The sequence below is a fragment of the Microcaecilia unicolor genome, chromosome 10 (genome assembly GCF_901765095.1).
Source record: "Microcaecilia unicolor chromosome 10, aMicUni1.1, whole genome shotgun sequence".
Lineage (NCBI taxonomy): Eukaryota > Metazoa > Chordata > Amphibia > Gymnophiona > Siphonopidae > Microcaecilia > Microcaecilia unicolor.
Genome location: NC_044040.1, coordinates 165,731,662 through 166,308,377, shown reverse-complemented (window position 1 = coordinate 166,308,377; position 576,716 = coordinate 165,731,662). Strand labels below are relative to the sequence as shown.

At 44.6% G+C, this 576,716-nt stretch overlaps 4 protein-coding genes across 4 annotated transcripts; all 4 read right to left on the bottom strand.

The window, feature by feature from the left end:
* Nucleotides 1-50,930: 50,930 nt before the first annotated feature.
* KCNE4 (potassium voltage-gated channel subfamily E regulatory subunit 4) lies at nucleotides 50,931-53,321 on the bottom strand. The gene is given in 3 exon segments (XM_030216615.1): nucleotides 50,931-52,249; nucleotides 52,252-52,382; nucleotides 53,127-53,321. Coding segments are annotated over 3 exon segments (591 nt in total). The 5' UTR covers nucleotides 53,207-53,321; the 3' UTR covers nucleotides 50,931-51,869.
* Nucleotides 53,322-141,378: 88,057 nt separating this feature from the next.
* Nucleotides 141,379-417,594, bottom strand: ACSL3 (acyl-CoA synthetase long chain family member 3). The gene is made up of 15 exons (XM_030216043.1): nucleotides 417,473-417,594; nucleotides 312,019-312,437; nucleotides 262,541-262,718; nucleotides 224,871-224,980; nucleotides 217,996-218,131; nucleotides 212,365-212,515; nucleotides 197,280-197,403; nucleotides 194,646-194,717; nucleotides 190,139-190,278; nucleotides 189,709-189,881; nucleotides 187,602-187,676; nucleotides 152,727-152,918; nucleotides 146,835-146,949; nucleotides 146,148-146,305; nucleotides 141,379-141,636 (listed from the first exon to the last, which is right to left on the bottom strand). Exons 2-15 carry the CDS (start codon nucleotides 312,367-312,369, stop codon nucleotides 141,479-141,481), a joined length of 2,133 nt encoding a protein of 710 aa, XP_030071903.1. The 5' UTR covers nucleotides 312,370-312,437; nucleotides 417,473-417,594; the 3' UTR covers nucleotides 141,379-141,478.
* Nucleotides 417,595-430,955: 13,361 nt separating this feature from the next.
* LOC115478347 (diacylglycerol O-acyltransferase 2-like) lies at nucleotides 430,956-525,611 on the bottom strand. Its single transcript, XM_030215652.1, has 9 exons — nucleotides 525,419-525,611; nucleotides 524,861-524,913; nucleotides 513,692-513,782; nucleotides 500,770-500,877; nucleotides 493,479-493,549; nucleotides 450,346-450,550; nucleotides 440,392-440,566; nucleotides 433,589-433,791; nucleotides 430,956-431,196 (listed from the first exon to the last, which is right to left on the bottom strand). The coding sequence occupies exons 1-9, from the start codon at nucleotides 525,609-525,611 to the stop codon at nucleotides 431,042-431,044; spliced, it is 1,254 nt and encodes a 417-aa protein (XP_030071512.1). The 3' UTR covers nucleotides 430,956-431,041.
* Nucleotides 525,612-534,071: 8,460 nt separating this feature from the next.
* Nucleotides 534,072-570,754, bottom strand: MOGAT1 (monoacylglycerol O-acyltransferase 1). The gene is made up of 6 exons (XM_030216913.1): nucleotides 570,437-570,754; nucleotides 561,076-561,254; nucleotides 555,891-556,095; nucleotides 548,892-549,066; nucleotides 538,927-539,126; nucleotides 534,072-534,870 (listed from the first exon to the last, which is right to left on the bottom strand). The coding sequence occupies exons 1-6, from the start codon at nucleotides 570,528-570,530 to the stop codon at nucleotides 534,716-534,718; spliced, it is 1,008 nt and encodes a 335-aa protein (XP_030072773.1). The 5' UTR covers nucleotides 570,531-570,754; the 3' UTR covers nucleotides 534,072-534,715.
* Nucleotides 570,755-576,716: the final 5,962 nt, after the last annotated feature.

The window sequence follows — 576,716 nt, the reverse complement described above, 5'->3', positions numbered from 1 at the left end:
AATTCAGCAAATCAAAAAAACATATAAAGTATAAGGGTCCAGGCAAAGTTTTGTGTGCACTAACAACAAAAAAATGTAGGCTACTGTTAAGTTGGGTTATTTTATCACAGGGTCCCATTTTATGCAATAAGACCCTATGCTAAAATAAATATATAAGGGGGGGCGTTACAAGATGGCCGCATGAGTACTGCTAGAGGAAACGAGTGGTAGCTGAAAACTTTTCCTCTCAACAACATGCCACATACCAAGAGAAAAGGGGCGACGAAAAGCGTGATGCCGAAGGCTATGGCGTCGACCCCAGTGCAGCGGTCGCTCGATAGACTCTGGCAGAATGTTCCACCAGTGACCGGCATGGCGAGCCCGCTGTTGAGCCCCGGCGTTCCTGGGCTGCGAGGTTTCTCTCACGCCGCTGGAGTTGGTCCCGCCTCCTTGCCCTGCTTCGACTCGAGGGCCGGAAACCCCGCTGGATGCGGAAGGCGCTGCTGGTGGGATTTCGGTCGGCAAGGCACCTCGAGGATCGGACGGGGAGGACTTAGGGTCCCAGGAAGAACTGGGAGAGATTACCCTGATGGCGGTCTGGAAGGCAGTACAGGCATTGACGTTAGCTGTTTCAAACTCAACAAAAGAGTTTGCTGCAATAGTGAGTAAAATTGAAAAATTTGATCAATCTTTGGAGAAAATTAAGAATGATGTGGATGCCCAAACACAAAAGACACATGAGGAAATGACTGGTTTAAAATCCTCAGTGACGGCTTTAATCAAGGATAAACAAATAATTCATAGGAAAATCGAGTCAATGGAGAATTATAATAGACGTTTGAATTTGAGACTTTTGAACTTTCCCATTTCTCCTTTATTGAAAGCAAATGAGCTATTTTCAATGTATTTGAAGGATATCCTGCAGTTGCCAGATTCAACCTTACCTCCTTATACAAAAATATATTATTTACCTCAAAAGAAAGTTTCATCTGTGGATTCTGCAGGATTGTCACAAGGGGAGGCTCAGAAACCTCAAAATTTAACTGCATTTCTTGAGGACTCAAACTTTGAGATTACAGACCGAGGAACATTGTTAGTTCAGTTTGTATTTGAGAAAGATTTGAATCATGTGTTTAAGTTATATTTCAAGAATTCTGTTAAATTGTTTTATGGACAAAAAATCTGGATGTACCCTGATGTTGCGAAGGCAACTCAGGAGAGAAGGAGACAATTCTTGGATTTAAGAAAGAATGTAAAAGCTTTGGGAGCTTCGTTCTTGTTAGCTTATCCCTGTAAGTGTAGAGTTAACTTCCAGGGAAATAAGTATGTTTTTTCTGAACCATTACAGCTAAACGTTTTTGTGGAAGCTAAGAGGATTCAGACCCCCACGGTGTAATAACATCAGACCAATTAAGATAGTTTGTGGAATAAAGGTTAGCCGATTTATTTAATTAATAGTTATGTTTAAAAAAACTTCTCCTCAACGTTTCTTAACGCCCCCCTCCCACATTTGAGGTCTAAGGAAGAATAAAAATTGTCATATTTTAGACAAGGAAGTGTATTGTAATTGATTCTTGAAATTATTGCCTTCTGTGTTTCCTATGCAAGTTTGTTGTACTTGTGAAATTGAAAATTAATAAAGAATTAAAAAAAAATAATAATAAAAATAAATAAATATATAAGTGTTGCCATACTGGGACAGACCAAAGGTTCATCAAGCCTAAATCCTGTTTCCAGCAGTGGCCAATCCAGGTTACAAGTACCAGGCAAGATCCCAAAACAGTGCAATACATTTTATACTGCTTATCCTAGAAATAAACAATGGATTTTCCCCAAGTCCATTTTAATAATGGCCTATGGACTTTTTTCAAACCTTTTTTAAACCCTGCTAAGCTAACAGCTTTTATTACATTCTCTGGCAACAAATTCCAGAGTTTAATGACGTGTTGAGTGAAGAAATATTTTCTTGAATTTGTTTTAAATTTACTACTTTGTAGCTTCATTGTGTGCCCCCTAGTACTAGTATTTTTGGAAAGAGTAAACAAACAATTTACATCTATGCATTCCACTCCACTCATTATTTCATAGGCCTCTATCATATCTCTCCTCAGCCGGCTTTTCTCCAAGCTGAAGACCCCTAGCTGCTGTAACCTTTCCTCATAGGGAAGTCGTCCCATCCCCTTTATTATTTTCATTGCCCTTCTCTATATCTTTTCTAATTCCACTATATCTTTTTTTGAGATGTGGTGATCAGAATTGCACACAGTATTCAAGGTGCAGTTGCACCATGGAGCAATACAAAGGCATTATAGCATCCTCATTTTTGTTTTCCATTCCCGCTGTGGTAAAATAACCCAGCTTAACAGTAGCCCACATTGATAACTTCCCTCATTAATACTTAAAAACATGATTTCTTGAGGAGGGGGAGGAGTGTGGTAGCCGTGTTAGTCCACTCTTAAGGTTATCAATAGAAACCAGTGACTTCACAGTGAGAATCCTGAAAGGTAACTTTAAAACCATACAAGAACGTAAGACCTTTGAAGTCAGAATGATTGAATATTTTAACACCCAACAGAAAGGACTTAACAAGGATCTGGGGTTCCTAGCCCATTATAAACCATAAAGCTGTATGTCTCTGTTGATCACCCTCCCCTCACCTATCCACACCCATCCTGTTAGAATATCAATGATATGCTTTGATGTCCCCATGCATACTTCCTACCCACCCCCCTCCTCCCACCCTGTCAGACTGTCATAGTAATGCTTGAATGTTTTCACTTATATACACTGTCAGCTAGCACATTTGCTTATTTCTGATCTGAGGAAGAAGGGCAACCTTCGAAAGCTAATCAAGAAATGTATTAAGTTATGTCCAATAAAAAAGGTACCATCTTATTTTCTTTTCCATGTTTTATTTTGTTTGATTTCTATCGATAACCTTGAGGAGGGGGCAAATTACGGCACTGAAACTTTATTGAGGGGGGGGGGGCATAAGGCTGAAAGTTCACCTAAAACATTCAATACCTGTGTACCAGCCCTGTCTCCATGACTGTTATTTACAATTTCTCTTTCAGAAAGATTATCTGGTTCAAGACAATATATTTCCCAGCATTTCCCTCAGTATTACATTTTACAGCTAGTCATTCGACCTGAGTTATATAAATCAGAAACTTCAGCTTTCCATTCTGTGCCTTTTAGCAGCAAAAAGTAATTACACCACTCAAAACGATTTCCCACAAAAAAGCAGGCAAAAGATTTCTGTTACATTCCAATTCCCATCAACAAAAGTGCGGAAGAAAACTATATACATTTTAATTAGAATCACAGCAATTAGTAGTTTGAGAATTAACAGAAAGTTGGGTAATTTTATTGCAAACTACTTAGAAAACTTGAAAGTCTTTCATGATAAATGAGTCTGAGGACAGACCTCCTTGAACTGGGAAGTCACCCTCCTTCTTGCAGAGAAATGTGATGTGCTATGATTCATGCTCTAACTGCTCTCTCTTCATGTTAGAGGCCAAAGGCCAACTTTAGCAAGAGTTTTCCCGTAGGCACAGAATGAGAGGAAACTTTGTAAATCAAGTGCTGCGTGGCTAGCAAACCATTCTACGTGTTATTCTTGTGCTTTTGCTTAGTGGTTCTTATTATGTCTGAACCTGAATGCAATTTCATAATGGCAGGGAGAACCAGAAATCCCAGTGAGATGTTTTTCTTCAGAATAAGAGAACCTGGCTTTCTATTTCTGACTACGTTAGAGCATACTACTACTCAGTGCGCTTTTACCAGTAAAAAAGGTGCCGGTACTCAAATGTCTGGCCACCCGTCAGGGGTGAGGTGATCACTGAGGGACCCACCCCACAATAGCCAGGCCCCCTGCAAGCAGCCACAGAATCTATGACAAGGCAGAATTGGTGTGTAGAGCCTGAGCTCTTTCATTAAAACTTGTGGCCCATGAGTCAATTTTAGCAGACAATGGAAAAGGTGCCAGTACTCAGTACCCCAAGTACCCCCTCAAAAAAAGCCCTGCTACTACTACTACTACTACTACTAGCATTTATATAGCGCTACCAGACGCACGCAGCACTGAACAATACAACTAAAGTTTCTTCTGAGAAGTAGATGAAAAGCAAGAATATAAAGGGCCCTGTTTACTAAGCCAGGCTAGAGTTAGCGGTTATGGTGCATGCTAACCGTGTAGACGCCAATAATATTCCAATGGGCACCTACACAGTTAGCACACGCTAATTTTTAGCACACGCTAAAAACGCTAGCGCACCTTAGTAAACAGGGCCCATAGAGTATCAGGTTAGCACTGGCCCTTGTGGCAATCTGACATAGATTCAGTAACTTTCTAATTGAGAAATTATTAGGCAATCATTCCAGATCGTCTCTTATTCATCAACCTCTGACACTTTGATACTTTCTGTAACAGTTTTACATCTGCTGTATTTGCCAAGGTGCTGTTAGACATCCTTATATAGAGATAATTACTAAACAGTGATGTGTTTCTCCCATGCTGTAAAATGCATTCCCACATGAAACACTGTGTTGTATAATAAATAACCCTGCAGAATCCATGTAATAGTTTATCAGTTTTTCATACCAAATAAACAACAACAATAATACAGGTCTGGAATACTATAGGGTTTTTTTTAAATCTATACATGTCTGTAATCTATAGTACTACTACTCTTAAACATTTTGCATTACATACCTGTGATAGAGTGGCTGGAGTAAACCTGGTTCTCCTTAAGCATACTCCCTCACAAGGCAAACTTAACAGAGGCATTGGTAGACTGCTTAGTCAGGAGGGTGGGGGCCTGTTAGAGGGCGTTAAAACCCTAGAGAAGAAACAGGAAGGAAAGGCCCAGATCAGGAAGACAGGGTCCTCCAGGAGAGTTTCCAAGCCTGTGGATGCAGTGTCTGAAGACAGGTCAAGGTAAGAAGATTATACTGTGCTAGTTGGAAGTTGGGCCTGCAAGAAGTGCTGGTCACCATTGGTGTGTGCAAGTCATTTTAACTGGAGTTGAGCACTGGGGAACCTGACAGAGTATAGTTCCTTTTATTGTGTAAAACTGAGCTTGCATTTGATTGCTGCCTATGTTTGATCACAAGAACAGCTCTTTGCTATATTTTGTTTGATAATAAAGAGTTTTGCTTTGATTTACATTGCCTGCATCTGTGAAGGCTCCTTATCTTGCTGCCGCTCACACTATCACCATAGCTTTACAAGATATACGAAGTGATGTAGAGATGAGATAGTCCCTTCTCCAAGAGCTGACCTAGATGATAGACATTGAGAACAGATGAACATGGCAGATAGACAGTGAGGACTGGCTACTTTAAAGGATCTGGGATCTTTTCTTTGTGGAAGGAAATTGTAAAACAGGGCACCTAATATGACATCTTGTTCACATCTCACTGTGGATTCTTGTGATCATGGGAAAGTCATTTAACCCTTCATTGCCTCAGGTACAAATTCTAACAATTGGCACATCAGTCCAGGCACCACAATGCCCTGTATTTAGTGCCAATTCTATAACAGCATCTTGGTGCCAAGATTCCATTATAGAATACTAGTGTAAGTCGGCATTGACGAGCCCATATTTAGGCATACCCTCTTACGCCATGTCAATGGCAGGTATAAGTTGGTGTACATAGGTGCACCAACTGACACAAGTAGTTAAATTATAAGTTGAATTTTTAGCTGAAAAGTTTTGCGCCTAAATTTGGCTGAAAATAGGGAGCAAATTTAGGAGAGTAACTTGGGAGCATACATTTAGAAGCTCAGCATTTTCTGAATATTGGGCCCTACGTTTGTAATGCTATCCTTTCAAACTTAATTTAAAGAAACCAAAACTATGCCTTTGCCCTCTCTATTCCACTGACATGACTAAATCTGAACAAGTAACTTAGAGGTGATCATTTTTCTGAGTCACCCATGTCCCACCATCTATTAACTACTTATAGTTACAAGCTTTTTGCGGAACCCATTACTCTAGCTTTCTTGTTAAATCCCTGTGCTATCTCTTCCTCTCTCCATCCCATTACTATGAAATCAAGATTCACACCCCACCTCCTGGTGAATGAGTATGGGAAATGAAACCAAAGGAGCCTATAGCTGTGTGGTCTTTTAACCGGTCATTTGGGAGCTGACCTTTGAATCTGAATATTCCCAGAAATTTTCTTCAATCATAACAACCCAGAATAAACACAAGTGAAAGAAATACAAAGATAAAGTCAAGCTCCGCATATCTATCTATCTATCTATCTATCTATCTATCTATCTATCTATCTATCTATCTATCTATCTATCTATCTATCTATCCTATTGCAGTTTAAATTATTTTTGCTGACAAGCTGGCTACAACACCAAGTATGATTATATAAGTTTTGAGTACTTTGACTCTAATATATGTATATATAAAATTAATATAAACTAGTACATTTTCAGACAGGCCAATTTATGAGCATAAGTCTCAAAGTTAGGCTCATAAATCCGATGAATACTGGACCTATAAAATAGGATCATCCAGTGGCGTAGCTACGTGGGGCCTTGGGGGCCTGGGCCCCTGTAGATTTAGCCCTGGACCCCCTGCTGATGACCCTCTCGACCCCCCTCCCACCGCCAACCCTGCCCCACCGCCGCCTACCTTTGCTAGCAGGGGACCCCAACCCCCGCCAGCAGAGTTCCTCTTCTTCCGGCGCAAGGCTTCGTTCTGTTTCTGTGAGTCTGATGTCCTGCACGTACAACATGCAGGACGTCAGACTCAAAGAAACAGAATGAAGCCTTGCGCCGGAAGACGAGGACCTCGGCTGGCGGGGGTTGGGGTCCCCCGCCAGCAAAGGTAGGCGGCGGGGGAGGGTTGGTGGTGGGAGGGGGTCGAGAGGGTCGTTGGCAGGGGGGGCAAAGTTGTTGCTGTTGGTGGTGGTGGTGGCGGGGGGGGTCAGCAATGGCAGGGGGGGGTTCGGCGGCGCCGGGGGGGGCTAAAATGTGCCCCCTCACCTCGGGCTCTGGACCCCCTCCCGCCAAAGTCTGGCTATGCCCCTGGGATCATCATACATGTAAGTGAGCTCACCTACATGTAAGTGCTTAGATGCCAACTTACCCTAGTGTTCTATAATGGAATCTAGGCACCAGATGCCAGTGCTCAGCAGCACACTGCATCTAGGGCACCTAACTTATGGGACAATTCTATAACTAAGAGCCACAATATGTCAGCATATAAATTTGAGTTGAGTAAGTGGAAGATGAAGTCATCAGGGCCAGCCCAAGGCAAGATGTCGCCTGAGGTGGAGCTTGCATGCTGCCCCCCCCCCCCCCCTTCCCAGGTGATTTACCTCATCACAGTGATGTTTCAAACCTGGCAGCAGTAGCAATTCCAATACTCTGCCCTGCCGCCGCCAGCACCCGCCTCTTCCCTTTACTGCGGCTGCCTGAGTGAAACAGGAAGTTACGTCAGGCGGCCACAGTAAAGGGAAGAGGCGGGTGCCGGAGGCAGCAGGGAAACATATGGGAATCGCTGCAGCTGCCAGGTTTGGAACATCACCATGATGAGGTAAAATGCCATGAAGCCCCCCCCCCCCCCCCGAGATGCCCCTCCCAAGGAGTGACGCTTGAGGCCCTCCCCTCAGGTGACCTAATGGTCAGGCCACCCCTGAGAGTCATAGCCCTCTTGTCTCCTTTCCAGTAGTGTTGGGCCCTATGGATAAACATGTGATTGTTAATGTTAGTAGGAGTCTTGACACAGTGGTAGCTTCACCTGAGGGGTGTCATTAAGTTTCTTATGGAAGAAAGAGTTTATAAACAGCTTGAGGAGCTGAAGGTAGACAAAACTATGGGGCCGGACAGGATACATCCCAGGATACTGAGATAGCTCAGAAAGGTCCTGGTGGGACCTCTTAAAGATTTATTCAACAGATCTTTAGAGACAGGAGAGGTTCCGCGGGATTAGAGATGAGCGGATGTGATCCCTCTTCACAAAAGTGGAGACAGGGAAGAAGTGGGAAACTACAGAGTGGTAAGTCTAACGTCAGTGGTAGGAAAAATAATGGAGTCGTTGCTGAAAGAAAGGATAGTTAACTTTCTAGAAGCCAACGGGTTACAGGACCTGAGGCAACATGGCTTTACCAAAGGAAAATCCTGCCAAATGAATCTTATTGACTTCTTTGACTGGGTGACCAAAGAACTGGATGAAGGACTTGCACTAGATGTAATCTACTTGGATTTCAGCAAAGCCTTTGATACAGTCCTCCACAGAAGACTCATGAATAAACTGAAAGGGTTGAACTTAGGACTGAAAGTGGTGAACTGGATAGGAAACTGGCTGACCGACAGGTGGCAGAGAGTGGTGGTAAATGGAATCCGCTCAGAGGAAAGGAAGGTGAGCAGTGGAGTTCCTCAGGGGTCGGTGCTAGGGCCTATTCTGTTTAATATATTTGTGGGAGATATTGCTGAAGGGTTGAAGGGAAAGATTTGCCTTTTTGCGGATGACACTAAAATAGCCAATTGAGTGGATACCCTGGAGGGAGTAGAGACAATGAGAAGGGATCGCCAAACATTAGAAGAATGGTCGAGGGTCTGGCAGTTAATGCCAAGAACTGTAGAGTGATGCACTTGGGGTGCAGAAACCCAAAAGAGAGATACCAGATAGGAGGGGAGAGATTAGTAAGCTTGACTAAGGAGAAAGACCTTAGGGTGTTCGTGTCCGAGGACCCAAAGGTGAAGAAACAATGCGATAAGGCGATGGCCATGGCCAGAAGGATGCTAGGGTGCATAGAGAGGGGTATAACCAGCAGAAGAAAGGAGGTGTTGATGCCCCTCTACAAGTCATTGGTGAGGCCCCTCTTGGAGTATTGTGTTCAGTTTTGGAGGCCGTATCTTATAAGTACATAAGTACATAAGTAGTGCCATACTGGGAAAGACCAAAGGTCCATCTAGCCCAGCATCCTGTCACCGACAGTGGCCAATCCAGGTCAAGGCCAATCCAGGTCAAGGGCACCTGGCACGCTCCCCAAACGTAAAAACATTCCAGACAAGTTATACCTAAAAATGCGGAATTTTTCCAAGTCCATTTAATAGCGGTCTATGGACTTGTCCTTTAGGAATCTATCTAACCCCTTTTTAAACTCCGTCAAGCTAACCGCCCATACCACGTTCTCCGGCAACGAATTCCAGAGTCTAATTACACGTTGGGTGAAGAAAAATTTTCTCCGATTCGTTTTAAATTTACCACACTGTAGCTTCAACTCATGCCCTCTAGTCCTAGTATTTTTGGATAGCGTGAACAGTCGCTTCACATCCACCCGATCCATTCCACTCATTATTTTATACACTTCTATCATATCTCCCCTCAGCCGTCTCTTCTCCAAGCTGAAAAGCCCTAGCCTTCTCAGCCTCTCTTCGTAGGAAAGTCGTCCCATCCCCACTATCATTTTCGTCGCCCTTCGCTGTACCTTTTCCAATTCTACTATATCTTTTTTGAGATACGGAGACCAGTACTGAACACAATACTCCAGGTGCGGTCGCACCATGGAGCGATACAACGGCATTATAACATCCGCACACCTGGACTCCATACCCTTCCTAATAACACCCAACATTCTATTCGCTTTCCTAGCCGCAGCAGCACACTGAGCAGAAGGTTTCAGCGTATCATCGACGACGACACCCAGATCCCTTTCTTGATCCGTAACGCCTAACGCGGAACCTTGCAAGACGTAGCTATAATTCGGGTTCCTCTTACCCACATGCATCACTTTGCACTTGTCAACATTGAACTTCATCTGCCACTTGCACGCCCATTCTCCCAGTCTCGCAAGGTCCTCCTGAAATCGTTCACATTCCTCCTGCGACTTGACGACCCTGAATAATTTTGTGTCATCGGCGAATTTAATTACCTCACTAGTTATTCCCATCTCTAGGTCATTTATAAATACATTAAAAAGCAACGGACCCAGCACAGACCCCTGCGGGACCCCACTAACTACCCTCCTCCACTGAGAATACTGGCCACGCAATCCTACTCTCTGCTTCCTATCTTTCAACCAGTTCTTAATCCATAATAATACCCTACCTCCGATTCCATGACTCTGCAATTTCTTCAGGAGTCTTTCGTGCGGCACTTTGTCAAACGCCTTCTGAAAATCCAGATATACAATATCAACCGGCTCCCCATTGTCCACATGTTTGCTTACCCCCTCAAAAAAATGCATTAGATTGGTGAGGCAAGACTTCCCTTCACTAAATCCGTGCTAAAGATGTAGAAAGACTAGAAGCGGTGCAAAGAAAAGCTTGCCAACCTGAACATGTATACCTTGGAGGAAAGGAGAAACAGGGGTGACATGATACAGACGTTCAAATATTTGAAAGGTATTAATCTGCAAACAATTCTTTTCCGGAGACAGGTAGGCGGTAGAACTAGAGGACATGAATTGAGGTTGAAGGGGGGCAGACTCAGGATTAATGTCAGGAAGTATTTTTTCATGGAGAGGGTGGTGGATATGTGGAATGCCCTCCCGCGGGAGGTGGTGGAGATGAAAACAGTAATGGAATTCAAACATGTGTGGGATAAACACAAAGGAATCCTGTTTAGAAGGAATGGATCCACAGAAGTGGAGATTGGGTGACAACGCTGGTAACTGGGAAGCAAAACCGGTGCTGGACAGACTTCTGTGGTCTACGCCCTGATATTGACTGAATAGATATGGATGGGCTTGAGTGTACAGTGGTGTGCTGGTAAATGTTTAACAACAGGCTCTCTCCCCGGTTCACCTCTGCGTGCCCCCCCCAAATTGCAGAGCTGGCTATAGCTGGGAAGAGAGCCTTGGGGGGGCAATGCATTACTCTCTCCAGCACACCACTGAGCATATGGATGTACACAGAAGAAGTATTGGTTTCATCGATTAGAGTACTAATTTGTTCTACATTTTAAATCAGTGTCATTTGGAGGGGCTGGTTATAGGGACGCCCCCTGTATTCATGCAGAGATATTAGTAAAGGGCAACCAGGTGACCAAAACAGACATCAGATGCAGATGTGATTCCATGTGCCCCAATGGAAAGAGAGTTTAATTGTATTTCCATTTAATTTCAATATATTCCATCTTTATAACACTAGGCTTCCCAAAAGCCATCTAAAGCTCAACATGACCAAAACTGAACTTCTCATTTTTCCCCCTAAACCCACCTCCCCTCTTCCCCTTTCTCTGTCTCTGTTAATGGCTCTCACATCCTCCCTGTCTCCTCGGCTCGTAACCTTGGAGTCATCTTTGATTCCTCTCTCTCCTTCTCTGCCCATATTCAATAGATCGCCAAAACCTGTCGCTTCTTTATCTACAATATTAGCAAAATTCGCCCCTTCCTTTCTGAATAAGCTGCCAGAACCCTTATCCACACCCTTGTCGCCTCTCGCTTGGACTATTGCAATTTACTTCTCACTGGTCTTCCGCTCAGCCATCTCACTCCTCTTCAATCTGTCCAAAATTCTGCGGCATGACTTGTTTTCCGCCAGAATCGTTATACCCACACTAGCCCGCTCCTCAAGTCACTTCACTGACTCCCTGTCCGCTTCCGCATTTAGTTTAAACTTCTCGTACTGACCTTTAAATGCATCCACTCTGCAGCCCCCCATTACCTCTCCGCTCTCATCTCTCCCTGCATTCCTCCCCGTGAACTCCGCTCACTGGACAAATCTCTCTTGTCGTCCTCCTTCTCCTCCACTGCTAACTCCAGGCTTCGCTCCTTTTCTCTCGCGGCACCTTATGCCTGGAATAGACTTCCTGGACCTATACGTCTAGCTCCATCTCTACCTGTTTTCAAATCTATGCTGAAAACCCACCTTTTCACTGCTGCTTTTAGCTCCTAGTCACAATTGCCCTCCCCTTGTCCTTTCCTCCCTTCTCACCCATTACTTCCCTCACCCGTAACTGTCTTGTCTGTCTGTATTATTTAGATTGTAAGCTCTTTTGAGCAGGGACTGTCTCTCTTTGTATCAGGTGTTCAGCGCTGCGTGCGTCTGGTAGTGCTATACAAATGCTAATAATAATAATAATTACAGAAACAGATGAACAGTTAAGATCAAGATCAAGAAACAGGATATTCTCACTGAAATTTCTACATCTGTATTGTTTAGAACAGTGCAGTAAAATGAGTACAAAATACAGAGATAACTGCTTATTTCTACCAGCTTCCCATGTCTAGATTTAAATATCATGAAATAAAAATTGAACATCAGTAAAAGCTGTTTTAGTGATGTTCAATTTTTATTTCATGGTATTTAAATCTAGATATGGGAAGCTTTCAAATAAATTAAAAAGCTGTCAAATAAGTAAAATAGAAAATCGTTTGTCTTCCACCTTTGAAGGCACTGTCTAATACTGGCATAGCTTTAAACCTTTTACAGTAGGACCACACATTTATTTTAATAATCTTTTGCTACTGCTTTAGCACACACACAGCACGCGCCGCGGAACGGTCCCTGGACCCTTCTTACCTTACCCCCTACAGCCAAGCCAGCCATTAAAGAAGAAAGAAGAACAGCTCAGAGCTCACATCCATCAGCCTCACACAGCCAAGGCCAAGCGCCACCCCTGGCCTGGGCCCCGCGCGCCCCCACATTGCTGCCTGCACTGCTTGAAGCCAGGAGCAGGAGAAGAATGTTGTTGAGCCAGCTCACAACAGCGCTGCAGTTTCGGCTGAGCAGGACTTTCTCCTTCTCCTGGCTTCAAGCAGTTCTGCAGGCAGCACAGTGTGGGGACAGGAGATGGGGAGTGTGCGGACACTGGACGGCTCACAGCAGCAGGCGACGATGACCGGACGACCGACGATCCTGTTCCTGCGTGCAAGCAGGAAGTTGTTGGCACATGCGCATAGGCGGGAAGGTGAGACGCTGCCTTGCATGCGCGCCGCATAGGCTTCGTCTTTTTGAAAAATTGATTTAGGGGAACGATCGCTCCCCCTGCGCCCCACCGAGCTACACCCCTGTTTTAACAACCAGCTCGCAAAAGTTTGGAAAAGATAACAACCGGCTCTTGCGAGCCAGCTCCAGCACACCACTAGTTGTAAGGGGCTTTGACATTAGCTTCAGAGCTTTTAGTACAAGAAGAGTGCTGGGCAGACTTCTACGGTCTGTGCCCTGAGAATGGCAAGGACAAATCAAACTCAAGTATACATATAAAGTTTCACATACCATGTAAAATGAGTTTATCTTGTTGGGCAGACTGGAATGACCATACAGGTCTTTATCTGCCGTCATTTACTATGTTAGGGATTAGGCCTCCTCACCAATCCTTCCTTAGTCTCTTTAAATTCTCCTGTTGACTCAATTGGAGCCTCATCAGGTGCACTGGGGGCTCCCATATGGGTCTTACAAGAGTCATCGGTGTCACAATTGTGTCTCTACCAATGCCTGGTCTTATTTCTTTGCTTCAATTGTCCAAAGCAATTAATAGACACTCTGATCAGAATGTTAATATTTTTTTAGTGAAACGAACAGAAGAAATGCTTCATAGCAGGAGCATAGCGACCATTGAGTGAGCATAGCAAAAAGCTCCCACCCCAAGTCTCTCCTCCACTTCCTTGCTTCCCAGCCCATGATCTGGCATCTCTCTGTTTCTCTTAAACTCCACTCCCCTGCATATGTCTTCAAATTAATCAATGTCACTGGCAGCAGCAGGGCTTCAAACTTGCTTTTCCTATGACAGGTCCTGCATACACAGAAACAGGATCACGTTCCCCCTATATCTGCCTGTTTAATGACAATAGTCTTGTCATTTTCCAACGACTTTCTAATTCTTAGTACCGTGTGCTCAAATGTCTGGATCATTGGATTGACAGCACCAGGGGGGTTCAATGAGCTGTACGTTTTTACCACTAAAAATATCAATACATGGTACGTTCTGATTTGAAAAATAATCTAAGATTTTAAATTTGCGTGCTAATTTGAATAAATCAACTCTATTATTAAGAGCGTTATACTTATGTGTCAGTATAAAGAGCGTGCCCTTTTCTGTTACAGACATCTCCATTGCATTAAGATGTGGTAAAAGGGAGCCTGCTGATGCCCCCTTTTACCACAGTGGGTAAAAGGCTGTCACTTTTTTTCTAAGAAATGGCCATGCAATAAGTGAACCACTTGCCGCACGGCCATTTCTGGGGGAGCATATACTGCCACCCATTGAGGTGGCAGTAAGGACTCCTGCGCTAACATGGCGGTAACCAGGCAGCATGCGGCACTGCCCGATTACAGCCAGGTAAACACCGGTGCTACAAAAATAAAAAATATTTTTGTAGCGCCGGAAATGGTGCACTCTGGGGGTGGGAACTACTGCCAGGCTGCTGCGGTAGTCCAGCAGTAGTTCCAAATTAGTGAGTGGTAAACCTGTGTTGGGCTTATCGTCGCTTAGTAAAAGATTCCCCTTAATTCACTGTCTGAGTGATTGAATACTCTTTGCAAAACAGTGTTACTCTGGGTAACCTACAATATCTATCTTGATCTTCTGCATGTTCATGAATTGATGATTTGTGCCAATATTCAGCACTTAACCAGCCAGGTTAACCACATAAATAGAACCTCATAAAAGTCAGTCCTATCTATATGCCGTAACCCATACCCGGTTAACTGCTGAATATTGCAAATTAACCAGCTATATGTTAGCCAGTTCTGGAAGCCCAGAAATTCAATGCCGGCACCCGGACATGGCCTATCATTGAGGGGCCCTTTTACTAAGCAGTAGTAGGGCAAATGTGTGGGTAGCGCACGCCAAATCAGCACTACTGCAGAGGTAGCGCGGGCACCCTGCGGTAGTTTCAAAGTTGGTGCATGCTGTTTCCCACAGTAGAAAATAATTTTCTACCACGAGGGGGGGGGGCATTCCCAGTAGCAATCGGCAGCATGCCCACATTGGAGCACACTGCCTGATTACCGCATGAGTAGCGCATGAGCCCTTCCCACTAGGTCAATGGGTAGCGGTAAGAGCTCAGGCAGTAAATAACCATGTACTGGAGGAGTAACCTAGTGGTTAGTGCAGTGGACTTTGAGCCTGGGGAACTGAGTTTGATTCCCACTGCAGCTCCTTGTGACTCTGGGCAAGTCACTTAACCCTCCATTGCCCCTGGTACAAAATAAGTACCAGAATATATGTAAACCGCTTTGAATGTAGTTGCAAAAACCTCAGAAAGGCAGTATATCAAGTTCCGTTTCCCTTTAATTTTAGCGCCCTCTATTTACTGCCCCATTGAAAAATGCCTTATTGCCCAACTGGGGTACAAAATGGCCCAGCACACGTCAAAAACACACGCTCACACTACCACAGGCCACTTTTTACCGCGACCTAGTAAAAGTACCCCTGAATTTCTGAGTTTAATGCTGGTGGGGGTCAGCAAAATGGGGGTCAGCTGAATATCGGGACCTAAGTGTGCAAATAGGGCTTACATTTAGAGCCCTGTTTACTAAGCCACGTTATAGGCACATGTCTTTAACGCGCGTTAACCATGTATATGTCTACAATATCCATGTAGGCCCCTACATAGTGCACGCACTAATTGTAGGCACATTAAAAACGCTAATGCACCTTAGTAAACAGGGCCCTTAGGTGTTAAAGTTATAGAATAAGGGGGTAACGCACCACAGGACCCTTTTACTAAGTTGCAGTAGGCACTAGCGTGTGCCTACCACATGGTAAAGAGCACTGCCACGGGATGCGCTGAAGACACCCTGCGGTAGTGTGCCCATCAGTGCATGCTAATCTCCTGCTGAAAAATATTTTTTATTTTTCAGCACAGGAGGCGTCACTATGGGTAGTGCAGGCACATTACATGCGCTGCCCGATTACCATGAGGTTAGCACGGAGCCCTTAACACCTACAAAATAGGTATCAGAAGGGATCCAGTGGTAATGGCCATGCGCTAATTGGGAAATTAGTGTGTGGCCATTAAAAAAAACTATAGAAATGCTGCCATTTTACCTCTACGCTGCAGCATGCGGGAAACCCACACGCTGACAACAGTGCCGGCCACTTTTTAGCACAGCTTAGTAAAAGGGCCCCTACATAAGATGTTCCAGAGGCCATTAGAGGGGTGGGGAAGATAGAGGCTTACAAAATCATGAGGGGGTAGTACAGATATATAGGGAATGGTTATTTTTGTCTGTGAGCTGTACTAGGACTAGGGGACACTCCATGAAAATTAGCAGGTAGCAGATTCAAAACATATTGTAGAAAGGATTTTTTTTTAACCCAACAAGTTATCAGGCTATGGAATTTGTTGCCAGAAAATGTGGTTAAAGCACCCAACATTTTTTGGGTATATATCTATTTCCAAGACTTTTTCTCAAGTGATATTGGAGGAACACTCAAAACTAGTTTCAATTCTGCAAAATCTTTGAACTAAACAAAATGTCCAACTCTAAGGGGCCCTTTTACTAAGCCATAGTAGGAACTAGCGTGTGCCTACCATGTACCAAAATAACACTGCCGCAGGACATGCTGAGGTGTGCCACAGTAGCGAGTCGATCAGTGTACACTAATCCTGCGCTAAAAAATAGTTTTTATTTTTGGCGAGGGAGGTGTTGCTATGAGCAGAGAGTAGGCATGCCCAGGTAACGTGGGTACATTGCCGTCTGCTGCCCAATTAGTGTGGGTGTGGTGCCAGAGTTCTTATAGCTGGCAGTAAGGGCTCCTGCTGTAATGGCCATGCACTAATTGGGAAATCAGTATGTGGCCATTACAGGAAATTGGACAAATGTGGCTATTTAACCACCACACTCAAAGTGGCCGCAGTGAGCGGAAAACCTGTGTACTACAAACAGTGCCAGCCACTTTTGAGCGTAGCTTAGTAAAAATGCCCCTGAGGCACTGCATCTTTACTCATTCTGCTGGAAAGTTGTTTCTAACTGGCTCAGGAGATATTTGTTTCTATCCCACAGAGATGTATTCCTAAGCTAACTTAATTGCATACCTGCCATTTTCACAACATCACAGCCACAGCTACTTATGCATGTGTTGGTATCACTGATAACATTTCCATTCTGTCTACAAATTATCTCTGCAGTCTGGTGTTTTTTCAACTAATCTGCTAAAAACTAGCCTATCTTGCTTTTCACTTGATCTGACTTCAGTTACAAAAATTACATATTTTATCATTGCTTGTACAGCAACGCTCTTGTTCTGTGTTCACTGATTCCTACCCACAATATAATCTCTTTTAAAGAATTACTCCTTTTGCAAATAATGGTATTTCATTGCTCCCCAATGTGTTTAAATCTGATTGCTCTAAATGGACCACTTAACATTAATACCTAACCTTAGCTCAGCATATTTCACATCCTTCTTTCACAGTTCAGCATCATCACATTCAACATTGCGTGGGAGAAAAGATACAGAACTCTCTAAATATTTTCTGCTAAGCATTTATTCCAAAAGACAAATTGTACACATCAGTACTATGGGCATGACCAAATTTTATGAACATTTTAGACTCCGTATTTCTCCAGAAGCATTCTGTCCAAATCTAAACCACATGCGTGGTGGATGCTTGGAATGCCCTTCTGCGGGAGGTGGTGGAGATGAAAACGGTAACGGAATTCAAACATGCGTGGGATAAACATAAAGGAATCCTGTTCAGAAGGAATGGATCCTCAGGAGCTTAACCGAGATTGGATAGCAGAGCTGGTAGTGGGAGGCGGGGCTGGAGGTTGGGAGGCGGGATAGTGCAGGGCAGACTTATACGGTCTGTGCCAGAGCCAGTGGTGGGAGGCGGGACTGGAGGTTGGGAGGCAGGGATAGTGCTGGGCAGACTTATACGGTCTGTGCCAGAGCCGGTGGTGGGAGGCGGGGATAGTGCTGGGCAGACTTATACGGTCTGTGCCAGAGCCGGTGGTTGGGAGGCGGGGCTGGTGGTTGGGAGGCGGGGATAGTGCTGGGCAGACTTATACGGTCTGTGTCCTGAAGAGCATAGGTACAAATCAAAGTAGGGTATACACAAAAAGTAGCACACATGAGTTGTCTTGTTGGGCAGACTGGATGGACCGTGCAGGTCTTTTTCTGCCATCATCTACTATGTTACTATGCGAGTACAAATATCCTCCTGCCTGCATCCCCACCAACAGTTTCTAGAGAAACTGAAAGAAAACTTGGAAAATATGGGACATTGATAAATATGATTAATTAATTTGATCATGGTTTCTGCATCAAGTTTAACTGCAGTTCTATCTCCACTGCTCAGTCACAGCCACCTGAGGTCCCTGAGCGCATTGAAATGAAGATATAGAAACATAGAAAACAGAGAAACAGAGAAAATGACAGCAGATAAATACCATATGGACTCTATAGTAGAGAATGACACGGAGATGGGATCTGCAGTAACAGCAGTGATGGGGACGGGGACAGAGCCTGGGGGATGGGGTGGGATGGGGGCAGGTCCCATGGGGAAGGGACAGGGATGGGGACAGAGTCCATGGGGACAGGGACAAACTGTCCCCATGTCATTTTCTACTTTGAAGCCTGTTAATAACTGGACTGTTATTTATATTTGAGTGATGCAGCCAACGATATTTTGATTTTTTGGAAAAACAAGCAAACATGCTGGCCACAACTAGCAAAATTTGCATGGGAGATCCTGAACATCTATTACAGGAAGGACTGTGGAAGACAGGAGAGCTAGACTGAATCCTGAGATTGTTGATGACTTCTTATTCATCCACAGATTAAAAAATCATAACAGTGCTTCATAGGGCATATTTCTCCCCTCTAGGGCATACAGAATGGGTTGTATTTTGTACCCCTGGACATTTTAACAGGGTGGATAAGGATTCCTTGGGGTAGTAGAAATCAGCTATTGTTGGAGTTAGAAGGGTAGAGGGTGGTGGTGAGGAGGGTTATTATAGATGCTCGCAGTTATTATTGTTTTCTATTTGTAATTTATACACAATAGTTGCACAGCATAATGTTCCTTTTTATACTTTAATAAAAAGATTTAAATATAAAATCATAATTGTTTAAGGCTTCCACGGATGAGGGCAGAGCCTATGGGGATGGGCTGGGGATGGGGACAGAATCTGCGGGGACAGGGTGGAGACAGAACCCACAGGGATGGGGCGGGGACGTAGGGTTACCATATGGCTCTAGAAAAGGAGGACATTGATCCAGTCCAGGTTTTGCTTCCATTGAAAGCAATGGAAGTAAAACCCAGACTGCCTCAATCTGTCCTCCTTTTTCTGGAGTCATATGGTAACCCTAGGGGACGGGGACAAACTTTCTCCCTGTGTCATTCTCTACTCTATAGCATGCCTCTCTGTACTATTACTCTCTACTATCCCTTCCTCTTCCTTAGAGATTCTCTGTGCTTCCTCCATGCTTTCTTGAATTCAGATACAGTCCATGTCTCAGAACTAATTCAACAACAGAAGGTGATCTATAATCCCCATTCAGTCAACTTCATGTATAACTATCAACCTGAAATACATTTGAAAAGAATCACCAAGCAGCTCAATCTTTCACATTAGTATTATGCTAACATTGTATTATTTTTCTGGTATTTGAATTCCAGTGCTGTTAAATGTGTTTCAAGGTACTTCTATTATTAGGTTTCAATTTACTGTTTTCAAGTTTATCTCATTTAGTTTATTCTTGGTTATTTTACTATTGTTATGCTGTTAACAAAGTTGAAAGTTTTATGTTAAGCTGTACCTGCTGTATACCACCTTGGGTGAATCTTTTCATAAAGGCAGTTCATAAATCCCAATAAATAAATAAATGTTCTTGGTCGTTCATTGGCTGACAACTTCCAGAAAAATCTAAGTTCCCTGATCCACTAAACTTGAATTCTAGGAGCAAACATACTGATAGATATTGAATCATTATTTTTCCTGATGACAGTAAGTGGAGAGTATGTTCCTAGAAATTTCAAAATGACCACAAAGATTGTTTTATATCTTTAGTGTAAGGATGTGGTTACTAAAAGAGAGAAATTCATTCCCTACTTGATACTTCTCCATGAAAAGCTACAGTTGAGAACTTTTTGATCTCAGCTATGCAGCTGCTTCATAGGAGATTTATTATAGCCTGTGGGTTTACAAAGTTTACCGAATAGTGGCTGCTTGAATTTACAGTAATTTGTTAAGTAAAGGAATTACAATCCAGAAACCATAGCTTAATTTTGTCCCGATCAAGGGTATCATAAGCAAAAGGCGTAGGTTTAATGGTGTAAGAAGAAATCCGTCCAAAGACGGAGAACTCAGAACGCCACACGGAGAATTACGGGCTGCAAAAAAGGCTTCTTTTAGCTGCTGCAGAGTGGGGGAGGAACAGGAAATGGCTAGTGCACTGGCAGAATATTGTTTTTGTTTTGCTTTTATTGTAGGAGGGTGGGGGGTGTTTTTGTTTGCTTTTGCTGCTTTTTTTTTTTTTTTTTTGCTAGAACACAATGAACAGGCAGGGAGAAGATATGAGCACAGAAGAGGACAGTCCTGTGTTGAAAACAATGAAAACAAAAGTCAGGTTTTGAGCTAGAAAGTTGGGAGATAGATTGAGAGAGACAGGAAATGTAAATACGGAGTGAAATTATTGATTTGTTTTGAATTCTGTGTGATTTTGAGCATGTTATTTATTTATTGTGGACTGTTGTCCTGGGGAAGCTGAAAGGCTGGTGCCTGAAAAAGTAACCTAAAGTAGAGAAAAAAAAAGATTTTATTCCAAGAAGATTGTTGATTAACAACTATGCCTGTGTGGTAACAGTTTCTAAAGTTCTGCTTTTAAAAGTGTAGAAGTGTAATTCTGGTCTGAAAGGAAAGAAAGGGTTTCAAATGGTTTTTTTTTCTGGAATTGGTGAGAGTATGCAGAATCATAGTTACCTGATGCTAGGGTCCACCTTGGGGGTCAGCACTCAAGAAAAAGATCTAGGTGTCGAAGTAGATAATACACAGAAATCTTCTGCTCAGTGTGTAATAGCAACCAAAAAAGCAAACAGGATGCTAGGAATTATTAGGAAAGGGATGGTGAATAAGACCGAAAATACTATAATGCCTCTCTATCGCTCCATGGTGCGACTGCACCTTGAGTATTGCGTTCATTTCTGGTCACTGTATCTCAAAACAGATATAGTGGAATTAAAAAAGGTTCAAAGAAGAGCTACCAAAATCATAAAGGGGATGGAACTCCTCTCGTATGAGGAAAGGCTAAAGAGGTTAGGGCTCCTCAGCTTGGAAAAGGGACAGCTGAGGGGAGATATGATTGAGGTCTACAAAATCCCGAGTGGTGCAGAAAGAGTAGAAGTAAATCGATTTTTTATTTGTTCCAAAAGTATAAAGACCAGGGGATACTTGAGGAAGTTACATGGAAATACTTTTAAAACAAATAAGAGGAAATATTTTTTCACTCAATGAATAGTTAAGCTCTGGAACTCTTTGTTGGAGGATGTGGTAACAGTGGTTAGCGTATCTGGGTTTAAAAAAGGTTTGGACATTGAAACTCGAGTTAAACAATTAGAAGACACTGTTGTGGTTGCGGAGTCAGAAAGGAAGGACGTGATTTGTAAGACTAAATTTATATCTGAGAAACTTGAGAAAGTTCAAGATTTGCAAATACTCACTATTAAAGATGTAACAAATATGAGAAGAAAGATTGAAAACTTGGAGAATGCTCAGAGATCTAACAATTTAAGATTTTTAAATTTTCCGAGAACCATAACAATTACTTCAAGAGAAATGCTAAATAGATATTTAAAAGAAATATTAGGATTCTCAGATAATACTTTACCTCCTATTGTACAATCTTACTACTTACCGACTAAAATGGTAGATATTTCTTTACAACAACCTGAGCAACCTCATGATGTCTCTGCACTGTTAGAAACCCCAACAGAGGACTTAGTAACTGCTTCAACCCTGTTAGTTAATTTAGCTCTCTCTTTGGATAAAGCTTTAATAATGAAAAAATGTTTCAGAAGCAGAGACATTGAATTCCTGGATTTCAAAGTACGAATATTCCCGGATGTGTCTAAAGATACCCAAAAAAGACGCAGACAATTTCTTCTGTTAAAACCAGAGGTTCTCCATATGGGAGCCACTTTTCTTTTACGATATCCTTGCAAATGTATTGTAAATTATCAGTCAGCTAAATATGTTTTTTTTTATTCCTTGCAGCTGTCCGAATTTATAGTAGCCAGAAGTTCTCAACGGTAAAGCTTTGAATGTATATGAGAACCATAAAAACCGATTTATAATTTCTTGTAAAAAAATTCTTGTTAATTCTCCTTAACTGTTAATCTTGGATCCCATTTGTGGACTGGAAGTACTAACTCAATTAATATTAATCTGTTTAAATTTTTTTCTTAGTAACCTTTTTGAGGAATGTACTTTTTCTTTTTCAAATATGGTGTTTATGATATTTGAAATTAATAAATATATTTAAAATGAAAAAAAAAAAGGTTTGGACAAGGTCCTGGAGGAAAAGTCCTTAGTTTGCTATTGAGACAGACATGGAGAGGCAGCTGCTTGCTCCGGGATTGGTAGCATGGAATGTTGCTAATAAATGGGTTTCTGCCAGGTACTTGTGACCTGGCTTGGCCACTGTTTGGAAATGGGATGCTGGGCTAGATGGACCATTGGTCTGATTGAGTAGGGCTACTCTTATGTTCCTATTTTCTTATGTATTATCTGTGAAAGTTTATTTAGGTAGGTAGTTATCAAGGTTGTGCTTTTACTACACCTTGATTTACCACAGGAGTCACCAATATGCAGTATCTCAATACCACATCTGATTCCTGCATTAAAGGAACCTTTTACTAAGCTATGGTAAAAAGTGGCTTTAGTGCATACTTATGTGGGCCATTCTCACATGCTATGGCCATTTTTTTCTGCATTGGTAGAATGGTTGATTTTTCTATTTCCAGCATTAATGGTGACATGCTAAGTTTCCCATTAGCACATAAGCACTTACTGACCCCTATTTTATTTATTTAGATTTTGCTTGCACCTTTTTCAGTAGTAGCTCAAGGTGACTTACATTCAGGTAGATTGGATATTTCTGTGTCCAGGAGGGCTCACAATCTAAGTTTGTACCTGAGGCAATGGAGGGTTAAGTGACTTGCCCAAGATCACAAGGAGCAGCAGTAGAATTTGAACTTGCCACCTCTGGATTGCAGGACTGGTGCTCTAGCCACTAGGCCACTCCTCCATGCCACATATTTTGTAGACAGTAAGGGCTCACATGCTAACCACGTGCTAATCGATCAGTGCGTGGCAATGTAGCTGCACTAACCGATTAGCACAAGCACAGAACACCCCTTACAGCTTGAGTAGCCTAATGGTTAGTGCAGTGGGCTTTGAGCCTGACAGCCTGGGTTCAATTCCCACTGCAGTTCCTTGTGACCTTGGGCAAGTCACTTAACCCTCCATTGCCCCAGGTACAAAAACATAGATTGTGAGCCCTCTAGGGACAAAGTACCTACATGTAAAAGTGTACAGCACTGCATTTGTCTAGTAGCACTATAGAAATGATTAATAGTAATGCAAACTACATAGACCACAACTTATACAGAACACAGCTATTAAACTTATCACAGGTCAAAAGAAATACAACCATGTCATGCTCCTCTTGGAAAATGCACATTGGTTACCTATTCTCTTCATATCAAATTGAAATTACTTTCTTTGGTCTATAAGATTCATGCTATTGAAAAGCCAGCGTTTCTTCATTCATTTCTTCTCCCATACAGGCCTCAGTGTCCCTTATGCTCTTCTCAGAAAGATCTTTTAATTGTTCCACACCCACATTCTATCTCTTCAGTATGAGCCTGTCACTCTCTCTTCTTAATGCAAGCTCCACAGCAATTGAATTTGCTACCTGAGAACCTGAAGGCTTTGATTTCATTCTCTCAATTCAAAACCAAGCTAAAAACCTATTTTTTTGGCGAGGCCTATAGGCACAAACTCCTTGATTGGCTGCTCCTTCAACTACCTACTGTACTTCCCATTCCCCCTCTCTCTCTGTTCTATCGATCATTGTAGTTCCTCCCTTGTTCATCCTGTGTCAATATGTCTGTAACTTACTATGTTTTTACTTGTAACATCTGTTTTCTCCCCAACCCCCTTTTTATAGATTGTTAGCCACCAAGGCACAAGATTGATGGGCGGGATAGTAAGTCTTTCAATACATTTGTAACTTGAAATACCTACTCTCTGCCAGGGGCGTAGCCAGACAACAGATTTTGGGTGGGCGTAGGCAAAAAGTGGGTGGGCACCAAATGTTCTCTCCCTTCCCCCCCCCCCCCCCCCCCCCCCCACCACCAAAAGATATCTCAGCTGGCAGGAAAATGCTTCTTTCCACCTTGGCAGTCTGCAACAGGCATGAGCTGAAAACTGAACATGCGCAGGTGCCAGTATCTTGGAAAGTAGCGTTTTCATTACCATCAGGGGGAAGTCTTCAGCTGGTAGAACTTGGGATCTCCACCAGCTACCGCTAAACATGTGCTACTGTTGGGTGGGCCTGAGCCCTAAGTGGATGGGCCCTGGCCCATCTGTGGCTACGCCACTGCTCTCTGCCCCAACCTATCCCAGTGCTAAAAAAGACATTTTATTTTTTAGCATATGGGTAGCTCATGCACATGTAAAAATTGCCACAGGATGCCTGAGCACACCCTGCAGTAAGCCCTTTATTGCTGCGGTAAACATATTAGTGCTTATCATAGCTTAGTAAAAGGACCCCTAAATTTATAACGCTGCCGGTGAGCCACCTCACAAGCAGCATTAATTCACCATCCTGGAAGCATCAAAACACATGTTAGAGTGGATGGCCATATTTCATACTAGCTGCTTTCAGGAGATGGATATGAGAGCACCCCCATCTCATATCCACCTCCTGAAAGGCTCTCCCAGTCATGTGCCCCCAAAACAAGGCATCCCCAAACAAGACCCCTCAAAGCAAGAACACCCCTTTCAAACAGCCCCCCCCCCACCTACCCTCTCTACCCCTTACCTACCCTCTCTACCCCTTACCTCTCTACCCTCATCTCCCCTTATGTCCCTACCCGTAACCTCCGCTCTCAAGACAAATCTCTCCTTTCAGTACCCTTCACCACCGCCAACTCCAGGCTCCGCCCTTTCTGCCTCACCTCACCCCATGCCTGGAATAAACTCCCTGAGCCCATACGCCAGGCCCCCTCCCTGCCCATCTTCAAAGCCTTGCTCAAAGCCCAACTCTTCAATGTCACCTTCGGCACCTAACCACCATACCTCTATTCAGGAAATCTAGACTGCCCCCACTTGACACTTGGACATTTCGCCTATTAGATTGTAAGCTCTTTTGAGCAGGGACCGTCCTTTTGTTAAACTGTACAGCGCTGCGTAACCCTAGTAGCGCTCTAAAAATGTTAAGTAGTAGTAGTACTTAGTACTGAATTAGGTTGCATGCTGCAACCTATCAAAGATGTGTGATTGAAATGTCGACAAACATCTTTATTCCAGCTCTGTTTCTTCCAACCTAATTTCCTCCTGTCCTTGGCTTTCCCCACTATGTAGTTTATAGACTGCCCCAACTTGACATTTCATCCTTTAGATTGTAAGCTCCTTTGAGCAGGGACTGTCCTTCTTTGCGAAACTGTACAGCGCTGCGTAACCCTAGTAGCGCTTTAGAAATGTTTAGTAGTAGTAGTACCCAAAGGTCCCCTCAAGACTACCTTACGTTGCCCCTGGGGTCTAGTGGAGGGGGGTTGGGTAGAAGTGATCCCCAGTCGCTCCTATCCTTGCTAGTGCTGGGTTCAAAATGACACCTGCAAAATTCAATTCAGTTTTGCATTTTCCCTTCAACACTTTCTTACTCTTCCTCAAGGGAGAATCTTGTTGCTTGTCAATAGCAACAGCATAGAATAGTTTGAAGAAGGTTGATTTTTTGTAGCCACTGCTCTGGCTTTTGAAGAGACACCCGAGGTAAATTTAAAGCTTGGCCGGTACCTGAGTAAAGTGTGAGGTATTCTCATTTAACTCCAGGTATTGCAGGGTCTTATATTATTTATTTACTTATTTATTGCATTTGTATCCCACATTATCCTACCTTTTTGCGGGCTCAATGTGGCTTACAATTCATCGTGGATATGGGAAATAGAGGGGAACATACATTTATTATAACAGAGAGTTTTGGATTAAATGATAGTAATAAAGCAAAAGATAGTATAAAACATTTCTGGATAAGTCAGAGGTTATACAGTTACATGTGTTGCTCTTTGTTGTATATCTTGTCGAAGAGATAGGTTTTCAATTGTTTGCGGAAGTTTGTCATTTCATACACAGTTCTCAAGTTGTGTGGCAACGCATTCCAGAGCTGCGTGCTCATATAGGAGAAGGTAGATGCATGCATTAATTTGTATTTCAGGCCTTTGCAATTTGGTGGGTGAAGGTTCAGGAAAGTGCGAGAAGATTTTTTTGCGTTCCTGGGTGGAAGTTCTATTAAGTCTGACATGTAGGCTGGGGCGTCACCATGGATGATTTTATGGACTAAAGTACAGAGTTTAATCGTGATGCGTTCTTTGAGTGGGAGCCAGTGTAGTTTTTCTCATAAGGGTTTTGCACTTTCGTATTTTGATTTGCCGAATATTAGTCTGGCTGCCGTGTTTTGAGCTGTCTGGAGTTTTTTGAGTATTTGCTCTTTACAGCCGGCGTAGAGTGAATTACAGTAGTCCAAGTGACTGAGTACCAATGATTGTACCAGGTTGCGGAAGATGTTCCTTGGAAAAAATGGTCTTATTCTTTTTAGTTTCCACATTGAATGGAACATCTTTTTGGTTATGTTGTTCGCATGATTCTCAAGCGTTAGGTGTCGGTCAATGGTAACTCCAAGAATTGTTAGGGTATCCGAAACTGGTAGACTTAGTTTGGGTGTGTTGATGGTGGTAAATGTATTCTTATTGTATTGCGAGGTGAGTATTAGGCATTGGGTTTTTTCTGCATTTAGTTTCAGCTGGAATGCATCTGCCCATGAATTCATGATGTGTAGGCTTTGGTTGATTTCATTAGAGATTTCCCTTAGGTTTTGTTTGAATGGGATAAAGATCGTTACATCATCAGCATATATGTAAGGGTTTAGATTCTGATTCGATAGTAGTTTGGCCAATGGTGTCATCATTAGGTTGAATATGGTCGGTGAGAGGGGGGATCCCTGTGGGAATCCGCATTCAGGTGTCCATGTAGCTGATGTAGTCGAATTTGATGTCACTTGATATGAGCGTTTAGTTAGGAACCCCCTAAACCATTTTATCAAAGTCAGTCCCCTCACCTTACCATCCCAGCAGGCAGAGAGCACTAACGTTAATACCGGGTATTGTTTTTGTCAAATGAAATTGGATACAGCCCTGTTTAAGGTAGAAAATGTATTCTGTTTTAGAGTATGCATATTGACTGGGGCTCAATGCTCATCTTAAGGATGTTAATTCTGCCTGCCCAGGAAATACAACTATAATTCCATATCTGCAAATCAGCTTGAATTCTAGCAATCACAGGGGTGTACTTAAATTTGCACAAGTAATAAATGTAGTGAGCCATATTTCTGATAATTAGTTTTACATTCCACTTCCCTACTGTAGCCCATCAACACCTCTAGCAGACAAGAAGCAGAGGACCTCATGCTAGTCACATACTTGTGGAAGGGAGACTAACTGAGTTTTTTACATCATTATTCATAGGAATGTTTCACTGTGAGTGGAAGAATAGTTAGTGAACAGAGAAAAAGGGAAGCTGCAGTTCACATCCCACTGACACGCAATTGTCTAGCTGTATAGCCGCAATCAAGAGATTGAAGAGCTACAATATCTTGAACGTGGTTATAGCACTAGACAATTTGAGGCGACCCTAGCAAGTACCCCTTGTTAGACCAAAACGCCAGGAATAATAAGATTGGTGTTGGGTGTTTCAGTGTGTTCCAGCACTGTGACTGCAAGTGCATATAAGTGGTTGCCTTGTCTTGTTTTGCTTTACACATAATTTTGTGTTTTTTATATGCAAATTTTTTAAATGTGTGTCATTGGGTAAAAATACATGTTATTGAGTACAAACTTTTTTGAAGTGAATAAAGTTTATAGACACCTATTAATAATATACGTTATTCTCAGATTATAAAACTAGAATAGAAGGAAAAGGACCTCAGTGGCTCTCATGGTTCCATAATAACATACATATATACATAGTAGATGACGGCAGAAAAAAACCTGCATGGTCCATCCAGTCTGCCCAACAAGATAACTCATATGTGCTACTTTTTGTGTATACCTTACCTTGATTTGTATCTGTCATTTTCAGGGCACAGACCGTGTAATAAGGAAACCATGGAAGAACCTTACATTCATACCACCATCACCGGTCAAAAAACCTTCTTATTTTTTACATATATTCTACTAGTACGGTGAATAACACCTGTACTGTCAATACTGATGTAGATAATAAATCATTTTCCCATGTGCTCACTCACAAATAGTTTAGCATGGTTCAGTTTCAACATAAACCTCACTGATAGATCACTCAAGCAGTAATGTAAAAAGATAAGGTTTATGTTTAATGAAACTGAACCACGCTAAACTATTTGTTTGTAAGTGAGCACATGGGAAAATGATTTATTATCTACATTTTAATGGTCAAAGAAGACAAACATACAGAAAAGACAATCATACTCATAGAAAATTGCTACAAATTACTGAATACGAATCTTATCGGGTAAAGGTTATGTGCCACCAGATGACCTATACACTATATTAATGAAATAAATGGCGTCCACCGTGATGTGCTATTTATAAGGAACGCCGACCTTTCAACCTGGAAAAAAATTAGAGAAAAGCATACCATTCAATCTGAGTATTCAAACCCTGAAGTTCAATGGTTTGTAACCTATTTATCTATCGCTGTTCTAGTTGATGTAAAATACACCCCCTGTTCCTGCCCTTTATATCTGACTGTTTTAGTGATTTGAAATGTTTTGTTATTGACCAAGTTAAGGCAAGTTAAGGCTGGAAGAGAGGTGGGAGAGAGGGGATATGGTAGAGATGTTTAAATATCTCAGGGGCGTTAATGTATAGGTAAGCCTTTTTCAAATGAATGAAAACTCTGGAATAAGAGGACATAGGATGAAGTTAAGTGGAAATAGGCTTAGGAGGAATCTAAGGAAATACTCTTTTATGTAAAAGGTGATGGATGCATGGAATGGCCTCCCAGTGGAGGTTGTAGAGACAAGGACTGTGTCAGAATTTAAGAAAGCGTGGGACAGGCACGTGGGATCCCTTAGGAAAAGGAGGAGTTAGTGGTTACTGAGGAGAGGCAGACTGGATGGGCCATTTGGCCCTTATCTGCCATTATGTTTCTATATTTCTATGAGTTTAACTTACATAGCACATGGACAGATCATGGGTGAGGATCCCACTTAAACGTGTAACATACAGAATATTGCAAGTTATGTGTGTATCTCTGACATTTAGGTGCACGCAGTTATACCAGCTCTAAGTGTTCACGCCTAAGCACATAGGAACATATGCCCAGTTAGGCTAGTACTCTATAAAAGAAAGCAGGTATTTATGCTTCTTTATGAGATAGGCACCTTCCAGGCACCCTGTTATAGAATTGCTTCCACATGTTCATTTAAGATATTAATTTGGCAGGTCACACTCAGAAATCAGTTTGATAACCTTTACTGAAGTGGGAATGCTTGCTTGCTGCTTTGCTTTCTTCGGGTTCTGTGTGGTCTCATAACATTTGGAGCATTTTTTAACAAGTCCATTAAAAAGGAAAGAGAGAGATTCATAAATAAAAGAACTGTAATTACCAAGTGCTACAATAACATATACAGATTCATGAAAAAAATTTGTGGGTCTTATTTCCAGACTGTTTTGGTAACGTATTTCTCAAGATTAATAGTGGCATATCTGAAGTGCTCTGATGCAATGCCTGAAGCTTTACAGCCCTCTTAACTGTACTTAGGATGAGCGTGAGGCAAATATGCTACTGTTACGTGAGGGATTTGTTGTCATGTACATATGAAAAAACAAACGTGCATCTGGCCGAGTTGGGATCCAGGCTCACACATTGACAAGAATATAAGCTTGTTAAAGAGGTAATGGGCAAAAGCTAATTAAATCACCCCCAACTAACTAACACCTAGAGTTACTAATGTGGCTACTGCCTTAGCGTGTGTGAACATCATTAACATACACTATTTATTTATTTTATTTATTTATTTATTTATTTGTAGCATTTGTATCCCACATTTTCCCACCAATTTGCAGGCTCACTGTGGCTTACATTTGCCGTAATGGCGGTTGCCATTTAACATAGTAACATAGTAGATGACGGCAGAAAAAGACCTGCATGGTCCATCCAGTCTGCCCAACAAGATAAACTCATATGTGTATACCTTACATTTCCGGGTAACAGAATTACAAATGGTGTTGCATTAAGATGTGTATACATACATAGTAACATAGATGGAACATAACATACATGGAACTGGTTTACTGCAGCCCCAACATGTTACAAATAGTCAGTGCATTTTTTGTAGCAAAAAAGGTGCCGGTATTCAAATGCTAGGCCACCCTTCAGGGCTGGGGTGATCACTGAGGGACCCACCCCACAATAGCCAGGACCCCTGCAATCAGTGACAGGATCTATGGCAAGGCAGAATTGGTGTGTAGAGCCTGAGCTCTTTCATTAAAACTTGGGGAACATGGATCAATTTTAGCAGACAATGGAAAAGGTGCCGGTACTCAGTACCCCCAAGTACTCCCTCAAAAAAAGCCCTGCAAATAGTCCACCTTCATGATATTAGTACACTAACTCAGGGGCTCTGAACCCAGTCCTCGGGACACACCTAACCAGTCAGGTTTCCAGGATACCCACAATGAATATACATGAGATAAATTTGCATGCACTACCTCCATTGTATGCAAATCTATTTCATGCATATTCAATGTGGGTATTCTGAAAACCTGACTGGCTAGGTGTGTCCGAGGACTGGGTTGAGAGCCTTTGCTGTAGCTCAAGTGCACCTGTTAGTAACTCTAGCTGTAAGTTAGTGATGAAAAACATAAATGTAGGATGGGGCAGTCCAGAAACGGAGTCAGGGTAAAGCTGGCAGTACCTGGATAGATAACCTGGGAGAGGAAAAAGGCTTTTCTAAGTTTACCAGGTAGCTACCGGTTACTGCCACTAAATATCCACAGTACCCTGCAGGGGCAGATTGACAGTGATCTGGGCTCCTGGGCAGTAAGCATCATGGGAACCTAACATCTTATCAAAAATTATTAAAATAGAGGGAAGCTAGGGGAGAGTGAGCCCCCTACTGCTGTGGGTCTTCAGGTACTGTCCAATTGTCTCAATGGTCAATCCACCCCTGGTACCCAGGTAACACCCAGTGGCTGCCCCTGACCTGAATATTCAATGCCAGTACCTATTTAGACACTGCTACTGAATATCCAGGTCTAACTCAGCCGCTGCCAGCCAGTGTTTACAGAAACGCTGACTACAGCCAGCTAGCTGTATCTTGACCACATAGTTTATAATAATATCATGACAAAAGAGTAGAAGGGTAACAAATTTCAATGATCAACTGATGTCGAATAAAGCCATCATTACCAGCTGCAAGAAAACTCCAAATCAATAAATATAGATTAACTATAAGAAAGCTTTGGATAGCATTCTGTCCTCTTAAATATTAAACTGCCTTGAAATGTACAGCGTGAACTATGGAATGATTGATTATATAAAATGTGTCAGACTACTCTCCATCTGAATTATGAGAAGGACAACTCTCAGTCCTTGCCCAAATATATGTTGAGGTCAGCCCAATTGAATAGGCTGGTCATAGCACCTAAATCACAGTTCAGACTAGAGGCTACTTTAAGGTTTCTAACTTCTACATTGTGGAACTCTCTTCCCACCGAAGTAAATCTTGAAAACTTATCACGAAGGTTTTAAAAAAGGTAGTAAAAGATTGGATACTTCATAAAGCCTTCCCCACCGTTTAGTGTAAATGCATTCTTGATAAGTGCAGCTCGGGTATCTACGTATCCTGCTCCCTTTCCTATTGAAGTTATGTTATATGTATATTGTTGTGGTTACCCCCCACCCCTATCATGTTATGTCCTGTTCCATAATGAACTTTTGTGTTGTTTTTCAGACTTTCTGGCTAATGTATGCATTGATCTCACTTTCAATTTTATTGTTTGAATGTTGATATTCCAAATCTTGAATGGATAGATCAGGTAAGAAATATTTTGGGTGATTCCCTGTCACCGTTCTTGTTTTCCCTGGCACTACATCCACTTAGTACTCTTATTATAACATTGGTCTACAAATTTACCTTTAATCCCAGAGGTGCTAATGGCCCCCAAATAATATCATGCCTGCATGTAAGGAGATCCACTGATATGCATTATAGACAGGTGCCTTTCCCAGTTAAGGGCACTGGTCATTTTCATGGAGTGTAACTACCAAAACATTAGCTGAATATCTTTCAGATGTTTTCCATTTGGAGAGTGTCATTTCCATTTTCTATCAAATATGCAAGGAACATCTTTCAATATAAATATTTATATCATAAGGAGCAATACTGGATTCTTGCATAGCTTCTAGTATTTTCTGATGGTTTAAATCAGGATGTAAAGTGGCAAGCATTTCTAGGTAAAATCTTTTGCACCCTTTAAATGTTATCAATATATTCCCTTTTTCCGTACAGTCTGTCTCATTTCTGATGGGTCACAGTGAATTAACAAATCTACTGATTCTATAATGACATCTGGACACCTAGATTCCATTATAGAATACTAGCCTAAACTGTTCCCTCTAAGCTGAGTGGGTGTCCTCCAACTGCATTGCTACCAGTAGGGGGGTAGTACTTCAATATTATGTTTTTAATCTCTAGGGACAGGCAGGTTTCAAGGAGGTTTAATGATGGGAGATGGCATGAGCCTCTCTGGCCCTTTATGTGAGCTGAAGCCAGTAGGTGGAGCTTGTCATGCTATCAATTACATTGTTTGAGTGTACCCAAATGGCAGCAGCTGCATTTGGGAGAATTAAAACTTCCTTGGGTGGAGTGCTGCTTCAGCCTTGTGACATCATGCCATCTCCTGTCATTAAACCTCTTTGACAGGTTCCCTGGAGTCCAACTTAACTGTCCCTCACTATTGAAAATATGTGAAACAGCACCCCTGCTTCCATTGTCAGGACTGTAGATGGAGGACTCCCACTCAGCTTAGAGGAAACAGTGAATTAACCCGGCAGTGTTTGAATATTGCCACTGACCAAATAATATATCACTCTACCCAGGCTCTGCTCCAAACTATCCCAGCCCTATCCAGATAGCTCTGGGGTGGTTTGCAACGATTTTCAGTGGCATTATCCAGATGATGATGATGAAAATCACTGACTGGCTCTGGTCAACAGCATTTAACCAGGTAGCATGTGCAGCTACCTGAATATATGCGTTTAAATATCGAGGCCATGGTGCATTTTAATTGGCAGTTTTTGTGCAAGCTGTTTTGTTTGGGATATTCACCAGAAAATCTGAATGTGGCTTTGTAATCAGTGCTACTTATGTGATGTCAATGTGCACATGTGCAGCAAGTTGTTTGATTTGTATTTAGTGGTGCTATTAGGAGCCGTTTTACTAAGCTGCAGCAGAGCTACCGCGCAGGTAGCGTACACCAAATCGCCCGGGCACCCGGCGGTAATTCTGAAGTTGGCGTGCGCAGTTTCCTAGCGTAGAAAATAATTTTCTACTGCGGGGGCATTCCTGGCGGTAATCAGCAGCGCGGCCACATTGCCGTGTGCTGCCTGATTACCACACGAGTAGCGTGTGAGCCCAAAAGTAAATAGGTGGCATTAAGGGCTCAGGCAGTAAAAAGCCACGTGCTACTTTTAATATTAGTGCACGGCCATTTACTGCCCCATTTTTTTAAAAGGCCTCTTTACCCGCCGTGATAAAAAAAATAGCCCAGCGTGTGCCAATTTCACGCACCCACTCTAGCGCAGGCCACTTTTAACCGCAGCTTAGCAAAAGGGTCCCTTAGTGCTAGCAGTAGATGATATTGGTGAGTCATGCTTGCTAATGTGGTTTATCTGAAAGCTCATGATATCCCCCCCCCCCCATCTTAAGAATATGCAGTTGCACAGAAGCACACTGTCTTTAAATATACAGTATGACATGTGACTGTGAGTTTGAGAGTGAAAGAGGAAAGCTGTGAATGTAAGGAAAAGAGGTTGAGAGGATGTACGTGTTGTAGATAAGAATCTAGCCATTAGTATGTAGCCACGCAGTTCTCCGTGGAGAAATGCGTCAGTGTTGGGTCATTTAAAAACGGAGCCTGCCTGTGAAAATGTAGTCAATTGTTAAAATACAGATGGGTGTGTTACAATTTTCTGCGTCAGGCTAGGCAACATAAAAAAAAATAAAGAAACAGTTTTCTTGCAGCTGGTTTTCTTATTTTCCAACAAGCAAAACTAAGTTTTACATTTGTAGAAATCACTCCCATAAGGTGTAATAAAAGATATGTGAATGAGGCAGCTTGAACCAGGTGTAAATGTATTAAAAATCTAAGGTCTCAAGGAGGCACATAAAACTCTTACAGTTTAGGTGAAAATGTGTCATAGTGATTTGTCCATCTGCTTACCCTGAATATCTATTCTCAAACCATGACAAATATCTTGTGCTGAACATCTGGTGAATATCTCTTCAATAAATACCAAAAGTTGCCATTTGTCAACATTTCCTGCCCTCCAAAGGCCACAGTGAGTTTACATGAATCAAGTCTGTAGTGTTTATGCAGTCTCTTAAACAACCAGAGCTCCCAAAGCATAAAAGCCTCCATTGTAATTGCAGTACTGAAAATGCATGTAAGAATTATTGAGTTTTAGAATATATAGCTCAGTGGCTCAGCAGCAAGTACTCTGCGCTGCCATGCAGAAAACTATGCTTCCATTCCTGGAGTTGATTTTCATTCCTCAGATCAGCCAGCAGTAGAGATGCTGCAGTGGCAATGTTCATGTTGGCACCCCAACATAATAGCCTGGACAAAATAGCCCGGATAAAATAGCCTTGTAACAAAATAGCCCATAACCCTGCACAAAAATAAGAAGTATAGTAAAATCTCTGACTCCCTCCCTCTGAGGGTCTTCTTCCCCTCTATCCTCATCTCCATGCATAGTCCAACATGTCTCCCTCTTCCTCCTGCCTATCCTCCGCAGTCCGGTGTCTCTCCTGCCCTTCCCCTCCCCCCGGCAATCCTCCAACGTTCTTGTGGTCCACCAGCAGCATCAGCAAGCTGCTTCGGCTGGCCCTGGAACCATTCTCTCTGTTACGTCCTGCCTATGTGGATATAGGAAGTTGCATCAGATGAGGTGGGACACAACAGAGGGAATGCTTCCAGGGCAAAGGGGAGACATACGTCGACTCAAAGCAGAAGGGGTACTCAGAAAAACACAGTCGCAGCAGCAAGAGCAGTTAAAATACTCGGGAGTAGGGTTACCATATGGCTCCAGAAAAAGGAGGACGGATTGGCTGGCTCAATCTGTCCTCCTTTTTCTGGAGCCATATGGTAACCCTACTCGGGAGTGGGCCCTTTTGTCAAGGGGCTCATTTTTCAGAGGCCAAATTGTGGGCAGGCCCTTTTGTCAGCGGCTAGAGCTATTTTGTCTGGGCTATTTTGACCAGGTAACTTCATAACATCTAGGAAGAAAAAGTATCAGCCATTGCTCAATTGTGACACCTATTGGCTGGAATTCAGGTTCACAGATATCTTTCTAGGGAAAAATCACCAGACCAAAGCCTACCAATGGGATAGCTGAGTTAGGAATAGCATAGGTTACAAAATAAAATACCCCAAAATACCCTATGCATTGTGAATGAAGGCTCATAGTAGCCCAAAAAGAGCAGGAGAAAATTTCTCAGTCAAAAATAGAATTTTAAGAATTACACCAAAATATAGTTGAAGCATAGGCTCGAAAGGGGTATACTCAGGACTAGAGGAAGTGAGAAACAAGGCCAACATGGATATCTATTATCACCTACAATTGAAGAAACAAAGTGGGAATGCTAGGTAATAATAGGAACTATGACAATGTAGTAAACCATAAACAGCAGATAACATGTATGGAGATGAAGACCAATTGGTGTGTCCACCTAGTAGTTTCAGTACATACTGTTAACAGATATGTCCCAGGTACCAGCTAAAGAAGCTCTATCACTTGTAAAACATCAGATCTTATCCAAGTCAGGTTTTGGCCTTTCTAGTATCACTTAAGTACAGCTTCAACTTCTAGAGCCTGACCACATATATAATCAGAAATGGAACTTTGCTTTAATACACAGTAGGGAGGTGCCTGATCTGTCTGCCTTTGTCATTGAGAAATGTTGATATTTCTATATGGGACCAGATAATGGTATATTTAACTCCAAATTAAACTTTAAACCACATGTCATTTGGGAAAGTATGGGTGTACTAGGGGGAAGAATTTGACAGGGGGACTTCTTATCAGGCCTGGAGGGACTAGTGGGTGGGGGAGGAACTAGGGTATTATTTCCCACCCTGTCTTTACATAATATGGTAAAGTTGATCTCATGGAATGGGGAGGTCTCAAGGACGTACATAAAACTAGGATGCTAGGAATTATTAGGAAAGGGATGGTGAATAAGGCCGAAAATACTATAATGCATTTGAATCGTTGCATGGTGCATCCACACCTTGATTATTGCGTTCAGTTCTGATCGCTGTATCTCAAAAAAGATATGGCGGAATTAGAAAAGATGCAAAGAAGAGCGACCAAAATGATAAAGGGGATGGAACTCCTCTCGTATGAGGAAAGGCTAATGAGGTTAGGGCTCTTCAGCTTGGAAAAGAGATGGATGAGGGGAGATGTGATTGTCTACAAAATCCTGAGTGGTGTAGTAGAAGTAAATTGATTTTTTACTCATTCCAAAAGTACAAAGGACACTCGAGGAAGTTACATGGAAATACTTTTAAAACAAATAGGAGGAAATATTTTTTCACTCAACAAATAGTTAAGCTCTGGAACTCTTTGCTGGAGGATGTGGTAACAGCGGTTAGCGTATCTGGGTTTAAAAAAGGTTTGGACAATTTCCTGGAGGAAAAGTCCACAGTCTGCTATTGAGACAGACATGGGAAGCAACTGCTTGCCCTGAGATTTGTAGTATGGAGTGTTGCCATGATTTGGGTTTCTGCAAGGTACTTGTGACCTGGCTTGGCCACTGTTTGGAAAATAAGATACTAAGCTAGATAGACCATTGGTCTGACCCAGTATGTCTACTCTTATGTTCTTATGTCTCCGACTGCACTCTAAAATTCTTCAAGAATTGAAGAGGCAAGGGATGGGCATTGCTATGCTCCAAGAAACACACCTTAATTCAGTAAGGCATACTAAACTACAGCATTGGTGGGTTACTTAGAAACATTTATTTATTTATTTTAGAGCATTTCTATCCCACATTTTCCCACAAGCGCAGGCACAATGTGGCATACAGTAGCTCAAGAAAAGTTACAATAAATGAAAGGTAGAAACATAGGATGACAGAGTTAGGCGGAAATCACAGAAAAGGCATGGGAAGGAAAAACTGTCCAACAAGAGCAATTAGGTTACAGTTCCACTTCAAACTACAACGGGAGAGTCAAATGGTGGGGTTCGTTAAGGAATAGGCTTTCATAAATAGGAATGTCTTTAAGAACTTCTTAAATAATTGATTGTCTAATATCCCTTTTAATTGCTTCGGCAGTTCGTTCCAAGTCTTAGCACTGGTAAATGGGAAAGACGAAGCCAACATATGTTTGTATCTGACTTTCCTACTGCTGGTATAGTGAAGACAGAAAGTTGCGCGATGCTGACAAAGCATTTCTTGGGGGCAGGTCAATTAGGCCGAGCACGTATTCAGGGGCCTCTCCGTAAACGATCTTGTGCAGATAAGGGCCAAATGACCCATCCTCAGTAACTACTAACTCCTCCTTTTGCTAAGAGATCCCACTTGCCTGTTCCACTCTTTCTTAAATTCTGACAGAGTCCTTGTCTCCACGACCTCCACCAGGAGGCCATTCCACGCATCCTCCACCCTTTCCTTGAAAAAGTATTTTCTTAGATTACTCCTAAGCCTATTTCCTCTTAACATCACCCTATGCCCTCTCATTCCAGAGTTTTCTTTCATTTGAAAAAGGCTCACCTCCTGTACATTACTGCCACTGAAGTATTTAAACGTCTCTATCATATTCCCTCTTTCCCGCCTCTCTTCCCGTGTATACATGTTGAGGTTCATAAGCCTGTCTCTAGATCTTTTATGACAGAGACTGCTGACCAATTTTGTAGTCGCCCTCTGGACCGACTTCATCCTGTTTATCTTTTTTGCAGGTGTGGTCTCCAGAATTGCACACAGTATTCTAAAAGGGGACTCACCAGAGACTTATACAAGGACACTATCACCTCTTTTTTTTTTTTCTGCTGGTCATCCCTCTCCTTATGCATCTAAGCATCCTTCTGGCTTTGACCGTCGCCTTTTCTACCTGTTTGGCCACCTTAAGATCATCAGAAAAAATCACCCCCAAGTCCCGCTCTTCTTTCATACACAGAAGCACTTCACTCCCTATATTGTACTGTTCCCTTGGATTATTGTGTCCCAAGTGCATGACCCTGCATTTTTTAGCACTAAATCTTGGTTACCAATTATATGACCATTCTTCTATCTTCGTGAGATCCTTTCTCATGCTATTCACACCCTCTGGAGTTTCCACTCTGTTACAGAGTTTGGTATCATCTACAAAGAGACAAACCTTACCAGACAGTTCTTTTGCAATGCAATGTCACTCACAAAGATGTTAAAAAGAGCCCTGCGGTACACCACTGATAACATCCTTTTCCTCTGAACAGGGCACTCAGTTTATTTATCAGATGCCTGTGTGGGACCACATCAAAGGCTTTGCTAAAATCCAAGTACACCACATCTAGCGCCCCTCCCACATCAAATTATTTGGTCACCCAGTCAAAGAAATCAAGCAAATTTGTCTGGCAAGACCTGCCTTAGGTCCTGCAGTCCATTTGATTCAAGAAACCTCATAATCCTCTGCTTTAGAAGCATTTCTTATTTTTACTCACCACTGAGATCAGACTGACAGGTCTGTAATTCCCAACCTCCTCCTTACTTCCGCTCTTGTGCAGAGGGACCACATCCGCCCTTCTCCAGTCCTCCAGGACCACTCCAGACTCTAAGGAAGCATTGAAGAGCTCAGACAGTGAAGCCGCCAGAACTTCTCCGAGTTCCTTGAGTACCCTCAGATGTATCCCAGCAAGCCCCATTACTTTGTCTACTTTTAGTTTAGCTAGCTCCTCACGAACACAGTCTTCTGAGAATCGGTCCTGGTCTACCATACATCCATCCCCATCAGCATTTGTTTTCTGCAGTCCTACCCCCGGCCTTTCATCAGTGAACACAGAACAAAAATAATTGTTAAGCAGTTCAGCTTTATCCTTATCAGCTTTTACATATTCCTCCCACTCAGCTTTGAGCCTTTTGAGGGGTGAAGATTGTGTAGGCTCCCCTGCCCAGGGCAAGAAGGTGGTAGTGGTCATTGAATTCTGTAAGGCAGGGGTTTTCAACCCAGTCTTCGGGATACACCTAATCAGTAAGGTTCTTCAGGATATCCACAATGAATATGCATGAAATAGATCGGCTTGCACTGCTTCCATTGTATGCAAATCTATCTCATGCATATTCATTGTGGATATTCTAAAAACCTGACTGGCTAGGTGTGTGCCAAGGAATGGGTTGAGAACCCCTGCTATAAGGGATTAGATCACATCATTTCATTACATTGGATTTTTAGACCGCCTGACCCGTAAGTTTCTAGGCATTTTACAATGAATAAAAGCTGGGACAGGCCTTGGGAATTACAGTTATACCATGAAATTAGAAAGGAAAAAATTAAATAACAAATCTTTTAAAAAGAGTAGTGTTCAGATATTTCTGGCAACCATTGTAGCTATTCAAATCCTATAATTTTAGAGCAAGTGAGTTCCAAATATTAGGAGCCTGAATCATCAATTGCTTAAAAAAGCCAATTTGTTTTATACCTTTAGGGGAGGGAACTGCAAAAGGAGAAGAACAGAATGATCTGTTATTCTTCATAGAATCTTTAAGCTTCACTTGCTCAATCAAATAACTTGGATAATCTCCAGTTAAGAGTTTAACTTGAGTAAATCTCCAGTTAAGATTTTAAACAGAATACATGTAAATTTGAAAAAGATTCTGGCTTCTATCGGCAGTCAGTGCAATTGTATGTAAAACTGAGTAATATGATCATATTTTCTTAAAGAGAAAATTAATCTCACTGCTGTATTTTGTACAGATTGCAATCTACGTAACTGACATTTGGGAGCACCCGACAACAGAAGATTGCAATAATCCAGCTTGGATAAAGCTAAAGCCTCCACTAGCAGTCTATATTGGGAAATGTCAAAAAAATCTCCCAATGTGTCTCAATTTCCATAATAAACAAAAAGAACTCTTTATTAAAAATGAAATTTGAAAGTCCAGCGTCAAAGCCTGATCAATATAGAAACCTAATAATTTAGTAACCTTCTGTAGAGGATATGAAATACCTCCAACCATCACATGGGTCTCCATAGGATCAGGTTTATAATTCAGTAGTAAAAATGCATGACAAACAAGGGTGCTATTTGATCTTTTATGTCACGTTAGGTAGACAGTGCCTTTTGCTTAGCACTGTTTACGAGCCCAACCAATATTATAGAAACTTCTTTAGGAACTACATGAGGGCCATATCTGAGTTTGATGATTGGCCATTGGTCATAAGGGAGAATTTTAACTTAGCATGTTATCCTCAGTGGGAAAGATCCAGTAAACACCAGTTGGAACGATTAAATCTAAGAATCTGTCTATGCTTTTCAAGACCCTAGATCTTTTAGCTATTTGTAGGATGCTCCATCCTCAGGAACGAGACTACAACCACTTTTTGTGGGCCTACTCTACCCAAGCACATATTGACTACATCCTTGTCTCCAGTAGGATGTTTTCACAGGTGGCAGGAGTGGAGATTGGTCCTTATACTATTTCTGATCGTGCTCTGACCTGAGTGTAGTGCATCCTAATGATTGCAGTGAGACTTCCTCCCCCATTGGAAATTCCCATTGGATCTCTACAAGAGGGGGGGGGGGGGGAGAAACAGGGTGGCTGCCCTGGGCCCCACAGTTCAGGCATCTCTTCTCCTTCTCCCCACCATAGTCCGTCTCCTCTTCTCTTCCTTTCTCAGAGGGGCCCCAGTGTAGCAGCAATCCTCACAAGATGCCTGTGGCTGCTCTGAAGTTTTTCCTTTTCCGCGGTCTGTCCCCCTCTGATGCAACTTCCTGTGTCCACCTGGGCAGATCGCGGCAGAGGGAAACTTTCATGGCAGCTGCATGCAGTTTGTGAGGATGGCTGCTGCACCAGGGCCTATCTGAGAAAGAAAATACATTTTAAAGAAGACTGGGACGACGAGGGGAAAAGAAGGAAATGGATTGTGGTGTGGAGAAGAGTAAGAGATGCCCAGACTGTGTGGTAGCAATGGCAGGTGGGGAGCTTGGGGGAAGGGGGTCAGGGGCCCCTCCTTAATTTCTGCCCTGGGTTCCAGCATGTCTAAAACCAACCCTGATGACAACACTGTGGTAGCTCTACCACAGCATTGTAAAAGATCCCCTAAGTGACTTGCCCAGAGTCACAAGGAGCTGCAGTGGGAATCAAACCTCGTTCTCATGCCACTGCACTAACCATTAGGCTACTCCTCCACTAGAGGAGTATGGATTATAACTATGTTTGTATGTTTTGATTTATTGTAAATATTTTAGGTTATAAGTATTTTAATGGGTGGGAGATAAGTGTTAAGAGGTAAATAAATAAGGTGACTCTGTTGACGGGGGGGAGATTGAAGGGGGGCAGACTCAAGAAAAATGTAAGGAAGTATTTTTTCACGGAGAGAGTAGTGGATGCTTGGAATGCCCTCCCGTGGGAGGTGGTGGAAATGAAAACGGTAACGGAATTCAAACATGCGTGGGATAAGCATAAAGGAATCCTGTGCCGAAGGAATGGATCCTCAGGAGCTTAGTCAAGATCGGGAGGCGGGGCTGGTGGTTGGGAGGCGGGGATAGTGCTGGACAGACTTGTACGGTCTGTGCCAGAGCCGGTGGTTGGGAGGCAGGGCTAGTGGTTGAGAGGTGAGGATAGTGCTGGGCGGACTTATACGGTCTGTGCCCTGAAGAGCACAGGTACAAATCAAAGTAGGGTATACACAAAAAGCAGCAAATATGAGTTATCTTGTTGGGCAGACTGGATGGACCGTGCAGGTCTTTTTCTGCCGTCATCTACTATGTTACTATGTTACTATGTTTGTTGACGTATAGTGTTGCACTTTGGCACATACATAATAAATATCAAAAAAGTAAATAATATGGGCATGTGAACCAGTCTTCCTCTATGATACAGGTGATATTGCCTCGGTAATACACATCTGTTACTAACAGGGTCACCGAGAGACCGAACCAGGCCTGGGGCAGGACTGCCACTGCCCTCCCCCACTCGGGCTGTAGCACAGCTGTTCCCCCCCCCTCCCCCCACCACACTTGGGCCACCTCCCGCACTCAGGCCACAGCTGCCCACCCCTTGCCTTCCTGCATCTGCTCCTCCCTCAGTCTGCCACTCTCCTGCTCCTGCAAAGCTGCCACCGCCCTCCCCCACTTGGGCTGCAGCACCGCTGTTCCCCTCCACTCGGGCAACCTCCCACACTTGGGCTACAGCCGCCCCTGCTCCCTTACCTTCCTGCGCCTGCTTCTCCCTCAATATGTCACTCTCCTGCTCCTGTGTGCCAGACCCAGGGAATCTTGCCTCCCCTGCCCCTCCCCCCCTCGGCGGCCCTAGTTGCTAAACTTGCCTATGTTGTGAATACAGTTTTCTTTTTTTTTCATGCTCACATGCTACAAATCTTCCATTGTAATATATTCTCAAGTCCACATAATAATTTTAGTATGATCACTGCTGCAGGATCTCTGTGAAAGCAATAACATTTATCACTGCTTGGGCGATAATTTCTTCCATTGAAGCAAGCACAGAGAATGTGTTATTTGAAGAAGGGGATGACAGATAGAATACATAAAATGCAGAGCAGAAACGAGTATTCCAGAGAGCTCATCAATAACAGCATCGCTGGACACAAAAGTGCGGTGACTTGTCACAGAAGTGCAGACATAAGCTTAGTATAACATGCAGGTTACTCATAAGCTTTTCTAGCCACATAGGTCCTTTTTCAGATGTGCGTCATTCTCTTCAGATAATTCCTGTACAAGTCCAAGAATAGGTGCCACAGACAGACTACAAAGAATCCATCTGTCTCCAGGACTGACGTAGCTTCCAGACCTCTGCAAACATCAATTGTTTGAAACTCATCCCCTAAATAAGCTTCGATCAATCTACTGTGAGCAGCCATTTTGCATGTTTCAGACAGTAATTCTGAAACAAGACAGCCCACCCTGAAGAGCATTTTCTTTCCTGGCATGGATTTCTTTTTTTTTGGGGGGGGGGGGGGGGGGGGGTTTAGGATGGAAGACAGCTGCTTTGATCATTTTTGTGGTGGAAAGGGTTAAAGGGTTTGGATTAAGGCTTTTTCTCTTGCAGGAAAAGTTTAGCAAAGTATATTTATAACATTTTATCATGACCTAGAAATTTGCTGGCTTACACATTGGGCTTAAGTTTATAACAGTGGCATAGCTACACGGGGGCCTGGGCCCCCCAAAATTTGCTCTGGGTCCCTGATTTGGCTGGCAGGGGTCCCCAACCCCCGCCAGCTGAAGCCTTCATCCAGCGCCGGTCTCCAGTGCCACCACATTGCCTGCCCTGCTGTCTCTTCCCCTCACATCCAGTGGCGGTGCTGTAGCTGGCAGGGGTTGGGGACCATGATGTACAGTGTCGGCAGTGGGTGGGGAGCGGCAGGGCAGTGAGGTGGCATGGGGGCGGTGGGGCGGCAGAAGGGGCGGTGGTGGGGCAGCAGACCGAAAGGTGTCCCCCCCACCTTGAGCTCTGGCCCCCTCCCACCTCAAGGTCTGGCTACGCCCCTGGTTTAAATCAGGTTCCCTAGGTTAAGTGATCAAAAAGGTGACAATTTTGCCACTATTTTATAAAAAGACATAGGCGTTCAATAAAAGCCAGAACTGATTTTAAAATACACATATTTATCTTCAAAATATTGTGTACCCTGGCGCCATAATATACGCGGCATTTAGTAGAATTTCCTCTACAGAATTTGACCCCAGGGGCCAGAGATTACCTGCTCCTTCACTTCCCAGCTACAAGAAAGTAGTCTATAAATCAGTTCTTACAGCAGGGTTTACTTACAAGGGTATCAAGATATGAAAGTCCCTTCCGAAACAAATCAGACATGAGAACAACTACTTGAATTTCCATAAATTACTCAAAATCTTCCTTTTCAGAAAATATCTACTAATAGAAAGCGAGCAATAAGTTAATACACATTGGGCATAGGAATGAATAGCAACACGAATAACATTTATCCTAAACTACATTTACCAACTATGAAATTATAATCTTGAACTTGCTATGATGTATTTCTCTTTCATTATACTTCCCTTATACATCTGTAAAACTAGTTTTCATTTCAATGCTTTATTAATAGAATTGTAAGCCACATTGAACATTTTAGGTGCAAAAATGGTTTATAAAATCACCCTTTTTAGGGGAGCGTTGCTACTTTTGCCCACATCTCTTACTTTGAAAGGAATACAATATGTTTATTAGGCATGTAAAAATCTGTTGTAGACCTACCAGAAGAACAGTATTAGATTTACAGCTATCTAAAGCCAGTGACAAATTCAGTTACTGGAAACCAGTAGCAGGTTTTTTACTTGACAATAGTCCTAGGAATTATAAACAATACACTGAGGGGCAATTATGTTTATTGTATTCATTAGTTTTATTAAATAACATAGCATTCATATATTGAAACAATAGCTAGCTGATGTCATAAACCAAAAAGAATGCTCAAAGTGGCAGAACTGCCGACATGAGAGGACAATGGTGGCCTTGGAGATGCCAGCAAATGAGAATCTCCATGACAACTCTTGTCTCTGACAACATTCTAGGTCACTTGAGTGTCCTTTTATTGTTACTGTATCAAAGAATTATAATAGCAACATTACTTTCTGGATTAGACCTCTTCCAGAGCTAGTGATATTGTGTGTGTGTGTGTTTTGGGGAGGGGAGAGAGGTGCTCTATGCTTTGTCTTGAGCACTCATCTCCTGCTCTTCACTCCCCCTTTCTTCCCTGCCCCTAGTTACTATCCCCCGGATTCTATGAATGATGCTTTAATATGTGCGCACAATGTAATTGAATGAGCCAATTAGTGTCGATCATTGAGCCCAATCAATTATCTGTGCTAATTGGTATTAATCAAAATCCTACATGCAGCTCCATAAAAGGGCCACGGCCATGGGAAGGCCATGGGAGGATCAGGGGCATTCTTGAAATTTATGCGCATTGTTATAGACTAAGGGGGATCCGTACTTAACTTTGAGCACCGTTTATAAGTGCTATTTTTTTTTTTTTGCACCAAAATTTAGAGAATTTACCCCTCTGTCTTTCTATACAAATGGCCATATTTTCTTAACTGTTCATGTTCAAGGCCATATTTTAGGCATATTTCACTTGAGCAATAGGGATGATATGTCCATTTCTCTTCATGTGAGTCTGCTTGCCCAACCATTCAAATACTTGTATTTGATAAAGCTAAAAACAGGAGTCAGGAGCAGGAAGAAGTGGGGTGGTGGGAAGGCCAGGCCCAACTAACTCAAAAATGATCACCAGCTGCAGTGATATAAAAGTCAATGCAGCAATGATCCCGACCATCGTTCCTGCTAAACAGCATTGGCTAACATTCCTATTAGTGGGGGAATGTGTTAGGAAGGTTGTGCTTTCAATTGAAAGAGAAGTCAAATATCTTCTGAACAGTTTATTCTCCTTTTAAGACCGATACAGTCTGCATTTTGGCTGTTATGCATTCAACAGGGGCCACAACTCGGAACATGTGATCATAGTAACTAGAAAAGAATACTTCATCAGGAGTGTAATGAAAAACATAATTCTTGAGCGCAATGAGATGTATGTAGTATCACAGCAGTCTATGATGACTTAAAGGAGCCAATCAGGCTAAAGAAAGTGAGGGGAAACTGGCGGGAGGAGTGGGAAAAAAGCAGAGGAAGTAGGAGTGAGTTCAAGTGAGGGGAATAGGAGTGACTGCAAGAGAGGATAAGAGGGAGGGGGAGATAGTGAGGCGATCTTATTCCAGATTAGAATCTAGCGAATGTGTTGCCTTTTTTCTTTTTGACTCCTACATTCTGGAACTCTTTGCTGATCCCCCTCCAGGAAGAGACTTCTCTGAAAACATGCAAAATAACCCGCCCCCTTTTTTTTTTAAATTAGCCTTTAGTACTCCAGAGAGGACACATGCCAGGTGAGTGGTAAGTTGAAGTTGGAGTGGGGGTCTGTCTGCCCATGGCCTGTTTTCTCTTCTACTGTCCTGTATTACTCTTGTACTATTTCATTGTAATTCTCTTCCATTCGCTTATAATTTCATTGTGAACCATTTCTGATATTTACTGAAAGGAATTATAGCAAGTACAATAAAGATAAATAAGAAAGGGAGTGAATACACGGGGCAGTGGTGTAGCTAAAGGGGGCCACGAGGGCCTAGGCCCCACAAATTGGATCTGGGGCCCCTGGTTTGGCAGATGGGGGTCCTCAAGCCCCATCAGCTGAAGCATTTGTGCAACCCTGGTCTCTGGCTCTCCGCTGCATTGCCTGCCCTGCTCTTCCCCTCATGTCACATGCATGTTCATTTTAGTGAAACTGAGCATGCATGAAGTGTCACACATGCTCAATGCAGATTGATATCAGGTCTCATTCCATGTTGGAAAAGGAATAATCACCAATTATTTACAAACTAGCCTTTAAGCCCGTTAAAACGGGCGAGATTTGTGTTTTGCAAAATGTAAGAATTCTCACCTCCATCCATCCATGTGCAGCAAACCTCCTCTCTCCCCTGCCCTCCCCTCCCCATGTCCAGCAACCCTGCTCTCTCCTCTGCCCTCCCCCCCATGTCCAGCAGCCGTCCTGTATTCCCTGGCCTCCCCCCCCCCCCCCCGTCCACAACCATCCTCTCTCCCCTGCCTTCCCCCCATGTCCAGCAGCCCTCCTCTCTCCCCTGGCCTCACCCTGTCCACCGATCCCTCCCCCCCTCATATCCAGCAACCCTCCTCTTTCCCTTGGCCTCCCCCCCGTCCACCAACCCTGCCCTCCCCCCATGTCCAGCAACCCTCCTCTCTGCCCTGCTCTCACCCCATGTCCAGCAACCATGCCCTCTCCCCCCTGTCCTCCCCCCATATCCAGCTACCCACCTCGCTGCCACTCCCTCCCCCCTCCGTGCCAGGTCCCCTGCACTGACCTGACAGCACCTCTCACCTCCATGTGAAAGCGCTACAGGCAGCAGCATCTGCTGCTGCCTGCAGCGCTTCCACACGGAGGTGAGAGGTGCTGACAGGTCAGTGCAGAGGGCCCGGCACTGAGGGGAGCAGGAGCAGCGGCGGGGATGGGGAAAGGGTGGACGTTGGTGCGTGCGATGTTCATTTCCAGGCTCCAGCGGCAGCGTCCGACAGTCCGACTCCTTTTCCCTCTCTGTTCCGCCCTCTGACGTCATCACGTCTTGACGCGAGGGCAAGACAGAGAGGGAAGTCTCTACTGCGCATTTGCAGGTGAGTCGGTCACTTGCCATTTATATGCTTGATATATTTTTCCAATAAATTCAGAATGGATATGTGTATTGAAAGCCAAAAACAAGACAATAATTTTGTGAACTTGCCACCTGGTTAGGTATTTGAAATACTGACGTGAATACAGTACTATTTACTTTACAAAAAAAATGTGTTTATTTAAATTAAAAGAAACTGTGAACAAATAACTTTAAATACATCTGATCAGTTGAACAATTATATACATATGTACGTAGAGTATTTACACCAATTTTCTAAACACAGTAACACTACAATTAAAACACTGTTACAGCGAATGGAAAATGTGATAGACTTTCATGTCAGTCTCAGCTGGAAAAGTTTAAGTATTCAAGTGCCTCCAGGCAAAGTGCCAAAATGAGCTTGGCTGCATTTGCAAACAGTCCCTTCAGAATAGATCTTCCAGAAAAAAATATACCTTTTAAAGATAAAAGCAAACGTTGGTGCCACTCATAACTCCCTAAAATACACAGATTTGACAGAAATGTAGAGTGATGCATTCTCGTATTACATACACAATAATAGCATTCCTTCATATCCTATCTCACTTACAGTAGAAATGACCGGACTTGATTTCCTTAGTGCCTTCCCTAAAATAGACATATTTTTATATTTTTACCTCTTTTTCAGGCTTTAGTAAAGTAATTTTAGAAAGCATTGTCAAACGTGAAATGCAGTTTTATATGCTTATAAAATGAGCTCATGCCTGATAGTATGACTGGTGCAAGTCAGCGTCTACTCATAAAGTGAGTGTGTTAACAGGAGGAGTTTGAAGTAAAGGTGGAGTCACACTTTACACGCATATTTTATAAAGTATACACATATTTTGTGTGCTTACATTTAGAAAATCCGGTAATGGGTGGCGGTAAGGGCTCCCCCGAAATGGCCGCGCGGCAAGTGCTTTACTTGCCGCCCGGCCATTTCCTGCAGGAAAGTGAGACCTTCCCCTTTACTAGCTGTGGTCAAAGGGGACCTCGGCGCATGGGTAAAACATGCGCCTATGCCAGCGCTGGCCCCCTTTTGATGCAGCTTGGTAAAAAGGGCCCACTATTTGCAAAGCGTGTACAGTATTCATGAGCAATGCACACTCATTCTGAAGAGTGCTCACTGTCTGAGAAGAATACGTACTCTCCATAAAGAGTGAGTGCTCTTTGTGAACAGACTGCACTAGATACAGAGAGTACGCACTGTTCATAATACAGGGGGGGGGAAAAAGCTCCTAAATTTCTAGTTCCTTCCATCATTTTGGTGTAAAAATGACATGGAGAAAGGTCATGACTTTTCCCATATTGTTTCCAATGAATGCACATCATACTAGGCACTTATGTGTGTTTATAAAATAGGAAAAAGTGGCTCCTTCTTGCCCTACTAACCTATGAGACCTTTTATAAAATTACCTTCCAAGGTCTTGTATGTGTAAATGGCCTCTATAGAATGCCAACTGGCGTCAAAGTGCATGCTTTGACGTGAAGGCATATACTTTGTCAGTAGGCGTGTACAAGGGAGGGGCTTGGTAAGCACATGGGCAGAGTTAGCAAGAACGAATGTTCATTATAAATATGCAAATTCAAGAATGTGCTTGAATAATCTAGGCACAGACATTGACACCTGCTTTTGAGGAAGTGTAAAATGTATTCGCCTGCAAGGTAGATGTAATTACTGCTACTTATGCTAATAGTCTGTAAAGCCACATAGGAAACTACTTTCCCCCTTAAACTAGGCAGCATCTTATAAAATTGCCCTCATAGAGGGTAATTTTATGAAGTTGTGCCTAGTCAACAGCAGTTTTCATATTTCTATGGAACTCTCTGCCTCCTGCTCTGCAATTAGAATCCTCATACCCTGTCTTTAAGTCTGCTCTAAAGACTCATTGATTACGTTGGCGTACAGAGTTGAGGCATGAGATTCTCCATCGGCACAGACTCTCCTGTTTCTTCCTTTAATTCTCTTCTGTAATCTATCTGTTATCCCTGTCCTGTTAATTTTTGGTATTCCTTTCCTATCAAACTCTATGGGGTTTTTTTTACCCAAAAGAAAGGCCTCAGACCTTACCACCAACCATTGACTTAGCAGTAAGGTCTCACGTGTTAACCAGGCAGTAATCATCAGCGCGCATACAATGCCGATTACTGTCCGGTTAGCGCCGCATGCCAGAAAATAAAATATTTTCAAGCGTGTGTGTAGTGGACGCATGTAAAAAATGAAATTACCGCCAGGGCCACGTGGTAGCCAGGCAGTAGTTCTGAACTGGCACGCGTTGGCTGCACTTAGGTGCCTACGTGGCTTAGTAAAAGGTCCCCTAAAACTTACAGCAACCGAGGGCTGGTGTAAATGTTAGCATATACTTTCCACAAATGCATTTTATAATCTACACCTGTAAGTGTACGCTCCTGGGTACACCCACAATAAAAGTACACATCATGAGAATTAGGTGCATACTTTCACAATATTTTTTAAATGGCCACTTACATGTCTCATTGGCTAAAATACTGGCTTTATGCATGTGCCAACATCTAAAACTAAAAGTGTCTTATTACAAAATTACTCCTTTATAGGCTATTTTATGAAGGGGCATCAATTTGGAGCCCATTCTGTAAAGAATAAGTGCTCACTTTTCTTTATAGAATACTATGTAATAGGTGGGAATTGTGCCTATATTTTATGCATGGTCACTTTTATTAGCCATGGAAGTTGTGTAAATGCTCACTTCACGATTGTTAAAGAATGTGCATACATTATCATATTTTATAATATATAAATGTAAGCCCTGCCTATGCTCTGCCCAAACTCCACCCATGTGAATGCCCACCTGCAAGGTATGTACCATGGAATATCAGCAGATACTTACAGAATCAAGCATAGCCAGAACATGATCATATGTATCAACAGGCATTCACGTTTGTTCTTGCCACCCAAATCTAGACAGCTCCTTCTAAAATTACCCCCTGAAAGATATGTCTTCCTGAACTGATTTCAAGGGAGCTTTAAAATATACAGAGATCTTTGAAAACTTGAAGGAATACATCTAAATAAACATTTCAACACAATAAAATGTAAAAAGTACTGCATGTTCAAATTAATCCAACCCAAGAGTGAAACATGAGGGTTTGTTTATTTGAATGCTGCAGCATTCTTCAAGCTGTAATTTGGTAATGAGAGTACAGGACTTTTATAGTCCATGGTGTCGTATGTTTATTTCGTTTACCAGCTTGTGTTTCATGGTAGTGTTTTTAGAATCATTTCCTTAACCAACAGTTGACACATGATACAACACGGACTTTCAAGCTGATGGAAATATAAACCATCACACCCTATATCAGGTGATGGTATATGTTTCATTCAGCTTAAAGGTTCTATATTGTATCAAGTGTTAACTATTTTTCAACTTACATAAGTATAGACATAGATATTTAGCAGGACAGATTTCAATATATGACCAAGGTTTCTTTTCACCATTTTTTGGTCTGCACTGAAAAATATTCATTAGTATCACAAGCAAACCACATTTTTTGGTACCAAATTTGCTAGTCTCCTTGGTCTCTCCAACTCTATGGAAACTTGCATTAGACTGATTTGTTAGTGCAGAAACATGATACCACAGACAGTTCTTGGATGTGGCACTTGAGAAATGAACACATCTTTTATTCAAGATAACCAAACTAGTTACTCATGAGTTAGCTGTCTCTTAAATGTTCACTGAGCATGTGAACAAGTTTGAAATATGCTTGTCTTTAAAACGTCAGTAACTGTAAGAGAATGTTTACTCTACAGCACCAGTAAGCCTTACTGTAGAAATAAAACACTCAACTGTAATATGGAAGTTATACTTCTCAAATCTCTTGAGGAGCTCATGTATTCCCCCATTTCCTTCTGCTGGAAACTTCCAAATTGGTGCTATCCTTCAAAGGACAGATGCCAGCAGGGAATTCTTCTGACCACTGCAATAGAGCAGGAAGCAGAACCTGAAGCTCATCTTAGTTAGACCCACTCAGGACAATACTATTTTTTTTTTTTTAGCAAGATATGAATGTGCTAGGAGGTCAAGTTGATATTTGCAGAGGTGTCTTCACAGCTTTCACTAAGGAGACCTTTTGATCCATCTTCCAATTTGTCATCAGGATCTTCCTCTTGGATGGTGAAATGAACATCTGGCGAAGAAGAATCAGAGCTCACGCTGCTGCCTTCCATGGAGCAGATGGCACATGACAGAGCTGGCCCCATTCTTTCCTGTAAAACATTTAACATCATGGGCATCTGGATAGACCTCCGACCGAACACAGTTGGCAGAGATTTCATGCTTTCACCCCATTCCCCCTCTTCATCCTTATAAAAGAGGAGGAGATTGGTGTTCTTTTCTTTCCTCTTGGATTTCATATAACCCAGCATGATTCCCATGAGAAAGATTCCATAAACGACATGACAATTAAAATGTACAAATATTCGTTGTTGTCATGGGTGCTGTTTCCAGGATTCTGTTCAGGATTCAAGTTTGTGATGAGAGTAGGTGCTGCTATGTTTGTTTGATTCATCTTTGACAGTGAAATACTTAAAAGGAAAACATAAGTACATTAAGCACTGACTGTTAAGAGCAAATATGAAGGCAAAATTAAATTTAAAAAAAATAAATAAATAAATTCACTTATAGGAAGTTGCAGATGATATATTAACTGGGTGCCAAAGGAGATTATAGTTCCCCAAAACAGTAGAAGTATTATGACTAAGTCAGTGTTTCCTAGCCCCTCTCCTGGAAGCAAACCTAATCAGTCTGGTTTTCAGGTTACATTTGTTCAGGATACATTTGAAAGCATTGGAAATCTGTGTAACACATATTAATTATGGCTATCCTGTAAATTTGACTTGGAAAATACTGGTATACAGTAAATTATCAGAATATTGTATAAGCAGATGTAATATGGGATGGTCAGGTGTAGTAGCAGGTTTCTCCCTTTTTTTATATGACTATCGGAAAAATGCATAATGTTTCTAGCAGTGTGCTATTATATAATTATTAAAATTATCTCATTTCTGTCCTATCAATGCCAATGTGAGAAAACAACTATGACGCCATTCTCCCACACCATTAATGCTCTGTACCGTCATAATATAAAGTCATAGAAATCACCATAATTAATACTACCAGAACTTGCGGCAATTAATTATATTTACATATATATATATATTTTTTTTGCCAATGCCTTACTACAAAATTTAAAATAAAAGGTCTTAAAATATGAATTATTCCTTTATAACATACCATTATCTGTTAAGAAAGAAATATTGAAAACTTACTTCAGAAAGTGCTCGGAAATTTTCTTTTGAAGTCTTTGCTTGTTGATTGTGCCTCTGTGCTCAGTTTTGCTCTCCAGCATGCTCGATGCTCTGAGCTTTTTCTGTTGCAACTAGAATAAATACTTGCTTATGAAGCATACCATCACGTGTCCTAGAGGGAAAGTTTACATTAGACTTTTAAGCTGCAGTTAATGGGTGAACTCCAAAGCAGTTTAGACTGCTGAACTCTTGGCAGCTGGAAGAAGTAAAAGGAAACAGAGGGGGGTTGGAAAAGGAACTTTATTAACCCTCCCAGCTCCACAGGAAATTTATAGGGTCATAGTATTGTCTGGAAAATCTCAAAACCCATGCCATTCATATTTTCTAGACTGATATCATACTCAGAATCTATAAAAAGTAAGTTTGCTCTTGATTATTCTATCTACTCTGTGTATTGATCACTCCTGTTGCATTTTCTACTTTTTGCAAAAAGCTAAGGAGTCAGTATTCAAAGGCACTTATCCAGGTGGGGGACTTCTACCCAGCTCAGTGCCAGTGAGAGGGATTTTCAGCAGCACTAACCAGATAGTGCCACTGAATATTTCCTCTGACTGCCTCAGCACTATCCAGATAGTGCCAGAATGGGTGGAGCCATATTCATACTATTAGCTATCCAGATAAAGTTACAGTGGGGAAAAAAAAAGGCAGTCATAACTTTATCTGGATAGCTATCCAGTTAGCTGTCTGGACATCCCTGCTAACCAGATAGAACAACTGGTCAGTGCTGAATCCAGATATTCAGTGACAGTCAGCAGCACATAACCAGATAGTGCTGAAATGTCCAATTAGTGCTCAAGCCAAAACCAGCTATTTTGGGGACGTTCCAGGGTCAGACTTGGCATTTAACTGGTTAAATAACCACATAAAACATAATCCTATCTTTATGCGGTTCTTCATAGCCAGTTAAGTGCCAAACATTGCACTTAACTGGCTATGTTTTAGCCAGCCCCCTATACCGGTAAATTTGATGCTGGAGCCTGGATACAGCCTGGCACTGTGTTTAACGCCGGCAGCAATCAGCGAAACTCTGATCGCTGCCAGCTGAATATTGGGCCCCAGATTTTTTTTTATATACCCCTGGCAGTCAGTGTTTAAGACAACTGAGGGAAAGGTACTTACCTGTAACAGCTGCTCTCTGTGCATGCTAACGCTAGCGTTTTTAGCGCACGCTAATGCTAGAGACATTAATAATAAGAGTCTCTAGCATTAGCATGCGCTAAAAACGATAGCATGCCTAAAGCGAAGCTTAGTAAACACGGCCCTTAATCAGGCACAAAAGTGGGTGATGGCATCCAAAAATGCTGGTGCCATCAGATGACACCACCCATATGTGTTCCTGATTCAATTCTTCTTGTTAACAAAGTTATGGATTCTCTTGATGGACTGTAGTTTTATGGGGAAAATAGTGCTTGATAGATTCTTTTCTGTCATGGTCCCTATTTGCTACATATAGGTAGGCCGGCGAGGGGCATGCCGAGCAGCCGCACATAACATGGCGGATTCTGCCCGGCAGCTCCTGCGTCAGAGCGACCCTTCCTTTCCGGCTTCCCCATCGGCGATTGAGATGACGTGGCAGGAGACCCCCCTTGCCATTGGTTGGGAAGCCGGAAGGGGCAGGGCTACAGGGGAAAGCATAAAAGCTGCCAACGAGGGCTAGGGAGCCTCTTGTTTGCAGCGAGCGGCGTGGGAGTTTCAATCGCGGTATTAGCCGGCTATCAGATCAGCTGATTTCCCTACCTTTTTTAAAATTTTCTCAGTTTCTCACAAAAGCCGGCCATTTCCCTTTCCTTGTTCGTGATTGCGGTGTAGCGGTGTCGTGCCTTTTTTAAAAATTTTGCTTTTTCCACAGAGCCGGCCATCTTGCAATCAACATGGGCAAAGAGCGGCGCGGGAGTTTCCAACGTGGTTCCCCACACGGTAAAACCTGCTTTTTTTGTCCCTATTTGCTACATATTTGGGGAATATGTTAATTGAATACCGCTTTACATTCACAGGTGAATAGTCAGCCACTACACGTATAAGTCCTCTATCTATGGATTTTCAGCAGCACTATCTGGCTACAGCCACTGAAAATCCATCTAACCACTGAAGGATGGTGCCAGGGTGGAGCGAGGACAATTCAACAATTCTAGCTATTATAGCAAGGAGGTGTAATTTAAGCCTCAAAAAAGTAGACCTAAATTAAACTGATTAGCTATATGTATAGTGGCTGGATATTTCCTCTATACATACAGGACTGGATTCAATAAATGGCGCTCAAGATTCAGCAGTGTAAAAAAATTGATGTTAAGCCCAATTCTATAAAGGGCGAATGCCCTTTATAGAACTGCGCTTAGTGTAGATTCCTTATGCCTGCTGAATCCAGGTGTGAATGCTGGTGACTGAGTAAGGTACACTGAGGCTATCTTTTATACATGCATAACTTTCCAGAACACCCCTGACATGCCCATGGCCTCCTTTGAGTTACACGCTAGTAGGGTCAGGCACCATGCCTTTTAGAATAGTGCACAGCCAGATGTGCACAAATATTAATGAGGGCCAATTAGCAATAATTGATTGTTAGCAACCAATTATTGATAGTTAAGGGCTCATTATTCAGCGGACCTTTTACGAACTGGCAGTAAGCCCAATGCAGTAAGCTTACAACTCACGAAAAGGGAAGTACTGCTGGGCTACCACAGCAGCCTGGAGGTAGATCCCTCCCCAGACACATGCCAATTCTGGCACTGCAAAAATATTTCGATTTTTGTAGTGTTGTGCACTGCCCAGTTACCGCTGGGTTAGCGCAGGAGCACTTACTGCCACTTCAATGGGTGGCTGTAAGTGCCCACCTCCAAAATGGCTGTGTGGCAAGTGATCCACTTGCCACATGGCCATTTCTTTAAGAAAAGGGAAACCTGCCTTTTACCCACTGCGGTAAAAGGGGGCCTCGGCTTGCAAACACGTGTCAACACCAGCACAGGTTCCATTTTGCTGCAGCTTCATAAAAGGACCCCTCAATTAATTTGCACGTACAACTTGGGTGCACAACTAGGTACCATATATAGAATGGCAGTCTCCACCTGCCTACCCTCAGCTCCCTCAACAGCCCCCTTCTGTCCACGAGCCCCCTGCATTTAAAAAAAATCTCTGAATCAGCAGCGCTAGCGAACAGCGCCTCGTGTCTGTGTGAAAGCGGCAGCGCGTCGGGCCTTCCCTCGCTGTGTCCCGCCCTCGTCTGATGTAACTTCCTATTTCCACAAGGGCGGGGCACAGTGAGGGAAGGCCCGACGCGATCTGCCGCTTTCACACAGACACGAGGCGCTGTTCACTAGTACTGCACTGCTTCTTATATAGATTTTTTTTAATGCAGGGGGCCCGGTGGACAGAAGGGGGCTGTCAAGGGAGCTGAGGGTAGGCAGGTGGAGACTGGGGACTGTGGCGCCGGCGGCCTGGGAGCAGGAGAGGAAGGCGACAGCAGTAGCGATTGGGGTGGGGCGGGGTGGCGGCGATTTTTGGGGGGCCCAGGGGGCCCGGCCCAGTGTCTCGGCGGCCCTGCACATGGGGCAGAGTATGGGTAGGCTGTGGGCATATCACAGCATCTGCAACTTATAGAACACTATTAGATGCGTACATTGTGCCATCTTACACCTCCCCCATTGGGCTGCATTTTGCTACACCAATGCATCTTTGCACTAGTATTCTATAACAGCTTAGGCACATGAGTGCCATTAAGAACCGCGCTAAGCGCAGCCCCATATGGCACCTACTTCTTGGTACCAACTTGCTTCTCACAGGTCTCCCACTTAGCCATCTTTTTCCTCTTCAATCTGTTCAAAATTCTGCTGCACAACTAATATTCCGCCAGTGTCGTTATGCTCATATTAGCCCTCTCCTCAAGTCATTTCACTGGCTTACTATCCATTTCCGCATACAATTCAAACTTCTCTTATTGACTTACAAGTGCATTCACTCTGCAGCTCCTCAGTACCTCTCCACTCTCATCTCTCCCTACCAGGGGCGTAGCCAGACACCCAAGTTTGGGTGGGCCTGGACCCAAGGTGGGTGGGCAGACCTCCGCCTTGTCCTACAAGTAATTTGGTTTCTCCCTCTCTCGCCTGCATGCCATATGGTCTTTCAAACATCCCCTGTCCCCTATATACATTTTAAATAGCAGATTTTCACCAGCAGCAAACAGTTGTTGGGAGTTTTTGGCTGGTGGGGCTTGGGGTCCCTGCCAGCCACATTATAGATGTGCTGCTACTTGGTGGGCCTGAACCTAAAGTGGGTGGGCCTGGGCCCACCCCAGCCCACCCTTGGCTACGCCACTGCTCCTTACACTCCTCCCCGGGAACTCCGTTCACTGGGTAAATCTCTCTTATCTGCAACCTTCTCCTCCACCGCTAACTCCAGACTCCGTTCCTTTTATCTTGCTGCACCATATGCCTGGAATAGACTTCCTGAGCCGGTATGTCAAGCTCCATCTCTGGCCGTCTTCAAATCTAAGCTAAAAGCCCAACTTTCTGATGCTGCTTTTAACTCCTAGCCCTTATTCACTTGTTCAGAACCCTTATTTTATCAGCCTCACTTTAATATTCCCTTATCTCTTATTTGTCCCGTTTGTCTGTCCTAATTACATTGTAAGCTCTATCGTCAAGTATACAGCGCTGCGTATGTCTAGTAGAGCTATAGAAATGATAAGTAGTAGCAGTAAGTTTTAGAATTGTTCCCATAATGTTGCAATCCCCACAGACCAATAACAAAGTAAGAAACTCCATGTACTGCAATTCAAGAAATAAAATAGTTCTTTATAGCATTCTTTAGGCAAAAGTAAACATTTCTTAATGAAGGTAAAAGACTGCTGTTAGTTGGGGTGGGATGGTGGGTCTATGGAACAATTGAGATTCTCAGTGTCTGGAGCAGAGGGCCAGGCCTATGGGTTTGGGGGAACAGAAGGTTGTAGAGGCCAGGAGAGGGCTTATATGAATGTTTATTTGCTGTCATTTAATATGTTACTATGGCGCTTATTTTCAAAAGAGAAAAACGTCACTAAATGTAAGGAAAGTAAATAAAAGCAAGAGAAAAAGGAAACCGCTATGGTTCTCCAAGAAAGTGGCTGAGAAAATAAAGGCTAAAGAGTTCGTATTCCAGAAATACAAAAAAAACTCAAGACGAGGAACACGGGGTGGAATACGAGGCGAAACTAAAAGAAGCCAAGAGAGGGTACGTCTGGCGAAAGCGCAAGCAGAAGAACAAATGGCTAGAAAGGTAGGAGGGGTGACAAAAATTTCTTCAGGTATATTAGTGAAAGGAGAATGACTAAAAAGGGAATTGTGGAGACTAAAAGATACTGCAAACCGCTATGTAGATAATGATGAAGAAAGGCAAATTTGCTAAATAGATACTTTTGTTCTGTTTTTACTGAAGAGAATCCGGGAAAAGGACCACGATGGACTGGCAAAAGTTCATTTGAGAATGGAGTGGATATAGCACCGTTCACGGAAGAGAGTGTGTATCAACAACTAGAAAAACTAAAGGTGGACAAAGCCATGGGACCGGATGGGATCCAAGCCAGGATATTGAGGGAGCTCAGAGAGGTTCTGGCGGGTCCTCTTAAAGATTTGTTTAATAAATCCTTAGAAATGGGAGAGGTTCCGAGGGATTGGAGAACGGCGGAGGTGGTCCCTCTTCACAAAAGTGGTGATAGGGAAGATGCTGGAAACTACAGGCCGGTAAGCCTCACTTCGATTATTGGAAAAATAATGGAAGCGATGCTGAAGGAAAGGATAGTGAATTTCCTGGAAGAAAATGAGTTGCAAGATCCGAGACAACGTGGTTTTACCAAAGGGAAATCGTGCCAAACAAATCTCATTGAATTCTTTGATTGGGTGACCGGAGAATTGAACCGTGGACGTGCTATAGACGTAATCTACTTAGATTTCAGCAAGGCTTTTGACACGGGTTCCCCACAGGAGGCTCTTAAATAAACTGGATGGGCTGAAGATAGGACCCAAAGTGGTGAACTGGATTAGGAACTGGTTGACGGACAGGTGCCAGAGGGTGGTGGTGAATGGAGTTCGCTTGGAGGAGGGAAAGGTGAGTAGTGGAGTGCCTCAGGGATCGGTGCTGGGGCCGATTCTGTTCAATATATTTGTGAGTGACATTGCCGAAGGGTTAGAAGGTAAAGTTTGCCTATTTGCGGATGATACTAAGATTTGTAACACAGTGGACACCCCGGAGGGAGTGGAAAACATGAAAAAGGATCTGAAAAAGCTAGAAGAATGGTCTAAGGGTTTGGCAATTAAAAATTCAATGCGAAGAAATGCAAAGTGATGCACTTAGGGAGTAGAAATCCAAGAGAGGCGTATGTGTTAGGCAGTGAGAGTCTGCTAGGTACGGATGGGGAGAGGGATCTGGGGTGATAGTATCTGAGGATCTGAAGGCGATGAAACAGTGTGACAAGGTGGTGGCCGTAGCTAGAAGGTTACTAGGCTGTATAGAGAGAGGTGTGACCAGCAGAAGAAAAGAGGTGTTGATGCCCCTGTACAAGTCGTTGGTGAGGCCCCACCTGGAGTATTGTGTTCAGTTTTTGGAGGCCGTATCTTGCTAGGAGTAAAAAGAATTGAAGCGGTGCAAAGAAAAGCTACGAGGATGGTATGGATTGCATTACAGACGTATGAGAGAGACTTGCGGACCTGAACATGTATACCCTGGAGGAAAGGAGAACAGGGGTGTATGATCAGACGTTCAAATATTGAAAGGTATTAATCCTCAAACAAACCTTTTCCAGAGATGGGAAGGCGGTAGAACGAGAGGACATGAAATGATTTTGAAGGGGGGCAGACTCAAAAAAGATGTCAGAAGTATTTTTCACGGAGAGGGTGGTGGATGCTTGGAATGCCCTCCCGCGGGAGGTGGTGGAGATGAAAACAGTAACGGAATTCAAACATCGTGGGATAAACATAAAGGAATCCTGTGCAGAAGAAAGGGATCCTCAGGAGCTTAGCTAGAATGGGTGGCAGAGCTGGTGGTTGGGAGGCGGGGCTAGTGTGGGCAGACATATACGGTCTGTGCTGGGGCTGGTGGTTGGGAGGCGGACTAGTGCTGGGCAGACTTATACGGTCTGTGCCGGGGCTGGTGGTTGGGAGGCGGGGATAGTGCTGGGGCAGACTTATAAGGTCTGTGCCAGAGCCGGTGGTGGGTGGGCAGGATAGTGCTTGGGCAGACTTATACAGTCTGTGCCGGGGCTGGTGGTTGGGAGGCGGGGATAGTGCTGGGCAGACTTATATGGTCTGGCCAGACTTATACGGTCTGTGCACTGAGAGGACAGTACAAATAAAAAAGTAGCACATATGAATTTATCTTCTTGGGCAGACTGGATGGACCGTGCAGGTCTTTTTCTGCCGTCATCTACTATGTTACTATGTAAATGCAAGATGCACATTTTTCCTTGCAAAAAGGGAAGGGGTGGAGAAAGGGGGATGGGACTTGATATACTGCCTTTCTGTGGTTTTTGCAACTACATTCAAAGTGGTTTACATAGTATATGCAGGTACTTATTTGTAGTTGGGGCAATGGAGGATTAAGTGACTTACCCAAAGTCACAAGAAGCTGCAGTAGCAGTCAAACCCAGTTCCCCAGGATCAAAGTCCTCTGCACTAGCCACTAAGCTACTCCTCCACTCTAAGTCGTGATTTTCAAAAATCAGAATTGAGACATTTTACTCCGCAGTTCATCTAAATCTCAAGGGGGTATGTTGGAGGCATGTTGTGGGCAGGACTTGGGTGGGGCTTAAAATCTGGATTTTTTTTTTTTTTTTAGTAATATTGGAACAGAAAAAAGGTCCAGGGCAAAAAAAGAAGTACATTTTTATTTTGACGTGTTTCAGTCACAACTAAGTCAGAAAAGGGTGCCCTAACTGACCGGGATGAAAGCATGACCTCCCTCTTATCCCACAGTGGAAGGGGGGAATTGATGTTTGGATTGTGGGGATGGTGGAGTAGAGGGCAGAGGGGCTATGAGGGGGTGGGGTATAGAGAAAAGCAGGGGTGATGCTGGTCTATGAGGGGAAGGGGGCGGGATATGGAAGGGCAGGGGTGATGCCAGCCTATGATGAGGAGTGGGGGTATGGAAGGGAAGGAGAGATGCCAGGATTTATATGAAGGGGTTGGGGAGGGGTTATGGAAGAGCAAGGGAGATGCTTGGCTATGGGACAATTTCTGTATATTCCTGCTACCATTTTATTTTACATATTGAATGTGTGTTCCTGTTTAGGGCTCTGAAGAACACAGCCTATGCTGCTGGGTGCTCTATTTAAGGACTGAGTAAAAGCCAGATCTCCTGGATCTGCCTGATCCAGTCTATAACACTTTGAAGCTGGAGGACCTGGCTTTTTCCCAGTCCTCTGCTCAGCCATATCCTTGGATCCTCTGCCGTTATGGCCCATTTTGCACTTGCTTTTTCTGCTCAGAAAAATAAGCATTTTGATTTCTTCACAATAAAGTTGGATCCAGAGGTCTCCTGCTTGGGGCTGCCTCTGAACATCCCAGGCATCTGGAGGACACCTTGATATCCATCTTTAATGTGAAAAGAAAAATGCCAAGGTTCTTGAGCATGATAAGTGGACGCACAGAAGATCCAGAGATGTGGCTGACTGGGTAAAAGCCTGATCTTTATTAACACCAGATTTAAGGGTGTATAGACTGTATCTGACAGATCTGGGGTATCCAGATTTATCTCTGTCTCTATATTCATATTTCATTAGTGTTAGGGCTAAGGGAAGGGGGGGGGGGGTAATATTGATCAGCACTGTTGTGTTCCCTCACCCTTCCCTGATTTACTCAAATTCATATTGATGGATCTGGTTGGACAAGAGGTATTTTATGGGCAAGAGGTATTTTATTTTTCTTACAGGCCTAAATTTTTGGAATATTAGCATATAGATTCATATGTGTCCACTTACCCGCGTATATACTAGTATGTTGTCTAACTGCTATTTGGCAACTACCCGCTTAACTTACATGGCATGTCTTTGTGGAACATATTTAAATTATTTTGCTGGAGAGACTGTGTCCCACAAGTGTTTTGACATTTCGCGGGTACCCAGATAATTTATTTGTGGATTTTATTTTGGGTAGAAAATGTTCTTGCATTTTGCTTCCTACAGTAGACAATGCCTTTTTATTTTTATTTCTCCTGTGCTGTATTGCTTATAGAGATTGTGATTTCTCAGTGTTTCCTGTTCTAACTTTTGGTCCTTTATTCTGTAATTGGTGAGGGTTGGTCTGTGTTCTATGAGTGACCAAGGTGAGAGATTCTGCTGGTACAGTAATTATTTTCGAGGATACTGTGATGTGAGTTGAGAGGCTGATCAGAATCAAGTCTACTATAATGGCAAGGTTTAAGTTATGGGATAATGCAACATTATTTAAAAATGTCAGTGTTGCCAAAGTTTCCATAAGTATGTATGTGGTTTATATTGATACAGACTGTTTACTTAGAAATCCATTATCAAGAACAGTCTAAGGCATTATTTAGGAGTATACCAAGCACTACTCAGCTTGTATGCCTAGTGCCCTCGCATATTAACTCTGGGCCCCCCCCCCCCCCAAAAAAAAATGTCAAGTCTACCTATGTCCCTGCTCCAGATATCATGGCCATTCCTAAGAAAGCAGCAAGTGGATGGAGTAGCCTAGTGGTCAGTACAGTAGTGAACAGTGGGACCCAGGTTCAATTCCTACTTTAACTCTTTCATTTCAGTACAAATATGTGAGCCCTTCTGGAACATAGAAATACCTCTTGCACTGAAATATATAAATGACCTACAAGCCTGAGAGTTATTGTAATGGTGGACCTTTAGGTACAGTAGGTTTTTTTCTATTCCTTGAGGGCTCACAATACATTATTAAGGGGTTTAGGTGGGATTTGTACCTAGGTCCCTTTATGTGAAGTTTACTGCACTGACCACTAGACTGCTCCTCTATATTGCTGGGATGTCTGTGGCCAGTTTTCTAGGAATGCTGCCAGACAGATGCCCCTATGATTTGTTTTATTTCATTTTTTCCTGGGACTTTTTTTTCTGAAAATGGTACTTACATATGGATATGTTGAGCATGAAAACCTCTAGCTCAAAGTCATAATCAAGCCATAAATGTAGACGTTTTTCTGATTTGATTATGGCTGTGAGCTAGAATTTCTTTTGAGACGTTTTCAGTGAAACATTTCAATTTGGACTTAGACATCATATCAAAAATGCTTCTCCACATGTATAGAACATGGGGGAGTTAGGTATGAGAAATTACAGGACCATGGGGGGGGGGGGGGGGGGGGAGAAACAGTGAGGAAGGAGAGCTAGTACATTATTTGGTGTGTGGCTGGTAAGGATGGGAAATTAGACTGTTTGCTTCTATTTTGTTGGGAGAAATTGTGTGGTTATAAACAAGCAAAATAAAAATAACGTGGGGAAAAAAAAAGAAATTCTACGCTAAGGGTCCTTTTTCTAAGCTGTGGTAAGCGCTAGCATGTCCTTTCTGCAGCTTAAAAGGGTTTACCACAGGACATGCTCTGGTAAATATCTAATCTGCGCTCAATAGCCCCCTGGATAAAGCAACGTTCTCTTGGTTTACCCAAGAATGAGCTGAAGGAACACCTATCTCCGGAAAAATAATCAGGAGTCAAGAAGAAAAACTAAAAATGGAACTGGACCACCAGCATGGGCTACAAGCAGAGGAAAAGGAATTTAAAGCAATTAAGGGTTGGCTTACCCAATTTAAAAAGAGGCATGACACCCGGAAAGTTGCAATTTCCGGAGAAGTTTGATTAGCCAACACTCAGGCAGCTGATGATTATCCACCAAAGTTAAAAGCTATCATAGAAGGAGGTTATGTTCCAGAGCAAATTTGCAATTGCAACAAGACAGGACTTTGCTATTGCATGCTTCCTGATCAGACACTGGCCAATAAATCCGATGAACAAAAGGCAAAGGGTTTCAAACTGATGAAAGACAAAGGTTGGGGCTCATTTTCAAAGCACTTAGACATACAAAGTTCCATAAGTCACTGTGCAATTTTGTAAGTCTACTTGCTTTGAAAATACGCCTCAGAAAAACATTGTTGTTTTGGGTCAATAAGACTAGCATACACAAAGTAAAACCACTGTGCATAGGGAAGTCAAGGTCCCCACAGTGTTTTCACCACAAAAACTTGCAAATGCTGGAATTTTCTTACCATCACAGTAAAAACATATGGATGACTGCTGACATTTTTTCAGGGTGGTTTCACAAACTTTTTGTGCCATCTATGTGTGCACATTTAAGGAAGAAAAACTTGGAACTTAAAGCACTTCTGCTTCTGGACAACTGCCCTGCCCATCCCTCAGAAGAAAACCTTATCAGCCATGATAGGAAAATTAAGGTCAGTTATTTGCCAAAAAACACTACCTTTAAAATCCAACCTTTGGACCAAGGTGTTATTTCAACATTCAAGGTGCACTACCAAAAGAAAATGTAATCAAACTGATCATTGATGAGGAACTAACCATCACAGAATGTCTAAAAAGCTTACACTTACCACTGTTTTTAATCTAGCAGGGAGAGCGTGGGATGAACTAACACCATCTACAATTGAAAATTGCTGGGAGATAGGGCTACATGAAGCATTTGCATCTGATACAGGGGTGCTGGAAGGTGAGTCAGACTCCAACGAAGACAAGGCAGAAGCTTTATATCAAGAACGGTTTGTATGGTGTGGTATTGAGGACACCATGGAATGGATTCATATTCATGATGAGTATCCTACATATGATCGTCTAAGTGACCAGACAATTGCAGCGAATGTTTTAAGTCTTCAAACCAAAACTGAAAACCGAACTCAGGACAGTCATGGATACTATTCTTCAGTGGAAATGATTCATATTCTTCATTTGAAATCGATTACTGAGATTGCAAAATGAAAGAAATTGAGAGGCAACAAAATAGTCGACTCTGGACTCATTTACTAAAGCAGGATGTTAATTTTAGCCTGTGTTTTTCTATGCTGTGACCAAATTCATTTTTTATGTGTGGATACAATGTTTAATAAAATTCATGTAATTTATCAATAACATGTGCAGCATTTTACTAAACTACTTTACTGGAGTGTGGGGCTTGGCCAGCAAAGGTATGTTTTGATGAGGAAGGAGTGCAGGTGCCAGTGCAGGCAGGACCGCCAAGAGACTGAGCTGGGCCCAGGGCAGGGCCGCCGCTGATGGCCCCCCCCCCACCCCCACCAGGACCAACACTTCCAGGCCCCCTCCAGACCGCTGTGTAACCAGACCAAAAAGATTGGGGGGGCCGGAGCCCAAAGTTGGGGGAGGCATATTTTGCCCCACCTCCATGCCCCCCTGCTGCAACTCCACATACCTTGGCTGGCGGGGGTCCCCATGCCTGACCAGCAGAAGCCTTCCTCCAGTGCTATTCTCTACCGCATTGCCTGCCCTGTGGCTGCTTTTCCTCTCACATCGCGCATGCTCAAAGTGATCACCTGGGTCCCATCAGGAGCAGGAGAGAAACAGACCCCAGCATCGGGCAACCCCTTGGAGGCCAGGCCCGGGGGAATCTTGCCCCCATCCCCCCACCTACAGCCCTGAATGCAGGTACTATAGACCTGATATAGCACAAACTCACGATAAGGCATAAAGGTTTGGACCCCATCTTCCACGTTATATCAAGTCTATGATGTAGTGCCAATTAGCGCTTGTTGATGCCAATTATTGGTACTTCATAGAGACTTGCATGGGAACAGGGTTCGCGGGGATTCCCGTGGGGACGGAAGCAGTTCTGCGGGGATCCCGTGGGGACGGAAGCAGTTCCTGTGGGATTCCCTTGGGTATGGAAGCAGTTCCTGTGGGGTTCCCTTGGGGATGGAAGCAGTTCCTGTGGGGTTCCCGTGGAAGTGTATGCTGCACTTGTGCCAGCCTCTCACCTACCGAGCACCAAGTTCTTTGAGGGCTGTTTCCTCCTCCTCCTTGCTTTAACAGCACAGATATGGAAAGCCTCCATTAAGGAGGTGGTAGAGATACAAATGGTGACGAAATTCAAAAAGGCATGGGATGAACACAGAGGATCTCTATTTAGAAAATGGACATTATAAAAAAAACCTAAACTTAAATGGCTGCATGTATGTGAATGTGTCGTGTGACACTTACATGGTGACTCTGGCTGTGATGAACTAGGGCCGATACCGGGAGACCTGTACGGTCTGTGTCTCATATAGGCAATCTGGTTTTGGATGGGCTGGAAAGGGTTTAGACAGCAACTTTAGTGGCTGGAACATGAGAACAGTGCTGGACAGACGTTTATGGTCTGTGTCCCGCAAATGAGAAAATGAATAGTCTGGAGTGCACTTTGAGGGCAACTCCAGCATTTCGAACATAAGGATAGGGCCAGGCAGACTTCTATGGTCTATGTCCCAGAAGTGCCACAGAAAGACCATAATCAAGTATATAATATCACATTCATTGTTGATTTAATCATGAATTGATAATGATTGTGACTATTGGGTAGACTGGATGGACCGATCTGGTTTTTATCTGCTGTCATTTACTATTACTATTAATCCTCTCTGCTTCCGGGCTGATGCGTAGACCTCAGCTCTGACATAGGCATGAGCATCAGATGTCACCTGACCTACTGGCACGTGCATGTGGTGATCTCTTAGCACACAGTGGCAGTGAATCAGAGAAGTCTTATATGTGCGCACCAGAGTGTTCCAACTTCCGTTCCTTCCTTGCCTGCAGTGCTGCGGCTCAAACCCAGAGACAGAGAACCGACAGGAATTTTTTTTAATGTACCATTAAATTCTTGTGGGTGAGGACAGGTTAAATTCTTTCGGGGACGGGTAAGATTCCCCATGGGGATGAGTTGGATTCCAGTGGAGATAGGCGGGGACAGGTTGGATTTCTGTCCCCATGCAACTCTCTAGTACTTAATGCCAATTTAGTGTTAATTAGATATTTTATTTACATGCATAAATGACCTTTGTGTGCCCAATTTTTAGCATCCTTTATAAAACTTTGGGAAAATGTTTGTTTATGCTTGTTCATTCTTGCTGTGCCACTGTTATGCTGTACAAATTTAAGAGTAGTCTTGTGAAAAGGGTCCACTGCTTCCCAGCAAGGTGGAGCCGTCCACCAGCCATTTTCCAGATTGTACCACAATTGCAGACAGTGGCTAGATCAAATGATTTTTATTATCAAGCCAATAACAGCTGTCACAAACTTTAGTACATAGGTTATCCCCAAACAAACAGGTTCCAACCACATAGGTTTCCAATAAAGCAGGTAAATAAAGGCTTCCAAATAAAGCAGGCTTCCAATAAAGCAGGCTTCCAAATAAGTCAGGCTTCCAATAAAGCAGGTTTCCAAATACATCTTTTTTTTCTATAAAGCAGGTTTCTCTCACCTCCAACACCCTTCCAAACCCTCAGGAGCTGGCCATCCCTGCCTTGGAACTCTCCCACTCCATAGAGGCTTCTCCCCCCTCCTGGGATTCCTCCCCCCTCTGATCTACCCCTCCTTCCATATAATCCATCCAATCATCTTCTTCTCTCTCTATGGGCCCCTCTCTATTCCAGCTGGGCCGCATGGTATATTGATTGTGTATCCAGGGGAACTGAGCTTTTTTCCTCCGCCTCCCCCTAGTGGGGGACGAAATTATAGGCTCAGCCTGGCTATCCCCCTGGCTCCCTCTGCTGGAGCTGGGAATCCATTCCCCTGTTTCCAGATTACTCTCTGCCTCCCTCCTTGCAATGGCTTCAGGTACTTGTATTTCAGGGTCTAAATGCTTCATCCTGGCCACCCTGGCAGTAGCCTTGTCACAGTCTACAAAACTAAATAAAGAAAATAGGAAAAGAACACCAACAATCAAAAAAATGAAAGGTAAATTGACTTGCAAAGAGTTCTTCATCAGCCTCAAAAGAAATTGGATACAAATCTGAAGTAGTCAGTGAAGCTTGGGGGAAAAAAAAGTTTCTCCAACTGGAAGGAAGTAATTATGGTAAAGGCACTCCAGGAAAAAGGAGGAGGAAGCTGTAGAAGTCATTGAGTTGGTAAGATCTGTGGTATCACTTATTGAGAGGTTATAGAGTAGTGAATAGGTAGTAACAGGTAATGAACTGGATATTGAAAAGGATTTATGTAGCAAGACGTCAGCAGATTGAAGTGTGTTAATATCTACTGTTTCTTGAGAGGTCCCCGAGTGCTTGTTTATAATTTTTAATGGCTCTTTCAAAGAACAAGTGGTGATCCTATGGGAAAAGTAGGGTTTTGTTTTGTTTTTTATTCTTCCAAATCAGAGGAATACTTCCTAAGCCTTTCCTTTTATAGCTGATAGTTTATTTTTCTGTCACAGGCTTTCAACACATTGATTCTGTCACTTTAAGAGGGCCAATCCATGGTGGTACCATGTAGGTCTTTGGTTACCATAAGAAACACATTTTTGAAGTGGTAGCACTTCATCGAAAGCCTGGGAAAGAGTGGAATCCCAAGCAGACGTCTGCACATAGACTGGCAATGAGGAAAAGCCTTCTGGGAATTGACATTGTGCAGCAAAGAGGTCTGCTTTGAAATCTTTAAGATTCCTAAGCCAGCATGTCCTTTATTTGATGACAGGCTATTACCCAAAAAAACTCTTTAGGACTATGGTCACTAAAAAATGGTCAGATCAAGGCAGAGGCTGTTTCTTCATATCTAGTGTGGAAGACAAAAGCTGTTCAGATTAGAGAAATGCACGGTGACGGGGTCCCACAGTAGCTGCAGGGATGGGGACGGGGACAGAGCTTGCAGCAATGGGGCGGGACAGATCCCACAGGGACGAGGTAGTGATGGGACCAGAGTCCATGAGGACAGGGACAAACTTTGTCCCTGTGTCATTTTCTACTTTGGTGCCTGTTAATGAACTGAACTATTAATTATGTTTGAGTGATGCAGACAACGATATTTTGATTACAAAAATCATAACAGTGCTTCATAGGGCATATTTCTCCCCTCTAGGGCATACAGAATAGGTTGTATTTTGTACCCCTGGACATTTTAACAGGATGGATTAGGATTCCTTGGGTTAGTATAAATTAACTGTTGTTGGGGTTGGAAGGGTAGAGGGTGGTGGTGAGGAGGGTTATTATAGCTACTCACTGTTATTATTGTTTTCTATTTGTAATTTCTACACAACAGTTGCAAAGCATATTGTTCCTTTTTATGCTTTAATAAAAAGATTTAAATATAAAATCATAATTGTTCGAGGCTTCTGCAGATGAGGACAGAGCCCATGGGGACGGAGCGGGGACGGGGCGGAGATGGGGACAGAACCTGCAAGGACGGGGCGGGGACTGAGACAGGGCCTGCAGGGACAGGGAAGGGATGGAGACAGAACCTGCGGAGACAGGGTGGGGATGGAGACACAACCCATGAGGATAGGGCGGGGATGGGGACGGGGACAAACTTTGTCCCCATGTCATTCTCTAGTTCAGATGTGAAGAAAGGATCTAAAGAATGCCCTCCAGTATGAGTGAAATCTGAAACTTAAAAAATTCTAAGGGGTCCTTTTACTAAGTTGTGGTAACAAATGGCCTTAGCGTACCCTTACGTGGGTCATATCCCATGTGCTAAGGCTATTTTTACCATGACTGTAAAAAAAACCCCAATTTTCTATTTATTTTATTAATGGCCATGCATTAATGATGCCATTAGCACGTGGCCTTTTTTAAAAAAATTACTGCGGGAGAACTTACCATAACCTATTTTGTAGGCAGTGAGGGCTCCCACTTTGTCCATGCATTTAACCAGTCAGTTCATAGTAATTTAGGTGCACTAATGCCTTAGGACAGAAATATTCACTCTCCGCCTCTGACATGCCCCCTCAAAATTTTTTAGAACACAAAAAAATTAGCATGCAATTAGCACATGCACATCCTACGCCAGGCTTTTTTTTTTTTTTTGCTGTGTTAGATGCGCATTAGAGCCTAACTCAGCTTACTAAAACTGTTTATACAGAATAAGAAATTTCTAGCTTTTAGTGATGTGAGATCATCATAATGGATGTTAAAATCCCTTGGTTTGGGGTATTGAGAATCAAACAATCAACTGGATAATGGCTTCCTGGCAGGCATGTCAAAGAGGAGGGCAAAATAGAAGTAAAATGTACGAAGAATCACAAGCACAGATTTTTATAAAGAAGCATTTCTGAAAAATCAAGTATAATTTCCTTGAGTAAAAGGGCTTATAATCCCTTCATTTAGGCACATCCGGATAGATGTTACAAAAGACTCCATCTTTATCATAACAGCTCTAGTTCTGTGGAATATGCCCCTACACTTAAGAACAAAATCATCATTTAATGAGTCTAATTTTTTTTACTTCTGATAATTGTTTTAACTCAATTAATTGCATCATGATACTCTTAATCTACCACTGTCCTCTTCCCTCCCCGGTGCTCCTGCAGCTTGTTCTCCTCCTAACCTGCCACTGTACACTGGCAGCCTTTTCTCTCCTGCCACCCCGCTCTCTGGCATCTCATCCCACCCCACCCGCCCGCCACCCTCCGAATTTGCCTTTACACACAACAGCATTAAGCACGCGCTGCTCCATTCCTCTCTATAACCGGAGCCCTCCCTCTCTAGCGTCCCACCTTCTCTGATGAAACTTCCTGTTTCCTGCTGCAGGAGTCGGACGCTAGAGAGAAGAGAAGAAATGGTGCCCACGGGGTGGGAGGAGAGACCGGAAGAGATGGTGCCCATGGAGGGGAGGGGAGAAGAGACAGGAGAGAGGAGATGGTGCCCATGGGGGAAGGGGAAGGGAAGGGAAAGAAACAAGATAGTAACATAGTAGATGATGACAGATAAAGACCTGTACAGTCCATCCAGTCTGCCCAACAAGATAAACTCGTACGTGCTACGAGATATAAGGAGGAAGAAAAATGGCAGAAAGTTGAATGTGAAAGATGTTATAGGGGAAGAAGTGAGGAAGAGAGGAGGAGAGAAAAGAAATAGTGAGAAAAGAGGAGACCCTGAAAACAGAGTTCAGAGCACAGACAAAGGAACAGAACCAGAGACAGGGAATAAGATGATTAGAAAAATAAAATCACCAGACAACAAAGGCAAGAAAAATTATTTTATTTTCAGTTTATTAACTGAAGTATAATATGTCAGTTTTGAGAATTGACATCTGCAGTCTATATTTTGCACTATACAGGTGAAAATGTGAGGGGGGACAAAAATTTTAATTGCGATTAATCATGCGATTAAACATTTTACGTGGAGGGGCATAATCGAACGAAAACGTCTATTTCCATGTGCGTTTATCTCCGAGAACGGGTCCGTGAAGGGGCGGACCGAACCGTATTTTCGAAAAAAATAGACGTCAATGTTTTATTCGACAATTTGTGAGCTAGGCGTTTTTGTTTTTCAGTGATAATGGAAAATGAAAGCGCCCAGCTCAAAACGAATAAATGCAAGGCATTTGTTCGTGGGAGGGGCCAGGAGTCGTAGTGCACTGGTCCCCCTCACATGCCAGGACACCAACCGGGCACCCTAGGGGGCACTTTTACAAAAACAAAAAAAAAGGTAAAAGAGCTCCCAGGTGCATAGCACCCTTCCCTTGTGTGTTGAGCCCCCCAAATCCCCCTCAAAACCCACTGCCCAGAAGTCTACACCATTACTATAGCCCTAAGGGGTGAAGGGGGGCACCTACATGTGGGTACAGTGGGTTTGGGGGGGTTGGATGACTTAGCATTAAGCAGCACAATTGTAACGGATAGGGGGGGATGGGCCTGGGTCCACCTGCCTGAAGTCCACTGCACCCCCTAACAACTGCTCCAGGGACCTGCATACTGCTGCCAGGGAGGTGGGTATGACATTTGAGGGTGAAAATAAAAAGTTGTGAAACAGCATTTTTTGTGGTGGGAGGGGGTTAGTGACCACTGGGGGAGTCAGGGAAGGTCATCCCCGATTCCCTCCGATGGTCATCTGGTCATTTAGAGCACTTTTTTGGGACCTGTTCGTGTGAAAAAAGGGTCCAACAAAAGTGTCCTAAATGTTCGCTAAAAACGCCTTTATTTTTTCGATTATCGCCCTAACGCGTACAGCTCTCCTCGGCCAATAACCACGCCCCAGTTCCACCTTCGCCACACCTCTGACATGCCCCCATCAACTTTGTCCGCATCTGCGATGGAGTGCAGTTGAAAACGTCCAAAATCGGCTTTCGATTATACCAATTTATTCGTTTTTGTGAGATAAACGTCTATCTCCCGATTTGGGTCGAAATCTAGGCGTTTTTCTCTTTCGATTATAAGGTGGATAGTAACATAGTAGATGACGGCAGATAAAGACCTGTACGGTCCATCCAGTCTGCCCAACAAGATAAACTCATTTTACATGGTATGTGTTACTTTATATGTATACCAGAGTTTGATTTGTCCTTGCCTTTCTCAGGTCACAGACCGTAGAAGTCTGCCCAGTACTGTTCTTGTACTAAGTTAAGAAGCTAACAACTCAGACAGGTAGGAAGTTTCTCCTTCCTTCAGCTAAGTTTCTGTCAGGAAGAGGAAGGAATTATCTGTATCAATAAATATCAAACATTATATAACCATAGCACCTATAATAACTTTTAATTTCTCATTTGATTCAGTGTTACTATGGGGTCCTTTTTCTAAGCTGCAGTAAAAAGTGGCCTTAGCATGCCCTTATACAGGTCTTTCCCACATACTAAGGCTTTTATCTCTGCATCTATCATTATCATTAATTAATATTTGATGAAAATGGCTCTTTTGCAATGTAAACCAAGGTGATGTACAATAAAAATAAAACAAGAAGAAAAGAACTCCATTAAAATTACAGGAAAGTAAATCATCCATACAGTAAAAACATTCAACTACCATGATGCTGGCTGCAGGTTTCTTCAAAATGATGTGCCTGTATAGAGCGTACTGTCCGGACTTTATGTCCTACAAACCATCAAAAGCCAATTAAGGGGCCCTTTTACTAAAGCGCACCGAAAAATGACCTGCGCTAGTGTAGGTGTGTGTGTTGGATGCACGCAGGTCCATTTTTCAGTGCGCTTTAGTAAAAGGGCCCCTTAATTGGCTTTCGATGGTTTGTAGGACATAAAGTCCGGACAGTACACTCTATACAGGCACATCATTTTGAAGAAACCTGCAGCCAGCTTCATGGTAGTTGAATGTTTTACTGTATGGATGATTTACTTTCCTGTAATTTTAATGGAGTTCTTTTCTTTGCACCTGCAAAAAAGGCCATTATTTGCCGAAAATGGACACGAGCCAAAATAAAAATCAGTGCACGTCCATTTTGGGCCCGAGATTACTGCCACCCATTGACTAAGTGTTAAGGTCTCACATGTTAACCAGGCGGTAATCGTCAGCGTGCAAACACTGACGATTACCGCCAGTTAGCACCACATGGTAGAAATTCTTTTTAAAAACATTCCATGTGTTTTAGACACACATCAAAATTAGAATTACCACCCGCGGCACACGGTAATCATACACAGGCAGTCTTACAGACTGTTAACCCCAACTAAGTACACCTGTTCATACCCAATTCAAGAAATCAGGATGACTTTTATTCTCTGCAGTAATTGTGGTACTTTAGTTTCAAGGCCAATCATCTGGAGACTTAAAGCTTGCCCTGTCTTCAACTATCTAGTTTTAAACAAGAGCTCAGTAAAGTAATGCAAGAATTGGATACAATTAAACCAGCTTCTAGGACTGCACAGAGAAATAGCTTCTCACCACTCCCTCAAAGAATAAAACCACACAAGAACAGATGGTTCACAGTAGGCTCAGGCAGACTTCATCATGTGACACAGAAGCATCCACCCGCACAAGTGTTGCCACTAAAGAATTCTTTTGCTCCATTACAGCACTGTAATGCTCCTGAAAATAGAACTGAAGCAGAGGAAAAAGCAATAAAGTTGGAACAAAAAGACATGAAGGTACCCAAAGTGAAAAGACACCCCCAAATCACTAATGTTAAAACACATACCAAGTAATATAGGTGGAAAGCAATGGCCACAAATGCTCGTAGTCTAAGCAATAAAGTTCATGACCTTCAAGCCTTGATGGTGGAAGCAGACTTAGATGTTGTTGCAATCACAGAGACGTGGCTCAACAGTTCCCACGAATGGGATGCAAGCATACCAGGCTATAATCTATTTAAGACAGATAGAGAGGGTCGTAAAGGTGGAGGAGTAGCTCTGTATGTGAGGAATGATATCATGGCGACTGAAATGACAGGGACCTGGGGAAAAGAAGAAGCGATATGGATCACCTTAAAAAGAGAGAATAGAACTTCTGTCCACGTGGGTGTTGTCTACAGACCCCCCACACAATTAGAGGAACTAGATAAAGATCTGATTGCAGATATTCAAAAATTAGGAAAGAAAAAAGAGGTTCTGTTGATGGGAGATTTCAATCTGCCGGATGTAGATTGGAAGGTTCCGTCTGCCAAATTGGAAAGAAGTAGAGAGATCGTAGATGCTTTCCAAAGTGCTCTGCTCAGACAGATGGTGACGGAACCCACGAGGGAGGGAGCGCTGGGAGGACGAACAGGAAGTGGAAGGGCAGTGGTCCAGGCTGAAAGAAGCAATAAATAGGGCCACAAACCTTTATGTAAGGAGAGTAAATAAAAGCAAGAGGAAAAGGAAACCGATATGGTTCTCCAAGCAAGTGGCTGAGAAAATAAAGGCTAAAGAGTTGGCGTTCCAGAAATATAGAAAATCTCAAGAAGAGGAACACGGGGAGGAATACCGGATGAAACTGAAAGAAGCCAAGAGAGAGGTACGTCTGGCGAAGGCGCAAGCGGAAGAACAAATGGCTAGAAATGTAAGGAGGGGCGACAAAAATTTCTTCAGGTATATTAGTGAAAGAAGGAGGACTAAAAATGGAATTGTGAGACTAAAAGATACAGCGAACCGCTATGTAGATAATGATGAAGAAAAAGCCAATTTACTAAATAGATACTTTTGTTCGGTTTCACTGAAGAAAATCCTGGAGAAGGACCGCGAGGGACTGGCAAAAGTACACCTGAGAATGGAATGGATATAGCACCGTTCACGGAAGAGAGTGTGTATCAACAACTTGGAAAGCTAAAGGTGGACAAAGCCATGGGACCGGACGGGATCCACCCCAGAATATTGAGGGAGCTCAGAGAGGTCCTGGCGGGTCATCTTAAAGATTTGTTTAATAAATCCTTGGAGACGGGAGAGGTTCCGAGGGACTGGAGAACGGCGGAGGTGGTACCTCTTCACAAAAGTGGTGATAGGGAAGAAGCTGGAAACTACAGGCCGGTAAGCCTCACTTTGGTTATTGGAAAAGTAATGGAAGCCATGCTGAGGAAAGGATAGTGAATTTCCTAGAAGCCAACAAGCTGCAAGATCCGAGACAACATGGTTTTACCAGAGGGAAATCGTGCCAAACAAATCTCATTGAATTCTTTGATTGGGTAACTGGAGAATTGAATCATCGACGTGCTATAGACGTAATCTACTTAGATTTTAGCAAAGCTTTTGACACGGTTCCTCACAGGAGGCTCTTAAATAAACTAGATGGGCTGAAGATAGGTCCCGAAGTGGTGAACTGGATTAGGAACTGGTTGACGGACAGACGACAGAGGGTGGTGGTAAATGGAGTTCGCTCGGAGGAGGGAAAGGTGAGTAGCGGAGTGCCTCAGGGATCGGTACTGGGGCCGATTCTGTTCAATATATTTGTGAGTGACATTGCCGAAGGGTTAGAAGGTAAAGTTTGCCTATTTGCGGATGATACTAAGATTTGCACAGAGTGGACGCCCGGGAGGGCGTGGAAAGCATGAAAAGGGATCTGAGGATGCTAGAAGAATGGTCTGAGGTTTGGCAATTAAAATTCAATGCGAAGAAATGCAAAGTGATGCATTTAGGGAGTAGAAACCCACGAGAGACGTATGTGTTAGGCGGGGAGAGTCTGATAGGTACTGAGGGGGAGAGGGATCTTGGGGTGATAGTATCCGAGGATCTGAAGGCGACGAAACAGTGTGACAGGGCGGTGGCCGTAGCGAGAAGGTTGCTAGGCTGTATAGAGAGAGGGTGTGATCAGCAGAAGAAAGGAAGTGTTGATGCCCCTGTACAAGTCGTTGGTGAGGCCCCACCTGGAGTATTGTGTTCAGTTTTGGAGGCCGTACCTTGCGAAGGATGTTAAAAAAATGGAAGCGGTGCAAAGAAAAGCTACGAGAATGGTATGGGATTTGCGTTCCAAGACGTATGACCAAAGACTTACTGACCTGAACATGTATACCCTGGAGGAAAGGAGGAACAGGGGTAATATGATACAGACGTTCAAATACTTGAAAGGTATTAATCCGCAAAAAAATCTTTTCTGGAGATGGGAAGGCGGTAGAACGAGAGGACATGAAATGAGATTGAAGGGGGGCAGACTCAAAAAAGATGTCAGGAAGTATTTTTTCACGGAGAGGGTGGTGGATGCTTGGAATGCCCTCCCGCGGAAGTGGTGGAGATGAAAACGGTAACGGAATTCAAACATGCGTGGGATATGCATAAAGGAATCCTGTGCAGCAGGAATGGATCCTCAGAAGCTTAGCTGAAATTGGGTGGCAGAGCAGGTGGGGGGAAGAGAGGTTGGTGGTTGGGAGGCTAGGATAGGGGAGGGCAGACTTATACGGTCTGTACCAGAGCCGGTGATGGGAGATGGGACTGGTGGTTGGAAGCGGGAAATACTGCTGGGCAGACTTATACGGTCTGTGCCCTGAAAAGACAGGTACAAATTCAAGATATGAGTTTAACTTGGGCAGACTAGATGGACCATGCAGGTCTTTTTCTGCCGTCATCTACTATGTTACATTGTACGCACATAGGTGCCTATCAGGCTTATTTTCGAAAGAGAAGTGCGGCCATATTCCGACCCAAATCGGGAGATGGCCACCCTTCTCCCGTGGGCGCTCAAATCGGTATAATCGAAAGCTGATTTTGGGTGCCCCCAACTGCAGTCTGTCACGGAGACGAACCAAGTTCCCGGGGGCTTGTCAGAAGGGTAGTGAAGGCGGGACAGGGGCGTGCCAGGCATGCTTAAGAGATGGCCGCCCTCGGCCAATAATCGAAAAAAGAAGGGTGGCCGTAGCGAAAATTGGTCCGCTCTTTTTTTACCCTTTTTTTCACAACCAAGTCCCAAAAAAGTGCCCAAACTGCCCAGATGACCACCGGAGGGAATCGGGGATGACCTCCCCTGACTCCCCCAGTGGTCACCAACCCCCTTCCACCAAAAAAAAAAACAACTTTAAAAACTTTTTTTTGCCAGCCTGTATGCCAGCCTCAAATGTCATACCCAGCTCCATCACAGCAGTATGCAGGTCCCTGGAGCAGTTTTTAGTGGGTGCAGTGCACTTCAGGCAGGTGGACCCAGGCCCAACCCCCCCCCCCCCCACCTGTTACACTTGTGGTGGTAAATGGGAGCCCTCCAACCCCCCCCCCCAAAACCCACTGTACCCCGTCTAGGTGCCCCCCTTCACCCATAAGTGCTATGGTAATGGTGTAGAGTTGTGGGGAGTGGGTTTTGGGAGGATTTGGGGGGACTCAGCACCCAAGGTAAGGGAGCTATGCACCTGGGAGTATTTTAATGTTTTGTTTTTATTTTTAAAAGTGCCCCGGCATGTGAGGGGGACCAGTGAACTACGAATCCTGGCCTCATCCCATGACCAAATATGCCTTGGATGTGTTCGTTTTTGAGATGGGCCGCCTTCGGTTTCCATTATCGCCGAAAACAGAGGCCGGCCATCTCAAATCCACCTAAATCCAAGGCATTTGGCCGGCCCCAACCGTATTATCGAAAGAAAAGATGGCCGCCCATCTTTTCGATAATACGGTTAGGAACGCCCCTTCTCGTAGCCATTCCCATAGATAGGCGCTCTTAGAGATGGGCGGCCCCTTTCGATTATGCCCTCTATGCGTCTTAGTGAAAGGGCCCCTAAGCTTTAAGCTTGTCTTGAACTTTGAAATAAGGTTCTGAGCAGAGAGAGGGTCAAGGGTCATGGATTTGATATACCACCTTTCTGTGGGTACAACCAAAGCAGTTTACATATGCTATATGCAGGTACTGTTTCTGCCCCTAGTGGCTCACAATCTAAATTTGCACCTGGGACAATGGAGAGTTGAGAGGGTCTTTTACTAAGGTGCGCTCACGTTTTGGTGCGCGCTAAAATTGTAGGCGCGCTAAACAATTAGAGATGCCAATGCATTCCTATGGGCATCTCTAATGTTTAGCGCACCCACAATTTTACTGCGCGCCAAAACATGAGTGTACCTTAGTAAAAGACGCCCTGAGTGACTTGCCCAGGGTCACAAGGAGCTGCAGTGGAAATCAAACCCAGTTTCCCAGATTCTCCACCCACTGTATTAACCATTAGGCTACTCCTCCACTCAGGGGCACGCTATTCCAAAAAAAATGGTGCTAAGAAATAAAATGCACTTTTCCTGGTCGATTCCCAATAAGCTTGTGATGGATTAGGGAGAACTAGTCAATGGTCATTCAAAGATCAAAGGTGTCGAATGGAAACACGGGGAGTTGTTAGTGTAGACAGTTAATCTGGAATGCTAATGTGAAAGGCTTTATGAGTAATTGTGAGAATTTAAATTGAGTTCTGTATTCAATTGGTAGCCAGTGCATTTATTAAAGCAGCGAGTATCCCTGCAAAATGTTGTGTGAAATACCAGGGTAACAAATATGTTTTTTCTTGACCCGAGCCATTTGAAATCATTTATAGAAGCTAAGAAAATTAATAAATAGACTGCATATTAAAGACAGAGTTTAAAATAGTCAGTTTAAGGTCAGGCCATTTGCTAAGTTTTGGTATATGTTTCTAAATATACTCCTATTAAGTGTTCTTCGCCCCCTGTAACGCATTGTGGTCTGAGAAGGCTTAAGTAAGCTTAGTGCTTTTTTCCTTTTCTTGTAAAACTAATATGTAAATGTAATACCTGCCGCTTTTCAGTTTTATAAGTGTAACTTGTAAATGATAAAAATTTAAATAAATAAATAAATAAAAAAAATAAAAAAAAAAAGCAGTGGGGAAATATGGTCTCTCCAATTAGCATAACAAAGAATCCACACTGCTGTGTTCTGTAGTGTTTACAATCTTTTTATTTCTGTTTCAGAAATGCCAGTGTAAAATACATTGCAATAATCAAGATGAGAACCAACAAAAATGTGGAATAAGAGTGTGTAGTGTGTTTTTCTACTTTTTGCATTGAGGACAATGCACTAATGTTGCCATTGGCATGCAGCCATTTTGAAAAATTACCATATGTGCACTTAAGGCCAACCATTTTGTAGGTGGTAAGGGCTCACACAGTATCCATGCACTATACAGTTAGTGCTCACTCTCCTCCACCCTGACACACCCCTCAAAAACTTTTTAGCACACAGATTTCGCAGTTAACATAGCATGTTGCACCATTTTAAACTGTGTTAGGTGTGCATTAGCATTTAATGGAGCTTAGTAAAAGTGCCCCTTAGTCTTACTTGGGCTTAATTTTCATTTATGTTACCCTAACCTAGTTTTCCCCAGGTCAGGAGCTGTATTTGTTTAAAGCTGGATGTCATCAACAAAAAGAATCGTTAAAATAGCTTTCATCTTTTCTCCCAGAAAGGATGTTAGGCTGACAGTTTGCTGCCTGGTCTGATTTAGGCCACATTTGTTTTTATTGTGGGGACAGCATGTTCTTGTCACCAGTTCTGAGAAACTTGGCATTTAATTTGCTTCCTTAAAGGGCACTTTAAGTCTAGATAGGCTTCACAGTTCTTTCAGGAATCTTACAGGTCAATTTTCAATGACTGCAGTAATAGGGTTTTTTTTAAAAAAAAACAACCTCCTGTCTCAGTGTATTCTGCAAGTTACGCCTGTAAATGTGGGACCTGCCCATGCCTTGCTCATATATATGCCCCCCTGCATTTTCACACTACACAAGTTATACACTGTGAGGAATATGAGGGTGAGAGGGAGAATGAAGGCACATGGAGGAACGAGGAGGCTCGAGAGGGAGGGAGACTGGGTAGAGAAAGGAAGGAGTATTTTCCCCTGGGGGATTGGAGAAAAGGAGAGGACTACAATTCCCAGCAGCCCCTGAGTAGGTCCCATAGTAGAAACAGGGACTCCAATCCCCAACAGCCCCCAGAGAAGGGCAAGAGAAGGGAGTTGGAAAAACCTATCCCAGAGAGCCAGGATGAGGGAAGGAGTTCTGAACCTGCCCAATCAAATGGAGAGCAGCTGAGCAATGGGTGTGGGGAGGAACCTATGGACTGGCAAAGGGAAGAAAAGGGGGAGAAACTAGAGCAAGGGGGGGGGGGGCGATGGAGATTGCTGCTCTGACTAAACTGGAAGGAAAGGAGGTGAAACAGGAGAGGGCTGCTCGGGAGGAGAGCCTGGTAGAAGAAGGGAAAAGATGGCTATCCCACGAGGGGAGCTGAGAGAACAGGTTTACCAAGGAAGGGTCATGCGGGTGGTGGTCAGGGTATAATTTATTTTTATTGATTTATTTGTTGCATTTCTATCTCACATTTCCCACCTTATTGCAGGCTCAATGTGGCTTACATAGTACCGGGTGTTGGCAATCGCCAATTCCGGTATGAGAAATATAGTGTGGCATTACGTTAGAGTTCATGAGTGACAGAGTAGATTGGTAATCAAAGAGGAAGAGTTAAGTTATGTCCAGTTATGGTCTAGTTCTTTGTGTTGCAATGTTCAGGGGTTTAAGTTGGATCGTTATGGTAGCCTTTTGAACAAGTTGGTTTTTAATGATTTCCGGAAGTTTGTTAGGTCATGCATTGTTTCAAGACGTTTGGTAGTGCATTCCATAGTTGTATGCTTATGTAGGAGAAGCTGGATGCATAGGTTGATTTATATTTTAGTCCTTTGCAGCTTGGAAGTGTAGATTTAGGTACGGCGTGTTGACCTTTTTGTGTTCTGATTGGTAAGTCTATGAGGTCTGCCATGTATAACGGGGCCTCACCGTGAATAATTTTAAGAACCAGGGTACAGATTTTGAACGCAATTTGTTCTTTGATTGGGAGCCAATGCAGTTTTTCTCATAAGGGTTTGGCGCTTTCAAATTTTGTTTTTCCAAATATGAGTCTGGCTGCGGTGTTTTGGACCGTTTGGAGTTTTCTTATGATTTGTTCTCTGCATCCGGCATAGATTGAGTTGCAGTAATCTAGGTGACTTAGAACCATTGATTGTACCAGGCTACGGAATATTTCCCTTGGGAAGAAAGGTTTTACTTGTTTGAGTTTCCACATTGATTGGAACATTTTCTTTGTTGTATTTTTCGCTTGGCTTTCTAACATGAGGTTGCAGTCAATTGTAACTCCAAGAATTTTCAGGCTGTCTGAAACAGGAAGGGTGTAATCTGGGGTGATTATACTGGTGGGTTTATTCGTGTTGTATTGGGATGAGAGGATGAGACAGTGTGTTTTCTCTGCGTTTTTTAGTTGAAATGCATCCGCCCATGAGTTCATGATTTGCAGGCTGAGTTTGATTTCGTTTGTGATTTCTGTTAGATCGTGTTTGAATGCTGGCCTGGTTGGGGAGGGACCCTTGCGACTCTCCCTAGGTTGATTCTTTTGAAAGGGAGAGAGGAGGAGTGGTGGTTTTGGGCATAACTGCTATACATGAACTGCTGGGAGTTTGAACTCACTCAGAACTGCTGTGTTTGGGGAATTGTTTTGCATAACTGCTTACAAGAACTGCTGGGAGTTTGAACCCTTTCAGAACTGCTGTGGTTGGGGAATTGTTTTGCCTAACTGTTGATATGAACTGCTGGGGAGGGTTTGAACCCTTTCTGGAGCTACTGTGTTTGGAGAATTATTTTGCATACCTGCTATACATGAACTGCTGGGAGTTTGAGCCCTTTCTGAGCTACTTTGGTTGAAGAATTGCTTTGCATAACTGCTTTATATGAACTGCTGAGATTTTGGAACCATTTGTTTTTTTTTTTGTTTTGTTTTGAATACTATGCTGTTGAACTGCTATGCCTCTTGAGAAATGCTGTGGTGGGAACTACCTTTGGAGGAGCAGTTGACACAAAGGGAATATAATAAAGTATAATGATCTGACCTTGTGGATTGCCATGTGCTCTTTAGAAGTGGATTACAGCACACAGCTCAGCTAAAGGGCTGAGGGACTCAAGAGTCTCCCAGTGCAGGAGACTTTTCCAGGAGTCTCCCAGTGGTGGAAACCTTACAACACCTATGCTATAGAATACCGCTAAGTGCGCGGGTAGCTTTAACAATATAAAGGTTATGCTCTTAAATTTATGCTCCTAAATTTAGGAGCATAATTTATGTTCCTAAATTACAAGCATACTCTATGCTCCAAAATAGATTATGCTCATAAATTAGGTGCATAAATTTTAGAAGCATAAATTTAGGAGAATAACTTTTATAGCATAAGGCCCTAAGCATATTCTATAAAGCAATACGCGTAAATCAGATCATGCTGATCTCACAAGGGGCATGGCCATGGGAGGGGCATGGGTAGGTCATGAACATTCCTAAATTTAACGCACAGTGTTATAGAATATGCCCGATCCAAGTTTTAGTTGGTGTAAATGGCTGCCATTAAATTTAGTCGCTTTGCATAGTCCATAAACTGCACCTAACATTAGGCGAGGTTTACAGAATAGAACTAAGTGTATTTTTTTCAGCACTGATTTTTTAGGTGTCATATATAGAATCTAGTCCTAAGTATATGTTCCACCCAAACTGTACCCGGGGCAATGCCATCGAAGATTCCACTTACTTACCAGAGGCGTAGCCAGACCTCGGCGGGAGGGGGGGCCAGAGCCCAAGGTGGGGGGGCACTGTTTAGCCACCTCCCCCTGCCGCCACTTTGGACCCCCGCTGCCGCAACTGCAACTCCCCCCGCCCCCGCCACCACAACCGCAAAAACTCTTTCCTGTCGCCGCCAGGTACCTTGTTTGCTGGCGGGGGTCCCCAACCCCCACCAGCCGAAGAGTTTTCTTCAGCGCCGGTCGACTCTGGCGCCTTCGCTGTGTGGTGATCTGCTTCGAACTCCTGATGTCCTGCACGTCCTGTATGTAGCCCCATGCAGGACATAAGGTGCCAGAAACAGATTATCACACAACGAAAGCACCGGAGTCAACCAGCGCTGAAGAAGACTCTTCGGCTGGTGGGGGTTGGGGACCCCCGCCAGCAAACAAGGTACCTGATGCAGCGGCGGCGGGGTGGAGGCAGTGGCGGGGGGGGGGTCAATTGTAGAGGGGGCCAGGGCTTAATCTGTGGGGGCCTATGCCCCCATGTAGCTACGCTCCTGGTACTTACAGAATAGTGTGTAACAGGGATTATTGTCACTATTGCGAATATGTGTTCATATACACGCAAAAGTGACAAGAATACCAGCATTTATGCATGCATTTACCACCTGAATTCAGGAGGCTTCTTATAGAATTAGCCCCTTACCATATGGTAACTGCAAAACTATCGCACTTTCATAAAAGGGAAAAGAAGGGGATGGGATTTGATACACTGCCTTTCTGTGGTTATAATCAAAGCTGTTTACATATTATATTCAGAATTTATTTGTAAAAGGGCTCCTTATGTTGCTGTAATTTTGCTTTCTTAGACTGAAAAGTCATTTTTACAACCTAGTTTACTTTCTTTAAGTAGCCAACTCAACACAATGTAACGAAGGGGCATAGGAGAGAAGAGTATGGACTGTGAATACTCACATGGCAGATTTTGATGTACAAAGAAGCATATTTTCAAAGCACTTTGGGAGGCTAAGTTCCATAGGTTTCTATGGAACTTTGGGAGGCTAAGTGCTTTGAAAATAAGCCTCATAGTGATACATCCCTTATAGGTGCTTTCTATAACAAAATGGAAGTTTTTTGTATATGAAACCTATACATAAAAGGATGCTTGGCAATATTCAGCATTTAACTGCCTAAGTTTAGCAGTCATATCAAACCGCATAAAAGTCAGTCCTATTTTTATGCAGTGTTGCTCTTGCTTTTAGGTTCTGAAATATTGCACTTAGCCGCATAAGGGAAAGCCAGCTGCATAAACCCAGATATTCAATGGCAGAGCCCAGACATGGCTCACCATTGAATATCTGGAATAAAGCCGGAAATGGAGAAAAAAAAATCTCATTGCCGCCACCTAAGTATCGACCCCTGTAAGTTTAGAGAAAGCGGCACTGAGTTTGCTGCTGAAGAAGCAGTCAGTCAGTTCCTGTTCCCAGGGTCAGTCAGGCATGGAACAAGGGGAGCCTCTACAGGTTGACTAGGCCTAACTAGGAAAACAGAGTGAGAAGAAGCCCACGCTAGCAATGACTGGAGATTTTTGTGCAAGAAATTTAAAGACCTAGACCCGGTGCATCTCAAGCAGGGACATAGACAGCCCTCCAATTCTAGGGGTGTCTAGGAGGATCAACACATTCCTCCCTTCCTCCATCCTCCTCTCCTACCCCCCCCCCCCCATGCTAAACATACCTTTGCTGGCAGGGATGCTCCAGGACTCTGCAAGCATTCTCAGTTCTTGCATGAACTGAGCATGAATGAGAAGTCCCATCGTCGGCCGCTGGCGGCAAACCATCGACTTCTGCATTAAAGAAGCAGCGCAAGGAGGATGGGAGCAGCTTGGGAACTGGCAGTTCTGGAGGGAGCCTGAGCCCAAAGTGAGAGACCCAGGCCCCCAAGGTCCCATAGCTATGCCACAGATCCCAAGGACTTAAATGGGTGTTTTTCATGAGGACTCTGTTGGGACCTAACCCAGTTGCCTCTTCTGGACTACCTAAGAACATTTCCATTCAAGACTTGTGGGACCTAACATTAATCCCCCTTGACGTGGAAGAGAATTATGAAGTCTCTGAAAATTTTTGTGCCTTCCTCTGGGCGCAGTACTGAGTGTGGTGAGGAGCTTTTTTTATTTTATTTTGTACTCTGATGCAAAAGACATTTTAGCAGGCAAGACACCTAGGATCACTTCCCCAATGTGGGCAGAAAGTTGTTGCCCACAGATAAATCAAATGCCACCTTTGGTGTATTTTGCAATTTTGAGTGTTTTACAGAAAGAAGCAACCAACTAGTACCCACCCAAGAGCCCTCGAGAGTCCATGTGAGGAGTCTATATCTTCAAAGAGAAAGAAGAGATGACTTGGAGAGTGCAAACCTTTCTCATGTGAGACTGGGAAAGACCAGGAAGCCATCCTGTTTAATACCAAGAAAGAGGGAAGAAACAAAATAGTTATGCAATAGTTATGTAACTGAGGGTGATGACTTTTATATTAGATTTTTTTTATCTATCCTTCTATTATTTCCCCCCCCCCCCCCCCTACTGTTTAAATACCGTTTATGAGAATTTGCCTCTAACTACTGGGATATCACACAGTAATACTGCAGGCTGGTTCAAACAAAACTCCTCCCTGGGAATGGAGTAGCCTAATGATTAGAGCAATGATATGAGAGCCAGGGAAGCCAGGGTTCAAATCCCACTGATGTCCTTGTGATCTTGGAAAGTCACTTAACCCTCCTTTGTCTCAGGTACAAAAACTAGGTTGTAAGCCTTCCAGACAGTGACAGAGAAATAGGCACTGTATAGTACTTGAATGCATCTAACCCACCTTAAGCTACTACTAGAAAAGTGAGAGCTGACTCCAAATCCCCAGCCCCTCATTACACCTTTAATACTGCTAACATTTATTTGAGAGCAAAAGAGCAATACACAGACACAAACATTGAAGTCATCAGCTTTGTAGAAGATTTTTTCACTCTGAGGGCAAGACAGCTCAACTTTAAGTCATTCCAAAGAATGCATACCAAAGTAGTATTTAATTTATTTAGTACTTTAGCAGTGTGGGGCAGAAGGAGCTACTGGCCAGACTTTTTTCAATTGTCAATATGCCAACTATAACAGAAAGAACTGGTTCTTTTAAAGCTGTATACCAATATTAAATTACCACATCACAGTGAAAGCAGAGTGCAGCACCACTGTAATGGAAAATTTGACTTGTTTAGAACTAGTACCAGACAGACTATGTGACTCAGCTGATGTTACACCTAGGACAGTTGCTTATGCTCCTTGTGAACGTAACACGTCTTTCAAATGCATGTCAGCTTCTTTATTTCCCAATCCTATTGTATTGTCTGCTTTAGATCTTTGCTTCCCAAAATCCCTCTGACATGCAAGCCAAGAAAAACAAATGTTTAGTTTTAGAAGGAGGGCTCTCAAGTTCCTTCCCAGAGTTTGGAGAACAGGGACAAGAACTTTGCCTCTAACCTTAGGCTCAAAGCTGTAGCCAGTAGGTGACTCACATGAGCACCGCCATGCTGGGAAAAGACCCAAGGTCTATCAAGCCCAGCACTCCGTCTCTGACAACGGCCAATACAGGCCCCAAGAACCTGGCAAAAGCCCAAAATTTAATAACGATCAATGGACTTTTCCTTCAGGAATCTATCCAGACCCCCTTTAAACTCAGCAAGGCCAGCTGCCGTCACTACCTTCTCCGGCAATGAGTTCCAGAGTCTAACTACGCGTTGAGTAAAGAAAAACTTTCTCAGATTCGTTTTAAACCTACCACATTCTAATTTCATCTTGTGTCCCCTGGTTCTATTATTGTTAGAAAGTGTAAACAAACACTTCACATCTGTCCGCTCTACCCCACTCATTATCATGTAAACCTCTATCATATCACCCCTCAGCTGCCTTTTCTCAAGGCTAAAGAGTTCTAGCCGTCTTAACCTCTCCTCATAGGGTAGTCGTCCCATCCCTTTTATCGCCCTTCTCTGCACCTTCTCCAATTCATTTATATCTTTTTTTGAGATGTGGCGACCAGAACTGAACACAATACTCCAGTTGTGGTCGCACCATGGAAATGGCATTATAACATCCTCATGTTTGATTTCCATCCCTTTTCTAATAATACTCAACATTCTGTTTGCCTTCTTAGCCGCCACAGCACATTGAGCTGAAGATTTCAACGTCCTATCCACAATGACTCCCAGATCCCTTTCTTAGTCCTTAACTCCTAAAGTGGAACCTTGCATAACATAGCTGTAATTCGGGTTCCTCCTTCCCACATCTCTGGCAGAAGCTGTAAAAATGGAAGTGGGGGGGGGGGGGGGGGAGACAGAATAACAGATTTGCTTGTTCTAAGGCAGGGGTTCTCAAAACAGTCCTCAGGACAGACCCAGCAAGTTAGGTTTTCAGGATATCTACAGTGAATATGCATGAGATAGATTTGCATACAATTGAGGCAGTACATAGGTTTATCTCATGCATATTTATTGTTTACATAAACATGAAAAAAAGCTACAAACTATTCAATTGTCATCAAATATCCATAAAGGTAACCCTATAATTTGTGAAGACTCTCAATGTTAATTTCAAATATTTATTACACATAAAAATACATTAATATCAAAATTATATCAATGATTCACATATAATCATTCTCATCCATCCACACATTATTAAAAATACCCCTACTTATCTCATAAGTAGTGGAGGAGTGGCCTAGTGGTTAGGGTGGTGGACTTTGGTCCTGGGGAACTGAGGAACTGAGTTCGATTCCCACTTCAGGCACAGGCAGCTCCTTGTGACTCTGGGCAAGTCACTTAACCCTCCATTGTCCCATGTAAGCCGCATTGAGCCTGCCATGAGTGGGAAAACGCGGGGTACAAATGTAACAAAAAAAAAAAATAAGTCCACTATGTAAGAATCCCCCAGGTCTGTTCCCATTAACCAACAGTCTTCTTCAGCAACAACTGCTACCTCACACTTATGCAAACTGTTCTTCTAATAATCCAACTATGTTCTCTCATATCAGCTTCCAATGATGCAAAAGACCTTTTTAATTTGTATCTGTCACACAATCCTTAATGCTGTCAGTTGGGATCTCCACCTCAATGTATCACCTCTCTCCACAATTTCACAGGACTCTGTGATGTCACATACAGTGTTCCAAACAAGCTTAATGCTAATGACTCACAGCTTCTTGTCAATACAATCTTTTATGCCACTGCGGTCCCAACATTGGCCATGTTTCGCTTAACACTTCCTCAGAAGACCACTCTACAAGAATAACAATGTAATTTCAACCTAACATTTAATATCACCCAAACTTCCAAAAAAAGCTAAATATTAAAACACCATCATATCAATAGCTTTTACCTGCTCGAGGCTCTCACTGTTTCCATTATGGCTTCCGTTGCCAGAAGACGCTGACACATGCATGGTTTAATGTTTCTTAAATACAGAAAGGAATCTGATAACATGTCCTTAATACTTAATAGCAGACTCCAATCTATTAGATAAGTGGGGGTATTTTTAATAATGTGTGGATGGATAAGAATGATTATATATGAAATATTATTGATACAATGTTGATATTAAATTATTTTTGTGTGTGATAAATATTTGAAATTAACATTGAGTCTTCAAAATTTATAGAGATGCATATTTATTGTGGATATCCTGAAAACCTGACTGGCTGGGTGTGTCCCAAGGACTGGGGGGCCCTTTTACTAAGCCATATAGGTGCCTACACACGCCCAACGCACGTCTATTCGGAGTTACCACCTGGCTACCACGTGGCACGGGCGGTAATTTCATTTTTCACACACATCCACTATGTGCACTGGAAAATAATTTTTATTTTCCGGCGCACAACAGAAACCGGGCGGTAATTGTCATTCTGTTTGCATAGACCATTATTTCCCAGTTAACATGTGAGACATGGGTTGCAATAAGGTCTCAGGCCCAAAGTGGATGCATGCCAAATTTTATTTTGTCACATGTCCATTTTCAGTCAAAAAGGCCTTTTTTGCAGGTGTACTGAAAAATGGACGTGCGCGCGTCCAATACACACATTTATTTATTTATAGCATTTATATCCCACAACTTCCCACCCACGGGCAGGCTCAATGTGGCTTACAACAGTCTGTAAAAACATACATCAAGTCAGCAACAAACAATTTCTTAGAAGTGTAAGAGAGAAAGGATAAAAGCAAAGAAGGGAAAAAGAGAAAGAGTTGTGGTGATCAATATGACGTCGTGACAGAGACAGGTCAGAAGTTAGAGATGCTAGGCGGGATTTGAGCGTAAGCTTTTTCACAACAATAATATGTAAATAAATTGAGATGAAAAACAGATGAGACACCCACCTACACAGTGATCCTTTATTGTTAATGTTTAGTAGATGTATGTATTGATGAGAAACAACTGAAAAATGTAAATAGCAATCAAAAACCAAATAAAGATAATTATGTAATAAATCTAAGAGAAAATATAATAATGATAAGAATAAAATGAAAATAGACTCACGTGTACAGGAGACTGAAATCATAGATTTTCTAAAATATATGGTAAAAAAAACAAACCAAATAATCATAAAAAGTGATGACCTAAATCAAAAATATGAATAGGAGTTATGAAAACTAAAAATAACAATACAAACACAAAGAAAAAAAATTAATGAATGCTGCAGAAAATAGTAGAAATAATAAAAAATGATAAAAAAATAAATCTACAATGTTCTTAAGATGTTAAAGGTAATTTTTAAAAAATATATATATATAATTATATATGTAGTAGTCAATGTTATTGATTCTCAAACTTTTATTACCATATATAATTTAAATTATATATATATATATATATATATATATATATATATATATATATATATATATATATATGTAATGGTGTTGCTTGGTCTAAATAACTGTGGATAGAGTCTGTTTAACAGAAATGTTCGTTATATGTCAATCACTGGCAAGACCAAGTACTCTATAGTGACTATTTTGGCTAAGTGCTGTTTTCGGTATTAGAGTGTTTGTCTTCTTCATAAACTAACACTGTGATGAAATAAAGTTCAGGTTCATGGCCAAAGGTTTAACAGAAAAAAAGATCAATAATAAAAGAACACACTGACTTATGTGAGACCCGTCAAACACCCTCGCAACTCTGTAAAGGCTGAAAAAAACGCTGTGACCGACAAGGGGAGTTAAATACGGAAGTTGAAGGTCATAGGGCAAGATGAATTTGGTATTTATAAACCGCATTGCTGAGCTAATTTGTAGATATGAATTAAAATGAAAAAAGCAAATCTAGTTTTTTTCAGCCTTTACAGAGTTGCGAGGGTGTTTAACGGGTCTCACGTAAGTCAGTGTGTTCTTTTATTATTTGTCTTGTAGCCCCTGACACAGCCCTGCTGGGTGAAGCATGGCCTGTGTCTGGCTGATTTGAATACTTGGTTTTCATTTAATAAATTTATGTATATCTTCTACTGATCAGCTTTGTTGTTTTTCCATCTTGGAGCTTGCAGATCGTCTGCCTTGTTGTTTTCTTGAACCAGAGCTTATCCATTTAGGAAGAGATTCTATATAAGGCGCCAAAAAATCTGGCACTGAAATCGGTGCCGACTAAGTATATTCTATAATCAGTGTCTAGAATTAGGCACCAATTGTAGAATAAGCTAAGCTGATATTTCAGCGCCTATATCTATGCGCATCCATTTACACCAATGAAAACGTGGTGTAAATCCCGGCACATAAATTTAAGCGCACTGGGTCATATTCTATAAGTAGGCATGAAAATTTTGTAACGCTCATGAAATGCCCATTTCCCCACCCATAACCACACCCCTCTTTGCCTGTGCACATTAGAAGTTTGACGCATATCGGTACAGACTATGCTTAGCAAGTTGTGCGCCTAAATTCTAATCAGTGCCTATTAGTGCTCATTATTACTTGTTAAGTGCTGTTATCAGCGCTCATTAGTTAGTTTATTAGTTTAGATCTACCAACAAGAAACAGTCGGTTCTGCTAGATCATACCTAAACCTACACTACCCAAATTGCAAAGGCTTGAAATACAAAACAACTTACGCATCCGGCTTCTCCTACATTAAATACACAACTATGGAATGGCCTCCCAAAAGCTGTGAAAACAATCCATGACCACTTTAACTTCCGGAAATCACTAAAGACCATTTTATTCCAAAAGGCTTACCCCACTGACCCAACTTAAGTGCCTCAATCCAGCAACACAACGAAACCAAATCCCGTAACGAACACTATATAACTCTTCTTTTCAATGACTCTCTCCTACTGTATCTATAACACATGAACCTCTTTGATAATAACATCACGTTGTATATGTTTTCCATTGAAGGCAAGTAACACCTCACGGTACTATGTAAGCCACATTGAGCCTGCAAATAGGTGGGAAAATGTGGGGTACAAATGCAATAAATAAATAAATAAATATTAAGCCAATTAAGTTGTGCACATTGTTATAGAATCTGTGCCGATTGTGGCACAGATCTCTAGGTGTGCTATATAGAATCCGGGGATTATATTTAGACTGCTAACCGTATCACAAACTGGATGAAGTTAGGACAGGAAAAAGGCTCTCCTATCTTGATCTGGTTAGTGGTCTGAATATCATCGCTAACTAGACAGCACTTTTGGGTTGGCACTGAAGCCAGAATATCCGGGTTTCATTTTAACCATGCTGCAGACTTTTTACTTAACCGCTGTGAAGGCCATGCTTAAATATCAGTTCACTGTATCAGGAAAAGGGAGCAACATGCATTAAATAATAATTTTAAAAAAGATAAGATAATTGCTTTTAAAAAGCAAGTGTTTCCCAAACATTAGCAGGGAAACAAGAGGCATAACTGATCTTTTCACAGTAGCACCCAGCTGACCTTCAACTTCTAAATAAACTGAACATAAGCTGAAATTGTATTTCCTTTCTTCATATCACTGTTGAAACCTGTTTAGACTCTTCCCAGAGCATCTGCAGGTTAATAGTCATTACTCATACAACAGCACGAATATTCTCTAGATAAAAGGAGATTCTACATTGTGTGTAAAAGTGATATGTCACTTTTATGAGTGGTTGCCACACTTTGCCTATTTATATTTTTTTAATGTATGTTGTGATTCAGTGATTCTCAACCAAGTCCAATGGACACACCCAGCCCAGGGATGGACTGACCGTGTGGGCAACCAGGCCATGCCCAAGGGTTCAGAGGCTCTAGGGGGCCCAGATGCTGTTGTCTGGTTGCTGCCACTGAAGCACATTACAGCCCTCCCCAGTCCTACCTTGAAGAGCCCTGCTGGTCTAATGGCCTCTGCAAGGGCAGGAAAGAATCCCATTCTTTCCTGCCTACTGCTGCTACTCTGCAGGGTGGGGTTCTTTCCTGCCCCCAAAGAAGCCACTAGAGTGCCCTTCAAGGTAGGACCAGGGAAGGTGGCAGCAACTGTGGCAGTGTGGGAGGGGTGATGGTGCAGCAGGGGGGGCAGCGGCATAGCTGGGGTGGTGGCCAGAGGCAGGGGGGCCACAATGACCTTTACTGTCCAAGGCCCCGACCACTGTCAGTCCACATCTGACCCAGCCAATTAAGATATTAGGATATCCACAATGAATATGTACGTGCTACTAATCAAGGTTTACACTCTATAATTGGTCATACTCTAATACATAATAGCACACCTACAACCGTTGAGAATACAAAAAATCCTTTAATTTTATTTATTTATAAGAAATTAACTCAATGTCATTAGAAAATTTTTTTTCCCATACACTATCATTCACTCACATCCATACAACCACTAACACACCAGATATTTAAATCATACACTAATTTACCCAATACAAATGAGCTCTGGCTATTACTAAACAGTGCCTCATATATCACATAAACATTGATTAAGCATAAACATTAATTAATCATGTCAATACACCAGTCCTTTCATTAAATTCACAGTGCACAAGTCCTGGCAAAACAACTCTAGGCTGGATTCCTCACTGCGTTACATTCCTTAGGACTTCACTGTAAATAATCGTTCTTAAGATGAATATCCTTGAGCCAATAAGCTCAACCCACATACATCTGGGTCAACACTGTTAAATAAGTAGCACAGTTGCTCTATTGGTAAATTTTCTTCCTCCTAGGGTTATATCACAAAACACAGTTGATATACCACGGAACCTGGACCCGACATGGTCATGTTTCGCTAAAAATAGCGTCTTCAGGGGACAACGTTTGGCTCCTGCAGGCGTGCAGGCACTATGAATTTAATGAAAGGACTGGTGTATTGACATGATTAATTAATGTTTATGCTTAATCAATGTTTATGTGATATATGAGGCACTTAGTTATAGTGTATGATTTAAATATTTGGTGTGTGAGTGGTTGTATGGATGTGAGTGAATGATAGTGTATGGGAAAAAAAATTCTAATGACTGAGTTAATTTCTTATAAATAAATAAATAAAATTAAAGGATTTTTTGTATTCTCAACGGTTGTAGGTGTGTTACAATGAATATGTACAAGATATATTTGAGTGTGATGGAGGTAGTGCATGCAGATTTATGTATGACGCCGCCGGTGCAGAAGTCTTGATATAAATTCCTTTTATTGAGTGGCACATCTTTACATTCAACTTAGTAAATGCTTTTGGGAGCTTGACTGTATTTTTGAATGGTGATCTTTAAGACACAGTTTGAACAAATACTAGTGGCCATTTGAACTAAGTGCAGGTTCATCTCATGCATATTCACTGTGGATATCCTGAAAACCTGATTGGCTGGGTGTGTGTTGAAGACTGGGCTGAGAACTCTGCTTTAATTGCATCATTACAATGTTAGGTGCTGCAGGAAATGGATGTGGTTAACTCCATTAGTCAGACCCTTCTCTTCCAAGGAAACACTTTTGATTTATGACACAGGCCAGCTTGTCCAAGAAAAATGCAATGTTTGTTATTTACATTTATGGTTTACTATATTTGATATAATATTAACTATCCATGTGATTAACAATCTAATAAAATATGGTGAGACTTGCCCCATGTCAGTAAGAAATGAGGTGCTTAAACATTCCTTCTCCTGGCAGCCTGCCTCAGGGATTGAACAACTGGTCAGAGGCAGTATAGCAACAATGCTGGAGGTAAGAACGGTGCTGACCTTTTCCCAGTGTCTCAGACTGATAGGCTTTACCTGCGAAGTATGGGGGAGCAAGAAGGGGTGTTGTTCTGAACCCGCTGTTGTACCACTGATACCTTCCTTCGCTTCAGACACCCCTCATGCATCAATGTTCCAGATACACACACACACACACACACACACACACACACACACCCTTACTGTGCACCTGACATTACTCCTATCAATTCTTGACAGACAGACAGACAGACACATACACACAATGCCTCAAATACCCCTGCTGTACCACTGCCCCAGATAGCCCAGGCACACACATTCTCATAATGAAACCCCCACTGCACCCCTGACATACACAAGCCACTCCCTCACCTCAAACTCTCACCCACAGCAGATACCACCTACAAAGATCACACATATACCCTCACATATACCTTCCTACTTCAGTCATCTGCTCATACACTAGCCCCCCCCCAAAAAAAAAAAGAATCCATCCACCCATGCTGCATGTTCCAGACACCCCCTCAATATATATATATATATATATATATATATATATATATATATATATATATATATATATATATATATATATATATATATATATTGTAAAGAGTATGTAGGACAGGCCCCAAAGGAACCCTGGGATAGGCCAGAATACCCCCGTTATAGGCAGGCATTCCCCAGGAAAAAACGAGAAATAAAGAACTACAACTCCCAGCATGCCCCAAGGGAGACCGGGGATAAGAGAAACTATGTGCATTCCCAGGAGTCTCCAGAGGAGGGCCGCAGGGGAAGGAATAAGGCTGATTCTCCAACCTGGTGGAAGAGGTGGTGGAACAGGTGGGTGGAGAAAGAAGAGCCACCAGAGAGCTTTAATGAAAGAAAGGTGGAGCAGCTGGGGGAAGGGCGGGGCGAGGAGAATATGGATTGGGCTCCTGAGGAGAGGGAGGCAGAGAGTGAGCCTTGCCCTATGGAGTTGACTGAACCAGAGAACACCCTGGAAGAGCCGATGGACTTTTCAGCTCTGGCTCAGCGAAAGCCAAGGAAGTAGCGGGGCCAAGCCGGGTCAAGCGGGAGGAGGTCAGGTAGGAATATGACTGACCAAGAGGGTGGGACCCTAGGCTTTGAGCCCGCGCAAAGCCATTACTGTGTGTTTTGAAAGCTTGGCTAGAACTGAACTGTGTTTTTGAAAGCCTGGCTAAATTGAGCTGTGTTTTGAAAGCTTGGCTAAATTGAGCGGTGTTTTGGAAAGCTTGGCTAGAACTGAACTGTATTTTTGAAAGCCTGGCTAAATTGAGCTGTGTTTTGGAAAGCTTGGCTAGAACTGAACTGTGTTTTTGAAAGCCTGGCTAAATTGAGCTGTGTTTTGAAAGCTTGGCTAAATTGAGCGGTGTTTTGGAAAGCTGGGCTAGAACTGAACTGTATTTTGAAAGCCTGGCCAAACTGAGCAGTGGGGTAAAGCTTGGCTAAAAGTGAACTATGTTTTGGAAAACCCCGCTACACTGAACAGGGTATTTTTTTCTTTTTCTTTTATTATTTGCTGCGACTCTTCCCCCAGGAGGGAGGGAGAGGAAGCAGCTGTGGAAGCCTGGACTGGGAAACTAACCGGCTTGAGAAAGGTGAACTATAACTGTGCTTTGTTTTGTGTTTTGGTGCCACAACTGAGGGGAGGAGGGAAACCCCTCCTAGGCAATAAAAAGCTTCATTGTTCTGAGGGAAAAAGGAGCAGTACTGGAAGGTGTTCTTCAGGTTGTGGAGAGCTGCAACCGCTGAGAAAAGAGGATCCACTTTACAATTGGTGTCAGAAGTGGGATCGCTTCGCGGACCTGTCGCTCGAGGAGGCCAAGACCAGCAGGACAGAAAAGCCCGACGGAGGGGCCAACGCTGAGAAAGGCGCAGACCCGTCTGGGGTTCCGGTAAGCGGGGCCTAGATTGGGGGAAATAAAGGGATCCTAGTAAAAAGGGAAACAATAGTAGTGAAACCGCACTTGGAGGTGTCCTCTGTTTTTTTTCCCCACCAGGAGTCGCTGTTCCGGAGCAAGGATGAACCCCAAGGAGATCTTCGCTTGGATGACGATGCAGTTCCAGAAACAGCAAGAACTGACGGGGAAGATGGTGGAAGACTCCTTGACGGCGGCACGAGAGCAGCAACAACCGGTGCTGAATATGCTCCAGGACTTTTTTCAGCGAGGGATCGAGGCTCCCAGGGGCGGTGGAGCCGGAGCAACTGGACAGGGGCCAGGAGGAAGCGGTGCGGTAGGACCTTTATCCCTGAACTCCCTTACTTGGGGAAAGTTGTCTGAACAGGATAATGTAGATGATTTCCTGACCGCCTTCGAGAGGGTGGCAGTGGCCGCAGGATGGCCACAAGAGCAGTGGGCCATGCGGTTAGTGCCTTCATTATCTGGGGAGGCTCTAGGAGCCTTTAGAGACTTGGCTCCTGGGGACGCTGCCAACTATGGGAGGTTGAGAGAGGCCATTAAAGACCGGTATGGACTGAGTACCCAGGCTTATAGGCGTAAGTTTCGGTCCACTAAATGGGAAAAGGGGGAAACCCCTAAAGCGCTGGCCACTAGACTGATGGACCTGGTAAAAAAATGGTTGGAACCTGATCGCCACACCACGGGAGAGATTCTTCAAGAATTAGTAGTGGAGCAGTTCCTGCAGGGCCTTCCTAGGGAGATTAGGGCAGGATTGGTCCAAAGGGGCTGTAAGACGGTGGAGGCCGTGACAGGCGGGTTGGAGTGTTATTTGGAAGCCCAACATTGGGGAGAACCCGACCTGGAGGGGGGTAAGCCCCGACGTGTGGGAGGCTGGGGTTCCAAAAGTTCCTTCTTTAAGACAGATCCCCAGGGGGGGAAACCCGATTACGGCTGGGGTGGTAAAAAGCCCGTAGTGCCCTCAGGCCCTGAAAAAAAGGCCCCCTCGTATGAAGGAAAACTCTGTTATAAGTGTGGGAAGACTGGGCACTTCAGGAGGGATTGCCCAGGTCGAGAGGGATGGACCTCGCAGGTTGCCCAAGGGTTTAGACCTCGGTATACTGCTAAGGTGGAGGTTGAGGGTTTACCGATTGTAGCCATGTTAGACTCCGGGGCAGACCAGTCCATGATCTCCAGGAGGTTATGGGAACAAATAAGAAAGAGGAGGACAGGAGGTAAGGATACCTATGAGGGAGCAGTGGCTATTCAATGTATACATGGGGCCAGTACTCGTTATACCCTCCATAGGGTTCACGTGAAGGGGCCTACAGGGGAGATAGAGATAGCCGTTGCCGTTCTGCCAGACTGCCACAGGAGATGATTTTGGGAAGGGACTGGCCCCCCTTTACCGAGTGTATTAGTGAAAAGAGAGTGTTGGTCACTACCCGCTCTCAGGCTCGGCGAGACCCTGAGGCTGAGGAAGAGGGAATAGGAGGTATTTTTCCTTTTCAAGGGGAGGTTTTAGGGGAGCCAGGAAAAGAGAGAAAGGGGAAAGCTTTGAAAAAAAAGGAGCAGAGGGGCAGACGGGAGGCCTTGGAGCAGGCAAGAAAAGAAAGTTATCTGCCAGTGGCCCCGAGAGAATTGAGCGAGCAGTTTCCCCAGTTTCATAGGGAGCAAGCCACGGACCCTACTTTAGAATATGCCTGGGAACGGGCCCGACAGGGGGAGGGCCAGGAAGCCCCGGGGTTCATGATAGAGGGGGACATTCTATATCGCAGGGTACCCAATTGGGAGAACTCTGAAGCGGGGAGACAGCTAGTAGTCCCCCAAGCTTTCCGTCCCCTAGTAGTAAGGCTCGCGCATGATCACCCTTTGGGGGGGCACAAGGGCTCCCAAGCTACCCTGACTCAGATATTGGGCCGGTTTTATTGGCCAGGAGTTTATGGGGAGGTGGAGAGGTATTGCAAGTCCTGCCCCAACTGTCAGAAGGTGACAGACCGGCTACCGCCTAAGGCACCGTTAAAACCCCTTGCTAGAGTGGAACAACCGGGGAGGAGAATAGCCATGGATATTATTGGCCCAGTAACAAAATCTCAGAGAGGCTTCCTCTACGTTTTAGTGGTTATGGATATGGCCACTAGGTACCCCTGGGCCATTCCTTTGAGAAGCATATCAGCGAAGGTCATTGCCAGGGAACTGATAAAAATCTTTTGTGAGGTGGGATTTCCCCAAGAAGTTTTGACCGACAGGGGGTCCAACTTTATGTCATGTACCTTAAGGCAAGTGTGGGAGGCTTTTGGGATACAACATATCCGTACAGCGGCCTACCATCCTCAAACTAATGGGATGGTGGAACGTTTTAATAGAACTTTAAAGGGTATGTTAAAAAAAGCGTTAGGCGAGGATAGGACAGGTTGGGACCAACTGTTACCCTTCGTGCTATATGCCTACAGGGAGAAGGTGCAAGACTCATTAGGAGTTGCGCCTTATGAATTGATGTTTGGACGGAGGCCCAGGGGCATTTTAGATATTTTACAGGAACACTGGGTACCCCCGGACACCTCCGATCAGTCAGTGGTCGAATACCTACAGGATCTGAGGACCCGATTAGATAAGTTACAGGAATATTCCCAGGATAGGTTTGAACAGAGCCAAAATCGTCAAAAGGAATATTATGATAAGGGTACTCGTGAGAGGGAGTTTGTAATAGGAGATAGGGTCCTTATCCTAATCTCGGAGGATCCTCATAAGTTTGCCTCTAGGTGGAAGGGTCCCTGGGTGGTGAGGAGGAGACTTGGGCCTCTTACATATGAGGTGGCGAACGAAAAGGGGCGGGTCCAAACCTTCCACGTGAACCTGATGAAACCCTGGGTAGCAAGGGTAGGCTTTCAGACCCGGGGAGATGAAAAGGAGGGGGAGGAGTTGGGACCGCAAATAAGAGATATTTTCAAGCCCGGTGAACCAGGGGTTAATCCCCGGTTGACACATGTACAAAAGAAAGAGATAGGAAGGCTCTTGAAAGGGTTTGATGATGTGTTGACGGCCTGCCCTGGAAATACTCACCTAGTGGAGCATGACATCATAACGGAAAGGGGTAAAGTAGTTCGGCAAAAGCCATAAAGGCTGTCCCCCATGAAAAGGAGGGAGGTGATAAAACAGGTCCAGGAAATGTTAGACTTCGGGGTGATCGAAGAGTCAAATAGTCCCTGGTCAAGCCCAGTGGTATTAGTACCAAAACCCGAAGGGGAGTGGAGATTCTGCATAGATTTCCGCCAGCTTAATAATATCTCGCAAGCAGATGCATATCCTATGCCCTATATTGAGGAGCTGGTGGACAGGCTAGGATCTGCACAATATCTCACCACCCTGGACTTGACAAAAGGGTACTGGCAGATTCCCCTTACGTCAGGGGCACAAGCTAAGACTGCCTTTAGTACGCCCATAGGCCTGTATCAGTTCAAAAGATTGCCCTTTGGCCTTAATTCAGCAGCTGCAAGCTGCCAGAGGTTGCTGGACAGGGTTCTCCGACCACATCAGGCATATGCCGCCGCCTATATGGATGATGTGGTAATACATAGTGGAGACTGGAACACCCATTTAAACCAGGTAGAGGCAGTGCTGCAGGCTTTTAGGGAGGCAGGTCTCACCCTGAACCCAAAAAAATGTTATTTTGCGCAGTACAGGGTGAAGTATTTAGGGTATAATGTGGGAAGGGGAGAGGTCCGGCCCTTATTGAATAAGGTTAAAAGCATCCAAGAGTTTCCCAGACCAAACACCAAGAAACAATTGCGTAGATTCCTGGGGATGGTAGGGTATTACCGCAGGTTCATCCCTCATTTTTCCGCAATGGCCACTCCCTTAACTGACATGCTGAGAGGGAAGAATCCGGACCACTTGAGGTGGGGAGGGGAGGAGTTGAGGGCATTTGAACAGATGCAGAGGGCCCTGTGCCAGGAACCTGTGCTGAAGGCAGTTGATTTTGAAAAGCCCTTTATCCTTCAAACAGATGCTTCAGGGAGGGGGTTAGGCGCAGTGCTGTCCCAAGAGCATGAAGGGGAGGAACACCCGGTGCTTTATTTAAGCCGGAAGCTCCTGCCTCATGAGGAACATTACTCCACCATAGAAAAGGAGTGTTTAGCCATACGATGGGCAGTGCAGGAGTGTAGTGTTTATTTAGAAGGGAGAAAATTTAAGTTGGTAACGGACCATGCTCCCCTGAAATGGTTGAATGTAATGAAGAATAATAATGGGAGACTAATGCGATGGTACTTAGCATTGCAGCCTTTCCAATATGCTGTGGAGCATCGTCCTGGGCGATGTTTAGGAAATGTTGATGCTCTGTCCCGGGTGGAGGAGGAGGAGGAAAAAGAATGCGGGGGTGGAAATTTAAGGGGGGGGGGGGGTATGTAAAGAGTATGTAGGACAGGCCCCAAAGGAACCCTGGGATAGGCCAGAATACCCCCGTTATAGGCAGGCATTCCCCAGGAAAAAACAAGAAATAAAGAACTACAACTCCCAGCATGCCCCAAGGGAGACCGGGGATAAGAGAAACTATGTGCATTCCCAGGAGTCTCCAGAGGAGGGCCGCAGGGGAAGGAATAAGGCTGATTCTCCAACCTGGTGGAAGAGGTGGTCGAACAGGTGGGTGGAGAAAGAAGAGCCACCAGAGAGCTTTAATGAAGAAAGGTGGAGCAGCTGGGGGAAGGGCGGGGCGAGGAGAATATGGATTGGGCTCCTGAGGAGAGGGAGGCAGAGAGTGAGCCTTGCCCTATGGAGTTGACTGAACCGGAGAACACCCTGGAAGAGCCGATGGACTTTTCAGCTCTGGCTCAGCGAAAGCCAAGGAAGTAGCGGGGCCAAGCCGGGTCAAGCGGGAGGAGGTCAGGTAGGAATATGACTGACCAAGAGGGTGGGACCCTAGGCTTTGAGCCCGCGCAAAGCCATTACTGTGTGTTTGAAAGCTTGGCTAGAACTGAACTGTGTTTTGAAAGCCTGGCTAAATTGAGCTGTGTTTTGAAAGCTTGGCTAAATTGAGCGGTGTTTTGGAAAGCTTGGCTAGAACTGAACTGTATTTTGAAAGCCTGGCTAAATTGAGCAGTGTTTTGGAAAGCTTGGCTAGAACTGAACTGTGTTTTTGAAAGCCTGGCTAAATTGAGCTGTGTTTTGAAAGCTTGGCTAAATTGAGCGGTGTTTTGGAAAGCTGGGCTAGACCTGAACTGTGTTTTTGAAAGCCTGGCTAAACTGAGCTGTATTTTGAAAGCTTGGCTAGAACTGAACTGTGTTTTGAAAGCCTGGCTAATTGAGCTGTGTTTTGGAAAGCTTGGCTAGAACTGAACTGTATTTTGAAAGCCTGGCCAAACTGAGCAGTGGGGTAAAGCTTGGCTAAAAGTGAACTATGTTTTGGAAAACCCCGCTACACTGAACAGGGTATTTTTTTCTTTTTCTTTTATTATTTGCTGCGACTCTTCCCCCAGGAGGGAGGGAGAGGAAGCAGCTGTGGAAGCCTGGACTGGGAAACTAACCGGCTTGAGAAAGGTGAACTATAACTGTGCTTTGTTTTGTGTTTTGGTGCCACAACTGAGGGGAGGAGGGAAACCCCTCCTAGGCAATAAAAAGCTTCATTGTTCTGAGGGAAAAAGGAGCAGTACTGGAAGGTGTTCTTCAGGTTGTGGAGAACTGCAACCGCTGAGAAAAGAGGATCCACTTTATAATATATATATATATATATACATACATATACCCATGCGCTGCTCCCTCCGCTCCATGACTGGCGCTGTGAGGGAAGACCCCGAGTCCCCACTACTTAGTAACAAAGTTCTATAGGGACCCATCTTAAATTTCTTCACAAGAGGTCCACTCAGTCCAAACTACCCCACTGCAACTGGTAGATCTTATAATAGGTTTCACTAATAGAACCAGGGCTTGAAATTTCTGTTCACAAATGTTGATAACAATAGTTCATGGGAAGATGTAGACACAACATTGAGAGAATGACTTTCTAACTCCCTCCTGCAGTTGCTTCCACAGCTAGGGCACTAAACAACATTGGGGAAAGGAACTAGGAGAGACAAGAGTGTGGCAAAGGGTATGCAAGGGCAAATCAAGAGAGAAAACATAAGTGTGAAGCAAGAGTATATGAGATTGACGTAATAAAGAAATAGGGGAAGAGAGAAGCATCAAAGTGGTGAAGGGAAAAGAGCAAAGACAGAAAGGAGTACAGAGAAAGATCTTGGGTGTGCCTGACTACAGACATATTTGAAAACTGTACTTTAACCTTTATAGTTTGCTGGCTGCCCAGCATTTCATTATTTTTATTTGTAGTTTTTATGCTTTTTACATTGAGGCTAGGACAAGATATAGCATCATTGTCAAACTATGAAGAATAAGTACAGACTTACTACACAAAATATATACAGTAAACTTTGTGGTTTGATTTCCATGAGGTTAGTGAACAATGAGCAACATTTTAATGGTGCATGATAGTGCACAAAAAAAAGCTGTTTAGGTGGTGACATACCTTTCCAAAAGCTAGAACCACCAACAATGCAATCAGAAGGAAACAGGAAGAGATACAGGTTGGAAACAAAACATATATATAATGGAAAGCACTAACTTCGGTGTTCTTTCTGCATTCCAATACAATAATACCATGGTGAGCAATATACCATGATGAGTATAATATATTTGGGCTGGTGCATTTGGATTGGAATCTTTATGCCTTTGATCATAACTAGACTATAAATTGTTAATTGCATTCTCATCCGTATGGTCTCAAACTTGTCCTCATGACACTTTATTTCCTGTGTAGTGGTATCTAAACTACTTAAACCACTTCCTCCCCTTTGCCCTCTCTATATTGATTTTATGATTAGATCACTTCTTACTGGCTTCCCAGCATTTCATTATTTTTACTCACAGTTTTTATGCTTGCTCCAGTGAGGCTAGGACAAGATTTGGCATCATTGTCAAACCATGAAGGATTAGTACAGACATATTATATAAAAAGCCTACATATCTAACAAAATGATGGAACCACCAGACACTTACAGTTGAAACAAACATTGCTCCAGGAACCAAAACATGAATTTTGAGCTGAAGAAACATCCTTCTGAAAGCTTGAGTGGTCCTAAAAACATCAGGGAATAAGGTAATTTGGGGGGGCTACAGAAAGAAATATCTTTTTTGCAAATGTACTTTTAAAATGGCAAGCTTATCAATCTCTACCGCCAGTGGTATCACAAGTGTTGCCCTAGTAGGATCTCATCATGTGAGGATTCCAACAAATTTGTAAAACTAAACTTACACAAGTTTCCACAACTACTTGGACATCAGTTTCCACTGCTACAAGAGCTCAAGAGAGCGCATAATACAAATCTGAAAAGAAATTAAGTAGTAGCAAAAGCTCTCCAAAATATTTCCTTAATTTATACAATAGGAGACAATGAGTCCTGGGAAACTTAGAAACCTCAAGTTTCTTGTTCTCATTACATTCTTCAAAGACTTTACTTGTCAATGTAGGTATAAATTATCTTTAATGTATGAAACCCCATCAGCTTGAATAGCAACCACCTGAGGTTCCATTTTCCAAATATTCCTCTCAGCTTTACTCATTCTAGAATCCTGTTCCTGGAGCTTAACAGTCTGTTTATGAAAACCAAGTTGTTCGTGCCAAAGATCCCTGAAGCACTAAATTTGTACAAGTTACTACCCACCAGATATCCTTTCAAATCACTTCTGATAAAGATGAAACATCTATTGCTGGATGACCCACAACAGAATTAGGCAAGGAAATAGCTCCTATGCCTAAACTTAACTGTATAAGAGAATCTTGTGGAGTAGCCAGAAGAGAGACATCAACTTCTCCCTCAGAACCCTCTAGTTTAGGGGATTAGTATCTTCCACCTGCTCCCTGAAAAGAATGAGATGTCTTTATTATAGGGCTAAGGGGTGCTCCTGACAAGGAGGAAAAAGACAATGGCAGACCTAAGCTTAGGAGATTTAACCACTCACTTCCACTGAGTACAAAGCCTATCCATCGGGCCACTCACTGTCATAGCTGGAGAACTAGGAATTGGTGTCCACCCTGTTTTTATTTTCCCTTGTCCCCCTTTCCCTTTAGTCACACACTTGTGGCCATACTGCAAGGGAGCTTGAATTTTAAAGAACTTGTTATGGGCAGTGACATCACATGGGGGTGTAACTTCTTCCCTGGCATCAAAGTTCACAACTCCCCAGTCACCCCAAGGTTCCCCCAGCTCTCACTCCAAATCTAGGCAGCAAGTTCTGACAGCAAGTACACACTTCTCTCCCTATTACAAATGTTTATATCTGTGAGCTACCCCAATCAATGCTCTTACTAGGCAGGTTATAAATTAGCAAACATTATACTACCTTTTCTGAAAAACTAAGACCTAAAATGGTTGCCATTAATTAAAATACAATGTGATCTAAAACCCATTGCTACACATGCAATGCTACAATTTGTTAGGTCTTATGCCCTTACATGACAAATGGCTACATAGGTGTGTTTTCTGGCAAGGTTTCATATAATTTCACACAATGTCTTGACTAAACAGAATCTCTATTGCTGTAAATGAGATGATAATAATCTTGTTTTGGAAATACTAATGTAAATACTACCTGGAACATCCAACGATGACAGAAGTGCAGATTTTGCTACCTCCATTTCATTTTGTTCTCTGACATTGCAGATCTCAGGAGAAAGATTGGAGAGTCCAACTCCTGATCATTAGGCCAGCTGGAGCAACTATAGAGGTACCAAAGTTAAGCCCCAACTGAGGAAAGCATCACTGCTGATTAGGGATACCTACCAGTCAAATTCAGGGTGTGCATATAGGGCTGGAGTCTATAAATTCCTATCCTGAGATGTGCATGCAACTAACTTGGCTAACGAGCCAATTAGTGCCAATAATTGTGTTAGTTTATTGCTGTTAATTGGTTATCATTTGGACTTGCGCATGCATCTTGCTATGTGCTATTCTATAAAGATCCACATGCAAATCTTATAGCGTGTAACTCAAAAGGGCTTGTGGGCATTGGAGGGGCATGGGTGGGTGAGGAGCGCTCACTAAAGAGCGCATAGTATTACTGAATACAAGGGATCCACACCTAAATTACGCACCAAGATTTATACCAGGTTTCAGTTGGTGTAAACCCTCACACCCAAAGTTGGCCATGAATCCCAGCGCTATATGCTATTCTATAAAGGGCATCGATCCCACAATGCCTGTTGTACAATACCATATAGTGCTAATTTTTTGGGGTGCCAAATTTTGAGCACCATTTACTGAATTCAGCCCATACTGTGTTATGGAAGGAGAGTCAGTGTGTGACCCCCCTAAGGTGAGAATTGTTATTGTAATGAGTAGGCTACATGGGAGAAAAGTCCAATTGTGAATGAAGATTTAAGGCAACATTAGAGGCAAATCTGTACTATGTTAGAAGTATGCAGGAATAGGAAGAAACTACCTGGTCAAAACCCCACCCAAATTCACATTCCTTCTCTTGCAAAAATGTACCGTAATTTTAAATTTTGTTTTCTTTATGCAACAGGACCTTGATCTAATGCGGTTTTCAACCCTGTTCTTCGGACATGCCTAGCCACTCAAGTTTTTAGGATATCACAATGAAAATATAGGAGGTAAATTTGCGTGCACAACCTCCATTGTATACAAATTATCTCATGCATATTCATTGTAGAAATCCTGATTGGCTGGGTGTGTACCGAGTATTGGGTTGAGAACCATTGTGCTAAATGAAGACACACAGATCTGCATTTTTAAGAAATATAGTTCCATTATTAGTTGCATGTGTTACAGAAGACTGAGTTTCAGCACCTTTGTAGACGTGAAACTCTCTTTTCTTAAACATATGTAATCACTGTACATATACATATCACATACATCCACAATTACTTAAAAAGGGACTAGAGACCTCTTGGAGATTAGAAACATTTCTTCTAATACATGTGCTTGTCAAAGCCTACAGCAAGTAATTTAAAAAAATAAACAAAAAACTTCTCCACTAGGTAACACATGGTTGAGCCAGCTAAAGTGTTTCAAAATTGCAAGCAATTTACCTCCGACTTCTAAAAACATCTTCACTTACGTCTGTAATCTGCAGGACATGATGTCCTGGGTCCCCATGAAGTATTTCACAATCTCTCTACCTGATTATTATGACAACGGTGGCTGCTAAGTCCAAGGGGTGAAGTCAAACTGGTAATATGCATCTGAAGCACCAGAGGCCACATGGCACAAATCTAGCTTTGAACTTCCTATGATACTGAGCACATGAGTAGCTTCTCCATGTTACTCAAAAACAAGTTTCAAATAGCAGGGTCATATTTGGTACCAAGTTCTGTTAAAACTAAAGTCTTTAAAGGTGTCATTTTTGATACCTGTAACTTTGTCCATTAAACACTGGCCCTTGGCCTCTTCTACCAGTGTGTCACCATTCTTCAGTATAGTGGTAAATCACATCAAATTCAAGCTCTTGGTTAACATTAAATCTAATGTATCTGCCACTGGTGGAAGTCTGTGTACAAAACTGCAAGTGACCTTTAAAAGACAGTAAACATTGCATAGTAGCCTTTTGAAAAATATTGGTCTAAAGATTCAAGTCAACTTTAACTTTATACAGTACCTCCTTAGAAGATGATTGATATGAAGTACTTGTGGTCTTTGTAAATAATTTATCATCTTCTTTCCCATGAGAGGTTCTCCGTTCTCTCTTACTCCTTTTTTTCCCCTTGGGAAGGATACTATGGTGCTCATTTTCGAAGTACATAGACTTAGAAAATTACACAGTAACCTATGTAATTTTGTAAATCTAGGTGCTCTGAAAATAAGCCTCTATGTTTTCCTACCCACAGCTGGCTTGGCTCCTTATGAGTATCACCATTCAGATGTGGTTCCAACACTAAAGCTGGCAACAGGAGTTTATCCTGGGGGAAAAGCCCCCCCCACCCGTTGACACCCGGGGCGGACCGCCCGCCCTTGCTACGCCACTGAGTAGGTGAGGCCCTTTGGGCAAAAATCAGGCTTTGAGAAATTTTCTCTCAGGGACACAACCATACAAGGTGGAGGATGTGGCTTAATGAATGCTGTTGTCCTTTCCTACTAGCAGTTGCTAAAGGAGCTCCATTTCTCCATTCCAGCTGAATGGTAAATTGAAATGTACACAAATAGAGGGGCAGAAAGTTTAAAACAAAATCATAGTTAACAAAAAAAAATCCAATATAACAAAAGGCAAAGGAAACCAATGCTGGCTTCTAGATCAGGTTCAAGGTTATGGAAGCCAAGATATAAGAGACATTTAAGACTAGATTCTATATCACGCCTAAAAATATCAGCGCTGAAATAAAATACACCTAGGTGTACTTTATAGAACAAGTCTAAATTTCCACGCGGTTTATAGAATATGCGGAGCATTCGTCTATGTGACTATATTTAGTCGTGGGCAGTTATGCCAAGTAAAACTTGGTGTAAATGTCAATGCCTAAGTTAGGCATGGACTGGGTGTATTCTATAACAAGCATAGATTTTAGAAATGCCCATGACCTGCCCATTCCACACCCATGGCCACATCCTCTTTTCAATTATGGGACTTAGAATTTACAGGCATCACATTATAGAATATGCTTAAGACAGTTCTGCATGTAAACTCTAATGCCAATTAGTCAATAATTGCTTGTTAAATGGCAATTTTCGGCGCTGATTGGCTTGTTAAATAAGTTGCGTGTGCAAATCCAAAATACAACTGGATTTGCAAGTGCAACTTAAGTTGTGCTATATAGAATCCAGGAGTTAGTGCTACATGTTGCTTTCTATGTTCAAGCTGGCTTATGAAACTAGTACTTGCCTGATGTATCAAGACTTTAAGCAACAGCCCAATAGGTTAGCGCAGGAGTTCTCAACCCAGTCGGGACACACCTGGCCAGTCAGGATACCCACACTGAAGATGCATGAGATGGATTTGCATGGAATAGAGGTAGCACATGCAGGGGAGGCCCGACCACTAGGCCACCTGAGGCAGGGGCCTCGGGCGGCCCTCTTCAGAAGCTGCATCTCCCCAGCGTTACCCAGCAGCAGCGACATCTCCCTGACATCACCTGGCAGCAATTTTCATACATTATCATGCCACCGGCACCCAACATCTCCCCTTTGCAGCACTATCCAGTAGAGGCAGTGATTCCCATAAGCTGCCAAGCCACCAGCACCCACCTCTTCCCTTTACTGCAACCGCCTATCTGATGTAACTTCCTGTTTCGTCAGAGGCTCAGGCAGCCACAGTAAAGGGAAGAGGCGGGTACTGGTGGCAGTGCAACACCACATACGGGCTGGAAGTAGGAAGGGGGCAGCATCTCGGCCGGTGGGGGGGGGGGGGGGGGAAGCATCCTAGCTCCAACTCAGGCGGCGGCAGCATCTTGCCTTGGGCCGACCCTGAAAACATGCAAATTTATTTCATGTATATTCATTGTGGGCATCCTGAAAACCTGAATGGCTAGGTGTGTCCTGAGGACTGGGTTGAGAATCCTTGGGTTATAGTACTGTCAACATACTCAGGGCCAGATGCACTAAACTTAACGAGCCATTAACGAGCAAGTAGTAAACCCTGGCAGGCACTAAAGACTTCTCCGAGCCATGTTCCGACGATGGTAGCAGCTAACGAAAACGGAATGCAGATGAGCAAATTGGGTAGAAACCCTATTGTAATGAGATGCACTAACCTTTTCCGATTGCCTTAACGCTGGAAAATCTAACAAGAGGTCTGTACCTGTCATTGGGGCTGCACGGGATTGAAAAACATCTATAAATGTTAAAAAAAAATCAGGGAAAAAAGTGCTCATCAGGGACGTCCTTTATGGGCGTGCTTCACTCAGCTGAGAGACCTGGAAGTCTCTCACAGCGTGTTTAGCTCAGCCCTCCCCCGAGGTCGCCCCCCCCCCCGGGGTCACCGCCGCCACTCCCCCCTCCCCCCTCGCATTGAAATGACAGCTTCCCGTAGCCCTGGCTTCCCCGCTATCCTACGTACCCCCGTGGCCCCGCCCCTGCCACTCCCCCCTCCACCCACCCCCCCTCCGTCTGCCACCGGGCTGGGCCCTCACAGCGCCTCTCACCTCCATGTGAAGGTGCTGCAGCAAGCAACAGCTGATCGCTTCCCTTCGGACTTCCCTCCTTTCCTCTCTGGCCCGCCCTCGTCTGACGTAAGTGAAGGACGTCCATAGGTACAGCTCGTCTTTTTTTATATATAGTGAAGGACGTCCATAAAGGACGTCCTTGGCATGCGCAGAGCAGCCAACATAATGCTTGGTTGCTCTGCGCATGCTCGACTGGCCGACTGTTTAGCAATGGAATAGAGAATGCAAGTGAGCTACGACAAGCAGCTCGTTTGCATTCTCTTTCCTTGATGCATTCCCGTTGCTTACCGATTCGCTAAGCAATGGGCATTAATGATTGTTTTAGTGCATCTTGGCCTCAGTCCTCTTTCCTGCCAAGGTCATGTGAATTGGGAGGATTTCACATTCACAGATCGTTGTTCACAGTTCTGGTTGTGAGCTTTGTCACTAATGTGATCCAAAAGCACAGTGTCTTCAGTCAGGCAGAGGTGCTTCACTTATACTGCTCTACCCCCATATACATGAGGCAGGCTGCATGTTGTTTGTATCAGGGGCATAGCCAGATTTCCGTGGGAGGGGGGGGGGGTCCAGAGCTCGAGGGGAGGGGGCACATTTACCCCCCCTGGTGCCGCCCCCCCCCCATCGCCAACCCTCCCCTGCCGCCTACCGTCGGTTTTGCTGGCGGGGGACACCAATCCCCACCAGCCGACGTCCTCTCCAACCATTCTGCTGCAGTCAGACTCAGAAAAGTCTTCTTCCTTCAACAGTTGCATGCTGATGTCCTGCACGTTGTACGTCAGCATGCAACTGTTGAAGGAAGAAGACTTTTCTGAGTCTGACTGCAGCAGAACGGTCGGAGAGGACGTCGGCTGGTGGGGATTGGGGTCCCCCGCCAGCAAAACCAAAGGTAGGTGGCAGCGGGGGCGGGTTCGCCAGGAGGGGGGGTCCCGACTGAAATCTATGGGGGCCTGGTAGCTACGCCACTGGTTTGTATACTCAGTGCTAGTACCTGTAAGAGATGAAATTGTGCCGTTGGACTACAGATCTGGGTAATTTTGTAGTTTTCTCTGATGGGCTCCTTCAGAGCACATGCTCAGCTCCCTGTGGTTTATGGAAGGCTTCCTATTGGTTGCTTGCCTTCTAGCATGTTGGGCTTTTACTTTCTCCCCCCCCCCCCCCCCCCCCCCCCCAACCTTCCATTCAGAGCAAGGTGGAAGCAGCCCTTTGATTTTAACAAACAGTGCATGCCTCCAACAGTTAGGTTGACAACTAGATCCAGATTCGGCTGACAGGGTGGATCTAGTCCTGGGCTTACCCCATTGAATTCAGGGACTCGTGGTTGATGTCCCCATTTGATTCCCTAAGAAAAGCAAGGCTACAAGTCCCTGCCATCTGGATACAGTTGACAGCCCTATCCAAAAGTCACTGTAATTGCATCATCTTTTTACCACTTCTACTGTTCTGTACAACATTATCTCTAAGCATGTGCCAAAATCACTCTCCCAGTTCCCGAGTCTGGGGCGCATTGGTTTTGAGTGGACTCTGGTAGCAAAGGCTACATACTTTTCAAACAAAGTTATTTTCTCCTTGTTAAAGTTATTACATTAAAGAAAATTTGTTTAAGCATTGAGACTATCTTGATGATGTATGCTTACAGTATTGGGTTTAAACTGCATGCTAATCATTCTTGCCTGAAACAACACATATACACAAGGCAGAGCTGGAAAGTACTAGGACAGAAGGCTTGTTTCAGAACAGCACACTAAGTTCAAGATGCAGATAAAACTAATTAAAGCAGCATAGTTAGAAATTTAATAGCAGAATTTTCTTATGGGCAAAAATCACATGCTTTCATGGTTGACTAGGTCAGTTTTATGGGTTTTGTCAGACAGTGGGAAATTGTCAGAGTTCAGTGGTTGGAGCATCTAGCTAGAGGGAATCACAGACTGATTGAATCCACAGGTGGCAATGCACTGAAAAAGTCTATAATTGCATCTGTTCAGTGATACCAGATGGCACCAGGCTTAATCAACACCTCCCTCATTAGCAGCTAAAAGGCTACAGTTGGAATTCCATAAGTGTTAACGGAAGCCTTCAGAAGTGACAGCCACAACTTTCTAAAATGGGTATTCTTGTAGTGGATGGTAGATCACTATTATGAAAGGAATTTCGTCAACTTTTTCATCAAGTTGTATTCTATTGTAATTCTAAGTGTGTAATATTGAAAATTCTGTGCTAATTTGCATAGTCCTTGTACTGTAGACCCTTATGTCTTCCAAAGGACAAGCTGCTTTGTATGCCTTTCTTTGCAGGTCAATTATTTTGTGAAATCTAAAACCACAGCCTTTCCAGTATTAGAACCTGACCTCTGGGATTCATAGCAAAGGAGAAATTATTTTGTATTTCAGAAGAAAGTGAAAGGAATGGCTTTTCTTGTATATTTTTTATAGGGGGGGGGGGGGGGGGTAGAGAAATACTATATTTATAAAGAGTGGGAAATATTGGGTATTAAATTGACCCTACAACCTACTACAGAATTTTTTAATCATAGTAGTTTGAAAGCTAAAATTTTTAAAGAGGATGGGGTTACTATAGGACTAATAGCTATACATTATGATAGCTGGTTTATTTTTATTAGGTACCTGCTTAGTTATTGACTATCTGTTTTGCTGCACATAGTTTCTGTGTAAATGAGTTTTATGGATATTATACATCCAGTGTATTGTTATGTTTAATCTTTTTTATTGAATAAAGAAAACATTGTAAATACAAAAACATGGTGACCAAAAACTTATTTCTTTTAATGCTCCCCCCCAACTTCCCTCTTCCCTCCCATCCCCCCTTTCCCCCTTCCCCCCCCCTGAAAGAACTCCCCCCCTCCCCCCTTCAATCCCCTCCTCCCTTCTAGACATTCTGAGTCCAGCTGTGTAAGTCCCATTAGAAGTTCAGCAATCTGCTCCTAGCATGCGGGGACAGTGTATTAAGAAATGGGCTCCAAATGTTCTGGAATTGTAATCCTGTTTTGGATTTGAAGTCCACAACTGCCATCCTTTCAACTCTCACCAGTGTGATCATGCGGGCTCTCCATCGGGAACATGTAGGGTAATGTCGGGAAAGCCACTCAGAGAGGATCACCTGTTTGGCCACTATAATAGATTTATTCACAAAAGCTGTTAGTCCCGACGGGATAGGGTGGATTAATATCGGGTGTCCCAATAGTAGACCTGAATCATATTTCCACCCTGATGCCCACAATTTTGAAACGTACTGTATTATATCCTTCCAGTATTGAATTATACCTCTGCAGGTCCACAACATATGTCCCAAGGTGGCCCCCGGTTCCCGACACTTAGGGCATTCCCCCCAGGGAGAGAGCCCCATGTGGAAGGCCCTTCGAGGAGAAATATACAGCCGGAGCGCCACTTTGTATTGAGTCTCCCAGTGTGAGATCATAGCTGTCTGTTTTCGCATTGTAATAATATGTGATTTGAACTGAGATAGAGTAAGAGTCATTGGTATGTCTTGTTGCCACATAATTAGCAGTTTCATATAGTCCAGCTCCTCTGCCGTATCCCGAATGTGCCTGTGATGAAATTTGAGAGGCACCCTCTGCTGTGCTGTCAATGAGAAGGCTGAGGCCAATTCCTCTTGGACATCCTCAGCCAAGTCTTCCCACGGTAAAGATTGTATATAATGTCTCAACTGAAAGTAATGAAACTTGTCCGAAGGAAGCATTGCAAACTCAGTCTGTAACTCCTGGAAAGGTTTTATCTTCCCCTCTTGCGTGATTGCTTGCATCAAATACACCATCCCATTCCGTTTCCAGCGGGTAAATGCTGGGTATAGGAGCCCTGGTTCAAAAGCAGGGTTTCCACATATCGACAGGTATGGAGTAACTCTAGCCGAAAACCTGTGGAGTTTACAAATCCATTTCCACACTGCCTTCGCTGACCCCATTATTCCCGTTTTCTGCAGGATATATGGCAGCGAGGGCCCCTTTGTATGGAGGTAATTACTGAAATGTAGTCCGGGATATAATTGTAACTCCATTGAAGTATTTGTATAGTCTTGTGTACCTCTGAACCAATCATTCAGATGTCGCATTCCACTGGCAACAGTCATATATTTTACATTTAACAATCCCAGTCCTCCATATTCCGTCGGGACACATATGGTGGAAAATGGGAGGCGTGGTTTTTTTTCCCTTTCCATAAAAAGGATTGCACTATCTTAGTCAATTTATATTCATCAGTCTTTTTTAGGAAAAGCGGTAGCGTTTGAAAAGTGTATAGCCATTTAGGGGCAATGACCATATTAAACAGAGCAATCCTCCCCATCAGGGAGAGTGGTAGTGGGCCCCAAGCTTGCAATTGTTTATTCGTGTCTTGCATCAATCGCTGCACGTTCTGTTCATAAAGTGTGGCCAAGTTCATGGGGATATTCACTCCCAGATATCTCAAGGTAGTTTGTGCCCATTGTAGGGGAAATGTCCCAGGCCACCCCGTGCGCACTTCCGGGAAAGCCGGTAGTGCTACTGATTTGTACAGATTTAAACGGAAGCCTGAATAACTCCCATATTCCTCTAGTATCTGTATTAGTTTTCCCAGGGTTTCAGTAGGCTCTCTCAGGATTATTAGTAGGTCATCTGCATATGCTAAGATTTTTATTTCCTGACCCGCCAACGTGACCCCCCGGATATCCGGAGCTGAGGAGACTTTCCTTATTAAAGGTTCCAGAGATAGCAAAAATAACAATGGCGACAGGGGACAACCCTGTCTTGTACCTCGATATATCTGGAATTCTGGTTCTTTAACACCATTTATTAACACCCCTGCTCTGGGTCCTCTATACAATGCCTGTACTGCATGCATAAACCAGCCCTCCATACCCATCATTGACAAAGTTTGAAACATGAAGTCCCACCCAACCCGATCAAAGGCCTTTTCAGCGTCTAAACTCAAGATCAGGGTGGGCTTTCCAATTTGTTGACTTGCTGCTAGGGCCATCAGGGTTTTTCTAACGTTATGAACCGATTGACGACCTCGTACGAATCCCACCTGTTCCGCCCCAATCAGAGATGGCAGACATTGCGCTAGTCGTTCCGCCATCATCTTTGCCAGTATTTTCGTATCAACATTAAGCAGGGATATCGGTCTATAGGATTCCACTTTATCAAGAGGTTTCCCTGGCTTCGGTATCAATGTGATCAATGCTGAGTTGGCATACCTCGGGAAGCCTTTTTTCTCCACTACTTCCCGATGATATTCCAACAACGCTGCTAAAGCTTCCCCCGGTAGCATTTTATAATACTCCCCGGATAACCCGTCCGGGCCTGGCGCTGACCATAATTTTAACGTTTTAATCACCCACTGTAATTCTTGCATTGTTAATGGTTTATTTAAACTTTCCAATTGTTCTTCTGAAAATTTGGGGAGACCTATCTGTTGTAAGTATTGTCGTGTTGCCTGCTCTGTTGGAGGTGATCCCGCCTGGTACAAAGTAGTGAAGTAATCTGTAAATGCCCGTCCTATTTCCCTATTATCTGTAAGAAGGTTTCCCTTGGAGTCTTTAATTGTTGTTACAGTCCTTGGGACTCCCGCACTTTTAATTAAACGTCCTAACATTTTGCCCGCCCTGTTACCAAATCTCTGTAATTTAAATTTATAAAACAATGCTGATTTAAGTTCTTTTTCATGCAATAAACTATTTAATGCCACCTGAGTAGCTTTTAAGGTTTCTAGAGTGACATCTGAGGGGTGATGTAGATGGATTCTCTTAGCCCTTTGCAATTGTCGTTCCAATCTTAAAATGCCTATGGCCCTTTTCTTGTTTTTAATGTGACAGTATGCTATGATGGCACCTCGCAATACTGCTTTAGAGGCGGACCAAAACAACTCTGGTTGAGATTCAAGGTGTACTTGGTTATGTTCTATATATTGGGCCCAATTCTTTTGTATATGTGCTCGTAAGTGTTGGTCCTGATATAAATGTGCAGGGTATCTCCACCCCCTCCCCCCCCTATCATCCGTCGTGAATGCAAAATCTACCCACACTAATGAGTGATCTGTTATCTCTTCAGGTCCAATAGTTGCCGTTCTCACCGAGTAAAATAATGAGCGAGCTACCATAATATAGTCAATCCGGGCGGATGTACCATGGGCTCTTGATCTGTGTGTATAATCTTTATCCCCAGGATGGTGAATTCTCCATGGATCCACCAGGTCAAGAGTCTTGTTGAATCCTTGGAACTCTCTAGCTCGTGTCCCCCGGTAGTGAGAGGCTAGTGTGTTTGAACAATCCTGACGTGGGTCAATCACTGCGTTAAAATCTCCCACAACTATCAGGTCTCCTCTCCCATTGTGCAGGCATTTCCCAGCTAAGGATTTAAAGAATGTGGCTTCATAGTTATTGGGCCCATATAGGACTAGTAGCATAAATTCTTTCCCTGGGAGCCACACATTTAATAAGATATAATCTCCTTTGACCCCTCTGTCCAATATAGTTGCTTTATATGGGAGCCCCTTTCTAAATAGGACCACGACTCCTCCTTTCCTACTCTGCGACGAGGCCGCAAATACCTCACTAACCCACAGTTTTTGCAGTTTGGAGTGTTCCTTATCTGTTAAGCGTGTCTCTTGTAAACACGCTATGTCTGCTTTGTGTCTTAACGCTGTAAGGATCTTAGCCCTCTTAACCGGGGAACTAATACCCCCTACATTCCACGTTATTATCCTAGTAGTTCCAGTGTATTGTTATGTGCTGTGGTTTTATAATGCACTATTTACCTACCGAGTCTTAACTGGTTCCTTTTGTATGGCACCATGGGAAATTGCTGTAAAGTTGACTAGGCAATCCATTAATTAGATTAATTTTACTGGCCTCTTTGTGTACATGAGAGGAGGATTTGGTGGTAGGTGAAGGGCTTGGAGTGGGAGAGTGCATCCTGGAGCAAGGGTGGGGCAAAGAGAGCTTGGAAGTAGAGAATGACATGGGGACAAAGTCTGTCCCCATCCCCGCCCCATCCACACAGGCCCTCTCTCTATCCCCGCCCTGTCCCCGCAGGTTCTGTCCCAGTCCCATCTCCGTGGGCTCTGTCCTCATCTACAGAAGCCTTGAACTCTTATGATTTTATATTTAAATCTTTTTGTTAAAGTATAAAAAGAAACAATATGCTGTGCAACTGTTGTGTATAAATTAAATAGAAAACAATAACAATTAGCAGCTATAATAACCCTCCTTCTCACCACCACCCTTTGCCCTTCCAACTAGAAAATGACACGGGGACAAAGTTTGTCCCCGTCCCCGTGGGCTCTGTCCCCATCCCCGCCCTCATGGGATCTGTCCCCATCCCCGTGTTATGCTCTACTTGGAAGTCTTGGAAAGGAGAGATGGGAGTGACTAGAGAATTTGAACACCACCTTTAAGAGGATGAGAACAATTGAATATTAAGGCACAAAAGAACAAGGAGGAGGGAGAAAAAGATGACACAAAGAGAATGACAGAGGAAGGGGCAAAGAGTGGCTGAATGGGCTCCAAAACAAAAGCAAAGAGAAGGATGTAAAGGACTTACAAACAAAAAATCCCAGACCAAGTAATCAAAATGAAGGCAACAGAAGGAATCTAATAGGATTCCTTTTTTTTTTTCCAGTATGCTAATGTATAGCCTTAAACATTGCTTATTAGATAACCTTGACAAAAGTGTTAACAGTGAGCTAAATCCAAAATAAAATACACAACTTAATTTTTCTTTTGTGCTTTTGGGTTCCTGAGTCAATTGAGAACAATCTCCATTGGGCTAGATACTATCAGCCTATGTTCACATCTATAGTTTATAGTTTATTACATTTGCTATATAAATTTACATAATACAAATATCAAAGCAGTTTACAATAAGTCAAAATATATAATAAAATTAGATGAAATAGAACTACAATAATGATAGTACAAGTCCATTCATATCAGACCAATCATGCCTATCAGCAGTCAATTCCAACACTGTTAAATAATAAACAGTAATACTTAACCCCACAAGTTCAAACCAGAAAATGCCAAGGCAAAAAAATGAACTTTCAAGAGATGCTCGAAATGTGATAAACACCTCTCTCCCTGTAAAGTATCCAGTAACATATTCCAGAGATCTGGGACTACAACATAAAACTCCTACCTCCTCATTCCTGATAAGTGTGCGTTTTACTCCTGGTATTTCTAATCACAATGCATCTAAAGAACGTAAATTTTGCTAGGAACATAATGTTTTACCTTTAATTTTCCTCCCAACTAGTTTTTTATATTCCCTTTCCAGCCCAGCCATTACATCAGCAGTTCTTAGCTAGGGACCAGATGGCTCCCTCTACAATCTGATCATGTGCACCCTATGTGTGGACCAAGCCAAGACTTTCTCCGTACTTCCTGCCCCTGGCTAAGAAGTGGTGAATGAGCTAATATGTTCTTGGGTTCAAAGACTGGAATGGTGTGAGCCTATTCTAGTCATAAAATCAAAATCACCTACATCTCTTAAAACTGTGCACAGTGAATACAATTCAGAATGAGAGTGTATCAATGAAAAGATTTTTTTTTTTTTTAAATAACTGAAGACCTAGAAATAGAGACATAATTCTGAAGAACTCAAGGCCTAAAAATAGTTCTGTGTGAATTGAGGCAGTTGCGGCAAAACATTGGCCAGCACTGAAATATGAAGGCATTTTCTGGTGTTTAGCAGAAGAAACTGCTTTGGAAAGCTCCACTAATGATCCAAGCTAAACTGAGATGTATTTTGGGACATTTAGAATTAAGAGCTATTGTCAGGGAAGTTATTTTTAACAATTACATACTGTGCAGATGTAAAGTTCTATGATTTATTAGGCATAACTGAAATCTTTTTTTCTCCTCCTTTAAGATGTTTCATTGATATCTTAAAACTGAGGAAATAGAATAACTGAACTTCAGAAAGTGAGTGGTTTTGATTTAATACACAGATGTGAAAATTTATCATGCTTTGTTCTCTTCTGCTGTTTGGTGGTCCTATACATAATCTTTCTAACCTGAAACAGAAATGTTCAATGCAAGCAGCAAGCCTGCCAGATCAACCAGTATTGGCATCCAGAACTATTACCTGGCCTATGAGAAGGCAATAACTCAAAACACGCAACATTCCCTGGAATACAAATACACCTTTTTAATGTCACTGGAAATGAAAAACAGAAGATTCCGAGAGCATGCGGACTTTGGTTAGTATTGCCAGTGCATGTTTGTCACCTTGTAGCAAGCACCATCATGGACAGATTCTGGGAGGGCCTCTCTGAGGTCAGCAGCAGCTTTACTAGCCCTTAACCTCCATGGATGTGTGGCTGCAGGCATGCACCCGAAGGGGCACCCCAGGCCCCTTTGTAGCACCTTAGGAGCAGGAGTATGGAATTATTCTTTTATTCTTTTTGCAAAGATGGGGAAGAGGAAAGCTAAGAGAACCTTGACAGTTCAGTCTACTCTGATTTCTGTAAGAGGCCCCATGGACCATCATTTGATACTTTATTTATTTATTTACAAGCCATTAAGCCCATTAAAATGGGCAAGATTTTTTATTTCTGAAATGTAAAGAGTGAGTGTGTGAGTGACAGAGAAAGTGTGTGTGTGCGTCTGTGTAAAAGAGTGTGAGAGTGAGTTGAGAGAGTGTGTATATGTGTGTGTGTGTGAGAGAGAGAGACAGAGAAAGTGTATGTGTGTGCATCTGTGTGAAAGAGAGAGTGTGTTGTGATATCAGTACTGTAATTAATAGGTCTTGTTGCCAATTTCTATGTGAGTGCGGAGAGGGAGCCCAGTATTGCATGTATAAGGAGTCCCGGGTCCCTGGCCCCAGGAGCTGAGCCGCAACTCCCTGCTAATCACTCACCGTTGTGACTGACATTGCCCCACAGATGTGTCATCCTCTGTCTGCCTAGGTCCCAGTGAACGTGTGGCCCCGGCTCGCTGGTCCGGCGTCACTGTCCCGCTGTGTGTGTGTGTGAGAGAGAGAGAGAGAGTGTGAGTGTGAGAGAGAGAGAGAGTGTGTGTGTGTGTCTGTGTGAAAGAGAGAGTGTTAGAGAGTTCAGAGAGAGAGAGAAAGTGAGTGAGTGTGTGTATGTGAAAGGGCAATGTTTGTATTTATGAAATGTAATTGACAGTGAGTTCGGGGACTCGGCAGCTGGACTCTTCCTGGTCTGTGGAAAGCTCGAAGCGGTGATAAGCCGGAGGCTGCCCCATCGCTCCTCAGCCAACATGCTGCCCCCACACCACTCACTATTGTTTATAATTTTTAAAATATATATTTATATTGAATAATTCTCCACCAGTTGCCGATTAAAGCAACAAGAGTCACAATTGCCACGAATTAAATATATATTGGATTACATTAACCTGCATTATCAGGTTTAAAGAACAAGAACACTATACATTTAGATTCAAAAGGTTTATTTTAAGTTACAATTATAATACAATTGCAGCGATTAATGTGGCAGCAAGAGGTAAGGGTCTTACAGAGAATCTGCACTTAAAGCCAGGTAGCAGGTCTAGATCAAAAGTTGTTACTTACAAGTCCTGGTTACAAAGTATGAGCAGCTTGAGGTAAGCACATGGTTAGAAGAGGTCCTCATAGCAGGGAGGTGAGCTGCAGGGTCACAGGAGGGGTCCTCATGGCAGGGAGCTGGGCTTCTGCAGAGATGGATCTGAGTTGCAGTTGAAGGGAAGAATCTCCTTGTGTCTGGAACAGCTTCTATCTTTTATATCTTGCAAGCTGCAGGAAGACATGCCATGTGAATCTGTGTATTGGCTTCCTGGTTTGCACACGACCCCTGGGCATTTGCAAAGCATTGTGGTATCTTGGTCTCATGTCTTATGACATCACGACTTCCTGTCTGGATTTTGCTGACAAATGGTCTTTTGATGTGAAAAGGCTTCCTGCTCAGTGTCTGTAGCAGATACACATTATACTTTCTTTTTGTCAATAGGTATGTGGATTCCCACCTTTCTGTCTCCTTGCCTCTTTGATCTTTGTTGTGTTGACCAGCCAGGCTTTTTGATCAGAGGAAGAGAGTAAATTTAAAACTTTGAAGCAGTCTCTTACTTGAGGATAGTCTTTTGTTAAAGGGGGAGGAAGGGGAGCACTGAGTCCTCTGTGGCAGTGGTTCATGGCTTCCTGTTTATTCTTTCATTATGAGTCAATAGCTGGAGTTACACCTTCCCAGACCCTCTGACTGCAGTTCTGCAGAAGTCTTGATGAGCCTTCCAGTCAGGTTTTGTTATGAGTCCTTGTTAGGTGGGAGGAGAAGGAAGCTATATCCCAGTACCTTGTGTCTCTGTTAAGTGTTTGTAATTGACTAGCCCTATCATCAAAAGTTTCCCAGGAAAAAGGGAGGGGGAGATGAGCTTGGAGTGAAAGCCAGTTTCTGCTGCAGTTTCAATATGTTTTTAAAGCTGTACAAATATATTGGTATATATATATGTATCTGATCCAACACAACATCATGCTACATATATTTCAATAATCCTGACAATTAAACTGATACCATTACACTAGTATGCCGGGCTTAGTCCTCCTCCTCCGGCGAGCAAGACACGGGTGCACCGAAGATGCCCAGAGGCCACTGGTGGAGCCCGGAGAAGGTGCACCTCCTCCTATCCCAGATCGGCAGCTCGGGGGGGGGGGTGTCCTGCTCCTCATGGCCTCCACCAGCCGGCCCAATGAAGCGCTGTGGCGGGACATTTGCGGCGAGCTGGCTGCCCGGGGCTACCCGCACAATGTGGCCTAGTGCTGGGCCAAGTGGAAGAAGATGAAGCAGGCCTTGTACTCGGAGAGGGAGGCCCGGTGGCAGGGCCAGGGGTGGCTGCAGGGTCTCTGCTCCCCCCGCTAGTACGGGCTCCTCCACCACCTCTGGAAGCAGGCGGGCCGGCCCATGTTTGGCGAGCAACGGCTCCCGGCCGATTTGAACGGCATGTATAGAGAGACCTGTGACGTGCCACTGGTCCTGCCTCTAACAATGTCGGGAGAGACGTGTTCTGCGCATGCGCGGCACGTCGGTCACTCTTCATTTATATAGTAGGATTTGTTGCACTTGTACCCCACATTTTCCCACCTATTTGCAGGCTCAATGTGGTTTACATCATACCGTAAAGGCGATTGTCAAGACCGGTATGGAAACAAATACAATTTGATATTAGGGTCGGGTAGGTTAGTATATTTAGGTGCCTAGGGATCGAAGATAGGAAGTAATATATAATGTCCAATACAGTCTATGGTTTTCCTGTGTTGCAGAGTTGGGCATCTAGGTTAGGTTGGTGGGGAATGCTTTTCTGAATAGGTAGGTCTTTAATGATCTCCTGAAGTTTAGATGGTCGTAAATTGATTTCACAGTCTTTGGCAGTGCATTCCACAATTGTGTGCCTATGTAGAAGTTGGATGCATAGGTTAATTTGTATCAGAGTCCTTTACAGCATGGGTAGTGGAGATTCAAGAACGCACGTGATGCTCTGGTTCTGTTTCTGGTTGGGAGATCGATCAGGTCGACCATATATCCTGGGACTTCACCATAGATAATCTTGTGGACCAAGGTGCAGATTTTGAAGGTGATACATTCCTTGATTGGGAGCCAGTGCAGATTTTCTCGAAGGGGGTTGGCACTTTCGAAATGTGATTTACCGAATATCAGCCTGGCTGCTGTGTTTTGGGCTGTCTGGAGTTTCTTTGTGAGTTCTTTACATCCCGCATATATTCCATTGCAGTAATCTGTGTGGCCCATTACCATTGATTGTATCAGGTTGCGGAAAATTTCCCTTGGGAAGAAAAACGTAAGTTTCCACATTGAATGAAACATTTTCTTTATAGTGGAGTTTACTTGGCTGTCAAGTGTAAGATTGCGATCAATTGTAACGCTAGTATTTTGAGGCTATCTGAGATAGGGAAGGTGTGATCTGGGGTGTTTAAGGTTGTGGGTTTATAATTATTATGTTGGGATGAGAGGATAAGGCAGTGTGTTTTTTTAGTGTTTAGTTTCAGTTGGAATGAATTTGCCGATGAGTCCATGATATCCAAACTGCACTTGGTTTCATCGGTGATTTCTGTTAGATCGCGTTTGAAAGGGATATAAATTGTGATGTCATCTGCATATATGAATGGGTGAAGGTTTTGGTTAGATAGGGATTTGGCCAGGGGGGATCATCATTATATTGATGAGTAGTGGTGAGAGTGGAGATCCTTGAGGTACTCCGCAATCTGCTTTCCGTGGTGGTGATATGTTTGTTTTTAACTTGGTATGCTCTGGTGCTTAGAAAACCCTTGATCCAATTAAGTGTATTTCCTCCAATCCTGAAATGGTCTAGGAGGCATAGAAGTATGTTGTGGTTTACCATGTCAAATGCACTCGACATGTCAAATTGGAGGAGGAGTATGCTTTTACCTGTGGCAATTTCATGCTTGAATTTGGCCAGGAGAGTGACTAGTACAGTTTCTGTGCTGTGAGAGGGGCGGAATCCTGATTGTGGTTCATGCAATAATGAGAACTTGTCCAGGTATTCCATAAGCTGTTTTGTCACCATACTCTCCATCAATTTGACTACTAGTGGGATAGATGCGACTGGGCGTTAATTGGTAAGGTCGTTCGTTTTTTTTCTTTGTGTCTTTCAGTAGTGGAGTGAGTAGTATGTTGCCATGTTCCTTTGGGAAGAGACCTTGTTGGAGCATGCAGTTTAGGTAGGATGTAAGGTCTTCAATGAAGTGATTGGGTGCTGATTTAAGTAGGTAACTGGGGCAGGTGTCCAGTTTACAATGAGTACTGGAGAATCTGTGAATCGCTTGGGTAACCGATTCGACGGCGAGATGAGCAAATTTTGACCAGATGGGGGTCTGAGGGGTATTCTTCATAATTTGAGTCCGGTAGATTGAAGAATTGTTCAATATCGGTGTTCTGTTGGGGGTGTTCTGTATTGCATAGTTTTATTATTTTTTCCTTGAAGTAGTTGGCAAGATCATCTGCAGATGGGGTATCAGTGTTGGTTGTAGTGGTAGGAGTGGTATCTAGGAGCATGTTTACGAGTTGGAATAATTTCTTCAGGTCTTTGTAGTCTGGTCCTATTTTAGTTTTGTAGTAGGATCTTTTGGTTTGTCTTATTGCATATTTGTATTTTCTTTGTGTTTGTTTCCATGCATTAAGTGTGTGCTCATCTTTCAGTTTTTTCCATGCTCGTTTGAGTTTTTTTAGTTCGTCATTGAACCATGGGGGTCACATTCTATCTTCGTGATATTCTTGTTCTTAAGGGTGCTATTTCGTCTTGCATCTTTCATCCCAGTCAGAGAGGTAATGTGTGGAATATTTTCGAGCGTTCCATTCATTATCATGTATCTGTTGCCAAAATTCTGTTGGGTCAATTTGGCCTCTTGTGCTGTAGGTTGTGTGTTCTTGTGTTTGGTATGATCCCTTTTTTCGCCAATTTAGTGATAGGTACAGTTTGTAGTGATCGGACCAAGGTATGTCTGACCATTTAATATCTGTTACTGATATGTTGTGGTTTGTGGATAGTTTGTAGGAGAGGAGGTATAGTGTGTGCCCTTTAATGTGGGTAGCTTGCATTTGTGGAAATTTGAGATCCCATGAGTGGAGGAAATCCTTAAAGTCTCGTGAATTGGTAGAGTTAATGTCTTCAAGGTGGAGATTTATGACACCTAGTACGAGTGTGTTAGGGTTGGATACACAGCTGTTCGAGATAAAGTCCATAAGGTTAAGCTGGCAATTGTTCCAGTTACCAGGAGGTCTATAGAATAAGACGCAGTTTAGGTGATCAGCCAGGGATTTGTTGTATATTCTGATTGAGACAATTTCTAATTGGGTTGTTATGGACTCAGCGGTAGTTTCGGTGATGAAATGTGAGCAACTTCCTCAAGAATGCTATCTCCTGCTAATGCTTTGGGGGTAAGAAACCCCCCCCCCCCTCTCTACTTTTTGATTTGTCTTCCAATGAGATTCCTCTAATTGAAGAGCAGTTCCAAGAGCTCAGGCCATCTATAGAGGGAGAAGTTCCTGCCAACGTGTTGGGGGCAAGTTGGAACAATTGATAGCAATGCCCTCAGTTGTGCATTTTCCAAATGATTTGCATCCTATTGACCACTTTTCTGTGACTTTCCAAGGCTCTGAAATAACTATTATCTGGACAGTACTAGTGAGATGAGACAACGGTTTTGAAGTAAACTTTGAAACAATTGTGGTTTTTCTGAAGAAATAATTAAGAAATTCAAATGATCAGAATAAAATGTTACAAACTGATCTCATGTCCCTAAAGCATAATCTCATCTAGGGACTTTGCACACTGTAGCTGCTATCAGCTGTTAAATTTTCCTAAGACACATCAATCTAGCTCCTTTGGAATTGCTAAAAAAATATCTAAAAGAATTGCTACAAAAATATCTAAAAGAAGTTTTATTGTATCCACAAATAGATAATTTTGCTGTGGATAATTTTTTTAATATTCCTAAAGGGACTAGACAAGCTCATATTGGTGAAGGAACTATGGGTACTATTATTGCATCTGCTTTGGATATATCAGTTTCTTGAGCTTTCTCAGGATATAACATTGGAACTCATGCAACTTTATTGGTTACTTTTCAAACAGCATTGCAAAACGTTATTTTCAAATAGTATTTTGCTAAGGTGAATACTCTTTTTTCGGACAGAATATTAATATTTGCCCTGATGTGACTACTCAATTGCATGGAAAAGCTTTCTTAACTTTAAAACCAAGGACCCTGTTTACTAAGCCACACTATAGGCACGCAAATGTTTTAGCACGCACTGATAGACACCCATAGGAATATAATGGGTGTCTCCTATCATTAGCGTGCCGTAATTTTAGGGCACACTAAAAAGTTAGCAAGACTACAGTGCGGCTTAGTAAACAGGGTTCCTAGAGTTTTGGCATTTGGAGTTACATTTTTTCTAAAATTTCCCTGCAAATGTCTAGTCACAGAGAATAAGTGCATTACGTGTTGATCCTGTTCATTTGGAAATGTTTTGGCCAAGAGAGCAGTTAGTGAATGATACATACCTGTAGCAGGTGTTCTCCGAGGACAGCAGGCTGATTGTTCTCACGACTGGGTGACGTCCGCGGCAGCCCCCACCAACCGGAAAAAAGCTTTGCGGGACGGTCGGCACGCAGGGCACGCCCACCGCGCATGCGCGGCCGTCTTCCCGCCCGTGCGCGACCGCTCCCGCCAGTTGAATGACTAGCAAAAGATGAAACACACAACTCCAAAGGGGAGGAGGGAGGGTAGGTGAGAACAATCAGCCTGCTGTCCTCGGAGAACACCTGCTACAGGTATGTATCATTCACTTTCTCCGAGGACAAGCAGGCTGCTTGTTCTCACGACTGGGGTATCCCTAGCTTTCAGGCTCACTCAAAACAAGAACCCAGGTCAATTGAACCTCGCAACGGCGAGGGTACAACAGAAATTGACCTACGAAGAACAACTAACTGAGAGTGCAGCCTGACCAGAATAAATTCAGGTCCTGGAGGGTGGAGTTGGATTTACACCCCAAACAGATTCTGCAGCACCGACTGCCCGAACCGACTGTCGCGTCGGGTATCCTGCTGGAGGCAGTAATGTGATGTGAATGTGTGGACAGATGACCACGTCGCAGCCTTGCAAATCTCTTCAATAGTGGCTGACTTCAAGTGGGCCACTGACGCTGCCATGGCTCTAACACTATGAGCCGTGACATGACCCTCAAGAGTCAGCCCAGCCTGGGCGTAAGTGAAGGAAATGCAATCTGCTAGCCAATTGGAGATGGTGCGTTTCCCGACAGCGACCCCTAGCCTGTTAGGGTCGAAAGAAACAAACAATTGGGCGGACTGTCTGTGGGGCTGTGTCCGCTCCAAGTAGAAGGCCAATGCTCTCTTGCAGTCCAATGTGTGCAACTGACGTTCAGCAGGGCGGCTATGCGGCCTGGGGAAGAATGTTGGCAAGACAATTGACTGGTTAAGATGGAACTCCGACACCACCTTCGGCAGGAACTTTGGGTGGGTGCGGAGCACTACTCTGTTGTGATGAAATTTGGTATATGGAGCATGAGCTACTAGGGCTTGAAGCTCACTGACCCTACGAGCTGAAGTAACTGCCACCAAGAAAATGACCTTCCAGGTCAAGTACTTCAGATGGCAGGTATTCAGTGGCTCAAAAGGAGGTTTCATCAGCTGGGTGAGGACGACGTTGAGATCCCATGACACTGTAGGAGGCTTGATAGGGGGCTTTGACAACAGCAAGCCTCTCATGAATCGAACGACTAAAGGCTCTCCAGAGATGGCTTTACCTTCCACACGATAATGGTAAGCACTAATCGCACTAAGGTGATTCCTTACTGAGTTGGTCTTGAGGCCAGACTCTGATAAGTGTAGAAGGTATTCAAGCAGGTTCTGTGCAGGGCAAGAACGAGGTTCTAGGGCCTTGCTCTCACACCAAACGACAAACCTCCTCCACTTGAAAAAGTAACTCTTTTTAGTGGAATCCTTCCTGGAGGCAAGCAGGACCCGGGAGACACCCTCCGACAGACCCAACGCAGCGAAGTCTACGCCCTCAACATCCAGGCCGTGAGAGCCAGAGACTGAAGGTTGGGGTGCAGTAACGCTCCGTCGTTCTGCGAAATGAGAGTCGGAAAACACTCCAATCTCCACGGTTCTTCTGAGGACAACTCCAGAAGAAGAGGGAACCAGATCTGCCGGGGCCAAAAGGGCGCTATCAGAATCATGGTGCCGCGGTCGTGCTTGAGCTTCAGTAAGGTCTTCCCCACCAAAGGTATGGGAGGATAAGCATACAGGAGGCCGGTCCCCCAATGGAGGAGAAAGGCGTCCGACGCTAGCCTGCCGTGTGCCTGAAGTCTGGAACAGAACAGAGGCAGCTTGTGGTTGGTCTGAGAGGCGAAAAGGTCCACCGAGGGGGTGCCCCACTCTCGGAAGATCTTGCGTACCACTCTGGAATGGAGCGACCACTCGTGCGGTTGCATGACTCTGCTCAGTCTGTCGGCCAGACTGTTGTTTACCGCCTGCCAGGTATGTGGCTTGGAGGAGCATGCCAAACTGGCACGCCCAGCGCCACAGCCCGACGGCTTCCTGACACAGGGGGCGAGATCCGGTGCCCCCTGCTTGTTGACGTAATACATTGCAACCTGATTGTCTGTCCGAATTTGGATAATTTGGCAGGACAGCCGATCTCTGAAAGCCTTCAGCGCGTTCCAGATCGCTCGGAGCTCCAGGAGGTTGATCTGCAGATCCTTTTCCTGGAGGGACCACAGACCCTGGGTGTGAAGCCCATCGACATGAGCTCCCCAACCCAGGCGAGATGCATCCGTCAGCACCTTCGTGGGCTGCGGAATTTGGAATGGACGTCCCAGGGTCAAATTGGTCCGGATGGTCCACCAGAGCAGGGAAGTGCGGCAACTGGTGGAGAGGCGGATGACATCTTCTAGATTCCCGGTGGCTTGGAACCACTGGGAAGCTAGGGTCCATTGAGCAGATCTCATGTGAAGACGAGCCATGGGAGTCACATGAACTGTGGAGGCCATATGACCCAGAAGTCTCAACATCTGCCGAGCTGTGACCTGCTGAGACGCTCTGGTCTGCGAAGCGAGGGACAGGAGGTTGTTGGCCCTCGCTTCGGAAGGAAGGCCTGAGCCGTCTGGGTATTCAGCAGAGCTCCTATGAATTCCAGAGACTGGGTTGGCTGGAGATGGGACTTTGGGGTAATTTATCACAAACCCCAGCAGCTCCAGGAGTTGAATAGTGCACTGCATGGACCGGAGGGCTCCTGCCTCCGAGGTGTTCTTGACCAGCCAATCGTCGAGATATGGGAACACGTGCACTCCCAGCCTGCGTAGGTACGCCGCCACCACCACGAGGCACTTTGTAACACTCGTGGGGCGGAGGCGAGCCCAAAGGGCAGCACACAATACTGAAAGTGCCGTGCACCCAGGCGGAATCTGAGATACTGTCTGTGAGCTGGCAGTATCGGGATGTGAGTATATGCATCCTTTAAATCCAGGGAACATAGCCAATCGTTTTTTCTGAATCATTGGCAGAAGGGTGCCCAAGGAAAGCATCCTGAACTTTTCTTTGACCAGGAATTTGTTCAGGCCTCTCAGGTCTAGGATGGGACGCATCCCCCCTGTTTTCTTTTCCACAAGGAAGTACCTGGAATAGAATCCCTGCCCTTCCTGCCCGGGTGGTACGGGCTCGACCGCATTGGCGCTGAGAAGGGCGGAGAGTTCCTCTGCAAGTACCTGCTTGTGATGGGAGCTGAAGGACTGAGCTCCCGGAGGACAATCTGGAGGCAGGGAGGCCAAATTCAGGGCGTATCCGCACCGCACTATTTGGAGAACCCACTGGTCGGAGGTTATGAGAGGCCACCTTTGGTGAAAAAATTTTAACCTCCCCCCGACCGGCAGATCGTCCGGTACGGACACTTTGAGGGCGGCTATGTTCCCGTGGATCCAGTCAAAAGCCCGTCCCTGGCTTTTGCTGTGGAGGCGCAGGGGGCTGCTTAGGCGCACGCTGTTGACGGGAACGAGCGCGCTGGGGCTGTCCCTGTGCCTGACGAGGCCTTCGGGCCGGCTGGTTGTACCTACGCTTTGCAAAAGAATAGGGTGCAGCCTGCCGGGCCCGGGAAAAACGTCCACCTGCTGAGATGGATGCTGAAGGCGCCCGGTGGGAGAGCTTGTCGAGAGCGGTTTCCCGCTGATGCAGTTGGTCCACCATCTGCTCGACCTTCTCACCAAAAATGTTATCCCCCCGGCAAGGGACGTCGGCCAGTCTCTGCTGGGTGCGGTTGTCCAGGTCAGAGGCACGCAGCCATGAGAGCCTGCGCATCACTATACCTTGGGCCGCAGCACGAGATGCCACGTCACAGGTGTCATAGATACCCCTGGACAGGAACTTTCTGCACGCCTTCAGCTGCCTGACCACCTCCTGATAAGGCCTGGACTGCTCCGGCGGGAGCTTCTCGACCAGGTCCGCCAGTTGTTGCACATAGGTCCGCATGTGAATGCTCATATAGAGCAGGTATGACTGGATGCGGGTCACGAGCATGGAGGATTGGTAGGCCTTCCTCCCAAACGAGTCCAGAGTGCGAGACTCCCGCCCCGGGGGCGCCGAGGCGGTATCCCTCGAACTCCGTGCCCTCTTGAGAGCAGAATCCACGACCGCCGAGTCATGGGGCAATTGGGGGCCGCATTAACTCTGGGTCGGAGTGGATCCTGTACTGGGACTCTGCTTTCTTGGGAATGGTGGGGTTAGTTAACGGTCGCACCCAGTTCCGAAGCAGTGTCTCCTTGAGGACATTGTGCAGCGGCACCGTGGAGGACTCTCTAGGTGGCGATGGATAGTCGAGGACCTCGAGCATCTCGGCCCTTGGCTCTTCCACAGAGACCACGGGGAAGGGAATGCTGATAGACATATCCCGCACAAAGGAGGCAAAGGAGAGGCTCTCGGGGGGTGAGAGCTTCCTCTCCGGTGAAGGCGTGGGGTCCGAGGGAAGGCCCGTAGACTCCTCTGAGGAGAAATATCTAGGGTCCTCCTCTTCCCCCCACGAGTCCTCATCCTCGGTATCGGACATAAGCTCATGTAGCTGAGTCCTGAACCGGGCCCGGCTCGACGTTGAGGCACCGAGGTCTCGGTGTCGTCGAGCGGTGGACTCCCGCGCCGGCGGGGACGGAGCTCCCTCCATCGACGTCGACGGGGACTCCACCTGCGTGGCGGTCGAGACCGGCGGCGGCGGTGTCGACGGCCCCGGCGCCGGGCTAGAGCTCACCGGCGCCACAGACATCGGCGCCGGGGGTGCGGCACAGCCTGGCGCATCAGCCCTTCCAGGATCCCCGGAAGGATGGCTCTGAGGCACTCGTCCAGGCCCGCTGCCGGGAAAGGCGGTGGGGCCGGTAGGGGTGTCGGTGCCAGAAGCTGATGGGGGCCAGGAGACGGCACCGAGGTGCCGGAACCCTGACGCGTCGGTACCTCCACGACCGACGGGGACCTCTCCTCTCGACGATGACGCTTCGGCGCCGCCTCCTCTCCGATGTCCGGATGCACCGAGGGCGACCGGTGACGACGCTTCTTGTCTTTCTTCCGATGCGCGTCACCGGTGCCGGGAGGTATGGAGGAGGAGGACGATCCCCCTCGGTCCCGGGGAGCCGGGTCAGACAGGGTTCGGTCCCGAGGGCCACGGGCTGAGGGAGTGACCGGGGCCGACTGCCCACGCGGCCGCTCACCTCTACCCTCGCCAGCGGACCGGCGGGCCGACGGGACCTGTTCTCCTGGGGTCGATGCCATCGGTGCCGATGTCTCGGGCATCGATACCGGTACCGAAGGACCGGGCGTCGATACCGATGCCGTCGAGGTCGACGTCGAGGGGCCGGCGCAAGTTCCAAAAAGACGGTCCCGCAGAACTTGCCTCGCAACCTGAGTCCGTTTCCGGAGACCGAGACACAGGGAACATGACTTGATATTGTGCTCCGGCCCGAGGCACTGGAGGCACCAAGCGTGGGTGTCGGTCTGCGAGATCGGCCGGCCGCAGCGACCACACTTTTTAAATCCACTCGGGACCCTTGAGGACACCGACGGAAAAATCGCGTCGGCGAAGTCAAAGTCGTCAATGGTGGCTGAAATCACACCACGAAAAGGAAAACGACCGTGCGGCCACTAGGCCGCAATGCGGCGTCCCCGCTGGAAGCGAGGGAAAAAGGGAGCGCGTGCTCCACACGCGCAGGGTTTCTTTTTTTTTTTTTTAAAAGAAACCGGACGGTAACTAAACAAAGTTAAACAAAGAAAAAGCACGATCCGCGTAAACGCGATCGAAATCCGGCGGCTGAATCAGAGAGAGCGGCGAGGCACGACTCTCTCCAGACGCGGAAAAAAAGGAACTGGCGGGAGCGGTCGCGCACGGGCGGGAAGACGGCTGCGCATGCGCGGTGGGCGTGCCCTGCGTGCCGACCGTCCCGCGAAGCTTTTTTCCGGTTGGTGGGGGCTGCCGCGGACGTCACCCAGTCGTGAGAACAAGCAGCCTGCTTGTCCTCGGAGAATCAGCATAACATTCACAGTCAGGTGTATGATTGGAGCTAGTTTTAATTTTCTTTACTTTTTCTTTCTTCTCTCTCCCCCCTCCCCCCCCCCCCCCCCCCCCCCCCCCACTACGTTACTGGTAGATGTCTAAGTCAGTGTGTATCATCTCTAATGATGTGAACTTCAGAATTAGCAATGTGAAAAATATTTTGTTTCTTTGTATCTTTTTCATTTCATTTTAAATGCAATAAAAAGACCAGAAGATTCCTGAATATCAATTACCAAAATGATAAACAGCTCACTTCCTAAAATTCTTAAAGACCAGAAAATGTAGCATTTTTTCTATTTTTATTTTATTTTTGAAACAAAATGTTCAGTTACAAATAAATAATTCATACAAGATAACCCAGAGATGATACAATTTTTTCTTCAAGCAGTAGAGAGCAAAAACCAAGAACACTTAAAAAAGAAATGAATACAAAGGGACTTTCCCATTAAATAATCAAGTAAAATTAATAGATAACTGTTCATTCAATCACATTTTCAGCAATCTGGAAAAGAATGGCTAAAGTAGGATCTCTTATAAAACACAGATATGCATATTTCTAAAGTCCAGAAGAAACACAAATTCACACTCCCCTTCTCAAAAGGATTTTTCTGCATCAGAGGTTAAGTGGTGGCTCTTGTACAAACAATTGTAATCCTGTGAATTTTGGTAGTAGAAATACAAAAGGTTATTGCCAAGGAATACTCACCTTTTCTGTCGAACACTTAACTGAGCATTACAAGTGATCCTTATGTGAAGTAGTAATCTCACATCATGAGACTCTCTCAGAACAGATACACTCGGTTACTTTTACCAAAAAGTTACCATAATCTTCCTTACAATACACAAACTCGCTAGAGAAGGCAGCATTTGCTGCAACAGTGAACCTGAAGTTTTTTCTGGCAATTCATTATCTATGTCCAATAAGACAAAAACACGTATACACAACTTAAATAATACACTTTGGGAGATTCAGGCGCAAATCACTTAGGATTTCTTTTACAAAGCCACTCTAGCAATTCCTGAATAGCAAATGAGAGGAAGCCCATTCAATTCCTATGGGTTTCCTCTCATTTCCCACGTGGGAATCGCTAGCACGGCTTTGTAAAAGAGGCCCTTAATCCCCCATTGCCTCAGGTGAACAATTTGGATTGTAAGCCATCTAGGGCACAGAAATACCTTCTGTACCTGTATTTAACTTGCCTCAAGCCTGGATGTGGATTTGGAAAAGAAATAATGAAATCTGAAATCTAGATCCATAAAGAAATGATGCAAGGCTCGTACTGAAGTATTTACATCATTGCTTCCCAAATCTGTTCCGATGACCCTACAGCCAGTACAGTTTTCAGGACATCCACAATGAATATGTATAAGATCAATTCGAATAGTGAGTCTCACGCATATTCAACTTGGACAAAATTCCAACTGTGTGGTCATTAGAACAAGCATGAGAAGCCCTCACTTATGTATTTCATTATTGATCACAGTAAAAGCTTCAGCTATTCAGAATGTCACATTCTCGGCAGCTATCAGCTATTTTACAGGTCTATATTTATTTGGTGTAACCTGACAAAGCATAGAGGTTTTATACATTGGAAATGCCCAAATAATCCACTAAGAGGGGTGGAGATCATTTCAGGCATAAAAACAACTCTGGTGCATGGGAAGCATTTATTTGTATCATGTATGTGTTCTGAACTTTCATTCTATTAATTTCAGCTGCACTGCTCTTATATCCAGCAGTTCAGTGTTCCTCTACTTTTTTTTTGTGTTATTCCTTTCAATAAGCATCACAAAATTTTTTCATCAATGAAAGTCACTTGCAATGAAAGCAAGATTCCTTTAAATAAAAAAATTTTAAAAAATGCTGGTTTGGTTTCCATAGTATTTATTTGAGCATTTGTTATACCACCAAATGATCTGGTTATCAAGGCAGTTTACAAAAAGGGAATACATAAATTGGTTAGGCCATAGTACTAAAACGATAAACAAAGTGGAGCTTAGACATGTAAAAAGGGAGGTGATATAGCATAACAATAGCTGCCTGTTATAATTTAAAAAAACAAAACGGTGAACACAATAGGATGCAAGGGGAAGAAGAGGTGGGAGAGAAAGGGGGACAACAAATCCATGCATTATATAATAAAGGACGTGAAGGTCTGTCTGAAAAGCCAAGTTTTCAAAGCTGTCTTGAAATTTTAGTCGAGAAGGTAATAGAATGCAAACCTGGGCGGGTGGGGGGATTATTCCACAGTGAAAGGGCACAGCAAGAGAAAGCTGTCTCGCGTGAGGTTACAAGACATACATGCACTATAGCAGGCGCTACTGAGTGGTTACTCCCAGAAGATCTGAGTGAGAAGGCCTGTATGGAGTTAGAAGAGAAGCCAGACAGACAAGGTAGCATCATGGAGAAATAAGTGGTGTGGGCCAGCAGAAGTATCTTATAATAAATCCTGTAATTAACAGGTTGACAGTGCTGTTCAAATAGAGGAGAAAATCATATGTTTTAGCAGTATTTTGAACAAGCTGCAATCGATGAATGTTGTAAGAAGGGAGATTGACTAACACGGAGTTAGTCTAAATTATTGAGGAAAAGGACCTCAGACACCTTCAGTGGAACCTTGTATCAGCAGTAGCAGTGTACCTACCTTATATGGCAAACAGGGTGGAGTGCGTACCCCCCCCCCAAGTGGAGCACACCACCTCCTCCAAGCATGGGAGTGCGTGCAACAGGCGTGTAGTTGTTGGCTCTGACGATCCCCTACCCTGAAACAGGAAGTTGACATCAGAGGGGGCAGGGGACCGACGGAGCTGACAGCCACACACCTCTCTGTGCACCCCCCCTTGCTGCTAGCACCTAGGACAGGCCATCCCGCTTTAGGTACGCTAGAGCTTTGCACAATAGTTTCTGAAAGGGTTCGCACTGGTCAAGAAAAACCTCCAATTTGAATTATAACATGCTTCCTTGAATATTTGGAATGCCCCTATTGCTATCTTGTTTTAATTAAAATTACAATTTGAACTCTTTAGGAAACTAGTATATAAGTTCCACTGTGGGTGTCGAGGTCCTTTTTTTCCATAATTAAACTGGAGTACTGTTTTAAAAATTGAATTTAAGATTTAAGAATGAAAAGGTCAATTAAAATTCAAAATTTGATGTGAACACTGTTTAACCCATTCATTTTTAAATATATTTTGTAAAATTAAACTGTTCTTTTGTACTGGTTGTTACCCCCAGTAAACTTACTGTGAAATGCGTTTAGACTGCGCACAGTTCTGGTTTTTTTTTTCACTCAGTGTAATAGTAATAGGTCATACACAGACTCCACAGTTCCTTCTCAATCTTCAATACTGAAAGCTACAAACTTGATTGTGAAATGCAGATCTACATAGACACATCCAGAAGTGTTCTAGAAATAAGCAGTTATACATCATTATATGGTATTTCTAGTATTCTGAAATGTGAAGGCTGTTTTGTGTGAAAAGTTTTCAATTGGCCTTAAAACAATGTATTTATATTTTGCTCACACCTTTTCAATAGTAGCTCAAGTTGAGTTACATTCAGGTACACCGAAGCTCACTTTCAGAAGAGGAAAGTGTCCAAAAAAACATAAGGTGGCATGACATTTTTCTCTCAAAAACATTCAAACTGCTATTTGACAACCCGATTTTAGACAGCTTACTTCACAGTTCATCCAAATTTTAAGGGGCAATGTTTTGGACGGGACATAGGCAGCACCAAGAGAGACTTTTCTGCAATAATGGAACAAAATGAAAGTGTCTACAGCCAAAATTAGGATGTTTTTGGCTAGACATGTTTCAATCATGACTAATTAACCAAAAGGTGCCCTAAACGACCACTGGAGGGATTAAAGCATAAACACCCTCCCACCCCCAAAGCTGTGAAAGAAACATACCAGCCTCTATGGCAACTTCAGTTGTTATGGCCAGTTCTGTTACAGCAGCAAGCAGGTCCCTGGAGTAGCCTAGTGGTCGATGCAGTGGACTGTAAGGAAAGGGACCCAGGCCCATATCTCACTCTAACTGGTACACTTGTGATGGAAAGTGTGAGCCCTCCAAAACTCACTAAAAACCAATTGTATCTACGTAGAGGTCACACCTGTAGGCAAAGGGCTATTGTAGTGGTGTACAGTAGGGTTTTGGAGGGCTCATCATACAATATAAGGGGATAACAGTGAGTTGAATACCTGGGACCTTTTATGTGAAGTCCACTGCAGTGCCCCATAGGGTGCCCCAGTGCTCTGCTGGGATGTCTGTGTGGCCAGTCTACTAAGAATGCTGCCCCCCCCCCCCCTATATCCTAATGGCTTGTTTTTGTGCGTTTTTTCCTTGGACTTCCCCCCCCCCCCCCCAAATGGTCCTAAACGATGGATACACCGAGCACAAAAATGTCTAGGAAATGACCATTTTCGAAACAAAAAAATTGAACATTTTTCTGGTTTGAAAATGGCTATGTTTGCTACTGGACTTTTGGCCATTTTTCGCAAAACATTCAAAATCAAATTTAGACATCATATCTAAAATGCCCCTTCATGTGTCCTAACGTGCTAAGTGACTAATATAGGAATAAGTACATGCTAACAGTACAGAATAGGACAGGAAGGTGCCTTACAATTAACACAGAGGGAGTCACCACATGTCAACTGTTCTACATTATCTGCCACATTAGCACCACCTCAACAGAAGGGGTCCTTTTACGAAGGTGTGCTAACAGATTTAGCGCGTGCTAGTCATTAACTCACCTTCGTAAAAGGACCCCTAAATTAGCTGCATGCTGCTCTCTGCAGTAAATTAATATGCAGAATATTTATTGTCTATTCATTTTATGAGACAATGCTAGCAGAGGTTTTATAGTTAACAAATGTTAATTTTGTTTAACACATGACTGCAAAACCTCACTCTATTTTAGTAAATAAGGTCCTATATTTTACTAAAGCCGCGGTAGTGTTTTCAGCTCGTGGTAGAGATCAGCTGGCGGGAGATGCCCACAGGAATATCATGGCCATCTCGGCATTTACCACCCAACTGATTTCTACTGTGAGCTAAAAATGCTACCCCCAGGTAAAGATTTTACACATTTTAGAAGACAATTCTACAACTGTGCACACCCTTTTAGTCACCAAAATGCTGCACATGGAATGCCTATTCTATTATAATATACTAGCATAAACTCATACTTGCGTGCCTGAGTGTAGATGCACCCATTTATACCAGGTCAATGGCAGGTGTAAAAGGCCACACAAGTATGCCATGCAATGAGTATAACTTACAAGCTGCACACACAAGTAGCAGCTCCACCCATCCTCCACCTATGTGTACACCCTCTTGCAGTTGTCTATAGCACTTATGGATGTCCTTATAGAATAACGCATAGCGCACTTACATGTAATTGCACACGCTCGTAGATAGAACTGCCTTTTAATAAAAACTCTATGCACGTATGTTATCCATGAATAAATATTTTGCTTAAAAAGATCTCAAATTTCTAAGGTGCCCATTTTACTTCTCAGTAAAAGTGGAGGAAATAAAGCGCCAGAATGCAAGACATTGGGAAATGCACAAAGAATCCTTCATTGCAGGGAAATATAAGTAAAGCTCAGGAGACTGGGCAAACTAGATAGGCAATTGTGGTCAAGCTCTATGGTCCACTTCTTTTGTGATGTAACTAATAGTTAAAACACCTCATACTGATTAAAAACTGATTAAGTAGATGAACTACCAGTGATGCTACACTGAAGCTCTAGAATGGTGCTTAATATTCTAATGAAGAAAATTTAATAGCTGTGCAAATGGATTTTATACATTGGCAACTGAGTGCCAATATGCACGGCATATATAAAAATAAATACTATGCCCTGAAAAGGCCAGAGGAAAAAATAAACTTTACAAACATCCTTGTTCAATGCCTCCATTTTCTAGCAGAAGAAAACTTTATATTTTAACACAAAACCTTATTGCCAGGGAAGATCTTGCAATTACATTTCTGCACCTCTACTAGGACAAAGCTTGTAGTAACACAGCTTATATATATTTTATCATCCTGATAAGTACAATTACTTAAAAAAAATCCTATAAACTATAAAATCACTTAAAAATACAAATCTAAGAACAAAGTTGTTGTATAAATTTGTGTTCCAGCAGCAATCAATTTTCAGAAAGAGACTTTCATTCATAATCATCCCGGCCAATAATCAGTAGCAAATAACTTGACAATCCTTGTTAAAACAAAAAAGGAGTTCCAACTGTTTTTCCTTTAAACCTCTGATGTTTAAAAATTACTAGATAGACTCAATAGGATTGGGTCTAAAATCCTTCATGCATTCAAACTGAGCTACTGATCTATTTTGAAACATGAAAAACAGGGAATGGACACCTGAATTTGAATCTCAGGATTTTTAGATAACTATTCAGAACTGGTGTAAAAATGAATTTAACACTTGTTTTAATTCAACCCCCTTGCGTCTGTTGTGCATTTAATATATTCATACATTGCTTTTTAGTATTTTTGAGCAAGATGGAAATGGCTTTGAGTTATGATAGCTATAACCTCCAGCCATTCAAGCTTCTCCAGATTATATATACCCCAATTGCTTCATGTATCCAAGATTTGTCATGTGCTACAGTCGAAGGACAGTATATGTAAGCAATTAGCCCAACCTGGGTAGACAAGGATAGTTCTATTCATACTTTATCTGAGACACACAAAAGCAAAAGCTGAAAACCCTATAAAGAAATGATAGCTGTGGTAAAGCTGACTTTGGCGTATACCCAAGAGCAATTTATTAAGTGTACATAATGGATAGTATTGGGGATGGGGTGGGGGGTATTTTACAACCAACAGAGCAAAGAACTCAAAATTACTTGACTTTTGTGGACAGTTCTATCCAATCACAGCATTCCATCACATTTTTCACACCAAAATTGCCTTTTGAGTATATTATGATATTATGTTCTCTAACATTCTGCATTAAAAAAAATTCTAATAAACATTTTGAAAGGCAGGAGTCTGCAAGACAGCAGTTTTTACTTAGGCTGTGCATCCCCACAATAGGGAAAGGGCAAGAGGATGGGAATTGATAAACTGCCTTTCTGTGGTTACAATCAGTTTACATATTATACACAGGTACTTATTTTGTACCTAGGACAATGGATGGTTAAGTGACTTGCCCAAAGTCATAAGGGGCTGTAGTGGGAATTGAATCCAGTTCCCCAGGTTTTCGAGCTGCTGCACTAACCACTAGGCTACTCCTCACTGTTCTATGGGCATATGAAATACTATAAGTATATCTAACTGCTTACACAGCAAATACGAGAGAAGGAAATACGCAACATAGTCATTTTAGGAAGGGGGACGCTTTAGACAATGCAAGCAGCAGAACATCTTACATGTGGCGGGGAATTTTCGATATGACATCTAAGTCCGACTTTGGACATTTTGCACAAAACATCCAAAATCTGAATAGGAAAGGAGGTCATTTTTGAAAAAGAAAAAAGTCTATCTTTTTTCAAACAAGGTTTTGTGCTTTGGATGTTTTTCTTTTTCTAAAATGGACCAAAAAAAACAACGTGAATAAGTGCAAAATGTAGAAAATCAAGCCACTGGGACATAGGAGGAGCCAGCATTTTTATCAGACTGGTCTCCCAGACATCCCAGGATAGCAATGGGGCACCCTAGGGGGCACTTCTGGGCATAAAAATGCTCCCAGGTATATTATCTCATCTTTGCTCCCTTATCTTGTCCCCTTCCAAAACCTACTCCCCCCCTCCAACTGTACACTACTACAATAACTATTATGGATGAAGGGGCACCTATATGTGGGTACAGTAGGGCTTTGGTGACTTTGGGAGGGGTCACAGTTTCCACCACAAATGTGACAGGTAGGGAGGGATAGGGACCAGAATCCCCCACTCCTTAGTGCACTGTACCAAACACTACACTACTCCAGGGACCTACAAGCTGCTCTAATAGACCTGGCTAATAGACCTAGTTATAACATCTGAGGCTGTCATAGAGGCTGGTAAGTCATATTTTTACTTACTTTTTTGTGGGGTGGGAGGGGGGTCAGTGACCACTGTGGGGTATTAGGGAGTCATCCCCGATTCGCTCCAGTGGTCATCTGGTCATTTAGGGCACCTTTTTGTGCCTTGTTATAAAAACAGGTGTAGCTTAAAAACTTCTTAGTTTTTGTTTTGATCCATTATGGCTGAAAAACAGCTAAGTCTTAGCAACACCCAAATCCTGCCCTTAACACGCCCCCGTCACACTCTATTGAGATTTAGACACACTGCAGACAAACAGCATAGAAAACCATCTGAAAAATAGGTTTTGAAAATACTGATTTGGACGTTTTTGTGAGAAAAACATCCAAATGCTGCTTTATGTCACGTCACTTTTTAAGATGTTTTTCTCTTTCAAAAATGAGCCCCTTAGTGTATCAGATCTCCACAACATATTGCTTTTTGATAAGTCTGGATAGGTTCTAGGGCTGGACTTCCCAAACTGTGGATCACAACTTCAAATAGGGTCATGCACACTGCGTTTGGTGTCATGACCCAGCCTAAAGTACATAGGTGTGGCGGGGTCACCAGCATCGCTGAGGCCATGACCATGGGATTGCGGCCAAAAAAGTTTGGATTCTACTCTAGGAGACGAGTCAGAAAAAGAAAGCCTCTTAAAATTTGTGCTGCAGGTCTAATACAAAGTCTCTGCAACTCACAATTTCAATAGTACGAACTGTACAAAATGATTAACATGTTTTTATGATCAGCTAAAATGTGATTACTCAGTTGTTTCAGTCATTGTGTTAAAATAATCTCACTTGCACAGATGAGTATTCCCTCCACCAGGCCACGTCTAACAGGTTAACATATGTAAATGACTATAAAAAGTGCCAGAAAAGTCAAGACTTCCAGTCACCACAAGGCTGAGGGACACCGAAGCAGCCCTGCAACCATTACACATTCTAAAGTTGATCAAGGAGGGGAGGGGAGGGGACCCTTGTAACATTTCAGAACCTCAGCAAAACTGTTTGGAAGCAGGAAATGACTGCCAGCATATTATAGGGGGTTTGTACATGCTGAACGCATGGAAATTTATTACTCAAATACATTTAAGCTGTCAATTCTGCATTTCTCATCACTACTTGCTCCTCAGTATGGCTCTAAGCATATGTCCATTACCATCTCTTTTCAGATTCTTACAGAGTTACTACAAATTCTGAGTCTTTAATAGTGATTGAGCCACTCTTGTTTGTGGCATTGCAGGAATCTGAAAAACTGCTGTGAAAAGGAGAGTATTCTGTTGCACACAAGAAAGGGAAATTGGCAGAAAAATGAAATCTGTTAAACTGGAGTTTAAACATAGTACGCATACATATATACAGTACATATACATACATATATTTATACTTTGCACATTCCCAGAGTGTGGTGGTATATCTGTCACCAAAGCCCCCAGTGTTGCATTCTACATACATAATAAACATAGTGTGATGCCACCACCAGCAGACTTTAAGAGCAAATATTTCAATCTGGACCATATACAATATTTCAGGTACTGTCATCTGCATTTTCCTTTCTTCTCAGACTGCTACAATACTATATATAAATTACACAGCAGCAAATACCTCCAACATTGATTTGATCTATAAACAGCTTTTCAATTTACATAATTTCACATCAGTGCCCCTTTTGTGTTAAATACAAGAAAATGGCCCTTAAATTACCCATTATGTACAGAAATCCTTTCCCTCTATACACTGCCCTTTACAAAGCTCCAGACAGAATAATAAGAGGATTTAGAGAACAATTTTAAAAATGTGAGCCATTTAAAACTATAGTCTCTTTAACCATTCTTAACTGAGGAAAAGCCACACCATGTTTTGTACAATGGTGGCAGCCTTTTGTGTGTTTGTGGGGGGTGGGGGTGGGAAGACAGATGGACAAAGGAACAGAAGTGGGGGAAAAAAGGATGGATATTTTACTAATTCTGTCAGTTGAAGATGATGTATACTGCACACAGAAAATGAGAAACTGTACTCTTGGCTATTTATTTTTCTTTTTGGTCTCAAATGTTGAGAGATCACAGTTCAAGTAATTTCCTATTTGATCTGAGCTCACTGCCATGGAGAGGCCTAGGGATATGAAAGAGGGTGCATCATTTCCTGCCATACATTCGTTCAATGTCAGCCTGGTAATGTGTTTTAAGCTCTTTCCGCTTCAGCTTGAAAGCGTCTGTGACAAGACCAGTCTCGGGGGTCCAAGGCTCAGGGCTCAAGCGAATTTTTAGTGGAATTTCAAATTTTTCCAGGGTAGCTACAAAAATGAAAAAAACAAAAACAAACAAAAAGATAATCAGTCAAAGGTCTGGCAAGCTGATTTCTATCTGTAATATTGCTAACAAAGGAAAGCATGCCAGGAAGAGGCACGGCATGTCTTGGAGGGGAAAGAAAGAGAGTCATTTTAATAAATTCTACCATTATTCAGATACAAAGTACTGCTGAAAATAGATTTGGGGAATAAGGAATAGCAAAATAATCCTTAATTACATGAATGACTACTACACACCCTTTCATGCTGATAAAAATACTTCAGGTAAGGTCCTTTAGCATAACATTTAAAACCACAACCATAGACACAATTTTCAGAATTGTGTCAGCAGTACAAAGTCCATGGATACGTTTACCCAATGAATCTACTCAGTTCAAGTACACACACATGTTCTCCCTCCAAAAAAAGTCCAGGAAAAAAAATACCTGGATCGATTTGCATTTTTTCTGAAGGCTACATTTTTGGTGAAAAACAGTTTTAAAAATGCAAAAACTATGCAGCTATGGCCTCCGAATCGTCTCTTACCAACACTGTTGACCCCTGCATGTACTTTTATTTGGAGAAAGGTAGAGCCATTTTCAGACAGCCTATTTACACTGGTTAACAACTTCTGAAAGTTGTCAACGTCCTTCCTTTCTCATCAGCTAATAGGGTCGTCTTCGACTCCTCTATCTTTCTCTGCACATATCCAACAGACTGCTAAAATCTATAATTTCTCTCTCTATATCACCACCAAAATTTGACCTGTCCTTTCCTTTCGGAGCACACTACCAAAACTCTTATCCACACTCCATCATCACCTCATGCTTTTCCCAGGACACACACTAAGCCATCTCTCTCCCTTTCAATCTTTTCAAAATTCTGTTGCACAACTTATATTCCGCCAGTGTTGCTACACTCACATTAGCCCTCTCCTCAAGTAACTTCATTGGCTCCCTGATTCCGCATACAGTTCAAACTCCTCTTATTGACTTACAAGTGCGTTCACTCTTCAGCTCCTCAGTACCTCTCCACTCTTATCTCTCCCTACACTTCTCCCCGGGAACTCCTTTCATTAGGTAAATTTTCTCTTATCTGTACCCTTCTACTCTACTGCCAACTCCAGACCCCGTTCCTTTTATCTTGCTGCACCATATGCTTGGAATAGATTTCCTGAGTTAGTACGTCAAGCTCAGTTTCTGGCTACATTCAAAAATATGCTATAAAGCCCATCTTTTTGAGGCTGCTTTTAATTCCTAACTCCTATTCACTTGTTCAATAGCCATATCTGTTTTTATCATTCCCACCATAAGTAATTCCCCTAATCCAGAAGTTTTCAACCCAGTCCTTGGGGCACACCTAGCCAGTCAGGGTTTTCATGATATCCTCATTGACTGGCTGGTTGTACCCTGAGGACTGGGTTGAAAACCTCTGCCCTAATCCCTCATTTGTTCTTTTTGTCTATTTGTCTTGATTAAATTGTAGGCTCCATCGAGCAGGGACTGTCTCTTACATGTTAGTGTACAGAACTGTGTACATCTAGAAGCGCTATAGAAATGATAAGTAGTAGTAGTTACTTGAACTGCAGCTATACTTTCCTGGAGCCAAAGACTCATCCCTTGCTTTGACTGAGGAGCTGGCTGGGACTTCTGTGGATGGGACAGGCAAGGCCAAAAAAGCTGGGTCTGGGGCTGCTGGGCAGAGTGAGAAGGCGGTGGAAACCTATGCTTTTGAGAGATGCAGGGTAGCCACCGAGGCCCTCTCAAAAACCTCCTAGAAGAGGAGGCTGCACATGGAGGTTGCCGAGACAGGAACTGGATAGTATTCACATGTTTCTTTATGATGTCAACCTCCTCCATCTTGTCCCCAAAAAAGATTGTCTCCTTGGGAAGGTACATCCACCAACCTCTCCTGAACTGCTGGTTCAAGGTCAGACACACACAGCTATAAAAGTCTGTGCATCCCCACATCTATGGTGGAAAGTCTGGATGCAATATCAAAAAGAATCTTAAGTGCCCCTGGTCAGATACTTTCTGCACTCCAGCTTGCTTACTGGCTAACTGGTGAAGCTCTGTGGTCTGCTCCTGAGGAGGAGAATCCGCAAGATTAAGTGTACTGCATAGCAAGGATTTCAAGTAAAGGCTAGTGTAGAGCTGGTAGGACTGGATGCGAGCAATAAGCATCGAGGCCTAATAAACTTTCCTCCCAAACAATTCTAGTGTCTGAGCGTCTCTACCTGAGGGAACAGAAGCATAGGTCCTGGAGCTCCTAGCTTGTTTGATGGCAGATTCGACAACCAGAGAGTGGTAAGGCAGTTGTGCCTTCTCGAATCTGAGAGCCTTTTGGATATGATACTGTGTATCCACCCTTCTTAGATGCAACCTGCACAGAGGGGAGATTCTCAATTCTTCATCAGTGCATCTTTAAGGATAGGGTGCAATGGTACTGTGATCCCCTTCCTTAGGAAGTGACTCAGTTCAGAACAGATAACATCTCTGCCCTGGGCTTCTCCTTTGTCTCTAAATTAAATGGAATGGCCAAAGCCATCTCCTTCACAAAACCAGTCAAAGAGAGACCTTCAGGTGGAAATTTACATCTCTCTTGAGGTGGGGAGGGATAAGAAGGAACCCCAATGAGACTCCTCCTCTGAAAAGTAATGAAGGTCTTCTTCCAAGTCCGATGAGTGGTCCCAGTCAGACTCCTCACTACTCAGACTGTATTGAGTCTGTGTCTGCCCCAGCTCAGCGGAACCAGGTCCACATCCTAAAGAGCACTGAGGTACAGTCCTACTCTTGAGTCTAGGGAAGCTTCCTCCCCTAACGTCAAGAGCAGTTTTGCATGGGTCAATGTTGTTGTCGACATCCTAGGAGGTGCAGGTGCCAAGGATCTCTCCACAGGCAAGGTAGGAGCCTCAGGAAGAATCTGGAGCTGATTTACAGTTGGCAAAAGCGCCCTCAATGCCTTAGCAGAGTGCAACCTATCTTGCCAGCTCCTCTCCGAGCATGGCTCGGTACAGCTCATTGAAGGGAAGCATCGGCATAGGTGGGGGAGCCAGGACAGAGGCGGCCTGAGGAGTCATCTGTGCCAAACCGGAAGCAGAAACCTGGCTGCTCGGAGACGTGCACTGGCACCTCTATTAAAGAGGGGGAGCACTCCTCCTGGTGCTTCTCTTGTACTGGTGATGCCAATGCCCCAGTGCTCCCAGTGTGTTAAAGTGGACCGATGCTCATGCTTCTTTGGCTTCCTCCGCCGCTCAGCATCGCAGTCCTTTAGTGTGGATGAAGACATTGTAGACACCCTTGGTGTTGGGTCCTATGCTGACTGGTCCCAGCGCCTGATGTTGAGAGAGGTGGAGACCTCCTTGAAGCTGGTGCACTCCCAGTAGTAGTCAAAGCCTGAGCAAATATTGAGGTTGATGCTTCCAGTGCCAATGTTGATGGATCGGCCTTCAAGGAGTGAAAAAGTCTCTACTGATGGACCTGCCGTGCTCTGTGTCCTCAACTGCATTTGCAAACAGAGAGAACAAGAGTTTGGCAGGCTAGTGGTCAGGGCCCAAGGCAACCATAGCACCAAGAGTGCGGGTCTATCAAGGAAATCACCCAATTACACTGGGCACACCTTTTGAAGCCAATGGAGGTCATCTTAGACATCAAAAAAAGAACTGTGACCAAATTAAACTTCTCAATAGTGAGCTGTAAAAAGGGGCAGTGTTGAGATTGGTGCTCCGGCCTAAGCAGGCGTAGCAACGTGCAAAAATGAAAGTAAACTTGAAAACCCAAAAATACTATAAAAAAAAAAAAAAAATTACAGAAAACAAAATAACAAAGATTATAGATAAAAGAATTACAAAAGGGTGAAAAAAATGCCCACAAGGGAAGGCACTTCAATATGAGAGAAAAACACACACTGTGATGAGAACCCAAAGACGTGTCCTCCCTGCTCCATGGAAAAACGAAGACTGGTCGAGCAGGAAAGCATCAGTGCATGCACGGTAGAACGCTGCTAGAAATTTCTACATTAATTTTGCTGGTCAGGTCAGTGTGCACACCGTAAAGACACATCACCCACATGTGAGAATACAACTGTCCTGCTTTTCTTCGGAGAAATATTCCTTCAAGTACTTATGTTAAGGGGTATGTAGACTCATGAAATCAAGATTTTTGGTTTCCTAATTATTGTTTGAATGTTTTTATAACACTGAAAGTATAAAATGACATATAGATCAGTAAAACTCCATTATGCATTTTGAAAAGTATTTTTTTAGACTGCAGAATGTGAATAAATGTAAGAAGTGTAAAACAAGTCAATGTACTTTAGAAACACTTTTCTACAGTTACCTTCTGATGACAGTGAATATTGTTTTAGATGTCAAACTATCTATAGTATGAGATTTCCAATGATCTATTAAAAAGTACAAAGCCCAGAGAAACAAGCTATAGGCACAAAATAGATAAAACAGCAACTGCAATGTCTACTATTACAGAAGACAACTAATCGCAATAATTCATAGGTCTCACCTGAAGCAGAAGACTCCGTCATCACCTTTAGTACCTCATTTTCCATTTCCCGGTTGTTGCAGAGCTCTTCCAAGGTCCCGTTAACTCCTTTCCTTTTTGCTAGTTCCTGTAGCTCCTTTTGATTTGGTACAACAAACCCAATGACATAACTTTGGTCACTGAAAAGTACAAAACTTTGTAAATACTATGCTTGTGATAAGGGACAGATTAAGACAGGAAAAAACTGAAGTTCTCCAGGTATAGCACAGAAAGATGACCTGCTCAATGCCATTATTGTGCATTAACAGCCACCCCCCACCCCCATCCCCAATGGTGCATTTTTTAATTAAGTCTGTAAAAAGCTACAGCAACCAACTTCTATTAAAAAGGACAAGGAATCTGGAATGCCAGGTAACTAACCAGAAAGGTTAACCAATGCATTTTAGCTATTAAAATGGCAAAGAAGAAAGGTTAACCAATGCAATTTAGTTATTAAAATGGCAAAGTAGAAAGAGTTTTACTTTTTATACATTTTGAATATTAAGACTAAACTGAAAAATCGGAAACGTTTAATTTCAAACATGCTGCTGTCACCCAAGACAGAAAACCCCAGGAGATCTTTCCAGCTTTCAGTGCAGACAGAGCCACAGATACTTCAGTTGCACTTTCATTGGATTCTGGAAAGATGACAGCTAGTTACTTTCATACCTGTTTGCATATGCACAGATGTTATCTATTAATGAAATATTCTTCAAAGCAGCCTCCACTTTGCCAAGTGACACGTACTCTCCTGCCTGCAGCTTTACGAGGTCCTTTTTACGATCTATTAAAAAGCAAAAGCAGTTAATTTCCAGAAATGAAATATTACTTGTTAAATATTAGTCACAAAATTTATAATCACTCTTGGTACTAAGTGCACCTATTATACATTTTTGCCTTTTATATCAGTTATCTAGATGGCTATTGGTGTTTTGTTTTGTTTTTTTGTTGCAATCTCTGGTGCCTGCGGGGAGACGTCTGCGGCTTGTGGCAGCACCAGCTTCTTGTTATTATGGGTGGGGTTGGATGAATTGCTGAAAATTCTATATTTCCATGAATCTGCTTCCCTCATTACTGCTCTGTTGCTATAGTTGATAGAGAGGCTCTGTCAAGTGCCAAAGACTGCCAAAAAATAAATAAATATTGCAAACAGAAAACCAAAAGCCCTACTAATTAAACTGTTAATAGATAACGCCAAACAACCAACAGCAATTGGGAATAGCTTTGCCATTACTGATGTTCTACTAGTTAGTGATATAACATGTAACTAGCTCTAAACAGTAGTTAAAATCTATGTCTATGATGGTGTGGTAAGGATGACATTAATATTTTGGTCAATAAAAATGGCTTAATAAAAATGTTAATATGTATGCTACAAACTCATCATAGCTGGTACCTTATAACATGCCTGCGTAAATGTGTCAAGAATTATTATGTCACAGGGCAAAAGCTAAAAACAAAAGAAAACATTCTGTTGAAGAACAAAATGCTTTATTTAATATGCATTGTTTAGGTGGAAGCAGTTATCACAAAACAGACTAGGACTCAAGTTACTAACTTGTATTGTTTATTAATGATCAAGGAATCCATATATTTTGGGTTCATGCTCTACTGTTGCATTTTTCATTTTTAATTCAGGTATTTCTTTCATGCTAGTGATGCGATGAAAATCAAGTAGAAGAAATTGACAGTTTTGTAACCAAAGCTTGTCTGCCCAAGCTCTGATCTGGAATCCCTGATGACAAGAATGCGCCAGCTCTGGTGTTACTGGTCTATCCTTTAAGTTTCTGGATGTTACTGCGAGAAGTGTGCACTTGTGTGGTCAGCAACACAGTATAAAAAGTACTAAGTAATACAGATAGATATCTCAGAACGGACTGCTTAATAGCTGCAGGAAGAAGGAGTCGCAAAGGAGAGGGGGCTGCCGGAGAAGTAAGAAGAGTTGCCAAGCAGAAAAAAGGGAGAAAGATACGGACCATGCCAGGGGAGGGGGCGGGCGGCAATAGCAGAAAGAGAAGAGCAAGAGAGGGAGGAGGAGAAGGGGGGCAATGGCGGGAGAAAGAGGTGAAGAGCAAGCAATGCAGAGGACAGGTGGCAGCAGCAGTGGCGGCAGGAAAAGCGAGAGAAGAGTCAGCTCTCAGTTTCTCCCTGCTCGTTCCTGTCCATCTGCACCAGTATGCTCCAGCCCGCCTGCTAGCTTGTCAGCCACTGACTCACCTGCCTACCTGCTAACTTGTCAGCCATTGACTTCGTTCCTGTCCATCTGCACCAGCTTGCTCCAGCCCGCCTGCAAGTTGCCTGCTTGCTAACTTGTCAGCCACTGACTTACCTGCTCTCCAGTTCATCAATCCCTTCAATCCCGAGCCTCCAACCCAGCTATCCGCTCTATCTGCTTCTCACCTCACTCACTACACATACACCTGTTACACCGCAATCACTACTTATGGCCCCTGTCCACATTCTCTTCCTTGCCCTGTCCCTTCCTAATCTTTTTCCCCTCCCCTTACCGATGTCTACCGCTGGTACTCATTGCCCACCCGTGTTCCCTCCCGTCCTGCTCGCTACGGCATTACCCTATTCACCCCCATCACTCACTACCCCAACATCTCTCCTGGCCCCCTCCTCCTTCCTCGCTCTTAACCTTCAACACCTCCTTCCTGCCATTAACCCATCACCATTCCTCCTCAGTGCACCCCGTCTTCGTCGCCCGACCTCCCCCACCCTCCTCCGCACTCTCTTGCTCCTACTCCTGCTATCCGCGGGAGACATTAATCCTAATCCAGGCCCGCCTCACCTGTCCTCCTCCTATCCATGCAAACGTTTCCGTGATGTCTCCAATATCGTTTCTATTCCCCTTCTCCCCCCCTCCTCCCTCCCCTTCTCATGTGCCTTGTGGAACGCCCACTCGGTCTGCAACAAACTGCCCTTCACCCACGATCTCTTCATCTCTCGTTCCCTTCAACTGCTCGCCCTAACTGAAACCTGGCTCTCCCCTGACGATTCTGCCTCAGTCGCGGCCCTTTGTCATGGAGGTTCTCTCTTCTCCCACGCTCCCCGCCCAGCTGGCCGCGGTGGAGGCGTCGGGCTACTACTCTCGCCCTCCTGTAGTTTCCAACCCCTCCTCCTACCGCAGTCCCACTACTGTTTCTCATCCTTTGAAGCTCACTCCATCCGGCTATTCTACCCATTGCCACTCAGAGTGGCAGTCATTTACCGCCCCCCTAATAAACCCCTCTCTTCCTTCCTCACCGACTTCGATGCCTGGCTTTCCGTTTTTCTTGAACCCTCATCTCCGTCCATCATTCTCGGAGACTTTAACATACACGTTGACGACCAATCCGACCCTCACGCTTCTCAGTTCCTCACTCTAACATCCTCCTTCAACCTCCGGCTATGCTCTACCACCCCTACTCACCGAGACAGCCATTGTCTTGACCCCGTTCTCTCCTCTTCCGGCTCTCCCTCCAATTTCCACGTTTCAGCTCTTCCTCTCTCCGATCACTACCTAATCACCTTCACACTTCTTCACCCCCCCCCCCCTCAGCCCCGTCCAACTTTAACCACTACCTCCAGGAATCTCCAGGCTATTGACCCTCCCACCCTATCCTCTATTATTTCTAATCTCTTCCCCTCCATCTTGTACTCCGAGTCTGTCGACAAGGCTGTCTCCACTTACAATGCCACTCTCTCCTCTGCTCTGGACACCCTCGCATCATCCATCTCCCGTCCCACAAAGCGTACTAATCCCCAGCCCTGGCTGTCCCCTTGCATCTGTTACCTTCGCTCCTGCGCCCGATTTGCTGAACACCTCTGGAGGAAATCTCACACCCATTCAGACTTCCTTCACTACAAATTCATGCTATCCTCCTTCCACTCCTCCCTATTCCTTGCCAAACAGGACTATTACACCCATTTGACCAATTCTCTCAGCTCCAACCCACGTCGTATCTTTTCCACCCTTAACTCCCTCCTCAAAGTGCCCCCCACTCCCACCCCGCTCTCTCCTCAATCACTGGCTGATTACTTCCGCGACAAGGTGCAAAAGATCAACCTTGAGTTCACTACCAAGCCATCTCCTCTTCACCCTTCAACCCTCTCCCTCAACCAACCAACCCAGGCCTTTTTCTCCTTCTTTCCTGTCATCACCAAGGAGGAAACCGCCCGCCTTCTTTCCTCCTCGAAATGCACCACCTGCTCTTCTGATCCCATCCCCAACTTACTTAACATCATCTCTCATACTGTCACCCCCTCCATCTGTCATATCCTCAACCTCTCTCTCTCCACTGCTACTGTCCCTGACACCTTCAAGCATGCCGTAGTCACACCTCTCCTCAAAAAACCATCACTGCCCCTCCAACTACCGCCCCATCTCCCTCCTACCCTTCCTCTCCAAAATACTTGAGTGTGCCGTTCACAGTCGCTGCCTTGATTTTCTCTCCTCTCATGCCATCCTCGATCCACTTCAATCCAGTTTTCGCCCTCTTCACTCAACAGAAACAGCACTCTCTAAAGTCTGTAATGACCTCTTCCTTGCCAAATCCAAAGGCCACTACTCCATCCTCATCCTCCTCGATCTATCCGCCGCTTTTGACACTGTTAATCATGACTTACTTCTTGCCACACTGTCCTCATTTGGATTCCAGGGCTCTGTCCTCTCCTGGTTCTCCTCCTATCTCTCCCACCGCACCTTCAAAGTTCACTCTCATGGATCTTCCTCCACCCCCATCCCCTTATCTATTGGTGTTCCCCAGGGATCTATCCTTGGACCCCTTCTCTTCTTAATCTACACCTCTTCCCTGGGCTCCCTGATCTCATCTCACGGTTTCCAGTATCTCTATGCTGATGACACCCAACTGTATCTCTCCACACTAGACATCACCGCAGAGACCCAGGCAAAGGTATCAGCCTGCTTATCCGACATTGCTGCCTGGATGTCCAACCGCCACCTGAAACTGAACATGTCCAAGACTGAGCTCATCGTCTTTCCACCAAAACCCACTTCTCCTCTTCCTCCACTTTCTATCTCTGTTGATAACACCCTCATCCTCCCCGTCTCATCTGCCCGCAACCTCGGAGTCATCTTCGACTCCTCCCTCTCCTTCTCTGCGCATATCCAGCAGATAGCCAAGACCTGTCGCTTCTTCCTCTTTAACATCAGCAAAATTCGCCCTTTCCTCTCTGAACACACCACCCGAACTTTCGTCCACGCTCTCATTACCTCTCGCTTGGACTACTGCAACTTACTCCTCACCGGCCTCCCACTTAGCCATCTATCCCCCCCCCCCCTTCAATCTGTTCAGAACGCTGCTGCAAGTCTCATATTTCGCCAGAACCGATATACTCATATCACCCCTCTCCTCAGGTCACTTCACTGGCTTCCAATCAGATACCGCATTCAATTCAAGCTTCTCCTTCTTACCTACAAATGCACTCAGTCTGCTGCCCCTCACTACCTTTCTACCCTCATCTCCCCTTACGTTCCCGCCCGTAACCTCCGTTCACAGGACAAATCCCTCCTCTCATTACCCTTCTCCACCACCGCCAACTCCAGGCTCCGCTCATTCTGCCTCGCCTCACCCTATGCTTGGAACAACCTTCCTGAGCCATTACGCCAAGCCCCCTCCCTGCCCATCTTCAAGTCTTTGCTTAAAACCCACCTCTTCAATGCTGCATTCGGCACCTAACCCTTACCATTCAGTGAATCCAGACTGCCCCTATTTTGACTGCCCCTATCGGTCCAACCGTTCACGTGTCTATTAGATTGTAAGCTCTTTGAGCAGGGACTGTGAAATTGTACAGCGCTGCATAACCCTAGTAGCGCTTTAGAAATGTTAAGTAGTAGTAGTAGTAGTAGTAGAGATGCAGAGGAGGGGGCAGGGGCCATGGCAGGAGAAAGAGAAGAGCCAGAGATGCAGGGTAAGGGGGTGCACCATAGAAGTAAGAAGAGGTGCCAGGAGAAAAAAAAAAGAAGAGAAAAAAGAAAGAAAGGCGGGGACGAACAGATGATAGAAAAAGGGGATGGAAGAATCAAAGAAGGAAGATGATACCCATAGAAGAGAGGGGATAAAAAAGAAGGAAAAAAATGGTAATCATGGATGAAGAGAGGAGACAGTGCCAGGGGAGGGGAGGGAAGGCAGGGGAGGAGAGGGAGATGGGAGGAGAGGGCATCAAAGCTATTGGTTGAATGTAAGATCAATTGGAAATAGAAAAGAAAGAAAAAAGTGAACTATGGGGCTCATTTTCAAAGCACTTAGACTTACAAAGTTCTATAGGTTATATGTAACTTTGCAAGTAAGTGCTTTGAAAATACGCCTCCTCATGTACATGCTACAGTTATTTCAACTCTTTTACATTCAGATCACGCGATCAACCATGTGATTAAGAATTTTAATTGTAGTTAATTGTGAGATTGAAACTTCGATGGACAGCCATATTTGTAAGAAATCTGCTCTACAATGGCCAATTACAAAAGTCAAGTCATGAATAAATCTTAATAGCTTCTCCAGAATAATCCAACTACATTAGAAGAGCTGAAATCTTGACACCTCCCAGAAGACTCACCAATAATTTTTAGACATCCATCAGGATGAAACTCTCCAATATCACCCGTGAAAAACCATCGTTGTCCATTCTCATCAACAAGGAAATCCTCTTCTGTTTTTGCTTTATTTTTGTAGTAACCCATTGTCACATTTGATCCTCCAATGACAATCTCACCTCTGGGATTTGGTTTATCAGTGCAGTGATATCCACCTAAAAAATTTACAACATATACCAAAAATAAAAAATGGATCTTTAAAATAATCTCCCCCCCCCCCCCAAAACAAATTAATATAGTGAAAGACCATCCTTGCAGAATAGCTTTTGATCAGAATCTAAAAAGTCCGACTGTAATAATTTGTACAGGTTTCAGTGAAATCACCTTATGATTCCAAAATCTTAATGTAACAGTCCATCATTACTTGGCTGTACTGAAAAAGTAAACTCTGCACTGTACTGGGGCTTCAAGGGAGAGTACACTCCTAACACAGGACTATAGATTACACAGAATTTTCAAGTTTTGGGGGTCCTTAATGTAGTTATTCATATTTAAAACAGCAAAGCCCTTTCTGGTTACAAGTCATATCACATTCTAGTTCTTCTGTCTCAATTATTGTCTCAAAAAGGTGAGGTCATAACCTAAGAATTAAATGTTTTTTGTTAGACACACTTTAAACAGCAGAGCAAAACCTTTTGCTGTGGTGCAATACCAAAAATGTGTTCCTAGCTCTATTTTGAATCCTAGCCCATGGTTTCATATAAGAACCCAGTTCAACGGTCACTAGCTACGAAGAACCTTGCAGAAGATCAGATTATATATCTGACCAGAGCAACTTCGGTCAAGCCCAGAATCCAATTATTGGATACTCAGTTCAAAGTTCTACCCAATATTTACTATTCCTGTTTATTTCTTCCATAGACACAAAATGGGAGACAATTCTATTACCTTTTTTTTTTGCACAAGTACAGATGAAACCCTTGTGTCTTGGTTAATTTCTATTTTCTGCACATACTACTGATGCACAAAATTTGGCTTCAAAGTCCATTGCACAGTGGTTACATCTATGAAGTACTTTTCTATCTCACTGAATAATAGCTATAATAGATATTGTATATCTTTATATTTACTAGAGAGATTCTCTTCACAACAAATTCTGACTATAAGAAAAATTGAGGGGCAACAGTTAAGTTAAATTTTTGAATATTTGCTATACTAGTTCCTGCAACAAGTTTCTTGGCACTGCACTTTGAGAAAGGGAATGTTATGTTCCTTTAACTCAGGGGTGCCAAGTTCATTCCCTGAGATCTGCAAACAGGCAGAGTTTTCAGTTCTCGTTAATGAATATGCATGAGATTGTATGGAAATCTCTCATATGCACATTTGTGAGGGATATCTTGAAAACAACCTCTTTACAACCTTCAAGGATTGCACTTGGGCACTGTTACTATACCTGTACAATACATAGTAACATAGTAGATGACGGCAGAAAAAGACCTGCATGGTCCATCCAGTCTGCCCTATTATCAGTCATCTTCTCTATGCTACTGGTCCAACACCGAGACCAGTGACTGTAATATACCCAATAAAACGTACACTATGATCTCCAAATCAGCTGAGGATGCTAAATAGGTAGCCTTTACAACCACTGGAAGAAGAGGACCCCAGTCACTGCACAATATTGACATCTTGTGGTTGGCCAGATTTATGATCTATTACTGGAGTATACCTGAAACAACCCTGGTGTTATGCCATGGCTGAGGACTATTGATGAGATGACTGGGGACCAGGCGCATTGGGAAGGAAAATCCTGAGTAACATAGTAGATGACAGCAGAAAAAGACCTGCATGGTCCATCCAGTCTGCCCAACAAGATAAACTCACATGTGCCATTTTTTGTGTATACCTTACCTTGATTTGTACCTGTCTTTTTCAGGGCACAGACTGTATAAGTCTGCCCAGCACTATCCCCGCCCCGCCTCCCACCACCGGCTCTGGCACAGACCGTATAAGTCTGCCCCAGCACTATCCCCGCCTCCCACCATCAGCCCCACCTCCCACCACCGGCTCTGGCACAGACCGTATAAGTCTGCCCAGCACGATCCCCACCTCCCAACCACCAGCCCTGCCTGGATGCACCCTTCTCCTCCACTGCTAACTCCAGACTCCGTTCCTTTTTTCTTGCTGCACCAAATGCCTATAATAGACTTCCTGAGCCGGTACATCAAGCTCCATATCTGACTGTCTTCAAATCTAAGCTAAAAGCCCACCTTTTTGATGCTGCTTTTAACTCCTAACCCTAGTTCACTTGTTCAGAATCCTTATTTTATCATCCTCACTTTAATATTCCCTTATCTCTTGTTTGTCCTGTTTGTCTATCCTAATTAGATTGTAAGCTCTGTCGAGCAGGGACTGTCTCTTCATGTTCAAATGTACAGCGCTGCGTACGTCTAGTAGCGCTATAGAAATGATTAGTAGTAGTAATTGTGTAGGAGTAATTGTGAATGAAAGATTATGGAACCAGATCCCAGTTCTTATGCTGAGTAGGAACCCATAAAGATGGGAAATTCCCAGCCTCCAAACCTGCCTAAAATTAAGAAAAAAAAAATATTAACTCTAAACTTTAGTTTAAATGCTATCCTATACAGTAGTAGCTCCCAATTTATGTTATGGCACATTTGATACTTAGTTCATCTTGCCATGGTACACCACCATCTTCCTTCTCCTCTCAAAAACCCCACCATAAGTACAATTTTCCCCCCTCCCAGGCTCGCTGACCATCAGTATCACCTTCATTTTCCTCTTGCTACCCTGAAATGAATATCTTCTTTTCCGCCCTCTATACAGCCTATAACCAAAAAGGAATCCAGCAAGCAGCAGTAGCACCTTTTACCTGCTGCCGTCTCCTCCTCCTTTTCAGCTTCCTTCAGAATCTGGAACCATGTGGAACCTGTAGTTTCACAAGAGCCAGCTGCCACGTGCAGTTTCAGCATAAGGTGACAAGTCTGCAGAGGTGGCAGCAGCAGGTAAGGAGTGGTGTTTATCAAACTCTCTCCCTCCTTCCACAGTGGGATAGAGTAGAGCAGAAGTTCTCAGCCCACTCCTTGGGATATACCTAGCCAGTCAGGTTTTCAGGATACCTACAATGAATATGCATATATCTAGACCTTTTTAAAAAAAAAATTTTGTGGTATCTAAAAACTTTGATTGTGAACCCACTAGGGACAGAGAAAATTATTATTATTATTATTACTATTAGCATTTGTATAGCGCAACCAGACGCACACAGCGCTGAACACCTGACACAGAGACAGTCCCTGCTCAAAAGAGCTTACAATCTAAACAACACAGACAGACAAGACAGTTACGGATGAGGGAAGTACTGGGTGAAAAGGAAGGAAGGAACAAGGGAGGGCAAATGAGGGCTAGGAGCCAAAAGCAGCAGTGAAAAGGTGGGTTTTCAGCATGGATTTGAAAACAGGTAGAGATGGGCTAGACGTATAGGTTTAGGAAGTCGATTCAAGGCATAAGGTGCTGCGAGAGAAAAGGAACGAAGTCTGGAGTTAGCAGTAGGGGGACGACAAGAGAGATTTGTCCAGTGAGTGGAGTTCACGGGAAGGAATGTAGGGAGAGCTGAGAGCTGAGAGGTAATGGGGGGCTGCAGAGTGGATGCACTTAAAGGTCAGTAAGAGAAGTTTAAACTGTATGCGGAAGCGGATAGGGAGCCAGTGAAGTGACTTGAGGGTGGGCTAGTGTGGGTATAACGATTCTGGCGGAAAATAAGTCGTGCCGCAGAATTCTGGACAGATTGGAGAGGAGAGAGATGGCTGAGCGGAAGACCAGTGAGAAGTAAATTGTAATAGTCCAAACGAGAGGTGACAAGGGTGTGAATAAGGGTTTTAGTAGCGTAATCAGAAAGGAAGGGGCGGATTTTGCTAATGTTGTAGGTAAAGAAACGACAGGTTTTGGCGATCTGTTGAATATGTGTAGAGGAGGAGAGAGAGGAATTAAAGATGACTCCAAGGTTACGAGCCGAGGAGACAGGGAGGATGTGAGAGCCATTAAAAGAGATAGAGAAAGGGGGAAGAGGGGAGGTGGGTTTAGGGGGAAAAATGAGAAGTTCAGTTTTGGTCATGTTAAGCTTCAGATGGCATTGAGACATCCAAGCAGCAATGTCGGACAAGCAGGCTGAAATTTTGTCCTGGATTGAGGTTGATATTTCAGGGGTGGAGATGTAGATCTGAGAGTCATCTGCGTAAAGATGATATTGAAAGCCATGGGATGAGATCAGGGTACCAAGGGAAGAGGTATAGATGGAAAAAACGAGGGGTCCAAGAACAGAATCCTGAGGCACACCAACTGAAAGCGGGATGGAAGTTGAAAAGGATCCACCAGAGTGAACACTGAAAGAACGAAGAGAGAGGTAAGAGAAGAACCAGGAAAGAACAGGGCCCTGGAATCCAAGTGAGGACAGCGTATCCAGGAGTAAAGTGTGGTCTACAGTGTCAAAGGCAGCAGATAGGTCAAGAAGGATAAGGATAGAATAGAGACATCTGGATTTAGCCAGTAGCAGGTCATTAGAGACTTTGGTAAGTGAAGTTTCAGTAGAGTGAAGAGGGCGAAAACCAGATTGAAGAGGGTCGAGAATAGGTTGAGAAGAAAGAAAGTGAAGACAGCGGCGGTGAATGACACATTCAAGTAATTTGGAAAGGAAAGGGAGAAGGGAGATGGGGCGATAACTGGAGGGACAGGTAGGGTCAAGTGAGGGTTTTTTTAAGGAGTGGAGTAACAACAGCATGTTTGAAGGCCGTAGGAGCTGTTGCAGTGGAGAGTGAAAGATTAAGGATGTGACAGATGACTGGGATGATAGTGGGAGAGATAGTGTTAAGTAGATAAGTGGTGATGGGGTCAGAGGAACAGGTAGTGCATTTGGAGGAGGAAAGAAGAAGGGCAGTTTCTTCAGTAGAAACTTCTGAGGAGGAAAAAGAAGGAGAAGAAGGAGAGTAGAGGGTGAGGACTAAGGGAGAGAAAGGTGGGGAAGGTTTGGATGAAAATTCAAGGTTAATCTTACGGATTTTATTGTGGAAGTGCTCAACTAGGGTCTGAGAAGAAAGAGATGGGGGAATTGGGGGCGGAGGCACCTTGAGAAGAGAGTTCAGTGTGGCGAAGAGAAGTCGAGGGTTGGGGCCAAGGGAATTTGTCAATTGGGTGAAGTAATCCTGTTTGGCAAGAGAAAGGGCAGACTGGAAGGAGCTAAGCATGAAATTGAAATGAATGAAGTCGGCAAGGGTGCAGGATTTAAGCCAAGAACGTTCAGCAGAGCGGGCACAGGAACAAAAATACCTGCATATAACAAACGTAAGCTGCAGTATATCAAATCCATGACCCATAACTTCACAAAAATGGCTAACTTGAAACTCGCAGCTAAAATTTCCTTTTTCACCAAGCTAATAATCTCTTGTAGGCTTAAATTTAGCTAGATTTAGATTTTTAAAAAAATTCTTCACCCTTCTCAATTAGATTTTAGAAGTTTACATAGTACCGAGGCCTTATTAATTGCCTTAGTGTTTGATATTAGAAGAGCTTTGAGCCATGGCAACCAGATAGTGTTACTGCAGTTTGATATTTCAGCTGCATTTGACACAGTTCATCACTTTCTACTATTAGACAAGTTGAATGAAATAGGTATTTCAGGTACTATTTTTGGCTGGTTTAGGAATTTTTTGATCAATAGAATTTATCATCTGCAGGGAGAACTAGGGCCTATTTTATAAAGATTTTGTGTCTATGGAAAAAATAAACAGGAATAGTAAATAGGGCCCCTAGCCTATTGTTGGGTAGAACTTTGAACTGGGTATCAAGCATTTGAATTCAGGGCTTGACAAGGTTGCTCTGTTCAGATCTGATCTTCTGCAGAGCTTTTCATTGCTAGCGACTGTTGAAAATGTTTCTGAATCAGGTTATTTTACAAAAAGTAAAGATACATATCTATAGCAGGTATTCTCCGAGGACAGCAGGCTGATTGTTCTCACGATTGGGTCGTCGTCCGAGACGGCCCAGGAGACTGGCAAAATTTTGTACAGCAAAAACAAAGAACTCTCCAGAACGCTCCACCGCGCGGGTCGAACACACTGCGCATGCGCGAATGGCTTCCTGCCCGCGACACAAGCGTGCCCTACTCAGTTTTTAAAAAAGCAAATTAGAGAACTGGAACAACTCCAAAGGGGAGGAGGGTGGGTTTGTGAGAACAATCAGCCTGCTGTCCTCACGATTGGGGTATCCCTAGCACCCAGGCTCACTCAAAACAATAAACATTGGTCAATTGGGCCTCGCAACGGTGAGGACATAATAAAGACTGACCTGAAAAGAAACACAACTAAGTGAGAGTGCAGCCTGGAACAGAACAAAAATGGCCTAGGAGGGTAGAGTTGGATTCAAACCCTGAACAGATTCTGCAGCACCGACTGCCCAAACCGACTGTCGCGTCGGGTATCCTGCTGAAGGCAGTAGTGAGATGTGAATATGTGGACTGATGACCACGTTGCAGCCTTGCAAATCTCTTCAATGGAGGCTGCCTAAGTGAGCCACCGACGAAGCCATGGCTCTAACATTATGAGCCGTGACATGGCCCTCCAGAGTCAGCCCAGCTTGGGCATAAGCCTTTTGATTTTCCTGTTAAACCGACCTGAACTTTACAAGAAAATCAAAAGGCTATTTGTCCACTGGCGGAATTACCTTAGATCGACTCCATTGCAGCTTCATCCACCCAGGCAAATTTGAAACACAGAGTGGACCCACACCATTCAACTGATCTTGTAAGATAGAACTATCTAAACTACTAGAACAACAAATAAAGCCTATTTCAGCACAACTTAGAACAAGACTAGTTCAATTGTCCCAAGTATTCAACTACTATGTTTTCCTCAACCCTCCTAATTATCTTCTCATCTATCTTAATCCACACCACGCTCACCGCCACCGAACCAGAGTTTGGCACCATTCCTATTATCACAAACAGCAGAAGATCATTGACTCGCCGCCCAACTCACAGTGCCATTCACTTGGAGCAAACGCACATTCATAATTTGCCTGAACCCTTTCCTGCAAGATCTAGATAACTTATAAATATCTTGTGCGACACGAAGAAGGCCGATCACTTCCATCAATTTCAAGTCAGTTAGTGAACAAGCCTGAACTTATATCGGATTGGATCTTATCTGAGGACCTTGATCTCCTCTTTATTTCAGAAACATGGATCCAGGTGCCGATTGTCTTAGACCTCTGCCCGCCGGGATATAAGTTGGTACACTGGGACAGACAAGGAAAGAAACTTGCACAGATCACATATCCCCTTTCCTTGAAATTGCTGCAATCAAAAATCCATCATTCTACTCTTCGTGACCAATTAGCTTGCGTCTTGTTTTACAGGCCACCTAATAACTGGAATTATAGCCAGACAGAGCTTATGGATTTCATCTCAAACTCATGCATTGCTCATTCTAATATCATAATTCTGGGTGATCTTAATTTCCATCTGGATAACCCATGATCGTTGGATGCAAACCATTTCCTGGATTTCCTCTGTCTTTGGGACCTAAATTGTCCCAGCATTTGTCCATCACACTCAAAAGGTCACTCGCTAGATCTCATCTCCTACAAATTCCTCACCGATGCGAATTTCCAGCTAGATGACATCAGGTGGATTGCAACACCTTGGTCCGATCATCTCAAACTACAATTCACCTTGCACTGGTTAATATCGGGATTATCTCAGCCAAGCGAACCCACCACATATTTCTCAAGAGGAATAATCGATCCGCAGTTATTTTGGAAGTCATTATACAGTAATAACTGGATAGTACAATTGGCCACAATTCACTATCTGCCTGGGAGAAAAGATGCATGTCCTAGATGATATAGCACCCTTGCAATGTAAAACCTCATATAACTGTAACTCCACATCTTGGTTTACTAAGGAGCCAAAAATACTAAAGACACAAACTAGAAAACTTGAAAGAGCATGGCGTAAATTGAGATCCGAAAGTACACTAAACATGTGGAAATCAAGTCGTCAGAAATACTACTATGCTATCAAAACAAGCAAAGCGTCTATACTTTTCAACTAAACTTGCGTATGCTGGCAATGACGCAAAAAAACTTCATCAACTCCTAAATACCTTCCTTGATACAAGCAAGACAGCAAGACAGTTTGTCCCTCTGCTGACAAACTTGCTACATATTTCAATGAGAAAATCCAATTGTTATTACAACCACTATTCAGTAGCACTACTGTCGTCGAGGACTTTCTCATAACACTGGACTCATCTCCAGACCAATGCCCAGCCTACCGTAGCTGGACCACCTTTAGCAGTTTAACATCTGATAATGTGGCAAGAGCGCTATCCAAGTTCTCTAAGAAACATTGTGGTCATGACATATGCCCTAGTCATCTGTTAAAATCAGCTCCAGAATGCTTCATCGTTGATTTTACCACCTACTTAAACTTCATGCTCAAAAAGGGTCTTTTTCCTTATGAGCACAGAAGCATTCTTCTCACACCAATTCCCAAGAACCCAAAAATAAAAGCGGATGTCATTTCTAATTATCTACCAGTAGCATCTATCCCATTATTCATTAAAACAATGGAAAGTATGGTCCATAAGTAACTGACTACTTGAATAATTTCGATATTCTACATTACTCTCAATCAGGGTTCCGTCCACAGTACCGAAACAGTACTGGTTACCCTCCTGTCTAATTTTAAAAGAGAAATATCCACTGGGAAAAAAATATTATTACTCCAATTTGACATGTCCAGCGCGTTCGACATGGTGGATCATGAGATTTTACTCTACCTACTAGACACTTTCGGCGTAAGAGGAGACGTGCTAAACTGGATAAAGGGTTTCCTATCCTCACGTACATACCAAGTCAAGGCTAATTCCATCATTTCTGCACCTTGGAAAACCTATTGTGGGGTACCTCAGGGCTCACCCCTTTCTCCAACCCTTTTCAATATTATGCTGACTCCACAAGCAAAAGCATTATCTAAGCTCGGCCTTAACCCATTCATTTATGCGGACGATGTGACCATCTACATCCCTTTCAAGTCAACAATAGCCAAAATCTCCGATAAAATAGACGCCAGTTTTTCCATCATGGATTCCTGGGCAAAGGCGTTTCTGTTTAAACTTAGCCAAGACAAAACACAATGTCTAATCTTTTCGTCCCAGCACAATAAAGTAGTCCAAAGTCCACTCATCATTAAGGACTTCAAACTTTCGATCTCAAATAGCCTGAGAATACTGGGAGTAGAGTTGGATAACCACATACAACTGGACACTCAAGTGAAAATCATCACAAAAATAATGTTCCATGTAATGTGGAGGCTGAAGCGTATCAGGCATTTTATTACAAGAGAGCTATTCCGTACCCTCGTTCATTGGCTGGTCCTTTCACATATAGACTACTGTAGCGGGATATATGCTGGTTGTCGGGACTACATTCTGCAAAGGCTTCAGACAGCTCAAAACACGGCAGCAAGGCTAATAATAGGCAAATCGCGTTTTGAACATGCTCAGCCGCTACGTTTTAAACTACACTGGCTCCCTGTAAAAGATCGTATTACATTTAAAATCTGCTCACTAACACACAAGATAATATATGGTGAAGCCCCTGAATATATGCTTAATCTAATTGATCTATCATCTAGAAATGCGCTAATAACTGCAAGATCCTACCTCAATCTGCATTATTCCAGCTGCAAGAAGGTTAAATACAAGACCCTTTTTGCTTCATCCTTCCCCTACATTAGTCCAAAATTCTGGAATGTTCTGCCAAAACAACTAAAAGAGCTAGTCGACCACCAACTGTTCAAGAAGACCTTAAAAACATTCTTCTTCGACAAGGCTTATTCCACTGGCAACTCCTATGTTTAACCTCTCTCTCGTTGACTGTACATGGTTATTTGCTGGTTGCTTTGCCCCTAACATTCATCCCGTGTTATCCCATGTTCCATCCTCTCCTGTCACAATCCGTAACTGTGCCTTCTCTGTATTGTAGCCTCATGAATTAATGTAAACCACATTGCGCCTGCTCTTGTGGGAAAATGTGGGGTAAAAATGCACAAAAATAAATAAATAAATAAGTGAAGGAAATGCAATCTGCTAGCCAATTAGAGATTGTGCGTTTTCCGATGGCGACTCCCCTCCTGTTAGGGTCAAAAGAAACAAACAACTGGGCAGACTGTCTATAGGGCTTTGTCCGCTCCACATAAAAGGCCAATGCTCTCTTACAGTCCAAGGTGTGCAACTTGTCCTCACCAGGGCGGGTGTGTGGACGGGGAAAAAATGTTGGCAAGACAATTGACTGGTTCAGATGGAACTCAAGACACCACCTTCAGCAAGAACTTAGGATGCGTGCGGAGGACCGGGGCGTAGCTACGGGTGGGCCTGGGTGGGCCCAGGCCCACCCAATCACAGCTCAGGCCCGCCCAATTTGTCCTGCTCCTCCAATCCGGTGCTGTCTTCTAGGTGCCGGTTAGGCTGCAGTGAGAGTGCTGCACAGCCTTTCAGTTCTGCCCTGTCGTAGGCGGCGTAGCCAGGTGGGGCGCAGGGGGAGCGGTCACTCCCCTAAATGGATTTTTAAACAAAACGGCATCTATGCAATTTTGAATCGGCGGGGCCAGCACTTTTTTTTTTTAAATTTGCAGTTTCTCCTCTCCCTTCCCTTCCCACCCTACGGTTCCACAAAACGCTTCCCTCTCCGAGTCTCCAAGCCCAACACCACTCTCGCTGCAGCAGCAACAACAAACTGCTTGATTGGGCCCGGCAATGGATCCTTCTGCCTTCGTCATGAGTCCCGCCCTCGTGCAAACAGGAAGTGCCCGAGCTGGAGGAGCGTGTCGAGACGTGGTAGAGGGAAGGAACAGAACGAAGCAGGTTTGACGATCCCCGGGGGGGGGGGGGGGGGGGGGGGACGACGACACAGAAAGCGGCGCTGGACTCGGGGAGGGGAATGGAAGGAGAGAGAGAGGGGAACAGCGGTGCTAGACTCGGGGAGGGTGGGCGATGGAAGGAGAGAGGGGAAACAGTGGTGCTGGTCTCGGGGAGGGGGAGAGAGGGGAATCAGAAAACATTGCTGGACTCAGGGAGGGGAGTTGAAGGCAACAAACTAAAGGAGGAGACGCTACTACCCACTTACAAGAGGAGAAGAAATGGAAAGCACAACCTGGGAAAGAATTTGTAAGGCTGACTTATGGAACAAGGGGGAAAAAAAAAAAGACTGGGACCAGCCAAATTCCCAGACAACAAAGGTAGAAAAAAAATATTTGTATTTAATACTTTGCAGGGACTGAGATACTGCTTTGTAAAATGTACATTTTTTCCTATTTTTATTTTGCAAAAATGTACATTAAAAAAATGTTTTATTTTGCATTTCTTTCTCTTTTTTTTACCAGTATTTATTGCACTGTTTATAGAGTCTGGCTTCCTTGGGCAGATTGGGGGAGGGTCTCTATTTCAATTTTTGTTGTTTTGTTGGCTCCGTATTCTGTATTAGATTGGTAGCAAGGAATGTTGTCACAATTTGTGTTTCTGCCAGGTGCTTGTGACCTGGGTTGGCCACTGTTGGAAAAGGAATACTGGGCTAGATGGACTGTTGGTCTGACCCAGTATAGCTACTCTTACGTTATATAGATGAGGGTCTGTCCATGTTCTGCATCTGTGACTGAGGTGAAGGATTCTGCTAGCATGTAGTGTCTGTGTAGGAATGTGTAACAGTGCAGCTTGTTCCAGTTTCCCAACAGTTTCCCAATATTGGTGCTCCAGAGCCTAGTGTAATATATATAGCACTGTTTTTTCATAGGTGGGTTCAGTCTGTTATGGTGTGGTAAGTTTGGTGTTCTAGGGCAGTTCTGGAGTACCCCCTTGCCAGTCAGGTTTTCAGGATATCCACAATAAATATGCGTGACATTGATTTGTATATTCTGCCTCCATTAAATGCAAATCTTTTTCATGCAGATTCATTGCGGATAACCTGAAAACCTGAACGGCAAGGGGGTACTCCAGGACCACCTAGGGAAACACTTCTCTAGGTCCTACTGTAATATTTATATCACCGTCTTTTCATAAGTGGGTTAGGGCTGTTATGATGTGTTAAGTTTTCAGTATAGGTTTTGGGTGTCTTTTTGCAGAGGTTTGTGTTATTTCACAAAGGGGCCTGTTTACTAAGGTGCTGTGTTTTTAGAGCACCTACACTTAGTGCGCTCGCTATAGGGATATTGTAGGCACATACATGGTTAACGCGCATTAAAAATAATAATGCTGTTTAGTAAACAGGGCCCAAAGTGTCTAGCCCTATTTGAGGCTCTGGGGCAAGGGCCACCAAAATAAAAATGTTCAAGACTAGTGTTCTTCACATTCTGTAGAGTCACCACACAAACAAAAGCCCATCTTGATTTAAACAAGGTGTCTAGCAGTGGAAGGACTGGGTGTGCTATTCCTGAGGTGATGGTCACGATTTGAATATTTTTATTTGAAGTTAAGAAGACAGGTTGCCTGCTCTGGCCAGTCCAGGGACCTCTTCTGCGTCCTGCCTACTGATGTAACTTACTGTTTCCTTGTAGGCAGGACACAACAGAGACATCCTGTATTAATCAGTGCCTGCTACAGCCCCTGAGCAACAACACAGACACTACTGTCTAGCTGACACCAACTGGCGCCTATTTTATAAAAGTCTGCTCCCCCTGCGATGAAAACCTGGTTACACCTCTGGCTAGGGGGGATGGAAAAAACGGCGCCTATGCGCATTCATCACCAGTTTAGTTCCTGCAGCGCACGTAGTGCCAGTTGGCTGGATCGGATTCGTGCCTTGCTTTGCTGCGGATGGTTGGTGGCGCCGGCGGCACCTGCTTGCCTCTTTCAGCCCACTCAGCCGCCTGCCCCCTGTGCTGCCGGTGCCTGCACTGCTTGAAGTCAAGAGAAGGAGCAGAACGTCGTCCAGAGAGCTCAGCCGCAGCCATTGTAGTAGTAGTAGTAAAGTAGCTTACCACACAAGGCCGCTGCGGCTGGGATGAGCTCTCTCGACGACGTTCTGCTCCTTCTCTTGGCTTCAAGCAGTGCATGCACCGGCAGCACGGGTGGGGGGGGGGGGGGGTCTGGTGTGTGTTGCAGGCTGCACTCGCTGCTGCAGGCCAGCTGTTCGGCGGCAGCAGCGCTTGACCGTGGTTGGTTGTGGAAAGCAGACTCCTGTGACCTGTTCTTCTTTGACTGCTGGGCTGGCGCCATGGCTGTAGTAGAGGTAAGGTAAGGGACCGTTCCCACAGCACATGTGTGTGCTGTGGGTCGCTGACTTTGTGGGTTGCTGGGTTCCACCTCCGTGGCACTTGCAGGAGCTATCACCCGACCCGTCCCCAACACAACACAGGACAGGACAAGGAGGTTGAAGAAAACAGAAGATGGGGTGTTCCTATCTAGTCCATTATACGGACTTTAGCAAAAGAATTTTCAAAATAAATGTGTAGTCCATCTGTAAAAAGCCTAAAACAGTTCCAGTTGGATAAGCATTAGACAGTGCCTTAAAAGGTGGAGGTGGGATTTTGTTTTCTTTTTTTACTTATTTAACAGCTTTTTAATTTATTTGAAACCTTCCTATACCTAGAGTTAAATATAAAATAAAAATTGAATATCAGTAAAACAGCTTAAAGCGAATGCTACATACCTGTAGAAGGTATTCTCCGAGGACAGCAGGCTGATTGTTCTCACTGATGGGTGACGTCCACGGCAGCCCCTCCAATCGGAAACTTCACTAGCAAAGTCCTTTGCTAGTCCTCGCGCGCCCGCGCGCACCGCGCATGCGCGGCCGTCTTCCCGCCCGAAACCGGCTCGAGCCGGCCAGTCCAGTATGTAGCAAGACAATACACTTCAAGGGAAGACACAACTCCAAAGGGGAGGCGGGCGGGTTTGTGAGAACAATCAGCCTGCTGTCCTCGGAGAATACCTTCTACAGGTATGTAGCATTCGCTTTCTCCGAGGACAAGCAGGCTGCTTGTTCTCACTGATGGGGTATCCCTAGCCCCCAGGCTCACTCAAAACAACAACCATGGTCAATTGGGCCTCGCAACGGCGAGGACATAACTGAGATTGACCTAAAAAATTTACCAACTAACTGAGAGTGTAGCCTGGAACAGAACAAACAGGGCCCTCGGGGGGTGGAGTTGGATCCTAAAGCCCAAACAGGTTCTGAAGAACTGACTGCCCGAACCGACTGTCGCGTCGGGTATCCTGCTGCAGGCAGTAATGAGATGTGAATGTGTGGACAGATGACCACGTCGCAGCTTTGCAAATTTCTTCAATGGAGGCTGACTTCAAGTGGGCTACCGACGCAGCCATGGCTCTAATATTATGAGCCGTGACATGACCCTCAAGAGCCAGCCCCGCCTGGGCGTAAGTGAAGGAAATGCAATCTGCTAGCCAATTGGATATGGTGCGTTTCCCCACAGCCACTCCCCTCCTATTGGGATCAAAAGAAACAAACAATTGGGCGGACTGTCTGTGGGGCTGTGTCCGCTCCAGGTAGAAGGCCAATGCTCTCTTGCAGTCCAATGTGTGCAACTGACGTTCAGCAGGGCAGGAATGAGGACGGGGAAAGAATGTTGGCAAGACAATTGACTGGTTCAGATGGAACTCCGACACGACCTTTGGCAGAAACTTAGGGTGAGTGCGGAGGACTACTCTGTTGTGATGAAATTTGGTGTAAGGAGCCTGGGCTACCAGGGCCTGAAGCTCACTGACTCTACGAGCCGAAGTAACTGCCACCAAGAAAATGACCTTCCAGGTCAAGTACTTCGGATGGCAGGAAATCAGTGGCTCAAAAGGAGGTTTCATCAGCTGGGTGAGAACGACATTGAGATCCCATGACACTGTAGGAGGTTTGACAGGGGGCTTTGACAAAAGCAAACCTCTCATGAAGCGAACAACTAAAGGCTGTCCTGAGATCGGCTTACCTTCCACATGGTAATGGTATGCACTGATTGCACTAAGGTGAACCCTTACGGAGTTGGTCTTAAGACCAGACTCAGACAAGTGCAGAAGGTATTCAAGCAGGGTCTGTGTAGGACAAGAGCGAGGATCTAGGGCCTTGCTGTCACACCAGACGGCAAACCTCCTCCAATGAAAGAAGTAACTTCTCTTAGTGGAGTCTTTCCTGGAAGCAAGCAAGATGCGGGAGACACCCTCTGACAGACCCAAAGAGGCAAAGTCTACGCCCTCAACATCCAGGCCGTGAGAGCCAGAGACTGGAGGTTGGGATGCAGAAGAGCCCCTTCGTCCTGCGTGATGAGGGTCGGAAAACACTCCAATCTCCACGGTTCTTTGGAGGATAACTCCAGAAGAAGAGGAAACCAGATCTGACGCGGCCAAAAAGGAGCAATCAGAATCATGGTGCCTCGGTCTTGCTTGAGTTTCAACAAAGTCTTCCCCACCAGAGGGATGGGAGGATAAGCATACAGCAGGCCCTCCCCCCAATCCAGGAGGAAGGCATCCGAGGCCAGTCTGCCGTGGGCCTGAAGTCTGGAACAGAACTGAGGGACTTTGTGGTTCACTCGAGATGCGAAGAGATCCACCAAGGGGGTGCCCCACGCTTGGAAGATCTGGCGCACCACTCGGGAGTTGAGCGACCACTCGTGAGGTTGCATAATCCTGCTCAACCTGTCGGCCAGACTGTTGTTTACGCATGCCAGATATGTGGCTTGGAGCACCATGCCGTGACGGCGAGCCCAGAGCCACATGCTGACGGCTTCCTGACACAGGGGGCGAGATCCGGTGCCCCCCTGCTTGTTGACATAATACATGGCAACCTGGTTGTCTGTCTGAATTTGGATAATTTGGTGGGACAGCCGATCTCTGAAAGCCTTCAGAGCGTTCCAGATCGCTCGTAACTCCAGGAGATTGATCTGCAGATCGCGTTCCTGGAGGGACCAGCCTCCTTGGGTGTGAAGCCCATCGACATGAGCTCCCCATCCCAGGAGGGACGCATCCGTAGTCAGCACTTTCCGTGGCTGAGGAATTTGGAAGGGACGTCCCAGAGTCAAATTGGAGCAAATGGTCCACCAATACAGGGATTCGAGAAAACTCGTGGACAGGTGGATCACGTCCTCCAGACCCCCAGCGGCCTGATACCACTGGGAGGCTAGGGTCCATTGAGCAGATCTCATGTGAAGGCGGGCCATGGGAGTCACGTGGACTGTGGAGGCCATGTGGCCCAGCAATCTCAACATCTGCCGAGCTGTGATCTGCTGGGACGCTCGCACCCGCGAGACGAGGGACAACAAGTTGTTGGCTCTCGTCTCTGGGAGATAGGCGCGAGCCGTCCGAGAATCCAGCAGAGCTCCTATGAATTCGAGTCTCTGCACTGGAAGAAGGTGGGACTTTGGATAATTTATCACAAACCCCAGTAGCTCCAGTAGGCGAATAGTCATCTGCATGGACTGCAGGGCTCCTGCCTCGGATGTGTTCTTCACCAGCCAATCGTCGAGATATGGGAACACATGCACCCCCAGCCTGCGAAGTGCCGCTGCTACCACAGCTAGGCACTTTGTGAACACCCTGGGCGCAGAGGCGAGCCCAAAGGGTAGCACACAGTACTGGAAGTGGCGTGTGCCCAACTGAAATCGCAGATACTGTCTGTGAGCTGGCAGTATCGGGACGTGTGTGTAGGCATCCTTCAAGTCCAGAGAGCATAGCCAATCGTTTTGCTGAATCATGGGGAGAAGGGTGCCCAGGGAAAGCATCCTGAACTTTTCTTTTTCGAGATACTTGTTCAGGGCCCTTAGGTCTAGGATGGGACGCATCCCCCCTGTTTTCTTTTCCACAAGGAAGTACCTGGAATAGAATCCCAGCCCTTCTTGCCCGGATGGCACGGGCTCGACCGCATTGGCGCTGAGAAGGGCGGAGAGTTCCTCTGCAAGTACCTTTTTGTGCTGGAAGCTGTAAGACTGAGCTCCCGGTGGACAATTTGGAGGTTTTGAGGTCAAATTGAGGGTGTACCCCTGCCGGACTATTTGCAGAACCCACTGATCGGAGGTTATGAGAGGCCACCTTTGGTGAAAAGCTTTCAACCTCCCTCCGACTGGCAGGTCGCCCGGCACGGACACTTGGATGTCGGCTATGCTCTGCTGGAGCCAGTCAAAAGCTCGCCCCTTGCTTTTGCTGGGGAGCCGCGGGGCCTTGCTGAGTCGCACGCTGCTGACGAGAGCGAGCGCGCTGGGGCTTAGCCTGGGCCGCAGGCTGTCGGGAAGGAGGATTGTACCTACGCTTGCCAGAAGAGTAGGGAACAGTCTTCCTTCCCCCGAAAAATCGTCTACCTGTAGAGGTAGAAGCTGAAGGCTGCCGGCGGGCGAATTTGTCGAATGCGGTGTCCCGCTGGTGGAGAGACTCTACCACCTGTTCGACTTTTTCACCAAAAATATTGTCCGCACGGCAAGGCGAGTCCGCAATCCGCTGCTGGATTCTATTCTCCAGGTCGGCGGCACGCAGCCATGAGAGCCTGCGCATCACCACACCTTGAGCAGCGGCCCTGGACGCAACATCAAAAGTGTCATAAACTCCTCTGGCCAGGAATTTTCTGCACGCCTTCAGCTGCCTGACCACCTCCTGAAAAGGCTTGGCTTGCTCAGGGGGAAGAGCATCAACCAAGCCCGCCAACTGCCGCACATTGTTCCGCATGTGTATGCTCGTGTAGAGCTGGTAAGACTGGATCTTGGACACGAGCATAGAGGAATGGTAGGCCTTCCTCCCAAAGGAGTCTAAGGTTCTAGCGTCCTTGCCCGGGGGCGCCGAAGCATGTTCCCTAGAACTCTTAGCCTTCTTTAGGGCCAAATCCACAACTCCAGAGTCATGAGGCAACTGAGTGCGCATCAGCTCTGGGTCCCCATGGATCCGGTACTGGGACTCGATCTTCTTGGGAATGTGGGGATTAGTTAATGGCTTGGTCCAGTTCGCAAGCAATGTCTTTTTCAGGACATGGTGCAAGGGAACAGTGGACGCTTCCTTAGGTGGAGAAGGATAGTCCAGGAGCTCAAACATTTCAGCCCTGGGCTCGTCCTCCACAACCACCGGGAAGGGGATGGCCGTAGACATCTCCCGGACAAAGGAGGCAAAAGACAGACTCTCGGGAGGAGAAAGCTGTCTCTCAGGAGAGGGAGTGGGATCAGACGGAAGACCCTCAGACTCCTCGTCAGAGAAATATCTGGGATCTTCCTCTTCCTCCCACGAGGCCTCACCCTCGGTGTCAGACACAAGTTCACGGACCTGTGTCTGCAACCTCGCCCTGCTCGACTCCGTGGAACCACGTCCACGATGGGGGCGTCGAGAGGTAGACTCCCTGGCCCGCATCGGCGAAGCTCCCTCCGCCGACCTAGTCGGGGAGCCCTCCTGGGAGGTGGCCGCGGTCGGCACCGCACGCGGTACCGACGTCGGGGACCTCAACCTGGGCGATGGGCCAGCCGGCGCCACGCTCGACGGTACCGGAGGCGCAAGCACCGCCGGTACCGAAGGGGTAGGGCGCAACAGCTCTCCCAGAATCTCTGGGAGAACGGCCCGGAGGCTCTCGTTCAGAGTGGCTGCAGAAAAAGGCTGAGAGGTCGATGCAGGCGTCGACGTCAGAACCTGTTCCGGGCGAGGAGGCTGTTCCGGGCTGTCCAGAGTGGAGCTCATCGACACCTCTTGAACAGAGGGTGAGCGGTCCTCTCGGTGCCGATGCCTGCTGGGTGCCGAATCCCTCGGCGACCCAGAGCTCTCGGTGCCGACACGGGGAGGAGACCGGTGTCGATGCTTCTTCGATTTCTTCCGAAGCATGTCGCCGGAGCTCCCCGGCACCGACGAGGAGGACGTAGAATCCATCCGTCGCTTCCTCGGGGCCGAGGCCGAAGGAGGTCGGTCTCGGGGGGGCTGTACCGCAGGAGCCCTCAGGGTAGGAGGAGACCCACCCGAAGGCTCACCGCCACCAGCAGGGGAATGGACAGCCCTCACCTGCACTCCTGACGATGCACCACCGTCCGACGACATCAGCAGACGAGGTCCCGGTACCACCGACGTCGATGCAGCTATCCGATGTCTCGGCGCCGATGCAGAGGCCCGATGCCTCGATGCACTCGATGCAGGGGCGGCCGAGGAAGATGGTCTGGACGCTGACGACGTCGATGCACTCGAAGATCCCGGTGCCGATGCCGACGAAGAGCCCGAGAACAACACGTTCCACTGGGCAAGTCTCGCTACCTGAGTCCGCCTCTGAAGCAGGGAACACAGACTGCAGTTCTGAGGGCGGTGCTCGGCTCCCAGACACTGAAGACACGACGAGTGTCGATCAGTGAGCGAGATAACCCGGGCGCACTGGGTGCACTTCTTGAAGCCGCTGGAAGGCTTCGATGTCATGGGCGGAAAAATCACGCCGGCGAAATCAAAATCCGAAATGACGGAAAAAGAGCACCAAAACTTTAGAGGGAGAAAATCTCGACCGAGGCCGAAAAGAGGCCTACCCCGACGACGAAAGAAAACTTACCGGGGCAAAAAGCTGGAAGTACGGGGAGGATTGACACGAAACCCGGTGGAAGGTTTCCGGAGCACTTCCCGACTTAAGCAAAAGCTTTTCCGAAGAAAAAAACACGCTCAAAACAATTTGGACGCGCGAGGTTGACTTTCCGGGGCTCGACACGGCGAAAATACGACCGTACCGAGTGCGGACAAAAGAAGACTGGCCGGCTCGAGCCGGTTTCGGGCGGGAAGACGGCCGCGCATGCGCGGTGCGCGCGGGCGCGCGAGGACTAGCAAAGGACTTTGCTAGTGAAGTTTCCGATTGGAGGGGCTGCCGTGGACGTCACCCATCAGTGAGAACAAGCAGCCTGCTTGTCCTCGGAGAAAAATATAGCTGGTAGAAATAGCAGTGATAATCTTTGTATTTTGTGCTCATTTATCTACACGTTTCAGTGAGAATATTCTATTTTTTTATCTTAACTGTTCATCTTAATTGTTTCTGTAATCTGCCTTTGGGAAGCCTGGTGTTATAAAGTGACATGGAGGGGCATAATTGAACGAAAACGCCTATCTCCATGGGCGTTTATCTCCGAGAACGGGTCCGTGAAGGGGTGGACCGAACCGTATTTTGGGAAAAAATAGACGCCCATGTTTTATTCAACAATGTGTGAGCTGGGCGTTTTTGTTTTTCAGCGATAATGGAAAATGAAAGCGCCCAGCTCAAAAACGAATAAATCCAAGACATTTATTCGTGGGAGGGGCCAGGATTCGTAGTGCACTGGTCCCCCTCACATGCCAGGACATCAACCGGGCACCCTAGGGGGCACTTTTACAAAAACAAAAAAACAGGTAAAAGAGCTCCCAGGTGCATAGCACCCTTCCCTTGTGTGTTGAGCCCCCCAAATCCCCCTCAAAACCCACTGCCCACAAGTCTACACCATTACTATAGCCCTAAGGGGTGAAGGGGGGCACCTACATGTGGGTACAGTGGGTTTGGGGGGGTTGGACGACTAATAAGCATTAAGCAGCACAATTGTAACAGGTAGGGGGGATGGGCCTGGGTCCACCTGCCTGAAGTCCACTGCACCCCCTAACAACTCCTCCAGTGACCTGCATACTGCTGCCAGGGAGCTGGGTATGACATTTGAGGGTGAAAATAAAAAGTTGTGAAACATCATTTTTTTGTGGTGGGAGGGGGTTAGTGACCACTTGGGGAGTCAGGGGAGGTCATCCCCGATTCCCTCCAGTGGTCATCTGGTCATTTAGGGCACTTTTTGGGGCCTTATTCGTGAAAAAACAGGGTCCAGGAAAAGTGTCTTAAATTCTAGCTAAAAACACATACTTTTTTCCCATTATCGGTGAAATGCGCCCATCTTTGTTCGGCAGATAGCCACGCCCCAGTTCCGCCTTCGCCACACCTCTGACACGCCCCCATCAACTTTGTCCGCATCCGCGACAGAGTGCAGTTGAAAACGTCCAAAAATCGGCTTTCGATTATACCGCTTTATTCATTTTTGTGAGATAAACGTCCATCTCCCGATTTAGGTCGGAACTTGGGCGTTTTTCTCGTTCGATTATAAGCAGGATAGTAAATGATGGCAGATAAAGACCTGTACGGTCCATCCAGTCTGCCCAGCAAGATAAACTCATTTTACATGGTATGTGATACTTTACTTGTATACCCCAGTTTGATTTCTCCCTTTCTTTCTCAGCCCAGCCCAGTACTGCAGGTAATACAATTTGTAAATGCTTTTTTTTTTTAACATCATAATGGTGGGATGAGTAGGAGGTACGACAAGGCTGACACTAGGCTATAGGGAGAGGTGGGAGTAGGGTGGGGCTGATGCCAGGTTATAGGGATAGATGGGGGGTAGTGTAGAGAAAGGAAGGGCTGATGCCAGGCTATGTGGATGGATGGGGGGGGGTAGGAAAGGAACGGTAGGGCTAATGCCAGGTTATAAGAAAGGATGAGGTGAGCAGGGAAGGGTAGGACTGATGTCGGGCTACAGGGAGGAATGGAGGGGTAGAGAAGGACAGAGCTGATGCTGGGCAATTGATGAGGGTTGGTCTGTGTTCTGCATGTGACCAAAGTGATTCTTCTGGCATGTGGTTTGTGTTGGGATCTATATCAGTCTGAGTAGTCTGACTTTTCCAGTGAGAGGCGTAATGCTGTTGTGTATATTCACTGCTGCCTTTTTAAAAGTACTGTTATTAGTATTTGTGTGTTCAGAATTGGTGGTATTAAAGTTTGCTACATAGGCTTTGAGTATGTATGTGGTTTATATTGATACTGGACAGCTGTTGGGCAGACTGTTTATTAGAAATCCTTCATCAAGTGCACTTTAAGGCATTATTTAGGAGTATCTCAAGAAATGCTACTCTCACTTTTATATATATATAGTGCCCACCCATATTAGCTCTGGGCCCACCCAAAATGTCAGGTCTGGCTACGCCACTGCGGAGGACTACTCTGTTATGATGAAACTTGATATAAGGTGCATGCACTACCAAGGCTTGGAGCTCACTAACTCTACGAGCTGAAGTAACAGCCACCAAGAAAATGACCTTCCAGGTCAAGTACTTCAGATGGCAGGAATTCAGTGGCTCAAAAGGAGCTTTCATCAGCTGGGTGAGAACGACATTGAGATCCCATGACACTGGTGGAGGTTTGACAGGGGTTTTTGACAAAAGCAAACCTTTCATGAAGCGAACAACTAAAGGCTGTCCAGAGATAGGTTTACCCTCTACTCAGCGATCATAAGCACTAATCGCACTAAGGTGAACTGTTACGGAGTTGGTCTTGAGACCAGACTCTGATAAGTGTAGAAGGTATTCAAGCAGGGTCCGTGTAGGACAAGAAAAGGGATCTAGGGCCTTGCTGTCACAACAGATGGCAAACCTCCTCCATTTGAAAGAATAACACCTTTTTGTGGAATCTTTCCTGGAAGCAAGCAAGATTTGGGAGACACCTTCCGAAAGATCCAAGGAGGCAACTTCTAAGCTCTCAACATCCAGGCCGTGAGAGCCAGAGACTGGAGGTTGGAATGTAGACGCGATCCCTCGTTCTGGGTGATAAGGGTCGGAAAACAGTCCAATCTCCACGGTTCTTCGGCGGACAACTCCAGAAGAAGAGGGAACCAGCTCAGACGGGACCAAAAGGGCGCAATCAGAATCATGGTTCCACGGTCTTGCTTGAGTTTCAGCAAAGTCTTCCCTACTAGAGGTATGGGAGGATAAGCATACAGAATGCCTGTCCCCCAATGTAGGAGAAAGGCATCTGACGTTAGTCTGCCGTGGGCCTGAAGTCTGGAACAGAATTGAGGGACTTTGTGATTAATCTGAGTGGCAAAAAGATCCACCGAGGGGGTGCCCCACTCTCGGAAGATCTTGTGGACAACTGCCATGTTTAGCGACCACTCGTGAGGTTGCATTATTCTGCTCAACCTGTCGGCCAGACTGTTGTTTACGCCTGCCAGCTACGTGGCTTGGAGAAACATGCCATGATGGTGCGCCCAAAGCCACATCCGGACGGCTTCCTGACACAGAAGGCGAGATCCGGTGCCCCCCTGCTTGTTGGTGTAATACATAGCAACCTGATTGTCTGTCTGAATTACAATGATTTGGTTGGACAGCCGATCTCTGAAAGCCTTGAGAGCGTTTCAGATCGCTCGTAATTCCAGAAGGTTGATCTTAAGATCTTTTTCCTGAAAGGACCAAGCTCCTTGAGTGTGAAACCCATCTACATGAGCTCCCCACCCCAGGAGGGATGCATCTGTTAGCACTTTTTGCGACTGAGGAATTTGGAATGGACGTCCCAAGGTCAAATTGGATCAAATGGTCCACCACTGAAGGGAACTCCAAAAGTCGGTGGAGAGATAGATCACATCCTCTAGATCCCCTGTGGCCTGGCACCACTGGGAAGCTAGGGTCCAATGAGTTGATCTCATATGTAGGCATGCCATGGGAGTGACATGAACTGTAGAAGCCATGTGCCCTAAGAGTCTCAACATCTGCCGAGCTGTGATCTGTTGAGACACTCGAGCCAAGGATACTAAGGCCAGGAGATTGTCTGCCCTTGCCTGTGAAGATAAGCTCGAGACGTCTGTGTGTCCAATAGAGCTCCAATGAATTCCAATTTCTGAACCGGGACAAGGTGGGACTTGGGATAATTGATTACAAACCCCAGTAGCTCTAGCACTCGCATAGTCATCCGCATGGATAGTAGAGCGCCTGCCTCCGAGGTGCTCTTCACCAGCCAATCATCGAGATAAGGGAAGACATGCACTTCCAGTCTGCGTAGCAATGCTGCGACAACTGCCAGGCACTTTGTGAAGACCCTGGGCGCAGACGCAAGGCCAAAGGGCAGTACACATTACTGAAAGTACCGAGTTCCCAAACGAAATTGAAAATACTTCCTGTGAGCATCGAGATGTGGGTATAGGCATCCTTTAAGTCCAGAGAGCATAGCCAATTGTTTTCCTGAATCATGGGAAGAAGGGTGCCCAGGGAAACCATTCTGAACTTTTCTCGGACAAGAAATTTGTTCAAGGCCCTTGGTCTAGGATGGGACGCATCCCCCCTGTTTTCTTTTGCACAAGGAAGTACCTGGAATAGAATCTCAGCCCTTCTTCCCCTGGTGGAATGGGTTCGACCGCATTGGCCTTTAGAAGGGCGGACAGTTCCTCTGCAAGTACCTGCTTGCGCTGGGAGCTGAAGGACTGAGCTCCCGGTGGACAATTTGGAGGCATGGATTCCAGATTGAGAGTGTATCCTAACCGAACTATTTGAAGAACCCTCCTGTCGGAGGTTATAAGAGGCCACCTTTGGTGAAAAAATATCAACCTCACTCCGACCGGCAAGTCATCCAGCACGGACACTTTTACTGAGGCTATGCTGAACTGGAGCCAGTCTAAAGCCTGTCCCTTGCTTTTGCTGGGGAGCCGCAGGGGCCTTTGTTGCACGCCATTGACGGGAACGAGCGTGCTGGAACTGAGCCTGGACAGGCTGCTGGGAAGCAGGAGTGTACCTACGCCTATTGTAGAAATAGGGAGCACTCCTCTTCCCTCCAAAAAACCTCCTAGATGAGGAGGCAGTAGCAGAAGACGCCCGGCGGGAGAGAGAATCCATAGCATCATGGTGCTTCTTGATCTGATCGACCTTGTCCTCTACTTTTTCTCCAAAAAGATTATCACCCCGGCAAGGAACATCCGCCATTCACTGCTGGGTCTTATGATCCAGGTCAGAGACATGCAGCCATGAGAGTCTGCGCATCACTATACCTTGAGCAGCTACTCAGGATGCCACATCAAAAGTGTCATAAGTACCCCTGACCAGGAATTTGCAACATGCCTTCTTCTGCCTGACCACCTGGTGAAAAGGTTCAGCAAGCTCCGGAGGAAGTGCTTCAACCAAACTGGACAGTTGCCTCACCGAGTTCCGCAAGTGGATGCTCGTGTAGAGCTGGTATGTTTGGATCTTGGCTGCAAGCATAGCAGCCTGATACGTCTTTCTCCCAAAAGAATCCAAGGTCCTACACTCTCTGCCTGGGGGTGCCGAGCCATAGTCTCTAGTACTCTTGGCTCTTCTGAGAGCAGAGTCCACCACCATGGAATCGTGAGGTAGTTGGGCCTTCACCATTACTGGTTCTCCATGGACTCTGTACTGGGACTCAGCTTTTTTAGGGACCACTGGATTAGATAGAGGGAACAACATGTTTCCCATAAGAACTTCCCTGTGTGTTATGCAAGGGGGCAGTTGCAACCTCTGTGGGCTGAGAAGGATAGTCCAAGACCTCGAGCATCTCGGCCCCGGGCTCATCCACAACCTCCATAGGGAAGGGAATATCCTTAGACATTTCCCAAACAAAGGAGGAAAAAGAAAGACTCTCAGGGAGAGACATCTTTCTTTCAATAGGCGGAGTAGGATCAGAGGGGACCCCATAAGACTCTTCTTCAGAAAAGTATCTGGGATCTTCCTCATCCTCCCACGAGCACTGATCATTGGTATCGGACAAAAGCTAAGAGCAGCCCGAACCCGAGCCTGTCTCAATGTCGACTCCTGCCTGGACTGCGGCGAACCTTCCTCCGCAAACGTAGAATTGACCTGGGTGATGGCCGACGCCGATAGCGGCACCGAGGACAGGGACCTCACCACAGGTGAAGGCCCAGATACCGCTTCCATGGTCGATGCAGAAGGCGCAAGCACCCCCTGGCACCGAAGCAAACTAGCGCAGCAATCCCTCCAGAAGCTCTGGAAGGGCCCTGATGCGCTCGTCGAGAGCCTCCATCGGAAAAAGCTGCGGGGCCGGTGGCAGAATCTGAGGGGGCTCAAGAGCCGGTACCAAGCTGCCAGAAGACCGATGCATCGGCACCTCCTGTATAAAGGGTGAGCGGTCCTTTCGGCGCCAACACTTCTTGGGTGCCGAATCCCTCAGCTCCCCAGAGCTCTCGGTATCGCGCATGGAAGGAGACTGATGACAGTGCTTCTTAGCCTTCACGCGACGCCCATTATCGAGACTCCTCCTTGAGGTCGGGTCCGAGGGGGGCCTGCATAGCAGTAGGCCTCGAGACAAGTGGAGACCCACTCGATGCCTCGCTGCTCCCAGCGCGATGTGGTCGTTGGGAAGCCATTACCTGCGCTCTCGAAGTCGATGTTTCCGTCGACGACGACCTCGGTACCAATGTCGATGCAGACATTGAAGGACCGGACTGATCAGCAAAAAGTCTTTCACGTTGAGCCTCTCGAGACACTTGGGTCCGCTTTTTCATTGAAGAGCACAGCTTACAAGCTGCTGGCAAGTGTTCAGGCCCAAGGCACTGGAGACACCACGCATGGGGGTCGGTACCCGAGATGGTCCGGTTGCAGCGAATACAACGCTTGAAGCCGCTGGGTGTCCTCGATGACATGGACAGAAAAACGGCGGCTACGAAATTAAAGGACTCGATCGTGCCAAATAAAAGGCACAAAAAAGGAAAAGAAGACCTGGCCGAGCAGCCTAAAAGGCGGCCGTGACGAAAAAACAGAAGGAAACAAAGTAGTGAAGAAAACTAAAAAAAATAGGGGAAAACTTTTTTTTTTTTTGGAAAAACCACTACAATAAGAAGAAAAAAGAAAAAGGGAAGTGGTAAACGCTAAACCAAGTCTCCTGAGCCGAAATTGAGCACAGTCGAAAAAAACGTGTCACTCAAGACGCGAATCAAAAGAAACTGAGTAGGGCACGCTCGCGTCGCGGGTGGGAAGCTGTTCGCGCATGCGTGGTGTGTTCAGCCCGCGTGGCTGAGCGTTCTGGAGAGTTCTTTGTTTTTGCTGTACAAAATTTTGACTGTCTCCTGGGCCGTTGCGGACGACGACCCAATCGTGAGAACAAGCAGCCTGCTTGTCCTCGGAGAACCATAGCTAGGATTCAAAATCCAGTCAGGAACACACTTTGGAACTGCACCACACCAAAAGCTCTTGCTCTGTTTAAGTGTGTCTGACAGAAAATCATTTAATGCTTCGAGTACCATTATTGCCGTAAGTTATTTTGAACAATACTTTACAGAGACAGTGAGATGAATTAGAATGAGATAAATAATTTGTGTGCCGTGCCCTCAGGGTTCTTCATTATCACCTGTTTTAACATCTTTATGAGTTCTCTAGCAGCTGTTTATTTACATCAAGAATATATTCAAATGTAGATAAGTTTGTGCTTGTTCCATTTCTTAGTGACCTAAGTGCTTCCTATGTTAAGATTGCTAATTGTATAGTTAGGAAAAGGAACAGGTCTCTTTCTCATCTGCCGAGACTGAACACCTATAAGATTAAAGTTATTTGGTTTTTATAATACCCAAATTTATCTGCCAGCAAGTAATCCATTGGGATATGGAGACATCTATTCAAACAAGCCTACCCAAAAGACCCAGATTAATCTCATGAACCCATCTACCTTACATATACTGAAGAGAAAACGACATTGACCCAGAATCTATCTCTCACCTTACCCTCCTCTCTGTATCACCTGTCTCTACCTACCTACCCATCCTATTACTACCCATCCATCCTTCTATTATGTTATACTTAATTTCCTACTTTACATAACAAAATTCTGTGTTACCTATTACCCTGCTTTTAGTGGGAAAGTGCAGGATACAAATATAATAAATAAAATAAATAAATTACTTGTTGAGAAACCATCAAAAATTTTAGCAGTGATCTTAGCTTGTCATTAACATCGGATCCACAGATTAATAATCTGTTTACAAAAGTTCATTTTAAACTAAGACAGTTTCGGATGTTGAGATCATATTTTTATGAGGAGCATTACACTTTATTAGCTCAATTCTTGATACGTTCCCAGATAGATTATAGTTATTCAATTCATTGTGGAAATTTCCACTAAATCACAGAAGAAAATTTATTACAAAATACTGCTGCTAAAATATTTAGCTTGAAGAATGATAGAGCAATGCCTTTGTTAAAAAGATTCCACTGGCTTCCAATTCAAGCTCTGGTCACATTTTAAGATATCTGTTCAAGCATCAGTATTTTTGTTAACATTCTAACAAAACATTCTGAGCTTGAGATTGCAGTTTACTGACCTTTCCCTCTGTAAATGGTTTATGCTCTAAACGAGTTCCTTTTTCTTTCAGGCTGTCTACATTTTGAATAGTTTGTCCTTGGGAATTAAACATTAACCCACTTACCTCCTACTTAAGAAGCATTTAAGAACATTTCTCTTTAGGAAATGTTTGAATCATATGTCTGTTAAATTGTTTGATTTTTGTAGCATTTAATTTCTGTAATTTCCCTATGATTATATTTATTTTCTTGACTGAACTGCTCAAGACCTATCGAGGGACTAAGCAACCAACAAAAGCTTGCAATTAGATTAAACAGATTTGCATATAAAGCGAATGCTACATACCTGTAGAAGGTATTCTCCGAGGACAGCAGGCTGATTGTTCTCACTGATGGGTGACGTCCACGGCAGCCCCTCCAATCGGAATCTTCACTAGCAAAGTCCTTTGCTAGTCCTCGCGCGCCCGCGCGCACCGCGCATGCGCGGCCGTCTTCCCGCCCGAAACCGGCTCGAACCGGCCAGTCCAGTATGTAGCAAGACAATACAAGGGAAGACACAACTCCAAAGGGGAGGCGGGCGGGTTTGTGAGAACAATCAGCCTGCTGTCCTCGGAGAATACCTTCTACAGGTATGTAGCATTCGCTTTCTCCGAGGACAAGCAGGCTGCTTGTTCTCACTGATGGGGTATCCCTAGCCCCCAGGCTCACTCAAAACAACAACCATGGTCAATTGGGCCTCGCAACTGCGAGGACATAACTGAGATTGACCTAAAAAATGTACCAACTAACTGAGAGTGCAGCCTGGAACAGAACAAACAGGGCCCTCGGGGGGTGGAGTTGGATCCTAAAGCCCAAACAGGTTCTGAAGAACTGACTGCCCGAACCGACTGTCGCGTCGGGTATCCTGCTGCAGGCAGTAATGAGATGTGAATGTGTGGACAGATGACCACGTAGCAGCTTTGCAAATTTCTTCAATGGAGGCTGACTTCAAGTGGGCTACCGACGCAGCCATGGCTCTAACATTATGAGCCGTGACATGACCCTCAAGAGCCAGCCCCGCCTGGGCGTAAGTGAAGGAAATGCAATCTGCTAGCCAATTGGATATGGTGCGTTTCCCCACAGCCACTCCCCTCCTATTGGGATCAAAAGAAACAAACAATTGGGCGGACTGTCTGTGGGGCTGTGTCCGCTCCAAATAGAAGGCCAATGCTCTCTTGCAGTCCAACGTGTGCAGCTGACGTTCAGCAGGGCAGGAATGAGGACGGGGAAAGAATGTTGGCAAGACAATTGACTGGTTCAGATGGAACTCCGACACGACCTTTGGCAAGAACTTAGGGTGAGTGCGGAGGACTACTCTGTTATGATGAAATTTGGTGTAAGGGGCCTGGGCTACCAGGGCCTGAAGCTCACTGACTCTACGAGCTGAAGTAACTGCCACCAAGAAAATGACCTTCCAGGTCAAGTACTTCAGATGGCAGGAATTCAGTGGCTCAAAAGGAGGTTTCATCAGCTGGGTGAGAACGACATTGAGATCCCATGACACTGTAGGAGGCTTGACAGGGGGCTTTGACAAAAGCAAACCTCTCATGAAGCGAACAACTAAAGGCTGTCCTGAGATCGGCTTACCTTCCACACGGTAATGGTATGCACTGATTGCACTAAGGTGAACCCTTACAGAGTTGGTCTTGAGACCAGACTCAGACAAGTGCAGAAGGTATTCAAGCAGGGTCTGTGTAGGACAAGAGCGAGGATCTAGGGCCTTGCTGTCACACCAGACGGCAAACCTCCTCCATAAAAAGAAGTAACTCCTCTTAGTGGAATCTTTCCTGGAAGCAAGCAAGATGCGGGAGACACCCTCTGACAGACCCAAAGAGGCAAAGTCTACGCTCTCAACATCCAGGCCGTGAGAGCCAGGGACCGGAGGCTGGGATGCAGAAGAGCCCCTTCGTCCTGCGTGATGAGGGTCGGAAAACACTCCAATCTCCACGGTTCTCCGGAGGACAACTCCAGAAGAAGAGGGAACCAGATCTGACGCGGCCAAAAAGGAGCAATCAGAATCATGGTGCCTCGGTCTTGCTTGAGTTTCAACAAAGTCTTCCCTACCAGAGGAATGGGAGGATAAGCATACAGCAGGCCCTCCCCCCAATCCAGGAGGAAGGCATCCGATGCCAGTCTGCCGGGGGCCTGAAGCCTGGAACAGAACTGAGGGACTTTGTGGTTCGCTCGAGATGCGAAGAGATCCACCAAGGGGGTGCCCCACGCTTGGAAGATCTGGCGCACCACTCGGGAGTTGAGCGACCACTCGTGAGGTTGCATAATCCTGCTCAGTCTGTTGGCCAGACTGTTGTTTACGCCTGCCAGATATGTGGCTTGGAGCCCCATGCCGTGACGGCGAGCCCAGAGCCACATGCTGACGGCTTCCTGACACAGGGGGCGAGATCCGGTGCCCCCCTGCTTGTTGACATAGTACATGGCAACCTGGTTGTCTGTCTGAATTTGGATAATTTGGTGGGACAGCCGATCTCTGAAAGCCTTCAGAGCGTACCAGATCGCTCGCAACTCCAGGAGATTGATCTGTAGACCGCGTTCCTGGAGGGACCAGCTTCCTTGGGTGTGAAGCCCATCGACATGAGCTCCCCATCTCAGGAGAGACGCATCCGTGGTCAGCACTTTTTGTGGCTGAGGAATTTGGAAAGGACGTCCCAGAGTCAAATTGGACCAAATCGTCCACCAATACAGGGATTCGAGAAAACTCGTGGACAGGTGGATCACGTCTTCTAGATCCCCAGCAGCCTGAAACCACTGAGAAGCTAGGGTCCATTGAGCAGATCTCATGTGAAGGCGGGCCATGGGAGTCACATGAACTGTGGAGGCCATGTGGCCCAGCAATCTCAACATCTGCCGAGCTGTGATCTGCTGGGACGTTCGCACCCGCGAGACGAGGGACAACAACGAGGGGCTCTCGTCTCTGGGAGATAGGCGCGAGCCGTCCGAGAATCCAGCAGAGCTCCTATGAATTCGAGTCTCTGTGCTGGGAGAAGATGGGACTTTGGGTAATTTATCACAAACCCTAGTAATTCCAGGAGGCGAATAGTCATCTGCATGGACTGCAGGGCTCCTGCCTCGGACGTGTTCTTCACCAGCCAATCGTCGAGATATGGGAAGACGTACACCCCCAGCCTGCGAAGTGCTGCTGCTACTACAGCCAAGCACTTTGTGAACACCCTGGGCGCAGAGGCGAGCCCAAAGGGTAGCACACAGTACTGGAAGTGACGTGTGCCCAGCTGAAATCGCAGATACTGTCTGTGAGCTGGCAGTATCGGAATGTGTGTGTAGGAATTCTTCAAGTCCAGAGAGCATAGCCAATCGTTTTCCTGAATCATGGGAAATAGGGTGCCCAGGGAAAGCATCCTGAACTTTTCTTTTACGAGATATTTGTTCAGGGCCCTTAGGTCTAGGATGGGACGCATCCCCCCTGTTTTCTTTTCTACAAGGAAGTACCTGGAATAGAAATCCCAGCCCTTCTTGCCCGGATGGCACGGGCTCGACCGCATTGGCGCTGAGAAGGGCGGAGAGCTCCTCTGCAAGTACCTGCTTGTGCTGGAAGCTGTAAGACTGAGCTCCCGGTGGACAATTTGGAGGTTTTGAGGCCAAATTGAGGGTGTATCCTTGCCGGACTATTTGCAGAACCCACTGATCGGAGGTTATGAGAGGCCACCTTTGGTGAAAAGCTTTCAACCTCCCTCTGACCGGCAGGTCGCCCGGCACGGACACTTGGATGTCGGCTATGCTCTGCTGGAGCCAGTCAAAAGCTCGCCCCTTGCTTTTGCTGGGGAGCCGCGGGGCCTTGCTGAGGCGCACGCTGCTGACGAGAGCGAGCGCGCTGGGGCTTAGCCTGGGCCGCAGGCTGTCGAGAAGGGGGATTGTACCTACGCTTGCCAGAAGAGTAGGGAACAGTCCTCCTTCCCCCCAAAAATCTTCTACCTGTAGAGGTAGAGGCTGAAGGCTGCCGGCGGGAGAACTTGTCGAATGCGGTGTCCCGCTGGTGGAGATGCTCTACCACCTGCTCGACCTTCTCTCCAAAAATATTGTCCGCACGGCAAGGCGAGTCCGCAATCCGCTGCTGGAGTCTATTCTCCAGGTCGGAGGCACGCAGCCATGAGAGCCTGCGCATCACCACACCTTGAGCAGCGGCCCTGGACGCAACATCAAAGGTGTCATACACCCCTCTGGCCAGGAATTTTCTGCACGCCTTCAGCTGCCTGACCACCTCCTGAAAAGGCTTGGCTTGCTCAGGGGGGAGCGCATCAACCAAGCCCGCCAACTGCCGCACATTGTTCCGCATGTGTATGCTCGTGTAGAGCTGGTAAGACTGGATTTTGGCCACGAGCATAGAGGAATGGTAGGCCTTCCTCCCAAAGGAGTCTAAGGTTCTAGAGTCTTTGCCCGGGGGCGCCGAAGCATGCTCCCTAGAACTCTTAGCCTTCTTTAGGGCCAGATCCACAACTCCAGAGTCGTGAGGCAACTGGGTGCGCATCAGCTCTGGGTCCCCATGGATCCGGTACTGGGACTCGATCTTCTTGGGAATGTGGGGATTACTTAATGGCTTGGTCCAGTTCGCAAGCAATGTCTTTTTCAGGACATGGTGCAAGGGAACAGTGGACGCTTCCTTAGGTGGAGAAGGATAGTCCAGGAGCTCAAACATTTCAGCCCTGGGCTCGTCCTCCACAACCACCGGGAAGGGGATGGCCGTAGACATCTCCCGGACAAAGGAAGCGAAAGACAGACTCTCAGGAGGAGAAAGCTGTCTTTCAGGGGAGGGAGTGGGATCAGAAGGAAGACCCTCAGACTCCTCGTCAGAGAAATATCTGGGGTCTTCCTCTTCTTCCCACGAGGCCTCACCCTCGGTGTCAGACACAAGTTCACGAACCTGTGTCTGCAACCTTGCCCTGCTCGACTCAGTGGAGCCACGTCCACGATGGGGGCGTCGAGAGGTAGACTCCCTCGCCCGCATCGGCGAAGCTCCCTCCGCCGACATAGTCGGGGAGCCTTCCTGGGAGGTGGCCGCAGTCGGCACCGCACGCGGTACCGACATCGGGGACCTCACCCCGGGCGATGGGCCAGCCGGCGCCACGCTCGACGGTACCGGAGGCGCAAGCACCGCCGGTACCGGAGGGGTAGGGCGCAACAGCTCTCCCAGAATCTCTGGGAGAACGGCCCGGAGGCTCTCGTTCAGAGCGGCTGCAGAGAAAGGCATGGAGGTCGATGCAGGCGTCGACGTCAGAACCTGTTCCGGGCGTGGAGGCTGTTCCGGGCTGTCCAGAGTGGAGCGCATCGACACCTCCTGAACAGAGGGTGAGCGGTCCGCTGGGTGCCGACTCCCTCGGCGACCCAGAGCTCTCGGTGCCGACGCGGGGAGGAGACCGGTGTCGATGCTTCTTCGACTTCTTCCGAAGCATGTCACCGGAGCTCCCCGGCACCGACGAGGAGGACGTAGAATCCAGCCGTCGCTTCCTCGGGGCCGAGGTCGAAGGAGGTCGATCTCGGGGGGGCTGTACCGCAGGAGCCCTCAGGGTAGGGGGAGACCCACCCGAAGGCTCACCGCCACCAGCAGGGGAATGGACAGCCCTCACCTGCACTCCTGACGATGCACCACCGTCCGACGACATCAGCAGACGAGGTCCCGGTACCACCGACGTCGATGCAGCTATCCGATGTCTCGGCGCCGATGCAGAGGGCCGATGCCTCGATGCACTCGATGCACTGGCGGCCGAGGATGAAGGTCTGGACGCTGACGACGTCGATGCACTCGATGACCTTGGTGTAGATGCCGACGAAGAGCCCGAGAACAAAACGTTCCACTGGGCCAATCTCGCTACCTGAGTCCACCTTTGTAACAGGGAACACAGACTACAGTTCTGAGGACGGTGCTCGGCCCCCAGACACTGAAGACACGACGAGTGCCTATCAGTGAGCGAGATTACCCGGGCGCACTGGGTGCACTTCTTGAAGCCGCTGGAAGGCTTCGATGTCATGGGCGGAAAAATCACGCCGGCGAAATCAAAATCCGAAATGGCGAATTTGAGCACCAAAAAGTTTTAGGGAGAAAATCTCGACCGAGGCCGAAAGAGGCCTACCCCGACGACGAAAGAAAACTTACCGGGGCAAAGACTGAAAAATACGGGAAGGGACAAACGAAGCCCGGGGGGCTTCCGGAGCACTTCCCAACAATTTTTTAAAGATTTTCCGAAGAAAACACACGTCAACGAAAAAGGACGCGCGAGGTCGACTTTCCGGGGCTCGACACGGCGAAAACACGACCGTACCGAGTGCGGACAAAAGAAGACTGGCCGGCTCGAGCCGGTTTCGGGCGGGAAGACGGCCGCGCGAGGACTAGCAAAGGACTTTGCTAGTGAAGATTCCGATTGGAGGGGCTGCCGTGGACGTCACCCATCAGTGAGAACAAGCAGCCTGCTTGTCCTCGGAGAATAGAGGTAATACATGCAAACTTAACTCATGCATATTCATTGTGGATATCCTGAAAACATGACTGGTTGGGTATGCCCTGAGAACTGGCTTGAGGTGATGGTGGAAGGAAAAGAGGAAGACAGCAAGACCCGACTTCTGTAGCAATGATAATTGAACTGCTGAGTTCTTCCTTGTGAATGTGGTCAAATTTTCACAGCACACTGTTTTGAAATCTCTGCCAAATGTTAGTACCTGTATTACAATTAATTTGTGGTTGAGTAATTCCAAATAAGCATTTTCCCCATACTGTTTAATTAAACAAAATTAGCAGTGCAATTTGCTTACCTTCTTCCCAGTCCTTTAATCTGATTTCACAACAAGCAAGAGGTGCTCCTACCCTGCCTGTACTGTAGTCCGATTCTAAAATTAACACAAAAAAAAATTGGACTCAGACAAACATAACTTGACAAAATGTTCTATAACGGCACCCTTCTTTATGCCCTAGAGGTTTCCAAGTTGGATTACGGTAATGTGGTTATTCTGGCTTCCCATTTGTTGCTCTCAAACTTCAAACTGTACAGAACACTGCTATTCGTTTACTCACTCATGCCAGTTGCTTCGATCATGTGTCCCCTCTGTTGAAGCAACACCATTGGTTTCCCATTCAGTTTTACATTATGCACAAGATCCTTACTTTGTCCTTCATGGTCATACATAAAGGTACCCCGCCCCCCCTTTACCTGGCCTCCTTCATTACTCCCTATAGACCATGGCTCTTAGCTCTTCCACACCCATCAACTCATTAAACCTCCCCCCTCCCCCAATCTTTGATTGCAACCAAACTGGAATCCTCTTGCCATTCTGCTTCTTTTCAGCAGCATCTTTCTGTGGAATTCTCTTCCCCAGCCAATATATGCAGAATTATCTTATATGCATTTTAAGAGCCTTGTGAAAGCCCATCTGTTTTTTCAGGCATTTAGGACTAGATTCTATATATCGTGCCTAATAATTTGGCACCGAAATGAGATTTGCTTAGGTGTGTTCTATAAAGTATGCTTTAATTTAGGCGTACTTTATAGAATAAGCCTAAATTTTTCTGCAGTTTATAGAATACACAGAGCGCTGGTCCACATGACTAAATTTAGTCACGGTCAATTACACCAAATAAAACCTGGTGTAAATCCTGACGTCTAAATTAAGCATGAAGCAGGTGAATTCTATAACAACGCATACAGATTTTAGAAACTACTATGACCCACCCATTCCATGCCAATAACCATGCCCACTTTTCAACTATGCGACTTATATTTACATGCACCACGTTACAAAATATGCTTAGTGAGTAGTGAATATAAATTCTAAATAATGTCAATTAGTGCTGATAATTGGTCGGTAACATCCAGTTATCAGCACTGTTTAGCTTGTTAACTAATTAAGCTATGTGCATTGTTATGGAATATGCTTTGATTTCCGCTTAGAAATCTCAGCGTGATATATAGAATCCCAGGGTTACTGGCCAACATTACTCTCGAACTCCTGGGAGAGGTTTGATCTGGCAGTGATGACTTATGTAGAGGTTGAAGTTCCCTGCCCCCCTTTTCTTTCTCCTCTCCTATCTTACTCTCTTAGCTTCCATTTCTACTGTCCTTTATATTGTCGTAAAGAGTACAGTGTATTTGTAAATTTCTGCACCAAATAGATCCAAAGTATATAGATAACATTGATCCCTACGCTTAAGCGTTACTCTATAAACTGCACCTAACTTTTAGTCTCAGTTTATAGAATACTGTTATCAGGGTTTTTTTCAGCGCTAATTTTTTTAGGTGCCATTTATAGAATTACACCCTTTCAAAACACTACAGTCAATCTATCTATGGGCCAGACGTACCTAGTTCCCTCCTTTCAGACACAAAATTGGAATTATACTTCAGTACATCTGGTTCTCTATATATGTTAGACTACAGGTTTCAATTAAATGAATGCTAAAGGTTTAATTTTAACAACTGTTAAACGCAGTGTTGCCCAAATTACTTTATGAAAGTAATATATTACACTTATTACTTTTATTAAACGAGTAAATAGTAAGTGAAGTTACTGTGAATACTAATATATTAGTATTCACAGTAGCTTACTGTACTAGTTGTTTAATAAAAGCAAATATTAAGTTACTGTGACCACAAAGGTAATTATAGGCTCATTTTCAAAGCACACAGACTTGCAATATATTACTGCCCAACACTGGTTAAATGCATCCAAGTTTTAAGTTAAAATAGGTTGCTCTTTAAAAGAACAATCCCTATGATTAGTTATTATGGTATTAACAGTTGTTGAAATGAAATTTGTCTATCAAGAAATCAAGCACAAGATGGAAAACGCCCAAGAACTGAAAAACCACTCGTGCTGAACATGACAGATTTCGGCTCAGTCATGCCTTTTCACAGCCTGCACTGACCTTGGGTGATTGTTCCAGCACCGCATGTCTCCGTCAGCCCATATCCCTGTCCAACAGAACAGCAGAAACAAATATTCATAAACCGTTGAGTTGCTGGGGAAAGCGGAGCACCTCCACACAGCAAGAGGCGAGTTTTTCCACCTAGCAACATCTTCACCTTTCGGAAAATAACTCTAGAAACAAGAGGAAGAAAAACAAAATACAGAAGTCCAATCTTGTCAACAGCGCTTTAATCCAATAGTCAAATTTTGAAAATGTAAACTCACACTGTACATCTAATTTTTCCAGTGCAATAATTTGTCATTGTTCTCTTGCAGATATGTTTCATTTGCAAGATGGCGGCCTACTTTATACAAGCAGCAAATGTACTTCCCACATTTTTGACATCACCTAGGTGCTTCGGAAAGAAATAGAAATTTTAGCAATATACCTGTCACAAAGTGGGGTGCTATAGCCTTTTGAAATCTGATTCATCTTGTAATTGTAAGCAAGTGCAAACAGAGAACGCTGGAACTTGTTCATGCTGGTCACTTTGGTGATGACCCCTTTATAGATGCGATCCATGATTTCCTATTCACAAAATAAAACACAGTGAAAACCGAGAACTGGTGCCAGGCTGTAAAATGAAGACCGGTGCATTGAAAAGCAAAGGATGCCCACAAACCAGCACACCCATATACCCACATGGCTGACACTATATTCTACATATCCTGGCCTAGGAATGAGGTTCATTCCTGTCATGGTATGCACAAAACTAAGCCTTTTGGAGAAATTGCCCCCCCCCCCCCCCCAAAAACAAAAATCCTGAATACTATTCTTCAATTAAAGCTGAACACTTGAATCATCAACTCAAAATGTGGCTGCCAAGTTGCACTCCAATTCTAAATACAGAGACCACATTATCTCCGTCTTGCATTACCTTCATTAGCTATCAGTTAATTATTGTAAACAATTTAAAATAGTGATACTAGAATTTCAGGATAAAGGGCTGGGTTCTAATGGATCAACAAGTTTGATACGCTCCAATATATTCTCTTGTTATCAGTACATGCGCATCCTAAGAAGATCTAATAGCTGCAGAGGCAGGATTAGTAAGAATTCAAACAAGGTTTTTTTCAGTTCTAGCCCCAGACCTGTGGAATTGGATGCCTAAAGCAATCCAATTTACAGATATGTTAATTAGACACAATATGAAAATATTTCATCAAAACTTTGACTATTAATTTAATTCCAAGAGTTTATAAAAGATTTATAGTGTTCAGGTGTACCGAACACACAGCTATTACATTAAACTTTTAACTGTTACACATATAGCAGGTAAAAATTGAGCCAAGGTGGTCAGCTTTTTTTTTTTTTTTTTTTAAAACGACAGCTGCTGTGGCTAAAAAAAGTTCCAGAGGTTATCTGCATAGTGGCCACTGAATATCTGATAGGGCAGTCAATGTCAGTGATATTAAGCCTGCTATCCAGGCAGCTAACCAGATAAAGTTAAGACAGTTTTGCTGTCTAGAGATGCCCTCACTCTGCCCAAGTACTATCAGTGCCTCTGAACACTCAAGCCAGTGGCACTTGTCAGGCAATCAGACTAATTCTCTACCAATTATAAATGCTTGCTATTTTGATATTTCTACCTACTGAAATGCAACTTTGGTTGGTTTAGTTGTGTGTTTTTAAATCAGATGCTTCATCTGTTTGTTTTAGTCATAGTTGCTCTTATGGTTAGGTTTTGATATTTATAGGGTGAGGCTAGGTTTTTCATATTTTAATTTTATTTTTTTTAGAACATATGAATTTTACACATTGTGCAGTTTATTGAATTTCATTGATTTTTCAAATATAGTTAATACCAGATTCTGAAAAATAATTTGACATATCAAACTAAGCAATAATTAATAAACATGACACATAGGACCCTGTTTATTAAGGTGTGCTAGCGTTTTTGGCACGCGCTAAATGCTAGAGATGCCCATCTCTAGTGTTAGCGTGTGCTAAAAATGCTAGCGCACTTATAGCCCAGCTTAGTAAACAGGGCCCATAGTCTTTACATCCCACCTACCAAAGCAAGGAACAAAATCATCATCTTTGTTGGCATAAGCAAAACCTTTATACCAAAAAACAAATAAACAACAGGAAGAGAGTACCCACCATCAGTTGTATTAGTACACACTTTTTTTTTTTTTTAAAGTATCTAACTCTTACTCATACACCACCATAAATGGAGCATTTCATTAGTACTTTCCAGATACAAACTCGGGGGATTATTAACTAAAGTCCTTCTTCTATTTTGTGTCTCTGGGAATACTGCTTGATAAATAGGGCTCCTAAGGCTAGGTTTACTAAGTGGCGCTATGGGCGGGTTAGCGCTTTTAACGCGTGTAAATGGTTTGCACACATTAAATGCAAACGTGCCCACAGAAATGTATAGGCATGTTAGCGTTTAACGCGCCTTAAATTCACAGGCGTGTTAAAAACGCTAACGCTGGCATACACTTAACTGAAATATATTAATAGGGGGGAAAAAAAAAAGAACATCACAGCAGTTATAAATGCATTCTTCTTTGTAGTTTCACTTGCCTGAAATTTTTTATCTGCTTATAACAGATAATTGGGGGTGGGGGAACACACACACAGAGAAGCTGATGATACGGACTATTTGTTTTTGTCTGGCACTGTCACAGTTAAATAACACCACATCATCAGCAAGCTAACTGTTTAGAATTGCCAATTTGCTTTCTTTATTTTCTTCAGTATGAATTAAGTTTAAGATTAGTGTGTGATTTTATATATCTTTGTAAATATAAGGTGAATAGCATATTTACAAACATTAAGGGAAGGAGGAAGAATGCAGGCACTTAGAGCCAAGTCATAATTTCCACGCAGCTGCTGTCAAGTATCATATATACTCGACTATAAGCTGATTTTTGCCCCCCCCCCCCAAAAAAAATGCCCAAAAATTAGGGTCTTGGCTGATGAAGTCGAGTCAGAATAAATTTCTGTACTTCCCCCTCCCCCACAGTGACCAGCATTTCTCTCTTGCTTCTGACTCCCCCGCATCCCAAAAACATGCTGGCTGACATTTCTTACCACTCTGAGAGGGCAAGAACCAGGAGGCCTTGAGCATGCGCAGAGGCTCCAGGCCACAAATCGGCTCAGCTTACTTTCACTTCCTTGTCAACGGTGACAGCAGCAGCCAAGAGAAAACAGAAAGAAATGGCGGCTAGTACGAGGGGTGGGGTGAGCAAGAGAGAAGTGCCGGTCAGGCAAGGCAGCCACTGGCGGATGGGGTTCAGGGGGAGGAGAAAGGGCAGAAATGCTTCACCAAGGATACAGATCAAGCACTCTGTGGAACTGAAGGAGCCACAAGTAATAATGCACAACTAGTTTCCATAGCGCAAAAAAACTTTCAAATTTGACTAGTGCAAATGATTACAAAGGAGGAGTTTTTAGATAACGAATAGTGAGATGTGGAGCAGACAGTTCAGGTTGGCTTGCAATGAGAAAGGAGTGGTGCAAGGATCCGTTTTGTCTGCTATGCTTGTTATCTTGTATCTGTGGCCTCTTTGTATTGTCGCTATTAATATAGGCTTGTCTTTATGAATGCATCAGATAACAATGGTTTTATCTTTCTTGTGCTACAGATACTATTGCCACATTTCAAGTATTGAGAAATATTATAAAGATTCTTGACAATTGTTTAGTTAGGAGGAGGAGAAAAGAGGCAGTCGCTGGCAAATTGGGGGGGGGGGGGGGGAGGGCAGTTGGAAGAGGGCAAAAATGCTGGGGAAAGGGAGAAATGCAGAACACTGAATGGAAAGAAAAAATTATACTTTTATATAACCCCCTCCCCCCTGCAGTCATTGCCACCCCCTCCCCTTTTTCAGGGGAAACCTTAACTCTGCTTATACTTGGACTAGCCGTTGAGCCCGTAAAAACGGGCTGGTATAGAGGTTTTCCTCCCCCCGCGGTCACCACCGCTCCCCCCCCCCCCCCCCGCGAAGTCGCCACCGCTCCCCCCCCCTCAAAGTCGTCGCCGCCGCCGCCGCCGCCACCCCTCCACCTGGTCCGGGCCCTCTCTTCACTTCTGAACTTACAGATCCATTCGCCGAACGCAGCAACGCACATCAACTGAGCTGCCCCTTCCTTCTCTGCCTGTGTGTGTCCCGCCCTCGCTGACGTTACGTCACAGGAGGGCGGGGCCACAGGCAAAGAAGGAAGGGCTCACTGCAGCTCAGCTGATGTGCGTTGCTGCGTTCGGCGAATGGATCTGTAAGTTCAGAAGGGAAGAGGGCCCGGGCCGGGTGGAGGGGTGGCGGCGGCGACTCCGAGTGGGGGGGAAGCGGTAGCAACGTCGGCGGCGCAGTTTCCCTCACTGTCCCGCCCCCCCCCCCCCCCCGTCATCACGTATTGACGCGGGGGCGGGACAGAGAGGGAAGTCTCTACTGCGCATTTGCAGTGAGTACGGTCACTCGCCGTTTATGTGTTTGATAGGCTTATTTCAAGTATATACAGTACTTTAGATATCTGAAAGCTCCAATTGGCTAATTCATTTTTTTTTCTGGTGAATAAACTGAAGGGTCTGCACTGATTGTATCATGCTGTTACTGCACTTATTATAAGGGGGCGGGAGTAAAAATTACTACTTGGAAGTGATACAAATGTTATGGAATATAGAATCTGCATTTATATATATCATTTCTGCTTGCACAAAACAATGTACAAGTAATTCTGCTGGTTTTTGTTAGACATCCACAATGGTCATCAATTCGAACAGAAAAAAATGTAAATATTTATACACATTTCTTTTTTTCCGTTCTGCACCAGAGAACATTAGGTAAGAGACATCTATGTAACCTTTTATCTTCTCATTTCCAGTAACTATTTTTAAACTGTCACTCTTCTGCGTCATGTACTGATTCTGCATGATGCATAATACTCACTGGTACAGAAGCCATCAAAGTTGGCTGAAGTTCACTTGCATCCCCTTTGCTTCCCTTCTTAATTTTGCTGGACTAAGTAAAACAAAAATAAATTATCACCTGTTAGGCTTCTCATCCATTTTGTGCTTTGCAAGAAAATTCATGCACTAAACAGGATTGATTTTCATGGCCAACAAGTACAACCTTTACTTTTAAAAGTGATTTTGTATATTGAGTAGAACAATCTGATAAACAATCTAGTATTACAAAATCATGTCCACATGGAGTAGAAGAGTTCAGCTATTCCAGAGGCCTTGAAATACACAGCTTTTCTAAAATTACTTGTTCTGGAGAACTACATTCCACATCCTGTAATTTCATAATACTACATTCTGGGGTACGCAATATAGGTCTGGAAAGACCTGAGGCATAGGCAAATCAGGCATGTGTCTAGGGTCCTAACGTTTAGGAGGGACCATTTCAGATGCACTATTTCAATGGCTCCCAAGACAGATGTTTACCTTGGTAAGTTTATTTATTGCACTTGTATCCCACATTTTCCCACCTATTTGCAGGCAGCTGCTACTGGCAGAAAGAAAAGGTTGGGGGGGGGGGGGGGGAAGAAAAGAGCCACTTCTGCCGTCAGGAGTCTGTTGATTCTCCCTAACCCACTGTGCATTGTCCTCCAGCTGCCAAGAGGAGTTGGTGACTTTCCTCATTTCTTACCTACTGCTTCCTCCTCTGCAGTCAATCATGGAAGGGGGCATTTCTAGGACTTTTAATATGTATATATCTTTTCAAGGGGGAAACCTCCAGCTTGCCTATTTGCCTAGAACTCACCAAAGGAATAATCCTGCCCTGGTTGTAATGCAAATAAAACCAACAGAGCAGCATGGGGCGGACATATGACAAGAAGAGTTTTCTAGTACAGAGCCTGTGGTAGTCTTTTGAGTTTGTGGAGAAATGCTTACATTTGAAGACCCAGAATGTTGTTTAATGACACAGAGAAAACGGGGGACATTTTATGAATGTTTTAAGTGTTAAAAAAGTCTTTCTTAAAATTGTATGACTGTTTACACATTATGGGACAGGTTTTTTTGTGTGTGCCATATATAGAATCGGCACTGAAAAAACCATGCTTAGTGGTATTCTATAAACCTTGCCAAAATTTGGTACAGTTTACAGAATATGTGTAATTATGTCTAGACCGTGCAATTTTTCTAGCAAAAAAGGTGCCGGTACTCAAATGCCAGGCCACCCTTCAGGGGTGGGGTGATCACTGCGGGACTCACCCCACAATAGCCAGGCCCCCTGCAACCAGTCACAGAATCTATGACAAGGCAGAATTGGTGTATTGAGCATGAGCTCTTTCATTAAAACTTGTGGTCCATGGGTCAATTTTAATAGACACTGGAAAAGGTGCTGGTACTCAGTACCCCCAAGTAACCCCTCAAAAAAAGCCCTATGTCTAGATGCAGCTTTTAAATGACCACGTCTAACAGTGCACCTAATTTTCAGGAACGCCCACAATCCACCCATGCCCCTCCCATGGCAACGCTCCCTTTTGTGATCTGCGCATTAGAATTTACAAGGACCACTTTACAGAATACGCTTGGAAAGCTGCATGCGTATATTCTAATTAGTGCCAATAATTGCTTGTTATTGGCCAATTATCCGCGCTGATTAACTTGTTAAACTATTAAGTTGCGAACTCAAATCGGCTACACATGAAGATTTGCGAATGCAGCTTTGTATAAACGGTGACTAATCTGGGGGTATATGTATGTGCCAACAAGATAGTGCATATTCATGTGAATCACACACAGGAATTCCTGGGGATGCAGTTTACATGGAGTATTGGTAGCATTTGATGTATGCACACATTTTATAAAATACACACAGGTACAACACAGTTACATTAGCTTTGAAGCATGTGTGGCAGTATTTAGAGGCTCTGGGTGCCTTTTATATATTAAAAAAAAAGGGGGGGAGGGCGCATAGGTGCTTATGTTGCTGTTATAAAACATGCACATAGACATGTATGTCTGCCATTTTAGAAACCTACACATCTTATGTCTCCACAAACTGTCACAGAACCCAGTATGTGCCACCATCACTGGGGGTGGGGAGGGATTAATAGGATGACCTCTCCTATTCTCTCCAGTAGAGTGCTACACAAAAACACTTTTTTAAAATAACCTAGGCTTCCCAGGGAGCAGTTGTAAATCCCAATATGATCTCAGAGGACATACTCGTGCATTATTCTTTGAAATGGGGAACGCACATGTACGTTTTAGCCCTCCTCCCCTAGTCCCACCCAAAACATGGCCAGATCTCATTCCCTTTCAGTTTGCATATATTTGCAATTTTGATACATATATCCTGGTTTTATAAAATCAGGATTTAGACCTGTATGTGATATACAAGTCTGAATACCAGTTTAGGCACATCCAGTCATGAAAGTGCTTCTAAAGCAACCGTCTTTTTGTGCTGCACCTCCTGTGTGATGCCAACCATTCTTTCAGGTCTGGGCGTTACCATTAACAATTTTTATATAACCCTACATTTCAAGTGTCTGTATAAAAACTGAAATTTACTAAAAGCAAATTTTGAAAAAAAACAGCAAATCCACCATAACTTTGAGAAATATTTTACCTGATCCGACAGAGTTTGAGGTGAAGAGTAGCCGATACGGCAACCAACAGACAAACACACAAGTTCAGCACTTAACTCTAGAACATGGGCAAGAGGCAAATAGCCAATGTATGTGTCCCCTTGCCTGAAATACAAAAAAAAAAAAAAAAAAAAGTTACACATGCATTCTGGCTTGTCAGTTTCCTTCTGCTCTTTTGGGTTACAACAACCCAGCATTCCCAACAGTTCAGCTATTCCAGAGGCTAAAGCACACAGCTTCCTCCAGAACCTAAGTTAATGTACTATGTGAATCATGACCAAGACACCCTCGCTCCCTTCCAGAAGCTGCAAATATAATTTCTGCAGCAGCTCTATATGGTCCAAGGAACAGAAGTTGTCTTGAAATCAAACCCAGGTGGTCTATAAGTTAACATACAACATTCACTACTGTGGTAACTCAAAAGTTCAAAATACAATAAAAAAATTCTTATCAAACAAAATACTTTTAAAATTTTTATGTATATATACATATACATACACAAAGGACTGCACACTTATGTTTCTATGGGTTGTCATTTTACATGGGATAGCAGCAACTCTAAGAGAGTTTAGTACTTAGACTTCTATTTTATAGTTTCTACACCTGAATCAACAAAAGGGCCATCAAGCTGACTCAACTTTTTATTCTTTCCAACCCACAGTAGGTGAGAAAAGTTATATACAAGGAGGTGGGGGAACACCTGTTGTCTACAAAATAACTCTGAAATAACTCAAAAGAACATATCTGGCAAGGTGAAACACTGGGTGAACACACACATCAAATTCAAGAATATACCAGATTAGATTTGGGTTCCGGAGATATAAACTCCCTATGATACAGACCAATGTATTTCTGTGAAGAAGGAATTGCTCCTTATAAATTGCTTCTCCACTCTTCTTCACGCTAGAGAGCTGCATGGGAATGGGGACTGCAGGAATCCCATGGAACTCGTGGGAATCCTGTGGGTATGGGATTCCCACAGGAATGGAAGAAGTTGCTGTGGGATTCCTGAGAGACTAGTGATGAACTGGATAGAAAACTGGTTGATCGACAGGTGGCAAAGGGTGGTGGGTAAATGGAATCCACTCGGAGGAAAGGATGGTGAGCAGTGGGGTTTCTCAGTGGTCAGTGCTGGGGCCCATTTTGATTTATTTGTGAGAGATATTGCTGAAGGGTTGGAAGGAAAGGTTTGCCTTTTTGCGGATGACACGAAGATAGCCAACAGAGTGGATACCCTGGAGGGAGTAGAAATGATGAGAAGGGATCTCCGAAAGTTAGAAGAATGGTTGAGGGTCTGGCAGTTAAAATTTAATCAATGCTATATTTAGGGATCTCCTCCATTCAAGCTGGTGTGATAAACTAATAATATCAACAATTTCACCAGTGTTTATTTATATATTGTTGATATTATTAGTTAAAATGTAATGCCAATTAGTGCAGAGTGATGCATTTGGGGTGTAGAAACCCAAGAGAAAGATATTGAATAGGAGGGGAGAGATTAGTAAGCTCAACTCAGGAGAGAGACCTTGGGGTGTTGGTGTCGGAGGATACGAACGTGAAGAAACAATGTGACAAGGCGACGGCCGTGGCCAGAAGGATGCTAGGCTGTATAGAGAGGGGTATAACCAGCAGAAGAAAGGCGATGTTGATGCCCCTCTACAAGTCATTAGTGAGGCCCCACTTGGAGTATTGTGTTCAGTTCTGGAGGCCGTATCTTGCTAAAGATGTAAAAAGACTGGAAGCGGTGCAATGAAAAGCTAGAAAAATGGTACGGGATTTGCGTTACAAACCATATGAGGAAAGACTTGCCGACCTGAACATGTATACCTTGAGAGGAAAGGAGAAACAGGGGTGACATGATACAGACATTCAAATATTTGAAAGGTACTAATCCGCAAACAAACCTTTTCCGGAGAAAGGAAGGTGGCAGAACTAGAGGACATGAATTGAGGTTGAAGGGGGGCAGACTCAGGAATAATGCCAGGAAGTATTTTTTCACAGAGAGGGTGGTAGATACATGGAATGCCCTCTTGCGGGAGGTGGTGGAGATGAAAACGGTAAAGCGAATGCTACATACCTGTAGAAGGTATTCTCCGAGGACAGCAGGCTGATTGTTCTCACTGATGGGTGACGTCCACGGCAGCCCCTCCAATCGGAAACTTCACTAGCAAAGTCCTTTGCTAGTCCTCGCGTGCCCATGCGCACCGCGCATGCGCGGCCGTCTTCCCGCCCGAACCGGCTCGTGTTCGTCAGTCCGATATGTAGCAAGACAAAGACAAGGGAAGACCACTCCAAAGGGGAGGCGGGCGGGTTTGTGAGAACAATCAGCCTGCTGTCCTCGGAGAATACCTTCTACAGGTATGTAGCATTCGCTTTCTTCGAGGACAAGCAGGTTGCTTGTTCTCACTGATGGGGTATCCCTAGCCCCCAGGCTCACTCAAAACAACAAACATGGTCAATTGGGCCTCGCAACGGCGAGGACATAACTGAGATTGACCTAACAATTTATCCAACTAACTGAGAGTGTAGCCTGGAACAGAATAAACATGGGCCTAGGGGGGTGGAGTTGGATTCTAAACCCCGAACAGATTCTGAAGCACTGACTGCCCGAACCGACTGTCGCGTCGGGTATCCTGCTGCAGGCAGTAATGAGATGTGAATGTGTGGACAGATGACCATGTCGCAGCTTTGCAGATCTCTTCAATAGTGGCTGACTTCAAGTGGGCCACTGACGCAACCATGACCCTCAAGAGCCAGCCCAGCCTGGGCGTAAGTGAAGGAAATGCAATCTGCTAGCCAATTGGATATGGTGCGTTTCCCCACAACCACTCCCCTCCTGTTGGGATCAAAAGAAACAAACAATTGGGCGGACTGTCTGTTGGGCTGTGTCTGCTCCAGATAGAAGGCCAATGCTCTTTTGCAGTCCAATGTGTGCAGCTGACGTTCAGCAGGGCAGGAACGAGGACAGGGAAAAAATGTTGGCAAGACAATTGACTGGTTCAGATGGAACTCCGATACTACCTTCGACAAGAACTTAGGGTGAGTGCGGAGGACTACTCTGTTATGATGAAATTTGGTGTAAGGGGCCTGGGCTACCAGGGCCTGAAGCTCACTGACTCTACGAGCTGAAGTAACTGCCACCAAGAAAATGACCTTCCAGGTCAAGTACTTCAGATGGCAGGAATTCAGTGGCTCAAAAGGAGGTTTCATCAGCTGGGTGAGAACGACATTGAGATCCCATGACACTGTAGGAGGTTTGATGGGGGGCTTCGACAAAAGCAAACCTCTCATGAAGCGAACAACTAAAGGCTGTCCTGAGATCGGCTTACCTTCCACACGGTAATGGTATTCACTGATTGCACTAAGGTGAACCCTTACAGAGTTGGTCTTGAGACCAGACTCAGACAAGTGCAGAAGGTAGTCAAGCAGGGTCTGTGTAGGACAAGAGCGAGGATCTAGGGCCTTGCTGTCACACCAGACGGCAAACCTCCTCCATAAAAAGAAGTAACTCCTCTTAGTGGAATCTTTCCTGGAAGCAAGCAAGATACGGGAGACACCCTCTGACAGACCCAAAGAGGCAAAGTCTACGCTCTCAACATCCAGGCCGTGAGAGCCAGAGACCGGAGGTTGGGATGCAGAAGCGCCCCTTCGTCCTGCGTGATGAGGGTCGGAAAACACTCCAATCTCCACGGTTCTTCGGAGGACAACTCCAGAAGAAGAGGGAACCAGATCTGACGCGGCCAAAAGGGAGCAATCAGAATCATGGTGCCTCGGTCTTGCTTGAGTTTCAACAAAGTCTTCCCCACCAGAGGTATGGGAGGATAAGCATACAGCAGACCTTTCCCCCAGTCCAGGAGGAAGGCATCCGATGCCAGTCTGCCGTGGGCCTGAAGTCTGGAACAGAACTGAGGGACTTTGTGGTTGGCACGAGATGCAAAGAGATCTACCAAGGGGGTGCCCCACACCTGGAAGATCTGGCGCACTACTCTGGAGTTGAGCGACCACTCATGAGGTTGCATAATCCTGCTCAACCTGTCGGCCAGACTGTTGTTTACGCCTGCCAGATATGTGGCTTGGAGCACCATGCCGTGACGGCGAGCCCACAGCCACATGCTGACGGCTTCCTGACACAGGGGGCGAGATCCGGTGCCCCCCTGCTTGTTGATGTAATACATGGCAACCTGGTTGTCTGTCTGAATTTGGATAATTTGGTGGGACAGCCGATCTCTGAAAGCCTTCAGAGCGTTCCAGACCGCTCGTAACTCCAGGAGATTGATCTGCAGATCGCGTTCCTGGAGGGTCCAACTTTCCTGGGTGTGAAGCCCATCGACATGAGCTCCCCACCCCAGGAGAGACGCATCCGTAGTCAGCACTTTTTGTGGCTGAGGAATTTGGAAAGGATGTCCCAGAGTCAAATTGGACCAAATCGTCCACCAATACAGGGATTTGAGAAAACTCGTGGACAGGTGGATCACGTCTTCTAGATCCCCAGCAGCCTGAAACCACTGGGAAGCTAGGGTCCATTGAGCAGATCGCATGTGAAGGCGGGCCATGGGAGTCACATGAACTGTGGAGGCCATGTGGCCCAACAATCTCAACATCTGCCGAGCTGTGATCTGCTGGGACGCTTGCACCCGAGAGACGAGGGACAACAAGTTGGTGGCTCTCGTCTCTGGGAGATAGGCACGAGCCGTCCGAGAATCCAGCAGAGCTCCTATGAATTCGAGTCTCTGTACTGGGAGAAGATGGGACTTTGGATAATTTACCACAAACCCCAGTAGCTCCAGGAGGCGAATAGTCATCTGCATGGACTGTAGAGCTCCTGCCTCGGATGTGTTCTTCACCAGCCAATCGTCGAGATAGGGGAACACGTGTACTCCCAGCCTGCGAAGCGCCGCTGCTACTACAGCCAGGCACTTCGTGAACACTCTGGGCGCAGAGGCGAGCCCAAAGGGTAGCACACAGTACTGGAAGTGACGTGTGCCCAGCTGAAATCGCAGATACTGTCTGTGAGCTGGCAGTATCGGGATGTGCGTGTAGGCATCCTTCAAGTCCAGAGAGCATAGTCAATCGTTTTCCTGAATCATGGGGAGGAGGGTGCCCAGGGAAAGCATCCTGAACTTTTCCTTGACCAGATATTTGTTCAGGGTCCTTAGGTCTAGGATGGGACGCATCCCCCCTGTTTTCTTTTCCACAAGGAAGTACCTGGAATAGAATCCCAGCCCTTCTTGCCCGGATGGCACGGGCTCAACCGCATTGGCGCTGAGAAGGGCGGAGAGTTCCTCTGTAAGTACCTGCTTGTGCTGGAAGCTGTAGGATTGAGCTCCCGGTGGGCAACTTGGAGGTTTTGAGGCCAAATTGAGGGTGTATCCTTGCCGGACTATTTGAAGAACCCAACGGTCGGAGGTTATGAGAGGCCACCTTTGGTGAAAAACTTTCAACCTCCCCCCGACCGGCAGGTCGCCCGGCACTGATACGTTGATGTTGGCTATGCTCTGCTGGAGCCAGTCAAAAGCTCGCCCTCTGCTTTTGCTGGGGAGCCGTGGGGCCTTGCTGAGGCGCACGCTGCTGACGAGAGCGAGCGCGCTGGGGCTTAGCCTGGGCCGCAGGCTGTTGAGAAAGAGGATTGTACCTACACTTACCAGAAGAGTAGGGAACAGTCTTCCTTCCCCCATAAAAACGTCTACCTGAGGAGGTAGATGCTGAAGGCTGCCGGCGGGAGAACTTGTCGAAAGCGGTATCCCGCTGGTGGAGCTGCTCTACCACCTGTTCGACTTTCTCTCCAAAAATGTTGGCCGCTCGGCAAGGGGAGTCCGCAATCTGCTGCTGGATCCTATTCTCCAGGTCGGAGGCACGCAGCCATGAGAGTCTGTGCATCACCACACCTTGAGCAGCGGCCCTGGACGCAACATCAAAGGTATCATATACCCCTCTGGCCAGGAATTTTCTGCACGCCTTCAGCTGCCTGACCACCTCCTGAAATGGCTTGGCTTGCTCAGGAGGGAGCTTGTCCACCAAGCCCGCCAACTGCCGCACATTGTTCCGCATATGGATGCTCGTGTAGAGCTGGTAAGACTGAATTTTAGCCACGAGCATAGAAGAATGGTAGGCCTTCCTCCCAAAGGAGTCTAAGGTTCTAGAGTCTTTGCCCGGGGGCGCCGAAGCATGCTCCGTAGAACTCTTAGTTGCCTCATGACTCTGGTGTGGTGGATCTGGCCCTAAAGAAGGCTGAGTGCGCATCAGCTCTGGGTCCCCATGGATCTGGTACTGGGACTCGATCTTCTTGGGAATGTGGGGATTACTTAGAGGCTTGGTCCAGTTCGCCAGCAATGTCTTTTTTAGGACATGATGAATGGGTACTGTGGATGCTTCCTTAGGTGAAGAAGGATAGTCCAAGAGCTCAAACATTTCAGCCCTGGGCTCATCCTCCACGACCACCGGGAAGGGGATGGCCGTAGACATCTCCCGGACAAAGGCCGCAAAGGACAGACTCTCAGGAGGAGAAAGCTGCCTCTCAGGGGAGGGAGTGGGATCAGAAGGAAGGCCATCAGACTCCTCGTCAGAGAAATATCTGATGTCCTCCTCCTCCTCCCACGAGGCCTCACCATCGGTATCAGACACAAGTTCATGAACCTGTGTCTGAAGCCGTGCCCGACTCGACTCCGTGGAACCATGGCCACGGTGAGATCGTCGAGAGGTAGACTCCCTCGCCCACACCGGCGAAGCTCCCTCCGCCGACGGGGAGCCTTCCTGGGAGGTGGCCGCAGTCGATACCGCAAGCGGTACCGATGTCGGAGACCTCACCCTGGGCAAGGGGCCAGCCGGCGCCTCACTCGACGGTACCGGTGGTGCAAGCACTCCCGGTACCGGAGGGGAAGGGCGCAACAGTTCTCCCAGGATCTCTGGGAGAACGGCCCGGAGACTCTCGTGCAGAGCAGCTGTGGAGAAAGACATGGAAGCCGATGCAGGCGTCGAGGTCAGAGTCTGTTCCGGGCTGTCCAAGGTGAAGCGCATCAACACCTCCTGAACAGAGGGTGAGCAGTCCTCTAGGTGCCTATGCCTACTGGGTGCCGACTCCCTCGGCGACCCAGAGCTCTCGGTACCGACGCGGGAAGGGGACCGGTGTCGATGCTTCTTTGATTTTTTCAGACGAAGCATGTCACCGGAGCTTCCCGGTACCGACAAGGAGAACAGCCGTCTCTTCCTCGGGGCTGAGGCCGAAGAAGGTCGGTCTCGGGGGGGGGGGGGGGCTGTACCGCAGGAGCCCTCAGGGTAGGGGGAGACCCACCCGAAGGCTCACCGCCACCAGCAGGGGAATGGACAGCCCTCACCTGCACTCCAGTCGAAGCACCAACGTCCGACGACATCAGCAACAGCGGAGGTCCCGATACCACCGACGCCGATGCAGCCTTCCGATGTCTCGGTACCGACGATGCAGAGGGTCGATACAGTCGATGCCGAGGTCGAAGGTCTTGATGCTGCCGACGTCGATGCACTCGATGACTCTGGTGCTGTTGTCGACGAAGAGCCCGAGAACAACACGTTCCACTGGGCCAATCTCACAACCTGAGTCCTCTTTTGTAAAAGAGCACAAAGACTACAGGCCTGCAGGCGGTGCCCAGCCCCCAGACACTGAAGACATGAAGCGTGCCTATCAGTGAGCGAGATTACCTGGGTGCACTTCTTGAAGCCGCTGGGAGACTTCGATGACATGGGCGGAAAAACCACGCCGGCGAAATCAAAATTCATAATGGCGACGAAGGGCACCAAAAATAAGGGAGAGAGAAAAAACCCGTACCGAGGCCCCAAAAAAGCCTACCCCGAAAGCGAAAGGAAACTTACTTCGGGGGAAACAAACTGGACACACGGGAAGGGACAAGACCGAGATCTTGTTTTTTTTTTTTTTTTTTGAAAAATTGCGAAGACGCGCGAGGGTCAACTATGAGGGGCGCGAAACGGCGCAAAACACGACTGTCCCGAGCGCGGACAAAAGAAGACTGACGAACACAAGTTGGTTCGGGCGGGAAGACGGCCGCGCATGTGCAGTGCGCATGGGCGCGTGAGGACTAGCAAAGGACTTTGCTAGTGAAGTTTCCGATTGGAGGGGCTGCCGTGGACGTCACCCATCAGTGAGAACAAGCAGCCTGCTTGTCCTCGGAGAATGGAATTCAAACATGCATGGGATAAACACAAAGGAATCCTGTTTAGAAGGAATGGATCTACGGAATCTTAACAGAGATTGGGTAGCGACGCCGGTATTGGGAGAGTAAAACCGGTGCAGGGTGGACTTCTACGGTCTGTGCCCTGATCATGACTGAATAGATATGGATAGGCTGAAGTGTAAATTTTAAGGCGCTTCGATGGCTTCAGAACATTTAGTACAGGAACAGTGCTGGGCAGACTTTTACGGTCTGTGCCCTGAGAAAGCCAGGGACAAATCAAACTCGGGTGTACATATAAAGTATCACAAACCATGTAAAATGAGTTTATCTTGTTGGGCAGATTGGATGGACCATTCAAGTCTTTATCTGCTGTCATTTACTATGTTACTATAGTCAAAGTATCTGGTGACTCCAGAATGAGGCTTGGAATGTACTGAAAGAGGCACCTGGAACATCAGAATGATGCTTGGAATGTACAGAGAGAGGCGGTTGGAGCACCAGAATGAGGCTTGGAATGCCTAGAGAGGTAGCTGGAACACCAGACTAAAGCTTGGAAACTCATTGGCTGAATAGTGAATACCATCCAAAACCCATGGGAGGCTGTTGAGATTGTTGGGCTGCGAGCAAGTAAATAATGGCATTAACTCCTGTGGGAATGGGTGGGGATGGAGGAGATAGAATGGATCCTAGCAGGTACAGGTGGGTATGGGTTAAATTCCATTGGGAATGAGCAGGGATGGGTGAAATTTCTGTCCCTGTGCAACTCTCTACTTCACTCCCCCGTCACAAACAAAACATAAAGCCAACATGCCACACAAACACACACACTCACGCACTGCTCTAGTCACTAGGTCAATCCATTTGAAGCATGTGCTGTACAGTCCTCCATGCTCATTCACAACCTACCGCCACCACTGCCTCACCTATTTTATTGTTCAATCCAAACCAACAGAATACTTGGGTATCCCACTCTCCTTTATGTTAAAGAAACATATACGCTTTCCCATTTGTTTTTGTAGCCACTCACTTGATATCCTAAATTCCACTCTGTCCCGACAAAATGGAGTGTTCTTTATTAGAATACACTCCTGAATATCCTTAGTTTTTATTGTCTATTCACAAAATCAGTGATATAGTCCCATAAAGAGAATCTGTTCAGTAATCCATTTGATTCACCTTTTTTTTCTGGGGGTATAACTGCAATTTATTAATAAGTTGTAATCTATTTTTACTGTAACAAAGCAGGAGAGGACGAAGTTATGTGAGCAAACCATACAAAATATTGCAGTATGATCAACTTGCAACCAGAAATGAACAAAAAAAATCTAAGCTTTTTTTCATTATATAACACACCACATTTGTTACTCGCCATTACCATAAAGTTCAAGGCGGTTTATAATAAGATAAAACAGAGAATTTTCACAGATTTAACCATTATATATACTAATCCAGTCAAAACCTTTCATTTAACATATATTGCTAGAACAAAAACATTTTTTAAAGTTTCCTAAATTTTTTATAACTAGCCGTTTCTCTTAAAACTAAAGGCAAGGCATTCCAATGTTTTACTACCAGAAAGACAAAAGAGGAGGAACGTTTTCTTATATCTAACCTTAGTTGCACTAGGATACTGAAGCATTAAAAAATGTTTAGAAGATACTTCATAATTCTTTGCTAAACACATAGCCAGGTATAGCATATATTCTGGAGATTGTCTATATAAAATTGCAAATACAATTATACATAACTTAAATGCCACTATAGCCTCTATAGGCAAACAGTGCAGTTTAATCAATATTGATAAGGCACTGTCAAACTTGGATGCTTTACAGACAAGACACGCAACTGTATTTTGAAAAGTTTGCAGCCTCCGAATCAAATGTAACAGCCTGCATACATCACATTACAATAACCTAAACGAGCTAAAGTTAAGGCCTGCACTATTTGGAAAACCTCAGGGGTGAAACTAGATCATTTAAGTTTTTACAGTGCCCAGATCATTCATCAAGACCAATTTCACTCAAGTCTCAAATGTGTAAAAGTATAAACGCCCAATATTTTAATTCCTTTTCCATTGAGTATGTTATCCCATTTTAGTGAACTTCATCACAGGTATATAATTATAGCTACATAAGAACTAAGAGTAGCCATACTGGGTCAGACCCAAGGTGGACCCTAGCATCAGGTAACTATGATTCATATTGTTCTTTCCAATGTGCATCACCTTGCATTTGTCCACATTAAATTTCATCTGCCATTTGGATGCCCAGTCTTCCAATTTCCTATTGTCGTCCTGCAATATTTCAGTCCACTCATGTTTTAACATCCTTGAATAGTTTTGTTATCATCTGCAAAGTTAATCACCTCGTTTGGTGATTTATTTATAAATATGTTAAATAGCACCGGTCCAAATACAGATCCCTGCGGTACTCCACCGATCACCCTCCTCCATTGAGAGACCCTATCCTCCGTTTTCAGTCCAACAACCAATTCATAATCCACACCAGAACCTTGTCTCCTACCCTGTGACTTTTTTTTTTTTATTTATGAATTTTCATTTTTCATTCATGCATATACATAAATTTGGAAAATAAGAAAGCAATCATATGATTACAATATTGATAAAGAAATAATTATACATTTCTAAGTCCACAACAATTTTTGTCCAAGATCAAGGAAATTAAATAAAATAAAAAAAAGATGGAAATTAAGAAATATCAGAGGCTGAAGGCTTCTTCTTAGAGCGCAGCCGATGCATAGTACAGTATACAGGGACTAATTCACTCTTCCTTACTAGTAACAAATTCAAGAAGTTTCTCAGGTTCAAAGAACACATAATTTTGGGAATTAAAAACTACAAGACATCGACAGGGATACTTAAGCAGAAAAGTTCCTCCTATAGCTAACAATCTAGATTTAAGCTGTAAAAATGCTTTTCTCCTCTTTTACGTATCTCTGGATAAGTCCGGGAAAATTTGTACCTTTGCTCCTAAGAAGTCTTCATTTATATGACGGAAATATAACTTGAACACATTATTTCGGTCCATCTCGAAGGCAAATGTCACTAGCATGGTGGTTCTCTCTGTAATTATCTCAAGGGAATCTTGAAGAAATTCAGTTAAATTAACCTGTGCAGGAGTTCTCCCATCTCTAACACCAGCAATATATTGTATCCTGGTGATAGGTGGGAGATTCTCCTGCGGAATAAGCAATATCTCCTTCAAATATTTTTTAAATATCTCCAAAGGTGAAAATAAAGGTGACTTAGGAAAATTTAATATTCTTAAGTGATTTCTACGAAGCTGATTTTCTAAATACTCGATTTTCCTAAATTGAATCAGTTTTTCTTTGGAAAATAATGAAGAAACATTTTTCAAAGTTTGTACCTCAGTTTCTAAGGCCTCCAGTTTAGTGTCATGAGCTTCGAGCCTAGTTGAAAAAGTTTCTTGAATGACTCTTATCTCCATCATCTCTACATGTGTCATTGTTATCGCTTGTTTCAAGGTAGCGTTTAGGCCCTGTATAGCATCCCACAGATTATCGAGGGTCACAACAGCTGGTTTAAACATATCTCCAGGACCAACTAGAGGCGTCCCCTGCGTGTTGACAAGAAGGGGGAAAGCTTGTTGAATCAACCCCTGCTGGTCCGATGTCTCCGCTGGAGATAAGGTAACGACGGGGCCTCCTACACCAACCACCACGGACAATCCGTCTTCGGACGTCCTATGGCGTTGTTCCTCCGGCGTCCTCGTTCCGCCCCTGGGTCTCGGAGAAGCTGCATGAGAGGGAGGACTCAAAGACACTCCCTCAATACTATGTTCCGGTTCTCTTGCCGGATTCATCGAAGCGCTCGTCGAAGGTCCCGGTGTCCGCAGGATCATTGCGTCAAGAGTCCCCTGGCGCATCGCGGAAGTCTCCGTCCGACTCAAGGAGGTAAGTTTGGAGGGCTTCCCCTTTCTTTTACCCATAATGGGGCCCAGAAAAGTTCCGATACGCCAAGAGGCAGTGGCGTTCAGGAGCTGCAGGAACACACGTCAGCCTCAGGCGCCATCTTGGACTGGTCCACCCTGTGACTTTTTAATTTTCTCAGGAGTCTCTCGTGAAGAACTTTATCAAAAGCTTTCTGAAAATCTAGATACACTACATCAAACGGCTCACCTTTATCCACATGTTTATTCATGCCTTCAAAGAAACGAAGCAAATTGGTGAGGCATAGCTGAACCCATGCTCTGTCCCATTAAACCATATTTGTCTATGTGTTCCATAATTTTACTCTTTATAATAGTTTCCACTATTTTGCCCGGCCCAGATGTCAGGATTACCGATCTGTAATTTCCCTGATCACCTCCTACTGAGCTACTACTCAGTATTATAAATTTGTTTTTTTCCTGATTAAGTTTCAATTTAAATAAATAAAAGTGGCCCAGCATTCTAACATTTCCAAACCTCTCTTGATGTTAGGTATAATTCCTTCAAAAAACCCTGTAAATGGTAAACAGATTGTAATGTCATCAGCATATATAAAAGGATAAAAACCTAATTTATTCAACATGATACCCCATGGAGCCAATAAAACATTAAACAAAATTGGCGGTATTGGTGAGCCCTGGGGAACTCAACATTCCAGGACCCACAGAGCAGAATAAGCTTGTCTCATCCTCACCTCATAATTCCCTAGGAAGCGCATTCTCTCAATAAAGCTGGAGTGAACATATGCTCATTTTTCCTTCAAGAAATATGAGCATAGAAGCTAAGTTTCTCTGTGACTTCTGACTTAAATCCCTTGGCTGCTTAGAAACCTGGCAAGAACCTTGCATCAATGTCTGTACATTAATACAATCTTTCAACCATGATATGCCATTAAGACACTTTAAAATCTCAAATATTTGAAGCTAAGGTCAAAGAATTTGTTCAGAACAAAAAATGATTTTTCAACTCTTTGGCATGAACCTACTTGATAATATGAGGAAAGAGTTTGCATTTGTCCTGCACCATCTTATTCAACTAAGCAGGTGACTCATCTGGTATTTAGACTACTACAGTTTAGTTTTATAATCTTCTGTTCTTAAAGGGCCACTCACTACACGGAGTATCAACCATTAATTCTCACATAATGTTTGGTGGCAGTGCAGTGTACTACCATGCAGAAACTCCCTGGGTCCAACCCGAAGTCAGGTGTTCAATTCCCTGTGCACTATTTTTGGAGAGGGATGGGAAAGGAAAAGTCATGAGCCGCCAGCAATACCCAGTAGCCAGAGGAAGGTCTGTAATTACAGGGCTCCAGACAAAGCCCTGGTACACATCCCCAGGTACAGAATTGTCTTTACGAATGCACCAGATAACATAATGGTTTTATCTTTCCTGCACTACAGATACTAATGCCACATTATAAGTACTGAGAAATATTCCAAAGATTCTTGAAAATTGCTTAGTTAGGAGAGGGAGAGAAGTGGCAGTCACTGGCAGATAGGGAGGGAGTGTTGAAAGAGGGCAAAAATGCTGCACACCAAGGGGGAAGGGAGAAATGCAGGACACTACAGGGGAGAAAGATTTTACTTTTATATAACCCCCCTCCCCCTGGCTTATACTGAGTTAACAGTTTTCCCCCATTTTCAGAGGAAAACATAGCTCAGCTTATACTCAGATAGACTTACATTTGAGTATACATGGTACTTTAAACATCTGAAAACTCCATTTTTTTTCTGGTGAATAAACTGAGGTACATCTGCACTATTTGTATCATGCTGTTACTGCAATTATTGTAAATGGGAAGGAGGGGGTAAAAATTACTACTTGGAAGTGATAGAAATATTATGGAATATAGAATCCGCATTTAAATATATCATTTGCACTTGCACAAAACTAGGTGCAAGTAAGAATTGCCCAGACTAGTGTTCTGCTGGCTTTTGTTCAACATCCCCAATGGTCCATCATTTAAAACAGAAAAAATGTAAATATTTATAAGCATTTTTTCTTTTCCTTTCTGCACCAGAGAAAGGTAAGAGACATCTATGCAACTTTTTATCTACTCATTTCCAGTAACTATTTTTAAACTGGCACTCTTCTGCGTCATGTACTGTTTCTGCAATAGCCAAGCTAGAGAAATTGGACAAGGGAAGAACATGACATAGGGGGGAAATTCCTGGGTAGTTGTGAATGAAGGCTCTCACTCATGATGGTGCCAATGTAAAAAAAAAAAAAAAAAAAAAAGAATTAACCTCATTTATGAAAAATAATCTAAAAGCTTTAGAATCCATTTAATCTGGGTTAACACAGGGGTCCACAAACTACAGAATGCAGGATGGATGCAGTCCTTGAAACAAGTTTTTCTGGAAAAGTCTGGGGAACAATGGTTATTTTCTTGTTCTACAGCTGCAGGACTGGAAGCTGATGCCTTCAGCTCATGAGGCTCTAGGAGGTGAGAAAGAAAGAAAGAAAGAAGAGAAGGGGAGGGGAGGGGAGGGGATTAAGGCAAAAGCAGCAAGGGCAGAGAAAGGGGAAGGGAGAATGGGGGCTAAGTAGGAATGAGGTGGGGTAGTATTATCTACCATACCCCTGGAAACCCTGCCCCCTATCTTCTCCCTTCCGCAGCATTTGCAAGAAAAGAACCAAACATGGTGCCATCAACAAACACTTTTCTGAGGAGGACCCCAACCCTACCTCCATCTGCCAGCAATTTGAAGTGTCCTATGTGGCTTTTCATACACAAAGTCTGGGACCCTGTTGGCAGCCCTTAACTATCAATACACAACAAAGAATACTGTAAACTCTTTAAAATTTCTTGTAAAGCTATTTTAAACTAAGCGTGAAGGGAATACTGTCATTTTATTAATTATAGGAAAAGTCCACCAAATTACTAGGTCTATACATGAAAAGGAGTTTCACCATGTCAGACATTGCTTACCCCAGATGAGGAATTCTCTCACACATCCCAGTAATGCCACCAATAAGATTGTTATGGGAGATCATAACACCTTTTGGAATGCCTGTGGATCCACTTGTATACATGATTACTGCAATGTCGGAAGGTAATGGAGCAACTTGCGGTTTGAACACTACGAAAAAAAACAAGAAAAAAAGTTAATTGAACATTACTTCAGCTTATGGAAGAGGTGTCAAGCTGTTAGAGCTGACTTAAAGGTTGATATCCGAAGTTCTCTCTCAGTTTGGCCAAAAATCTGCATCAGCCAGTCTCATCAGAACCTCAAATAAATGACACCTCTTAGTAATAAGGACAACAAAATTGCTGTAATCTACCCTTGCAAATCATTGCAGTCCTGCTTGGATAAAGGTACAAAATGAACACACACAACATATGAATAATGGCTTTTCGTATCAGATCTGTACCCTGCCTGCAGAATGCAATACCACAGATTAAAAAAGGAAAAATCAAGAATGTGATTTCAGTTAAAGCAAGGATTGGATTAGTAGCTTTTCCTTTCTGGAGGATTAGTTTTCCTTTCCTAGTGTAAAGAATGGGGACAGTCTATGTTGAGTTTCTAGGTTGCCAATATATCTTAAATAGTACCGTTATATTTTTATTGATCTATTTGATGGACCACATTTTATTTTAAACCACCGAGTTACATGCAGTCTAATAATCAACTAGATATAAATGAGATAAAAAGAACTTTTCAAAGAAACAGATGCGAAACAGTTTAAGTTGTATGTGCATTAAATTCAGGGGTCCTTTTACAAAGGAGCACTGAAAAATGGCTTGCGGTAGTGTAGGCGCAGGTTTTGGGCACGCGCAGAACCATTTTTTTGCGCACCTGTAAAAAAGGCCCTTTTTTTGCCTAAAACGGTCATGCGGCAAAATCAAAATTGCTGTGCGTCCATTTTGGGTCTGAGTCAGATTCTTTACCGCGAGCCAAAGACCTAGCGGTAAAGAATCTGGGCAGTAATGACCTACACGCGTCAAATGCCACTTGGAGCGCATCCATTACTCAACCCAGAAAATAAAAAATATTTTTCAGACTCGCATAGCGGACAAACGCCAAAATTGAAATTACTGCAAGGGCCATGCGGTAACTCTAATCTGGCGTGCGTAGGTGCCTAAGCGGTTTAGTAAAAGGGGCCCTCGATGAGCTCTGAAGGGGCCAACATCTGGGTCATGATTCTAAATCTGAGAACTTCATCATGGCAAAAAAGTAAGGTAGTTATGTACAAGACATGAACAATCAGAACAAAACTGGATTTTGCAATGATTATAGCATATTAACATAAATTTCAGGTGCTGCATTTCTGCTTAGTCCAACCTCTGGCTAGACTTGGTTAAAGGAGCTGATAATAAACTGAAGGAACTTTATGTAGGCTCAGCTGTGGGCTAGAGAGCAAAAAGGGAAGGACGTGGAGAGTTTAGTGGAGAGTACACCAAAATTGAGAATGCAAAACTCCTATAATATATATACACATGCACACACACAACTTATCATGCATTTCAATATAAACAACTTACTAACCAGTTACATGGAGACTGAATTTACACAAACTTGATTATTACTTTTTGTACATAAGATTGCAAGATTGTGAATTCTTTTTTTCCTTTTCATAGGTGTGATCATATTCATAAATAAATATGTAGTTGGCATGGACAGATAGACTGGATAGGCTTGTGGTCTTTATCTGCCACCATTTTACTGTATTTCTAAAAACGAATAGTTTCTATGTAATGTTAGGGGGCTTGTTATAAAATATTACTGTATATTTATCTGTGATGTTATTGTTGTACATCACTGAAATATTTTGAAATGTAAATACTTAGGAGGAGTTTAGTGTTAAAGTCCAAACAAGAGTTATGTCTAGAAAAAAAAGTGTAAACGATTTTAATAGGAGCACAAACTGGTAGGGGTATGGAAGAGGGCAAAAGAACAGATCATATTTCCAACATGGACACAAGCAGCACCACCTGGCATGCTGGGAACTGAAACTGCTTTAAATCAGCATTCCCATGCAATCAGTAGCAGATGTACAAGCCAGCATCCTCTCCCTGCATCCAGAACACAGCCACACACACATTCACATGACCCTGCCTCTGGTACTGTGTAACCAAGGAAACTAACAGGAAACAAAATCAACCAAAAGGACAAAACACACTACACATCTTGGTCCCAAGATTTTGGATTTACCATTGGTGACCAGTGTTACAAAATCCTGGCTTATAGTAGCAATGGGTTAAAGAATTCAGGAGAAGAGAGAGCAGGAGGGACGACAAGGGCGGTATGCAGTAGAGCTGTACCAAAGAGCACATTTAACTATTCAGCCAAATACGAATAAAGCAAGGATACATACCTGTAGCAGGTATTCTCCAAGGACAGCAGGCTGATTTGTTAAAAAGTTTTGCCAGAGCCTTCTAGCGCACGAACTGCATGCACCGCGCATTCGTGGACTTCCTGCCCGTCGCGTGAGCATTCCCGCTCAGTTTAATAAAAAAGCAAATAATAAACAAACAACAACTCCAAAGGGGAGGTGTGTGAGAACAATCAGCCTGCTGTCCTCAGAGAATACCTGCTACAGGTATGTATCTTCGCTTTCTCCGAGGAGAAGCAGGCTGCTTGTTCTCACACGTGAGGTATCCCTAGCAACCAGGCTCACTCAAAACAATGAACATTGGTCAATTGGGCTTCGCAATGGCGAGGACATAACATAGATTGACCTGAAACCATAAACAACTGAGAGTGCAGCCTGAACAGAACAAAAATGGGTCTAGGGGGGTGGAGTTGGATTCTAAACCCAGAACAGATTCTGCAGCACCGACTGCCCAAACCGACTGTCGCATTGGACATCCTGCTGGAGGCAGTAGTGAGATGTGAATGTGTGGACTGATGACCACGTTGCAGCCTTGCAAATCTCCTCGATGGAGGCTGACTTTGACGCAGCCATGGCTCTAACATTGTGAGCTGTGACATGGTCCTCCAGAGTCAGCCCAGCTTGGGCATAAGTGAAGGATACGCAATCTGCTAGCCAATTGGAGATTGTGCGTTTTCCAATGGCGAGTCCCCTCCTGTTGGGATCAAAAGAAAAACAACTGGGCGGACTGTCTAAAGGGCTTTGTCCATTCCACGTAAAAGGCCAATGCTCTCTTGTGGTCCAAGGTGTGCAAACTGCTTTCGAAAGGGTGGGTATGAGGACAGGGAAAAAATGTTGGCAAGACAATTGACTGGTTCAGATAGAACTCCAACACCACCGATGGCAGAAACTTAGGGTGCGTGCGGAGGACTACTTTGTTGTGATGGAACTTGATGAAGTAACAGCCACCAAGAAAACCACCTTCCAGGTCAAGTACTTCAGATGGCAGGAATTCAGTGGCTCAAAAGGAGCATTCATCAGCTGGGTGAGAACAACGTTGAGATCCCATGACACTGGTGGAGGTTTGACAGGGGCCTTTGACAAAAGCAAACCTCTCATGAAGCGAACAACTAAAGGCTGTCCAGAGATAGGCTTACCCTCTACATGGCGATGATAAGCACTAATCACACTAAGGTGAACTCTTACGGAGTTGGTCTTGAGACCAGACTCTGACAAATGTAGAAGTTATTCAAGTAGGGTCTGTGTAGGACAAGAAAGAGGATCTAGGGCCTTGATGTCACACCAGACGGCAAACCTCTTCCATTTGAAAGAGTAACACCTCTTCGTGGAATCTTTCCTGGAAGCAAGCAAGACTCGGGAGACACCCTCCGAAAGACCCAAGGAGGCAAATTCTAAGCTCTCAACATCCAGGCTGTGAGAGCCAGAGACTGGAGGTTGGGATGTAGAAGCAACCCCTCGTTCTGAGTGATGAGGGTTGGAAAACAGTCCAATCTCCACGGTTCTTCGGAGGACAACTCCAGAAGAAGAGGGAACCAGATCTGACGCGGCCAGAAGGGTGCAATCAGGATGCCTTTCTCCTACATTGGGGGACAGGCCTTCTGTATGTGTATCCACCCATGCCTCTAGTAAGGAAGACTTTGCTGAAACTCAAGCAAGACTGCAGAACCATGATCCTGATTGCACCCTTCTGGCCGCGTCAGATCTGGTTCCCTCTATGGATCTTTTTGCCACTCAGATCAATCATTAGGTCCCTCAGTTCTGTTCCAGACTTCAGCCATGGTTCCGCAGTCTTGATTGAGTTTCAGCAAAGTCTTCCCTACTAGAGGTATGGGAGGATACACATGCAGAAGGCCTGTCCCCCAATGTAGGAGAAAGGCAGTCTGTCGTGGGCCTGAAGTCTGGAACAGAACTGAGGGACCTAATGATTGATCTGAGTGGCAAAAAGATCCACCGAGGGGTTGACCCATGCTCGGAAGATCTTGAGGACTACACCAGTGTTCAGTGACCACTCGTGAGGTTGCATTATCCTGCTGAACCTGTCGGCCAGACTGTTTACACCTGTCAGATAAGTGGCTTGGAGAAACATGCCGTGACGGCGAGCCCAATGCCACATCTGGACGGCTTCCTGACACAAGAGGGTGAGATCTGGTGCTCCCCTGCTTGTTGGTGTAGTACATGGCAACCTGATTGTCTGTCTGAATTAAGATTACTTGGTTGGACAGCCGATCTCTGAAAGGCTTTAGAGCGTTCCAGATCACTCTTAATTCCAGGAGGTTGATCTGAAGACCTCTTTCCTGAAAGGACCAGGCTCCCTGAATGTGGAACCCGTCTACATGAGCTCCCCCCCCCCCCCCCCCCCAGGAGAGATGCATCCGTCATCAGCACTTTTCGTGGCTGAGGAACTTGGAATGGTCGTCCCATGGTCAAATTGGATCACATCCTCTAGATCCCCTGCAGCTTAAAACCACTGGGAAGCTAGGGTCCATTGAGCTGATCTCATATGTAGATGTGCCATGGGCGTGACATGAACTGTGGAGGTCATATGCCCCTGAAGTCTCTACATCTGCCGAGCCGTGGACCTGCTGAGACGCTCGAACCATGGACAGCAGGGATAGTAGGTTCTCCGCCCTTGTCTCAGGAAGATAGGCTCGAGCTGATTTTGGTCCTAGTGTATTTTGCTTTTCTCTTTTTTCTCTCCAGGGTCTTTTTATGTATTTATGTTTATATACCATTTTCTTGATCAAATAGATTATCCAAAATAACTTAAAAAGTTTTATATACCTACCATCATATCTTTACAGGACAACACTTCCCTGTAAATATATGCATTTCAGAGTAGTAGTTTCCTCCTAAAAGAAAATGGTTGCATAGCAACTGCTACTATGCCAACACAACATTATGGTTGCAATGTATATAAGACCTAAATATCTTGAATGATGACAGAATTGTGAAAGAAGCTATGAATTAAAGTACACTTAGCCTCTAAATAATACGGAATTGTGATTAAAAGGTAACATGCAATGTTCGTTTTACATAAAACTCAGCTTCCATCTTTAACTTATACAGGGAGATTATGCAAATTAATACTAGGTCACTAACTTTGAAATAAGTTTTTAATCAAAATCTAGAGAACAGGGATAGTTTAGGTTGGTAAGGAACGGCTTTCTATAATCAAATACATAAGATATTAGAAATAAAATATTAAAAGGAAAAATGCAGTACATACAGTTTTGAGACTTGGCCCCCATCTCCTGTACTGCAGCCATAGAGCTGACAGTAACTGTTTCAGATAGATTGCACTGTGGCTGTTTCCCATCCACAAGAATGATGTGCTTCAGTTTTGGAATCTCCAGAATGATCCCCTGTGAAAATATACAGGCAGACATCGGATATCTCATTAGCCAGCATTTAGAATGAGGGGGATGGGGAGAAAAGTACATTGCACAAAGGACACCTTTCCCACTGTACAGCTAAGCATCTGCAGGCAGTTAATTGAAGGCAAGCCTTTCCTAAAGCTGAAAATTAAACTCCAAGAGTGCAACAACAAAAAAAAAAAGTACTGAGCTACATTAAAGGCGTGGGTTGAAAAATCATCTGTGGCATGCAAACATCTTAATCTAAGCTCCCAGTACAACTTCACTCCCTCCCTCCAAACACCACCCTACCTCCTCAACCAAACCACATCAAGTTCAAACTACATCACTCGAACTCCTTAACCCTTTGCTACTTTCTCCACCCTACCCACCCATATCCCACCCTCAGAACGCATCAAAAAAGATTACATCATCTACCACTTTATGGCACAAACTAGAACACAGAACTTATAAAATTATTTAAATAGTGAATGAAAAAAATCTTATCTACATGAAAAATGGCAGAGGAGGAGAATGCATGCTGTCTACATATAGCAGGGCTACTCAAACGTTTTGAATGGTGGTCCAGAAATTTTGGCTGTTTGAAACCCATGTGCACATCATAACTTATGGTTTTATAGGGCATCATTGCTCCCAAGGTAGTGGCAACTGGATGGGGGGGGGGGGGGGGGGGGGGGGGGGGAGGGGGGAAGAGATGCACATTTCCCAAAGCTGACATATTACAATTAATAAATTCAGGAAAAAAAACAAAAAACTTTTTTCTTCTATCTCTGTTGTCTGAGCACTGATTTTGGTCCTAGTGTATTTTGCTTTTCTCTTTTTTCTCTCCAGGGTCTTTTTATGTATTTATGTTTATATACCATTTTCTTGATCAAATAGATTATCCAAAATAACTTAAAAAGTATATAAAATTACAGGAAATAAAAGTTACAAAACAGAAATAAAAGAAAAACATTTTTTCTCTTGCTATGTCCTGCATCTCTGTGTTCCTGTTCCCTAGCCTCCCCACATGTTCAGCATTTGTGTCCCTATCCCTCCCTGTGTGTTCTGTATTGCCCCTCTGTGTCTCTGCCCCTAGCCTATTTTCCCTATGTGGCCAGCATCTCTTCTCTATCTCTGTCCCTTCCCATGTTCAGCTTCTTTCTTTTCCCTTCCTCCTGCACCCCGCAAACCTTGACTCCCCCCCCCCCCCTTTATCTGTGGTCCGGCATCTCTCTCACCCTCCTTCTGTTGGTCCAGTGTCTGTCCCTCTCTTCCACTTGGTTCAGTCTCTTTCTAGTTGTTCACCCTCTCCCTCAATATCTCTCCCTCTTTGCGCCAGGTCCCTCACACTCTCCCTTCCCTCCATTCCCCTAATCCTCGTCCAGCAAGTCTCTCCTCCCCTTTGTTCGAGGTCTCTTACTCTCTTCCCTCTGCACCCCCCCCCCCCCCAACCGTTTGGCATCTGTCAACCTCCCCCCCAAGGCTGGCCCTTCACACACTGCAGAAGGTTGCAGCAGAGAGCACTCTGAAGGCTGCCTCTGGCCAACAGAGCCTTTCCTCTGTCATGTCCCAACCGCAGGGAATTGCATCAGAGAGGTGAGATGAAGCAGAGTAAAAGCTCTTCCAGTCAGAAAGGCAACTTGCAACTCTTTGTCGTGACCTGTTGAAGTGTGTGGAGGACCAGAAAGGCTGGGGAAGAGAGGGAGCTAGAGTAATGCTGGGCTCAGGCATAGGGGGAACAAAGTAACTGGAGCGATGCCAAAAAAAACCCGCAGCACCTTGGCAGTCCACACTAGGAGGCTCTGTGGTCCAGACTGCAGACCGTGGGTTTGCCATTTGAGCCCTGACATATGCCGCTCCTCGATAAGAACACTAAGGAGAACGAACATGACAGGGGTGTCCCTTACCCCCTTACTTTTAGCCCTAGAGAAGACCCTTGCTTCGGCAATTAGATCAAATCCGAATGTCAAAGTTGTACAAGTGGGTGACACGGAGTATAAGATAAGTCTGCTTGCTGACGACTGTTACTATCTTTGATGTCTTCTCTCACTTACTTTACCTAACCTGATTTCTGATTTAACAGCATATTCTCAGGTCTCGAGATTTAAAATTAATACAAGTAAGACTGAGGCACTTAATATTAATACAGATGAGCCCACGAGATTGTGGCTGCAATCTTCCTTTGCCTTTCATTGGGTGTCTATTGAACTGAAATATCTTAGGGTTTGGTTGAGAGTGAGTTACTCTCAATTATATGGGGTCATCCCCAATTCCCTCCAGTGCTCATCTGGTCATTTGGGCCACTTTTTTGGGACTTTTTCGTGGGAAAAAAAAGGGTCCATAAAAAGTGACCTAAATTCGCGCTAAATACACATTTCATTTTTTGATTATCGGCCAAAGGCGCCCATCTCTCCTCGGCCGATAAACACACCCCAGTCCCGCCTTCACCACGCCTCCGACACGCTGCCATCAACTTTGTTCGTTCCCGCGGAGTGCAGTTGAAGACGCCCAAAATCAGCTTTCGATTATACCGATTTGGGCGCCTTTGCGAGATTGGCACCTATCTCCCGATTTGGGTCAAAATCTGGGCGCCCATCACTTTCGAAAATAAGGCTGTTAGTGTCCTCTAAAAGATTTAAGCCCTGACAGGCCCTTACACCTTTTGGAGGATGTTTGTGAGGATTTTCAGTCTACTAAATTTTTGGCAGTTACGCTCAATGGTTACCTGAGGGCTCTACGGGGTCCCTGATCCGAATCATAGAGACAAAATGGGAACAAGAGTTAGAAATGACATACAAAGGAGGAGGGGGACTCTATACAACAGTCTTTAGCTAAACTTGTGATTGCTTCTAATGTTAAAGAGAATAATTAGAAGCTATTATATCATTGGTATTTAACTCCAAATCATTTTTGCTGTTGGCTCCCTCAGTCCTCTCCACTGTGTTGGAGGGACTGCAGAGCTAGGGGTACTATGGGCCATATTCGATGGTCCTGTCTGAAGGCGACATAATGATAATATTAGTTGTGTAGTTCCTATAACAGGCTTGGGAAGGCCTGGTCTAAGCATTAAAAAAAACGAATGCAACTATATGCAACAGGTTATCACAAGCCTGGTGTAAACATTAGAAAAAAAACAAATGCAATTATACGCAACAGGTTATCACATAGCTCCATGAGCAGATAGACAAACTGATTAGGCCTCGGCTTGAGCAAGCCTTGGTTTACTCCACTTCATTCACAGAGATTTTGTTCTGATTTCCTATTTCATGCCCCCTCTCCCGTCTCTAAAAGCAGAACTATATTTCATGTATGCAACAGGGTAAAATCAGGACTGGTTTTAGCTTGTTCCATTGGGCATGGAGCTATTTGGTTACCCTATTTATGCAAACTGTTTTTCTTTTTGATTTGGGGGGGGGGGGGGATTAACATGAGGATTAAAAAATAAATAGACAATATGTACAATCAAATCAAAAGCAGAGAAACAAAATGATATACCAGGGCTATGGAGTCGGTACAAAAATCCTTCGTCTCCTACTCCTCAGTTTATGGTACCTCCGACTCCTCAGTTTTTAATATGTATTTTTTTTGCATGTTGACTGAAAGAGTGCAGCATGCAAGGCTGCATGTTGATGTTTGGGTTTAAAATCTATGTCATTGTGACTTTTTATTTTATTTATTAAAGAAACTATAAATATTCATTAATCCTAAAGTTTAAACAAAAAAAAACACACAAAAAAACAAGGTTATGTTTATTGTTTTTTTATCAAGTATAAAGTCATCATAGCATTAGCAAGTATAAAAATCTGGAACAACCACATCCTTTGGAAATTCTAGAACAACATCCTTTGGAAATTAGAACAAAATCAAAGTTAACCTACATAAACCAAAAACATTTGGAAAACCTAAAACAACTTATATATTTATTATTTAAACTTGGCATATATAGCTGTAGAATAGCTGTTAAACATAATCCGAAATTAACTAATATATTGTTCTTAGAAACAGAATTGCTTCTGCCAGATCCTCCTTCATAGAAGCCCTTAAATCTGATTTGATTATTTTCAGTGCTGAAAACAGTCTTTCAACACTGACTTGGGTGGGTGGCATTGCTGTTACGGTTCTAGCTGCATCACTGACAATCTCTGGATAAACAATGATGGCTTCTTTTATAGTCAGTTTTGATGAGTGGTCAAACTTTTCCAATTCTTTTAATCCTTTAAAAAACTCTTGCATGAATTTCTTTATATGGACATTTACAGGTTGCTTTTCCATAATTAACCGACATCGCTTTGCTTTTGAAGCTTCCATTTTGTCCAAATAGGCTTGAAAATTCTCTTCTTCATTTGAAGAGGATGAACCTGAGTTACCATTACCACCAGTATTTATAGCTTTAGCTTCATCCAGTGGTTTATGAGTTTCTGGTAGCAACCCTTTCATGCGAACTGCTATGTCATAGAGTGCCTGTTTTCCTGTAGCAATTTGGTCACTGCTCAACAAAATTCGGCTCATTGGATCAACATAAATAGCAGCTAAGAGAATTTGATTATCCAGCAAGAGCTCCTCTCTTTTCCTCATTGAAGATACAATGCCATCAGCAATTAACCCCCCACTTTTGTTAAGATTATATATCAAGCCATTCCAAGAAGAATTTACCTGGTGTTAAATCTTCATATTGCAGCTTCTTGGTAACAGCAAAAGGGTAAGAAAGTAGCCTAATTCTGTAACTTGAGCCCACTGGTTTTCTTTTAATGAAACATTTACATTGTCCAGTTCTTCAAGAAAGTCTTTTAGTTCAAGCAAACGCTTTATCATCAAGTAAATGCTTCCCCAGTGCGTTGCTTGATCCAAAATGGCTCCTTTTCCAGCATGTCTCTTCAGAATAGCATCTGTTTTAGGGATCCTGGCTGCAACAGCTACTTGCCTGAACTTGCTAATTAGTGTAGCCGCATGACGATCCTTCAATCCATCTCTTATTGCTAGTTGCAGAGTATGAACAGCACAACGCATATGTTGAATGGTAATAAGCTTAGATGCTTCTTCAGCAATATCATCCAAACTTTCACAGCTTTCTTGAATTGCAGAACTGTCATCTTCTGATATTTGTATGCTGCTTTCTTCATCAACTTCCTTCATTTTTTCAATTGTGTTTAACATATTTGAAGCATTATCAGTTACAATACATAGAATGTGTTCCTTTTTAATTTCAAAATCTTCTAAAACACCTTCCACTAACTTCTGCAGATACTCACTGGTATGATGTGTCTGAGTGTCCTTTACTCCTAATGTCCGGGTTATTGTTTTTTTGTTTTCATCAGCAAATCTAACATTAATTGCAAAATAATTGACTCTGTGACGTGTGCATACATCCATTTTAATAAAGACAAAACGTCCCTTCAGACTTTTTCTTAGTTCTTCCTTCTTACATTTGGCCTCTTCAAGTATAAGTTTCCTTATACTTTCTCGTTCCAGAGAAACTCCAAGCTTTTTAGCCATTTCTCCATTTAAGTCTAAAAAGGCTGGTTGTGTAAAAAAAAGATAGTGGTATACTATTCTTTACTGCCATTTCAATGATGTGGTTTTTGAATTTTTCTGGTGTAATTGTTATAGTAACTTTGTCAGCTGTAAAAAATCTTGATAGTTGTGTCTGGCCTCCAGTAGATTTCTGATCTTTTATTGACCTTGAAGTAGATGGAATGTTTTCATTGCTATCTTTCTCATTCACAGCTTCTAACACTTTAGGATGGAAACGCTGCACCTAAAGTGTCTTTTTAAATTTGATGCTCTTGTAGGTGCATTTTTTTCATAACCACTGAAACTGCTAATTTTTGCATCACATGCTTTTTCACCATCATCATCTTCTATAATACGTTGACATACATAATGTTTCCCATCTGTTGATATTGTAAAGTGCTCATAAACAGCAGACTTTGTCATGTTTCCTGACATTCTTTTTGCCATTGTGAATGGTGTGCCACTTCTACTAAAATATAAAGCTCTTCTTGCAGAGAGAGAGGAAGTTGGGTGGAGTCTCTCTGCTGCCTTATCTGTGTGTGCTGAATGATCTTCTCTTGGAGCTTAGGTTCACTATGGGGTCAGAGAGGAGGTGCTCTACAGCTGGTCAGTAAATGCAAAGGGAGACTGAGCAGAGGGAAGCTCTCCAGCAAAATAGTTCAGCTGGACTTCACATTAGTGAAACAACTAGGTACTAAGCTTTATTCACAGCAGAGAAGTACTTTATTCAAATGTATGAGGAGTCGGAGTCGGTACATTTTTGCCGACTCCAACTCCGACGCAATGTACCCAAAATTGCTGCCGACTCCGACTCCGAGACTCCGACTCCACAGCCCTGGTATATACTAAGGGCCTCTTTTATAAAACTGCGCTAGCAATTTCTGCGTGGCAGTGGTGACGAAGCCCATTCAAAGTGAATGGGCTTTGTCACCATTGCTATGCCAGGAACCACTAGTGCGGTTTGGTAAAAGAGGCCCTAAACCTGAAATAAATTTATATTTTAGCTTTATTTTAAGCATTAGAAAAAATGTGATGTTTAAAAAAAAAAAAAAAGGTTTGGTTCTGGTTATCATGCAACTATCTATAACAATTCAGAGCAGAGAAAGATCAAACTGGCAAACAAATTTTCAGAGTTGAGCGGAGGAACCCATAGTCTTCTCACCACTGGTATCCAAATGTGTGTGCACATACAACCATGCTCACCACTACTTAGGGTGAAAAGGACAGAACTTACCTTCAATTTAGTTTGCATAAGCTCTTTACTAGTAATAAGATGCGTCACCTCTGACTCATTTAATCCATGTGCAATTGCTTGACCTCCAAGAGTCGCATACAGTGTCACAACTGAAAAAAAGAGGCAAGGGAACACGTTCTTAAATAACAGATACACCAAAAGATAACCAATGTCATATGCATATGAAAAAACACACTTTTACACCTCTGCTGTCTCAATTCATGGCAGAGGCTGTTCTCTTTTTATATCCTTACAGTACCTTAGCAGAATAGGAAAGTACACGAGCTTGGAGTCTTCCCTTCATATAAGCCATACTGTGTCAGGCCAAAAATCCATGAAGCTCAGCATCCTGTCTCCTAGAGTGGCTAATCCAGGTCACAGGGAAAAACATGGCTGATCCCAGAAAACAGATCTGTTATTTACAGTTCCTGACATAAGAACAGCCATACTGGATCAGACCAATGGTACATCTAGCCCAGTATTCCGCTTCCAACAGTGGCCAATCCAGGTCACAAGTACCTGGCAGAAACCCAAATAGTAACAACATTACATGCTACCAATCCCAGGGCAAGTAGTGGCTTCTCCCATGTCTATCTCAATAGCAGTCTATGGATTTTTCCTCCAGGAATCTGTCAAAATCTTTTTTAAACCCAGATACGCTAACCACTGTTACCACATCCTCCAGCAACAAGTTCCAGAGCTTAACTATTCTTTGAGTGAAAACATTCCCTCCTATTTGTTTTAAAAGTATTTCCATGTAACTTTATTAGTGTCTCCTGGTCTTTGTACTTTTTGAAAGAGTGAAAAATTAAGTCACTTTTACCCATTCTACACAACTCCGGATTTTGTAGACCTGAATCATATCCCCCTTTGCTCTCTTTTCTAAGCTGAAGAGCCCTACCTTCTTTAGCCTTTCTTCATATGAGAGGAGTTCCATCCCCGTTATCATTTTGGGCGTTCTTCTTTGAACCTTTTCTAATTTCGCTATATCTTTTTTCAGATACAGTGACCAGAATTGAATGCAACACTCAAGGTGAGGTTGCACCATGGAACAATACAGAGACATTATAATATTCTTGGACTCATTTACCATCCCTTTCCTACTAATTCCTAGTGTCCTGTTTGCTTTTTTTGGCTGCCACCACACACTGGGTAGAAGATTTCAGTGTATTGTCTACAATGACACCTAGATCTTTTTCTTGGGTGCTAACTCCTAAGGTAAACCCTAGCATCAGGTACCTATGATTTGGATTATTCTTCCCAGTGTGTATCACTTTGCATTTCTCCACATTAAATTTCACCTGCCATTTGGATGCCCAGTCTTTCAGTTTCCTAAGGTCTTCCTGCAATTTTTCAAAGTCTTCATGTGTTTTGACAACTTTGGTGTCCCCTGCAAATTTAATCACTTCACTTGTCATTCCAATATCCAGATCATTTATAAATATGTTAAATAGCACAAGCCCCATTCAAAGATTTACCTGGTTATGTACTTCTTTAGTAATCAGAACAAGCCTTCTTTAGACCGTTAAGTTACATGCCTCAACTACATTCTCTAGCAATAAATACCATAGCTAGATTGTCAATTGGCTGAAAAAAATACTCTCTCCATCTTGTTTTAAATCTACTACCTTTTAGTTTCTTAAATACCCCCTAATCCTCTTACACTTTGAAGGAACGACTAGTGACGACTAGAGATGTACATACATCTGAAACGACATGGGAAATGTCAAATCATTAATGAGATTTCCTATACAATTTCATGTTTTCTCCTGAAATGACAAGAAAACCCCCCAATTTTTTTTCCTGTATCACAAACAGGTTGCCCTACTGCAACACCCTTCCCTCTCCCTCCCACCTCCTGAAACAAAAAAAACAAAATCCCTTTAAGAAACTAAATAAAATTAATTTTTTTTGGCTGATGCATCCCTTTAAATAACCATTCCCCATTCTACCATCTCTCTTTCCAATCTCTTCTCCAAACCAAAGAGTCTTCATCTATTCAGCTGTTTGTAAGAGCATATTCCGTTTCGGTTATGCTTTTCTGCACTTTTTTTTTCAGCAGCACTATATCTTTTTCAGATGGGATGATTAGAATGGCACACACTGAGCTGAGGGTTTCAAGGTATTGTTCACAATGACTCAGATGCTTTTCCTGAGTGATGACTCCTAATATGGAACCTGGCATTGGGAGTAGCCTAGTGGTTAGAGCAACAGGCTGAGAAACAAGAAGTCAGGATCCTTGTGATCTTTGGCAAGTCACTTAATCCTCCATCACTTCAGGAACAAGCTTCAAGTCAGGGCCAGCTCAAGACATGAGCCAGGTCAGGCACTGGGCTCAGGGTGCCAAAGCTCAAGGGCACCAATTCAGCCTTTACAGCAATGAGTGTGCATTTTGCTTTTGCCTCTGCACAGCCACTGGTACTGCCGCAGGTTTAAATACGAGAATAGATACTTCTCGCATTTAAACCAGAGCAACATATTCTCACTGCTGTAAAAGGTAGGGAAGAATCAGGTCGTTGGGGGGGGGGGGGGGGGGGGGGGGACGACACAGAGCAACAGCTGGCTCTGGGAGCCACAACCACTTCAGCCTGTATCGCTGAAAGCCTACTGTACCTTAATATAATTTGCCTTGTGCTACTACTGTGGAGGAAGGAAGGAGTAGCCTAATGATTAGTGCAGTGGACTTTGATCCTGGGGAGCTGGGTTTGATTCCCACTCCAGCTTCTTGTGACTCTGTGCAAGTCACTTAAGCCTCCACTGCCCCAGGTACAAAATAAGTACCTGTATATAATATGTAAACTGTTTTGATTGTAACCACAGAAAGGTGGTCTATCAAATCCTATGCCTCCTTTCTCTGCTAAACCCTAATTCCAAAATTTCATCTGCCATTTCAAAATCCACTTCAATCTCTTTGGGCCTAAAAAGACTCTGAGCCTGAGAAGCCAAATAGAAAACAAATAAACACTCTTGCTCACTAAAGTAAATGTTTTTGTATTTCAAGCAAGTTAAAACTAAACACACTGCAAATACTATTCTGTGTGACCCTCTCCTCAGGCTAATTCCTCAATTCCCAAGGATTCAAATAGAATGGAACATACTTAACTAATTGACAACAGATGCCGACCAATCGACAGTCATCATAAGTAGGATATTCATTTCAATTATCCCAACAATCTGAAAAGAGATTCCATGTCCTTCCTGGGAGACATGCAAGCTACAGGACAGAGAGGATAGTGGAGGGGAGAGTAGGAAATACAGGGAGCTGTAGCCAGCTTGTTTATATAATGAAAAATTCTGATCACTCACAGAAGTTACACATTAGGCCAACTGAAAGGAAACCCCAAATGCCCTTCCTGTATCACATGCAAAAGGCAAAAACCCATCAATTAAGCCAAATTCATACTTTTAGAAATCAGCTGAGCAGTGGAAGAGATAGAATCTGACAGTACTGAGGGGTTTTCTTCTCAGGCTGTAATGAATATGTGCATTTAGTACTTTAAATGTTAATAGTGCATATGAAATGTGGAATTCTATGGTGTTTTATGGCTTTATCACACTGGAAGTATATAAACTTAACAAATCAACCTAGTTGATATTCTGCTTTAAGGGAGTCATTTTAACAATGCTGAAGCAGAGAGAGTTAAGTTTGCTAACACGGTTTTGCATTCATTCACACTGCCTTGGTTCTTTCCCCAGCAATAGGCTTCTGTGGCAACCCTAAAGAGCATAGTGCCACGACAATGCATCATAGGAAAACCACCTCTGGATGTAATGGGGCACCTCTGATACGTTTCTGAAATTGGGTTAGCCAATTAACAAAACCACTGTTGCTCCAAGACAAGAATCCAAAAGCTTTTCATTTCAGTGAGAGGCTATAGCCATTTCCTCCCAGAATTTATGGACCCCTGGGGCAAGTTAAGATTTTACATAGGAACATTTGATAGCAATAAGTATTACATTTTAAATGTTGATAGGATGCACTTACTCCTCAATGTAAATGGATAAAAGAAGACACTTTCATGACCACTTTTCCACTGAACACACTATGACGACTCAAGATTTTGTCCATCATTCCCTTGACAATAGTAGAGAAGTCCTCATCTCACTTGACCTTCGTGCAGCATTTGATTTAGTTGATTATGAAATCCTCCTCTCCCGTCTCAAAGGGATTGGTATTTCCTCTCTCTGGTTTCAACCTCCAAGGCAAAGCATTTAAAGTACTGTGGTCTGATGTCTACTCCTTAATTTACAACCTTTCTTGCAGAGTACCACAAGATTCTGTATTAGGGCTTATTCTTTTCAATAATTTTCTACCACCACTAGCCCTTTTCTACATGAATATCACCTTCTTTATTTATGCTGATGATATACAACTTCTATTCTCCCTTGATAATACTGACTCACCTCTAATCCCGGATATCTCAAATAAATTGACCAGGATTGCCGATTGGTTCTCTTTGCATCAAATAAAATTGAATCCTTCCAAAACCAAGGCTCTGTTCTTTCCATCATTGAGATCTTATCTAACCTTGATCCTCTCTATTTCTGGGGTATCTATACCTATTAAATAGATTAAAATCCTTGGAGTTCTTATTGAAAATCATCTTAGTTGAAAATCCCACAGTTCAATTGTCAAGAAATCTTTTTTTTTTTTTTGCAGTTCGCCAAATACGTCTTGCAAGATCAATCTTTGATAAATCTTCCCTCTGCCTTCTCATTAAATCCCTGGTAATTTCACACCTTGATTACTGTAATGCCCTCCTTCATGGTCTACCATTATACCAATTGCATAGACTACAGTCAGTTCAAAACACAGTGGTTAAATTGAATAGACATGGATGGGCTAGAGTGTAAATTTTAAGGGGCTTTGACATTAGCTTCAGAACTTTTAGTTCCCTGCCTTTCTCTTGCGCTCTGTGGAATGCCCGCTCTGTCTGTAACAAACTGTCCTACATCCATGACCTCTTTCTCTCTCGTACTCTCCATCTGCTTGCCCTAACTGAAACTTGGCTTTATCCTGAAGATTCTGCTTCAGTTGCAGCCCTATGCCATCTTTTCTCCCATACTCCTTGCCCAGTTGGCTGCGGAGGTGGTGTTGGGCTACTACTTTCACCCTCTTGTAAATTTCAACCTCTTCTTCTACCTCAGTCTCACTGTTTTTCTTCCTTTGAAGTCCACTCCATCCGTCTATTTGCTCCTCTGCCTCTCCGAGTAGCAGTCATTTCTCGACCCCCTGATAAGTCCCTTTCTTCCTTTCTCACTGACTTTGATGCTTGGCTTTCCTTCTTTCTTGAACCTTTATCTCCTTCCCTCATTCTTGGGGATTTTAACATTCATGCTAATGATCCCTCTGACTCTTATGCTTCGCAGTTTCTTGCTTTAACATCCTCTTTCAATCTTCAACTGTGCTCCACTGCCCCCACTCACCAGAACGGCCACTGTCTTGATCTTATCCTCTCCACTAACTGCTCACTCTCCAGTTTCTGTGCCTCAACTCTTCCCCTCTCTGACCATCATCTGATAACTTTCACACTTAAACACCCTCCTCCCCAATCCCGTCCAATCTTAACCAATACATTTAGGAATCTTCAGGCTATTGACCCTTCTACTCTGTCCTCCAATGTTTCAAATCTCTTCTCTACCACTATGCTATCCAAGTCTGTCAATGAGGCTGTCTCTTCCTATAATACTATTCTCTCCTCTGCTCTGGATACTCTCGCTCATCTCATTCCCCGTTTTGTAAAACTTACCAAACCCCAACCTTGGCTGACCTCTAGAATCCGCTACCTACGTTCCTGTGCCCGTTCTGCCGAACGCCTTTGGCTGAAATCCCGTGCCCATGCTGACTTCATACATTTCAAATTCTTGCTGACCTCCTTCCAGTCTGCTCTTTTACTTGCCAAACAGGTCTATTACATCCAGTTGACTAATTCTCTTGGCTCAAACCCTCGTCGTCTCTTTGCCTCACTGAACTCTCTCCTCAAAGTGCCTTCACCTCCAACCCCCCCTTCACTTTCCCCCCAGACTCTGGCTGAGTTCTTTCATGATAAGGTTCACAAGATTAAACTTGAATTCTCAACCAGGTCACCTCCACCTCTCCTTCCCTTAGTCCATTCTCTCAACCCTCCAACCCCTGCCTCCTTTTCTTCCTTTTCTGAAATCACTGAAGAGGAAACTACACATCTTCTTTCCTCCTCAAAACTAACTACTTGTTCCTCTGATCCTATTCCCACCCATCTACTTAACACTATCTCTCCTACTGTCATCCCGTTTATCTGTCATATCATCAATCTTTCACTGTCCACTGCGACTGTTCCTGATGCCTTCAAACATGCCGTAGTCACACCACTCCTTAAAAAACCTTCATTGGACCCTACCTGTCCTTCCAACTATCGCTCCATCTCCCTCCTCCCTTTCCTATCCAAGATACTTGAACGTGCTGTTCACAGCCGTTGCCTTGACTTTCTTTCATCTCAAGCTATTCTTGATCCACTTCAATCTGGCTTTTGCCCCCTTCATTCAACTGAAACAACTCTTGCTAAAGTCTCCAATGATCTGTTCCTAGCCAGATCCAAAGGTCTCTATTCTATCTGCTGCTTTTTGACACTGTTGATCACAGCCTGCTCCTTGATATGCCGTCTTCACTTCGATTTCAGGGCTCTGTTCTTTCCTGGTTTTCTTCTTATCTCTCCCAGCGTACCTTTAGTGTATACTCTAGTGGATCCTCTTCTACTTCTATCCCACTGTCAGTTGGAGGCATATTTTCAAAGCACTTAGCCTTCCAAAATTCCATAGGTTTCTATGGAACTTTGGAAGACTAAGTGCTTTGAAAATATGCCTCTTGGTGTACCTCAGGGATCTGTCCTGGGACCTCTTCTCTTCTCCATCTATACTTCTTCCCTTGGTACTCTGATCTCATCCCATGGTTTTCAGTATCATGGTTTTCAGTATCATCTTTACGCTGACTCCCCCCAGATCAACCTCTCCACACCAGAAATCTCAGCTGAAACCCAGGCCAAAGTATCAGCCTGCCTGTCTGACATTGCTGCCTGGATGTCTCAGCGCCATCTGAAACTAAACATGACCAAGACTGAGCTTCTTATCTTTCCCCCTAAACCAACCTCTCCTCCTCCCCCATTCTCTATTTCTGTGGATAACACTCTCATCCTTCCTGTCTCATCAGCTCGTAACCTTGGGGTAATCTTCGACTCCTCCCTCTCCTTCTCTGCACATACTCAACAGACTGCTAAAACCTGTTGTTTCTTTCTCTATCAGCAAAATTTGCCCTTTCCGAGCGCACTACCAGAACCCTCATCCACGCTCTTATCACCTCTCGCTTAGACTATTGCAACTTGCTTCTCACAGCCATCGCGCTCCTCTTCAATCTACTACTACTATTTAGCATTTCTATAGCGCTACAAGGCGTACGCAGCGCTGCACAAACATAGAAGAAAGACAGTCCCTGCTCAAAGAGCTTACAATCTAATAGACAAAAAATAAAGTAAGCAAATCAAATCAATTAATGTGTATAGGAAGGAGGAGAGGAGAGTAGGTGGAGGCGAGTGGTTACGAGTCAAAAGCAATGTCAAAAGAGGTGGGCTTTCAGTCTAGATTTAAAGGTGGCCAAGGATGGGGCAAGACGTAGGGGCTCAGGAAGTTTATTCCAGGCGTAGGGTGCAGCGAGACAGAAGGCGCGAAGTCTGGAGTTGGCAGTAGTGGAGAAGGAAACAGATAAGAAGGATTTATCCATGGAGCGGAGTGCACGGGAAGGGGTGTAGGGAAGGACGAGTGTGGAGAGATACTGGGGAGCAGCAGAGTGAGTACATTTATAGGTTAGTAGAAGACGTTTGAACAGGATACGAAATCGGATAGGGAGCCAGTGCAGCGACTTGAGGAGAGGGGTAGTATGAGTAAAGCGACCCTGGCGGAAGACGAGACGGGCAGCAGAGTTTTGAACCGATTGGAGAGGGGAGAGGTGACTAAGTGGGAGGCCAGCAAGAAGCAGATTGCAGTAGTCTAAAAGCCCATCTTTTTGATGCAGCTTTTAACTCTTAACCCTTATTCACTTGTTCAGAACCCTTATTTTATCATCTTCACCTTAATATTCTCTTATCTCTTGATTGTCCTGTTTTTCTCTCCTAATTAGATTGTAAGCTCTGTCGAGCAGGGACTGTCTCTTCATGTTCAAGTGTACAGCGCTGCGTACGTCTAGTAGCGCTAAAGAAATGATAAGTAGCAGTAGTAGTACAGTCCGTGCCCCGAGAAAGCCAGGGACAAATCAAACTCGGGTGTACATATAAAGTATCACATACCATGTAAAATGAGTTTATCTTGTTGGGCAGACTGGATGGGCTGTTCAGGTCTTTATCTGTCATCATTTACTATGATACATGGTGCCTAAAAGCTTGATCGTGTCTCTCCTCTTCAAGCAGATCACTGGCTGCCCATCCAATACTGGAATCTCTTCAAGATATCACTTTCCAAATTCTTCATTCTGGCCTCCCACTCTTCCTATTCAAACACCTCATAACCTATTCTCAAATACATACTTTACGTTCCTCCCAACAGAAACTTTCGTTTCTTCATGTATGCTCACATCTTACAAGAACAACATCATTCTCAGTGGTTTCACCCACCCTATGGAATATATGTTTGCCCCAATGAACCAAACTCTTGCTTTTAAGTTTTAAAGCTATTCTTAAAGTTCACTTTTTCACTAAAACATTTACCTCTGCTCCTCAATGATTACAACTTTTTGTTTGCCACCTCTCACAGCCAGTTTACCCCCTGCACATCTATGTCCATTGTCTCTTCTTTTCATTCCCTTCCTCACCACATGTCCTTCCCTAGTTTAATTTTAATTAATTACATTATATTCCTCTTTTGGATTATGGGGGAGCAGATGTGTCTAAAAGTAGCTGTAGGTTAACCATAAAAGAGGTAGTGGGTTTTGAAGATTGGATAATGCTTCCCATGCTTGACAAATCTGACAACCTTAATGGCAGAGTGAAGAGGGAAACGACTAGAAATCAAATTCATTCTATAGCAGGAGTGTCAGAGGGTGCTCAGAAGTAGATTGGACCAAGCAGTCCTTTAAGTGAGGCGATCAATTTGCAAGACAACACAAAATTAATCAACATTTTAAAACAGGTGTGGACTGTGAGCAGTTGTAGGAAGACACTGCCAGACTGGTGAACTAGGCATCTAAATGGAGAGGAGCAGCAGCCTACTGGTTAAGAGCACTGGGCTAGGGAAGCCCAGTTCAAATCCAACTGTTGCTCCATGCGACCTTGGGCAAATTACCGTTTCCATTGCCTCAGGTACAGAATTGTAAGCCCTCTGGAAACTGAGAAATGCCTAGTGTACCTGAAAGTAACTCACCTTGAGCTACTACTGAAAAAACGTTATGAGCTAAACTCAAATAAATATAAATAAACAGAAGGTGAAAGTGAAGCACACGGGGCAGTGTTCTCCCCAGAATATTTTGTCAGTTGGTTGGTATGAAGGAATAGCTGGGTGGGGAAGGAGAGTACTGCACAATATTGTAAAAGTTTCTGTTAAGTTAGCCAGGTGGTGCACCCATTCTACTACTACTACTTAACATTTCTAAAGCGCTACTAGGGTTACGCAGCGCTGTACAATTTAACATGAAAGGACAGTCCCTGCTCAAAGAGCTTACAATCTAAATGTCCAGGGGACTACACTGGAATGGTATTAATCTTAACAAGGCAGGGCTCCATGTTAGGAGTCATCACCCAGAAAACGGATACTGTTTAATGTTTAATAAAACTTCCTACACTGGCTACTCTAGGCAAAGAAGGTCTAGGCGGTTTATAATCCTAAAACACAGTAAGCAAAAATAGAAAAGAACTCTTATTACTCATCCAGAAGTGTAACACTTCCTCTCCTTGGCCTGCCTAAAAGGAACCATGCAGCTTCATTTTGTACCAATTGAGCTTCCTGAATCCAATTTTTGGGCAGGCCCAACAATAAAGAACTACAATAGTCAAGTGACGATAAAACAATGGATACCACAACAGTTATAGTCTGGGGAGACAAATAGGGGGTCTTTTACAAAGCGGAACACTAATTCGGGACTATCGCCAGCCCAACATGGTCGCAAGCAGTAGTTCCACCCCGAGCGCGTGCCATTTCTGGGGAAAAAGAAAACCTCCAGAAAAGGCCTGCACAATGGTAACCCGGTGGTAATGGGACGCGCTGTCCAGTTACCACCAGGTTACCATGGAAGCCCTAATCACCACCTCAACGGGTGGCAGTAAGGGCTCCCTGTTGCATGGCCGCACAGTAAGAGTTCTCTTACTGCATGGCCATGGTCTGGGGGCTTTTTACCCATTGCCATAAAAAGGGCCCTGGTGCATGGGAAAAACAGCCCCCGCCGCTAGCGCAGAGCCCTTTTTCCCGCAGTTTGGTAAAAGGACCCAATAATATTTCAATACTCAACCATTTAAGCTTTCCATACTCTGTCTTCACCACTTGCTGCATCTGTGAGAGATAAATCAACTTCCAAAATTTCTCACCTTCTGCTGTTTTAAGGTTATCATAACACCATCCACCACAGGATTGAGAGAATCTGAGTCCCCCTTCCTACTGATTCTAAATAGTTCTGTCTTTGTCTACATTACCGTCAAACCACTGGATCTAAACCAAACTACAATCTTTCTCAGTCCCACGGAAACATTTAACAGACCATACAATTTCCACTGAAATATTGAACTGATCATCATCCGCATAGATACAACATTCCCAACCTAATTCCCTAACAAATTCTTCCAAGGGCTAAAGAAATATATTAAAAAAGGGGGAAAGGGTAGCCTTGTGTTAGCTTTGTCCCCCATGTTTTTCATTTAAATGGAACTCCCATCTCTACTCTGACCTCCCTTCCTTCCAAAAATGAAGCTATCCAATTCAAAACTGTCCTTCCTAAACCTATTTCCCTGCAACGTGACACCAGCCTAAAATGATCACCTAAGTCAAAGGCTGCTGAAAGGTATTCTAACTCTAACATTTCAGTGCCTCTAGACAGGTGACGAGACAGAATTCTTCAGCCACCAAAATAGACTCTGTCCACTTCTGAATCCTGACCGAACAGGACCTAACCGGTCATGATCATCCAAAAAAAGACTGCTATTTGACTCTCCCCAGTTTTATCTATATGCTTTGGTAGCCAAGACTGATTTGCTACAGGTCTGTATTTTAGACATGCTTTTGGAACATTATCTTTTCCCCTTGGAATACGTTTAATCATGGATTTCTTCCAGTTTGCAGACACTACTCCTTCAATTAAGGATGAATTGACCATGTTGTCAGCAATCCCAAACCATGTTCATTCAGATCTCTCACCATAGCCAATGAATAATTGTCCTGGGTTTGATTTTCTTCAGTATAGACTGTATTTGATAAAGTGACACAGGACTAAAATTGGTCATCTGACCTTCCTCCAACCAAGTGACATCCTCTACATCCCCTAACAAATGGCCCTTCTGTAAACCTTCAACTTTTTGAAAAAAATATCCATTTGAGTGATGTATTTCGTGATTATTTCCTGAAGCTAGTATCCCCTTTTTCACCCCCAACAGTTTATTTACCACACCATTAATTCCTTGGTAAGGCTGCTAACTTTCCCTTCTCTGAAAAGAAAGCCCTCTCTCTTCCCTAATACATTTAAAATATTTACGGATGATTATATACCGCACTACCTTCTAACCCCCTCATCCCTTCTTTTTTTCCTTAACTCATCTTCAATTGCCCTTTCTGTTTCGTAAGATCTAATACCTCCTTTACCTTACATTTCTTTAATGGTGCCATCATATACAAATTACATATAAATGCTTGATCCAGCATTTCTATTCTGATAAATAGGCCTACTAAGATAAATATCTTGAGACTGATTCAATTTTGATTGATCAATACCCTATTCTTCCTTACCTTTGTGAATGTTCCTCAATTATTTTTCTAATAGTCAAGTTGAAACTGACAACATGATCAGTTCAGGGCAATGTAATGCTACTAGGCAATCCAAAATATCACAAAACATTCATTGATAAATTGCAAAAAAAAAGTAACTCTCTAGGTAAGCTATACACTCTGTCCCAGGAAGAGAAAGCCTTAGAATTCAAGTAAACACTACTTATATGATTGAATGTTTAAGCAACATCATTGGCAGAAAAAAAGCCTCCTGACAGGATAAGGCTCTCCACACTTTTAGAACATTTAACATTTTAAAACTTCTAATTCCCCTGTTTACTAAGCTGCGCTAGCAGTTGCCGTGCACTAATGCCTACACAGCCCATTTGCTTTGAATGGGCTGTGTTGGCATTACAGTGCAGCAGCCGCTAACGTGGCTGAGTACCTTGCTCAGAAAAATGGTGACGGAACCCACGAGGGAAGGGTCGATGCTGGATCTAGTACTCACGAATGGAGGAAGTGTTTCCAATATCCAGGTGGGTGCCCACCTATGTAATAGCGATCATCACACTATATGGACTGATATAAGGGCAAAGGTGGAGTGAGAACACACAAAACTCAAAGTACTGGATTTCAGACGTACTGATTTTGATAAAATGGGGGAATACCTGAAGGAGCTGTTAGAGCGGGAAGGCATAGGAGATGTGGAAAATCAGTGGTCAAAACTAGACTGCTATAAATATGGCAACTGATCCTTATGCATGGAAAGTAAACAAAAACAAGAGAAGCAGAAAGCCTATATGGTTCTCCAAACAAGTAGCTGAAAAAATAAGAGCAAAAGAGGCTCTGTTCAAGAAATACAAAAGAATGCAACGAGAGGATCAAGGAAAAGATTATCGGATTAAACTCAAAGAAGTGAAGAGGGAAATACGGCTAGTGAAAGTGCGAGCTAAAGAAAAAATTGGCTAAAGATGTAAAGAAAGGTGACAAGACCTTTTTCAGATATATTAGAGAAAGAAGAAAAGATAGGAACGGAATTGAAAGACTGAAAGATAATGAGAGTAGCTATGTGGAGAGTGATGAAGATAAATCTAACGTGCACAATTACTTTTCTTCGGTGTTCACGGAGGAAAATCCTGGAGAACGTCTGCGGTCAGCTACCGAGGGAACATCGGGGAATGAAGTGGATACTGCGCCATTTAGAAAAGAAAGAGTTTATAAAAAGCTTGAGGATCTGAAGGTGGACAAAGCTATGGGACCGGATGGGATACATTCCAGGATACTGAAAGAGCTCAGAGAGGTCCTGGAAGGACCTTTTAAAGATTTAATAGATCTTAACCGCGGGATTGGAGACAAGCAGATGTGGTCCCTCTTCACAAAAATGGAGACAGAAAGAAAGTGGGAAACTACAGACCGGTAAGTCTCACATCGGTGGTAGGAAAAATAATGGAGTCGCTGCTGAGAGAAAGCGAAAGCTACATACCTGTAGAAGGTATTCTCCGAGGACAGCAGGCTGGTTGTTCTCACATATGGGTGACGTCCACGGCAGCCCCTCCGATCGGAGATCTTCACTAGCAAAAGCGTTTGCTAGCCCTCGCGTGCGCATGCGCGACCGTCTTCCCGCCCGACCGCGAGCATGCTCGTCAGTCCAGTAAATAGCTAAGACAAAGACAAGGGAAGACACAACTCCAAAGGGGAGGCGGGCGGGTTGGTGAGAACAATCAGCTTGCTGTCCTCGGAGAATACCTTCTACAGGTATGTAGCTTTCGCTTTCTCCGAGGACAAGCAGGCTGCTTGTTCTCACATATGGGTATCCCTAGCCCCCAGGCTCACTCAAAACAACAAACATGGTCAATTGGGCCTCACAACAGCGAGAACATAACAGATTGACCTAAACTTATCCAACTAACTGAGAGTGCAGCCTGGAACAGAATAAAAATGGGCCTAGGGGGGTGGAGTTGGATTCTAAACCCCAAACAGATTCTGTAGTACCAACTGCCCGAACCGACCTTCGTGTCGGGTATCCTGCTGAAAGCAGTAATGCGATGTGAATATGTGGACAGATGACCACGTCGCAGCCTTGCAAATCTCCTCGATAGTGGCTGACTTCAAGTGGTCCACTGACGCTGCCATGGCTCTAACACTATGAGCAGTGACATGACCCACAAGAGTCAGCCCAGCCTGGGCGTAAGCGAAGGAGATGCAATCTGCTACCCAATTTGAGATGGTGCGTTTCCCGACAGCCACTCCCCTTCTGTTGGGATCAAAAGAAACAAACATTTGGGCGGACTGTCTGTGGAGCTGAGTCTGCTCCAAGTAGAAGGCCAATGCTCGCTTGCAGTCCAATGTGTGCAGCTGACGTTCAGCAGGGCGGGTATGAGGATGGGGAAAGAATGTTGGCAAGACAATTGACTGGTTCAGATGGAACTCCGACACCACCTTCAGCAAGAACTTAGGGTGAGTGCGGAGGACTACTCTGTTATGATGAAATTTGGTATAAGGAGCATGAGCTACCAAGGCTTGAAGCTCACTGACTCTGTGTGTGCAGCTGAAGTTCAGCAGGGCGGGTATGCGGACGGGGAAAGAATGTTAGCAAGACAATTGACTGGTTCAGATGGAACTCCGACACCACCATTGGCAGGAACTTAGGGTGAGTGCAGAGAACTACTGTGTTATGATGAAATTTGGTATAGGGAGCATGGGTTACTAAGGCTTGACGCTCAATGACCCTCCAAGCTGAAGTGACTGCCACCAAGAAAATGACCTTCCAGGTCAAGTACTTCAGATGGCAGGAATCCAGTGGCTCAAAAGGAGGGCAGGAATCCAATGGCTCAAAAGGAGGTTTCATCAGCTGGGTGAGAACGACGTTGAGATCCCATGACACTGTAGGAGGTTTGATGGGGGGCTTTGACAAAAGCAAACCTCTCATGAAGCGAACAACTAAAGGCTGTCCCGAGATCGGCTTACCTTCCACACGGTAATGGTATGCACTAATCGCACTAAGATGAACCCTTACAGAGTTGGTTTTAAGACCAGACTCCAACAAGTGGAGAAGATATTCAAGCAGGTCCTGTGTAGGACAAGAGTGAGGATCTAGGACCTTGCTGTCACACCAGACGGCAAACCTCCGCCATAAAAAGAAGTAACTCTTCTTAGTGGAATCTTTCCTGGAAGCAAGCAAGACTCGGGAGACACCCTCGGAGAGACCCAAGGAGGCAAAATCTACGCTCTCAACATCCAGGCCGTGAAAGCCAGGGACAGGAGGTTGGGGTGCAGAAGCGCCCCCTCGTTCTGAGTAATGATGGTCGGAAACACCCCAATCTCCACGGTTCTTCGGAGGACAACTCCAGAAGAAGAGGGAACCAGATCTGACGTGGCCAAAAGGGAGCAATCAGAATCATGGTGCCTTGATCTTGCTTGAGTTTCAACAAAGTCTTCCCCACCAAAGGTATGGGAGGATAAGCATACAGGAGGCCCTCCCTCCAACCCAGGAGAAAGGCATCCGACTCTAGTCTGCCGTGGGCCTGAAGTCTGGAACAGAACTGAGGGACTTTGTGATTGGCTCGAGTAGCAAAAAGATCCACCAATGGGGTGCCCCACGCATGGAAGATCTGTCGTACCACTCTGGAATTGAGCGACAACTCGTGAGGTTGCATGATCCTGCTCAACCTGTCGGCCAGACTGTTGTTTACGCCTGCCAGATATGTGGCTTGAAGAAACATGCCATACCGGCGAGCCCAAAGCCACATTCTGACAGCCTCCTGACACAGTGGACGAGATCCCAGGAGAGACGCATCCGTGGTCAGCACTTTTTGTGGCTGAAGAATTTGGAAGGGACGTCACAGAGTCAGATTGGACCGAATTTTCCTCCAATGCAGGGATTGAAGAAAACTCGTGGACAGTCGGACTACATCCTCTAGATCCCCAGCAGCCTGATATCACTGGGAAGCTAGGGTCCATTGAGTTGATCTCATGTGAAGGCGAGCCATGGGAGTCACATGCACTGTGGAGGCCATATGGCCGAGCAATCTCAACATCTGCCGAGCTGTGATCTGCTGAGACGCCCGCACCCAGGAAACGAGAGACCGAAGATTGTCGGCCCTCGCTTCTGGAAGGTAGACACGAGCCGTCTGAAAGTTCAGCAGAGCTCCTATGAATTCGAGTTTCTGTACTGGAAGAAGGTGGGACTTTGGATAATTTATCACAAATCCTAGCAGCTCCAGGAGTCGAATAGTCATCTGCATGGACTGTAGAGCTCCTGCCTCGGAGGTGTTCTTCACCAGCCAATCGTCGAGATAAGGGAACAAGTGCACTCCCAGTCTGCGTAGAGACGCCGCTAGAACAGCCAGGCATTTTGTGAACGCCCTGGGCGCGGAGGCAAGACCAAAGGGTAGCACACAGTACTGAAAGTGCGGTGTTCCCAGACGGAATCGAAGATACTGTCTGCGAGCTGGCAGTATCGGGATGTGAGTGTAAGCATCCTTTAAGTCCAGAGAGCATAGCCAATCGTTTGTCTGAATCATGGGAAGAAGGGTGCCCAGGGAAAGCATCCTGAACTTTTCTCGGACCAGATATTTGTTCAGGGCCCTTAGGTCTAGGATGGGACGCATCCCCCGTTTTCTTTTCCACAAGGAAGTACCTGGAATAGAGTCCCACCCCTTCCTGCCCAAGTGGCACAGGCTCGACCGCATTGGTGCTGAGAAGGGCGGAGAGTTCCTCGGCAAGCTGAAGGACTGAGCTCCCGGTGGACAATTTGGAGGTTTTGAAATCAAATTGAGGGAGTATCCCAGCCGGACTATTTGAAGAACCCACTGGTCGGAGGTTATAAGAGGCTACCTTTGGTGAAAAAAGTTTAACCTCCCTCCGACCGGCAGATCGTCCAGCACAGATACTTGGACTTCGGCTATGCTCTGCTGGAGCCAGTCAAAAGCTCGTCCCTTGCTTTTGCTGGGGAGCTGATGAGGCCTGTTGAGGCGCACGCTGCTGACGTGAACGAGCACGCTGGGGTTTAGCCTGAGCAGCAGGCTGGTGGGAGGGAGGATTGTACCTACGCTTACTCGAAGAATAGGGAACAGTCCTTCCTCCCCCATAAAAACGTCTACCAGTTGAGATAGATGCTGAAGGCGCCCGGTGTGAGAATTTGTCTTAGGCAGTGTCCCGCTGGTGGAGTTGTTCTACCACCTGTTCGACCTTTTCTCCAAAAATGTTATCCCCCTGGCAAGGAGCATCCGCAATCCACCACTGGAGCCTATTCTCCAGGTCGGAGGCACACAGCCATGAGAGTCTGCGCATCACCACACCTTGAGCAGCAGCCCTGGACGCGACATCAAAAAAATCGTAAACACCCCTGGCCAGGAATTTACGACACGCCTTCAGCTGCCTGACCACCTGCTGAAAAGGCTTGGCCTGCTCAGAAGGGAGCTTGTCCACCAAGTCCACCAACTGCCGCACATTGTTCCGCATATAAATGCTCGTATAGAGCTGGTATGACTGGATTTTGGAAATGAGCATTGCAGAATGGTAGGCCTTCCGCCCAAAAGAATTCAAGGTTCTAGAGTCACGGCCCGGGGGCGCCGAAGCATACTCCCTAGAACTCTTGACCTTCCTAAGGGCCAGATCCACCACACTAGAGTCATGGGGCAACTGGGTCCTCATTAACTCTCAATCCCCATCGATCCGATACTGGGATTCAATTTTCTTAGGAATGTGGGGATTAGATAAGGGCTTCACCCAGTTCGCCAGCAATGTCTTCTTGAGGACATGATGCATGGGTACAGTGGACGATTCCTTAGGTGGCGAAGGATAGTTCAAAAGTTCAAACATTTCGGCTCTTGGCTCATCCTCCATAACCACAGGGAAGGGAATGGCCGTAGACATATCCCGGACAAAGGCAGCGAAAGACAGACTCTCAGGAGGAGAAAGCTGCCTTTCAGGAGAGGGAGTAGGATCAGAGGGAAGACCACAAGACTCCTCGTCAGAGAAATATCTGGGGTCTTCCTCTGCTTCCCACGAGGCCTCACCCTCGGTGTCTGACACTAGGTTCGTGGACTGCAGTCCGAAGCAAGGCCAGTCTTGACTCCATGGAAACATGGCCACGATGGGCACGTTGAGAGGAAGACTCCCGCATTGGCGGCGATGAAGCTCCCTCCATCGATGTCGTTGGGGAGTCAGCCTGGGAGGCTGCCGATGCAGGTACCGCAAGCGGTACCGGGACTGGAGACCTCACGACGGGGGAGGGGCCAGCCGGAGCCTCACTCAACGATACCGGCGGCACAAGCACCCCCTGTACCGGCGGAGAAGGGCGCAACAGTGGCCCTGAGGCTCTCGTTCAGAGCGGCTGTCGAGGAAGGTAAGGAGTCCGGTACCGGCGATGAGCTCAGAATCTGTCTGGGACGCGGAGGTGGTACCGGGCTGTCCACAGTGGAGCGCATCGACACCTCCTGTATGGAGGGTGAGCGGTCCTCCCGGCATCGATGCTTAGCGGGTGCTGGTGCCACAGGCAACCCAGAGCTCTCGGTACCGCGTCTGGAAGGCGACCGATGACTATGCTTCTTTGCCTTCGCACGGAGCACGTCCCCGGTACCGAAGAGGAGGACGTTGAATCCAAACGTCTCCTGTGGGCCAGGTCCGAAAGAGGTCGATCCCGGGAGGCCTGTAACACAGGAGCCCTCGAGGCAGGCGGAGACCTACTCGAGGGCTCACCGCTACCAGCAGGGGAATGGACAGTCCTCACCTACACTCCGGAAGAGGAAGCACCCTCCGACGACATCGATACCACCGATGACCTCGGTATCGCAGACATTGAAGCACCGGCTGATTACCTGGGTACAGCACATGTCAACACACCGGACGATGTCTTCGGTACCGAAGACATCAAAGCACCGGAGGAGGCCCCGAACAAAAGGTTCCACTGGGCCAATCTCGCCACCTGAGTTCTCTTCTTCAACAGAAGACAGAGCGTACAGGCCTGGGGACGATGCCCGGCCCCCAGACACTGAAGACACGAAACGTGCCCATCAGTAAGCGAGATAGTCCGTCTGCACTGGGTGCACTTTTTGAAGCCGCTGGTAGGCTTCGGTGACATGGGCGGAAAAATCATGCCGGCGAAGTCAAAATTCGCGATGGTGGCAATGGCACCAAAACAAGTTAGAAAAAAACCCGTACGGGTGGCCAAAAAGGCCGCGACTGACAACGAAAGAAAACTTAACGGGAAAACACTTAAAATAAAGGAAATTTTTTTTTTATTGAAAAGATGAAGAACACTTCCGAACTTATTGACTTCTTTGACTTGGATTTCAGCAAAGCCTTTGATACGGTCCCTCACAGAAGATTCATGAATAAGCTGAAAGGGTTGAACTTAGGACTGAAGTGGTGAACTGGATAAGAAACTGGTTGACCGACAAGTGGCAGAGTGTGGTGGTAAATAGAATCTGCCCGGATGAAAGGAAGGTGAGCAGTGGAGTTCCTCAGGGGTTGGTGCTGGGGCCTATTCTGTTTAACATATTTCTAGGAGATATTGCTGAAGGGTTGGAAAGAAAGGTTTACCTTTTTGCGGATGACATGAAAATAGCCAATAGAGTGGATACCCTGGAGGGAGTAGAAAAGATGAGAAGAGATCTCTGAAAGTTAGAAGAATGGTCGAGGGTCTGGCAAATAAATTTAATGCCAAGAAGTGTAGAGTGATGCACCTGGGGTGCAGAAACCCAAAAGAGAGATACTGGATAGGAGGGGAAAGATTAGTAAGCTCGACTCAGGTGAGAGACCTTGGGGTGTTGGTGTCCAAGGATCTGAAGGTGTAGAAACAATGTGACAAGGCGACGGCCGTGGCCAGAAGGATTCGAGGCTGCATAGAGAGGGGTATAACCAGCAGAAGAAAGAAGGTGTTGATGCCCCTCTACAAGTCATTGGTGAGGCCCCATAAGAGTATTTAGATTATCTAGAGGGTTAATTTTTAGTTATCAATGGAGAATTTTTGTGATATTTTGGCTTGTTTTCTCCATTCCTTCTTTTGCTTATACCTGTATTTATACTAGTAGGCAATACAAAAGTATAAGGTCATGTTATTAACATTAAGGGCCATGTTTACTAAGCCGTGCTAGAGGCACACTAGCATTTTTAGCATGCGCTAACCATGTAGATGCCCATAATATTCCTATGGGAGTCTACACGGTTAACAAGTGCTAAAAACGCTAGCACACCTTAGTAAAAAGGGCCCTTAATGTTTTGAACAAAATGATGCTCCTAAATATTTATGGACTTCTAGACTGACAAGGTATCCTCCTAAGCGTATGTTAAGATGTCAGGAGCTTTTATTGAAGGTTCCTATGAATGAAATAAAAGATGAAAGATGAGATTTATATCAAGAATGTTCTCTGCTGTGGCATCAGTATGGTAGAACAGCTTACCTATGGAAATGAGGCAAGAGAACAGTGTTAAAAAAATTTACGAAACTGCTGAAAACTTGGCTATTCACAGTGTATCAGTTTGGTTGTGTACTGTTTTTTTCCTATGGGGCACGTAATCAGGTTGTTTTATTAAAAAAGTGTTAATATTTTTAATTTTAAGTGTATAGTGTTGAATTTTATAGGTGTGATTTTATGTATAAACTGCTTTGAATGGGCTGTATTGTTTGTAAAATAGTACAATAAATATAATGATGACTCAAATTTGTTACAGTTCTGGATACCCCTACCTTAAGATGCAGGAAAACCAAAAAAAGTTACAGAGAAGAGCAACAAAAATGATTAAAGGGTATAAACAACTATTTCATAAAGAGAGGTTAAACAGGTTAATTTATTTGTTGGGGGGGGTGGGGGAGACATTTATAAAATCATACAGAACCTATCAGAGAGGGGCGTGAAGTGCCATTTCACCTGGGCCTCACATAGAAAAAGGGCCTCCATTTGAACCCCCCCCCCCTCCCACATATTTTATATTTTGAAATTAAGTATGGCTACTAGATTTTACCTTAAACAAGTGTGCACTCTTCCAAGGTCCCAAGGCCTTTGTGATTTTCTGAAATCATGAGCATGTAGAACAGTGACAGGGAATGATTTAACCTTCCAACAGCACTAAAGTTGGGGAACACTCCAGACAGCAATATTTAAACAAACTGGAAAACATTTTTTTTCATTCCATGCACAATTAAGCTTTAAAATTTGTTGCCACAGGATGTCATCAAGGCATCCAGCACACTCTGGTATTTCCTAGTGACCTGTGGACACCAGGAGACAAGAGGCTGGGCTCAGACTTTTGATCTGACCTAGAATAGCATATACATTCTCCAGGCTGGACCTGAAGGCAAAGGGAGTCAGAGCGGGATATGGCATAAGGATGGAAATGCTGCATATAGGGGAAAGGGAACATGATAAAATATCTTTTTATAAGAATCTCTCTTCAGTGTTAAGTAGAGTCCATAACCGGTGCAAACAGCCTGAAACTCCCCCCCCCCCCCCAAGCAACTGACAAAGCACACTCATTATACCAAAGAACTTTTACGATTTTGATATATCAAATACTAACATACCATGCCTTTATTTGTGGGCAAGACCACCGAGAGGGGGACAGGGGGGACAAAATCCCCCGGGCTCGGGTCTCCAAGTGGGGCCCGGCGCCACAGTCCCCTCCACCCACCCCCCTCCATCCACCACCGGGCCGGGCCCCCTGAGTTCAAATCATAGCGCTTCACCTCGACCTCGCTCTGTATGAAAGAAGCGCAGCAGCAGTCTGCAGATCGCCTCCCTTCGGGCCTTCCCTCCCTGTCCCCCGCCCTCGTTTGACGTAACTTGCGTGAGGGCGGGACACAGGGAGGGAAAGCCCGAAGGGCGGGGGGAGTTTCACGGAGGGGGTGGCGACAACGACCTCGGGGGGGGGGGGGGGCAGCAGGGGCAGCCTTGCCCCAGGCCCGGCCCAGTCTCTCGGCGGCCCTGTTTGTGGGGAAAAACAGAACAACTTAGAATATATCTATATATAACACAAGAAACAAAACCAATACCACCAGCCCCAAGAAGTGAAATTAATCAAAACAACTTGAATCTAATATCTGTATTTAACTGTTGGCCTGCAACATCCCACTCTCTTACCGTTTATGTTTATTTCAATTTGATATCCCTCTAAACCTGTCACACAGGCCAAAGCAGTGCACAAATACAGAAAAAAAAAAAAAACAAAGGAACCCCAATAATAACAGAAAAGTAATCCATACACAAGATTGGAAACCAGCCGCTGTATGCCTCACTTTCTTTATAGCTTCCCCAGACCATCCTTCCTGTCATCTGAATACATATTCCCTCATATTGACTCCTCAGACCTCCCTACTGTGGTCTCAGTAAATGTGAAAGTGTGGGCCAAAACATTTTCTGATTTCCCCAGACCAGCCCTAGCGTGGCCTGAGTAAATGGTTATGTAATTGCTCTATTTCCCCAAACCACCTTTGAGTATACATAAATTTACGTTGATGAATACCGCAACCAATACTTTTCCTAAGAATGCTGTTCAATTTGAACCCTTCATTCTTTGCTGTGCTAGTCACAATGTCACCGTGGGAGGAGCCAGCGGTGCTCCATACCTCTGGGCACTGCATAATATGCTTCCCCACCCGGGTTAGTACTGTATCTGTCACTCTAAGGTAGTTTTTCCGAAGTCTGTCCTGGAGTACCCACTTGCCAGTCAGATCTCAGGATATCCACAATGAATATGCATGAGGTTGATTTGCATACACTGCCTCCATTGTATGCAAATCTTTCTTGCACATTTATTGTGGATATCCTGAAAACCTGACTGGAAAGGGGGTACTCCAGGACAGACTTGGGAAACACTGTCCTATGGGACCCTTAGTGTCCACCTCAGATTGGGCTATATTTGAAGTCTTCTCCTCCTCGGGTTACCTTCGCCTTCCCCTCCACTAAAATGCCTGCCCTTAGGGACTGGGGGTAGAGACCTACCCAGCGGCAGTGCACATCATTAGTATAGCTAGCAGGGATTCCCAAACCCCACCAGCTGAAAAGTCCTCCCCGGAGCACCTTGAGCTGTCTCAACCCCAGGGCAGTCGATGATGCATTTCCAGCCACCAATGCCAGCAACCCCTGCACATGTGTGCACGATGAGGGGGGAGGGGGAGAATGCCAGTTGAACTGAGCATGCATGGAAGTGCCAGCATCAGCAGCTGGAAACTCACCTCTGACTGACCCAGGGTTGAGACAGCTTGGAGGGCTCCAGAGAGAACTCTCCAGTTGGCAGGGCTTTGGGATCCCTGCCAGCCAAGGTATTAATTTTTTGCTTTGATATACTAAATACAGTTAAGTTTTAAAGCGGTTTACAGTAAAACAGGAACAAGTACAATGAATACCACTTCAGAGGGAGTAGCAGGCAGAGAGGAAATGCATGGGTCATGCACACCCAATAATTGAGGTCTAACTATGCAGCTGGTCCAGAGGCAAGCCAGTGTTCCAATATTTTGAAAAGCCAAAAAGCCTTTAGGTGTACATTGTTTAAACAAACTTTTTCAGAGCAAGAGCAGAAAATCTGTGGACTACCGAGTGCACAAAGATTTCATGACCTGACAGTAACCAGTGTAATTGTCGTTCATGCAGGTTCAGAAGACAGCGTTTATAGAGAAGGTCATAAAGTGCATTTCAGTCTGGTTAGTAATAGGCATTTAAAAACTGTGTCAAAATGTACTTACAGTGGTGGAAATAAGTATTTGATCCCTTGCTGATTTTGTAAGTTTGCCCACTGACAAAGACATGAGCAGCCCATAATTGAAGGGTAGGTTATTGGTAACAGTGAGAGATAGCACATCACAAATTAAATCCGGAAAATCACATTGTGGAAAGTATATGAATTTATTTGCATTCTGCAGAGGGAAATAAGTATTTAATCCCTCTGGCAAACAAGACCTAATACTTGGTGGCAAAACCCTTGTTGGCAAGCACAGCGGTCAGACGTCTTCTGTAGTTGATGATGAGGTTTGCACACATGTCAGGAGGAATTTTGGTCCACTCCTCTTTGCAGATCATCTCTAAATCATTAAGAGTTCTGGGCTGTCGCTTGGCAACTCGCAGCTTCAGCTCCCTCCATAAGTTTTCAATGGGATTAAGGTCTGGTGACTGGCTAGGCCACTCCATGACCCTAATGTGCTTCTTCCTGAGCCACTCCTTTGTTGCCTTGGCTGTATGTTTTGGGTCATTGTCGTGCTGGAAGACCCAGCCACGACCCATTTTTAAGGCCCTGGCGGAGGGAAGGAGGTTGTCACTCAGAATTGTACGGTACATGGCCCCATCCATTCTCCCATTGATGCGGTGAAGTAGTCCTGTGCCCTTAGCAGAGAAACACCCCCAAAACATAACATTTCCACCTCCATGCTTGACAGTGGGGACAGTGTTCTTTGGGTCATAGGCAGCATTTCTCTTCCTCCAAACACGGCGAGTTGAGTTCATGCCAAAGAGCTCAATTTTTGTCTCATCTGACCACAGCACCTTCTCCCAATCACTCTCGGCATCATCCAGGTGTTCACTGGCAAACTTCAGACGGGCCGTCACATGTGCCTTCCGGAGCAGGGGGACCTTGCGGGCACTGCAGGATTGCAATCCGTTATGTCGTAATGTGTTACCAATGGTTTTCGTGGTGACAGTGGTCCCAGCTGCCTTGAGATCATTGACAAGTTCCCCCCTTGTAGTTGTAGGCTGATTTCTAACCTTCCTCATGATCAAGGATACCCCACGAGGTGAGATTTTGCGTGGAGCCCCAGATCTTTGTCGATTGACAGTCATTTTGTACTTCTTCCATTTTCTTACTATGGCACCAACAGTTGTCTCCTTCTCGCCCAGCGTCTTACTGATGGTTTTGTAGCCCACTCCAGCCTTGTGCAGGTGTATGATCTTGTCCCTGACATCCTTAGACAGCTCCTTGCTCTTGGCCATTTTGTAGAGGTTAGAGTCTGACTGATTCACTGAGTCTGTGGACAGGTGTCTTTCATACAGGTGACCATTGCCGACAGCTGTCTGTCATGCAGGTAACGAGTTGATTTGGAGCATCTACCTGGTCTGTAGGGGCCAGATCTCTTACTGGTTGGTGGGGGATCAAATACTTATTTCCCTCTGCAGAATGCAAATAAATTCATATACTTTCCACAATGTGATTTTCCGGATTTAATTTGTGATGTGCTATCTCTCACTGTTACCAATAACCTACCCTTCAATTATGGGCTGCTCATGTCTTTGTCAGTGGGCAAACTTACAAAATCAGCAAGGGATCAAATACTTATTTCCACCACTGTACTTAGGTAGTTTTAATCTCTGCCTGCCAAGCAAAACAACAACATGAGAGCCCTTCTACCCCAAGGACAGCCTGAATATATTGAGCCTGCCATGTGTGAGAAAGCGCGGGGTACAAATGTAATAAATAAATATGGTAGTTCCTTCACAGATGCTCAAAACTTTCATTTAGCTATACAAAAGCCAGAGGTACCACAACTTTCTAAGTTTACCCAGGCAAAATGGATTGGCTGAAAATGCTCTCTCCTGTCTAGCTGAAAAGTATACACCAGCTTTCACACAACACACTTTTAGCTAGTAATAAAATATCAAAAAGGTTCACGTGGCATGTTCAGTTCAGGAGAGTAAAAGCATTAAGGCTAGGATGCTCAGAAGTAAATGTGGGCGCTAGAAGCCATTAGAACCAGACTAGTGCCCATGTTTACCGGCGCACAATGCTGAAAAACTCCTACAGCAGGAAACAATGAGTGTGCCCACCATCAGCGCAAGTAGCATGCTAATGTAGCCAAAAACATGGAAATAGAGGTCCATTTCCTATTCCCATCGATGCTCGTACAACAGCGCTCTCCACAAGGGCGCCTGTACCGTTGCTCGGAGCTGGCATTAGGGTTTTGTGAAGCAGCCCCACATATCAGTGTTATGGTGTTTGAACTGAAGTGCCAAACTACATCGGAAGTGGGTTTGGGGTGTAGTAGTTACTGAGACTGGGATATCAGAGCCAGGTTCAAGACTTCCAGTTTGCTAATGCTGTAACCCATTTTTAATCCTATCATTGCCTTTAAAGTCTGGAGCGATCTGCTTTGGAGTGCCATGCTCTCTAGGGAGAACATGCCATGTGTGAGCTGCTGCCAAAAGTCTAGAGCTGGGCAACCAGCACCTCTTCCTTCTCCTTCCCTCCTCCCCCCTCTAACGTTCTGGGTATGCGCTCAAAAGCTGTGCTTGATGCACAACTCTTGAGCGCATGTGCCACACACCATCCTGCCTCTTAACTTCAAAACAACTCCCTAATGCTCAATGCTAAGAACGAACGCCTATATTTTCATCTCATTAGCGTTGAGCATTAGGGAGTTGTTCTGCTGCGCTGTCCCAGCGCTATTTCTCCAGCGCTGTTCAGTACTTCGCCAGAGTTTTGAGCATTGGGACCGCAGTAAATTACATTTTCAGAAAGCACCCATGCCACTCAGCTGCTTGCACGAAGAAAAGGTGCAAAGTATGTGGGTGATGCCCATGTCTGAACTTCAAAGTCAAAAGAAAACAAAGAAAGTAGTTTCCTTTATGCAGAAACTGAACTCCTTCCCATGTTAATTAACATATACTTAAAGAATTCTATTATTATGTTACATTATAGTTCTTAATATTCTTCTTAATGAATCTAATAATTGTAATTCTGTTAACTATGTAAGCCGCAGTTTAAACACAAGCTACTGAAGCTCCCATCCCTGTAAACAGCACTCCCTTTTCCCTCCAGTAGATACACATGACAAACTTTTGGCCAGCTATTTTGAAATGGGATGCTGAGACATATCATGGTTCATGACTGCTTTGGAAACTAATTATTTAACAAGATACAAAATGGAAAAATATTTTTTTCAGAGAAGTATATAAGGTAAAAAAAAAAAAAAAAAAAGAAGGATTCAATATCAACCTTTTACGTTTTTCTTGTAAAAAATAGTTTCTTGCAGCTTGGGTTGTTGCAGGGTACATGCACGTGCACTGTATTTTCTTTAACTCTGTGGGAGCAGTACAGAAAAGTGCCTGTACTAGTTCCCACAGCTCTCTTCACTTAGTCCAGTGACCCCTGTAACATAAACAACCTTTCAAAAGACTGGCTTGGGGAAAGCCTAAGTTAACATATTAAAGCTGCACAGTATTTTGACAAATGAATAATCTCTTCAGTAATAACATGATTAATTATTCACCTACTGTGTGAGTGAGTGAGAGGGAAGATGGAAGACAGAAGAGTTAAAAGAGTTAGGAGGCAGACAGAGACAGGCCAAGAGGACCCTGGAGTTTACATGATGGTGGACTGACGTCATTGAGAAAAGCAAAAGGGAACAGAGGCAGCTGCAAGCCATTAAACACTAGTTGCAAACTGCAAAGCTACCATTTCTTAGCCAAGACACCTAATGTGTTCTTAGGCATGGTGAAAGCCAAATTACGTATGCAAGCCTCTTTGAACAGTAGGCTTGGTGTGTCCAGAGTGATCCTGAAGGACCTGCATGATGGGCTGTTAATCAGGGTCTTAGTATGCATGTTAGGGTCAAGGTTTGGAATCCTTTGTAACTCCCCTCATGCTGTACAGATGACAAATACTGAATAAATGACAATCAAGTTTTACTCCTGACACTCTTCTAGCAAATATGCAACAAAAACATTTCTTTTAACTTCATGTGATAAAAACCGTATGTCAGCCAATTAAGTGTTATAAAAACAGTTTGCAATAATAAATGCTAGAGACATGCATTTGTTAGCATGCCTTAAAACATTTACAGAGAACATTGTTACTAACATATATTACCACATTAGTACACATTAATCCTATTAACACACACTCCACTGGATTCTATATAATGCGACTCCTGGGAATATACATCGATCAACATTGGACATTTGACTTCCAAATTTCAAAAACAGTCTATCTTCAACTCACTATGGAAGTTAAAAAGAATCAGGCCTTTTCCCCCCCTAGTTCAATGTTCTACATATTGGCCCAATCCTTAATATTTTCCAAGCTCAACTACTGTAATGCCATTTATGCTGGATGCAAGAACCATCAAATTAGAAAACTTCAAACAGCATAGAATACCACTGCCCACCTGGTCTGAGGTGTACCATGCTACTGGAAAGCCTCCCCTTTACTTCTAAAATTACACTGACTTCCATTAAAGGCCAGAATTACCTTTAAGCTGTATTTGTATACCAGATCTTGTATGTACCATGCAAAACCTCATTGAACTGCCTAAATAAAATACTCTTTAACTACTTCTAGAGACTTCTTGTCTCTTCACAATCCTTGCTGTAAGAAAAAGTCATCTACAGATCTATTCATAGAGCAGACTTTTCCTATCAAAGCACTAAGAAATGGAATTCATTACCTAAACATCTCAAGATTCCTAGTAGACTATGAGGCTTATTTTCAAAGCACTTAGCCTCCCAAAGTTCCATAGAAACCTATGGAACTTAGCCTCCCAAAGTGCTTTGAAAATATGCCTCTATGGAACTCATTTTCAAAACAGGAAAACATCCAAAAAGTTGCATAAATCTGCATTTGGATGTTTTTCTCACAAAAACGTCCAAATTGGTATTTTCACAACCAATTTTTCGACATTTTTCGATAAAGTCCATCAGATGTGTGTTCAGATCACAAGGGGAGTGTCAGGGATGTGTTAAGGGTGGGATCTGGGCATTCCTAACACTTGGACGTTTTTCAGCCATAATGGAACAAAACAAAACCGTCCATGACTAAAACGAAGACGTTTTGAGCTAGACTGTTTTTATAACAAATAAGGCACAAAAGGGTGCCCTAAATGACCAGAGGACCACTGGAGGAAGTCAGGGATGACCTCCCCTTACTCTCCCAGTGGTCACTAACCCCCCTCCCACCCCCAAAAAATGTGATTAAAAACATTACTTGCCAGCCTCAGATGCTATACTCAGGTCCATTAGAACAGCTTGCAGGTTCCTGGAGTAGTATAGTGGTGGGTGCAGTGCACTGCAGACAGGTGGACCCAGGCCCACACCTCCCCCTACCAAAACCCACTGTACCCACATATAAGTGCTCCCTTCACCCGTAAGGGCTATGGTAATGGCATACAGTTGGGAGTGGGGGGGGGGAGGGTAGGGTTCAGCAGACAAGATAAAGGAGCAATGATGAGATGTGTACCTGGGAGCATTTTATGAAGTCCACTGCAGTACCCTCTAGGGTGCCCTATTGCTTTCTTGGGATGTCAGGTGAACCAGTCTACTAAAAATACTGGCTCCTCCTTGTGCATTTTGCACTTGGACATTTTTTTTTTTTTTTTTTTTTTTGAAAATGGACCAAAAAACAAAACATCCGAATCACAAAACCTTGTTCAAAACAGTATTTTCAAAAAAAAAAAAAAAAAAGGTAAGGCTTTCTTTTTTAAAAATGAGCTTATTTCCTATTCAGATTTTGGACGTTTTTTGCAAAACACCCAAAAGTCAACTTACACATCATATCGAAAATGCCCCGCCACATGTCCTTCCACAAAATGCTGAAAACATTCTTCATGAGTACTGCTTTTAACAACAAAATATGGTTCAACTCTTAATGATATTATCAGTCTTCAATGCTTTTCTGATAGTAATAATCTGTGTCTTTTGGTGTGATTTAATAATCTATGATTACGGTTAACTTTGTTAGTCAATGCTGCCTATTGCTTGTAACGTGGGGCATATCAAATAAATTAGAATGTAGGCGCATAACTGCCTAAGCATATTCTATAATGTGATGCTCATAAATTCTAAGACGCAGGATCTGAAAAAAGGGGGTGTGGCCATTGGAGGGGCATGGGTTAGTTGTGGACACTACTTGAGTTTAAGCACAATGTTTTAGAATATGCCCGTTCTGTTCGCAATTTAGGTTTTCATTGGTGTAAATGGCTGTGACTAAATACAGTCTCAGAAAATGGGTGCTGGGCGTATTCTATAAGCTATGCCTATATTTAGGTAGTTTATAGAATATGCCTAGGCGTCTTTTTTTTTTTTCGGTGCCAATTTTTTTTAGGCAAAATATACAGAATCTAGCCCAATATGAGTAACTAGGTTCCACTGTATAAAATGGGACCTACAGTAAAATTACATGCCTTAACCATATTAATACACACAAGAGCTGTACTGCACATTAGTAACTAAGAGTAATTGTGTGCAAAAAGTATTTAATGTGTATTAACCTATGAATTAGCACAGGTCCAATCTATTTACATGTATTAAAATATTGCACACATTAGAACTATTAAAATGAATGTATGAAAAGAACTGGAAGAGTAAACTGAAACAGGGAAGGGGGTGGGTAGGCCCAAATTTTACAATAAAGCAAAATGTCTTTACACATCCTTAGTGACTACTTTTCAATAAGTACTAGGAGAAACATGTCAAAAAGCATTATGTTTCTTGAAAAGGGCCTTTTTCCAAGCTGTGCCCTATCCTTTAATAGCCTCCTTCCCTGTGTTCGGAAGAAGTCACCAGGCACAGAATGCTCATCCAGGAATAGGTTAGATACAATAAGACATTCCAATAGTTCTGCACAGACTGCAGAACCCATCTACAATACAATTCAATAGGTTCAAGACTGTTCTCTAATATGTACATGCCAAAATAAAAAGCAATGAAGCAGGAAAAATAAAATGAACAATTTTAGAGAAGGGATTTGCAACATGACAATGAACATAAAGTACTGTCAATTAAGGCAATTAGCAAAGGCTGAGCATTCTTCATCAGTCACACAGGGTCTTATCTGGCATAGCTGAGGGCCCCCGAGAGAAATGAAGTATTTTAAATAGCTGATATATATCTGACATTTAAAAAATACTAATGATGACTTTATTGCTAACATTTTAAAAGGAAAAGATAGATTTTTAAATTTTTTGTTTGAACAAAGATTTTATTTTTCACCTATAATCCCATATATACAAGAACTTCATTTTCCACTAGACTGTCACTGGGACTTATAAATAACACAATTAAGTATTCAAACACAGCAGAAATGTGAGCAGTCTGTGTAACAAATTACACACATACTCTGAGTGTGACCCCACTGTACTCATTTCTGGCTGGAAAGATGAATTTCTTCCATAAATGTGGCTAGAGAGCAATTGAAACATGGGTTGTTGTTTTTTTGGTGGGGGCAGTTTTGTTTTTTTTTGGTTGAAATCAAATCAGCAGAAATTCACCAGTTTGGCAACCTCTTCCCCCAAAACTAAAGTGTGCCCCATTCTGCCACTGCCCCCAAAACCAAAAGTGGACCCCACTTCCAACCCTCTGAACAAAATTAGCCCCCAACCCAGCCTACCTTACAAACCATGGTGGATTAGTGGCCTAGTTGAGGCATAAGCAATCTTCAGTTGCTCCTGCCCACGCCGGCTCTGCAGTCAAAACGGCTGCAGTGACTTTTCACTGTAGCCGTTTTGAGATGAAGCTGCACGGGCATGGGCAAGGCAAAATTCAAATTTTGGGCCAGTTTCAGCACCAAAATTGAACTGAAAATCGGTCAGCCTCTAACGATAGCATTATCCAAACTTTGGACTCAAAATACTTTACAGAGTTTCACATAATCACCAAAGACAGGTTGTTGCTGGTATTGCCTTCAAGTTTCTCCTTCCACTGGCACAACCTCCTGCTTCTCTTGGGCTCTGTTTCTATTAATAGTCTCAGAAGACCTCAGAGACTTAACCATTCATTCCTCACTTGTTATTTTCTGATAGTTCTACATCTTCCTTCTCTAGTGTCCTTACTAACTTCTCTTCTAGAACATTCCAGTTAAGTCATAGTTCTATCCACTAGAGGCCTCTCTAATGGGACTTGACTAGGGTATACCAATATGTTCAATAGCCCCTTAATGTCTGGTAGCCCTTGGTGCTGCTATGATCTAAACCACCCTGCTGGATAAACAAGAGAGAAGACCCAAGATGTTGCCAGGGCTTTTCAGATTCCCCATTTGGCACTGCACTGGCAAGTTCACATTCTTCTCACCACTAACCGTCACGATCATACTATGAACAGATTGTATTTGTTTATGTACATTTTGATCATTAATGTATTTTATTGTGAACCGCCTTGAACAGATATATTTATCAGTATAAGGGGTAAAGAAATTTTTAATAAAGATAAACATCAACAAGACTCAATGAACCATTTCTCATTACAATAAAATCAACATTTAAAACAAAATTTTATAAAAAGAAGTATACACTTTAAAATACTAAAACCCTGCCCCTCCGAAGGGACACCACCTTGTAGTGGTGGAGGGGCTTCTGTGTTTCAATGACTCAGAGGGCTATGCTGAAGGGTTACCCATATCAGACAGGCCTCTGAAGAGAAACTAGACAAAGAGTGTCCCAAAATAGGGAGAGTGGAAAGATGGTGACCTGAAGCTCGTACGCTCAACGGCCCAGCTGTCCTCTGAAGTTCTGTCTTTGTTTACTTGAAATTTCCTCTCTGCATTTGCAGTTACCTTAACTGAGAGGAAGGGGACAATGGGGGGTCAGCCGCCGATGACCAGCGTTTTGTCCCCTGTGCAGCAAGTGTGGGACCGCTGTGTGACAAGCTGCCCACAGATGACTGGGTTGATGAGTCCTTTGATTAGCGCCGGCGAAAGAGCTCTTGGACCTGGAAAACAACTTCATCGCTCCCGAGTCATTTAACCACCATGTCCAAAGGAGTGGAGGAGTGAGTTAGGAGTGTATGCTGAAACGGAAGTCGTTTACAGCTGAACCCGTGTCGGCGGTGCCACTCCTAAACCCGTAAGAGCTATCAGCTTGGAGTTTTTGGCTCCCGTGGAGGTTACATTGAATCATCTGGAAGGCGCTCCAGGACCTAACGGTGGTAGTAAATTATTTTGCTTCAGATATAATCTTATTAGTGAGCCACATGGATAATCGAATCCTTTGAGAATGAAAACTTGATGCAGCAAAGTTCTACAGGAGTAGGAAACAGTTAAGATTTTGAAAATGATAACAGACCAGAAAAATTTGAACAAACTGAATATTACTAAAGATGATTAATATTGAGATTGTTGTTTTCCCAGAGTTCTGGGTATGACTCAAAGTTTTTTCCTCTGAAATGATTCCTCTTAGTATATTAATTCAAAAGAAGTGAAACCTGTGAAACTGGGATTACCTTATTCAGTGGGAATTGGATTAGAGATTCAAGTGTTTGTATTGTTAAATTATTTCTGGTTTTAAAAGAGAAAAAAATGAAATCAGGTGTATTATTTCCACTAATATTGGACAATAAGTATGTTTCCAACGAAAGTAATTGACTATACACCGTCTTGGGTTTGTAGAAGCCAAACAGACGATCAGTGTGGAATAATGATTCAGATAAATAATAACTGGGGATAATCAGGTTAATACCACATTTTCTTTGTTTACTGTTGTTTAATTGATCTCCTTGTCTTGTTTCACTCTCCCTATTTATTTTGTGGTCTAAGAAAGAGAAAGATTGTATATAATCCATTTAACTAGTTGAGATTGTTTTCCGCTAATATTGTATTAATGTACAGTCATCTCTGTATTACTGTTTGCAAGTGACCCTTGCAAAATGAAAAATTATAAATAAATGATTAAAAATAAATAAATAAAATACTAAAACCCTGATATAGAAAATCCTATCTTGAATTCCAACCATAACTCAATTCAAAGAGCCAGGTTGTCAAGGCTTTTCTGAATGACAATTATGTATTTATTTTTATTTATTTACAGGCTCTTGATATACTGCAAGGGCCATTACTGGTTTTGATGTGATTTACAACAATAGCCAAGAAGAAAACTAGAAGGAGGGAGAATAGTGGGGGGGGGGGGGGGGGGGGGGGGACTGATGGTAAGGAAGGCATAGGAGAGAAGGCAAGTTGTAGTCTAGGATACCTTTAAAAATGTTTGAGAAAAGATAGGTCTTCAGAGCGGTTTTGAATTTGGAATAAGAGGCTTCCATGTGCAGCTGAAGGGAAAGGGAGTTTCAGGGTTTTAGACCAGCATAGCTGAGGACAGAGAAGTGGGAGGGAATGTAAGTAGACTAGTATTGGTGGAGCAAAGAGTTCTGGGAAAGATATTGGGAATGAGTAGTCTTAATTTAATCAGTGGCAGAAGGAAGGCAGCTCTTAAAAAGCAGAATTAAAATCTTAAATTTGATACAGAGTTGAGATGGGTAGCCAATGTTCAAGTTGGAGGAGAGGGGTGACATGGTTGAATGGTTCTGAGTTTTAAGAGGCACACAGCTGTAGACTGAATGAGTTGAAGATGTTTCACATATTAAAAAGGGAGACCGGCATAGAGAGTTGCAGTAACTGTATAATCTTTAAAACTTCTAGAACTGTCTTATGTTTTTTTTTTTTTTTGCTTTAACACTATCATGTATTTCGCCACCATGTAACACAAAACCCTCTGTAAATTAATTGTATATTTACTTCTATTTCCAGTATCCATGATGAATTGTAAGCCACATTGAGCCTGCAAAGAGGTGGGATAATGTGGGATACAAATGCAATAAATAAATAAAATAAATAATCAAGATGAGGAACAAGGCTGAAAATGAGAATGGATTGCAGATATAAGGAGAATGGATGTGATGACACGAATACAGTGAAGGTGATGGCACAAATACAGTGAAGGGTAAAGAATGACGTGCGAAGAACTGAATTGGAGGTCTGGCTGGAGTTTGATTGAGTCTCTGAAAGAAAGAAGATGGCCATCAATTTGAGGGGGAGCAGTGGGACAGCAATGTATGGTTTATGAATGTGAATTACTTCACATTTAGAAATGTTAAGGAAGAGAAGATCTTTTAACCAGCTGGATACATTGTTAAGGCAGTGAGTGATTGAATTCTGTGAGATTCAATGGGTCAGTTGAGAGATGGTACAGTATCTGAATGTAATCAGCATAACAAAAAGATTTTTTAAATACCTATGTATCATAAATGCACAAGAGGCAAGTCTCAATTATAAGGAAGCTCTGGAATGAGGGGGTATAGGATGAAGGTGAAAGGGGATAGACTTAGAAGTAAGCTAAGTAAATATTTCACAGAAAGGGTGATAAATTGTGGAAAAGCCTCATGGTGGAGGTGGTGAAGACAAAAAGTGTATATCTGAATTCAAGAAAGCTTAGGACCAGTAAATAGGATCTCTAAGGAAGTGAAAGGGAGAGTAAATGATATGGATGGGAAGACTGGATAGGTTATATGGTCTTTATCTGCCTTCATTTTTCTATGTTTCCACATAACTAGATTGGATCACAGATACTGAATAGGATGGGAGCTGCTCTTCACTCCATGCCTGCCCTGCCCCTGCTTTTTTCTCTTGTCGCGCATGCGCCCAAGGGGAAAAGGTGCCAGAGTTCTCTCTCCTGCTCCTGTCGGGAAAGGGAGAGAGAGAAACCCTGGCGCTGGGCCCTCCATGGAGGCCGGGCCTGGGGAAATTTGCCCATCGTGCCCCCCACCCCCACCCCCTCTTGGCAGCCCTGCCTAGTCAGTCAGGTTTTCAGGATTATCCTAATGATTATGCATTTGTTAAATGTGCACATATTGGAGACATTCATTGGGGCAATCCTGAAAACCTGACTAGCTAGGTGGTCATGATTACACCAGACATGTAATTTTGTTACAAAAACTGGTTAAATTATTTGAATGTTATCTATTTAGATGCTTCTTATTGATTTGCCAATACAATATTTTGTTCACTTAAATGTTGGCATTGCTTATTTACAAGAGCCATAGTTTCCCTGCTGAACTTAATGCAGACTTAATGCAGACTTAGCTGCATTAATTAGCAAAAGAAAAATAATTTAACCTTGGTCTTCAATGTCTACGTGTATCCTGAATGGTAATATGAGCATCTGTTGGCAAACTAGCTAGCCAAGTTCTCTTGAGTTTACACAGAGTTTAAGGCCAGTGGACACAAAGTGATTCACAGAGATATGCTTCATCTCGTTGTTAATTATGTAGAACACCCAATACACCCACACAAAGCAATTTTCTTCAAGACTTTGCAATGCATTCCGATATCAAGTTTCATTTTAAGAGGAGATTTAGGGGCTGTAAGAATTCTCCAAAGATTATGATGGGAAGAAAACAGCTCTTGTAGGATCATGTAATATATCTTTGGATAACTCTCTCTTATGCTGGGCTGATAAAAGGTGTCAGTCTGCAAAGAATTCAGTTAAATATGACAAGGTTTTGTGTTCTTGCCCCTTTCTGGGTTCTACTACCAATATGGAGATACAGTAGAACGATTTTAAAACATTTCAAGGCACTGTCCTGCAAGATGTACCTTAAACAATGCCAAATTACCCATACTGATGCAGTCCAGACAAAAGATTACACGGCAACTGCCTTCCTATGTGTTATTTTTATAGAAAGAAAAGCAGAGTAAGGATGACATCCCCCTCCAAACAATAAAAAAATCCACTACCCCTCTTTCTCTGAAGATGTCTATTTCTAGACTCTCTGAACATAGAGATGTCTTTAAAAAGAGACAATTTTTTTTAATTTCTGAAAAATTCTGCATTACTGATTTGTAATTTTGTGCAGAACAGTGGTTCTCAAACCTACACTGGAGGACCACCAACCAGCTGGGTTTTCAGGATATCCCTAATGAATATGCATATAAGAGATTTCCATACAATGGAGGTGACAGGCATGCAAATCTGACTCATGCATATTCATTAGGGATATACTGAAAATTCAATTAGCTGGTGGACCCCCAGGTCAGGTTTGAGAATGACTAGTGTAGAATTCCCCCATCATAAAACGTTTTGGCTCCTTTATGACCAAAGTTTGACACCATTCCAGCTTTCTCCTTGCTCAAGCTCAATCCCCTCCCCATCCCAGCATTCTCACTCCATGTAGTTTAAACCCATTCCTTGGACTTTATCTCCCTCCTTCCTGCTCACAGCAGATTCACTTCCCAATATTCTTGGTTCCCTTCTACAGGGCAGACTCCCCCCCCCCCCCCCCCCAAGCTTACTTTCTCTCCACGACTCTCCACAAGAGCCCCCCCCCTTCTGTTCTCTCTCCACCCCCTCTCACACTTCCACAGCTGTTTCTGAAAAAACTTCCTCCACCCCCACCCCCTTCAGTACACAGAAACCCACAGCTCTCTCTGAAACACACTACCTCCATTATGACTCCCCAGCAATCTTGCCCTCCTCCCACTCCCCAGCACATACACACCTCTAGTTCTCTACCCTCTTGCAGCACTGACCCCCACCCCCACGACACCTTCCCTTGTAGCTTTTGCTCCTCTCCCACCAGTGCTGATTAGCACAAGTGGGAGGAAGTGGGAAGAGAATAAGGAGAAGTGTGACTGCACACCAGGCTATGTTCTCCTCCTCTGTGACTCTTTACTTTGTATGGCACCCAGGATTGGTATTAAATGTATTTGTCTGGTCATAGGGCTATATTCTTTAAATTATTTTTCTTGAATAAATGAATACTTGCCTTAAAATCAAGTGCCTGAAATTTTCCTCACTCACAGCAATTGAAATTAGAGGTCAGTAAAATGGTAATTTTTTTTTCAGTCCCCTACCTCCACTGCTGATGCTACTATTAACACCATTTTGCTACCAGAAAACAAGATAACCACCAACATTTTATTTGTCTTGGATAAGATAGACACACAATGGTACAGTTTTAGAATGATGCCAAGATTTTGGATTAAGCATTTAAAGGTCACTTCCACTTTCAAATATTAGAGCAATGTAAGCACCACACCCCACCTTCTAACACTAGAAGAGTACGTACGTGGAAAGTTGTACATGAAACAGGCCTGAGCAGTAATCATCCATTCTGCTCTCGTTTCACAGAAGATAGCAATGTTGGACCTTGGTTTCTGCCCCAGTGTGGCAAGGCCACTTCCAAACTCAGTTGCACAAGCATGGGCCTCTTCAAATGACAGCCAGTTGTATCTTCCAAAAATAACCTATAAATAAAGATTGAAGGTTGAATGAACACTATACTTCTGAACATCAAAGAACATCAAACTGCCTTCTAGACATGGTACATAAATTACTACTAACCTTAGAGAGGATAATTCTTTTATTTTGTGCTTAAATGTGGAGCCTATGGGTATTTTTGTCCCTAGATTTTACATTAATTTTCAAAATGGAACATTATTCCATTTGAAACTGAGTGGGTAAGGTATGCACACAAATTTTTCACTTATTTGTGCGAGTACATTTTCCATGTAAACGTATGTGCATGCTTTTGAAATTACATATATGTGCATAAGTGCCAATTCTGCACCAATCCTACCCATAAGAATACCTCTGCTAAATGCACATAAATTCATGTATGTATGTATGTATGTAGGAGCATGCATACAAGGTGGACAATTTGCCAAAAGGCTATTTCCAATTCAATTTTGTGTGTGAAAATGCCTTTGCAAATGTCCACTTAAATGATCTTCTTTACATTAGGAAGCTCCTTGGAAAGCATGTGCAGGAAATACAGCTAGGCTATCTTTCATGGAGCTTTCACTACATGAACCAAAAAACATGGAGTCTGAACAAACATTTCTGGATTATTTAGGCTACAGGCACTGAGCTTGCTGTGAAACAAAAAGTATTCTTCTTTGTAGGACCTCACCAGACACTGATGATCTGAATTGGCCACTGTTACAAATGGGATCCTAGGTCTGATGGACCTTTGGTCTGACCCAGTTTGACATAAAAGAAATACTGGCATTTCTACCTAGCTTCAGGCCCAATGGGGGGGAGGGGGCAAGATTCCCCAGCCCCAGCCTCCAAGAGGGAGTCCAGGCCCGGAGCCAACAAGTTTCTTCTTCCTGCCTGCTTCTGGGTCTGTCCTCCCATGCTCCTGCGTGACGCCCAGGACCCAGATGATTGCATTAGCAAGATATTGCGTTAATGCAATAATCCGGGTCCTGACTCCAGGCATGGAAAGAAGCAGGAGAAGCCAGAACGTGGGAGCAGGCACAAAGGAAGCAGCTTCCTTTGGAGGCAAAGACAGAAGGGAAAGGGGGCAGGAGGGAGCAGCGATGCGAGTGGGCTTGCGGTGGTCTGGTTCTGCCCCAGGTCCGGCTATGTCTCTCAGGACCTGCCTAGCTTTGGCAACCTGAAGGTAAAATTTAGTCATGCATGTTAATTTCCTTTCCTTTAGTCCTGCTGCACCATCTTATGCAATTGGGTTGTAGCCCCCCCCCCCTTTTTTTATGTAAATTAATTATAATACATTAAGCAAAAGAACACTTGTATAGAAATGGAGTCGACAAACAAGGAAATTAATATACAGAGGAAAATACATTCCTAAATTCTCTCAGTCCACTAGTAGACGCTTCCCAAGGTTACTAAAGGAAAAAACGAGGAAATGTAAGCACAAAAGAAAAAAAAAAAAAAAAAAAGACTTAAAAAAGCTTCCACCCTAGAAAACAACCTATTAAATTTCTAACAACATTTTAAGGGCTATTTCCAGACACCGCCCCCCCCCCCCCCCAATCTCTGGTAGCCAAAAAAGCAAGTAATTAAGAAGGGATAAAGAATACAGTGCACTCCATTTAAGTGCACGTCGGATAAGCGCATGCTTTAACTGCATGCTGTACTTCGGTCCCATTTTCGGCATCATCAATTTTTAACTTCGGTTTAGTGCACCACTGGCAAGATTCACTTATATGCATGGTTCAAGACCACTCCTCTGCAGGAAAGACTCCGCATAAGCACGCGCATGGAAAATGGAAGCCAACTGGCGCATGAACCAACAAGATTTCAAATTTACTGCCTCTAACTGCCACAAGCAGAATAAGCAAAAGAATGTTGTTAGGGCATACACCGGGGTCGTCGTTGCGGCGGAACTGTAAGACTAACACTGGCTGAATGAATAAAAATTCTTAAAAAATTATAAAACAAACTAAGTCAAGCATCTATTGCTAAAGAATATGGTGTCAATCCCAGTCAAATTTCACGTGTCTTGAAGCAGAAAGGCCAGCTTCTGGAAGACTGGTAAAACAATACAAATCCATAACAGAAACTAAAACGGGCAGGAAAAGCTGATGAGGTAGAAGATGCTCTTCTTCGGTGGTTTTCTAGAGATCAGGAAAAATCCACATTTTTCTATTGTAAAAGTAACCAGTCCTAATTTGGTAGGTAAAGCGAACATACATACCTGTAGTAGGTGTTCTCCGAGGACAGCAGGCTGATTGTTCTCACACTTGGGGTCGACGTCCACGGCGGCCCCAGGAACGGCAATTTTTCAAAGCAAAAATCAATAAAGTTTTGCCAGACCCATCTTCCTGCCCGTCGCGTGAGTGCTCCCGCTTAGTTATATTCAAAAGCAAGAAACAACAAGTCCTCCTCCTCCAAAGGGGAGGTGGGCGGGTTTGTGAGAACAATCAACCTGCTGTTCTCGGAGAATACCTGCTACAGGTATGTATCTTCGCTTTCTCCGAGGACAAGCAGGCTGCTTGTTCTCACACTTGGGGTATCCCTAGCAACCAGGTTCACTTAAAACAAAGAAAGGTCAATTGGGCTTCGCAACGGTGAGGACAAAACAAAGAAAGGTCAATTGGGCTTCGCAACGGTGAGGACATAACAAGGATTGACCTAAAAACCAGAACATCTGAGAGTGCAGCCTAGAACAGAATAAAAATGGGCCTAGGGGGGTGGAGTTGGATTCTAAACCCCGAACAGATTCTACAGCACCGACTGCCCAAACCGACTGTCGCATCGGGTATCCTGCTGAAGGCAGTACTGAGATGTGAATGTGTGGATTGATGACCACGTCGCAGCCTTGCAAATCTCTTCTATAGTGGCTGACTTCAAGTGAGCCACCGACGCTGCCATGGCTCTAACACTATGAGCCGTGACATGACCCTCAAGAGTCTGCCCAAGCTTGGGCATAAGTGAAGGAAATGCAATCTGCTAGCCAATTGGAAATGGTCCATTTCCCAACTGCGACTCTCCTTCTGTTGGGATCAAAACAAACAAACATTTAGGCAGACTGTCTGAAGGGGCTTGTCCGCTCCACATAAAAGGCCAATGCTCTCTTGCAGTCCAAGGTGTGCAACTGACGTTCAGCAGGGTGGGTATGAGGATGGGGAAAAAATGTTGGCAAGACAATTGACTGATTCAGATGGAACTCCGACACCACCTTCGTCAAGAACTTAGGGTGCATGCAAAGGAATACTCTGTTGTGATGAAACTTGAGATAAGCGAGGATCTAGGGCCTCGATATCATACCAGACGGCAAACTTCCTCCATTTGAAAAAATAACACCACTTCGTGGAATCTTTCCTGGAAGCAAGCAAAACCCGGGAGACACCCTCAGAAAGACCCAAGGAAGCGAATTCTATGCTCTCAACATCCAGCCCGTGAGAGCCAGAGACTGGAGGTTGGTATGCAGAAGCGCCCCCTCGTTCTGAGTAATGAGGGTTGGAAAACACTCCAATCTCCATGGTTCTTTGGAGGATAACTCCAGAAGAAGGAACCAAATCTGACACGGCCAGAAGGGAGCAATCAGAATCATGGTTCCGCGGTCTTGCTTGAGTTTCAGCAAAGTCTTCCCCACCAGAGGTAAGGGAGGATATGCTTACAGAAGGCATCCGGACACTAAGTCTGTCGTGGGCCTGAAGTCTGGAACAGAACTGAGGGACCTTGTGATTGAGCTGAGTGGCAAAAAGATTCACCGAGGGGGTGTCCCACTCTTGGAAGATCTTGCGTACAATGCACTTGTTGAGCGACCACTCGTGAGGTTGCATTATCCTGCTCAACCTGTCGGCCAGACTGTTGTTTACTCCTGCCACATACATGGCTTGGAGAAACATGCCGTGACAGTGAGCCCAAAGCCACATCTGGGTGGCTTCCCGATACAGGGTGCGAGATCCGGTGCCCCCTGCTTGTTGATGTAGTACATCGCAACCTGATTGTCTATCTGAATTAGGATGATTTGATTGGACAACCGATCTCTGAAAGCCTTTAGAAAGTTCCCGACTGCTCGCAACTCCAGGAGATTGATCTGAAGACCTCTTTCCTGGAGGGACCAAACTCCCTGAATGTGAAGCCCATCGACATGAGCTCCCCACCCCAGGGGGGATGCATCCGTTGTCAGCACTTTTTGTGGCTGAGGAATTTGAAAGGGACGCCTGAAGACCAAATTGGGTCGAATTGTCCACCACTGAAGGGAATTGTGAAAATCGGTGGACAGCTGGATTGCATTCTCTAGATCCCCTGCAGCTTGATACCACTGGGAAGCTAGGGTCCATAGAGCCGATCTCATGTGAAGACATGCCATGGGAGTCACATGAACTGTGGAGGTCATATGGCCTAGAAGTCTCAACATCTGCCGAGCTGTGATCTGCTGAGATGCTCTGGCCACGGAAACTAGAGACAGAAGATGGTCTGCTCTCGCCTCGGGAAGATAGGCGCGAGCCATCTTTGAGTCCAGCAGAGCTCCTATAAATTCCAGTTGCTGAACAGGGAAAAGATGGGACTTGGGGTAATTTATAACAAACCCGAGTAGCTCCAGCAGTTGAATAGTCATCTGCATGGACTGTAGAGCCCCTGCCTCTGAGGTGTTCTTCACCAGCCAATCGTTGAGATAAGGGACCACATGTACTCCCAGTCTGCATAGCGACGCTGCAACTACTGCCAGGCATTTTGTGAAGACCCTGGGCGCAGACGCCAGACCAAAGGGCCGCACACAATACTGGAAGTGCTGCGCTCCCAGATGGAATCAAAGATACTTCCTGTGAGCTAGAAGTATCGGGATGTGTGTATAAGCATCAAGTCCAGAGAGCATAGCCAATTGTTTTCCTGAATCATGGGAAGAAGGGTGCCCAGGGAAACCATCCCACTGCCATCTTGACCCATGCCCCAACTACTTAATGAAAGATGCCCCAGAACGCTTTATCGTAGATCTTACGTCCCATCTAAACCTTCTGCTACAGCAAGGTTCATTCCCCACTTAACATGGCAAGATACTGCTTACACCAATACCGAAAAATCCTAAGAAACCAGCGAACGATGTCACCAACTACCACCCCATTGCCTCCATTCCTCTACTAATTAAATTGATGGAAAACAGGGTGACTTCTCAAATCAATGACTACATACAAAAATTCTCCATTCTACATGAGTCACAATCGGGCTTCTGTCCAGCCCACAGCACAGAAACTGTCCTACTCACCCTAATATCCAAATTCAAACAAGAAATTGCATTTGGAAACAACATCCTCCTTCTACAATTAGACTTACCCAGTGCATTTGACATGGTAGATCACAACATACTAGCCAAACTACTGGACAAACTTGGAATTGGCGGTAACATTAACAACTGGATAAAAGGATTCATCACCTCAAGATCCTATCAAATTAAATCACCCACTGATATCTCACCCCTCTGGTCACCAATCTGCGGAGTACCTCAGGGATCCCCTTTATCACCGATACTCTTCAATCTAATGATGATCCCACTAGCCAAAGCCCTATTCAGACATGGTCTAAACCCTTTCATTTATGCTGATGACGTTACTATATTCATTCCCTTTAAATCAAACCTAACAGAAATCTCTGATAGAATATCCATGGGCATGAACATCTTAACCTCCTGGGCCAACACCTTTAGGATGAAACTGAACAAAGAAAAAACACAATGCCTAATCCTTTCATCACAGCACTCCACAATCCCCCCCATCTAATCTCACCACCTCCGGCACTACAATCCCCATTTCTGAAAACCTGAAAATCCTTGGAGTGACACTAGACAGCCACCTCTCTCCCTCGAAAATCACGCCACATCCACCACAAAGAAAATGTTCACAATGATGTGGATATTGAAACGCGTAAAACCATATCTACCTCAGAAAACATTCCAGAATTTAGTGCAATCCATGGTACTTACCCATGCTGATTACTGCAAAAGTATTTTCTTAGGCTGCAAAGCCCACATCCTGAAAAAACTTCAGACTGCCCAGAATACGGCAGCGAGACTCATCTTTGGCAAATCACGTTTTGAGAGTGCAACTCCTCTCCGTGCAAGACTACACTGGCTCCCAATCAAAGAACGTATCAACTTCAAAGCCCAGACTTTAATCCACAAGATAATACACGGAGAATCTCCGGACTATATGATAAATCTGATCGACCTCCCAGCAAGAAACATGTCTGTATCCTCGCAAAAGTACCTCAACCTGCACTACCCAAACTGTAAAGGTCTCAAGTACAAAACGTATTATGGATCCAATTTCTCCTTCCTGGGCAGCCAACTCTGGAATGCTCTCCCTAGACCTATCCAAGCAATCCATGACCACCTACCATTCAGGAAAGCACTAAAAACCCATTTATTCAAGCAAGCCTACCCAAAGGACCCAGATTAATCTTATGAACCCATCTAACTTACATATACCGAAGAGAAAACTACATTGACCCAGACTCTTATCTCCCACCTTACCTTCCTCTCTATCACCTATCTCTACCTACCCATCCATCCTATTACTACCCATCATTACTATGTTATACTTAATTTCCTACTTTACATAACAAAATTCTGTGTTACCTATTACTATGTACGCTGCATTGAGCCTGCTTTTAGTGGGAAAGTGCGGGATACAAATGTAATAAATAAATAAATCCTGAACTTTTCTCGCACTAGGAATTTGTTCAGGGCCCTTAGGTCTAGGAAGGGACTCATCCCCCCTGTTTTCTTTTACCTAACGAAGTACCTGGAATAGAATCCCAGCCCTTCTTGTCCTGGTGGAACGGGCTCGACCGCATTGGCCTTGAGAAGGTCGGAGAGTTCCTCTGCAAGTACCTGCCTGTGCTGGTAGCTGAAAGACTGAGCTCCGGGTCAGCAATTTGGAGGCCTGGGTATCAAATTGAGGGAGTATCCTTATTATAGTTCTCCAAAAAAGCTTTCGCTGCTGCAACATTAATGAGGATTGCCTTCCCATCAACCCAGATCCTCAACTTGGCTGGATATAGCAGGGCAAATCTCACCCCCTTTTTGTAGAGGGCAGAGCATGTAGGCGCCATTGCCTTTCTCACGAGGGCCACTCGCATTGAATAGTCATTAAACAGCAGCCGCCGATTTCCCTCATATACTAACGCCTCTTTTGCCCTCGCGGCTTTTAAGATCCGTTCTTTCGCCTGCCAGTTCATGAAATTAGCAATCGCCGTCCAGGGCCTGTTATTAGCTTCACCTCGTGTTCCAATGCGATGCGCTCTGTCGCAGCAGAAGAGGCCTCCCTGTTCTTCTAGACCCAGTTGTTCCGGGAGTCACTTAACGAAAACTCATACAAGCTCTTGTCCGAAACTGTTTCAGGCAAGCCTATCACACTTAGGTTGTTTCTGCGGGAGTGATTCTCCTGTTCCTTGACCCGCTCCCGCATTTCCTCGATTTCCTTTTGAAGCGTGGCTATCTGCACGGCAGCGCATAGTGCCTCCTCCTCTCTAGCTGAGATCCGCTGTTCCACTTCTGCAAGGCAGGCTGAATGCGAGTCGAATTTTTCATTAATTTCATCTACAGCCGACTGTAGTTTATTTAGCTTGTCTTCTAAGGCTGCTGAGACAGACCAGACCGCGAGATCTCCTGCGCCCATTCTGTAGTCGGGGCTGCTAGGGCGGTCTGTGTAGGTTGCGTCCCCGCCATTTTGTTCAGACTGCTCCTTGGGGGATTTGAAGGTTTTTTTCGGGGCTCGTGAGGGCATACCTTGGAGGGAACTCCCTTTGTCGATTTCCAGGCGGAACCCACTTCCCAGGCAGTGAATCCCCCGCGTTCCCCAGCCTCGTAAACTGGTAATAAAAGCAGAATTGGCAGGTTGAGTGCGGAGCCTCTCTTTCCCGCTGCCTTCTAGGTAGCAGGCATCACGTGACCCCCCCCCAAATTGAGGGAGTATCCTAACCGGACTATTTGACGAACCCACCGATCGGAGGTTATGAGAGGCCACCTTTGGTGAAAAAATGTTAACCTCCCTCCGACCAGTAAGTCGTCCGGCATGGACATTTGAACAGCGGCTATGCTCAGCTGGAGCCAGTCAAAAGCCCGTCCCTTGCTTTTGCTGGGGAGCCACAGGGGCCTGCCTTGGCGCACGCTCTTGACGAGAACAAGCGCGCTGGGGATGAGCCTGAGAAGGCTGTCGAGAAGGAGGATTGTACCTACGCTTGTTATAGGTGTAGGGAGCATTCTTCTTTCCCCAGAAAAATCGTCTGCTAGATGAGGTAGAAGAAGGCGCCCAGCGGGAGAGATTGTGTCACGTCTGTGGCCATGACCACCCTCAGACTTACCTTATTCCTGGGGGTCAGCTTCCTAGCTGGCTCCTGTTTCTTCTGTCTGTCCTTTCTGAGCTAGCCCTGGCTCTCTGTGCTGGCTGCATCCAGCAGCATGACACTAATTGCCTCACTATACTGCACCTGTGGGTGTTGCCTGGGTTAGCTCTCTCTCTCTCTGTGCTGGCTGCTTCCAGCATGACTCTAATTGCTTCACTACACTACACCTGGGTGTGGGAAGCCTCTCTGTGTTTCACTGTGCTTTCTGCCTGCTCTGTGGTTTGTGCCTGAACAGCCTCCGTAGTTGCTTACAGATTGCTGCAGCTGTGCCTTTGGTGTTGAAGGACTTTAAGCAGCACTTAGAGACTGCAGCCTTTGCCTTTGCATTGCCAATGCCTCCGCAGTGCCTTAGGTCCCGAGGTTAGTGTGCTGTTTGCACAGTTAGCTTTCCTTGTCTTTTCTTGTGGGCTTCCAGCCCTTCTGCTTTGCGAGTTACTATCATCTGTGGGCCTTGCCTTCTGGCTCAGGGTATTATTGTTCTGTGGGCTTCCAGCCCTTCTGTGCCCATTGCTCTGTGGGCCTCCAGTCTATCTGTGTATATCCCTTTATCTGTGGGCTTCCAGGCCTTCTGGGTGTATTACTGCGGCCTGGGGGTTTCCAGCCTTTCTGTGGGCTTCTAGCCTTTCTGGGTGTATCTCTCTGACCTGTAGGCTTTTAGCCTTTCTGTGTCTATTATTCTCTGTGGGCTTTTAGCCTGTTATCTCTGTGCAGTGGCTCTGCTCCCCGTCTGAGGTTGGTTAGCAGCTGATGCTGCAGCCATTTCTCTCCTTTCTATCTGTTAGCTACTGTAGCTCCAGTCTAACCCTTCCTCTGGCAAGCGTAGCTGTCATTCCCATTCCCTTGAGCTTAGCTCGTATGTAGCTCCTGTGTCTTCTTCCCTGCCTGTCTGCCTTGCTTTAGCCTAGGTACCTGGGAGCACCGCTGGATCCCGACTCCGGTTGTTCCTGTTGCTGGTTCCAGTTCTGGTTTTCCTGTAAGCCCTACCGGCTGCTCGAACCTGAGGGCTCAACCCTCGGGGAAAGGCAGCTAAGCGTAGGTGAAGCCTACTCCAGTGTGTTCCGGTCCGGTGCGTTCCAGTCCCGAGTGTTCCAGTGCAGGACTCCAGTCCGGGGTTCCAGTCCAGCCTTGTCTTTTCTCTGCTCCGAAGGTGATCTTGCCTGCCACTGCCGCTCCTCGGCCGTGGTCCAAGGACTCACGTACCCAGGGTTCCCGGGGAAGAAGCCTGACAGAATGCCAAGGTCCTCGAGAACACGACAGATTGTCCATAGCGGTTTCCCGCTGTGTGATCTGATCAACCACGCTCGACCTTCTCACCAAAAATGTTATCCCCCCAGCAAAGGACATCTGCAATCCGCTGCTGGACTCGACTGTCCAGGTCAGAGGCACGCAGCCATGAGAGTCTGCGCATCACTATATCTTGGGCAGCGATTCTGGATGCAAAATCAAAAGTATCGTAAGCACCCCTGGACAGAAATTTATGACACGCCTTCTGTTGCCTGACCACCTCCTGAAAAGGCTTGGCCTGCTCCGGAGGGAGCTTATCAACCAAGTCCGCCAGTTGCTTCACCGTGTTCCTCAAGTGAATGCTCGTGTAGAACTGGTAGGATTGAATTTTGGCTGTGAGTATAGAGGCCTGATTCGCCTTCCTCCCAAAAGTCCAGGGTTCTAGATTCTCTTCCCGGGGGCGCCGAGGCAAAGTCTCTAGAACTCCTGGCTCTCTTGAGAGCGGAATCCACAACCATAGAGTCGTGAGGTAACTGCAACTTCATCAACTCAGGTTCTCCATGAATCCGATATTGGGACTCAGCTTTCTTGAGAATGGTGGGATTACTTAATGGTTTCATCCAGTTCCACATAAGTGTGGATGACTCCTTAGGTGGCTAAGGATAGTCCAGGACCTCGAGCATCTCAGTCCTGGGCTCATCTCCAGACACCACTGGGAAGGGAATGGCCACAGCCATTTCCCGGACAAATGAAGAGAAAGAAAGGAAGAAAGACTTCAGGGGAGAAAGCTTTCTTTCTGGTGAAGGAGTAGGATCAGAAGGAAGACCACAAGACTCCTCAGAAGAAAAATACCTGGGATCCTCCCCTTCATCCCACGAGGCATCCTCATCGGTGTCGGACAGGAGTTCCTTAACTGCAGTCCTAAACCGGGCCCATCTCGATGTCGAGAAACCATTGTCCTCGAAGGTGAAAGGTTGACTCCCGTGCCAGCGGCGATGAAGCTCCCTCCATCGATGTCGACGGGGAATCGACCTAGGTGGCAGCCAACGCCGATGCCGCAGGCGGCACCGGCGTCTGGGACCTCACCACAGGTATGGAGCCAGCTACTGCTTCCACCGATGATATTGAGGGCGCAAGCACCCCCAGCACCGGAGCAGACTGACGCAGCAACCCCTCCAGAAGACCTGGAAGAAGGGCTCGGATGCACTCGTCTAGAGTCGCCGTCGAGCAAGGCTGTGGGGTCGGTACAGGAATCTGCGTCAGAATCTGTGGAGGTCGAGGAGGCGGTACCGGGCTGCCCGAACACGACACCTCTTGAATGGAGGGTGAGCGTTCCTCCCGGCGTCGGTGCTTCATGGGTGCCGAATCCTTCGACGCCCCGGAGCTCTTGGTACCGTGCTTGAAAGGAGACCGATGACGATGCTTCTTCGCCTTCGTTCGATGCACGTCATGCAGACTCCTCGGTACCAAAAAAGAGGACGTGGAATCCACACACCTCCTCGGGGTCAGGTCCGAATTTGGTCGGTCCCGTGGGGCCTGTTCAGCAGGAGGCTTCGAGACAAGTGGAGGCCCACTTGACGCCTCACCGCTCCCAGCGTGTGGTGGTCTCCGGACAGCCATTACCTGCACTCCTGAAGTCGATGCCATCCCTGGTGCCAATATCGACGCCACCGAGCTCGGTACTAATGTCGACGCCAAGGAACTGGTCGAAGCTCTGAAAAGTCTGCCTCGAAGAGCTTTTCTCGACACTTGTGTCCGCTTTTTCAGGCTAAGACACAACTTACATGCGTCTGGGCGATGGTCGGGCCCAAGGCACTGAAGACACCATGCGTGGGTATCGGTACCCGAGATCGATCGGCTGCACCGAGTACACTTCTTGAAGCCGCTGGGAATCCTCGATGCCATGGACGGAAAAATAGCGGCGGCGAAATCAAAATCTGCGATTGTGGCTCAAGGAAGCACACAAAAAGGAGAAAACGCGTACGCGTGAGGTGAACGGAAACTTAACCAGAAAACAAAATAAAACTTTGAAAACCGGCGAAGGCTCGTTCCAAGGGCTGAAGAGAGAGACCACTAACGCAGTCGCGCTCTACCATGGAAAAAAGAGAACTAAAAACGGGAGCACTCACGCGACAGGTGGGAAGACGGCCACGCATGCGCGAGCCCCACACACCAGAAGGCTCTGGCAAAACTTTGTTGATTTTTGCTTTGAAAAATTGCCGCTCCTGGGGCCACCGTGGACATCGACCCCAAGTGTGAGAACAAGCAGCCTGCTTGTCCTCGGAGAAAGCTAAGTTGACCATTATTGTGGAGGTCAATATAGTTTCAGACCCAGAGGTCTCCAAATAGTCAGTCAGATTCACAAAATTCAAAACCTACACAGATTTATCTTGCTGTTGAAGATTCTTTACATGACAGATAGTACATTTTAACAAGGTGGCAAATTAGACTCTGGGATCTCCAGAACGTCTATTACATATTTTCAAAATCTTTGTCATGGAGGAGCTGTGAATTTCTGATCTGTCGACACGGCTGTCTCTACCTACAATGAAATTCTCTCCACTGCTCTGGATACCCTAGCACCATCTGTCTCTCGCCCCACTAAGCGCATTAATCCTCAGCCCTGGTTAACCCCATGCATCCATTACCTTCGCTCCTGCACCCGATCTGCTGAACGACTCTGGAGGAAATCTCGCACCCTGTCAGAATTCACCCATTACAAATTCATGCTATCCTCCTTCCAGTCCTCCCTATTCCTTGCCAAACAGGAATATTATTCTCAATTAACCAATTCTCTTGGCTCCAACCCTCGTCGCCTCTTCGCAACCCTCAACTCCCTACTTAAAGTGCCCTCCGCTCCCACCCCCCCTCACTCTCTCCTCAAACATTAGCTGACTACTTCCGCGATAAAGTGCAGAAGATAAACCTTGAATTCACCTCCAAGCCTTCTCCTCCCTGTGACTTCTTAACCCACTCCCTCAACCAACCTAACCTGTCCTCCTTCTCCTCCTTCCCTGAGATCACCGAAGAGGAAACTGCTCGCCTTCTTTCTTCCTCTAAGTGCACCACCTGTTCCTCTGACCCCATTCCCACCAATCTGTTTACCAACATCTCTCCTACAGTTAACCCCTCAATCTGTCACATCCTCAACCTCTCTCTCTCCACTGCTACTGTCCCTGACACCTTCAAGCACGCTGTAGTCACTCAACTTCTTAAAAAACCATCACTTGACCCCACCTGTCCCTCCAATTACCGCCCCATCTCCCTTCTACCCTTCCTCTCCAAATTACTTGAACGCGCTGTCCACAGCCGCTGCCTTGATTTCCTCTCCTCTCAGGCCATCCTTGATCTGCTTCAATCCGGCTTTCGCCCACTACACTCAACAGAAACAGCTCTCTCCAAAGTCTGCAATGACCTGTTCCTTGCCAAATCCAAAGGTCACTACTCCATCCTTATCCTCCTCGACTTATCTGCCGCCTTCGACACCGTCAATCATAATTTACTTCTTGACACACTGTCCTCATTTGGATTCCAGGGCCCTGTCCTCTCCTGGTTCTCCTCGTATCTTTCCCAACGCACCTTCAGAGTATTTTCTAATGGCTCTTCTTCCACCCCCGTCCCGCTCTCTGTTGGGGTTCCCCAAGGATCTGTCCTTGGACCGCTTCTTTTCTCAATATACACCTCTTCCCTGGGCTCACTGATCTCGTCACATGGTTTCCAGTACCATCTCTATGCCGATGACACCCAGCTCTACCTCTCCACTCCCGACATCACAGTCGAAACCCAGGCCAAAGTCTCGGCCTGCCTCTCAGATATCGCCGCCTGGATGTCCAACCGTCATCTGAAACTGAACATGGCAAAGACTGAGCTCCTTGTCTTCCCACCCAAACCCTCCTCTCCTCTTCCCCCACTCTCTGTCTCTGTTGACAACGCCCTCATCCTCCCCGTCTCGTCAGCCCGCAATCTCGGAGTCATTTTCGACTCCTCCCTCTCCTTCTCTGCCCATATCCAGCAGACAGCTAAGACCTGTCGCTTCTTCCTCTATATTATTAGCAAAATCCGCCCATTCCTCTCTGAACAGACCACCCGAACCCTCGTCCACTCACTCGTTACCTCTCGTCTTGACTATTGCAACCTTCTCCTTGCTGGTCTCCCGCTTAGCCACCTATCCCCCCTTCAATCTGTCCAAAATTCCGCTGCACGTCTTATCTACCGCGTGAACCGATACTCTCATATCACACCTCTCCTCAAGTCGCTTCACTGGCTCCCAATTCGCTACCGTATTCAGTTCAAGCTTCTCCTAATGACCTTCAAATGCACTCAATCTGCAGCCCCCCATTACCTCTCTACCCTCCTCTCCCCCTATGTCCCCACCCGTAACCTCCGCTCTCAGGACAAATCACTCCTATCTGTACCCTTCTCCACCACCGCTAACTCCAGACTCCGTCCCTTCTGCCTCGCATCACCTTATGCCTGGAACAGACTCCCCGAGCCCATACGCCATGCGCCCTCCCTGCCCATTTTTAAGTCCTTACTCAAAACCCATCTCTTCTCCCTTGCTTTTGGCGCCTAACCACCTTCCCCATTCATGATACACTGACTACACTGACTACATAGTTTGTTACCTTTAGATTGTAAGCTCTCTTGAGCAGGGACTGTCCTTCCCCATGTTTTAACTTGTACAGCGCTGCGTAACCCTAGTAGCGCTATAGAAATGCTAAGTAGTAGTAGTAGTAGTAGTTAATTCTGGAACAGAGAAAATTCAAAATAAGCAGATTCTCTGCTTTAATCATGTTTTTTAAAAAGTCTGTTTTCTCCCTTATATTAGATCTTTAATTAACGTAGTTTGAACAGTTTTCATATTTTTATCATTTTCTAATGTAACACTTAAGAAGCCAGCTTTTACAATTTGGTTGAGTTGTTTTCAAGTTTATAATTGTACCATAGCCAATTGTGAAACCACGACTTTAGTCATGTCTGCTACAGCCTCCCAGATTACATCAAAGGTAACTACCACGGGGAGCGTAACAGCTATGGAAACTGGGACTTGGTTCCTCCTCCCACAACCAACAAAGGTACCTGTGGAACAGTAAGAGACTCTCTGGCTACCACCAAATCTCTGGCCGCTTCATTAGCAGCAACTGCTGTTGTCTGTGTCGAGTCTCCAAACACCAGGCCCTCCCATCTGGTCTCTACTCTCACCCCTGAACCCACAGCATCTTCCGCCATAGATGCAGGGGCCACTGGGACCAGTGAGCTCTGGAGATTGAAGATCAAGACTAAGAGTAACATCCGGGCTCCCATTCCATGAGGCAATTCTAGCAGGCCACTTCCTGAGCTGTGAATTTCTGATCTGCTAACAAAAGCATCAACTGGGACCGATGAAGTAGAGGTTGTGGGATGAGAGTGCCGTGCCAGCTGACTCCCTATCTACCTACCTCCAAGGGGTAAGCAGTGGCTTTTCCCCATATCTTCCTTCAGAATTTGTCCCAAAAAAATAAAAACTTTGTGATGCTATTTTTACCATATCCTCTGGCAACCAGTACCAAAGTTTAACTACATGCTGAGTAAAAGTATTTTCTCCTATTTGTTTGAAATATACTACTTTTAACTTCATGAGTTTCCGGATATTCACAATGAATATGTACGAGATATATGGTAAAATTATGTATCATACCTGATAATTTTCTTTCCATTAATCATAGCTGATCAATCCATAGACTGGTGGGTTGTGTCCATCTACCAGCAGATGGAGATAGAGAGCAATCCTTTTGCCTCCCTATATGTGGTCATGTGCTGCCGGAAACTCCTCAGTATGTCGATATCAAAGCGCCATCCGCAGGACTCAGCACTTAGAGAATTACACCCACAAAGGGACACTCTGCCCAGCAAACCACTGCCGAAACGGGGGAGGGGAATTAACCCAGCTCATCCCCACACAAGTGGGGGAGGGGAATCCGTCCAGCTCATCCCCGCGGAGCGGGAGAGGGACAGCACCCCGCCGATGCGGGGGGATCTGGCTTATCCTGCAACCGCAACCGCGGGAGGAGCTGACTGATCCTAACACCGCCGAAGCGGGAGGGATACAAAGCTGCCCTACAGCCGCACGAAGCGGGAGGGAGCGCCGGCAGAATTTAGGTCTCAATCCAGCCCCGTAAAACGGAGGGGAGAGGAATGCAGCAGCTCACTGTAACAAAATCGTCTCAACTCCTGAAGAATCCAACTGAAAAAACTTGAACACGAAGTCCTCCTGAACAGGAACTGAAGACTAAACTTGAACCTGAAATGCAACCAGAATAAAAACAGTACAGATATCTGGGAGGGACTATGGATTGATCAGCTATGATTAATGGAAAGAAAATTATCAGGTATAATACATAATTTTACCTTCCATATCATCATGCTGATCAATCCATAGACTGGTGGGATGTACCAAAGCAGTACTCACCCAGGGCGGGACATAGAAATCCCTGACCGCAACACTGAAGCTCCAAACCGGGCCTCCGCCCGAGCAGCCACAGTCAAGCGATAATGCCTGGAGAAGGTATGAGCCGATGCCCAAGTTGCCGCCTTGCAAATCTCTTCCAAGGAGACGGACCCGGCCTCTGCCATCGAGGCCGCCTGAGCTCTAGTGGAGTGAGCCTTCAGCCGGATAGGCGGCACCTTCCCCGCGGCCACATAAGCCGCTGCAATGGCTTCCTTGACCCATGTTGCCACTGTAGGCTTAGCAGCCTGCAAACCCTTACGAGGACCTGCAAACAGGACAAACAGATGATCCGACTTCCGGAAATCAATGGTCACTTCCAAGTATCTGATGATGACTCGTCTCACATCTAGATATTTGAGAGCAGAGTACTCCTCTGGGTAGGCCTCCCTACGAAAGGATGGGAGACAGAGCTGCTGATTCACATGGAAGCGAGAAACAATCTTGGGCAGGAAGGAAGGCACTGTGCGAATAGACACTCCTGCCTCAGTGAACTGCAGAAAGGGCTCTCGACATGATAGCGCCTGGAGCTCGGAAACTCTTCTGGCTGAAGTGATAACCACCAAAAAGACTGCTTTCAACGTCAGGTCTTTCAGAGATGCCCTCGACAAGGGTTCAAAAGGCGGCTTCTGCAAGGCTCTTAGCACCAGATTGAGATTCCACGCAGGTACCACTGAGTGCAGAGGAGGGCGCAGGTGATTAACTCCCTTAAGAAAGCGCACCACATCTGGCTGCGAAGCCAGGGAAGCACCCTTCAGGCGGCCCCTGGAGCAAGCCAGAGCCGCTACCTGGACTTTAAGGGAACTGAGCGACAGGCCTTTCTCCAGACCTTCTTGCAGGAACGCCAACACTGAAGAAATTGGAGCAGTGAAGGGAGAAAGTGAGCCTGCCTCACACCACGATGCAAAGGTACGCCAAACCCTGGCGTAAGCAGTAGAAGTAGAGCACTTCCTCGCTCTCAGCATAGTGGCGATGACCTTGTCTGAGAAGCCCTTCTTCCTCAGACGCTGCCGCTCAATAGCCAGGCCGTAAGACCAAAGGGGGAGGGATCCTCCATCACCACGGGACCCTGATGCAACAGGCCCTGCTCCGCTGGCAGCCGCAGAGGGCCGTCCACTGAGAGCCTGATCAAGTCCGCATACCAGGGACATCTGGGCCAGTCCGGACCCACCAGGATTACCCGGCCGGGATGCTTTGCCACCCGGTCTACCACCTTGCCCAACATGGGCCAGGGCGGGAACATATAGAGAAGCTCCTGTGTCGGCCACTGTTGGAGGAGAGCATCTACTCCCAGAGATCGAGGGTCCCGTCCTCTGCTGAAAAAGCGCGGCACTTGGCAATTGGCCGATGATGCCATCAGATCTAGGCTCGGCTGGCCCTAGCGCTTCGTGATGTCCAAGAACGCCTGAGCCGATAACTGCCACTCTCCGGGATCCAAGGTATGGCGACTGAGAAAGTCCGCCTTGACATTCATGACTCCGCCAATGTGGGCCGCCGACAGCTGTTCCAGGTTCGCTTCCACCCACTGGCATAGATTCATGGCCTCCTTGGCTAGAGGGGCGCTCTTGGTACCTCCCTGGCGATTGACATAGGCCACAGCCGTGGCATTGTCTGACAGGACCCGTACTGGCTTCAACGCCAGTACCGGGATGAACTCCAAAAGCTCACATCTACACCGTGCATGTAGCCCCATGCAGGACGTAAGGCGTCAAAACAGCTGATCGCAGGAACTTCGTTGAATGAAGGCGCTACTCGGGCGCTGAACAAGACTCTCTTCGGCTGCAAAAAAGGTATCTGATGCAGCGGCGGGGCGGACGGCAATGGCGGGGGAGAGTTGGTGGCGGGAGGGGGGGTTCAAGTCTTGAATGGCATGCTGTTAATAAGCAGGGGGGTCCAAAGTGGCGGCGGCAGTGGCGGCGGGTGGGTGAATGGGGAGGCAGCTAAACAGTGCCCCCCCCCACCTCGGGCTCTAGCCCCCCTCCCGGCGAGGTCTGGCTATGCCCCTGGTTTTTTGTAACCCCATTTTTGGTACCTTTTCACTCAGTGGATCACAAATTTTAGAGCTGGGCTATCAGTAGCAATGGCATATCATAATGGCAGAGCCAACAGAGGAAATCTTCAATATGCTCATGGCCTGCACTAACAGGTTGGGCAAATCCTCTGAGCGAAAGATCCGCGCTGCAGAGGGGTCATCCGCTCCATCCGAGCGGGAATCCGTCTCCTCCAAGGAATCCCCAAAGGACTGTTGGGAGAACTCAGATACGCTGCCCTCATCTACATTAGAGGAGACAGAGTCCTCTAGAGCCTGGAAATCCACCCGAGGGCGTTTGCTTCCGGAGGCCTCAACCCCTTTATCAGACAGGGGGGCAGGGGCAGCGTTTTGCATAAGAAAAGCCTGATGCAGCAGCAAAATTAACTCAGGGGAGAATCCCCCCGAACTGTGCACTTCTGCAGCTTGGGCCACGGCCCTAGACGCACCCTCAACCAGCGCTCGCAAGAGCGGGGGAGAAACGTGTTGCGCATCCAAAATGGCGTCCGGCGCGAAACTCCGAGAAGGAGCCGCGCGGGAAGAACGGCGCTTAACTTTGGCCGCTTTCTTACCGTCGCCTGAATCAAGGGCGACCATAGTATTAACGTCTCCCAGCTCGAGGGCGGCCCAAGAAGAAGCCATCCGAGCAGAGTGGCCGGCCAACATGGAGTGGGCAAGCAGCGGGGGATGGGCACTTATGGCGGGAAAAACCGCCGCACTGGAGAAAGAACCGGGATACTGACCGGACTCCAAACTGATGCTCAACAAAGACGATTCAGGCTTTGAAACCCCCGCATCCTCGCTAGACGCACACACGCGGACCGGGGAGTAAATCTTCGTACCATAGGCCACGTGGAGACCGAACGGGGAACCCCCTGCCCGCTATAAAAAGGTAAAATTACCTGCTTCTCGCTCCGAGCTGTAACGAACTGGTGTCCCAGTGAGCAGCTGCAATAAACGCTGAAATAAACGTTGAAATAAACGCCCTTAAAGGACGTCCAAATTTTTTTATTTTTTTTTAAACGGAGCCAGCGGGAGGGGGGAGAAAAGGAGGGACCTGGCACCACCAGGTTTGCACTTGCTCAAGAAGAGCCCTCAACCCCAGGTACTCAACAAAACCTAAAAATTAGGCTTGGAGACCTAGCCAGAGCTGCTGCTGTGTGTGACCACCACCTGCTGAGATAGAGAACATACTGAGGAGTTTCCGGCAGCACATGACCACATTTAGGGAAGCAAAAGAATTGCTCTCTATCTCCACCTGCTGGTAGATGGACACAACCCACCAGTCTATGGATTGATCAGCATGATGATATGGAATTGCATGCACTGCCTTACTATTACTACTACTTATTTCTAAAGCGCTACTAGAAGTACGCAGCGCTGTACACTTGAACATGAAGAGACAGTCCCTGCTAGACAGAGCTTACAATCTAATTAGGACAAAAGAGAAAAGGGAATATTAAAGTGAGGATGATAAAATAAGGGTTCTGAACAAGTGAATAAGGGTTAGGAGTTAAAAGCAGCATCAAAAAGGTGGGCTTTTAGCTTAGATTTGAAGACGGACAGAGATGGAGCTTGACATACCGGCTCAGGAAGTCTATTCCAGGCATATGGTGCAGCAAGATAAAAGGAACGGAGTCTGGAGTTAGCAGTGGAGGAGAAGGGTGCAGATAAGAGAGATTTACCCAGTGAACGGAGTTCCCGGGGAGGAATGTAGGGAGAGATGAGAGTGGAGAGGTACTGAGGAGCTGCAGAGTGAATGCACTTATAGGTCAATAAGAGGAGTTTGACTTTATGCGGAAACGGATAGGAAGCCAGTGAAGTGACTTGAGGTGAGGGATAATATGAGCATAACGACATTGGCGGAATATTAGTCGTGAAGCAGAATTTTGAACAGATTGAAGAGGAGAGAGATGGCTAAGTGGGAGACCTGTGAGAAGCAAGTTGCAATAGTCTAAGCGACAGGTGATAAGAGTGTGGATGAGGGTTCTGGCAGTGTGCTCAGAAAGGAGTATGCAAATTTCTCTCATGCATATTCATAGTGGATATCCTGAAAATTCAACTAGTCAGGTGGTCCCCGAGGACTGTGTTCAAAACCACTGCTCTAATCTTTGTATTTTTTTGAAAGAGTAAACAATTGATTTTCATTTACCTGGTCCACTCTACTCAGGATTTTGCAGTCCTCACATCATGCCTCAGCTGTCTCTTTCCCTAGCTGAAGAGCTTTAAGCTGTGTTTTTAGCATTCAAAGTAAAGTATCCACAAGCATGTACATATTTATGTCTTTCCAGACTGATTCAACATGGGCAGTAGAACCTTTGTGCACAGCATATAATTTTCCAAGCAGGCTAAACAGTCTCAAAGACATAAGCTTTATTTGCACCGGCCCCTCAAAGTCATTCTGAAAACTGCATTTCAACATCAGTTCCTTTGTTTTGAACTGCGAGATAAGCGGAGAGATTAGAGAAGGGAAATCAAATCCTTGTTACTCATTATTTGCTAAAATTTCTAAACAAAATAACAGTGATTACACAGTATGGAAATATATACAACATTGACCTCTAGTGTTTAAAAGAAAAGTATTTTTACACCAGCAGTTTCCTCCTTCTTTGACTTCAAGTTTAATCTGAATTGGCTTCCATTGGGCAATGGTGCCGTGGTCAAAACAGAATTAGAATATTTTAATTAAAAAAGTTTGAAAATAAGCTGATATAATAAAGGGTAGAAATAAAAAATTTCTAAAAGAATTTAAGTAGAAATAAAGAGTTCAATATCACAAGGTTTTTCAGACCTATGATGAACGACATAGCCCCAGCATAAGATGCCGAAGTTGTAGTAAGCGTTTGGGTGTCTTGAGGTCTTTTCCTCGTGTTTTTAATTTTAATTTTTTGAAAAATCACCATATATTTTGTAGTTATTACTGGATTCTTCACCAATTGACATTCAATGAATCATAATTCACAACTAAATATTAAAATTAACTTACCTTAGTCCAGTCACAGCAGTAGCAAAGCCCCCTCTCCTGTCCCCCTCCTCCCCAAGACTTGATATGCAGGCAGCCTATTTCCAACTAGCTGGAGTTATTAAGCAGTGAGATTTCTCCTCCTGCCCCCCTGCGGCCCTGAATGCTACCTCTCCAGTATCCTATTCTAAGCCTCACAAGCAAAGCTAGGCCCATAAACTCGGCTTATTGTCTTCCATGTGGCAGTGAATAAAAATGTTGCTGCATCGCCAAGCCAAACTTAGTACAACTCTCCAGCCTCAATACTCAGTGGCCTAACTAGACTCATAAACTGTACATGTAATTTTCCATAAATATTATACAGTGACAGTAAATAAGAGCAGATAAAAACCAAATGGCTTATCTAGTCTGTCCAGTAGCGATCTGGACAATTTGGGTAGATTAAAGATTTGTACTCTGCCTTTTCATCCACCAGGGTGTACAAAGCAGATCACAATACATAAAGCAAATAGCAATACAAATTTAAAAAATACCAAATACCACATGAAACCTGGAACCCAGCACCCAGACCCACTTCCTCCATGTGCCTCCACTAACCTATTATAGAAAGTAAAAGTGCTCAGTGCAGGTTACCCTTGGCACTATTTTAATGTTCAGATGGTTAAGCACTGCTCAATGCAACTTATACCCTAGTGCTTTCTTTCCATGCACTTGCCACCATACAATCCCACATTATTTTGAATTCCACGGTTTCTGGTCTCTACCACATCTTCTGTGAGGGAATCTGGGAGAGCCATCACTTTCTGAAACATCTTTTCTTACCTTCTTCCAGAGTCTGCTCCCCTCCCCCTTGAACCTTCATACTGTAATCCCCAAGTTCTCAAACTTCCTTTCCAAGGGGAGGTGGAGGGGGGGAGGAAGGACGCTCAGGAAGCAAACCTAACACCTTTTATGTATGTAAATGTCTGTCATCCTGACTCTCTTCTCCTCTAGGACATGAATACATATTAAGATCTACAAGTCTCACCTCTGGACTTGATACAAACCCACATTGTTTTGTTTGCACCCTTTTGGACAGCCTGTAACTTTATTCCTATCCTTTTTGAGATACACCTCCAGGGTATTCTAGATGCAGCCTCAACAATGCACTGTACAAGACCATAAAAGTTTTTCTGCTGGTTATGCCTCTCACTGCTTGAAGCTACCACCCTGCTGTGTTTTGCTACCTTTTAATTATATTTAGCTTTGACATTCTTTTATATTTTAATGTATTTTATGGTAATTTTGATTCAGTATTTTTCCTGTGTTTTACACTGAATACTGCTTTTCTGTATTTTGTCTATAGTATTACTGTAATCCAAATTAATAAACTATGGCTATGAAAGGTGAAAAACATTTTTTTAAAAATCAAGACACTTTTACCTTAAGATATCTTGTTGCATTTCAGTTCCTTTGTCCACCATCCTGCATCATTGTTTTGGATTTCTAGGCCCTAAATGCAACATTCCACACTCACACTTTTTGCATTGCATTTTACAGCTCTGCATGCTCTCTTAGATAATGTCCTTTTTTGTCTCTTCCCTTAGGGTTGTTGCATAAAAGCTAGAACTTTTTTTCTACCCCTCTGTAATAATCACTCATGTAGATACTGAACGAACTGACCCCAAAACTGACCCTGAGAAACTCCCCTAAGCTCTACTCAGAGCAAAGGAAAAATTAAAAAAAATCAGTCTTACCTGTTAATTTTCTTTCCTTGAGTCCAATCAGACCAGTCAAGAACACACGGGTCATGCCCAATAACTAACAGATTAAGACAGACTAAGGAGCTGCAAGCTCTGTGCTACAAAAGGCACCATGCAGTCACAGCTCAACAATATTTCTGTAACAAAGCAAATGTTGACTACCCCGACAAAAAAGCAAAGAGTCATCTATACTAATATTTTGGGAGGAAAGAACACAAGGCTCCAGAATTATAGGCATGGTTACTCAGGAAAAAAAAAATACTGAAATCAGTCCCCAGCTCTTCCCTAAAACCTTCACTAGACAAAAGTAAAAAATCAGAGCAACTAGCAAGGATCTCTTTTTTTGGCTACAGGGCAAAGCCTTTGAACTGGTCTGTTTGGACTCAAAGAAAGAAAATTTCCTTCCTTTTTGTCCTAATCAGCCCAGTCCAAAATGTATGGAATGCAGCAAACGCAATCCTTACTTAAGGTGAGAAGACAGCCTTTCTGCTGCCAAAACCCCAGCTCCAAAAATCGTTTTTTCTCTAGCTTAGTGCATCTAACTTGTAAAATATGGCAAAGGAGTGTAAAGATCAAATAGCAACCTTACAAATGTCTCCCGGACAGTCAGTGAGCTACTGAACAAACCGGCCCTAAAACTAACCATCAAGAACTCCACCCCTTACTCTCTTCTCAAGAGTAAATACGAAAACGTATCTGCTAACTTGCCTGTCTTACCTGTTAATTTTCTTTCCTCTAGTCCAATCAGACCAGTCCAGAATACATGGGTTATGACTGTCAGTCAGTAGATGGAGACTCCAAGCTCAGTCTGAGATATAAAAGGCATTATGCAGCCACAGTTCAACTGTGGTCAGCCCCCACAAAGATTAAAAAAAAAAAAAAAAGTTTGCTATACTAAAATATGGAGAAAAGAATAAAGGGCTTTATAATCCACGAAAGTGACTGATTCTTTATACCTTCTTAATAACCAACATAAGCTACCGCTATGGCATTATCAGAATATTTGAACCATCTTCCCTTGGATTAAAGGTGAAAATAGTAGACCAAGATGCTTTGATGTCCAGCAACCCAGAGCAATCTGCTCTAGGCAGTGTGACCCTCAACTGTGAAGCCTCACATCTGTTGTGACTTCTATTCAACCAGGACCTTTTTGTTCAGAGGAGCCATCGTTCAAGCAAGAACTATTCTGCTGCAATCAGGTCCTGAATATCTGGATGTATCGGGAAGGGCTTAGAAAGACCTCAAACCCCCTCATGATTGACAAAGATGGAACTCCTGATGCCGAAGCAAAAGGCTGCTCAATGGAAAGTGCCGCCAAATGCCTCAGAAATAAGAGAATACGGAGCTCCTCTTTATGAAACAACCTCAGTACTTTTGCATCATCCCTCAGGATGGAGGTCTCCCTCCTCTAAGAGCTCCTTCAATGTTGGCTCCTCTGAACAGACCAAGGCCACATCTGATAAGGAGGGAGAAGCACAGATAGTCTCATCTGCCCATTCCTGGAGGTCTAAATGAGATCTTTAAGGAGCCAGAGTGGCAAGCAAGGTGAGAAACTGAAGCACCTTGCTGCAACTCCGACTGTCCCTGCTTCAACAAATAAGCCTGGTATAAGAGCAATATAAATTTTGGAGAAAAAGCTCCCGATGCAGTTAAATGCTCTGTCGGGCCTTAAGGCTGTAAAATGGCAGCTGTGCTCTTGTGCATGATTAGACAGACTGTTCTTCACTGTCAGTTGCCCCTGACAAAATGGCACCCATTCCCTGCGCTGTCCTGAATCAAACTATGCATCGGCCCTGCCAGGGAGCCCAAAGTCCCCAGCATATTCGGATGCTGTGTCAAATCCAAAGATATTCTGCTACCAACCATTTTGTCTGCATCCCACAAGATTCCTGGCTTCCAAGCACTGCAATGCCCTGACGCAAGCCTGCGAGATCCACAGTGGGAACACTGCTTAACTGCCTCTGTGGGACTTGCCATTCACCCCCGACTGTCACAAGCACAGTACAACACAATCCCAAGCGGTGACTCAGAATCCCTCTCCTGCACAAAGTAGAACTTGCAGCCTTCCACACGGATCTGAGTCAAACTTTAGTCGGACTTACCACTGCCAGCTGAAGGGAAGGAAGATATAAATTGGGGGTGGGTGGGACACCTAAAACAGGAATCTGAAGACCTCCAGATAGACTCTCCAGCCTCAAGCCATCTACAAAACTCAACTGGGGACCAGCTGATCAACTTGACCACGAGCCAATCACTAAGAATCAGACTGAAAAGTGTGTCCATCCACCTGCTGGCGATAGAAAAAACTGAGGAGCTGGACTGGATGACAAGAGATATGTCTCAGCTTAGTTTTCAGTTTTATCACCACCTGATGGTTGATGGACACAACTATCCCACAGCTTCTAGAACAGTGGGAAGCTACGTAATGGAATGATAAGTTTTTAAGATCTCTGGTACCATTGATACCTTCATATCTGAGGGACTCCACCGATGTGATTAATTTCTAAATGAAAGAGTTTGATAACATTGCATTCTTGTCACATTGGATGTGGAGTCCTTATATACGAATATCCCACAAGATGAGGCTCTGAACATTATTCAAGGAACATTGAAGAGTGCACACTTGAGGAAAATACCTGTTGCATTCGTGATGTCCCTTGTTAAGACTGCTATTTTACCAACAAATAAGAGGCACAGTTATGGGGTGCACACCACTGTGCCATCTATTGCTAATTTTAGATGGCAAAGTTTGAGAAAAGATTTTTGTCTACACATAAGTATATGTAGAAGGGGACGGATGACTTCCGTATGAGGAAAGGCTAAAGCGGCTAGGGCTCTTTAGCTTGGAGAAGAGATGGCTGAGGCGAGATATGATAGAAGTATATAAAATACTGAAGTGCAACAGGTAGATGTGAATAGCTTTTTTACTCTTAGCAAAAATAGGGGCACACAAAGAAGCTAATAAGCAGTAAATTTAAAACAAAGAGAAAATGTTTCTTCACTCAATAAGTAAAGTCTGGAATTCATTTCCAGAGAATGTGGTTAAGAGCAGTTAGCTTTGCAGGGTTTAAAAAAGGTTTGGATAATTTCCGAAAAGAAAAGTGCAAAGACCATTAATAAGATGGACTTGGGAAAATCCACTGCATATCAAACATATAAAAGGCGAGTGTCGTACTCACTCGCAAATGCGCAGTAGAGACTGCCCTCTCTGCCCCGCCCCTGCATCAATACGTGATGAGGGGGCGGGACAGAGCGGGAAGTCTCTACTGCGCATGCCGCAGACGTACTCGAAACCACTCCGCCCTCCCCCTCCCGCGAGGTCACTGCTACCGCTCCCCCCACCTGGAGTCGCCGCCACCGCCGCCCCGCCACCCGGCCCGAGCACTGTCTTTCTTATTGAACTTACATCGCACCACGCAGACGCAGCAGGCACACCAGCAAAACTGCCGTCGGGACGGGCTTCCTTCTCTGCCTGTGTACCGCCCTCGCCGCGTTACGTCACACGAGGGTGGGACAGGCAGAGAAGGAAGCCCGTCCCGATGGCAGCTTTGCTGATGTGCCTGCTGCGTCTGCGTGGTGCAATGTAAGTTCAATAACAGACAGTGCTGTGGGGGGGGGTTACCAGCAGCGACTAGAGGGGGGGTGGTGGCGACCTCGGGGGGGGGGGGCTCGGAACCCCCCCCATTCCAAAACTAGCCCGTTTACACGGGTTCAACGGCTACTTCTAGGATAAGCAGCATAAAATCTGTTTTACTGTTCAGGGATCTTGCCAGGTACTGTTGGCGACAAGATACCAGGCTTGATAGACCTTCAGTCTGTTCCAGTATGGCAATGCTTATGTTCTTACATTAAACAACAGTGTCTGGAAAAGATAATGACAATATTTTCATAGTGTGGAAAGATACGGAGAAAGATCTCTTAAGTTTTCATGAATGGGACAACAGTCTGGATAGCCATCTGAAGTTTCAATTGAATTATGGTAGGTATGAGATTGCATTTCTCGATATATTGATCATTAATAGAAATGACAACTACTGACATTTACAGGAAGCCCAAAGACATGAACGAGTTTCTATATTACGAGAGTTGCCACAGCAGAGCTTTAAAAAGGAATTTACCATATAGCCAATTTTTGAGAGTGAAACAAGTTCATTCTGAGAATGTTATATATGAGAAGTGAGCTAGGGACCTTAAATTCAGATTTTTAGAAAGAGGATACCCTGAAAGGTGTATTGATGACTGTTAACGGAAGGCTAAATAAGAAGACAAATGTCTCAAGAAGTCAACACGTAGTAAACAAAATTGAATGCACTTTGGAGTTTAATCATGTCTACCGACATTAAAATTATGAGGAAACATTGGCACCTAATAAGAGAGGTAGAGATCAAAGATATTTTGGTACCTTCTGCATAACATTTGAACTAAGAATAACGGGTCTTCAAGGACATTATCCATGTGGCAGTTCTGTATGCTCTGTTAATGTGGTCACCAAATCTATCAAGTTACTGGCAAAGAATATGTACTTAAACATTTTTCAAATTGCAACACTGAGAAAGTGATCTATGCCTGTTACTGACCATGCAAAAGAAGTATATAGGAAAGACTAAGCATGCACTAAACAAGACATTGATTGATCATCACAGTGCATTTAATAGTAAAATAATTGAGAAGTCGCTGGTTGAACATTCTATTAGGAAGAATCACAGATTTGAAGATTGTACATTTTTTGTATCACATAGACCTGTGTTACCATGGAGAGGAGGAGATATGGACAGTTTGCTGATTAAGACTGAGCAGAGAACGATTTTTAAATTTAAGACTGTTGAACCCTTTGGATTAAATCAGGAGCTGGATCTCGTCATGTCTTTAGACACCATGCCTTTAACATTTTCCACTAACATATATAATTTAAAAAATTACCAGTTGTGTCTTTGTATTTAAATTTTGCTGTGGATTAAGTTGCTGTCTCTGTAATTCTTAATGCCTATGTTTAGTTTTATAGTTTTAAGTTTTCAATGTGTTTTTAACATTTCTGGACAAATCTGTGCAGTTTCTTTTTTTCATCCTCCTTTTTAATGACATTTTATTATTGCAAACACTATTTTTATGGTTTCAGCGATTTTGGAGCATTTCAAGACAATTGATGACTCCATTGGAATACATATGCATTCCAAAAATAACGATTATGATGTCTGTTGCAGGGTTTTAAAACTTATTATTATTTCCTAAGTTTTAGAATACCCTCAGTGTGTTTTTGACTGGTTTTGAACAAATAATTTGAGGGCTATATTGATTTGATGAAGTTTTTTCATTGTTGAGATCAACCTGGAGTGTTATAAACTCCTTCCCATAATGCATAGCTTCTATGTCAATGATGCTGCAAGCACTGGTAAATTTTGGAACCAATTGCTGGGAACTTTCTGCTGTTTTAACTGAAAGATTGAGTTTATCTGAAAACATTTTTAGGAGGTGAACAGTTGATATATTTTTTTTTAAACATAATAGTTTTACGTCTCCAAGTATTTAAAGATATTTTATAATTAAAGAGGTAAATGGATTTACGCCTATGTTTACTAAGTGGTGCTATGTGCGCATCAGCGTTTTTAACGTGCGTAAATGCTGTACGCACATTAAACGCTAATGCGCCCATAGAAATGTATAGGCACATTAGCATTTAATGCGCCTTAAATTTACAGGCACGTTAAAAACGCTAACGCACCATAGTAAACATATCCCTTAGTTTCTATCCGCTTTTAAAAGGAGTAAATAGAATTGTCATTTTGGTTCTGTAAGAAGTGAGTTTGATTTGCCTTTATTCTTTGGAACATTAACATTATAAACAATTGATGTGTGGATTATTTTTCCAAGCAAGATTGAATATGATGGCTTAGTTGCATTGTTAGACTGTTTTCAAAGATGGTTTTAAGTTACTCTGAACACCTTTTGTTTTTCTTTCTTTTTTTTATTTTTTTTAATATGGCTTTGTATGTGTGACTCTTCAATTTGCTTTTTTCAGTATTGCTGAGCATTTCTCCTAGTTAAGCTCGGAGTGTGAGCTTTTAGGCACTCTCACTACTGGGTATGTAGTTACATAAAAGTATTTATGAAACACAAGAAGTGCTTTATTATATATTGCACTATAGACCTGGCACGATTATCACTGTCACACACACTTATTTTTTCATAACATGAAGTTGTTGTTCACATTTAGATGCTGATTTTTAAATTTGTAATCATATCTCACACAGATTTGCCCTTATTCATAATTAGTGAATTGAATTTTAGTATGTTTTTAGTTGTTTATAATTTTGATACAATTGTATGTTCAAGTTTTTAATGGTGTTTTTATGCTACTGTAAGTACACATCTTATTTATTCCGGGTCCCACACATTTTACGTTTGTATTATAATTTGTATAAATTATTCAATTTTTTATTGTTATTTTGGATTTTCTTTTTTAGTATTATATCTCCAAATCAGCCCATGTTTGGTCGAAAAACGGTCTACACCAGGGCTCATAATCTAAGCTTTTATACCTGGGGCAATAGCGAGGTTCTCACGGAGATGGAAGAAGGTTCCCGTGGGATGGAGCAGTTCTTGTGGGGTTCCCGTGGCAACAGAAACAATTCCTGCAGAGTTCCTGTGGAAGTGTACGCTGCATCTGCTCCAGCCTCTCACCTACCGAGTACCAAGTGCTATCTCCTCCTCCTTGCTTTAACAGCACAGATGCAGAAAGTCCTCCATAGTGGAGGAGTGGCCTAGTGGTTAGGGTGGTAGACTTTGGTCCTGGGGAACTGAGGAACTGAGTTCGATTCCCACTTCAGGCACAGGCAGCTCCTTGTGACTCTGGACAAGTCACTTAACCCTCCATTGCCCCATGTAAGCATCATTGAGCCTGCCATGAGTGGGAAAGCGCGGGGTACAAATGTAAAAATAATAAAAAAATAATAATAATAATTAAGAAGGTGGCAGACACACAAATGGTGACGGATTTCAAAAAGGCGAGATATGAACACAGAGGATGTCTAATTAGAAAATGGAAGTTATAAAAAACCTAAACTAAATGGCTGTATGTGTGTGGATGTGTCAAGTGACACTTAGATGGTGACTCCGGGTGTGATGAACTAGGGCAGATACCGGGCAGACTTGTATGGTCTGTGTCTCATATATGGCAATCTGGTTTAGGATGGACGGGAAAGGACTTAGCAACTTCAGTGGCTGGAACATGAGGACTGTGCTCGATAGACCTTCACGGTCTGTGTCCCGCAAATGAGAAGACAAACAGGCTGGAGTGGGCTTTGAAGGCAACTCCAGCAGTTGGAACGTAAGGATAAGGCCAGGCAGCCTTCTATAGTCTATGTCCCAGAAATGCCAAAGAAAGACCATAATCAAGGATATAGTATCACTTTCATTGTTGACTTAATCATGAATTGAAAATGAGTGTGAGTTTTGGGCAGACTAGATGGACCGTTCAGGTCTTTAACTGACATCACTTACTATATTATTATTAATCATTTCTCCTCTTGGGCTGATGTCAGGCACGAGCATCAGATATCACTTGATCTACTGGCACATGCATGTGGTGACCTTTCAGCACAGAGTGCTAGTGAATCAGAGAAAAGTCCTACATGTGTGCACCAGAGTGTTCCAACTTTCAACTTCCATTCCTTCCTTACCTGCAGTGCTGTGGCTCAAACCCAGAGGGGGACCAATAGAGCCAACCGGAATTTTTTTTTTTTTAAACCATTAAATTCTTGCAGGTCTGGGTGGGGATGGGTTAAATTCTTGCAGGGATGGGTAAGATTTCTATCCCCATGCAACCCTCTACTCCCAATACTGTAATTTGCCTGTCTCATCCAAAAGTACAGAACCCCACACATCAAAATCTCAGACTGAATACAGCTAATGTAGACAACAGACATGGCATAATGTGTTGTTCTCCTGCCAACCATGGGAAGACACCATCGTGCAGCCTGGGGGGGGGGGGGGGGGTGGATTTTCAGTGTCATATATTGTACTGGGCCTATTCTAAACAGTTGCTTTTTTTTAGTTTTTAAGAGAGGAATGTCAAACTCATTTCAATACATGCCCGTACTGGAAATAAAGGCACTTTAAGCCAAAGGAAGCATATTTGGAATTTAGCTTGCACCTTTTTGGTAGTACCTCAAAGTGACTTACATTCCAGTACACTAGGAGGCTTATTTTCAAAGCACTTGGCCTTACAAAGTTCCATAGGTTAAGTGTTTTGAAAATGAGCCCCTAGGTATTGCCCCATCTCTAGAGGGCTTAAAATTTAAATTTGTGTATTTACATATTAACATTGTTAAAAAGCAATATAACTTTTTGCTTATATTACATTGCCATGCAAATGTCATAAAGACTATTTAATCTTTTTCTTTGGGGGGGGGGGAGGTGATCAGTACCAGAAAGGGAAAATGGAGAAGGCATTTTAGGAAGAAGGGATAGAGATAATATACAGAAAGGGAGATGGAGGAGCTGGGACCTAGGTCAAGTAGAGGTAAGTCAAATCTACTCACTCTATCACATCTCCAGTCCTCTAATGCACACTCTACTTTTCCCCCAACCCTTCCTCTTTAATCCACTTGCTCACATCGTCAACACATCTGATCCTCACTCTTCCCCCTACCAACACAACCCTCAGCACATCTACTTACTCCCCCTCCCCCATCCAAACACACACACATATCCATCACTTCTTACTTTCTTGCTCCCATCCTTCCCTCTTATTTCTCTTGGCCATCTCACTTTTTTCTTTGAAAGATGACATGGCTGGAGTTGCTACATTACTGCACTGCCACCCAGTGCTGAACCACTCAGGACGCCATAGTGTTGTGCAGCTCTACATATCACACTAGTCCAGCAACAGACACAGCACAAGGCACAGCATTGCTAATATTCTCTCTCTTAACCAGCAGATCTGCATGGGTATATGGGTGAGGAGGAAATGGTCATTATGTTTCCAACAATCATGGATCAACTACAGAAGAGATGCAGCTCCAGGTTTGCACTGACATCATCATCATCTTACCCATATAATAAACACAGGACAGGGAGAACTGCCGACACTTCTCAAAATACTTTTGTTCTCACCTGCAGTCTGTAACCTCATGGTCCAACAACACTGGCCACATGAATATGATAATCGGATACCCTTGTTTTAAAGTTTTACACTCTTAACAAACGTGATCTTCATGCAAAGACAGCAGTCAGGAAAGAATTGTTTAGCAAACTTTTATGCAAGGCTGCCACCTAGTGTAGAAAACTGAGAAAAGTGTTCAGAGTTGAAAAGTACAACACTACACACCCTGAAAATGAAAATCTGAAGCCTGCAGCTCTGTAACAGACTTTGATGGGTGCCTGACAGTTGCCTGAGGGAGAGGAGGGGACATATCAACCTTGGCACATGCCAAGCCCTGATGTAGCAAAAATAGAACTTTTCAAATTTTGTGCTTTATACTACCCAGGGCAATTAGACCAGCAAGGTGCCTTTTAGAAACTAGAATGGCTACAACAGACAGCTGTCTTTACAGTACAGTATCTTCAACTGTTTGAAGTTTTAAGTACTACTAAAAATGCATTCAAATTAAAATAAAAATTGAAAAAAACAGAACAGTGGTGTGCTGGTAAATCTTTAACAACAGGCTCTCTCCCTGGTCTACCTTTGCGCCCCCCCCCCCCCCCCCCCCCCAAATTGCAGAGCTGGCTACACCCAAGGAGAGAGCCAAGGGAGTCACGCATTACTCTCTGGGGAATTTTTTTTTTTTTTTAAATGCTCCCAGGTTCCAATCTAATTCATGTTTAATGTGGGATAAAATGCCATAAATAAGTAAATAAATAGGTAGAAACTCTGAATGTTGAGAACCTGATTCCCGTAACAAGATGTCTGTTTTAGAAGCCCATTACCAGGACAGAAAAAAAATCTTTGCACCAATAACAGGGTTAAATGTCATAAATAAGTAAATAAATAGATAGAAACTCAATGTTGAGCACCTGATCCTTATGACATCTGTTTTAATGGCCCTTTACCAGGAGAAAAAAAGATCTCTGCACAAATATAATACATGCTAGGCTGTCCCTATAACCAGCCCCTCTAAATGACACACTGATTATAATTTATAACAAATTACTACTCTATCTATGAAAAGTTATTCCATTACTATACGTCCTCTGACCTCTGTTTACATCTGTATGCTGCAAAAGCTAGCATGTTTGAAAATGTAAGCGAGATTGAATTAAAATGCTACCAACAATAAAGAACGACAACATGGATGCAGCACCTGATTCTCATAACATGACTAGTAAAACAGGCCCATTTCTGACACAAATCAAACGGATGCTAGCAAGGTTTTCCTCGGAGTGTGTATGTTTTAGAGAGAGAGAGTGTGTGTGTGAGAGAGAAAGTGTGTGAGAGATGGAATGTGTGAGAGAGATGGAGTGCGTGTGTGAGTGAGACAGAATGAGTAAGAAAGAGACAGAGTGTGTGTGTGTTTGTGTGAGACAGAGAGAGAGAGAGAGAGACTGTGTGTGAGAGACAGAGTGTGTGTGGCTCCAAGTTCCATGACCCCCTCCTTCCTTCCTTCCTTCCTTCCCTCCCTCTCCTCCGAGTTCCAGGCCCCCTCCCTCTCCTCCCCAGCGTGTTACATGCCCCCCTTTCCTCAGAGTGTGTATGTTGGAGAGAGAGTGAGAGAGAGAAAGAGTGTGTGTGTGTGTGTGAGAGAGAGTGTGTATGTGAGAGACAGAGAGTGAGTGTGTGTGTGTGGGGCTCTGAGTTATCAAGACGTCTTGTTGTTCTTTCTCCAACCTCCTTGGCTAATACAACTCTGTGATTTGCCACTGTGACCTCGGAAACTGAACTTACCCCGCCCTAGGCCACTTGGATTGTTCGATCTCTTACATGCCTGTAAGTGGTTAACGCGCATACGCCATGATGGGATGCAAGCTTCTTGAGGGTGGAGCTTTTGCTTGTGCGTTGTGACATGCGAGATAGTGAGAGTCGGGCTGTCGCCCGGGTGGTTTGATGCAGAGCAGGAGCTACAGCAATGGCAGCGCCGTGAGCTGTTTGTGGACAGGAGGGTCTCAGGCCCTTCACCATGGTGGTCCACAGGATTACAATGAAGGATGGAGGTTTGGTAAGTGGCTGCGGCGTATCGGGTAACTTTGCTTCTTTGCGTGCAGTGCAGGGAAGGACGTGCCGGGCCGGAAGCTTTTGGAGCGGCGGTAGTGCTCACAGCTGAGTTAGAGGGAGTCGAAACGGAGCTTAAACTCTTTTTGGGGGTGGGGGGGGTGGGACGATATATCTCGGTGCTAAAGCAGGAAATTTCCTGTGGTTGGTCCCTTCTTCTGACGTCACGTTACCATAGGCGGAGCAATTATGAAGCCTACGAACACTACAGGGCTTCACTGCAACGAAGTCAGCTTCAGAACGTTGGAGGTGGGAATTATTATATCAGATATCTGTTTTAGTGGCCCCTTACCAAGAGAAAGAAACCTCTGCACAAATATAACATATGCAAGAGGGTGTCCCTATAACTAGCTCCTCCAAATGATACACCGAGTACAATTTATAAGAAATTACTACTACCTCTATGTACATCCGTATGCTGCACAAACTGGCATGTTTGAAAATATAAGTGAGATTAAATTAAGATGCTACCAACAATAAAGAACGACAACGTAGATGCAGCAGCTCATTAATTTGCTTGATTTTGTTTTGGGTTTAACGGCAAAGGTTGATGGAAGACACATATCTCCTCACAAGATAGGTTTTTTAGGCAAGATTGCATTTTTGTAATGTAGTGATCACTTTTATGGTGGGTTCTGAGATTATTAGTTTGTTGTTTGTAGAACCCCTTCATTTTTGAGCCATGGCTCATTCACTTGGGGATTTGCCTGTTTTTGTATTGAGATGGAAGTTTTTTGGGGTTTTTAATTAGAAAGAAACCCAGTATTCACTAAATATAATAATATAGACTGGGCACTGACAAGCTCCATAATCAGGACTCACTGGGATACAAGAAGATTGTAATAAACTCTCTCACCAACAGCAGTACAGGCAAATTAGGCATTCATCTCTGGATCATGATGGGACAACATTTCACACAGCAGGTGCAGTCTGATCTCTCTCCCCAACCTTCTGGAGTCTTCTGATTCTAATACCCTTCTGACTCCCCTTTTTATACCATTTTGACCCTATTCATTTCAATGGACCCTAGCTTTCTCACCAGAGCTCTTGGCCCTTATCAGTTGATCAGAATGACTTCACATGTTCCCAAACTCTGAAGTGTAAACAAGCTATGTTCCGAGCGCATCTATGAGATGACTTCACAGGTCATTTTGCTCTCTTCAGCTCCCCCCTCCCCTTGGGTATTCTCATCCTACGTACATCTGACCCTCTACTATCTTACATTAGCCAAAACATCTTGCTCATGACTTCTCACAGGTGCCAGTCCCAGGCTTGTTTACAAGAGCAAAGCCCCCCTCCCTTGCCAGCTCTCTGGGAACTCACTTCAGCTTGTGCTGCAGTAAAATGTATTTTGTATCAGAGATGTTTTTTGATTTTAAGAGGCCTAGTTCTTAACCTGAGCCATTGGCCTGTATTTTACTGAGAGCAAGGGCTAGTATATTTCTACACTTGTCTATTTTCAATTTTGCAAGTGCCAAGTATACACATCTGTGAAAGGACTAGGGAATGCAAAAACTTCCATTTGTATTTTTGACATTCATTTGGCCCTTTTTCAACTCCTCAAATAATTGTGTGTCATTCACTGGTCTGCAGTTCTGTTTTTTTTTTCTTTGCCATCCCTCACATTCTTGCACCCAAAGTTAGGGTAAATTAGACCTTACCTGCCAATTTGCTTTCCTTTAGTCCCTCCGGACCAGCCCAGAATGTGACTGATGAGTTGTGTACGCCTTCTAGCAGGTGGAGACTGAGAAAAAAGTTGTGACTCTAGCCAGCCAATAAGAGCCCTTGCCAGCTAAAGAAAGATCCAGTAATAAAGTACCAAAGCAGAAGGAAAGTCATAGAAGAAATACAGAACCTGTGCATCCAAAAACCTGAGCAGCCACCGGCACATTGCCAACAAGAAATAGAGAGTTCAGAGGCCATGAACCCGTTACATGCACCTCCAAACAGAACAAACCAACGATCAGATCGCCGGATGTCATCAGTAGACTTAATATCGTGCTGCAACATCCGTTTGACATCCAAACACTTCAAATGCCGCTGCTCCTCCAATCCGGAAACAGAACCTAAGACAGGCAATAGCACCAGCTGAGAAATATGAAAACAGAGTCACTACCTGAGAAAGAAAGGAAGGGACGGTCCGCAACACTACTCGATCGGAACAGAACTCTAAAAATGAAGAACTGTACGACAGCGCCTGCAACTCTGAAACTCGCCTAGCCGAAGCAACGGCCACCAAAAATTCTGTCTTCAGAGACAAGTCCTTCAAAGTAGAAGACAAAAGCTCGCAGGGCGTCTTAGTAAGAACCGTAAGCACAAAATTGAGATCCCAACGAGGAAAAGAACATTGCGAGGAAGGACGAAGGGTATTAACCCCCATCAAAAAACGGACCACATCCGGATGACTAGCTAGAGACCTCCCTTGGATACGACCACGGAAAAGCGACAAAGCCGCAATCTGCACAAAGGAAGGCCTTTGTCAAAGCCCCGCTGCAAAAGGTCCAAAATTTGTAGAACCAAAGCACTAAAAGGAGATAGGCAAAAACCCTTACACCAGTACTCACCCTTACACCAGTACTCAAATATCTTCCTAGAGCGCATACATCAATGAAGTAGAACACTGACGAGAGCGAAGCATAGACGCAAAGATCTGAGCAGAATAACTGTACTTAACCAGCTTAGCCCTTTCAAGAGACAGGCCCAAGACAGAATTGATCCAAATCCGGATGAACGACAGGACCCTGCGACAAGAGATCTCGCCGGATCGGAAGTCAGAAGGGAAGGTCATCCAGAAGACGTCGAAGATCGGCATGCCCCGTCCATCGAGGCCAGTTCGGTGCCACCGAAATCAGACGTTCCCTGTGCGTCTCTACCTTCTGAAGAAAATGCCCTATCAGAAGCATACATTAAACCGGCTGAGCAGGATTGTAGAAGATCAACCACGCCCTGCGCTATGGGATCCTTGCGACGACTGAAGAACACAGGAAGTTTTGCATCGCCGGCAGAGGCAAACAGATCCATCCTGGGAGACCCCCAACAATCGACTAACAGCCGAAATGCCAGTTCGCTTAGCAACCACTCTCTAGAATCGAGCATGTGATGACTGAGAAAATTTGCTTGAACATTTAGGACCCCTGCTACCTGAGCCGCTGAAAGAGTCATCAGATGGACCGCCTCCCATTGAAGCAGTAGCGCCGCCTCTCGCTCCAACGGCAGACTCCTCGTTCCTCCTTGCTGACTGAAAAATGCGACCGCTGTGGCATTGTGTGACCTTACTGGAACTGCTCGGCCTCTCAGAAGAAGAAAAACACCTCTGGAGTTTCAGAAGAATTACTCTGGTCCCTAACAGATTGAAAATAATGTCTTTTGATGAGACCAGAGACCCTGACAGTGAGCTCCCCAGCCGTGGAGACTGGCATTTGTCGTCACTACAGACCAGCTGGGCTGATCTAGAGGCACACCTTAGGACAAATTGGACTCCCGAATAGGGTTACCATATGGCTCCAGAAAAAGGAGGACGGATTGAGCCAGCCGGGTTTTACTTCCATTGCTTTCAATGGAAGTAATTGAGCCAGCCGTGTTTTACTTCCATTGCTTTCAATGGAAAGCAATGAAAGTAAAACCCGGCTGGCTCAATCCGTCCTCCTTTTTCTGGAGCCATATGGTAACCCTACTCCCGAAGCCACCAACGTAGACTGGTCTTCACTTGGAGTGAAAGAGGCAAAGTTTGATGAAGCGAAACCTGCTGAGATGACCATCTCGACAGCAGCAACCTCTGAAGAGGCCTCATGTGAGTCCAGGCCCAGGATGAAAGACAGATATGCTGGATGGAAGGGGAAAGAGAAAGAGAAGATATAGTGGTCAGAAGAGTGAAAATAAAGAAAGTGTACAGAGGAGAGGATACAGACAAAATGCTGGAAGGGAAAAGCTAGCAAAAAACTGGAGAATAATAAGATGAGGGAGGTGGAAATCTGTAAATAGAAGACAGTGAGGTAGAAAAATAAAATGGAGGAAACCTGAAAGGTAAAATTATGTCTTACCTGATAATTTTCTTTCCTTTAGCGCAGATGAATCCAGGAACAAGCGGGTTAAGTCCGCCTACCAGCAGGTGGAGATAGAGATAAACAAACTAAAGGCAGTGATGTCAGACGGCCAGCTCCTTCCTCAGTTAGTACGTCATTCGTAAGCATTTGCCAAGGCCAAAAATATGAAACCAATAACAACCAGAAACCATCCTCACTATAAAAAACAGAGAACCAAATAAGAACTTCAAAATAACTGCAACTTGATCCAGAAATCGGAATCCTTTCCGTGTTCCCATATCTGGCTGAACTCTGCAACAGAGAACCCGGAAGGAAAAAATAGCCACACCGCAGAAAATGAAAAAAACATTGCCTGAAGTAGGGAGGGATCCTGGATTCATCTGCTGCGTTAAAGAAAAGAAAATTATCAGGCAAGACATAATTTTACCTTCCTTGTCACTTTCAGCAGATGAATCCAGGAACTAGTGGGATGTACCAAAGCATTCCTTAAGTAGGGTGGGAAGCAGACGCTCCCTGCGCCAACACTCCCGCCCCAAAACTCACATCCTCCAGAGCAAACACATCTAGCTTGTAATGCTTTGCAAAAGTATGACGGGACGCCCAAATAGTCGCCCGACAAATCTCTTCCAGAGATAAGGCCAACGCCTCCGCCTGTGCCCGAGTAGAATGCGCCTTCAGGGCCACTAGAGACGCTTGCCCTTGTAGCAGATACGCCGCTCCAATGGCTTCCCTAATCCAGCGAGTAATGGAAGCCTTAGAAACCTCTTTTTGATCCCGACAAGAGCACAAAGAGATGATCTGAGCGTCGAAACTCGTTAGAGATCTGCAAGTACCAAAACAAGGCTCTCCGCATGTCCAGGAAACGTTGAGAGGCAAACTCCCCTGGATAATCCTCTCTTCGAAAAGACGGAAGATAAACCACCTGATTGACAGGGAAAGCCGAAACCACTTTAGGCAGAAACGATGGCACTGTCCGAATCGACACCACTGCTTCAGAAAACTGCAAAAAAAGGATCTCTGGAAGATAAAGCCTGAATTTCAGAAATCCTCCTAGCCGAAGCAATGGCCACCAAAAACACTGTCTTAAATGTTAGATCCTTCTCAGAAATCTTATTCAACAGCTCAAATGGTGGGGCCTGGAAGGCTCGCAGTACCACATTCAAATGCCACGCCGGGCACGGCTGCCACAGAGGAGGCCGAAGCCGACGAGCACCGCGTAGGAAATGGACATCAGAGTGAGCTGCTAAAGAGGAACCGTCCAGTTTGCCCCTAAAACAAGCTAGCGCGACCACCTGCACTCGAAGGGAATTATATGCCAATCCCTTTTGAAGACCATCCTGAAGGAACTCCAGAATAACCGGAATGTCCGCCCGAAAAAGCGATTCAGCACGCAAAGCACACCACGCCGAGAAAGCTTTCAACACTCGCACATACGTTGTTGAAGTAGACTGCTTCCGTGCCCCCAAAAGAGTGGCGATGACTGGTCCTGAAAATCCCTTCTTCCTCAGCTGCCGCCTCTCAATAGCCAGGCCGTAAGACCAAAGCGGGAGGGATTTTCCATCTGAACTGGCCCTTCATGCAGCAGATCGGGAGTCACTGGAAGTCGCAATGGGGGCTCTGAGAGTGCTCGAATGAGATCTGCATACCACGGCCGTCGGGGCCAATCTGGGGCCACTAGAACGACTGGCCCCCGATGTCGCCCTATGCGGCAAAGAACTCTCCCTATCAGAGGCCACAGAGGAAAAACATACAGTAGCTGTTGTCCCTGCCATGGCTGGGGAAGAGCGTCCAATCCTGCGGATCCTGGCTGCCGTTTGCGGCTGAAGAACTGGGGAACTTTGGCATTGCAAGCCATGGCCATGAGATCCATTACTGGTCTTCCCCAACGTTGACAGATCAGCCGAAAAGCAGAGTCCAACGACGTCCATTCCGTGGCATCCAAAAGAGTCCGGCTGAGAAAATCTGCTTGAACAATGTGCGCTGCCGACAGACTCTGAACATGCGCTTCCGCCCATACTAGAAGACGAGACACTTCACTGCAAAGGGAAGACTGTGAGTGCCCCCCTGCCGACTGATGTAGGCCACCGTCATGGTGTTGTCCAAGAATATACAAACCGCCTGCCCCTGCAGACGGTCCTGAAAACTCCGCAGCGCGTTCACGACTGCTCGCAACTCCAGACGATTTATTGGCCAAGTCGCTTCGAGAGGGGTCCATGATCCCTGGGTACTCGATAAAGACAATGGGCTCCCCAGCCCGCAAGGCTGGCATCCGTCACAACTACCACCCAATTGGGAGCCGCCAGAGAAACACCCTTCTGCAAATTGGCTGACCGGAGCCACCACGTGAGACTGTCCTTGGTCCGGCTCGACCAAGGAAGGCGTCATTGATAATCCAGCGACGTCGGCGACCATCTGCTCAAAAGGCAATTCTGAAGAGGCCGCATGTGAGCCCTTGCCCATGGAATGACCTCCAAGGTCACCTCATGGAACCGAGGAGCTGAACGTAGTCCCACACTCGGGGAGCGCGACAACTCAATAAAGGTCCGTACCTGAGAAAGCAATTTGATCCTTCGCCCCTAGGGGAGGAACACCTTCCCCCGCTTCGTATCGAATTGCACTCCAAGATACTCCAGACTGAGTAAGAACCAGATGACTCTTGTCCAAATTGACCACCCAACCTAAGGATTGCAACACCGCACACTCGGTCGGTGACCACTCAACTCTCCTCTGCTGTCGTCGCCCAAATCAGTCAGTCGTCGAGATATGGATGCACTCGAATACCCTCCTTCCACAGGAATGCCACCATCACCACCATAACCTTGGAAAAAGTGCGTGGGGTAGTGGCCATTCCGAAAGAAAGGGCCCGAAACTGGAAGTGCTAACCCAGCAATGCAAATCTGAAAAATCTCTGATGGGGCTGCCAAATGGGAATGTGCAGGTAAGCTTCCCTCAAATCGAGAGCCATCAAAAACTCGCCTGGTTGAACAGCAGCAATAACTGCCCTTAATGTCTCCATGCGGAAGTGACGAACCCGCAAAAACTGGTTTACTTTTCTGAGATCGAGAATAGGCTGAAAAGCCCCTCCCTTCTTTGGAACCACAAAGAAGATGGAGTATCGACCTGTACGCCTTTCGAGAGGAGGAACAGGCATGATAGCCCCTATCCTTAGCAGGTCTCGCAAACACTGCAGAACCGCTGTCCTCTTGGCCTGCGATACACAGCGAGACTCCAGAAAAAAAGTCTGTGATGGGAGAGAAGAATTCTAGCTTGTAACCTTCTCGCACCACATCGAGGACCCACTGGTCTGAAGTAATTCTGGCGCACTCTGGAAGAAACAGAGAAAGCCGACCACCGATCTGCTCTCCTCCCGAGTGGTCAAACAAAAGCAGGGTCCAAATCTCCCACAAAGTGCACAAGCAACCACAAGAAGGGCGGAAGAAACCAAAAGGGCCAGACTGACGACCACAGATAGTAAGAGCACCAAAATAGTTTTATTGGGACCCTATACGGTCCGTGTTTCGGCCAAAAAGGCCTTCCTCAGGGGTCTTCAAATTGACGTATACAGATGTTCCTCCAAGATTACACGGAATAGAAAGAATAAGCGCAAAAACGCTGGTGCTATCTGAAACAAAGCATAGACATTAATGCAGGGTGCTATTTCTATTTCTTTAGTGTTGCACTGCAAGTAGAGTGTGGTTTCTTGAGCTTTAAGTTTAATTTACATATTCATATTTTAAGTTTGTGGCTACCTATTCCATATGTAGCAAGGTTCTATCTGTGTTCAGTGTTTGTGACCAAGGCCAGGTATGTAGAGCTAGTATGTAAAGATTTGTAGTAATTCAGCTTGTTCAGTTTCCCAATAGATGCATTGGTGTTCTAAGTCCCACTGCAATATTTACGTTGCTGCATTTTCCTAGGGTCCATGTTATATTACTTCTGTAAATTAGTGGTTTTATGGCATAGTAGATTAGCTCTAAGTGTCCTGAATGATTTTTGTAAGGTTTTGATTTACAGGTACCTAATAGTAAGCTTGGTTGTGGAGACGGTTTATGTTATTTTTGCTGAGAATACAGCAAAATCAGAACTTTTTTGTATAGTGAGTTCTGGGAAAATACCCTTTTTCTGCTTTGCATCCATTCTTAGAAGAGGGTTTCTGAGAATACAAAATAAATTAACTGCACAACGGTCCAATATACAGTGTCTGGGATTGGTGCATTTTTATTTTAAATTTCCATTTTACATAATTACACTGTTACTATTTTTATTAATTAATCATAACCAATGACTGCAAAGATTTAAATTATATAGCCTGGGAAAAAAAGTTAAATTTCTTTTTCTTAGGGCAACGGCCTGGCTGGCATTCTGAGTGAGGGGTCCTTCTTGCTCTCTGAGGAGGCCCCCCTTTTTAGGTGTTTTGGAGGGAGGCACTATATTTCATCCTTTGTCTCAAACAGCAAATTGCCTTGAACCACCCCTAGAGCAAAAATAATAAATGGGTGTTAATCCTCCCCTGAGCAACCTGCACTCCTCACACAGCTTCAGCTTGCCAACTTGAATGGATTCCCATAGATGTCACTGCAAATATCACGAGACTTGCCCTGCGTGACTCAGGAAGTTGATGTTGTGAGACATTGCGCCTGCTTCCAGCCTGGGAGGGGAGGGGGAAGGAGGCATGGGGAACATAGTATGATGGCCAGTCATAAGAGCACAGGGCTAAATGAGAGAAAGTTAGGGAACAATGAAAGCAGGTGGAAGAGAGGCTCTAGTGTATTATGGAAGAAGGCTGGAACAAGGAGAGAGGGGACCAAGGATGAGTGGGCATGCTATGAAAGGGAGAGAAGGGATTGGGAAGACAAAAAAGGAGGCAGGCGAATGGGGAGAGGGGGCAGTCGGGGAAGGAAAAATGGAAAAGGAGAGAATTGGGGAAAGCTGCAGGAGGAAGAAGACAAGAAGGTAAGGTGAGGAGAACACTGAGGTTGAAGGTAGGAAAAAAAGATGTAAGTGTGTCAAGGAGGGAAGAAGAGATGAAAAGGGTAGAGGTAAAGAAGAGGAGGCAGAATAAAAAAAGATGAAGGGAGAAGGAGGGTGGTGAGAGAAGGAGGGGTAAAAAAGAAAAAAGATGAAAGAAAAGTAAAAGATATATAGAAGAACAGAAAGAAGGCAGTATGTGATGGATGGGAAAGGGTAAGTGCTAGGTGAAAAAGAGGAGAAGGGAATGTGAGAAAGAGGGGAGAGGAGAATGAAAGAGTATGAACAAAAGAAATGTACAAAAGAAGATAGATAACAGCAAGGCACAAAAAACAGCAAGATGGATGACAGAACAGAATGGATAATAGAAAAAGAAAGAAATCAGAAAGAGAGAAAGAAAATAAAATATAAAATACTGAAAGCTGGCAAGATTCTTTATGAATAGAAAACCCTTGAGATGTTTTTATCGTGTATTTTATAGTTTATTTAAAGGTGTGGGAGGAATGATTATAATAACCACTTTGGCCTGCCTCTCCCCATACCTAACTTGCCTCCCTGTTGCCACTTTAAATATTTATCTCAAGAGATGCCACTACTTCTGTTCCAATTCCCTGTACAAAAGAATAGCCATACTGGGTCAGACCAACGGTTCACCTAGCTCAGTATCCTGCTTCTAGCTGTGGCCAAAATCAGGCCACAAGTAAAATCCCAAATAGTAGCAAGATTCATGCTACTGATTCCAGGGACAAGTAGTGGCTTTCTTCATGTCTATCTCAATAGCAGACTATAGACTTTTCCTCCAGGAACTTGTCCAAACCTTTTTTAAACCCAGATACACTAACAGCTGATACCACATAATCTGGCAATGAGTTCCATTAACTATTCACAGAGTGAAAAAAATATTTTCTCTTGTTCGTTTTAAACATAGTACCAAGTAAACTTCCCCGAGTGTCTTAGTCTTTGTATTTTTTTTTTTGAAAGAGTAGAAAAAAAAATTACGTTTACCCGTTCTACTCCACTAAGTATTTTGTAGACTTCTATCATATCCCCCCTCAGCTGTCTCTTTTCCAAGCTCAAGAGTCCTAACCTCTTAAGTCTTTCCTCATTGCCCCTGGTACAAAATAAGTACCTGAATATATGTAATGAATGTAGTTGCAAAAACCTCAGAAAGGCGGTATATCAAGTCCCAATCCCTTTCCCTCATGAGAGGAGCTCCATCCCCTTAATAATTTTGGTTGCCCTTCTTTGAACCTTTTCTAATTCTGCTATATCTTTTTTTAAGATACAGCAACCAGAATTGCACACAATACTCAAGGTGGTCGCACCATGGAGCAATATAGAGCCATTATAATATTCACTGTCTTATTCTCCATCCCTTTCCTAATAATACCTAGCATCTTGTTTGCTTTTTTGGCTCCCGCCACACACTGGGCAGAAGATTTCAGCACACTGTCTAAGACACCTAGGTCTTTTTCTTGGGTGCTGACTCCTATGGTGGATATTAACAACTAACTATGATTTGGATTATTCTTCCCAACGTGCATCACTTTGCATTTGTCCACATTAAATTTCATCTGCAATTTGGATGCCCAATCTTACTTCCTAAGATCATCCTGCAATTTTTCACAATCTGCATACATTCTAGCAACTCTGAATAGTTTTGTATCATCTGCAAATTTAATCACCTCACTCGTCGTTTCCAATACAGATCCTTGGGACACTCCACTATTCACCCTCCTCCACTGAGAGAATTGACTAGATCAATGCACTTAGCAAGACATTTTTTTTCAAACTCAGGCAGCTCCGTTTGATTAGTGCATCACTCCACCCATATAATTTTAGGATCCTGGCCCAGGCAATTTTGTTGCCACTATTGGATTATTCCAATTCCTTATATGGTGGCATCTCAGTTAAATTCGAACATTGGTTACAACTGTTACAAAACACAGCAGTTATACTCATATTTAGTAGAGGTTGCATTGATTCTGTGTCTAGCTTTATGAAAGATCTTCACTGATTACCTATTAAACAATGGATTAGATTTAAGCTAGCTTGCTTTGACCGCCTTTTACTACAGGCGTGCTCAGGTTTTTAGTGCACGCTAAAACTGGGCACGCGCTAAACATTAGAGACGCCCATAGGAATGCATTGGCATCTCTAACTTTTAGTGCGCACGCGTTAAAAATGTGAGCGCACCTTAGTAAAAGACCCCCTTAGTTTTTAAAGTAATTTGCAGCCTGAATTTTGAAGATGTAATAATCTTTTGGTTTTTCCAGCCGTTGGGCAGAGTAACTGTTTCTTACACACTTTACAAACGGGCTATCCCACATCTAAAAACATAAGTTTAAAAAATGGTTTATAAGAATTTTGGGGGTTTTTCAGGCAGTCAAGATTTGGAATGATCTCCCAAGAGACCTTAGATCCATTTCATCATATTTTGCTTTTAGAAAGGCTTTAAAACATTTTTTGTTCGAGTTATAACATAATTGTACTTGATTTGATGTAATTTATAGCTAACAATATATAATTCCCTTTTATGTGAAGGCTTGGTCTGTTTAACTGCTTTGGATCCTTTGGGATAGTTGGCAGTATATAAAACATGAATAGAAACAGAAATTTAACCCCACCCTCTGTTTTCTATCATCAACCAAGTCCTAATCCACAACAGAACATCACCTCCTATCCTATGACTCTAATTTTCTCAGGGCTCTGTCATGAGGGACTTTGTCAAACGCTTTCTGAAAATCTAAGTACACTACATCAACCGGCTCACTTTTATCCACGTTTATTCACACATTCAAAGAAATGAAATAAATTGTGAGGCAAGAATTCTCTTGACTGAATCCATGTTGCTCTCTTCCTTTATGACTATATGGTGACAAATCAAAGCCCTCTAAATCCACTCGATTTAAAATTCTTTTTGCAATACCGTGAACTCTGTGTTAATCTTCGACTTTCCTTACACTTATTTGTAATTAAGGATCCTCTGTGCTTACTGTATGCTTTTGTCTCCACTCCATTCCATGTATCCAATCTTTCTATTAGAAGTTGCTACTGAACCTACTTAGGTTCTAGAGTTCTTTTCCATTGACAGATGTTTACTTCTTTTAAAAAGATCTTGTCACTTAATAATTTTTTCCTCCATTTGTGCCTTTGCTTTATTTGCTTTTCTGATACTTGTTTTGGTTCTCCTTCTAAGTCTCCTGTTGCTTCTGAAGTCAAACCTATTTGGCCATCTTTTGGAACATGCTGGTCTTGAGCCATTGTAAACAAGACATGAAACTTTTAGTAATCCCTAGAGGTCTGAACAACAAAATTGAATAGAATGTTTTATATTAAACTAGTAAAAAAGGCCCATTTCAGAAACAAATGAAACGGATGCTAGCAAGGTTTCCCTCGGAGTGTGTATGTTTGAGAGACTGTGTGTGAGAGTGAATGTCAGGCTCGCCCAGTGGAGATGTGAGCCCTTGTGCCCGATGGAGGATTCCTCATCGGGCTGTCGGCCAACTCCGAATTCCCCCTGTGCCCCCCTCCGTTCCCCAGGGGTTGAGTCCCCAGGTGCGGAAAGCAGACAGCAGAGAGAACTGAGTCCAGAACAAAGTCCACGGGGCACGGCCAAGCAATGGGTAAAAGCAGGACCAGGAGCAAACAGTGGTCCGTGCCAGGCATAAAGCAGTAGCAGATCCAGGAACAGGCAAAGAACAATACCAGGCAGCAAACCGTAGCAAGTCCAGAATCAGGCAGGGGTCAATACCAGGCAGCAAATAGTAGCAAAACCAGAAGCACTGCAACTACCCAGGAAACTGAATAGAAGCCGAAGCGTGGAAGGGCTGGAGGCAGGGCTTTAAATAGGACATGACTTAAGCCCAAACATGCACAGCTGTCTTCAAGATGGCTGCCCCCACCGGAGACGCCCTCAAGCCCAAATATGGGCTTCCTTCCTGAGGCTTCCCAGCTCCAAGATGGCCGCCCATCCTAAGGCGCCTACCTCTGAGATGGCCGCCCTATCCTGGAGATGCCCAAATCCAAGATGGCCATCCTATCCTCAGATGTCCATACCTTGCGTAAACAGGGAACGTGACAGTGACTGTGTGAGAGAGAGAGAGAGAGTGAATGTGCAAGTGTGTGTGTGTGTGTGACAGAGAGAGAGTGAGACTGGGTGCGAGTGTGTCTGTGAGAGAGAGTGTGTGTGATTCTCCTCCCCCCCTCCAGGCACCCAGCGATTCTCCTCTCTCCCCTGCCCCCCCCCCAGCCACCCAGTGATTCTCCTCTCTCCCCTGCTCCCCCCCCCCAGCCACCCAGCGGTTCTCCTCTCTCCCCTGCTCCCCCTCCAGCCACCCAGCGGTTCTCCTCTCTCCCCTGCTCCCCCTCCAGCCACCCAGCGGTTCTCCTCTCTCACCTGCCCCCCCTCTCCAGCCACAGTGAGAGAGAGACAGAGTGTGTGAGACCGACACATTTTTTGTGTGTGTGTGAGAGACACAATCTGTGTGTGTGTTTGAGAGAGAAAGTGTCTGTATGTGAGAGAGAAACAGTCTCTGTAAGAGACAGAGTGTGTGTGTGTTGGTGAGACAGAAAAAGAGTGTGTTTTGTGTGTCAGAGAGAGACAGAAATGATAAAAAAAAAGGCTTAAAAAAATCTCATCCTCTCATGGCTCATGCACCACACAGTCGTTAAATCACTAAACCTTCCTCCTCCACTCCTCTAGTAGCAGCGCAGCTCACTCAGCTGTGCAGGGAAGGGGCGGAGTTTGCTAACACACGGCGTGATTGACAGGTGATAGCGGCCTTCAATTGCTTTGGGCGGGGAGCAAGTGTGCAGCCACCTTGGCCTTTGGCCCTCCCTCTCTCTTCCTCCGCCTTGTGTTGTGTGTTGGCGTGGAAGTGGAAAGTTGGCAGGCCAGGAGAGCTCCAAGGCTGCGGTTCCACCTTTGAATGGTTAGATAGCGCTGTCGCTGGGAAAGGGGGGGGGGGGGGGAAACGCCTTCCTCCTCGAGAGCAACATCTCTGCCCTCTCTTCATTATTGTAGTCGCGCGCTTCCCACCTCCCTGCTAGGTGCAGTAACATCTCCTGACGTCAGGCAAGCAGGGTTCTAGTGCGGGCCAGTGACGTCAGGAGAGGTTACGATCCCAGTGAGACACTTTCGAACGTTGATTGAGCAAATTATTAGATTTCATTAGACCATGTGTTTGCCCCTGCACTGCTCATTCATTTATTGTGCATGTGCTGGCACCTTTCTAGTAGAGGAGGTAGCCATTTTGTTGCCATGTAATTATACTTTGCTAATGTTTTCATAAAAGATATTGTTCATAGATTGTATAGTTAAAAAAAAAACTGTAGCAGTCTCATGTTGTCTTTGTTTAATCTATAGGGTTACTAACACATACACTGCTCACTTGATAAAACCCATGAATAGGGTGAAAATCTCTGGCCACTATTGTAAGTGAATATGGACATAGGATCATGATTGTGCTAATGGAATCACTACATAAAATATATGAACAGCTTTAAAAGATATTTTATTGATGTTTCTTAAATAAGCTTTAACTCATTTTTGAGAAAATAACCTCTTTTGAGTGTGATGATTAATGTAGCCCCCTGCCACAATTAAGCTTTCAGGAATGTTGAACAGTATGATTTTTGAGGGCTGTTTTATGTGAGCACCTATAAGGAGCTTAAATTTATAGAACCGAAATGAGGTATTAATGATTTTTTGAAAAAAGTGTGTAGTCTAGTCTATGATGCATGATATTTTATGTCCTTTTAATTTCCACCATCATTCTGCTCTACCCAGACTCTCCCAAACTGCCAGCAAATGGAGTGGAGTAGCTTAGTAGTTAATGCAGCGGACTTTGATCCTTGCAACTGGGTTTGATTTCCACTGCAGCTCCTTATAATTCTGGGCAAGTCACTTAATTCTCCATTGCCCCAGGTACAAATAAGTACCTGTATATGCTATGTAAACCTCTTTGAATGTACTTGCAAAAATCACAGAAAGTTAGTATGTCGTCCCCATTCCTGAAGTCCAGAAGCCTTATCACTGGGAACCATCCCTTCTTTTGCTCTTATGCAGGGAACCACAGTGTTGGATACTGGTTGACATATTATGACATTAGAAACATTTTCCCCATTTACAAGTCCTGGGTACACTACTTATCTAAGCAGCAAATATCTAAGATTTAAATACTTACCCATACATACTAGATACACAAAAAAAAAATCCACAGAGCTAGAGAACAAAGTACTCTCTCTACCCTTTATAAAAAAAGAAAGAAGAAAATGAAAAGCAACTCACCTTTTTAAAAACTCTTCCATTTGGCTGAATTTCATCTTCTTCACTTAAAACTTCCCGCATTCCCAGGCAGTTCTGATATCTGAACTTTTTTTTTGAATACTCAAAAACTTTGTCAAGTGTATCACATCCAGGGTATAAGGATGAAGCTATGCAGTGCAGACTAGTTACTGAACGGTATGGGCTGCCAGGCTGGTCATTCACAGGCTGCGCTTTTACTCGCTTTGCCTTGTTCAATCTCCATGCTGCCCCAGAGAGAAAGTACCATGGAATAAAAGTCAGAGCGGTATACAGTGATATGAGGAGATGTATGAAGAATAGGACAACAGGATGGAGCTCTTCCTTCAGTTCCATTTCAGCAGTTCGTGAAGCTCCTACCAAGGTTGAAGTCTAGTGACCACGGCTTCAACGGTAGTCTAGACCTGAAACATTACAAAACAAAATAATGGATAATGTCACTTGAAAAACCCACGATTGTTATTTGCTAGACAAGAGTACATAAGAATATAATAGCCATACTGGGTCAGACTAATGGTCCATCTAGCCCAGTATCCTGTTTCCAACAGTGGCCAATCCAGGTCACAAGCATTTTTCTCAGCTAGTGAATAAGGTATGTGTTTGTGTGCATGACTAACTACACAAGGCTACAGCTGACAGAGAAACCACAAGAACATAAAATCTATACAAAAGCATTTGACTTAAACCTGCTATAATGCTTTCTGTATCAGCCCCAAAATGTTATTTTTCACAGGAGGCTTAACATGGTTAAACTGTGTTTTTACTGACCAAGCAATACAGGAAAGGTTTCAGTGCAGATGTTAGCTCACATGAAAATTATTACTGCAGACTACTAAAATACACGGTAATGTGTTCATCATAGGTTTCGCAGTCATGCAATTAAAAAAACAAAAAACAAAACCAGCCTTTTCCTTACACGCTGTGTGTAGGAAACAGGTCCAAGGCTGTGTAGAACAGTTAGTTGAGAGGAGTGTTTGGCAGCATCCCATCTCATACTCCAACCCGCCCACCCAGCCTCGCATTGTTTTCTGCAATGACGCTCCCCCCATGACATTATGAAAAAGTGCCCTAGTGTCTAGTGACCTTCCCTTCCCATGATTTAAAAAAAAAAAAAAAAAAAAGGCCCATAAACCCTTGCCCCCGTATAGTGTCCCCCATCCCTTCCTCAAAATGTATTGGTAGTCTAAAGGCATGACCCCCAACCCCCCCCCCCCCTTTCTCCGATATTAAAAAATCATCCTTGCCCTGGTAATTTAGTGGCCCTCTTTCTCCCTTCTAAAATAGTCCCTAATATCTAGTGGCACCATCCAACCCCAACCAACAACTTGAAAAATCCTCTCCGATGTCTAGTGGCACCCACTCCCCTTCCCCAGGCTCCCCAGACCCCCGTACCTTAAAAATGAGGCAAGAGCAATGTCCATTTCCTTCTGCTTCAGGCACTCAATCTTCAAAATGAGAATTATATGGCAGACTGGCCTCACCTAGTCCATCGCAGGATGCATTGCTATTTTGAAGGTAACGGTGTCTGAGGCAGCACTCCTGCCTCTCTTAAGGTACAGGAGTAGGTGCTCTTAGACACCAGGGATTTTTTTTTTTTGGAAGAGAGAGAGGGGGTGCACTAGACAACTGGGGCAAGCTTTGTTTGTTTTTCTTTTTAAATATCAGGGAAAGGGGTCGGGCCGGGGGGGGGGGGGGGAGCAGCTGACTAGACTACCAGCCAATTTTTAGGGGGGAGGGGATCACTATAGTGAGGCAAGTGTATTCTCTTCCTCTCTCTCTCTCTCTCTCTCTCTCTCTCTCTCTCTCTATATATATATATATATATATATATATATATATATATATATATATATATATATATATATATATATATATATATATATATATATACACACACTAGTAAGGAAGGCCCGTTTCAAATCGCAATGAAACGGGCGCTAGCAAGGCTCCCCTCCGTCCCTTTGTGTCTCCGTGTGTCGCCAGCCCCCCTGCAGCCTCCGTGCGAATGTGTGACCCTGGCCCTTTTGGCACGCCCCCGTGTGCTCCGCCCTCGACGTCATCGCGTTTTGACGCGAGGGCAGAGCAGAGGTACAGTGCATGCAATGTTGGAGCTGAGAATGTGCTCCGCCCTTAACGTCATAACATTTGACGCGAGGGCGGGGTCCACAGACTGTGATTTTCTGTGGCTTCAGAGCTTCGAACTTACGAACCTGGCTTCAGTGACGTCAGTGCAAATAGAACGTTGAGGGTGAGTTTTATATATATATATATATTTTTTTTTTTTAATATATATTTATATATATATATATTTTTTTTTTTTTTTAAATATCAGAAAAGGGGGAGTTCAGTGGGAGGGAGATCAGGGCTGATAACCACTGTCAAAAAAAAAAAAAAATTACGTATCTTCCTGTCAATGCATGAGACAATCGCCGCTCAGGCACAGACAGGAAGGGTGACATTTTGCAATGAGCTGCAGATTACTGCTGTGATTTTAACGCAACAGTAATCTGAATGCTCATTACTTGTAGTATGCTGCTTTAGTTTTTGAGTGAAAGTTTCACAGTAAAGCCGTCTGTTGTGCCGACTCAGTTCTACTGCAAGACTTTCTGCATTGGCCCCTTTGTGGGATGAAGGTTGACTTAGCAGAACAATCCAGCTCACTGGAAAATACTCAGTTTTAAATCACCACCATTTACCACTGAATTATCTATAGGTGTCAGTGTGATTTGAATTTAGGCCCATTAACAACATACTAAACATTACTAGTAAGTATAGAAAAAGGTGAAAGTGTTAAGCAGAATCCCAAAAATGCACCAGAAATTAAAATGCAGCAATCATAAGTGAAGGTCATATACTTTTTCTTTACAAAAAGGAGGATGCAACTCCAAAAGCAATCCTCTTTTGAAACAAAGCACACAGATGATATGGTGCCTAAAATTAGTTTATCATGCATGCATTTAAAAAAAAAAAAAAAAAAAAAAAACACCACAGTTGATTTTCAGGAGAAAGAGTTTGATGAACGTTGGCCTTTACCAGCAGTGCATAAGGACCTTTTCAGCCAGGTACTTTGAAGCAGCTGCTGGGACATTCACCTTTACAAAAAGTAGTGGACCTGTGAATTCATGATTTTGGCGCTTATTCAGTGAACAGTTTGCAGCAGAGTTTGCTTGGCGGAGAGTGCACAGAAAGAGTTGTATTATAAATTCTTGATGCATCTTTATATACATTCTTCCCAAGCTCGAAAGATGGGTTTCCCTACAGATGGGGCCTGTCTCAAGTGTGCCGACAAGATGCTTCCTATATGCATTGTGTCTGGGACTGTGCATCAGTTCGCCAATTTTGGGATGAGGTTTGGACTTTTTTGGGGGTTCCATGTATCACAAGCATTGGACTGACTCCACAAGAATGTGTTTTAAATGATATGCAGGATATTGTGAAAGGTTCCCAAGTGGCCAGTTTTTCTCTTCGAATGGCGTCTGTCAGCTAAGAGATGTATCATGCTACATTGAATTTCAGATACATCCCCCTTTTACTTTGTGGTGAAATCAAATGTTTACTTTGCTGACCATGGAGAGCCTCTCTCTGGACACTTGTGGTCAGAAAGCAAAGAAATTGTTTCTCAAACTGTGGACCCCATATTTGGGCTCATTGGTGAGCCATGTTCATTCTGTTCTGAACACCATCCAATTATAATGGTTCAAAGCAATTCTTGGTTGTAGTGAGTGCCTTTAGGGGTTAGGGAAAGGGAAGGGGAAGGGGGTTAGTAGGTTTAGGGGTTAGGGAAAGGGAAGGGGAAGGGGGTTAGTAGGTTTATTGGGAGGGGTGGCTGTTGGGTAGCTTAGGGATTGAGGATAGTGGTTTTGAGGGGAAAAACCATTGTTCATTGTCACTTGTTCTGTTCTGATTCAAAGATTTGATTGTTTCAATTATGCTTACACTGTGTGTCTTATGCTGGATAATGACAAAGATAATTCACATAAAAAAGCACTACGAGGATGAGAACAAGATTTTGCAAATTAGAATAAATTGATACAAAAACAAATTATTCTCATTGCCAGAAAAAGAAGTTACCTACTTGTACCAGATGTTCTTTGTGGACAGCATCGGTAATGACGTGAACTGTGACCGCACAGGAAAGCTTTTCCAGCTTAGTACGTACCAGAAGCTTTTGAGTCACTTCGTTGTACATATGCTCCACTTCCCACTGTTGCGTGGGACCAACTCAGTCTATTATTCAATTCAGATAGAATACAGCTCCTTGAGCAGGCAGACGGGTATGTAAATATTTTGTATCCTGCTGTCCATGGAGAACATCTGCTAACTTGGTTTTCTCAAGGACAGCGAATGATACATACCTGTAGCAGGTATTCTCTGAGGACAGCAGGCTGATTGTTCTCACGACTGGGTGATATCCACTGGAAAAAATTCTCACGGGAGGTCCCGCGCATGCGTGGCCGTCTTCCCGCCCGTGCGCAACCACCCCCACTCAGTTAAGTAAAAAGCAAAGTAAAAATAGAACAATTCCAAAGGGGAGAAGGGAGGGTAGGTGAGAACAATCAGCCTGCTGTCCTCGGAGAATACCTGCTACAGGTATGTATCATTCGCTTTCTCCGAGGACAAGCAGGCTGCTTGTTCTCACGACTGGGGTAGCACTAGCTCCCAGGGTCACTCAAAACAAAGAGGGTCAATCGGGCCTCGCAACGGTGAGGACATAACAAAAATAGACCTACGAACAACTAACTGAGAGTGCAGCCTGAACAGAATAAAACTGGGCATAGGAGGGTGGAGTTGGATTCTAAACTCCAAACAGATTCTGCAGCACCAACTGCCCAAATCAACTATCACGTCGGGTATCCTGCTGGAGGCAGTAATGAGATGTGAATGTGTGGACTGAAGACCACGTCGCAGCCTTGCAAATCTCTTCAATAGTGGCTGACTTCAAGTGGGCCACTGACGCCGCCATGGCTCTACTATGAGCCATGACATGACCCTCAAGAGTCAGCCCAACTTGGGCGTAAGTGAAGGAAATGCAATCTGCTAGCCAACTGGAGAAGGTGCGTTTCCCGACTGCAACCTCCTTCCTATTGGGGTCAAAAGAAACAAACAATTGGGCGGACTGTCTGTGTGGGCTTGTCCGCTCCAGGTAGAAGGCCAATGCTCTCTTGCAGTCCAGTGTGTGCAGCTGAAGTTCAGCAGGGCGGGTATGCGGACGGGGAAAGAATGTTAGCAAGACAATTGACTGGTTCAGATGGAACTCCGACACCACCATTGGCAGGAACTTAGGGTGAGTGCAGAGAACTACTGTGTTATGATGAAATTTGGTATAGGGAGCATGGGTTACTAAGGCTTGACGCTCAATGACCCTCCAAGCTGAAGTGACTGCCACCAAGAAAATGACCTTCCAAGTCAAGTACTTCAGATGGCAAGAAGCCAGTGGCTCAAAAGGAGGTTTCATCAGCTGGGTGAGGACGACGTTGAGATCCCATGACACTGTAGGAGGCTTGACAGGGGGCTTTGACAAAAGCAAACCTCTCATGAACCGAACGACTAAAGGCTGTCCAGAGATAGGCTTACCATCTACACGATAATGGTAAGCACTAATTGCACTAAGATGATTCCTTACTGAGTTGGTTTTGAGACCAGACTCCGATAAGTGTAGAAGGTATTCAAGCAGGGTCTGTGCAGGACAAGAGCGAGGTTCTAGGGCCTTGCTGTCACACCAAACGACAAACCTCCTCCACTTGAAGTAGTAACTCTTCTTAGTGGAATCTTTCCTGGAAGCAAGACTCGGGAGAGACCCTCAGGCAGACCCAAGGCCGCGAAATCTATGCCCTCAAAATCCAGGCCGTGAGAGCCAGAGACTGGAGGTTGGGACGCAGAAACGCCCCCTCGTTCTGAGTGTTGAGGGTTGGAAAACACTCCAATCTCCACGGTTCATCGGAGGACAACTCCAGAAGAAGAGGGAACCAGATCTGACGGGGCCAAAAGGGTGCAATCAGAATCATGGTGCCACGGTCTCGCTTGAGTTTCAGTAAAAGTCTTCCCCATCAAAGGTATGGGAAGATACGCGTACAGGAGCCCGCTCCCCCAATGCAGGAGAAAGGCATCCGACGCTAGTCTGTTACGGGCCTGAAGCCTGGAAACAGAACCAAGGCAGCTTGTGATTCGTCTGTGTAGCGAAAAGATCCACCGAGGGGCCCACTCCCGGAAGATCTTGCGTACCGCACTCGAATTGAGCGACCTTTCGTGCGGTTGCATGAGTCTGCTCAATCTGTCGGCCAGACGGTTGTTTACGCCTACGAGGTACATGGCTTGGAGAAGCATGCCATGCTGGTGAGCCCAGAGCCACATCCCGACTGCTTCCTGACACAGGGGGCGAGATCCGGTGCCCCCCTGCTTGTTGATGTAGTACATCGCAACCTGGTTGTCTGTCCAAATTTGGATCACTTGAAAGGACAGCCGATCTCTGGTCTGCATATCAACCTCCTGGAGTTGAGAGCGGTCTGGAACGCGCTGAAGGCTTTCAGATTCCTGGAGGGGCCACCGTCCTTGAGTGTGAAGCCCATCGACATGGGCTCCCCATCCTAGGAGAGATGCATCCGTCGTCAGCACTTTTTGTGGCTGAGGAATTTGGAATGGGCGTCCCAAGATCAAATTGGAGCGAATCGTCCACCAGTGAAGTGAAGTGCGAAAATGGTGGGCAGTCGGATTGCATCTTCTAGATTCCCCGTAGCCTGATACCACTGGGAAGCTAGGGTCCATTGAGCTGGTCTCATGTGAAGACGTACCATGGGAGTCACATGGACGGTAGAGGCCATATGGCCCAGGAGTCTCAACATCTGCCGAGTTGTGATCTGCTGGGATGCTCTGGCCCAGGAGGCGAGGGACAGAAGAGTCTGCACCCTCGCCTCAGGGAGATAGGCATGAGCTGTCTGTGAATTCAGCAGGGCTCCAATGAATTCAAGTGACTGGACTGGGCGTAGATGGGACTTTGGGTAGTTTATCATAAACCCCAGTAGCTCCAGAAGTTGAATAGTCCTCTGAATGGACTGTAGAGCTCCTGCCTCAGAGGTACTCTTTACCAGCCAAACATCAAGATAACGGAACACATGCACCCCCAGCTTGCGTAGCGACACCGCCACCACCACTAGGCACTTCGTGAACACCCGTGGAGTGGAGGCGAGCCCAAAGGGCAGCACACAATACTAGAAATGCTGCATCCCCAGACAGAATCGCAGATACTGTCTATGAGCTGGCAGTATCGGGATGTGGGTATAAGCGTCCTTTAAATCCAGGCAGCATAGCCAATCTTCTTTCTGAATTATGGGGAGAAGGGTGCCCAAGGAAAGCATCCTGAACTTTTCTTGGACCAGATATTTGTTCAGGCCTCTCAGGTCTAGGATGGGACGCATCCCCCCTGTTTTCTTCTCCACAAGGAAGTACCTGGAATAGAATCCCAACCCTTCTTGCCCTGGTGGTACGGGCTTGACAGCGTTGGTGCTGAGAAGGGTGGAGATTTCCTCTGCAAGTACCTGCCTGTGGCGGGAGCTGAAGGACTGGGCTCCCGGCGGGCAATTTGGCGGAGTGGAGGTCAAATTGAGGGCGTACCCGCACTGCACTATTTGGAGGTTATGAGAGGCCACCTTTGGTGAAAAAGTTTTAACCGCCCCCCCCGACCAGTAGATCGTCCGGCACGGGCACTTGTATGGCGGCTATGCTCCCTTGGATCCAGTCAAAAGCCCGTCCCCTGCTTTTGCTGGGGAGGCGCAGGGGCCTGCTTGGTCGCACGATGTTGACGCGAACGAGTGTGCTGGGGTTGAGCCTGGGAAGGCTGTCGGGAAGGAGGATTGTACCTACTCTTGGAGTAAGCGTAAGGAGCAGTCTCCTTTCTCCTGAAAAATCGCCTACCTGAAGAGATAGGTGCTGAAGGCGCCCGGTGGGAGAGGTTGTCGAGGGCGGTTTCCCGCTGGTGAAGCTGTTCGACCAACTGCTCGACTTTCTCACCAAAAATATTATCCCCCCAGTAAGGGATATCCGCCAGCCGCTGCTGGGTCCGGTTGTCCAGATCAGAGGCGCGCAACCATGAGAGTCTGCGCATCACTATACCTTGGGCAGCAGCTCTGGATGCAACATCACAAGTGTCATAAATACCCCTGGACAGGAATTTGCGACACGCCTTCAGCTGCTTGACCACCTCCTAAAAAAAGGCCTGACCTGCTCCGGCGGGAGCTTGTCAACCAGGTCCGCCAGCTACCGCACATTATTCCGCATGTGAATGCTCGTGTAGAGCTGGTAAAACTGGATCTTGGTCACGAGCATGGAGGAATGATAGGCCTTCCTGCAAAAAGAGTCCAGAGTGCGAGACTCACGCCCCTGAGGCGCCAAGGCGGTATTCCTCGAACTCTTGGCTCTCTTGAGAGCAGAATCCACGACCGCAGAGTTGTGTGGCAACTGAGTCTCATCAACTCCGGGTCAGTGTGGACTCTATACTGGGACTCCGCTTTCTTCGGGATGGTGGGATTAGATAAAGGCTTCAGCCAGTTCCGCAGCAGTGTCTCCTTCAGGACATTGTGCAGCGGAACCGTGGAAGCCTCTCTAGGTGGTGATGGATAGTCGAGGACCTCGAGCTTCTCAGCCCTCGGCTCATCCACCGTAACCGCAGGAAAGGGAATGCTCACAGACATGTCCCTCGCAAAAGAGGCGAAGGAAAGGCTCTCAGGTGGGGAGAGTTTCCTTTCCGATGAAGGAGTGGGGTCAGAGGGAAGATCACAGGACTCCTCGGACGAGAAATACCTGGGGTCCTCCTCCTCAGCTTCCCACGAGGCCTCCTCCTCGGTGTCGGACATGGAGTTCTCTGACTTCTGTCCGAAACTGGGCCTGTCTTGACTCAGAGGAATCACGTCCTCGATGATGGCATCGAGAGGTGGATTCCTGCGCCGGCGGAGACGAAGTTCCCTCCATCGACTTCGACTCCACCTGAGTGGCGGCAGAGGCCACAAGCGGCACCGGTGTCGACGACTGCATCACAAGGCCAGAGCCAGCCGGTGCCCCCATCACCGGTGCCGAGGGCGCAAGCACCGGTGCAGGAGTCGGTGCTCGAATCTGCATGGGGCCAGGAGACGGTACCGGACTGCCTGACAACCGACACCTCTTGGATGGAGGGGGAGCGGTCCTCCCGGCGTTGATGCTTCTCGGGTGCCAAATCTCTCGGCGCCCCGGATCTCCCAGTACCGTGTGAAGGGGGCGACCGATGACGATGCTTCTTAGCCAACTTCTTTTGATGCCGTCATCGGCGCTCCGCAGTACTGACAAGGACGTGGAATCCACACGCCTCCTCGGGGTTGGGTCCGAAAGCGATCGGTCCCGATGGGCCTGCACAGCAGGAACCGCCGACGCAGGTGGAGGCCCACTCGGCTGCTCACTGCTCCCAGCAAAAGATGGTCGTCGGGCCGGTGGCACCTATACTTCTGAGGTCGATGCCATAACCAGAGCCAAAGTCATCGACGCCGGTGCTAATGCCGCCGAGGTCGCCACCGGTGCCGTTGCTGCCGACGCCGAGGGGCCGGCGCAAGCTCCAAAAATCCGATCCCGTTGAGCTTGCCTCGCTACCTGTGTCTGCTTCTTCAAGCCGAGACAAGTTACATGCTTTGGGATTATGTTCCGGCCCAAGGCTCTGAAGTCACCAAGTATGGGTGTCGGAAAGCGAGATCTGCCAGCCACACCGACCACACTTTTTGAAGCTGCTGGGTATCCTCGATGTCAACGGAAAAATCGCGGCGGCGAGGTCAAAATCGTCGATGGTGGCGGGAAAAGAGGCCAACAAGAGGGGGAAAACGCGAACGTGCGGCCAAGAGGCTGCGACAGTGGAGAAAAGAACACGTTAAAACTTAGAAAAGCAGGAGACTTTTTTTAAAGAAGAAAATGAAGATAAAGAAGGCGCGGACGGCGCCACAAAACAAAGAAAAAAGTGAACAAGGCCGCTAACCGGTTTCCGAGGCTGACAACGGAGAGGGACACAAAGCAGTCTCTCTCCAAGCGCGGAAAATGAAAAACTGAGCGGGAGCGCACAGGTGGGAAGACGGCCGCACATGCGCGGTGGGCGTGCCCCGCGTGTGGGACCTCCCACAATACGTTTTTCCGGTTGGAGGGGCTGCCATGGACGTCACCCAGTTGTGAGAACAAGCAGCCCGCTTGTCCTTGGAGAATGCTTGGATATATACTGTATATACTCATCTGTAAGTGGATCTCGTGAATAAAATGTTTTAAGACTAAAAATGGTCAAAAACTCTGTGACCCATGTCTAACTCAAGGCTGGGTCCCCCACTGCTCCCTCTCTTCTCTCCCCCTCCGCGTCCACCATTGTTCCCTCTCTCTCACCCTCCCCTCCAGCATCTTCCCTGTCTTTCCCACACCCCAACCCATTCCCATAGGTCAGAGCTTCACATTTCAACAGGGTCAGGACGGATTTAAAGCCAGGAGGAAACAGCTATATCATCAGATTTCAGTATATGAAGATTATATTTCTCTTTAAACTTTTATAAGTTTGCTAAAGAAAATGTATTTTCAAAAATCACTCACCCTTCCTACCCAAGGAGTATGTTTTATTCAAGAATCAGTACTTCTCAACACACTCCTGCTTTTCTTTTACCAAAAAAGCAACCAGAATTTCACTAACTCTTTCCACACCATCTCAGCTAAACCTCCTCTTTGAGCCTACCACTTCAGCCATTAGCCAATGAAATGGCTTTCAGTAGTCTCCTGATAATTGTCATGCCAACTTCTCTACAGGCACACACTCCTCTCACTGTACATGCTCAGCACATACTTTCAACTGGCCAGAACATTTTCAGATTTTAAACAATCACTACTATTTATTTTTATCACTCCCAAGTCTCACTTGCACATCTCCTCCAAACTTCCTCTTTTTAAATTAGAGACAGACAGCATGGAAGAACATTTTAAAATTAGAGCACTGTACAAGCTCACCATGATTTAAGAGTTCTACACTAGGGACATAGAACTGGCTGTATCTCCACAAGCAATGTCAGCACAGCCAGAATCTGTTGACTGTACTTCTATGATGCTAGCAATAAGCAAGAGTACTATAGCACTGTTCAGAATGACCCACATACCTTGGTTTACCGATGGGATTTTGAAGTTAAAATTTCAACTTCAAATATATATGATAAGTATGTTTTCCAGATTTCTATTTGTAAATCTTTGAGGACCTCATTGGTTAGAAGTGCCAGAGATGCTTTTAGGATAGAGCGACTCTCAGCTATGAACCTTTATTTTACATAGATTTGCATGTGTTTGTGTTTGATCTTCCAGTAATTCTGCCCCTGATGCAGGGGAGTAGCTACAGGTGGTTCTGGGTGAGATCAGACCCACCCAGTCTGAGCGCACCAATCAGGTGTCTTGTCTTATGGGAAAATTAGGTTTTTACCTTGGTAATTTTCTTTCCTTAAGTCACAGCAGATGAATCCATTACGAATGGGTTGTGTCCACCTACCAGCAGGGGGAGATAGAGAACATTGAAAACCATAGTGCCTCTTAGGACGGCTAGCTCCATCTGCCTCTCAGTATTTTGAAGCTTCCAAAGCAGTGTTACACCGCAAAGTAGAATAACATGAACTTTCCTCACAGCGAACGAAGACCCCAGAACAGGGGCAGTAACTCAAAGGAAGGACGAACTCAACCTCCTGTAGTAGAACAGAACTCCTGAAGACTGTTTTCCAACTTCTCCCAATGGGGGAACATGTCTGCAGGAAAAACTGAACACAAAACAGAGTCAATCAGGGAGGGATCATGGATTCATCTGCTGTGACTAAAGGAAAGAAAATTACGAAGGTAAGAACCTAATTTTCCCTTCCTTGTCATCAGCAGCAGATGAATCCATTACAAATGGGATGTATCAAAGTAATCCCTAGATAGGGCAGGAACAAGCCACACCATGCGCCAGCACTTGTGCTCCAAAACGCGCGTCTCTCATGGCAGCCACATCCAGCCTGTAATGTCGGGCAAAAGAGAGCTTCGAAGCCCAAGTAGCCGCATCATATATCTCATGAAGAAAGTGTGCTCCAGTTTCAGCCCAAGAAGAAGAAATCGCTCTTGTGGAATGTGCCTTAAATGCGTCAGGTGGAAGCCGGCCAGCCAACAGATATGCAGAAAAAATTGCTTCCTTGAGCCAGCAGGCTATAGTGGCTTTAGATGCTGGAGACCCTCTGCGAGAACCTGAAAACAAGACAAAAAGGTGAACCTGAAAACATTACTCATACACAGGTACTGCAACAGAGTCCTGCGCACATCCAAAAGGTGCAACTACCCAAAGGATTCTGGAAACTCCTCCCTAGAAATGGAGGGCAGGAAAATAGGCTGGTTTAGGTGAAACGCTGAAACCACCTTAGGCAGGAAGGAAGGCACAGTACGTACCGCTACTCCGGACTCAGAAAATTGCAGAAATGGGTCTCGACAAGACAGCGCCTACAGCTCAGACACCCGTCTCGCCGATGTGATGGCCAACAAGAAGACTGCCTTTAAAGTCATATCCTTCTCCGAAGTCCACCACAGCGGCTCAAAGGGCGAACCTTGCAGAGCCTTCAATACCACCCCCAGGTTCCAAGTCGGACAAGGTGCCCGCATGGGAGGACGGAGCCGAAGCACCCCTCTAAGAAACCATGCAATGTCTGGATGCGCAGCTAAGGAGAGGCCAGCGACCTTTTCTCGAAAGCATGCCAATGCTGCCACTTGCACCCACAGGGAATTATAGGCCATGCCTTTTTTGTACGCCATCCTGCAAAAAGTCAAGAATCAGCGAGACAGAAGCCCGCATGGGTGTGATCGCCTTTGGAACACACCAAGCCTCAAACAGGCGCCAAATCCGGGTATACGCAACGGAAGTGGACCGCTTGTGGGCCTACAAGAGAGTGGAGATGACCTTGTTAGAATAGCCCTTGTCTCTCAATTGTGCCCTCTCAATAGCCATGCTGTAAGACCAAAGCGGCAGGGATCCTCCATGGTTACCGGGCCCTGCATCAACAGGTTCAGTACCAGAGGCAAAGGAAGAGGAGCCTCCACCAGCATTCGCCGGAGGTCCGCATACCAGGGCCGTCTGGGCCAATCCAGGGCAATGAGAATCACCACTCCCAGGTGCAGCCGAATTCACAGGAGTACTCGCCCTATCAAGGGCCAAGGCGGGAACACATATAGGAGGCCCCGCGGCCAGGGTTGAACCAAGGCATCCAACCCCACCGAGCGAGGATCTCTCTGTTTGCTGTAAAAGTACGAGACTATGGCATTTGTGCTTGACGCCATCAGATCCGCTACGGGCGTTCCCCATTTGGCACAGAGTTGAAGGAACACTTAAGTCTGCCAACTCCCACTCCGCTGGTTCGATGTGGTGTCTGCTTAGATAATCGGCTTGCAGGTTGCTCTGACCTGCAATATGAGCTGCTGACAGAAACTGTAGATGCAGCTCGGCCCAGTGGCAAATCTGAGCGGCCTGCGCAGCCAGTGCTCTGCACTGCGTTCCGCCTTGACGATTTATGTAGGCCACTGCCGTCATATTGTCCGACAGCACTCTGACAGCCAATCCCTCCAAGGAAAGGCCAGCAACGCCTGGAAAATTGCTTTTAACTCCAAGCGAATGATGGACCACTTTGATTCTTCGAGTGTCCACAGACCCTGGGCATAACTCTCCTGGCAATGAGCTCCCCAGCCCTTCAGGCTGGCATCAGTTACCACCAGGCACCAGTCGGGGAGCACTAACGGCATTCCTCGCCGCAGCTTACTGTCTGAGAGCCACCACTCCATGCTGAGTCGGGCCGCAGGGAGCCAACTGAGTCTGCACTGATAATCCTGGGAAATGGGAGACCAACGTTGTAGCAAGGAACACTGCAGCGGTCTCATGTACGCTCTCGCCCAAGGCACCACTTCTAGGGTGGCCGTCATAGACCCCAAGAGCTGGACAATGTCCCAAGCTCGCGGGCGAGGCATCCTCAGGAGCAGACGGACCTGGGTCTGAAGCTTGCACCTCCTTTGCTCGGGTAACAAAACCAACCCCGAGGCCGTGTCGAACCGAACCCCTAAATATTCTAGAGATTAAGAGGGGGGGGGGTCAGGTGACGTTTGGGTATATTGACGACCCAGCCCAGAGACTGCAGTACTGAGACCACTCTGGCTGTTACATGACGACTCTCTTCTGCAGAGTCCGCTCTGATGAGCCAGTCGTCGAGGTACGGGTGAACCCAGACACCCTCTCACCTGAGAAAGGCAGCTACTACCACCATTACCTTGGAAAAGGTTCGGGGAGCTGTGGCGAGGCCAAAAGGCAAGGCCCGAAAATGGAAATGTTTTCCCAACACCGCAAACCGGAGGAACCGTTGGTGCGGGGGCCATATAGGAATGTACAAGTAAGCTTCTTTCAGGTCCAGAGACGTAAGGAACTCCTGGCTGAACCGCTGACGGAGCGCAGGGTTTCCATGTGAAAATGCCGCACTCTTAGTGACTCGTCGACTTTCTTTAAGTCGAGAATGGGCCGATAAGACCCGCCTTTTCGCGGCACCACAAAATAAATGGAGTAACGACTGCAGCCATGTTCGACGGGAGGCACAGGGATCACTGCTCCAAGGTGCAACAAGACTTATAAGGTCTCCTCTACCGCCGCCCGTTTGACGGCAGTGCCGCATCGGGACTCCAAAAACACATCTCTCACCGGGGGAGTGGCCTAGTGGTTAGGGTGGTGGACTTTAGTCCTGGGGAACTGAGAAACTGAGTTCAATTCCCACTTCAGGCACAGGCAGCTCCATGTGACTCTGGGCAAGTCACTTAACCCTCCATTGCCCCAGGTACAACTAAGTACCTGTATACAATATGTAAGCTGCATTGAGCCTGCCATGAGTGGGAAAGCGCGGGGTACAAATGTAACAACAACAATCTGTAGCCATCTCTGATCAGGTCCAAAACCCACTGATCTGAGGTAATCTTGACCCACTCCTCGAGAAAGAGGGAAAGACGTCCTCCAACTGCAGGAATCAAGGAGTGGGCTGGCGCACCATCATTGAGAGGGTCGCCCATGAACTCCAGGCCTTGAACCGGCCACTGTGAAGCGTTTGTCCGAGCGAAAGGTGTTCCTCTGCTGAAAACGGGCACGCGAAGTAAACCCAGCAGAACGCCCCGGGCGGTACCTTCTAGCTTCACAGAAGCGAGGTCTGGAAGAAGAGGGAACTGCCTGACCTTGGAAGAAGGCCGCGGCCTATCCTCAGGTAGCCTCTCGGGTTTAGCATCCCCAGGCCTTTAACAATTTTCTCCAATTCCTCACCAAATAGGAGAAGGCCTTGGAAGGGCAACTTCCTCAATCTTTGCTTAGAGGGCATGTCAGCCGCCCAATGCCGTAGCCATAGAAGGTGGCGAGCGGCCACCGCCACAGACATCTCTTTAGCCGAGGCTCTGACCAGATCATAAAGGGCGTCAGCCAAAAAAGACAAGGCCGACTCCATCCGCGGTGCCACCTCCACAAGGGGCTCTGCTCCATCCCCGGGCTCTTCCACTGCCTGTTGCAACCAAGCGAGGCAGGCTCGAGCAGCATAACAACTGCACACAGACGCCCGTAAGGCTAGGACTGAAATTTCAAAGGACCATTTCATTGCTGATTCCAGCCGTCGGTCCTGCATGTCCTTCAGGGTGACCCCTCCCTCTACTGGGAGGGTAGTCTTCTTCGTCACAGCCGTGACTAGGGCATCTACTTTAGGCACGGCCAAGCGTGCCAAGTGCTCCTCACTAAGAGGGTATAAGTGCCCCATTGCCCTGGCAACCTTCAAAGGCCCCACGGGGTCAGCCCATTGAGCCGAAATAAGCTCTTGGATGGAGTCATGCAAAGGAAAGGCTCGAGCAGGCTTCTTAGTACTTGCCATCCTCGGATTACCAGAGGAGGCCTCGCCAAGCGCAGGATCTTCAATAGAGAGGGCCTGCAAGGCGTCAGAAATAAGCGCTGGCAGCTCTTTGCGGTGGAAAATCCTAACCATGGTGGGATCATCTGGATCCAGTGGCAATCCGGCACCTTCCTCTGGCTCCTCAGACCATGAAGGTCTGCCAGACCCCTCAGAATCTCCACAGCCTGACCACCGGGGGGAAAAGGGGGGTGCGCCACTCTCTGAAGGGGAATGTACCCTTCTACGCTTGTCATGCGGCCAACTGTCTGGGGAAAGAACTCCCGATGGCAATCCCGGGCCGGCCTCCACCGGAGGGGAACCAGGTAGCAACGCAGAGTCAGACACCTGCGGCAGAGCCCTTTTTAACATGAACGCTTTATGTAAAAGCAACACAAACTCAGTGGAGAAAGGCTCACCCTGGTCTCCCGGTTCCAATTCGGGGCAAGCAGCTGCTCTGGTAGCCTCCATCCGAGACTCCCCTCCGGCCTCAGACCCCTCCACTCCTGTGGGGGTCGGGCCATGCGGCGCATCCAAAAAGGCGCCCACTGCCTGCTCCACCGAGCGGGAAGAAACATCGCTCGCCATGCTCGTGCCGGTTCTGACGTCTGAAGAGCACGATTTACAGAGCCCCGCTGCTGATCTGCGCTTGCCACAATGTGAACAGCGCTTAACACCCTCCACAGCCATCGCCGAAAACAGCAGAAAATTTCAAAATGGTGGATTTGCGCCAAAAATGCCCCGATCGCGGGACCTCCCCGGAGGAGCTACAAGACGCTCTTACCTCAACAGACCGAGTCCCAGAGCTTCGGTCACGCTGCACAGATAGAAGATAGCCTCAGAATCGCAGCGCTAACAAGCGTGTCGCGTCTTTTTTTTTTTTTTTTTTTACGCTGTGAGGAAAGTTGGAGGCAACAGCTACAGAGGCACTCTGAAGAGTGGGAAAGGCAGGGAAAGGACAAACCAATGTGCCTGCATCCACATAGAAGAGAGTGGGAAAGGCAGAGACAGGGCAAACCTATATGCCTGCATCCACATATGTGCCTTTAAAGTGTAGCTGCAATAGCCACAACACCACTGCTACAACTGGCAAAAGCACAGGAGCCACCCCAGGCAGATTCCTGAAGAAGCTGAATAAGCTGCGTCCAACCCTGCTGGGAGATAGAGAATACTGAGAGGCAGATGGAGCTAGCCATCCTAAGAGGCACTATGGTTTTCAGTGTTCTCTATCTCCCCCTGCTGGTAGGTGGACACAACCCATTCGTAATGGATTTATCTGCTGCTGATGATGACAAGGAAATATCGGTTACCCCTACGATTTACTTGGTGCTCCTGGCTCCAGCAAGCAGCAACAGCAGCCACTGCCCTCCTACCTTTTGTGCTCCTGTTTGGGCCTACGATCGAGCTTCGGGGGATGCTACTTCGCTGCATCTGCCGCTGCTCTATTGTAAGCAGCTTTTCTGGCTCTGCTCCTCACAGTCTCCTGCCCCCGAACACCGGATACAGCACGGCTCTGCTCTGTTCTATGGCAAAAATTGGCCCTCTGCTGTGGAGTTGGGAGCTCCAGCGCTGCTTTAAAAAAAAAAAAAAAACTTAGCCAGCTGGCCCCTGTCCTGTGCCACTAGAGAAATCTGGACACGCTTCAGCCCCAGACACCAGGAGTCAGCAGCTACTGTACTGCAGTAGCATTTCCCCCTCCCCCTCAGAGTTAAGCCTACTCCCCCCCCCCCCCCCCAATGGCCTTCTCTCCAGCATATTGACTGATCAGGGCCCCATCAGGGGCACTGCAGTAGGCTTCTGACAAGAAGGTCTTATTAAGCCTCCTTGACTTCTGCAGGGAAGTGCTGCCCATGTAAAAAAAAAGTTTTCTATGTTGTTGGATTGCTGGTGGTTTCTGAGTGGGGGTGGGCTCTGCACTGGCCTCGTAAAAAAGTTAATAATTCATGTTGGTGGGCTTCTGGGTGGGGGTGGGCTCTGCAGTGCCCAGGTTTTTAAAATAAACGTTTTATGATTAATGCTGGTGTGCTTCTGGATGGGGGGGTGGTGGCTCTGCAGTGCTATTAAAAATGTTTTTATGTTTAATGCTGGTGTACTTCTGGGTGGAGGTGGGGGATTGGAAAGGGAAGGGCTGATGCCAGACTGAGGAGGAGGTAGGGCAGGGCTGAAGTTGGGCAACAAGGAAGCAGTGAGGGGTAGGGAACAGAAGGGTTGATGCCGGGCTAAAGGAAGGGATGGAAGGTAGGGCAGGGAAGGGAAAGGAAGGGAACCGGGCTACAGGGAGGGATAGGAATGGCTGATGTTGGGCTACAGGACAATTTCATTCTGTAATTGGTGAGGGTTTGTCTGTGTTCTGCATGTGACCCAGGTGAGAGATTATTCTGGCATGTGGTTAGTGTGGGGTTCTATATCAGTGCTTTTCCAACTGGACATATATTGCTGTTGTGTATATTCACTGCTTTCTTTTTAAAAGGTATTGCTATTAGTATTTGTATGTTCAGAATTGGCAGTGTTAAGAATTGCAGCCTAGGCTCTAACATAATAACATAGTAAATGACGGCAGATAAAGACCTGTACGGTCCCATACAGTCTGCCCAACAAGATAAACTCATTTACATGGTATGTGATACTTTATATGTATACCAGAGTTTGATGTCCTTGCCTCTCTCTGGGCACAGACCGTAGAAGTCTGCCCAGCACTGTTCTTGTACTAAGTTCTGAAGCTAACGTCGAAGCCCCTTAAAATTTGCACTCTAGCCCATCCCTATCTATTCAGTCACGATCAGGGCATAGACTATAGGCTCTGAGAAGCTTCTTCACAGGATTTAGTGTTACTCCACAAAGGAGATCTTTTACTAATGAATACAGCATGTTTTCTGCTGCAGGGCTCGTGGAAATAAAATGAGGCCTATGGCTAATAACACAACCTAATTGTTAGTAAGAGACCTCCACAGTATCTTGCTGTGAAGGGATTTTGTGTTGCTATTACTGAGGTGCTACCAGAATTTGAATACATTTTTTCTATAGAAAGCTGCAAGAGGAAACATTCTAGCTATGTTCTATATGCTACAGATTCCACAATAGGTGGAAAAAATCTTGATGCTGACATTGTGACAGTATGTGGTTTATACTGATGCAGGACAGTTGTTGGGAAGATTGTTTACTTAGAAATCCATCATCAAGTGCACTCTAAGGCATTATTTAGTAGTATCCCAAGACATACCCCCTGATATTCAGTGCCATTTAACCAGTCAGCAATGGCTGCTGACTGCTAAAATAGCATTTAACTGGCTAACCACAAATATTCAGCAGCAGGAGATAACCAGTCATCTCTGCTGAATATTTACGGTTAGAACATAGTGGCTAACCAGCTATATTGCACAATATAGCTGGTTAGCACCAATATTCAGCACTGGGTTTAGCAGTTAAATAATACTGCAAAAATAGCAGTCCTGTCGTTAACTGCTAGGAATTTAACCTGTTAGCACTGAATATCGGCTTAACCAGTTAAGTTCTGGTGGCCAAAAATGAAACCGGAAATTCAATGCCGATTGCTGAATACAGCGTGGAATTGAATTTCTGGGTTCAGTGCCAACAGCATGCTGCCCGCTACCAGATGAATATCAGCCCCATAATGCTCACCCATATTAGCTCTAGGCCCACCACCACTGCCCTGATGCAGCCGTTTTTCAGGTGAAACATAAGCCATGTCAGGCACAGATGTTTGAATCTATGGGAGCCTTTGAATAGCAATAAAGAATGTTTGTTTCTGTCTTGCACCTTTGATTTGGTGGACTGCTTGCCTGCTTTCTCACTTCCTGTAGCTGTGTGCATCAGCATGAATAAAAAGGTAGGCGTCTGGAGGGTCACCTGCTTTCTATGACCACAAATTGGGTTGCAACGTCAGAATGTTTGACAAGGACTGGGTTTGAGCACAGCAAACCTAATGACTGTGTTCAGATAAAAGTCACATATTGTGCATCCTAGAAACCCATCTGTTATGATATATAGCTTAACAAAAGGTTTTGAAATTTAAGTTCATTTCTGTGTAAACACACTGAAATGAAAAGGTAACTATGTGGTCTCTAACACCAGCACAGAAAAATAAAGGTGCATTCTTTCCCTGGCGCCCTTCTTACATTTCAACTTTTGCATAAATATTTATATAGTGCCAGTTAAAGATAATCTGCCTGCTCATAATAGACCTGCCCCAAAGAATATACAAACCTGTGTTTAAGAAAGGGAAGGTTTGAGTGCTTGCTCAAGGACACACAAGAAGTGAACAGAGGAATCAACCAAGGCCCTGGTTTTGAAGTTGTGTTGTAACCAAGTATGACATTTGAATATGCCAAGCCTGGATTAAAACCAAGTAGCTACCCTTTTCTTTGTTGGGTCTGTGTGAAAATACAATAAAAACCACTGTTACACCACCATGTATATTGCTGCTGTAGAAAGATCTCTCCTGGATGACTAGTCAAATGGCACAAATTGCTTTGTGTGGGTATTGAAAAAAAATGGTTAAGACTATTGACAAGGTCAGACAAATAGATTAGCTGGTATCTTTGTTACCCTAACAGAAGAAAGTTGCAGTCTTAAAACACCAACCTAGCACACTCAGTTCAGATAATGTCTCCAATGACAATTATTTTTCTCCTTGCAACAGAACCTTACCTGCTGCTATTTACCACAGTCCTGCAAAGGTAATGCATGGATCCTTGCACAAATACCTATAAATTCTTTATAAAGCTGCATTACAATGCATGTATCAGTAAAATCTTAGCACAATCCATGAAAGTATTTGAAAAGGCCTGATGGATCAAAAGCAAAATAACTTGCTGCAAAGGGTTAGCTGAAGACAGGAGCAAAGCTGAACTTATGAACATATTCACTGTAACTGCATCAAGTTACTACTTCCATTATGAAATGGGAGATATATGAATCAAATTAGCTAAGTGGGTTCTAAGTGCATCAACTAAGCAACAGAACATGAGGGCAAGTGGTGAACGTAAGAAACAAGAACGTGCACAGTACAAAAATCTGCAGCTCATTTTTCATTTGTTTACAGGTTCCCACCTCAGCTTTTGGTCTGTGTGTCTTAATAAAATTCTAAAGAATGCTTACTGACCTTAATGGGATCTGGGTAGTGTTTAACGTGGAGAAGTGCCAGGAGAGCACTACTACTACTACTCATTTCTATAGCACTATTAGATGTAAGCAGTGCTGTACACATTATATGCAGGTTCTTTCTCTGTCCCTAGAGGGCTCTCAATCTAAGCTTATGTAGATAGAGCAATGAAGGAGGGTTAATGACCTTAATGAACACGAATTTAAAGGTTACTGTGCATTAAATTTAGTCAATGTCAGAGAGGGAAGGAAGTGACGTCACCGTTAGAGATGGCTGCCTAGCCATCGCACTCCTCCGGGCTTCACTGCTTTTAGCCATAATTAGTATTGTGGTTGGCCGTACTGTGCCTATACCTGTGTAGGGTGTGTGGAGGATTGCACTGAGCAAATGGCAGGTCGCAAGGGAAAACCTGGATTTGAAGATGTTTGCCCATCAACCAGCGGCTGTGCCAGAGCAGCTCCTCAGCAATATGGTGACGAAGCACGTGGAATCGCTTATGTCGGGTTTCCAAGTTAATGAGTTGCTGTCTCAGTACTACTACTACTACTTATTATTTCTATAGCGCTACTAGACACAGCGCTGTACACTGGACATGAAAAGAAAGTCCCTGCTTGACAGAACTTACAAACTAATTAGCTGCTCCTGCTCTCTACATCTATAAGAACTAAGAAAGCTATTACCTCTCATCACCACCTTTAAACCCTCCCAGTTGTGGACTGCAGAACAACAAGTATAATCTTGAGCAGTAGGATGCCAATGTCTTCAAGGATCAAGGAAGTCCCACACAACAAAAAGAGCTCTCAAACGTTTCCATAAATTGAACTACTTTGAAGAAAGGGTGATAGATCACGATGGCGAGTTGGAGGCCATACACACCAGATGCACGACTTTGGAAAGTAAAGAGGAACACTTGTTCAAGATTGAGGATGGGGAAAATAGAGTGCACTGCAATAACTTGCGGGCTCATGGGGTCCCGGAAGCTCGATCAGACAGTGCAGAATAGACACTGATAAGGGCTATTTGTCATCAGTTCCTTTGCAGCCAACTCAGACTGAACTGCCCAAGACTGAATTTGAGTGCGTGCACCACACCCTTGGCTCTAAGATGGGTGAGCGCCAATGAGACCTTGTGGCTTGCTTCTTGCATTTTCCCTGAAGGAACAAATTTTGCAAGCGGTACGTAAAGTGGTCCATATTCTATGGAAGGGCTCCAAAGTGGAATTATTTTCAGATATGTCATCACTGATTTTAAGGAAATGACATGAATTTTGAGACATCACGCGCTGCCTGGCCTCACATGATATGCGTTATCAATGGCATTATCCATTTGGCCTTTCATTTACCTTGAACAATGTGCATGTAAAGTAACTACACCAGAAGCCACCTGCTCTTTGTTGCGGGAAGCCAAATTGTTATCTGCCACACATGAGAACAAGCAGAGTGAACCTCAAGGGCCTCTACATTCTCAGCCTGCTCAGCATTGGAGGCAGGGCCCTCAGAAGGGAAAATGGCTACGGCGTAATTCCGATGTCCCCTCCAATGTTCTGGATTGCCCGGGCTGAGTGACCCTAATGTACTTGAGCTGATTTCCCAAGTGGAAGCAGTGGACAGAGCCCAGGGTGTGGGTCTGACCATACACTGGTCCGCTTGTCACATAGTAGTGAAGCCTTTTCCTATGGTAAGCGATTTTGGTGGTTCCCTGACGGCGTGCTCCTAGATCCTAAAAATGTGGCACATATAGAGAAGGACTTGCGTGAATACCTACAGTTTAAAGCAGGGACAGAAGTTTCTCCTTTTACTTTCTGGGAGGGTTTAAAGGTGGTGATGAGAGGTAATATCATCTTTCTTAGTTCTTATAGACGTAGAGAGCAGAAGCAGGAACAGCTAATTACATTGTAAGCTCTGCCGAGCAGGGACTTTCTCTTCATGTCCAGTGTTGCACAAGTTTAGTAGCGCTATAGAAATAGGTAGTAGTAGAAGCAGTAGCAGCAGCAGCAGCAGTGTAGTACTGAGACAGCAATTCATTAATTTGGAAACCCAACATAAGCGGGGTCAGGGACCAACATCATTGCTGGCTCAAATGCCCTCTGATTTAAATTTGGAGGATATTAATCAGAAACTCCAATCTTTATAACACGAGTACTTTGAAGGTGGTAATCAGGCAAGGAGACTTTTGGCTTATAAGCTTTGGAAGAAATTGCTACATAATAGAATCACACTGATTAGGGACCTCTATGGGAGGGTTGGAAAGATTATCTATCTACAGCATAAGTGTTTACCACTTTTTATCAAAATCTCTATACACCAGATCATGTGATCAGCGAAGATCAGATTCCTTGCTACTTGAGAGGATAGAGCTGCCCAAACTAGCTCCAGGAGAGGTTGAACAATTTTCATCCCTGATTACGGAGGATAAGACCTTGGGCAAGATGCACTAAAGGCTCGTTAAAGTCCTTTCCTTACCGATTCCCTTAGCGAATCGGTAAGGAACGGGCATGCATCAAGGAATAGGAATGCAAATGAGCTGCTCGTTGTAACTCATTTGCGTTCTGTATTCCGTCGTTAAACAGTCGGCCGGTCGAGCATGCGCAGAGCAGCCAAGCTTTATGCTGGCTGCTCCGCGCATGCCAAGGACGTCCGAGATCGCCACCGCTTCCCGTTGCCCCCTGCATTAAAATGGCAGCTTCCCGCCATCCTCCGCAACCCTGAGGCCCCGCCCCCGCCGTCCCATCCAAAAAAAGACGTCAATTTTGGCCATTCCCCCCCCCCCCCCCCCCCCCGCAATAATAAAAACCTCTTTTCTGGTAGTGCTTCACTCAGCTGAGAGACCTGGAAGTCTCTGCGCCAATTACAGCGCATTTAGCCCAGCTAAACGCATTGTGATGGGCTCAGAGACTTCCTGCTCTCTCAGCTGAGAGAAGCACTGCCAAAAGACATTTTTATTATTGCAAGGGGGAATGACGGCCAAAATGGATGCCCTTGCAACAATAAAAACGTCTTTTTTGGCAGTGCTTCACTCAGCTGAGAGACCAGGAAGTCTCTGAACCAATCACAGCATGTTTAGCTAAACGCGCTGTGATTGACTCAGAGACTTCCTGGTCTCTCAGCTGAAGCACTGCCAAAAAAGATGTTTTTATTATTGTGGGGGGAGGGGGGGAATGATGGCCAAAATTGATGCTTTTTTTTTTAAGTGGCGCGCTATATTTTTTTGTTACTTTTGTTGCAGTTTTTCAATCCCGCGCAGCCCCAACGAAAGGTATAGACCTCTCGTTATATTTTCCAGCGTTAAGGCAATCGGAAAAGGTTAGTGCATCTCATTACAATAGGGTTTCTACACAATTTGCTCATCTGCATTCCATTTTCGCAAGCTGCTAGAGTCTTCGTAAAAATGTCTTTAGTGCATGCCAGGGTTTACTACTTGCTCGTTTATGGCTCCTTAAGTTTAGTGCATCTAGGTACTTGTGGGCTATTAAGTTCCTTCCTCTGGATCAGACACCAGGCCTTGATGGCTACATTATCGATTTTATAAATGTTTCAAGCACTTGCTGGTGAACCCTTAACAGAGGCCTTTAATAGTTTGCAAGGGGAGGGGAGGGAATTGCCACTCTCCTGGTATTTGGCAGGAGTTACCCTTATTTTGAAACTGGGTTAAAGACCTAGCTCCCTATTGGGCTCCAACTACAAGATTTTCACTAAGATTCTAGCTCATATATTGCAAGCTGTCACAACTGTGGTTGTGACCTCACTTTCAGTCTCACCTTGTCTTCTGGTGGTCAGCTTCAGAGGTGGCTCCAGTCTGTAATTTCCTTGCATTGCTGCCTCTGCTACCACTTCTTCTGTGGCCTTCAAGCCTCACGCTGGTGTTCTGTGGCCTTCAAGCCTCTTTCCTGTATTTACGACATCAATCAGTGAAGGTCTTCATAAGGAAGGTGAGGACATTCATTCAAGGCCTTTGCAATGCCAAATGTCTCCAGGTTTTCCTGTGTGCTTGTAGCACTTCTGCCTTGTCAGTGTGCTCATATAGCACTTCTGCCTTGTTTCCTAGCCTGTGTGGGCACTTCTGCCTTGTTTCTTTTGTTCACTAGTGTGCCTGTCTGGCACTTCTGCCTTGGTTCTTGTTTGCCTGTGTTCTAGGGTTGGCACTTCTGTTATGTCTCATGTGGCCCAGTTTTCAGTTACTTCTCTGTGTGGACTCCCTTTTTCTTTTGAGTGGCCGTGTGGCCCAGCCTAGTGTTCTGCCTAGTCTACCTTACCATGAGTTCTGCCTAGTCTGCTTCTGCCTTCTGTCGTTGTTCATGGGTTCCAGTTCGGCCTTGCGGCCCGTATGAGGGGGCTCTGGTGTGCACGGGTTCCAGTTCGGCCTTGCGGGCCCGTCTGAGTGCCTTTCTTCTAGCTTTACCTGTGTACCCCGTTCCTGCCTAGCCAAGCTCACCTCCTATATACCCTGTTCCTGCCTAGCCAAGCTCATTTCCTGGGTACCCCATTCCTGCCTAGTCAAGTGCTGTTTCTTAGGATTGTCTGTGTGCTTATTGCACTTCTGGTCTGTTCCTGCCTGTGTGCTTACGCACTTCTGGTCTGTTCCAGTCCTGCCTGTTTAGTCCAGTCCTGGTTGGAAGGTTCACATGCTGCTGCTGTTAGTCGGCAGCAACCCAAGAGCTCACGTTTTCCCTGAGTTTGTGACAGTTTGCATAGGCCCCTCGAGGTCGTGTCCATGACAGTTTGCAAAGGTTCCTGAGTCCATGACACAAGCCTATATGGGTAAATTGGTATGTAACGGTTTATTGTGGGATGACAGACCTTTGATAATATAGGCGAGTACTTCATTTACTTTGGTCTGCTGGTGAGGTCAGTGAACCAGCCTTGCTACTGGGGACTGATGCAGAAAAAGCGTTTGACATGGTGTCCTGGCCTTATCTGCTGGGCACCTTGTCCAGGGCAGGTATAAATGGCCGCTTCTTAGACTAGATACAGTCCATATATAATAAACTGTTAGCTTGTTTACAGATTAATAGGGGATATACAGATCATTTTGAACTACATTGGGGAATTCATCAGGGTTGTACCCTCTTGCTGCTCCTGTTTGACCTTGCTATGGAACCTTTGATTCAAAAGATAAGTCAAAGTAGGAATATCCTGGGTATTAGATGTGGAGAAATCCATACTAAACTTTTGCTCTTTGAAGACGATGTTTTATTAAACCTCACTAACCCACATGAATCCTTCTTGGGTGTGCTCTCAGTTTTTACTAGCTATGGGGAGGTATCAGGTTTTAAGATTAAACACGACCATGTCAGAAATTTTGAATATCTCAGTGGGAACCCGGGAGTATTCTTGGCTGAGAGATTTTCCTTTTTGATGGGCCTTGCGCTATTTCGGGGGTAATCTCCCTGTTCAACAGGGTTATCTGTATGTGTCAGTCTTGCGTTACGGTGGGCGTTCTACGGGGTAGCCTCACCGGCAGACTGCAAATTGTTGAGCACCCAACTATCTGGAAAAGCTGAAAGTAAATGATTAAATTATGTTTTTTGCTCTGTATGTTTGTGTTTAGTTAACATAGTAGATGACAGCAGAAAAAGACCTGCATGGTCCATCCAGTCTGCCCAACAAGACTCATATGTGCTACTTTTGTGTATACCCTACTTTGATTTGTACCTGTGCTCTTCAGGGCACAGACCATATAAGTCTGTATATATTATATAAGTACGTATAAATTATAGTAGGGTATATAATTATTTTGTTAAGATATAAAAGATCCCTGAAGATGGTTTTTGAAAGCGAAACATGGGCAATGTGATAATAATGGGTGACTTCAATTATCAAAATATAGACTGGGTAAATGCAACATCGGGACACACTAGAGAGGTACAATTCCTTGATGAAATCAAGGGCAGCTTTATGGAGCAGCTGGTGCAGGAGCCAACGAGAGAAGGAAAAATTCTAGACTTGGTCCTTAGTGGAGCGCATGATCTGGTGAGGGACGTTATGGTACTGGGGCCGCTTAATAACAGTGATCATAATATGATCAGTTTTAATATCAAACTTGAAGTAACTATACACAGGAAGTCAAATACATTAGCGTTTAACTTTAAAAAAAGGAGACTATGATAAAATTAGAAGAACGGTGGAAAAAAAAAAAAAAAAAAACTTAGGGGGACAACTGAGAGGGTAAAAACTGTACAACAGGCATGGACGCTGTTCAAAAATACCATCCTGGAGGCCCAGGCCAAACATATTCCACTAATTAGAAAAGACAGAACTCCAAAAGACAGCCGTCCTGGTTGAAAAGTGAGGTGAAGGAAGCTATTAGGGCTAAAAGAAATGCCTTCAGAAAATGGAAGAAGGAACCGTCTGAAAATAACAAGCAGCAGCATAAGGAGTGTCAAAGCAAATGCAAGGCGCAGATAAAGAAGGCCAAGAGGGATTACGAAAAAAAAATAGCATTAGAGGCAAAAAAACATAGTAAAAAAGTACATTAAAAGCAGGAAGCCAGCAAAAGAATTGGTTGGGCCACTGGATGACCAAGGGGTAAAAGGGGCGATCAAGGAAGACAAAGACATAGCGGACAGATTGAATGAATTCTTTGCTTCGGTCTTCACCGAGGAAGATTTGGGTGGGATACCGGTGTCGGAAATGATATTTCAAGCGGACGAGTTGGAGAAACTTACTGACTACATGGTAAACCTGGAGGATGTAATGGGGTAGTTCAGCAAACTGAAGAGTAGCAAATCTCCTGGACCAGATGGTATTCATCCTAGAGTACTGATAGAACTAGCTACTGCTAGTGATATGCAAATTATCCTTAAAATCGAGCGTGGTACCGGAAGATTGGAGGGTGGTCAATGTAATGCCCATTTTTAAAAAAAGTTCCAGGGGAGATCCTGGAAATTATAGGCCAGCGAGTCTGATGTCAGTGCCGGGGAAACTTTTAGAGGCTATTATTAAAAACAAAATTACAGAGCACATCCAAGGACATGGATTACTGAGACCGAGTCAGCATGGCTTTTGTGTGGGGAAATCTTGCCTGACCAATTTACTTCAATTCTTTGAAGGAGTAAACGAACATGTGGACAAAGGGGAGCCGGTTGATATCGTGTATCTGGATTTTCAAAAGGCGTTTGACAAGGTACCTCATGAAAGGCTACAGAAGAAATTGGAGGGTCATGGGATAGGAGAAAAATTTCTATTGTGGATTAAAAACTGGTTGAAGGATAGGAAACAGAGAGTGGGGTTAAATGGGCAGTATTCACAATGGAGAAGGGTAGTTAGTGGGGTTCCTAAGGGGTCTGTGCTAGGACCGCTGCTTTTTAATATATTTATAAATGATTTAGAGATGGGAGTAACTAGCGAGTTAATTGAATTTGCTGATGACACAAAGTTATTCAAAGTCGTTAACTCGCGACAGGATTGTGAAAAATTACAGAAGGACTCGCGACAGGATTGTGAAAAATTACAGAAGGACCTTACGAGGCTGGGAGACTGGGCGGCTAGATGGCAGATGACGTTTAATGTGAGCAAGTGCAAGGTGATGCATGTGGGAAAAAAGAACCCGAATTATAGCTACGTCATGCAAGGCTCCACGTTAGGCGTTACGGACCAAGAAAGGGATCTGGGTGTCATCGTCGATAATACACTGAAACCTTCTGCTCAGTGTGCTGCTGCGGCTCGGAAAGCGAATAGAATGTTGGGTATTATTAGGAAAAGTATGGAAAACAGGTGTGAGGATGTTATAATGCCATTGTATCGCTCCATGGTGCGACCGCACCTTGAGTATTGTGTTCAATTCTGGTCGCCGCATCTCAAGAAAGATATAGTGGAACTGGAAAAGGTGCAGTGAAGGGCGACTAAATTGATATCGGGGATGGGATGACTTCCCTATGGAGAAAGGCTAAGGAGGCTAGGGCTTTTCAGCTTGGAGAAGAGACGGCTGAGGGGGAGACATGATAGAGGTATATAAAATAATGAGTGGAGTGGAACAGGTGGATGTGAAGCGTCTGTTCACGCTTTCCAAAAATACTAGGACTAGGGGGCATGCGATGACACTACAGTGTAGTAAATTTAAAACAAATCGGAGAAAATGTTTCTTCACCCAACGCATAATTAAACTCTGGAATTCGTTGCCGGAGAACGTGATGAAAGCGGTTAGCTTGGCAGAGTTTAAAAAGGGGTTAGACAGTTTCCTAAAGGACAAGTCCATAAACCGCTACTAAATGGACTTGGGAAAAATCCACAATTCCAGGAATAAAATGTATAGAATGTACGTTTGGGAAGCTTGCCAGGTGCCCTTGGCCTGGATTGGCCGCTGTCGTGGATAGGATGCTGGGCTCAATGGACCCTTGGTCTTTTCCCAGTGTGGCATTACTTATGTACTTATGATCATGTCGGGTCCTTTTGAGGCCAATTGATTATACATTGGATATTTAATCTGTTTTGGAACTCTCGTGGACTGAGTATTAACAGTTGACATTATCTGGAAAGTGGAGCTTCTAATCTGACGGTGTATCATAGGATTGGTGATTTAAGATACTTTACCAATACAGAACTGCTATTTGAGAGACTTTGAGAAACACGAGATCCAAACCAAGATGCAGTTGCCACTTGGAAGGATTTCAAGCTTTGGAAGAAATATGATTTTCTAATCAAGAAGGACACTATGTGATAGTCATTTACTTGAATACAGTTTATTGTTCAAATTTTACTACCGTTGTTGAAATAAGAATTAGCATATATCCACCAGGATAATAGTCCTGTTATATGAGAATAAGGTTTGAATGAATGGTATGGCTGAGTGAATGTGGATAGAGAACATTAAGCTTCAATAGGTATATATATGTAAGGTATTTCTAAGGAATAAAATAAAATGTAGCGTATTTTTCGGACTATAAGACGCACCTAGGTTTTAGAGGAGGGAAATAGGGGAAAAAAAAAATTTGCTTTTTCCCTCCTCTAAAACCTAGGTGCTCTGGTGCGTCTTGTCCGAATCCCTCCCTCCAAGTTTGGGATCGCCCTCAGGGTTACCTCCTTCCCCCCCCCCCCCTGTCACCACCTCTCCCCTTACTCACGTGATCTTCCCTGGTGGTCTAGTGACGTCGGGGCAGGAAAGAGCCCCCTCTTTCCTGCCCAGCGCGCTGCTCTCCATCCTCCTGTATGCTGCCTGATGGTGTCGGCGAGATTCAAAATGGCCGCCGAGAATTGAAGTCTCGGCGGCCATTTTGAATCTCGCCGACACCGTCAGGCAGCATACAGGAGGATGGAGAGCAGCGCGCTGGGCAGGAAAGAGGGAGCTCTTTCCTGCCCCGACGTCACTAGACCACCAGGGAAGATCGCGTGAGTAAGGGGAGAGGTGGTGACAGGGCCGGGGGAGGGCGATCCCGAACTTGGAGGGAGGGCAATCCCGAACTCGGAGGGAGGGAGGGCGGGCGGCCTGCCAAATCTCTACCTTCAGACTATAAGATGCACCCCCCATTTTCCTCCCAAATTTGGGGGGGAAAAAGTGCGTCTTATAGTCCATAAAATACGGTATATGTTTTGCAATATATACAGTTGTTGTTAGTTTTGCATACTTACCTAAAGGGATTTTCAAAGGGAGGGGGTGGCAGTCCCACACTGAAGACACCAAGCATGGGTGTCTTTGCCAGAGATGGTCATATTGGACCAGGCACAGTGCTTAAAGCCACTGGGAATCTTTGATGATATGAAAGGAAAAACAGCCATGGCTACATCAAATGGCTCGATGGTGACTGAAAAAAGGGACAAGCACCAGAAAAGAGAGGGACAAATGCCTGACCAGAGCTCAGGCCTAAGAGAGCTCACCGAGCATGCCAATAATAAAAGAAAACTTAGAAATGGGGAAAAGCCTAACTAAAACAAACTATAACGGACAGGAGAGGGAATTTTCCAAAGAAAAAGAAAGCCAAAAAAAAAAAAACACCCAGGGAAACCCCTGCAGGGAAGGCACAAAAAGTCCATTCTCTGGATATGACTGCAAGGTTCAATTAAAAAAGAAATCTTGAATCTAGAAAGTGTTATAGAGCAAGAACATAGAAAGTGTTATAGAGCAAGAACAGAACAGAGGTTATCAGGTGGTGCAGAGTGCAGATTAGATTAGCATTAATTGAAAAATTCTGCAGACGCTTAGCCAACTGGAAATACTGCAAGGTTAAAAACTAGAACCAATAGCTTACCTCCTGTGCCAACAAAACAATAGACTGCAATGGAATGCAATGGCACATATAGCTTTTGACCCTGGGCAAAGGGGATGGGAGAGATAAGTACAACCTAAACCATCACATTATATATTCTAAGGAGCCAATGCTCCAGAGAGCATGCAAAACTAATACTGCATTAAAATTGAAAAGTAAGTTAGCTGCTTAGTACTCTGTGCAATGACTGGATCAAGCACTGACTGCAATGTTGACAGCGATGGTGTTTAAAAAAAAAAAAAACCACAACCACTCACAGCAACCCCCGACACCTGTTCCCCACCTCTCCCCCCAAAGCTTCCCCAGAAACAGACCCTCCCCCCAATACTTTTTTGTAGGATGACAGTACCCAGAAGCAACAGCGAGTAGGCATCATGCCTGCCTCCTACAAAAAGGTATGGGGGTGGGTTGGGCACTACCACGGCATTTCTGGACAGGGAGAGAGGCAAGGTTGGGGAGGGGCACTAAATCACTAGGTGTTTTTTGTTTTTTTAAGTTAGGAGAAAGAGGGGGAGTCGGGTCAGCATAGTCAGGTTGGAGGGAGAGAAGGGGTACTGATAGACACCCACTCCTCTCGTCCAAACCTTATGCCAACCCGGACCTGGCATTATTTTCTGGCACTAAATGCACCCAAGAGCCTTTTTTTTGGGGGGGGGGGGGGGGGAGAAGGGGGAATTGGTGTGGGGTACTTAATGACTGCATTAAGACCTGCAAATGATATTTATAAACACAGTTTAACAGCTTCTGTAATTAAAAATCTAGTTTGAAAAAATTTGTTTCCAAGGATAATTTCTGCTTCATTCATTACAATTTGTTTTCCTCCAACTGCTGAGACAGACAGACACCAAATGTGTTCTGTGATTCTGCAGGAATTCTCTTACCTTACTAACATTCAAAATCCCCCCCCCCCCCCCCAATACTTTTGTATTAGGCATCAAGAAATGGTATGTGGGAAAATTAGGTTCTTACCTTGGTAATTTTCTTTCCTTTAGTCATAGCAGATGACCATTACGAATGGGCTGTGTCCACCTACCAGCAGGGGAAGATAGAGAACACTGAAAATCATAGTGCCTCTAGGACGGCTAGCTCCATCTGCCTCTCAGTATTTTGAAGCTTCCAAAGCAGTGTTAAACCGAAAAGTAGCATAACATGAATGCCCCAGAACAGGCGCAATAACACAAAGGGGGGACACACTCAACCTCCTGTAGTAGAACAGAAATCCTGAACACTGTTTTCCAACTTCTCCCAATGAGGGAACATGTCTGCAAGAAATACTGAACACAAAACAGAGTCAATCAGGGAGGGATCATGGATTCATCTGCTGTGACTAAAGGAAAGAAAATTACCAAGGTAAGAACCTAATTTTCCCTTCCTTGTCATCAGCAGCAGATGAATCCATTACGAATGGGATGTATCAAAGCAATCCCTAGATAGGGCGGGAGCAAGCCATACCACTCGCAAGCACTTGTGCTCCAAAAAGCGCGCCCCTCCTGGCAGCCACATCCAGCCTGTAATGACGGGCAAAAGAGAGCTTAGAAGCCCAAGTAGCTGCACTACATATCTCTTGAAGAGAGAGTGCTCCCGTCTCAGCCCATGAGGAAGAAATCGCTCTTGTGGAATGTGCCTTAAAGGCATCAGGCAGAGGCCGGCCAGATAGCAGATATGCAGAAAAAATGGCTTCCTTAAGCCAACGGGCTATAGTGGCTTTAAGCACTGGAGACCCTCAGCGAGGACCTGACAAGACAAAAAAGTGATCTGAGGTCCTGAAAGCATTAGACATCTGCAGATACTGCAACAGAGCCCTGCGCACATCCAGAAGTTGCAACTGCCCAAAAGATTCCGGAAACAGCTCCCTAGTAAAGGAGGGCAGATAAATAGGCTGGTTTAGGTGAAACGCTGAAACCACCTTAGGCAGGAAGGAAGGCACAGTACGTGCCTGTTACTCCAGACTCTGAGAATTGCAGAAATGGGACTCAACAGGACAGCGCCTGAAGCTCAGACACCCGTCTCGCCGATGTAATGGCCACCAAAAAGACTGTCTTTATAGAGTCGCATCCTTCCTCGAAGCTCGCCTCATTGGCTCGAAGGGCGAACACTGAAGAGCCTTTAATACTAGCCCCAGGTTCCAAGTCGGACAAGGGGCCCACATGGGAGGCCGGAGCCAAAGCACCCCTCTAAGAAACCGTGCAATGTCCGGATGCGCAGCCAGAGAGAGGCCAGCGACCTTCCCCCAAAAACATGCCAAGGCTGCCACTTGAACACGCAGGGAATTATAGGCCAAGCCTTTTTGTATACCATCCTGCAAAATGTCAAATATCGGTGAAACAGAAGCCCGCATGGGTGTGATCGCTTTAGAAACACACAAAGCCTCAAACTGGCGCCAGATCCGAGCATAGGCAACGGAAGTGGAACGCTTGCGGGCCTGCAAGAGATTGGAGATCACCTTGTTAGAATAGCTCTTGTCTCTCAATTGCGCCCTCTCAATAGCCATGCCGTAAGACCAAAGCGGCAGGTATCCTCCATGGTCACTGGACCCTGCTTCAACAGGTTCGGTACCAGAGGCAAAGGAAGGGGAGCCTCCACTAGAATCTGCCGGAGGTCCGCATACCACGGCCTCCTGGGCCAATCCGGGGCAATGAGGATCACCACTACTTGATGCAGCCGAATTCGCAGGAAGAGTCGCCCTATTAAGGGCCAAGGAAGGAACACATACAGGAGACCCGGGGGCCAGGGTTGAGCCAAGGCATCCAACCCCGCCGAGCGAGGATCTCTCCGTCTGCTGAAAAAGGACGGGACTTTGACATTTGTGCTTGAGGCCATAAGATCTGCTGCGGGCGTTCCCCATTTGGCACAGATCTGAAGGAACACTGCCTGCCAGTTCCCACTCCGCAGGGTCGATTGATACCTGCTTAGAAAGTCGGCTTGCACATTGCTCTGACCTACTATGAGAGCTACTAACAGAAGCTGCAGATGTAGCTGGGCCCAGTGGCATATCTGAGCAGCCTCTGCGGCCAGTGTTTGACACTGAGTGCCACCTTGTCGATTTATGTAGGCCACTGCTGTCATGTTGTCCAACAGAACTCTGACAGCCAGTCCCTCCAGAGTCATGTGAAAGGCCAGAAGAGCCTGGAATATCGCTCTCAGTTTCAAGTGATTGACGGACCACCCCGTTTCCTCGGGTGTCCACAGACCCTGGGCATAGCTTCCCTGGCAATGTGCTCCCCAGCCCTTCAGGCTGGTATCCATTACCACCAGGCACCAATCGGGAAGCGCTAGCGGCATTCCTCGCCACAACATGCTGTCTGACAGTCACCACTCCATACTGAGTCGGGCCACAGGGAGCCACGTGAGTCTGCACTGATAATCCTGGGACATAGGAGACCATCGTTGAAGCAGGGCAATCTGCAGAGGTGTCATGTGCGCTCTCGCCCATGGCACCATTTCCAAGGTGGCCGTCATCAACCCCAACAGCTGGGCAAAGTCCCAAGCTCGTGGGCGAAGCATCCTCAGGAGCAGGTGGACCTGATTCTGAAGCTTGCACCGCCTTTGGTTGGGTAGAAAGACAAACCCCGAGGCCGTGTCGAACCGGACCCCCAAATATTCTACAGATTGAGAGGGGGTCAGGTGACCTTTGGGTATATTGATGACCCAGCCCAGAGATTGAAGTACTGAGACCACTCTGGCTGTTACATGATGACTCTCTTCTGCAGAGTCCGCTCTGATGAGCCAGTCGTCGAGATGATACCCTCTCGCCTGAGAAAGGCAGCTACTACCACCAATACCTTGGAAAAAGGTTCAGGGAGCTGTGGCGAGGCCAAAAGGCAAGGCCCGAAACTGGAAATGATTTCCCAACACCGCAAACCGGAGGAACCGTTGGTGCGGGGGCCATATAGGAATGTGCAAGTAAGCTTCTTTTAGGTCCAGAGACGTGAGGAATTCTCCTGGCTGTACCGCCGCAATGACGGAGCGCAGGGTTTCCATGTGAAAATGCCGCACTCTTAGTGACTCGTTGACTTTAAGTCGAGAATGGGCAGAAAAGACCCGCCTTTTCACGGCACCACAAAATAAATGAATTAACGACCGCAGCCGTGTTCGGCGGGAGGCACAGGGATCACCGCTCCAAGGTGCAACAAGACTTGTAAGGTCTCCTCTACTGCCGCCCGTTTGACGGCAGTACCGCATCGAGACTCCACAAACACGTCTCTCAGCGGGGCATCGAATTCTAATTGGTAACCTTCTCTGATCAGGTCCAGGACCCACTGATCTGAGGTAATCTTGGTCCACTCCTCGAGAAAGAGGGAAAGGCGTCCTCCTACAGCTGTAAAGGAGGAGTGGACCCGCGTCCCATCATTGTGGAGGACGGCCCTGAACTCCTGGCCTTGAGCCTGCTGCTGCGGAACGTTTGTCTGAGCGAAAGGAGTTTCTCTGCTGAAAGCGGGCACATTGAGTAAACCCAGCAGAGCGCCCCGGGCGATACCTTCTAGCTTCACGGAAGCGAGGTCTGGAGGAGGAGGGAACCACTTGACCCTTGGAAGAAGGCCGCAGCCTATCCTCAGGTAATCGCTGGGGTTTAGCATCCCCCAGGTCTTTATTATTATTATTAGTTACATTTGTATCCCACATTATCCCACCTCTTTGCAGGCTCAATGTGGCTTACAATTCGTCATGGATACTGAAATAGAAGAGAGTATACATTTGGTTTTACAGAGTGTTTTGGGTTACATGAAGATGAAATACATGATAGTGTAAGAGCAAAACGCATTATAAGATAGTGCTGGATGTATTAAGGGTTGTACAGTTACATGTGTTGCTCATTGCTCATTAACAATCTTCTCCAACTCCTCTCCAAATAACAGAAGGCCCCGAAACGGCAACTTCACTAGCCTTTGCTTAGAGGCCATGTCAGTCGCTCAATGCGGTAGCCATAGAAGGCGGCGGGCGGACACCGCCACAGACATCTGTTTAGCCGAAGCTCTGACCAGATCACAGAGAGCGTCAGCTAAAAATGACAAGGCCGACTCCATGCGCGGTGCAACCTCAGTGAGTGACTCTGCACCATCCACGGGCTGTTCCACTGCCTGTTGTAACCAAGAGAGGCAGGCTCGAGCAGCATAAGAACTGCAAACAGATGCCCTTAAGGCTAGGCCCGAAATCTCAAAGGACCGTTTTAGCGCTGATTCCAGACGCCGGTCTTGAATGTCCTTCAGGGCGACCCCTCCCTCTATTGGGAGGGTGGTCTTTTTTCTCACCGCCGTGACTAAGGCATCCACTTTAGGCATCCCAAAAAGGGCCAAGTGCTCCTCACTCAGAGGGTAAAGATGCCCCATCACCCTGGCCACTTTCAAGGGCCCCTCGGGGTCAGCCCATTGAGCAGAAGTAAGCTCTTGGATTGAATCACGCAAAGGAAAGGCACGAGCAGGCTTCTTAGTACTCGCCATCCTCGGATTGCCAGAGGAGTCCTCGCCTTGAACAGGGTCATCAATAGAGAGGGCCCGTAAGGCATCAGAGGTAAGTGCTGGCAGCTCATCGCGGTGGAAAATCCGAACCGCAGTGGGATCATCCAGATCCAGTGACAAACCGGCTCCTTCCTCTGGCTACTCAGACCACGAAGGCCTGCCAGATCTCTCAGAGTCCCCACAGCCCGACCATGGGTGGGAAAAGGGGAGAGTGCCACTCTCCGACGGGGAATTTACCCGTCTATGCTTAGCGTGCATCCAACGCTCAGGGGCACCCACGTCTGGCATCAGCCCCGAGCCATCATCAGTCAGAGGGGAACCAGGTAGCAACGCAGTGTCAGACACCTGTGGCAGAGCTCTTTTCACCATGAAGGCTTTATGTAAAACTAGTAAAAAAGGCCCGTTTCCGAAACCAATGAAACGGGCGCTAGCATGTGGTTTTTGTGTGTGTGTGTGTGTGTGTGTGTGTGTGTGTGTGTATGTGTCACAGAGTTATTTTGTGTGTGTGTGTGTGTGTGTGTGTGAGTGTGTGAGGGTGCGGTGTGTGTGCAGGTTGTTGATGTGTGTCTTTTTTTGTTTTGTTTTTTGCTTGGGGGTTGGGGGATATGCTGTGCTGGCAAAGTGGGTTGGATTGGTGTGTGGCTTTGAGGGTGTGTTTCTGTTGTATTGTGTGTTTGTGGTTTTGTCTGTCAAGGAGGTTTGTGGAGGGGGGTCTTTCTGTTGGTGAAATGTAAATGTGGTTGTAGGGGAGTCAGCCTTTGCTGAGTGTTGTTTTTTTTTGTGTTGTGCTGAGGCAGCAGTGTTGTTTTAGATGGGCGGAAGGTAGAGGAGCACGTTCTTTGTCTGTCGGTATTTTTTGGCAGTTTCAGGGCTGCTGTAGGGGAATGCTGGAAGAGAAATGTGCTGTTGAAAGCTGCGCCATCTTTTTCCATTGGGCTGGGGTTCTGGGCATCCTGGAGGTGGGTGACGGCTTGCCTGAGGACGGGGATGGTTGTTTTAAGTTGGCGGAAGGGAGAAGAGCACGGTCTCGGGCCGTCGGGGGGTGATCCGGTATTTTTGGTCCATTTCAGGCCAGCTGCAGGGGAATGCTGGAACATTTATGCGCTGCAGGAATCAGGGCCGTCTTTTTCCGGGTGCTCGGGGAATCCCCGAGGTGGGAGATAGGTTGCCTGAGGCTGGGGATGGTTGGGCACGTCCTTGGCCGCTTTGGCAAAAGGGGAAGAGGAAGGGGGTGGGGAGTTACCTGCAGCCGCCTGAGAAACCATGTATTCTTTGTTTGTTTTGTATTATTAGTTTGCATTTCTGTTGAAGAAAGAGTGGATGCCTTTCGAATGATGGAGGTGGTGCGTCGGTGTGCGGTTGTTTCGTTAAGTTTGGCAGCCAGTCTCCAGCGATTCCTAGGCAGGGAAGGAGTACTCCTCCCCCTTCCTTGGTCGCTGTTTGCTGCTGGCTGGGTCGCGGGTAATCCTTCCAGCTGGGCCACAGCTTGTCCTGTTCGCCCACGTCCCAGATGGTGACGGGCACGTTGTTTTCCGGCTCCTCCGACTCCATGTCAAGCGATCCCAAATATAGTCTGTGTTATAGGCCCTCTGGCACTCTTCAGTACTGGCATTAGGCATTTAAAAATTTTCTCCCCCCCCCCCCCCCCCCGGTCTATTTTTGCACATACCCACAGCAGGAATATTCTTCTCTCGTTCCAGCGGTGGTTCTGTGCTCTCCGTGCTGCACAGATAATGAGCCATTCTGCTGGGGAATGCTCCTCCCTTATTGTCATGTAGTTTCCTCTGATTGGTCCGTCTTACGTTGCCTAGTGTTGCCTGGGAACGGTGTTGTGATGGTCCTTTGTGTTTCAGAATGTTGAGGGTGTTTTTTCTGATTGGTCCGTCATGCGAGGGCGGGGCAGAGAGACATGGTCAGTGTTCTGGCTTCGCCACCATGAATCCATGAACCCTTCAGGGAGTGACTGAGTAACTTCAGAACGTTGTCTTCAGAACGTTGAGGGTGAGTTTTATTATAGTAGATAAGCACAAACTCTGGGAAGAAAAACTCGCCCTGACCTCCCGTCTCCGAATTAGGAGCCACGGGGAACGGAGCTCCTCTAGTAGCCTCGGCCCAAGGCGCCCCTCTGCTCTCAGACTCCTCCACAACCGCGGGGGTCGAGCCATGCGGCGCTTCCAAGATGGCACCCGCTGCCAGCTCCATCGAGCGGGAAGAATCATCGCTCACCATGCTCATACTGGCTCTACCGTCTAAATAGCACGTTTTACAGAGCCCCGCTGCTGATCTGCACTTGCCACAATGAGAACAGCGCTTAACTCCCTCAGCAGCCATCGTCAAAAAACGGCGGAATAAAATTCAAAATGGTGGCTTCGCGCCAAAATCACCCCGATCGGAACGCCATCCGCGGGCCCTCCCCGGAGGAGCTGAGTACCGCTCTTACCTCAAAAGGACCGAGTCCACGAGCTCCGGTCACGCTGCACACAGTCAGGAAAAGCCTCAGAAATAGCATGTTTTTTTACATGCTGTGAGGAAATTTGGAGGCAAACAGCTACAGAGGCACTCCGGAGGCAGAAGAGGGTGGGAAAGGCAGGGAAAGGGCGAACCCATATGCCTGCATCCACACAGGGGGAAGGGTAAGGCAGGGAAAGGGCGAACCTATGTGCCTTTAAAGTGGGCTCCACTTAGCCACAACACCCCTGCTACAACTGGCAAAAGCACAGGAGCCACCCCAGGCAGAATCTTCAAGGAGCTGAACAAGCTGCGTCCAACCCTGCTGGGAGACAGAGAAATACTGAGAGGCAAATGAAGCTAGCCGTCCTAGAAGCACTATGGTTTTCAGTGTTCTCTATCTCCCCCTGCTGGTAGGTGGTGTCACGGTTGTGCCCATGTTTTGAGCTCTCCTTCTCGCCACCTGGTGGCTGCAATGAACTGTCTGGTTATTGTCACCCGTCCCAGATTTCAGCCCAGTCCTGTCCGGATCTTCCGGGCTGCCAGATTTGCTTGTTTTGTTTGAACCTACACAGCACCCGTAGTTGCCTGGTGATTGCTGCAGCTGAGCCTCAGCTGCTGCTGGGCTTATTAGCCATTTTGAAACTCTCTGCCTTGCCTTTGCATCACCTTAGGCCCTGGTACGTTGGTGCTTGTTGCACTTTTGCTTAGTTTGGGTTCTTGTATGTTCTAGTTAGTCTGTGTGTAGTTTAGATTAGGTTGTTGCTTGTTCGCTAGTCTTCTCTAGCTTGTAGTTTGTGTCTAGTCCTTGTCTGTTTGTGTTTTTAGTGGCTTGCAGCTTTCAGTCCTGTCCTTTAGCTTATCCCTTCCTTGCCCTGCTGTCCCAGTATGTTCCTTTCCCTTCTGTCCCTCAGTCCTGGTTCAGCCTAGTGGGTATCCAGTCCTGCCTTGCCCAGTAAGTCCTGCCGGCCACCTGCAGCCAGGGGCTCAATTCCTGGTGAAAAGCGGCCAAGCGCAGGTGAAGTTTAAGTGTGCCTGCTCTGCTTATTTCTGCTTGTTTGCCTCTGCTGCAACTCCAGTCCGGGGTTCCAGTCCTGTTCTGCCTAGTCTCCGGTGTGGGGTGGTTTTGCCTGCCACTGCCGCTCCTTGGCGGTGGCCCAAGGACTCACAAACCTAGTTCCTGTTGGGAAAGCATGACAGGTGGACACAACCCATTCGTAATGGATTCATCTCTTGCTGATGACAAGGAAGTTAGTTAAAATCAGTTCAGATATAAATAACTATGATGGGAGGGACAGGGATATATCTGGGCGTCAGCTCCATTTCCACGAGTCATTAACTCCAGGAGAAAGATGTACTTAGTTGCGAAGTATCTCCCACAACTCAGTTTTTTCCCTCCTGAAAAAAATAAGTCTTTCATCTCCATCTTTGCTATGTCAGGTCACCTAAGCACAAATTTTCTTTCCACCATGGCCACCAACTCACAAACCTATGTATACTGATGAATGAACAGATCAGCTCTACCCAAGAAACACATCTAAAATATTGATCCAGCTTTATATATTTCTCAATTGGTTTTCATGCATGAAACTCCTATCCTCTGGTCCAGACAGAACAAACAGGTCAGAAAAGATGACTATCCACGATAGAAATTCTGCTCATGTCTAATTTTATGATTGCACTGATCAGCCTTACTCTACTAGGAGAGCTGTACACCAGCATGCATAAGGAGGAAGAAGCTGAGATATAGGAGTGTGTCACGATGACCCGACTACCAGCATAATAAATCATGCTAGACAGGCTGTAAAGATGAAACATGCTTTGGGGGTGGGGTGGGGGGACACATCCAAATCTCCAACCAACCCAACAGTCACCCCCACTGACTGCATCCCCATAAAAATACCATTATACACACACCACTCCTGTCTCACACAACCCTCATCCCCCATGTCACACACATCCAGCCAGATATCTCCAGACACATACCTATACTCCCCCCCCCCACATAAACTTACATACACCATCCCCAGTACACAGATCCTATATAGTTCCCACCAATCACCCACCTCTCTGTTGTCTTTCCCCATCAAATTCTTCACACAGATATACCTGAGCCAACAAATGGATGAAATGGGAACACATCAGAGTAAACCTAAATGTATCATTTTCAACTTGTTAATCTCTCTCTCTTCACCTACATGAGTGAAATAAATCTACAAAAAATTTAGAACTTAAGAAGCAGATATTTTTATCTATAGTACTGGTTTCAAAGTCTCCACACCAAGGACTTTATCAGCAATGCTTTCTTTATGTTAATGTTAAAACAAAATAGTTTGTAGATTCAACATGCAGTCTGTACACTGTAAACACTAACTCAAGGTTATCCTAATTGCCTATGTCTAGCTCCTGCCTGTCTGGAATACATTTGCATTATACACTATTAAGAACACAGGTTCAATTAAAATAGTGGGCCCCACTTTCTTGTATTCTACTTTTTACATTCACATTAAATAATGCTTTCCCAGAAGCAGACTTTCATATGTCTACAAATACTATTAGAAACATCACACCATTTGTTGTCAACAGGTCTGAGCAGATGGGAAGATAACATTTAAAAGTGGATCTGTGGGTTGTTGTAATTAAAAAAAACATGTCATGCTAGATTCCACAAAACAAATTACTGGTCTCCTAGCTCTACTAATTCCTTTAGTCTCATTCCTAGGTCTCCTTTCCTTAATGAAGAAGGTGTACCGTGTAAAAAAAAGAAAAAGGCAAAATCGTGGCTATCTAGTCCCCTTCTATTAAGGCCTAACATTTGCTTCTTCTTGCTATAATTCTTCTGTACACAGACAAGCAGTATTAGAGGGACATATGCAAGGTAAAATTATGTATCATATCTGATAATTTTCTTTCCCTTAATCATAGCCGATCAATCCATAGACTGGTGGGTTGTGTCCATCTACCAGCAGGTGGAGATAGAGAGCAATCTTTTGCCTCCCTATATGTGGTCATGTGCTACCGGAAATTCCTCAGTATGGCGATATCAAAGCTCCATCCGCAGGACTCAGCACTTAAGAGAATTACACCCACAAAGGGACACTCTGCCCAGCTCACCACCGCCGAAGCAGGGGAGGGGAACTATTCCAGCGCACCACCGCCAGGGCGGTGGGCGGGAAACCACACCCGCCGATGCGGGGGGAACTGGCTTATCCTGCTACCGCAACCGCGGCAGGAGCTGGCTTACCCTAACACCGCCGAAGCGGGAGGGAGCGCCGGCATTATTTGGTTATCAATCCAGCCACCGCCGAAACGGGGGGAGAGGAAGCAGCAGCTCACTGTAACACAAAATCGTCTCAACTCGAAGAGACTTCAATTGGAAGAACTTGAACACGAAGTCCTCGTGAACAGGAAATGAAGTCTGAACTTGAACCTGAAATATAACCAGAACACAAACAATACAGATATCTGGGAGGGGCTATGGATTGATCGGCTATGATTAAGGGAAAGAAAATTATCAGGTATGATAAATAATTTTACCTTCCCTATCATCAAGCCGATCAATCCATAGACTGGTGGGATGTACCGAAGCAGTACTCACCCAGGACGGGACATGGAAATCCCTGAACGCAATACTGAAGCCCCAAACTGGACCTCAGCCCGAGCAGCCACATCCAAGCGGTAATGTCGTGAGAAGGTATGAGCCGACGACCAAGTAGCCGCTCTGCAAATCTCTTCCAAGGAGACAGATCTGGACTCCACCATCGAGGCTGCTTGTGCTCTAGTAGAGTGTGCCTTCAGCTGAATATGCGGAATCTTCCCCGCCGCCACATAAGCTGACACGATCGTCTCCTTGACCTAACATGCCACTGTAGGCTTAGATGCCTGCAGACCCTTACGAGGGCCTGCGAACAGCACGAACAGATGATCCGACTTCCGGAAATCATTGGTCACTTCCAAGTATCTGATGATGACCCGTCTAACATCCAGGTATTTGAGCGCAGGGTACTCCTCTGGGTAATCCTCCCTACGAAAGAAGGGTAGGTAAAGCTGCTGATTCACATGGAATCGAGAAACAATCTTGGGCAGGAAGGAAGGCACTGGGCGAATCGATACTCCTGCCTCAGTGAATCGCAGGAACGGTTCTCTACACGAGAGCGCCTGGAGCTCGGAAACTCTTCTGGCTGATGTGATAGCCACCAGGAAGACTGTTTTCAACGTCAGGTCCTTCAGCGATGCCCTTGGCAAGGGCTCGAAGGGCGGCTTCTGCAAGGTCCATAGTACCAGATTGAGATTCCACGTAAGCACTATCGAGTGCAGAGGGGGGCGCATGTGATTAACTCCTTTGAGAAAGCGTACCACATCCGGCTGTGAAGCCAGGGAAGCCCCCTTCAGACGACCCCTGAAGCAAGCTAGAGCCGCCACCTGGACTTTCAGCGAACTGAGCGACAGGCCCTTCTCCAGCCCCTCTTGCAGGAACGCCAACACTGAAGATATTGGAGCAGTGAAGGGCGATATAGAGCCTGCCTCGCACCATGACGCAAAGGTACGCAAAACCCTGGAGTAAGTGGTGGAAGTAGAGCGCTTCCTCGCTCTCAGCATAGTGGCGATGACCTTGTCTGAGAAGCCCTTCTTCTTCAGCCGCTTCCGCTCAATAGCCAGGCCGTAAGACCAAAGGGGGAGGGGATCCTCCATCACCACTGGACCCTGATGTAAGAGGCCCCGCTCCGCTGGCAGCTGCAGAGGGCCGTCCACCGAGAGTCTGACCAAGTCCGCATACCAGGGACGTCTGGGCCAATCCGGACCCACCAGGATCACCCAGCCCGGATGCTTTGCCACCCGGCCTAGCACCCTGCCCATCATGGGCCAGGGCGGGAACACGTAGAGAAGCTCCTGTGCCGGCCAATACTGGAGAAGAGCGTCGACTCCCAGAGATCGAGGGTCCCGTCCTCTGCTGAAAAAACGCGGCACTTGGCAATTGGCCGAGGACGCCATCAGATCCAGGCTCGGCCGGCCCCAGCGTTTCGTGATGTCCAAGAACGCCCGAGCAAACAGTTGCCACTCTCCGGGATCCAAGTTATGGCTCTGAGAAAGTCCGCCTTGACATTCATGACTCCGGCAATGTGGGCTGCCGACAGCTGTTCCAGATTCGCTTCCGCCCACAGGCATAGCTTCATGGCCTCCTTGGCTAGCGGGGCGCTCCTGGTACCTCCCTGGCAATTGACATAGGCCACAGCCGTGGCATTGTCCGACAGGACCCGTACAGGCCTCAGCACCAGTACCGGGAGAAACTCTAGAAGCGCCAACCGAATGGCTCGGAGCTCCAGGAGGTTGATGGACCATTTCGTCTCTGCAGGAGACCAGAGCCCCTGCGCTGTCCGACCCAGGCAGTGGGCTCCCCAGCCCGTCAAGCAGGCGTCCCTCGTGACGACAACCCACTCCGGGGTCATAAGAGGCATTCCTGCGGACAGGTTGCCTGGCCTCAGCCACCAGCTCAGCGCCTTTCGCACCGCTGGATCCAAAGGAAGGCGTACGGTGTAATCCTCCAAGACTGGAGTCCACCGCCACAGAAGAGAGTGCTGTAGTGATCTCATATGAGCCCAGGCCCAGGGCACTACCTCCATCGTGGCCGTCATGGAGCCCAACAGCTGCACATAGTCCCAAGCCCGAAGAGTAGAGGAGGCTAGGAACTGGCCCACCTGGGTCTGAAGCTTGACGCTCCGGTTGTCCAGCAGGAACACTCTGCCCACTTGGGTGTCGAATCGAACTCCCAGATACTCCAGGGACTGAGTCGGGCGCAGCTGGCTTTTCTCCCAGTTGATGATCCATCCCAGGGAGCTCAGAAGAGCAATGACCCTGTCTGTAGCTCTCCCGCACTCCGCAAAGGAAGGGGCTCGGATCAGCCAGTCGTCCAGATAGGGATGGACTTGCACTCCCTTCCTTGCGGAGGAAGGCCGCGATGACCACCATTACTTTGGAGAAGGTCCGCAGGGCCCTAGCCAACCCGAACGAGAGGGCTCTGAACTGGACGTGTCAGCCCAGCACTGCAAAGCGCAGAAAGCGCTGATGAGGCAGCCAGATGGGAATATGTAGGTAAGCTTCCTTGATGTCCAGGGAGGCCAGGAATTCTCCCTTTTTCACCGCAGCTATTACGGAGCGGAGGGTCTCCATCCGGAAGTGCCGAACTTTCAAGGCTTGATTGACTCCCTTGAGGTCGAGAATAGGCCGAGCCGATCCTTCTTTCTTTGGCACCACAAAGTAAATGGAGTAGCGCCCCTTGCCAAGCTGATCTACTGGCACCGGGACCACCGCGCCCAGGCGGATCAGTTTGCTCAAAGTCTGCTGCACGGCAGCTGCTTTGACCTGAGACTTGCAAGGAGAGTTTACAAACCCGTCTCTTAGGGGTCGGCAGAACTCTAGCTTGTAGCCGTCTCTGTTGACTTCCAGAATCCAAGCGTCTGAAGTTACCCTGCTCAACTCGCCCAGAAACGAGGACAACCTTCCTCCTATCTGCACTGGGCCATGGACCAGGTCCCCGTCATTGTGTACGCGACCCTGGGGGCGGGCCGGAGGACAAACCTCCGGGACGGCGGTCCCTACGAAAGGAATGCTGCTTGGGGGAGAAGTTCCGTTTGAAGGAAGCGGAGGCAGAGGAGGCCGACTTGCCCGGGCGATACCGATGGGCTTCCTGGAATCGGCCCTTAGAGGGACCAGGACGGGCACTGCCGGCCCGAGCCCTGACCTCCGGCAACCTCTTGCCCTTGGACGTGCCGAGCTCCATCACGATCTTGTCCAGCTCGTCCCCAAAGAGTAGCTTGCCTTTAAAAGGCAACTTGGCTAGGCGAGATTTAGAGGCATGGTCAGCAGACCAGTGCTTAAGCCAGAGCCACCGCCGCGCAGAAACTGTCTGAGCCATGCCCTTGGCCGAGGCTCTCAAAACATCATACAGCAAGTCTGCCAAGTAGGTCAAACCCGACTCCAGGGTCGGCCATTCCGCCCTCCAGGAAGGGTCCGAGGGGGAAACCCGCTGCAAAACAGTCAGGCACGCCCTAGCCACGTAGGAGCCGCAAACCGAGGCTTGCAAACTCAGAGCGGCCGCCTCAAAGGACAACTAAGCCGCCTCCATTCTCCTGTCGTGGGTGTCCTTCAGGGCAGTGCCACCTTCCACCGGCAGCGCCGTCTTCTTAGTCACGGCAGTGATTAAGGAATCTACCGTGGGCCAGACAAAGGCTTCCCGTTCCCCCACAGGAAAGGGGTACAGATGGGACATAGCCCTGGCTACTTTCAGGCTCGCCTCAGGGGCATCCCATTGCGCTGAAATTAAGGTCTGCATGGCTTCATGAACGTGAAAGGTTCTAGGCAGGCGCTTCGTTCCCAGCATAATGGCGGAGCCAGTAGAGGCTGAGAGAGAGCCTTCCTCCGGAGAGGCAATCTTCAAAATGCTCATGGCCTGCACAAGCAGATTGGGCAAATCCTCTGAGCGAAAAAGCCGCACTGCAGAGGGGTCGTCCGCTCCATCCGAGCGAGGATCAGTCTCTTCCATTGATTCTGCTAAGGATCTCTGGGAGAACTCAGACACGCTGCCGTCATCCACATCAGAGGGGACCGAGTCCCCCGAGGGTGGAAGATCCACCCGAGGGCGCTTAAGCATAGAGGCCTCATCACCCCGATCAGAGGGGTGGGCAGGGGCAGTGTTCTGCATAAGAAAGGCTTGAAGCAGCAGCAAAATGAACTCAGGGGAGAAACTCCCCAGTCTGTGCACCTCTGCAGCCTGTGCCGCGGCCCTAGAGGCGTCCTCCATCTGCTCTCCCAGTAGCGGGGAAGAGGCGTGTTGCGCGTCCAAAATGGCGTCCGGCGCGAAACTCCGAGAAGGTGCCGCGTGGGAAGAAGGGCGTTTTAATTTCGCCGACTTCTTACTGTCGCCCGATTCAAGGGCGACCAAGCTGTTAACGTCTCCCATCTCGAGGGCAGCCCAAGAAGAAGCCGACCGAGCCGCGTGGCCGGTCACGACTGGGAGGGCGGCCAGCAGGGGATGGGCGGCTAAGGCAGGAAAGGCCACCGCGCTGGAGGAAAAAACGGTGAACTCTCCCGGTTCCGAAAGGGCGCCCAAAAAGGGCAACTCTACCTTCGATCCCCCGCTTCCCCGCTAGGCGCATGAACACATTCCGGGGAGCGTCTTTTCGCGCCCTATCTGCGGCCATAGCCACGTGGAGACCGTTCAGGGAACCCCCTGCCCGCTAGTAAAAGGTAAAAATTACCTGCTGCTTGCTCCGAGCAGCGACGACCTGTTCCAGTGAGCAGCTGCAAATGGACGTCCTTTTTGAACGTTTAAAAAAAAAAAAATTTATTTATTTATTTTATTTAACGGAGCCAGCGGGAGGGGGGAGAAAAGGAGGAACCTGGCACCACCAGGTTTGCACTTGCTCACGAAGAGCCCTCAACCCCAGGTACTCAACAAAACCTAAACAATTAGGCTTGGAGACCTAGCCAGAGCTGCTGCTGTGTGACCACACACCTGCTGAGATAGAGAACATACTGAGGAATTTCCGGTAGCACATGACCACATATAGGGAGGCAAAAGATTGCTCTCTATCTCCACCTGCTGGTAGATGGACACAACCCACCAGTCTATGGATTGATCGGCTTGATGATAGGGAATGTATTTTGTATTGTATTGAATTAATGGATTTCTTTTCCGCTTTTAACCAAAAGGCTACAAGGCGGATTACATACAAGAATAACTTCACATCAGAAGGAATTTACAATAAAAATCAATAATAAATTGACTACTTGAACAGTCTAATACAGTAACAATATCATCTCTACTAGTCAAACAGAATTATAATTTCACAATTCAAATTAACGTTTACAATCTTTGCTTCGAAAACATATAGATCTTAAAGAGTCTTTCTAAATAAAATATAAGATTTAATTTGCAAAGCTGAATCGCGATACTGTTCCAGATCTTACACTTTGAAAAACAAAAGAACACTTTCCAAATTGATTTGTAATTTATATTCTTCAGGGAAGGGAAATCCAATGATAACCTCTTCCCACTTCTCAAATAAGATCTATTACCTGAAAATGTTAAAAACTGACCTACTGTTTCAGAATTTAATCCATAAAAAAATTTTTATAAAGCAAACATGCAAGCTTAAAGTGAATACGACTATCTTAAGTCTCTGCTGATCATTCAACAGAGGGGTAACTTCATAATATCTTCTTAAATTAAATATCAATCTGGTGAAGAATTTTGCAACAGTTGAAACTTCTTGCTTAGCTTTAAAGTGAGAGAGCAATAAAACAAGTTGCAATAATCTAAATTTGGTATTAAAATAGCACGTGTAAAAGTTCTAAAACTCATAGGACTCAGAGAAGACCTTATAGATCTTAAATGGCGCAAAGTAAAGAAAAACCATTAATCTGATATTCAAATGTTAACTTAGAACATTTTTCCTCAAATACTGCACTTGAAGGCAAAACATCACCACCTGTAGAAACCCACTGCTGATCTCTGAACAGGAGTAAAGTAATCTTGTGTGTTTAAGAAAATTGGCTTTTGCCCAATTATCTACAGCAACTATAAGATGTTTTACCTTTTGAAGGGTATCATCTAGAGTTCCAAACTCCAGACAAAGAACAAATATATCATCTGCATAAGATAATAAATATTCAACCTAAGTAGCTCCCAGTCTCCAAGCTACTGTGCCGTTTGCTGCTGGAAATCGACACACAGCAGATTAGACTTCCGACGGACTTTTTTTTTCCCAATTTAAAAAAGGCTGCCTCTCCCGAAGCTTCAGTTCTCTTCCTCTGAAGAGACTGCCTGGCCCCTGAAGGCAAGAATCTACTGCTGGGACTCCAGGAGGTATAGAGGGGGAGGGACCCAGTTACCCCCCCCCCCCCCCCCCCCGGGTGTAACACCCCAAGGCTGACTGAGGTGTGCACTGCACCCAGTCACAATAGAGCCTGACTCCAGGGCACAGAGGAAACAGAAATACAGGGTTCAACCAGACCACAAATCCACTTTAAATACTCCACTAAAAAAACCCTATCCAGAAGACAGAAAGAGAGGAGACGAAAGACTCACCTCCTTCCACCTCCTGGATACTGAGTTTACTGAATCTGGGGCTAGTGGCCTAGGGCTCTAATTGGCTCCCGAGATTCACAATTCTCAGTCTCTACCTGCTGGAAGGAGTACACAACCCACGAGTCAGTTGCTGGACCGGTCCAGAGGGACGCTAAGGAATAAATAAATATTCAACCTAAGTAGCTCCCTAAAGGACTCAAAAATATTAGATAAATTGATAAATATACCATATTGTTTCTAATAAATGCCTACGTTATTAGAAGAAACAATGGGTTTTCTGGAGCATAGGGTGGGCTATTAATGGAGGCACCATTTCTCTCCTCCACTGTGTCCCCTGCAGTAACAGATGTTGCTCCCCTCCACCCCCTGTTGGAGAGTCATTACTGATCTCTCTTCTTACCTTTTCTCAATGTTATGACTCTGGGCTAGTGAAGGGCCTTGAGCCGCTGACAAACAATTAGGGTAGTCACAGGCTTTATTCCCCATATTCTTGCAACTAGAGGTGTTCTGAACTTACCTGATTCTACTGCTATATACAAGCAATATTGTGGCACATCATAGCACACATCAATCTGCAACAAGTTTGAACTTTCACATAAATGAAATACAAAACATCAGCCATGTCATTGCCATGAGCATTTGCAGCCAGCCAGCATAGGATTTCACATTGACATGTAATACAAACTCAAATGGTCTTTTAACCTTAGTGAAAATGATAGACTACTACTGAAACTGTACATAAGTACATAAGTATTGCCATACTGGGAGAGACCAAAGGTCCATCAAGCCCAGCATCCTGTTTCCAATAGTGGCCAATTAAAAGGTCACAAATACCTGGCAAGATCCCAAAAAAGTGCAAAACATTTTATACTGCTTATCCCAGAAATAGTGGATTTTACCCAAGTCCAATTTAATAATGGTCTATGTACTTCTTTAGGAAGCCATCCAAACCTTTTTTAAACTCTGCTAAGCTAACCGCCTTTACCACATTCTCTGGCAATGAATTCCAGAGTTTAATTACATGTTCAGTGAAGAAACATTTTCTCCTATTTGTTTTAAATTCACTACTTTGTAGCTTCATTGCATGCCCCCTAGTCCTAGTATTTTTGAAAAGCGTAAACAGAAGCTTCACATCTACCCGTTCCACGCCACTCATTTTATAGACCTCTACAATATCTCCCCTCAGCCGCCTTTTCTCCAAGCTGAAGAGCCCTAGCCGCTTTAGCCTTTCCTCATAGGGAAGTCATCCCACCCCCTTTATCACTTTTGTCGCCCTTCTCTGCACCTTTTCTAATTCCACTATATCTTTGAACACAATATTCGAGGTGCAGTCGCACCATGGAGTGATACAGAGGCATTATAACGCCCTCATTTTTGTTTTCCATTCCTTTCCTAATAATACCCAACATTCTATTTGTTTCTTAGCCGCACCAGCACACTGAGCAGAAGGTTTCAACGTATCATCAACGATGACACCTAGATCCCTTTAAAAAAAAAAAAAAAAAAAAAATCACCAAAACTCTGGTTAATGACATTTTCTGTGTATACTGGGATTCATGAGAGAATAGCAGAAGAAACCCATTGCTAATCAATGAGAGTCACACATTTACAAAAACACACCTGGATGATCCAAGCCTTTTGGAATAATGTTCTATGGATAGACAAGTCAAAAGTGGAATTCTTTAGACAACAAAGGTCGCATTATGACTGGCATAAAGCAAATATAGCATTCCACAATAAGATCACCATATCAAGAGTCAAAACTGGCATAGTATGATGGTGTGGGAATATTTTGCTGTCTCAACACCTGAAAAAACCTGGTCATTTTTGAAGGAACCATGAATTCTATAAAGTTACCTGAAAATTCTTAAGGAAAATATCTGATTGTCTGTCTGTGAGCTGAAGTTGAAGCGTAACTGGATTATGCAGCAAGACAATGTTCCTTGTCATCAAGCAGATGAATCCATTACAAGTGGGTTGTGTCCATCAACCAGCAGGGGGAGATAGAGAGCACTGAAAAACCATAGTGCCTCATGGCCAGCTAGCTCCATCTGCCTCTTCAGTATTCTCTATCTCCCCAGCAGGATGGTCGCAGCTTAGTCAGCTCCTTCAGAAATCTGCCTGGGGTGGCTCCTGTGCTTTTGCCAGTTGTAGCAGGGGTGTTGTGGCTGGTGGTGCCCACTTTAAAGGCACATAGGTTCGCCCTTTCCCTGCCTTACCTGGCCCCCGATATGGATAGCCGTTTCCCTGCCTTACCCGGCCCCCGATGTGGATGTAAACACATAGGTTTGCCCTGTCCCTGTCTTTTCCCACTCTCTCATTTGTGGATGCAGGCACATTGGTTCGTCCTTTCCCTGCCTTTCCCACTCTACTGATCCGCCGGAGTTGGAAATTTGCCTCTATTGCTGTTGCCTCTAACTTTCATCACAGCGTTAAAAAAAAAAAAAAAAAAAAGTCGCATCGCGCTTTGGCGCTGCGATTCCAGAAAAGAGGTTTTCTTCTGATTGTGCAGTGTGACTGGAGCTCTGGGACTCGGTCTGGTGAGGTAAGAGCGTTTTGTAGCTCCTCTGGGGAGGGCCTGCGATCGGGACGTTTTTGGCGCGAATTTTCCACCGTTTTTCGGCGATGGCTGAGGAGGTGTTAAGCGCTGTTCATGTTGTGGCAAGCGCAGATCAGCAGCAGGGCTCTGTAAATCGTGCTCTTCAGACGTCAGAGCCGGCCTGAGCATAGCGAGTGATGTTTCTTCCCGCTCAGTGGAGCTAGCAGCGAGCACCATTTTGAACGCGCAGCATGGCACGACCCCCGTTGAAGCAGATTGGTTTGAATCTGGAGGGGAGCCTCGTGTGGAGGCTAACAGGGGAGCTTCTAGCCCCAGACGGGAACCGGGAGGCCAGGGTGAGCCCTTCTCCCCTGAGTTTGTGTTACTGCTGCATAAAGCATTTGTGTTAAAAAGAGCTCTCTCGCAGGGGTCTCATTCGGCCCTGCTAACTGTTCCCCCTCCAGTGGAGCCCGGCCTCGGATTGCCGTCAGGCGTGTTCTCCCCTGACAGTGGGCCGCAAGACAAGCGCACAAGAGTTAATTCCCCTTCAGAGAGTGGCGCACCCCCCTTCTCGGGATGTGAGGATTCTGAGGGGTCTGGCAGGCCCTCGTGGTCAGAAGAGCCAGAGGAAGGTGCAGGATTGCCACCGGATCCAGATGATCCTTCCACGGTGAGGATTTTCCACCGCGACGAGCTGCCAGCGCTTATTTCTGATGCCCTGCAGGCCCTCTCTATTGAAAATCCTGGGAGTGGCGAGGCCTCCTCTGGTAATTCGAGGATGGCAAGTACTAAGAAGCCTGCTCGAGCCTTTCCTTTGCATGACTCCATCCAAGAGCTTATTTCGGCTCAATGGGCTGACCCCGAGGGGCCTTTGAAAGTCGCCAGGGCTATGGGGCAATTATACCCTCTAAGTGAGGAGCATTTGGCGCACCTAGCAGTGCCTAAAGTGGATGCCCTAGTCACGACTGTGACAAAGAGAACTACCCTCCCAGTGGAAGGAGCAGTTGTCCTGAAGGACATGCAGGACAGACGCCTGGAATCAGCAATGAAACGGTCCTTTGAAATTTCAGGCCTATCCTTACGGGCGTCTGCATGCAGCTGTTATGCTGCCCGAGCCTGCCTCGCTTGGTTACAACAGGCAGTGGAACAGCCTGGAGATGGAGCGGAGCCCCTTGCAGAGGTGGCACTGCAGATGGAGTCGGCCTTCTCTTTCTTGGCTGACGCCCTTTATGATCTGGTCAGAGCTTCGGCTACACAGATGGCTGTGGCGGTGGCGGCTCACCGTCTTCTATGGCTATGGCATTGGATGGCTGACATGGCCTCTAAGCAAAGGTTGGGGAAGTTGCCCTTCCAAGGCCTTCTCCTATTTGGTGAGGAGTTGGAGAAAATTCTTAAAGGCCTAGAGATGCTAAACCCCAGCGCTTACCCGAGGATAGGCCGCGGCCTTCTTCCAAGGGTCAGGTGGTTCCTCCTCTTACAGACTTCGCTTCCGTGAAGCTAGAAGGTGCCACCCGGGGCGTTCTACTGGGTTCACTTCTCGTGCCCGCTTTCAGCAGAGGAACTCCTTTCGTTCGGACAAGCGTTCCGCAGCGACCGGCTCAAGGCCTGGAGTTCAAGGGCGACCCTCTCAATGATGGTGCGCCGGCCCTCTCCTCGATTCCTGCAATAGGAGGACGGCTTTCCCTCTCTCTCGAGAAGTGGGTCAAGATTTCCTCAGATCAGTGGGTTTTGGACCCGATCAGAGATGGCTACAGAATAGAATTCAATGCCCCGGTGAGAGACGTGTTTGTGGAGTCCCGATGCAGTTCGGCCGTCAAACGGGCAGCAGTAGAGGAGACCTTGCAAGGCTTGATTAACCTAGGGGCGGTGTCCCCGGTGCCTCCCGTCGAACACGGCTCAGGCTGTTACTCCATTTACTTTGTGGTGCAGCGAAAAGGAGGGTCTTTTCAGCCCATCCTCGACTTAAAAGAACTCAACAAGTCTCTAAGAGTGCGGCATTTTCACATGGAAACCCTGCTCTCCGTCATTGCGGCGGTACAGCCAGGAGAGTTTCTCACGTCTCTGGACCTGAAAGAAGCTTACTTGCACATTCCTATTTGGCCCCCGCACCAAAGGTTTCTGTGGTTTGCGGTGATGGAAAAACATTTCCAGTTTTGGGCCTTGCCTTTTGGCCTCGCCACAGCTCCCCGAAACTTTTCCAAGGTAATGGTGGTAGTAGCTGCCTTTCTCAGGCGAGAGGGTATTCGGTTTCACCCGCACCTACACGACTGGCTCATCAGAGCGGACTCAACAGAGGAGAATCATCAGGTAACAGCCAGAGCGGTCTCAGTACTTCCATCTCTGGGCTGGGTCGTCAATATAGCCAAACGTCACCTGACCCCCTCTCAATCTCTAGACTATTTGGGGGTCCGGTTCGAAACAGCCTCGGCTTTATCTACCCGAGCAAAGGTGGTGCACGCTTCAGAATCAAGTCCGTCTGCTCCTGAGGATGCCTTGCCCCCGCGCTTAGGACATTGTCCAGCTGTTAGGGTCGATGACGGCCAGCTTGGAAGTGGTGCCCTGGGTGACAGCGCACATGACACCTCTGCAGTGCTCCCTGCTTCAACGATGATCTCCAATTTCTCAGGATTATCAGTGCAGACTCACGTGGCTCCCTGAGGCCTGGCTCAGTATGGAGTGGTGGCTCTCAGACAGCATGCTACGGCGAGGAATGCCGCTAGCACTCCCCGATTGGTGGCTGGGGTGCACATTGCCGGGGAAGCCATGACCAGGGTCTCTGGACACCCGAGGAGTCGGAGTGGTCCACCAATAGCTTGGTGTTGAAAGCGATTTTCCAGGCGCTTCTGGCCTTTCACTCGACCCTGGAAGGTTTGGCTGTCAGAGTTCTGTTGGACAACACGACAGCAGTGGCCTACATAAATCGACAAGGCGGAACTCAATGCAGAGCACTGGCCGTGCAGATTTGCCACTGGGCCGAGCTACACCTGCAGTTTCTGTCAGCAGCTCACATTGCAGGTCAGAGCAACGTGCAAGCCGATTATCTAAGCAGGCATCAAATCGACCAAGCGGAGTGGGAACTGGCAGATGAAGTGTTCCTTCAGATCTGTGCCAAGTGGGGGACGCCCGTAGCGGATCTTATGGCCTCAAGCACAAATGCCAAAGTCCCGTGCTTTTACAGCAGACGGCAAGATCCTCGTTCAGCGGGTTTGGATGCCTTGGCTCAACCCTGGCCTCAGGACCTCCTGTATGTGTTCCCTCCTTGGCCCTTGATAGGGCGAGTACTCCTGCGGATTCGGCTACATCAAGGAGAGGTGGTTCTCATTGCCACGGATTGGCCCAGGAGGCCGTGGTATGCGGACTTTCGGCGGATGCTGGTAGAGACTCCCCTTCCTTTGCCTCTGATACCTAACCTGTTGAAGCAGGGTCCGGTGACCATGGAGGATACCTGCCGCTTTGGTCTTACGGCATGGCTATTGAGAGGGCGCAATTGAGAGACAAGGGCTATTCTAACAAGGTCATCTCCAATCTCTTGCAGGCCCGCAAGCGTTCCACTTCCGTTGCCTATGCTCGGATCTGGCGCCAGTTTGAGGCTTTGTGTGTTTCTAAAGCGATCACACCCATGCAGGCTTGTTTCACCGATATTCGACTTTTTGCAGGATGGTTTACAAAAAGGCCTTGCCTATAATTCTCTGCATTTTCAAGTGGCAGCTTTAGCATGTTTTCAAGGAAAGGCCGCTGGCCTCTGTCTGGCTGCTTATCTGGATGTGACACGGTTTCTTAGAGGGGTGCTTCGGCTCCGTCCTCCCGTGCGGGCTCCGTGTCCGGCTTGGAACCTGGGGTTAGTTTTAAAGGCCCTTCAGTGTTCACCCTTCGAGCCGCTAAGGTGAGCTTCAGAAAAGGATGTGATCTTAAAGACGGTCTTTTTGGTGGCCATTACTTCGGCGAGACGGGTGTCTGAGCTCCAGGCGCTGTCCTGTCGAGACCCATTTCTGCAATTCTCAGAGTCCAGAGTTATGGTACGTACTGTGCCTTTCTTCCTGCCTAAGGTGGTTTCAGCGTTTCACCTAAACCAGCCTATTTTCCTGCCTTCCTTTTCCAGGGAAGAGTTTCCGGAAGCCTTTGGGCAACTGCACCTCCTAGATGTGCGAAGGGCTCTGTTGCAGTATCTGCGCACGTCAAATGCTTTTAGGACCGCTGATCATCTTTTTGTCTTGTTGTCAGGTCCACGCAGAGGGTCTCCAGCGTCTAAAGCCACTATAGCCCGTTGGCTCAAGAAAGATATTTTTTCAGCCTATCTGCTGTCTGGCCGGCCTCCGCCTAAAGCCTTTTAGGCACATTCCACAAGAGCAATTTCCTCTTCTTGAGCTGAAACTGGAGCACTCTCTCTTCAAGAGATATACAGTGCAGCAACATGGGCTTCTAAGCTCTCTTTTGCCCGACATTACAGACTGGATGTGGCTGCCAGGAGGGACGCGCATTTTGGAGCACAAGTGCTGGCGCGTGGTGTGGCTTGTTCCCACTCTATATAGGGATTGCTTTGATACATCCCACTCGTAATGGATTCATCTGCTTGATGACAAGGAAGGGGAAATTAGGTTCTTACCTTGGTAATTTTCTTTCCTTTAGTCACAGCAGATGAATCCATGAGCCCTCCCTCAGTGATTCATTGATGATGTTTTTTATGTTCAGTTTTTCCTGTAGATATGTTCTGTCATTGGGAGAAGTTGGAAAACAGTCTTCAGGATTTCTGTTCTGTTATAGGAGGTTGAGTTCGTCCCTCCTTTGTGTTATTGCTCCTGTTCTGGGGCGTTCATCCGCTGTGAGGAAAGTTCATGTTATGCTACTTTGCGGTGTAATACTGCTTTAGAAGCTTCAAATAATGAAGAGGCAGATGGAGCTAGCTGGCCATAAGGCACTATGGTTTTTCAGTGCTCTCTATCTCCCCCTGCTGGTTGATGGACACAACCCACTCGTAATGGATTCATCTGCTATGACTAAAGGAAAGAAAATTACCAAGGTAAGAACCTAATTTTCCCATCCAAAACACAAAAGAAAGTCTACATCTGAATAGCTGAGAATAAACAAAATTAAGCATAATCAAAGCCATGACTTGAACCCAATAAATATACTGTGGCAAGACTTGAAACAAGCACAAACACCTATGAATGTGTCTGAATTAAAAGTTCTGCAAAGAAGAGTGGGCTAAGATTACTCAATAGCGATGTGAAAGACTGATATTAAATTACAGAAAGCGGTTGAAATTATTGCTACTAAAGGTGGTACAACCAGTTAAGTTTATGGGGTTGTTACTTTTTCACATGGGTGATATTGAGGTTGGTTAAATTTGTTCCTTAAATAAAAAGTAATAATTTAAAAACCTGGGTTGTGTGTTTACTCAAGTTCCCTTTGTCGACTACTACTTTTTTTTTTTTTTATAAAGATCAGAAACCATTTAATGCGATATAAATGTAATAGGGGACATCGGAAGGGGTGAAAAATCTTTGGGAGAATGGCCTTATCCGGCCCCATCACACCCCCACTCAAGATAAGAGTACAAAGGCTCTTCAGCAAACTAAAAAATATAAGCCAAAGAAAAAATTACCAAGCAATCATTGGATCATACGCAACAGGAATACATTTTAGCCCTAACTGAAACTTGGCTTTACCCTGAAGACTCTGCTTCAGTCGCGGCCCTATGCCATAGAGGTTCTCTTTTCTCCCATACTCCTCGCCCGGTAGGCCGCAGAGGTGGTGTCGGGCTACTACTTTCACCCTCTTCTTCCACCTCAGCCTCACTGTTTTTCTTCCTTCAAAGTCCACTTCATCCATCTATTTGCTCCTCTGCCTCTCCGAGTAGTCATTTATCGACCCCCTGATAAGTCCCGTTCTTCCTTTCTCACTGACTTTGATACCTGGCTTTCCTTCTTTCTTGAACCTTCATCTCCTTCCCTCATTCTTGGGGATTTTAACATTCATGCTGTTACAAGAAATATTCACAGTTCTTAATATCCATTAAAGCGAATGCTACATACCTGTAGAAGGTATTCTCCGAGGACAGCAGGCTGATTGTTCTCACTGATGGGTGACGTCCACGGCAGCCCCTCCAATCGGAATCTTCCTAGCAAAGTCCTTTGCTAGCCCTCGCGCGCTCGCGCGCATGCGCAGCCGTCTTCCCGCCCGAAACCGGCTCGAGCCGGCCAGTCTCGTATTGTAGCAAAAGAGAAACAAGGGAAGACTCAACTCCAAAGGGGAGGCGGGCGGGTTTGTGAGAACAATCAGCCTGCTGTCCTCGGAGAATACCTTCTACAGGTATGTAGCATTCGCTTTCTCCGAGGACAAGCAGGCTGCTTGTTCTCACTGATGGGGTATCCCTAGCCCCCAGGCTCACTCAAAACAACAACCATGGTCAATTGGGCCTCGCAACGGCGAGGACATAACTGAGATTGACCTAAAAAATTTACCAACTAACTGAGAGTGCAGCCTGGAACAGAACAAACAGGGCCCTCGGGGGGTGGAGTTGGATCCTAAAGCCCAAACAGGTTCTGAAGAACCGACTGCCCGAACCGACTGTCGCGTCGGGTATCCTGCTGCAGGCAGTAATGAGATGTGAATGTGTGGACAGATGACCACGTCGCAGCTTTGCAAATTTCTTCAATGGAGGCTGACTTCAAGTGGGCTACCGACGCAGCCATGGCTCTAACATTATGAGCCGTGACATGACCCTCAAGAGCCAGCCCCGCCTGGGCGTAAGTGAAGGAAATGCAATCTGCTAGCCAATTGGATATGGTGCGTTTCCCTACAGCCACTCCCCTCCTATTGGGATCAAAAGAAACAAACAATTGGGCGGACTGTCTGTGGGGCTGTGTCCGCTCCAGATAGAAGGCCAATGCTCTCTTGCAGTCCAATGTGTGCAGCTGACGTTCAGCAGGGCAGGAATGAGGACGGGGAAAGAATGTTGGCAAGACAATTGACTGGTTCAGATGGAACTCCGACACGACCTTTGGCAAGAACTTAGGGTGAGTGCGGAGGACTACTCTGTTATGATGAAATTTGGTGTAAGGGGCCTGGGCTACCAGGGCCTGAAGCTCACTGATTCTACGAGCTGAAGTAACTGCCACCAAGAAAATGACCTTCCAGGTCAAGTACTTCAGATGGCAGGAATTCAGTGGCTCAAAAGGAGGTTTCATCAGCTGGGTGAGAACGACATTGAGATCCCATGACACTGTAGGAGGCTTGACAGGGGGCTTTGACAAAAGCAAACCTCTCATGAAGCGAACAACTAAAGGCTGTCCTGAGATCGGCTTACCTTCCACATGGTAATGGTATGCACTGATTGCGCTAAGGTGAACTCTTACAGAGTTGGTCTTGAGACCAGACTCAGACAAGTGCAGAAGGTATTCAAGCAGGGTCTGTGTAGGACAAGAGCGAGGAGCTAGGGCCTTGCTGTCACACCAGACGGCAAACCTCCTCCACAGAAAGTAGTAACTCCTCTTAGTGGAATCTTTCCTGGAAGCAAGACGCGGGAGACACCCTCTGACAGACCCAAAGAGGCAAAGTCTACGCTCTCAACATCCAGGCCGTGAGAGCCAGGGACCGGAGGCTGGGATGCAGAAGAGCCCCTTCGTCCTGCGTGATGAGGGTCGGAAAACACTCCAATCTCCACGGTTCTTCGGAGGATAACTCCAGAAGAAGAGGGAACCAGATCTGATGCGGCCAAAAAGGAGCAATCAGAATCATGGTGCCTCGGTCTTGCTTGAGTTTCAACAAAGTCTTCCCCACCAGAGGAATGGGAGGATAAGCATACAGCAGGCCCTCCCCCCAATCCAGGAGGAAGGCATCCGATGCCAGTCTGCCGGGGGCCTGAAGCCTGAAACAGAACTGAGGGACTTTGTGGTTCACTCGAGATGCGAAGAGATCCACCAAGGGGGTGCCCCATGCTTGGAAGATCTGGCGCACCACTCTGGAGTTGAGCGACCACTCGTGAGGTTGCATAATCCTGCTCAGTCTGTCGGCCAGACTGTTGTTTACGCCTGCCAGATATGTGGCTTGGAGCACCATGCCGAGACGGCGAGCCCAGAGCCACATGCTGACGGCTTCCTGACACAGGGGGCGAGATCCGGTGCCCCCCTGCTTGTTGACATAGTACATGGCAACCTGGTTGTCTGTCTGAATTTGGATAATTTGATGGGACAGCCGATCTCTGAAAGCCTTCAGAGCGTTCCAGATCGCTCGCAACTCCAGGAGATTGATCTGTAGACCGCGTTCCTGGAGGGACCAGCTTCCTTGGGTGTGAAGCCCATCGACATGAGCTCCCCATCCCAGGAGAGACGCATCCGTGGTCAGCACTTTTTGTGGCTGAGGAATTTGGAAAGGACGTCCCAGAGTCAAATTGGACCAGATTGTCCACCAATACAGGGATTCGAGAAAACTCGTGGACAGGTGGATCACGTCTTCTAGACCCCCAGCGGCCTGATACCACTGGGAGGCTAGGGTCCATTGAGCAGATCTCATGTGAAGACGGGCCATGGGAGTCACATGAACTGTGGAGGCCATGTGGCCCAGCAATCTCAACATCTGCCGAGCTGTGATCTGCTGGGACGCTCGCACCCGCGAGACGAGGGACAACAAGTTGTTGGCCCTCGTCTCTGGGAGATAGGCACGAGCCGTCCGAGAATCCAGCAGAGCTCCTATGAATTCGAGTTTCTGCACTGGGAGAAGATGGGACTTTGGATAATTTATCACAAACCCCAGTAGCTCCAGGAGGCGAATAGTCATCTGCATGGACTGCAGGGCTCCTGCCTCGGATGTGTTCTTCACCAGCCAATCGTCGAGATATGGGAACACGTGCACCCCAGCCTGCGAAGTGCCGCTGCTACCACAGCTAGGCACTTTGTGAACACCCTGGGCGCAGAGGCGAGCCCAAAGGGTAGCACACAGTACTGGAAGTGGCGTGTGCCCAACTGAAATCGCAGATACTGTCTGTGAGCTGGCAGTATCGGGATGTGTGTGTAGGCATCCTTCAAGTCCAGAGAGCATAGCCAATCGTTTTGCTGAATCATGGGGAGAAGGGTGCCCAGGGAAAGCATCCTGAACTTTCTTTTACGAGATATTTGTTCAGGGCCCTTAGGTCTAGGATGGGACGCATCCCCCCTGTTTTCTTTTCCACAAGAAAGTACCTGGAATAGAATCCCAGCCCTTCTTGCCCGGATGGCAAAGGCTCGACCGCATTGGCGCTGAGAAGGGCGGAGAGTTCCTCTGCAAGTACCTGCTTGTGCTGGAAGCTGTAGGATTGAGCTCCCGGTGGACAATTTGGAGGTTTTGAGGCCAAATTGAGGGTGTATCCTTGCCGGACTATTTGCAGAACCCACTGATCGGAGGTTATGAGAGGCCACCTTTGGTGAAAAGCTTTCAACCTCCCCCCGACCGGCAGGTCGCCCGGCACTGACACTTGGATGTCGGCTATGCTCTGCTGGAGCCAGTCAAAAGCTCGCCCCTTGCTTTTGCTGGGGAGCCGCGGGGCCTTGCTGAGGCGCACGCTGCTGACGAGAGCGAGCGCGCTGGGGCTTAGCCTGGGCCGCAGGCTGTCGAGAAGGAGGGTTGTACCTACGCTTGCCAGAAGAGTAGGGAACAGTCCTCCTTCCCCCAAAAAATCTTCTACCTGTAGAGGTAGATGCTGAAGGCTGCCGGCGGGAGAACTTGTCGAATGCGGTATCCCGCTGGTGGAGATGCTCTACCACCTGCTCGACTTTCTCTCCAAAAATATTGTCCGCACGGCAAGGCGAGTCCGCAATCCGCTGCTGGAGTCTATTTTCCAGGTCGGAGGCACGCAGCCATGAGAGCCTGCGCATCACCACACCTTGAGCAGCGGCCCTGGACGCAACATCAAAGGTGTCATACACCCCTCTGGCCAGGAATTTTCTGCACGCCTTCAGCTGCCTGACCACCTCCTGAAAAGGCTTGGCTTGCTCAGGGGGGAGAGCATCAACCAAGCCCGCCAACTGCCGCACATTGTTCCGCATGTGTATGCTCGTGTAGAGCTGGTAAGACTGGATTTTGGCCACGAGCATAGAGGAATGGTAGGCCTTCCTCCCAAAGGAGTCTAAGGTTCTAGAGTCTTTGCCCGGGGGCGCCAAAGCATGCTCCCTAGAACTCTTAGCCTTCTTTAGGGCCAGATCCACAACTCCAGAGTCGTGAGGCAACTGAGTGCGCATCAGCTCTGGGTCCCATGGATCCGGTACTGGGACTCGATCTTCTTGGGGATGTGGGGGTTACTTAATGGCTTGGTCCAGTTCGCAAGCAATGTCCTTTTTCAGGACATGGTGCAAGGGAACAGTGGACGCTTCCTTAGGTGGAGAAGGATAGTCCAGGAGCTCAAACATTTCAGCCCTGGGCTCGTCCTCCACAACCACCGGGAAGGGGATGGCCGTAGACATCTCCCGGACAAAGGAAGCAAAGACAGACTCTCGGGAGGAGAAAGCTGTCTTTCAGGAGAGGGAGTGGGATCGGAAGGAAGACCCTCAGACTCCTCGTCAGAGAAATATCTGGGGTCTTCTTTTTCTTCCCACGAGGCCTCACCCTCGGTGTCAGACACAAGTTCACGGACCTGTGTCTGCAACCTCGCCCGGCTCGACTCCGTGGAGCCACGTCCACGATGGGGGCGTCGAGAGGTAGACCTCCCTTGCCCGCATCGGCGAAGCTCCCTCCGCCGACGTAGTCGGGGAGCCCTCCTGGGAGGTGGCCGTAGTCGGCACCGCACGCGGGTACCGACGTCGGGGACCTCACCCCGGGCGATGGCCAGCCGGCGCCACGCTCGACGGTACCGGAGGCGCAAGCACCGCCGTACCGGAGGGGTAGGGCGCAACAGCTCTCCAGAATCTCTGGGAGAACGGCCCGGAGGCTCTCGTTCAGAGCGGCTGCAGAGAAAGGCAGGGAGGTCGATGCAGGCGTCGACGTCAGAACCTGTTCCGGGCGTGGAGGCTGTTCCGGGCTGTCCAGAGTGGAGCGCATCGACACCTCCTGAACAGAGGGTGAGCGGTCCTCTCGGTGCCGATGCCTGCTGGGTGCCGACTCCCTCGGCGACCCAGAGCTCTCGGGTGCCGACGCGGGGAGGAGACCGGTGTCGATGCTTCTTCGACTTCTTCCGAAGCATGTCACCGGAGCTCCCCGGCACCGACGAGGAGGACGTAGAATCCATCCGTCGCTTCCTCAGGGCCGAGGTCGAAGCAGGTCGATCCCGGGGGGGCTGTACCGCAGGAGCCCTCAGGGTAGGGGGAGACCCACCCGAAGGCTCACCGCCACCAGCAGGGGAATGGACAGCCCTCACCTGCACTCCACCCGATGCACCACCGTCCGACGACATCAGGAGACGAGGTCCCAGTACCACCGACGTCGATGCAGCTATCCGATGTCTCGGCGCCGATGCAGAGGGCCGATGCCTCGATGCACTGGCGGCCAAGGATGACCCCGGTGCCGATGCCGACGAAGAGCCCGAGAACAAAACGTTCCACTGGGCCAATCTCGCTACCTGAGTCCGCCTTTGTAACAGGGAACACAGACTACAGTTCTGAGGACGGTGCTCGGCCCCCAGACACTGAAGACACGAAGAGTGCCTATCAGTGAGCGAGATTACCCGGGCGCACTTCTTGAAGCCGCTGGAAGGCTTCGATGTCATGGGCGGAAAAATCATGCCGGCGAAATCAAAATCCGAAATGACGAATTTGGAGCACCAAAACTTTAAGGGAGAAAAATCTCGACCGAGGCCGAAAAAAGGCCTACCCCGACGACGAAAGAAAACTTACCGGGGCGAAAACTGGAAACACGGGAAGGGGCAAACGAAACCCAAGGGGGTTTCCGGAGCACTTCCCGAACAAAGTTATACTTTTCGAAGAAAAAAACACGTCTATTTTAAAACGGACGCGCGAGGGTCGACTCTCCGGGGCTCGACACGACAAAAACACAGCCGTACCGAGTGCGGACGAAAGAAGACTGGCCGGCTCGAGCCGGTTCGGGCGGGAAGACGGCCCGCGCATGCGCGGTGCGCGCGGGCGCGCGAGGGCTAGCAAAGGACTTTGCTAGGAAGATTCGATTGGAGGGGCTGCCGTGGACGTCACCCATCAGTGAGAACAAGCAGCCTGCTTGGCCTCGGAGAAAATGTTTACAAAAATGTTACAGTTCTAATATGATATTTAAGAACAGGGGGAATTACTCAGAGCATGTGGTAATATTTCTATTTTTTAAGAACATGCGCTTTATTTATAAATGTTAATATATATATATATTTTGATTAATTCTCCACCAATTACCTATAAGGTAATAAGATTTACAATTGAGTTACATTAAACTGCACCAAAGTTTAAGAACTTGTGCTCAGAACATAAAGACTATATATTTAGCTTCAAAAGGATTTATTTATAATACAGTTAATGTAATCAATGTTGCAAGCAAGAGGTAATAGCTTTAGAATCTTTACAAGAGAGATATGCTTAAACAAGATAACAGATCTGAATCGAAAGTTAACTTACAAAAATCCTTATTTGTTGTCCAGCTGAGTGATGGAGCAGCCCCAAGAATTCTTACAGCAGTCAGCAGTGGGGGAGGGGGAAGAGGAGAGCAGCAGAGAGAAGAGTCTGTCCAAGAGGAGCATGCTCCTTGCTTTTATAATGTCTTTTTGGAGCACTGAGTTGCAAAGGATCATGGTCCTGGGTGCACTGATCCCTGGGTATTGCAAAGGATCATGGTCTTACACTGAGTCTTGGGTATGTAGTTGCAGAGGAGCATGTCCTGGCCATCTGCTGGCAAATGGTTTACTGTAGTTTGCAGAGAAGCATGGCCTGATAGTTGATGGGGGGAGAGGGGGCAGATACACTTCAGATAAGATTTGTCTGAGGTAGCCAGCTGTATTTATATAGATGATCGGTGTCTTTTGTTTTAGCCCCAGCCTGAATCATTGTTTGTGAATAGGTAGCTGGGCTTTCAGTCAGAGTCCTAGGTGGAGTTTTTTGTTACACAGCAGACTCTGTGTCTGCTATGTATCTTCAAGCTTTTATTGTATTGATCAGCCAAGCTTTTGATCAGTCTTCTAGGTGAAAAGAGAAGAGGAACTTGAAGTCTCTTGGATGCAGTCTCTTATTTGTTTCTGAATAGCCTCTTGTTGAGGTAGTAGATGTGCTGATGGCTTTAGGTAACCACCCAGCCAAGCTTTTGTTATCAGTAGTTACCAAAGGGGGGGAAGGGGGGGATGAAAGCCAGACTAGTTGATCTGCTGCAGCTTATCTGACCTAGCAAAATCAATAATTCTGACAACTAACTCGCATCATGCTACAATGCTAGTGATCCCTCCGACTCTTATGCTTCTCAGTTTCTTGCTTTAATATCCTCTTTCAATCTTCAACTGTGCTCCACTGCCCCCACTCACCAGAATGGCCACTGTCTTGATCTTATCCTCTTCTCAAACTGCTCACTCTCCAGTTTCTGTGCCTCAACTCTTCCCCTCTTTGACCATCATCTGATAACTTTCACACTTAACACCCTCCTCCCTAGTCCCGTCCAATCTTAACAATACATTTAGGAATCCTCAGGCTATTGACCCTTCTTACTCTGTCCTCCAGTGTTTCAAATCTCTTCTCTACCACTATGTTATCCAAATCTGTCAATGAGGCTGTCTCTTCCTATAATACTAGTCTCTCCTCTGGATACTCTCGCTCCTCCCATTCCCCGTTTTGTAAAACGTACCAAACCCCAGCCTTGGCTGACCTCTAGAATCCGCTACCTATGTTCCTGTGCCCCCTCTGCCGAACACCTTTGGCTGAAATCCCGTGCCCATGCTGACTTCATACATTTCAAATTCTTGCTGACCTCCTTCCAGTCTGCTCTTTTACTTGCCGAACAGGACTATTACATCCAGTTGATGAATTCTCTTGACTCAAACCCTCATCGTCTCTTTGCCACACTGAACTCTCTCCTCAAAGTGCCTTCACCTCCAACCCCCCTTCACTTTCCCCCCAGACTCTAGCTGAGTACTTTCATGGTAAGGTTCACAAGATTAAACTTGAATTCTCAACCAGGTCACCACCTCTCCTTCCCTTAGTCTATTCTCTCAACCCTCCAACCCCTGCCTCCTTTTCTGTAATCACTGAAGAGGAAACTACACATCTTATTTCCTCCTCAAAACTAACTACTTGTTCCTCTGATCCTATTCCCACCCATCTACTTAACACTATCTCTCCTACTGTCATCCCGTTTATCTGTCATATCATCAATCTTTCCCTGTCCACTGTGACTGTTCATGATGCCTTCAGAACATGCCGTAGTCACACCACTCCTTAAAAAACCTTCACTGGACCCTACCTGTCCTTCCAACTATCGCCCCATCTCCCTTTCCTATCCAAGATACTTGAACGTGCTGTTCACCGCCGTTGCCTTGACTTTCTTTCATCTCAAGCTATTCTTGATCCACTTCAATCTGGCTTTCGCCCCCTTCATTCAAATGAAACAGCACTTGCTAAAGTCTCCAATGATCTGCTCCTGGCCAGATCCAAAGGTCTCTATTCTATCCTCATCCTTCTCAATCTCTCTGCTGCATTTGACACTGTTGATCACAGTACTGCTTGATACGCTGTCCTCACTTGGATTTCAGGGCTCTGTTCATTCCTGGTTTTCTTCTTATCTCTCCCAGCGTACCTTTAGTGTATACTCTAGTGGATCCTCCTCTACTTCTATCCCACTGTCAGTTGGTGTACCTCAGGGATCTGTCCTGGGACCTCTTCTTTTCTCCATCTATACTTCTTCCCTGTACTCAGATCTCATCCCATGGTTTTCAGTATCATCTTTACACTGATGACTCCCAGATCTACATCTCCACACCAGAAATCTCAGCCAAAATATCAGCCTGCTTGTCTGACATTGCTGCCTGGATGTCTCAGCGCCATCTGAAACTAAACATGACCAAGAATGAGCTTTATTATCTTTCCCCTAAACCAACCTCTCCTCCTCCCCTGTTCTCTATTTCTGTGGATAACACTCTCATCCTTCCTGTCTCATCAGCTCGTAACCTTCGGGTCATCTTCGACTCCTCCCTCTCTGCACATATTCAGCAGACTGCTAAAACCTGTCGTTTCTTTCTCTATATCATCACCAAAATTCGCCCTTTCCTTTCTGAGCACACTACCAGAACCCTCATCCACACTCTATCACCTCTCGCTTATTGCAACTTGCTTCTCACAGGTCCCCCACTTAGCCATCTCTCTCCTCTTCAATCTGTTCAAAATTCTGCTGCACGACAATATTCCACCAGTGTCATTATGCTCATATTAGCCCTCTCCTCAAGTCACTTCACTGGCTTCCTATCCGTTTCCACATACAGTTCAAACTCCTCTTATTGATTTATAAGTGCATTACTCTGTAGCTCCTCAGTACCTCTCCACTCTCATCTCTCCCTACATTCCTCTCCGGGAACTCCATTCACTGAGTAAATCTCTCTTATCTACACCCTCCTCCTCCACTGCTAACTCCAGACTCCTTCCCTTTATCTTGCTGCAACATATGCTTGGAATAGACTTCCTGAGCCGGTACGTCAAACTCCATCTCTGGCCGTCTTCAAATCTAAGCTAAATGCCACCTTTTTGATGCTTTTAACTCTTAACCCTTATTTTATCATCCTCACTTTAATATTCCCTTATCTCTTGTTTGTCCTAATTAGATTTGTAAGCTCTGTCGAGCAGGGGCGGTCTCTTCATGTTCAAGTGTACAGCGCTGGGTACGTCTAGTAGCGCTTTAGAAATGATAAGCAGTAGTAGTAGTAACACACTTCACCTTGGAATGCTAAATTAATCAACAGAACCATGGTCAGAAAAGAAATATTACATATCTGTACACATTAACTACGTATAGGAGACATAAATCTTTAAAATGACAGAAAAGCACTACGGTGCAAGCAAGGAACCAGAAAGCTGAACAAAGATGACTAGCCTTCACTCCATTTCAATCGGGCATGCAGGTCCTGCAACTTCCATCTCTGCAATCAGTCAGGCACTGATGAAAACCATGCTAGGAACGTGATATGAGAATCTCCATGCATGACCAAAGGGGTGACGCCACAGAACAGTTTAACAGGCCCGTGACCAATTCACACAGCTGATGGTATAAGAGATTGCTATAAAGGGCCTAAAACTGCAAAGCCAGGAAATGTGATGCAACCTTATACATACTTGCTCTGTGTTCAGATCACTAACTGGCAACAGATGCATGTGCCTTGCAGTCCACACAAACTCAGCTGATCATCAACACAACGGACCTGCTCACATCAACTTGATATCCAACTAAAAACACATGCACACACTTACACAGTGTTAAGCAATGGCATAAAGTACATATATTAGTGGCCAGCCCACTATATAGGTATAATTTGTAAAGTGAAATGTCATGTGCAATTTAAGAGTACATACATTTTGCTAGCTAACCATGCATCCAGTCTGATAATTCAACCCACTGAAAACATATCTGCCTTGGTAAGTTATCCTCTTCCTGTTTTCAATAGCGTGAAAATAGCTCTGCCAAGTGATCCTTCCATAATTTCAACTATTCTAGAGAAAACAGTCCGAGAATCTAGTTTCGTTGTTGAATTGAGATTTGGAAGAATTTTTGGTTAGCATTTTTTTATTTGGTGACTTCTCCAAGAAGGGTGATAAAGTAAATGTAAAGCCAAACCTTCTCTACTGTCCAAATATGTTTGCTCTTTTGGAATGTTCTGGTTGCCTATAATTTTCCCATTATACCTATTCTGTACATGATATACAACAGATGTCAATGGATTTGTGTGACACAGCATATGTTGAAGTTAATATTTTATTTTTTTATTTTTATTGCATTTGTATCCCACATTTTCCCACCTATTTGCGGGCTCAGTGTGGCTTACAATACATTGTGAATGATGGAAATACAATTTGTCAAAGTACGGTTATGGGTTACAATTGTGAAGAGTTATGGGAAGACAAAGTCAAAGTCAAGATATCATTTGGGAATAGAACAATGGAAAGTAACAATGGGGAAAGACAGGGCGATAGAACAATAGCAAGAGAGCATTAGGGTATAACAATTTTATCTGTGGGTAGAGTTTTAAGTGTGGTGAAAGTATGGGGAACGAATTCAGAAAAGAGTGTATTGATGCAATTCTATTAGTGTGTATGTGTTTCATGTGTTTTGATCCTTGCAGTAAATTTTCTCAAAGAGATGAGTCTTCAATAGTTTGCGGAAGTCGGTTAATTCGTAGATCATTTTCAGGTTGCATGGTAGTGTATTCCATAATTGCGTGCTCATATAGAGAAGGTTGATGCATGCAGTACTTTGTATTTTATGCCTTGCACTTAGGGAAGTGGAGATTGAGGAAAGTTCGAGATGATCTTTTACTGTTTCTGGGTGGCAGGTCTATTAAATCTGACATGTATGTAGGGGCTTCACCGTGAATGATTTTATGAACTAATGTGCATACTTTAAAGGTGATACGTTCCTTGAGTGGGAGCCAGTGTAGTTTCTCACGTAAGGGTTTTGCACTTTCGTATTTTGGTTTCCCGAAGATGAGTCTGGCTGCTGTATTCTGGGCTGTTTGAAGTTTCCTCAATATTTGCTCTTTGCAGCCTGCGTATAGTGAGTTGCAGTAGTCCAGATGACTGAGTACGAGTGATTGCACTAGGCTGCGGAAGACAGATCTCAGGAAGAATGGTCTTATTCTTTTCAGTTTCCACATGGAGTAGAACATCTTTTTGGTTGTATTGTTCATGTGAGTCTCAAGTGTTAGGTGGCGGTCAATAGTGACTCCAAGGATTTTTAAAGTTTCTGAGATTGGCAGATTTAGTTTAGGCGTGTTGATAGCGGTAAATTTATTCGTGTTGTATTGGGAGGCAAGTATGAGGCATTGAGTTTTTTCTGCGTTTAGTTTCAATCGGAATGCATCTGCCCAGGTGTAGGACTTTGGTTGCTTTCGTTGGAGATTTCATTAATGTCTTGTTTGAAAGGAATATATATCGTTACATCATCGGCATATATGTATGGGTTAAGGTTATGGTTTGATAGAAGTTTTGCCAAGGGAATCATCATTAGGTTGAAAACAGTTGGCGAGAGGGGGATCCCTGCGGTACTCCACACTCGGAGTGTCCATTCAGCAGACGTAGTGAATTTGATGTGACCTGAATAGAGCGTAAGTTTAAGAACCCCTTGAACCAGTTTAGGACATTGCCTCCGATGCCAAAATAGGAGACTAGCATGCATTTACCACAACATTTTTGCACTTAACTGCACATTTAATGCAAAATTTAACATGTGGTAATTGCAAAGCCTACTCACTTTTACTAAAAAAGGCCTCTAAATAACAAAATTTTAAAAATAGAAATGAAATTAATGCCAACTATATGGCTTTACAATGTGGCATTAAACTTATTCCAGACTTTGTTTACCATACCTTTAGTTCCAATCTGGTTTTTGAGTATCAAAACTGCCAGGTACTTAAAATGCCAAAAGCATGTCTTTCTGGTCACTATAACTGAAAATAGTGAGATGTTTGGAAGTCAGTTCCAAATTTAGGTTGAATCAAGTTCAATATTACATCACATCTGTATAAATTTGCATACAAAGAATTAGACTGATGAAGTTCAAAAGATTTTAAAAAGTACTTGTTTTAATGAATTTAAAAAAAAAAAAAAGTTTTTTTAAAACTTTTAAATGATATGAAGTAGGAAGCAATACCTACTCTTATCCGAATGCCATCATCAAATATACATGAAAGAATCCAATACGTAAGTATGAGATTAAGAGCTGCCAAAAAGCACTTTAGATTTTAAGGGTCAAAGAGGTAAAAAAAAAAAAAAAAAATACAGGAGATCTTCTAAGCACCAGCAGGATACAATGGTGAGTTCGCTGGAAATCGATCTACTTGGAGGGCGAAGAAGACTAACTCCCTCAAAAACCGGACAACATTGGGAAGACTAGCTAAGGTCTTACCCTTGAATCTGACCCCTGAAACAAGAAAGAGCCACTGTCTGAACCTTCAGAGTAGAGAGAGACAAACCTTTTCCAAACCCCGCTGCACAAAAACCACATCTGCGCTACAGAAGCCCGAAAAGGAGAAATACCAGTCCCTTCACACCAAGCTTCAAATATCCTCCAATGTGCGGGTATAATCTAGAGAGGTGGAGCGGCGATGAGGCCGTAACATGGTAGCAAATTACTGAAGTCGAGAAACCTCTTTAGCTAATCTAGCTCGTTCAAGAGCCAAGCTGTAAGAAAATCGAGCCAGGGTCTGGATGTGGAATTGGCCCTTGAAATAGTAGGAACTTGTGAACCGGAAGACGAAAGAGAAGCCGCCGACAGAAGACGCCTGAAGGTCCACGTACCAAGGACATTGAGGCCAGTCTGGAGCTACCAGAACTACCGGACACCCCCGTGTTCTGCAATCCGCGTAGGAGGCGACCTAAGAGAGGCCACGGAGGAAATGCGTAAAGGAGACCGTAAGGCCTGTCTGTAGACGGCGTCTATTCCCACCGCTTTTGCGTCCCTTTGGCAACTGAAAAATTGAGGAACCTTTGAACTGAAATTGGAAGCAAACAGATCTAGGACGGAGTGCCCCACTGTGCTACTATCAACCGAAACGCTCAAATCGCTGAGAGACCATTCCCCTGGATCGAGAGTGTGCCAACTGAGAAAATTGCCTGAATGTTTTTCTACTCCTGCTACGTGGGAGGCCAAAATGGGCGTAGAGGTGAACTTCTGCCCACTCCATGATCCTGGCAGTCTCTTGACTCAAAAGGGTGACTCTTCGTTCCCCCATGGCGGTTGAGATAAGCCACCGCTGTGGCATTTGTCCGAGAGAACTCGAACTGCCTTCCCCTCCAGGAAGGAACGAAACTCCTGCAGAGCCAGCCGAATAGCTCTGATCTCCAAAAGGTTGATGGATTTGGACGCCTCCAGAGGAGACCAAAGGACCCTGGGTCCACCTGTCCAAGCAATGGGCTCCCCAGCCTCGGAGACTGGCATTTGTCATTAAGGCTACCCACTGAGGAGACTCCAGCGGCATTCCTGAGACAAGATTCTTTGTTCGCAGCCACCAGAAGAGAGAGCTGCGCTCCTGGAATCTGAGAGGTAACCTCATTAGGAGTCCGTCTGAGAGGACCACCGGGACAGTAGAGACAATTGTAGAGATCTCATATGAGCCCTGGCCCAGGGGACTACCTCTATTGTCACTGCCATGGACCCCAGGACCTGAAGATAATCTCGAGCACAAAGGTCACGTCTGTGAAGTAAGTTTAGTACCTGAGACTGCAGTTTGATAATTCTGCCCTGAGGAAGAAAAACTCTCCCCTGAGCCATGTCGAAGGTAACCCCTAAATAGTCCAGAGACTGAGAAGGAACCAGACGACTCTTGGCTGTATTTACCACCCAACCTAAAGACTGCAAAAATTTATACCACTTGATCCGTAACCTGGCGACTCTCTTGATAAGTCTTTGCTCTGATAACCAGTCGTCTAGGTACGGGTGAACTAGGATTCCCTGCTTTCTGAGAGCCGCTGCTACCACAACCATAACTTTGGTAAAGGTGCGCGAAGCTGTGCTAGGCCAAAGGGCAGAGCTCGAACTGGAAATGGCGACCTAGAATCGCAAACCTTAAAAACTTGTGGTGAGCAGCCGAATAGGAATATGTAGATAGCTTCTGTCAGATCTAAGGCCGTTAGAAACTCTCCAGCCTGAACTGCCACTATAACTGATCGAAGAGTCTCCATTCAAAACGTGACTCAGAGCTTGATTGACCACTTTGAGATCTAAAATAGGACGAAAGGATCCCTCCTTCTTGTGTACCATAAAGTAAATGGAATAACAACCCTGTCTGTACTCGGAAGAAGGGACTGGAGAAATAGCCTGAAAATCTAAGAGCCTTTGTAGAGTCTCCCGAACCGCGCCTGCTTTTTGACGAGAACTGCACGGAGACTCCAGAAAGGCGTCTGAAAGAGGCCTTGCGAATTCTAAGGCATAACCGTCACGAATGACATCCAAGACCCACTGATCTGAAGTAATGTGGGCCCACCTCTGATAAAACTGAGAAAACCGAGCTCCTACAGGAACCAGAGGAGAGGCCCCCACACCTTCATTGGGAAGAGCGAAGGGGGTTCAAAACCAGCACCTGAGACTCTACCTCCTCTGCGGAAACCGCGAAAGGACTGAGTCCTACTAACAATCTAGACCTCTGAGCCTGAGCTCCGCACCAGCATAAATCTACGGAAATCTCTCGCCCTACCACGACCAAACAAGAACCCCGACCAGATAGACGAGGCCTATCCTCTGGAAGGTGAGGAACCTTAGAATCTCCCAAAGAATGCACCAACTTATCCAAATCCTCTCCAAATAAAAAAGAGCCCCTAAAAGGAAACTTACTGAGTTTAGACTTGGAAGCCGCAAACGCCGACCAACCTCGTAACCAAAGAGATCGGCAAGCTGCGACACCCAAAGCCAAAGACTTAGAAGAAGCTCTAAGGAGATCACACAAGGTATCTGCTAGTAAAAGCAGATCCCGTCTCACTCTTAGCTACCTCTACCATTAAAAGCCGCGAGATCGTCCATATGTCTATCTAGGACACTTTCCGCCCAGCGAAACAGGCTCTGGCCACCAAAGATCCACAAATAGCCGCCTGCACCGCAAGAGTAAAACATCATAAACTATTCTTAAGCAGAGAATCTAACCTCCTGTCCTGAACATCGCAAAGAGCTGTTCCTCCGTCCACAGGAACAGTGTTACACTTGGTAACCGCCGATACCACCGCATCTACCACCGAAAGTTTAAGAAGAGCTCTGTCTACTTCTGGCACAGGGTAGAGGCTGGACAGGACCTGGCTGGACGAAAAGCAGAATCTGGAACTTCCCATAAGTTTTAATGACGTCCCAAATATCCTGACGCATGGGAAAAGCTTTGCTGTGTAAGATCCTCGAGCCTTTACCTAACAAGTCTACCTTACTAACTCTGGAGTCTGAGGTAGATCCTCGAAATGCAGAGTATGAGACAAGAGATATGAGCTCCTGCAAATCTTCCTTATGAAAAACCCTAGCTACTGAAGGATCTTCCCCTTGGGAAAAGAAACTGTTTCAGAATCAACAGGAGACTGATCCTCCAAAGATCCTCAGCCAAGCCATCCTCTACTTCCAAGAAGGGAATATCTTGATCTTGGTCAGAGAAAAAAAAAAAAATCAGTCTGTGAATCGTATCCTCTAAACCTCTTAGGAGGAAAAGATGGAAAACTCCTTTGAAACTCCTGGCCCTAAACCAGCCTTTCATCAAAAAGGCCTGGTACATCTGGAGGACAAACTCTGGGGGGAAAACCCCCTTCTTGAGACCCTCCAGACTGTACCAGAGTCCCTGGCTCTGCTTGCACTGCTGAAGACCGAGAAACAGAGCCCTCACGAGAAGAAACTGCCAAATTCAAAATGGCGGCCGTTCGCCACCGATTTCGCGGTTCCTGAATCTAGGGCAGAGGAAGGAGCGTCTGAGGAAAATTGAACTGCCTTCGCCGAAGTGGCATGGCGGCACTGACATGCAACTAAACAGCAGTTTCAACTTTTCCGTCCATAGCAGGCTACGCTGAGCTAGACTACGACTAGGGGAACCGTGCTTCTATTTTTTTTTTTTTTTAAACGCCGCTTCTAAAAAAAAAAAAAGGAGTCTCTGCCAAGTAAATACTGCAAAAAGAAGATTTCAAATGCTCGTCTAGACTTTGGGGTAACCAATTCTCAGTTGTCTTTTTTTTTTTTTTTTTAAAGAACAGCTGATGGATGCACTTCCCACAGCAACGGAGCTGCCTGCTCGTTAGCACAGAGGGGAAAGATAGAAATTTAAAGAAACAGTGGCTTCCTCTCCCAAAGGCAGTACACCTTTCAACAGAAAGGGTAGCCCTTCCCCAGAAAGTGACACCTTTCAACAGAAAGGGTAGCCCTTCCCCAGAAAGTGAGGGGAGATGGAGGAAAAGGGAGAGGGACCCGGGACACCCGAGTATAACACCCCATAGGCTGCAAAGAAAATAAATAAATAAGACCTTAGTAGCAAGCCTCTAAACAGAATTTCCCAGGCACAGAAGGTAGCTAGAATAAAATAACTGTGAGTAAGGAACAAGAAAAAAAGAGAGACTAATGGGCTCATGTCCTACCTAATGGGAGACTGAGAAAATACTGAGGCTAGCGTCATATGGCCAGGGCTCTCATTGGCTCTGTAGTCTCAGAACTTTCTCAGTCTCCACCTGCTGGTAGGCATACACAACCCATCAGTCCAATCCTGGTTCAGTCCGGAGGGATGCTAAGGAATCTTTTTTTACATAAAAAGTCTACACGTGATATCTGGAGCAAAGGGAAAAACATGTGATTTTTGAAGTTAGGCCACACTTGGCATCCAAAGACCTACTAAGGTTACCAGAAACTTCTAAAAGAAGGAGCAATTCTAATCTATTCTAGTATTCCCCTAGTATAGGACTAGTGGTAAAACTATAGTAGCAAAATATTTTACAGTACTTGATTGTCGACAAAGGCTTTTATCTACAGACTTTACTATCTACAGTTGGAAGCCTGACATGGAAACAGAAATTAGACACGTCTATTATGAAGCGATTTTCCACAAGTGTCAATAACAATGCTGTTATATATAGTCACAGAGCAAAATTCCACTGTAACAGATATGAGATTTTGTTGGAGAGGGAACTGTTCTTCCTGATCCATGCCACGATCCAGTTTAAAGAGGATAGGTTTGTATTATGTTTTCACCCACCCCCACCCCATCTGAATGTGTCTAGCATTTAACATCAGTATTATAGTGCTTTACTGAATCAACCTAACCAGCATTCAAAATACCTGTAACATTTGCTCTACTGACAGAAAACTAGGGTCCTTCAATTCACTCACATTTGTTAACGTACAAAAATTTCCCATGTAAAGAGATATTGTTGAGAAGGGGAACTCCACACCTAAGCTCTGATTTTGGGGTGGGGAGGGAAAAACGCCCTTTCTGGGGATTGGTTTTTTTTTTTTTTTTAATTTGGCCCTACTTATAATCACATAAAACATGCCGACAATGAGAAATTTTAGTTGGAATTTTTTTAAAAACATATTTCTACACATGTGCTTTATTTGCTAGTTTGGAAATACAGAATTAGTGCACAAGTTTCAAACAAGCAGTTTTTGCTATTCAAGTGGAGTGGCCTAATGGTTACAGCAATGGGCAGAGAACTGGAGAATCCAGTGTTCAAATCCTACAGGCGCCCCTTATGATCTTGGACAAGTCAATTAACCTTTCAGTGCCTAAGTATAAACAGATTTTAAACCCTTAAGACAGGGAAATAACTACGGTACTTGAATGTGATCCCTTGATCTACTAAGAAAAACATGACGTAAATTCAAATCTTAAGCAGAATTGCCAAATTACCTAATTCCAAAAGGAAGATTTTAGACCTTTTTCAGACAACCCTATCCTGATACATCATGGGACCTGCTGCATTAATTTTGATGGGTAAGAATCAAGACTGCAGATACATCAAAGTTCGGGCATGGGAGCTTGCTCCACCCCTTTTCCCGACATCACCCACAGTGCCAATTTAAACCAGGCCTGCTAAAGCTTCTATTACTTCAGCCTGCACTACTTACTCACTCTACCAGAGAGCTTTTTTATTTTGTTCCTGTTGGTATACCAGTTGTGTTGTCATCTACATCAAAGTCCAGGCATGGAGCTTGCTCTGCCCTCTTTCCTGATGTCATCCACAGCACCAATTTAAACCAGGCACCTAGTGGCACATCGCCTAAGGCACAAGCCAAAGATGCGCTCCTTTGCACCATGACTGGAGCAGCGACTCAGTAGTATGGGAGTCTTATGACTTTTTCTATGGGAGATACTATTGAAACTGCATATTTAACTCGCAAGTGTTAGAGAACTTTTGTTTATACCAGTATGAATTTTGTTGTATACGGGAAGTTTTAGCTGGTTTTATTTTTATATGTTGTTATAGTCGGGGGATAATTTTTTTTACCTCCAATATGCAGTAAGGGATATTTGTCTGTTACTTGGGACTCTGGATACTATTTTTTTCAACTGGTTTGGAGAACATCTTGGTTACTTCCACTTGGGGCCAGAGTGGTGGGAGGGGTAGCGCATTTCTGGGTCCCTGAGCTGTGGTGCCATTGCTTTTTTTTTTTTTTTTTTTTACAGAGCCACCTCCTGAAGCATCTTGTCTTAGATGTTATGTACTTTTGTGCACTTTACGCCACAACTGCTTTTAAAGTCCCAGTAGGCTTTTCCTAGTGAGGCTATGACTAGGTACAGGGGTTCATTGTGATTTTTTTTTTATCAATGATCAAAATGAAGTGAATGTGGTGGTGTTTTGGGGTTTTTTTATGGTTATATTAAGGGGAGTGGTAGATGGATTTTAGGATTACTGGATATTTTTGCAGGATACTTTTAATAATTTGAATGTTATATCCCTCTTTTGTCTAACTCCTGGTCATTTTGATAAATTGTCTTGACTATGCGCCAAGATTTATTGAGACGTTGATAGGTAGATATGAAAGGCAATTAACTATGGGGGTCTTTTACAAAGGTGCGGTGGTGTTTTTAGCATGCGCTAAGTGCTAGGGATACCCATAGGAATATATGGGCGTCTTTAGCATTTAGCGCATGCTTATTTTTAGTGCAGGCTAAAAACACTAGCGCACCTTTGTAATAAGAACCCCTAAATTTAGAAAAGCTTATAAGATTCGAAGTACAAATAAGAGACATTTAAGACAGATTGAGCTTAATCACAGACTTCATCCTTTCTTCCAGTTTCATGTTATTTTAATGTGAGGACATGGATGTAGTTTGGTCACTTCATTTGGGGGGGGGGGGGGGGCAAAGGGTGTGGCATGGCTTATTAGCATATTTATTTGCATACATACACATTCATTATGGTTCTTCAAAAAACACACACCCTAGACAAACACTGAATATGAAGCCAGTATATCAAAGCAATGAAGTTTTGGGGTTTTTTTTAAATTTCATTTTAACTGAAATGAGCTAGCACCAAAGGAAATTTCTCTCATTATGCCCCTCACATTCACACAAATTAGCAAGGGAAGAGTGCACTCTCCCTAGGCCTGACAGCACCATTTCTGTTCGCTTTCTCCAAATCCCAGCTCTCTTCTTCTTCCTTATCAGCAACTCTCCATACAATGCCACATAGATAGAAAAAATACCCCCTCCCCAAACCCAATATACCTGCTACTGGGAAACTGGAACAATCTGGACTGTTACCCAGTCCTACACAGACACTACATGCTAGCAGAATCCTTCACTTAAGTTGCACATGCAGAACATGGACAGTCCCTCACATGATACAAAAGAGGGAAAAGAGGGAGAGTAGTGGAAGGATCTTCCAACATAGGACATTGTCATGCAGATAATTGCCAATAAAGCCTCCTGAACAATTATCTGCGTGTTAGTGTCCTATGTTGAAAGACCATTCCGCTGCTCTCCCTCTTTTCCCTTCTAGACTATTCATAGTAGTCATCTATTACTCCACCTCAGTGGTTTTTACCACTATAGAAAATAGGGAACCACAGAAAAACTGAAATAGAGATCTCCCTCAAGAAAGCCAGACTCTGTAAGCAGTGCAAACACTGGTAAAAGAGAAACAGAAATGTATTTTCTCATGCTCCTGACCTCTGCAAAATACAAAAATAGAAAAGATGTACATTTCACAAAGCAGGCACATCTCAGTCCTTAAGAAGTATTAAATAAAAATATTTCTTTTCTACCTTTGTTGTCCAAGCATCTTATGAAAGAATGGACCCCTAGAGATACCAGCGGAGGCTGCCCCTACCTACATAGGCAGGGACAAATTTTGTCTGCAGAGAAGCCTTCTGCAGCGACTACCTGAAGAGTAGCAACTTTGAAGAAACCGAACCTGAGCCCTTGCCCATGGCACTACTTCTATTGCCGGTGCCATGGAACCCAGCCTGAAGCGAATCCCTCGCTCTTGGCCTCGAGGACCGGAACACCAGGAGAATCTGAAACTGCAACTTAAGGCTACAGACCAGGTAATGAAGACCTCAACCCAGCTGAGTATAGAAACACCCCCTAGGCCTGGGACGACAGTATAGGCTGTGTTGCGTGTTTACTACCCAAACTAGGGACTACAAAAGGTGCCAGATTCGGTACATGGCCTGACCACTCTCCTGATATGACTTTGTCCTGATCAGCCAATGGTCCAGGTAAGGATGAAAGAGGATGCCCCCTATTCTGAGAGCCGCCGCCACTACTACCATCACCTTGATAAGCATATGAGAGGCAACGCCGACACTGATAGGGCTTGCCCAACACCGGAAGTCAAGAAAACGCAGACGCGATGTCCGAAAAAAGAACATGAAGAGAGGCCTCTGTCATGACCAGCGCAGACAAAAAACTCTCCGGGCAGACCATTTTACTAAATGCACTAAGCAAGGTGCATGTGAATTGGCACATTCTTATTGTTTCTGCCCGAGCAGGTAGGCTTTTACTGAGGTGACATGATGGCTAGCGCCCGCTAATTCACGTGAATTCCACTTTGAGATTCTGAGAAGGAATTAGACAGGACTTGGACAAAGAAAGAGCATAGACTGCCTATTAGAGTTAACTCACGATAAGTACGGCACGCTAATCCTTTTGCAGGTAGACCGGTTCCCTTAGCACCGCCTCAACAGGTGCTGAATTGCCTCCACACTACTTACAACCAGGAATATGCACACTAGCGCAGTTTTCTGTGTCACAATTGCTGAGAATATGCTGGGCACAGTCCCAAAAAACATCACACAGCCTTTGCATTTAGCGCATTTTCACATCTGTCAAATCTAGATTATCTCTGAGCTCTCTAGACTGGAGTTAGGCACCTGCCTGCATAAATGCATAAAATCACTGAGTGATAACTCTCAAGAAGGAGCAGGGAAGCACATCCTTCTGGAAATTAATAAGACTCCATACAACAAAACTACCAAAAGACCATACGCACAGCACTAAGCTTAAACTTTTTTTTTTTTTTTCCCATATCATTTTATTGATAACATGAACATAGCACATCAAATAATGCAAACAGTACATACAATAATGTCATCAACTTTTTGTATATTCCCTCCCCCCTCCCCCCCCCCCCTCTCCCACCCTCAACTATTCCGCTACAAGTTCTGTTAACAATTCAATATCCTACTTCTCACAACGGGTGTCAAGGTATCCCAAAACGGGAGCCAGGTTTTACAGAACTGGTCTCCCTTCCTTGAGGCTAAGTCTCCCACTTTTTTTTTTCCAACATACAACATTGCATCATAGCACCACGCCATTGTGGTGCTTCGGGTGGGTCTGGTTGTAACCATAGTTGTAATATGGTACGAAAACTTTTTTTTTTTAATCAAACCTTGGAAAGAACAGCCTCAGCCCTCTCTGGCCTGAGCAATGTGGGGTGTGCTCACAAAATTCAGCAAAGAACAGTCTGCATATGAGGGTCTGGAGACTATTCCCAGCACTGCCCTCCCCCCCAAAAAGTAGGCTGTCACCTCTGCTGATTAAATGACAGGGAGTGAACGCTAAATGCCTGACTTTAGTCAGACCCTGTACCAAACAAACCTAACCCCATTACAAGTACCTAAAGGGACACTAAGGTAAAAATTAGGGCAAAGAATAACCTATATAAAGAACAAACTGTAAACTAGATTGCACATACACTCTACCATAGAAAGGAACACAACTACTCTTTTTTTTTTTTTTTAAGATTGCCAGTAAAGCAGACACAGTAAATGCACCTCTATTCGTAGGTACACCTGTAATATCTGTGAGGTACTCATAACTAAAGCAGATGGCAAGAATTTTAAAAACGGCAATTTCAAAAAAACAAAGAGGCCTCCGGGGAAATACGCCCTCTGTACCTTCTCATATTATAACGAATGGAACCTTCAAACATGAAAACTTCTTCCAGGAAGGATCTCCTGGCTTCCCCCTTAAGAAAAACAATCTTGCCGAACACCTATGACCCAAGCTGCTGTGCAGAGTAATTTAAGGAAGAACTGAAAATTTAACAGACAAAAGGAGGGGATTCCCATGAAACCTGACCCAACCAGAAACAGAGCTGACTGGGCAGAAATCTGAGATGTTCAAGCAGAAGGAAAACAATATGAGCCGCCTGCTCAGATTCCACATCCCCCCTGTAGACACTGCCAGCAAAACAGAAGAACCACTTGAAGGGAAAAAAGCGCCATCAAAGCCATGAGCAGGGACGGCGAGGATAACAAAATGGCGACACTGCCGCCAAAACGAAGCTGACTGAAGCGCCCAAGAATGCCGTATCGGACCTCCCCAATACCGGTTCCGCCGACGCAGAGGCTCCTGTCTCTGACTAAACATCCAGCACTGCGCGGCACTTTGCACGGCTTCTCACTCCGAGAACAGCAGTGGAGCTGCTCTACTATGGCGCTGAAACTGGCGCTTTTTTTTTTAACCTGTGCTGCAGACAAAAGCGGCAAAGGGAAGGAAAGGCCAGTCGAAAAGGGGAGAAAGGGCTGCTTTGCTCCCTTGCACTCTCTGAACTGCTGATAGCTTGTTTTTAACATATAGCGGCTGCCTCTCCCTGCCTGCACAGCTCTTCCCCCGAAGAGTCTGAGGCACAATCAAGGACACAAGCATCACACCGATGCTAGGGAAGACATGGGGGGGGGGACCCGGCCATCCAAGTGTGACACCCCCAAGGCTGTAAGAGACCCCCACAGGCCTCAGCCTCCACCAACAGGCAAAACTTCGGATGCACAGCCCGGACCTAATTCCCTACACAGAGGAACCCTCTGATAAGCCTTAAAAACAAACCAAACAGAAAAAACCATGGAAGAGAGACAGCAAGGAATGAGACTGAAGGGCTCACCACCTTCCACCTGCTGGAGACTAAGGCTACTGGATCTTTCTTAAGCTGGCAAAGGCTCTTATTGGCTCTCTCTCTCTAGAGTCACAGTTCTCAGTCTCCACCTGCTGGAAGGCATGCACAACCCATCAGTCACATTCTGGGCCGGTCCGGAGGGACACTAAGGAAACACTCCCTGAAGCCCTTTTTAAAGTGAAAATTATGGATCCGTGGCAAGCCTCCCTTCATTGTTAAAAATTATGGAAGGAGTGGCAACTATCCAGAGCTGAGTATTTGTGGGGTACTTAAGTGGTTGGCTTTATTCCTAATAGGCAGGGAGCCAAGTGTTGGTTTCTAGCTTTCCAGCCTAATCCCAGGATATCTCATCTCATCATTTTCAACCTTTTGTGTGTCCTATTAACAACGTTAGGATCCTACATTTATGCAGAGGACATTCAGATTCTGTCACTTAGAAATATGGTCCAGTGAGATGAAGGACTTTTACAGAGCTATGTCTTAAACTGGATAAAGGGAAACAGGCTAAAAACTAGACAAATTGTTTGATGCTCAGTTTATTGTTCATATTTGTATACTGGCTAACATTTTAGCCATTTGTGTTTTGTTTCATTGATAAAATTAAATATTGGAAATAAAAATTAACAACATTAAAAATAATAATTAAAAAAAAAAACACCCACAGATGTTGTAGGATTGGCTTCTTGAAGAGGTCAAAAATAGACACGAGTCATTTAAAATAAAATGTATTTGCACTTATTACAAGTTGTAAGGAACATACAAGAATATATACATTAAAGGGGTTATTCACTAAAGCTTAGCTCGAGTTATCTGCAGCAGGGCCCAAAGGAATAAAATGGGCCCTGCTGCAGATAACTTGAGCTAAGATTTAGTAAACAATGGGGTAAGAGTTTAATATTTAGCTGCAGTTTCCAAAAGGCCCTCTTTGCCTACATATTCAATTACCATCAAATTAAGATTTAAAAAATGCTCATCTTTCAATGACCCCAGAATTTTCTGTGCTTACATTCTACCTTCCATCTCACCAACAAATTTTACAGTTATACATTTTCCTATGTGCACTATTACTCTACTACCTGTGCAGTATCTTGATATCATCATTTTATTAGATAGATAGATAGATAGACTTAGTTTCTCGGAGACCAGAGTTCCAATAATTTGTTAGATTCTTGATATACCAATCTATCTGTGGTACAACCAAAGTGATTTAGATATTACATACAGGTAGTTTCTTTCTCACAATTTAAGTTTTGTACCTAGGGCAATGGAGGGTTAAGTATGGTCTTGAGATGACTGAAACAGAGAGAGAATACTGTAAACTTTAGACAGGAATATCAACAAAATTGTTGATATGAAAATAAAAGAGTTAATAGGCACAAAATTCAGAGAAAAATTTTTCTTACACAATAGCTAGTAGGTGAGATTATATTATCCTTTATAATGGTGTCATGTAATGATAAAAGCACTCAGTCGTTCACAGTCATAAAATAAATTTCTACATAAATGATTGATTTTGGCTGTACAGTCATGCTTGTTAGTTTTATTTTTTTCTGATCTTATTTGTATTAAATGTATTATTTTTCATGTCATACTATGCCATGGAGCTTTTCTGGGCTGCTTATGCAGGCGTAGTTGCCGAAACATGATCTGGGTCAGTTCCTTGAAACCGTTTTTTTTTTTAATTATTATTATTATTTTTTTTTATACATAATAAAACCAAACTACTAGGACTCTGGTCTCCTCAATCATCCCCTCTGGGTTATCCCCGCTTTTTCCCCCCATCTTGCACTCCAGTATGGCCATCACAATGAAAATGTAACCCAAACATCACACCACCATTGGAGAACATTTAATAATATGTGACCAATTCTGGGATAGGGTGACTAAGTCTCCAGAAATAAAAATAAATAAATAAATAAAGTGTGGTTTTAATGAATTCTGTTAGAGCAAACAATTTGTCCAGGTCCCTACTTTTATATGAAAAAATTCAAACACGTAACTTCACAGACAGCTTATAGATCCTGACATGGTGGGGGGGGGGGGAGCCTCTCAACATTTTTGATCTGCTACTTTAGTCACCTTTTCCCAGAAATGGTCACATATTCATCAATACAGGGATGGCTACCATACTCATTCTCCACAACACCAAAAGACTGCACAATCATTAGCCTCCAATGAAATTAATTTATTCTATTGGCTTATATACTTTGTCTCTGAAAACCACTTTGTTTTGTAAGGTTAAATACAGTTATACCTATGTATAAAACAACATTTATTCATAGAGAGAGAAAGAGAGAGAAAACTGGATGCTGAAATTCACAGCTCCTTTTCAATTACAGCTGCACTGACAAGTGTATGACATTTTAACACTGAAAATGCCACTTCTCACCCTGTTTTGAAGAAGTACACAGTGTCCAGAAAAAAAAAAAGTGAGTCCTCTAAACATTTGCAATATCCACCGCAAACCTGCACCAAATTAATTAAAATGTTACGAGCAAAAAGTGAATATCTTTTTCAAACAATGTTGTGTGGTTTCGTAGAATCCACTTTAACATTACCGATGTATTTAATTACATCTTCCTCTTGAAGTTGTTGACTCAAGTGTATGTGGAAATGGAGTTGACACTCAGATATATCCCTGTCCCTCCCAGTGTACAGTTGTTTAGTTTATATCTAAAATGATTTTAACTGTAACTTTCTGCACTTATGCTTTGGGAGTCCACCTGCTGTCCTCTACTTAGGAGTTACATCCTTCTTTTGTTAGAAGGGCCTGAAAGAGAGGGGGGGTTTTTTTGTTTTCTGTCTAGAGTAATACGTACCCTGCCATTTTTATTCAAGTGACAGAAATTGCTTGAAAGGGAAAGCTGCCTTGTCAGACTAAGCTCACTTGGTTAATCCCAGGATGCACTGCATGGAGGTAAAAAATGGACATTACTCCTGCCTCATGAAGGTACAAAGGGAGTCATGGAGGGTGCCACTAGACATTAGGGATTTTTTTTGGGGGGTGGGGGGGGCTATTGGCATTTCTGCCCTGATGCAAAAGGGTGAACTAACCTTTCTACACTACCCCATACCTGTTGGTAAAATTCTTGTTTAGTGCTTGCCTTTAAAATCTGCTTTGCATGGGGATGGAATAGCCAATAGCCTGTTATTAATATGCTATATGCTGATACCTACTATACAAGTTAATCCCGGTGCTGAACCCATTTACCCACCGCATGGCTGGTAATGCACTGTTCCCATTAACCACATGCCACCTATAGCTTTCTGTATTGGCCCCTGATGTTTAAAAGATTCACCCTTGAAGGGCTGCACGTTTTTGATAGTGTTGGGGGAGGGGTGGATATATGTAGGTAGAAATCAATTTTCATTTGATATTTCACTTTTCATATGATCTTTGAAGACCATAAGTAAAACCTAAACACATTTGAGGCAATTGTATAAACTGGTGCGACTTATGAACATCAAAAGGTGCCATTGACAGGTCTATGTGCACTAGGCATCTACTATAATAAAACGCAGCCTCAACGTTCTGAGGACACTGACGTCACTGAAGTCACTCACACACCAGTTCGTGGTTTCATGGTGGTGAAGCCACCCACAACATCTTCATGCTCCGCCCTCTGCGTCACACGTGATGATGTCGAGGGCGGAACACAAAAACAAATTTACACACGGGGGCAGTAGGGAAATCCACTTCCAAACAAATCCCAGCCGCCGCTGACGTGCACATGAACCCCGCCCCTTTCGCCACATAACCCCACCCACGGGTAGCACACGCTTAACCTCACCAACCCTCCCTCCCTCCCTTGTCACCTCCCCTCCCCTTACGCATGTCTCCCTGATGGGTCTAGAGGTACCTGTTCCGTCGGCCCAGGAAAGAAAGAGCCCCCTCTTTCCTCCCGTAGCAATGGCTTCCTTGCTGCATGGTGTGGGAGTCCGGCTCTCGGCGTTTCAAATGGCCGCCGAGAGTTCAGCTGCCTCGCGAGACTTCAACTCTCGGCGGCCATTTTGAAACGCCGAGAGCCGGACTCCCACACCATGCAGCAAGGAAGCCACCGCTACGGGAGGAAAGAGGGGGCTCTTTCTTTCCTGGGCTGACGGAACAGGTACCGGAAGGGAGTCCCGTGCCCGCTAGCGCCGTTTCATCGGCGCCAGAAACGGGCCATTTTTACTAGTTGTTCTATAAGGTTAAGAAGTTACCAAGTTCCCATCTCGCCTGCATATCTGTAAAACTGGAGTCCCTACCCACCCACTTCTTGACCTGACTTCAGAGCTCCATACTTTCCTTATTCCATCAATATTCCTGGGAACTGCAGTTTTTATGTCCTCTCCCTCTCAATTCTAGGGCTAAATAGAACCATGTAGAAGGAGAGGGTGGCAAAAGGAGGAAATTTAGGTCCTATCTGCTAATTTACTTTCCTTTAGTCCCGCTGGACCAGCCCAGCATGACTGGTGAGTTGTGCACTCCTTCCAGCAGGTGGAGACTGAGAACACCGAAACTTGAGAGCCAATAATAGACCTATAGAATTTTTTTTTAATTCTTCCATTAGGAAAAAAAAGCCATTTCCACAGAAACAAAGACAAGGAACCAAACTCCTGACAATCACATCACAGAAACTGCTGCAAAAAAAAAAAGGAGGGGGGAGAAGAGACAGCAGGGCCGGCCCAGCGGGACTAAAGGAAAGTAAATTAGATGGGAGGACCCAAGTACCAAAAGCAGTCATGCCAACAGAACCCGTCTGGAAAGAGATCTTGAAGACCTGAATAACCATCAGGTTGCAATAATATTAAAATACTGGGCCTGCCTGAAAGATGTGAAGGGTCTGATGTTATACAATTTCTACAAAACTGGCTCATCAAAACACTGCAGCTCTCCTTTGCGTCCCCAATGGAATTCGAGGATGCCATCTTTTTCTCCCTCCAGTCACCATGAGGCCTTGCCCATCACTGCACATCTTCTTAGTTATCAGCATGCAATTCAATTATCCAACTTGCCAAGGCTAAAGCTCTTTAAAAATTGAAGGACAAACAATTCTAATTGTAGCGGATCATCACAAGAACATCATTTCCAGAAGGAAGCAGTTTAAAGAAATTGGTGCTCGCTATGGCCTCTTCTTCCTGCAACTATGAAAGTAACCTTGTACAACCAAACCAAATCCTTTAAGGACCAAGCCATGTTGAAGTTCTAGAACAACAAGGTTTCTCTTTCATGGATGATTCTACTACACCGTCATGAAATGGATCTCAGATTCTCATTCTGTGTTCCATACCTTATCATTGCAGTATATGATAATGCTCATTTATTTTGCATATTCTCCCTTTAGCCAATAAATGTACTGCAATATCTCTGCATGCGGAGGAAAAGCATTTGATATGAGTGGAATGGAGATACTGTTCATTACTTTACAACATTTTAGATTTGGACATATCAAACAAATGATTTAAGTGATGTCAGTGTCCTAAGGCACGTTATCTTATCTTAGTGAACAACAAACTTATCGAGCTATTTCTCTGTTTCCAGAGGTACAAGACAGGATGCCCACTGTCTCCATTATTAATTTAGCCTTTAAACCCCCCAGCAATAGCTTTACATTATAATGCTAATATTAAAAGGAATACTGGTACATAAGTGCAATGTTAAATAGTCGTATGCTGGGTGTTCCTCCAGGAGACGTTTGAGAAGTACTACACTAGTATAACAAATCATACGAGTTATTCATAACGCTCTCTAACAAGAGAAATTCTTCAGTCCTGTAGGGAAACGGTAGATAAGGATTGAGAAGCACCACAGAGCACAGTCAAAGTTGAGCAATTTTTAAGAGATTTTCAGCACGCATTCTCCTATCCCGCCCCTGCCAGCTCCAGACTCTATTCTTCCAACCTGCTGCACCATATACTGGACAAAAGACTTCCTGAATTGGTGCAGACAGACAGAATTTCCCTTGTAGTGACATACAACCCAGAGCTAGAGAAACTGAGGAAAATCATAAGAGACCTACAGCTGCTACTCCAGGAAGATGAATTACTGAAAGAGATATTCCCATCCCCACCAGTGCTGGCCTTCCGACAGCCACCAAACTTAAAACACAAGCTGATCAGAAGTAAACTCCCAACACAGACGGAAAAAGAAAAGGGCACGTTTCCCTGTAACACAGCCAGCTGCAAACTATGCCAAAACATTTCACAAGATCCCACAGTCATTCACAAAGGAAAAATATTCAACAAAGGACTATTTTACATGCTCATCTTCCAATGTGGTATATATCATTCAGTGTAAAAAATGTAACGAAGGATGCTATTTTGGAGAAACAGGCCAGATGCTTAAGACAAGATTCAATCTGCACAGACATCACATGAAAATAGCCGGTGCCAGTCAAGCCCCCACCCCTATGGGCCAACACTTTACAAGACCAGAACACTGCACCAGTGATTTCACAGCAAGAATACTGAAAGGTAATTTTAAAACAATACAGGAACGTAAGACCTTTGAAATAAGAATGATTGAATATTTTGACACCCAACAAACAGGACTTAATAAGGATTGGGTTTCTAACCCATTATAAACCATAAAGCTGTATTTCTCTGTTTATTACCCTCCTCTCACCTACCAACACCCATCTTGTTAGAATATACAATGAAATGCTTTGATGTCCCATGCATACCCCCACCCTCCCACTCTGTCAGACTGTCAAAGTAATGCTTTGATGTTTCTCTTATATATACACTATCTGCTAACACATTTGCTTATTTCCGATCTGACGAAGAAGGGCAACCTTCGAAAGCTAATCAAGAAATGTATTAAGTTATGTCAATAAAAAAGGTATCATCTTATTTTCTTTTGCATGTTTTATTTTGTTCAATTTCTATTGATAACCTTTAAGAGTGGACTAACACGGCTACCACACCTCTCTACTTGAATTGGTGGGACAATGCTCATCTCTGGCCTTATTCAAATCCATTCTAAAAACACACCTTTCCAAGGCTTTTAAATCTTAACTCCTGTCTCCTAACACAGCCTTGTTGCTTTTAACCATAAGTTTATAGTTTATTGATTTCAACATTGTAAGCCACATTGAGCCTGCAAAGAGGTGGGAAAATGTGGGATACAAATGCAATAAATAAATAAATAAATATACCACCTACATAAATATCAAAATGGTTTTAACTAAAATTAAAAAGCAGCACTGACAGGACCACCACGGTAAGAACAAAACCACCTTGGATGAAGGCCATAATATAAATAACAATAAACATGAAGAGAAACAAATAAGTAGTACAAAATGGAGGAGAGAAGCAGACATGGCTAGCCATATTTCAATCACTATTGTCCTCTATGTTTACTTGATTAACTGTTAGCTCTACAAAAGGAGGGCCTATCACATATATGTGTATACATCACATTAGGATTTGTCTTTCTAAAATCAGAGCTCTAGACTGATTTCAATTCAGATACTGTTGGTTCCTTTCCATGTGGCTTACAAACTAAGGGACCCTTTTACAAAGGTGAATTAATAACTATACAATGGGCTGCACTGAATTTAGCCCGCATTATTCATTAGTACACCTTATAAAAATACCCCTAAGAGACCGATTCACTGTTCCACCATAACATGGGTTATTTGCTTCAGTTTCATAATGTTCATTAATGAATGGCCTCTACTTTAGTGCAGTGATGTTCACACCCCATCTGAGATCTGCCAACAGGCACGGTTTTCAGTATATTCCATCATGAAGATTGTCACAATATGATGAAAAATCTGCATACAATAGGACTAGCAGACTCTCATGCATATTTGTTATGGATATCTTTAAAAGTAAAAAAAAAAAAAATACCCCACACATGACCCATTGGCAGCCTTTGAGGGCTTGGAGTGAAGACCAAAGCTTTAGTCCACACTGGTCCAACATTTTCTATTAGGGCCACATTTTACATTTGTAACATTCAGGAGGACCAAAACATGTACTGTCGTATTTTACCACATGATTTTTTGAATAGTGGCAACATACAATGGTGTGTCCATCTCCGCCTTCACCCAGTCTCTCTCATATACCCCCACCCTGCATACTGTATAAATATGTACAGTATGTGATTATTCAAACATTAAATTGTGTGTACAGGGTCTATTAATAGACAAATATGGCCTTCAGTAGGAAAATTATGAGCCGTTTCACTAAACTGTGTTAAGCAGCTAATGTGGGTTTTACTGCACAGTATATATTAGCAGAGGCCCACACTAATGGGTTCTGTGGTTTAAAAAAAAAAAAAAAAAAAATCAGCCAGTGCAGTAAAAACCCCATATTAGAAGCCTAACAAGAGAGTCGGAGGACGGTGGGCTTGACATTGACAGGCAGAGGAGTGGGCGGTTGTGACAGCTAACATGTGTCTGTATCACATACCATCACAACTGATTACAGTGCAGCTGCAGTTACTGTTGCCTCAAGAGGCAGTGGTAAGTGTAGCTGTAATACCAGCAGTACTTTATGCAGCCAAAGACAAAATGGTGGAGGACTGTGCCCCATCCTTGACATCCATCACCGTCCCCATACCCCTCATGACAAACCCAAATGCTTCCAGATCCCATAATACAATAAGCCCACATGCCAAAGTAACTCACCCAACCACCTCAACACCCCTGGGAGACAGGTTTCATGACAACCATTTTGTGTCTGAGAGCCAGGGAGGATGGGAGCAGAAGGAGATTCATTCTCCTTCTCCCCCAATCACCTGCTCTAGGTAATCCCCAGGGGTATTGGGAGGAGGCAGATTACTTGGACAAATGTGGATGGGACTTATCTGGGGAGGGTTTACTGTATTATAGGATCGAGGAGGGTTCAGAGTTGCAATCCAGGAGGGGAAGGTGTGCCAGCACCACAGATAAGAACGTCATTATTTATTTAGTGAATGGCCTCCACTTCAGCTGACAACCTCATGAAAAAAGTGAGAGAGGAGGTGTAAAGGTTGAGAAGCATCCGCAAAAATGAGAAATGCATCAATGAAATGCTTCACGAAGCATCAAAGATTTTCAGCAGTGGGAAAGCAGCTGTTTTTAACGAGGACAACTGGACTCAGATCACGAGACCCTGCAGGATCGATACCATGACTCCACCTGTCCTCAGGCCCAATATGCAGCCCTGATATGTAGGAAGTTAGAGCATCCCAGAGAGAGGAAGAATCGGAGCTCAAATCCCCAGAGTTGATGGATCAGTGACCACTAAGAGGTGAAAGGTAGTGGTGATTAGCGATTCTCTTCTGAGGCAAACAGAGGCATCCATCTGCAGACCAGACACGATGTCCCGGAGGTGTGCTGTCTGCCAGGTGCCAAAATTCAAGAAGAGCTTGCTGAGACTCATCAAGCCTAATGACTAATACGCAATGCTGCTCATCCATGTTGGCACAAATGATACATTAGGAAGAGTACCTAGCAGTATCAAACGCAACTTCATGGATCTGGGAGAAAGGGTGAAGCAGACAGGTGCACAGGTGGTGTTCTCACTGATCCTCTCTGCACAGAAGCTCACATCCTGAAGAGGAATATGTGTCTGCGCTGATGTGTCAAGAGCATTTGGCTTCCTGAATCATGGGATGCTTTTCCAAGGGATGCTGAGCAGGGATGGTGTCTATCTATCAAAGAAAAAGTGTCTTTCAGCAGCAGACTGACTAACCTACTGAAGAGGGCTTTCAACTAGAATCACTGTGGCAGGGTAATCAAAGCCCCCAGGTAAGTACAGCATTAAATACCTCTACATAAATGGGAAAAAGGGGCAACATCTGGAAAGCAGTATATACTAATGCCCATAGTATGGGAATAAGGTTTTAGATCTTGAGGTTTAGATGGAAGAGGCCGACTGGCATGTAGTGATGATCACAGAGAATCATGACTGGGATGTAGTTATATGTCGAGCTATAATCTGTTCAGGAAAGACAGGGTAGAAAGAAAGGGGGGGGGGGGAGGAGTGGCACGACACATTAAAGATAATATTAAAGCCACACAATTGCAAGGAATAGGTGCTGTGGGTCAAACAGGAAAGAGGGAATGAAAAATGTATTTGGCCCCCTTCACAGAAAGTTTTGGTTCAGGCCCACCCAACCAATGAAAACATTCCCTCTCTTCCTTCCCTCCAACCTCGCAAGTCCAGTGCCTCTGACCCCTCCCACAGTTCTAGCACTTCCACCTCTTACCCTCCCCCACCCCAGTGCGGTCAGGGCTTTCCCTCTACTGCATTTCAACCCACTGATGCAACTTCCTGTTTATGCATGTCAGATTTGGCATGTACATCTTGCTAGAGCTGGTGTTAGACATGGCTGGGGCCCAGGGAAGAAATCTGGGAGAGGATCCCAAATCCCATTACCAGGCTGTGCCTTCTTCAGGTTCTGGCAGGCTTGGGGCTCTCTCTGGCTAGACAGCCAAGCACAACTGCCCTAGCTGCACCCCCCCCCCCCCCCCCCCCCAAACACCATCCCTGGCAATTGCTATCTTTATATTTTTCACAGAAGGAAATGCCTTTCTTCCATGTTTCTCTAATGTTGTACTTACTACATGCAAGGTCTGGATTCTTTGGGGTTTCAGTTTAATTTACATTTATAGAGTTTGTGGTCACTTATTCTGTATTTGGCATTTGTGTTCTGTGTGTGTGACCCCAAGGTATTCTGTCACTATGAAGTTCTATGTAGTATTCTGTAAGAATTTGGCTTGTTCAGTTTCTCAAAAGATGTATCAATATTTTAGGGCCCCACTGTAATATTTAGGGCACTACCTTTTCATAGGTAGGATCCTTGTTTTGGAAGTTAGTGCTGGCATAGTAGATTTCTCTAGATTCTGAATGACTTTTTGTTTATAGATTTTTTTAATTTCATTACAAATGGAGAAATTAGATCTTACCTGCTAATTTGCTTTCCTTTAGTCCCTCCGGACCGGACCAGGATTGGACTGATGGGTTGTGCTCGCCTACCAGCAGGTGGAGACTGAGAAAAAACTCTGACTCTAGAGAGCCAATAGGAGCCCTGGCCATGTGACCTTAGCCTCAGTATTTGAATAACAAAGCAGGAAAGAAAGAAAGACCTTCTGTGCCGTATGGAATCCTAGCAGCCACAAAGCACTCGGCAATGCAATGCCAAGTATCAGAGCTCACCAGCAACTCTCACCAGAGAAGTGGTATGGCCCGATATGTATTACAGCTCACCAGCAACTCTCACCAGAGAAGTGGTATGGCTCACTTGTACTATAGCTCACCAGCAACTCTCACCAGAGAAGTGGTATGGCTCACTTGTACTATAGCTCACCAGCAACTCTCACCAGAGAAGCGGTATGGCTCACTTGTACTATAGCTCACCAGCAACTCTCACCAGAGAAGCGATATGGCTCACATGTACTATAGCTCACCAGCAACTCTCACCAGAGAAGCGATATGGCTCACATGTACTATAGCTCACCAGCAACTCTCCCCAGAGAAGTGGTATGGCTCACGTATAATATAGCTCACCCGCAACTCTCACCAGAGAAGTGGTATGGCTCACTTGTCTTATAGCTCACCCGCAACTCTCACCAGAGAAGTGGTATGGCTCACTTGTCTTATAGCTCACCAGCAACTCTCACCAGAGAAGTGGTATGGCCCACTTAAGATTTTATATATATTCCATCACTGAGCTTACCAGCAACTCTCACCAGAAAAGTGGTAAATCATATTTAAGGTTTATAGATATTCCAGCAACTGAGCTCAGCCACAACTCTCACCAGAGAAGTGGTATGGCGTATTTAAGGTTTATAGATAGATTCCAGCAATTGAGCTCACCAGCAACCACCAGAGAAGTGATATAGACCACGTAAAGTTCTGTATATATATAGTATTGTTCCACGAATCGTAAAGGAATGAATACACTTCCTACTGAATACACTTCCTACTTATAAAAGAAGCTAAAGAGTAGAGAGAACATGGAGGGGCCTGGTCCGGTCCGGAGGGACTAAAGGAAAGCAAATTAGCAGGTAAGATCTAATTTCTCCTTCCTTAGCGTCCCTCCGGACCGGACCAGGATTGGACTGATGGGAAGTACCAAAGCAGTAATCTGAAGGGAGGGACCCTATGAAAACTGCAGAGAAATGTTCATGCTGCATAGGCCACCTGGGCGACAACTAACATGTAGTGTGTCCAATGAGCAAAATAAAATGAAACTAGGACTAGTTGCCACTTACCAATGTGCACCGAGAGCACCAAAAATCGCCGTAGTAAGAATAGAGCCCGCTTCTGAAGTTGTGGAATATATTGTAATACGCTGTGGAACTGCCCTCTCAGCGAGAAGAGAAATAGACATTCTCATTTCCTTGATCCTTCGCGATATAGCGGTTAGAAACAATGAAAACTTTTCCGCTACTGGCTAGAAGGACAAAACCAATAAGAAAAAACCGATTGGGAAAGGTGAAAACTTTAAACTACAGCAGACCGAAAAGAAGTTACCAACCGTAGAAGTATTCCACACATAGATCTACTTGCTGCAATGGTTACTAGGAAACACTGCTTGAAGAGGAAAACTTTATAGAAAACGTTATGGCTACTAGAAAACAGAACTTAAGAGTCTGTTCACCTAGTTCACCTAGCTGGTGGACGAAGCGGGGGGTACAGGTGCAGGACTCCTTTAAGAAACCGCTTTGACAGTGGATGCTGCATAAGCGTGCGGTTGTCAACAGTATCATGCATCACTGATAGAGCTGCCAAATGAACTCTAATGGATGAGCAAGCCAGACAAGATTTCGCAAGATGCAGAAGACATTCCAAACATGCAAAATGGATACTGTTTGTGGAATGAAGTGGCGAGAGGAGCACCACAGAGTGAACTGTCGCCACTTTGATTCATAGGACTTTAATGTAGATTTCTGTCTGGAAGACAATTAAAACTTGAAGTACTTCCTGCGAAAATATCAAAGATGTTGCGGACCCAGTAACCACGCCATAAGTTTGAGTGACTGGGGGTCCGGATGTAGAAGGATGCCTTGGTTCTGCGTAAACACCTAGTGAGATACGGAAGAAACGCATAAAGAAGGTTGAAAAACCCCTGCTGGACGTTGGCATCTGTCCCTGTCCTCCGTCAAGACTGCTGCTGAACGGAAGAAGCAAGAAATGTTCGTGAGCCTGAAGGCAAAAAGAGATAGCCCTGAAGTGTCGCAGTGAGGAAGTAAGGCTGAAAAAATGAGAGTCCATTCACCTAAATGCAGGGTGACACAACTAAGAAAAAATGAGTACAAACTCAAGAGTATACTCTTAACTCCTCCTTGGCGGATGACATAACCCATTGCCATGGCAAGGACCAACATAGCTCTCTCCGCCTTGTTTGTCAGTAGGGAAAACAAAATTCACCCGAAGGTAAAACGAATTGCTGAGGTCCCCCAGAAAAAAAATATATACAAACAAGCTTCTGCCAAAAAGTGTACTGCACGAAGCATCCCAATGACAGAACTAAGGTTCTTGAGATAACTAGATGACACTTAAATAGCGCGATTGATGACCCTGAGATTCGCAATAGGATGAAGGAAAATTCCTTCTTGGGCATTAGAAAGTAAAATTGCATTCTGCAGAATAGAGCGAGGAAATGGCCGAAGGCCCAAGGTCACCAAGAAAAATATAAACTGGGATGTTTGCAGAGGAGACAAAAGACTGTGCGCCAACCTGACTAAACAAAGAGAAATCAGAGATATCTGATGAGAGATCAAATGAGAGATCAAATGAGAGGCCTGGCTACAATCACCACCCAACCTAGAGACTGTAAGAAATGCAACACCCCGGTGCGTGACCTGAGAACTCTGCTGATAAGACTTTCTCCAATTAGGCAGTCGTCTAGGTAAGAATGAAATGACCCTAAGAGCGCAATGAACATCCTCTTAGATCTATAAAAGAACGGAAGAGAGAGTACTGCTGAAAATGACCGGTTAATGCATAAGCAAAAAACTAGCCATTCTCTGGATCCTGAGGAGAAGAGGAAGGGTGACCAAGGACACCAGTTAAATAGGGCTACAAACTCCAACCCTATCTCTATGGCGTTCCATAGTTGGGTAAGTTCTGAATATAGAAAGTTCTGAATATAGGAGTCCACCAGCTATGGTAGTACGCTCCGGACAGAAAAAAATTGTCCCAGTATGAACGTCTGATTCACCGGCCTGTAATTTCTTGGATCTCCCTAATCCACATACCACTAATCCACGTACCACGGTCATGCGTCCTCCCTCACTGAGATGTAGATTGTAAGCTCCTTTGAGCAGGGAACGTCCTTCTTTGTTAATTTGTACAGCGCTGCGTAACCCTAGTAGCGCTCTAGAAATGTTAAGTAGTAGTAGTAGTACCAGACTCACACCCAATAGATATGAATGTTGAGCATGTTTTTAAGGTTAAACACCGAACCTAGGCCCAGGGTCCCCAGTGTTCCTAGTGGTGAACAGCCATGGCAAATATTGTATGCGTTAGTTTGCAGAATTACTGCAAAGCCTTGCTTTGGAGCAGAGATTCTGTTCGATACTCTCGTGAGAGGTTTTTTTTTTTTTTTTTTTTTTCCTTTAATGCTGTTCTGGCTGTAGAAAGGTGGACATTTGAGCTTCCCCAGAATGGCAAAACTTATGTACCTATGCCCATTAGATATGAATGCTGGACTTGATGGACTTTAGGCCTTACCCAGCATAACCATACTTATGTACCTATGGCATAAATACACAGGAAGTGAGTGAATCCCCTTCCAATTGAAAGAACACTCTGGAGTGAAGGCGCATAGAATGAAAATGAAAAAGGACAAACTTGGAAATTACCTGTAACGAAAAAAGTGAAGTTGTGCCACAGCCACTTGGTGAAGGCAGTGTAGACAAGACTGTATCTGAATTCAAGAAAGCTTGATGTAACATCAGGTCTCTAAGGAAGAGGAAGAGATAGCAGATGGTATGTATAGGCATACTGGACCAAACCAGGATGTTTATAATCTGCCAATGCTGAACTGATAGAGTAGAGACAAACACGAGTAGATGGTTTGAGGACCGTCCACTATCTTTAAGTGAAAGGATGACTTTATTCTCTAAGTGACCATATGTCCTGTAAAAACCAGAAGAAAGCTAAAATGAAATATGAGAGGCTTCAAGGCAGTTGGAAAAGAAGGGAAGACATGAATAAAGCATGCCTGCTAAGGCAGCTGAGTGATTGGGAGCTTGGTAGACAGGACTGTCCCTCAGAGAATATGAAAGAGCTGATATATCCCTATGGCATCTGAACAATATACTGTATGCCTCTAGAGAAGGCTTCTTAAAGTCGGAAAAAGAAAGCACTGTATAACACTCCAGCCATTGAGAGTGATTGTCTGTTAAGTTCTTAAAACACTATATAACATCATAGGCATGGAATAAAATGCTTGAAAGGAACTAAGATATTATGGTCAGAATTGCAAAGTATCAATCAATTGACTCTTAGACAATGTAGTCCTATTCACCAGGGAATGAGACAGACAGAAACTTACTCTATGCCTATAGAGAAAGTTTCTAAAGTTCTTAAAACACTGTATAATACTACAGCTATTGAGGAAAATGCTTGAAATGAATTATGATATTATGATAAGATGTAGATTTTCCACCAGGCAATGAAAAATGACTGAACACCAGAAAAAACTAGTGTTAAAAGCCCCGTGATACATAGAAATTTAAAAGAAGAAAAGCTTGTTATATATCCATATATGAAAGGAGCCCCCTTTCAACCAAATATTGCCTGCTGATGTGAAGAGCATTTTAGAATACGCAGTTCAGCACATACAAAAGTGTACACATCTTGGAGCCGAACTGCTCTATGAACTGCAGCCTTACCTTCAGCAGAGAGATCCCTGACTGATAAGATGGAGGGAGAAACAAAATGGCCGCCGTTCGCGCCACTGGCCCCGTGGCGATCGTCGACAGCGCGCCCGACACCTCCGAACAAGCGGAGCCCAGTGGAACGGCGAAGAAACAACAGCCGGCGAAAAAGGCCCCGAAAAAACCGGAGGCAGCACCGGACCCAAAGAAACCTTGAAGGGAGAGCAAAATTTACACGTTCCGGCTGCGTGAACTGCGCGACGCTGACTGAATGCAGCTGTTTGAACTTTTAAGCCATATCGGAAAAAACAGGTGGCCGCGCTTACGCGGTTTGCAACTTTCTTTTTTTTTTTTTTTTTTTCATTTGTTTAAACTGCCGCTGCCAAAACGCAAGAAAATGGAGGAAATTAAATCTGACGAGAAAAATCGCTGTTTAAAGTCACAGACACTGAATTATTTTCTTCTGTTTTTTTTTTTTTTATAACCCCTCAATCATAATAAAACACTGGAGCTGCCTGCTCGTTAGAAGTCTGGGGAAAGAAAGGCTGCTTCTTTGAATTTCCTTTTATTTAATTCTTTTAAAGCAGCTGCCTGTTAAAAGTGGCTGCCTCTCCCAAAGACGGTACACCTTTCCAGAGAAAGGGACGGCCCTTCCCTGCTAAGCCAGGGAGATGGGGAGGAAGGGGGGTGGACTCGAGACACCCGAGTTTAACACCCCCGAGGCTGTCAAAGAAAGAAGAGAAAGGAAACCCTGTCAAGCCTCTAAATAAGATTCCAGGCACAGAAGAATTATCACAAATATCTGTAATATCTAAAGAGAAAAGGAGAGAGACTAATGGGCTCACTTCCTACCTGCTGGGAGACTGAGAAAATACTGAGGCTAAGGTCACATGGCCAGGGCTCCTATTGGCTCTCTAGAGTCAGAGTTTTTTCTCAGTCTCCACCTGCTGGTAGGCGAGCACAACCCATCAGTCCAATCCTGGTCCGGTCCGGAGGGACGCTAAGGAAATGTCTATTATTGAGATTACCAAAATTTCTTTGTATGGTGAGTTTTATGGGGAAATGTCCTTGCTCTGCATCCATTGTTGGTGGAAGGCCAGGAGATTCTCTGAATGTGGAATATATTTGGCTTCAATACCATATGTGTATTGGAGGACCATGGCTCAGTGGGGGCTGAAAAAGTGTGCAGTCTCTTGTACTTCCCTTAGCTCTCAATTGGCCACTGAAGCCTACACTGCTACCCTCACTGAAGTAATTGGGAGTGAGGTAGAGGTGGAGCAGGGACAAAGCATGGGTGCATTAGGTGAACTGTATATTTTTTCCCTTTCAAAAAGTTGGTAACTCTAGTGCCCACCCATCAAACCTGTTGGCCCACCCAAAAATTGCCTTCTGGCTACGCTACCTGCCAAAAAGTAAAGAACTCACCCATTTAGTCTACCCATTTATTCCTACCCACTCTGCTAAGGAGACATCCAAACTGCCAGTCACACAGCATAACCATCTGCAGGATATCACTCTAAATAAGGAGTTTTTTGTCATCTTCCTCATTTGCCCATTCCCTCATTTTACTATTGTTATACTGATAACAAAACTAAGTTTTATGTTGAACTGTACATTTTATGTTAAAAGTTGCTATACACTACCTTCAGTGAATCTCTTCGTAAAGCCAGTTAATAAATCCCAATAAATAAGTAAATAACTTTACACTTCACCCTCTTGGAAGGGAAGGAAATTTCGTATGCTCTTTAATACCCCTCCTATCCAATCTCTAGCCACAAAACTTTGCAATAATTTAAAAATCACTTCATATAACCCAAGATCCCTGATTGCCCAAGTAGGCCCATCCACTGACACCAAGAAAAGTATTCCTTGGTGGTCCAAGTAGAATCCCCGGACACCCTGGATTTCCTCGCCCTTCCCTCACAAAATAAAATTTGCATCTTAATTGGTAGGCTGACCCCTAGGGTGGATTGGGACAAACCACTATGGATCAGGCACTGAAAATTCTGCAAGATGGCAGCACCAGAGGCAGGAACAAGTAGGTATCAGTTCTGTCTTCCAATATTTAGAGGTGGGTGGGTGAAAAAGAATTGTTGAGGGTCTACTTTGAAGTCCAGGAAAATGGATGGGGAGAGGGAGAGTAAGAGGACAAGGACTGCGGAATACAGCAGACTCCCCCCCTCCATCTCCCTTCCTGTCAGCGCCTATCATAATATATCTAGATGGGTTACAGTTCTAAGCCAACATCTATTGCATCAAGGCCAATGCACAAACTGCCAGCCTTCTAAACCCCAATGGCCACCACCAACCAGCCACGAGGAACATACAGCTTTAACAGATAGACTTGGCTAAACATCTAGGTTTTCATTATGATGACGAGTTACTACTGTATTTGCAGCATACAACTTTACTTAAATTTTCAATTTCTTTAATATATGAACATAAATAATACAAAACATACAACCCCAAAGTACCCTCAGTACTCCTAAAGATCTCCCCAAACCAATTCCAATCACTCACACACATGCATACTCCGTGTCCCAGCTATTGTTAAATATACACAGATAAATACATTTCATAATCACTTTCTTCGCTGCTTCATATTCCAGAATGCGGAGCTAAAAAGCTCAAATGACTGTCCTTTTAAATGTTCAGCATAATAACCATAACCTTATATCCGGTATGGTACTATGTCAATTAAGGACTTGTTCAATCAAACACCAAATGCTGGCATCACTCCGTGCTGTTAAGGAGCTTCATAATTTAAGCTTCAAAATATATAATCCACTGTGTGATGTGAACGTCAGTGATTAAAGGGTCCGGCTGCTGAGGGCACCTTCAGCGCGTCCTCAATCAAAGCATACTCTCATTCTCGGTTCTCAATGCGAGACCGCATTTCAGTCTTGGCTTCTTCAGGAGAACCACAATCGACAACCTAAAAGGACACACATAACATTCCTATGTACAATAACCCCAACAAACTTTACTACAACTTCATATAAACTCATTTAACCAACATTTATATCCTATAATAATAATTTCTCCTTTGGCAGCTTACCCAGCAGGCTGTTTCCCAAATCTACGTGGTCAGGAAATGACGACGCTCACTTTCCGACCCATGCTGGCGTTCCTAAAGTATCCAAACAGATGATCGCTCACATTGCCTCCACGATCAGACAAAGGAACCTGCACCAGCACCAAACATTTAATATCTTCAATTGTGTGCTTGTGTTCCATCCAGTGAGCGACCAAGGGGGCATCACTCCTCGAAATTCTCACATTGCTTATGTGTTCTGCCAACCTGTTCTTTAATTTCCTCCTGGTGTGGCTGATATAATATTTATTGCACGGACACACTATACAATAAACAATACGCTCACTATTACAGTTAGTTCGTGAACGAAGATAGAAAAATCTATTAGACCCAGGAACTCTTATGGCATCAATATGAATAGCGTGCTTACAAAATACACAATTATTACACGAGGAATGGTGCCCCCCCCCATACCTCGCTACACTAGGTCTTTTCAAAAGTTCCCCTAAATTAGGTTGGCAGAACACGTAAGTAATGTGAGAATTTCGAGGAGTGATGCCCCTTTGGTCGTTCACTTGATGGAACACAAGCACACAATTGAAGATATTAAATATTTGGTGCTGGTGCAGGTTCCTTTGTCTGATCGTGGAGGCAATGTGAGCGATCATCTGTTTGGATACTTTAGGAACGCCAGCATGGGTCGGAAAGTGAGCGTCGTCATTTCCTGACCACGTAGATTTGGGAAACAGCCTGCTGGGTAAGCTGCCAAAGGAGAAATTATTATTATAGGATATAAATGTTGGTTAAATGAGTTTATATGAAGTTATAGTAAAGTTTGTTGGGGTTATTGTACATAAGAATGTTATGTGTGTCCTTTTAGGTTGTCGATTGTAGTTCTCCTGAGGAAGCCAAGACTGAAATGCGGTCTCGCACTGAGAACCGAGAATGAGAGTATGCTTTGATTGAGGACGCACTGAAGGCGCCCTCAGCAGCCGGACCCTTTAATCACTGACGTTCACATCACACAGTGGATTATATATTTTGAAGCTTAAATTATGAAGCTCCTTAACAGCACGGAGTGATGCCAGCATTTGGTGTTTGATTGAACAAGTCCTTAATTGACATAGTACCATACCGGATATAAGGTTATGGTTATTATGCTGAACATTTAAAAGGACAGTCATTTGAGCTTTTTAGCTCCGCATTCTGGAATATGAAGCAGCGAAGAAAGTGATTATGAAATGTATTTATCTGTGTATATTTAACAATAGCTGGGACACGGAGTATGCATGTGTGTGAGTGATTGGAATTGGTTTGAGGAGATCTTTAGGAGTACTGAGGGTACTTTGGGGTTGTATGTTTTGTATTATTTATGTTCATATATTAAGAAATTGAAAATTTAAGTAAAGTTGTATTGATTGAATAACAGGGAGTACGTTAGGGCTTGGTTAAGTGTTTGTACTTTGTTTGAAAGTTTTCCCATTATTAGTTAATATTTGCAGCATACAAGACAGATCCAGCAAACTGGCCACCTGTGTTTCCACTAGTAATTTGAGTCATTTGCAGTACTGTTAATTCTGTCATTGTAAACCTAGCTACTGGGTTGCTCACATTTCACACTGAGGTTTCTCATGTTTCATGTTAACCACTTTGCTCAATAACCAATACTCAGTTTGAGGACAGCACTCAACACATGCTGTTAGGGAACACTTCTATCAATTCAATTATTATTAGTTAGAAAGTACATCCAGTACCAAGCAGACTTACAGTCCAAGCGGAAATGACAAGGATGAATCAAAAGTGGAGGAGTACCCTAGTGGTTAGTGCAGCTGACTTTGATCCTGGGAAACTGGATTCGATTCCCACTGCAGCTCCTTGTGACTCAGGGCAAGTCACTTAACCCTCCATTGCACCAGGTACAAAAAAAAAAAAAGGAGTAGCCATGCTGGGTCAGACCAATGGTCCATCTAGCCCAGTATCCTGTTTTCCAAACAGTGGCCAAGCCAGGTCATAATTACCTGGCAGAAACCCAAGTCGTGGCAACACTCCACACTACAAATTCCCCATGTCTGTCTCAATAGGAAACTATGGACTTTTCCTCCAGGAATTTGTCCAAACCTTTTTTAAAACCAGATATGCTATCTGCTGTTACCACATCCTCTGGCAAAGAGTTCCAGAGCTTAACTATTTGTTGAGTTGAAAAAATGTTTTATCCTACTTGTTTTAAAAGTATTTCCATGTAACTTCCTCAAGTATCCCCTAGTCTTTGTACTTTTGGAACATGTAAAAATAAACAAATAAAATCGATTTACTTCTACTCGTTCTACACCACTCAGGATTTTGTAGACCTCAATCATATCTCCCCTCATCCGTTTCTTTTCCAAACTAAAGAGCCCTAACCTCTTTAGCCTTTCCTCATACGAGGAGTTCCATCCCCTTTATCAGTTTGGTCGCTCTACTATGAACCTTTTCTAATTCCACTATATCTTTTTTAAAAATACAGCGACCAGAACCGAATGCAATACTCAAGGTGCAGATGCACCATGGAGCAATACAAAGGTATTATAATATTTCAGTCTTATGCACCATCCCTTTCCTAATAATTCCTTGCATCCTGTTTGCTTTTTGGGCAACTGCCACACACTGAGCATAAGATTTCAGCGTATTATCTACAATGACACCTAGACCTTTTTCTTGAGTGCTGACCCCCAAGATGAACCCTAGAATCAGGTAACTATAATTTGGATTATTCTTTCCAATGTGCATCACCTTGCATTTGACCACATTAAATTTTGTATGCCTTTGGATGCCCAGTTTTCCTGCAATATTTCACAGTCCGCACATGTTTTAACAACCTTGAATAGTTTTGTATCATCTGCAAATTTGATCACCTCAATCATCCCGATTTCCATATTATTTATAAATATGTTAAATAGCACCAGTCCCAGAACAGATCCCTGCGGCACTCTACTGTTCACCCTCCTCCATTGAGAGAAAATGGCCATTTAACCCTCCCTCTGCTTTCTGTCCAATAACCATTTCCTAATCCACACCAGAACCTTGCCTCCTATCGCATGACTCTTTAATTTTCTCAGAAGTCTCATGAGGAACTTTACCAAAAGCTTTCTGAAAATCTAGATACACTACATCAACCAGCTCACCTTTACCCACGTTTATTCGTGCCTTCAAAGAAATGAAGCAAATTGGTGAGGCAAGACTTCCCTTGGCTGAACCCATGCTGACTCTGTCCCATTAAACCATGTTTGTCTACGTGTTCTGTACCTGTATATCCTATGTAAACCGCTTGGAATGTAGTTCCAAAAAAACACAGAAAGCGGTATATCAAGTCCCATTCCCTTTCCCCTATACCACATTCAAATGATATGTTGTTATGAGAGTGGCTGCTGTATCTCTCAGTGGGGAAGGGAAAGGCATCTTAAAGTGGAACTTAGCAAGTAAAATGTTAATTAGTAATATTATTGGATTGTTGGTTCAATCATGAATTGATCATCCAGTCACATTCAAGATCCATGCAATTCTTTAGCTGCAATCATTTACTATGTTACTACTTCTGCATTTATAAGCATAAATCCAAAACAATTACTGAGAACAGAAGAGTAAACAAGATATATTTTTTATCCATACCAAGAGGAATATGTCTTTATTTTATTATTTATTGCACTTGTATCCCACATTTTCCCACCTATTTGCAGGCTCAATGTGGCTTACAAAGATCTGTTATGGCATCGCCATAACAGGGAAGAAATACAATTGGTATTACAAAGTGATAAGAAGACGACAAGAGGATCAGGTCATGTAGCTATACCATAAGACATTCTGAGTAAAGGAGTGTAAGGGTTGTGGTCTAGTCATTATGGGTTCTTGTGGTAGGCTTTATTAAAGAGATATGTTTACAGAGCTTTGTGGAAGCTATTTAGTTCGTTGATCGTTTCCAAGTGAGTTGGTAGTGCATTCCACTTTAAGACTAGAACAGAAAGATTCTTTAAAAAAAAGAGACCAAATTTTAACACAAAGCTAAAATAAAACATGGTGCGCAGAAGTTGGACCACAACAAACAAAAATGCTGTATATTCGCATAAGCATAAATAATAAGGAAACCCACAGTAGCTAGTACTCATTTCAGTGAAATCCTTTTTTTCTCCTTTAAGAGTTAGCCTTCCCTCCACCCCCTTCTACATTAAAAAAAATTCCCCAATTCCATCACTTCTATAAGATTAATTATTCTGTATTAGCTTTTTTCTTAGTTTCGCTTTTGTCCTTTATATCATTGACATATTTTTATTGATAAATACAGAACGATTTTTTTTCAATCAGGAACGTTGAAGTTTGGCCAGAAACCATCTGTCACTTTCATTCACTAAATCTTTCGCGAGTTACCCATTCTGCCCGTCTTTTCAACTGTTCACCCCTGATTCCCCATCACAGAAGACAAAAACATTAAGCTCTATTCTCTTAATATCGACCGCAGAAGAATGGTGATGTGGCGAGGAGGCACCACGTCAGCTCAACTCTGCCATTCCCAGTCACACCAGAGACAGGAGCCGCAGTGAGAGGAAGAACGAGGAAAACTGGCACATGACAGGAGATGCCGCAGCTCCTTTTCCCTCTCTGTCCCACATCCATTGCGATGAGATAGGGGAATACGGGGCGGGAGACAGGCGGACATGTCCACAATAGCGGGAAGTGCCTGTGGGGTGAGGAGGTGGAAGGCGCTCCTCCGCCTGCACATGCCGCCGCGGCCCACACATAACACAACACGCACATACACATGCGCGCGCTAATCTGTGCCCTGCGTCTGAGTAGCTGTGAGCACTCATACAATGTAAATATACTCACAAAGAAAGGTAAATACAAGGAGAAGCGACTCACCCAACTTCAGTGCCGCACAGACACACACTGAAAGACGGGGAAAAAAAAAGAGTGAGAGATGCGGCACCGTGTAGCACACACCCACTGCTCCACCAAGGCCTCAGCCGCGCACTCTTTCTCCCCCCGCCGACAGGAAGTAAGCACTCCGGTAGCGGTGCTCTTCTACTTCCATATTCATGAGCTGTGCCTTGATTGGTCAGAAAAGAGTGGCGAGCGGGAGGCCTGTTTTGGGACGTCATCAATGTGGAGGGGGTGTGTGTTAGTGTAAGAGACGCAGAGCAGGAGGTTACTAGCGGTCACGAGCGCTTTTGGGCTGCTTTTCTGCAGTGTGCACGGGTTGTGGGGAAGGGCGGTATTTACTACTCAACCAATGAAAGTATCAAGCCTCAGTCTAGTGCTCTAGCCTGCCACAGTGCCCCTCTATGCAGTCCAAGCCTCATTCTGGTGAGTCAATAGCCTTCTCCCGCGCTTGATGATTTGCGACGCGTTTTACGTTGTCGACGACGACGTTCTCCTTTCACAATATTATATTACAAATATGTGTTGTCTGTCTGCAGTTATCCTACTACTTTAAAGGCTTTAAATCCGCTTTAAAGGCCGTTTCTTCTGCGCAAAGAAAATTGGTTCTCTAGAATTGTGCGTTCCGGATGTCCCAAGAAAATTAAGGAAAGCAGGATATTCTTTTTCATATATAGAATTGTTTTGTGTATAGGTTTATTGGATTTAGATTTTTAAAAAGTAGGTACTGGAAAATGCAAGTCTGGACCTTTTGCAAAATGCACACTACAGAAGTGGAAAGGGAAGAGGGTGGGGGCTATAACAGTGGCACTCAGGCTTTGCTTGTGCCTGTTGCTCCTCCAGCAAAAGCTCACACTAGCTTGTTTTCTAGCCTGAAAATAGAGAGACATAGCTGAGGAAAGGATGTTCGAGAGGACTGAGTAAGCCCTTCTTTGCTCCTGGGATGCTGGTTTTTGAGTTGGTTGCGATCTCAGGAGAGTACACACAGTGCCCGCCTCGCATAAAGCATCTTTCTTCTGGGCGTCTGAGACAATTTCTTAAAGGAAAAGGCCTTAAGCCAGCAGTGGACTTGCCCCAGGCCATCTTATTTCAGGCGTAAGCAGTATAATATCTGTTTTATTCATTTGGGATCTTGCCAGATACTTGGACCTGGATTAGCCACTGTTGGAAACAGGATGGACTTGATAGACCTTCAGCCTGTTCCAGTATGGCAATGTTTATAATCATATGAGGTTCCCAGCCATTAAATCTAGGCAGTCACATAGGGCAGCAAAGAGCAGCTAGAATCTATTGCTTTGCTTTGACTACAACAGCCACCGAAACTCAAAGATCCATCTAGAACTAGATTCTATATATTACACCTAAAAATTTGGTGCCAAACTGAAATTCACTTAGCAGGCGTACTTTATAGAATAAGCCAAGCACCGGTCCACATGACTAAATTTAGTCATGGTCAATTATGCTAAGTAAAACTTGGTGTAAATTCCAACACCTAAATTAGGTATGGAGCGGGTGTATTCTATAACAACGCTCATACATTTTAGAAACGCCTATGACCTGGCCATAACCACGTCCACTTTTCAACTATATGACTTACATTTATTTGCATCACTTTACAGAATACACTTAGCAAGTAGTGTGCGTAAATTCAAATTAATGCCAATTAGTGCTAATTGGTTGTTAACATCCAATTAAAAGCACTGATTAGCTTGTTAACTAATTAGGTTATTTGCATTATTGTGGAATATGCTTCGATTTCCAAGCAGAAATCTTGGCACGATATATAGAATTCTGGGGCTAAGGTGTACTTGCTCTATATTCCACCATTGTATTATTATGTTGTTCCTTCCATAAATGTTGTTAGCCACATAGAGCCTGCTATGTTGGGAATATGTGGGATACAAATGTTCTAAAATAAATAAATAGCCCATTTACTTGGGTAAAAAGCTTTTAGAAATTGCCCTTATTTATGTGTGTTTGACATAATGTATATATATATATATATATATACACACACACACCAACATTTTATATTTACTAGCATGTTGTCTTGAGGGAGGGCAGATTAGGGGCCTAAAAATTAATTGTACTGACCCTGGCCCTGAGTGCTGGTGAGAGCTTTGCTGTTTGTCCATTCAGTCTGGGGCAGCAGAACAGCTGCACTGGTGAAGGTTTTTGTCACTTCCCTAATAATATCAGTGATAGGAACTAGCTTAGTTAGAAAATATCAAGATAATGTTTTTGTAGCTTCTTTTTCACTGTTAGCAGAGAAGTCTGTCAGTGTCTGTATGATACTTAAGGTATTAATATGCAAACTAATCTTCTTCAAAGACAGGAAAGCAGTAGAACTAGAGGGGATAGGAGACTTAGGAGCAATGTCGGGAAATACATTTTCACAGAACGGGTGGAATGCTCTCCCACGGGAGGTTGTGAAGACAAAAACAGTAATGGAATTCAAGAATGCTTGGGATAAACACAGATGATCACTATATAGAAAAAGAATGGAATCCAATTAAAATAAAACTTTAAAGGATCTCATTACTGGAGTGAGCTTGGACACCAGCTTCAGAGATTGAGAAGACCAATGCTGGGCAGTCTTCTACAGTCTGGGTTCTTTAAATATAAAAAAAAACAAAACAGATCAGGATCAAGGCTGGAGCAGGCTTAGATGGCAACTCCAGTAGTTGGTAAGTAGTACCAGTTCCAGGCACACTTCTACGGTCTGTACCCCAAAATTGGCAGGGAGAGACCGAGATTAAGTATACCAGTGTTTAATCGTGAAGAAATGAGACATGTGCAAAGTGCCAAATTCAACTCTGGCCACCTTGTTGGACAGATTCAATGGACTGAGCAGGTTTATATCTGCTGACATTTACTATGTTACTATGTATGGAAGGCAGACTACTACAGAAATCACACTAAATCCCCACCTTGCACAGAGATGGAAGAGCTGTTGAGGCAGCAAGAGAACTTACTGAGGCCTCGTAAACCATAGAACCCACATTTGAAAAATATTGAAGTTGCTAAACTCAACAGAAATGATCTACACACACAGGGAAGGAGTACTGGGGGGGGGACGTTGAAGCACTACTGTACCCAAAGAGCTGTCACCCATGCTGAGACACTGATTAAAACACAACAAAACAAAAGCACCTTAGACTACTGTACAGTGGGTGTCCAGCCCCTTAGTTCAGTAGCTCCCAAACCTTTTTTTGTATTGGGACATACCCACATTACCTTCCAAAAAAACCCCAAGTCGTTGTCTTACTAATAGTAATTTGGTTAATCACTTGGCTTCAGATCATAAGTAAAAGTTGAAGCTGTCCTACTTTTTCAACTCTTGGTACAAAATCTACAACACATGTAGAGCTGAAACAGAAGACAGTGGCACTGTCTTGGAGAGATAAATTGCTTAAAACAGAAAAATCAAAGATATACATTTTCCAGAGCTGACAGGGAAAGAAAAATCCTGGCGGAAACAGAAGACACAGTAGCAAAATGTGTAATATCTTGCCTATTCAGGTAGGATCCATCATATTTCATGCTATTTTATGCCTGTTTCCCTGGTACATACTGTCTGTATTGCAGCCACCAATCCTTCCATCAATATCAGGTTGCACAGTACCCACTTTCTTTGGCATAAAGGGCTTTTGGTTATGGATCTTATTTTCAATTATGGTTTGCAGCTGCTTTTTCTTGCAGAAACTTGGCTCAGACTGGGTGAAACTACACCCCTACTTGAATCATTCCCGTCCACCTTCAATTTCTCTTTCTATAATAGATCTTCCAAGTGTGTGTATGGAGGGGAGGGGGTATCCTTTACTTGAACTCCTTTCATGCCTCCGCCTTTCTCTTGTTCCTCTCTCCTATTCTGATGCTTGGATTCTTTGCCTTACTTGCCCTGCCTCTACTTTGTTCATTGCCCTGATTTATCACTTCCTCCCTCTGCCTCTATTGATGAACTTACTACTACTACTAATTTCTATAACGCTACTAGATGTACACAGCGCTATACACATTATATGGAGGTACTTTCTCTGTCCCTAGAGGGCTCACAATCTATCTTTTTGCACCAGAGAATGGCAGGAGAAATGATTGGCATCACAGTAATATAGTAAATGATGACAGATAAAGACCTGTATGGTCCATACAGTCTGCCCAACAAGATAAACTCATTGTACATGGTATGTGATACTTTATACCCAAGTTTGATTTATCTTTGCCATTCTCAGGGCACAGACCGTAGAAGTCTGCCCAGCACTTTTCTTGTACTAAGTTCTGAAGCTAAGGTCAAAACCCCTTAAAATTTACACTCCAGCCCATCCATATCTATTCAGTCACGATCAGGGCGTAGACCGTAGAAGTCTGCCTAGCACTAGTTTCGCTTCCCAATTACCGGTGTCACCACCTAATCTCCACTAAGATTCCGTGGATCCATTCCCGCTAAACAGGATTCCTTTGTGTTTATCCCACACACGTTTGAATTCCATTACCGTTTTCATCTCCACCACCTCCCATGGGAGGGCATTCCACATGTCCACCACCCTCTCTGTGAAAAAATACTTCCTGACATTACTCCTGAGTCTGCCCCCCTTCAACCTCATGTCCTTTTAATTCTAACGCCTTCCCATCTCCCACCCCACTCTTTCTCCGTCATCAGTTTTCTCCAGCTATTTTACCTCTTTTCTGGAGGCCATATTTACCTACGTGCCTGACTACATCCAGAATCCTTATACTGATCAGAAAGATATTACAAGGAAGCTCTTTTAACATAGCTTACTTTCCTAACTAATCTGGACTATTAATTCTTCCAAGGATCCAGGAAACTATTGGTCCGGTGAAGTTCAAAACTTTTTGACATTTCGATCTTTGCATGGGAAGGAGACAATCTACTTTTCTTAGAAACTAGTTTCCTACTGTATGTTCTTGGTCATGAGTTATGCTCAAGTCAGGGTGCATTCTTAGAGGTGCCTGTGGTAAGCAGGTTTAGAAAGTGGAGATTTTGAGCTTCTTTGCTGGCAGCTCCAGAGTTGTGGAATAAGTTATCTGGATAGTTGTAAAAAGAAACCATGTGTCATTCCATAAAGTATTAAAAGCATAGCTGTTTTAGATAAATGGTGTTGTAGGTTTAGTTAGCAGGACCGTTGTTGCTGCTGTTGGGTTGGAGTGGGCCTTAGGGATTTTGTTTATTTATTTTTTATGGATTTTGTATGGGTGGTATAGAAGAATTTTAAATAAATACATAAATACCAAAAGTGTAAGCAGCATCACAAGCTGGACAACCAGGTCTGCAGTGACTGTTGCTTTCCTGGTTCCTGCTATAATGCTCATAGATTAAAGTTGAATCACCTGTATATGTGTTCAGAATCCAGGAGACAGCATTCTGCTGGGTAGCTGCAGGAACCACTGTAATGGTATGTGGTACTGGTGAGTCTCACTGGAGTCTAAATATTTGGAATCCCACTTTCAAGGGTCCTTTTAATTTTTGCAGCGAAAAGTGATCTTAGCACCCTTACACAGCTGTTTCTAGCACACTAAGGCCATTTGTACTGCAGCTGTAACAATGCCTTTTTTTCTATTTTTTGCATTAATAGCCATACGCTAATGTCATTAGTGCGCAGCCATTTAAAAAAATTACTGTGTGAACGCTTCCACTCATTTTGTAGGTGGTAATGGCTCCTGCATTATCCATGCGTGGCAATGTAGATGCACTAACTGGTTAGCACAGGAACACCCCACTCTCCACCCATGACACACCACTTCTAAAAAAAAAAGTAGAAATATTTTTAGCATGTGTTCAACATATGTACATTTAGGAGTTACCACAGGACACCTGAGTGTGTCTTGTGGTACTGCATTTTTAGCTGCATTACTACTACAAATCATTTCTACAGTGCTACCACAATTGAACATGAAGAAAAGACAGTCCCTGCTCAAAAGAGCTTACAATCTAAATCAGGACAGACAGACAGGACAAATAAGGGATAAGGGTAGGACAGACAGATAGGACACATAGGGAAAAGGGACTATTGAAGAGATGAAGACAAGATAAAGGTTACGAGCAGGTGACAAGTTAGGAATTAAAAGCAGCATCAAACAGGTAGGCCTTTAGCCCGGATTTATCGCCTAATGCAGCTTAGTAAAATGACCCTGTGAGACCCCAGGTGCGGGTTATAGGGTGGCCCAATGAATAACTCAGCCAGACAATGTGAAGGTAAATGTTTTATTCACCTGAGCCCTGGGACCTTTTACCTCACAGTCCAGGAACCTCAGATGCACCAGTCTCTCTCTGGTTTAGTAACAGTCCTGAGTAGGCCTCTGGCTAGCTGGCCAAGCAGTATGTGGCAGGTGGGGCTGCCCCAACACAGCCTGTAAGTTCTCAGGTCTTCTGAGACTCGGGTCTTGCTCCAGCCAGACCTCAGCAAGGCATATAAATCTTAACAAGAAGCAATGTTGGCTTACCTCAACCAGGTCATAAATTGTATACAGCAACTACAGCCACATCTGCTACAGGTTCCTAATCTTCCCTCCCTGGGCCTCTTTAACTGCAGCCTGGCCCAGTCTTTTAAACTCCCAGATATTGTCTCCGCCCTTTCCAGCTCACTTCCTCCTGGGGCAGGACCAGTGCTGTTAAGGTGGCCCAGGCTACTTAGAGAGGGACGTTTCTTAAGGGTGAGGGGGACAGTTTTCTATAAACCCCCTCACAGACCCCTTAGAAAACAGCAAAGCAGTTTACATTAAAACTGCCATTAAAAGAAAATAGTCTAAAGGGAGAAGTATACACATATATAAATGTAAAATTTACAATTCCAAGAAGAACTAAAAGACAGCAGATACAAAAGGGAGTACATTGTTTTTTATGTCTTCTGGAAAATTTCAGAGCCCTGGGGCCTGATATGAAAAGGCCATATGGAGTGATGTCTTCATAGTTTCTAGCATTTAATAGAGGGACGGGAAATGCTAATGAACTTGTAAGTCATTAATTCCCCCCCCCCCCCTTTACAAAGCCGTATTAGTGGCTGCTGTTGCGATAATGTATCAGAATTGGCGCGGCTTTGTTAAAAGGGGTGGGGGTAAGGATTGCATAAAAGTGTATGTAAGGATGGTTAGATAGGATATTAAGAGAAGATTGGGATCTATATTTCTATATTTATTATGCACTTTGTATTATCAACGTGTGGGTTTAGGGAAGGGAGTGTGATATTGATTCTATTGTTTTAGTTTTGTTATGTAGTCTGTTCCAGCTCCCTTATGAGATCTGGGAGAAGGTCATAGAAAGGATTTTTTTCTTGCAGTATTTGGTACTTGTGTTATAATGTTTATAGTTTTATGATGATACTATATTTATATGGATATTCTGTCTCTTATGTTATTAACCTATTGTATAGAAGGGGGTAAACCAGTGTTGTTCCAAGCATTGGTCTACCCCTTTCTTCTCTTCTTGTTGGTGTTTGTGCTTTGTTATTAGGGGGCTACTTCTGCTTTTTCTTTTTTTTTTTTTTAATTAAATCTGTTGTAACACATTGTTGGGTGTGGGCTTGTCTACAGAAGGCATGAGTAATATGAAATTACAATCAAGCTGGAAAGAGTGGTGACAGGCAATACGGTACTGCAATAATTCTACAGGTTGCTGCAATTTTATTGCACTTGCATGTTATTCAGGACTGTGAGGGAGTTAGTGATGTAGGGGCAGGAAGCACTCACTCATTGGTGCAGTTCAGCCCCCTTTCGGCAGATGGCGCTAGTCTGCCGAGGCTGATTCAGTTCAGCCACCTTTCGGCAGGTGGCACTAGGCTGAGTCGAAGGAGTGGGGCTCAGGCCAGGAGGAAGCTAAAACTCCTGAAGCTGCACAGTTTAGAAAGGCCCTAATACAGAGGTTTCCAGGAGGGAGCTCCAGGAGAGAAGAGGATTCCATTTTAAGCTAAGCTTCGGTACCTTAGGAGAGGATCAGGGAAACAGTGTGGCTCAAGCTTAACCCTCCATAATATGTGTGAAAACTATCAAGGTAAGAGATAGATAGTATTTGTTTTGATACATGTCCAGAGGGAACCCAGGAAGGGATTAATGGACACTGTGTTGGGCTAGGCTGGGAGCATGCATACTTTTTCATGTATTTCTGTTACTCATGATGTATTGTAAGCCACATTGAGCCTGCAAAGAGGTGGGAAAACGTGAGATACAAATGCAACAAAATAAATAAATAAATAGAGAGAGAGAGAGAGTACTGACAGTGATATCTGAGGAACCAGAGAGAAAACAGAGACTATAATTGTGCTGGACTAAGACCTGTGAAGTAACAGGGGCACATGTGTTGAGTGAAATAATAAAATATTTCCCCTTCTTCTTGCAAACCCTCTGGATCTGACTGATGGGCCAATGATCAGAAGCAAACGCAGGCGCTAGAGGCTATTAGCACCATACTAGTGCAGCTACTGCCCCATGATCAGAGCCCCCGAGCACATGAAACAACGTGCTCTAACCGCAACTAGCATGCAAATGCATGCTAAACGGGGCTCTTAGTACAAGTAGCATGTAAATGCATGCTAAACATATTCCTCCTCAATGATCAGTGAGCAGCGCGCCAAACATTGGTGTGCTGTCCGCGGCAAACCCTACGCCAGTTCGGAGCTGGCGTTAGGGTTAGCAGACCATTGAGGAGGAATAGTGAGCCCTGTCTAGCATGCATTTGCATGCTAGCAGGCCCCCCATTCCCCCCAATGCAGACCCCCGCAGGAGCAGGAACCCCGATCCCCACACCCCAAGCCAGCGACACGGGGGCTGAATGTCCAGTGGATCTCCAGCCCCCTAACCCCCCTTGCATAGGTGGTCGGTGGCCCAACTGTTTGGGGGGGGGGGCTAAAGGGGGCGGGGTTAGGGGTGGGGCCAGGAGTAGAGCTTACATCCATAATTGTATGACAACACACAGAAAAAAAATAAGTAAAAATAAAAGTCACAATTAATACTTTTTATTAAATTTAGATATTAGATATGTATCATATGTCAAAGAATAAAGTGGTTGCTCAAAGCATATACTAACCACAATCGCTCAACTGCAAAACACTATGCACAAATTTGTGGAAAAACACACTCAGAACCTTACTGTAGCATAAATATTACACTGGGCAGACCCTAATACACCAATATACCATCCATACGGAAAATGCAGAACGTCAACAATATGAAACAAGGGATCATAATATCACAATTCTCATATAGAGCCACCTTTGTTGTCTGATCATTTAGTTTTTCTATTCGCTTTGGTCCCAGTTTTTTCTGTTTTATGCAGTGTCTTCTTTCCATTTGATATTTTTTTCTCTCACCATGTCCAGCATCCTCCTGTGTCCTTATGCATCCTGTCTACCATCTGTAGCCCTGTCCCTATCCTTTCTCCAGTTTCAGCATCTGCAATCAAAGTATCCCGATCCAGCCCTTAAATTCAGCAATTTCCCCTCCATCCATATCCAGCATTTCTCCTCACTCCCCTCCCCTCCCCTCCATCTGTGTGCATCTCCTCCCTTTGTCTTTCCTTCCGTCCATCCTTGTCCAACATTTCTCCTATTTTCCCTCCCGTCTGTCCATATGCATCTCCTTCCTGACTTCCATCCCCTTCATCCATCCATGCCCAACAACTCTCCATTCTCCCCTGCCCTCTCCCATCCACCCATATCCAGCAAATTTCCTTTCTTCCCCTGCCCCCTCTATTCATCCATTCATGTCCAGCAATTCTCCTCTCTCCCCTGCCCTGCCCTCCCCTCCATCCATCCATGTCCAGCAACTCTCCATTCTCCTCTGCCCTCTCCTCCATCCACCCATATCCAGCAAATTTCCTCTCTCCCCTGCCCCAATTCATCCATCCATGTCCAGCAATTCTCCTCTCCTCTGCCCTCTCCTCCATCCATCCATGTCCAGCAACTCTCCATTCTTCCCTGCCCTCTCCTCCATCCACCCATATCCAGCAAATTTCTGCTCTCCCCTGCCCCCATTCATCCATCCATGTCCAGCAATTCTCCTCTCTCCCCTCCTCTCCTGTCCAGCAATCTCTTCCATCCCCCTGCTCTCCCATCCCATCCATGTCCAACAATTCTGCCTGCCCTCCCTCAGCTCCCCGACAGTCCTCCTTTCCGTTCCTTCCTGCCCCCCCCCCCGTGCGTTTAACCCTTTTATTTTCAGTGGCAGTGAAGAAGACAACACTGCGGGCTCACCTCCAGCTTCTCCCTTCCCTCACTCAGTGTCCCGCCTTCCTGCGATGATGTATTTCCTTTTTCCGCGAGGGCGGGACACTGTGAGGGAAGGGAGAAGCTGGAGGTGAGCCCGCAGTGCTGTTTTCTTCACTGCCGCCGCAGGCAGCCACTGAAAATAAAAGGGTTAAACGCGCGGGAGGGGGGCAGGAAGGAACGGAGAGGACGGCTGTCAGTCGGGGAGCTGAGGGCGGGAAGTAGGGACCATCCGAGAGCTGCCTGCAGCGCTGCACCAGCCCTGCGTTGCCACGAGTGGGGGGGGGGGGGGGTGGACACCAGCACGGAGAGGAGAGGAAGGTACAATTTTGTTCTATCCTGCCTTCAAGGAGGAGGCAGCCAGGGGAAGGTCATGGCCAAGCCTCTTATACGGGGTGCCTATGCCCCCTTGCATCCCCCCAAACAAGCCCTAGTGGCCCAGTGGGCCGTGAATCAAGCTCCCCCCAACCTGGTGGTCTAGCGGCCCTGTTCCCCGCCCTCCCCTGTACCTTAGTTGAAGGAAGGAGGTAGTACACTCCCTCCTCTTCCAGCAGCACCACCTTGAAAATGGCAGTGCCCAGCCCTGCCCAGTGCATCCTGGGATGCACTGGGCAGGGCTTCACACCCCTTATATGGTATGAAGCCCTGCCCAGTGCATCCCAGGATGCACTGGGTATGGCAGAGCGCCGCCATTTTCAAGACGGTGCTGGAAGAGGAGGGAGTATTGCTGGCTTGGGGCGGGATTCCGTGGGGGCACTAGGCCACCAGGGCCTTGCTGTTTGGGGTCTGGTGGTCCCACACACCGCCAGCCCCTGTGTTTGACAGGTCTGGTCTTTTAACAGCCCGAACCTGTCAATCAGGTGTGGGGGACTCAGGCACAATCCTCCCGCACTTTACACTATGATCAGAGATAATAGCATGCATAAATTTGCATGCTGTTATCTCTGATCATAGGAGTGATAAAGTCCTCCACTGTTCCAGCGCTATTTTTAGAGCGCTGTCTGGAACAGCGTGGGGCTTTCGATAATCTGGCCATGAGTTTATGCCCGATCCAAGCCACACCCTTGACCACATATTCACAGGGATATTTAAAAACTAAGGGGTCAAGTGGAACTTATCCTGGTAAGAGCGGCTCCTACCCAAATTAAGTCCCACTCACTGGGTTCTGGATTTTCAGCAGCACTTACCTGGATAGTGCCACTGAAAATCCACCTTGGCAGTATCCATGTAGGGTTGGGATGATCGGGAGTAGAGTCTGGGTGGGGTCAGGAGTTACCCAGTTATCAGCAACATTCAGTTCACTAACTAGGTAACTATATGAATGATGCTAAGGTAGTAAAAAGGCTGTCCTAACGTTATCTGGGGTACTGGTCTGAATATCACCAGTCCCTAGATATGTATCAGTGGCCACATTTAACCTGGAAATTCAGCTCTGGTATCCAGATACAACCTGGGATTGAATATCCGGGTACTGTAACATTGTCTATTCAGGCATTAGTGCTAGTCTAATCACATATCTTCAATCAGTTCAGAATACTGCTATCCATATGTTTTCCCATGCTAAAAATCTAGGGGTCCTTTACACTGCAGTAAAAACAGACCTTAGTGCGCCTATACGTGGGTCTGTCCCGAACTTAGGCCATTTTTATCACAGTTGTTAAAATGCCTTATTGTCTTTTTTTCCATTAATAGCTATGCACTAATGTTGCCATTAGTGCATGTCCAAATTTTTAAATTACTGTGAGTATTTACCACCACCAATTTTGTAGCCTGCGTTATGTGAATGCTAACCAGTTAGCATGCAGTAATATAGATTTACTAACTGGTTAAGGGCAGGAACACATGCTCTCTGCCCCTGATACACCTCTTCAAAAAAATTTGAAAAATTATTTAATGCATGGTTACCATGTGCAGATTTCAAAGTTACCACAGGATGCCTGAATGCATCCTCAGGTACTCCAATGTTTGCTGTGTTAAGGTGCGCCATAGCACCTAATGCAGTTTAATAAAAGGACCTCTTGATCTTGTTACTCCCCTTAATGATCTGTCACCACTGGCTTTCATTCTAAAACAGGAATCCATTCAAAATTCGAATCCAGACTCACAAGGTCCTTTCTTTCAGTACCCCAGCTTACCTCTATCCTGGTACGCACTCTTCACTCTGTTGTCAAATCCTGTCTGTCTATTCTCTTTGTCTAGTATTCATGGTTTGAGTCTACCAAACACTCGGTATAGTAGCGCTATAGAAATGATTAGTAGTAGTAGGTTGTGTTCTGAACCCTCGTACCTGAAATTCAGGTTTGCTTAAAGGTAATAAATAGAAATAAGACAAAGAAAAGAAGATGATACCTTTTTTATTGGACTAACAATGCATTTTTTAATGAGTTTTCTAAGGTAGCCCTTCATCAAAAAAAATGTATTGTTAGTCCAATAAAAAAGGTATTCTATTCTCTTTTCTTTTTGTTTTCTTTCTATTTATCTTTAAAAGTGGACTAACACAGTTACTCTACCACTTTACCCAGGTCTGCTTATAAAAACTACCTATTTCAAAAAATATTTGGGTCTTCTGTTCTGGGATTGGTTTCATGAACTGCTGCTGCCAAGTGGATCAGGTTCCATTGCCTGACTGTCCTAGTCTTGCTTTTTGCCTTTCACTTTCTTTTCCTTGTCCTAATGATTTTGATTTTATTTCCTTTTTCATTTTAGTACTGTATGTAAACCGTTTTCTGCATCTACTCATTAGTTACTATATCAAGACCCTAATAAACAAGAAACTAAAGGCCCACAACAGCCTGTATTTAAAACAATATAGACCACCATGGGCTGAATATCGGGGATGGGGGGGGGGGGGGGGCTAACAGTTTGACCTACCATTTTGCCGCCAGAATGGGACCAGAGATGAATGGTTGTAGGCTGACTGGTGAATATTAAATATTCCATATCAGCTATTGAAAGAGAATTCATTCTAGGCTGGAAAGAATAGGGTAGATGGCAGAGTATGTGAGAACATAGAAATATACATGAATAGCTTATTTTCATTTTGTGCCATCACTAGGGACAGGTCATTGATGTGGGTATCAGTACTGCATTAAAACACTGGAAAATTATAGATGATATCTAAATAATTTTATTACACATGGCATAAACATAGTTAAATTTTAATATATTAGTCATATAACAGAGAATAACTGCTTTATTTTATATATCTGAACATTTTCTAAATGCAAACAAAAAGGGTGTTCTGTCTCGTAACGTACACCATAGTTGTTTTGGTAACACTAGTTTGAGGAGTAATAGAAAGTTCATTGCACAAATTCGCATTCAGCATGGTAGCTTGTTATATAATAGTTAGTGTATCTGTTTCTGGTAAGCCAAATTTTACTTTGTGTGTGTCAAAGAGCTCCATCAGCGATCTGATATAGATTCTGTGATACTTTTCTATCTGTTGGTCAGAAGGTTTCACAGTCTTAGGAACATGAATCGGTTTGCCAACTGTAAAAGAGCAAAACACAACACCCTTTAGTAGCATAACATGAGAAATATCAAGTTAATTAATTCATTTACAACAATATCAAATAGCTCTGTTTTAGGTTAGTTGGAACTGCTGGAGCCTGGGAACAAGGATCTTGCTGTTGACAATATGGGGGAACAACAACAAAAAAAATGGATTCAGCTATCAAAAGATATCCCCTCTTCTTTGCTGTAAAACTATCACAGATGCATTGTCTCAGCATTTCAAATCAATAAGATCATTTTAACTCAGGCACTGAATGGGAGGCATCCTTTACTGCAGACTGCAGTGCTCATCACCTTTCCAAACCAAGGCCCCACAATTAAGCGTAAATACCATGTTTCCCCGAAAATAAGACACTGTCTTATATTAATTTTTGCCCCCCAAAATGCGCTAGGTCTTATTTTCAGGGGCTGTCTTCTTTTTCGGGGAAACATCGGGGTTGGCCTGCCCGCCCTTCGTCGCTCCTGGAACTAACCTTAAACGCCTCCTTTCACCTTCGCAGCAGCAGGGCAGGCCACTCCTTCCTTCCGTGTCCCGCCCTCGCCTGACGTAACGTCCGCGAGGGCGGGGCTCGGAAAGAAGGAGAGGTCTGCCCTGCTGCTGCTTGCTGCGAAGGTGAAAGGAGGCGTTTAAGGTTAGTTCCGGGAGCGACGGAGGGTGGGTGGAGGGGGGGCCCGGCGACCTCGGGTGGGGGGGGCGGCCTTGTCCGGCTCTCGGCGGCCCTGCTTTCAAACTAAAATTTGCTAGGTCTTACTTTTGGGGGAGGCCTTATATCTACCAATCCAGGAAAACCTCTACTAGGTCTTATTTTCGGGGGATGTCTTACTTTCGGGGAAACAGGGTAGTAACACTTAGGATCCACTTTCAATCTTAACTTGTATATAGTATCTTTCTTGTAGTACAGTCTTTATGTTTTGAAGACAGTTTTCAAAACTATACATCCTGTAACTAAAGAGTTAGCCAGCGAGCTCCAATAGAGTGAAACTCTGTCCTACTGGACACAAATATAGCCAGTGGTGTAACAACGTGGGGCCATGGGGACCTGGGCCCCCCCCCCCCAAAATGTCCTCTGGGCCCCTGGTTTTGCTGGTAGGAGTCCCCAACCCCCGCAAGCTGAAGCCTTCGTCCGGCGCTGCCACCATATTCCCTGCCCTGCTCTTTTTTCCCCTCAGTGGCGTAGCTAAGTGGGGTCACGGGGGCATGGGCCCTTGCAGATTTAGCCCTGGCCCCCCTGCTTTCACCCCCTCCCCCGCCGACCCCCCCCCCTCCCACCACCATCAGGTACCTTTGCTGGCGGGTGTAACAACCCTCGCCAGCCGAAATCCTCTTCAGCGCCGGTCTCCGGCGCATTGCTGATCTGGATTCTGTTTCTGTGAGTCCTGATGTCCTGCACGTAGGAACGTGCAGGACGTCAGGACTCACAGAAACAGAATCCAGATCAGCGAGCAGCGCGCCAGACTCGGAGACAGGCGCTGAAGGGGACTTTGGCTGGTGGGGGTTGGGGACCCCCACCAGCAAAGGTACCTGGCGGTGGCTGGGGAGGGTTGGAGGCAGCAGGAGGGGGTCAGCGGCGCCGGGGGGGGGGGGCTAAAATGTGCCCCCTCACCTCGGACTCTGGACCCCCTTCCGCCGAAGTCTGGCTATGCCCCTGCTTCTCACGTCTGGCACGCTCCTTTTAGTGAAGCTGAGCATGCCCAATTTCACTAAAAGAGCGTGCAGGACGTGAGGTAAAGAGAGAGCAGAGCAGGCAACACGGTGGCGCCAGAGACCGGCACTGGATAAAGGCTTCAGCTGGCGGGGGTTGGGGACCCCCACCAGCCAAGGTATTTGGGGCGGTAGTAGGTGAGAAGCGGCAGGAGGGGGCAGCAAGGAACGGCAGACCAACATGTGCTCCCCCCACCTTGAGCTCTGGCCCCCTGCCATCGCGAGGGCTGACTATGCCCCTAAATGTAGCTGCTGAAAACATGGGTATCTGAGAAGCATTGTTTGGTTCAAGAGCTGAGCGAGAAAATGATGTGCATATTTTGGATTTTCCAATATGTACGTGTAGGTTTCTTTTTTCATCCTGTGTAAGTTAACATGCAAAAATAGGCAGGTACAAGTAAATAGAGGAACTCTGCACCTCTATCATACCTCTACATAAATTTTCAAATGCAAACTGCCCAAATAGTTTTGTGTTGTACCCTCATACATTAAGACAGACTTTCAAAGTGCCCACATATTTTATACACTACCGGGTGGTAAAAGAACCCCTAAATGTAGTAATAAGGTATGTTGACATTGTAAACTATTGAGAACATTATTAGGATATGAAGGAATACAGAACTAATAAATGCAATGAAAAGATGCCTAATTTGATTAAATACGAACCCACAGTATTGATGGGCTTCTGGAAGGGCAAAAAGCCTGTTGAGGTGCTTGAAAAAATCCCCCGTCCTATGAAGACACATGGAGCAAACCCAATCCATTCCTGAAAGACCTTCTGAAGGTTTCTTTTCCAACTCCCATCCGCAAATTGGCACTGGTTAAATATCTCATTCTCCCCAAAGGAAAAAACTGGCACAAGGGCAGTCCTAGAAAAATTCACACACACTTAAGAAAAGAAAAGACACAGACCCCCAGCAACATATGAAAAGAAGTTCTTCAATGAAGAAAAAAACATTCCTTTTGTTAAAATGCAGGGTATTTCTAAGAATTGTTTATGCGGGAAACCAAACTGACATTTTGTATATCTAAGTAGAAAAATATATGAAAGAAAGCAGAAGCAGCGAAACACCTTTTTTTTGGGGGGGGGGGGGCGGGGGGGTCCAAGCTCCACCCCAACCCCCACCTCTGCTCTACCCCAAACCCACCCTAGACCCAACATCTTCCCTTCTTTTACCTACCATACCATGTCCCCCTCCTCCTGGAATTCAGCATCTATCTCCTTCCCTACCTCTGAACTCCCCCTCCCCCACCATTACTGTACAGCATTTCTCTCCTTCCCTCTCAGCCCTACTCCCACCTGGTGTCCATCATTTCTTGTGCACTGCAGTTTTTTTAACAGGAATTTCCTCTTTTCCCCACCCATCGTGCCTGTGTTTAGACATCTCCCATGAAACTGCCTTTAGTTACATTGGACCAAAGTTGTGGAATTCTTTACCCTTATATCAGGCTGGAACCATCATATCCAAAATTCAATAAATAGCAGTTTTATCTTTAAGCAGTTTGGCTTATGCAGACAAGGGCTGAATATTGCCTTATAGTAACATAGTAACATAGTAGATGACCTGTATGGTTCACCCTGTCTACCCAACAAGATAATTTCATTGTATTTGATCCTTTATAAGTATACCTGTTCTTGACTTATCCTTGCCATTTTCAGGGCACGGACTGTAGAAGTCTGTCCAGCACTGGCTTTGCTTCCCAATTACCAGTTTTGCCACCCAATCTCCACTAAGCTTCTGTGGATCCATTCCTTCTAAACTGGATTCCTTTCTGTTTATCCCATGCATTTTTGATTTCTGTTACCGTTTTCATCACCACCACCCGCGAGAGAGCATTCCAAGTATCTACCACTTTCTCCAAATACTTCTTGACATTATTCTGAGTCTGCCCCCCTTCAACCTCAATTCATGTCCTCTAGTTCTACAGCCTTCCTGTCTCCGGAAAAGGTTTGTTTGCAGATTAATATGTCTGTATCATATCACCCCTGTTTCTCCTTTCCTCCAGAGTATACATGTTCAGGCATAGGAGCCAACTTTTCAAAATGATTGGGGGTGCTGAATTTGTTTTTTACAGGTGGTGCATTCCTCCCTCTCCCCCCTGTTCCCCTCCCCTTTGACCCCCTCCTCCTCATCCCCCCTCCCTCCCTGTCCCCTGTCCTCCCTCCCTTCCTCCCTCCCTTCGAGTTCCAGGCCCCCTCCCTCCAAATTTTAAAAGTCATCTATCTTGCCTCGTCGGGGTTAGGGCGGCAGCAGCGGTAAAAAGCATGCAGGCTCGGCTCGGTGCTTAGTTCAGTTTTCACTTTTCTCTCTCAGCTCTGGCCCCGCCCATGCGGAAACAGGAAATGAGAGCGGGACCAGAGCTGAGAGAGAGAGAAGTGAAAGCTAAACTAAGCACCGAGCCGAGCCTGCATGCTTTTTACCACTGCTTCGCCCTAAACCTGACGAGGTAAAATAGATGACTTTTAAAGTTCGGAGGGAGGGGGCCTGGAACTCGAAGGGAGGAGGGAGGGAGGGAACGAACTTCCGGTGGGTGAATAAACTTCCGGTGGGTGAAATATTGGGGGTGCTCGAGCACCCATGGAGTCGACACCTGTGTGTTCAAGTCAGTAAGTCTCTCTTCGTACATCTTGCAATACAAATTCCATACCATTTTTGTAGCTTTCTTTGCACCGCTTCTTTTTACATCCTTAGCAAGAAATGAGCTCCAAACTGAACACAATACTCCAAGTGGGGCCTCACTAACAACTTGTAGAGGGGCATCAACACATAAGTACATAAGTATTGCCACACTGAGACAGACCAAAGGTCCATCAAACCCAGCATCCTGTTTCCAACAGTGGCCAATCCAGGTTACAAATACCTAGCAAGATCCCTAAAAGTTCAATACATTTTATGCTGCTTATCCCAAAAATAAGAAGTGGATTTTCCCCAAGTCAATGTAATAATGATGTATGGTATTTTCCTTTAGGAAGCCATCCAAATATTTTTAAAACCCCGCTAAGCTAACCGCCTTTACCACATTCTCTGGCAACGAAATCCAGAGTTTAATTACACATTGAGTGAACAAAAATTTCTCCGATTTGTATTAAATTTACTACATTGTAGCTTCATCGCATGCCCCCTAGTCCTAGTATTTTTGGAAAGCGTAAACAGACGCTTCACATCTACTACCTGTTTAATATTTTATAGACCTCTATCATATCTCCCCTCAGCCGCCTTTTCTCCAACTGAAGAGCCCTAGCCGCTTTAGCCTTTCCTCATAGGGAAGTCCTCCCATCCCCTTTATCATTTTCGTTGCCCTTCTCTGCACCTTTTCTAATTCCACTATATCTTTTTTGAGATGCGGCGACCAGAACTGAACACAATATTCGAGGTGCGATCGCACCATGGAGCGATACAAAGGCATTATAACATCCTCATTTTTGTTTTCCATTCCTTTCCTAATAATACCTAACGTTCTATTTGCTTTCTTAGCCGCAGCAGCACACTGAGCAGCAGGTTTCAACATATCATCAACGACGACACCTAGATCCCTTTCTTGGTCCGTGACTCCTAACGTGGAACCTTGCATGACGTAGCTATAATTTGGGTTTCTCTTTCCCACATGCATGAATTTGCACTTGCTCACATTAAACGTCATCTGCCATTTAGACGCCCAGTCTCCCTGTCTCATAAAATCCTCCCGCGATTTAACGACTTTGAATAACTTTGTGTCATCAGCAAATTTAATTACCTCACTAGTTACTCCCATGTCTAGATCATTTATAAATATGTTAAAAAGCAGCGGTCCCAGCACAGACCCCTGGGGAACCCCATTATCTACCCTTCTCCATTGAGAATACTGACCATTTAACCCTACTCTCTGTTTTCTATCCTTTAACCAGTTTTTAATCCACAATAGGACACTACCTGCTATCCCATGATTCTCCAATTTCTTCTGGAGTCTTTCATGGGGTACTTTGTCAAGCGCCTTTTGAAAATCCAGATACACAATATCAACCGGCTCACCTTTATCCTCCTTTCTTCTGCTGGTTATACCCCACTCTATGCAGCCTAGCATTCGTCACATTGTTCACCTTCAGACCCTCAGACACAATCACCCCAAGGTCTCTCTCCTGATTCAAGCTTACCAGTCTCTCCCCACCTATCTAGTGTATATCTTTTGGGTTTCTGCACCCCAAGTGCATCACTCTGCAGTTCTTGGCATTAAATTTTAACTAATCCCTTTTTATACATGCTATATACCCAGCCCGTCACTTATCTCTTTTCAGAATTTTCCCCTCATTCTTATCCCGTACTGATAGTTTATGTGTATTACCCGACCATCTAGTCCAAATTGCAGATCTGCAAAAGTTTATTCTTCAAGAATGTTCTTATAATCCTCAAGCCTGTATCATCCATGCTTGATTCTGTATACCATCAAAATCTTTTTTTTGAACCAACTTGCCATTCCCAGGAATTCCTTGCTTCTTTATTGATATCCCACATGAACTTCAACAACACTTTAAAGCAGCATTCACTGCACTCATGGTTCTCAAACCTTTACTGCTACTTGTTCCTTTATGACAATGGGTCTGAATGCCCTCGATGTTACAGCTCATCCATTGCAAAAGCCCCAAGCGACTTCAGAAGAGCTTTATTTTCAAAATAGTTCGACATTCACAAATCACCACTCGCTCTCTTCCATGTTCCTCAATGCTGGCCGCATTTCGATATCCTCTTCCTCAGGGGGAACTATTTTCCTATAAATCACAATAACCAACATGTAACTTAACATCATCATCTCCTTTTTTCCCTCTTTTTTATGGATTATCCACATTAATCAATTTTAATCATTCACTATTTAAATACCATTTCTAGCTACTCACCAGCTGGACTAACGTCCAGTCTCAGTCACGGACTACTGATCATCAGGCTTCAAGCACTCACAATCTACTACCCTGATTAAATATTGTTAGTCAGAGTGTACCCACACCCTTCTCTTAAAGGGACCCATCCTAGATCCACTCAACTTCCATGTTTAGTCCATTCAGGGCCACCGTATCCCAAGAAAAGATATAGCATTCCTCAATTACCTTCAGTGCCTCAGTGATATCCCTGCCCCTGGAACTCATGAGCTGAAACAAGACTACAACTCTCAGATCATCCAGTACATGATTTTTCATCACCCAATGTGACACCAAAGGAGCTTCTTTCCTTTGATGCCTAATCTTACTTGTGTGTTCTGCTAGTCTATGTTTCAGTTGACGCTTTGTATGTCCAATGTAGTAAAGCTTACAGGGACACATTACACAATAAACTACTAAATCACTGGTGCATGTAGCGATATTTCTTAAATAAAATTTCTTAGATGACCACGGTATGTCCACACAACTGGTTGTCAAGGAGAATCTACAATATACGCAATTCACACATCTCTGAGAAAGTCACAAACAGGATTTTCTGACCCCTGAGGCAGGCGCCTATGCGCCGAAACACGGCCTGTGTCGGGTCATCATTCAATAAAGGAGGACATTAGTTATCTCGATCCTGAAAGCCCAGTGTTGCTCTTTTTCTGTTTCTGTATTATTTTGTATGCTGTTTTACCCTCTCTTAAATGGATGTGACCAGATTTGGTCGTATGGAGAGGTGCTCAGCATATTCTGTATACCGCACGGAAATTTAAGCCCATTCTATAAAATTTAGGTGTACTTTAGAGACACCTAGGCATTATTTTTTTACTGCATAGATTTTTCAGGCGCCATATATAGAATCAAGCCCCATATGACAATCTATGAAAATCCTGGGCATCACCATCGACAAGCATTTATCATTTTAAGCTCAGGTCTCAAAGGTGCTCTCAAGCATCTTCCATACACTCTGGAATTTTAAAAGGTTATGTCCTTTTTCCAAAATCTCCACACTTCGTACTATCACCCAATCTCTGGTACTATCCAAATTTGATTATTGTAATGTCAATATATGTCAGTATTAAAATCTCACTCTTTAAAAAATTACAAACAGCACAAAATACCGCTTCCCTGCCTTGTGTGCAGTGGTTCTCACTTTGAGTAGACTTCTCCTTTCATTAAAATTTCACTGGCTTCCCATAATTGCCAGGATCACCTTTAAAATATGCGTGAGTGTTTACCAAATCATATATGGTTTATCACCCTCCTAAATGCAACAACTGATTTACGTTCACATAATACAGTAAAAATATCTAAAGAATACCTCACCCTCCATTATCCAAACTGCAAAGGTCTTTCTTACAAATCAATCCTTGTCGCAGGCTTCACATATCAGTGTACCAAACTTTGGAATTCTCTACCCAAGCAATTAAGGTACTTAGAAGATTATCTGAGATTCTGTAAATTACTAAAGGCTTTTCTATTAAGTACATATCTTATCAAAAGACAATAAACTAATGTATAGTAGGTCTTATAGCTTTCTTTTATGTCTGATGGGAAAGGGAATGGGACTTCATATACTGCCTTTCTGTGTTTTTTGCAACTACATTCAAAGTGGTTTACGTATTATATACAGGTACTTATACTTGTACCTGAGGGAAGGGAGGAGTAAGTGACTTGCCCAGAGCCACACAGAGCTGTAATGAGAATTGAACCCAGTTCCCCAGGATCAAAGTCCACTGCACTAACCACTAGGCTACTCTTCCACTCCACAATGATGCCATTGTGCCCTCAATTTCTATTTTTATTGTCATATGTTGAAATTTTGTGGGAGTTTTTCAGGATCTGCTACATGTTACATTTCTCTCTGTCCTTTTTGATGTCTCTCTTATATGTTTCAACATAACCAATATCTTAGCCTAGCTTCTTGAAAAACACACAATTATTCCTAATATGTTAAAATGTTATAATTAATTATCTGACTGTATCATATTTTTTATGTTTTTCTTGAATGTAAGCCACATTGAACCTGAGCTTGTTCGGGATAACGTGGGATACAAATGTCATAAAATTAAATAAATAAATAAACTCAAGCTCTCTGGCTGGCTTCCTCTCAGATATGCCAACCCTCCTGAGGCTCCACATGATGCACTTGTTCCTGGCCTTAGTTGAACTGCTGTTCAAAAAATGTGTTCAGTTTTAACTTTTACTAAACCAAATGAACCACTTTAAATGTAAAAATTAACATGCCAAAACTGTAGCTCAGTTTAACTCCACTTACACCATGAATGTAAATTAATGCCTTATGTTTCTTACTTTTATGTATTCCATTACCATTCAACCCAAACCCTTCTGTAACTCCAAATGTTTAACCTCTCCTCATTTCCACTATCCATGATGTATTGTAAGCCACATTGAGCCTGCAAAGAGGTGGGAAAATGTGGGATACAAATGCAATAAATATAAATATAAACTATTCAAACCTAAGGAATAGCTAAGACACCCACCCTAATTCTGAAAGTAATGCATTCCCAAAGCCATTGTCTCATAAGGCTATAAAGCTATCCCTTGGACGTACCCATGTGTGAGAGCCATTTTAATAAACCCTTTTCTGTTCTTCAGTGTTAGGATATGTTGTTTGCTGTTGCAGTTTAAAGCTTCAGCAGCACCTCCCACCACAATCACCACAGCATTCCCTGTGCCATTTCTGGACAGGAGGTAGTTGATTGAAGCTTTGTTCACAGAACACATTCCTAGAGTGAAATAAAGAGAATCATTACCATCAGGAAAGCCACTCCTTAAATGCCACAGTTCAGACAACAAACCCTTTCATTGTTTCCATCATGGCAACACCTTCTACTGGACCAATTTAACAGTTATCTAGTGATTTGTTTATTTTCCTTTATTTGAAATTCCACCCTTCTACTATAAAGCCACACATAAGTACATCAGCATTGCACACTGGGACAGACCGAAGGTCCATCAAGTCCAGTATCCTGTTTCCAACAGTGGCCAATCCAGGTCACAAGTGCCTAGCAGGATCACAAAAGAGTAAAACAGATTTTATACTGCTTATCCCAGGAATAAACAATTGATTTTTTTTTTTCAAGTCCATCAAAATAATGGTATGTGGACTTTTATTTTTTTTTTTAGGAACTTGTCAAAATCTTTTTAAAAAACTGCTAAGCTCACTGCTTTTACCACATTCTGTGGCAACAAATTCCAGAGTTTAATTACACATTAACCCTGGGATTCTATATAGGCGATTTAAGTTGCGTGTACAAATCCTGTCATATTCTGGATTTGTGTGCGCAACTTAATTAGTTAACAAGCCAGTCAGCACTGATAATTGTCACTTAAACAATTACTGACACTAATTGGCATTAATTAGAATTTACATGCAGAACTATCTAAGCGTATTCTATTGTCAGGACTGTCAGGTTTCCTTCAGATGTGGTTTGAGCCCTTGTGTCACCCCACCATGGGAGCAGTGGTTGTCCAGCCTACTAGGAGCTTCACCTATACCAGCCATGGTTCCCCGTGGGTTGAGCCCTTGGGTTTGGGTGACCAGAAGGACTTACTGAGGCAGGCGAGAGGGTGGGTCAGGCGGGAAGGTGGATTCTCCAAGGTAGTGGCAATCCAGCAAGTCAGGTCCAGTCCGGGTCAAGGCAGGTGGCGAGCAAGCAGAGGTCAGGTCCAGTCTGGGTCAAGGCAAGCGAAACACAGCAGGGGAACAAAAGTAGACAACCAGCACATGGGTAGAGTCTTCTAGCCAAAGCCCAGAGGGAAGGACGAATCCATAGAAAAAGGCGCGGGCTTCTGACAGCACCCCACCTAGGCGCATCAGCCCACCTTCTGTTGTCTCCTGCGCTGCCTGCTGTCACTTTCTCCCTCTGAGTGCCACATTGTCACTCGGAAGAAGATCTGAAGCGGCACAAGTTGCCGGGTCAATACGGTGGTTCCTATCTCCAGTCACTGGATGCTGCCTCACTGCCCAAGAAGGACCCCTGTGCAGTGCAAGTTGCCATATTGCGGTAAGAATGCATAATTAGGACACTACCCCCCCCCCCCCCACACACACACACACACACACAACAGCCCGTCTTCTCCTAGGTCCGGGCTTGGAGAGATACAGGAAGTGGAAGTCGCAAAGCAATGCCAAGGCGTGGATATGTTTGGCCAGCTCCCAGGAATTGTCTTCTGAGCCAAAGCACTTCTATGAGAGCAGATAGTAAAAACCCTGCATAGTACTTGGAATCTAGGATTTCTTCCACTTCATATTCTGGATCAGTGTCGAGCGTCGGAACATCCGTGTCTGAGGGTTCTGGGTGCCATTTGGTCTTCATGTATGGTTTGAGGAGGGATACATGAAAGGCATTATGTATGTGCATCGCAGAGGGCAGGTGGAGACAGTATATAGTGATTCTGAGTGTCTCCTGAATTCAGAAGGGTCCAATAAATATGGGTGTGAATTTCTGAGAAGGTAATTGGAGTCATAAATGTCTTGTGCTGAGCCAAACCTTCTGACCCAAGTGGAAAACTGGGTTAATACTCCTGATACAGTCAGCCTGGTGCTTGTATATGTTTGTAGCTTCCAGAAGTTGTTGGCGGACTTGCATCCAGAGTGCTTGAATGTCCTGGATATCTAGGTGAGTGGCTAGTGTACCAGTGGCCATCGGAATAGGCAATGGAGTGCATATGTGATGGCCACATAGAAAAGTAACATCTTTGAAGAATCATGAGTGGTGTTATTATATACGAACTCGGCCCATGGTAGTAGTGCCGCTCAGTTGTCTTGTAGAGAATTTACATACATTCGGAAAAGCCTTGAGGGATTGATTTAACACATTCTGTTTGTCCATTGGTTTGTGGATGGTAAGTGAAGAAGAGTTGCAGTCAGATTCCTAGAGAGGCACACAATCACTGCCAGACTTGTGAATTGAGGTTCACGATCACTGATGACCCGGGACGGAAGACTATGAAGTCGAAAGATGTGCTGAAAGAATTCCTGAGCCAAGGCAACTGCCAAGGGGAAAATAGGCAGGAGTACAAAGTAAGCCATCTTGGTACAGCGATCTACAACAACCCAAATCACAGTGCATCCATTGGATATGGGAAGATCCTTGATGAAGTCCATGGATACCTCTTGCCAGGGTTCCTCAGGAATGGGTACATAAGTGCACAAGTGTTGCCATACTGGGACAGACTGAAGGTCCATGAAGCCCAGTATCTTGTTTCCAACAGTGGCCAATCCAGGTCACAAGTACCTGGCAAGATCCCAAAACAGTACAATACATTTTATGGTGATTATCTAACTGCTTTTACCACATTCTTTGGCAATGATTACACGTTTAGTGAAGAAATATTTGTCCAATTCATTTTAAATGTACTTCTTTGTAATTTGGCTTTCAGAACCTCCCTCCCACATTTTTCTCTGTCATTTGTACCTACACATACCAAGGCAGCTGGGTCCTCCCCAGCACTATCTAAAATCCTATCTAGGTGATGCGTGAGGTCCGCCACCTTCACACCAGGCAGGCAAGTCACCAAGCGATCCTTACGTCCACCAGCCACCCAGCTATCTACATGCCTAATAATCGAATCACCAACTACAACAACTGTCCTAACCGCAATACATGCAAAGATTATTGTGCCTTCTCCTTCTCGGAGAGTCGATATCTCCCCGGGAGCATAGGTTCTTCAGTATGTTCGCTCATCGCTGCAGACGCCCCTACAGGAGCCAGGGGTCGCTGAAACCAGGGGGCCAGGCGAGGTGCTCGTTCTTGAAAACGGATGTCAATCCAGATGCAGAGGGTGATCATTTTGTCGAGGATGTTCGGGATCTCATGACCTGTGAGCTCGTCCTCTAAGCCTTGCCAAAACATAGCCACCAGAGCCTCCTAGTTCCAGCGTAGCTCCGAGGCCAGGGTCTAAAAGCGAACTGCATAGGCCCCCACAGAAAGAGATTCTTGCTGTAGCCGAAGAAGTTCACTAGCCACTGAGGATGGTCATCCAAGCTCATTGAAGACTAGTCGAAAGCGTCGGAAGAAGGCAGAAATATCAGAAAGAACCGTGATGCCCATGCCAGGGCCTGCCCTGAGAGCAAACGGATGATATAGGTGACCTTGATGTTATCCAATGGAAAGTGGGTCGGTTGCAGTTCAAAATGCATGAGGCATTGATTAAGAAAGCCTCGGCAGGCTTGGAGAGTACCATCAAAGCGAGGCGGGTCTGGTACTCAAAGTGCCGAGATAACAGGCCCGGATGCCACTGCTGGTGCTGGAGTTAATCTGGGCACGGACTGTAGTGCAGATAATTGTGAAAAAACATCCTGCAGTACCCCAGAGAGATGTAGCAGCTGATTTTGTTGCTGCTGCAGCGCCTGAGCGAGACCCAGAAGGGAAGGCTTGTCCAACGAGCTCATGGCTTCAGCTCTGTCAGGACTGTCTGATTTCCTTCAGATGCGGTGTGAGCCCCTGTGCCGCCCCACCATGGAAGTGGCGGTCATCCAGCCTACTAGGAGCTTCACCTATACCAGTCACAATTTCCCGCAGATTGAGCCCTTGGGTTCGGGTGACTGGCAGGACTTGCCGAGGCAGTCGAGAGGGCGGGTCAGGTGGGAAGGCGGATCTCCAAAGGCAGCAGCAATCCAACAGGTCAGGTACGGTTCTGCACAAGGCAGGCGATAAGCAAGCAGAGGTCAGATCCGGTCAAGGCAGGTGGCGAGCAAGCAGAAGTCAGGTCTAATCTGGGTCAAGGCAGATAGCAAGCAAGCAGAGGTCAGATCCGATCCAGGTCAAGGCAGGTGGCAAGCAAGCAGAGGTCCGGTCTGGGTCAAGGCAGGTAAAACACCAGCACATGGGCAGAGACTTATAGCCAAAACCCAGAGGGAAAGACAAGTCCAGAGAAAAAGACACGGGTGTCTGACATCAGTGCCCTGCCTAAGTGACATCACCTGCCTTCTCTCATTTCCTATGCTGCCTGCCGTCATTGTCTCCCTCCTTCGAGCGCCACTTCATCACCCAGAAGAGGATCTGAAGCAGCGTGAGTTGACAAGTCGATGCAGTGATTCCTGTCTCCAGCCACCGGCTGCAGCCTGGAAAGGATCCCTGTACAGCACGAGTCACAGTTCTGCATCAAGAAGGCATGACTGTGGCATTCTATAACACGCTATGTGTAAATTCTAAATTGCATAGTTGAAAAGAGGATGTGGCTATGGGCATGGTATGAGCAAGTCATGGGCGTTTCTAAAATCTGTGTGCGTGGTTATAGAATACACCCTGTCTGCATGTAATTTTGGGTCCATGACTAAATTTAGTTGTGCGGATGGGTGCTCGGTGTTTTCTATAAACTGTGTGGAAAGTTAGGCTTATTCTATAAACTATGCCTAAATTTAGGCATACTTTATAGAATATGCCTAGGCATATTTCATTTCAGCGCAGATTTTTTAGGCGTGATATACAGAATCTAGTCCCAAGTGAAGAAATATTTTCTCCAATTTGTTTTAATTGTGCTACTTAGCTTCACTGCATGCCCTTAGTCCTTGTATTTGGGGAAATAGTAAACAAGTGATTCACATCTACCTGTTCCACTAAGATATATATCAATATACAGTGATAATAAAACAGCACAATAATAAATAAAAATGCAAGATATCTTTCTCCTGTACAAGACTGTTTTGTTAAATAGAAGTGCTAATTAATTGTAATCTGATAACTCCTAAAGTTAATCTGTCATACATTTGGAGGTATGACAGGGTAGATTAGCTGCCTCTGCTGGACTACTACTACTATTAATCATGTCTATAGTGCTACTAGATGTACACAGCACTGTACATATTATATGCATGTACTTTCTCTGTCCCTAGAGGGCTCACAATCTAAGTTTTTTTGTTTTGTTTTGTTTTGTTTTTGTACCTGGGGCAAGGTCACAAGGAGCTGCAGTGGGAATTGAACCCAGGTTGCCAGGATCAAAGCCCACTGCACTAACCATTAGGCTATTCCTCCACTGGATGAGTAAACACAACTTATGAGAGTGCAAAGTTGCAAGTTATAGAGTAGTGTCAGCTATGTGCATAACTTATTTAATAATTAGATACTAATTGTCATTAATAACCAAGTACTACTACTACTACTACTATAATTGGTGCTAATTAGCAGTTACACACATTACAACCCTTTGTCAGGGTTGTGCAAATTGTGTGTGCAAAATCAATAGCATGCAACTGCAGGAGGGGGCATGGGATAGGCATGAGCGGGTCAGGGGCATGCCTAGCACTTATGCACACATCTTATAGAATACTAGAATTTAAGCACCTAATTGCCTACAGTTAGGCACAAACATTTACAACAGCCATTGAGCTGGCGTAAGTGCTCATACCTAAATTTAGACATATAAATGCGGACTTCTGCTTGTATTCTATACTGGAGATTGTGTGTGCAATTGCTGACATGGGAGTCACACTTAGCACACAGAAGATCTTCAACTCACTCTTCCCTGTATCTGGATTCTGTCTGTGGAACTCACTTCCACTTACAATTAGAACCTCAGCTTTCTGAAGAGGTTAAAAGCTTTCCTCTTTCCAAAGACTGCTACACAACAACCACCACTTCCTTATGTCCCCTGTCTGTCTACATGACTATCACACAAAATACCTTTACTATTCTCGCACTCTCTTGTATTATTATACGTCTGAATTCAACCAATAAGATTGTATTCAACCAAGTTTCTACCTATAATATTGTATCCAACCTTTATTCCACTTATGATGTAAACCACACTGAACCCTGAACCAGTGGCGTTCTTAGGGGGGGCGGTGGGTGCGGTCCACCCCGGGTGCACGCTGCAGGGGGGGTGCCACGCACGCGCGTCTGTCCTTCCTTCGTTCCACGCTCCCTCTGCCCCGGAACAGGTTACTTCCTGTTCCGGGGCAGAGGGAGCATGGAACGAAGGAAGGACAGGCGCGCGCGGCACCCCCCCAGTGGCGTGCACCCGGGGGGGGTGTCCTTTCGCCGGGGGGTAGCGCTGCATCCGGGGGGCGGGGCGCATCGGCGATCCGCCCCGGGTGTCAGCCCCCCCTAGGAACGTCACTGCACTGAACAGGGGATATTAGCGGTATATAAGTCCTGATTTGAATCATTACAGTGCCTCACTTTAAGCAACCTGTACAGAATTACCCCCAATGTCTGGTGCAGGGCAAAGTAACTGGCTCCATTTTAGAAAATGACACTGGAAGAACAGGAGTGACTGTGAGTCAGGTCTGTCCCCACTAAACTTGCAGGAATTTAAAGATATGATTTAATGGGAAGTCACAGGGAGAATGGGGAGTGCATAAGGGCCCCCATGGGTGAGCATGTTTTAAACAGGGGGCCATTAGGCTCTGAGGCATGAGACAGTGGCATGTGTCCTTTCAGCCTTAGCCCTAGTACCTGTTTAACAATGAATCTCCATTTGTAGAGTCTTGCCCATTTCCATGAGATGCCCTAGCACATGCACAAAGAATTGTGTTTCTCCTGCTACTCCTAGGCAATATCGATGCAGGTGCCATGCAGCCCCCAACCCTGCTAAACAGATCTCTTCTTTTCAGGGACCTCCGATTTCCTTTCCCCTGTCCCCAAACTGATTTAATTCTCATCCCTTCCTTCTGACTATTTTTCCAATTCTTTCTTCCCACTGCCCCTCACAGACAGGGTGGTAAACCCGTGGGCCTCAGCCAAACCCCAACTGGGGGAGACAAGTCCCCCAGGCTGGCACAAGACAGGCATCAAGGCAAGATGATTCATGACAAGAACAGAAGCAATGCAGGAACTGATGCAAGGCTGGAACCAAAATGTACTAGGCAAGGCAGGACAAGGCTTAATTGAAGACAAGGCTAGGACTGGATCCAGACGAGGCAGGAGTGAGTGGCGTTCCATCTTGCCCCAAGCATCACTAGACCACCAGAGCCTGTAAGTAGGCCCAGCGGGGCCTTCATGAAAGGGGGGGAGGGTGAAGGGTCAGAAGTGCCTTGGGGGGGGGGGCAGAAGCAGCGTCAGAGTGGGCCAATGAGCTAGGATCTATGGACTCCACTTGTGCAGTCACATCCAATATTCAGCCTGATCGCATTTTAATGATGGTGAGTTTGGGTGTACATGTATTTCACTATATCATTGGTTGAAATAATATATTTTAAAAAAGAAAAAAAAATTTTTTTATTTGTTCTTTACTTGGGTTTGTGGTTGGTTTTCCTAGTTTTTTGGTATGGACACTTTTCATCATCTGCACGTACATAAGTATTGCCATACTGGGAAAGACCAAGGTCTATCAAGCCCAGCATCCTGTTTCCAACAGTGGCCAATCCAGGTCACAAATACCTGGCAAGATCCCAAAAAAGTACAAAACATTTTATACTGCTTATCCCAGAAATAGTGGATTTTCCCCAAGTCCATTTAATAACGGTCTATGGACTTTTCCTTTAGGAAGCCGTCCAAACCTTTTTTAAACTCCGCTAAGCTAACCGCCTTTTACCACATTCTCTGGCAACTAATTCCAGAGTCTAATTACACGTTGAGTGAAGAAATTTTTTCTCAGATTTGTTTTAAATTTACTACATTGTAGCTTCATCACATGCCCCCTAGTCCTAGTATTTTTGGAAAGCGTAAACAGACACTTCACATCTACCTGTTTAATATTTTATAGACCTCTATCATATCTCCCCTCAGCCGCCTTTTCTCCAACTGAAGAGCCCTAGCTGCTTTAGCCTTTCCTCATAGGGAAGTCGTCCCATCCCCTTTATCATTTTCGTCGCCCTTCTCTGCACCTTTTCTAATTCCACTATATCTTTTTTGAGATGCGGCGACCAGAACTGAACACAATATTCGAGGTGCGGTCGCACCATGGAGCGATACAAAGGCATTATAACATCCTCATTTTTGTTTTCCATTCCTTTCCTAATAATACCTAACATTCTATTTGCTTTCTTAGCTGTACCAGCACACTGAGCAGCAGGTTTCAACGTATCATCAACGACGACACCTAGATCCCTTTCTTGGTCCGTGACTCCTAACGTGGAACCTTGCATGACGTAGCTATAATTCGGGTTCCTCTTTCCCACATGCATCACTTTGCACTTGCTCACATTAAACGTCATCTGCCATTTAGACGCCCAGTCTTCCAGTCTCATAAGGTCCTCTTGTAATTTTTCACAATCCTCCCATGATTTAACGACTTTGAATAACTTTGTGTGTCATCAGCAAATTTAATTACCTCACTAGTTACTCCCATCTCTAGATCCTTTATAAATATGTTAAAAAGCAGCGGTCCAAGCACAGACCCCTGGGGAACCCCACTAACTACCCTTCCCCATTGAGAATACTGACCATTTAACCCTACTCTCTGTTTTCTATCTTTTAACCAGTTTTCAATCCACAATAGAACACTTCCACCTATCCCATGACTCTCCAATTTCCTCTGGAATCTTTCATGAGGTACTTCGTCAAACGCCTTCTGAAAATCCAGATACACAATATCAACCGGCTCACCTTTATCCACATGTTTGTTCACCCCTTCAAAGAAATGTAGTAGATTGGTGAGGCAAGATTTCCCTTCACTAAATCCATGTTGACTTTGTCTCATTAATCCATGCTTTTGAATATGCTCTGTAATTTTGTTCTTAATAATGGTCTCTACCATTTTGCCCGGCACTGACGTCAGACTCACCGGTCTATAATTTCCAGGATCTCCTCTGGAACCTTTTGTAAAAATCGGCGTTACATTGGCCACCCTCCAATCTTCCGGAACCAGGCTCGATTTTAAGGATAAATTACATATTTCTAACAATGGCTCTGCAAGCTCATTTTTCAGTTCTATCAGTACTCTGGGATGAATACCAACCAGTCCAGGAGATTTGCTACTCTTCAGTTTGTAGAACTACCCCATTACATCCTCCAGGTTTACAGAGAATTCATTATGTTTCTCTGACTCATCAGCTTCAAATACCATTTCTGGCACCAGTATCCCACCCATATCTTCCTCGGTGAAGACCGAAGCAAAGAATTCATTTAATCTGTCCGCTACGGCTTTGTCTTCCCTTTTACTCCTCGGTCATCTAGCGGTCCGATTCTTTTAACGGCTTCCTGCTTTTAATATACTTGAACAGTAGGCGTGCTTAAGGGCAGAGTCATAGTTTAGATGCATTTTATAATAAAGTGCAACTAACATTTTACTCAATAGCAGTATAAGCCCTGAAATTCAGTGGCTTAACACAATTTAAAACGCTGTAAGGTCTGTTAACTACTGAATTTCAGGGCTTATACTGCTACTGAGGTCTTTTTCCTCCTTTTTAATGCTGGTGAGTTTCGGTTTACATGTATTTTGGTATATCATTGGTTGAAATACTATATTAAAAATTAAAAAAAGAAAAAAAAAGTCTAATTTTATAGATCCATTTTATGTGAGAAAATGGTTTATAAAATTACCCTCCAAAAGACCTTTCCACTGATACCACTGTTTTATTTTCAGCTTTGTTAGATTACCAAGTCAATGGCAGGCTTACCTGCTGCCAATAGATAATCCCTGTATAAAGGAACACGAAAATTGCCATTTAAAGTTGTGAGATAGGGCTTCACCCCCGGAAACGCTTTGGAAAATCCTGTTGTGTCTGTTCCAAAATTGCAGAAAGCTCCTATGCTCATAATGCCATGGGGGTGGTAGCCAAGAATGTAATTTTCACTTGAATGAAGATCTGTTGTTTTCAAAAGCTAGGGTTTAAAATAAACAAACAAATGGATATTAACTGCAAGAAAAATTAAAAAGTACTGACAGCTTGTCATACGAAGTAGGGTGAAGGATACATGTGCTGTTTTGAGGTCTCAAATTTTGCCAGGCAAAACAGTCTAACATTTATTTTTTTAACGGGATGGATACACAGGAAGGTCCACCTGTTGAAGCTATGGCAGGGCCGGCAGAATATAGTAAGCCAGCTAAGCATAGCAAGAGGGCGCTGACTTACCAAGGTGCCAGGCCCCGCACTCCAATGCTGCACATCCCACCCTGACAAGAATTTGTCAGAGGAGGTAGGATGAGGCAGTGCTGGAGTACGGACCTGTAAAGGAAGGCCTCACAACAGTGCATCAGTGGCAGTAGTGGGCCTGGTGGGGGGAGTAGCAGAGGGCCCAGGGTGTGCTAGCATATAGCTGCAGGGGGCACACTGGCAACTGTCCATTCTCTATGACCCACAGAAACTGCTTTCGGCTGATTTCACCAACCTACCACATTAGATGTGTACACTGCATATTTTCTAACAAGAAAGGTGTTGGTACTCAAATGCCAGGCCACCCTTCAGGGGTGGGGTGATCACTGAGGGATTTACCCCACAATAGCCAGGCCCCCTGCAACCAGTCACAGAATCTATGACAAGGCAGGATTGGTGTGTAGAGCCTGAGTTCTTTCATTAAAACTTGGGGACCATGGGTCAATTTTAGCAGACAATGGAAAAGGTGCCGGTACTCAGTACCCCCAAGTATGCTGCTCATATTCATTGTGACATTGGGTAAATCATTTTAGTTCACATTTCACATAACTTACATTGTACTAAGCTCTTTGAGGGAAGGAACACGCTGTACTAATATGTATCACCACTACACAATGCTGTATGCATCTAGTGCTGCTGTCAAAATAAGTATTATTGTGATATGGAGATTAAACCTGATTGCAAACTATTACGTAACTTCCTGTTTCCTCAGAGGCGGGACACAGTAGCGAAGAGGCCGGTGCTGGTGGCACTGTGACAGGGCAGCCTATGGGAATTGCTGCCGCCTTATTGGGAAAAAAATATGGTAAAGGGTTGAGGAGGGAAGGGGGAGATTCTAGACTGGGCGTGCGCGGCATATCATCCCTGCTTCGGGTGGCAGATTGCCTTGGGCAGCCCCTGGGCTCACTACTACAGTAAATATAACAGTCTCCAAGGTCTAATGCTGTTATTTATTACTTGTCTTCTGTGGTTTAGCCCCGTTTCATTTTTATTGTAAACTGTTTTGAATCTTGGAGAAAGGCAGTATATTGAACCTAATAAGCCATACACCATAAAGTGTGTGCGTGCTTCTAGCCAGCTGAAAAATCTATTTAGGTGGATTTTGCTAATCTACTCACTGCATAGCTTTCATTTTTACCAGTGTAGATCCTGCCTAAGCCTTGGAAAACTATTTTCAGTGCTGCTTATAAATGACAGCCAGGGGCAGATTAATCAGTTTGTTCCACTGCAAAACTTGACCCAGGCTGCACTGTTCCCACTGACAAATCTTTGAAGCAAGTTTTTTTATTAGAAGAAAAGGATAATATATTTCTTATTATTTGGAGCAGGTGATACATAACTGAAGCAGTAATGAACTGAGAAATGCAATCTCTAAGCATTGTACAAAGTTACGCTTCACTGAAGCAGTGCATGGTTGAGGCACGTGTGTGTGAATAAGTGGATGAAGGGCTATGAATAGTGGGTGGGGGCAGGGAGGCTGAAGGAATGTATAGGAGTTGAATAAACACTGGAGAGGAGAGAGTGCAGAAGGAGTGATTTGAAAGGGCTAGAGGAAGGGTTTGAGTGCTAAGGGGGTGTGAATCAGCTCTTCCTCCCCTCCCCTCCCCTTTTCCTTCTCTTGGTTGCTCCCCTCTCTTCTCTTCCTCTTTCATCTCACTATCATTGCTGCAGCTTTGGGTTTCCCTCTGCCTCTTGTGCCAGGCACCTCACGCACTCTCCCCTACTGGCTCTTGTCTGCACTGTTCATGTGGTGTGGCGTGGTGTGGTAGGGTCTGGCCCCTCCCCCCCTCACTGCTTCTGGTGCTGCAACATTCTGGTCTCCTCCTCATGCTGTTTCTGTACAAATAGATTTGTTTGAACATGCACAAACCAACTGTGTGCACGGACGGACAGTGTTGGATAGGTGGACTGACGGTCAACAATATGTGTGAAAATGGATTGTTTACTGTAGCTTTTTAAATAACTGGTACCCATATGTAGCTGTTTTTCTTTATGAAAGGAATAATAATTGTCATTATTTGTAGAAATAATATATTTACGAAGGTCCTCATTTTACAAGCTCTATTCAGGTTTAATACATGCAAAAACCAGCACTTAAATGTTTATTTTGCATAAACATCTATGTCCCCAGTTTACTAAGCCTGGAATAGGCATGTATTAGACCCAAGTGTGTGCAAATGAAAAGGGGACATGGCTTGGGCATATTTTAGGCAGGACAAGGGCATGGCAAATTCATTGACATTTAGTCCCAATTTCAGAAGGGTAAGTGGTTGCACCTAAATGCTGCCACGTAAATGTGGAAAACTAGTATTCTATAACAGTAATTATGTGCATAATTAGTAATATAGAATTCACTCAGCGCACAGCATCCTAGTACCTATCTTTGGGCAAACTGTAGAGAATTGCCTCCTGTCCCTCAGCATTCTATGTATGGTGTCCAAAATTGCATACCAAAATTTGGCATGCATTGGGTGTTCCTAGGTTGTAGAAACCTATGATAGGTTGGTCTCCGGCCAGCAAGCCGTGAGCACAAAAGCCGAATCACAAGAAACGGTGACCTGAAGACTGGCGTACACAGGAATGGGATGAGAAGAAAGGCCCCTACTGCCACATGGACAGATACTGGAGGATACTGGGGGGCTCAGTCACACACACATAAGCTAGTGGCTTATGGGAACCCAATCACACACTGAAGCCAAAGGCTTCACTGGAACTCACTCACACACCAAAGCTGTAGGCTTCACTGGAACCCACTCAATGCAGAAGGCATGCAGTGTAACTGGAACCAACTCGCACAGAAGCTGAAAGCTTACTGGAACCCACACACACAGAATATGGGCACCATAGCTGGAACTGACTCACACAGAAGCTGAAGGCTTACTTGGACCCATACACACAGAAGGCGGACAGCGTAGCTGGAACCGACTCGCACAGAAGCTTACTGGAACCTATACACACACAAAAGGCACTGCTCCAAGAAAAGACAGGGGAGGCTGGTGAGGAGGCATCTCAGAACCCACAGACTTGGAGAAGCACAGAGGTTGGCTAATGACGCAAAAGCGCTGAAGTCAGGAGCAGAGGGGTTAAATCCCTTAGTGTTGGACCGCGTCTGACATCACCACAGCCATGCATGATGGACGCTCCCCCACGTGGTGCTAGCCATGCTCTTAGGACAGTGGTGGGACAGTCTACCTCTCTTCGCTGAACCGCGGTGGGCACTGGCCTGAGTTACGGTAAGACCATAACAGAGACCCTGGAGTGATAGTGTCAGAGGATTTCAAGGTGGCAAATCAGTAGAATAAGGCAGTGGCCAAATCCAGAAGGATGCTACGCTGCATAGAGAGAAGCATAACCAGCAGAAGAAAGGAGGTGTTAATGCCTCTGGACAAGTCATTGGTGAGGTCTCACTTGGAATATTGTGTTCAGATTTAGAGGTCATATCTCACTAAGTGAGGCTTTTACTAAGATGCGCTAGCATTTTTAGCTCATGCTTAAAATCAGCTGGCGCTAAATGCAGATGGCCAGAGGAATATAATGGCCATCTCAGTATCCAGCCGATTTTTAGCACGAGCTAAAAACGCTAGCACACCTTAGTAAAAGACCGCCTTGCGTGAATTCCTTCAAAAAGGTATTAAATAAATCCTAATAAATAAATGAATAAACGACTTGAAGTAGTTCAAAGGAAGCTGACAAGAATGGTATGGGGCTTGTGCCAAAAACATATGAGAACAGACTTGAAGATCTGAATATCTATAACCCAGAGGGACAGGGGAGATATGAGGTAGATGTCTGAATACTTGAAAGCAAAGGTGTTAATATAAAACCTTTGTTAGAGATGGGAAAGCAGTAGAATTAGAGGACACAAATTGAGATTGCAGGGTTGTAGATTTAGGAGTAACATCAGGTAATACTTTTTCATGAAGAGGGAGGGAGAAGCCTGGAATACCCTTCCAGTGGAGGTGATGCAGACAAAAACAGAGGCAGAATTTTTAAAAAGCACATGGAATAAACACAGAGGATCCCTATGTAGAAAGAGGGTGGAATCAAAGTAATACTTAAAATAACCTTAGCACTGTAAACAAGGCATAGAGGGGTGTAACCTGAAAAAAGTAGAAGGTACAACTCTGGATTAATTATACTGGTCTTTAGATCTGTGGTCATTTACTATGTTAGACAGGAACAAATACATACTTGAAAACAATAGCTAAGTTACAATTATTTACACACCAGCAGGGTAGAGATAAACATTCCTCATTTTGCCTCTGACCTGAAACACCTACTTACACATGCAACAAAAACATAGCAAAGGCTAATAAATCAAAATACCTCCTAAAATCTAGTCAGTAAGGTGCAGTTGTAATCAAACAATGCATGAGTCCCTCACTCAAATTCCTAATCACTGTAAAGGTGAAGTGTAAATGCCAGCATCTATCCTAATAGCCAAAGGCAGGTTTATTTGTTTGTTTGTTTATTGGAATTTATTAAGTGCCTTTTGAAGAGATTCACCCAAGGTGGTGTACAGTAGGCACGGTTTAACATAAAACTTACAATTTTGTTAACAGCATAACAATAGTAAAAATTGCCAAATATAAACATGAATGCAATAAACAAGTACATTTGAGAACAGCAAATTAAAACCTAATAATAGAACTACCCACTGCATTTTTTTTTCTAGCAAAAAAGGTGCCAGTACTCATGCCAGGCCACCCTTCAGGGGTGGGGTGATCACTCAGGGATCCACCCCACAATAGCCAGGCCCTTTGCAACCAGTCACAGAATCTATGATTGTGTGTAGAGCCTGAGCTCTTTCATTAAAACTTGGGGACCATGGGTCAATTTTAGAAGACAATAGAAAAGGTGCCAGTACTCAGTACCCCCTCAAAAAAGCCCTGGGACTACCATGAAACAGAATCAAAAATATACATATTTAACAGCACTGATATTCAAATAACAAAGATATAATATGATATCAGCTTAATACTAATGAAACCTCTAATAAGCACGCATTAGAACATTCAAATAACATAGATTTGATGCTAATGATTTTCTACAATACAGTTTACCATATAGCCGAGGGGTCAAGTGCAGATATTTAGATGGGGACAAGATGGGTGGTACAGAGTTAGTTGGGATAAATAGATGGGTGGCTAAACTCTAGGTAAGTTCTTTCTACAGCTAAATAAGAAATAAGGAACTTATCTAAGTTACAGTGTGTGTAACAAGCTAGTTCAGTTGCAGAGTGGTGTGTAATCACTCACCCTATGTATTAAAGGCTTGGAAGAATAGCCAGGCTTTCACCTGCTTCCTGAAGTACAGGTAGTCTCAGGTTAGACATAGCTCCTGTGGGAGTAAATTCCAGAGCATGGGGGCAACTTGTGAGAAGGCTCACTGGCGAGTATCACACTGTACAATTTCTTTTGATGAGGGTACAGGTGGAGGGGCATAGTCGAAAGGGGCGCCCAAGTTTTCCTGAGGACGTCCTCACAGGACGTCCCGGCGAAGGGGCGGGGAAACCCATATTATTGAAACAAGATGGGCATCCATCTTTTGTTTCGATAATATGGTCGGGGATGCCCAAATCTTGAAATTTAGGTCGTCCCTAGAGATGGTCGTCCTTAGACTTGGTCGTTTCTGATTTTCGGCGATAATGGAAACTAAGGACGCCCATCTCAGAAACGACCAAATGCAAGCCCTTTGGTCGTGGGAGGAGCCAACATTCATAGTGCACTGTTTCCCCTGACATGCCAGGACATCAACCGGGCACCCTAAGGGGCACTGCAGTGGACTTCAGGAAAGCTCCCAGGTGCATAGCTCCCTTACCTTGTGTTCTGAGTCCCCCCCCCCCCAAAACCCACTCCCCACAACTGTACACCACTACCTTAGATCTTATGGGTGAAGGAGGGCACCTAGATGTGGGTATAGTGGGTTCTGAAGGGCTCACATTTACCTCCACAAGTGTAACAGGTAGGGGGGGATGGGCCTGGGTCCGCCTGCCTGAAGTGTACTGCACCCATTAAAACTGCTCCAAGGACCTGCATACTGCTGTCATGGAGCTGGGTATGATATTTGAGGCTGGCAAAAAATATTTAAAAACTTTTTTAAGGGAGAGAGGGGTTAGTGACCACTGGGGGAGTATGGGGAGGTCATCCCCAATTCCCTCCGGTGGTCATCTGGTCAGTTCGGTAAAGTCGTCCAAGTGTTCATCAGGGACACCCTTTTTATTTTCCATTATGGGTCGAGGACGCCCATGTGTTAGGCACGCCCAAGTCCTGGCTTCGCTACGCCTCTGACACGCCCCCCTGGAACTTTGGTCATCCCCGCGACGGAAAGAAGTTGGGGACGCCCAAAATCGGCTTTCGATTATGCCGATTTGGGTGACCCTCTGAGAAGGACGCCCATCTTGTGATTTGTGTCGAAAGATGGGCGTCCTTCTCTTTCGAAAATAAGCCTGATAGTGATGCTCCTTGAGAGGACCTTAGAAGTTTCAAAGGTGTGTAAAGCGCTAACTTATTCTTTGCATACTCTGGCCCATTTTGTCTGAGGACCTTGAAAATCAAACATAGAGTTTTAAATTTAGCCCTGTAAGGTACTGGTAGCCAGTGTAGTTTTTGCAGGAAGGGTGTGATGTGGTCACGCCGCTTGCAGCCTTCTATCAGTCATGCTACCCAGCATTCAGAATTAGTTGGAGCTGATACAAACACTCATTTGACCAGTGTACAAGGCATTACAGTAGTCTAGGTATGATGTTATCATGTCATGGACCACTTTAGTCAGACTCATCAATATATAGAGAGATTTCATAGCTGCCACAGGTGATAGAGAAAATGTTTAAAGGTTGTTTGAATTTGTGGGATCAGGGTGAGTGATGAGTCTAGCAGTATCCCAAGATTCCTGACCTGTGATTTTAGGGGGAATTCATTCTTCCCAAAAGGTATTTTGAAGTCAAGTATTTGTCCACTTGTGTTAGGTACCCAAAGAGTCGCTGTTTTGCTTGGGTTCAGGAAGAGTTTGTTGTTGTTTGCCCATTCCGAGTTGAGGTTAGACAGGCAGTCAATTTACTCAAGGCTGTGGGTAGATCGGATTCAATGGGTATGAGTACTTCACATATTCAGCACAGATGTAGAATTTTGTGTCCATCAACCAAAGCAGCTCAGCCAGAGGTTTGAGGTAGATATTAATTAAAATGGGAGACAGTATGGATCCCTGTGGCACCCCACAGTTCAGTGCTCAAGGTACTGAAGTGCTGATTTGAACCATGTAAATACTGTGCCACTGCCACCTGTTTCTGCCAGCCTTGTAAGCATAATATGATCACAGTGTCAAAGGCTGCTGAGAAATCCAGCAATACTAACCAAGTTTTATTCATATCCTGAAAATGGAATATGAGAATGCCTTTTCATTCCTTATATCTTTCTAGATCAGGGGTGGGCAACCACAATCGTTGAGGGCTACAACCCAGTCAGGTTTTCAAGATTTCCACAATGAATATACATCAGATTGCTTACAATGGAATCAGTACATGCAAATCACATAGATCACATGCATATTCTTTGTGGAAATCATAGAAGTCCAGCTGGGTTGTGGCTCTCGAGGACCATGGTTGTCCACCCCTGTTCTAGATGCATTAAAGAGAGGTGTTCTGGATGAAAGGAAGAAAACTGCCTGCATATATGAAAGTTTCAAACCTGTACAAGTTGAACAGATGCTAAGGCTGCCATGTCGGATGGTGTTATGTGCACGCCTACCCTTCTAGCCATGTAACAAGCCACGGATACCTTTTATCTAGATACTGGCTGACCTGTGCAAACTGAAAGAGAATGGGTGGGGGGGGAGGGTGTTAAGGGAACTCAGAGGAGAAGGAGAACTATGTGGAGGGTAACAAGGAAAAAGAAGAAATGCTTAATAAATCATTTCATTCAGGAAGGGATTGGAGAAGGTGTGCCCATTGTTGGCAGAGATACCTATCCTGCAGATATCCCTATAGAAATACTGACAACATACAAACCGGCTTATACAGACGATGAAGCCATGTGCAAAGTTCCAAATGTACCATGAAATACTGAATTCATTTCTAGTGACCCCACCCTTGTGGCAATAGGAGGACAGGGAAAACAAACAGGTAGAGTCAGGTTTTCCAGATGTGATAGCAATCTGAACAGCTTATTCCTTTGATTCAGGAACTAAAGTTACACCTGCCCTTAGGTGGGGTGACACAGCATCACAATAATGCAACCTGAATCACAAAATATTGGTAGTAATTAATCCTGTATGACTTGTTAGTGCCAGTTAAATATCTACTTGCTTAATACAGTCACATTTGTAACTGAAGCTGGGTGTGTGCTCTGGAGGAATTAGCATCTTCCCATCAAGAGACATCTCCTGGTCTTCTGTCCAGGATCTAAACATGTGATGAAGGCCTGCATTCATGTGTACATCACATCTTTAGCAGCTACTCTCACAGGCTAATAAGTTGAACTGGAACAAAGCACTTAACACTAGGCAGAACGTTTATTCTAAAAACCCTTGTAGACTTGCATCGGAACACCCAGGCCCCAATGCTCAGAAGTAAATGCAGATGCTAGAGGCCATTAGCACTAGACTAGCACCTGCATTTGCTAGTGCAGAATGCTGAGCTGACGAGCATGGGGAAACAACGAGCTCGCTGGTTCACGGCACAATGAGCATGCAAATGCGTGCTGATGTGGCCATTCTCTATTCCTCCTCAGAGAACTGCATGCCTCACAAGGGTGCTCCTACAGCTGCAAACCCTATGCCAGCTTGGAGCTGGCATTAGGATGTCTGGGGTACCCAACAGCAACAGTGAGGAAGAGGTGAGTCGGGATTCGCCTTTCTTGCTTGATATGTAATTTCAAAGAAAAGAAAGCTTACCATGCACAGGGACTCCCCACTTTCACCCCTTCATTGGTATTTTTTAGGCATCATCCAGTACTCCGCTGAACAGAAAAGGGGGGGGGGGGGGGGGGTCTGGGTAAAAAAAAATCGGATCCTCCCTTAAATGCTTGGCTAATATTTATGTTGGTAAAGTAAATGGTTTCAGAAGCTGGAGGGAACCCAGATCTCAGAAGCTCCACATGGTAAGGGCTCCCCGAGGCAGATCTGGTACTGCTGGCTGCACTGTCTCTCCCCCCACTGGAAACCGGCACTTATTCCTCTTCCTTCCCTCCTTCCTCTCTGGCGTTCTGGGCATGCACTGAAGACCCGTGTTTAACGCACAACTCTTGAGCACATGCGCCCTACACTATCCTCCCGCTGATCTCCCTAATGCTTAATCCTGTGAGCGCATCTCATATATATATATTTGTATCTCATTAGCGTTGAGCATTAGGGAGTTGTTCTGGGATCCAGTTCCAGCGCTATTCAGTACAACGCTGGAGTTTTGAGCATCGGAGCCCCAGAAGGATGATGTTTTTCAATTTCAATAAGAAACAGGGTTTTTTTTTTCTTGATATGCACAAGGTTTAATCCTATTGCTTTGGCAATGGCAGTAACATCATAGATTTCCCAGTGAAGTTAGATGATAGGGTATTAACGCACATTAGGAGTAACCTTGCAATTAGAGCAGTGGACTGAGAACCAGAGAAATAAATTTCAATTCCCTTCTCCCACTGAAGCTTCCTATGGCCAATCCAGAAAGCTACCGCAGGCTGCAGCACATGGTTAATGGGCCACTGGATGCAGGACGGGTCCTAGCAATGAAGCTGACTCATTAGACATCGGTGCAGAGCATATTAAAACATACTGTAAGGAGCCTTTTTTAGTAATCTGCTGCAATGTAAAACTGTGCCCCATTGTCTACTGTGCCAGAACAATGCTAAAAAAAATACCACCGGGTCAGAGGTGGAGTAGAGGACCCATCTCAGCCTGAACACCCAGTGGCTTTCTGCATCTCCCCCCTTCCCCTATCCTTGATTTGATCTTACCTGACTGCTAACCTTTCCCCAACATGACCCAACCCAACCACTGACCCTCCCCTCAATCTGATATAACCCAATCCAAGCCCCCCCCCCCCCCCTGAGATCTTGAGTAAGTCACTTCACCCTCTGTAGCCTCATGTACAAACCTAGGGCCTCATTTACTAATGTGTGTTAATGCAATTTAATTCACATTAAATAACACAAACCTTGTTATTCTCAAGTGAATAATTAATAGGCCCCATTAACTTAAATTTCTTCACATTAATTTAACAAACACTAGTAAATGAGGTCCTTAGATTGTGTGCCTACTGCAGAAGGGAAGGGAAATGGGACTTGATATACCGCCTTTCTGAGGTTTTTGCAACTACATTCAAAGCGGTTTACATATATTCAGGTACTTATTTTGTACCAGGGGCAATGGAGGGTTAAGTGACTTGCCCAATGTCACAAGGAGCTGCAGTGGGAATCGAACTCAGTTCCCCAGGATCAAAGTCCACTGCACTAACCTTGAGCTTGGATCTGGAAAGGTGAATAATTAAGCCTAAAATCCAAACGCATATTGAAGAACTTCTCAGTCAAAAGGCTAAAGAGGAATGTGTTATATTTATTCATATTTCATACTGCCTTTCAGACACACTGTCCAAGCAGTTTACAATAAATATTCAAATAAGAAAGACAAAATTACAAAGGAAAAAAAAAACATTCCATTAAAGAAAATTGTTAAAACAGCCAATTAGCCCAACACTAATACTGACTCTAGAATACTTGGGTGACTAACCAAGCTTTTAATTTAGACCGTAGCAAAGAATCAGTAATACTACTCTGCTCACCTGACATTGAGTTCCATAAAAATGAGACCTTGATGGATGAGATCAGATCTATGAAAAACTCCAAATGCATCCTAATGGAAAAGTGGCATAAAGAAAATTATCACTAGCTGACCAAGGTGGACAAAAAGGCATATAAGGGATCAGATGGTCAGGTAAATAAACTGGACATCTAGTCATCTGGACTTTAAAGACTAACATCGAGGTTTCAGCCAAAAAGCAATCATGATGCCCAGGGATTTCTTTCCTTGTTGGTCAACACTACCCATGATGACTCTGACACCGAATGAATCTCTAAGACAGACAGTGTGCAGTAAAGTTCCAACAGTAGCCCAAAATCTGTGTAGGAATCTCATTAGCATGCGTTTGCTTGCTACTGGTGCTAAGATTAGCAATGATGTTTTTGTTCTATATGAGAAGTAATTGGAGAACATGAAAACCAGCTAAACTAGAGGTAAAGCAGGGTTGCTCACCTGTAATAAGTGTTTGCTATAGATAGCAAGATTGATAAAGCACACAAGTGGGTGCCCTCTTTCGACAGCACTGGAACAGAACTGTTCTCCCAGAGATCAGAACTTATGTGCTGAGGATCCAAAATGACACCATGACAAGATGCCTTGGAAGGAGCTCCTTACCTCCGGACCAGGCACCTCCACGTGAGTTTCCCTGTGGTCTTGCACTGTTTGCACAAGGAAATAGGGAGGAAGAGGAAAGGTGTGGTGAGGCAATCCCCTCCATTACTGATGCCAAACCCCATGCTGAGGCAAACAACAGTGGAGCAATTTCAGGCTTCTTCTGGCACTGCAGCAGCTTCGCCCTCAACCACACCGGTTTTGGATATCTCCGGTGGCAGTGGAAGTGGGGTCTCTCTGAGTCCTCTGCAGGAGCAGGATCCTCGGCAGCCCGGAAGTAGTACGTGAGATGGAGGGAGTGAAACAAGGGGAAGCAGTGTATCTTCCCAGCCTCCATCGGAGAGATCTCCTCTTGCTATTTCCACCCCACATATGGACAATGGAGAAGTGGTTATCCAACATCAAATCCAACTGTAAGTAAAACTACTTCTGGGGGAGAATTGGGAGTTCCTGTGCTAGCTGTGGACAGGCTGCAGGAGTCTTCAGTAGTCACTTTGGATACTTTATGGGACACTATGCAGCTCTTCAATTCATCCCTGGTTTCAGTGGCTAAGTTGGTGGTGGACTTGTCTCAGTCTAGAGGATCCTTGGAGGCCCATACTCAGGAGCTGGGGTCAGTATGCCAGCAAGATAGATTCCCTGGAAACTAAAACTGAAGAACTAAAGGGAACTAATGTTGTTTTGATAAAAGATAAGATTTATACTCAAAAGAGATTGGAATATTTAAGTGGTAATTCTAAATGGTGGCACCTAGTGAAATATGCATGTAAATGTCGGTAATTTAGTCATTTTTGTACATAAGTTCCTACCTGCACATACAGATGACCTCCTACAAGACACCAACCAGTGTAAAAATATGTGCATCATTTGCATGGCATGTACTTTCTCTGTGGGCATTCATATAGTCAGAGTTTGGGAAGAGCATGGGTGGCATGAGCAAATATGGACGTGGATTATAGAATGCTTTAATTTACATGCTGTGATCATCAAGGTCAGTTCCCATCCCTGTTGCCCTCTCATTACAAGGATATCTTAGAAGAACCTCAGGATAGGAGGTTTGGAGGGAAGAAAAATGCTGGAGGGAGGAAAAACTTGAGCTGGCATCCAATAGAGGAGAGGAGATTTCAGAGTCTACAGAAACCCAAGCTTATAAGGAGAGAACCTGTGGGGGTGGAGGGCAAAGAGGAGACATACTTCCCCTCACTTACAGAGTACTACATAATGGCCCCTAGATGAGTTGGGAGGATGAGTCTGAGCCCAAGGCTCCTTGAGAAGACAACAGCAGCCTGATGGAAATCAAGGGAATCCAGCAGCCCAGGATTAACCCGGGAGAATGACAGTTTGGAATATATTGAAGAAGCAGACCACAGGCAATATATAATCATAACTGTGCAATTTGTACAACAGACTGGAAGCACACATTAAACATCACATTATACCCTAATTACATAAAAGCTGCCAAAGATTAAACACACAAATTTGGGCAAATGCCCAATTTGCACATGCAATTTAATTGAATAAGAAGCCAATTAGTGTCAATAATTGGTTTTTAACAAGGAATTATTGGCACTAATTAAATTGGACTTTACACACGATCTGATCTGAAAAAGGGGGGCATAGAAGGTAGGAGCATGGGTGGAGCAGGGGCATTCCTAGCATTTATGTGTATTGTTATAGAATGGGGGGGGGTGTGGAATAAGCGCCTAACTTAGGCGTGTATATTTGCACTTCATTTTAGTTGGTGCAAACGGCCACACCTAAAGTAAGACATGACTCCCAGGCGTATACAGTGTTCTATAAACCGAGCCTAACTTTAAGCATGACTTATAGAATAGAGCTTTTTTTGGTGCTAATTTTTTTTAGGCGCCATATATATAGAATCTAGCCCTATATATACATGCAGTATGTTACTTTGTGCTTGCATGAATTCCCATCATTGCATTAACCTCAGTACATGCACCAGTTGTTTTCCATGGTGTCCTACAACAACCAAGCCAAAACAACGAAAACCCCCAAATAACAAGGACACAAAACAAGATAGTAAGGCAAACAGAAATACAAATTCTGGGGATTAAAAGGAAAAGTTTTTCCTGTCATTCTTGATCTGACAATCAGATTTTTGTCTTTTGTTTTATATGTTATTTTTATTTTGAATTGGAAATCTACCAAGAACAAGGAATTTCAGATCAGTAGAAAGAAAACGTTGCTAAATAAATAAATCTCTTGACAACAGAGTGCAATATTGTTCTGAACTATTTAAAAAAAATGGGAGAACATTGTGCCTATCATTTTGGAATGTGTGTTAACTGTCATTACAAAACAAGAAAATCTTGATTTACTGTTTGTGCTGTGTAGTACCAAGAGGCTACCACTCACTGCAATGTCTTCAGGGATTAGGTATAATAACAAGCTAGAGTCACATGGTTTATTGACAGCTAAAGTTTGCCATGCATGGACTTGCAGCACTTCTTGCCGGTGAGAAGATTTGCATGCTGGTTTGGGATTTGCTACTTAACTGAAGAAAAGTGACCTAGTGAATAAGCAGACATGGCAGCTCTGCCTATCACAAAACCTTCCAGATTGACATTTTTTTAATGGTCATCTAGTTCTGGGGAGAATAAGAAGCTATTAAAATATAGTAAATTCACTTTTGGCTTTGCTGTGAGTCCCAAACATCGATCAACAGTAAGGCCCAGCATTAGGAATGTATAAACAGGATGCTTGTTTATAAATGCCATATGCCAGAAAGGGCCCCAAGCCTGCCTATAATTGAACATAAGAATATAAAAATAGCCATACTGGGTCAGACCAATGGTCCATCTAGTCCAGTATCCTGCTTCTAACAGTGGCCAATCCAGGTCACAAGTACTTGACAGAAACCTGTTGGCAATGGCTTCCTTTGGGGCCCTCTAGCAATTTCTGCCCTAGGCAACACTGAAACACAGGGAGTAACTTTATAGACCATTTTTCTGTCTAAAATACCGATTTATGCACATATGTGTACAGTAGGCATGCTGAAGGTAGAGTAATGTCTGTACTTTCCATCTAGGTGCAATTTCTGCAAGAGTATTTTATAAAGACACATGGGTGAAAAATAGATACCTTCCTGCCCTATGAATCTAGTTGCTCTGCTATAAAATTACCCTCATCAGGGCTAGACTAAGAGCTTACATTTGCCTGGTTCCAGAAGGAGTCCTGGCACTGCAGTGACTGAATTTAGTCAGCTGGGAGCAGGATATAAAATCATGACAGAGGGGAACCCCACTGAGTATCTGAGGGCTCATAGCATTCTAACCCAATGGAAGGTGACTCTGAATTGGAAGTTGAAGGAGCAGGAAGAAACTGCTGAACAAAGAAATGTTATACTAATCATTATTTAAAATGTATAGTAAATTGTATAGTTTCTGAAGAACACAATTCCTTATCTACTAATTTGGTTACTCTGAATTTCTCCATGACATTATAGATACTCTTCTGCACCCTAAACAGTCCAGGTTTTGTATTGGCCACAGCACAGAGACAATTATCATTTCCCGTCTCAGTGAATTACATTCTGCCTTATATGAAGGAAATGTAGTGCTCTGTATTTCTCTCAACCTTTCCACTGCATTTGATCTTGTTGACCAAACCTTATCACCAGATTGAAATCCATAGGCATCACTGGCACAGTCTACAATTGGTTCCTTTGATTTGTCCAAGATCAGTCTTTTTCGGTATTTTTTCCTTCCTCTCCTTCCACATCCACATCTTATCCTCTATCCTGTGATATTCCACAAGGCTCAGTATTTTGTGCGCTTTTATTCAACATCATTCTAAGCCCACTTGTCACCCTTGTCCAAAGCTTCAGCCTTTCTGCGTACTATTATGCCAATGACATCTTCCTTATTCACTACACTGATGCACTTCACTCTATTGTCACCTCAGTTCAATTCTGCCTGGATGCTGTTACTAACTGGTTCTCTGAACACCAGCTTCTCCTCAACCCTTCAAAAACTGGATGCATTTCTCCCCCTCTCTCAGTCCTTCTGATCCGATTGGCTCCTTCATTGAAATCCTTGGGGTATTTATTGACCAACATCTCTCAACTGAACCTTAAATCTATTCTTCATCAGATCCTATTTTCTTACCCTCTGCCAATGCCACTCAGCATGTGCTTTTTTGGACTCTGACTGTCAAATGACACTCCTATACGCTCTTATCCAGGCTGGACTACTGTAATTCCATCTACACTGGCTTAAAGCAGTACTCCATCAAGTGACTACAAACTGTCCAAAATACAGCCATTTGAATTTTATCTCATGCCGTCTTCTACTGCATTTAGTTTAAAGTTCTTACCTTAACACATAAGGCTTTGCACACTGGTACCCCGCATACTTGTCATCACTCACTATCCCTTATATGACTGACAGAGCTCTCTGTTCTCTCCATGATGGCCATCTATGTGTTCCATCTGTCTTCCATGCCCATTTGGAATCCACTTGTTGATCAGCTGCCTTCTTTGCAGTCCCCCTTCCCTGGAATTCTCTTCCCTTTTCACTGCACACCGAGTTGTCTTATCCCAAGTTTAGAGCAGGACTCAACACATCTTTTCCAATTGGACTTTGGGCATAGAATCCAGACGATGCATTCTGGGAGGTCACAAGTTGTTTGTTGCTTTGGACGTTGCCTGTATACCGTGTCCCTGCTATCCCTTCCTTGACCTTCTTTTCTGCTACCTTTGCCTATTGTTTCCTCTTTCCTTTCCGCATTTCTTAGTTGTACTTATTATAAACTGCCTTGCTGTTTTGTGATGAGAGGTGCTATATCAAGTCCTAATAAACTATTAACCCGTACACATTGCCTTTTTCAATTATTTGCAATATACAACCTAATTTGGCAATAGCTTTATAGGTCTCAAGGAGTGTAAACTGTATTTATACCATTGTCTTGCTTGCTTGATTTTATACTTACTAATTTACAAATAAAGAACCATGGGGTCCTTTTGCTAAGCTATGGCAGCTTTGTATGTGCACATGCTAAAAAATAGTTGTTTTTTTTTTTTTGGCGCTGGGGACATATCTGCGGCAGAGAGTAGAAATGTTCTGTAGTTATGTTAGTACAGCTACTTAGTGCACATTATCCAACTTCTAAGCAGCTTGTAGATCCAAGGAAAAAACACAGTCTGAAGTGCCTGTATATAAATGCTAGAAGCTTACAAAATAAGATGGGAGAGTTTGAATATATAGCACTAAATGATGAAGCAGATATATTAGGCATCTCAGAGACTTGGTGGAAAGAGGACAATCAATGGGACACTGTGTTAACAGGGTAGAAATTGTATTGCAATGATAGAGAGGATCAAATTGGAGGGGGAGTGGCGCTATATGTTAAAGAAGGAATTGAGTCAAACAAAATGAACATTCTACATGAAACAGATAGCAGCGTGGAATCATTATAGATAGAAATACCATGTGTGAGGGCAAGGAGTATTCTTGTAGGGCTGCACTACTGTCCGCCGGGACAGAACAAACAGACGGATAAAGAAATGTTTTCAAAGATTAGGAAAGCTGGCAAATTGGGCAACACTATAATAATGGGTGATTGCAATTACCCTATACTGACTGAATAAATGATACATCAGGGAGTGCCAGGGAGATAAAATTTCTAGATGTAATAAATGACTGTTTCTTGGAGAAACTGGTCCAGGAACCAATGAGAGGGGGAGTCATTTTGATTCTGGCATAGTGCGAGAGGTGGCGGTGTTGGGCCCTCTGGGAAACAGTGATCATAACATGATCAAGTTTGAGTTACTATCTGGGATGAACTCGCAATCTATTGTAGCTGTATTTAATATTTGAAAGGACGACTATAATAAAATGAGGAAAATGGTTAAAAAGAAATTAAAAGGATTGGCTGCTAAGGTTAGGACACTAAAGCAGGCATGGATGTTATTCAAAAATACCATCTTGGAAACTCAGACCAGATGCAATCCACGTATTTGCAAAAATCAGCCATTTCCTCGCCTCTCTAAAAGTGGCCTTGGTGCACAGTAAAGACCCGTGCTGGGGATAGCACAGGCCACTTTTAGTGCTGCTTAGTAAAAGGGCCCCTATATAAGAGATCCACGTCTCTCTGTCTGTGAGCAAAATACCTTTACAAAACAGGGAAGGAAATTCAGCACATAGTTACAACAAAGGAATTTCTTCAACTTTCATGAAATATCCCCATTGCTTTTAATGGGAAGCAGTTAAAGGCTGCAGAACATTGGTGATTACATTCTAAAAACTGACAAGTTCTAATCAATAAATAGAAAACAACATTTTTTTAACCTTTGTTGTTGCCAGTGTCTTCTTGTTCATGTGGCATTTTTTCTCCCCCCATGTCCACCATTTATCTTCCCTCTTCATTCCTATCCACCCTGCCTAGCATCTCCCCTGTGTCCCTAACCCTATCCTCTCACTATGTTCAGCATCTGCCCTCTATGTCCCTATTCTTGCCCTGTCCAGCTTTGCCCTTGTGTGTCCCTATCCACCCTCATGTATCCAGCATTCCTTCTCTGTGTCCCTATGTCCCCTCACATGTCCACTATTGCCCCTCTATGTCCCTATACCCCTCACCAAGTTGAGCATCGCTCTCTGTGTCCGTATCCCCCTCCCATGTCTAACTTCTCCCCTCACTCTTCCCTTTCTCATGCACTATCATCACCCTTTCCAGGGCCAGTATGTCTGTCTCTCTCTCTCTCTCTCTCTCTCTCTCTCTCTCTCTCTCTCTCAACATGGTAGGCATACTTGATACTTTTGAGAGGTGTGCCCACTCTCAGGATTCTCATCATTGCTGTTCCCTGTAGCTTCTGTGCTCTCCATGTTTGGGGGTGTACTGGAGCACAAGGGCATGTTGGCTCTTTCATCAAGTCCTGTTTGTGCTGTCCTTGTGAAGCTGGCTTTTGTACACAGGTATCCAGTACCAGCAGTTTGTATGGTCTCTTGTCAGTGGTTTCGTGTAGATTGTGTGCCCAGTATTCAATTCAGGCAAATCTCTTGCAGATATGTCATAACGTGACTTTAAAACTTGCCTCTTGTCTCAGTGTACATTGTGTTCTTCTCAGAAATGCCTGATTCAGCTACCTTCTTTGAGTTTTATTAGGTCAGCAACTACCAGAAGTCTGCTGGCTGATATTAAGCATGAGTTAGGCCAGTAAAGGGTATCATGGACCAGCCTGTAAAATGTTTCACCACCAGTGTAGCTTTGAAAGTTTATGTTTTTAACATCTTTGTTCACAGTAATTTGGGTATAACCCTGGATCCTTTGTATACAATGCCATTCTATAAGCTGATTTCTACCCTTAAAAACTAGTATTCCCCTAGTTTCAGCTGGTGTTTTCCTCTGAGTCTGGCCATCCAGCCAGGATTAAAGAGTTCAATACTTGCAAGGTCTCAACTCTTGTGGAATGCTGCATGATTTGATTTAGCCTCCAGTCTGTGACATTCAGATGATCTGCCTGGTTGATTTCTGAAATGTCAGTTTGTTCTTGTTGCACCCAACAAGCCCTGAGGTGTTCAGTACCAATGCTGGACTGCTGATGGTTGCCTATTAGTGATTCTGCTGACTGTTTCACTAATAAATTATCTCATGATCTGGTTTATAAACATTGAATTTGCAATGTTGCAACAGCAGCATGCTTTGAAGTTGCTTGGATGCACATAATAGAGGTTTTTAGAAGATTGCTATCAGAGGCTTGTGGTCAGTTTCTGCTGTGATTATGTCTCAGTGGTAGAGGTACACAATACTGAGACATTCTTTTTAGTCTGTGCATAATTTTGCTCAGCTGGGGTAAGCATCCTGGATGCAAAAGCCATTGGCTGTTTCTTCTTAAATTAAGCAACAGCAAAATCCATTTTTGCTGGAGTCACGCTGTATCACAATAACTATAAATACTACTGTAAATCACTTCTATAGCGCTACCAGTCGTATGCAGCGCTTTACAATTGAACATGAATAAGTTGTGTAACATCATAGTAACGCAACACAGTGGCAGCAGTGACCAAGCACTTTATTTCCTGCACTTCCTGGTCATGCCTTGGAAGCCAGTGCCAAACTGCACCTTTATCCAGAAGTCTTTTCAAGGGTTCACATATCTCAGACAGATGTAGCATAAATTTGGCTGGGTAACTTACAAACCCAGTGAAGCACTGCACCAACCAGGGGCAGCCCAAGGCAATCTGTCATCTGAGACAGGGATGAGATGCTGCACCAACCCAGTCTGTCATCTCCTACCTTCCCGCCTCAACCCTCTTCCCCGCTTTTATCTTAATTTATTATTTTCCAAAAGGCAACAGCAATTCCCATAGGCTGCCCTGCCGCGGTGCCACTGGCACTGACCTCTTCGCTCTACTGAATCCCACAGAGCTTCCCCAGGGTTAATTCAGGTTATACCCAGGAGGTGGAGGGAATCCCGGTGGCGGCCCTACTTGACTCCGGGGCAGATCAATCCATGGTTTCAAGGATGCTGTGGGAGAAGATAAAGGCGAGCAAGGGGAGACCTATGAGGGAGAGGTGAATATCCAATGTATAAGGAGCAGTGGGTCCCGCCAGAGTCAGTGGACAAATCAGTAGTGTCCTACTTGCAGGACTTGAAAGGGAGGCTCAATAGATTATGGGAGTATTCCCAGGAAAATCTGAGGCATAACCTTGATTACTGCAACTTACTCCTCACCGGCCTCCCACTCGGCCACCTATCCCCCCTTCAATCCGTTCAGAACGCTGCTGCACGTCTTATATTCCGCCAAAACCGATATACTCATATCACCCCTCTCCTCAAATCACTTCATTGGCTTCCGATCAGATATCGCATACAATTCAAGCTCCTCCTCCTTACCTACAAATGCACTCAGTCTGCGGCTCCTCACTACCTCTCCACCCTCATCTCCCCCTATGTTCCCGCCCGCAACCTCCACTCACAGGACAAAGCCCTTCTCTCAGTACCCTTCTCCACTACTGCCAACTCCAGGCTCCGCTCATTCTGCCTTGCCTCACCCTATGCCTGGAATAATCTTCCTTTACCCATACGCCATGCCCCCTCCCTACCCATCTTCAAATCTCTGCTTAAAACTCACCTTTTCAATGCTGCCTTCGGCACCTAACCGCTCTAGAAATATAAAATGCCCCAATCTATCCACCCTATCAGATTAACTGTTCACTCGTCCTCTAGATTGTTCACTTGTCTTTAGATTGTTCTCTTGTCTTTTAGATTGTAAGCTCTTTGAGCAGGGACTGTCCTTTTATGTTTAAATTGTACAGCGCTGCGTAACCCTAGTAGCGCTTTAGAAATGTTAGTTAGTAGTAATCAAGAACGGCAGAAAGCCTATTATGACTGAGGAACTCAATGGCGGGAGTTTAAGGAAGGGGACCGAGTCTTGATCTTAGTGTCAGAGTCACCCCATAAGTTTGAGGGTATGTGGAGGGGGCCATGGACAGTGAGAAGGTGACTTAGACCCCTCACGTATGAGGTGGCCAGTGGAAAGGGAAGAGTTCAAACCTTCCATGTGAATATGATGAAACCCTGGATCGCAAGGGAGGGATTGCAAGCCCAATCCCAGGAGGAACCTGAGGAGGAGCTAGGTCCACAGATAAATGATATTTTTCAGCCAGGGGTACCCGAGATTAATTCCGAATTGGAGCCCGCTCAACAATGGGAGACGAAACAGCTCCTGGAGGAATTTGGGGATGTCCTCACCCCGTGTCCAGGACAGACGGGGCTTCTAGAGCATGAAATTATAACGGAGGAGGGGAGGGTGATTCGACACAGGCCTTATAGGTTTTCCCCGCAGAAGAGACAGGAGGTCTGTAGGCAAGTACAGGAAATGCTGGGGTCTAGGGTAATCGAGGAGTCTAATAGCCCCTGGTCCAGTCCGGTGGTGTTGATGCCTAAGGCTGATGGGTCCTGGAGGTTCTGTATTGACTTCCGGTAGCTTAACACTATCTCCAGGACCAATGAGCTGCCCCCAAACAATTCAAAAAAGACATCACGAATCAAGTAAACCACAGACTCCAAAATGGTCTATTCCCCTCGGATAGAGGAAACATCCTGCTCACTCCGCTGCCAAAAGATGCTAAGAAAAACACAATGGACCTAACCAATTACCGCCCAGTTGCATCCATTCCACTCATTACCAAACTCATGGAGGGCATAGTGACGAAACAACTTACTGAGTACCTAACTAAACACTCAATCCTACACCAGTCCCAATCAGGATTTCGAACAAATCATAGCACCGAAACAGTACTAGTGTCTGCAATGAACACATTCAAAAAAACAATTGCAACTGGTAAGAACATACTCCTACTACAATTTGACATGTCTAGCACCTTCGACATGGTTGACCATGGAATATTACTTCATATACTAGAATACTTCGGAGTCGGAGGCCCAGTTCTCAAATGGTTCGAGGGATTCCTCACCACCAGATCTTACCAAGTAACAACAAATGATGAAAGATCACCACCATGGATACCGGAATGCGGAGTTCCTCAAGGATCCCCCCTCTCACCAACTCTTTTCAACCTAATGATGATACCATTAGCCAAACTCTTAGCTAATCAAAATCTTAACCTGTACATATATGCAGACGATGTCACAATCTACATCCCGTTCAAACATGATCTAAATGAAATCACCAACGAGATCAACCAAAGCCTCCGAATCATGCACTCCTGGGCAGATTCCTTCCAGCTAAAACTCAATGCAGAAAAAACTCAATGCCTAGTACTTACTTCCCAATACAACACAAATACTCCACTATAACCACACCATACTGCACTCTTCCTATATCAGAAAATCTGAAGATCCTTGGAGTCACCATCGATCGAAACCTCACACTCAATACCCACATGAAGAACACGACGAAAAGGATGTTCTACTCGATGTGGAAACTCAAAAGAGTGAAACCTTACTTCCCGAGAAACATTTTCCGTACCCTAGTACAGTCAATGGTAATAAGCTATCTGGACTATTGTAACACACTGTATGCTGGCTGCAAAGAGCAGACTATTAAGACACTCCAAACAGCCCAGAATACCGCAGCCAGACACATATTTGGAAAAACAAAATACGAAAATGCGAGACCCTTAAGAGAAAAACTGCACTGGCTCCCTCTTAAGGAACGCATTGAGTTTAAGATCTGCACGACCATACACAAAATCATTCACGCAGATGCCCCACTCTACATGTTAAAGCTAGTGGACCTACCACCCAGAAACGCCAAAAGATCAGCCCGCAAATTCCTCAATTTGAACTTCCCCAGCTGTAAAGGAATTAAATATAAGCAGGCATACGCCACTACCTTCTCGTACAGGAGTACATAAGTACATAAGTACATAAGTAGTGCCATACTGGGAAAGACCAAAGGTCCATCTAGCCCAGCATCCTGTCACCGACAGTGGCCAATCCAGGTCAAGGGCACCTGGCACGCTCCCCAAACGTAAAAACATTCCAGACAAGTTGTACCTAAAAATGAGGAATTTTTCCAGTCCATTTAATAGCGGTCTATGGACTTGTCCTTTAGGAATCTATCTAACCCCTTTTTAAACTCCGTCAAGCTAACCGCCCGTACCACGTTCTCCGGCAATGAATTCCAGAGTCTAATTACACGTTGGGTGAAGAAAAATTTTCTCCGATTCGTTTTAAATTTACCACACTGTAGCTTCAACTCATGCCCTCTAGTCCTAGTATTTTTGGATAGCGTGAACAGTCGCTTCACATCCACCCGATCCATTCCACTCATTATTTTATACACTTCTATCATATCTCCCCTCAGCCGTCTCTTCTCCAAGCTGAAAAGCCCTAGCCTTCTCAGCCTCTCTTCATAGGAAAGTCGTCCCATCCCCACTATCATTTTCGTCGCCCTTCGCTGTACCTTTTCCAATTCTACTATATCTTTTTTGAGATACGGAGACCAGTACTGAACACAATACTCCAGGTGCGGTCGCACCATGGAGCGATACAACGGCATTATAACATCCGCACACCTGGACTCCATACCCTTCTTAATAACACCCAACATTCTATTCGCTTTCCTAGCCGCAGCAGCACACTGAGCAGAAGGTTTCAGCGTATCATCGACGACGACACCCAGATCCCTTTCTTGATCCGTAACTCCTAACGCGGAACCTTGCAAGACGTAGCTATAATTCGGGTTCCTCTTACCCACATGCATCACTTTGCACTTGTCAACATTGAACTTCATCTGCCACTTGCACGCCCATTCTCCCAGTCTCGCAAGGTCCTCCTGTAATCGTTCACATTCCTCCTGCGACTTGACGACCCTGAATAATTTTGTGTCATCGGCGAATTTAATTACCTCACTAGTTATTCCCATCTCTAGGTCATTTATAAATACATTAAAAAGCAACGGACCCAGCACAGACCCCTGCGGGACCCCACTAACTACCCTCCTCCACTGAGAATACTGGCCACGCAATCCTACTCTCTGCTTCCTATCTTTCAACCAGTTCTTAATCCATAATAATACCCTACCTCCGATTCCATGACTCTGCAATTTCTTCAGGAGTCTTTCGTGCGGCACTTTGTCAAACGCCTTCTGAAAATCCAGATATACAATATCAACCGGCTCCCCATTGTCCACATGTTTGCTTACCCCCTCAAAAAAATGCATTAGATTGGTGAGGCAAGACTTCCCTTCACTAAATCCGTGCTGACTTTGTCTCATCAGTCCATGTTTTTGTATATGCTCTGCAATTTTATTCTTAATAATAGCCTCCACCATCTTGCCCGGCACCGACGTCAGACTCACCGGTCTATAATTTCCCGGATCTCCTCTGGAACCCTTCTTAAAAATCGGAGTAACATTGGCTACCCTCCAGTCTTCCGGTATTACACTCGATTTTAGGGACAGATTGCATATTTCTAACAGTAGCTCCGCAAGTTCATTTTTTAGTTCTATTAATACTCTGGGATGAATACCATCAGGTCCCGGTGATTTACTACTCTTCAGCTTGCTGAACTGACCCATTACATCCTCCAAGGTTACAGAGAATTTGTTTAGTTTCTCCGATTCCCCCGCTTCAAATATTCTTTCCGGCACCGGTGTCCCCCCCAAATCCTCCTCGGTGAAGACCGAAGCAAAGAATTCGTTTAATTTCTCCGCTACGGCTTTGTCCTCCTTGATCGCCCCTTTAACACCATTTTCGTCCAGCGGCCCAACCGACTCTTTGGCCGGTTTCCTGCTTTTAATGTATCTAAAAAAGTTTTTACTATGTATTTTTGCTTCCAACGCTAATTTCTTCTCAAAGTCCTTTTTTGCCCTCCTTATCTCCGCTTACACAGCTATGGAACGCACTGCCCACAGCCATGAAAACCATGGACAATCTAACCAACTTTCGCAAATCCTTGAAGACATATCTCTTCAACAAAGCCTACAAAATGAACCCTTAATGACACTATCACCACCCAACCCACCTAAGAATTAAAACACACCCCACACAACCCTACATAACCCTTCCTTCTCTTATCCCTCTTCCATCTTCTGCTTAATATTGATTGTATCTAGATCCTGTCATGACGATGTCATAACAACACCCTGTAAGCCACATTGAGCCTGCAAATAGGTGGGATAATGTGGGGTACAAATGCAATAAATAATAATAATAATGCCTATCCTATGCCTCATATAGATGAGCTATTGGATAGGCTGGGTTCGGCCCGTTTCTTCACTACCCTGGACTTGACCAAGGGGTATTGGCAGATACCCCTTTCAAAAGAGGCTTGCCCTAGGGCTCTACCAGTTTACCCGATTACCTTTCGGATTAAACTTGGCGGTGGCTAGTTGCCAGTGCTTGCTGGACCGGGTGCTAAGACCCCATCAAACCTACGCCGCAGCCTACACGGATGATGTGGTAATTCACAGTAAGGACTGTGGAACCCATGTGGCATGGGTCCGGGCAGTCCTGAGGTCCTTTATGGAAGCCGGGTTAATGCTGAACCCCCAAAATTGTCACTTTGCCCAGCGTCAGGTGAAATACCTATGCTATAGGGTGGGTCAAGGGGAGGTGCGACCACTTTTAGATAAGGTCAAAAGTATACAGGAGTTTCCCCAACCCGGTACAAAAAAAAGTTGAGGGGTTTTTTAGGACTTACTGGGTATTATCAAAGGTTCATTCCCCACTTTTCCACCCTGCCACCCCCCCTGAAGAGTAGAAACCCGCACCAGTTGAGGTGGGGATGGAAGGAGAAACAGGCCTTGGATGTCTTGAAAAAAGCCTTGTGTTAGGAGCCAATGTTGAAAGCAGTTGATTTCTCTAAAGCCTTTGTCTTGCAAACGGATGCTTCAGGGGTAGGGCTAGGAGCGGTGTTGTCTCAGGAACATCAAGGGGAAGAACATCCAATACTGTACCTGAGTAGGAAGCTACTGCCTCATGAGACTAATTATTCAACCATTGAGAAAGAATGTCTAGCTATCCGGTGGGCGGTCCAAGGCTGCTAGGTCTATTTAGAGGGGCGGGAATTTAAACTAGTAACGGGCCATGCGCCCCTGAAGTGGCTTAGCCAAATGAAAAATAGCAATACCCGTTTAATGCGGTGGTACCTGGTACTACAGCCCTTCCGTTACTCGGTGTAGCATCGCCCGGGTAGGCGAATGGGAAATGTGGATGCTTTATCACGGATGGAGGAACCCGGCCAGGAGGAAAGGGGCCAAGGAAGGGGCGAGCGCTTAAGGGGGGAGTATGTGAAGAAGGGGATAAGGGAACAGAGAGGGGGTTACCGGCGGAGAAGATAAGGCCCAGAGGAGGGGACAACCCAGATTCTTAGCTCAGGGAGTTCCACATGTCAGGAGAAAGCATAGATCTTTTCCCCAGAGGGCTGGAGGCAGGGTAAAAACTACGATTCCCAGCAGCCCTTGAGGAAGTCTTACAACAGAATCAAAGACTTCCTATCCCAGCAGCCCAAGGGAAAGGCAGGTAAAGGTGAAACCCAAGACACGGAGGGGAGGCCAGGAATGGACGGGGAGCCTCTAAGCAGAGCTAATCAGGGGGAGGAGGATCAGCTGGGGGAATGGGTGGGGCAAGGAGCCCATGGAATGGAAGGGGGAAGAAAAGGAGGAAAAAGTGAGGCAAGAGGTGCCGATGGAGATTGCAGCTCTGGCAAGATCCAAAAGTAAAAGGTTCAGACAGCAGGTAACCGCTGGGTGTGGGGTCTTGGTAAACAAGGGAAGGCAGTGGCTATCGTGGAGGAGCCAGGCAACGATGGGGTCAAGTGGGAGGAAGCCAGGAGATAGAGCTGGCCAGAAGAGGGAGGGGACCCCTGGGAGCTCTCTGCCTCTGAACTGCTGATGGGATTTCTAAACTGCTTGTTTGAACTGCCTGTTTGGAAGTGCTTGTTTTATTTGAACTGCTTGTTTTTCTTTGTGGAACGTTTTTTGCTTTAGGGATTACTTATTTTAAATTGCATCATTGGGACTGCTGAGATTCATGTTCTGTTGGTTTATGAACTGCATTTTTGAAGCTGTGGAGATTTTGGAACTGCATTACTAAAAACTACTTTTTCTAAACTGTTTGATTTTGGGACTGCATTCTTGAAACTGCTGGGGTAATTTCCCTGGCTGATATCGCGGGAGCTGTGCTGGAATAGTACTGCTGACGTACCTCAGGTCAGAGGGTACACCTGGAGGATTACAGGAAGTTGTACCTAAGTGGAATATCATATAGAAAACTTGGGCTGGAGGCCAGAGTTTTCCTGAGAGGAGCGGAGGGACCCCTTCACACTCTGCATTAGCTGGCTCCTCATAAACCGGATATTCAATGTAGAAGTCTGGACGTGGCCTGGCATTTAATATACAGGAATAACGCCAACAACAGTCATCAAAATGCTCACTATCACCAGCTGAATATTGACCTCCTATTGTTACAGAAACACCAAACATTAATTTGAGCCACTTTTTTCTGCTTCTAGGGTCCAGAATGTGGCCATGCGAATGCTTTTTTCATCTAATTTACTTTACAGGAATACAGAACATGCATAAACAAGTGAGCATTGAGCAGCTTGCATAAGACATCTTCAAGTGTTGTCATGATATAGTGAGATTTCTTCAGTGCAAGGTCTAGAAAATTTAGATCAATACAAATTCTCAAATGCTCAGGCTTTTTTTTTTTTAATATATCCATGATGCTGTTTATTGAAGAAGTCAGACAGCAGTACTGCTAGAAGTCCCATAAGTTCTTTTAGTACCCTTGGATGAGTCCCATTTGGCCCTATTGCTTTGTCTCTCTTTAGTTTAGCTAGCTCCTCACGAACACAGTCTTCTGAAAATCATTCAAGATCTATCACACATCCATTCATATTAGTGTTTGTCTTCTGTGGTCCTACTCCAGACCCTTCATCTGTGAACACAGAACAAATATATTTATTAAGCAATTCAATCTTATCCTTATCTTCTACATATTGTTCCCTCCTTGAGCCTCACAATGACACTTTTAATGATAGGAGGAAGTACCACATAACTAAAAAAAAAATGTCTTGTCCCCCCATTTTATAATATTGGCTATTTTTTCTTCCATCTGTTTTTTTTGCTTTCCTGACTACTTTACCAGATTCTCTTAGCTTTTCCAGGTAGTGTTGCGTGTCTTCTTTCTGTAATCTCTTATAGTTTATGAAACCTAACCTCATTCACCTCTCTTTCCTTACAATTTCAGATATTACTTTTGTGAGCCAAAGTGGCCTCATTTTCCTCTTACTTATTTACTTTCCTTACAAAAAGGTTTGTTGCCCTTATAATAGCTCCTTTCAGTTTGACTACTGCTTTTCTACTTCCCTCAGATATTCCTATCCAGCTAAAACTCTTTCAGATGTACCCCATCTTAACAAAGTTAGTTCTTTTGAAGTCTAGAATCTTCACTTTTGAATAAACTTTCTTTATTTATGTCTTAATAATGAACCACACCATCCGGTTATCAATGGATGCGAGATGATTACCCACTATAACATCAGAAGCACTCTCCTCATTTGTAAGTACCAAGTCTAGTATGGCCCCATCCCACATGGGCTCCATACCAATTACTGGAACAGTTCTTTTGGAAAGAATCCATGATCTCCCTACTTCTAGGTGTGAGTACATTAATGGAAACACTTCTAAAATAGAGGATAGTGAGGTTTCTGTAATCCAATAAATTGCAGGTCCTGAGATAACATAGTTTTAGTATCTAATATCTGGAAAAGATAAGAGAAGCTGATAAAGTAGTCAGGAAAGCAAAGATGCAAATAGAAGGGAAAATAACCAATATGATAAAATCGGGGAACAAGACAATCTTTTTTTAGATATGTTAGTGATAGGAGGAAGTGCAAAAGTGGCATTGTGAGACTCAAAGATGAAGGGGAGGAATATGTAGAAGCTGATAAGGATAAGGCGGAATTGTTTAATAAATATATGTTCTGTGTTCACAGATGAAGAACCGGGAGTAGGACTGCAGAAGACAAATGCAAATAGGAATGGAAGCATGGTAAACAATTTTCAGAGAACTATGTTCATGAGGAGCTAGCTAAACTAAATTTTTGTATTGGAGTGCTTGCAAAATTCTGTGTCCTCCAACTTTCTTTCATAAGTATTACAATTTTATGTAGGGCTTACACACAGAAAACTGTGCTTCCCAAGCTGTTCTCATACGGAAGCAAATATTCAATATGTAATCTAAGAACCCCATCACCTCCTTCCATATATTTATGTAGGAAGGCATTCCTAAAGCCATGCCCCTGCATGCTTTCCCCACTTATTTGAATGCTAGATAAGGATAGAATTACAGAAAGTATACAGTTTTGTTCACTGTAAAACTGTATTTCATAAATGGTTCCTTATATGACTAAAGAGCTCCTAAAGAAATATAAGAGGAACAGTGTAAGCTGTTGCCCTTAGTGCAGTTATCCTTTTGAAAGTTTCACTGTTTCTGCCTGGTGGAGAGTGGTGCATCGTGAAGACAGTGCAAGAGAGTAAAGTAACACAAAGAGCTTGATTCACAGAGGATTTTCTTCCAGTCTCTGTCTATGGGGAAAGACCCCTGATGAATCTGGCTCTAAATGTGAATGAGAAAGTTAAAAGGCTGCTAACAATGAGTTAAAAAATCATTTCATTAATACATGTATTAATTTCAATAGAACTTCTATATGATACTATAAAACTTATACTGGAACCAGAAATGGGGGTTAAGAACCCCCCTCCCACCCACTTGTGGGACACACAGCTGCTGTTTCTCTTGCCAGCTGCAGCTGCACAGAAATGTCATTCGTCTGGGCTGTTCCATTCAATACTTACTAGGTCTCATCCTGTCATAATCTGCATGTGGTGATTTCTCTGAGGTTTTCATGCTGGATGTAATCCTTATACCACTTGAAAACTAAACAATTCCACATGTACAGCAATTTACAAATGGCTTGATAAGGTAGGAAACTATCTATAACAAATGTCTAAGATGGGAATTCCATGACTCCTGCAGTTGCTTGGATGTCCCAAAACATGGCCAAAAATGATGAAAAACAATGAACTAAAATCTTAAAATATATATATGTAAAAATAAAAGTAAGGAGGAGCTGCTTTACATTTTTCTCAAACAGCTGACCTTCCAGGATAGCTGCTGAAAGATTTGATGATGGAATTTTTGACATTAAGGCTGACAGTTGCTCTGTCCAACAGATTTCAAGTCTTGTGAAAAGGCTAAATGGTGGGTAGTCAAAACAAGGTCAACTCGTACAACTGTAAAGATTTAAATGACAAGATGTTCCAACTGAAATATGTGTTCAGAGAAAAGGATTTATTTTATATTTTTGTTACATTTGTACCCCGCGCTTTCCCACTCATGGCATGCTCAATGTGGCTTACATATTGTATACAGGTACTTATTTGTACTTGGGGCAATGGAGGGTTAAGTGACTTGCCCAGAGTCACAAGGAGCTGCCTGTGCCTGAAGTGGGAATCAAACTCAGCTCCTCAGTTCCCCAGGACCAAAGTCCACCACCCTAACCACTAGGCCACTCCTCCATGCCAGGTGTTTCATACTACTTGTTTGTTTGCTGGGATCACGCATTACAGATAAGGGATTAGCCAATGGCCACTAAGTGTACATATGAACACAAGCAGGAGAGGATGGTAGAATAGAGGAAATTGCCATTTTTGTATACATATAAAAAATAACAGAATATTACTATATTGTGTAATGGAAGGAAACAGGAAAATCCATATATGAACACAAGTTAGATTAGGAGAAATCACATGATTTAGGAGAAATGACATTTATAACAGTATATAAATGAAAACTGAGAAAGTTTTGCTAAGCAGATTTTGTTATTCAGTCTTTACATCTGGCTTTTCTGTGTGACAACCTGCTCCAGAGAGAACAATTATTATGTATTGGCTTAGAGAAACACCAATAAAGACTTTTACTGGTTACGCCAAATCTAAGTCTGATTGTCTCTCTTATTCCAGCCACTAGGGCTGAAGTGTTTTCCCCTCCCCAGGGGCAAGGGACGGGCCTACACAACAATCATTTTGACCAACAGTGCAATCGATGATGCTGTCTAAACTAGACTTTTGTAACGCAGCATATGCAGGAAACAAAGAAACCACAACAAAATCATTGCAAACCATCCAAAACATAGTGTCCTGTGGTGGTTGTTGGTGAGCCCTTAGGTTCCCGGAGGCCTGGTAAGACCTCCGAGGACCGCCACGCACCCCGAATCTTCACCCGCGGCAACCGCCGTTCACCGAGGGTTGAGCCCTCAGCTGCAGGCGGTCAGCAGGACTGCTGGAACCGCGGGGTGACGGTCGGCTTGGCTGGTAGTCAGCAACTCAGTCTCTAGAGGGCAGCTAGCAAGGACGGCTAGCGCAGGAAAGGACACAGTCTCTGCAAGGGTCCAGCAGGGAGGGCTAGCTGGAAGAGGAACGCAGTCTCTGGAGGTGGCTAGCAAGGGCGGCTAGCTTGAAGAGGACGCGGACTCCGAAGGTGGCTAGCAAGGGCGGCTAGCTTGAAGAGGACACAGACTCCGAAGGTGGCTAGCAAGGACGGCTAGCTTGAAGAGGACACAGACTCCGAAGGTGGCTAGCAAGGACGGCTAGCTGAAGAAGACACAGTCTCTGAAGGTGGCTAGCAAGGACGGCTAGCTGAAGAAGGCACAGTCTCTGAAGGTGGCTAGCAAGGACGGCTAGCTGAAGAAGGCACAGTCTCTGAAGGTGGCTAGCAAGGACGGCTAGCTGAAGAAGACACAGTCTCTGAAGGTGGCTAGCAAGGATGGCTAGCTGAAGAAGACCCAGTCTCTGAAGGTGGCTAGCAAGGATGGCTAGCTGAAGAAGACACAGTCTCTGAAGCTGGCTAGCAAGGACGGCTAGCTGAAGAAGGCACAGTCTCTGAAGGTGGCTAGCAAGGACGGCTAGCTGAAGAAGACCCAGTCTCTGAAGGTGGCTAGCAAGGACGGCTAGCTGAAGAAGGCACAGTCTCTGAAGGTGGCTAGCAAGGACGGCTAGCTGAAGAAGGCACAGTCTCTGAAGGTGGCTAGCAAGGACGGCTAGCTGAAGAAGACACAGTCTCTGAAGGTGGCTAGCAAGGACGGCTAGCTGAAGAAGACCCAGTCTCTGAAGGTGGCTAGCAAGGATGGCTAGCTGAAGAAGACACAGTCTCTGAAGGTGGCTAGCAAGGACGGCTAGCTGAAGAAGGCACAGTCTCTGAAGGTGGCTAGCAAGGACGGCTAGCTGAAGAAGACCCAGTCTCTGAAGGTGGCTAGCAAGGACGGCTAGCTGAAGAAGACACAGTCTCTGAAGGTGGCTAGCAAGGACGGCTAGCGCAGGAAAGGACACAGTCTCTGATCCACTGTGTGGGTTTCTGACGAACGAAACGGAAGCACTGGACTCCTTCCGTTTCGTGGTTTAAATCCCCCGCCCGTCCTTCCCCTTCCAGCAGCTGGAGCCAATCCCCCTGGCCCAGGCAGGCCAAGGGGGCCTGGATTGGCCAGCCTGCCCGGCGGGCGGGGTCTCCTTGTCAATGCGCCAATCCGGCGCGAGTAGGCGGGGCTGGCTCGCTGGTCCGCTCCAGCGAGGAGGACAACGACGCCGGCGCCGCCATCTTGGCCAGCGTATCTCCTTCTCCGAGGCCGGCGCTTGCTCCAGCGGATCGCCGGCCTCGGAGCGGCCCGCGGCCGCGCCGGCCCCGTCGGCGGCTCGTCCTCGCCACCCCGGATCCCGCGGCCTCCATTGGTCCTCGCCCCCTACTGCGGGCCGCCAGGTAAGAGCCTGGGACGGGACAGTATCCTCCCCGGATGCCCCCTTTTCCCTGGGCCCGGGTTTGGAAGGATGCCGGGCGTGGAAGGCTTTGACCAATTCTGGAGCATGTACATTCGCAGCGGGTTCCCAGGAGTTGTCTTCGGGGCCAAAATTTTTCCAGGACAATAAGTAATATAGCTTTCCTCGCTGTCTTTTTGCATCCAGGACCTCATCCACTTCAAACTCTGGATCGGGATCTGCGTCTAGATCTTCGGTTTCCTGCCGTTGAGGATGCCATCGAGACCCTCGAAAACTCTTCAATAAGGAAATATGGAAAGCGTTATGCACCCGCAGAGTACTCGGTAGCCGCAATCGATATGTCACAGCTCCAATTCGGGATTGGATTGCAAAGGGTCCAATGTACCGAGGTCCCAATCTACGGGAGGGCACCCGAAGCCGGAGGTATTTCGTGCTTAACCATACCTTCTGCCCTGGTTGCAAGACGGGAGCGGTTTTCCGATGCCGATCTGCAAAGGTCTTGCATTTGGTGGCTGCCTTCTGCAGTTGTTCTCGGGCCGTTTCCCAGACTCTTTGCAGATCTTCCAGAGTTTCATTAACCCTGGGGGTCGGAGATCCAGACGGGAAAGGTGCTGGAAGTCGAGGATGTCGTCCATACACCAAGAAGAATGGAGAGTCTCCCGAGGTCGAGTGGACACTGTGATTATATGCAAACTCGGCCCAAGGGAGTAGGGAGACCCAGTTATCTTGGCGTTTGTTGACGAATGCTCGTAGGAACCCTTTTAACGTTTGGTTCGTCCTCTCGACCATGCCATTGGTTTGGGGATGGTATGCTGATGAGAAATGGGTCTTCACCCCCAATGCAGTACACAAGGCCCTCCAGAAATGCGAGGTGAATTGGGGGCCTCGGTCACTAATAATCCGAAGAGGCAGCCCATGAAGTCGAAAAATGTGTTGAATGAAGAGTTGAGCTAATGCGACCGCCGAAGGGAGTCCTGGCAAGGGAACGAAATGGGCCATTCGGGAAAAACGGTCAATTACCACCCAAATCACCGTATGTCCCCGGGAACTGGGGAGGTCGGTGATAAAATCCATGGAAAGCTCCGTCCAGGGTCCCGTCGGTACGGGCAGTGGTTGTAGCTTCCCCATGGGGGCCCCGATCACCGGTTTGGTCCGGGCGCACACAGGGCAGGTGGTGACAAATTGAAGAATGTCCCGCCTCATCTGAGGCCATTGATACTGCCTGGTAATGAGATGCAGAGTCTTCTGATACCCAAAATGTCCCGCCCATCTGGACGAATGCCCCCATTGCATTACCTTCGCTTGTTCGGCGGCTGGCACTAGTTCTCTAGTAGGAGCCACCTCCCCCACGGCCGCGCTGAGGCATGCCGGATCCAACATGGCATGGGTCTCCTTAGTCTCCTCTGGAACCTCAAATGCTCTGGAGAGGGAGTCCGCAGGGGTATTTTGAGCAGCCGCCCGAAAAACTAATTGAAAATGAAATTGGGCAAAAAACAATGACCACCGGGCTTGTCGGGGATTGAGCCGTTGAGCCTCTTGTAAATACAGTAGATTCTTGTGGTCAGTGATTACTGTGAATCGATGTTCTGCTCCCTCCAGCAGATGTCTCCATTCCTGCAGGGCTAATTTCAAAGCCAAGAGCTCTCTGTCCCCTACTGTGTAATTACATTCCGCCGGGGAGAATCTATGAGAGAAGAAAGAGCACGGCTGACGCTGGCCCTTAGAATTCACCTGTGAGAGGACCGCCCCGGCTCCCAACGCAGACGCATCCACTTCCACTATAAAGGGTTTGTCTGGATCCGGGGCTAGTAAAATGGACGCTGAGTTGAATGCCTCCTTTACCTGGCGAAAAGCCACCTGCGCCTCGTGCGGCCAGTCCCGGACCCTCGCGTTCTTTCTAGTGAGCGCTGTCAACGGCGCCGTCAGTTGTGAATACTGGGGAATAAACTGACGATAGTAATTCGCGAATCCTAAAAAACGTTGCAGTGCTTTCAATCCCAGCGGTTGTGGCCATTCTTGAATTGCCCGGAGTTTGTCCGGTTCCATCTGTAGCCCCCCGGGTAACAGAATGTGTCCCAAAAATGGTAACGACTTCTGATGAAAAGCGCACTTGCTGAGTTTAGCAAACAGGCGGTATTGTCGTAACCGCTGCAGCACTGCGCGAACATGACCCACATGTTCCGCGGGGTTTTGGGAAAACACCAAGATGTCGTCCAGATACACAATTACCGTGGAGTTCAGCAAATCTTCGAGCACATAATTAATAAGTCGCTGAAACACCGCAGGGGCATTACATAGGCCAAATGGCATCACCCGATACTCGAAATGTCCCTCGTGGGTGTTAAAGGCCGTCTTCCATTCGTCCCCTCGCCGGATCCACACTAAGTTGTAGGCCCCCCATAAGTCCAACTTGGTAAACATCTGGGCTCCTTGCAGCCTGTCAAAGAGTTCGGGAATGAGCGGTAGAGGAAAGCGATCCTTTACCGTGATGACATTTAACCCCCGATAATCGATACAGGGCCTCAAGGAGCCATCATTCTTATTAACAAAAAAGAACCCGGCCCCGGCCGGGGACGTAGAGGGCCGGATGAAGCCTCTTCGCAGATTCTCCCGGATATACTCCTGCATAGCCTTGGACTCCCCTCGGGACAGGGTATACAGTCGGCCCCGCGGTGGCATGGTATCTGCCATCAAGTTAATGGCGCAGTCAAACGACCGATGAGGCGGTAGAACTTCCGCCTCCACTGGACAAAACACATCTGCAAAGTCCCTATAGTCCATGGGCAGGGAGCCCAACTCCATCCGCGCCCCCCCGGGCATACTAGTAAATGCGGGGCAGCTGTCGGTCCGGCCCTTACAACAGTTCTCTCGACAGGAATTACCCCAAGCTTGGATACCTCCCTTGGTCCAGTCAATAACAGGGCTATGACTCCGTAGCCAGGGCAATCCCAGAACCACTGGATGAATGGTCCGGGATAGTACTAGGAATTGGATTTCCTCCCGGTGATCCTCCCCCACCTGCAAGATCAAAAAGGAGGTGATCTCCTTGACCGGCTGCGGTAATGTAGTTCCCTGGATGGAGGTGATTTGCAGCGCCGGACGCCGCGGGAGCGTGGGCCAGCCCATCTGTTGTAGCAGTTCATACCCGATGAAGTTGCCCCCCGAACCAGAGTCCACCAGGGCCCGGGTCTGGATAGTGGTCTCGTGCCACCGTAGAATTACTGGCAGTGTGATCAAGGAATCTGGTAGGGGAGCGGCATGCCCCAAGACCCCTCCCCTCAAGGTGCCTTGGGGGAGACGTTTCCCGCCCGGGAGGGGCAGGCTCGAATAAAATGTCCGGCCTCACCACAATAGAGGCACAGTCCGTCCCACAAGCGTTTTTTCCTGTTGGACGAGGCCAGTCGTTGACGGCCCATCACCATCGGCTCCTCCCCATTCTCCTTGGAGTCCCGGTTCCCACGGCGAGGAGACGGCCTCTTAGTAGTCCGGGACGTTCCCCGTGCCCACTTCTGCCGTTCCGCCCGGGCTCTTGCTCGCTCCTGGAACCGGGTATCTACGCGGATACAGAGCGAAATCAGAGCGTCCAGTTGGCCTGGGACCTCTCGCCCGGCCAACTCGTCCTTGATTCGTTCTTGTAAGCCTTCCGTAAAGATAGCCATTAAGGACTCCGGGTTCCAACGGAGCTCCGTGGCTAAAGTCCGGAAACGAATGGCATAATCGGCCACCGTTCCCTCACCCTGATGAATTCGCAGCAGTTCCAATGCCACGGAAGATGGTCTCCCAGGAAGGTCGAACACCATACGGAACCGGCGCTGAAATTCACTATAGTAATCCAAGATGGGGTCCTGTTGCTCGTTAAGTGGGGCCACCCAGGCCAGGGCCTTCCCTTCACAAAGGCCCATTATATATCCCACTTTACTTTGATCCGAAGCAAAGGTCTCCGGTTGCATCCGGAAGGCCAAGTTGCACTGATTGAGGAACCCCCGGCAACCTCCGGGGGCCCCATTATATCGTGCCGGCTCAGGGAACCGAGGTCCCGTGCGGAACCCTCCCGAACGGGGAGCCGCTGCGGCCCCCTGGACCGCAGCGGCCTGGTTCTGTACCTGAAGCATAGAAAGTTGAGAGCATACGTTTTGGAGCGCCCCCGACAGGGCGTTCAGCTGCTCCTGCTGCTGCTGAAGTACCTTAGCCAGGTCCCGTAGATCGGGCTGCGTAGGCAAGCTCATGGCTTCCGTTTCCTGTCCTGTGGTGGTTGTTGGTGAGCCCTTAGGTTCCCGGAGGCCTGGTAAGACCTCCGAGGACCGCCGCGCACCCCGAATCTTCACCCGCGGTGACCGCCGTTCACCGAGGGTTGAGCCCTCAGCTGCAGGCGGTCAGCAGGACTGCTGGAACCGCGGGGTGACGGTCGGCTTGGCTGGTAGTCAGCAACTCAGTCTCTAGAGGGCAGCTAGCAAGGACGGCTAGCGCAGGAAAGGACACAGTCTCTGCAAGGGGCCAGCAGGGAGGGCTAGCTGGAAGAGGAACGCAGTCTCTGGAGGTGGCTAGCAAGGGCGGCTAGCTGAAGAAGACACAGTCTCTGAAGGTGGCTAGCAAGGACGGCTAGCTGAAGAAGACCCAGTCTCTGAAGGTGGCTAGCAAGGACGGCTAGCTGAAGAAGACACAGTCTCTGAAGGTGGCTAGCAAGGACGGCTAGCTGAAGAAGGCACAGTCTCTGAAGGTGGCTAGCAAGGACGGCTAGCTGAAGAAAACACAGTCTCTGAAGGTGGCTAGCAAGGACGGCTAGCTGAAGAAGACACAGTCTCTGAAGGTGGCTAGCAAGGACGGCTAGCTGAAGAAGACACAGTCTCTGAAGGTGGCTAGCAAGGACGGCTAGCTGAAGAAGACCCAGTCTCTGAAGGTGGATAGCAAGGACGGCTAGCTGAAGAAGACCCAGTCTCTGAAGGTGGATAGCAAGGACGGCTAGCTGAAGAAGACACAGTCTCTGAAGGTGGCTAGCAAGGACGGCTAACGCAGGAAAGGACACAGACTCTGATCCACTGTGTGGGCTTTTGACGAACGAAACGGAAGCACTGGACTCCTTCCGTTTCATGGTTTAAATCCCCTGCCCGTCCTTCCCCTTCCAGCAGCTGGAGCCAATCCCCCTGGCCCAGGCAGGCCAAGGGGGCCTGGATTGGCCAGCCTGCCCGGCGGGCAGGATCTCCTTGTCGATGCGCCAATCCGGCGCGAGTAGGCGGGGCTGGCTCGCTGGTCCGCTCCAGCGAGGACGACGACGCCGGCGCCGCCATCTTGACCGGCGTATCTCCTTCTCCGAGGCCGGCGCTTGCTCCAGCGGATCGCCGGCCCCGTCGGCGGCTCGTCCTCGCCGTCCCGGATCCCGCGGCCTCCGTTGGTCCTCGCCCCCTACTGCGGGCCGCCAGGTAAGAGCCCAGGACGGGACACATAGCAGCAAGACTGATATTTAAAAAGTCAAAATACTAAAGAGCAATCCCACTGCTTGAAATGCTACACTGACTGCCAATCAAGACAAGATTATTCTTCAAAATTAGCACCCTCATTTACAAAATACTATTTGAAATGTCTCCAGAATATATGCTAGATCTAATCGAATTATCCCTAAGAAATGCAAGCCCAGAAACCAGAGGCTACCTACTTCACCTATCCAACTGCAGAAACAATTTACAAAACCATCTACACAGCCAGATTCAGCTATCTGGGCTCCAAATGGTGGAACTCAATACCCAAGGCTGCAAGAAGCATATCAAATTATCTACAATTCAGAAAAGAATTGAAGACCTACCTTTTCCAAAAATTCTATAACTGAAGGCATAAGCTAAAGATGGTCTACACCACTTTCTAACTGAAAAAACACAACTGTAACTTCAACTAATTGTAAATTATAAGCCACTTTGAACCGAAATTTGTTTTTGGAAAATAGTGGGATATAAGAATGCATAAATAAATAAATAGTCACTGGTTAACTTTTTATCAATATAAATAAATTCCATTTCAAAAAACTTCATAGAAAAGTATACTCATCTGAGTTGAAAGAAGAAGTCGGCTAGGGGATATTGTTCCGACATGACGCATGTTTCACAATTGCTGTATCAAGGTACACCCTTACGCCAGACCCCCCCCTTAGGTAGCTAAACCCAACCATCTTCCGTGCGTTTCATGAGGCATAAGTCTTGGCTTTACTAGAAATTACAGCATGACTTACATTGCTAGATGAGTGGCTCTTGTGACATAGTGCTGCAAATGGAAAACTTGGTTGATTGTTTTCTGTTAATTGAAGACCTCCCACCTTGAATATGATGGTTATAAAAATGTTCTTTTGTTTTAAAAATATTTTATTATTTTTATTGTTTTTCTTTCATTGCTCTGTTATTCTATTTGTATGCATATTGCTCATATGTATGTTAATTTATTTTGAATTGCTATTTTTTATTTGTAAATGCATTGATGTAAAGCACTTCCAAAGTTATAGTCACTGATTAAAAATAATACATTTCATATAGTCCTTATTACAACAAACAAAAAACAGCAGAAACGTAATTAAAATTAAAATGAAGCTAAAAAGCTATATATATTACCAACCTCATAGCATAAGAACATAAGAGTAGCCATACTGGGTCAGACCAATGGTCCATCTAGCCCAGTATCCTGTTTTCCAAACAGTGGCCAAACCAGGTCACAAGTACCTGGCCAATTAGCAGCAACATTCCATGCTACCAATCCCAGGGCAAGCAGTTGTTTTCCCATGTCTGTCTCAATAACGGACTATGGACTTTTCCTCCAGGAATTTGTCCAAACCTTTTTTAAACCCAAATATGCTAACCACTGTTACCACATCCTCCGGCAATGAGTTCCAGAGCTTAACTATTCGTTGAGTGAAAAAATATTTCCTCCTATTTGTTTTAAAAGTATTTCCATGTAACTTCCTCGAGTGTCCCCTAGTCTTTGTACTTTTGGAGTGAGTAAAAAAATTGATTTACTTCTACTTGTTCTACACCACTCAGGATTTTGTAGACTTCAATCACATTTCCCCTCATCCATCTCTTTTCCAAGTTGAAGAGCACAAACCTCTTTAGCCTTTCCTCATATGAGAGAAGTTCCATCCCCTTTATCATTTTGGTCACTCTTCTTTGAACCTTTTCTAATGCCACTATATTTTTGTTGAGATATTGTAACCAAAACTGAACGCAATACTCAAGGTGCGGTTGCACCATGGAGCGATACAAAAGCATTATAGTATTTTCGGTCTTCTTCATCATCCCTTACATAAATACATCAGTACTCCACCAAGACAATTTAACAAAGAAGGGAAAATGAGCTAAGGATTCATGTTAACCAACTGCTCACTGTACAAGAACTAGAAGGATACAGTGAAGAATGCAATTAATACTTGTAGCAAAGCCCAAAAACCTGCCATCAGTATTGAACAATAGCTAAAAGCAGTTCATTCAATTTTATCCCCTCTTCTTTTCAATCTGTTCATAAGTCCTGTTCAGTCGACAGATATTTTTTTCCACTTTTATGCTGATGATATTCTTCTAATCTATGTTACCAATTCTTACACTCCTTCTATTGGACCCCTTAAAAATGATCTGGATCTTGTCTCATACACTGGCTTAGTGAACATAAGTTAGTTCTCAATAAAGAAAAAACAGTGGCCTGCTTGTTCACTGGTGGTTGTTCTACCCCAACCCTTTCTATTACTTTACTTGGAAATACTATTTCGCCTGTAGATTCTTTTCTTATCATTCTTGATTCCTTACAAATTTCTAATCTTTGAAAAACAATTTTTTCATACATCGTCAGCTTCAGTCCATCAGAAGATATTTTGATCACAAGACATTTCACTCTCTTATTACCAGATTGGACTACTGCAATATAGTCTACCTGGGATGAACCCAATCTAAATTAAAACTGCAATCACTCCAAAACACAGCTATTACTGTTATGTCACGCACAGAAAATTGATCATGTCTCCCCTTTATTTATCAAACTTCATTGGTTGCCTGTTGAGAAACAAATTATTTTCAAAACCCTTATGCTTGCTTTCAAGGTACTTCGATTGGGCATCCCCCTTTAATTATCCAATTTACTCCCTGGTTAGACTATTTCGTTCTATTAATGATCATCATTTGTGTATCCCTAGTCCAAGGTTTGCCCAACTGGAATCCACTCTACACCTTCTTCTTTGCTGCTCCCTCTTTCTGGAATTCTTTACCTCTGCATATCCAGGCAGAAGTGTCCTTCAAGAAATTCAAATCTGCCTTGAAGGCCTGGCTCTTTCATCAAGCTTTTGACTCTGCTTAGAGTTTTCTCCACTTCTGTCACCATTGCTCCTATTACCAAGCTTTAAGTACTTGAATGAGTCTAACTGATGGCTCCTTTAACAAATCAGCACTACCGATTAGCGGCGCGTTGAATATGAAGAAGCCCATTCAATTACCATGGACTTCTCTGCATTCAGCGCACGGTAATCGGTAGCTCCACTTTGTAAACGGAGCCCTGAATGTATTGTCCTCTTTCCCATCAGGAATTGTAGTTCTTTTCATTTTTTCTTATGCATTCGATTTTTAGATTGTGAACTGCTGTGATCTGTGAGTTAGCTAATGGCGATATAGCAAGTTTAAATAAACTATAAACTATTGATATGGTTTTCTTTTTTTTTTTTTCCATTGAAAAAACAAGTATTAAAAATTATATTGCTGAGTCCAGGCGCTATCAGAATCCAGGCCCTGGGTGAGGTAATACGAGATGGAGAGAATGAGGGGAAAAGGGTGGTTGGGGGTTAGTTATTGGTCCTTAGCTTAGGCTAGTTAGGGGGTTGAGTGCTCTTCTTTTTGGGGTGGGATAAGGGGGTTGGGGCTCAATTTAAAACTGAAACTGATGGATTGGATTGTCTGCTACACAAGCTTTTTTGTTTATACCATTGTGTTTCCTGATGCTGTTGATTGCTTCTAATACTTGTCTCTTAAGTATACCATCAATAAAAATTGTTGAAACATTAAAAAAAAAGTTAGATTGTGAGCTCACTAGGGACAAAGGAAGCAGAATATCTGTATGTAATATGTAAAACTGCTTTGGTTGTACCACAGAAAGGTGATATATAATCCAACAAACAAACATTTTAAATTCTATTAAAACAACCAACTCATTTTCATATGAGAGTTAATTGTAGGCTATGACACGAGGGAAATGATTTATCAGCATGGCTAAAGCTGGCATCCTGTTTCTGGTTCCAGAACAGTAAAGTTAGAATTTAGCAAAAATCTGACATTTTTTTTCATTAAATTATTCCTTTTATAGGACAAAAAAAAAAAAGAGAGAAAGATGTAAGGAAACAGGTACAACATGCCCACTTCCAAACAGGATGCAAACTTGGAAGGCTTCTGCCTCCCACCATTATAGGACAATTCTCAAAGGCATCTCGCCTTACAAAACAGGGATTTTATGCATATAAATGGAATTTTTGAAAACAGCCCACCATATACCTAGGTATAGTTATACAAGTATAGCTAATATGCAAATTGTACCCACAGGCAGCAGAATGGGGTGGGTCACTGGGACCATGGCAAAATTAACTTTTTGCCCCATGTAGCTTCAGCAGCTAGGGAGTTTGGAAACAGAGCCAGAGGTTAGTTTGTTTGGCCCTTCCCCAACTAAAAAAGGTTTCTGCTGCAATTCCACATGTAACAGAGAACCTTCTTAGGGGGTGAGGTTGGAGTGAAATGTGTGCTTAGAGGTATATTAGATTTCCAAATGGGAACATGTAATTTTCATAGAAAAAGTGCTCATACAAACAGCAGGTGCAAACTTGTGTGTCTACTTTTCCCAAGTCCATTTTCAAATGATGAAGGAACATTGCTTAAAAGTTGTCCTCTTAATTGATTAGAATGTGATTTTCTTCAGTGTATTGTATTTTCCCAACACATCTTAAAAATGTACAAATACATAAGTTGTGCAGTATAAATTAAGTAATTTGTTCACCTTGACAGGAAAATAAGCCTTGAAGTGCTTCCAGACAGCCCATTGACTCATCCACTGTGATTTTCTTCCACCTACAATAGACATTGTGAAACAATGAAACAAGAGCGACTGGAAGTAAAGTATTGCAATAGGTATCATTGAGGAGAAAGCAAGAAGAACTTCAGTTCATTTTCTAGAAATGCATAAAAGTTGAGCAAAACCAATAACCAAGAAAACAGGTTCAGGAAGCAGCAAGTAATGGTAAAAAGTGGCCTGCGGTAATGTGGGTACGTGTTTTGGCGCTCGCTGGGCCATTTTTTACCACGGCTGGGAAAAAAGGCGCTTTTTTAATGGAGCAGTAAATGGCTGTGCGCTAAAATTAAAAGTAGCGCGTGGCTAATTATTGCCTGAGCCTTTACCACCATCCATTGACCTGGCTGTAAGGCCTCACTCGCTACACGCATGGTACTCATGCATTGTGTGCCAGTGTAGCCAGGCTGCGAATTACCACCGGGAATGCCTCCTGCTGCAGAAAATCGAAAAATATGTTCTACCGCGAGAAACAGCACACGCCAACTTCGAAATTACTGCCGGGCAGTAGTGTCGATTTGGCATGTGCAACACATGCGGTAGCCCTACCGCCACTTTGTAAAAGGGCCTCGACATTAGCTGTTTAAGGTGGGAATTACCACAAGCTGACAGCTAATGCAGCACTTTAACATTATGTGGCAATTCTCACACTAGACAGCTAATGCAGAAGGAGGCGGTGATAGTGCCCTAATGCAGAGCAGTTAACACCCCCCTCAAGAGGTATAACAAACTGCATTGCATGTTATCTGCTGTACAGTTTCCACACAGTAGTGACTTTCTCTCTGTATTAGCTTCACAACAAAATGCTGGAACTATCCCAACAGTTAGCGCAGAAGTTCTGCAGTTACTGTCAAATTAATTTAGGGAAATTACTGAATGGTATCTGGAAAACCTTACTTCAGCTTAGTAATTGGTGCCCTACAATGGAAAAATAGCATAGGCCTTTATTTTTGAAGCTCTATTCATGGAATTTACATGTGTACATAAAATAAACATTGAAAGCCCAATTTTAGAAAGCTGGGGTGTGTAAATATGCAATACAAGCTTATGGCATGGGGGCGGGTTAGGGCAGGACTAGGGTAAAGCCAAGAAATGTAGCCTCCATTTCAGGAGAGAAATGCACATCTGTTATCACACTGGGATTTACATCTGTTCTCGGGTACATACAGGTTTGTATGAGTGCTGATTTTGGGCCGTGCTCTATAGTAATGTTTCCCAAGTCCAGTCCTGGACTACCCCTTCTCAGTCCAGTTTTCAGGTTATCCACAATGAATATGCATGAACTTGATTTGCATACACTTTCTCCATTATATCCAAATCTCTTTCATGCATATTCATTGTGGATATCCTAAAAACCTGACTGGCAAGGGGTACTCCAGAACCGGGAAAGACTGCTCTATAGGAAGGATTAGATATGGTTGCCTCCTTAAACTCCCAGTGCTCCCCTCCCCCCCCCAACAACAAAATTGAATGTGTCAAACAATTGCGGTGTCACAACTGTCAGGAATGGTGAGCCCTTGGACCAAAGCCGGATCTTTGGCAGACAAATCACCTGGGCTGGCACAGGCAGGAATCAGAACAGACTGGACTAAGACAAACTAACAGACTCAACAAGGCAGGACAGAGGTAACTAAACACAATGGACAACACAAGAACCGGATCCAGACGAGGCAAGGAAAAGAAGGTAAAGGGGCCAGAACTGGAACCCAGACAGAACAAGGCAAGACTTGGAACTGGATTAAAAATGGGACTGGGACCCAGAAATGCAAGACAAGGCAACACACGGAAGTAGATTAAAACTGGGTCCAGAAAAGGGCAAGACAAGGACAAGGCAAGAACTAGATCCAAACAGGACTAGACTGAAAGAGACAAAACAAAGCACAACTAGACAGGCAAGACAGGGCAGGAGCTAGGCAAGTGCAACAGAATAACAGAAGCAAGACAATACACAAGGCAGGAACAGGATTCAGAATACTCGAACAGGATTCAGAATTCTCTAACAGGCTTGGCTGGAACAGAATTCAGGATTCTCAAACAGGCTTGGCTGGAACAGGATTCAGGATTCTCAAACAGGCTTGGCTGGAACGGGCTTGGTTGTAATAGGATTCTGGAATGGGCTTGGCTTGGCTGGAACCGGATGCTGAAACGGACTTGGCTTGGCTGGAACTGGATTCTGGAACGGACTTGGCTTGGCTGGAACTGGATGCTGGAATGGTGGAACCGGATGCTGGAACGGACTTGGCTTGACTGGAACCGGATTCTGGAATGGGCTTGGCTTGGCTGGAACAGGAGTCTGAAAGGGACTTGGCTTCACTGGAACAGGAGTCTGAAAGGGACTTGGCTTCACAGAGAGCAGGGACAGAAACTAGCTCAAACACATAGCAGGGGCAGAACCTGGCTCAAACACACAACAGGAACAGAACTTAGCAGGAACAGAGCTCAAGAGCCAGGAAGCAAACATAGCAGGCAAAGGATTAAGCAGACTAAGGGAAGACAAACAAACAAACAAACAAAGAAGCAATGTGCTTACCAGCATCCACAGCTGTAAAGGGAGAGGCCAGGCAGATTGAGAGGCAGCAGACCCAGCTGCATAGCAGGGAGGTAATTAGGGACAATGCTGGCTTCTACAGACTCTCAGAATTAACAGACAAGAACTACACACACAAGAAACAGAACAGGGGAAACTGGAAAAGAGCTTGGCTAAACACAAAGCTTGGCTTAAACACAGAGCTTAACTATAGCAAGAGTCAAAAGCAGGGCTAGACTAAAAGCAGGAGCCAAGGGTAGAGTTAAACAGATACAGACACCAAGGGCAGGGTGTGGCTCTAGAGCCAGGCCTTCAGGAGCAAGGTCCAAAAGCAAACTCACAGAAACAGAACAAAGCATTGAAACACAAGACTCAGGGAAACACAGAACAGACCTTCAGGAACAAAGCCAAGCAGGGATATGACCTATACAGGTAACACAGAGGCAAATTAAGAGACCTCTTGCAAAGGCCCTGTAGAAAAGCTCCCTGGGTCCTTATAAAGGAGTAGGCTGATGATGTCACAAGTAGGAAATGAAGCAGAAGCAGGGAGACCAAAGAGATGCTTGGCTTCAGGGACACCAAAGTGAGGCTTGGCTAATAGGAAGAACAACAGGAAATGAAGCAGAAGCAGGGAGACCAAAGCGCTTACAGGAAGAACAACAATAGGGAAAAAGCAGACTGGAGAGGTCACAGAGCTAGATACAGAGAAACAGTAGGTCTGAACATAAGGGAACGGCCATGACCGTGACATGCGGACACTGTACTTAAGTGGAAGAATTTAGACAAGTAGGTTCCCGTAAACGGCACATGTACTTACATGTCTGGGTTCTCAAATACCAACTTACCTGTTGCCAGGTTACCTCTGTTGATATCTTAGATGTTAAAAATTGGTTGCTCTCGCCATATGTACGTGGTGCAAACACATTCATTCCCGCATGTATTTTCAAAAAGGCTCTACGCCTACAGATCCTTTTTATAAAATACTACTGGAATTTGACATGTCCTGAACTGGACATCTCAATTTGAGTTTCTACATTCTATCTAAAATGGGGCTGTGTATGGGGTTTTTATTTTGGATATCACAGATGATTTTACTGTACTATTGATTACTATTTTTACTGAGGTTAGTTTTCAGCCACACTGGTGAAACATAACTAAACAGATTAGTTATCCATTTAAATGTGAATCAGTTGTGTACTCTTTAAAACACTAAGGGATACTCCATGAAGTTATTAAGTAGCATGGTTAAAGCAAATTGGAGAAACTATTTTTTCACAGTGCATAATTAAGCTCAGGAATTTGTTGACAGCAGAAGTGGTAAAAAATTTAGAGTGGCTGGGTTTAAAAAAGGTTTGGACAGATTCCAGGAGGAAAAGTCCATAAAAGTAGCTATACTTGGGGAAAGTCACTTCTTGTCCCTGTGTGTAAGCAGCCTGGAATCTATCTGCTATACACTTGGGTTGACCAATAGATTGATTTAGATTGGCAACTACTAGAAACAGGATCCTGGGCTTGATGGACCTTCGGTCTCATCCAATATGGCAATTCTTATATTTTTAAAGTTATGCGGGTTATCAAACTTAAGTAGGATCAATTGAGAGTCCACATATAATTTTACATGATTAATGTATCTAATAGGAATGTGCATAAGACAAAACATGTTTGCTCATTTGGGCTTTCATTATGATTTTCTGATTTTTTGTGTGTTTTAATCAAAACATTGTTTAATGCATGTTAGAACTATTTAATGCATGCAGTTCATTTGCAGGTTAATGCACATTAAGAGGCCCTTTTAATAAATTGTGGTAAAATTTGCAGTTACCGTGGCTTAATATAGGATTGTATTGCACAGTAGCTGCAAATTTAAGGCCACACCTATTGGGGGAGTTCCCACTATTTTGTATTGGAGGTCATGCATTAGCATTCAGATTAACATGCGATACCTGCTCCCAGTTAACACTTAGAGCCTCCTATATAGGAGGTGGTAAGTGATCCTGCATTAGGCAGTTAGTACGGAGTAGGTGCAGCTGCCAAAAACCTTCCATGCCTGCTCTCTGCCCATGCCATACCCCGTGACACATAAAGCACTTAAAGGTCAGTTTAATGCATGCTAACTGCAAAAATACCACAAAGCCCCTTAACGCAGGCCATAGCAGTTAAAACACCAAGTAAATTGTGCATTAAAGGCTAGATTCTTTATAAAGTGCCAACAAAAATCGGCGCCAAAAAAGTGCTATTCTATAAGCCATGCGTAACATTAGACACGGTTTATAGAATACAGCTTATGCCCGGGAATTATGCCTAACTTTAGGCACAGCCATTGGCACCAACTGAAATGTGGTGCAAATGTATGTACCTACATTAGGTGCATAACTCTGTTATTCTATAACTGTGCATGCTAATTTTAGGAACGCCCCCATTCTACTAATGACTCTCCAATTTCCATGCCCCATTTTTCAAACTGCACGTAAAATTTAGGTGCAGATTCCGTGCCTCAATTTATGCACATAAAGTTCAATTAAATGTAATTAGTGCCAATAATTTCTTGTTAGAAAGCCAATTATTGGCATTAATTAGCTTGCTATTTAATTAAATTGTGCCCACAAATTGGGCATGTACCCAAATTTGTGCAATTTTTAGTGACTTTTACAGATTTAGGAGGCAAGTGCTTAACGTGGTTTAGCAAAGGGCCCCTAAAGGGCCCTAACTGTGCACTAATGAATGCATATCCCTGTTATCCATGTAAAGTTATTTAAGCATTTGACGTAGATATAAAATTACACAGACAGTGGTTGAAGATCATCTTGCTTGTAAATAAATAACTTTAGCAATGTGCACAATAATTCTATAAGAGGTCATTTATGTGTGTAAGTTACCACCTACAACTAGGCAGCTCTTTATAGAATTACCCTCTTAGGGCTCCTTTTACTAAGCTGCAGTAAAAGGGGGCCTGCGCTAACGTCAACGCATGTTTTTGATGTGCGCTGAGGCCCCCTTTTACCACAGTGGGTAAAAGGCTGTCCTTTTTTTTTTTTAAAGGAATGGCCATGTGGTAAATGAACCGCTTACCTCACGGCCATTTCAGCAGGGATCACTTACTGCCACCCACTGAGGCAGTAAGGGCTCCTGCGCTAACCTGGCGGTAACCACACAGCATGCAGCACTGCCCGATTACCGCCGGGTAAGCACCACCACTTAGTAATAGGGTCCCTTAGTAACTTAAACAGCTAACATTATCTAAGGACCCTGTTTACTAAGGTGCGCTAGCGTTTTTAGCGCATGCTGAAAACGCTAGTGCGCCTATAGCGTGACATAGTAAACAGGGCCCTAAGTGTCATAAATTTAAAAAAAACACACACACACACTTAAGTAGTCAGCAGCAGTACGGATCGAACGAGTGCTCGTAAATATTGACCTGATGTTTTTAACAGCATCCTAGAACAGGTCTACTTAGGAGTCTTCTTGTTATTTTTTTCTGAAATTAGCACTCCACCCTGAATTCTGATACCTAGTTCCTTGAGCATAGCCAATCAAAAAAAAAAAAGGAGGCTTTAGAAAGTCAAGGCCTATAGCGAGCTCATCACTGAAGAAGTCTGTCGCAGCACTAGGTTTCAGAGCACTTGTACAGGGAAAAGGCAAAAAACAGCAGGCAGCATTACATAGGATGGGGTGCTTAAATTTCTTTCTATTGGTTGGAATAAAAATAAAAAAAGGTGGGAATATGAGCCAGGCTATCCAAAAACTGGATCCAAACTAGTATTATTAAAATACACCGTTTTTAATAATTTCCAAACAAATGATAATAAAATAATTTCACATAAACAATGACTCGACACAATGTTGTGTTTCGGCCAGACGGCCTACATCAGGAGTCTTATAACTGAAATCACTTATGGAGTGAGATCATAGATTGATGGTTTCTTTTGAAAAAGTCTCAAATCATAAATACAAGTGCTGTAGACAAGAAAAGAGCATTAAAATGGGTCTTGAAAAAGACCGTTTCGAAAGCAGTCCGTCTTACACTGCACTCTGCAGGCAAACGATTGGTTGGACCATGAGACTTTTCTTCTCTTCTTTCTATTGGTTGGACCATGAGACTTTTCTTCTCTTAGGAATGCCTCTTCTGAAGTAGTGATCAGGATCAGTGCATGTAACTTGGGGTGTATGTGTGTGGGGGGGGTGATTATCAATATGGGCTGCCATTAAGATATGGTAAAATAACCTAAGTCATGCTATTTTAATGCAGGAACCCATTATATGCAATGAGACCCTGTACTAAAATAGCATGACGTGGTAAAATAACCTGTCTAAAGGGCAGCCCACACTGATAACTTCCCCTTTGAGGCTCCGAGTGAGAAGGGATTCAAAGAAAGAAGAGATTAAAAGCCAGAAAGCCTTCAGATGAGAAAGTTTCTAAATAAAATAAAAAAAAATTTGACACTCTCCTAATGAGTGACAGTTGCCATCTCTGAAAGTACCCTTTGATTTAGAAAATATGTGCATAAAAAATTATTTAATTAGTTTCTCTTATTTTTTTTTTTGTTAGTGTATTTTTCTCTGTGAGTCTGTAAAGTTTTTTTTAAGTACATGTGTGAATTTTTTTGTCTCTATTCCTCTCTTCGTCCGTGAATGGATCTCACTCTAGAACCACAGATACAAATTTCGTACTAAAGAAATATCTTACAACTCTCTCACCTTTCTCAGGGGTCTTCCAGTCAATTATCCACCATATGCAATACAAAATAAGCAGTGGCCACAGACTTGTGAACAGGAGGCAGGTAACCAGAAACAGACAGCTTGGTCCTTTTTAAAGAAAATAAACTTAATATAAGATTTTAATGTATAGCTGAAAAGAAAATAATCAAATTATTATAGGATAAACTTCACAGTTACATATGTGCCTTTCATCTGAACAGGATCACATAACAGTTTCCAATTACACTGTTTCACAATTATACATGCACACGCTTCAAGGGGTGGAGGAGCAGCCTAATGATTAGTGCAATGGGCTGACAACCAGGGGAACCAGGTTCGATTCCCACTGCAGATCCTCGTGACCCTGGGCAAGTCACCAAGCTGTGGTAAAAAGAGCCCTGCGGTAATGGTGGGGGCTGATTTTCCCATGTTCCAGGGCCCTTTTTTACCACAGAGGGTAAAAAGACCTAGAAAAAAAAATGTTCATGCGGTAAGAAAAGTCTTTCTGCTTGGCCATATGGAGGGGAGCTCTTACCGCTACCCATTAAGGTGGCAGTAAGGGCTCCTGTAGTAACCCACTGGTAACTGTGCAGCACGTGGCAATGCCCGATTACCGCTGGGTTACTGCCTTGCCAACCATTTCTGGGGTCCCCCCCCCCCCCCCGGAAATGGTGCATGCTTGACCCGGAACTACTCCCAGTGGTCACATTGGGTCGGCGGTAGTCCCGGAATAGTGAGCGGTAAACCCGTGTTGGGCTTTCTACCACTCTGTAAAAGGGCCCCTCAAACCTACACTGCCCCAGTATAAAACAGATGGTAGGGCCAATAGGGGCAGAAAGGGTACCTGCACATAATATATGTTAACCACTGTTATCACAGAAAGGCAGAATATTGAATCCATGATCCTTCACCCTTTCAAGGGTAAAAGCCCTGGCTATTCAGGGGAAAAAACAATACAGAGGGGATTTTATAAGGAACATGGGTGTGTACCACAGCATTGTACACACTCAAACAGGATCCTATTAAATTGCCTGAGTTTTTGCATGTGTAAAAAAGTGCACATGAACACAAGCCAGCTGATATATAAAAGCACATATCCAGGTAGCAGCACTAACCACATTGGAGGGGGGGGGGGGGACTCTATATATGATGCCTAAAAAAATTGGCACTGTAAACATTTCTACCTAGGCTAATTCTATAAGCGGTGCTTAGATTTATGCATGGTATATAGAATATGCCTAGACGGACCTCACTGCGACTAAAACTACATACAGCCATTTACACCAATAAAAATGTGGCGTAAGTCCCTGCGCATAGATTTACATGCACTAGGCCATATTCTATAACAATAATCATAAATTTTGAAACACCCGAGGAATGCCCATTTCCCTGCCTGTGCACATTAAAATTTAGGCACAATGCATTACAGAATAGGCTTCAGGATTTGTGCACATATATTCTAATTATTTCCAATTAGTGCTCATTATTGCTATTAACGATGATTATCTGGTAAAGCCAATTAAGTTATGTGCATTGTTTTAAAATCCACCTGGATTTCCATGCGGAAATCTAATTGCGTTATACTGAATCCTGGGATGGTGCCATGAATATTCCCTCTGATTGCCTCAGCACTATCTGGACAAACTATTAAATAAATAACCGAGTAGACTAATTCTTTAAAGATTTAGGGATAAATTCTATAAATCATGCCTAAAAAAATCGTCATAGAAAAAATGGTTAAGCATTATTCTGTGAACCGCGCCTAAAGTTAGGTGCAGTTTATAGAATAGTACTTAAGCGCAGGGGTCACACTTGAATTTAGGCACATTCATTTGCACTAATGAAAATGTGGTGCAAATTCCACTGCCTAAATTTACACACAGAATCCCCTTATTCTATAATTGCATGCATAACTAGGAATCAATGCCCATGCTCCTCTCCAAAACACCCACGACCCTCCCATTTCTGTGCCTCTTTTCCAGGATGCGTATAAAATTTAGACATCTAAATTTACATGCATACCTGTTAATTGATTTCAATTAGTGCCAATAATTGCTTGTTAAAAAAACAATTATTAGCACTAATTGTCTCGTTATTCAATAAACTGCATGTGCAATTTTTGGGGACTTTTATAGAATTAGAAGGTTAAAGTACAATAATACCATTAAATGGTATAGATAATAAATCACAAAATCCTTACATTTCTCAAATTAAATCTCAAATAACAAATAACAATATGTGAGTAATATGCTCAGTGAAAATCATCTCTCTATAAAATGTAAGATGATGACATAAATATCATAGCGCATTATTCAAACAACATGGAAGCCTCAAGAAAAAGAAAGAGTCCAGCTATATGAATCAGCCTAACAAAAGTATCACAATAAATGTTAAAAAAAAAAGTCTTATCATTGTAGTTGAGGTTCCATGGTAATAGTAAATGTGCTGTGCATTTTTAATCAATCCATTTTCTCACTTCAAATATATTGTTGATCCCCGATGCCCAGGGCAGTATAGAGAGAGGTGTGACCAGCAGAAGAAAGGAGGTGTTGATGCCCTTGTATAAGTCATTGGTGAGGCCCCACCTAGAGTATTGTGTTCAGTTTTGGAGGCCGTACCTTGCGAAGGATGTAAAAAGAATTGAAGCGGTGGAAAGAAAAGCTACGAGAATGGTAAGGGATTTGCGTTACAAGACGTATGAGCAGAGACTTGATGACCTGAACATGTATACTCTGGAAGAAAGGAGAAACAGGGGTGATATGATACAGACATTCAAATATTTGAAAAGTATTAATCCGCAAACGAACCTTTTCCGGAGGTGCGAAGGCGGTAGAACGAGAGGACATGAAATGAGATTGAAGGGGGGCAGACTCAAGAAAAATGTCAGGAAGTATTTTTTCACGGAGAGAGTAGTGGATGCTTGGAATGCCCTCCCTCGGGAGGTGGTGGAAATGAAAACGGTAACAGAATTCAAACACGCGTGGGATAAACATAAAGGAATCCTATTCAGAAGGAATGGATCCTAAGGAGCTTAGCCGAGATTGGGTGGCAGAGCCGGTGGCGGGAGGCAGGGCTAGTGCTGGGCAGACTTATACGGTCTGTGTCAGAGCCGGTGGTGGGAGGCGGGGCTGGTGGTTGGGAGGGGGGATAGTGCTGGGCAGACTTACACTGTCTGTGCCCTGAAAAGGACAGGTGCATATCAAGGTAAGGTATACACAAAAAGTAGCACATATGAGTTTATCTTGTAGGGCAGACTGGATGGACCATGCAGGTCTTTTTCTGCCGTCATTTACTATGTTACTATGTCTATGGGTATAGCAGGAGGATATGCTGGATTCAGTTGGTGTAAATCCACACACCCAAAGTTGAGCATGGTTCCTGGCACTACACGCTAGCCTATGAAGGTTGCCCATCCTGGAACACTCTTTAGAGAATACCATTCGGCAATGATTTTTTTGTGTGTGCTGAATTTTGAAAAAGTGCACTGGCTCCCAATCAAAGAATGTAATGCTTTCAAAATCTGCACCCTGGTTCACAAAATTATCTACTGCGAAGTGTCGCGTCCCGCCATGCTCCTACCTGCTCTCCCGCCGTGGGGGGCGGGAGTCAGCGGCCTCTGCGGCGCGGAGTGGCATTCCAGAGGCTCCCGAGTGGAGGTGGGCGTTGTGGCGGGAATGGCGGGTCGGCCCAGGACCGGCGGTCGGCGACGGCGACCACCGGCCCCGCTATCACCGGGTGTGGAGGCGAGCTTCGCGCCGCTCAAGATGGCGGCGCTGGTATGCAGGCACCGGGATCTTCCGCGCTCCCGAGCCGGAGCTGCGCCCACCAGGCTCCGGATTGGAGGGCCGAAGCAGTGGGTCCACCTGGGAGGTCGGGCAGCACCAATCCAGGGGGCTCGGCCGACTCCCGGGGCCGGATTGGTGGTCTTCTTCCACGAGGGCGGGGCGGCTAATAGGGCTCGATATTTAAAGAAGGAAGCTAAGCTGACACTTCGCTTCCGGTTCTGTTTCCGTAGCCGCCTTGCTAGCCGTTATCTAAGACTGTGCTGAGATTATCTCCAGGATTGCTAGCCGCCTTGCTAGCCGCTATCCAAAGACTGTGCTGAGATTATCTCCAGGATTGCTAGCCGCCTTGCTAGCCGTTATCCAAAGACTGGGCTGAGATTATCTCCAGGATTGCTAGCCACCTTGCTAGCCGCTATCCAAAGACTGTGCTGAGATTATCTCCAGGATTGCTAGCCGCCCTTGCTAGCCGCTATCTGAGACTGTGCTGATATTATCTACAGGATTGCTAGCCGCCCTTGCTAGCCGCTATCCTAAGACTGTGCGTGTTGATTGCTAGCCAGGTCAGTCCGACAACCCCGTGGTTCCAGCAGTCCTGCTGGCCGCCTACAGCTGGGGGCTCAACCCTTGGTGAACGGCGGCCGCCGCGGGTGAAGAGTCGGGGTTGCACGGCTGTCCTCTGAGGTCCTTCGGGGCATTGCGGGGCCTAAGGGCTCACCAACAAAAGACAAGACACGAAGCCCCGAGATACATGACAGACCTCATAGACCTACCAACCAGAAACACATCCGGATCAACACGAACATATCTAAATCTCCACTACCCAAGCTGCAAAGGACTTAAATACAAATCAACTTATGCATCAGTTTTTCTTACTTAAGCACACAACTGTGGAATGCACTGCCAAAACACGTGAAAACGTATGGCCACCTAAACTTCCAGAAATCACTAAAAACTAACCTGTTTAAAAAGGCATATCCTACCGATCGAACCTAAATGCCTGAACTCTGCAACACAACGAAACCAAAGCACGTAATGGCATAACATAACTCCTCTGCTCTACGATTCCCTAATGTGTCTGTTCCACATGAACTCTATTTTACCACAACATCACTTTGTATTTGTTCATACCGAAGTCAGCGATCGCCTCTCCGGTAATATGTAAGCCACATTGAGCCTGCAAATAGGTGGGAAAATGTGGGATACAAATAAATAAATTTTGAGTGCCATTTACTGAACCAGCTCCATATGCTCCATATGCATATTTTATAGAATATGTTCTTGCCAGCACATACACAAACATATTTATTTATTTAGATTTTGCTCACACCTTTTTCACTAGTAGCTCAAGGTGAGTTGCATTCAGGTACTCTGGATATTTCTCTGTCCTAGGAGGGCTCACAATCTAAGTTTGTACCTGAGTCAATGGAGGGTTAAACGACTTGCCCAAGATCACAAAGAGCAGCAGCGGGATTTGAACCAGCCACCTCTGGATTTCAAGACCAGTGCTCTAACCACTCCTCCACTCTACACATAAGTATGCTTGCCTCAGAGTATGTGTAAACGTGTGCGCTTACTTTCCCTGAGGTAATTGTATAAGACACACAAATGCACATGATGCCTATGCACCTATGTGCCTTTTCTGCTCAAGGGGCTGAAGCAGTATGTTGTGCATCACAGCCATGTGCTGAAGCTCAGCACATGGTTTCCCAACCAAACTGCATGCAAAAATGTGCACAACCATGGATGAGCACACAGTTTTCATGGAAACATGCACACTCAGGTGTGCATTAGAATCAATAGTTTGTTCACAATCAATATTTTGCTGACAAGAAAATTGTATTCTATGCCCTGAAAGGAAATGGCCCGGAGTATTTGAAGAATAGAATGATCCTCCACACACCGCCAATGACACTAAGGTCCTCCCAAGGACTTTCACTAACTACACCCTCTCCAAAAGACATTACACGATGTGATACCCGCAAGCGAGCCTTCTCCGGAATAGCCCCCACACTCTGGAATGCATTGCCTGAAAGGAGGAGTGGCCTAGTGGTTAGGGTGGTGGACTTTGGTCCTGGGGAATTGAGGAACTGAGTTCAATTCCCAACACAGGCAGCTCCTTGTGACTCGGGGCAAGTCACTTAACCCTCCATTGCCTGCCGCATTGAGCCTGCCATGAGTGGGAAAGCACAGGGTACAAATGTAACTAAAATAAATAAAAAATAAAATCTCTACTTCAGGAAGCAGGTGAAAGCTTGGCTCTTCAACCAAGCCTTTAATGGAAGAAGTAACTAACTTGTTAGTCTCACTCACACACACAAGGATTGACTCGGGCTGCACATACTGCAGTGGGATATGTTTATCCACTCCTAGCCTAACTGAGATAATATTTAACCATCTCTCTGACCTCATGTGCAACTTTCTTCAAATCTTCCTACTTTCTTACTCATCTATATGTTACAACTTTGCCTTATCCTTCACTACCAATTATAATGTTCTATTACGTATTGTGTTGTCATTGCAAGTAGTATACCATGCCATATTTTGTATTGTTACTTGAATATTTTTACTGCTGTAATTGCCTATTGTTCATGTTTGATCTATTCTTACTGTACACCACCTTGAGTGAATTCCTTCAAAAAGGCAGTAAATAAATCCTAATAAATAAATAAAATTGGTATGCTATTGTGATAGTATTAGCGAGCATTCGAGCACTGGGCCTCTGTGAAGCCTGTAAAGAAGCAAATGAAAGCAGTTTAACAAAAAACAAACCAGGACATTAAACAAAACTGGGAGGCTGGCCTACCTTGTAGGAATGCAATAGTTGCACAACAGAAGATTCCTTATAGATACAGTGGAGATGTAGTTTAGAGGGCTGCTTATTCCTGTTCTGGGGATCCTTAAGGGGCCCTTTCACAAAGGTGCGGTAGGCTCAATGTGCATGCAGCATGCGCCAAAATGAGATTACTGCCAGGCTAGTGCATCCCCCTGGTGGTAATTGTGGATTTGGTGCATGCCCATACCGCCGGGACAAATTATTTTTTAAATTTCCTACCGCGTGTTGCGTTTCTGGCGTTAATCGGTAGTTGGCGCATGCTGACCGGTCACTGTGCGTGTAGCACATGAGCCCTTACCGCTAGATAAAAGGGTGGCGTTAAGGGCTTAGGCCGTAAATAGGCGCGTGATGGTTTCAATTTTACCGCAGGCTCTTTTCCCGGCTCATTGAAAAAAAAAAACCTTTTTCCCAGATGCGGTAAAAACTGGCCTGGCACACGCCAGAAACATGTGCCCTCACTACCACCGGCCACTTGTTGCTGCGGCTTAGTAAAAGGATGCCTAACTTTCCCCAACCCTGAGTTTTTATCTTCCCTGGCTGGACCATGCCCTCACGGCTGATTTCTTCAGCCCTGGCTCAGTTAAGGTGGCCCAGTGGGGGAATATGTTTAAGGACAACTAGGGTTCTTCAATATGCTCCCTCACGCTATTATTTAAATTTCTGCATTTCAGCACTGTAACCTTCATTTCACAGCCTGAACATAATCCCCTTTCACCCTGCATTTGCTGACCTGATGAACTCAGCTCCTCATCCCACTGCTTTTTTTTCCCATTTAACCAGCCCTTCAATAAAGCAAGAAACAAAGATGAATCTTAAAATGCTCACTGAGGGGCCCTTTTACTAAGCAGTATGAACCCCGATGTATCAATTCCTATGCTGTTCCACCTGCTTTTTCCTGCAACGTGAACCCCAAATCTTCCCATACATACACTATCCCTTGTACATGCAGAGGAATTTCCGAGTTCCTGGTCCAGTCACGATCAGGTGCTTCCCTCCATGCCGCCTCAGCTCTGGCACTGCTACAAAAAAGTTCTCCCATGCACAGCCTCACCTCCATGAGTACTCCACCAGCTGGGCAGCAACTCCGTGAAACACCCAGCAGCTGTTGCACCCGGTAAACCTATTGGTTACTTTCAAACTAAAACATTTCGTTTCTGCTTTGTAATATCTTATGAGCCTAACCTATATGCTTGGGTTGTTCTTCTACTTTATTTTTGTGTTTTTGTTGTTTATTGTTTGCATTGAAATAGTCAATAAAGATATTGAAACAAAAAAAAAAAACCTAAAGCATTTTGAAACAGTACAGTCTCTGAAACAGATCATATGAGATAGTTGGAAACCTAGTTAGGGTATGTTTATACAATATCTGTAATATATTTACATAACAACATAAGAGTAGCCATACTGGGTCAGACCAATGATCCATCTAGCCCAGTATCCTGTTTCCAACAGTGACCAAGCCAGGTCACAAGTACCTGGCAGAAACCCAAATCTTGGCAATACTCCATGCTACCAATCCCAGGGTAAGCAGTTGCTTCCCCATGTCTGCCTGAATAGCAGATTATGAACATTTCCTCAAGGAACTTGTCCAAACCTTTTTTTAAATCCAGATACGCTAACCTCAGGCAAAGAGTTCCAGAGTTTAACTATTTGTTGAGCGAAAAAATATTTCCTCCTATTTGTTTTAAACGTACTTCCATGAAGTACTTCCTTCACTGTCCCCTAGTCTTTGTACTTCTGGAATAAGTAAAAACTCAATTTACTTCTACTCGTTCTACAGCACTCAGGATTTTGTAAGCTCAATCATATCTCCCCTCATCCGTCTCTTTTCCAAGCTGAATAAACAATAAACAGCAAATTATATTTATGCACATACTAAAATAAAACTACACAGAATACCAGGAAAAAATGCTATTACTTTTTTATGCCCTTAACTATGATATATTGAAAGAAAATGTACTGTAGAAGCCATATAAGGTTAACGATCGTTGGTTTTCCCTCACTTCTTCAATAAAGTTCTGTAGTTGCTATTAGTTCACTTGACTATGTGGAAATACAATCTCTTGATCTGTCAAAATTAAATGTGCAGATCAAAACACAGAATGATGCTTGAATATAGAAAAATCAGTGGTCTTCCCAAGGAAGAGACCAGAAGAACAGAGGACTGAACCAATGGCCATAATGGTGCAGTCTACAGGGCCTAGTTACTCTTTCCGCAAGGAGATTGGTTCAATTCATTCAGAATACTACAGCAAGACTAATAGAAGGTTGCAAGCGATGTGACCACATCACACCATTTTTGCAAAAACTTCACTGGCTACCAGTACAATACAGGGCTACATTAAAACTCTATGTCTGATCTTCAAGGCCCTTAAAGGAAATGGCCCAGAGTACCTGAACACCTCCAAGGACACTAAGGACCTCTCAAGGACTATTACTAAACACACCCTCTCCAAAAGACATTACACAATGTGATACCCATAAGCGAGCATTCTCCGGAGTAGCCCCCACACTCTGGAATGCACTCCCTGAAAGGCTCCGCTTAACACAAGACTATCTCTACTTCAGGAAGCAGGTGAAAGCTTGGCTCTTCAACAAGGCCTTTAATGGAAGAAGTAACTAACTTGTTAGTCTCACTCACATGCACATGGAGTGACATGGGCTGCACATACTGCATCAGGACATGTTTATCCGTTCCTACCCTAGCTGAGATAATATTTAACCATCTGTCTGTCCTCATGTGCAACTTTCTTTAAATTAGACACAATTACCCCAGATTCTATATAGAGTGCCTAGAAATCTGCGCCAATTTCAGTGTGGATTCTATAACAATGCGCATAACTTAACAAGCTAATGAACGCTGTTAACAACACTTAACAAGCAATAATGAGCACTAATTGGCACTGATTAGAATTTACGAGCACAACTCGCTAAGCATATTCTGTAATGAAGTGCATCAAATTTCTAACATGTACAGACAAAAAGGGGCATGGTTATGGGTGGGGAAATGGGCGTTCCATGGATGTTCTGAAATTTATACAAGAGTTATAGAATATGGCCCAGTTCGCCTAAATCTATGTGCAGGGATTTATGCCAGATTTTCATTGCTGTAGATAAATGTGCATAGATTTAGGCACTGATATGTCAACTAAACATACTCTATATACTGTGCCTAAATCTAGGCGCTGATTATAGAATACGCTTAGTCTGCACTGATTTGAGCGCTGATTTTTTAGGCGCCATATATAGAATCTCCCCCTTAGCGTCTACAAGATCTTAGAAAAACGGTAGTGAGTTCCAGATATCAACCATCTGATATTGTATAGATAAAGATGTTTGACCGATTTTAATTTAGTCACTACCGGGAAACACAATAAAAACTGATTTTGAGCGTTATATCTTGAATTAACACAATGTGTTAAGTTCATCATATATAAAGGAGCTCCCCTTCCAAAATTGTAAATGCTATAATGCACAATTTAAATGTATCCTATTCTCAGAAATGATTTTCATTTATTCGACGGTGGAGATGATTTTTAGATGACATTCTTTTTGTGGGATGAAACTAAGGAGCAACTAGATGAATTTTAAAACTGGATTAATACTTTGTCTTCACATCTACAATTTACAACTACTTACGGTAAACAGATTGCTTTTTTGGATGTTCATTTATCCAGAGTGGGAACTGAGATTCATACTGAATTATACCATAATGTGGCAAGAAATACATTTTTACTTTTTTGGACTTTGCATCCTCATCAGTTAATGTCTAATTTACCCATTAGTCAATTTTTATGAATTAGGTGCATTTGTTCTACAGCTGAAAAATTTGAACAGGCAATTCTCCTCAAACAACACTTTCTCGAGCAGAGGAACCAGCAGATGGCAATAAGAAACACATATTTTAGGGCTAAATTTGCTCAAAGAGAACTATTATTACAGTATAAAGAAAACAATAGTGAGGACAAATTAGTAGCTATTTTTCCTTATTCTATGAATATGTAATTCTCCATCATAATGGGGATTACTAACAGGTATGGTTAGAACTCTCCAGAGTCACTGGTGGGGGAAGGTTAGAGGTGTAAGAGGAGTGAGGATCCAGTCCAAGGGGGTTGGTTCTGGGATAATTTGCAGAAGAAATGTGCTATTGAGTAGTGATTGATAGTTGGGGAGGAGTCAGAATTGATAAAAGGGTTACAGAGGGGAACACTTTGGTTGCCTGTACCCCCCCCCCCCCCCCCCCGCTGGGACCCTTGGAGGAGAGGGGGCTCCTAGAGTAGCAGAATAAACTGGGGCTGAATTAAGGAGAGTTGCTGCCCCTAACAGTGGCAACTGAGAAGCAGTGAAGATCTCTGGGTGGATAAAGGGAACCCAGCCCGAGAGCAGGAACCAGAGCAGGGGAAGCCTGTTCAAGGCCAGGGCACTGCTCTGAGAAGTGCATTGCCTTCTTCCGAAGGACAGCCAAAAGGGTCTGTGCCTGAAGGAGAACTGAACTGTGATCAGGAGCATCCTTGGATTACTGCTAGCCTGAAGGGATGGGTAAAGGACAGGTGGAGCTGTAAAACAAGCTGGAAAGTGATTGAGGTTGCATCACACAATCTTGAATGGATAGGAGGACTGTTGAGACCAAATGTTAATTGTACAGAAGAAGTTATAAAATGGTTTATCTGCCAGTTGCAGAAATTTCAGTAAGGGGTCCTTTTACTAAGGTGCAATGAAAAATGGGCTGCGCTAGTGTAGGTGCATGTTTTGGGCGCGCATCCGATACTGCAGTTGGTAGACTCCTCCTGCGTATTACTCTCTGCGCTATTAAGTACATTATTCCGTTTATAATTTTTTGGATTTATGAGGCACTCTATATAATTCAGTGAGCTTATCCTGAGTTTATATTTAATTGTTGTGTGTTTTTTAGAGATTGTGCACTATTGATCACCATTTTGGAGTGTTTTGATTAGAAATGTTTTTCTGTCTGATGTCAATTTTTGCTGTAGAGGCTGAGTACCTCTTTTCTGTAATGTTACTGAGGTCTTCTCTATTTCCTTACAGGAGTACTATAATTCATTCATGATTTACAGATTGGGTTTTCTTGTGTAATATTCTTATGTTGGGTCATTCTTTTTTTTTTGTCCTAATTTATTTTGTTTCTTAAAATATTCCTGGAATTCAAAGGGACAAGTTGTTTTTGTACTACAGCCAGCACTCATTTTATTCATTTTGTAAAATCTCTGAGTCCACTCTTCAACTGCGTGTGCTATATCAGTGATTTTATCTGTCAACTAAATTATCTACATTTTAAAACCTTAGAACCTTCTTTAAATATCAGGCAGACCCAACCACTAAGTGTACAAGATGTCCACCTAGGGCAGCATAATTTTTTGGGGGGGGGGGGGGGGGGTGGCAATGAGACTACAAGAGTGTTGCCAGAATGAAGCCTTGAGCATCCACACATGCTGAAGGCCTGTGGAATCCTGCTCCTTCTGAACTTTCTGCTTTGGAGGAGGTGAAACCTGAAAGGCCTTGAGCATGCACAGATGCTCAAGGCCCTGCACCAGAAATGGTGTGGTTTCTTTCTCCGGGTGCCACCCCTTAGGCAGTGGCGAACCAAGGGGGGGGGGGTGGTGGGGGCGGTCCACCCCGGGTGCACGCCGCTGGGAGGTGCCACGGCACGCGCCTGTCAGCTGAGTTCCCTAACTTCGCTGCAGCTCCCTGTGCCCCGGAACAGGTTACTTCCTGCGGCACCCCCCCCAGCGGCGTGCACCCGGGGGGGGGGTGTCATTTTGCCGGGGGGGGGGGGGCGCTGCACCCAGGGGGGGGCGCATCGGCGATCCGCCCCGGATGTCATGCAGGCTAGGATCGCCACTGCCCTTAGGCATTAGGGAAGAGAAGCCATCCCTTGAGGGGAGTGGGAGGGGAGGAAGGAGGGAATGGGAATGGGAGAGGCTGAACACTTTAGGGAAGAGGGAGAGATCCCCAGCTGGACAAATCCTGCTGTGGATCCTGATGGATGGGAGGAAATGAGAGAGATGCTGGACACCATGGGGAGGCGAGGTAGGGAAACAGAGAGGTACAGGACAGTTTTTGATAGGGAGAGATAGGGAAGGAAAAGGGAGATGTATAACATGATGGGGGAGGGCCCTGAGCTGCCCCTTGGTGAAGGGGAGGGCATTGCCTAGGGTGTCAGATACCAGTTCTGTTAAACAACACCATCCAACCATGTAGCACACATAATAGAGAAACTGAGATGCAACATTTGATACTTAATAATCTTCTGCTGCAACAAACGCACAGGGCAGCCCTCACTTACCTAACAAAAGAAATGTAAGAATCCACTGCAGCACACTGAGCAACTGAAGCTGCTGGCTGCGCCGGGTTCGCTTCTCCTCTACCTTGGTCCCCTGTGCCAACAATCCCAGGAAAATGCATTAGCAAAAATCAGAGCAAAGCAAATGACCAAGCTGGTTCAGAGCAGAGTGAGAGAGAAAGAAAGAAAGAGAGAAGCGGTATGCAAAATTTTGGCAGTTAGCACCAGTTGCCATAACTTTAAACCTTTTGAAGCATGACATGGGTACATGGTGCAGAGTATTTTTTCAAGTCATGCACCAGTTTTAACAGTGGAAAATTCTGCAACTAATGTTCCTTCTAATTTTTTCCAGGCATGATTGGGTGCACACTATGTTGGGAACATCATGTTTGCGATTGAGAAACACTGACAATGTTAGAAGATACCGCCTTCTTCCATTATCTGCTCCATGTCCTTTCCTTTCTTTTCCTTGCCTTCTTTACCCCATCCTCAGCATCCTCTCCCCCACCTCTTTCACCCCCATCCCCAGCATCCTCTCCCCTTGTCTCCTTCACCCCAGGCCCAGCATCATCTCTCCTTGCCTCCACCACATCCCCAGCGTCCTCTCCCCTTGCATCCTTCCACTTTCTCCCAGTATCCTCTCCTCATCTCCTTCACCCCAACCCCAGCATTCTCTTTCCTGCCTCTTACTCCTTTTCCACCTCCTGTTCCCTACCCCTCCTTTCCTCCTTCTGCAGCATCTGCCTCTGCATCTTTCCCTGCCTCCCATAGAGTATACCTCCTCAGCAGCAGAGTTAGGTTTACCAACTCTAAGGGGATATTGATAACCAACTCTAAGGGGAAACCCCACCCTCCACCACTCCAGGTCTCTTGAATTCCTTCAACCTATCCCATCTTCTATCCCCTTCAGGCTCTCTTGTACCCTATCCACATTCTTTAACACAACCCTACTCTCTGTTGTCAATACCCCCCCCCCCCCCAATACCATCCTACTGGGTCTCCATCACCCCCTTTATTTCCTCCCACCCCTGGTCTTTTCATACTTGCTGCAGAGTAAGTAGCAATGCAGACCCAGAGAAGGAAAATATTTCCACAATGGCCAAGTCTGCATTTTTGACATAAGTGGGATCATGGGATGGCATTCACCTTCTCCTTGCCCCTCCCAAGCATTTACACTGCCCATTTCAGTATGGAGAAAGGGGATGGGATCTGATGTACTGCTTTTCTGTCATTACAATCAAAGCTGTTTACATATGCATGTTATGTTGTATTCTGCCTTGGACAAAGGTGGTTTAGAAATAATAAAAATTCTAATTCTATTATTATATACAGGTATTTATTTTGTACCTGGGGCAGTGGAGGGTTAAGTGATTGCCCAGAGTCACCGGGAGCTGCAGTGGGAATCAAGCCAGTTCCCCTGGTTCTCAGGCCATTGCACTAACCATTAGGTCGCTTCTCCACTTGCACCCCTGCTCCTGTCCCTCCACTGCCCCCAGCATTTGACATTTCTTATGCTTTCCTCTAAGCAAAGCTGAGTATTTAAAGTATACATTTCTACTTTATTTCATGGTGAGTACTTTCAGAGTCCTGTTTGTCTATCTGTCCTGATTAGACTGTAAATTATATAGAGCTGCAGCACCATAAAAATATTTAATACTGGTAGCAATAATTATCTAACCCATAGCTATTGCAATGAAATGGCTTTAGCTTGTTAATCCACAAACCACTGAACATCACAATGGCTAACCCTCACAAGGTTATTGTGAATGGTTTTTTCAACTTTTACTTAAACATATGGTAATAAGCCTGTCTCAATATAAATATTTTTGTTCCTATTGGCTGCTTAGAAGTGGGTTTTACATCTGCAATGGTTGTGTTAGTGTTATAACACTGGAAATGTTAAAACAATCCAGCTAGTAATATTAAGGAAAAAATGTAGTGGTCAGTGAAAATCACAATGATCCAAGTTATTCTTTTTGAATTCAGATTTTTCTATAGCATTCTTAAACATTATTGGTATTTCTTGTATAGTTGTTCCCATCAATGGTGATTTATTTTATGTTCGGAGAAACGGGTGCAAACAAAAATGTTGTGAAAAAAATGTTAAAAATCTGCAACTTATGGGACCCTTTTACTAAGTTGTGCTAAAAGGGGCTATGCACGATTAGCGCGTGGGTTGCCCCACGTGCTGAGGCCACTTTTAGCACAGCTGTAAAATGGCCACATGTCTATTTTTTCTATTACGGGCCAGGTACTAATTTCCAAATTAGGCCATGAGCCCTTACTGACACCTATTTAGTAGCCGGAAAGGGCTCGTGCACTAACCATGCACTGATTGGTTGGCCTGTGGCAATGTACCTGCGCTAACCACCTACTCTCCGCCCCCAAACACGATCCTGGGGCTAAAAAGTACAAAGTAGTTTTTAGCGCCGGGGAAGCATGTGCAAATGCCTGAACTACCACAGGATGCATGAACACATCCCACGGTAGTGCATTTTAGCGCACGGGAAGTATGTGGTAGTGCTTACCGTCACTTAGTAAAAGGACCCATATGTTTGCTAAAATAACAGAACATAGTAATTAGATGAGTAATAATAAAGTTAAACTAAAAATACAGAAACAATATTGTTTCTTAAAGATGCAGGTTTTTATTTAAATTTTTTTGTGTTTTTTTTTAGTTATGGTGCTGGATTCCCCCAGGAGTTAAGTATCATAATGCACAATAATTAAAGTTTCTGATTTTCAGGGATTTTATTTCACATTACACAAAACCCAAGGACAGCTCCGAGCTACAGGCAGTACCACATTATTGGCGCTGCTAATACTCAAGGTAACACAGTAACATGAAGGCACAGATGAGGGGAGATGACAAAGGTCTATAAAATGAGTGGAGTGGAAAGGAAAAATGTGAATTGATTGTTTGCTCTTTCAAAAAGTAGAAAGATTATAGATATCCCATGAAGTTACTAAGTAATGCATTTCTAGCAAATTGTAGAATTTTTGTTTTCACTCAGTGTACAATTAAGGGGCTTTTTGACTAAGCTGCACTATGAAATGAGTTTATGTGCCCCTTACATGGGCCTTTCCCATGAACTAAGCCCATTTCTAGCACAACTGTCAAAAGGGCTTTTTTCAATTTGTTTTATTTCTGGCCATGCACTAATGATTGCATAAGCATGCGGCCATTTCAAAAAAATTACTGCGGGAGTACTTACCATCTCCTATTTAGAAGGCACTAAGGGATCCCATGTTATGGACACACTAACCAATTAGTGGAGTGGTAACAGTGCACTAGTTGGTTAGTTCATCCAAGCCTAGTCATCATCTCTGACACGCCCACTCCAAAAAATAATAATAATCAGAATACACTTCGCGGGTAGATGACAAAACTAACGCGGAACACTTCAACGTATTCTGTGTTATGCCATTTTTGCTTCATTAGGTGTGCATTAGCACTTAACGCAACTTACTTTAAGGGCCCCTAATTTGTGGAATTCATTGCCAGAAGATATGGTAAAAACAGTTATCATAGCTTAGGAAAAGGTTTGGACAAGTTCCTGGAGGAAATGTCTATAGTCTGCTATTGAGATAGACATGGGGAAACCACTGTTTGTTCTAGGGATCAGTAGCATTACTACTAGTTGGGATTCTATCAGGCACTTGTGACCTGAATTGGCCACTGTTGGAAGCAGGATACTGGGCTAGATGTACCATTGGTCTGACCCAATATGGCTATTCTTATGATAAAAAAAATTATATATAATGTATCTCCTGTATATGCTAATTTATTTCAGGCATGTTCATGCATGACTTATACTTATGCTGGGCAGACTTATACGGTCTGTGCCAGAGCTGGTGGTGGGAGGCGGGGCTGGTGGTTGGGAGGCGGGGATAGTGCTGGGCAGACTTATACGGTCTGTGCCAGAGCCGGTGGTTGGGAGGCGGGGCTGGTGGTTGGGAGGCAGGGATAGTGCTGGGCAGACTTATACGGTCTGTGCCCTGAAGAGCACAGGTACAAATCAAAGTAGGGTATACACAAAAAGTAGCACATATGAGTTGTCTTGTTGGGCAGACTGGATGGACCGTGCAGGTCTTTTTCTGCTGTCATCTACTATGTTACTATGTTCATTATGGATATCCTGAAGCTTAACTGGCTGTGGGGTCTCCAAGACAGATTTGGCAAGCCCTATCTTGACAACACTACACAACAGCAGAAACACTCACCATTTAAAAACGTAATCTCTCACAGCAATGATTGCTTGTCTGAACACCAAACTGTAGTGGCCATTTCAGTTTATTGATGATGAACGCCCCCACTCAATCAAGTGCCTGTTAATGGAATAAATTAATGTAGTTTTACTGTGTTAGTTCATTTGGATGCATGTTAATAAAATTTAACACATCTAATTAAAAAAAATAGATAAGCTGATAACCTTGTTATTGGACAATACATTTTTTGGATTAGCTTTGGAAAGCTGAAACCTCCTTCTCACCAAAAAGCCCCTCTATATTTTTGCAAAGGTTGATAAATGACAGCTCCCTGGAGTAGTAATGGGTTGAATAGTGTATGGAGTGTACCTCAAAGGAAGACAAGGGGTGGGACTGAGACAGAAGAAGAGATTAAAGCCTACAGGAAGAGAAGAGTTGCAGCCGAACCCCACCATTATGGCCAACCAAGTAAGGTGAATGAATAAAAACGTAAGCGTCATGAGCGAGGGCAGTAACTGAAACCGAGTTTTCAGGGAAAGCCAAGTTTCAATTAAAAGTAAGAAGATGTTGAGGTGAGAGACAAACAGGGGGCACCTTTTCCACTGTCTGCTAAAATTGACCCATAAATCTCAAGTTTTAATGAAAGAGCTTAGGCTCTACACATAAATTCTGCCTTGCCATAGATTCTGTGACTGGTTGCAGGAGGCCTGGCTATTGTGAGAGGGTCCCTCAGTGATCACCCCACCCCTGAAGGGTGACCTAGTATTTGAGTGCTGGCACCTTTTTTGCTGGAAAAACGCACTGGAGACAAAGAGGTCATGAATGTAGATGCTGGAAATAGAGCTGATATTCAACAGGGAACATAAGAAAAGGAGAAAAGAGGGGAGAAGAAGGAGAGAGATTAAGGCTGGATGCCCTCCAAGTCAATTCTTACATAGAAGATGTAAGAGTTGACTTGAAGGTCCAGGTTTGGGATTAATATCCCCAGCTGAAAGGAAGAGGAGGAGGAGGAGGAACTAGAACAGCTTTTAAACTAGAAACGGGGGAAAGGCAGACAGTCGCTCAAAAGTGCATGGTTCGGGATAAGGTATCTTTTGAGGATATCACCCAAACAGGGAAGAATAAGTTCCTTTTAAGTAAGGATGTCAAAGAAACCAGACACAAGATAACATATTAATAATGCCATGTATTAAACGGGGTATAAAACTAAGCAACACGCATGCATTGAAATGTCTATACACAAATGCAAGGAGCCTGAGACATAAGATGGGAGCGCTGGAATACATTGCACACAATGAAAAATTGGATATTATAGGCATCACGGAGACCTGGTGGAAGGAAGATAACCAGTGGGACACAGTCATACCGGGCTACAAATTATATCGTAGTGATAGGGTAGATAGGATTGGAGGAGGGGTAGCACTGTATATTAACGAGAACCTTGACTCAGATAGGCTGCAAATATCGCAGGATACAAAACCCCTATTGGAATCTTTGTGGATCGAAATTCCACGTGAAAAGGGGAAAAAATTAGTGATAAGAGTGTACTACCGTCCGCCTGGCCAGGATGAGCGGACGGACGCAGCAATGTCAAAGGAAATTAGGGAAGCAAATAAAATGGGCAATGTAATAATAATGGGTGATTTCAATTATCCGGATATAGACTGGGTTAATGTAACATCGGTAACATTTCTTGATGAAATCAAGGACAGCTTCATGGAACAGCTGGTTCAGGAGCTGACAAGAGAAGGAAAAATACTAGACTTAGTCCTTAGTGGAGTTCATGATCTAGTGCGGGGGGTAATGGTGCGAGGGCCGCTTGATAACAGTGATCACAATATGATCAGTTTTGAAATTGGCATTGAAGGAAGTGAACGTAGGAAATCAAATACACTAGCATTTAATTTTAGAAAAGGTGATTACGATAAAATGAGAAAATGGTGAAAAAAAAAGACTAAAAGGAGCAGCTCGCAGGATAAAAAACTTGCATCAGGCGTGGATGCTGTTCAAAAACACCATCCTAGAGGTACAGGACAAATATATTCCATGTATTAGAAAAAGAGGAAAAATGACCAAACGTCAGCCGACGTGGCTAAGCAGTAAGGTAAAGGAGGCCATTAAAGCCAAAAAACAATCCTTCAGAAAATGGAGAAGAGAACCGACTGAAAATAATAAGATAAAACATAAGGAATGCCAAGCCAAATGCAAAGTGGAGATAAGGTGGGCTAAAAAGGACTTTGAAAAAAAGTTAGCATTAGAAGCAAAAATACATAGTAAAAAATTTTAGATACATTAAAAGCAGGAAGTCAGCTAAAGAATCATTTGGGCCACTGGACGAAAGTAGTGTTAAAGGGGTGATCAGGGAAGACAAAGCCGTAGCGGAGAAATTAAATGAATTCTTTGCTTCGGTCTTCACCGAGGAGGATTTGGGAGGGATTCCGGTGCCAGAAAGGGTATTTGAAGCAGGCGAGTCGGAGAAACTAAACAAATTCACTGTGAACTTGGAGGGTGTAAGGGGTCAGTTCTGCAAACTGAAGAGTAGGAAATCACCAGGACCGGATGGTATTCATCCCAGAGTATTAATAGAACTGAAGAATGAACTTGTAGAGCTACAGTTAGTAATATGCAATCTATTCCTAAAATCAGGTGTGGTACCGGAAGACTGGAAGGTAGCCAATGTTACGCCGATTTTTAAAAAGGGTTCCAGAGGAGATCCGGGAAATTATAGACTGGTGAGTCTGACGTCGGTACCGGGCAAAATGGTAGAGGCTATTATTAAGAATAAAATTACAGAGCACATACAAAAACATGGGCTAATGAGAAAAAGTCAGCACGGTTTTAGTGAAGGGAAGTCTTGCCTCACCAATCTACTGCATTTTTTTGAGGGGGTGAACAAACATGTGGACAATGGGGAGCCGGTGGATATAGTGCATCTGGATTTTCAAAAGGCGTTTGACAAAGTGCCTCATGAAAGACTCCAGAGGAAACTGGAGAGTCATGGGATCGGAGGTAGGGTATTACTATGGATTAAGAACTGGTTGAAAGATAGGAAGCAGAGAGTAGGACTAAATGGTCAGTATTCTCAGTGGAGAAGGGTAGTTAGTTGGATCCCGCAGGGGTCTGTGCTGGGACTGCTGCTTTTTAACATATTTATAAATGGCCTAGAGATAGGAGTAAATAGTGAGGTAATTAAATTCGCAGATGACACAAAACTATTCAGGGTCGTCAAGTCGCAGGAAGAGTGTGAAAGATTACAGGAGTACCTCATGAGACTGGGAGATTGGGCATGCAAGTGGCAGATGAAGTTCAATGTTGACAAGTGCAAAGTGATGCATGTGGGTAAAAGGAACCCAAATTACAGCCATGTCATGCAAGGTTACGCGTTAGGAGTCATAGACCTAGAAAGGGATCTGGGAGTCATCGTGGATAAGACATTAAAAACTTCTGCTCAGTGTGCTGCGGCAGCTAAGAATGCGCACAGAATGTTGAGTATTATTAGGAAAGGGATGGAAAAGAAACACGAGGATGTTATAATGCCGTTGTATCGCACCATGGTGCAACTGCACCTAGAATATTGTGTCCAATTCTAGAGATGTGTCCAATTCTGGTTGCCGCATCTCAAAAAAGATATAAAGGAATTAGAGAAGGTGCAGAGAAGGGCGACGAAAATGGTAAAGAGAATGGAATGACTTCCCTATGAGGAAAGGCTGAGAAGGTTAGGACTGGAGAAAAGGCGGCTGAGGGGTGATATGATAGAAGTCTACAAGATAATGAGCGGAATAGAGCGGATAGATGTGAAGTGTTTGTTTACACTTTCAAACAACAACAAAACCAGGGGTCACAAGATAAAGCTAGAATATGGTAGATTTAAAACAAATAGGAGAAAGTTTTTCTTTACTCAGCATGTAGTTAGACTCTGGAACTTGTTGCCGGAAAATGTAGTGACAGCAGCTGGCCTTACAGAATTTAAAGGGGGTTTGGACAGATTCCTGAGGGAAAAGTCCATTGAACATTAGTAAGAATTAAGGGGGGGGGGGGTTGCCGGGTTCTTGAAGCCTGGATTGGCCACTGTCGGAGACAGGATGCTGGGCTTGATGGACCCTTGGTCTTTTCCCAGTATGGCGGTGCTTATGTACTTATGTAAGACAAGGTGAGGTGTGACTGTAGTGATGACAATGAGATACTTAGAGAAAATGGAGATGGCTTAAATGAGAGGAAGAAACTGTTTATGGTGAAGAGCAGTGGTCAGGGTAGAAGATGGAATGGCTGGTGAAGGGGATGAACATAAAGAATGGGTAGTGTGCTCTGCATGCTTATAGTGGTTTGAAGTAAGGAAAAAGACCAGAAAGACTGATCACCAGAAAGAGAAAATGTAGCAGAGACATAAGAAACAGAGAATGGAGAAAAATAAATGACCTGAACCGATGGTACAGCACATGCCAAGAAGCACACACTTGGTAATTGGCTGGAAGGAGGTATATCAGCAGAAGAAAGGTATCAGCAGGAGAAGTAAGTCATGGTGGATTTAGAAATTGGCACAGAGAAAAACAAGAAAGAGCCTGAAGATGCACCACAACCTCCCCCATGCATCACAAACAGTTTGAAGGAGCATGGGGCATCACATAAGATGCAAGACACAGTGGACTCAGGAAAGACCAAAGAGCAAGCCAGAAAGAGTCTATAGAAATAGTACCACTTCCCAAGTACTTCACGAGCAGCTGGAAAGAGCATGGGGCATCAACAGCTAAAGCACAAGTAGGTCATGATGTACTCAGGAGTCACCATGGAGGAAGTCGGGAGGACTAAGTAGACGGGCTGCAATCATGACCTCCCATTTTTTCTTTGCTCCCAGGGCACCACAAATAGCCCATACAAGAATATGATGTGCAATAGTTGAATAAAGTTTTAATTGCAAGTTATTACATGTCTCCTTAACCAGTGTACTATATTCTAAGATGCACAAAATAGCAGTTCTATTGTAATGCCACAGCTTTTTTACAGGGAAAAGGGTATAACCATCACATAAAGCTGCAGAAACTCTGAGATCGTATACTGCTTGTCTACATAGACTTAACCCCATCCATTGCCTCAGGTACAAACTTACGACAGGGAAATACCCTCAGGGACAGGGAAATACCCAGTGTACCTGAATGTAACTCACTTTACTACTACTACTACTTATCATTTCTATAGTAACATAGTAGATGACGGTAGAAAAAGACCTGCACGGTCCATCCAGTCTGCCCAACAAGATAAACTCATATGTGTATACCTTACCTTGATTTGTACCTTTCTTTTTCAGGGCACAGACCGTATAAGTCTGCCCAGCACTATCCCCTCCTCCCAACCACCAGCCCCGCTTCCCACCACCAGCTCTGGCACAGACCGTATAAGTCTGCCCAGCACTATCCCCGCCTTCCAACCACCAGTCCCGCCTCCCACCACTGGCTCTGGCACAGACCGTATAAGTCTGCCCACCACTATCCTCGCCTCCCAACCACCAACCCCTCTTCCCCCCACCGGCTCCGCCACTACTAAGCTTATGCAGTGCTATACACTGGACATAAAGAGACAGTCCCTACTCCACAGAGCTAACTACCGAAAAAGGTGTGAGCAAAATCCAAATAAATAAATACATACATACATAAAATAAATACTGTAAAACACTTTTTAGATCAACACCAACTCAGAGGCATATGTTGCTGAATTCTTAAACATATGGACCATGTGCAGGACTTCTTTGAGCATAGCTATACCATGTCATACAGTGCATCAGAGCAGTTAAAAACATAAAAGAATAACTAAGTACTAAGGAAAATAGAAAACAGAGAGAAAAGAAGAGCCCAGCTGTAGATGCTGCTCTTCCCGCCATCCACCTGACAGCATAATTTACAGTATTTAAGAAAAACAGCAACAACTTTTTGCAATGTTGTTTTCCTACACTATAACTACAATGTATTTTCTCTGCACAGAGTTCTAAGAATATACAGGTGGAGACAGACTCTGTAGCACAGAGCACAATTAACCGGCCATAGAGTTGTGTGGAAAGAAAATGGAAATACGTATAAACATATCAACCATTTCCATTGAAAGTTTTCAGAGCTAAAGGCCAGCCGTAGAAAGGGCTGTATGAGTGGTGTGGCCCCACAGGGCGTAAATATAAAGGGGCACAATATCGCTCCCAGACCACCCTCTCCTCTCACTGATGGTGGCAAAGCAGGCAGGTAGGGGTGGATGGGGGAGGGGGGTTATCCTCAGCTCTTGTGAAACCATGTTTTTATATATTTTCAGTTTCTCCATTTTGAGTGTAACATATTTGTATTCCCTTTTTCAGAGTCACTATTTCACAAAAAGGTGGTGAATGAGCTAACTGGACTCTCAGGGCTTCACTCTTCCATTTTAGTAAGATATGCTGAAGTGACAAGCAATCTCGCCCCTTTTCCCCATCTCCCACTCATATTGTACATTATAGCTGCACAGGCTAGAGTCCATAAACACAAGCAAGAACACATCAATCAAAATATTTGAAACATTAGCCACCAGTAGAAACTGTATGCTCGATCTCATCAAAAAATCTTGGTGTGATGCTCAACAACTTAGCTTTCAGAAAGGGTTAATGTAAAGATCGATTGAAATTCCCCCCCTTCTTCCTCATCTGTTCATCAGAACTGCAGCTGCCAGTTTTCCCTGCCTACAACTCCTGCTTGTCAGCATCATGCAGACACAGCTGTCTGAGAAATAAATGGGCATGTTGTGTTTTTATGGCCTATGCGGGGGGGGGGGGGGGGGGGGGGGGGGGTTACGTGAGCCATTACTTAAACACAGCAAAACCTTCATCTGTAGGAATTAACAATTCTCAATGATTGTGTGTAAACCTCAGCCTCCGCCACCCTCTGCCCCCCCTCACATTCCTTTACACGGTCATGCACTGGCCCCGTTAGTTTCCCCTCTAAAAGCACTAACCTGACCTTCCCATCCAAAGGAAGCAAATGAATGCTGCTGGAGAAACATGATTCCTGGAATACAGAAATAGATAGGTAGATATTTGTTTAATTCTATCATACAGGATTCTTAAGGCTTCAGAGACAAAGCAGAGAGAAGAAAGGTACCACCAGGGTACCATGCAGGATAACAGTATCTGTAAACCAGTTTCTGATTGGTCTGCCTCCTAAGCATCTCCCTCAATCACCAGATGTTGCCTTCTGATTGGTCAATATTTTTTCTTCAGGTTGGCTGCTTTCTCTTTAGCTGACAGTGAACTGAGCAGAGATTACTTTGGGTTGCACTGCAATATTTAAAGCCCCCCCCGTCAGGAGCAACTCCAGGCACTCTGCTACTTAAGGCAGAGATCAGATGGTGCCCCCTCTTAGGGCATCAGGGGGAGTTTTCATCCCTTAGAGCTCCAGTCAGGGAATGGGGATAAGGTCCCTTTCCAACCTCCAGTCAGGTGCACAGCAGGGATGTGGGGGTGGGAGGGAACTGGGAAGTATGGACTGTGGAGAGTGCAGTGAAGGGTCTTACCATGAGATCTGGCTCTCAGTAGCAGGAGGCGATGTGTACTTAAGTGCTTACGTTGCTGCTTGTGCAACTGGAGTGATTGAATAAGGAGACTGGAAGGCAAAGAGGTAACACTGTTAGAATTATGCATAATGTGTATGTCACTCACTTCTTCAAGTGCATTGATGCCTGGGTGATTGAATCTGCCCTCCCCCATCATTCTTGACTCCTTCACAGTCAGGGAGGGGCACCCACCCCGCCCCGCCCCAGATATCTGGTAAGCTTTGGCCACATGGTAGTAGGCTCCACCTTCTGGCTGCAGCCATTTGCTCCTTCAGAAGCTGTTCAAGGGAGCCCTTTTTTTTCTTTCAGTCCCTAGTGCTGTTCCCCCAAATTTGCCACTAGAGGCAGCCACTTTACTTTACATGATAGAACTGCTACTGCCCCCTACTGTTCATGGCTTTCAGTTGTTCTTACATGCAGATCTTGGGTTCTCTTAAAACTTGTAGCTAAGCTGCAGAACAGATGCTGCAGATACAGTTTAGAGAAGTTTAAGACTTTGCATGTGTGTTATAAAATATAAGTATATACGTGTGTAAGGCTGATCCTGTGGTACACCCAGAGTTGGGGGATCACTCACATAATAATATTTAATTGGGACCAAGGCTGGAACCAGTAAAGATTCAGAGGCAGTAAACAAATATTCCACACACACACTGCACTCTTCACTTAGTCAATAAGTCAGACCATTCCAGAGTGGGTGCTCTGAACTAACTTGTTTACTGAAAAGACTTGTTTGGCAATTAAATGGGACAATAATAATAGCAGAGTCCATATACAGACAGTTTTTACAAAGTCCTATTATCTCCAAGAGGAACAGATTTATGCATGGGTGGGAGAGACAGCATAGTGGTGGCCCATGGAAAAAGCCAACTGCCAGGCTGCTGGTGGAGAACCTTTTCTGCTATTCCAAAGAAGAGCAGAACACGTCTTAATATGATAAATAGGCTTTATTTGTGCCACTCTGTAAAATGTCCCAACGTGGTCACATTTTGCCACATTGGGGATGTTTTACAGAAACACAGCAACCGTCTCTCTCATTCAAGTTCTCTTGAATGAGGAAGATTTGGGAGAGATATCGGTGCCAGAAATGGTATTCAAAGCTCATGAGTCAGAGAAACTGAATGAAATCTCTGTAAACCTAGAAGATGTAATAGCACCATTTGACAAATTGAAGAGTAGCAAATTGCCTTGAATGAATGGTATTCATTCCAGGATACAAATAGAATTGAGGAATGAACTTGCAGAACTATTATTAGTAATATCTAATTTATCTTTAAAATCAAGCATGGTACCGGAAGGTTGGAAGGTGGCCAATGTAACGCCGATTTTTTAAAAGGTTCCAGAAGAGATCCAGGAAATTATAGACCGGTGAGCCTGACAGCGGTGCCGGGCAAAATGGTAGAGACTATTATAAAGAACAAAATTTCAGAGCATATTCAAAAGCATGGATTAATGAGACAAACCAGCTTATTTTCGAAAGAGACGGATGCCCATCTTCCAACACAAATCGGGAGATGGACGGCCGTCTCAAAAACAGGTATAATTGAAAGCTGGATTTGGACGGCCCCAACTGCTTTCCATCACGGGGACGGGCGAAATTCTTGGGGGTGTGGCCGAACGGTAACGAAGGTGGGACAGGGGCGATCCGGGGCGTGGTTAACAGATGGACCTCCGCGCCTGATAATGGAAAGAAGCAAGACGTTCCCGACGAGCATTTAGTCCACACAAAGTTGGTCCTGTTTTTTTCACGACCAAGCTTCCAAAAAGTGCCCAAACTGACCAGATGACCACCGGAGGGAATCGGGGATGATCTCCCCTGTCTCCCCCAGTGGTCACTAACCCCCTCCCACCCTAAAACACAAACTGTTTAAATATTTTTTCCAGCCTCTATGTCAGCCTCAAATACCATACCTAGCTTCATGACAGCAGTATGCAGGTCCCCCGAGCAATTTTAGTTTAGTTGGTGCTGCGCGGGACCCATGCAGAGAGCAAAAATTGGAAGAAAAAAAACATGCAAGTGCAGTCAGGGACCTCCAAAAAAAAAAACCATGCAAGTGCAGTCAGGGCCGTCCAATTTAAAACAATAGTAATAGTGTGATTTGAACCAGCCACCTTCTGATTACAAGACCTGTGCTCTAACCACTGCACCACTTATTCAGCTACTTAGACATTCCTTCCCTTTCCATTAAGTCCCTCCAAGTTTCTGTCAGCCAATCACAGCTCATTTACCTGACATCGGTGTCAGCTAAACTAGCTGTGATTGGCTGACAGAAACTTGGAGGGACTTAATGGAAAGGGAAGGAGGTCTAAGCAGCTGAATAAGTGGTGCAGTGGTTAGAGCACAGGTCTTGTAGTCAGAAGGTGACTGGTTCAAATCACACTGTTATTATTGTTTTAATTTGGACATCCCTGACTGCACTTGCATGTTTTTTTTTTTTTTGGACGTCCCTGACTGCACTTGCATGTTTTTTTTCTTCCGATTTTTGCTCTCTGCATGGGTCCTGCGCAGCACCAACTAAACTAAAATTGCTCCGGGGACCTGCATACTGCTATCATGGAGCTAGGTATGATATTTGAGGCTGGCATAGAGGCATCTCAGGGGGACCAGTGCACTACGAATGCTGGCCCCTCCCACGACCAAATGGTTTGGATTAGGTCCGTTTTTGAGATGGCCAGCAGCAGTTTCGATTATCGCTGAAAACCACGGACGGCCATCTCTAGATCCAGCGATCTCACCATTTGTGTCGTCCATCTCTAGAGTTGACACAAATGATGGGATTTCAGCGGGCCGAACCGTATAATCGCAACCGAAGATGGACAGCCATCTCGTTTCGATTTTACGGTTCGCTCCGCCTCTTCATGGAGCCGTCTCCGGAGATGGACGTTTTTACACATGGGCGTTCGCGTTCGATTATGCCCCTCAAAGTCAACATGGATTTAGTGAAGGGAAATCTTGCATCACTGATCTACTACATTTCTTTGAAGGGGAGAACATACGGATAGAGGTAAGCTGATCGATACTGTGTATCTGGATTTTCAAAAGGCATTTGACAAAGTATCTCAAAAAAGACTCAAGACGAAATTGGAGAGTCAAGTGATAGGAGGTAGTGTTCTACTGGTTAAAAGAGAAAAAACAGTTAAATGGTTAGTATTCTCAATGGAGAAGGGTAGATAGTGGGGTTCCACAGAGGTTTGTGCTGGGACTGCTGCTTTTTGACATATTCATAAATGATCTAGAGAGGGGAGTAACTAGTAAGGTAATTAAATTTGCTGATGACAAAGCTTTTCAAAGTTGTTAAATCACAAGAGGATTGTAAAAATTTACAAGAGGACCCTACGAGATATTTAATGTGAGCAAGTGCAAAGTGATATATGTGGGAAAGAGGAACCTGAACTATAGCTATGTGATGGAAGGTTCCACATTAGAAGGCACAAACCAGAAAAGGGAACTAGGTGTCATCATTGATAATATGTTGAAATCCTCTGCTCAATGTGCGGTGGCGGATAAGAAAGCAAATAGAAAGTTAGGTATTATTAGGAAAGGAACAGAAAACAAAAATGAGGACATTATAATGCCTTTGTATTTCTCTATGGTATGACCACACGTCAAATACTGTGTATAATTCTGGTCATCGCATCTCAAAAAAAAGACAGTGGAATTAGAAAAGGTACAGAGAAGGGTGATGAAAATGATAAAGGGGATGGAACGACTTCCCTATGAGGAAAGGCTAAAGCAGCTAGGGCTCTTCAGCTTGGAGAAAAGACAGCTGAGAGGAGATAAGATAGAGGTCTATAAAATCATGAGTGGAGTGGAACAGGTAGTTGTGAATCGTTTGTTTACTCTTTCCAAAAATACTAGGGGGCACACAATGAAGCTACAAAATAGTAAATCTAAAACAAATCAGAGAAAATATTTCTTCAATCAATGTGTAATTAAACTCTGGAATTCATTGCACATGAATGTGATAAAAGCAATTAGCTTAGCGGGGTTTAAAAAAAGGTTTGGATAACTTCCTAAAAGTCCGTAAGCTATTATTAAGATGGACTTGAAGAAAATCCACTGCTTATTTCTAGGATACTAAAATATACTGGTAGGAGAAGATCAATCAGAGTATTCGCAATCAGCAACCAGGTGGAGTCTCATCTCTTTTGCACGAATATTCGTGCAAAAGAGATGAGACTCCACCTGGTTGCTGATTGCGAATACTCTGATTGATCTTCTCCTACCAGTATATTTTAGTAGCCTAACTTCATTAGGAGTTATCTAAGCCATTTAGGTTTTTTTTATTTCTAGGATAAGCAGCACAAAATGTATTGTACTGTTTTGGGATCTTGCCGGGTTCTTGTAACTTGGATTGCCTACTGTTGGAAACAGGATGCTGTGCTTGATGGATCATGGTCTGTCTCAGTATGGCAACACTTATATCCTTTGCTGTTCAGCTGGATAGACCTTTGGTCTGACCCAGCATGGCATATTTTGGTACTCATTTTCAAAGTAACTTCTGTAAGTTTAAATCTATACCTCTTCAATGTTATGTTACATATAGTACTATTAACCATACAAAAAAAAACAGATTATTATCCACCTCTATAAAGTAATACCCTCGGCACATACGTAGTAACCCTGCCATTTCAAAACACTAAGGGGCCAATGCACAAAGCTTACCATGGTTGCATCATTTGCTGCACTTTGCGGACCTTTATTCTCCTGCCACAGGCAAACACGGGGAAAGGGGGAAAGAGAGCAAACCCCAGAGCTCTGCTACATTTCTAAGCAGGAGCTCCAAGTTTTGACATGAAGATGAAGGTAAGCTCGTTTTGAGTGCAGGAACTCTCTCCTCCCACCCCACCCCCACCCCGGTCCGATCTTGGAAACACCTGATCCTATTCTGCACGTGCTAGGCGCTTCCAGGGACTGATGAACAAAGGTTGTTGTTTAATATCTGTGCATCTTATTGGCATGTCATCCCCTTTGTGTATCAGTTGCTGTTTGCAACTCAGTTATCATCTGCAGCTGCTGTATTTAATGACAAACTTTGTGAAGTGGCCCTCCAAGTCTCAGGTCTCTCATAGTAAGGACTACACCCATAAAGAGGCAGCATTAGAAATATTACAGCATGCTCTGTAATGCCAATGTACGGGAGAACAAAAGTGGACTACAACAGATCCCTACAAACCACGTCAGTAGAATACTGCACATCACCAGGAGTGTGGCCACATCTGGGCTGTCAGTGGCTAAAACAGATTTGCTTACCTGTAACCAGAGTTTTCCATTGATAACAGACTAACACAGAGACGCTCAACGTAAAATAAAAATGGTGATTAAATATGAATTGTACAAGACTGCTGTGTTTAAATACTGATTTACCTGGAAACATATTTACCACTCAGGTGAACCTTGTACGAGCAGGCTTAGCTTCTTACAGTCAGACTAGGGAATAATTTGAGATGCCCATAGGAATCAAAGGCACACTGCATTCATATCATGTTGGCTCAGGAAGTCGCATAGCCAGATGGCTAATTTAGGGTCGGCACAAAATTCCATCTCCACCCGGCAATCCCCCCTCTCAAACTCAACATAGGAATACCTGAGCTGTTGGAGATCCCCAGTGCCACCATCCAACCAGAACCCTTCCAACACCGAATGTGCACTAGGGAGGGGGAGGGGTGGAGTAGTGGTGCCAGCTCTGGGACACTAGTACTAACTAAGCAGGTTGAAAGAGTTCTGCCTGGGAGGTCTTTGGCTAGTGAGGCTTGGGGATACCCACCCAACTATGCCAAGTACCAATTTTAGCAGTACCATGGCTACACTACTGCTCCAGCATGAGAGCCTTTAGCAATAAACTTAGCATGGTCATCCAGACTCCTTTCCACCACTACTCAAGTATTTTATGACTTTTGTAACTTGCCCCTGAGCTAGTTTTTAAAATACATACAACGAAAAAGAAATGCACATAAATTTGTATTCCTTCCTATGGCCACACCCAGTATTTTGATCTGATCCCAGTCTTTTACTCATCTTCATCCTTAATACCGTTTCATCTTTTTTACATTCCCTTGCCCATCACTCAACCATTTTATCTTAAAGGCAGACAGAATAATTCTTAATCATTCACTTTTGACTTAGGATTCAGACTGTAGTCCTCTCTTGGATCACATATAGCAGAGAAACAGTAATATCACATTATAAAGAGAGAAAACTGCAGCTCACTGTAAAAAAAATAAAATAAAAATAAAGACATCCAAAAGATTGTGAGGCAGGATAAATTTAAAAAAAAAAAAAGTGAAAATAGCAGTGTAGTAAGCTGACTAATGGCATTTTGGTGAGTTCTATAACATGATGTCAAATTGCTGTGAGTCAAATAAAAAAAAAAAAAAACTCCACAAGTTAAATGTAAACCAACCACAAAACTACCATTCAGTCCCCGATGCTCAAAACAAAACTCCAGCGGTCCCAAATCACACCATAAAAATACCGCCGGAACAGTGCAGAATGACACCCTAACGCTCAACACTAATGAGATGCAAATATAGACACGCTCATAGCATTGAGTATTAGGAGCTCAGTGGGAGAATTGTACTTGGCGCAGAGTTCCATGGTAAGCTTGGGTCCTGTGCGCGTGCACCTGTAAAAACCTGAACATGAAGCACACATTGGCATCTGTTTTCTGCAGCCTAAATATAAGTGTTTTTAATTTTCTTTAGCTTGGACATTTATAATTAGACCCAGGAAATAGACGCCAATGTGTGCTTTCACTTGGGTCTGTTGTTTCTCACATCCAGCACTTAAGGGCTTGCACAAGGCTTCCTTCTGTTTCCAAAAGCAATCAAAACCGACAGACTTTGCAGAAAGATTCATGAGAGAAGCATGAGAATCATGAAATCCTCTCTTCCAACAACCTAACACTTGCTCTGACCTGGCGTTATTTTTTGCAGTGGTAAGGCAGTTTTCTTTTAGGCACTCTCTTCTCAGCATTGGAGAGGAATACAAAATGACTTAATTTACGTGAGCTTAACTACATTAGCATGCTACTTGTGTTGTTCTTCTGTGTGCTTGTGTGTTCCGCTTTCCAGGCGTCTGAACATTCTGCACAAGTAAATGCGAGTGCTAGTGCAGTGGCGTAGCCACAGGTGGGCCGGGGCCCACCCAATTAGGGATCAGGCCTACCCAACAGTAGCACACGTATTAGCAGTAGCAGGTGGGGATCCCAAGCTCCGCCAGCTGAAGACTTCCCCCCTGATGGTAATGAGAACACTATTCTCCACAATACCAGCACCTGAGCATGCTCAGTTTTCAGCGCATGCCTGCTATAGACTGCTAAGGTGGAAAGAAGTGTTTTCCCACCAGCTGAGATTTTTTTTTTGGTGGTGGGTGAAGGGTAGAACACTTGGTGCCCACCCACTTCTTGTCTAGGCCCACCCAAAATCTGTTGTGTGGCTACGCCCCTGGTATGGTGCCAATAGCCTTTAACTTCTACATTTACTTTTGAGTATCAGGGCCTCAATCTGTCCAGATTCAGTGTTAGTTTTGCGGTGGGTTTACATTTAAATTGCTGGGAACGCCACTGACCCGCCCATGCCTCCTTTGGAGTTGCTTGCTTAAAAATTCCAAAGCTCTCATGTTATCGAATAGGGTGCAACGCAGATACATGTGTAATTCCTAATTACTGCCAATTAAGTGCTTGTTAACTGATTGTCTGTGCCACAGATCTGGGATTTTCACTCAAATTTGGGTGACCCCTCCAGAATCTGGGGGTAAGTGACTTGCCCAGGGTCACAAGGAGGTGTAGCAGGAATCAAATCAAAGTGGAAGAATACAGCTTACCCTAATCCTCCCCTCTTAGCAGCCAGAGGCAGTGGAAGATGTTTTAAACCCATCAGGCATCCAGTACAGGACAGCAGAAGTGGGTAAACTCCTCTTACCATGCTTATGGACAATAACCGATATTGGTACATCAGCAATTCTCAAGTAGCACTCTGGGACACATATTGTAAAGAGAAGCATGTGGCAGAAGTCTTACAATTTCCTGCTGCCCGCTCTGAAATTGATAACCAAATCGGTTATGTAAGCAGAATTTTGGTAGGGCCATGGACCTTGTAGCTTACCTCATTTTGACACCTATGTACCTATATAATGCAGAATTACATTATTGCACAGAATTTGGCCATAAGAGAAGTGGAAGCTGTGACCTATGCAGCCAGAAGGGGCAAGGCCAGGCCCTTGGCCAAAAGAGGAAGTCATGACCCCCCCCCCCCCACACACACACACACACAGCACAAAATGGAGGAAGATGACAAGACAGATGTTGAAGTTGGCTTTGCAGCCCAGAAGGAGAAGTGGAGATAAAGTCTGGGCAGGTGAGGGAGACACACTTTGGAGGTGAAGCTGGAACTGAGGAAGACAGAGCTAAAGGAAAAGGGTGAGAGCTCAGGGAACACATTTTCCTGTATTGCATTTTAAATTATTACTCCAAGACAGTGATTTTATCATGTAATTTTGATCAAATAAAATACATAAAAGAATTTCAAAATAATGCACCAAATTCTCTTTAAATTTTTTTTTTTAATTCATATCCTCTGCCTCCAGGACACCGAGGTGAAATTCTCTCCCATCTTCCTTTTTGTCTTTGCCTAGGGCTATTCTGCTAGCTGGTTTGGTTTAGGCTACCTGAGGCTGTCTAATACGCAGGACATATACCTCACCAGAGTCTGGTATAAATACTTATATATTTATTACCATGCCTTTCAAAATCATGTTGAATTGTCATCATTACAAAATAGATGATATTTAATAATTTGAAACAGATGAATCACTGAATATCAACAAACAGCACAAATTAATTCAGTGCTCAGGAATTTCTCTGAACATACAAAAACATACTAACACCATAGGCATAATTATTTGGATTCAGAAATAAGTGCATTTTGACTCAAGTCCTGTTCAGAAACTTACAATCATTTGTTGAATCCATGAATACACATTCCATTATTTTTTTCTTTCAGTAACTATCCCTTCATATAAAATTGTATAACATACTGTTTTTCACATTGAAATCAAGATTTATACGTGTTTTATATTCTTAGTCAATTTTCCAAAATGATTTACAATTCAATATATATAGAAATCCATGAATCTTGGAGGTAGGAGAAGGAGCCTTTCAATTTGCCCTGATATGTGCTTTAACAAGTGGGGTTTGGGAGAACAACGGATGAAAGGAGCCCAATGCTTCCAGTAACAACCACCACAAAAGTGGCTCATTAACTGAAAATGAGAGTATCATGATCTGGGATGCCATACTTTTCCTTATGCTCCTCAAACAATTTTCTCAGTTCTTCCAAGTACGTGTGGTGTAGCTGTTCAATCTCTTCCACCGTAGGATTCAGATTCTGAACAACAACGATGGGTTTTCCCACTGTAGTAAGACATTTAAAAAAGGCTTTAGATTAAACAATGGATATCTTTTCATTGATTCTATTAATTGCCTGCCAATGTGGCTCCAGCACCCCCTCCTCAGATTCCATAAGCGTGCATTAATAGGACATCATGACAATTACAAAAGTTCAAACTATGGGGAAGACTGCCTCCAAAGATTTGGGAACAGCTTAAATTGTGCTCCCTTCCCTGGAGCCCCCTGAGCAGAATTTACACCACTACACCCTCTCTCTACCCCAACCTAGCCATCGCAACAATAGAGCTGCCAAGGGGACTGACCCACTCAGTGGGAGATTTTCAACCCACATCAAAATTTCCCCACTCTGCCCACAGCTCCACCCAGTCCCGCCCATAGCTCTGCCCCCTGGTATACACTGTTTTGCAGCCAGCGGCAAAAGAAGTGGCCTCCATGAACAGTGGCAGCTGGAAATGACTTCATAAAATGTCATTTCCTGCTGCTGCTGGATAGGGAGGTCACTCAGCAGGAGATGACCTGCAAAAGCAAGAGACTCCCGCTGAAAGGACACATGTTACAGAATAGGGTGCAGGGCAGATTCACATGTAAATCTTAATTACTAAAAGCAACAGACTTGGCAGATCTGCAACAACAGTTAACTGAGAAAATGACTCCCTCCAGAGCCAGGTAAAATACACATCGTTATAATACTGGGTGGAACAGATTAACTAGGGTTTTCCCTCCACACTGGGGGTGAAGATACTATCTGTCAGGAGTGCTGGACATACTGAAATTAATATGAAAACCAGCTTGACATACTTAAACCAGCTTCTGACTCTATCCAGCTTTAGCCAGGTGATCTGACATCTAACTCCAGTTTTCTACACAGCTGTGTACACTGGTGCAACTGGACTACTGAGCCAACCCACAATTTTTTAATTAAAAGAAAACTGTCTCCTATAATAAATTGGACTGAAAGAATACCAGAGGGTCCATCTAAACCAATGAGCAGAGTTTGTTGAATAGGGGATCAAGGCAAAACGTTATTCTCTTGTGTCTCATGCCAGGGTCTTGTACCTCACTTGATTACATCCCTCAGCAAATTGAAGTTTGAAGCAAATTACAAAAAGAGTAAACCATAATACAAACATATAATACACAATGACCAATACTGAAGCAATCATAGTCAGTCAGTAAATTAACAGTAGACAATTCATGTAGCAATGATACAAGGAGATGAAAATCAAAGTTCAAGTTATATGGGCTGAACTTTTAAGGTAAGATTCCTCAAGGTGTTTTCTATAGACAGAGAGGGAAAATTTATAACAGGTCACCTCAGTTAACAAGACACAAAGGTGCATACGTTAGGACTATTTTAGTATATACTTAGCCAGCTTCGAAAAAAAAAGTTTTAAAATAATGTTTGAGAGGTAGAATACATAAGAAATGGTCAAGTTTTATGTAACCCTGGCTCTCTATTTTTGAGAGAGTTAATGCAAATTAAAGAGGGTTCTTCAAACCTTAGCATAAATCAGATTATAACAGTATACAGTGAGGAGCACATGGCAGCATTAAAGACATCCTGTATAAAAAGACTTGTCTTAAATGGACTATAGACGCCGAGATTGTCTGATGCAATGCACTTTTACTTTCTCTTACATAGACTCCAGCTTGCTCTTAAACTTGGATGCAGCCAACTAACCAGTAGGATACAATTATTTCAGTTAATAACCATTCCCAACTGATTTCAAATTGTTGGATATAAAAGGCTGCACAGATTTTTCAGTAATTGTTGTATGACCTCAGTGGTCTCTTGCAATCTAGGGTCTCTATCTTAAGCAACTTTATCTAGTAGACAACTGGTAAATTTATTGATCGAGATGCACAATACCACTTTTGGAAGAAAATTTTTGGATGGATTCCGAGTATAACTGTTAGAAAAAAAAACAAGTGCAAGGTGCATGCAAAACAAGGGATGACAATCACTAACTTTCTGCAGAGATACCGGTAATTGTTATTAGAAAAAATAAACAGTTTCTATGAAAAGTGTTTTGCAGAAAATGACAACTATTGTTCAATAGCTGTTTCATCGACTGCATTTGAGCTATGTTAAGATGAAATGGAAATGGCAGCTTGGGAATAAGAGGGTTAATATGAAGGTTGTCCATAAATTTTGTACAGAGGTAATCTTGCAACTGGAGCGCCATTTGTTTCATAGTAAGCCAAAAATAGCCTTGAGGTGTAGACTATCCCCCCCCCCCTAAATTCTTTAACTTAGCACCTAAAAGTTTATCTTTATTTCACACATTTGATATATCACTAATTCTGGCGAACAAGAGAAAAATGAACTCCAATGGTGGATAGGATACAACTCACAAACTATTCACATAATATATACAATAAACATTCTTATAAAATGAATAAACAAACACAAATTTTGGAGACAACTTCATCATGTGGGCAATCTCAGATAGGGGAATTCCAAAAACAATCTGGAAAAAATGGGTTTTGAGTAATACTTTAAATTTGGGAAAATAAACCAGATCTTATGAACTGAGGAATATCATTTCACAGTTTTGGTGCTATAACATAAAAAGTGCAATTCCTAGTGGACTCAAAACAGGTTTTTCTTGGTGGAACAGAAACTAAATGATGAGCATCTAGTGAGCATTGATGGCAGTGTGGACTATACAGAATAGTTAGTAAGGAAAGGTAAAAAGTACCCAAGTGAAGAGATTTATGAGTTAAGACAGAAAACCTTAAACCATGAACGATACTGTACAGGTAGCCAGTGCAATCTAATTAGTAAAAGGGAAGGTCAAATCTCCGCGCCTTACACAATACTTGTGCATATGAAATGCACATTCATGCACGTAAGTGAAGGCTGCTTGCTCGTTGATATTCTGCAACATACATAAACTTCCTTAGCCTGTAAATGCAAGGGAGGGTGTACATGTGAGCCAAACAGAGATGTGCATCCCACTTATGTGCACAACTTACAGAATACTGTTTACACATGTAAGTCCCGCATTTAGGCAATATCGCTAGGTCTACGGCAGACATACATGTTAAGTGTTAGTGTCTAAATGTAGGTGCACTTTTGCAAATGCAGGAGAAACTCCAGTCCTCACGAACACAACCACCAACAAAAAGGAGTGAGGAAACAAAAAACGAGGAAGCCAAAGTCGAGTAATAATTTTTAAAAACTTTGTTTTTTTCCAACGTGCTGTAGATGTACCATCAAAGGACGCCACACTGCCATGTTTCGGCAAACGTGCCTTTATCAGGAGCCTCTAGCATGTACACTTAATTGTAGCAGTCACAAAGTTGACAAATTTATCACATCAAGCTGAGCTACACAGAGCAAACAAAAGTGAGCAAACTAGCTGGGCCCACATTTAATATGTATATTGAGCAGCTGTCAACACTGCCGAGTATATGTTTAAGTAGCAACTGAGCCTAGCAAGATGCGTGCTAAATTCAAATTGTAGCCAATTAGTGCCAATTGATTAGCATGCAATTATTGGCACTAATTGATTCAAGTAAATTGTGCATATAAATTGGGCACACGGTCAAATTTGCGCAAGCAATTTTGAGTGCTATTTAGATAATTTGAGAGGTTAATGGCTGAAAATTACCACTAAACAGATAAATGTTTTCTTTCTTCTCCAAAGCTAGTCCCCTATTACACATAGACTGTGTAATATAACTAACCTAAAAGGCAAATTATGCATTCCCCACCTCCAGCAAACACATAACTTGCTTTTTAATATCAGATTTGCATGCACTTTCTCATGAATATTCATTGTGGATATCCCAAAAACCTGACTGGCTGGGGTGCCTCCAGGATCAAGTTTGGGTTAACACTGGTTTAGTACATACCAGAGCCAGAAGCGGAGCCAGGTTGAAGGCGCGGGGGAAGCGAAAGCGGACTTCCGCCGGCGTGAATTTTAAATGCAACACATTGAGTAAAAAATATGTGCTGGCAAAAGTCCGTTTGGGGGAGCAGCCGCTCCCCTGGCGCCCCCCCCCTAGCTACGCCACCGACCAGAGCGCATGAGTGGACATGCAGGTACTTACCAACAGTGTGAATAGGCTTTCTGTAGGGTATCAGACCAAAGCTGTACTGGAATATTCCTCTAGCGTGGAACAGTGGCAAGGCAAACCCCATTATTTTCTGCAATCGCTCCTGGACAGTTCGCAGCACAGATCCTTTTGGGTTTGCAACTTGCTGAAACAGTTCATTTTCCCCAAAGGAAAACACTGGAACCAGATGAGCCCTGGAAAACCAAATAAGCTAGTGATATGGTGACACCACCTGTGCTGGAGATGATCAATTTTGCATTTATAAGTAGTATGTTTCTTAGATGTTAAGGAGAACATATCTATTTTGGATGTATGGCAGGTAGCAACTCGGATGGAGACCATGTTGCAAGCTAAGGAGACATCATGTGATTTCACTAAAACAGACTTCCAACCAAGTTCAGGAGGTGAATTCTAGAATGGTCTAGAACAGGGGTGGGCATCCTAAGGCCTTGAGGGCTGCAACCTAGTTGAGTGTTTAGGATTCCCCCAATGATGCACTGCCTCCTTGTTTGCAAATGATTTCATGCATATTCATTGGAAACAGCCTGAAAAACTGACTGGTTTGCGGGGACCGAGGCACCTAGTCTAGAACCTCAATTGGCTACTTTTCAAGATGCAGGGTTTACAGATTTAAATAATAGTTTATTCGTACATTGTAGAAATGAAATGTTGAAAATCAATGTAACTTCAATAATCTTTGTGTTCTTAAATTTTCCTTGTATTTGTTTATTAACCCCTGGTATTTTGTGTGGGAAGAATTTCAGATGTGTTACATCTAACAGGGATCAGATTTTTTTCCAATATACACTATTTTCCTACTAATAAGTCAGCAGAGGCTACGGAAGGCATGGGCTATGACACAATAGCATCTTGATCAGATTTTGATTTAACTAAATTCCTAGAAATTTCCCAGATGAAATCACTTCTGGGTAACTTTTGTTACTTATACTGATGTTAAGTCTTTAGGGTAATTTTTGCTTTTGAGAAAAAAAAAAAGCCTACAAAATGTTTCCAGACATGGCTTGGTCCACGCAATTGAGGCCTATCCAGTCTGCCCATCCTCAGTAACCACTAACTCCTACTTTTCCTTAGGGATCCCACATGCCTGTTCTATGCTTTTTAAATTCTGACAGTATTTGTCTCCACAACCTTCACCATGAGGCCACTCCACGCATCACCACCCTTTTCGTGAAAGGGTATTTTCTTAGTTTTCTCCTAAGCCTATTTCCTCTTAACTTCATCCTACGACCCCTCGTTCCAGAGTTTTCCTTCATTTGAAAAAGGCTTACGTCCTGTACATTAAAGCTACTGAAGTATTTAAATGTCTCTTATCATATCTTCTCTCTCCCACCCAGCGTATAAATGTTGAGTGTCAGAAGCTTGTCCCTATATGTTTTATGATGGAGACTGCTCACCAATTTTGTAGCCGCCCTCTGGACCGACTCCATCCTGTTTATATCTTTCCGTAGGTGTGGTCTCCTGAATTGCACGAACAACTCTAAATGGGGCCTCACCAGAGACTTATACAAGGGCACTATCATCTCTTTTTTTCCTGTTAGTCATCCCTCTCCTTATGCACCCAAGCATCCTTCTGGCTTTGACCATTGCCTTTTCTACCTGTTTGGCCACTTTAAGGTCATCAGACACAATCAACCTCAAGTCCCGTTCTTCTTCCATACACAGCACTTCACCCCCTATATTGTACTGTTCCCTTGGATTCTTGTAACCCAAGTGCATGGCCCTGCATTTCTTAGCATTAAATCTTAGTTGTCAATTATTGGACCATTCTTCAAGCTTCGCCAGATCCTTCCGCAAGCCATCCATACCCTCCGGGGTGTCCACCCTATTACAGAGTTTGGTATTCACAAAGAGACAAACCTTACCAGACAGGCCTTCCTCAATATCACTCATAAAGATGTTAAAGAGAGCCGGCCCAAAGACTGATCCATCCACTGATGACATCCCTTTCCTCAGATCAAGCTCCATTTACCACTATCTTCTGTCTCCTTCCACTTAACCAGTTTTTGCCCCAGTCAGTCACTTTAGGTCCCATACTGAGGGCACTCAGTTTATTTATCAGTCGCCTGTGCAGAACAGTGTCTTGGATAAGAATCGGTAAAATCTTAGACAGCACAATTAAACCTAACAGTTGTTCTGGCAGTTATGTAGAGATTTGGTGTCTCCTGAGATCTCTCTAGCATTTTTTTTTCTGCTTTCCCTCTCTCGTTTCTAAACATGGATCTGTATCTGGGCATATTGATGTGTACTTAAATCAGGGCTCAAGAAATACCGAATGCTAGGTCACCATGGTGCCTAGAAATTGCATCCTGGGATTGTAGTTACAATCAAAGCAGTTTACATATAATGTACAGGTATTTATTTTGCACCTGAAGCAATGGAGGGTTAAGCGACTTGGCCAGAGTCACAAGGAGCTGAGGTGGAAATTGATTCCAGTTCCTCTGGTTCTCAGGCAACTACATTAACCTTTAGGCTACTCCACTTCTTTTTTTTGGCAGACCTGCCTCACATATAGTAGGTCTCTCAGGTCTGCACCACACAGTTCAAGTTGAATTACAGTGCAGAGTGGGAAATGTGCTATTTGTGAGGTACCCTTGCAAAAATCAAGATAAGGACATTTCTGGGATAAGCAACATAAAATGCATTGAACTTTTTCGTGATCTTGCCAGGTATTTGTTTGTTTTTGTTACATTTGTACCCCGCGCTTTCCCACTCATGGCAGGCTCAATGCAGCTTACATGGGGCAATGGAGGGTTAAGTGACTTGCCCAGAGTCACAAGGAGCTGCCTGTGCCTGAAGTGGGAATCGAACTCAGTTCCTCAGGACCAAAGTCCACCACCCTAACCACTAGGCCACTCCCTGGATTGGCCACTGTTGGAAACAGGATGCTAGGCTTGATGGACCTTTGGTCTGTCCCAGTATATATAGAGACAGACACACAGAAATGGTGCAGATAAGAGACTGAGCAAAGACAGGGGCGAGAAGGGGTATTAATGAGAGAAAGACTGATAGGGACCCAGGCCAAGGTGATAGTTGAAATAGAAAGACAATTGCCTATTTGCTTCACCTACCAAGGGGGTACTGTTACACAGTTGACATGCTTTAAGAAGGAAGACTGCTGTCTTCTGCCAGAGATTTGCTGAGGCACCTTAAGAGACTGATTTACTAGTTTCCTTGGCCACAGACACATAATAGGGAAAGAGCCTCAGTAAATCAGTATCCAAAAGAACTACTGCTGATCTGGGAGTGAATTCCCCCCTCCTCCCAATTCACTGGGGACAAATATTGGAGGGGGGGCGGGGAAGGAGGAGCGAGTGTGGTCTCACCTGCTGGCTTCTATATTTTAGGTGGGCTTACAGATTTAATGAAAATTTGTCAGGATCTGAATTAATTTTTTTCTTTTGCTATTTGTGTTATATACTCCACTATTGCTTATAATGTTCCTTTGGGGGGTTTTGTTTTTTGGAAGTATGGATTTATTATGAAAAAAAAATTACATATTTCATCTTAACAGGATCCCAATGCATTCTGGAAAATGTGCTTAATTTATAAACGGAAAAATGAACTAACCACCTCTAGGTCAGATGGGCTAATCTATTTTCCAATGCAAGGAAACTGCATGACAGAATCAGCTATTATTATCCTGTTAATATCATTTCAAAAGGCAGGCGTTCACACATGATTTAAGTTCAGTGCCAACATCACAAATCTGCAGCAAGCTCCAGCCAAACTAATGTCATCAGCAATGAACATGCCCAGGTACAATGTTCAGTGTTTGTACCATAATGGAATTCATTTGCGTCCTTTATGTTCTATTGGTAGAAACAGGTCACTCTGAATGGAAAACTAAACTAATGGCCATGAACTTGTAGATGGCGGCTGTATTAGTTCCTCTGGCCATAAAATAACCACATTTCCCAACTGAAACCACTAATGCGTCAAAAAGTCTTCTCTTCCCTCCAGTGAAATGTTATTTCCTCCACACTGACCCAAAAAAAGGGGTAGGAATGGCCACAACCCCCCCCCCCCCCCCCCCCCCCCACAAATGCTGCAGGATGGAAACCAGAGCCTTTATTCCCTTCTCAAGGGTCCCTTTCCTGATGATGCATTATTTATTTATTTAGATTTTGCTCACACCTTTACAGTAGTAACTCAAGGTGAGTTACATTCAGGTACTCTGGATAGTTCTCTGTAAGTTTGTACCTGAGGCAATGGAGGGTTAAGTGACTTTCCCAAGGTCACAAGGAGCAGCAGTGGGATTTGAACTGGCCACCTCTGGATTACAAGACCGGTGGCTCTAACTTCTAAGCCACTCCTCCACATTATTATGTCGTACTGCTGAGTTTCTTTAACAGTTACTATTAGCCTAGTGCTCCAGAGCCACTGCCTTTTGGTGTTGTACAGCCTCAGTGCTGTTTATCAATAAAGGACCCCTGAGAATGGCCCATCTGCCAAAACACAGCCTGTGTTGGGTCCAGCATTGCTTTTTGCATTTATCACTGTCTGGACTACACCATTTGGAACGAAGGCTAGTTTCTATGCTGCAGTATTTGTAGTTTCTTTGTGGCCATTCCTACCCCTTTTTTACAAGTTGTTTTCTTGTGGGAGTGGACTGGTATCCTTTTTTTTTTTAAGTTATTTCCTCCATACTGAACATTTCTATTTCAGCAATATTTCCTTTTTCTTGTGAAAACTGACAACAGCTATCAGGTTTGTTTTCAAGTTTCCAGAACAGAAATCAGAAAGAGAATGTATTTGGATTCCACTGTAGCTCAGCAGAGAGTTTGGTTTTCCTACAGGAAGTGTAAGAGTCAAAACAATAGGGTTATGGTTTACTTGGGGGGGGGGGGAGGGGGACAGGTGAATGTTAGGGAGATCCGCATAGTAGACTCCAGCAGGAGAATACATTTCAGAACTCAGACTCATCAGGAAGCATCAAGAACTAATTTCCTGCAGGAACTGGACTACACTCTTATAGTTTATCAGAGGGATCTAAGTAGGACCAAGGAGAAGAAAATAGTCACAAGTAATATCTTCCAGGGAAGGGGTGTCAATTCATTTCAATGTCTGACATTTACTTTCAGTGGGCTCGCCAAAAAGGGAGGGGAGGATCTGCATAATGTTCCATAGATTTAGATATTAAAAATAAGGCAAAATTGTTTACTTTACAAAAATAAAGGTGTGTTCTAACATATTGGTGCATCCAATTAACTTGGCCTTGTTGGAGGAGGGTGAGAGAAAAGGAGAAGCGATCTAAGGCAGCAGGGCAGAGAAGGGCAATGAAGGAAGGACAAAGGTACAGAGCAAAGAAGGATGAGGGAACTGGGGAATAATCTTTGATCAGGGAACAGAATCCTGAATCAGGAGACGAAATCTGTATAGCCAGTCCCATAAGCCTCACTCTCTCTCCCTCTCCCCCCCCCCAACTCTGCTACACCCTCTCTCATCCTCTCTCTCTTCACCAAACTTTCCCCCCATCAACATCCCCTCACTCTTGATCTCCCTCCTATAGCCTCTCCAGTTATTTCAGTCTTTTACCCCCTACCATATTCAGTTCACTCACTCTGGTCTCATTCCCCCTACCACACAACCCTTTTTAGTTCCATAACTTTTGTTCCCCCACCCTTATTCCATTACCTCCTCCCTCTGATCCCCTCACTCACTGTCCCATTTTAAAAGACCTAACCACACCAGTGGAGAGAATAGCAATGGCAAAATCAGGACCAAGTTGGCACATTACTAACCAAAGTTAGACAGATAGCAGTCCTCCTCTTCCTTCCTAACTCAAGCCAGACCATTTTAGATTGTTAGGAGGAAAACAAACACCACAGCACTTTGGGAGGGAAAGGGGGGAAAGGGAATGGGACTTGATATACTGCCTTTCTTTGATTACATTCAAAGCGGTTTACATATTATATATATAGCACTTATTTGTACCTGGGGCAATGGAGGGTTAAGTGACTTGCCAAGAGTCCGGCTCTACTGCTCAGACCCGGAAGGTACGCTTTAATGTCCCACAGAAGTCCAATGGAGAACACAAGAGTGGAAATGACCAGATAGATGTTCCAGGGATAATTTCTCTAGGTCCTTTATTGTCAGATACAATATATCAAAACAAATAGTGTGCAGTGTTTAATGAACTGACCCTACACAGGCTGCATTTCAGCTAACGAGCTTTCAGCAGGGGTCATATATAACATGCTACATAGAACCAGACCAAAAAGGAACTGGTTGACGGACAGACACCAGAGGGTGGTGGTCATAGCCGCCGAGAGGGGGGGGGGGCAGGGGGGACAAAATTCCCCGGACCTCCAAGGGGGGCCTGGCGCCGCAGTCCCACCCACCCTCCGTCGTCGACCATCTGCCCCTGCATTGAAATTGCTGTCTCACCTCCGTGAAAGCAGCGATGCAGGCAGCAGATCGCCTCCCTTCGGCCCTCCTTCCCTCCCTGTGTCCCGCCCTCGTCTGACGTAACTTCAGCAAGGGCAGGACACAAGGAGGGAAGGAGGGCCGAAAGGAGGTGTTCTGCTGCCTGCAGCGCTGCTTTCATGGAGGTGAGACTGCGATTTCAATGCAGGGGGCCCGGCCCGGTGGCGGGGGGGGAGGGGGAAGCAGTGGCTGCGGCGACCTCGGGGGGGGGGGGGGGGGCAGCAAGGGCGGGGCCCCGAGCCCGGCCCAGTCTCTCGGCGGCCCTGGTGGTGGCTAATGGAGTTTGGATGAGGGAAAGGTGAGTTGTGGAGTGCCTCAGCGATCGGTGCTGGGGCCGATTCTGTTCAATATTATTTTGAGTGACATTGCTGAAGGGTTAGAAGGTAAAGTTTGCCTTTTTGCGCATAATACTAAGATTTGAAACAGAGTGGACACCCGGAAGGGAATGGAAAACATGAAAAAGGATCTGCAGAAGCTAGAAGAATGGTCTAAGGTTTGGCAATTAAAATTCAATGCGAAGAAATGCAAAGTGATGCACTTAGGGAGTAGAAATCCACGGGAGACGTATGTGTTAGGCGGTCAGTCTGATATGTACGGATGGGGAGAGGGATCTTGGGGTGATAGTATCTGAGGATCTGAAGGCGACGAAACAGTGTGACAAGGCAGTGGCCATAGCTAGAAGGTTGCTAGGCTGTATAGAGAGAGGTGTGTCCAGCAGAAGAAAGGAGATGTTGATGCCCCTGTATAAGTCGTTGGTGAGGCCCCACCTGGCGTATTGTGTTCAGTTTTGGAGGCCGTATCTTGCTAAGGATGTAAAAAGAATTGAAGCAGTGCAAAGAAAAGCTACAAAAATGGAACGGAATTTGCGTTACAAGACGTATGAGGAGAGACTTGCTGACCTGAACATGTATACCCTGGAGGAAAGGAGAAACAGGGGTGATATGATACAGACGTTCAAATATTTGAAAGGTACTAATCCGCAAACAAACCTTTTCCGGAGATGGGAAGGCGGTAGAACTAGAGGACATGAAATGAGATTGAAGGGGAGCAGACAAGAAAAATGTCAGGAAGTAATTTTTCATGGAGAGAGTGGTGGATACTTGGAATGCCCTCCTGCAGGAGGTGGTGGAGATGAAAACGGTAACGGAATTCAAAAATGCGTGGGATAAACATAAAGGAATCCTGTTCAGAAGGAATGGATCCTCAGAAGCTTAGCGGAGATTGAGTGGCAGAGCCGGTGGTGGGAGGCAGGGCTAGTGCTGGGCAGACTTCTATGGTCTGTGCCTTGAAAATGGCAGATACAAATCAAGATCAGGTATACACATAAAGTAGCACATACGAGTTCATCTTGTGGGCAGACAGGATGGACCGTACAGGTCTTTCTCTGCCGTCATCTACTATGTTACTATGCAATAATGCATATAGTGAAAAGCCTGCAATGTTGTAGCTTAAAAACCTCCAGTAATAAGGACAAACGGCAATTTGTACAAGACGTTATTCGCATCACAGAGCGTTTTTTTTTTCCACTGGGGACCATATGGTGTTTTAGCAGCCAGGATGTTGACATCTTCCTTTAGACAAGATTTTTTCACCATAATATAACTGATTTGTTTGACCCGAGGCAGGCCTTTTGTGCTGAAACACGGCCGTGTTGGGTCAGTTTTATCCTTTTTTACAATAAAGACTTTTATACTTTGATGTCCTTTCTGAGTCCGCCTCACTCTTTTGTTTTGCAGTGCGCGTGCACCGAAGTCAGCGTATGACAACCCAAAAGGAAACCTGGATCACAAACAGGTCTGGCAACACAGGATGATAACACTGCTCAAGGCACTGCACTGCTGCCACTATCCCCTCTTCCCCCTTACAAGCTGAGATGAGGTGGTAAAAGAGGAAGAGAACAGCTGTCACTTCCATCACTATCGCTACCTTTACCTCTGGTCGCTGATGTACCAAGTCAGCTCCGCTGCCACGATCAGGGCATGAAATGAAAATACCAGCTGAAAAATTACTTGTTTTCTGACACAAAACAGCTTTTGGATTTATAGTGCTAAGGAAGAATAGAAGACTCAATTATGGCTCCTGGAAATAGTTACTGTATAGGCTGGCTGGGATAGCTGTATCGGGGAATTTCGCTTTATTTTCAGACTATTTTCCGTTTTGTGTCCCCCCCCACCCCTCCCGATCCTAGCTCCTCTATTTTCTGACTTTTTGGTTGAGAGATTTAACAATTTGATTTCTTCTAATTTGACTACGGTATAATTCTGATTTGTATTAAAACCAGAATAAATTTTAAAACAAACAAAACAAACCCAGGCTGCCTTGTGTCCTGCTCATATAGGCTAGTGATAAAGCCCCAGACACTGATGGAAAGTCTGCTGTGAGCCATGGTTGACACTCTTATGCTAGGGGTTATCTTACAAAATTAAGCTGTAGATGTTACAATGTCATCTAAGTTGGTTAACATGGTTTTCCAAATTATCAAGAAAATGTACTTGCTCAGGAGATAGTCTTACTCAAGAAGAAAAAAAAAATCACTTATGAAAAGTATTCTAAATTGATTCACACCATTCCAACAGGAGACAGACCTGGCTGGATAGGAGTAGCCCTGCCATTTTTTTCATCTTGCTTAAGTCAGTATTTCTAGGCCTCATGTATAAAGTTTCCAAAATACTACAGGAAATGTATGAAAAAGGTCTCTAATGCTCATCATCATTGTGTGTTGGTCACTGTCTGCCACACTCCTGGGCTGACGAACTGAATATTTACTGATCAACTGCATTCCTTAGGGTCTGTTCTCCGTATTAAGGAAAGAAATTTTTCAGAGAGCCAATGTACTTGCAAAGTATTTTCAAAGTCACGTAAAACCAGAACCAAGATAAAAATCAGAGAACAGATGACAACTGAATGCAGAAAGCAAGGCAAGACAGAGAAAATGAAAAACGAGCATAGAGGACTTCAAAGAGCAGACAATAGAAAGGTAAAAGCTTTTCAGAGAATAGCAGAAGCAGGGCTATGGAGTCGGAAGCAATTTTGAGTGGAGTCGGTAAAAATCAACTCCAACTCCAGACTAAAAACTTACACCATAATATATGTTACATTTATCATTTTATACATAGACACTATGTATCTTAGTCCTGGATTTAAAGTACTGGTAAATAAACACTTTAGATCCAGAACACAAACATTTAAAGCCTAATATAGTAGGAGCTGGAATCGGTATCGGAGTCAGACAATAAAAAAATAGAGTTGTCATACTCAAAGGATTGATGTACTGACTCCACAGCCCTGAGCAGAAGATAGGCTGAAAGATTCAATAAGGACGATACTGGGCAACAGACCTGTGAACTGCTACTTTTTTTTTTTTTTTTTAACAGATGTTGGTTGGGGGGGGGGGAGGAGTCATTTAAACAACTTTGAGAAGTCTTATGCTAGTTAGCTAAAAGACAGGTAATATTTCTTCATTTTTCCCTCCTCTTTGCACTGTTTTATCTTAAAAAATAAAGGTAACATACCCATGTTTTAAAGCCACTTTGATAAACCCTTTTCTTTTAAGGATACTCAGAGTTAAACTTCCAGGATGGGCGTCCAAAGACTCTTCTGCACCTCCAATGACAATGATTGAGATGTTTCCACCTTCCTTATGGCTCAGCACGTGTGATACACTTCTCCTGGAAGCAGACACTATTCCTTCAGGGGACAAAAAAACAGCACTAGTCACACTGCAGGCAGGCAGACCCTACAAGAACCACCAGTGCGGTTTTATCCACTTTGGTGGCAAATGGATTTTGGATCTGGATTTTAGATTTATTACTCATCTTTTCCAAATCAGAGCTCAAGGCGAGTTACATATTCAGGTGCACGTCAAATTACACTGTGTGTGTTTATATCAAACATATAAATGGCAAGAGGCGTACTCACTCGCAAATGCGCAGTAGAGACCCTCTCTGTCCCGCCCCTGCGTCAATACGAGATGAAGGGGGCGTGACAGAGAGGGAACCTGCGCACCTGCGAGTGAGGGAACCACCGTCGCCACCGCTCCCCCCCCCCAGGGTTGCCGCTACCGCTCCCCCCACCCACCCGGAGTCGCCGCCGCCACCCACCCACCCACCCTCCACCTGGCCCGGGTACCTGGCTTCACTATTCAAACCGCCGGAACGCAGCACACAGCTCATCTGAGCTGCCGTTGGCCTTCCTTACCTGTGTCCCGCCCTCGCCGACGTTACGTCACACGAGGGCGGAACACACGTAGAGAAGGAAGGCCGACGGCAGCTCAGATGAGCTGTGTGCTGCGTGAAGCCAGGTACCCGGCCCGGGTGGAGGGGTGGCGGAGGGGCGGCGGCAACCCATTCGGGGGGGGGGGGCTTTCAAACCCTCCCTTCCTTTACTAGCCCATTTTTACGGGCTCAACGGCTAGTACTGACTATAATGTCATGATTAACATTACAAACTAAGGGATCCTTTTACTAAGGTGTGCTGAAAAATGGCTTGCAGTAGTGCAGGCGTGGGTTCTGGCTGCGCGCCGATCCATTTTTCAGCGCGCCTGTAAGAAAAGGTCTATTTTTAATTTTTGCCAAAAATGGACGTGCGGCAAAATCAAAATTGCCAAACATCCATTTTGGGTCTGAGACCTTACCACCAGCCATTGACCTAGAGGTAAAAGACTCATGCGGTAACCGGGTGGTAATGACCTATGCGCATCAAGTGCCACTTGGCGCGCATCCAATATGCATGTCTGAAAATAAATAAATATTTTTTGGATGCACGTATCATACGAGCGCCAAAAATGAAATTACCACAAGAGCCACGTGGTAGCCATGCGGTAACTCCATTTTGGCACACGTTGGGCACGCGTAGACTCTTACTGGTTTAGTAAAAGGGCCCCTAAGTAATCCCAGTGTATATACCGATTTTCTTTACACAGGCAACACTGGTCGACTCCTCAGTGGCAACTCGTTTCACATGGGGAAAGAAACCTCATGACTCTCCTGCCCTCTTCATCACGCCATAGAGCCAGTGAGCTTAAATTAACTTTTAAATCTTCCATTAACACACAACATTTTAAAATACAACTTTTGGAGTGGAGGAGTGGCCTAGTGGTTAGAGCTCCGGTCTTGCAATGCAGAGGTGGCCAGTTCAAATCCCACTGCTGCTCCTTGTGATCTTGGGCAAGTCACTTAACCCTCCATTGCCTCAGGTACAAACTTAGATTGTGAGCCCTCCTGGGACAGAGAAATATCCAGAGCACCTGAATGTAACTCACCTTGAGCTACTACTGAAAAGATGTGAGCAAAATCTAAATAAATAAATAATATAAATAACTAACTGCATTATCTGACCATCGCAGACCAACTGCCAGTGTTGCTTATGTAAGGAAAATTGGTATATGCACTGTGATTACCTAGTTGGTGAGCATTATGCCCCTCCAGTGGTCATCTGGTTATTTAAGACACTTTTTTGTGCCTTATTCTTTCTAGAAACAAGTCCTGGACGTTTTTGTTGTTTCATTATGGCTAATAAGGTCCAAATCTTAGGAACGCCCAAATCCCATCCTTTAACATGCTCCTGTCACACCCCCTTGAAATTTGGATGCACTGAAGAAAAACATCTGAAAAACAGGTTTCAAAAATACTGAATTGGAAATTTTTGTGAGAAAAACCTCCAAATGCTGTTTTATGCCACTTTTTAGATGTTTTTCTCTTTCAAAAATAAGCCCCTTAGTCTGTAAACTGCTTGGATGGGCTTTATTTGAAATGTGGTATAGCAAATGTTAACACACAATTATAGAATAGTGCTTAGTGCAGATTCCCAAGACCAGCTTTGGGCATGAAGACTTACACTTGCCGAAACCCGGTGTAAATCCTCACGCAGATGGCAGTTGGGCGTATAAATCCCAGTATTCTAGAACATTGTGCCTAATTTTGATTATCTATGTTATGGAACGCACTGCCGCACAACTTAAAAATGACCTATGAACTAACGAACTTCCGCAAACTACTGAAGACCCATCTCTTCAGCAAGGCTTACCACAAAGATCAACCAATGTGAATATACATAAATCCTCCACACGTAGTTAGAAATGTCTTATAATATCTGCTTGTCATACTACTATCAGGTCTTATCATTATGTTACCAAAAATTTTCTGTAACACTAAATGCCTATTTTTCTATTATATTTCCACTATCCATGATGTATTGTAAGCCACATTGAGCCTGCAAAGAGGTGGGAAAATGTGGGATACAAATGCAATAAATAAATAAAAAAGTTTTTACCTGTTTTTGATTTATACTGTGCGCCAAAACACGGCCCATGTTAGGCCCATATTGGAAATTTGTTTCAAATTAAAGGAACTGTGTCCCGTTTTTGAAGACTCCTGGTGTTTTTTGTTGTATTTTGGCCTAATTAGTGGGAACACCCCGACCCGCTCATGGCAGCACCTCCTTTTGAGTTTCACCCAATAAAATTTAGGTGCGCATGTTATAGAATAGGGTGTAGGGCAGATGCACACTCTGCCAAGTGCCAATTAACTAAGGCTGCTAACTGGATCCGGATTCGTAGGACAGGATTGATCCAGTTCTAGGTTTACTCCATTGCATGCAGGGACTTGTAGTTCCGATTTCTCCATTACATTCCCTAAGAAAACTCTACATGTACATAATAACAAGCATATCTGATTTTACTTCATTAATTGATTTTATCAAAGGAGAAAAAGACCTTAGATGCTCGGCCTATTATTGTGAATAGTTCCACAGAACTGCCGGGGAAACTTCTTCACTGGTCTGAAAAACCTCCTGATAATTGATTTAAAAATTTTTATAGTACTTTTTTATCACTTTTTAAAAAATATTTCTTGAATGCTATCTTGCTTCTCTTATTTTGCATTCTAAGTCTTACTTCTCAATTGAGGACTTTAAAATAGGACACTTGTCTTGATTCAAAATAGTTGCTTGTCAGTTTTCTCAACACAGCGCCTCCATTTCACTGCAAGTTTCTTCGGGAGACAAACCAGTATTCTTTTCAGCAAGACACCTGCCACATAAGTGATTCCCTAAGAAAAGCAATCCTAAGTCCCAGCACGCACTGGGGTAAACCCAAGCTTGGATCAACCCTTTCCTATGAATCTAGATCAAGTTGGCAGCCTTAAATTAACTTCAACAATTGATTGGTTGTGCCTAATAGACAGATCTGGGATCAGTGCCCAACTTGGGAGACTTAAATGGAATCCGGGGGTAGGCACCTAATTTAGACTCAAAACTAGGCAAATTAATTTAGGAGCATAAGTTACATTTCTGAACACTGGAGACTTTCAGCTGAAAATTCACCTATATTTCTGAAAATAGGGGGACAAATTTCAGCACCCTTAAAAAAAATAAGCTTGATTTCTAATATTAGGCTCATATCCATTAAGCAGAAAACAAATTGGCTCTTATATTGCCTTATTATCATATGAACAGTGGTGACCTAGAACCTCAAACTTGCTTCAAACAGCTAAATGGAAGGTGGCCTCCCCGCTGACTCTAACTGGTACTTTTCTTTAAAAAACAAACAAAACAAAACACAAACTACTATAGCTGTTTATAGTAAAATGATTTTCCTTTAAGATCATTGCTTTTGTCACTTTAAAAACACCTCTTGTGAGAAAGTGCCATTAAAGCTCAATTAACTGAAATAGAGCTGGATATATAAACATAAGCATAAACATGATCAAAAAGGGTGAAAATGTATTTAGTGATTCTTCTATAAGCACTGCTTATTAAAATCACCATGAAACTAAACATTTGTAAATTAAAATCAGAAGCTCTGTAACTCCGAGTGGCCCATTCCAAAGAGGGCGATTTACCACTCCAATGAATAAGGTGCATTCAGGATATAAATCTGCAAAATCTGCATGGTTGGTGTTACTCTGCAAATGAAAAGAGCACCATAAAATAATATTTAGCTTCCCTTGGTTTTATTTTAACTTGTAATTTTTGAATCCTATATGAAAAATGTATAGAAAATACAAAAAAAGCAGCTTGTCCGTAGAGAATCTCAGATTGGCATTTGAAATGAATTATCATACTTTATACACAACTAATTTTCTCTTAATGAGTTTTCAGTGTACCAAGATTCTATCCTCAGTTTCTTTCCCAAGACACACTGGCACAGGTTTCCTCATATAGTACTGTAGTAATCTTTTCTGCCCTCGGGTTCTTTCCCAAGACACATTTACACAGGTTTCTTCCTATAGTACTGTAGTAACCCTTCGTTCCCTGGGGTTCTGTAGTAATCCTTCGTTCCCTTGGGTTCTTTCCCAAGACACATTTGTACAGGTTTCCTCATATAGAACTGTAGTAATCCTTTGTGCCTTGGTCTTCTCAAGCCTATCCTGGTTACCCCACATTCAACTGGGTTCACAAAACATCCAGAGGGAAAACCAACCACAGGAGGAGAACAAAAATGTTCCACAGAAAACAAACAGCTAAAAATGGAGATGGCCAGAGGGATAGTGTTGTCACTGGAGCCACCACTCTGGTTATTAATTTTATTGTTGACCCAACATGGCCGTATTTTAGCAAGTGCCTGCGTCAGGGGTCAAATCAATTGATCCAACAGAATACTGCTAACACCATTCAAAATGGTATTAAAACAGAATGCGATCACAAACGAGTAAGTGTGTGAAGACTGTTTCAATACCATTCTGAATAGCGTAGCAATATTTTGCTGGATCAACCAATTGACCCCCGATGCAGGCACTTGCCGAAACATGGCTGTGTCGGGTCAACAATAAAATTAATAACCAGAGTTGTAGCTCCAGTGATGACATCATTCCCCTGGCTGTCTCCACGTTTTGCTGTTTCTGTGTTCCCAAAACATCCATCATAAATATACACAACACAAACCTGCATGCTCACTGTGAACACTGCAAAAACCCAGCTGGCCATGAGGTCAACAGAACAAGCCCCATTCTTTGTGCTCTGCCATCACAACACTCCAGCAGTTAAGGCTCCCCTACAGCACCTACTATATGCCTAGATTACAAATAAGGGGATTTGTGTGTCTATCTACAGTAATCAATTATTAAATCCCTACTTCTGTTTTACCTTGAACACTCATGTATATGTAACACGTTACTACACGTGGCCAGGCTACTTCCAAATTTTGTAACATGTCACGGTTACCAGGTGGAATTACCTTGGAAGTACCTTGTCACTGCAGTATTAAAACCCATTACTTAATTTTAATAAAGCAATTTGTAATATGCAACCTCCTTTATAAGACAGCAGACCTTGTCACAATAAAATTGAGCAAAAACGGTAGCAATAAAATCTGGTTTAAATATTAAACAATTCTGTAACTTTTCTATTATTTTCCAAGCAATCCATTACTACTTAAACTTTCTCTATCTTTCAGAACTTTAAACAATGCTTCTAACCAAATCAAGAGATGATAATTTCACAGTCTGAAATCTCATTTCTATAAGGTTTAAGAATAAAGATAAGTATTAAATAGATTTAGGCAAGTTTAAATTGTTGTGGTCCTCTCTTGTTTACCTTTAAATGTTAGTGTGCACTCTTTCCTTTCTTTCAGGCTTCTCCGTCTTGTTTTGGCCAGCATAACCGGACACTGGACTGGATCTTTTCAGCTAAATCTTCTGGCTGCAAACCTACTCCTTAACTTAACAATTCAAAGTAGTAAGACATTCTAACTATTCCAATACCTCTGATAACCAGTTTTGTTTTAATCTCTGCTTCAGTTGTTATATCAAACTCTTCCTTGTTCTATAAATGTCCCTGTCTAAAGAAAATAAATGATAATTGGGTTCCCTAATTAATCCTCACAGTTCAGCTTCATATTTGATCACTCACACTCCAAACCCATAGAATGTCTATTCTCCTCACACACGAGTTTCACCAATTAACAAATGGTTTACTGAAACCTTTGCAGGCATAAAATAATTCCTCTGCTAAATAGAATAACTGTGCTGTGGTCCCTTTAATACCTCAACAACATTAGCATCAGAGTTCTCATTCCACAGCTCATAAGCTGGGCCAGAACGGTCAACAATCTTTCTGTAAGGCTCCTTCACTGCTTAAATTTTAGCTAGTCTGCTCCTTTTAAAATATTTCTTTACAGAGTTCTCTCAATTTATTCCCTATCCCTGTTTAGCCCCAATAAGGACCTTCTGCGTGACAGAAATCCTTCTAAGCAAATAAACTTCAAAATGAAAATTTCTCTTGGATGTGGAAATTATTGGGTTGACTTAAAGAACTCGTTTGTTCCGGTCTTGGAGGCCCTTTTGTGCTTTTTTTTCCTGTTGCTTAATAAAAACTGTTAAATTCTTTGATTTTCTGGGGTAATTCTGAGGATTTGGGAGTAAGCATTGGAGATGGTCAAGACAAGCAATACAAAATGAGAAAAAGATCTTTTCAGGGAGAATGCATCATGCTTGGAGACCCAAGCAACTAATTACTTCAAACAGAAAAGAATAAGGCACACTTAATGAACAAAATAAGACATTTTTCCACCTTACCTACACACATAATGTACTCCCTGAAGAAAGGGCATCGGAACCAAAACGGCAGTATGTGAAGGTACGATGTGAGGCCAGGGAACAGCTCTGAAAAACCAGTATAGTTGGTGCAAAAATTTCCAAAGGCACCAGCCACAAGGACACCATGAGGATGAAATCCAAAGAGATAATTGTGTTTGGGATCCAGGCTGGTTGTTTTTACAAGCTGAAAAGGACACAAACAGGACAACATCAGATCAGTTTTTGCATCAGCCATGATCTATAAACTGTCAAAATGAGCAGCAGGCTAGTCTGGAAGGTCTTCTACTAGGGATGTGCACATTTTTAATAACTGTCAAATCATTCCTCATTAAACAGGAAAAAAATACCCTAAAATTTCACATATTTATTTCAAAAACTGAATTTTGTGTAGTGCCCACTAAATTGATACAACAGACAAATGAAAGCACACTTAAGCTGATTAGTGTGCATTAAATTTAGAATGCACTAAATTTAAGTTACACTAATGATTGTTCACCCCTGGTCTTCCACACCTTAATCCCGACAGAGCTAGGGACCCTGTGGAGGCAGTATTCAGTAGCCCAGGGACAGAAAATCATGGTCCTTGTTCAGGGTCAAACTTAGGCCTCATGATTACAGGTTCCAAAAACAGCCTTTGTACATGGAGCCTCTGACTTCACCTGGTCTACAGGTTAAGTCTTTTCTTTTCCCACTCCCCCCCCCCCCCCCCAATCTGATCTCTCCTTCTCTTCTGGCACTGCTCCCTCAACACTCACTCCCCCGCTGTCCTGTAAAATTTATGTCAGTCACTGGAACCGGCAGCAGGAGCAGCACCATGACAGGCTGCCTTCGGCCAGGCCCTGAGTTTTGGCTCCGATGTGTCCCACCCACATAAATTGCATCAGAGAAGGGAGGATGTAGCAGAAGGAAGACCCAGGGGCTGGCCGAAGGCAGCCTGTTATGTTGCTGCTGCTGCGCCACCAGTGACCGACAAACAGCAGGGGAGTGAGAGAGAGGTGAGGGAGCAGTGCCAGACCCACAGAGAGGGGAAGAGACATACCAGCCCATGAGAGACAGAAATGCTAAACTTGCTGGGGGGGGGGGGGGGGGGGAGATGAGGGAGGAGGTACCACCAAAACAAGTAGGCTCAGGGCCTATTACTGCTTCAGATCTCAGTTTTATATTTCAACCTTGCTTTCCTGTTCCCACTGTTTTTCCTTTCTACCATTAGTTTGACTTTGTATTGTAAACCAATTTGATGGAATATTCCTTAGTTGGTATATTTAATAAACGGAAAACAAACGGTAGCTACTGTACATTACCGTGGGTAGATCTCTTTATAGAGACAGTTTATAAATCCCAATAAATAAAAGCAATTGGGAGTGTGAGATTAGCCCAAACACACAGGCAACAACAGTAGCAAAAGCAAGACAAGGTTTAATTCACTAGGAAAACAAAAGCTTTGCAATTTCAACCTCTTTATAGACCAGTCATTTAGACCAATATTTTTCAAGAAAGTCCCTAGTTAGTCTGCTTTTCAAGATAGCCACAACAAATGAATGTATGAGAGAGTAGGTAGATATGGGATTTTGAGTTTTGCTCATGGCTTGTTCAGTTGTATTTCAAGGTGACTTACCTACTGTACCTGAATGTATTTCCCTGTCCCCAGGGGGCTCACAATCTAAGGGGCCAATGCAGAAAGATCTGTGGTACAGCCAAGCTCATCGCACGGCTCTACCATGAAACATTTGCTCAAAACCTAAGGCTGCAAGCTATCAGCCAATGTTTCCCCAAGGCGGCCCCTGGAGTACCCCCTTGCCAGTCAGGTTTTCAGGATATCCATAATAAATATGCATGACAGAGATCTGCATAGAATGGAGGCAGTATATGCAAATCATTAAAGAAATCCTAAAATCTGACTGGCAAGAGGGTACTCCAGGACCAACTTGGGAAACACTGCTATAAACAACAGGCATGAAATTACTGCCACACTAAACTCTGAAGCTCATGGAAAAATGTCACCCATCCTATCGGTGCCTGAGCAGCAATTGGCTAAGGCATTGACAGAAGGGTGACATTTTTAAAACAAAACACATAAATAGTGCCAAGCCACCAGCTTTGGTCCCTGAACCAACCCCATTTCTCCAACTAAAAAAAAAAAAAAAATAGTCCCTGGTGTCTAGTAGCACACCGAAAAATAAAAGAGGTGGGAATATAAGCCAGGCTATCCAAAGAATGGAACCAAATTATCTTTTAAAAAAAACAAAGTTTAATAATTTCCAAACAAATAATATTGTAACAATCACACATTAAAAATGACTCAATTTGAGTCATTTTTAATGTGTGATTGTTTTGAGTCATTTTTAATGTGTGATTGTTACAATATTATTTGTTTGGAAATTATTAAACTTTGTTTTTTTTAAAAGATAATTTGGTTCCATTCTTTGGATAGCCTGGCTTATATTCCCACCTCTTTTATTTTCATTTCACGCCTCGTGGGATTTATTGAGTTCTCCACTTTTTGTGGATTCTCTTTAAACTATAGTCTAGTAGCACACCACCACCCATTCAACCCCTCCTCCAACTCCAAACATCCTCCTACTCCTTGGTGTCTAGCGGCACCCTCAATTTCCTCCCTCACACTAAAAAAAAAAAAACCTGGTGTCTAGTGGCACCCCCACCCCCTCCAGAAGGAAATCCCACCCACCCCCAACTCCAAAAAAGCCCTGTTTCTTGGTGTCTAATGGTACCCTCTCTTCCCGATGCAAAACACCCCCGGGTGTCTTAGTGGCACTCACTGATCCTTTCTCCAGTTACTTCTGATCAACATACACATTAAGAGGCAAGAACAATTCCCTTATATTGAACACTGGACCTGCCTGGTCCATCCCAGGATGCACCATACAGGGCAGGGAACATTTTTCAGGATGGTGGCACCAGAGGCAAGAGCATGTGGGCATCGCTCCTGTCTCTTAAGGTATTGGGGTGGAAATGGACGGATGCCATTAGATACTAGTACTTCAAGTTGGGGGAGGAAAGGTCAGGAAGTGTGTCACTAGACACCAGGGAGTGTGTGTGTGTGTGTGGGGGGGGGGGGGGTGCCAGTACAGATAATTTTTGTTTTTGTAATCAGGTCGGGGAGGGCCAATACAGAAAGGTATAAGAGAGAAGGGGTGTGGTAAATTATCAACCAGCACTTCCATGCTGCCACAAACCTATTTTAAATTATTTCCTCAGTAGCCGCATGGCCAAAACCTTTGTAATTGTTCATGGCATAGGATAGCAAATCCACCACATTTGCATGCAGTGTGCAGTCAGGGTTTCTACGCGAGTTAACACTTTGCTATCCTGCAGTAAAACACTGTTAAACCCTCGTTAAACTGCACAGAAAGCTTTCTGCATCAGCCCCAAAGTTTGTACTGGAGGCAAAGGAAGGTTAAGTGACTTGCCCAAGGGCTTCTCTGGTTCTTAGCCAACTGCTCTAACAATGGAGGCAGTGCATACAAATCTCTCTCATGCATATTCATTGTGGCTATCCTGAAAACTATACCGACTAACAGGTAATCAAAGATTGGCTTGGAAAAAAAATGTAGGCAATAGTACAGAGTTCTAAAAACTATGCTGGAGAGAACTGGATTCATTTTTAAGCTAGGCTAATTTATGTTGACCAACAATATCTCACTGTTTAGAAATATTGAGTCATATGTTAGGTTCTTACAGTATTATTGGCATTAAATGTGGTTAGGGTGGTGGACTCTGGTCCTGAGGAACTGAGTTCAATTCCCACTTCAGGCACAGGCAGCTCCTTGTGACTCTGGGCAAGTCACTTAACCCTCCATTGCCCCATGTAAGCCACATTGAGCCTGCCATGAGTGGGAAAGTGCGGGGTATAAATGTAACAAAAACTTAAAACTTCAAGGCAGGGTTTACAATTTAGTTCTGTTTCCTTGAACAGACACCCTTACCCAGGGTCCCAGTGCTTATTCTATGGTCCACTATATTTGCACAGATTATGATCAGATATGCTTGCTGGCTAATTCTGAATATCGTTACTGTTCTATTAAGCACCTCTAAAGCCAATTTTTAATGAATGAAAGTGTCACGAAACACCTAGCCACCAGCCTGGGGTTACCCCTCGGCCTCTTAGAGGGTCTGTCCCCAGCACAGCTCAGGTCCCCCTGCACCTGCCACTTGTGCTCTACACTAGCACCCTCCTCCCACCGACTGGGTCACCACCGCCTCTGGGTGAGTCTCCCGCTCCCAAATTATCCTCAGTGATTTCTAGGTTACTGTGGCAACACTCCCAGAAAACACTCACAGACCCAATACACAAACCACCAGGATTCTTTATCAGTCCAGACAAGCAGAGCGAACAAACAATTGTGTTTATTCTCAGAACTTGGAACCGTGGACAAAAAATATGCAGATAGCAAACAGTAAAAAGTAACTGAAAAATGGATCAATTAGAAAACATTTGCACACTGGCTAACTAGTACCTGGGAAGATCAGGCCATATAATCCACCGAGCCTCAGCAAAGAGCTCTCTCAAAGTCAGTAAAGTCCAAATGAGATGTGTTTCTGGGCCAATCAGAGCCCAGACAATACGATTTCAAATATATACTGCTTCTTGATTCCTGTTTGTGTCAAACTAAAGAAAAAAAACACTCAGTTCTCTAATACAGTGGTTCCCAAACCTGGTCCTGGAGATACCCCAGCCAGTCAGGTTTTCAATATATCCACAATGACTATTCATGAGATAGATTTGCATGCAGTGGCGTGGAGGCAATGTATTCAAATCTTTCTAATGAATATTCATTGTGGGTATCCTGAAAACCTGACTAGCTGGGGTGCCTCCAGGGCCAGGTTTCAGAACCACTGCTGTAACAGCTTTAAGCATAAACATGCACCATCTGCTGGCCAAATAGGAGAAATACACTTCAGACATAAAACAAAAATATCCAATACATTTTACAGGCTTAACACACACTGTTTCTTCACAGAAAGCCACACAGTTTTCCCTAACACACCTAGCCTTCTTGTTTTCAAATCTCAAGACAGCTCTAACTAATCCTTATTCCATCCCAAAATCAATTAACTTCTTTCCTGTCTTCATAATTTCCACTAGTATTTCTGAAGAGATATGATCTAAAAAAACAACAACAAACTTTTATAATTCATTACTTACATGGATTGGAAAATAATCTTTAAAGAACTTCCAAACAGTCCAATTCCTGACCCACTGCCATCGCCTTCCTCCGGTTTGGGGAGTGTCCCAATCAAAATACAACCACAGCACATAGAGAGCAATAACCAGCCAATAGCTTCTCAATATGAGGAGGATAAAGACTCCCACACAACACTGCGCTGCAAAAGAAGAGCCGAAACATGAAGTTCAATGTACACCAAAAACTGTGAGCAATGATGTGCTATTCACAGTCAGGCTTTCAAAATCACATGTGAATGAGTACCTCAACCAGAGAATATGTTTGTGAGCCAAACAGCAGATGTAAATACACATTCACAATAATGAATTCACAAGCAAAACCATTAAAAAAGAAGGATCAACTATCACTGCTATAATATAGAAAGAAATCTTTTACGTTAAAAATCACAAATTCAAAAATCTCAAAAGTCTACTACAAAAAAAAAAAAAAATTAAAAAGGTGTGGTGTAGCCTTCATCAATATACTGTTTTCATTTGGAATGTGGTATTTACTTTATAATATATGAACACTAAAAACAGAATATAGAAATATTTAAACAGGCCAACTAGCAGTATTAATAGAAAAGGCTCAGGTTCCATTTTTATATAGGATTCAGGCATCTAGTCCAAGTGAAACTGACAATGAGTTCTATTAACAGTCAACTGCATTTGTTTTGCAAAATGAATCCCATCTCCAATCATCCGTGAATGGTGAATGCACGGAATGACCTCTTTTTCATTAAGGAATATTTCCTATCTTGCTCCTCAGAGTCTCATACCATGATCTCCAAATTCAGCGTGTGATTTGTATTTCTAGTTATAAAAGTAAAGATCATTTTAAACGTTAGCTTTGTTTGTGTGTGTACAGGCTGAGAAAGTACAGGAATAAAATAATGGGAAAGCTTCTTCAACATGTGTTGAGTTCTCTATTTTTAGCTCAGGGGCTTCGGCATTACATTGTGTTCGCATGGAATCTGGGTCAAAGGGTAAAAGCTTAGGTAAAGTAAAAATCAACCAAGACATTCATTTTTTTTAACCATTTATACATCTTCAATACACCCCCCACCCCTTTCAGTAAAAGTGCTGGACATTAACTGTGAAGATTTAGAAAACTTATTTTGCATGCAAGGGATTCATTTTCAAAACACTTAGACTTACAAAGTTCCATAGGTTACTATATGGCTTCGATGCTCAAAAGTAAATGCAGGTGCTCAAAGCCATTAGCGCAGTACTAGTGCCTGCATTTACCGAAGCAGAATATTCAGAGGGGTCTAGCAAAGGAAACAACGAGCATGCCAGGCACTAGCGCAGATAATCAAGCTCATGTAAATGAGGTTGTTTTGCATTCCTCCCCAATGCTCAGAAAAGACTGCCCAAAACAAAACTGCCTTATCACTGCAAAAAATTACGCCAGGTCAGAGCAGGCATTAGGGTGCAGGGAGAGGATTTCTCATGATTCTTTCTGCAAAAACTGCTAGTTTTGATTGCTTTGAAAGCCTGTGCAAGCCCTCAAGTGCTAGTTGTGAGAAACAGCAGACCCAAGAGAAAGCATACATTGACATCTGTTTCCTGTGTCTACATTTAAAGAGTCCATGCTAAAAAAAAAAATAAAATAAAAAATTTAAACACAACCAGTAAAAGCTCACATTGGCATCTTATTTCCTGCATCTAAATATAGCCATCCAAACTATAAAAAAAAAAAAATCAACACATATTTGGGCTACAGCTTCACTTTCAGTTTTTACCAGACACATGCGCACAGAAGCCGAGCTTACCATCCTCCCGCTAAACTCCCTAATACTCAATGCTATGAGCATACCTTTATTTGTATCTCATTAGCACTGAGCATTAGGGTGTTGCTTTTCCTCATTGTTCTGGCAGTATTTTTATGACGCTATTCGAAACTGTGTCAGAGTTTTGAGCATCAGGGCCTATGTAACTTTGTAAGTGCAAATGCTTTGAAAATATGCCTCTAACGCCTGTGTTTACAAAGGTGTGATATAGGTGCGTTAATGTTTTTAACACGCGTCAAATGCTAACATGCTTATAGGAATGTATTGGCGAATTAGCATTTAATGCGCCTTAACTTTAAAGGCACATTAAAAACGCTAACACACCTTAGTAGACATACTCCCAAGTGTTTTTATCACATACTTATAGGGAAAAGTATCCTTATTCTGCACTCCAAATTGTAATACTATATATATTTTTTATTACATTTGTATCCCACATTATCCCACCTCTTTGCAGGCTCAATGTGGCTTACAATTCATCGTGGATACTGGAAATAGTATACTGGAACGTTTTGGGTACATGATGGTGAAATACATGAAATTGTCGAGCAAAAGACATTAAAGAACGTTTCTGGATATTTTGAAAAATGTACAGTTACACATGTTGATCTTTGTGATATAGTTTGTCGAAGAGATAAGTTTTCAGTAGTTTGCGAAAATTGGTCATTTCATAGACTGTTTTCAGGTTGCGTGGCAGCGCGTTCCAGAGCTGTGTGCTTGTATAGGAAAAGGTTGATGCATGCATTAATTTGTATTTCAAGCCTTTACACTTGGGAGGATGAAGACTGAGGAATGTGCGAGAGGATTTTTTTGACATCTGAAATAAAAAAAAATAAAAAAAAACTGGCTAGGGGTGTGCAGGTCACAACCCTTCATTTTGTTTAATTTTCTGTGTTCACAGGATTTTTCTTCCCCCCCCCCCCCCCCGATTTTGGGTTCAATGTTGTCAATAAGGAATACACTGACAACTGTCCCCTAAATTTATATATATATAAAAAAATTTTTGTTTCCAGGGGACATTCGACAGTGTATTTCCTATTGACAACATTGCACCCAAAATGGGGGGGGGGGAGGGGGAGAAAGAAAAATCCTGTGAACACAACGAAGGGTTTTGGCCTGCATACCCCTTGCTTTTTTTTTTAAATTCCCCCCCCCTCCCCCAATTTCTTAAACATAGGAAGCTAAACAAAAGTAAAAGCTTTTACCTGAATATCTCTGGTTTTGTATGAAAAATATTGCTCCTGGTTCTTAGAAATAGGGGGGACATTAGCCAACAGAAGACCAAGGTCCACTCCACAGTAAAACTCAATAGGCTAAAAACATTAAAGGGTTTGTTCCATTTTGTCTATGGGGAATCTCCCTCTACAGGGGAATTCTATATATGGTGTTGAATGTTATGTGCTATTGCTGCAAAAACGTTGTCATGGAAAAGCGTTCTAACAGATGCAATGTGCTGAAACAGCAGATCTATGTGAAAATACACACTCATTTATAGAATAGCGAAACAAAAAAATTTGCCAATAATGAAGCACTGACAACAGCTCTCTAAGTCACTTACTTAGAGCTGTTGTCAGCACTTCATCATTGGCAAATATTTTATTGTGCACTGTTTCACTGAGTAAGTTTTCCCTCATGTTCATCAGCATTGCTTAACTTTCAAATCTTGATGTGCTTGTGTTTGTGATGTCACTTTTAGTGTTTGGTACAGACTCTTGAGGCAGGCCATACAGGTGAAACACAATTCGTATTAAGTCTTTTGTGCCAACTATGATAGAGCAGTGTATTTTAACCCTGTAAAATTGACTTATTAACTCTTGAAATGCATTTCTCTATTTTGGCCAGCAGGTAGTGTATGTTATAAAAAAGTGCATGCCCTCTTTTAGTTTAATTTAGTAAAGAAGTGAATCTACAGTACTGTGAGCAGTACACTTTTAAAACTTGTTGACTGGGCTCTGATCGGCCTGGAGTTTGAAAATTACCCAGCAGTTGTTGCTGGCTGTTGCTTCGGTCTTAGCCCAGGAGAGAGACAGATCTCTTTGCCGAGGTTCAGTAAACAAACAGTTATATATCCTGATCTCCCCAGGTACTTTTCAGGAAAGTAAGCAACTGTTTAGCTAGTGTTATAATTGATCCAAATTTCAGTTACATTCAACAGTCTCTCCCAGCACCAGTACACAGTCCTGTCACAAACAGCAGTAACAAAGCACAGTGGCAAACTAAGAGTGGACAAACAAAGGAACAATGAGAGAAGACAAGCAGGTAGGGGTTTGAATTTTGTTTTTTAAATGGAAGGGGAAGGGGGTGAGATACAGAGCAAGTGACAGGTGTGGCTGGGGCACTGGCAGGTGTGGGCAAGGACTTAAGGAGGTGAGACACAGGATGCAAGGTAGGAAATGTGAGGGTCAAAAGGTTCAGACAGGGGCAAAGAAAAGATTACAGACCACTCAGCAACTCTCCACTCCTTCACAAAACCAACACAATTCCACCTCTCCATTCTCCAACTCAGCAAAATCAGAAAATGGTCCAAAGATAAGTTTGGTCTTGAGCTGGTTGCTTTTCAAGTGAGTCTAATTCACAACATTTTTCTTTCCAGCAAAAGAAAATTGTTTGCTATCCAGTCTCACAAAAAAAATATGTCCATCCCACAAGACGCCCACTCTTAAAACATTTTTCAGTGAATATCAGACTTTCTTTTTATTATATGGTTTAAATGTTTTCCTGTGAGAAAACAATCCATCTGCCCCTTGTCCCATTTTTTTGCATGTTCTTTTCTTTTGAAAATGAGCACCAGAGTGTGCTATTTTTCAAAAATTTAAGGAGATGCCTGTAAATTATGTACATAAATGAAAATCCTGCCCCCTCAACACCTCTGCATGTGCCTAGGAAGAAGAAATTCTTTCAGGATGTGGGGGGGGGGGGGGGGGGGGGGAGGGTAGAAGGGGCTAGGAGGAGTGGTGAGAGAGAAAGAGAGAGCTAGACATCTGTTTAGTGGTCAGCAAAGGTTGGAGAGAGAGAAAGAAGAATGCTGTAGATAGAGGTGATGAAAAGACTTTAGAAGACTGGGGATGAAATGCTGGGCATGGAAAGAGAAGCATGCAGGGTTGAAGATGAAGAAAGAGAAGGATTTTTCATTCTTACTACACATGCTATTTGCTGTGTCTATCATTTTGAAATACCTTGCCAGTTTGGTATTTTCATTTCCCTTTCAGAGTCCTTTCCACCAAGGTTCTTCTTCACAATCTCTCTCTCAAATGCCCCCAGATTCCTCTTTTGTCCTTTCTCCCCCCCCCCCCCCCTTAGCACTGTTTTGGTATGAAAGTTTGCTATATAGATTCCAAGAGAGTATTTTTCTTCCAAGATTTTCAGTAACTGTTCTGGTTGGCATCACAGCAGTGTGCATAAATAGACATGTGATTTTGAATTTCAAAGACTGCACATTTAAGTATTTATTTTTATATGTAGGCTATTATGTTACAGAAATAGAACATTAAGTATAGCATGTTACTTTGTTAATTTTGTATTTATACTAATGCTCAATATTCATTTTTAAAAGTTCATAGCATGTGTTTGAATGGGGGGGAAGAGGCGCAAGGCTGAAGGTTTGACAAGTGCACTTAATACCCTTCTACCTGCCCTGAGACTAAGCGAGTAAAGTGGAAATTAGTATGTGAACTGGTTCCTGCATTAACTGCCAAACACAAAATGGGATGGGAATGTGCAAACACTGCACCTTACAATTAACACTCGGGTAGTTTTGGCATATTAACTGTTAACACAATGCAATTAGTGCCGTCTCAGAAGGTGGTACTAACAATATCCACATTATCTGCAGTGTGTTTAAACACGCAGCAAGTAAAATTTCTCTTAGTTGTATGGGAAGATGCTGGGCAAGTCCTTAAAATTTAACATGGAGTCTTTGTAGTTACATTGCCGCACTTTGGTTAAATAGGGCCCTCAAGTGATCTCCGAAGAAAAAGCACCCTTTAAAAATGAGGGCGTGTGATCAAAGTGGTGCACAACTCCTATTCTACACACATGAAGGGGCTTGGAGAGCTCCCAAGTTACCCAGTTCCAGGAGGGAGACTTTTTGGTCAATCCTGGTTTTGAACTGTAAACTCCAAAGCAGCGGTTCTAACCATGGAAATCTATGCTGCAGGTCCCAAGTACTTCAATGATAAAATTATAAACCTTTACAACACGTTACCTCAAGACACCACTGACACTGAACATTTCCTTAATGAGCTGGACCCAACCAGTGAAGGATACCCGGCTGACCGGGTATCCTTCGCCCCCCTTACCATCGAAACAGTTAACCAGGCGATCAACAAGTTCTCCAACACCCACTGCAAACTAGATACCTGCCCCAGCTATGTACTGAAATCCGCCCAATCGCTTCCTAGCGGACCTCACATCCCACCTAAATGACATGCTTCAGCAAGGTCTCTTCCCCAAAGAAAATGGAAATTCCTTACTCACCCCGATACCAAAAGAACACAAAGAAAAAAATCAAATGAAATCACCAACTACCGCCCAGTAGCATCAATCCCTTTAGTAGTCAAACTGATGGAAAGCATGGTTACCAAGCAACTCACAGATTACATCTACAAATTCTCAATACTACACGTATGACCGTCAGGCTTTCGCCCCCTCCACAGTACTGAAACAGTACTTCTCACTCTCCTAGCCAAATTCAAGCAGGAAATAGCAACTGGTAAGAACATTCTTCTTCTCCAATTCGATATGTCTAGCGCATTCAATATGGTAAATCACAACATACTAATACGATTACTAGACAAGATCGGAATAGGCGGATACGTACTTAGCTGGATCAAGGTCTTCCTAACTACACAATCCTATCAAGTAAAACCAAACTCTTGCATATCACAACCTTGGAAAGCAGACTGTGGAGTACCACAAGGATCACCCCTATCACCAATCCTCTTCAACCTAATGATGACCCCATTAGCCAAGTCCTTTGCCACCCACAGCCTCAACCCTTTTATATACGCAGATGATGTCATAGTACACATCCCGTGCAAATCTAATCTGACTGAAACAACCAACGAAATCAACCTGAGCCTAAACATATGGACTCATGGGCAAATGCATTTAAACTAAAACTCAACAAAGAAAAAACACATTGTCTCATCCTCTCATCCCCACATAGCACAGACAACTCTACAATTATCACCACCCCAGACTATACCCTCCCTATATCAGACAGCTTAAAAATCCTCGGCGTTACAATAAACCGTAACCTAACACTAGAGAATCAAGTGGCATCCACAACTAAAAAAAATGTTCCACTCAATGTGGAAACTCAACGATTGAAGCAATTCTTCCCGTGGGAAACATTTCCTGGTACAATCAATGGTATTTAGCCATGCAGACTACTGCAATGGAATCTATGCAGGATGCAAGGAAAAGACCTTAAAGAAACTTCAGACCGCCCAAAACACGACAGCCAGGCTCATATTTGGAAAAACACGATTCAAAAGTGCAAAACCCCTCTGCGAAAAACTACACTGGCTCCCAATCAAAGAACACATCACCTTCCAAATCTGCACCCTGGTTCACAAAATTATCTACGGTGAAGCCCCAGGTTACATGACAGACTTGATCGACCTACCATCCAGCAACACATCAAAATCAACACGAACATACCTGAACCTGCATTATCCTAGCTGTAAAGGCCTCAAATATAAATCAACTTACGCATCCAGCTTTTCCTACATAAGCACACAATTGTGGAACGCATTACCAAAAGCCTTGAAAACATCACACGACCACCTAAACTTCCGGAAATCTCTTAAAACTATCCTTTTTAAAAAGACATACCTTGTTGACCCAACCTAAACGTTTGATCCTTGCGACACAATCAAAGCTAAGGCATGTATTTGGACATATCGCAACCCTTCCGCAGTACGACTACTATTTGTGGCTGCGCCACACGAACTTTATCTTACCATAGTACCACTTTGTATTTGTTCTCACCGGAGTCGGCAAACACCTCTCCGGTACTATGTAAGCCACATTGAGCCTACAAATATGCGGGAAAATGTGGGGTACAAATGTAACAAATAAAATAAATAAATAATTATCCAGGATAGGCTTGTCAGAAAGTAGAACTGGCTTAAAATCTCTCTCTTGGAGTTGGATAACTTGGGCTTCAGTGGTCTAAGAACATAAGAATTGCCATACTGGGACAGACCGAAGGTCCATCAAGCCCAGTACCCTGTTTCCAACAGTGGCCAATCCAGCTCACAAATACCTGGCAAGATACCAAAACAGTAAAATGCATTTTATGCTGCTTATCCTAGCAGTGGAATTTCCCCAAGTCCATCTTAATAATCAGGTACACCATTGATGGAATAGTGATGCTGGACCACTACACAATATTAGAAGCTGCAAAAATTACACTGTTTTCCTTGGGGAACCAATACAAAGTGTACAACTATCAGAATTCTTCACTAAATTTGGTGAACAAAAATAGGATTCCTAAAAATAACTACCAAGAAAGGAACAAGAGCCATGAAAGAAGCAGCTTGATTTTAAGAATCCGAGATAAGTACTTATGAAAAAAAAAAACCTTATCAAGCTATAGCTTAGCATTTCCAAAAAATTAAATTAACGTTGCTTTAAGTGCTCCGATCTGAGATTTCAAAACAAAAGATGTGAGCCCAATATTCAAAGGATCTATGCTCCTAACTTTTGTCTGTGAAAATGTACTAGGGCTGAGTACATAAGGTTATACTCAAAATTTCACTTAGTGACTCAATCTAGGAGCATAAACAGTGGGTGGCAACAAGGCTGGATTTAGGGCAGGGAAAAAGATTGTTTTAACACTGATTTTCACAACTAGGCTCAAATCTAGGCAAATGAATGGCAAGACAAGTTTATAGGCATAATTTTTAAGCTCCTAAATTGAGTAGTGAGCTGAAAGCAATGCTCATTAATTTAGCTGAAAATAGGCCACATATTTAGAAGCTCTTTAATATGGTGCAGTTTGCCGTTTTTTGTGGGTGTGCATGTGTGTGGGGAGGAATATAAAGATGTAAAACTAAACAAAATCTTTTGCAAGACAATTACTTTTGAACTCTGCTTTTGGGTGTGTTTGAAAGTTAAAAAAGTAAATCCCAAAAACTGGTTTCGTCATTGGACAAAACCGTGTAAGCCAATTTGTATATATTATTTTGAAAGAAAGTATCTTTCTTCATTTCCTGCGACCTATAAGGGGAAATACTAGCTGAAAAAAAATTGTGCAAACACCATCGTGTGCAACACTCTTCTGGTCTCATATATCTACAAACAGTTGAGGGCAACTCTGTATTCTTAATCTTTTTTCACCCATTTTTTTTTTAATGTTGTGTTGTGTTTGGTGGCGAGCCCAACCCCAACGTGGCAAGTGAATAAACCAGACTTAAGTTTAGAAATAAGCGTGTACAAGAAGCACCAAGCAAACACACCCACAAGGGCTCACCCACGACCTTATTTAGAAAATCCGCACTTGTTTGTGAAGCCTGGCTAGGGAGTGGAGGGACGGTCAGTACCTAGCAGCAGAAAGGAGAAGACCCACTGAAGGACAGCAGCGGTCTGGATTCGCCGGGCCAGAGGAATGTTAAGCGGGGCGAACTCAATCTTCATATTGCCCCCCCGGAAAACGCAGACCACAAGTAGTTAAGAAAAAAAAAAAAAGCTACCGCTTTACTTCTCTCTCCCCCCAAATCAAAAGTGCGGGAGAGAATAAAGCAGCAATCAGTAAGGCACAGCCCTACGGCACTTTACTAAAAAGCCGTCCTATCCCGTACGCTCGCTGAACTTCTCCGGGAACCACGCTACACTCAACCACAACCAGCCGCGGGCAGTTGAGCTTCAGCTTTCTCATTAACAAAAATTAGGGGCGAGCCCCACTCGGCGATGACGTCACCTGGAGGGGCGGTGGCGAGGAAGCTCCTCGGGCTAGGGCCGGTCTGCAGGAGGGACAGACAGTAAGTGGATGGGGGCGGCTGTATCTTATTATTTCCTAGATCAAGTTTTTGCCCTTCTCTGCCGGACCCTTGCTGATCTCCGAAGGAGGAGGCTGGCTGTATAGGCTTCCTTGAAGGCAAAAAGATGGAAGGTCCCTTTTTTTAATGGAATAAGGAAAGGAAGGGTAGTGGAACACCTTTTTGGTTAGAATGGGTAACATAGTAGGTGACGGCAGAAAAAGACCTGTATGGTCCATCCAGTCTGCCCAACAAAACTGTTCCCTCCAAGACAATTTCTAATCAGTCGATCTAAAAGCAAGGCAGCATTCACAACATCAAATATAGAAGCTAAATCCAACTACTCCCACCAGAACTAAGTCACCTGCATCCAAAATACTCCACATCTCATAAGGAGTGCTACCAAATTGGTCTCCGTGGAATGCTGCCTGTCTCAGATGTAATACAGAACTTGTCCACTAGTTGTTGTACTGCTATTTTTTTTCTAAGAGTTTCAATAAAAAACATTTTTAATAGGTCAATAAAGCTCCATTTTCAATGGATCCAATAGTTTACCCTTCAGAACAGGGTAGATCACACATAGTAACATAGTAGATGACGGCAGAAAAAGACCTGCACGGTCCATCCAATCTGCTCAAGAAATGTGCCGCACGAAAGACTCCTGAAGAAATTGCAGAGTCATGGAATCGGAGGTAGGGTATTATTATGGATTAAGAACTGGTTGAAAGATAGGAAGCAGAGAGTAGGATTGCGTGGCCAGTATTCTCAGTGGAGGAGGGTAGTTAGTGGGGTCCCGCAGGGGTCTGTGCTGGGTCCGTTGCTTTTTAATGTATTTATAAATGACCTAGAGATGGGAATAACTAGTGAGGTAATTAAATTCGCCGATGACACAAAATTATTCAGGGTCGTCAAGTCGCAGGAGGAATGTGAACGATTACAGGAGGACCTTGCGAGACTGGGAGAATGGGCGTGCAAGTGGCAGATGAAGTTCAATGTTGACAAGTGCAAAGTGATGCATGTGGGTAAGAGGAACCCGAATTATAGCTACGTCTTGCAAGGTTCCACGTTAGGAGTTACGGATCAAGAAAGGGATCTGGGTGTCGTCGTCGATGATACGCTGAAACCTTCTGCTCAGTGTGCTGCTGCGGCTAGGAAAGCGAATAGAATGTTGGGTGTTATTAGGAAGGGTATGGAGTCCAGGTGTGCGGATGTTATAATGCCGTTGTATCGCTCCATGGTGCGACCGCACCTGGAGTATTGTGTTCAGTACTGGTCTCCGTATCTCAAAAAAGATATAGTAGAATTGGAAAAGGTACAGCGAAGGGCGACGAAAATGATAGTGGGGATGGGACGACTTTCCTACGAAGAGAGGCTGAGAAGGCTAGGGCTTTTCAGCTTGGAGAAGAGACGGCTGAGGGGAGATATGATAGAAGTGTATAAAATAATGAGTGGAATGGATCGGGTGGATGTGAAGCGACTGTTCACGCTATCCAAAAATACTAGGACTAGAGGGCATGAGTTGAAGCTACAGTGTGGTAAATTTAAAACGAATCGGAGAAAATTTTTCTTCACCCAACGTGTAATTAGACTCTGGAATTCGTTGCCGGAGAACGTGGTACGGGCGGTTAGCTTGACGGAGTTTAAAAACGGGTTAGATAGATTCCTAAAGGACAAGTCCATAGACCGCTATTAAATGGACTTGGAAAAATTCCGCATTTTTAGGTATAACTTGTCTGGAATGTTTTTACGTTTGGGGAGCGTGCCAGGTGCCCTTGACCTGGATTGGCCACTGTCGGTGACAGGATGCTGGGCTAGATGGACCTTTGGTCTTTCCCAGTATGGCACTGCTTATGTACTTATGTACTTATGTACTTATAATGTGCCACTTTTTTGTGTATACCTTACCTTGATTTGTACCTGTCTTTTTCAGGGCACAGACCTACAAGTCTGCCCAGCACTATCCCCGCCTCCCACCATCGGCTCTGGCACAGACCGTATAAGTCTGCCCAGCACTATCCCCGCCTCCCAACCACCAGCCCCGCCTCCCACTACCGGCTCTGTTATCCAATCTCGGCTAAGTCATGAGGATCCATTTCTTCTGAACAGGATTCCTTTATGTTTATCCCACGCATGTTTGAATTCCGTTACCGTTTTTATCTCCACCACCTCCCACGGGAGGGCATTCCAAGCATCCACCAATCTCTCCGTGAAAAAATACTTCCTGACATTTTTCTTGAGTCTGCCCCCCTTCAATCTCATTTCATGTCCTCTCGTTCTACCGCCTTCGTATCTCTGGAAAAGGTTCGTTTGCGGATTAATACCTTTCAAATATTTGAACGTCTGTATCATATCACCCCTGTTTCTCCTTTCCTCCAGGGTATACATGTTCAGGTCAGCAAGTCTCTCCTCATACGTCTTGTAATGCAAATCCCATACCATTCTCGTAGCTTTTCTTTGCACCGCTTCGATTCTTTTTACATCCTTAGCAAGATACGGCCTCCAAAACTGAACACAATACTCCAGATGGGGCCTCACCAACGACTTATACAGGGGCATCAACACTCCCTTTCTTCTGCTGGTCACACCTCTCTCTATACAGCCCAACAACCTTCTAGATACAGCCACCGCCTTGTCACACAGTTTTGTCGCCTTCAAATCCTCAGATACTATCACCCCAAGATCCCTCTCCCCTCTCTAGATTTAGGGGACCTAAATCTAGAGAGGTGTGGTAGCCGTGTTAGTCCAACCTTCGAAAGCTAATCAAGAAATGTATTAAGTTATGTCCAATAAAAAAGGTATCATCTTATTTTCTTTTCCATGTTTTATTTTGTTTGATTTCTATTGATAACCTGGTTAGAATGGGGAAGGGGCAAACAAACCTTCATCTCTGTACCCCAAATCTTTCTCGTTATTGCTGCAAGAAGTTTGGCCATTATGTCCTTCTGACCCTTATAATATTTCGCCTTACATACCATCAGCATATAAGGGGCTTGGGGAAGGGAACTTTGTTAACCCCCCTCCCCATCCTTGCCATCAATAGATGTTCCACTGTCCATGCCTATGGAATAAGAAATATTCTCAAGGGGGTCCTAGCAGAGGTGGCCAGAAGGATGGGAGGATCAAAAGTCTATGATGGGAGTAGTGGCAGAGAAAGATATTACACTTTAGGAAAAACTAATGTAATGTAACATAATATGATTTTTGTATCCCGCCAACTCCCACTGTAGTGTTCAAAGTGGATAACAGAACAGTGAATAGAATATAAATAATAGAAACAAATAAAGAAAAAAGAAATTAACCACAATTTTTTAAAGATAAGTCTTTAAGGGCTTCTTTTACAAAGCCGCGCTAAGAGGTCACGTGACGCCATGATGCAGGGCTGACGCTAGTGAGCGGAGCTCCGTGCACATTCACCCTATAATCTGCTAATTTGCCGAATCCATAAAGAAAAACGGTGCAGCTGTGATCGCATAGATCAGGGGAATTGAACGGCGATTGAAAGAAACGTGATCGAACAAAGAATGGCGGCGAAAACGGTCAGGAGAGAGCGAGATAAAACGAAACTGGCTGATAACAAGATGGCCGACCATCGTGAGCTCGGAGAGCATAACGTGGGATCGGCATGGCTGACAGAGATCACCGCAGAGGTAACAGCAGCGGTTGAGGCAGCGCTGGACAAGAAACTTCAACAATTATTTGATCGGACGGAAGAAGCACATGAGAGGCTAGACAGCATGAGCCTAGAGCTGGATGAGGGCCTGCAGCGCATATCGGACTTGGAGGAGACCGTAGAGGCAGAGAAAGAGAACTCAGTGCATCTGAAACAACGCGTGCAGGATCTGGAAGCAAAGGTAGACGATTTAGAGAATCGTAGCAGGCGAAACAATTTGAGACTAGTTGGACTCCCTGAATCACTGCTGGATAAAGACATGCCTACCTTTTTGGAGGAATGGCTCCCACAGACACTGCAATTAGCAGATAAACTACAACATTTCTGCGTGGAGAGGGCCCATAGAGTGGGGCCTGCGCGACAGACAGTGGCTAGACCGAGAGTGGTAATATTCAAGAGTCTCAACTTTCGCCATAAACAGCATATTCTGGATGCGATTCGCAGTGGTAATTCTCTAACCTACCAGGGAAAGCAGATTCTATGCTTTCAGGATTACTCTCAGCAGGTACAGATATTGCGGAAGTCCTTCGCGCCTTTGTGTACAGACATGTTTCATAAGAAGATAAAGAGGCTCATTTTCAAAGCACTTAGCCTTCCAAAGTTCCATATAAACCTATGGAACTTAGCCTCCCAAACTGCTTTGAAAATATGCCTCAAAGTTTGCACTCTTATATCCAGCTAAATTGCGTATTACCATAAATGGAGTTACAAAGCCGCGCTAGCAATTCCTGTGCTGCAAACGAGAGGAAACTCATAGGACTTGAATAGCCTTCCTCTCATTTGCTGCACTGAGAATCGGTAGTGTGCCTTTGTAAAAGAGGCCCTAAATTCTTCTGAAAAGAGAGTGAGAAAAAGATGACCAGAGAACAAAAGGGAAGGACAGCCTGACAACAAAAGGAATCCTCCAATAATTTTTAACACCTGAAAAAGAAAGTAAAAATAAATGAAATAAAGTTCTGGTCAGAGAAATGCTACAAGTAGGGGGAAATGGTAAAAAATTAAAAAGATAAACCGAAGCATACCCATCAAACATTTTGAAAACTATATCAGCCAATTTAAACAAAACACATGTCTGAAGTGGTAACCAGTGAAGAAAATAGAGAGCTGCAGTAGCACTATCAGATCTTTTAAGACGAAAAATAAGTTTAGCTACTGCGTTCTGTAAAATCTGAAGCCATTGTTTCACCAAAATAATCTCCATGCCAAGCCAGGGAATTTAACATTAAATTATGCTTATTTTACCATTGACCAATAATTGTTAAACAAGTTTCTTTTTTTTTTTCTCCAAATATTTTATTAATTTCCAAGAATACAAATAACAGGAAAACAATGATGGAAAAGCATAGGAAGCAAGAAACACAACAGGTGGGAAAGGAAAAAAAAAAGAGAAAGGAAAGAAGAGAAAAAAGGAGGGGAAAGCATTCAGGTGTTTAACAAATAAGTCCTTTGTACTGGTTTAAGGTGTGGCCTGAATAGTTTGGAGGTAGTTGTCCAAAATAGACCAAATTTTTTTCTTAGATACCATCATCCGACTTTTCGCAGCCATGGTGAGCTCAAACTTCTGATGCTGCAGGACTGTATTCCACCAGAAATGAATATTCAGCAACTGTGCGTTTTTCCGGTTTTGCAAAATATGCCGTTGAGCAATAGTGAGGAGAATGTCCAATAGTTTTGATTGCGGGGAGGTCAAATCAAAAGTTGCATGAACGGACTTAAAAATTACAATTGAATAAGTCAGGTAATCAGTTATGGGCAAATGTTTTTGTATAATATTCCAAACAGCCTTCCAGAATTGAAAGATCGGAGGACACTCATATAGCATATGAGAGAAAGTACCCACTTGCAGCGAACAGTGCCAACATTTGTCTGATGAGCTCAGGCCAGCAGTAGCAAGTTTTCGAGGAGTCCAATTGGTTTTATGATATAAAAAAAACATAGACTGCAAAACCGCTGCAGAGGAAAGAGGTTTCATAACTTTAGACCAGAAACAGAACCACATATTTTCATCTACCACAGACTCTGTATCAAGCTGCCAATTATGTTGAAGGGTAGTATTGAAGTTGTGTGTTGCGTTAATAAAAATTTTATAAATAGATGAAGCTGTGTGCCCAGCTAATACTAGTGTCTGGACGTTGGCAAATAAAGAAGGCAGCTGAGATGACAATGATGCCAGCT

What these genes read in the sequence shown, in the direction of transcription:
- MOGAT1 (XM_030216913.1), bottom strand. Translation starts at nt 570,530, where the DNA reads ATGAAGATTGAGTTCGCCCCGCTTAACATTCCTCTGGCCCGGCGAATC. An exon ending in CTTCTCCTTTCTGCTGCTAG is followed by an intron (nt 561,255 to 570,436) that starts GTACTGACCGTC and finishes CTTCTTTTGCAG; the next exon opens with CGCAGTGTTGTGTGGGAGTC. An exon ending in GGAGTACATTATGTGTGTAG is followed by an intron (nt 549,067 to 555,890) that starts GTAAGGTGGAAA and finishes TGTCCCCTGAAG; the next exon opens with GAATAGTGTCTGCTTCCAGG.
- ACSL3 (XM_030216043.1), bottom strand. Translation starts at nt 312,369, where the DNA reads ATGGAACTGAAGGAAGAGCTCCATCCTGTTGTCCTATTCTTCATACAT. An exon ending in TTATGCAAACTAAATTGAAG is followed by an intron (nt 218,132 to 224,870) that starts GTAAGTTCTGTC and finishes ATATTTTCACAG; the next exon opens with GGGATCATTCTGGAGATTCC. An exon ending in TGGATGTCTAAAAATTATTG is followed by an intron (nt 146,950 to 152,726) that starts GTGAGTCTTCTG and finishes GCTTTTTAATAG; the next exon opens with ATCGTAAAAAGGACCTCGTA.
- LOC115478347 (XM_030215652.1), bottom strand. Translation starts at nt 525,611, where the DNA reads ATGGGGGAGGGCAGATTCAATCACCCAGGCATCAATGCACTTGAAGAA. An exon ending in CTGGAAGACCCCTGAGAAAG is followed by an intron (nt 493,550 to 500,769) that starts GTGAGAGAGTTG and finishes TGTCTATTGTAG; the next exon opens with GTGGAAGAAAATCACAGTGG. An exon ending in GGATTATCTATTGGCAGCAG is followed by an intron (nt 440,567 to 450,345) that starts GTAAGCCTGCCA and finishes ATTTCACTCTAG; the next exon opens with GAATGTGTTCTGTGAACAAA.